This window comes from Delphinapterus leucas, chromosome 12 (genome assembly GCF_059928025.1).
Source record: "Delphinapterus leucas isolate spDelLeu-1000000601 "Yukka" chromosome 12, BTC_Dleu_Yukka2, whole genome shotgun sequence".
Lineage (NCBI taxonomy): Eukaryota > Metazoa > Chordata > Mammalia > Artiodactyla > Monodontidae > Delphinapterus > Delphinapterus leucas.
This window is the reverse complement of record NC_143140.1, coordinates 44,853,267-45,310,654: the sequence shown is the minus strand read 5'-3', so window position 1 is coordinate 45,310,654 and position 457,388 is coordinate 44,853,267. Positions and strand designations below refer to the sequence as shown.

General features: G+C 40.0%; 5 protein-coding genes and 2 pseudogenes across 11 annotated transcripts; 4 read left to right on the top strand and 3 right to left on the bottom strand.

The window, feature by feature from the left end:
* Positions 1 to 28,211: 28,211 nt before the first annotated feature.
* PDSS2 (decaprenyl diphosphate synthase subunit 2) lies at positions 28,212 to 308,086 on the top strand. Of its 4 annotated transcripts, XM_022553618.3 has the most exons (9): positions 28,212 to 28,819; positions 129,581 to 129,715; positions 178,082 to 178,280; positions 199,387 to 199,461; positions 236,603 to 236,776; positions 237,717 to 237,848; positions 254,879 to 254,911; positions 291,185 to 291,242; positions 291,573 to 308,086. In XM_022553618.3, the coding sequence occupies exons 1-9, from the start codon at positions 28,539 to 28,541 to the stop codon at positions 291,671 to 291,673; spliced, it is 1,188 nt and encodes a 395-aa protein (XP_022409326.1). In that variant the 5' UTR covers positions 28,212 to 28,538; the 3' UTR covers positions 291,674 to 308,086. The 4 variants fall into 4 exon arrangements, with proteins under 4 accessions (XP_022409326.1, XP_089777745.1, XP_089777746.1 ...); XM_022553615.2 differs by lacking the exons at positions 291,185 to 291,242; positions 291,573 to 308,086 and adding an exon at positions 281,472 to 282,425 and having other exon boundaries at positions 28,220 to 28,819; XM_089921619.1 differs by lacking the exons at positions 254,879 to 254,911; positions 291,185 to 291,242; positions 291,573 to 308,086 and adding an exon at positions 242,684 to 246,609.
* Positions 222,764 to 223,070, bottom strand: LOC149747873 (small ribosomal subunit protein eS24 pseudogene; annotated as a pseudogene).
* A 2,018-nt stretch (positions 308,087 to 310,104) lies between the features above and the next one.
* BEND3 (BEN domain containing 3) lies at positions 310,105 to 345,979 on the top strand. 3 transcript variants are annotated; one of them, XM_022553589.3, is made up of 4 exons: positions 310,105 to 310,288; positions 324,320 to 324,367; positions 324,861 to 325,063; positions 339,748 to 345,979. In XM_022553589.3, the coding sequence occupies exons 2-4, from the start codon at positions 324,331 to 324,333 to the stop codon at positions 341,992 to 341,994; spliced, it is 2,487 nt and encodes an 828-aa protein (XP_022409297.1). In that variant the 5' UTR covers positions 310,105 to 310,288; positions 324,320 to 324,330; the 3' UTR covers positions 341,995 to 345,979. The 3 variants fall into 3 exon arrangements, with proteins under 3 accessions (XP_022409297.1, XP_089777738.1, XP_089777739.1); XM_089921612.1 differs by lacking the exon at positions 310,105 to 310,288 and adding an exon at positions 316,355 to 322,473; XM_089921613.1 differs by lacking the exons at positions 310,105 to 310,288; positions 324,320 to 324,367 and adding an exon at positions 326,729 to 326,913 and having other exon boundaries at positions 324,975 to 325,063.
* Positions 342,535 to 368,353, top strand: LOC111168132 (uncharacterized; annotated as a pseudogene). Its single transcript, XR_016395109.1, has 4 exons — positions 342,535 to 342,644; positions 346,021 to 346,125; positions 346,243 to 347,169; positions 362,949 to 368,353. The product of XR_016395109.1 is annotated as an uncharacterized LOC111168132 (transcript).
* Positions 359,198 to 368,339, bottom strand: MTRES1 (mitochondrial transcription rescue factor 1). Its single transcript, XM_022553547.2, has 4 exons — positions 367,982 to 368,339; positions 365,173 to 365,654; positions 363,480 to 363,552; positions 359,198 to 359,476 (listed from the first exon to the last, which is right to left on the bottom strand). Exons 2-4 carry the CDS (start codon positions 365,640 to 365,642, stop codon positions 359,297 to 359,299), a joined length of 723 nt encoding a protein of 240 aa, XP_022409255.2. The 5' UTR covers positions 365,643 to 365,654; positions 367,982 to 368,339; the 3' UTR covers positions 359,198 to 359,296.
* Positions 368,354 to 377,576: 9,223 nt separating the features above from the next.
* Positions 377,577 to 407,320, bottom strand: LOC111164157 (uncharacterized). Its single transcript, XM_089921666.1, has 3 exons — positions 407,310 to 407,320; positions 397,799 to 407,267; positions 377,577 to 397,305 (listed from the first exon to the last, which is right to left on the bottom strand). The coding sequence occupies exons 1-2, from the start codon at positions 407,318 to 407,320 to the stop codon at positions 406,391 to 406,393; spliced, it is 888 nt and encodes a 295-aa protein (XP_089777792.1). The 3' UTR covers positions 377,577 to 397,305; positions 397,799 to 406,390.
* CD24 (CD24 molecule) lies at positions 407,184 to 411,835 on the top strand. The gene is made up of 2 exons (XM_089921628.1): positions 407,184 to 407,387; positions 410,159 to 411,835. The coding sequence occupies exons 1-2, from the start codon at positions 407,319 to 407,321 to the stop codon at positions 410,324 to 410,326; spliced, it is 237 nt and encodes a 78-aa protein (XP_089777754.1). The 5' UTR covers positions 407,184 to 407,318; the 3' UTR covers positions 410,327 to 411,835.
* The last annotated feature ends 45,553 nt before the right edge of the window (positions 411,836 to 457,388 follow it).

The following is a 457,388-nucleotide window of genomic DNA, read 5'->3' as shown; positions in this document are numbered from 1 at the left end:
TCCGCAGCGCCTGCAAAGGGTCCGCGCGAAACGCCCCAAGGAAAGTTAAAAATCCTGGGGCGGTTATCCCGGACGCGAAAAAGTCAAGAGGCGAGGGTCGATGAGGTTTTAGGGAGTGCTCTGCCGTACAGGGGCCCCCTATTCGAGATATTACCGGTAGCTTCTGGGAGTGAACCCAGGTATACACAGGTTGTGAGCCCAAGTGCTCTGGCCAGGTCACGCAGCCCGCAGTAGCCCACAGCTTATCTAAGACGACCCAGGCAGCAAGGATGCGGGGAGGAGCCCAAACCTGTTTGCACTAACCGCCCCCCTCCCCCTTCCTGGAACGTTAACACATTTCCGAGTGTGTGAGAGTGGGTGTATTTCACAGTGAGGAATAAACATCCTAATGCCGTTGCTGGAAGGGAGAGAAGAAGAGGGAATATTTTTGATTTTTCAATCTGAATTTCATCCAAAATATCTGATAAATGGTATGTGGGTGGGAGTTAGTTTGTCTTCTCTGTTTTGTCCTCTTGGTCTTTAATGAAAAATAGTGAGAAAACTTTTTTTGGACTTTCGAATATTCTAAAAGTGTGGAAACATATGTTATAAAGTGTACACAAAGAGAAGCTTTTTGTCTTCTGGAAACATATTTAAGTCCCCTCTGTTTCCTTTGGTGCCAGAACCATTACAATTGATTCACTGTGTTTCAGCTGATATCAAATACCAAGTTATATACCCCAAGTCCTAAGATACAGTTTCACAAGTTAAGAATAAACAGAAAAGGTGAACTGTAGCCCAGAGTTATATTTAAAGGCAGCTATACTTCCTTTAAAGAAAATTACTTGCTCTGCCATTGTTCAGGCATTTAATAAAAATAGTCGTATTAATCGGCCACCTGTTCCTTCAAAGGCATATGTCCTCCAGAAAACCGAGGTGAGATTGTTGAATTACAACCCACAATGCACATCTTCAGTGACAGAATGAAAGCTCATAAAGTATGTGTGAGGAGACTTTTAGTCTAGAATAAACTTCAGAGCTGATGATTGTTGCACGTTGGCAATGACAAGGTGTGGGTTTCTTCAAATGTGCTACAGATGAGGACAATTATAACAAGTTGCTGCTTTATGAATACCATGAGTCCAATAATATTCCCTGGATAACTTCGTACAGCCTGTAAGAGTATAACCTTATGTGGACAGGAACAATCAATCTCATACTTATCTCAGAAGAGCCACTCTTTTGCTTCTTTGACTTAGCCTTATGCTCTCCGATCATCAGCTTGTTCTCTCTCTCTCTCTCTCACATACACACATACACAAACGCACCAAAGACAGACCCTGGACGTAGAAAAAGTCTTCAATTTTCCCTTTGGTGACTAGTCCTGCCAGTCACCAAAATAAGCACGGGACTGACCTTTCATGCATTCATTCCTCAGTTATATTTTTGTGACTTCTTTTACTCGTCAAGGTTGCTCTTGATGTTTGTTCTAGCCTGATTCCTCCAGAAAATACATTGGAGAGTGGATAGGAAGACCCCAGGGTGATCTGCCTTCAGCCCTCAACCCCTAGATCTGCTTCTTTGTTATCTCCAAGAACACCTAACTGGAGGCCCAGTCTTCATGCCTGGTAAGGAATTAATAGATATTTGCTGATTGAGCAGTATGACATAATGACAAACTTACTTTTGTATATTGTTTGAAATTAATGCTCATTTTGAACAAGCTCTGTGATCTAACCAAATGTGGTGACTAAAATATGTGGGAAAATTACTATGCTGGAGACATTATTAGAACTGTCTCATCTAACATCCACAAAACCCTATGAGGCAGCATCTACTGTGATCCCCATTTCACAGATGAAGAAACTAAGGGTTACACAGCTAAGTTATTAAGTCACAAGCTAGTAAGTATTGGGATTTGAATCCATAACTTTCTGTTCACCTCTGGATTTCGAGTTCTTGACACTATACTAATCTTCTTTGACAAATTCCTTTTAACAATCTGTATTTTATATAATCTAAGACCCACATTTTTCTAATTTTAACATCTCTGAAATTGTGATATATCTTACAAGACTTCTTTCGATTATAAGTGACAGCTTTTTTTTCCCTCCTTGGTATATGAAATAATAGTGTATTTTCCAATCAGTGGCATATTTGGTTATGGTAGTTTATGCTGCAATATCAAATCGTTAGAAAATCTAAGAGACTTAGAAGAAAAGAGGGGGCTTCCCTGGTGGGGCAGTGGTTGAGAGTCCACCTGACGATGCGGGGGACGCGGGTTCGTGCCCCGGTCTGGGAGGGTCCCGCATGCCGTGGAGCGGCTGGGCCCATGGGTCATGGCCGCTGGGCCTGTGCGTCCGGAGCCTGTGCTCCACACGGGAGAGGCCACAGCGGTGAGAGGCCCGCATACTGCAAAAAGGAAAAAAAAAAAAAAAGAGGTTTATACTCCTTGCTCACACAAAGTCTGCTGAAGATCTGTGTGACTCTCCAGAGCAACTGTCTTCCATGTGACGGCTTGGCATTGCACCTCTGTACCAGCATGTACTTCCATAGCCACTAAGTAGGAGAAGATGGAGCCCTGGAGGATCTCACACAGCAATTAAATGCTCCAGCCTGGCAGTGACATAGGTCACTTCTGCCTCCAATCCATTGGCTAGAATTAGTCATATGGCTCTGCCCAACTGCTAGGGAAGCTGGGAATTGAATCCACCATGTTCCCCAAAGGACAGGAGAACTGGATATGGATGAGCATTTAACATTTGTACCACAATGTTTTCTTCATTCACTGAAATATGGTCATTAGGATCAGGTAATGTAATATCATAGATCTATTTTATTCAAATCCAGTGAGCAGCAATTGGCCTGTGATTTGTTATAGTCCATCTTAAGCATACATTCAAAATTCGTGCTCATGTTTAACTTCAAAGAACAAAATTCAGAATTAATTTCAAAAAGAACATTATGAAACAGCATAACTATAATGCAGGGGCTTTAATCAAGAGCCTACAGGTAAGCTTCCAGGGCTTTGGAACCTCCTGAAATGATATACAAAATATTCAGTGCATTTTTTCCTGAGGAATGGGTACATATCTGTCATTCTCAATTGGGATTCATGATTTATTCATTCTTTTATTCAACAAATATGTATTGAGAGCCCACTATATTCCAGGAATGGTGTTCTGAGTGCTTTGGATCCAGCGCAAAGATGACAGACAAGTTTCCAAAATCTCACTAAGCTTATAGTGTACAAAAGGGACAATGAGTAAGCAAACAAATAATAAAAGAAGGGCTTCCCTGGTGGCACAGTGGTTAAGAATCCACCTGCCAATGCAGGGGACACGGGTTCGAGCCCTGGTCCAGGAAGATCCCACATGCCGCGGAGCAACTAAGCCCATGCACCATAACTACTGAGCCCACGTGCTACAGCTATTGAAGCCCACGCACCTAGAGCCCATGCTCCGAGAGCCTGTGCTCCGCAATAAGAGAGAAGCCGCCGCAATGAGAAGCCCGCACACCGCAACGAAGAGTAGCCCCTGCTCGCTGCAACTAGAGAAAGCCTGTGTCCAACGCAGCCAAAAATATATTAAATTAAAAATAATAACAATAAAAGAAGGCAATTTTAGATCCAGATAGGTGACATAAAAGGACAATGTGATAGAGAGGAACTGGAGTAGGGTGGGTATAGAGGTTGGGGTCTGCTTTAGCTAAAATAGTCAAGATAGACCTTTAGGAGGAGAAATTAGACCTGAAATAGGAAATATGAGAAGGACTGCCTATGCAGAGGTCTTGTAATCCTGGAGAAAAGTGTTCTGGTCAGAATTCTATAGGAGCTGAAGAATGTACTCAGCACGTTGAAGAAACTGAAAGTATCTAGAGCGTGAAGAGTGGTAGGAAAAGTAGTGAAAGAGGAATGCAGAGGCCAGATTATATGGGGCCTGCACATAAGGGATGGATAAGAGATCAGAATTTTATTTTAAGATCAAGGTAGACAAATGCACAGTGTAAAGAAACCCCCTTTGCATGTGAAGGCCTAAATTTCTTTCTGGTTCCATTATTTGTACGTGTGGATCATCAGGCCATGATTAGCTCTGCCACTAATCAGCAGGTTAACTCAGCTGGGCGCCTCCCTGAGTGGGGATCCCCTTCCCTCCTTGCTGTTCCAAGAACATCCTCACCCCCTTTGCCATGGTGTCATGGTGAAGACCATGACCTTCTCAGAAAAAATGGAGGCCTTCTGACAGATTTAGGGCTATAAGAAGCTCCCCAGCTGGTAGCTTCAAACAGACTCAACATTCTTTGCAGGAGAATAAGGGGCTTCATACTTCAGTGAGGCCTTGAGCAAGTCATTTTACATTAACATTCATTTCTTCGTTTGTGAAGTGAGAATAGTGAGTTGTATTTTGGAGTGTTGTTATGTCCATATAATGTCCATTAAAGTGAACTAAAAATAAACCTGCACAAATTTCTGTATGCAAACGTGTATCATCCGCTCTTCTGAGGATCATTATTATTTTACAATAGCCTTAGATTTATATGTACAGACTAATACAGATGTGTGCCAATTTAAGGAAACCTGACACATGAGGAATAATCGTCTAGATAATAAAAATGTTCTTCATTTTCAAACTAATGTACACCAGGGTCCTTTTTAATAATAATTTGCTAAAATGTAATAATTTTAATGTATAAAAATGAGATTTTCATATACATTTTCAAGAATATTTCTACCGTATCCATTGAGGCAAGCATAGCAGTACCTGTAAATTCAAGGAAATGGTCAATTCGAGTTATAATTCTTTTTTTTTTTATTTATTTATTTTTTGCTGGGTTGGGTCTTCGTTGCTGCGCTCAGGCTTTCTCTAGTTGCAGCGAGTGGGGCTACTCTTCGTTGCGGTGTGCAGGCTTCTCATTGCGGTGGCTTCTCTTGTTGCGGAGCACGGGCTCTAGGCACGTGGGCTTCAGTAGTTGTGGCGCATGGACTTAGTTGCTCCGTGGCATATGGGATCTTCCCAGACCAGGGCTCGAACCCGTGCCCCCTGCATTGGCAGGCGGATTCTTAACCACTGCGCCACCAGGGAAGCCCTCGAGTTATAATTCTTAATTTTATCCATTGAAGCAAAGATCAAAGCCTAGTGCTTATTTACCCCAAGCATCTCTATGCTTAAAAAAAAAAAATATGTTAAGCTCAACTACCAATGTGTATGTCTGAATATAACAGCATTATGTGTAGTAAACCTGGGGAAATAAATGAAGACCATCCAAATGAGAACAAGCAAAGTCTGTTTATTTAGAGCAAGGAAGTCGGCCACCATCACTTGCATTTGGCAGAGACTCAAAGGCAGGCATAAGAGTAGAAAAACTTTATAGGGAGAAAAAAAAAAAGGCTTCAGGTGTGCTCTGATTGGAGGTTGCTGACTTGGAGAAGCTGGAGAGGGCTAACTAGACGCAGGGCATCCTACTTTGGGGGAAAATCAGTTTGGGGAGCATATTGGCTTTCTCTAGTTCGTCCTGAGTTGGAAGCGGGTGGTGGTAAGGAATTGGGAAGCTGGCAGTCTTTTACCAAGTTCCAGTCATTCTGGGCTGATTGTGGAGAAATTGGTTTGGCTTCTCTGACTTGTTGCTTTGGAGATTATGGGTCAGTGTTTTGGGTTTTTTTTGGCTTTTCTTTTTTTTAATTTTTTAAAATTGAAGTTTAGTTGATTTAAAATGTTATGTTAATTTCTGCTGTACAGCAAAGTGGCTCAGTTATATATACACAAACTATTACATATAGAATGGATAAACAACAAGGTCCTTCTGTATAGCACAGGGAACTATATTCAGTGTCCTGGGATAAACCATAATGGAAAAGAATATAAAAAAGAATGGGTCAGAGTCCTATTGTCGTACATGATTTGGCCATTGTCTAACTGTATAGTCAATCTCTCAAGCCATTAACTAGAAAATAATATAGGCCAGGCAATGAAGAATAAACTAAATCCAGGTATAGGGCAACTTCCATTTGTGGTGAGACAATATTTTGATGTATTAAGAAGTGTTGTTTTGTTTGTACCTGTTAATTCCTTTCTACCCCATGCACTCATTCATTTAAACTAGCCTTTAGCATCCATTGCTTCAGGGTAAGGCTGTTATAAAAGAAATTCACAAAACTATGAGTTGTCTGTGACTTTTGAGATTTAAAATGGGCTTGTGAAATTCACGGCAGAAAAAAAAGTTTGAGAGGAAACTTTCTTCTTTGAATTTCAAAAGTCTAGATTTTGAGTATCAAGACCCAATGACCTGAAGGATTTAGATTATAAAATTTACGCCTTGGGAGTTCCCTGGTTGTCCAGTGGTTAGGACTCTGTGCTTTCACTGCAGAAGGCGAGGGTTCCATCCCTGATAGGGGAACTAAGATCCTGCAAGCTGTGCGGCACGGCCTAAATAAATAAATAAAGTCTATGCCTTTAAAAATAGGTTCCAAAAAAGAAATGATAAGCCAAAGGAAGATTTCCCAGTCCAGAAATGGATTACGATTCTGTGTGGTTGGGGGGAAGAGGGAGCAAAGGAGTTTATACAAGGGATGGAGGCTCACTGAAGCTTCCCACCCGGGTCCCAGTTCCCTGGGGTGTCAGAGGAGCAACTGGCACACTTGCTAGGTTTGAGGGAATCTGAAGGCAGAGGGCAGAGAGTCGAGGCGAATAGTGCCTCCTTTCTGAGATGCAGCCTGGAAGAGTGCCAGCCCAGCATGGTGCAGCCAGGCACAGTGTGGGTAGGCACAGCGGTGTGCGAGGGCTTGGACGGAAGGTCCTGGGGTTGCCGTAAATACTCTCCACTCACCATAGTGTGTGTTTCATGTGTGGCTGAGAGTGGAGCAGGTGTGGCTCTGAGAGACTGCAGAATTTTTTTTAATTTATACTTAATTTTTAATTGATGTATAGTTGATTTACAATGTTGTGCTACTTTCTAGTGTACAGTAAAGTGATTCAGTTATACATGTATATGTATTCTTTTTCATATTCTTTTCCACTATGGTTTATTAAAGGATATTGAATATAGTTCCCTGTGCTATACAGTAGGACCCGTTGTTTATCTATTTTATATACAGTAGCTTGTATCTGCTAATCCCAAACTCCTAATTTAGCCCTCCCCCCTTTTCCCCTTTGGTAACCATAAGTTTGTTTTCTGTGTCTGTAAGTCTGTGTTTTGTAAATAAGTTCATTTGTATCATATTTTAGATTCCAAGTATAAGTGATATCATATGGTATTTATCTTATTCTTTCTGACTTCACTTAGTATGATAATCTCTAGGTCCATCCATGTTGCTGCAAATGGCATTATTTCATTCTTTTTTATGGCTGAGTAATATTCCAGTGTGTGTGTGTGTGTGTGTGTGTGTGTGTGTGTGTATGTACACCACAACTTCTTTATATTGTATATTCATCTGTTAGTGGGCGTTTATATTGCTTCCATGAGACTACAAAATTGAAGTAGGCCTGCCCCCAAAATGTTTGATCAGAGATTCCATGAGGACTTCCACATCAGAGGATGCCAGCTGGAGAGGTGACAGTGGCTGAGGAGTAAATGCCACCCACCCACCCACCTGTCATGTAGATGCCAGCCCAGTGAGAAAAGTGCAGGGGATGGACACGAGAGAAGACTAAATCAACTGAGATTATCTGAAGGTTTCATTTCTACCTTCTAGCATAGTAGTCTTGTGAAACAGAGATTGGGTTCAGTTATAACGAAAGAAAAAGTTTACATGTAGCAAATACCTAAAGTTTTTACATTGATACTTATAGCTCACACATAATATTTACCCTATAACTCAAATTTGCTTTTAAATGATTTTTAAAAATGGAGTTTTCTGGCTCCTGAAGTAAATTTTGGGCATTATCTGCCTAATTATTTACTATCTAAATAGTATCACCCAAACAAGAATAGTTTCCTTGAGGTTGTGGCCTTAATATCATAATAAGACCAATTTAAACACAGAACATTTTTAATAATTAGGCCAAATTCTAGTAAATATAAATTTCAACTTAGTATCTGAGTTATCATGAATTGTCATTGCCTTCCTCGATGACATCCATTGATGAAATCAGAACCCTTCTCTGTATTAGATTTATATAGATACTAATGTAGACTTACAATAATATCACATTTCCTTTAGATAATCAAATGCCATTAAAACAATTAGCCCTCTGACAATCCTATGTTGGGTTATATCGTCAACTATCGTGTCTTGAATTCCTGCTACAGCCAAGTATTTTGTGCAAATTATGTCATTTATTTCTCACAACCATGCTTGAGAGTATACTTGTTCCCATTTCACACCTTAGGAGAGTGAAGCTGAGCACAGGGTCACACTAGGAAGTGGCCGATCCCTGATAGAAGTCCCCAGTCAGCCGACTCCCAGACAGGTGAGATATGCTTTGACCTACACCACGTTCTGCTCTTCTCTGCTCAGCCCTTCTATCACCTTTTTTTTGGAAAAGAGAGCATGCAAATACTGTAAATAATTCTAATTTCTACATGGATATTATAGAAATTAAAACATCCGTAACAAAATACTCAACCTTTCAAAAATAACATACTACATTTTAATATTCTCAAACCAAATATGGTATTCAGTAAATGGTTACAGAGGATTGATATCTATGTTTTGACCCACCTCCTTTGAGAAACATTACATGTTGTAAAAAACATTTTTCTTTCACAGAAAATTTGTCTCCAACGTGCTGTTCGGCCCTGAGTTGTCTCTTTATTACATCCCAGAGGGAGGACGTTGAGTGGAAAAGTTTCCACAGTTTCACTATGAGAAGACATTATACATTTCAGTGGAAGAAAAAAAATGTCATCAAAAGCTAAGTAGATAAGTTAAGGATGCTATAATAAGTCTTGGGATATAGGCTGTGCATTTGTTTTGTTTTGTTTTTTAATTCCATTAAAGTCAGTAAATCTGTGTACCAGATGCTGAATTAGGACTCTCGCTTCAAGCCAGTTTTGCCCTTCCCATCTGAAGTCAGCCAGTCTTTAGTGCAGCTGATCTCCTTTTGAGTCTGGAGGTGAGGGAGAGCTGGCAGGGACAGATGGAAGAGAAGAGAGAAGATCCGGGGACAGTGACTAGAAGCTGCGCTCCTTGAGGAAGTCTCAGGATGTACAGTATGGGAAGGTGCCGAAGCCCTAAACTGGGAAACAAAACAAAATACCAGCATGGGGGAAAAAAAAAAGGAAGTTCAACATTGAACACAGAGTATGCACAGAGGCATCTTTTTATGTGGTGAGCAGTAGAGTTTTGTCACTGAACACATGGACAATTATATAGAATTTAGTAATACAAAAGCTACTATTTCTTGAATGCTTTTTATGCACCGGGGACCATGCTTAATATTTTACAGAGATTATTTTATTCAATCTTCACACAGTTGACACAATTACAGATTGTGTTCCATTTTGCAGATGAGGAAATGGAGAGTTAAGACATTCAGCATTTGCCTAGTAAGTAGGCCAGCAGTCTGAGTAGAGTCTAGAATTCTCCCTGCCACCTTGTATTACCAATGGTTTTGGTGAGGAGTCTTGCTTACAAGTAACAAAACGAGCTCTAACTGTCTAAAGAAAAAAAAATGTTGGAGGAAAGGGGGTTCACAGAGTCCAAGAGGCTGGGAGAACAGGCTTGGGAAACAGGCAAGAACCCAGGGCCTCAGGAGGCCAGGCCACAGGAACACCCTATCCAAGATGCCACCATCTCTGCTTCTGCTATACCACACCTTCTAGAAATGACAACTGGACATCATGCTGACCTCATGAGCTGCCCCAGATGCTTCTCCTTCATCTTCACCTCAGGGTGCACAGGCCTGGATGGGAAGGTCCACGGCCAGGTGTTGGAGCCCCTGTTCCATATTCCAGGGGGTAGGGAGAGTGAGATTCAAACTGTTTGGCATCCACAGTGGAAAGTGAGGTCTTATATCCCAAGATCACACGCGATGAAGAATTCCCCTAAATGCAAGGACAGATGGATTTTGACAGCCAAAGGAATGTTATAATGTCCTTCCAGACTACCAGCTGTAGCCACTTTGTAGCAAATCATTCCATTAGGAAAGTAAATGCAGGGCTGTTAAAATAATTTTGAAAGGTCAGGCAAAGGTGGAATTGTGCAAACATTAAATATTGCAAATCAAAACCTGACTGACCTAGAATTTCATCCTAATAGATTTATTTTCAATCTCTAAATGCAGACTTCAAAAAGGCAAATTTGGTAACCCATATGCTAAACAGCAATTAATTGGAATGTTTAGGGAATGGAATGTTTTTGTTAACTTAAATTTCTAACTAAATGTGATTAAGCCTTTAAAAAGACCCACAAGCCTTTATATTTCAGATCTTGTCACTGGAATTCTTAATAAAATATTTGGATTGTGAGGATTTTGCAATTCCTCAGGATTACTGATGCCACCATATGTGGTTGTAAAGTGCAGTCGGTGTAGACTGTGCTGAATGTGTTCAGATCTCGGGGTATATGTTCCATGTACATTTCATTAGCCAAATTTCTTTTTTCATTTTAGGCTGATCCTTTTGCAAATTTTTATTAAAATTCTTATTTTTTAAAAAAGATTTATCACCTCTTAACATAAAGGGGAAATGGCTATATATTCAATTACAAATGCAGAAACATATAATACGATTTGATCTTGAAAATGTAACAGCTATGAAAGCATCCAATATTCCTTCATTAGCCAAACTTCTGATATGAGTTTGCCTTTTGTTTTCTCCATTGCATAAAAATTAGATAAAGAGGAGGAAATAAATTCTGTCCACGTAAACTTTTTTTTTTTTTTGGAGCCTACTAAGGGCAAGCATACTACTAGGTACTGTGAACATAAACATAAATAATAAAGGTGTTTTTAAAATGAGATGGGAATTCAGAAAATGGACTGACTAATTCTGAGTGAAGGATAGAGATGGCAACCATCTGAGCTGGGCCTTGAGGAATGAGAAGTAGGATATTGCCAGATGAGGGAGGGAGAAGGAGGACATCCTAGGCCGGAAGAACAGTGTGAAGAAAAGTGTCAAGACGTGAAAGTGCAAATGGAGGAAAGGGAAGGGGGAATAATTCAGTGGGCCTAGGATGAGTATGTTAAAGGGGGCTATGAGATCACCCCAAATGTAGGATAGGACCAGACTGTCAATGGCTGCAAATACCATCCTAAAGGACAGTGGACTTCTTTCTGAGAGTCCTAGGAAGCCACTGAGTCTTTTTTAGAAGGTGATAAGATCATAAATGTGGGACAGGAAGATCACTTTGACAACAGGTAAAAGGCAGAAGAAGAGACCAGAAGTAGGAAATTACATAAGAGGTGTTTGTAAAAGTCCAAGAGGTAATAAATTATTGCTTAGACTAGTGCAGTAGTAGTTGGAAGGGATTCTTTCTACGAGTTACCTTAGAGACAGGATCCATAGGAATTGGTATCTGACTGAACAGAGGGGAAAGGAGATTGTGTGAAAAAAGTGAGTATTTGGATAATAGAGCCCATTGCATAGTAACTAACTCCTTTTTGCAAAAACAACAATAAAAATCGCACTTCTAATTGGCTCATTGAATAAGTGGAGCAGTGGATTCCAGTTTTGATTGATCATCTCTCCAGCCCAGACCTACTGAAGTAGGTTGTCTGGAAGTAAAGACCAGTAATTCATATTTTAAAAGCTCTCCAAGGATTCTGATGATCAGTCAATTTAAGAAAGCACTGCAATTAAACATCTGAACAGCAAATGATACCCAATAACATTAGATTCTGCAATATCTTACGACGTCCTGTCTGCTCTACTTCTGAAACATAGCCTGAATCTCAGTATCCTCTCTAATTCCACCACACCCATCCTAATATTAGGCCCATTTATTTATTGCCAAAACTAAGTAACTGCCACCTACCTGGGCTCCTTGCTTCCACTCTTGTCCCTGTGCAGTCCATTCTCCACAAAGCAACCAGACCATTTCTTCAAAAGTGTGAAACAGAACTTGCACCCTCTTGCTGAAAATGTTCCAGTGACTTCCTGTCACACTGTGATGCTTTTAAAATATGTCCATAAATTCTTTGTTGCTTCTCCCTTGAAAAAATAAAGCCTGATTCCCCTCCCCTTGATTATGGGCTATTCTTAGTGACTTGCTTGTAAGAAACAGAATGTGACAAAAGTGATGGTGTGTGATGTCCAAGATTAGGACATAAAAGATATTGTGGTTTCCTTCTTGCTCTCTTTTCTTGAATCAATCACTTACTTGGGGGAAGAGAGATACTATGTCACATTCAAGCAGCCCTACGAAGAGGTCCATATGGTGAAAACCTGAAGCCCTCTGCCAACAGTCAGCAAGGAACTGAAAGCTTCTGCCAATAGCCAATTGAATGCTCCATCTTGGAAGCAGATCCTCCAGCCTCAGTCAAGCCTTCAGATGACTGTAGCCCTAGTCAATATCTTGACTCCAATTATCTGAGAGGCCCTGAGTCAAAACCACCCAGCTATTTGGCTCCCAAATTCCTGACTCACAGAAACTATGAGATAATAATGGTTTTAAGCTATTATGTTTTGGGGAAAATCTGTTAGCAACAATAGATAACTAATACACATACTTAAAATACAATCCAAACTCCTTGCCATGACTGGCAAGGCTCTACATACTTAGAATTCTGCCTATATTACTAATTTAATCTACCACTCACTTTGTGGAAAAGACTACTAGTTGTCCCTTAACAGCTAATTGTCTCTACTCTGTTTAGAAATAGAGTCACCAAAGCTTATCCAGGTGTATGAATTCAAACTACTGACCATATTTCCTAGCCTCCCTCACAACTAGATTTGGTCATATGGCAAATTCTAGCCAATAGGATGTGAGCAAAGGGATGTGTGTAACTCCCAAGTTGTGCCTTTAAATAGAAGGGATGTGGCTTCTGTTCCCCTTCCCCTCATTTCTGATGACTAGAATACCAGTATGATGGTTAAAGAGGAGAAGCTGGACTAGCCATCTCAAGTCGCAAGATGGAAGTCTCATGGTAAGCGTGGCAAAGCAACAGGATAAAAAGAGCATTGGTCCCCAATACCATTAAGCCAGGTCTGTCTTGTCTTTAACATGAGCAAGACACAGGGCTATATATTGCATTAAATCATTGCATTTTTGGGTCTCTTTACTACAACAGCCCAACCTATACGTTAACTTACTCAGCTCCTTGTTTACCACGTTCTAGCCACATTGATCTTCTTTCTTCTCTTCTACTACCCTGAGGTCTTTGCACTTGCTGTTCCCTCTGCTTGCAATACTTTCCCCCCCACCCAGGAGTCCCCCATGGCTGACTCCCTGCTACCAGGTTTCATTGTTTCATCTAAAACACCTACCCCTGTGTTGTTCTCTATTACGTAATCATGAATGAGTTCTATTCTTCATGGTACTCTCAGCACCTTAAATTTTCTCACTTATCTGTTTGTTGTCTGTCACTCTCCGCTAGAATACATTCTCCATAAGATCGAGACTCTTGTCTGCCTTATTTCCTGCTGAATCTCCTGTGCCAGGAAAGTGCCTGCACGTAGTAGGTGCTCTATAAGTATCCGTTGTGCAAATAAGTTAACAAATGAATTAATGATAAATGATGTCAAGAGCCTAGTCCTTGGATCACTTTTCATAATTCAGCCTCCTTTATCTGCTGAAATTAGGGTAAGTTAGGTAACAATAATGACTTAACTCAGGATTAACAAAAGAATGTCAATAAGTCTCTTATACCTTCATTATTAAGTGTTCTGATTTAATGAGGAAATAGAAACACAGAAACAGTAAATGAATCTCTGCCTTTAGCCTTTAAAACTCAACTAGAGAAAAGTAAAAACGAACTCATAAAAATATTATGCCTAAAGAACAGATTCTCTTAAATCCTAACATAGATTATCATGTTACATTGCCTCTAAGATGCCAGCTATTGTGAGACACACCATTGTTTTATGTACCATGAAAAAAGAAAAAATGCTGCTGTGGTACATTGCGTTATTATTCCTCTGTGCCCACAGCCCCTTCCCAGCCTCAGGGTGGATGGAGTATACTTCCCCTGCTCCATTGTCAGGATTGACCATGTGACTTGATTTGACCAACTGAATGTGAATAGACGTGACAAAGGCCATATCCAGGCAGCTTTAAATGTGCCTGTGAGGTTAGATTCAGCTTTTGCTCCTTCCCTCAACCGTGAGATAATGGTAGAATAGTCCCAGAAAGTGGCTAGTCCTTCCACCTGGATTCTAGAACGACATATGTAGCTGTGCAGAGGTAAGCCAAGCCCAGTCAAACCAACCAGAGCAAAGGCCAGTGGAGCCACAGCCAACCCACAGCCCTACATAATGTGAATAAGAAATAGGTTTCATAGTAAGCCAATGAGATATCGATAATCACAACGAAAGTTATGACAATCAACCTACCACATACCATCAATTGTAAGCTGCATGTTGGTTTCAGAGATGTTAAAATGTGGACCAATGTGTGTCTTAGGATCAATAAAATATGGTATGTATTATATGTTATCACATATCAGCAAAGATATATTGCAAGTGCCCAATAAATATTTGTTGACTTGATTTTATGTACATGATGATGTGGAGTTCATATTTTTAGTGAGAGTTCTTGATACACACCTTTTCTTTTTAACACATTATATGTAACAGTATAACCTTAGGTATTAACTGTAATGGAAACTAAAATTTATATAGCAAGCAAAGTTCAAACTAAATAAAAGGCAAGCTGGGACCTTTCATTACTTCTCATCTGTCCCCCCTCCTTACACCTCATATAATTTCCTGACTTATATCCCAGAGGACTTCCTTCTCTATCTGTCCCCCTCCATAGCCCATATACTAGATATTAGTATTCTATTATTTGGAGACCAACAGAGAACAAAGGTAGCAAAAATGGAGTTTAGTAGCCACTGGCATAAACATAAGACGAAATATTTAAATGTATGCTTGTGAAACAGGTTTTTCATATTCTCCAAACTAGATAAGAGACTGAATAGGCTGAAGGAGGGAAGAGGTGGAACCACATGAGCCACAGTTTCAGAGACGTCAGCATCTGCCAGAACAAGCACCATCTATTGCCAATGCCAGGAGCTGTGCAGGTCCTAACTCAGAGCATTGTTCACTGTATATGGTGTAACACTGAATATGTATAAATTAATCACAATATATAATTTGGATATTTTTATCCAGAAAAAAAATGAAAGTGATGATTATGATAATAATAGTAAACATTAATTGAGCAGGGCACTGACTATATGCCTAGCGCTAGGCTAAATGATTTATCTAAACTATCTTAGTTGTTCCTCACAATAGTCTTATGTATTAGTCAGCTACTGCTGCAATAATGCTTTGTAACAGCCACCCCAAAATCCAGTACCTTGCAGCAACAGGCATTTATTCTCTTTTTCATCCTTCTGCAGGCCAGCTGTTTGGGTGATCTAGGCTGAGCTCTGCTGCACAGCTTTACTTCAGGCTGTGGGCAGGGGAGACTGGCTCCAGGGTGCGTGTTAGGTTAGATCTGCTCCATAAGTGTCTCATTATTTTGGGAAGAACAGCTACCTGGGGCATATGCTCCTCATGGTGACGTTAGGAGAACAAGAGGGCAAGTGAAAACACATGCTGCCAGGCATGGAACTGGCACACCGTCACTTCTACCAGTATTCCATGACCAAGACCAACATCAGTGGGGCGGGGTGGGGGTCATACCCCAAGGGAGATGGGAGTGAATACTTGCTGAACTATAATCAAAAATATTTTATAATAAGGTAGGTATATAGGTATTTTACACCCATTTTACAGATGAATGAACCAAAGCATAGAAAGGTTAAGTGACTTGCCCAAAGACATTCAGCTAGGAAGTGATAGAACCAAGATTTAGATCTAACCTGATTCCAGAGCCTAGTATCTTAACTATCACTCTATACAGTTTTAACAAACCATACTCCAAAAGGCATTATAAAGAGAAATATAGAAGCAGTAGTAATTTTACAATCATAAATGGGACCCGAGGAAAAGAAGTATGCAAGATAAAAGACTATTTTGAGTTCCTAATCAATAAAGATGATTTTCTCACTAGCTTTCATAGCTGCAAGAGGTTATATTGTAGCAATCCACAGAAGGATGTGGGTTCATTTATTTTTGGATTCCCCCCACACCGTACCAATATGTTAACATTTTATCTATATAAATACTACCTTTGTTACTTATTTCCTATCCACCTCCTTTGAAAGGGATATCTCATTTATTCTGATAATTACAAGTAACCTATAAAGGAATTATAAAGTGTCTCCTTGTAAAAACGCTTGGGGCCTTCAATGGCAGTCATATTAAATCAATATTAAAAACAATGAGGTCCAATAAAAACATTAGATTCGAGCCTTAAGAGGCATGCAAATAGTCCTGCAGAGAAAAAAAAAAAAACCTGAGACATGATTATAAAATATGAGAACCAAGGTGCAAATATCACCAACAAATCCTTTGGAAATATTTTTAAAGCAGAGACAGTCTCTCTTACAGCCTGGGATAAATGAAAAACAGGAGAAAGTTCTATGCCCAGGGGACTTCAAAGATTGAGATGTTGACCAGTTCATTCAGCTTCAGTGTCTTGGAATGCCCACAGACAGGCTGTTTTTTAAACTCCATATGCTTCCTATATCACAAGTACTTTAGAAGAATTGTTTTTCTTCTTTCTACTATAGCAAAAGAATCAACTGTCATGAAATAGACCCCTGGGTCAGTGTTACAAGTAAAGCCTAAACCTACTGTAAGACTCCCACTTCTTACTCTAGCTTTCTCTCCTCTATTATTATGATGATTTCAACTTCAAATTGCAGCTGTGGTCATTCATTTCCCTTTAGAAAAAGTATGAAGCTGAAACATCTTCCAACATATAAAACCAAATAGCTACAACTTAAACTACCCGTTTCACATTGTTCGGATCTTAACTTAAACAAATCACCCATATAAAGGCATTTTTGAGACAATTTGAATGTTAAGAATTTTGGTCATTTTGTTAGGTGCAATTGTATTGTGATTACTTTTTAAAAAGGAAGTCTTCATTTCTTGTAAATAAATTCTGAAATATTTAGAGGCAAAATATGATATCTGGGAGTTGCTTCAAAATACTCCAGCACTGTTGGGAAGGGGAGTGAAAAATGTGGATAACTGCCAAAACCGGATAATAAGTACATATGGTCTCATTATCCTATTTTTTCTACTTTTGTGTAAAGTTTGAAAACTATAATAGAAAGTAATAAAAAGTAAAAAAAAAATACCCATTTAAAAATATCACAGAAAGACCTCTGTAAGAGAAATCTAATAATTCAAAAGAGGGCTTCAAAAGTGAATGGATTTCTACCTAAAATAAAGTAAGTTCTAAGCCCTATAACTTTCAACATCCTTAAAACAACACATCACCATAATATTCACAAGCAACACAGCATTTCAATTGTCTTTTGTACGTACATGTGTATGCTGTGTGGGTAAATTGTATGATTTGTTCTGGAGTTAAAAATAGCCATTCTCCTAGAAGTATAAGAAACAAAAGCACTTTATAGCTATATTTTTTTACTGATTTGAAGTCAGGAGGACCTATGGTTGAACAGTGGAGAACGATGGGGGTTTGTGATGTAAGTTTCCTATTTGCCAGGCACTGATCTAGGTACTTTATGTTTATGAACTCATGCTAATATTCAAAATTACCCATTAATATAGGTAATATTGTTCTTCCCATTTTACAACTAAGAAAACCACAGCACTGAGAGTAAATTACATAATTTGCCCAGTTTTGCACTATTGGTTAATAGTAAGGCTGGGATTCAAATGCAGGGAATCTGGCTCTTGTGTTTGATCCCTTAATCACCAAGCTCTGTCACTCTCCATGGAAAGAGTGTCTTGCAGAGTTGTTCTTTGTTTAGACTTTGGGGACCCAGTCTCTTTTATTCTTAGAAAAATAAAGCAACTCTTACTCCCTTTGACATCAGCATGTTCCTTTTATTTTGTTATGCACTTCAAACCTATTACTCCCAACGTAGTCATACCAGCCCTATAATACTCAAACATATTTATTACAGATGTTTGCTTATGGCATGATTTCAAAGAACAGAAAACATCACAGCGAGCTCTTCTGATTGATTTAAACCAGGGTACTTTTGAGAAAGAGCTCTGACACTGTAGTAGTTGACAATGACATCTCTTTTATGTGGATGTCAGCTGTTGGGAAATGACCTTACATGATTTTTCCCTAATCATCTGATCTCAGATGGTCTTTCGCAAATTTTCTTCAGCCCAGCAAGTTGATACCACTGCTTCTGTATTTCCAGGTTTAATAATGGAATCTCTTTCTCTTTCTCCCTCTCATTTCAGACATGTTATCTTTATTTGGGAAGAAATAGTTTTTAAAGATATATTTATCTATGGGCCACACCATAATAGCCTTTGCATATGATGACTTTAATTTGGGGGGACTTTGAATAGCTATTTCTAGATAAGAATTAGTGTGAGTCTACATGGGGCTTCAGATTGACTTATTTAGTTGACTTGGTCATTGGACTTATGAAAAGAATGGCTTGACTGAGTTGTTTCAGTAAATTTGTAAAAAGTGATTTTTTAGAATTAACTGACCGTACTGATTTGATTGTTCATCCATAGACACATCCATCCTTGAATTTTCCATTTTCCAATTTTAGAAGAAAGCTGCATCTTAAGACAGAGAAAATATTTTCAGGTAATTTAGGAGTTATATTTATTACTACAGGACAGCAGTTACTGATAAGATGCCTTGACAACACTATAATTTGATGTTGGCAACCTTTCTATGTATAACAAATGCAGTATGTCTTGACCCCCTTCTGCCTGATGTTACCTATGTATGCATTCTATGCAACAAAAGGAGGATTCTTCTACATGTAGAATTCTATCACAATTTCTGTAGAACTTTAGGGGATGAAGTCTGACCTATATATTTATTTTTCTTAAAAAAGAAAGAAAATAAAGAAGGAAAGTAGATAGGAAGGGAGAGAGAGAATGAGAGAGAGAGAGAGAGAACCAACAAGAAATAATAGTAAAAATGGTTAGATTATCATTTTTCTAGAATAGTTATTCTCAACCCTGGCTGCATATTAGAATCTCCTGAGGAGTATTTGAAAAATACTGATACCTTGTCCTCAAGTCCAGAGATTTTGATTCAGTTAGTTATGGTGACTTTTGGTCTTCATGAGAAATGTTTAAGTGGCAATGGAGAACCAGCTGAATTTGTAGTCATGGAGACATTCTTTGCTCTGGGTTTACTGATCTTATCATAAATAAAATACAACTAAAATAACTTTTGAACTTGAGCGTGATGATGGAGTAAAGAAAGGAATGGAGAATAAAGGCCCAGCTCATTCATTCAGTATTCATTCAACTGACCAACAAATATTTATGTGGTGTCTATTCTTCAGCAGACACTGTATTAAGAGTGGGGATGCAATGACAAACAGAACCATTAAAGAAGAATGATAGGGTCCTCTCTGAAATCTTCCTTATGGGCCTGGTGTTACAACCTATGTTAATGCCAAATCAACTGGGTTGTTTGGACCAGAGAGACAGAGAAAGACTGAAATGACCATAAGGACCAGAATAGTCTACTAGTTAATTTCAATCATGGAATAAAAACGTTTTGATACTTAACTGGACCTCAGAGATCATTTACTTTTGTTATACAGATTTGTAATTTTAAACTCAGAAGGGTTAATGACTAGCCTATGATCATACAGTGATTCAGAACAGAACTGTAGAACTCAGATTGCTAGCCATGTTTTTTCAACTTTTCTGTAAATCTAAATTTATTCCAAAATAAAAAGTTTGATTTTTTTTTTTAAGTGAAGGAAAAGAGAAAGAGAGGACAATGAGGGTGGAAACTTCCAGATCAGACCTTTATGGTAAATTAGAGAACAGAAAACGTCTCTACTATAGACATCCAGAAATACAGATAAACTTTACAAACATCCTTTGAAAATTAAGCTGGGCTTCCAAGAAAGTGAGGAGGGCGCCCAGGGGCAGGAAACAAAGTTAGAGATGGAAACCAAAGCAGTGGGAGCATGCACGGCAGAGCTCTCGGTATGGTGTTGCTAACCGTTTTTAATGCTATGTTCAAGCAAAAACCGTCTCAGCAGATTTTTTTTTTTTTTTCCATTCCAAGTTCCTAAAAGAAAATAGTCTCCTGGAAGGAGTCTTTGTAAAAGAAAAGGACCAGTTTTTCCCCCACCCACTGAGCTAATCCTAGTGTGACATTAACTAGCAGAATTGCTAGTCTATTCCACATTGCTGTTCTGTAGGGAGAGAAACTAGGAAAAAAGGAGAGCCGTTTTGGTCCATTTCCTCCCTAATTAGAGTTGTTCTAAGGTAAAACACTCAGATCATTAGATGTCAAGAAAGAACATGTGAACATGGGGAGGATTTGAGAAGGAAAATTAAAATGAAGAATTATAGTCATATATACTCTCCCATATCATCTTTGAAGGTTAATCTGTAAGACGGAGAGGACATTCAGTGATGTGGGAAATGCAGATTCCTACTGTAATGAGATTCCATTTTATACCCATTTGTTGTAAATTTTAAGAAGTCTGACAATATCAAATGTTGAGAGGGAGTGATCAACAGGATCTCTCGTAAATAGCTGGTGGAAGTGTAAATTGGAAAAGCCACTTTGGAAAGCTGTTTGGCATTATCTATTAAAGTTGAATATTCACATATCCTACAACCCAGTAATTCCAATGCTAGATGTAAACTTTTTTAACATGTGAACCTGGAGGCATTTGTAAACCTCCTCATGGCAACATTGTTGTAACAGAAAAAAGAAAAACATCTGGAAGCAATCCAAATGTCCATTGACAGGAGAAGGGATAAAGTGTGGTATGTATATTAAACAGCAGTCAAAACAAATGCACTGCCACTATAAACATCAATATGGGTGAATCTCAGGAAAACAATGTTGAGTAAATAAAAAAGGTCACAGAAAATTACATCTAGCATGGGATCTCCTTTTTAAGCTAAAAATAACAAACTAAATAATATACCTTTTAGGAATACATATAGTATTAAACTATGTGTCTTAAAAATCATGGGAATGATAAATACAAATTAAGGATAAAGATAACCTTGGATTAGGAATTAAGGAGAATGGGATGGAGGAAGGCCACACTGTCAGAAGTAAGCTATTGTCAGTATTCTAGTGCTTGTGCTGGTGGTGGGTTCACTATATATATTTTACAAGGATTTAAAATTATGAATTATATATTTGTAATTATAATTTATAAAAGATTTATAGTTTTTTAATTGTAGCAAAGCAAATTATCCTATAATTTAGCAACTTAAAACAATATTTGTTATTTCACATAATTCCTTGGGTCAGGCATCTGGGTGCATCTTCGCTGGGTGGTTTGGCTCAGAGTTTCTCACGAGGTTACAGTAAAGCTGTGAGTCAGGGCTGCAGTCTCTAAAAGAGCTGGAGGATCTGCTTCCAAGATGGCTCATTCACATGGCTCTTCGCAAAAGGCTCAGTTCCTCAATACATGGGCCTCTTCATAGGACTGCTCATGACATGGCTTCCCCCACTAGAGCAAGTAATGAGAGAGAGAAAGAGACAGACAGAGACAGAGAGAATATGAGAGAGAGAGAGACCAAGAGGGAAGCTGCAATGTCTTTCATAAAACTAATATTGAATTAACACACCATTACTTTTGCTGCATGCTATTGATCACACATACCATCCTTGAGACAAGGTGGAAAGGGACCACACAAGGTACGACTATTCAGAGGCAGGGATCACTGGGCACCATCTTAGAGGCTGCCTACCACCATAATAAAATAAAAAAGAACAATGCGTGGACCAATGATGAAAGCGTGTTAAGAAGCAATTATGTGTACCTGAAGCTGGAAAATAAACAAATAAATAGATAAATGCATTCAGTTCTGAAGACAACAGGATATGGGGGAAGGAGTGAGATGAGCTTTAAATCTAGCTCTACCACTTTCCAGCTTTATGACTTTGAGCGATTCATTTGACTTCCTTCCATTTATAAAAAAGGGATAAGGATATTTACTTGCCTCTTAAAAATTTTTTAATTATGCAAATATTCAATCATACATGAAATTGAATAACAAATACCATATACTCATTATCCTAAATCAACAACTTTCTAGATTTTAGCATACTTGCTTTATCTATTTTTTCCCCTCCTGAAGTGTCATAAAGCAAGTTCCTGACACTGCATTATTCTATCCCTATATACTTTAGTATGTATCACTTAAAAATACGGACATTTTTCTTGTAGACTCACACATAAAATTAATAATAATTCCTTTGCAATACCTAATATATCAAAACTATGGCTCAGATTTCTTTAAATGTCTCAAAACTTACTTTTTTACAGTTGGTTTGATAGAATCAGGATTTAAACAAAGTCTACACATTACATTTGGTTTAGTATGCCCCTTAAAGATCTTTCAACTTAGAGGAGTCCTTGTACTCGTTCCCATTTTACCCTCTTGTCTTCAGTTGTAGAATTCAGTCAGTTGTAGAATATCTTATATGCTGGATTGGTCTGTTTGCTTCCTTGTGAAGCTATTTCACTTGTTCGTCTCCCTCCTATGTTTCTAGAAAATTGGAAGTTAGACCTACAGGCTTGAGGAGATTTAGATTCAACTATATGGGCAAGAATATTTCATAGGTAGTTTTGTATACTTCATAATTCACCACACCAGGAGGCACATCTATGTGGACTCCCGACTCCTAGTGATGCTGTCAGTGGTTAGTGGTTGCAGGTGGTGTCAGCCTGATTCCCCACCAACCTCTCATCTACTGATGATTGTTGCCTGAATTGATTATTTCGTAAGGAATTACAATATGGTGATTTCCTAATCCTATCCTTTATTCCCCTTCTATTAGGTGGAATTGTGTTATAAACTTTCTTTCACCAGCCTGAGCTATTTGGTTACCACATTAGAAGAGGCAGTTGTTCCCAGTTTCACATCCTCTCAGCCTGCCTCCTACTACAGCCACAGCCATTGCTGAAGCAACCTGCTTCCTGCAGGTGTAACCTGACAGCATCTCTCCTCATACATCTCACGTCCTACCCCTGAGTTCCTCTGACTCCATGAAGGTGGGACATCTGCTAGCACTCACAGGACAGCTTAGAAATGTGAGGGGGCTCAGGTCCCAAGGGGAAAATATGGATCAATGGGCGGTGGAAGCTGGTTGATAACTGCTCCTCTCTTGCATCAAGCTGACAATTATGAAGTATATTCTACATAGCAATTCAAGGAGTCCCTGCAGGCTCAAGGCCTTATTGCCCACTGTGATGACTAACTCAAGAACACCCTTGTATTGACTTGCCCTGTTTCACTCTCCTAGTCATCCGCTGCTGTTTCCTGAGAATGCTGTCCAAAATATACTACCTAAAAGTAAGCCCTTGTTCCAGGTTCAGCTTTCAAGGGGGTAAGCCAGACTAAGACACCACTAAATGTAATTCTTGCAGGAAGGGCAGGATAAATGCTCAATTCTTTCACTATATTGCAAATACTCAATTAGTTATGTCTAATAATGAAAAAGATTTATATGTCATCAATGAATTTCAGTCAATTGTACTTGTCTTACTCTTTTCCGATGCTCAGATTGTCCCTTTTTCAGCCAGTAGAAGCTCCTTTATGCTGATAGCATTCTCCCTTTGACTTGTCCTATTAGACTTTAGACTTTAACAGCTTCTGGCACAACAGGGTGTCCCAGGCTCATCATGCACATTTCTAGCCCCAGACCTGATATCTGTCATTCCTCCAAAGAATGTCCTTCCTTTTAATAGGAAATGATGTATTAAAAGTACAATATGAACGCTAAAGGTGCTCATTGGTACACGATTATCATTACTTCTAGGACTTTTCAAGGGATAAAGCAAGTAAATTTTTTTTCCTTCTTCAATAAATGTAAAATTTTCCTTGTTGGGATATAAGAAACATTTTTTTTTCCTGAAATGTACTTACTTATTTTTTAAAAATTTATTTTATTGAAGTATAGTTGATTTACTATGTTAATTTCTGCTGCACAGCAAAGTGAGTCAGTTATACATATATATTTTTTTCATATTCTTTTCCATTATGGTTTATTACAAGATATTGAATATAGTTCCCTGTGCTATACAGTAAGACCTTGTTGTTTATCCATTCTATATATGTTTGCATCTGCTAATCCCAAACTCCCAATCCTTCCCTTCCCCACCCCCCTCCCCCTTGGCAACCACAAGTCTGTTCTCTATATCTGTGAGTCTGTTTCTGTTATAAGAAACACTTTTCAAAAGGAAAAATCATAAGTTCATACTATTTCCAATTCACCTTTAATCTTACATGGATCCTACTTACTCTGAAAATCATTCATAACAACTCTAATATTGGTTTTTACCTGTAATATACAAGAATAGTTTGAAAGTAATAATATCTGTATTTCTACTAGCAATAAGACACTGAATGAAGTTTAAGACTTCTTTGTAAATCTATTTATCCTGAGAGCATATTCTTCGGTGAATGTACAGTGAAAACAGTATTTTCTAAAGTCATTAAATTAATTACTTGGTGCGATTATACCACCAACTTAATATACAGTTAGGTAATTTGCTTCAGTTGTTTTCAAATTTTAGGAATCACATTTTTCTTTTGAGTTTAAAATTATTTTGAATATGTAAAATACATATATATGATTCTAAAGTCAAAACTATATAGTCAAGGTATATTCATCAGAGTACTTTGCTTGCATGCCTGTCCTTTCCACCTGTTTTCCCCCCTCCCAAATGTATACAAATATATATTTGTAGTTCACCTATCTAAGAAAATAGCATACTATACTGCTCTGCACCTTGGTTGTGCTTTTGTTGCTGTTTAAAGCTGACATATTTTCTGGAGATATACGAGACATATTTTCTGGAGATGGCCCTCATTCTTTTTCAGAGTTGCATAGTGTTTCATTGTATGGATCTACCCCAGTTTATTCAGCTAGTCCCCTACTTATGGTTATTTGGTTTGTTTCCAGTCTTTTGCTATTACAAATAATAGTGCAGTGAAAAACCTTGTGCATAAGTCATTTTATATTTTGGGAAGGATTTCTGGAATTGGAATTTCTGGGTCAAATGTATATTGTAATTACACACAGTATATAAACATATATGTAATTTTGCTAGGGATTATCAAATTCCCTTCCATAGGTGCTGTTTACACAGCATTTTACATTCTTACTGGTAATATGTACCATCCCTGTTCTCTAGCCTGCCAACCCAGTAGGTGGTCAAACTTTTGGATTTTTGCTAATCAGATTATTGCCTCCTTTTATCATTCTGCCCCAAGATACATGCCACGCTTTCATCTACTTTTGGAAGAACTCTCTTAGCATAAACAATAGGTGATTGTTTTGAGGGTGATAGCAGGGTGGCTGCAGTATCCCTATCTATTTCCACTCACCTAATCATGGAAATGCCTAAGCCCAAAGCATACACCATCCGTGTTAAGACCTTGTATTTCCAAAGGCTGGTTCGAGTTTCTGGCCAAAGAAAAGGACATCAAATATGACCTCACTTCTTTCTAAGGTCAGCAGAACGCAGAGAGACAGCAAGTGAAGTCCACTAGTACTTTACCAGCTTCAGGATCTTTAGAAAGGTGAAGGAGGAACTGTGACCATCTTTTGTCAGCTTTCTGTCTCCAGAAAAATCCCAATGCCAAGGAGATGTCCCTGTGTATGGCTGGAGGTTTCCACAGATTGTAGAGTGACTACTCTCTAATTTGCAGGGCTGCTCACACCCAGGACCTCTTCTGCTGCTTTGTAGGAGTAAATGTCATGGATGGGAATTTTTTTCTTTCAGCATCTCCCATTTCCCTGTATTCTTATGGGCGATTTTGCCCCCCAGGGGACATTTGGCCAGGTCCTTAGACAAATCTGGTTGGAGAGGGGTACTACTGGCACCTAGTGAGTAGAAGCCAGGGATGCTGCAAAACATCTACTATGCACAGGACAGCCTTCACCCCCGGCCCCCTGCCTACCATAACAAAGGATTATTTGCTCCAAAATGTCATTAGTGCCAAGGTAAGGAACCCTGCTGTATTCTTCCTTTATGCACACATTCACAGATATCCTCAAAATGACTATCATCAGTGACAGAGGAAGGGCAGAGTCACAGATTCTCCCTCTCTGCACCTCCAGAAGTCACTAGCAATTCAGATATCTCTTTAGTCAGACTCTAAGGAGTTATGTATTCATCTGGAAGATTAAATAATAAATACAATTTTAACCTTCTAAAAACTGATTATCATTAGGTATAATGCAAACTTTTCATTCTAAGAATAAAGGAAAGTGCTACTTATTTAAAGTAAATGGGACTAAAAGTCCCATGAATAATCAAAAACTTGGTTAATAGAGTATGACCAGAGAATAATGCTCTTGGCTTCTGTGGAGAAATTAAAGTACATGCTGTGAATTGGTATTAAGGAAATTGCATGAAAAGTTAGTCTTAAAGTACCATGCTGCTAAAGAAACAGCCTCAGGTGCACAATATATCACATTCAGTCCTTATCTCCCTTCCTTTTTTTCATGACTTCTTTCACCTTGGATAACCCAGAAGCTCAGGCCTTGGAACTTTTTAGAATGGTAAGGTATCTCACTCTCCACATTTATTTTCATCTAGAACAGACCTGAATTTTATTGCCGGGAGTGTGTTATCTCTTTCACAGGAATTGTTTTTGAACTTCGGCCTGCCTTATTTATTGGGCCAGACTGTTTTTAATACTTATGAGCATAATTCACTTTATCTAAAATGTACCCTTGAAAAGTTATGCCTAAACTGAATTTTTGGAAATAAAATTGGATTGTTAAATCACAAGGGAAATTTGCCATTCAAAGGGAGTCTGAGGCTAAACCTTTTTAGAGAAAGCATCTTTTGTGCAAAGTGAATAATTACTCCTTAATTTGCCCATTTTTAAGTCTGAATTTTTTTATGTAGTCCGAATCTAGTCCAGTATTAGGCATGATGCTAATTTTAAAAATATCAATCATGAATTTGAAAGGATTTTGAAAGTTAAAGAGAGTTTTACAAGCTATTTTTTTAGGGTGTAAAACTCGGTAATATATCTTTATTATTAACAAGGGTTTGTTAACACTTGTTTTGGGTGATGAGAAAGGGGGCAGGATGCTAGACATACATGATAAAGAATAGGTAGCATTACAGGACCACACTGACAACAATGAGAAGTGGTTGGTAACCTGTTACTTAGACAGTAATGTTGTAGCTAAGAACATGGACTCAGAAACCAGATTACCTGGGTTTACTTTCCTGCCTAGTGTGGCCTTAGGCAATTTACACGACTTGGCTGTGCCTCAGTTTCCTCATGTGAAACACGGAGAATACTAATATTATCTACTTAACGGGGTTGTTTTGAGTATTAAATGAACTAATACATGGGCTGTATGTAAGTGGAAGCACTAGAGTCAGTGGTAGTTTTGGATTCTCGACGATGAGCGGAGCTTCCTTCTAGAAGTGTCTCTCTGCACCCTTTCAGGGGGCACTGCTGGTTCTGCCTGAGCTGTACACATGGGAACTGAGGTTCAGTGAGGCGGCCAGAGACAAGGAATGAGGACACACCCTGGGGAAATAAAAAACAAAAAACACCCTTTCTGCGGGGCTACGCCACCTTTCCTAGGTTGGGAGCAGAGGTCACGAGCGCTCAGCCCCACGTCCGGATTCTGCCTCCCACCTCACTCCACATGAGCCGTGGCCCACAGCTCCTGAAGCCCCACAGTCCGAGAAGCGACCCTCACGCCAGTCCACCACCACTGCCAGGGCTTGGCGGCCGATGGCTTCCCAGAGAAGCTGGCGCCTCCGCCTGAGCCCCTCCTTCCGGAGGGCTGGGAGCCGCGAAAAGACCATTAGTAGACACCGACCCTCGTTCACGACACATATTTATGCGTGCCCACTCTGCGCTGGGCGCTGGGAATCCTACAACGATTCAGACTCGTCCCAGATTCAAGGGGCTGGGGCACCACTCGGGGCCCACAACCCGGTCTCTGTCACCCTCTGTCCTCGCAGGGACGAGAAAGTGGGAGGAGCTGATGTTTTCATCCTACCTCGCCTTCCGGGGTTCACCTCCAAAGCCCCGCCCCTCCGGGCCGTTCACGGCTGCGCCGTAAAGTAGGAAAAAATTCTTTGCCGCAGAGCAGCCCTCCTCCGTCTTTACGGCAAGCCGCGTTTGACGCTCACAATATGGCGCTCCCCACCAAGGCAGTGCTGTGGCTACTACCCTAGATGGCCGTGGGCAGCGCTGACTTGGGGCTGTTGTCTGTCTAACCCAGGCTGCAGAAAGCTGCAGTTAAAGTTCGTTTCTGGTCACGGCTCCAGAAACCCACCCTCCTCTGAGGGTCAAGAAGCGCTGCTTCCTTCTAGTTCCCGCAAGTTCCTCATCTGCTCCTAGCTTGTTTCCCGCGCCACCTCCGGACACCCTCAAGTCCCTGACACCCCCAGACTCAAACTATGAGCCTTCGGCAGCTGCTTTTGCGCTTGCCCTGTTATCTCGGGGCCTCGGGGCCCCGACGTGGCCCCCTCGACACCATCTCCTCGGTGGTCTCCTGGCGTGGTCAGTCCTCCAGGTCCCCGGCCCACTGGAACCAAGTGGTGTCAGAGGCGGAGAAGATCGTGGGCTACCCCACGTCCTTCATGAGCCTCCGCTGCCTGCTGAGCGACGAGCTCAGCAACATCGCTATGCAGGTGCGGAAGCTGGTGGGGACTCAGCACCCTCTGCTTACCACAGCCAGGTGAGCTACTCCCTCTCGCCCTGACACACTCGCACCCACTCGGGTCCTTTTTCCTGGCCTATACACCCTTTCCTCCCTCTTTGAGACTGCCTGCCTGCCCTTTTTACCTCTTCCTTTCCTCAGCCATCCTAGGCATTCGATGTTGTGTCTTCTCTGCTCTACTCACCTTAACTTACTAACTCTTTGCGGAGAAAGAATGAGAACACGTGCGCTTTTCGCGTTTTTGCTTCTTAACTACTGAAGGTGAAGTCACAGTGATTTGTGGAGAAATCGAGTAGGGATGTGGGTTTGAGTCGCTTCCTAGAAATAGTCTTTTAAAAGTGGGATAGGTTTATTTTTGGTTCCGCATTATTCGAGAGGTCACCTCTAAAAAGAATGGGGAGGGGGAGATAGGCCGAAAGTTAGTTACTTGCAACGTTTGTCTCAGGCTTGGAGTAGGAATTTATCTAGTCAGTAGTCATTTTCCTCTCGGGATTTTTGTCACTTATGCTGAACTACTACTGTGAAACCTGCCATTAGGACTTTAAGGACCACAACTTTTGGTTCCATTTTTAAAAACTCCAACTTTTTATTAAATAATTTCAAACATACTGAAAATTTGCAAGAATAAAAATAATACAAAGAACATAACTTTATAATCATATTCACCTATGGTATACAAACGTACGTATACTCTTCACATGTATATGTAAACAGAATACATACACACACACACACAGATATATTTTTCCTGAATCATTTCGGGGTACATTGCATATGTCGTGGTCCTTTACTCCCAAGTACTTCATTTCATAAGCATAGGGATATTCTTTACATAACTACATTAATCAACTTACTTTTAATATTGGTATCGTACTTTTATTTAATATACCATTGATAGTCCACTTTTGTTAATTGACCCAATAATGTTTTTTTTATAGCATTCTTTCCTCTTTAGTACAGGATCCAGCCTAAGATGAGGTATTACTTTAGTTGTCATGTCTCTTTAGTCTCCTTCAATTGAGAATATTTCCACAGTTCTTCACTTTTATGACTGGAGCATTGGTTCTCAAATGGTGCAGTCTGCCCACTAGGGAACATTTGGCAGTGTATGGAGATGTCGCAGCTGGGGCATGCTACTGGTGTTTAGTAGGTAGAGGCCAGGGATGTTGTTAAACACCCTACAATGCCCAGGACAGCCCCCTACAATGAAGTATTAGGTGCACCAAGATGTCAGTAGTACCAAGGCGGAGAAATCCTGGACAAAAATTATCTTTTTAAAAAATGTTTTCTTTAAAAAAAAAAAACAAAAAAACACTTTTGAAATAATTGGAGATTCACATGCAGTTGGAAGAAATAATGCAGAGAGAGCCAATGTACCCTTTATGCAGTTTCTCCCCCCAAGCAGGATATTGACACTGATACAGTCAAGATGCAGAACGTTTCCATCACTACAAGGATCCCTCACGTTGCCCTTTTATAGCCACCCTCACTTCCCTTGCTCATCCTCTTGCTTTAATTTTTTATGAGACACTTGCTATTTCTTTGTTACTAGTTACCAAATAGCAATAGTAGAGTGATTTTATTTCTTGGCATCATTCCCAGTTATCAGGAATGTCATTTTATGAGTAGGCTAAACTTGTCCTGAAGCTGGAATGTTAGTTCTCCAGAGATTCTAGATGATACACACTCAAAACACACATAGGTATGTATTTTAAAGCTTAATAATGAAACGAATGAGCTTACCACCCAATTGAAGAAGTGTAACTTTATCAATCCTATTGAACCTTCTCTCTTCACTGGTCCATCTCCCTGATCCCCACTATACTGAGTTTTGTGTTTATTTTTCCTTCAAAAATTACACGAGTGTTTCCTTAAATAGTAATGTGTATAATTTTGCTCATTTTTGAAATTTATAAATATACTAGTTTATTGCATGCAGTCCTTTATGACTTGCTTTTAAATTCGACATTGTTTCTGAGATTTATCCCTGTTATGTTTAACTATACTTCATTAGTTTTTCACTGGTGTGTAAAATCCTGCTGTGTGAATATACCACAGTCTTCTTTCGATCAGCATTTGGGTTGTTTGCATTTTTTGGTGCTATGAAAAGTGCTGCTGTGAATATGCAGCACGCGTCTCCTGGTGTACTTGTCTTGAGAGAATAAAGGCATGTGTGCACATGTGTTCAGCTTTAGGAGATAGTAAATTGTTTTCCGAAGTGGTTGTACCAGTGTACGTTCTCACTAGCGGTGTCTGAGTTCAGGTTACTCTCTGTTCTCACAACACACGAACCATGAAGTGTCTTAATTTTTGCTAATCAAATAGTGGGATTTTCTGTATGTGATGGGAATGGTAGTGTTAGTGGTGGAGGTTGTAGTAGTACAGCCAGCCCTCCGGGTCTGTAGGTTCCACAACCACAGATTGAACCAAGTGTGGATCGAAAATATGCAGGGGAAGAAAAATTTCAGAAAGTTCCAAAAAACAAAACTTGAATTTGCTGTGCACCAGCAACTATTTTTATAGCATTAACATTGTATTTACAACTATTTACATAGAATTTACATTGTATTAGGTATTGTAGGTAATCTAGAGATGATTTAAAGTATAGGGGAGGATGTGCCTTGGGTTATATGCAAATACTATGCCATTTTATATGAGGGACTTGAGCATCCTTGGATTTTCATATCCGTGGGGGTTCCTGGCTCCAATCCTCCTGGACTGTATATTACATTGTGCAGATGCATATTGTAGTCTCTGTAATAAAGTGTTGAAGTGAAAAGGGCAGAACTAGAAAGAGCCTTATTAATGTATGTATTCTGAGAATTGCAGTTCATGTACTTAAATGTCAGAGCATCATTTAGGGTCTTAGAGAAGATTCCTTCAAGGGCACCAGAGACACACTAGATGAAAGCTTGTAAGACTGATGGCTCTGAAACTTCCCTGACTGTATGTAGCCTACCCTGCCTGCGTAGTCCCATATTACAGTGAAAGAATTGAAGAGGAACAAAATAGTAAGTTTCAGCAATGTTGTAGTAACATATATATTTTGTAAGAAAAGGAGGAGCTAATCTGCATATAGTTTTATTACATTTATTTAAATTATTTAAACAGTCTAAACTCACAGGCAGCTAATGAACAAAAAACTTTTGGGGAGGGGGTCGTGCATATATCTGTTTTAGCAAAGAAGCAGGCATCTGATCCATAGGGTAGGCAGATTGTGGTTATTTTAAATTATAGCTAAAAAACATGGATTAAGCAGCTATATTGTTTCACGTACTGCACCTTACTTTGTTGAAATCTTGTGAGCAAAGCATTGATGATTAAGAGAGAGAGCCTTTCAGTATGCTATCCAAAGGACACAAATACCCCATAGAGTTAATATAGTTAGGACCATAGGAAATTGGATTTGGTAAATTCTTTTACTAGTTCCATTTTACATTTACTTAAATCAATATTCTAATCCCTTGGGTCATTTTACTTTTTGGGTAGATGTACATGGTATTGATATATTAGGGGTGAATCATATCTTATGGCCCTAAAATTTAGATGTATAGTGACATTTTTGGCAAACAGAAGGAGAAAAAAAGGAAATCACCATAATTCAGTATTCACTACCTTCTCTTTCTTTACCTAAGTTATCTCACCAAGAAAAAGGAAAAAAGCCTAGAAGTATACTTTTATAACAGTTTAATTGAGAAATGAGATTAAATTTAAAATCTTGAGATTTAGTGAGATAATGATCTTATTACTAGGAACAATGTAGCAATTAGCTAATTTTTTACTCTTGTTCTAGATGTTCTAGTTTCTCTGTGTTGTAAGTTCCAATTAGATAAATAATCCTTAATTCAATGTTTATTGAAGCTTATGGAGGAATATAAAGAATTCTAAAACATGGACCATGTCCTTTGAGAATAGACATTGTGTTGGACACAAATATATTTACAAATATCAAAAGGAGGTAAATGACTTTTTACTAATGAGTAGAGATATATTAGCTATTGCATTTAGAGATACTGAAGTGGCCTGGCGAAAGGTAAACCCTGTATGATATTACTTATATGTGGAATAAAATATAAAACAATCTAGTGAATATAACAAAAAAAGAAACAAATTCACAGGTACAGAGAACAATCTGGTGGTTACTAGTAAGGAGAGGGAAGGGGGAGGGGTAAGATAGGGGTAGGGGATTAAGAGGTACAAACTACTAAGTATAAAACAAATAAGCTACAAGAATATGTTGTATAACACAGGGAATATAGCCAATATTTTATAATAACTGTGAATGGGGTATAACCTTTAAAAATTGTGATTCACTATGTTATACACCTGAAACATACACTATTGTACATTAACTATACCTCAGTAACAAAAATAAAAAAACGAAAGTGGCTGGAATAGTAGAGAATCTTTCATGAAGAAACTGGGATGTGATTGGGTTAGATGGATAGAAATTACATGGGTAGTGTTTTAGAGTGGTGGTACTATATTACAATTTTTTTTCTTCTTGATTCTTTTTTCTTCTTTCTTAGGCTGTCATACCTCTACTAGGCATAGGGAAGACCTTAAAAGCAAGAATAAGCAGTACAGTAAAGTAAAATGAACAGCATGAATGGAGCTAGAATAGCTAAAACAATATTGAAAAAAAAAACAAGAAAGTGGGAGGAGTCATTCTACCTTATGTTAAGCCTAATATATATAGCTTAATTGATCAAGACAGTGTGGTATTGGCAGAGGAATAGACAGATTGAGGGAACAGAATAGAGAACTCAGAAATAGATCAACACAAATAATACCCAATTGATTTTTGACAAAGGTGCAAAAGCAATTCAATGGAGGGAGAATAGTCTTTTCAACAAATGATGCTTTTCAACAAATGATGCTTTTCAACAAATGCCAACAATTGGACAGTATAGGCAAGAAAATGAACCTTGACCTAAACCTCACACCATATTAAAAAAAAGGTCTATGTAAAATGGAATTAAATGTGAAATGTAAAGCTATAAAACTTAAGAAAACATAGGAGAACATTTTTGGGACCTAGGGCTAGGTAAACAGTTCTTAGACATGAAACCAAAAATACAGTTCATTAAAGAAAAAATATAATAATTGGACTTCATCAAAATTGAAAACTTTGCTCTGCAAAAAGACCTTGTAATAGGATGAAAAGATTAGCCACAGGAAGAAAACATTTGCAAATCACTATCTGAAGAAGGACTTGGATCCAGAATATGTAAAGAACTCTCTAAACTCAGTGGTAAGAGAACGAACAATACAATTAGGAAATGGGCAAAAAGAGCCTATAAAGATGGCAAGTAAGCATATGAAAAGTTGTTCAACATTATTAGCCATTAGAAAAATGTAAGTTAAAACCATGATGAGATACCACTACAAACCTATTAGAATGGCTAAAATAAAAAATACAATATGAAATCCTGGTGAGAAACTAGATTTCTCATACATTGCTGATGGGAATGTAAAAATGGTACAGCCACTCTGGAATACAGCGTGGCAATTTTTAATAAAATTAAACATACACTTAACATACAACCCAGCTATCACACTTGTGAGCATTTATCCCAGAGAAATAATAACTCATATCAAAACCTATCATGAATGCTTGTAGCAACCTTATTTGTAACAGCCAAAAACTGGAAACAACCCATATGTCATTCAAAAGTGAGTGGTTGAACAAACTGTGGTACAACCGTACAATGGAATACTACTCAACAATGAAAAGAAATGAACTATTAATGTGAATATACTTAACACTACCAAACTGTATACTTAAAAATAGCTAAGATGGTAAATTTTATGTGTATTTTACCACAACTAAGGAAAAAGTCAGTTTCAAAAGTATGATTCCATTTATACAACATTTTCAAAATGACAAAACTATAGCAATAGAGAACAGATTAGTGGCTACTAAGTCATAAACTGTGGGGAACAGGGAGGAGTGTAAATACAAAGGAGTATATTGTGGTGATGGAACAGTTTAGTATCGTGATTGTGATGGTAGGTACGTGAATCAATACATGGTATAAAGTTGTGTAGAACAGTATATACCTACACACAAACGAATACAGGTTTTTGAAAAGTGCTGAAAATGGAATAAGGTCTGTAGTTTTGTTAACAATAATATACCAATGTTAATTATTAGGTTTTGATATTGTACTACAGTTATATATTGGGGGAAGCTGGATGAAAGATACATAAGGACTTTTTATACAGTCAGTCCTTAACCACGAGTTCTGTGTCTGTGGATTCAGCCAACCATGGATTGAGAATATTTGGGGGAAAAAAATTCCCCAAAAGCAAAACTTGAATTTGCTGAGCCAGGCAACTATTTATATGTAACATTTACATTGTATTTACTACTATTTACTTGATATTTACATTGTATTAGGTATTGTAAGTAATCTAGAGATGATTTAAAGTATACTGGAGGGGGCTTCCCTCGGGGGCTTCCCTCGTGGGCTTCCCTCGTGGCACAGTGGTTAAGAATCCGCCCGCCAATGCAGGGGACATGGGTTCAAGCCCTGGTCCGGGAAGATCCCATGTGCTGAGGAGCAACTAAGCCTGTGTGCCACAACACTGAGCCTGCGCTCTAGAGCCCGTGAGCCACAACTACTGAAGGCCATGTGCCTAGAGCTCGTGCTCTGCAACAAGAGAGGCCACCGCAATGAGAAGCCCGCGCACCGCAGAAGAGTAGCCCCCACTCGCCGCAACTACAGAAAGCCCGTGTGCAGCAACGAAGACTCAATGCAGCCAAAAAAAAAAAAAAAAAAAAGTATACTGGGGCTTCCCTGGTGGCGCAGTGGTTGAGAGTCCGCCTGCCGATGCAGGGGGCGCAGGTTCGTGCCCCGGTCACGGAGGATCCCACGTGCCGCGGAGCGGCTGGGCCCGTGAGCCATGGCTGCTGAGCCTGCGCGTCCAGAGCCTGTGCTCCGCAACGGGAGAGGCCACGGCAGTGAGAGGCCCGCGTACCGCAAAAAAAAAAAAAAAAAATAGTATACTGGAGGATGCACATAGGTTATATGCAGATACTACGCCCTTTTATAAAAGGGACTTGAGCAACACAAATTTTGGTGTCCTCAGGGGGCCCTGTAACCAAATACCCCTGTGGATACCTAGGGAAGACTGTACTATTTTTGCATCTTTCTGTGAGTCTATAATTATTTCGTTATTTTGAAAAGCTAAAAGAAATCACTTTGAAAAGAGAGAGAATGAATGGATGGATGGATGGGTGAATGAACAAACAGTAAGTAAGCCTAGGAGACAGGAGGCTTGTATGTTCTAGTTTCATCTCTGTCGGTAGGTAACAGTGTGACCTTAGGCAAGTTATTCCATCTCTGGGCTGTAGTTTCCTAAGCAGTGAAGTAGAAAGTTTGACTAAATGATTTCCAAAAGTGTTGCCAATTCTGGACTAGTAGAAATTAGTGTTGTAACTGAACATAGCAGCTAAGGGAGCTATTGTCACTTCTCAGGCAGGGAATGAGCAGATTGAATGCAGTATGTATTAATAGTACAAATCTATCATCCTTTTCCTACTGTTTAAAAATCCTGAAAGCTCAGAAAAAATGTTTTCTTAGACTCATAAATCTGACCTGAACTGATGTGAGATCATTTATAGTCTTCTTTATCCCACTTAATGTGAATATTCTTGCATTTTGCTACAGAAATATTAATGTGTTTGATTACAGGGTGCTGCCCCAGATTTTTCTGGAGTGCTGGGTGAACTGCACCTTTCTTAAATCGAAAAATTTCAAATTCTGAAAGACGTTTGGTTTCAAGAACTTTGGATGAGGGATTGTGGACCTGTCCAAGCTAGACAGTGGTATTATATGTAGGATGATGTCAAAGTCCAGGTATGTGATGTGGATGGGTAGTGTGGGAGAGGTTGTGACAGTGCATCAATCCCCACTTTCTCCCAGTACAGCTTGAACCCTATGGGCCATTACTATCTTGCTAATTAAATGTAATTATCCATTTGTGCAAAATATATATTTTTATTTTTAGTCACTTAAATTTCTATAAATCAGTTTTATTTTTAAGTACTTTTAGCTTTTATAAATTCACTGCATGTACTATCTACTGTCAAGAACTTATGAGCTTTTAATAAACATATGGAGGACACTTAATTGTTTCAAAGATAATAACAATACTTTTTTTCATATAGAATTGGTTAAATTCTTGTTATTTAACATAGCTAAGTCCATTGAGCAATGTGGCTTTGTGTTCATTGATTACTCTTGACAGATTTGGCTCTTAGGATTAAATTTTTGTTTAAATATTCTGTCTTTTTACTTTTGCCTTGGAAAAACTGTGATCTCTATTTTAGATTTAGATAGATGGGATCAATTTGGTATGCATTTATTGGAGACAAATTATGACATTTAGTCTCTCTCTTAGAGGGTATTGATTCCTGGGTAGAGACTTTTTGTTCCTGACTGAGTTCACTAGTTACTTAGCTACCTAAAAAACCTTATTAGTCTTTTTCTGCATGGTATACTTCTTTAGAGCTCTTTGAATTTATTATTAGAAATTTAATTTTAGTCTCTCCCATGTTTATGAAAGACCCTTTCTAGATTCAGTTCTGTAATTACTGTACTGAAAGCCTACATTACTTATGAAGGACTTTTTCTTGGAAGACTTTGAGAAAATTATAAATTTTAATTCATTCCACAAATATTTGAGGTGCTCTGGGCATGGATATACAAATAAGAATAAGACATAGTTGCTGCCCTTCAGGAATTCGTGAGAGGCAGTATAGTGAGCATGAGCTCTGGAATCAGACTGTTTAGATGCATATCCTGACTCTACCACTGCCAAGGTATGGGATCTCAGGCAATTTACTTTACCTCTCTGTGCCTTAGTTTCCTCATTTGTAAAATGAGGATAATAGTACCCATATCTTAGGGTTTTATGAAGCGTAAATGGGCAAGTATAGGCGAAGTACTTAGAGGAGTACGTGGAACATAGAAAGTAGTCACATGTTAGCAGTTACCATTATTATTAGAAAGTCATTTTAGTGGGGAGACATGCAAATAGAGGATATTGAGATATATGCTGTAGTATGTGTGAACAATATGCTGTAGAGGCAGAGAAAGAGGAAAAAATCTCTCTCTAGAGAAAATTGAAGACTTCCAAAGTTAAGGTGATGTAAGAGTTGGGTCATGGTGGATGGGAAGAAAATGACCAAGGCAGGGAAAAATAAGCCACAAGGAGTTGCCTAGCAAAGTGTAAGGAAGTAGTAGTTTGGGGTATGCTGAACAAGGGATAGACGAGGCAAAAAGGATAGATTGGAAATGTCTGCTTCTGCTAAGCTAGAATAATATGCTGTAAACAAATAGAAAACTGGATAAAATATATATGAAACAACTATATTCTGCTTAGAGTACAGGGAGCACAGGATTGTGATCCCTGTGAGTGAGAAAACAAATGAGGTGAGAGCTGTGATCACTGACTTTCTGCTGAGAGGTACTTTCCAAATAGCAGCACAGAGAGGGGGAACTCGAGCAGAGGGTGCTGGCACTGCTGAGTTGAAGAGACGGATCAGATCTGGGGGAGGCTGAGGCAGCTGGAAATTGTGGGACAGAATGCAGAAGAGGAGAGAGCATGCACAGAAAGGCTTCAGAAATCTAAGGTGCCCACTTGAGTCTGTTATTGAAAACTAAGCAGCACACACATAGGATGCTTGGGCGCTATAAGCTGTACAACTGTCAGAGTTCTCCCAGAGCTGGGACACGTGCAGGTTCTGACTGGACAATGTGGAAAGAACTTGTTGAACAGCTGGGCACTCTAGAGTAGTGCCCAGAACTTTACCCAGAAAAGTTATGCCTTAGTAATGGGACCAGTGGTATTCTTAATTCCTACTTAACGTTAGCTCAGAGCTAGTAGGTAATAATCCTCAAGAGGATTGGGTATTTTCCTTTTGCCAACTCATCATTACCTGGGTAATGGCCAGAGATGCCTTCGGGAAAAAAATCTTCCAGAGGGATTTGGCCTCCTCTTCATTCAAGAACTGTGGGTCTTAGATTTGAGTGAGAGGCCAAGACTCTCCACTGTAGCGTCTCAGAGAGGTCTCTGTTCACTAGACCTGGAGTTGTTTGTTTTTGGTTATTTAAATCAAAACATCTTAGTGGGATGGATATTGATTTGAATTCTTGAATCTGACCAATTAAATATAGACAGGGATTTCTGCCTATCACAACGAAGCCTGAGATTACCTAATATTCCCAATATCCACCTTGCTGCCTGTGAGAGTCACCATGCCCACTTTGTTTCTGGCAGTTAACTGCTACCACCAGACCTAGCCTCCCCTGGGCTCCTCTCATTGCTTTTTGGGTTCAGGGAGTCCATTTCATTTGTATTCCCTCCCACCCAAATCTTTAGCCCTTTCTAGAAGCCACTAAAGTGATTAGTAATGATTGTGGTATGCTCCTCACCAATCTTTTTCTTGTGTCAAGAGTTAAGAGAGAATCTTGTCGGCCCAGTCAGGAGACCTGGTAAAAGCAGTGTGTTAAATAAATAAAAGTTTCATATAGTTTGAATAGAGAATAGTGGTGAGAGAATAGCATCTTTACCATAGGATTCCCTTGTTCCAAAGAACCGCCCCAGACGGTCAGAACCATTTTCATTACTGGGAATTGCAATTTAGTTTAAGTCAAGTACCATCACCTGTCATAGTAAATTAATGCCACTTTGAATAAGTTTTGTATTCAATTTGTAATTTTATTTATTTTAGTTGTTTAAGAACGATAACCATACAGTGTTTATAATTTTTATATTAATACATATTTAAATAACATTTTAATAAAAATCATTTAAGGCAATACTGGATGACTGAATTTTTACCCTTTAAAAATATTCCAAATGTTACTCAAGGTTGAGGAATACTGACTAGTCTGTGTTCTTAATTCTGGGCCCAGTTAATAAAGATAAGTTGGTTGTAGGTTCTTAAGTGCTATAATACTTAATTCTTTGTGGTTAGATTCTAATGAATTAGGATTCAGACATCCACATCTTTTCTCATATTGCTCATTACTGCTGTATTGCCAAATGCTTTTCATCAATATTGTATTCTATAATTGTTCCTTCTTTATTCTTCTATAGGATTCAGAATCTTCTTGTGTGTGTGTACGTGTTTTACACACCTTGGACGTTCTTTAGTTACCAAAATTTATCTGTGTTTGTGGTTTTAAGAGTTTAATGAATGTTTTCCCAAGAATAGCTACCCTAGAGTAGGTTTTAAAAATGGGTACTAGATGTTAACTATTCAGATAGTTGTTTCTGATTTAATACTTATCCGAAGTTCTAGATACAAATCTTTAGTTTATGGAGTGCAGCTGGATTTGCTTTTCTTCCTGTGACTCACCAAAGTCTTCTCAAAGCCTTTCATTTTTTTCTATTTTTGTGCACTGAAACTTCATTTTAACAGATATTTTAAAATAGCTTTAAAAATTGCCATTCTCTTGGAATCTCCTTGGAAGTTTATTTCATTTGCTCCAGAGATTTTTTTTTTAGCAAACTGAATTGGTTTTGTTTCCACAATTGTGAGGCTAGAGATACTTCTAGTGAATATTATATCATATTCTAAAAACCTAGCAGTAGTGTTTTGAATTTTTCAAGCATTGGTAATTTGCATGAGCATATTCTTTATAGTGTTTAATAATTACAGGGCTTTTTTTTTTTTTAGCTTCAGACTTTTCCTTTATTATTTTTCTTCTGTAAATACAAAGCACTGAGTTCCAAAGTAAAAAAATAAACAAAAGGCTACATTGAGAGTGATAATCCATACTCCAGAATATGGTTACATGTAAAACAAACATATAAAATACATATATATTATTCACATATAAAATAAGCATGATCACATATGTAATAAACTGATATTTTGTAGCTCTAATATCTACCTTCCAACTTTGTAATGCAATGAACTAAGAAAGTCCCACCAGGTGGGAATTGTCTCACTTCTAGTCTTGTCCAGACCATCACTTTCATTATCTTGGTTCTGTATGTGGACTGATCAGCACTTGATTCTTAATGACCTTCCATAGTATTCAGTCTCTGCATTGGCAGGGTTGCCTCCTTATACATTAAAATTCTTATACTAAATGTAGATAATTCTCAATGTATCTGTCTATAGTTTAAGGAAATAACGTGTTTACATCAGCTGTATTCTTTTTCTCTCTTGCTATCCTTGAATGGCATTTTACTCAGACATATTTCTTGAATGCCTATGCAGGGTAGTGTGCGAGCTAGTGGATGAATAAAATAGATATGGTTTTTGCACTTGTCACATTCACAACTCCTCCATAAATAAAGGCTCTGCTGGAACAGAAGGTACGTTGGTCTTCACGTTGGTGTTCTTCAATATGCCACCTTATAAATGCCTGTGAATCACTTGAGAAATGATCTCTCTCTGCATTGGTGTGTCTTTGCTTGTAGGGGGCTTGGGATGGGGAAATACTCCTCCCTTCCTAAGACAGTTTGCGTGGGACATTAATGAGATTCCTTTGGTTTGTTTGGGATAGGTGGTGGTTTATAGTTTAAATATTTCTTATGTGCCTATGTAGAATAGAGTTCCTCTTTCTTCTCTGAACTTAAAACACTGTTAATAAGTGGACTCCATAGAAAGGAAGATGACTTTTTGAAAAGCAGTTGATCCTTGAACGATGTAGGGGTTAGGAGTGCCCACCCTCCCCACAGTTGAAAAACCACGGATAATTTATAGTCCCTTTCTGTATATAGTATGTGGTTCTTTCGTATCTGTGTTTCTGCATCTGCTGATTCAACCAGCCAACTATTGTGTAGTACTGAAGTATTTACTATTGAAAAAAAGATCTGCGTATAAGTGGAACTGCATATAAGTGCAGTTCAAACCTGTGTTGCTCAAGAGTCAATGTACTATGTCCTAGGTTGTCAATTATATCTTGGCTCTCTCCTCTGTGCTGGAGTACAAATTACCAGGTGGAAGAAGGGTAGAGTAGGTCATTGAAATTCTTTTAAAGGAAAATAAAGCCCATTGTGCAACCACTAGACTATTAAAGTGTGTTCTTATTAAGAAAGGAGTATTTGAATAAAAATTCAACTTGTTTTTTTAAAAAGCCAAATTTTAAAAATTGAAGGTAAAATGGAAGAGTATCTTCAAAAATGTTCTGGAAGTTTCTAGTTGTATTATTCCAAATTGGTGATGTTAATATTTTAAAATAATAATACCTGCATGGTTTATTATTCTCCAGGGATACTCCGATCATTGGAGTTGTGCTATTTATTTATTAGTGTTGGAAATGAAGGAGAGGTACTGAGAGAGAAAATTCAAGAGTTGCTGAATTTTCCCTGAGGTTTCCAAGTTTGTGCATACATAATGGTTTTAGTCACTTATTCATTTTTCTTCCCACCCTTACTGCCAGTGTCTACTTTGTGTTTGTACAAATTTTTGTTTCTCAAGAAAAAATCTATTTCCCGACAGTATCATATTGTATCTCCAAACTTCTCTTAAAGCTTTTTCTTTTAATTTTCAGTATGCATAATTTCACTTTTCTTTTTTCACTGCCAATGTCTTAATAGAAATTTTAATACTCTCTTAGTTTTTCACTGTTCCAGTTCATTGTCCTAAAAAACATGGATTCGATCCCTGGTGAATTACAGGGCTTTGTGACAGGTGCTTTCTATATCTTAAATGGTTAAATATCACCAAATAGATGAAATTTATTTTATCCTCAATAAAAATGGTTTCACAAATCTTCATCAACATTTCTTTCTAACTTTAGGTTATTTCTTTTATGTTACTGGGTATTTAAAGGAGTGTCAGTTTCATAGGACTAATATTAACAAAGCTTTTATTTAAAAGCATTTTTATGTAGTTCTATTATTTTTAAATATTATTTATTTTTTCATGTACTTTTTATTCCATAGTACCCATGATTAAAAACAAGTATGACTATATGACAATAAAGTGTGCCTGGTATAATTTTATGAGTACATAGAAAGGAGCCCCAGAAATGAACATCTAGAGGTTAGTGGTCCTGGCCCCAGTATTTTAACCTAATTTTAAAAATACTTATGGATGTACCTGGGCAACTTAGAAAAAAAACTGGAATGGATCTTTTCCATCCTTGATAACTTTATTGCATAGGATATGTTAAAAAAATAATTTCTTGATATTGAATGTATGTTAGAATAATTTGTTCATTTGTGAAATGGTCAGGGTGATGTTTCTTGCCCCATAAGAGGGCAGTCTTGGGAGCTTGATGGTTTGATTTCCCTCCAAATTATATTGAGTTTCTGATTATCTACATGTCGGTTTTCCAGTGAAGAATTTCTTTTAAATTCCGGGTCGATATTATCCTGCCACCTGTTTGCTGCTTCTACCACTTTTATTTAATAGTGGGTTGGGGAACGCATACAGATTTTAACTTGGAATTCCAACTAATTTTAGTTTAACTTAATTACAGTGAAAGCATAATATTCTATGAGGAGCACCGCGAGGGAGGGAGGCAGTACTGGCTGAGGTTGTAGAGAAGAACATGGGCTTGTGAGCTAACCAGTACCCGAACTTGAATTCCAACACTGCTGTTTCCTAGCTGTGTGAACTACAGAATTTTTTGAGCCTTGTTACCTCATCTGTAAAAGAGATGAGATTGTTATTATTCTTGTTTTCACAGGATTGTAATGAGAATTACATGAGACAACACTGTAAAATGTTTAGCTCAAGTGCTCAATAAACATAGCTGCTGTTAGCTATTGTTTGTGCCCAATAATCCTTTCTCTGTGATATTAGGTTATTGTTGTTGTTGTTGTTTTCCTTTGCCTAAGTTGCTTGAAGGATAGTTTTAGGAACCCAGAGAAATAATACAGATGAAAATGATTTGAAAGGTATACTGCACTGTACAAATATAAGGTGGAAGTGGAGTATTATGACTGTTGTTATTAGAAACAGCAGTTGAAGCTATGTAGTATAGTGGAAAGAACATAGTATTGGAAGCAGATTGACCTGTTGAGACCTGGCTTATGTCATTTACCAGCTGCTGTTGGACAAGTTGACTACTCAGAGCTTCAGTTTTCTCATCATTGAAAATGAGAATAATAATAGCTATCTTGTGGAATAATAATACCTATCCTGTTGTGAGGCTTGAATGAAAGGCTTAGAGGACAACATAGTTTTCTTTCCCTGTTTCTAAGTGGAGAATAGGAAACGTCCCTGGCAAAAACAAACATCCTTTCTGAAGCAAAATGCAGATTAATTTTGGGTTAGAGTTGATTATATTTTCATTACTGAATTGCAGGTAAAATAAGATTGACCAATGGGTTAAGACGATGACTAAAATGGGTTAGGAGGATGAAGAAAGGGGTGCTCTTGAATTCAAAGTGGTTTAGTATAAAGAAAGGAGTTCAAAATATGAATACAGTTGGTTGCTGTGGGTGTGTTATAAACCCAAAGGAGAAAATAGGGAGCCGAGGATCTCTTAGATGGGAGAGGATAATATATGTCAAGATGTTTTGCTAACTTTAGGTCATTTTAGCAACGACTAAGGTATTATCTTTTTTTTTTTTTTTTTTTTTTAAACCCTCGCCAAGAGTAAAGGGGAAACATCTGGGGATGGTAGATCTCCCAAAACTTTCTTTTTGGGTTTGGTATACTCTTTTCCATGGGTAAATTGGCTGCTGTTTAAGCAGTCATTGCTGCTACTGGAACCATATGGGCACTTAGACATCACAGTAGTTGGAGGCCTAAGACAAGTATTTAGGTACAGTGATGCCCACTCTAGCTTTATGGATTATGAGCAAGGTGCCTGCTTCTTTTTATGCCTATCAAATATTGACCTCTCACTGGGTAGCATTTTGGTAAAGCTTACTACAGATTGATAAATTGTACCCTTCTACGATGTGGAGTCACAGACTCTTTAGTAGCTTCCCATGTTCTATAGGATACAGTTTGGCCTGTGCATGGCAAAACATCCCTTCCTTCTTCTCTAGTCACTTCTGCCACTCCCCCCTTTCCACCCTAAGCTGTGGCCATAGGAGATAAATCATCTATATTCATACCTGGTAAGTATTGCTTCACCTTTAGGACTCAAGTGTTAGCTCTTTTGCTAAGCATTCCCTGACTTTCTCCAGGTTAAATATTTTGCTCATTCCTCTAACTTTCATTCTCTTCAAAAAATTGGAAGCTGTGACGCTATTGAGCTTGCATTCTCCATGGTCTTAATCTGCTCATGTCAAGTGGTGGCTGCGTTAGACTGGGCATGTGTTGTACGCTTTAAATGTATACAGTTATATTTGTCAATTATTCCACAATAAAGCTGGAAAAAAAAAAAGATTGGCCTTGTGTTCTCCACGTCACCATTTGAGATGCTTCAGTTACAGCTGGCCATTTCATGGATTCATTGGCTTCTGTGGATCCTTTATTTTGGACCTCTGATTTAGGTATAAGTATTTCTAAGACTGTGAACTTTTTGAAGGAGATGATTTTGTCTGTATATTCATATTGCCTGGCATATACTTGACACAGAAAGCCTTCAATAAGTACTCACAGAATTGAATTGAATAAAGCAAAACCTTTCCTAACCAGAGGCCTTTTCCTGACCTTTGCCGTACTCATTACTTTAATTAGATCATGGTGTTTATCTTACATATTATTCTTCATAGCCTAGAATATCATAGTTGAAGATAGTGATCAAGTCTTCCTGAAGACAGAGAAGGGAGAAAAATGCACTTAAATTATAGCAGAATTGATTACAGTTAGGTAGGGAAACTTTTTCCTAGATATAACATTTTTTAGGAATGGATTACCACGAGATGCTGTTACGTCCTTTTATTTTGAAATCTTCCATGGGATTGGCATATACCTTCTTGAAGACAGAAAGAGCAAAATTAAATTCCTTATGAGTCTAGTGATGTTCAGAATGTTTCAGACAGTTTTGACTATACTTAATATATAGTATGAAAATATATTAGCTTTAAGACATTGTAGGTTTAGATAGAATTTGAGAACAAATTCTAATCAGCAGGTGCACAAATTCTCAAAAAATATGGAGTTTGTCATTCCATAATTTGCTCCTCTATCAAAAACAGCTGACTGTAAAGAGTGCTTCATACTGTTGGCAAATTAATTACAAATGCAGGAAGCAATCTCTGCTTCATATGATTGTGATTTGTAAAAATAATTTAGATGTAAGCTATCCACAAACCATTTTTTTTAAAGTAACAATCCTATCTAAATCCTCATATTTTGGCATTACACATGAGTGTCATAAGTTTAAATTCTGGGACTTCCAAGCAGAAATATAAGAAAGAGCTCATTTAGGATGGAATGGCAAACATTTCTAATTGGGAGGGTCTTCATTTTGATTCCTGCCCTCCTGCCTCCACCCCTTAACCAAAAACCAAAGCAAAACATCTGGAGTTATTTAGGCAGTATAAATATTCTTAAAAGAATGGACCCCCAATCATAAACTTTTCTGGCACTGAAAAATTATCTTGGATAGATAGAAGTCACATGATTGGTAAAAATATATTTGAATTCATGAAGGCTCGCACAAGTCATGAGTGCAGAGTTTCAGAGCACTGGGGACCAAGACTGATGGAGTTCATATGCTTTTAGAGGAAAGCAATCCTCTAAAATCCATTAGTGCACAAGGGGTATTCCCTCAGCTTTTCCCTTAGACTGTTCTCCAATAAAGGTAGCTTATTTGTTAAATGATGGTTGTTTTACTTTCAAAGACATGTGCCAAAGGTATAAATTTAGTTTTATTCTCTTTTAAAATGTTTAAACAAGTTTCTGAAGGGAGACAAAGAGAAAACAATGCCCTTCCAAGTCCCTGTCTTCAGCTTCTGCTTTGTGGTTCTGTCCTTACAAGTAAGGCAGAGGGAATGGAGGAGGAATGATAGCTAAGGCTTGGGGGGGGAAAATAGTATCAATTAAGGAGGGGAATTGAAAGACATGGCTGTGTTGCCAACCAATATTTATTGACCATCTACTATGTATTAAAACAGTGAGGGAGGGGCTTCCCTAGTGGCGCAGTGGTTGAGAGTCCGCCTGCCAATGCAGGGGACACTGGTTCGTGCCTCGGTCTGGGAAGATCCCACATGCCGCGGAGCGGCTGGGCCCGTGAGCCATGGCCGCTGAGCCTGCGCGTCCGGAACCTGTGCTCCGCAATGGGAGAGGCCACAACAGTGAGAGGCCCGCGTACCGCAAAAAACAAAAAAAACCAGTGAGGGGTGTGTTGAGGTAAAAGGACTTCCTTTTCTCAGAGAACTGAGGGCGTTCTTGAGGAAACTCGATATAAACATACAGAGTTTAAAGTGTGGAAGTCAGGAAGAGCAGAGTTAGTATCATGGTAATTTTGAGTGAAAATCAGCAGTTAACTATGTGGGAGAATTTTAACTTAATGAGCCAGGGAAAACCTCTTGATGATTTCGGCATTGTAAGTCCCATTACTTCAGGCCTATAAAACAAAACAAAAAAGTTTTTTAAATGCTGGAAGGGAATAGAGAAAGTGATGCCATCTGAGATATTCACTATCAAAGCAGCAATATTACATTTTTAAGCTTAGACACTTGAAGCAGTTTAACTGAGGGAAAGAACATGCTCGAAGGAGCCATGTGTCTCTAATAGAGAAACCTTAGCTTTCAACACATAATAAGCCTTGTTAACTACAGAGCATCAAATAAGCTTTCAGAGATTCTGAGCTTGATACAAATTACCAAACTAAAGAGGCAAAACTTTCCTTCTTCCTTATCCTTAGAGCTAAGGTGCTTCTGTTTCTCAAGATCATGTTAAAGAAGATGTTGTTATCATTCTTGTCATTGTATTCACTTTTCTCTTTTTCCTGTCTATCTTTCTTTTACTATATTTATTATAGGGTACACTTATCAGTATGTTTTAATAAACTATCTATTTAAAAATATCTAAATCTGTACTCGTTGCCATTTACAATTAGATATAAGTAGAGATTTAGAGATTATCAACTTCATGGGGAATGGGCATAAACATTCATTGGGTTGCATGGACTGTTTTTTAAAGCAAATCTTATCAAGTTTTGTTTGTTTTTAGACTAGAAATGAAGGGCATGTTTTCAGGAACCTGGAGGAATCATAAAGAAAAAGCAAATGTTCCTGTACTAGGCAGGGTGGTTTTTTGTTTCTGTGAAACTAAAATATCAAGTAGGGTTTTAGCATTATAATATATAAAAATCTGTAGTCGAAAGAGCCTTCTTTAGTATGTGTTATTTGATTTAAAAATCTTCTCATTTTTATATAAAATGAGACAATACAGAGATTTATTCAAAAAGTACCCATAATCTTACCACTCAGAGATAGCTACTGTTAATATTTTGGTATATAGCTGCAAGACTGTAAAAATGAGTTTGTCCCATGTGTGTATTTTTGTTTCTTGCCTTTCTCTCATAGCAGTATATAGAGAATTGCTTTTAATATTAAATAAACATAATTTAAAACTACATGATATTCCATTGTATAGATATACCGTAACTACATGATATTCCATTGTATGGATATACCGTAGTATAATTCATTATCCTCTTTTGTTGGACACTTTTTCCGATAAATTTTTCACTGTTGTAGATAGTACTATGAAGAAATTTACGTGTATGTCATTGCACGCTTGTTTATTTCCTTGGGATAATTCCTAGATTTGAATTATAGGGAATCAGGGTATGTGTATCTTTTTTTGAAAATATTTTCATATTTTAGTTTCTATCCATAGTATTATATAGGAGCACCTGTTTTCCTTGTTCTTGCCAACCTTGGATATTGGAAAATTTTGCCAATTTGATAGGTGCTAAAAATATCTTGTTTTATGTTGAAAAAATTTTAATACTAGTGAGATTGAGTCTTTTTTATTATGTTTATTTGCCACTTTTATTCTTTTATGAGTTGTCTATATCTTTTGCTCATTATTAATTGCATTTAATCTACTTAGTGACAAATAAGAGCTCTTTGTATATTAAGGGTTTTACTTTTTCTCAAATGTATTTTTTTTTCCCCAGTTTTAAATTTTATCATGGCTTTTTGGTGAATATAAGTTTTGGTTTTTTTTCACTTTTTTGTTTTGAAATAATAGAGTCACAGGAAGTTCAAAAATAGTATAGAGATGTCCCTTGTCCCTGTTATCCAGCTTTCCACAAGGGTAACATCTTGCATATTTATAGAACATTATTAAAACCAGGAAATTGACATTGGTACAATACTGTTAACTACAGATGTTATTTGGATTTTACCAGTTTTTACATGCATTCAGTTGTGTGTGTACCTGTGTGTGTGTTCTGTAAACTGATCACATGTACAAATTTGTGTAACCATCACAGCCAAGTTATACATCTGTTCCATCACCATGAAGAAACTTCCTAGTGGTACCCGTTTATATTCTCAGCCTCACCTCTTTCCTCACCCTGGGCATTCATTGATCTGATCTCCATTTCTATATGTTTGTAATTTTGAAATGGAATCATATAGTATGTAACTTTTTGAGATTGGCTATTTTCACTCAGCGTAGTGTTCTCGTGATCCACCGAAGTTGTCGTGTGTGTCAATAGTTTATTCCCTTTTATTGCTGATTAGTATTCCATTTTATCAATGTGCCATAGTTTATCCATTTACCATAAGACCATTGGGTTTTTTCCCTCCCCAGTTTTGTCTATCACAAATAAAGCTGCAGTGAACACACATAGGTTTTTATGTGAACATAAGTTTTCATTTCTCGAAGATAAATGCTCAGGAGTGTGATTGTTAGAGTGTGTGGTAAATGTATATATAAATATGAGAAATCCAGTTCCTCCACATCCTTGCCAGCATTTCGTATTGTCAGTGTTTTTTATTTTAACTATTCTAATAGGTGTGTAGTAATGTCTCATCTTCATTTTAATTTGCATTTCCTTAATGACTGATGATTTTGAGCATTTTTTCATGTGCTAACTTGCCATCTTAGTATCTTAACTTTTTGGTGAAGTGTCTGTTCAGGTCTTTTTGCCCATATTCAAATAAATTGTTTTCTTACTGTTTAGTTCAGAGAGTTCTTAATACACTATGGATACAAGTCCTTTGGGTATGTGATTTGCAAATATTTTCTTCCAGTCTGTGGCTCATCTTTTTATCTTGTTAATGGGGTCTTTCACAAAGCAAAAGTTTTCAATTTTGATGAACTTGAATTATTGATTTTCTTTTCTTTTATGGATCAAGTTTTTGATGTGATATCTAAGTGCTCTTTTCCTAGCCCTGGGTCCCAAAATGTTCTCCTGTGTTTTCTTCTAAAAGCTTTGTTGTTTCGTGTTTTACATTTAAATTCATGATTTATTTTGCACCCGCTTTTGTATATAGCATGAGTTTTAAGTCAAGGTTCAGTATTATTATTTGGCCTATGGATGTCCAGTTGTTCCAGAATAATTTGTTTGAAAGACTCTCCTTTCTCCATTGAACTGATTTTACACCTTTATCAAAAATCAGTTGGTGTGGGCTTCCCTGGTGGCACAGTGGTTGAGAATCTGCCTGCTAATGCAGGGGACACGGGTTTGAGCCCTGGTCTGGGAGGATCCCATATGCTGCGGAGCAACTAGGCCTGTGAGCCACAGCTACTGAACCTGCGCGTCTGGAGCCTGTCCTCCGCAACAAGAGAGGCCACGATAGTGAGAGGCCCGCGCACCGCAATGAAGAGTGGCCCCTGCTTGCCACAACTAGAGAAAGCCCTCGCACAGAAACGAAGACCCAACACAGCAAAAATAAATATATAAATTAATAAACTCCGACCCCCAACATCTTCTTAAAAAAAAAAAACATCATTTGGTGCATTTGTATTGATCCATTTCTGGGTTATCTGTTCCATTGATCTATGTTTCTGTTCTTTTGCCAGTACCGCACTGTCTTGATTATGATGGCTGTATAGTAAGACTTAACATCAGATAGAGTGATTTTTCCTACTTTATTCTTTTTTGCAAAATTGTTTTCGAATAAGCTTGTTTCTACCTGTTGTAGTTATCATGGTGGCGGCAGCAAAACTTGGTATCACTAGCTTGCCAGGGTGCGGAACTGGCTCTGGCTGAGGCCAGGAGGAGGTGACAGTACTCTGTTGGGGTGAGCTTTTGAACATTCATCTGAGCCCAGGGTGGGAGGGACAATCTTTTAGGGAATACAAAGTAGTTCCTAATGTTAAACAGATACATGACATCATTAAATAATATTTTTATAGAAGGTTTTCCTTTAGTGATATCAAGACTACTATGTGGTGTTTAGAATGGCATTGTCCTGCTTGAAAGCAAAGTAGTATATGGCTGAGTACTCAAGGACCCTTCTGTTGTTGTTTTCATTTTATCCATGGTTGTCAGAGACTTGGTTTTAGGTTTCTACAGCAACAATCCAGACTACATATACCAACACTTTGTGTGCATGTGGTGTTAACTCTGATGCCTTATACGCTGCATTTGGCAGAGTTACAGTTGCTATGGAGATCAACCTTTGGACACACTTGGTTGATAACGATGTCTCTCACATGTGGATATTGCTGCTATGAGTTGACCAAGAGATGCATAAGACTTTGTCAGTGATTTTTCTAGCTGAGAATCTCACATTTGAAAACTCTATATATTTGCTCACAAACATACTAAAGTGTGTGTGTTTTGTCTTGTTTTTTAATAAGTAAGCTTGCTACCTGGAAAATAGAGGGAAAATATGACTTTGAAGAATACATTATCAGTGGAATTTGACAGACTTGGCGAGTCTATACTATTTCTAAATCATACCATAAAAACTCAAAGACTAAATATCTTACATAGTTTTAGGAATCTAAGTCAATTGTCAATAGAAAAGCAAAGGAAGAACAATTCTTGTTATGAATTACTCTTATTTAAATATGGGGCCTCAGCGTAACAGCTAATAAGAACCTTTTTCTTGGAGCACAGTATCTCTAAAGAGTCCTTTGAACTACAAAAATGAAAAACATTGAGGAAGAAGAGTGACCTTATTTTTTCTTTTCTTTTCCTTTGACAGTGTCAGTTAAACTAGGTCACAGCTTCCAGTCTTAAGCCAAACTGTCGTTCAGTGTTTTCATTTGCAGAATTCTTGAAAGAAATGCAGTTTTAGAGTGGTATACATTCCTGTTTGGGGTTAGGGAAACTTGTCAGTCGTGAGCTGATATACTAGAGCAGTGATTCTCAACCCTGGCTGCACAGTAGTGTGTAGGGCTTTTAAAAAGCGCTGATGTGGTTTTTTTTTGTTTGTTTTTTTGTTTTTTTTTTTTCTTTTTGCGGTACGCGGGCCTCTCACTGTTGTGGCCTCTCCCGTCGTGGAGCACAGGCTCCGGACGCGCAGGCTCAGCGGCCATGGCTCACGGGCCCAGCTGCTCCAGGGCATGTGGGATCTTCCCAGACCGGGGCACGAACCCGTGTCCCCTGCATCGGCAGGCGGACTCACAGCCACTGCGCCACCAGGGAAGCCCAGCGCTGATGTTTGAGCCTAACAAAAGTTAAATCAGAATCTCGGGACTGGGGAGAAAGCATGGCATTGGTTTTTTTTTTTTTTTTTTTCTTAAAGCCGATTATTTGATACAGGCATACTCGTTTTATTGTTCTTTGCTTTATTGTGCTTTACAGGTACCACATTTTTTTAACGAACTGAAGGTTTGTGGCAACCCTGCAAGTCTGTTGGCACCATTTTTCCAGTAACATTTGCTCACTTTGCATCTCTGTGTCACATTTTGGTAATTCTCACAATATTTCAAACTTTTTCATTATATTTGTTATGGTGATCTGTGATCAATGAGCTTTGATATTACTATTGCAAAAAGATTATGACTCACTGAAGGTTCAGGTGATGGTTAGCATTTTTTAGCAATACAGTATTATTTAATTAAGGTATGTACATTGTTGTTTTAGACATAATGCTACTGCACACTTAATAGACTAAGTATAGTGTAAACATAACTTTTATTTGCACTGGGAAACCAAAAAATTCCTGTGACTTGCTTTATTGCTATATTCAGTTTATTCTGATGGTCTGGAACTGAACCTGTAATGTCTCTGAGGTATGTCTGTACTGATATGCAGCCAGGGTTGGGAACGACTACAGCAGAGTAAGTTTTCATCTAGAATCTTAAATTTTAGCTAAATTTGTATATTAGAATGCATCAGTAGAATTCTGTAATTTGAACATTACAGAAAGTTTAGAAAGGGTGATCTTACCATCTATGAGTTTCCTGTTGTTGTAACAAATTACCACAAATTAAGTGGCTTAAAACAACACAAGTTTATTATCTAACTCTTTTGGAGGTCAGAAGTCAGAAATGACTCTCATGGGGATAAAATCAAGGTGTCAGCAGAGCTGAGTTCCTTCTGGAGGCTCTAGGGAAAATCCATTTCTTATCTTTTCCAACTTCTGGAGACTGCCCATTTTCCTTGACCTGTGGTCACATCATTCCAACCTGTGCTTCTGTTGTCACATCTCCTTTTCTGACTCGACCCTTCTGACTCCCTCTTATAAGGACCCTTGTGATTGTGTTGGGCCCATCCAGGTAATCCAGGACAGTCTCCTCATCTCAAAATCTTTAATCACATCTGCAAAGTCCCTATTGCCAAGTAAAGTAGCAGTCACATGTTCCAGGCATTTAGGACCTGGACATCTTTGGAGTGTGGTGTGGTGGTGGGGGCAATTGTTCAGAGTACCATACCAGCTTAACATGATTACCACTTTGGTATTTTCCTTCCTAGTCTTCTTTAATGTGCATATTTTTAATTTAAACGTGATCACCTTACACATACAGTTTTCTAGCCTTTTCTACTTAGTTTTCATAACCATCATTTAAAATAGCCACATAATATTCCATCCATGATTATATCATATTTTACATGTGTCTTTACTCTGTTGTTGGATTTTTGTTGTTTCAGATTTTTATTACTGGTAAGTGAAGCTGTGATAAATATTTTTGTTTATTAGATAGATTCCATGATGTGGGAGTACTGAACTAAAACATTAGAAACATTTTTATACTGTTTAATTCAAAACACCAAGTTGTAATTTTGAAGAGTTCTGATCAATTTATTATAAGACATAATGTATGAGAGTATAAGTGGCACTATATTTTTGCCAATATTGGTCATTATCATTTAAAAAAAGACTTTTTACTAATTAGATAGATAGAAAAATATTACCCTGATTTAAATTTAATTTACTCAGAATTGTTTTTTATGTTTCTGTTTGTTTCTCTTTGTATGTTTTGCTCCTTTATTTCTCATGGTCTGAGTTTCTTGTTATTAATACTTATGAGATTTTTATATAGTGAATTTATTGTCTTATATGCTACAAATGCTTTTTTAAACACGTTTTTAAATTTTAAATGTTCATATATGTTTTTTCCTTTGTGATTTTTCTGTTTTCTCTGTGCTTAAGTTTTTCCACCTAGCAGAGGTTTGCAGTAAATATTCAATTTTGTTTTCTTTGATTTCTTTCATGATTTAGTCACTGCCCTTAGCAAATTACCAGCAAACTAAGAAGTTTGGAGACTTATGAGTCTAAACTTACTGTATGACTTACTGTATGAAAGCAAGTACCGAATTAATTTGGTTCCATTCACATAATTTATCAAAATTGGAAACAAATTTTTAAAAGGACTAGAGAAGAATCTAGCAATTTTAGTGCATTCCTAAGATGTTTTTTGCCCTTTGCTGAAAGGTTTACTCACCATGCCTGTCATGTTGTGTGTTCATGCAGATAATTGAGAATTATAGTGAGCTATCTTAGTCCATGATAAACAGACAGAATGCACTTTAATTACATTCTAATTTATTATCTGGTGAAAGTACCTTGCTAACAAATCAACCCGGATATGACTTATTGGATAGCCTTTGCACTTAGAGGAATAATCAGTCTGTAATCACAAACAACATGAACCGTTCATCTTCCAGATTGCTGTTATATTTATTAGCCTGAAATGCCTGTGCCCAGTTTCTTTCCTGTTTGTTTCCCATTTCATGGCTCCTGTGCCCCCACTCAGCCTGCTGTAAGTTGGTAGAATCCTGTGCTTACAAATTCTTTTTCTTGAAATAAGGTTTAGGCACATGCCTGGGAGAGTTCTGTCACTTTACCGTAGGAATAAAATGTATTCCCCCCAGTAACAGTAAATAGAATAAACTGTCACCGTAATGTACTAATATGTGATTTATTCCTTGCTGCCCTGGTAAGAACTAACAATTCTAATTCTGTAAAGAAATAAAAACTTTGCCCCCTAGAATAGCCACCACATCCTTTAGTATCCTCTGTTACTTCCCGCTGGCTTCAAAAAAAAAGAGGAATGCAGATTAAACTGAAACAGCTCTTGTTTTTTTCTTTTGCAACAACCTTGTACAGAAAATTAATATTAGGGAGTAGATTTTACCAAGTGAACGCCTTTCTCTGACGCAGTACCTTCTTAAAATTCTACCACTTAAGGCTGATGGCAGAATGAACAACCAGTGGCACTAGTTCCACAGCATAATTTAGAAGCATTACATTTCCTTAGTTGACCCCAGTATATTTGAATACCACCACGTTAAGCTGAACATTGGAGTGGGGCTGCAGTGTGCGGGCATGAAACGGTGTAGAACAACCTAAGGAAAATTATACTCCGCCTCTTCGATGTAGTTGCAGTGAAGAGCTGTTAATTGCCTTTTCTATTCCAGAGACCCTTTTTTCCTTCTCTTCTACCTTTACCTTAATGATTTTAGTTGAATCTACTGATCCTGCCTGATATCTTTAGCAAGCAAAGAAGATAATAATTCTTATTTGAGAGTATCCTCTTTTTATGGACAAGGATCTTATACCTAAAGGAGATCTCACCAGGGCTTTAGGTATAACACTGTCACGGTGGATGTTCCCCTGTTCATGCAGCTGGTAAGTGGTAGAACGGACCTGGAACTTACGCATTTTAGTGCCATGATTTTTTGGTTTTCATTCTTGGTCCAAATTTGTGTTAAAATGAAAGGTCAAAAGATATTGGTTTATTTCACTTACCATATTTTTCCATATTGCAGATTGGTTTTGGCATGCAAATCAACTCACGTGGGCTTGAAAGTTCTCTCTGTTCTGAAGAATTCTGCAGAACTATAATAATTTTTTTTTAAAACCTAGAAAGTTCTCAGTAATCAGTTCCATTTGAGAGTGTTAGTTTTGTTTGGCTCAAATATGAGTGATAAAATTGTAATGTAAAATCACCCTTCTTTTTTTTAAAGCATCCTTTCTGAGCTAGATGACATCTAAGGTCTCCCCTTAAGATTCTGTGATATGTCCCTTGAATGCTTTGCCTCGTTCTGTGTGTATTCTCCAGCTTCACACAGTCCCAGGTTTCTGGAGTTTCCCATGGAATATTCTCCTTCGGGCCTGTTCAGCCCTGGTTTGGATCTGACCAAGGCAGTTTGGATCTGTCCAAGGCATTGTTACTGTTTTATTGACTCCTCTTGTTGTGTTTTGTTTTGTTTTGTTTTGACTCCTCTGTTTTCTGACCCCTCTTGGTATCTCCTTGAGGCTAGATCCTGTGTACTATCCTGTCTGAATATTAGGAAAGAATTAGGAATAATTCTAACCCTAACTTTACTACCAGTATCCTTACTTTCCTACCAGGCAAGTCTGTATGCTTCTTTTTTTTTTTTTTTTTTGCGGTACGCGGGCCTCTCACTGCTGTGGCCTGCGGAGCACAGGCTCCGGACGCGCAGGCTCAGCGGCCATGGCTCACGGGCCCAGCCGCTCCGCGGCACGTGGGATCCTCCCGGACCGGGGCACGAACCCGCGTGCCCTGCATCAGCAGGGGGACTCTCAACCCCTGCGCCACCAGGGAAGTCTGTATGCTTCTACTGGGACTATCCAAAAGAGAAGCCACAATTAGGATTTGGAGATCAAGTTGAGGGAGGGAGAGAGTGATATCTTGAAAAGATGCAGAAGGAAGTATTTCTGAGCAGCCAGGGCTTGTTCTGTGCATCCTATTTAAGGAGTTACCTATTTTATCTGGATCTCCAGCTGTGCTTTTTAGAATGTTAGCAGGACCTAACTCCAAGCGAAATCGTTCTGTGAAGTTATAGCTTAGTTTGCTTTGGAGAAAATTTGCTTCATGTTTGCCCCCCTTTGCTCTGTAGCTGTTATTTCCTACTCTGGTTTCTGATATTTCCTTCTATTGGCAGTATTTTCTGGATCCATGCATTCTTTGCATGAATTATTCAAGAACCCTCTTCCAAGACTGTTTGAACTTCATTTTAGGAATAATAACTTACAGTTGTATTCCAAATTTAGTGGCATTTTGACTTCAGGAAGACCCTTTTAAGATCAAATTAGAGCAAAATAATTATATTTGTCCATACTGGAATGGAAGTCCCACTGTGGCTTCCAGCCTTATAAGTCTCCCCACAATAGATCTTACTAAGATCACTAATGACTTCCATGTCACTAAATCTAATGGATTTATTTGAAAATGTTTTTATCCTAATTGTATTGTTGATAGTTTCTTTTTTCTTGAAAAACACTTTTTACTTGATTTTGTTCTTTATACCATTCCTTCCCCCTGTGGCAGCCTTGTCCAGGTGATTAAATGTTGCTATGCCCTCTTATCACTCTATTCTTTCTCCAGTTTATCCCTTCCGTATTCTTCAATTACCAGAAATAATCTACATTAATCTAACCTATCCACCTGGCCTCCTTCCAATCTACTCCCCATGTTCCTGAAGAACACAAAAGTAGATGTGAACATAAACATACCATGTTCTTGAATAGGAAATCTCAGCATCATAAAGTGCTGATTCTCCCATACTAATTTACAGATTAAAGTGATCTCAATGAAAATACTAGAGACACTAATTGTAAAGTGCATATTGAACGCTGAATAACATTGAAGAAGAAGAGCAATGAGAGGGGGACTAGCCCTTCCAGGTATTAAAACATCCTATGAAGTTTCAATTAGAGCAATGTAATACTGGTGCATGAATTGACAGACTAATAGCACGGAATTGAAAATTCAGAAATAGAAAATATAGCAACTTAGGATATGCTAAAAAGCAGTATCATAGCAGTTGGGAGTAAGGATGGACTCTGATAACTGGTACTAGTATAACTGTGTAGCCATCTGGAAAGAGAATGTGTTAGGTCCATACTTGACATTGTATATTTGGATAAACTCCAGATTGGTCAGAGATTTAAACGTAAAATGTGAAATCATGGGAGAATTTAATTATAACTTTAGAGTTATAAAGCCTTTCTAAAATTATGACTCAAAATCCTAAACTCAGAAGGTTAGTTTATTTGCCTTTGAAAAATGTACATGACCAAAACTCACCGTAAGCAAAGTCCAAAGAGAAATATGAGATGCATTGTAATTCCTGTCAAAATTCCAGTGACATTTTTCATAGAAATAGAACAAACAATCCTAAAATTCGTATGAAACTATAAAAGACCCCAAATAGCCAAGCAATCTAGAGAAAGAATAACCAATCTGGGGGTATCACTTCCTGATTTCAAACAATATTGCAAAGCTGTAGTAATCAAAACATTATGGCATTGACTTAAAAACAGACACATCAATCAATGGAACAAAGTAGAGAGCCCAGAAATAAACCCATGCATACATGGTCAATTAATTTGTAACAGAGGAGCCAAGAATATACAATGGGGGAAGATGCCAAGAATATACAATGGAGTTAAAGTTTCTTTAATAAATGAGTTTGGGAAAGGTGGACAGCTACATGTAAAACAATGAAACTGGATCATTATCTTACCATACACAAAAAAATCAATTCAGAATGGGTTAAAGACTTGAATATAAAATCCGAAACCATAGAATTCCTAGAAGAAATCATAGGGGATAAGCTCCTTGACATTGGTCTTGGCAATGATTTTTTTTTTTTGATTTGACACCAAAAACAGGCAAAAAAAAAAACAAAAAGAAACAAGTGGGACTATATTAAACTAAAAAGCTTCTGTACAGCAAAGGATATCATCAACAAAATGAAAAGGCAACCTACTGAATGGGAGAAGATATTTACAAGTTATATATTTGATAAGGGGTTAATATCTAAAGTAGATAAAGAACTCGTACAACTCAATGGAAAAAACTGAAACAATCCAATTAAAAAATAGGCAGAGGATCTGAATAGACATTTCCAAAGAAGATATACAAATAGCCAACAGGTACATGAAAAAGCGTTTAACATCACTAATCAGAGAGAAGCTAATCAAAATCACAATGAGATATCATCTCACACCTATTAGAATGGCTGTTATCAAAAAGATAAGAAATAAGTGTTGGCAAGGATGTGGAGAAAAAGGAACACTTCTGCACTGTTGGTGGGAATGTAAATTGGTGTAGCCACTGTGGAAAAGAGTATGGAGAGTACTGAAAAAAATTGAAAATAGAACTACTGTATTATCCAGCAATTTCACGTCTGAGTACTTATCCAAAGGAAACAGAATCACTATGTCAAAAAGATATCTGCACCCCCATGTTCATTGCAGCATTATTTACAATAGCCAAGACATGGGAACAACCTGTGTTCATCAACGGTTGAAAGGATAAAGAAACAGTGATACACACACACACACACACACACACACACTAAATATTATTCAGCCATAAAGAAGAAGGAAATCTTGCTTTTGTGATAACGTGGACGGACCTTGAGGACATTATGCTAAGTGAAATAAGTCAGACAGAAAGGCACATACCGTGTGTTCTCAGACAGTGAGAGACACATGTTGCGTAATATCACTTACATGTGGAATCTAAAAGGAGAAGGAGAGGAAGAAGAATAAGAAGGAGAGGAAGAAGGAGAAGGAGAAGAGGAGGAAGAGGAAGAAGGAGGAGGAGGAAGAGGGGGAAGAAGCAGCACTTACAGATTACAGAGAACAAATTGGGGGTTGCCAGAGGTGGGGGGTGGGCAAAATAATTGAAAGTGGTCAGAAGGTACAAACTTCCAATTATGAGATAAGTAAGTCCTGGGGATTAACATGTAACATTATGAGTTAACAATACTGTACTGTATATTTGAAAGTTGCTAAGAGAGATCTTTTTATTTTCTTTTGATTTAAAAAATGCATAAAAATACCAACAAATCTGATCATCCCCTCTCCCCCTTCTCCTAATAATTTTAGTGGTTTTTGTTGCTCTGAGGATGGAGACTTCTAATGTAAATAGCAGGGCCCTGAATGGCCTGTTTCTTCTGCCCTGATGGCACAGCATGCTTCCCCTTGTTCTCTCTGCTTTTGCCACATTGGCCTTTTTTCTGTACCTCAAACTCCTTGTGTTTCCTTCCATCACAGGGCCCTTTCTCATGCTCTTACCCCTGACAGGAGACTTTGCCTAGTTAAAACATGTTTAGCCTTTGATTTCAATAGTTACTTCTACAAAGATGCCTTCTTGGGTAAGATCAAATTTGCTTTTTCCGTGAGTTAGTAGTGCCTTGCCCATCTCCTTTCTAACTCTGGTTATAAATGCAGTTGTGCATTCTTTGTTGGGATTGTTTAATGTCTGCCTCTCCCACTAGAAAATAAGCCTCATGAGGGTAGGGGCCGTGTTTACTTTGATCAGAGATAAAAGTACCTATTTCATAGGGTTGTGAGGATTAAATGAGATGATACATGTTATGTGCTTAGCCTGGTACCTAGCACATAAGCATGTAATGCTAATTAGATCCTGCTATATATTTTGTTTTTAGTAGAAGGAAATGATATTGTTTGTGGATAAATTAACTGGATAAAGTTTAAGGAAGAATTCTGACTCTTCTTGGCCAGAGGAAGGATTACCTTTGGAGGGGAATAGCTAGTCTTTTTGTGAAAAGAGAAAAATTAGCTTTTACTCCTCCACTATTCTTGGCTCCTGTATCTGTCAAACTGCAAGAAAGCAGCTTTTTTTCCAAAATATTTTCCCCTTTTCCAGTTGCATTTCTTTCTCCCTTCCTTCCTTTCTTTCCTTCTTCCTTCCTTCCTTTCTTTTTCTTTCTCTCTCTTCCTTTTTTCTCTTTTTTCCTTCTTTTCTTTTCTTTCTTTCTCTTTTTCTTTCTTTCTTTCTCTCTCTCTCTCTCCTTTTCTTTCTTTCTCAAATAAGGCAGCTTCAAAAAAATTCACGAAATAGAATTTTTCACTTGGAATCTGGGAATTTGTAGGTGCACTTGCATTTCTGTATTTGTCATATCAACCAAAGTTGTAAAAATCAAGTAGAATTCAAGACAGTGGGATCCAAAATGATACAACAGACATTTCATGTTGTGCCATAGGGGACAGGTTTATTGTGAATCACTGGGATCATATTCCCTATCGTGTAATTTATAGTAAGGTGGCTTTAAAGAGTTTGAAAAGTTGTATTCTAACGGCGTAATATTTTGTTCCAGCATTCTCCAGTTACCATAGCCTCATCTCAGTTCCTGACATTTTGAAAGTTGGTAGATTATTTGAAGTCCCAGGTTTTTACTTTTCATGTATTAAGTAGGTAAATTGCCTTTTTGGTTCACTCCTTTGGTTTCTTTATTTTATGTTCCTTGAATGTTGTCTGCTGCCCTGCTCTTAGGGAATTGGAGTCCTTATTGCAAAATGAGATATGCATAACTGTAAAGTACTGTTTCCTGCCATTTTCCTTCATGGCTTGGAGAAGGATATGCATGGAGCAGAAAGCACAAACTGGAGGTCTGTAGGCTACTTGGGCTTCTCAGATCTGTTTTGCTTAGCTTGTAGAGTAAGTTGAAAAATCTGAATTTCCGGCCTCATTAAAAAATTCGGAAGGTATGGCAACAGCGGGCTAGTGTTACCACTTAGCAGCAATTGACTGTGCCCTGTAGGTGTGACAGAAACACTCCAGGCTGCCGTAGCTTTCTCTGTCTCCCTGCTTCTCCCCAGATTCATCCTGCTTGCTTCATTAATTTCCGTTCCTTGCCTGGCTTCTGGCTTCTTTAGACATTTGAGATTGTGACCTCTGGCATAGAGAGGTAGGATGCTATCAGGTTAAGAGCAAAAGAGGCTAAAATCAGTGATCTGCTGAGCCGATTCTGTTATACAGTCTCAGAGGTCTTCCATCCCTGTGGCATCCTGATCAAGGGAGTTCTTGGTCCCTCCCTGGTAAATGAGATTTTTTTTTAATGGCTGTCTTGTAGGAATAGATGTCTTGTAGAAATAAATTTAGGATGATTAAATAACCATTGAATAAGAACTATAATACTACCCAGTCAGGACTGGTTTTACTGCCAGGACTGTTTTCTGGAGCTTCCTGTAATTCCTCTAAGTTTGTCAAAATATGTTACCTGTTGATGTGAAAATGTTTATTACTTTTTTCAAGAAATGTTTTTAGGGGAAATAACTCATTACTAACAAGTTGACAAGTTGGTAAGTGGCCTAGAAAACCAAAAATTCCTCACACCTTCAAAACTCTTTTTCTTCCATTTTTTTTTCATTGTGGTAAAATATACATAACATAAAATTTACCATTTTAACCATTTTAATGTGTACAATTCACTAATGTTAAGTATATTTTCATTGCTGTGCAATCATCACCACTATCCATTTCTAGAACTTTTTCATCATCCCAAACAAAAACTCTGTACTCATTAAACAGTAACTCCTCATTTCCCCTCTCGCCAGACCTGGTAACCTCTATTCTCCTTTCTGTCTATATGAATTTGCCCATTCTAGGTACCTCATATAGTGGAATTATACAATATTTGTCTTTTTCTGTCTGCCTTACTTAGCAAGTTTTCAAGGTTCATCCATGTTGTAGCACGTATCAGAATTTCATTCTTTTTATGGCTGGATAATACTCTATAGTATGGATATAACACATTTTGTTTATTCATTTATCTGTTGATGGATCAGAACGCTAATCTTTTGACTGTACTGCACCTTCCTTTAGTGGCTAAATTGGAGCGTAGATCCTTTTTGTTCTTCATCCTCACTGGCTTGTTGGTGTTCTTTCTCTCAAATCACCCCAGGAGCCTTGCACATCAGCATGATTTTTGGTCATTGTGAACCCAAAGCAATTCTGCTTCCTTTGGACATTAGTGAAGCTGTTGTATTATGTATATTCCGAACTTATCCTAACCCAGTCTCTTGCTTAATTCTAGGAGTATAGTGATTTCTGACTTGGTTCTATATGACTATATGTTCTTTTCCTGTGAATTACACCTTCTTCATGCAACTCCTTAGATGTCTAGAAGGCTTAGCTTTCTCGTGTCAGCTGTGTCATTAATTAGCTGTGTGAGTTTAAGCTACACTATTCTCAATCATGAAATGAAGAGTTTTGGAGTAGATGATATTTCTGATTTCTTCTAATTCTCAATGATATTTTATCATTTAAAACATGCTACTTGCTTTCAGCATGGTGGTAAAAGCAAAAATTGATGGAAATCCATTTAGGCACCTGTGAATCAAATAAGGTTATATATCAGAAGGTGCTTGGTAGAGGTGGTTTTGCCATGATTAAGACTATAAAAAGATTTCTGTACAGGGCTGTTGGAAATAACTTAAGAATTAAGTAAGGAACTTAATTCCTTATTGCACAGATGAGCGGAGCTGTATATTATGTGAGAAGAGAATGAATTTAAGAATAGTTAACTGAGTCTAAAAGCAGTAAGAAGGCAGTATCTTTTGAGCATTTTGAAAAGCCAACTGATACTACTTGGAAACAATTTCAATACATTTCTAACTCTTTGATACTGCCACAAGAGTTACTAACTTTTATTACTTTTGTTTGGGCCTTTTTGAGCAGGATACCTGACTTGATAAATGGATACATGACTTTATTAGAGAAGCAATGGAACAGTCAAAAGCAGATCCTGGTAAATTGATAACGTTGGTATAGACCAGTAGTTTGCAGATATTCAAATTTCCTGGATCAGTAATTTTCAAAACAAATCAACCAAATAACTTTGGGAATTATTATAGTGTTGTTAACTTTTCAGTTCATACACACACACAAAATTATTTTAAAAAATTATCTATTATCACAATTTCACAAAAGAAAAAACACTCTAACAATAAAATGTAGGAATTATCTTAGAATTAAGGACATATTTTAAAATAGAACAGCACATTATATTACTATTTTTCTATGTACCACAGTAGACTTAGTTGTGAATTAATGTTTGGGGATTACTGGTACAGTTATAAATGTTTTTGAAATTAGAGGAAAGGAAAATCATAATTGCCTGGATTGACCAAAGGTGGAAAGGATGGTGCCAGTGAAAGGGCAATGTTTGGAAAAGACAGTTTTCAGGGAGTGAAGAAGATGCATTGGTTTTATTTATTTATTTATTTGGTTGCACCGGGTCTTAGTTGCGGCATGCAGGATCTTTGTCGCCACGTGTGGGATCTTTTAGTTGCAGCTTGCGAACTCTTAGTTGCGGCATGTGGGATCTAGTTCCCTGACCAGGGATCCAAACTGCACCCCCTGCATTGGGAGCGCGAAGTCTTAGCCACTGGACCACCAGGGAAATCCCAATGCATTGGTTTTAGATATGCGGAATATCCAAGTTGAAGTTCAGCAAGCAGTTAAACAGGTTAGAACTGGTGATAAAGATTTAGGTATCTTCAATCTTGATATGATAGTAGCAACTATGAAAATGGGCTGAGTTTCTTGAGGGAAAAATGTGTGGTAGGTAAGGCAAAGGATAGCTTGTTAGAGGTTAGAGGCCAGGACTCTGAAACCAAACTGCTTGGATTTGAATTCTGGCTTTACCAGTTATGAGCTGTATAACTTCAGTGGCGATACCTTATGATGTTCTCTTCAGAATTAAGTGAGTTCTAAGCATTATATAAAATGCTTAGAATATTGCTTGTCAGATAGTTAATGATATATGTGTTGGCTACTGTTATTTGGTAGTGGATTAAAAGACCTGAGTAGTAAGTAGTGGCAGGCTATAGCTCCTATGTAGAAAATGGATAAATTCCAAAAATCTTATTTTGAAAGTTATGGAGCTGTGGAAGCAAAGAGGAGGAAGTAAACTCAAATTCTAGTCTCCCTTCTTATGTGAACTGAGATAGCCAGCTGTTTTTTCCCTGAGAGCAATTGCCAAATATGGGCATGTTCTTAGGATTAGGTTTGATCCAGGCAGAGGGAGTCCACAGGGAAAAAGAGAAATCAGAAGAGCTTTTAACAGTTGCGTGGGCTGGTTTGACAGATGGAAATCTAGGTGAGCCCAAAATGCAGAGCTCTTTTTTTCTCCACTAGACACTTGCTAAGTGCTGGGGCAGTGTCAGAGGCTGGAGCTAGCCTGGTAAAAGTGAGTAAAATCTCTTGCAGTCTCATGGTACTTATGAGACTTGCTAGGTTCTCAGACTTCTTGATTTCAGGACCCCTTTTCAATCTTAAAAGTTATTGAAGACACCAAGGAGATTTTGCTTCAGTGGATTATATCTGTTGATATTTACTATATCAGAAATTCAGAAATTAAAAATAAGAGAAATTTAAAATATTTATTAATTTAAAAATAACAGTAATAATAAACTCATTGCATGTTAACATTAATAGGCTTTTTTTGAAAAACAATTACATTTTTGAAAACAAAAAATATGTTATTGAAAAGAGCTAATTTTTTTATATTTTTGTAAATCTTTGGCTTAATAGCAGACAACTGACTATTCGTATGTGCTTCTGCCTTCAGTTTGTTGAAAAGCGTTGTTTTGGTTGAAGTAAATGAAGAAAATCCAGCCTTACACAGTATGTAGTTGGAAAAAGGAGTAATTTAATAGTCTTTTCAGGTAATTGTGAACATTCATCTTTGATCCTATGGCAAAACTTGACAAGTGGTAGTTTCTTAAAGGTTAGTTGCAGTGTGGAGTCTGAAATCATTTCAGTGAACTTTTTGTGTGTTATTACATTAAAATCTATTGTTCTGTCTTTTATTTTGAATGGATCTTTTACCCACACATAATTTTGTATCATGCGTTGGTTATTTGGAAATGGTGGTTCACTGAGGTGTGCAAATCTCCTGTAGACAATACAAAAACCCCACACATTTGTTAATATCACCACTGAGCTCATCAGAAAAGTATTAAGTATTGGAAAGTTGTCAAGATTATGGTGACTGATATGTTTTGTGCAATTCTAATTTTTGCCTGAAAGTTCAAATTTATTGTTGGCAACAAATGCTGCTGTTTTTATCCCTTGAAGTAATAGGCTCACTGCGTTCATTTTTGAGAAAACTCCTGCTGAATATCCAAGTTGAAAGACCATAATTTATCTATTGGTTGTTCTTTCAAGTAAAAATGGTATTTTATGAAAAAAAAAAACTAATTCAGCTGGTGACTCAGTCACGTAAGTGCTTTTCCTCAAGACAACTACCATACTTTGGTATACAACAGAATACTTTGTACATGCTTTGATTTTGTGACTTGGATTATAAAAAATATATATATTCAGGGGTTGGGATTTAATAAAATTAACTATACTGTTTCATCAGCGATATTCTTAAGTAAAAGTGATATTTCTTTTACTGTGAATGCATGACCCTGAGGAATATAGCTGTATAGTTGGTGTTACTACCTTGATTTATGCTAAGGCTGCAGCAGTTTTACCTGCTATTGCTTTGGTACCATCAGTGTCAATGTCGACCCAGTGAGAAAGGCAAATAATATCTTAGTATTATTATATTATAGTTTTTATTTCATGGACTCCCTCCTAAAAAAATCTCAGGGACCCCTGGAGGTTCACAGACTAGACTTTGAGAACCACTAATCTGGGGAAAGGGACCTGCAACAAACACTTGACAGTTTTACCCTTGAGACATTTGAAAATAGAAATGAATGGAGTCTAACTAAAGCTACATTCCAGTCCCAATCCAGTTCAGTCCTTTCTACCTAACAGAGGAAATGGCAATCCTCTGTGGAAAATAATATCAACTATAGTCTCTACAGTTATTTTATATGTAGTGTTTGACGTACAATCAAATATTGTGAGAAAGGACTTTTGCTTCTCACCATGAGAGAATAACAGGATCTGGAATTGCTGGCTGTCTATAAACAACTGGAAAACTGGACAGATACTTGAAGCAACTATCTTCACATACTGGACCACAGGCAACATAACACTCTGATTCCTAAAAGAAGGGAAACAGAAGAGGTAAACTCTACAATTGCTTTGGCTTTTTGCCTGGAGGCAATTTTCAGATTGTGGTGCAGGGAGGGGAAACCCAAATAGAACCCTGTGGTATTGCTGAGTGGTGTGAGACACAGATCAGAGTTTGGGGAAGCCCATGGTGGCTAGAATTTACAGGGTAATATACCATAGAGGAAGGTAATATACCATAGAGGTAATATACAGAGGAAGAGCTCTAGAAATCCTTATAGGTGTCCCAGAGTTCTGTACATTGGCTATGGTGAAACACCATGACGTTGGCAAAGAACAACTTCTAGGAAAAAAGTTATTGAAATCTGTAAACTGAACAATTCCCAGAGCTCATACAGGATCAGAAATTGTTTGGGTTCCCATCACCAGAGTAAAAAGACCTCTCTGAATACATGGGGTATTCAGGGAAGACTTCAGAAGGGTCACCCCCTTTGTAGTGGGACTAAATTAGCTCTAGAATAAAAACTATTCTATACCCACCCTAAACATAAACCCAGTATGGATCAAATTGGTTTACAAGTAATTTAATTGCCCACTAGAACAAAGTCCAATCCTCTTTAACAAAATCTAACACTCAAGAACATAAATCAGCAACATTTAGCATACAATAAAATTATGGACATGTCAAGAAGTGAGAAAACATAACTCACAACCAAATGAGAAACAGACCCAGAAAAGGCAGAAATGATGGAATTAACAGACAAGAATGTTGAAACAGCTAAAATAAATATGCTCAATATAGTCAAGTTATTAAAGGAAAATATAATGAACATTATAATTAGAGTAATGGAAGATATAAAGAACCAAATGGAGCTTTTAGAGTTGAAATATAAAGTATATTAAATGAATTTCACTTGATGGGATTACAGACAAGTTAGATCTTAACAGAAGAAAAGATCAGTGATCTTGAAAAAAAAAAAAGATCCAGAATGAACATAGGAAAATGACTGAAAAAATTTACAGAGCCTTATTTTTATTTAGACCAATATCAAGTGGTTTAAAATAGAAGTTATTGTAGCACCAAAAGGTGGGGACTGGAAAATTATTTGAAGAAATAATGTCCCAAATTTTCAGACTTTGATGGAAAGTATAAACTTCCAGATCCAAGAAGCTCTTCACAACCCCAAGCAGTATAATGATAAAGGAAATCACACTAGAATTAATCATAATCAAATTGCTAAAAAAAAAGTGATAAAGAGAAATTCTTAAATTCAGGTAGAAAAAAATGAGTACATTAAGTACAAAGGACAAAAGATAGTAGTTATTGTAGACTTCTATCAGAAACTATAAAAAGAGAAGATAATAGAATAACATCTTTAAAGTATTGATAGGAAAAAAAAACTGTTAACCTAGATTACTATATCCACTGAGAATATGTTTCATTAAAGGAGGTGAAATACTATTTCAGACAACAAAGCTGAGAGAATTCATCACCAGCAGACTACTGCCACAGAAATGTTAGACAGGATTCTTTAGACAGAAGGAAAATGATACCTGATGGAACCTTTGAGCTACATGAAAGAATGAAGAGCTCTGAAAATGCTAAACATGTGGTTAAACAGAATTCTTTTCCCTCATTTAAAAATTTAAAAATAATTAACTGTTTAAAGCAAAAATATTGGCAGTATACTGTCGGATTTATAACATACGAGGAAGTAAATTGTATAAAACCAATAGAACAAACAATAGGAGAGGGATAATGGAAGTATATTGTTAAAAAGTTATTATACATGAAAGAGTAGACCATGATAAGTAAAAGATGCATAGTGCAAGTTCTAAAACAACCACATTAAAAAAAGAGAGTGAACTAATAAGACAAATAATGGAGATAAAATGGAATACTAAAAAACAAAAAAAAAACAAAAACTCAATCCAGAGGACGACAGGAAATGAGGGGAAAAAAGGAACAAAGAACAAATGGAACAAATAGAAAACAAAGATCAAGATGGTAGATTTAAACCCAGTCTCACCAATAGTTGCATTAACTATAAAGGATCTAAATACTCCAGTTAAAAGCCAAAGATTTTCAGGCTGCATATAAAGTCTCTGCTGTCTGTGTGAAATTCATTTTAAATATACAGACAAGAGTGTGGGGAAATATGTACCAAACAAACACTAATCATAAGAAAGCTAGAATGGCTATATTAATTTCGAAGAATTAAACAAATATTCAGAACAAAGAATATTATAGGGATAAAGAGGAACATTTGAAAATGATAATGGGGTTAATTCATCAAGAAGGTATAACTATTCTTAATACATATACCTGTAATGAGAGAGTTCAGAGTACATGGAGCAAAAACTGACAACTGAAATTGACAAATCCACAATTATGGTTGGAGATTTCAACATTCATGTCTCAGTAATTGATAGAACAAGTGTACATAAAACTTATAGGGATGTAGAAGACTCAACTCAAACAACACTGTCAACTAATGTGACCTAATTAACATTTATAAAACATGCCTCCTGACACTACGAAGTAAACATTCTTTTCAAGTGTACATGGAACATTCATCTAGATTGACCATATGCTGGATGATTAAAAAATAAAACTTTTGATAAATTTGAAAGTTTCTAAATCACACAGAGAATGTGCCCTGACCAAAACCAGAATTAATCTCTAGCAGGATATCTGGAAAATTCTAAAATATTTAGAAATTAAACAACAGTTTTCTAAATAACTCATCAATAAACTAAATCACAGGGAACATTAGAAAATATTTTGAATGAAAATGAAAAAACATGTCAGTTTGTGGAATGCAGCTAAAGCAATGTTTAGAGGGGAATTTATCACTTTAAAACAATGGTCTAATCTTCTACCTGAATAAGCTGGGAAAGAAGAACAAAGCAAACCCAAAGTAAGTAGAAGGAATGCAAAAATAAAGATGAGAAGAAGTCAGAGAAATAGAAAATAGAGAAAAATTAATAAAATCAAGTGCTGTTTTTTGAAAAGATCAATAGCCTCACCAGTATCAGAAATGATATTGAGAAGAAGAGTAGGTGGAGACATGAGCAGTCCCCAGTTGGGCATAAAGACAATGTATTGAGTTATGGGGCAGCAAGAGAAGAGCCAAAACAGAGGCTAGGCTTCAAGAAGGGGAACGCCAAGTTTGAGTTCTTAGTGGAACTGTTCTGGGATCAATCCAGAGTATGCCTATACTTCTGACACTAAAGAGAGATGAGGCGAAAGTGAAGGGAGGCCAGGGTGGAAGTCAGGGGATCCAACAAGTCGTCTTTTAATATCGATGTAACCGGGCATGAAAGGAAAGGCAGGTGGGGGGCAGGGATAACCTACCACTTAGAAGAGAGTAATGTTTGGTTTGCCCTTGTGAAAAATTCTTAGACTATTACTGCATGAAAAATTCAGATGCTGTGAAAGCCTTAGATGTGGTCATTTTTCACTCTCAGATTGAACCTAATGAATCAGGCTCAAGTTAAGTTAAACTGTATTTAGTAAGAAAATGCCTAAACATTTTTCTTTGGAGAATTTTCAAGATGAACATGGAAGTGAAAATCAACAGAAATATGCAACTGCTTGTGCTCTCCCCCTACCCCCCCCTTTTATTTTTATTTATTTATTTATTTTTTTTGCGGTACACGGGCCTCTCTCACTCTTGTGGCCTCTCGTTGCGGAGCACAGCCTCCGGACGCGCAGGCTCAGAGGCCATGGCTCACGGGCCTAGCCGCTCTGCGGCATGTGGGATCTTCCCAGACCGGGGCACGAACCCGTGTCCCCTGCATCGGCAGGCGGACTCTCAACCACTGCGCCACCAGGGAAGCCCCGCTCCCCCTTTTAAAGGTGATTTTCAACAGTAAGTATTTTACTGGTTTTTTTTGGTTTTGTTTTGTTTACTGTTACTTTTTACTGCTGCAGGTAGTAGCTGACCAGTCATTGTATGTACTATAGGCTAAGTAGAAATAGAAAAAAGTTCTGCTAGGTACATTTCAGGTGAAGGAAAAATCATTGGGTTGAATTCTCAGATTATGTTTAATAAGAGAAGAGTCTAGGATTAATATTGATAGAAAATTCAAACTATAGCTGGGTTATCCTTTTTTTAAAAGAAAACTTTTCTTATTTGAAAAGTGGCTAAAGTGCTTTTTATAAACTATTTATTAATGTGCCTGACAAAAGAGAAATGTCTAGATTCTTTTTCACCAGATGTTAAATTCTGGGTGGTAGATTGTAGAATGATTTTTACTGCCTGTCATTTTTGTACTTGTTTGAATTGCTTGAATTTTAAAATAATGAACATGTATCTTTTCTTCCCCAAGCCATAGAACTGTTAAAAAAGTGCCTAGCACAAAAGAAACATGAAGTAAATATCTACTGAATAAATGAATGAATAAAATGGATTCTGTGGGAAAATTAAGGGTAATATTTATTATATTACTGTTAGGTTTAGTTATAATGCTCATTGGTATATTGGACATACTGGAAAGTCATTTTGTCAGTAATTCTAGTTGGTTACGCACACCAACCCCACCCCCCCATGAAATGTGTGGGTTTATGCCATTTTAATATACACCTACCTTCCTCATACAGCTATTGAAGGGTGAAAAGCATCAAGAAAAATATTTGCTTCCAAATGATTTCTGTACCCTCTCTAATTTTTTTTTCCCCCTGCTGGGAATAGAAACTATTTCTGGCAGCAGGAACTAAGGAGAATGTTAGTCCTTACCTCAGCAGGCAGAGTTGTACAAAGAGTTAATTAAAAAACATAGCATGTTTGCTCCCAGCCAGGATAGAAGGCGGCTTGTCAGTTTTCAGTATCTTCTTTTCCTCCCTGTTATCCTTGTCTTTTACTCCCTCTTATCCTTGTAAGTGGTCTTTTTAAACTCTACCAATTTGTTTCTTTCTTATTTCTCTTGAGATGTAGTATAGTGTTGTGGGCTCCCCAGTTCACCACTGCTCTTGTGAGTAGTGGGATTTCTTTTCCAATTGCTGTGTTGTCGTTATCTCTTCCACAAGAATAAAATACTTAAGCCCTAAATATAAAACCTGAACAGAAAGGAAGTTCACAGTTTCATCACAAATCATCTTTCCTTCTGCATTTCCCCCCAGTTCAAGGAGCCTTGTTTAAAGCATTGTTTTGTATTTTGTACAGCTAGGAATTATAAAAGAGAATCTAAAAATTGTTTCCTTAGCAGTGATGGAATCCAGTTCGATTTTCCATTGATCACCAAATAGCACAAACTTGACTGTTATGCTCTAGATTTTCAACAGAGGATGTTAAGAATGAAGGTAGACTTGGGTCATACATCAGATGAGCATAATGTCCTGCTTTTTCCTGGCTTATATCTATTTTCCTGGCATACTTTTTTTTTTTTTTTTTTTTTTTTTTGCGGTATGCGGTATGCGGTATGCGGGCTTCTCACTGTTGTGGCCTCTCCCGTTGAGAGCACAGGCTCCAGACGCTCAGGCTCAGCAGCCATGGCTCATGGGCCCAGCCGCTCTGCGGCATGTGGGATCTTCCTGGACCGGGACACGAACCCGTGTCCCCTGCATTGGCAGGCGGACTCTCAACCACTGTGCCACCCGGGAAGCCCCAGTTATATTATTTTGACACAGTCTGCATTCCAGCCTGGGGTCCCCAACCTCTTGGTTGATTTTTTTTAATGTGCGTACATTAAAATTCACTTTTTGTGTTGTAGAGTTCTTTGTGCTTTGCCAAATACATAGTGTCATGTATTCACCAGTCCAGAATACTTCCACCACCCTAAAAATTCCTCTGTGTGTCCCCTTTAGTAAACCGCTCTTCACTCCCCCCAGTTCCTGGCAACCACTTAACTGTTTTTCTGTACTTTTAGTTTGCCTTCTCTAGAATGTCAAATGAAGGGAATCATATAATATGTAACCTTTCAGATCAGACTGTTTTCATGTAGCAAAATGCATTTAAGATATAGCCATCTTGTTGTCTGAATCAATAGCTTGTTCCTTTTTATCACTGAATAGTATTACGTTGTATGAATGTCTCACAGTTTGTTTATCCATTCTCCTGTTGAACAGTAGCTTGGTTGCTTCCAGTTTTTAGTGATTATGAATAAAGCTGCTGTAAAAACTTACATATAAATTTTTGCATGAACATGTTTTCATTTCACTTGGGTAAATAACTAGGGACATGACTGCTAAGTTGATTGTAGGGTGAATATATGTCTAACTTGGTAAGAAACTGCCAAACTGTCTGAAGTGGCCGTTAACATTTTGCATTTCTATCAGCAGTGAATGAGAGTTGCTGTTGCTCTGCATCCTTGCCTAGTATAATTTTTAATAGTGTCCCCTTTCACTTTCAGTTGTGTCCAGGTTTGTATGATAAACTATGCTGTATTAAGTAAGCATAATAACATATTCTGTCCTCTTATGCTTTGTGACTCTACTGGTGAGGAATTTTGGTGACTCTATTGAGTCCAGTATTTTTTTTGAGAGTTAGGATTTTCCTCATTAGGAACATGATTTTAGATCTTCTAATTTCAATAATGGTGGATTAAGGAAATAAATAGGTAAAGGAAATCAGAAAAAAAGTAATTCAGTTAATTAAATCGGGTGAACATCATGTAACGAGTGCCAATCTCTTTGTGAGGTTACTCATTTTGATACCACCCTTCTAGGTGTCTGTTCACTTTCTGAAATGGCACCCACAAGTAATTTTGTACATTTTTTTTACTTTTAATCTTGCAGTCCAACCATAATTTGGACCTTTCTTAATACCTCAAAAGATGGAGAAAATGAAATCATTACAGCTTTTAATGTAGTTCTGTATCAGACTTAAGGCTGAAGCCTCTAGGGAAAGTCAGCAGTACCAGAAAGCCATCTTTGTCTGTGGAACACCTGCAAACTAAATGTGGGTACCCTTTAGCCTTCAGATCTTTGTGTCTCAGTGTTATTTTAATTTTCATATTTATTCTTTGGATTCTGGGGTTAGATATTTCAGTTACACTTTTGGCATGCTGCATATTAGCCTTGGGCATGTGCCCTTTCTGCCTTATCTTGAAGCCAAACAGAGCAAATAATGCTTTTCTTTCTTTAAAAATTTTCTATGCTCATATCTCTGTACTTACTCTTCTTTATTCATACAAAAATAATGGTGTCAGCAAAAATGAGAGTTAAAGATTTGCTGAGATAATTTATGAGCAGCTCATTCGTGTTATCTACCCACAATCTCTAGGGACAGTTCATTTAAATGAAAACTGCTAATATTTCTAGAAAGCCAGGCTGCTGCTTCACTTAGTCATGCAAGTGAGAATTCTCACAGGTCAGAGGCCACAGGTGCATCTACAGGTCTGTCATCTCATGTTTAGGAATTGCCAACCAACCTTTCTGGTCTTTTTCGTAGGTAGTGGGAAGAAGATGGGGAACGATGCAGTTTCCAGATGTCAAGGTCTAAGTAGGTCAAGTCAGAACCTCTTTGGGAATGCCTAGTCCACAATGGTCAGGATACCAAAGCAGATTGCAGTGGTTAGCAGAAAATTGACAAACCCGTCAGATTTATTTGAGGAGATGGCAACTTGTGGATTAAATTGCTCCACTAGTGATTTTCCTTTCCTTAGATTGAATTCAGATGTAATATTCCTGTGCATCTACTACTATGGGAGAAAGATGGTAGAGAGAACCCTAACTTTGGACTTCCCTGGTTTATTTTTATTCATTTACTTATTTTATTGAAGTATAGTTGATTTACAATGTTGTGTTAATTTCTGCTGTACAGCAACGTGATTCAGTTATACACACACACACACACACACATATATATATATATATATATATATATACACACACACACACATTCTTTTTTATATTCTTTTCCATTATGGTTTATCATAAGATACTGAATTTAGTTCCCTGTGCTCTACAGTAGGACCTTGTTGTTTATCCTGGATTATTTTAAAATTTTCCATTGCTTTAAATCTTGAGGAAATATTTTGAATATTTGCTTTATTACTGAAAGTGATTGCTATTTGATCTTTATGTTCTTTCAAATTCAGAAAATCACTTTATGGTGAGAGAAAAAAATTAAGCCTTGGAAAGATATTTCTTCTTGGTTGAATGTGATTCAGTTAGCTTCAGTGTTAAAATATTATGCCTACCGCTATGCTGTGCCCTAATCTTGAGAGCACCAGGCATTTTGGACAAGGCAGTTACCCAGTTGGCCCTGTTTCGTTCTTTTGTAAAATGAGAATATTTGGACTAGTGAGCTCTTGGATACCTTCCAACTCTGTAGTATGTGGTTTTATGACATGAGTGGCTGTATTAGATTTTACCCTAAAATGAACATTTACCAAATAATGTCAATGATTTAAATGTAAGCCTAGTTGTACTGTGAGTCTTAGTAGAACACAGAACAATGTTTACTGTGTTCAAATGACATTTTAATATAGGGTCAACTTTTCAGCTCTTGTTTTTATGATTTTTTTTGAAATCTATATCTCCAGTATAATTCTGTTTACAATTATAACCTTTCTGCATGTATCTAATATGCATGAAGTTACTTTATAATATCAATAAGTCTAAATTTTTATTGTACAAATATATTTTGTAAATTGTTTTGATTCCTGTATATAGGAACCCAGAAGAAAAGTGAATCACTGTGTTCAGTGCCAGATTTTTTTCCCTGTGAATACATGTAGCTATTTATTAAATAATTAATATAATCTTAATTTTTTTAAATGTGTTCGAGTTGATTTTTGAAGAGAAAAATTTGTAGCTGCCTTTTGAAAGATACTTTTTTAGAGGACAGGCTAGAGAATGAAGAGCGTGGGCAAAGGTGGGTTATCCTTACCTTCATTTAACATGAAGTTCCAAGATAGATGTTCTATTTACTTAACAATTAATAAGATATTTAAATATTACATACGATTTTCTTTAGACTCTTTACTATACTTTTCAGGGAATGATATCTCTTGTTCCACTAGGCAACCCTGTTACATATTTTGAGTCATGTATTTTTGCTGATGTACAGTAGTGCTTTTTAAAGGTGGAATTGACAGCACCCGGAAACAGATTTGATGAAAGTTCAAGGCCACATAAAATTGCTGCTGTGTACTTAGCACGTAAAGGAGCATTATAACTCTGTGTCCATGTTTGCTTGGCCTGGTGTGGTTGTCTTATTCTTGGAATGGACACAGAGAATGCCATTAAAAGGCACAAAGAAATAAATGGACTTTTCTCTTTTCATGTCTTCATCAAACCAGTATTTGCAGAGTTCCTTCTGTTCCTCCTCTTTTTACAGTCCACCAGGAATCAAACATTTCATATTTGAAAGACTGTATGAAACTTCCTCCTTTGATCCCTCCTCTCTGTAAGGATTCACAAATGCCAGCATTCCTCCTCGTTAAGCTTTCATTCAGCTTTTTCTTTGTTTCCTTTCATAATTTAGTGGTGAATTACCAATTATTTTATTTATTTATTTTTTAAAAAAATGTTTCAGCTTGCAGACTTGAGCTTTCAATTTTCTTGGTTTCACTGCCCTGTAGTAAAAAATTATCTGTCTGGCATTAACTGAAACTTCCTCACTGAGTACACATGCAACAACAACCTAACATAGAGAATAATGATCGTTGGTTATAACCATGGCCCTAGGGCAGCGCAAGATACCTAAATGTTTTCTGATTTATTCAAGAAAGATAAGCTCATAATCAACTCAATTTGTTGTGTATTTTGTTCCAATTCATTGGACAAGTACTAGTCTACGTTTAGTAAGTGGATATTAACAAGAATACCCCATTCCCCGATCCAAGAGGGTACCAGCATGTTTGTTGTGTTTTACTTCAACTCTGTTGTAGAGATGTTCTGCATGAAAGATGTTTTTAATTAAAACACTGGAGAAGGTAATGCTAGCACCCCTTATATTAGGGTCATGTTCTGAGGATTTCTCAAATCTTTCCTCCCCCCAAAATGGTTGAAGACTTAATAAAGAAAGAGATGGAATTCAGAAATCAGTATTCCTCTGGAAAGCCTTGCTATAGCAGTACTTCCTTCTAACCATTCACATTCCCTAGATATTTTTTGAAGATTCATTTGAGCAAACGTTTACTGAGCACTTACTATGTATAAGATAATGTGATAGGAAGTAAACAACGGGGTCAGGAATGAAGGGAAATAGAACTATGCTGTTGATAGTTTTGTGACCGTCAAGGACTTCACACTCTAACAGTTAAATTAATTTCAGGCCTATAACTATAGGCCTGAAAGTTAACTAAATTAACTTTCAGGCCTATAGTTATAAATCTGGGGGAGTTTTGGTATATTTTTATTTTTGGAATTTGAGCATTTTGCAGCAGTCAACTGGAAGCCACCAGGAAGGCGAATGATCTATTCAGAAGCCCACAAGTGTGTGTGTATGTTAATATAGCTTTATTGAGATATAATTTACATACCATAAAATTCGCCCTTTTAAAGAGTCCAGTTCTTTGGGTTTTAGTATACTCACAGAGTTGTGCAGTCATCACCACTATCTAATTTTAGAACATTTTCATCATCCCCAAAACAACTGTACCCATTAGTGGTCACTTCTCCTAACTCTTCACCACTAATCTGATTTCTGTCTTTATGGATTTGCCTATTCTGGACATTTCATGTAAATGGAATTATAGAATATTTGTCTTTTTGTGTCTGGCTTCCTTCACTTTGCATAATGTGTTCAAGGTTCATCTATTTTGTATCATATATTAATACTTCATTTCTTTTTATGACCGAATAATATTCTGTTGTATGGATTTACCACATTTTGTTTATCCATCGATCAGCTGATGGATATTTGAGTTGGCTATTATGAATAATACTGCTGTATACATTTGTATGTTTTTATATAGATGTATGCTCTAATTTCTCTTCGATATACCTACGAGTGGAATTATTGGGTCATATGGTGACTTTGTTTAATCTTTTAAAACTGTTTTCTAAAGTGACTATGTGATTTTTCAATTCTACCATCAATGAACGAGGATTCCAGTTTCTCTATATCCTCATCAGCACTTGTTGTCTCTTTTTTAATTATAGCCATCCTAATGGGTGTGAAGTGGTATGTCATTGTGGCTTTGATTTGCATTTCCCTAATAGCTAATGACATTGAGCATCTTTTCATGAGCTTGATGGCCACTTGAGTATCTTTGGAGAAATTTCTACTTGAATCCTTTGCACATCTAAAAATTGTGTTATTTATCTTTTTGTTGTTGAGTTGTAAGAGTTCTTTATATAATCTACGTACAAACTCTTATCAGCTGTATGATTTGCAAATATTCTCTTCCATTCTATGGGTTGTCTTTTTACTTTCTTGATGGTATCCTTTGAAGCACAAAAGTTTTTAATTTTGATGACATCAGTTTATTTTTTTCTTTTGTTGCCCATGTCATATCTAAGAAACCATTGCCTAATACAAGGCTATGAAGATTTACTCCTATAATTTCTTATAAGAGTTTATAGTTTAGTTCTATGATCCATTTTGAGTTAAATTTTGAATATGGTGTGAGGTAAGGGTCCAGCTTCATTCTTTAGTATGTAGCTACCCAGTTGTCCCATACTATTTATACTGTTCTTTCCCCCCATTGAATGAACTTGGCACCCTTGTCAAAAATCAGTTGATCGTAAATGTAAGGGTTTATTTCTGTATTCTCAAGTCTGTTCCATTTATCTATATGTCTGTCTTTATGCCATTGCCACACTGTGTTTATTATTGTGGCTTTGTAGTAAGTTTTGAAATTCCACACATGATTTTTTTACTTTGTACTTTTCCTCATTGCCCACATCCTTTTGGTTACCAGTTTTCAACTCTCACTTTTTAATATTTTTCAGACTGGTGTGAGACTATTTGTGCCCCCACTAACAATTCATTGTTTTAGGATCTTAATTGTTTGTTGTTATTGTTGTTTTGTTGCCCAGACCTCCTTTCTGCACCCCCACCCAAAAGCATTAAATGCTTCTTAACTGCTTCTTTTTTTATTTTATTTTTTTAAATTCAATTCAGCAAGTACATGTGCTTTATCTGGTTCTTTACATTAATTCATTCAACCATTTTTGTTTGTTTACTTGCTGAACTTGACATTATATGGGTATTGGGGGTATAGTGATGAATATGTCAGATACAATCTATAGTCTTGTAGACCTCACCTTCTAGTTGGGAAAGCACAATAAATAAGTTTAAAACAATTAATGTGATGAAGGGAATTAAGCAAAATTATCTTTATAAAAATAAATCTAATCTGGCTACTTTCCTGATTAAAATTCTTCAGTAACTCCCCATTACTTTCAGGATGGTGTTCAAGTTCCTGACTTAATTATAAGATCACTTTATCTTATCTAATTATAAGAGAAATTTTTTCAACATTAACATCTTTCTAGTAAGTTCTCTGCTATCTTCCTTTGTGAATATTTCTTATAGACTCTGTAAACCCTGTATTAAACCTTTTAAAAATTCATCTGTAGCTATAAAGACTTTGCAGTAGGCTCTTACAATATTGTTTTGTATATTGGAATATATTTTAATTAAATGCTATAATTTTAATGAAATATTTATAAGATGAAGTATTTTAAAGGAGTATATTGACATCTTAATAAGGAAGTCAAAAAGTACAGTTGCAAAAGTTATCTCATAGTGAAAGCATTGTAGTTGCATTGCATGAAACTAGATCATAGCAAGTCTATCTAATTGTGGTCTTTGAATGTGCCAAATGTTCTAAAATATTAAATTATGCCTTTGACCATACTGCCTGGCTTATTTTAAAAAACACTTAACAGGGCTTCCCTGTTGGCACAGTGGTTGAGAGTCCGCCTGCCGATGCAGGGGACACGGGTTCGTGCCCCGGTCCGGGAAGATCCCACATGCCGCAGAGCGGCTGGGCCCGTGAGCTATGGCCTCTGAGCCTGCACGTCTGGAGCCTGTTGCTCCGCAACGGGAGAGGCCACAACAGTGAGAGGCCCACGTACCACAAAACAAAACAAAACAAACACTTAACAGAGCTTCCCTGGTGACACAGTGGTTAAGAATCTGCCTGCCAGTGCAAGGGACACGGGTTCGAGCCCTAGTCCGGGAATATCCCACATGCCATGGAACAACTAAGCCCGTGCGCCACAACTACTGAGCCTGTGCTCTAGAGCCCGTGTTCCACAACTACTGAGCCCATGTGCCACAACTACTGAAGCCCACGCGCCTAGAGCCCGTGCTCCGCAACAAGAGAAGCCACCGCAATGAGAAGCCTGCGCACCACAACGAAGAGTGGCCCCCGCTCGCTGCAACTAGAGAAAGCCCACGCTCAGCAATGAAGACCCAATGCAGCCAAAAATAAAAACAAACAAACAAACACGTAATGAATTTACTACTTCAATTTCTTGGATATGGTAAGTAAACATAAGCAGCATCATAAGAAAATGGAACATATCCATGAATGAGGTAAAAAAAAAAAATCACATTTCCAAGATAACCAACATGAATCAGTCAATTTTCTGTTGCCATAAATTCTGTTGTTACTGAGTATTTAATAGTATTTTACATATGCTCTTTGATTTAAAACTGTTTTCTATCTCAATTGGTGATGAAACACAAAACCCAGAAGACAAGGGCTGGATTTGGCCCCTTTCCAGCCTTATGATAATGGAGATCAGAGTCAAGAAAAGTCAAGACTAGCTCATTAGTCTAACAAACTTTTATTGAATGTTTACTATGTGCCGCATACTGTTTTATGCACCAGGAATACCAGTATGTTTGCCAGTATGGCCATGGCAAACAAGGCGCCTGCCATCAGGGAGTTTAGGAGTTGATAGGGTAGACTGATAAAGAGAAATGAGGGGATGGCATAAAATACAGTCCAATGGCCACTTTTTCCTAAAATAAACCTTTATGTTTTCCTTTTACCTCTTTTAGCACATTCCATTCTTTTTTTTTTTTTTTTTTGGTACGTGGGCCTCTCACTGCTGTGGCCTCTCCCGTTGCGGAGCACAGGCTCCGGACGTGCAGGCCCAGCGGCCATGGCCCACAGGCCCAGCCGCTCCGCAGCATGTCGGATCCTCCCAGACCGGGGCACGAACCCGCGTCCCCTGCATCGGCAGGCGGACCCTCAACCACTGCACCACCAGGGAAGCCCACATTCCATTCTTTAATTCAGATTATTAATAGCTTTTGGGGAAAGAAAGAAATAGTAGAAAAATAAATCTACAGAGACTTCCAGTTTCTGCTCTGACATGTAAAGAGCTTAGAAGTTGTTGCTCCCCTTCTCACAACAAGAAAAAAATTCAAAAACTGAAAATCAGTAATTTTTAATAGATTTCTCAGAGAGTTGAGGTCATAGGGCAAATCACCACTCTGAAAACTAGAGAGACAGGTGCATATGGAGAATCACAGCTTGCTAGGAGCATGAGCTGCTGCAACTGGTAGGATCACTTAAATGATAACTTACTAGTTGCTGAGGAATGAGTGTGGACTAGCTTGAGAGTTGTTAAAAGCTCCTGGGAAGCCAGTTTAAGGAGGTCCCCACACTTTCATGACTTTTATCTCCAGGTGTCTCACCACATTTTCAAGCTGAAGATTTGAGAAAAATCCCCTCATACTTCCGACAGGTGGAGGGGAAAGTAACCATTTTGAAATGCTCCCACTTCTATTCTCAGGAAGGAAGGCCAGCCCTCAAAGGACACTACTAGAGCTTTATCTGACCTAGGGAAAGGGCAGTTAGGCATCTTATCCCCCTGTATCCTTTCCTTCTCATATAAGAGGATGGAAAAACACTAAGAATCTTTTCTGAAGGTTACAGCCGAGGGGCTCAGGACCACGAAAAAAACCCTGAGATTTAATCATAAGAATATAGAAAACTTCTCCCACAGTACCTTCAGACCACATCAACAGAGCTCCAGTAAAGTAACAATGGATTACAACTGAGAGAGCTACAAGACACAGACCCTGTTTAAGAGGGAGCTTCTAGGGAAACCCAAAGATAACAGGAAAGACCAAAAAAAGGACACTAGAGGAAATTGAAACCTCTGATACCTACAGCTACAGCAAACATTAAGTGCAGCCTAGCTCCTAGGCAGATAAACATATAACCTCACGCTAAAGGCCTGTTTTCAGTAAAGCACAAAGGCAATCACTACAACAGGGGGAAAAACCTTTCCTAAATATAAAAGAAATCTTACAAACAAAAAAGCCAAAGAAAACAGGTAATAGAGAAATAAAATATAACATATAAACATAATAATTATAAAATAAAATGGCATAGTTAAGACCAAACATATGAATTATATCAGTAAGTGTGAATAGCCTCAACTCACCTCACCTATTAACAAAAAAATATTTTCAATTTGGTGTTTTCAAAAAAAGCTACTATATGCTGTGCACAAGGGTTACACCTAAAACAACATGATTTAGAAAAGCCAAAAATAAAGGGGTGAGTAAAGGAATATCACACAAATCAAAAATGATTAAAAAGCAGAGGGTATAGTTCTGACAACAAAGTAGAAGTCAAGCCAAAAATTATTAAAAATGAGGAAGAACACATTTCAATATAAAAGGCCACAATTCATAATGAAGATATAACAGTTACAAGTATCTATGTAGTAGATAAAATGGTACCCACATTTATAAAGCAAAAAGTACAAGACATACAAGGAGACATAAGCATGCTAATTTATATTGGGAGACTTCAACACACCACTTTCAATACAAGACAGACATATATAAAAGGCTTTAACAATATAATCAAATAGGTATGTGTATATATATCAAACTTTAAACTCTGATAATACAAAATACATCTTTTTCTCAAGTGCATGTGAAATGTTCACAAAAATTGATCATTACTAGGTCACAAAAGTAAACATCATTTAAGTGTCATAATATAGAAATATTAGAAGCTACATGCTTTGATCAAATGCAGTAAAACCATACAGCACAAACTAACACAACATTGTAAAGCCACTATACTCCGATAAAAATTAATTTAAAAAATGCAGTAAAGCCAGAATTACAAATTAAAAAAACCCAAAGTATAAAATAAACATCCATGCTGATATATATATATATATATATATATATACACACACACACATACACACATATATACCCATCTATTTCCTATTTCTTTTTGCAGAGAGAACTTAGAAATAATGATACTCCAGTAGTAATGAGTACATTTCATGCCATATAATGGTTACTACATACCTTCTCCACTAAGAAGAACCACAGTCCCCTTTGAAAGGACAAGATGTCCCTGGAACATCTTTTTGTGACCAAAAGTGGGAAGTGCTCAGAAATGATGAGGACATGTCCAAAGGACAGGAACCAGATCAGATGAACTCCCACACGCCAGATCTCAAACAATGTGAGCATTGAAGGAGTGAAAATAATGAATTATATAATTCATTGAACCAAATAAGAATGCATGAGTTCATACTGATAAAAATAGATAGATAGGTAAAAGAAAAGGGAAATTTCTTTGTTAAAGTACAATATAATGCCAACTATGAAAGTAGAAAAAAATAATAGAAATAGAAAATCACCATTTGGCATCCATCAAAATAATAACTGTTTTAGGCAAGAATCATCAGTAGACATTAAAATTGGTAGGTAAAGTTTGATCAGTAATAGAATATTTCAATAATTTCAGAGTATCTACCCATAATATTAATTACAAAGGGAAAAACAGTAACTGGAGAAAACTAGCAGACACCACCTTGACAAAGTTGTAAACCCAGCATCACCAATATTGAGACAAATTAACCTTGTACGCTTCTTGTACTAAAAAGAACACAACATTACTTCCATGGTATTCCTGCCAAAAATGCATAACCTGAAATCTAATCATGTGAAAAATTAAGAAAGGCTCAATATGGGGGGCTTTCTACAAAATAACTTCAGAAAGTTTACCATCAAAAGGAAAAACAAAGGCTAAAGAACTGTTCCATATTAAGGAGACTGACAACTGAAGGCCGTGTGATCTGGGATTTTCTTTTGCTGTAAGGGACATTCTGGGGACGATTGGCAAAGCCAAATGAGGTCTGTTGATTAATCATTGTATCACTATTAATTTCCTGATATTTGTATTTGTACTGAGTTATGTAAGAGAATGACCTTGTTTTTAAGAAATACACATTGAGGTATTTAGGGGTAAAAGAGCATCATGTCAGCAACTTGCTCTCAAACAGTTCAGGAAAAAATGAGTATTTTATATAGAGAAAATAATAGAGCAAATTGGTAAATTGTTAAAATTTGTATGTTGAGATTCTTTCTAGTCTTACGGCTTTTCTGTGAGCCTCAAATTATGTCAAAAGTTAAAAGAAAAAAATATTCAACAAAAGAGAAGGAGTTTTGCTCTAGGCACTTGAAAAATTATTAATTAATATCTGAGGGACTTTATAAATTTCTCTTTTCCATCTTAGTCTTGTTGGGGAAAGAAAAGACAGGGTTCAAAAATAGAAAGTGACACCCTGGGTCATTATCTGATAAGCACACAGGGCTATTCAAATGATCTGTTTTGTTTCTGACCTGGACCACTTTTTTTTCTTCTTAGGTACTTAGTGCTCAGGGAAAATGTGGCTTAAATGCCTTTCTCAATGCATGTGTTGTAATGATATAGCTTCAGTAAAGATGTTTTACTAACCAAAAATTGAGTGTCTCAGAAAACCTAAGATATACGGTTGCCATAGCTAGCTGTAGCTTGGATACCTGAATTCAGAGGCTTAACTTCAGTCCCCTGGGTTGCTAGGACGAGCTTATACTTGACACTATTAATGTCAACTGGATAGTGTTGGACATGCAAATTCCTAGAATAAAAATAGAATCCACAGTGGAATTGGGGTCGTTCCATTTCCCACAGTTCCCCTTCGGCAGTGATATCTAACTGCCCACTGGTCATCTCTATCAGGATATTGACTATGTGTCTAAAATTGAATTCCTTATACCAAACCCATTTCTGCTGCATTCCCATTATCCACTTGGTTGCTCAGACTACACATCTGGAAGATAGCCTAAATTCTTTCTTCTCCCTGATTCTCTAATCCATATTCATTGTAACTCCTTAAATTTCTGAGCTCTGCCTTCCTCTCAGTCACTACTATTACTGCCATAGTTCAGAGCTTCATCTTTGGCCTGTGTTTTGTTCTCCACCCCCCACCCCCCCCACCCCCGCCAAAGATAAATGATCTTTCTATTTCAGGTCCTCCACCCCCAACCCAAATCTATTTTCCATATAATCTGTTGAAATGATCTCTTGAAATATGTCTTTACAGTCTTTGGTGGCTCCCCATTTCCTACAGGAAAGATTCAAGCTCCTTAGCTTGTATTACAAAGTATTTATAATCTAGCAACTACGTGCCTCTGCATCTCATTTCTTGCCACTTATTACCTTGTATCATCTTTGCCCTGCAACAGCAGTGGATTTCCATAGTGGAGTTCCAGGATGAAACCAAGTTGTTGCTCAACTGAGTCTTCGCAGATGCTGTTTTCTCTATGTAAAATGTTTTTCCTTCTCTCTCTACTTGGCTAAAGAGCTCGCTGTTCTAGCAACATGGTAGAATACGATAATATGGAACCCCTCTTGCTACAAATACTCAAGGGTACGAGACAGTACCTAAAGGAACTAGGAGGACGTCTGTGGCATTTTAATGACCTAGACTTTGGAATCCAGTGTCACTTCTACAATATTCTATTTGTGAAGGTAGTCTCACAAAGGCCCATCCAGTTTCGAGAGAGAGCACATAGATTATACTGCTTCATGGGAGGAATGTCAGGGTCTCATGCAAAGAACATTTAAAATGGGAGATGTTGTTGCAGCCAAATTTGGAAATATAGTCTGCCACCATCCCCAAACCTGTGTCTTATTGTGAGTTTCAAGTCTGATTTTATCCTACCTATGTGATATGGGATCCTCAAGTCCAGAATCAGGAGTGGAGGTTCCATTGTAACCACATCATAATTTGGTCTGCTGGGACTGCAGTGTTAACAAATGCAAAACTGGTTTGGAGTAACATTGCTAGAATCCAGAACATCTAAGATTACCACAATGAAAATAATACCTGGTGGTGCACTCATGAACGGAAATGACAAACTGTGGACATTACCCACCATAAATAAAAGGAAGCAGGAGGGTTAGCACCTCGGGAACCTAAGATATAGGAAAATATGAAAGGGGCTATAAAGTAAGTGTTTAAAATGATTAAAGAGAGAAAACAAGGAAAAGAAATCAAAAGAAAGAAAAAGCTATGAAAATGCTCAAGTCCAGCAGCATGTCCTCTAGGAATTATTTTCTGTACTCTGTGGTAAGCTGTGCAAATCACTGTTATGGCATTTAACACACTTTGTTAACATTCTATGCTGGAGCTTCCTCCACCCACCCCCCACCCAAAACCAATCTAAGTCTTGAGCACGTGGATTTGGTAGCAACTCAACTTTATTCTTTTCATATCCAAGGCGTAGCACAGTTCTGGCACTTAGTAGGTTCTCAGCAATTGTCAAACTGAATAAGACTGCATAATTCCATGTTAAATTATAAAAATAAAGAATTAGATCAGTTCAGTTATCACTTTGGATTAAGGGATCAAGTTTTTGTATCTAACATTCAGCACTGACATTGGCAACAGTACTAAAAAGTATTAGCTGCCTTTAGTTGCTTTAATTAGTGATAATTTATAAGATGTTCATGGGATCCTCCTTTTTGAAGAGAAAATCTTACTCATTTGCTTAAGAAAAAAGAGGTTTCCCTCCTGTCTTAGGTAGTAACCCAGGTCTGGAAATGGGATAGAGGGCCATGCTAAAACTTCTACTTTATACATCATCCAGAGTGAGAAAAAGCAGTAGGTTTGACCCCCAGAACCATAGCTTCTGTGCTTTGACGAACTTATGGTCTCTAGCAGAAAGAAGGTGGGGGATAGATAATTCCTTCCCGGTCCTTATAGAGAGGCATTAGGCTAGTAGGTGGCTCAGGGGAGGAGAAGAAGGGCTGCTTACTGCTTTCTCCTTTCAGCTTTATATAAAAGTTATTGATGGCACTTTTGAAGGAAAGATAGGTAGGCCCAGCTCAAGAATTCCTGGTTGATCATATGAGAATACAAGGAATAATGGGGAGCAAAATAAGACTCTAAGCTATCTCTAGATTCAGAACAAGCCCTAAAATGTAAATTTAACACATTGCTTCCTGTTTGTAGGTAGTATTAATCATAAAAGTATAAAAATATTGCAACAAAGAAGGTAAAATTATTTCTTTGAGTTAAACTCATTTTCTTAAGTTCTAGTTTTTTTGAAAGCCTGCTATTTTCACTCAGCCACAGTAGACTAAGAAATTACTCACCATTACTCAACTTGCTTATAAAATGGATTATTGGATTTATCAAGCAAAAAAAGTCTAGTGCATAGGTTTAGTTTTGGAATTCTTTTACAATTGCCTATATATATTGGGAAACATGAAAAATTGAGGCCTAGAATTGGAAAGTGGTTATTCAAATTTATTACTTATTTGATTAGAACTGAGTAATTCAAAACTTTTCAGTTGCTAATATAGAAGGGTTAAAGCATGAATTATGTGATATTGAGGTAACACACTTTTGACCAAGGAGAGTTATTTTTGTTCCCTCTACCCCCTGCCCACATGACTAAATCCAGTTGCCGTGAATTTTCCCTAAAAGCAGTCTACCTAGAAATTCTTAGAATAGATATACTACTGAGCCTTGAGGTTCATTCATACTTACTGACCATGGTCTTTAAGCCACCAGTGTGCAACAGTGAAAGAGAAACCAAGAGACAGAATGAAAAAAGAAAGCTGGTACCTGCTGGAACCTTTGCCTGCGTACCTTGCCTCCAGCACACAGTTTGTTGGCCACTTTCCTGACTGCCCAATAGAATATGGAAAGTCCATAACATCAGGATATAATAAATGATTATTACTGGATCTTTCAAAAGAATAGAATCTCTAATATTTTGATTGAATGTAGTAAGATATGAAAGAAAAAATTAGAGTCTGGGTACTTGGTTTGAATTTTGCCTTGGTCCCACTGTAAGCAAATTACTTAATTCTTCTGAATAGCATATTTCTTATCTGTGAGGAGACAAAATGCCTGTCAGGGTTGTTATGAAGATAATTGAGATAATGCATATTCTCTAGCATGTGCTTGCATCAGAATAGGAACTCAGAAGATATTAGGTCCCTTCCATTCTTGATAGACTCTTTGACAAATTGTTTAGTTTGTAAATAGTTCCTCAAGGAACTGGCATCTTAAAGTATCATAGACCCTAAGATTCTTTAAGACCGAGCTATTTTTTTTGGTCCTGGAGTTGTCTGTCTTCCTTTATTCTTACTAATTCTTACTAATGGATAGCTACCAATTTTACATTACATCTAAAATAACGTAAATCAACACGCCAGGGAACACTTAACATTTACTAGAATAATTATTTAGTAGATTACAGAGAAACTGTCAGTTGAAATAAATGAAAATATGGGAACATGTAACATGCAGATAATTTCTTTGCTACTTCAGGTTGTCCTTGAATCTTGCTATATTCAGTTTAATCTTAAACATTTTCTTCCTCTTAATATGGGAGCTAGAAGGAAAACCTAAAATACTCTATTTCCTTTTCCATTATACCTGAATTTTGGGTATCCCAATCCTTTGGTAAAAAGAAGTTGGTCCATTTAATCCAGGTTAAATAACTGTGGTAACCTGTAAATCAACCTTTCTTAATGATGTTTTACAGGGAAATCTCATATTCAGTAAGCTTTTCTTTGGCTTCTGGTAGTTGGCATTTTCTTAAAGCAGTCATTACATCTGTATTTAAAGAGGAAAAATGGAGGATTGCTCTGATTGTGAACTAGAAACTGGAGGTTCAGAGGTACCTATATTTTCTTAGCATCATGAAGCGCTATCTTGCCTTCTGACACTTGAGAGGAGGTGATAAAATACATTATTCTAGAGCTGTTATCTGTAGGTCTAGAACTGATGTTTGCTAAATGGGGAAAGAACAGAATTGATACTTGAATACCCTGCATTGTAACTGGAGAGGGAGAAATTAAAATTTCAATATTTTTTAATATGTACTTATCTTTGAAATACACGCCACCTATAGCTAGGTGGCAGACTTAAGATTCAGCATTGTAAACCACACCATACTATCTTTGGAGATTCTTTAATTCTGCAGATGTTATTGGATGCCAAGTTCCCGATGGAAACTGCAGATCAAGAATCTTTGTTTTACTGATGAAATTCTTTGTGGAAATCAGTCTGGTAGGGTATTCAGATCCTTGCCTAGTCTTATTTTATTCAAATTGGGATACTTAAATAGCCCTACAAATTGGGAAACTTTTGAAGGTGATCTTGTATAAGTGATCCAAAGAAGAGCTGCTGATGCGTTCATTCACTGGTACACATCCCACTTATCACTGGTGAATATTATCCGAATTACTCAAGACCTTGCTGGTAATTTGTACTAAAAATATCTGGACCTCAGGATGATGATTCTGTAAGTTTTACCAAACCTGCCACAACTCTTGAGCATAATCCAGAACTAACTGCAACTACAGGGTGGGATATGAGGTGATGTTCTCCAGGGTCTCTCTTGCTCCTTCATCACTCCACCTCTTTAGTGGTTCCAAAACTCAGAAGTTCAAAACTGTGGTTTACTTTTCAGAGTTGAGAAAACTATTTCTCATTGTTGAAGATCTTTTGGCATTCTTTCTGTACCTTAAAATTGCTTATTACTAATACTAAGTTCTTTAAATCACTTAATAGTAATAAGTTTTGTATTGATAGAAATATGTATGTTGTCTTTTCTCTAATGGTTCCTTTTTCTTAGTAGTTAAATATATCTACAAAAAAGAGTTGTCAGCTTTATCATGGGTCAAAACAAACAAATACAAATTATATGGTATATATTTATCATATCAGTACTAAAAGAAAATAAATTTCCCTATAATCCCATCATGATAATATAACGTGTTTTGGGGGGCAACCTTCCAATATTTTTCCTTTCCAAATTTATTCATGTTTATATGTTTTACGTAGGTTTAGTCATAGTGTATATGTAGTTACGTTCGACTTTTCATTTAGGCTAAATGTACACATATTCCATATTACTGTAATCTTGATATTTATTTTTTAATGACTGTCTAATATTCTGTCCAGTTAAATCTACTTCCTTTTTATTTGACCTTTTATTTCCAGATTTTCAATTGTAAATTATACCATAGATATTTGTCCAGTTGTCATGCTTATCCCTTAGTGCTTTATGTGTATATACTCTAAATTTATCTTATGTGAAAACAAGAAACACCCTCAAACACATTGTGATGTATTAAAAAAGAATCATTACCATAAAATTCAGTTGATCTACTTAAAGAGATAGTTGGGCCTGGATGACAAATTAAATGTCTAAAGAAGAACATGTAAAAGCTGGATCTGAAAGATAGTTAATTAATTGTTTTTTAATGTCATAGGAAATACATATTCTTTTTATCTCACAGATACACCAAACACTTGGTAAAATATGTTTATTTTTGTGTAAGCGATGTCTCTGAATGAATTGACAGCGATTTACTCTGTGGTACTCCATTCTCCATTTAATGAAGTAGAACGCTAATGGAGACTTGAGTTCTTGGTTTAAGTCAGTTTAACTCTCTGGTGCTCAGATGCAGTGAAGGCTGGTTAGGGGAGCTTATTTCCAGGCTATTTCTTATAATCTTCACAAAACCCTTTGAGTAGATTTTGTCCTGATTTTACTAATAAGAATATTGAAACTCACAGAAATTAAGTGACTTGTGCCAAACCGTCTAGGCAAGTAAATGGTCAAGCTGATGTCAAGCCCAGATTGCTTGCAATGCCCTATTTGTATTCTACAACTGCCTTTGGTATCTGAGAGATAAAATGGATTAGGTGTTTTCTAAGCTGACGTACTCTCCTGTTTTAACATTCTCTTAATGTTTCTGGAGAAGCTATCTCACACAGATAACAAAGATAAGCACTAGACATTGAAAAGGAAATTTTGTTCAAGCAACAGGTAAATTGTTAAGAACAAATGTATAAAGATCTGGTATAAGGAAATCATACAAAGGATACACTGAAAGTTTCCAAACATTTATTAAAGACACAATGTATTCATGTAATACACTGTAATACAGAAGAGATGTAAAGATGAATAAAACAGTCTTTCCCCTCAGTTTAGTTTGTAATCTGATGAAACTGACAGAATTAACCAGATGATACAATAGTTTGACAAAAGTTGAATGTAGAGAGGGAAGTTGCTAGTGTGAAAAGATTTTAGAACTACTTGGCTACTAGGTTCTGACTTGAAACCAGAGTGTTATGAGTTCAGGATGTTTCTGATTGATAATTGGGTCTGGGAATGAAAAAGGAGGAAAATCCAGGATTCTGTTTTAAGTCTCTTTGTGGCATGGTCTTGGACTGATCCTCAAATTTATTAAGTGGCAGAGTACATTGAAGTCATTTTCCTTCAAGTGAAATTTGGTAAGCCCAAAATAACCAAAATCAGGTGTCCATTGGATCGTAGTAGTAGGTATTAACAGCTTAAGAAAACTGTATAGGCAAGTATGGAAAGGGAATTTAGCCATTCATGTATCTTCTTTGATGAAGACATAGTTCTCAGCTCTTTTACTTAGGTCTGTGATTCATTTGAGTTAATTTTTGTGTAAGGTGTGGGGTGAGGGTCTGAGCTTATATATATAATGATTGGGAACAAGGGAAGAATGCCAATTCTTGCCACTTTTTTTCAACATTATATTGAAGTTTACAGCCAGTGTAGTAAAAAAGTAAGGCATCAGTTGGAAAGGAAGAAATAAAACTTTTTATTCAAGTCATATACATGGCTATTCAGTGGCTCCAGCACTATTGGTTGAAAAGATTCTTTGCCCATTGAATTGTCTTGATACTTCTGTAAAAAATGATTGACCATAAATGTTAAGGATTTATTTCTGTACTCTCAGCTCTATTCCATTGATCTTGTATGCCTGTCTTTAGGCTAATACTACACTGCCTTAATTACTGTAGCTTTGTAAGTTCAGGTATTACAAGTCCTCCAACTTTGTTTTCAAAGTCATTTTGGCTATTCTAGGCACTTTGCATCTCCATATAAATTTTAGAATCACCTTACCAATTTCTATAAAAATTTTGCTGGAATTTTGACAGCGATTATACTGAATCTATATGTCAATTTGGGAAGATTAATATCTTAACAATACTGAGGTGAACAGTCTATAAAAATGTAATGTCTCTATTTAGATCTTCTTTCATTTCTCTCAGTAGAGTCTTATAGTTTTCAGTGTCAAATACTGCATTTTTTTGGTTAGGTTTATTCCTGAGTATTCTTTTTGATGCTATCAGGAATACAATTGTTTTTTAAATTTTATTTTTGCATTTTTTTGCTAGTATGTAGAAGTACAATTTATTTTGTATGTTGATCGTATGTCCTGATAACTTACAAAAATCATGTATAAATTCTAGTATTTTTATTGTAGATTCCTTAGGATTTTGTACAAAGATGATCACCCTTGAATAAAAACTTTTTTTCTTCTTCCTTTCCAGTCTGAATGGCTTTAATTTTTTATTACACTGGCTAGAAATGTTAGTACAATGTTGAATAGAAAAAGCAAGAACTGCCATTCTTATCTTATTCCCAGTATTTGATGGGAAGCATTCAGTCTTTGATTGTTTTATGATGTTAGCTGTAGGATGCCTTTTATTAGGCTGAGGAGGTTCTCTTCTGTTCCTTATGTATTGAGAGTTTTTATCATGGGTGTTGGATTTCGTTAAATGATTTTTCCATGTCTATTGAAATGGTCATTTGGTTTTTGTTCTTTATTCTGTTAATATAGTATATTACATGACTGGTTTTTGGATGTTAAACAAACTGCTCTCCTGGGATGGATCCTACTTGGTCATCATGTATGAGCTTTTTTATATGTTGCTGGATTCAGTTTGCTAATATTTTGTTGAGGATTTTTGTGTCTGTATTCATGAGGGATATTGATCTGTAGTTTTCTTGTGATGTTTTTATCTGGCTTTGGTGTGAGGGTAGAACTGGCCTTATAGAGTGAGTTGGGAAGTTTCTCTCCTCTGTTTTTTTAAGAGTTTGTGAAGGATTGGTTATTTCTTTTTTGCAAATAGTTGATAGATTTTGCCAGCAAATCCTGAGATTTTGTGAGAGGGTTTTTAATTAAAATTCAATTTATTTACTTGTTACAAGTCTATCCATAGTTTCTATTTCTTCTTGTCTCAATTTTGGAAATTTGTTCCTCTCTAAGGATTTGTCCATTTTTTCTAAGTTGTCTAACTTGTTGGTGTAAGGTTGTTTATAATATTCCCTTATAGTCCTTTTAATTCCTGTAGGGTCAGTAGTGAGGGCTCTTCTTTCATTACTAAATTAGGTAAGTTGTGTCTTCTCTCTTATGTTTTTGATCAGTCTAAAGGTAAGGGTTTGTCAATTTTATCGATCTTTTCAAATAGCCACTTTGAGATTTTATTGATTTTTCTCTGTTGTTTTTGTTTTCTATTTTGTTGATATTCACACTAAACTTTATTATTAACTTTTTTTTCCTGCTTGTTTGGGGTTTAGTTTGCTCTTCCTTGTATAGTTTTTTAAGGTGGAGGCTTAGATTATTGATTTCAGACCTTTCCTGCTTATAAGCCATAAATTTCCCTCTAAACACTTATAGTTGCATCCTATAAAATTTGGTACATTGTGTTTTCATTTTCATCCAGTTCAAAATATTTTTTTTAATTTTCTCTATGATTTCCTTTTTGATCCCTGTGGCATTTAGAAGTGTGTTGTTTAATTTCTAAATATGTCAGTTTTCTCAGACTTCTTACCACTGGAGATCTTTGACTTAGTTCATTTGTGGTCATGGAACATACTTTTTTTTTTTTTTTTTGCGGTACGCGGGCCTCTCACTGTTGTGGCCTCTCCCGTTGCGGAGCACAGGCTCTGGACGCGCAGGCTCAGCGGCCATGGCTCACGGGCAGTAGCCGCTCCGCGGCATGTGGGATCTTCCCGGACTGGGTCACGAACCCGTGTCCCCTGCATCGGCAGGCGGACTCTCAACCACTGCGCCACCAGGGAAGCCCGGAACATACTTTTAATGATTTCAGCCTTCTTAGATTTATTGAGACTTGTTTTGTGGTCCAACATGTGGAGAATGTTCCATGTGTGCTTGAAAAGAATGTGTATTCTATACTCATTGTGTGGAATACTCTGTAAATGTCAATTATATCATATTGGTTGATAGAGCTGTTAAAATCTTCTATATCTTTGGTGATTCTCTGTATAGTTGTTCTATCAGTTATTGAAAGGGGACTATTGGAGTCTCTAGCCGTTACTGCTGAATTGCCTATTTCTTCTTTCAGTTTTTCCTTCATTTTGGGTCTCTATTATTAGGTGTATATGCATTTATAATTGTTATAGCTTCCTTATGTACTGATGCTTTTGTGATTATGAAATGTCCTTCATTGTCTCCAGTAACATTTCTTGCCTTAAAGTATGTTTTGTCTGATATTAATATAGCCATTCCTGCTCTTTTATGGTGACTATTTGTATGACATATCAATTTCTATCCTATTACTTTTAATCTCTTTATGTCTTTGTGTCTAATGTGTGTCTTTTGGATACAGCATATAGTTGGGTCTTGCTTTTTAATGTAGTCTGAATATCCCTGCCTTTTGAGTAGGTTATTTGGACAACGCATATCTGATCTAATTATTTATATGGTTGGCTCTAAGTCTGTCATTTAATTTATTTTTGTATTTGTCTCATGTCTTTTTTGTCCCTCTTTTCCTTCTTTACTCCCTTCTTTTATGTTAAATATGTATATTTTAGTATACCATTTTAATTTCTCTGCTGTGCTTTTTTTAAAATATAAATTTATGTATGTATGTATTTATGTATGTACTTATGTATGTATTTATGTATGTATGTATGTATGTCTGTGTTGGGTCTTCATTGCTGCGCCCAGGCTTTCTCTAGATGCAGCGAGCGGGGGCTACTCTTCGTTGCGGTGTGTGGGCTTCTCATTGCGGTGGCTTCTCTTGTTGTGGAGCACGGGCTCTAGGCGCACGGGCTTCAGTAGTTGTGGCGCATGGGCTTAGTTCCTACGCGGCATGTGGGATCTTCCCAGACCAGGGCTCGAACCCGTGTCCCCTGCATTGGCAGAAGGATTCTTAACCACTGCGCCACCAGGGAAGTACCTGTGCTTTTTTTTTAAACTATATGATTTTGAGTTGTTTTCTTAGTGGTGGTTCTGGCATTTACAATGTGCATCTTTATTTATCACAGTCTGCTTCAGAATAACACTAATTTCAATTCCAGCAAACTGTAGAAACTTGCTCCAATATATCTCCTTCCTCCCTTCATTTGTATTACTATTATTATATATATTGTATCTGTATATATGTTATAATCCATCAATACATTGTTATAATTTTTGCTTTATATAATCTTACGTCTTTTATAAAATTTAAGAGAAGAAATGAGAAAAAATGTATTTACACAAACTTTCACATTTACTCACATATTCACTATTTCTGGTGCTCATTGTTTATTCATGTGGATTCAGATTGCTGTCTGATATCACTCTATTCAATGTGAAGAACTTCCTTCAGTACTTTTTGTAAGGCAAGTCTGATAACAAATTTTCTCCACCTTTTGTTTATCTCAGAATGCCTTTTTTTTACTTTTATTTTTAAAGCATGTAGAATTTTTAGTTGCCAGCCTTTTTCCCCCAGCACTTTATTTATTTATTTAAAAAAATTTTTTTTGGCTGCACTACACAGCTTGTGGTATCTTAGTTCTCCGACCGGGAATGGAACCCATACCCCCTGCAGTGGAAGCATGGAGTCCTAACCACTGGACTGCCAGGGAATTCCCTTTCCCCCTAGCACTTTTTTTTTTTTTTTAAATCCCACGTTTTTAACATTGACCTTTTCTACCTACCTGACTTCTTTTCATTCAATTTGTATCTTAAATTTCTTTTTTTTAATTTTTAAATTTTATTTCTTTTATTTTTTTATACAGCAGGTTCTTATTAGTCATCCATTTTATACACATCAGTGTATACCTGTCAATCCCAATCGCCCAATTCATCACACCACCACCTCCACCACCACCACCCGCGGCTTTCCCCCCTTGGTGTCCATATGTTTGTTCTCTACATCTGTGTCTCAATTTCTGCCCTGCAAACCAGTTCATCTGTACCGTTTTTCTAGGTTCCACATATGCGTTAATATACGATATTTGTTTTTCTCTTTCTGACTTACTTCACTCTGTATGACAGTCTCTAGATTCATCCACGTCTCAACAAATGACCCAATTTTGTTCCTTTTTATGGCTGAGGAATATTCCATTGTATATATGTGCCACATTTTCTTTATCCATTCATCTGTCGATGGGCATTTAGGTTGCTTCCATGACTGGCTATTGTAAATAGTGCTGCAATGAACATTGGGGTGCATGTGTCTTTTTGAATTATGGTTTTCTCTGGGTATACGCCCAGTAGTGGGATTGCTGGATCATATGGTAATTCTATTTTTAGTCTTTTAAGGAACCTCCATACTGTTCTCCATAGTGGCTGTATCAATTTACATTCCCACCAACAGTGCAAGAGGGTTCCCTTTTCTCCACACCCTCTCCAGCATTTGTGGTTTGTAGATTTTCTGATGAAGCCCATTCTAACTGGTGTGAGGTGATACCTCATTGTAGTTTTGATTTGCGTTTCTCTAATAATTAGTGATGTTGAGCAGCTTTTCATGTGTTTCTTGGCCATCTGTATGTCTTCTTTGGAGAAATGTCTATTTAGGTCTTCTGCCCATGTTTGGGTTGTTTGTTTCTTTAATATTGAGCTGCATGAGCTGTTTATATATTTTGGAGATTAATTCTTTGTCCATTGATTCATTTGCAAATATTTCCTCCCATTCTGAGGGTTGTCTTTTCGTCTTGTTTATGGTTTCCTTTGCTGTGCAAAAGCTTTGAAGTTTCATTAGGTCTCATTTGTTTATTTTTGTTTTTATTTGCATTTCTCTAGGAGGTGGATCAAAAAAGATCTTGCTGTGATTTATGTCAAAGAATGTTCTTTCTGTTTTCCGCTAAGAGTTTTATAGTGTCCAGTCTTACATTTAGGTCTCGAATCCATTTTGAGTTTATTTTTGTGTATGGTGTTAGGGAGTGTTCTAATTTCATTCTTTTACATGTAGCTGTCCAGTTTTCCCAACACCACTTATTGAAGAGACTGTCTTTTCTCCATTGTATATCCTTGCCTCCTTTGTCATAGATTAGTTGACCACAGGTGCATGGGTGTACCTCTGGGCTTTCTATCTTGTTCCATTGATCTATGTTTCTGTTTTTGTGCCAGTACCATATTGTCTTGATTACTGTAGCTTTGTAGTATAGTCTGAAGTCAGGGAGTCTGATTCCTCCAGCTCCGTTTTTTTCCCTCAAGACTACTTTGGCTATTCAGGGTCTTTTGTGTCTCCATACAAACCCCCTAGCACTTTAAAACATCATTCCACTGCCTTCTGGCCTTCATCGTCTCTGGTGAGAAATCACCCATTATTGTATTATAGTTCCTTTGTACCTGGTGAGTCATTTTTTTCTTGCTATTTTCAATATTTTCTCTTTGTCTTTCAAAAGTTAATGATGGTTCTAGGTGTTTTGTGCTTGTCCTACATGGGATTTCATTGAGTAGGTTGACTCTATAAATTAATGTTTTATTCAGATTTAGGAAGTTTTCATCCAGTGTTTAAGTATTTTTTTCTGCCCTCTTCTTGCTTTTCCTTACTCTCTGGGCTCTTATCACACATATTTTAGTACACATGGTATTGTCTCATAGGTCTCTGAAGGTCTGTTCATTTTTCTTTAGTCAGTTTTTTTTTTTTTTCCTGTGCTCTTCAAACTGAATAATTTCTGTTGATCTGTCTTCAAATTCACTGATCTTTTTCTGCTATCTCAAATCTACTGTTGAGCCTCTCTGGTGATATTTTCACTTCAGTTATTGTGCTTTTCATCTCTGGAATTTCCATTTGGTTCTTTTAAAAATAATTTCTAAACTTTTACTGAGATTCCATAGTCATTCTTTAAATATGTTTTTTTTTAGTTCTTTGAGCATATATATAAAAGCTAGTTTGAAATCTGTCTGCTAAATACAAGATCTAAAGACACTTGGAGACATTTTCTGTTGACAGCTTTTTTATGGATCACATTTTCTTTTTTCTTGCATAACTCATAACTTTCTGTTGAATTCTGAACATTTTAGATAATATATTATAGCAACTGTAGTTAGTGACTTTTTCCCTGCACTGGTGATGTTGGTTGTTGTTTTCATTTGTTTCTTTAATAACTTGCCTGGACTGAACCTTTGAAGTCTGTAATCCCCCTCAGTGTGCAGCTGCTGCTATCTCTGCTCACTATTTTTCCCTTGTTTTTATTTGTAAGCCTGGCTTCCTAGGGGTTACCCCTGTATCTGCATAACTTAATGACCAAAGATTTGTCAAAAGTAATGAGGAAACACCTCAAGCCAGTAAGGCTTCTAATCTCTCCTGATGGATCTGTGTGCAAACTGGGGAAGCACATTCACACTTCAGGCTGCCCTGGCTTTACTTTTCATTGGGCCCTCTTCTGTGTCACCTCACATGCTTGAGTCTTCATCATCCAGGGATATATGGGCCCTTTCTGTCCTCTGCAGCAATGCATACAGCCTCTAGTCAACCCCAGACATGTGAGGTCAAGCCCCCTCTGGCTCTCTGACCTGCTGGAACTCCCTGTTAAATCCCTGGCTCATCTGCTTGTCTGCTACTTGCCCCACTCAGGTTTGCTTACTCAGGCTTACAGAGCCACTGACCATTTCTGTTTGCTTGCCACAGAGATTACCACTGTAACTGACAGTGCTCCATATCAAGTGATCCCTCTCTGGCAGAGGTGACAAAGCTCCTGGTTTGCACAGCCTGCCCTGCTCTGATTGAACGGCGGCACTGACAAAGCCAGGGATAGCTGTGGAGCAGCCCCAGGCAAGACTCACACTGTTCCTGCCTTTAAATTCCAGAGTGCTAATAAAACTGTTGCTTTTGACAGTTTTGTCCAGCTTTATAGTTGCTGAGGGAGGGTTTGTCCACCACCTCACTCATGATGTAGTCCAAAGTCTCTATACATTTTAAAGCAGTAGTGATTTGGGTTGTGTTACATGTGTGATCTTTTGGTATTATTTGTAAATAATGTCTCATTGGTTAGTCTTTTGGGGGGAAGTTTTCCATTGTGTAGAAATATAGATGATTTGTTACCTAAGTGAAGTAATACTTTAGAGAAAAGACATTTGTAGGGTCAAGTAGAAAATGTCAACCCTAAAAATTTTCCTTGAAACACAAATTTATAAATGAAATGTGTCAGAGAGCTCAATTTTTTTTAGAGCTCTTTCCTCTTTAATTTGTAGCAGCATGTTTTCTGTAATAACTAAAGAATTGTTTGTTAAAGTAATCCTGTACCTGTGTGAAATGTCCACAATGTGTAAGTAAAATGCAGGGTGCCTATTTATTTGTTTCATAAATTTATTAGCATATGCATGGTGTTTAATATTTAGAATTATTCAAGGAATATCAAAGGAATCTAAATTTATTAGTCATAGGTTCAATATCATTTGCCAAATTGGTATGTTTATTTCTTTTTCTAAGTGAGGACATTGTTTAAAATGTGAAACACCATTTTGTTAAAATTCTAATTTTTCACAATAGGTTTTCCAAATAGGATTTGGGTATTTATCAGGTATCATGAATATTGTAATATATGTAAATTATAGCATTAAATGCAAAATACTTTGGCATTGCAGTTTTTTGCAACTAAAAATAAGTTGTCTTCTATCTAAATCAGATTTCTTAGTATATCTAACATTTGAAATTAAATTTTCATGTACCATAAAATTACTGTTCCAGTTAGACTTTGTTAAAGGAAATACTGCCCAGTATGTAAATTCATATTTAGCAGATTATGTCCAAATTTCTAATGTTGGATATATCACTATACAGAGAGTCAAAACAAAATAGTATTAATAGAACTTTTCAGCCTGTAGGCATCCCTTTGTGAAAACAGACCGCTCTCTTCTTTCACAATGTTGAAGAAACAAAAGTTTGTTGAGTATGTACAGTGGAGACCACTTGGTAACTTTTCAAGTGAAGGCAAAACCAAAATGAGCAACACTCTCCTCTTGATGTTTGTAATTTCCAAATTCATCAGTTGTCCAGACTACTTTTTGTTTGTTTTGTTTGCTTGTTTGTTTTCAGTGCGGAGCCGGTAGGTTCCCAGAAGTGGAGGAGGCACTAATGGCAGTCCTATCTCATGGACTATGCCTCCAGTGGCCCTAATTTTTTTTTTTTTTTTTTAACATCTTTATTGGAGTATAATTGCCTGACAATGTTGTATTAGTTTCTGCTGTATAACAAAGTGAATCAGCTATATGTATACATATATCCCCATATCCCCTCCCTCCCTAATTCTTTTAAAAATTGATTCTGAGCCAACTCATGCTTGGTCACTGGTTCTCAGACATTCCTTTTCATCTTTCTCTCTTAGTGGTCTTCTTACAGAGTACTTTGATATGCCCTGTGCCCCAGATATTTAATGAGGTGCTATCATTACCAACCAGTTGTTTATAGAGTGTCATACTTCAGCAGGAGTGAAGGGTACAGTAGAGAGCAAGAGAAGATGATGCATGAGGCAGAGGAGGTCACTTCTTCCCCTTCATATATTATATAGGCCTGACATTTACTTGCCACTTCAATTATTTGGTTCTTAATCTAACATTTTAGAAATCTCCAGTATAATAAACCTTCAGTACTTTTGAAACCTTTGGAAAGTGTGAAATATGAGAATGGTTTTATAACAAATTTTCCCCATAAAATCCATACACAGAGAACAAAACCACATTGTTTTAATTCTCCTAGGCCACTGGATAGGTTACATATAAGCTAAATGCCTTGCTTCTGAATTCTAGCCTGGAATTGTACTTGAAAGAAACTTGTGCTTTAGCAAATTGACAAGTTATTATATTTTGGAAAAGTCGGAAAGGAAGTGCTATGGGTTTCTTGGAAGGTGGCAGAGCTATTTCTAATTTGAGAAACTTTAATATAATGAAAGATAACCTATCTCTCATTAGGAACATGGACCTATTCATATTTCTTTGGACTTTGGGAAATTAATGGCAGAAAACTGTAGAATCAGAACCCAGGACACAACTTGATATTGAGTTTGTGGTTTTATTCCTCTATTCAATACCCTAATGCTTGATGCCTTAGAGCTGAAGTTATCTTTAGATACAGCTTTAGAATACTAAAGCTTCAGATTTGCTTTGTCTCTAGGTGATATTTTAGTATGTATTACTAGCTTGAAAAGCAACATAAGGTATATTAGTCTGCCTTATCCAGTGTTCTCAACCAGGGATGATTTTGCCCCCTGGGGACATTTGGCAATGTCTAGAGCTGGTTTTGGTTGTTTCAACTGGGGTGTGCTACTGTCATCTAGTGGGTAGAAGTTAGGGATGCTGCTAAACAGACTGCAATGCACAAACCCTTACAGCAAAGAATTTTCCAGCTCAAAATGCCTGTAGTGCCAAGGTTGAGAAACACTGGTCTTATCAAATTATTTCCATTTAAAATACCACCATATTTTTAAGAATCATCATTCTGTCTTTGACTTACTCATCAATCCCTCAAATTTTTCACCATTTCATTTCTACAAGTGGCTTTTACTACATTCTTGTGGATATAGATCATGCTATACCACCTTTATTCTCTGTAGAGTATGGCACAAAATTCATAATCACTTCATACTTCTGGAATAAGTAGAAATAATATCACTATTAGAACATATATAAGTGAATAAACCAAATTTTTTTTAAAAAACTAGATGCCGGTAAATGTAATAGTTTGAAATAACATCAAGAACAATAACACATTGAATTTTCATAACATTGTTGGGAGATAGGTACTAGTATACTAGTTTTACAGTATAATAGTATTCTGACAGTTTATGTGGTCACATATTGCTATTGTGTTTATTTTTGGCAAATTAGCCTCACTGTACTTTATTTTCTTGCACTGTAAAAAATATATTGAACTGGATTATCCCTGCTGCAGTTCCAACTCTAACATTCTAAGTATTTTTATTAAGATGTACAGATGATTCCTCATAAATACTCAAATATTTAGTTTATTAATCAGTATTTATAGATGAGACAGTAAAAATTATCAGAAGATAACCATTGATACTCATGTTTTTCAAAATAAGTAGTATATAATGCAGTGAAATGCACTGAATAGAGTGGGAGTGTATGATTCCCTCTCCCAGTTTTAAAAAGATAGATGCATGTTTGTTTCATTACTTGTTTAAGTTTGAATAAAAATTTTGTTCTTAGTAAACAAAGCTTGTTTGGCTTTGTTGGCTCAAGACAAAAGGCCACTCATCATCAATTTTTTACATTCAGATGAGGTTTAATATGAAGGTTTTCATTTGGGGACTTAGGAAATACTGTATATGAACTTCGGTATCCTCTGTGATCAGGACCATAGAAAAATACCTTTATATTAAATTAAGCTCTGGAAAGCTAGGCATTGCTTTCACATGCTAATAGATGGAATTTAAATTTGTATTTATTTTTAATCAGTTGCCTAGTACTAAAATAAATTTGGATACCAGCAGCTCATAATAGTTAATAGCCTGTATAAATGGGTCCCAAGACACCTGTTCCTTTATTGTTAATGAAGCTCTATTCTATGTGCAGGAAGACTAGAGTTCCTGTTGATTCTCTGTCCTAGCATATCTCCCTGTCTCCTGTGTGCATATTTAAATAACATTAAGAAATGTTGTTTCCTCTTGTTTTCTGTCATCTCTAGCATTCTGCCAGACACACATTCCCTTTAATAGGTTGTTTCTTCCCAAATACATTAGGGTGATATTTTTTCCTGTTTTGTGTGTTTTGAATTTTTTTGGAATTAAACCTCAATCATGTTATGTTATGAGGATTTGATGTAAAATTATGATGAGTTAATAGCACCAGACACAAAAATAGCCAAATAAAGTTTCTCAAGGAAAGAATAAATGACTTGTGGAAATTTTAGTAGCCTGTGGAAATGTAAGAAAACAAACAGAAATGTAGAAGTAGACTCCAAGGCCCTTGTATTATCATGGTTTATTCTCTGAGTTAACTGTGCACTCCTCTCCCGATTCTCTATCACTGACGATTTGGAGAGTGTGTATTTATTTTATTTCTGTTTGCTATTTCATAGCAAGCAAAAGTCATTGGTCTTCTTACAAATAATTTGAAAGGAGAAAATCATATATATAAAGAGCTACTATCACAATCTATCAGACCTTTGCATTTTTCTACATGGTAGAATTTTGCCATGAGTGTGTGGCTTAAAATAACATTTGTGATCTACGGCGTTCATTTCTACTCTCTTTTGGGGACAGTAGATTAACAGGTTTCTTAAAATTTTTTTTTTTTTAATGTGTGCTGCGGAAGAATATAAATGGCATCCTTCTTATGCAGCTTTTCCTGCTCTAAACACCTGAATTTTCACTGCTGTTGGTGATAGTTTAAAGGTCATTCTTGAAAAAAGAGAATATCATATCTCTGAAGTAACAAGTGAGAATTACACTGCTGATCATTTAAATCAGTTATTCAGAATATTTGTTAAGTACACTGGAAATCCAGAAAGCACTTATTTTGTGACTGTTGAAGGTGGAGAATACATCGTAACCAGCTCAAACACACAGTATAACCCAAAAGGAGTGAAAGTAAATTCACCATTCACAAGTCTTCCTGATAATGATAGTCTTTTTAAGAGGTAAACATTACTATCTGGCATAGTTCTCAGGAAAAGTTTTTTCACACCTCAGTCTTGTTTTTTGTTGAACTCCTTCATAATAAAATTTACCACACCAAATCAGTCCAGCAATTCCTGTTCTTTAGCTGTGTGCCTATCTGTAGTGAGAAGGAAATCTAAGTCTGAACTGTGTATCCTGAAAAAATGAAAGTGGTGATTTGAGATCTGTTTCTCACCATGTGTAAAGAGAAATGTGAGTCACAATCTCTCAGGTGTTTGTTTTTTGTTGTTGTTGTTTTTGTTTTTTTGTTTTTGTTTTTTTGTGGTACGCGGGCCTCTCACGGTTGTGGCCTCTCCCGCTGTGGAGCACAGGCTCCGGACGCGCAGGCTCAGCGGCCATGGCTCACGGGCCCAGCCGCTCCGCGGCATGTAGGATCTTCCCAGACCAGGGCACGAACCCTCATCTCCTGCATCGGCAGGCGGACTCTCAACCACTGCGCCACCAGGGAAGCCCTGGTGTTTGTTTTTTGAAATGCTGGCTGCACATTAAAATAATACCTGAGGAGTATTTTTAAACTACCCATGCCTGGCCCCCACCTCTGGAGATTCTGCCTAGATTGGCATATGCTGTGGGTATTGTTATATTTAAAACTTTTCAGGTGTTATTGTTTTGTCACCAGGGTTGAGAACCACTCCTAGGAGAAGTTAACCTAAACTAGGGGCTATTAGTTGCTTGATACTCTCCCACAGTACAAGTACTATAGAAGGCAAACTGAAAATCCTTTGAAAAGGGCTTCTGGTTACATGGTCACTCAGATAGTGATCACTTGCTGTAGGTAGGCAAGTTTTTTGGGTGGATGAGCTGGGTACCTTATTGGAGACTCTCCAGCCTCATGTGAGAAAGGAGGCTCTTTCCTGGGTTCTCCAGGTTTAAATAATTCCCCAAAATTGTATAATGAGAGCAGTTTTTGGTAGACTGTGGAGTTCACTGTAGCTCATCCAAGATACATAATTTTTTAAACTTTTCCCAGTTTTGAGTCAAATATAAATCTGAGACAGTTTCTACCAGTCTTAAAATGTTCTAATTCAAAAATTTTAATTTTTCAAAAATTTTATATAAATTATATATTATATAAATTTATTTATTTGTTATCTATTTTTGGCTGCGTTGGGTCCGTTGTTGTGCGCGGGCTTTCTCTAGTTGTGGTGAGCAGGGGCTCGTTGTGGTGCACGGGCTTCTCATTGCAGTGGCTTCTCTTGTTGCAGAGCACGGGCTCTAAGCACACGGGCTTTAGTAGTTGTGGCATGAGGGCTCGGTAATTGTGGCTCTTGGGCTCTAGAGCTCAGGCTCAGTAGTTGTGGCACATGGGCTTAGTTGCTCCGCAGCATGTGGGATCTTCCCGGACCAGGGCTCGAATCCATGTCCCCTGCATTGGCAGGTGGATTCTTAACCACTGCACCACCAGGGAAGTCCCTAATTCAAATTTTTTTGCTTTTCAGTTAAACCATGATACACTTTACATCGTTCAAATTCACTCCTTTCATAAATATGCATACCCCTTTTCTGTATTTCCATCATGGATTGTTCTGCAGAATGAAATATCTCATTTCCAGTGAACTTGCTTTGATGTGAGAAGCATGGAAAGAATTTATAAATGATAAAAATCATCAAATTTAGGGATAGATACATGAGAGGGAGGATGTAGTACAGGTACCATTTACCAAATGTTGTTTTATAAGTGTAATCAAAATAGCCATTTATATAATTTACAATAGTAAATATTGTCCCCAGTTTTTTTAAGGTAAGCATTCCTTGTCTTGCTTGGAAAATGTGTCAGAACTTCTAAGATGGGCCTATTAAGAAGGGATGCCAGTGCCCCTGTGGAGCCACGGACTCACGTATGGCTGCTTCTGACTGACTGCCTGCCTTCCAGACATAGTCACTGCCTCAGATGTGTGGATAATTCATGTAGGAATTGGCTTTTCAAACTTTTACTGCCAGACTATTCACATTTATAGTTTCTTGGCTTATTAGTTTTTTAGCAAATAGTACCTAGCGAGTTACCACAGTTAAATCAGTGGAGTTCAGAGCACCTGCATTTCTGAAGGCATTACTTTGTACATGGAATGGATCTGATTTTTAAACAACAGTTTTGCCATTTGCTTTACAACCTATTGTTTATTGTAAAGAAACTCTTTGTGCTTCTTAATTTCTCATTTACTCTTTAAGAACAGATGGCCAAGGAATATATTTACAGATGTGGTTCCACTTTTATTATTTCAATGCATTATTTTCTCCTCATCAGATTCATATTTGTGGTGATATGCCCCGCATGGCAAGTGTTGAGAAAACATTTACACAAAGTCTTGCCAAGAAAGACTGTTGACTCTGTGGAGTATAGTGATTTCACTGTTCAAGATCCTCATGTGTTTATTAAAAAGGAAAAAAAAAACCCACCCAGATACTGGTTAATTATATTTGTCTGTCTAAATTACTAGATCTCGTGGTTGGTATATTAAATTTATTAAATAGTTCAAGTGTATTCAGTACTCTATTACAGCAGTGTTATTGATATACTGGCAAAGAAACAAACATGACCACTCTTTACCATCTGTTTATAATGCTATATAAAGAAGACCATGTTGGTTGCTATGGAAACTACATTTCCAAAACCACTGAGTGTTTGCTTAAATTCTCCAACCTTTTAAAGACATAAGCTTTTTTTCCTGAGAAAAAGAATAGAAAAATACATTTTAAAATTTCCAGTGATTTTCCTAAAGTCATTTCTCTGTAAAATTCATGTATTATTTCTAGGCTGATATTTTGCCTCAGGATTTCATGAATTAAATTGAGGGACTCTTAATTTGAGAATTCTTTGGCATTTTCAAGAACTGGGGAGAAAATGTTAGCACTATTCTATTGAGGGCTGCCACCTATCTTTATAAGTAAAGGCTTTACTTCTTCAGAAAAAACTTTTTACTAGTGTAACAATAGAAAGGAGGCTGAAGAGGTGACAGATATAATTACGTGGTCATCTGGGGAGGAAAAGTAGTTGTAATGTACTTAAAATGGCTATCCATGTTTAGTTATTGCTGTCATATTAGCTAATATGAGAAAAATTACAGGAGGCGAGTACTTGGCTTTAAACAGAATGGTTCTGACTTTAAAAGTTGTGGCTACTAAAAAATATTTTGTTATAATAATTGTAAATAAAACCAGTTGATATTCCTGGGAATCCTCCCTAGGGAAGAAAGAAGTGAAATATATGTTGGACTGTTGTTCTTACTGTAAATGAAAATCTAGAACTAATTTTTTCTAATGCCAACTGATGGTGTGCATCCACGCAAACCTGGGGTCTATATACACACTCAAGAAGCTTTTTTGCTATATTCTTTTTAAAAAAATCTTTCTTTCCAACATCTTAAAAGTTATTCTTGATGTTTTTACACTGGGGCAGGTAAAATAGGATTGCATCTGTTCCAGCTTTCACTAAAGCCCAAAATCATTGTCTATGTGGATAACAATAATAATACTGATAATAGTAATTACTGATGCATATTGTGTGCATAGTTGTGCCAGGGAGTATACTTAGCATTTTACATGCTAAATGTTTATATTTAAACGTCATAATAATCCTATGAAGTAAGTCCTGTAAGTACACAGTACAGTCTCTAAATTCTGTTTTCTCATCCTTGGCACTATTGACATGTTGGGCTGGCTAGTAGTTCTTTGTTGTGTGAGACTATCAGTTATGTTGTAGGATGTTCAACAGCAGACCTGGCATCTACTCTCTAGAAACCAATAGCATTCCCTCAAGTTGTGACAAGCAAAAATATCTCTAGACATTGGCAAAGTCTCCTGGGGGACTAAAATCGCCCCCCATCTGAGAACCACTGCTGTAGATGAACCAGCAGTTTGATTTTTTTCTGGTAGAAATAGTTTGTACACCACTTCCTGCTGTTCACATGCTGTATACCCTTACTACCATCCTTCCTAAAACGGGCTACTCTCCAGTTTTGTTCAGTTACTTGTCTGAGTAACTTAACCAGAATCCGTGTATTATGATAGCTTTTTTTATCCAGGATTTTGAAAACTTTTGCAGCATAATGAAACAAATGGAATAATTAATGTAAGTTGCACTAAAATTACGTATTCATAAAAGATAATTTTTAATAATAAAATTTTAGAATCTTCTGCTGAGTTTCATATACTAAAAATTGGAGGAAATCCTTATTTCCATGTATTCAACTATATGTGCCAAACTAAGATCATTGTTTGTTTTTCCTATTATTGACCTGTCTGGGAATATTTAGTATAGTTGAGTCTGTGTGAATATTTTCTCTGATACTGAAAAATTAGAAGATGGTCAATCATGGCCCATTCTTAAAAGTTAAAGAATCTTTTTAAAAAATAAACTCATAATAGCGATACTAACTTAATAGTTATGGTTAATTTTCTGCTCTTTTTGAAAAACCTGACTGTTTTTGTTGCATTTTCTTATGAACGTTTGCTTTAATACAAAAAACATTTCTTAGCGACATTTAAAAACTGTGATACTGTGAAATGGGACTCAGCAGGCCTTTGAATTGACAAAGTTAGGTTTCTGTGATGCTCAAGTTTCTTTACCAAAAAGTCTTAGCTTATTTTTCTTTTTTTTAATGTCTGATAAGTATATGCAGTTCTGTTAGCCTTATCACTGTTTTTCTTTTTTAATAGATGTTTACTGGAGTATAATTGCTTCACAATACTGTGTTAGTTTCTGTTGTACAACAAAGTGAATCAGCCATATGCATACATATGTCCCCATATCCTCACCCTCTTGAGCCTCCCTCCCATCCTCCCTATCACACCCATCTAGGTCATCGCAAAGCACCGAGCTGATCTCCCTGTGCGATGTTGCTACTTCCCACTAGCTAACTATTTTACATTCGGTAGTGTATATATGTCACTGCTACTCTCACTTCATCCCAGCTTACCCTTCCCACCCCGTGTCCTCAAGTCCATTCTCTATGTCTACATCTTCATTCCTGCCTTGCAGCTAGGTTCATCAGTACCTTTTTTTTTTTTTTTTTTTTAGATTCCATATATATGTGTTAGTGTACGGTATTTGTTTTTCTCTTTCTGACTTACTACACTGTATGACAAACTCTAGGTCCATCCACCTCACTACAAATATCTCAGTTTCATTACTTTTTATGGCTGAGTAATATTCCATTGTATATATGTGCCACATCTTCTTTATCCATTCATCTGTCGATGGACACTTAGGTTGCTTCCATGTCCTGGCTATTGTAAATAGCGCTGCAATGAACATTATGGTACATGTCTCTTTTTGAATTATGGTTTTCTCAGGGTGTATGCCCAGTAGTGGGGTTGCTGGGTCATATGGTAGTTCTATTTTTACATTTTTAAGGAAACTCCATACTGTTTTCCATAGTGGTTGTATCAATTTACATTCCCACCAACAGTGCAGGAGGGTTCCCTTTTCACCACACCCTTTCCAGCATTTTTTGATAATGGCCATTCTGACCTGTGTGAGGTGATACCTCTTTGTACTTTTGATTTGCATTTCTCTAGTAATTAGTGATGTTGAACATCTTTTCATGTGCCTCTTGGCCATCTTTATGTCTTCCTTGGTGGGATGTCTATTTAGGTGTTCCACCCATTTTTTAACTGGATTGTTTGTTAAAATATTATTTATTTATTTATTTGTATTTTTGGCTGCGTTGGGTCTTCGTTGCTGCGCGTGGGCTTCTCTAATTGCGGCAAGTGGGGGCTACTCTTCGTTGCTGTGGGTGCTCATTGTGGTGGCTTCTCTTGTTGCGGAGCAAAGGATCTAGGTACGCAGGCTTCAGTAGTTGCAGCATGCGGGCTCAGTAGTTGTGGCTCATGGGCGTAGTTACTCTGTGGCATGTGGGATCTTCCCGGACCAGGGCTCAAACCTGTGTCCCCTGCATTGGCAGGTGGATTCTTAACCACTGCGCCACCAGGGAAGCCCTGTTTGGTTTTTTTTGATGCTGAGCTCCATGAGCTGTTTATATATTTTGGAGATTAATCCTTTGTCTGTTATTTCATTTGTAAATATTTTCTTCCATTCTGAGGGTTGTCTTTTTGTCTTGTTTATGGTTTCCTTTGCTGTGCAAAAGCTTTTAAGTTTAATTAAGTCCCATTTGTTTATTTTTGTTTTTATTTCTGTTACTCTTGGAGGTGGGTCAAAAAAGACCTTGCTGTGGTTTATGTCAAAGAGTGTTTTTCCTGTGTTTTCCTCTAAGAGTTTTATAGTGTCTAGTCTTACATTTAAGTCTTTAACCCATTTGGAGTTTATTTTTGTGTATGGTGTTAGGTAGTGTTCTAATTTCATTCTTTTACATGTAACTGTCCAGTTTTCGTAGCTCAGCTTATTGAAGAGGCTGTCTTTTCTCCCTTGTATGTTCTTGTCTCTTTTCTCATAAACTAGATGCTCATATGTGCATAGGTTTATCTCTGGGCATTCTGTCCTGTACCATTGATCTATATTTCTGTTTTTGTGCCAGTACCATACTGTCTTGATTACTGTAGCTTTGTGGTATAGTTTGAAGTTGGGGAGCCTGATTCCTCCAACTCCATTTTTCTTTCTCAAGATTGCTTTGGCTATTCGGGGTCTTTTGTGTTTCCATACGAATTTGTAAAGTTTTTGTTCCAATTCTGTGAAGAATGCCATTGGTAGTTTGATAGGGATTGCATCAAATCTGTAGATTGCTTTGGGTAGTATAGTCATTTTCACAATGTTGATTCTTCCAATCCAAGAACATGGTGTATTTCTCCATCAGTTTATGGCATCTTTGATTTCTTTCATCAGTGTTTTATAGTTTTCTGAGTACAAGTCTTTCACCTCCTTAGGCAGGTTTATTCCTAGGTATTTTATTCTTTTTGTTGCAGTGGTAAATGGGAGTGTTTCCTTAATTTCTGTTTCCGATTTTTCATTGTTGGTGTATATGAATGCCAGAGATTTCTGTGCATTAATTTTGTATCTGGCAACCTTACCGAATTCATTGATTAGTTCTAGTAATTTCTAGTGGCATCTTTAGGATTTTCTATGTATAGTATCATGTCATCTGCAAACAGTAACAGTTTTACTTCTTCTTTTCCAGTTTGTATTCCTTTTATTTCTTTTTCTTCTGTGATTGCCGTGGCTAGGGCTTCCAAAACTATGTTGAATTAGAGTGGTGAGAGTGGACATCCTTGTCTTGTTTCTGATCTTAATGGAAATGCTTTCAGTTTCTCACCATTGAGTATGATGCTTGCTGTGGGTTTATCATATATGGCCTTTATTATGTTAAGGTAGGTTCCCTCTATGCCCACTTTCTGGAGAGTTTTTATCATAAATGGGTGTTGAATTTTATCAAAAGCTTTTTCTACATCTATTGAGATGATCATATGGTTTTTATTCCTTAATTTGTTAATGTGGTGTATCACATTGATTGATTTGCATATATTGAAGAATCCTTGCACCCCTGGGATAAATCCCACTTGATCATGGTGTATGATCCTTTTAATGTGTTGTTGGATTCTGTTTGCTAGTATTTTGATCAGGATTTTTGCATCTATGTTCATCAGTGATGTTGGTCTATAATTTCCTTTTTTTGTGATATCTTTTTCTGGTTTTGGTATCAGGGTGATGGAGGCTTCATAGAATGAATTTGGGAGTGTTTCTCCCACTGCAATTTTTTGGAAGAGTTTGAGAAGGATAGGTGTTAGCTCTCCTCTAAATGTTTGATAGAATTCGCCTGTGAAGCCATCTGGTTCTGGACTTTTGTTTGTTGGAAGATTTTTAATTATGGTTTCAATTTCATAACTTGTGATAGGTCTGTTTATATTTTCTAATTCTTCCTGGTTCAGTCTTGGGATATTGTAACTTTCCAAGAATTTGTCCATTTCTTTGTGGTTGTCCATTTTATTGGCATGTAGTTGTTTGTAGTAGTCTCTTATAATTCTTTGTGCTTCTGTGGTGTCAGTTGTGATTTCAACTTTTTCATTTCTAATTTTATTGATTTACATCCTCTCCCTTTTTTTCTTGATGAGTCTGGCTAAGCGTTTATCAATTTTATCTTCTCAAAGAACCAGCTATTAAGTTTATTTATTTATTTATTTTTGGCTGCGCTGGGTCTTCATTGCTGTGTGTGGGCTTTCATTTTATTTGTGGCTAGTGGGGGCTACTCTTCATTGTGGTGCACAGTCCTCTCATTAAGGTGGCTTCTCTTGTTGTGGAGCACGGGCTCTAGGTGCATGGGCTTCAGTAGTTGTGCCACACAGGCTCAGCAGATGTGGCTCGAGGGCTCTAGAGCCCAGGCTCAGTAGTTGTGGCGCACGGGCTTAGTTGCTCCGCGGCATGTGGGATCTTCCCAGATCAGAGCTTGAACCCGTGTCCCCTGCATTGGCAGGCTGATTCTTAACCATTTCGCCACCAGGGAAGCCCCCAGCTATTAGTTTTATTGATCTTTGCTATTGTTTTCCTTGTTTTTCATCTACTTCTGTTTTGATCCTTATGATTTCTTTCCTTCTCCTGTCTTTGGGTTTTCTTTGTTCTTCTTTCTCTAGTTGTTTTAAGTGTAGGTTTAGATTGTTTATTTGAGATTTTTCTTGTTTCTTGAGATGAGATTGAATTGCTATAAACTTCCCTCTTAGAACTGCTTTTGCTGCATCCCATAGGTTTTGGGTTGTCGTGTTTTCATTGTCATTTGTTCCTATGTATTTTTTTTATTTCTTCTTTGATTTCTTCAGTGATCTCTTGGTTATTTAGTAGTGTACTATTTAGCCTCCAAGTATTTGTTTTTTTTTTACAGGTTTTTTTTTTCTGTAATTGATTTCCAGTCTCATAGCATGGTGGTCAGAAAAGATGCTTGGTACAATTTCAGTGTTCTTAAATTTTCCGAGGCTTGATTTGTGACCCAATATGTGATCTGTCCTGGAGAATGTTCTGTGTGCACTTGAGAAGAAAGTGTATTCTGCCACTTTTGGGTGGAATGTTCTATAAATATCAATTAAATCTATCTGGTTTATTGTGTCATTTAAAGCTTGTGTTTCCTTATTTATTTTCCATTTGAATGATCTGTCCATTGGTGTAAGTGGAGTGTTAAAGTCTCCTACTATTATTTTGTTACTGTCGATTTCTCCTTTTACTTGTTATATCTTCTTCTTGGATTGATCCTTTGATCATTATGTAGTGCCCCTCCTTATCTCTTGTAACAGGCTTTATTTTGAAATCTATTTTATCTGATATGAGTATTGCTACTCCAGCTTTCTTTTGATGTCCATTTGCATGGAATGTCTTTTTCCATCCCTTCACCTTCTGTCTGTATGTGTCCCTAGGTCAGAAGTGGGTTTCTTGTAGACAGCATATATATGGGTCTTGTTTTTGTATCAGTTCAGCCAGTCTGTGTCTTTTGGTTGGGGCATTTAATCCATTTACATTCAAGGTTATTACCAATATGTATGTTCCTATTACCATTTTCTTAATTGTTTTGAGTTTGTTTTTGTGAGTCTTTTTTTTCTCTTGTGTTTCCTGCCTAGAGAAGTTTCTTTAGCATTTGTTGTAAAGTTGGTTTGGTGGTGCTGAATTCTCTTAGCTTTTGCTTGTCTGAAAAACTTTTGACTTCTCCATCGAATCTGAATGAGTTCCTTTCTGGGTAGAGTAATCTTGGTTGTAGGTTTTTTTCTTTCATCACTTTAAGTATATCCTGCCACTCCCTACCGGCCTGCAGAGTTTCCACTGAAAAATCAGCTGATAACCTTATGGGGATTCCTTTGTATGTTATTTTTTGTTTTTCCCTTGCTGCTTTTAATATTTTTTCTTTGGATTTAATTTTTGTTAGTTTGATTAATATGTGTCTTGGTGTGTTTTTTCTAGGGTTTTTCTTGTATGGGACTTTCTCTCCTTCCTGGCCTTGGGTGACTATTTCCTTTCCCATGGTAGGGAAGTTTTTGACTATAATCTCTTCAAATATTTTCTCAGACCCTTTCTTTTTCTCTTATTCTTCTGGGACCCCTGTAATTCAAATGTTGGTATGTTTTGTGTTGTCCCAGAGGTCTCTGAGATTGTCTTCAATTCTTTCCATACTTTTTTCTTTATTCTGCTCCTCAGCAGTTATTTCCACCATTTTGTCTTCCAGCTCACTTATTCGTTCTTCTGCCTCAGTTATTCTGTTATTGATTCCTTCTAGTGTATTTTTCATTTCAGTTATTGCATTGTTCAACTCTCTTTGATTGTTCTTTAGTTCTTCTAGATCTTTGTTAAACATTTCTTGTATTTTCTCAGTCGGTGCCTCCATTCTATATCTGAGATTCTGGATCATCTTTACTATCATTACTCTGAATTCTTTTTCAGGTAGGTTGCCTATTTCCTGTTCATTTCTTTGGTCTTGTAGGCTTTTACCTTGCTCCTTCATCTGTGACATATTTTTTTGCTGTCTCTTTTTTTTTTTTTTTTTTACAAGTGGGATTGTGTTCCTGTGTTACTGGTTGTTTGGCCTGAGGCGTCCAACACTGGAGTTTGTAGGCTGTTGGGTAAAGCTGGGTTTTGGTGCTGAGATGAGGACCTCCTTGAGACCTCACTCCAATGAATATTCCATGAGGTCTGAAATTCTCTGTTAGTCCAGTGGTTCGGACTCCAAGCTGCCACCACAGGAGCTTCGGCCCGACCCCCGGCTCGTGAGCCAGGATCCCACAAGTTGCGTGGGTTGGCCAAAAATAAAAAATAAAAAAGTAAAAAATAAAATTAAACTAGGAAACTAATAGATATGTTAGAAAGAATATAAAAATAAAAATATAGATGAATCAGCAACTGGAAGGTACCTCACTACCACAATAGTAAAAAAAGAGGAGGAGGAAAGAAAAGGCCTTGGCTGTGAGGGCAGGGCCTAAGCAAGGGCGAGTTTGGGGTTATGGTCAGGGCCTATGTTTAGGACCCACATGGCTGGAAAAGGCCCTGAGGGCTGTAGGGGGTGGAGCTTAGGCTCAAGGAATAGAATGGGCCCAGGCATGCCCCACACCCCTAGTCTCAGAGGGTGGAGGACCTCACCTGGGATCCCAGCAGGCTTCCTGGGCTCGAGTGGGCAGGGCAAACGCCCTCCTCTCCTCTCCTGCTCCTCCCAGAGGGCCCCTCCTGCCTGCCTCTCCTGATCTCCCGGACTCCCTCTTATGCCCCCAGGACCCACGCATCCTGGAGGGGGTTTTGGAGGGGGGTTACCAGCCTGGGAGCTCAGCAGGCTCCCCAGCCCGAGTGGGCCAGGAGATCACCCGCCACTTCTCTTCCGCTTTTCCTGGAGGCTCCCTCCCTCCTGCCTCTCCTGATCTCCCCAGCCTCAGGGGCACCGATCCTGTCTGGCCTCCACTTCTCCTCCTCTCTCAGTCCCCCCACGTCCTACCGGTTCACTTGGGGGTTGTTTCCTCCCATCTCCTTGAGCATTAGGGTCTGCCACCAGCAGCTGACAGACGCCCTAGTTGTGGGGAGGTCCTAACTTGGCATCTTCCCACACCGCCATCTTGACTCTGCACCCCCAAGTCTTAGCTTATTAACCCATTCCCCTAAAATCTAAAAATATGAAAACATTTTTCTATTATCTGAAAGATTATTTCAGAAATGTATATCAATAAATGACTATTGCAATTTGGTAAGAAATTACTGCATCTCACTATAGTTAACTAAAGAACATTTTGGAAGAATGCAAACATAGAGAATAATAGCGTTTTTGGAAAGAATAAGAATATTAGACCCTTTAGATACACTTAAATAATTGTGAATTTTAACTATTGTTTTTTATCTAGGCAAAAGCTTGCATAGCATTTATATCACATTTTGAGACCAGACTGAATGGGGACCAGGTATACAGTGATGATTGTTAGTGCTTATATATTGTGAAATACTTTTCAGCTCTTGAATAATATGCAGCAGTTAGAACCATTCACCAGGCATTGATTTAAATACACAATATTTGAAGGTGAGGAACACATCCAAACAGTCAAACATTTTGATAGGCCTAAATAACCTATTGATAAGTTTCTAGATTTTACCTGTTCATGAACAAAATAAATAGTCCTGAAATATATTGGCCACAGTCTTCACCTGATCTCTAAATTTAGTATTTATCTGGCTGCTTTTGGAGTAGTAGTCCTTCAGTCAACTATTTCCATAGAGAAATGTACATTCTGCCCAATTTCAAGGAAAGGATCGGAGGTATTCAGTAAAGAATGATGAAAAATGTGATCTCCTCCTTCCCTAAAAGTTATAATTTTGTGGAGTATTTTAGAGGATCGACCTTCACAGGCCACCAGAAGGGCACAGAGCCATATGCCACAAGCTGGGCCTATGCAGATCAGCGTAAGATTCCTTGGCTGTGGTGTAGACCCAGGTTACTCCTGCAGTCTGTGCGGGTTTTTGTTGTTTTTTAGTTGTGGTTTTTAATCTGGACTGCACTTTCACTGCAGTGCCAACTTTTCTCAGCCTCTGCGTGAATGGGGGCTTTTGAAGTCTTCCCATGGCTCTGTGTTTAATGGACCACAAATCCTCTGGCTGTGTTCTACTTGGGAGTCTTGTTGAACTTGCCTATAAGGAGAAGGCAGCACCCAACTTCTTGTCCAGCTGTCAGTGCACCAGGCAAGTAATCAAGAAAAGTTTCAAGGAGGTGCTTAGGAGAAATGAATTAAAAATTTTTTTTCACTCCCTTTACCTGTAAAGTACTTTCTGAGCTCTAATTCTAAGCTCCTTTTTATTCTTTGTATGTTATTGCTGCGATCATTATTTCTCTAGGTTGGCTTTGGAGGCAGACTTCTGAATCGAGCCCCAGGTCTCTCACTTATTGGCTATATAGTTTTGGGCAGGTTACCTTATTAATTCATTCAACAAGTATTTATTGACTGTCTATGTGTGCCAGGCACTGTTCTAAGCACTGGAGATACAACTGTGGACAAGTAAATGTGCTGTAACATGCTTATGTTCTAGTCAAGGAAGACAAGTAATAACCAAAATAAGTGAAGACAAATATGTAGTTTATCAGTGTTAATCGTTGATGTGGAGAAGATAAACTTGCCCTGTGAGCCTCAGTATCTTCATCCATAAAATGAGGAAAACTACCACCTCCCAGGATAGTTGTCAGGTTAGATGAGCTGGCACCGTAAAGGCTTGAGGATATACCAGGGTGGATGAGACAGTCTGCCTCTAGGTAGCTTGCTGGCAGTCTGGTAAATAAGGGATTTCTTCCCAGACCCTTTTGACCTGCTAGAGTAGAGCAAGTGTTACGTTCTCTGAGGATTAAATGGGCTAGAGTAACATATATGTAATTTATTCCAAGTGTCTCTCTCTTCATTCAGTAGGTGCCATCTATTAATTAATACCATGTAAATGAAACTTTAAAAAATCAAATCATGTTTTCCTGTTGACACACATAATTTGAGACATGCCACTATCATGGTAATCATTTTCCTTTACCTCTGTTGGTAGCTATTTTAAATATCTATATGGTCTTATTGTTATTTGGGTGGCAATTTTTGTGATTTTGAGAGCTAACAGATTTTAACTTAGGCAGCCAAACATGGGATCTTTTCTGTGGTGGACGTTATTTCTGTGGAAGATGAAAGCAAGCAGTCTGTGTCCTGCAGCCATCACTTCTAATTCTCCCATGTTTTGGTCTGCTGTACCTTGATTTCAGTGTTGATTTTGGAAAAATAAATGAGATTTTCCTAAAAATTTTGCACTTGATTTCTGAACCATCATGTTGCAATAATATTTTTAGGTTTTGATTTTTTTTCCATTCATTTTTAAAAAACTCATTTCTCCAACTAAAACCCATGATGTGTTGCTATTCCCCCACTCCCAGCTCAATTTGCCTTTGGGGTATTACCTGTTTCTCTATAAAGTGTTTTATAATTTTTTTTCTAACTTGCTTATTTTTACTGGCTTCTCCCATCTCCTGTTGTATCTTCTACATTTGGCTTTAGCGTCTTAATAATATCTTGTGTAAAGCCAATTGAATGACCTATCTTTTTATCTTTTCCAACTTGTCCTAATGCAGATATTCTAAATTTGGCACAGTTGAACCATCTTCATTAGCTAGTAGGACTGACCCACCAAGTACTAAATAAATATTTAGTACTTACATTGAGATATTCTTTTTGATAAAAATGTGCTTATACCCGAGTAAAACCAAAAAAAAAAATAATAATAGAAGATTAATCTGAGAGCAGTTCTCTTGCATTTGAATGGCAGAGTCTTTTGAAATCAGGGCTGCAAGTTGAGAAAAGCACTGAGCACTAAGGGAACACTTATTCACATTTGGTTGATTTATTCCCTACACAGACGGACTGTGGTAGTGGGAGGTGTGATTCACAGCACATCAGCTCTTAGCCAGTGTCACTGCTTGAGTGGTGGTATGAGTCTCGTGTGTCTGTATAGTGTAATGATGCCTGTATTCCAGCACTCGGTTTCTCTACCCCTTTGCTTCGAAACTAAATTGATCTTTTTCTAATGTGAACAAAGGGGTCTATATGTAAAACTTATTGTAAGGGATTGTTTTAACAGAGTTTTCAGTGTGACCAGAATATTTTTTAATGGCCTGTTTTACTACATTAGTATTTTAAAATAAATCTTCAGTTATCATTTGAGTGGGGAAATCTTCGTTGTTTTTTTTTTTCCCCCTGGTGATAGTTTAATTCTAAGGTGGCCAGCTTACATCTTGCTGCAAACTTGATTGATGATAACATCATTTTATACTTGTTTTTTATTTCAGTCATATTTCATTAAACTACTGATGTTCATACATTAACTATTTCTAAAAAGCTCCTGGCTTGATTTCCCCTCTGCTCAACAACCCCTGTGCCCTACACCTGTTCTACTTTCTCTTCTCTCTTCCTTTCTTTCCAGTGCCTGTCTTCTGCCACATGCCCATCAAACCTAATTGCATCTTTGGGAGAGCTTTGGTGAGGCAGTTCCTTAGCCCTACTGTCCCTTGGGGATTTAATGCGGGTGGAATGTGCAGGTGGCCCTCGAGCCATGTCAGTGGCTGCTACAGCTCCCAGATTCTAAAGGCTGGTCACCTCAGGCCCTAAAGTTGTTTCAAGTCTAGGGCATTTTAGTCTCAGGATAGATATGGCAGGAATAATACAATCTGGGTCATTTTGTCAATGGAAATTAACCTCCAGCTCTTCTGCTAATTTTATGTAAAAATCTGTGACATGCAGACTGTTTTTAGTCTCCCTCAAATTATAGTGCTTTAAGACAATTTTCATGAGTGTTAATGTTTTTCTTTTGCAACTGAGTAATATTACTGTCACAGAATTCCTCATCATATATATACTTGATACCATTTAAACTTTGGCCTTGTATCTAAACCTTAGAGAAATTAAAGGTGAAATATGAGAACCCAAAAGGCACCCAGCATAGGACTTTGGGGTTCATTAAAGGTGAGTTAAATTTTTTCTTCAAATGAGAAATACAGCTATAATGCAGTATGCCATATGCCTTCTTAAAATTCTGTTATTTTAAAAATACAGTTATTTTTTTCTCCAGACTTACAAAGCGATCTGTGCTCTTATGCAATTCGGAAGGTAAATCACCCTTAATCTAAAAATCCATTGATTAACACTTGTTACAATTTAGGGGTATTTCCTTCCTATCTGTTTCTTTTTACTTTTTAAACAAAATATTTTAAACACACACAAAAAATACGTGGACACTTTGTGTATTGGCTCCTGTATAATGACACTCATTTAAAATGTTACTGTTTTAGAAAACAAACTTATGGTTACCAAATGGGAAAGGGGTTGGGGGAAAGGACAAATTAGGAGTTTGGGATTAGCAGATATAAACTATTATATGTAAAATAGATAAACAACAGGTCCTACTGTATAGCACAGAGAACTATATTTAATATCCTATAATAAACCATAATGGAAAAGAATATGAAAAAGAACATATGTGTGTGTGTATATATTATATATATATCACTTTGCTGTATACCAGAAACTAACACAACATTGTAAATCAACTATACTTCACTCAAAAAAAATAAAATGTTAATGTATTGTCATATTTATTCCTAGTTTTTTCCTGGCCTTGTTCATGTGTATATATGTGTGCATATATTGAAACATAATTGGAATCGTGTTATATGTACATAGTTTTATACGTCTGTCTTTTCTTTAACATTTTAAGTATTTTCCCATATTAAAATTTGTTTAATGCTTTGTTGCAACACTAAATTTGTTCTAGTGTATGCACAGATTTTCTGTTTTTAAATAGTGATAATTCTATTCCTATTTAATTAATTTTACATTTACTTCTAGTTCTTTTAATATATCACATACTAGGCATGACTTAAAACACTGTTTTTCAAAAAACTGCAAGTTGCAACTCGTTAGTGGGTCACAAGATCAATTTAGCCAGTTACAGTCAACATTAAAAAAAAAGAATAGAGGCCTTCCCTGGTGGTTCAGTGGTTGAGAGTCCGCCTGCCAATGCAGGGGACGTGGGTTCGAGCCCTGGCCCGGGAGGATCCCACATGCTGCGGAGCAACTAAGTCCGTGCGCCACAATTTCTGAGCCTGCGCTCTAGAGCCCGCAAGCCACAACTGCTGAGCCCACATGCCGCGGCTACTGAAGCCCGCGCGCCTAGAGCCCGTGCTCTGCAACAAGAGAAGCCACAACAATGAGAGGTCCGCGCACCTCAACAAAGAGTGGCCCCCGCTCACTGCAACTAGAGAAAGACCGCTCGCAGCAACGAAGACCCAACGCAGCCAAAAATAAATAAATTAAAAAAAAAAAAAAAAAGAATAGAGAAGATCAGGGTATTCCTGTGATTCTTTGGCAAAAATTGTGCATCTTCTAGTCAGTTCTTTTGTTTCAGTTATCTGTATGTAAATTTAAAAAATGTTTTGACTAGGGGTTGCAGTCACAAGCATTATTAGGAAGGAGTCTTATCAACCAGCCCACCTCATGTATGTTAGATTTGACATCCATCTTTTATGCTTACATTTTCTGGATTGATTTATTAGAACTAGATATGTTAAAGTGGGGTAATCAAATTGTGAAACAAACTCTATACCTCTAGATTTTAGCACTGGAGGGAGTTCTCCTTGTGGGGGTCTGGGAAGTGCTGATTTTTCCCATTCAGTTTTAGTCTGGGGAGCTTTGAGCTAACTTGAGGGTGATGATCCCTTGTAGGTGATAAATTGTTTCCTTAATATTTGATTATCAATTTACCAAAATATTGTGATTTGAATCACTGGCATACATTAGAATTCTGAACACTTTTTTTTTTTTTGATAGTCCATTGTGGGGATGTACCACAGTTTATTTAAACAATTCTCTACTGATGAAGAATTCTGAACTCTTGAGCATAAATATCAAAAGTTTTCTCTCATGCTCCAATTCTGCCATCCTACCTCAGCTCTCCATCTGGAACTACCCCTACCTTCTGTTAAAGTGAGGGTAGCCTCCTCTCACGGGTACTGATGCAGTAGTAAATTCAGTCAGTTCTCCTAAATGAAGACACAAAACACAGAAACACTCCAGTATATTGAGTTCTCTCTATTTAAAACTTAAGATAGGTACTTTGATATGACATGATTCTTACATACAGTAACTTTTCAACATTGCATTAAAATAAATCTCAGCATGTTTTCTTGGAATGTATCGGGGCTTTTCTCCTGTGTGGCTGTCACTTTTTTTTTTTTTTGCGGTACGTGAGGGCCTCTCACTGCTGTGGCTTCTCCCGTTGCGGAGCACAGGCTCCGGACGCACAGGCTCAGCGGCCATGGCTCACGGGCCCAGTCGCTCCGCGGCATGTGGGATCTTCCCGGACCGGGGCACGAACCCGCGTTCCCTGCATCGGCAGGCGGACTCCCAACCACTGCGCCACCAGGGAAGCCCTGGCTGTCACTTTTAAAGAATCCACTATGATTTAGGAAGGAGGGGCTCAAGACTTCAGAGCTGGATGGTTGAATGTAGCAAATGGATGATAGGAGAGATGAGGAAAGTTTGGAATAGCAATAGGTCTATTTGGGAAAGATGTTTACGATAGTGTCTGCTTCTCTACTTCTTGGAAGTTATTTATTCTCTCATCTTGCATTTTTTGAGACCTATTCTGTGTCAGTTACTCTGCTTGGTTCAGGGCATCCAAAGATAACTAAGCCTGAGAGCCCTCAAGGTTCTCATAACTTCGTGAGGAGTACCTGAGAACAAATAATTAAATAGCAAGGCTGCAAAGGCTCCTGGACCTTGGAGTCCAAATTATGTCTAAATCTTGGCACTTATATTACTAGTTGACTAGTGTAACTGGTAATTATTTAAGTTCTCTAAGCCTGCTTGCTAATTCTCCTCATTTGTAAAGAGATATTACCAGTTCCTTTACGTGGTTTTTGTGAAAATAAGAGTGTATGCATGTAAAACAGCACATGCCTGGCATTATAGTATGTTGTAAGCATTGTTGTCTGTGTCATTGTTGTCATTTTTATTATTCAGTGTATTAAGTGCCAAACTAGAACTTTATAATAAATACTCTAAAAGCTCATGGAAGAGGCAAATACCTGGCCCCAGTTCCTATACACCGCACACAGTTCTCTGCCTCTGTTGTGCATATATGTTCACTCTTCTTTCTGGGTGTCTGTGGAGACCCCTTTTATTTGTTTGTGGACGTACTGTGTTCTTTCACATGGGTCACTCATCCTTCCTCAGTTCCCTACATATAGGAGTTGTCTAAGATTCCCTTTCTCTCTTCCCATACCTTCCTTTTCCCTCTTCCCATACCTTCCTTTTCCCTCTCCCTTTCCCCTTCTTTTCTCCTTTTTCTCCCCCCAAAATCTCATCCATCAATTCCTACTGCTTCAGCCATCATCCTCTAGGAAGATGCTTCCCAAATCTATACCTGCAGCATTTCCAGGTGCCTGCTGGGCATCTCCATCTGGAAGTCCTTCTTGCATTCAAAGTTAACATGTCCAAAACTGAACTCATTAATTCCCCATTAACACTTCCTTTTCTTTCCAGTCCTTGCTAATGCTAGCATCATCACCTCCGGCAGACAGGTTTGAATCTTAAATTCAGCCCTTATCTTTCCTTTGCTTCCTGATCCCCTCCTGATGTCTCCCTCATGTAGGCAGTTGGCCAGACTAGCCTGATCCACCTCCATGCTGCTGCCATCATTCAGCTTTTCTTTCCCATCCCTGCTGCCACTACCCTAATTTAGGCCCTCATTATCTCTCACCTGGAATATTGGAAGAAACTACTCCTAACTAATCTTCCCTCTCCTTTCCCCTGCACCCAGCACACTATTGCCAGAGTAACAATATTAGGCCCAGAGTAACACTTTTAGTCTTTAGCTTTAATCACATTGCTGACAAATCATCCATGCCTTCAGATTGCGTGCAGAATGAAGCCCTGACTCTAAACCTTTCAAGGCCCTTCACTCTTCAGGCTGTCTTCTGGGCTTGTTCACCTTCACATATTGCCCAAATGGGCAGCCCCACAGCTCCTGAGCCTGCTCGCCATACTTCTGCATGCTTATTACTCTAACCTGTTCCTTTCTCCTAAAATACCACTCTTTCCATTCCAGTAACTCCATCGCACTTCTTCCTCCATTCTCTGCTCAGGGAAATTTGACCATCTTTAAGGCGCAGTCTGAATTCTGTCTCTACTGTGAGGCACACCTCTAACAAGAAGTGGTTTTCTTTCTTCCTTTGTTGCTTTTTGTTACTCTACTATCTTTCTTATCTGTTCATTAATATTACACAGTTTAACCATTTTTGGAACACATTATTATAGCTCTTTTATTAGACCTCTTATTTCTTTGTATACCTCTTAGTATATAAGTGTTGAAGAAATAGAATTTGAGAGAATATGGAAAGATGCCATAACTGTCATTTGAGGATTTGAAATATTTATAGGATAGGGTTAAGGAAGAGAAACTAGTTAATAGTTGTGGAAAGATAGGATGATGCAGTAGGAACTGCAGTTAGCCATAGAAGCCATAATGTGAGAAGGCTATAGAGCTGGGTTGCACAAAGTTCACCTGTTCAATCCTTATTTCCATGAAATTGTAAAGCTATTAGAATATTCATGTTTACTGTTGATCTATTGTAGCTCTGGAGCAGAATTTTGAAGGCCAATTTTGTCCCCCCAAAATTCAACTTACAGACTTTTCAGAATATTATTTTAAATTAATGATATATCTATAGTAGCTAATTTCCCAGGACTACATAGTATCTGACATATATTTAACTTGAGTTGAAATGTTACTTTAGATTTGCTACACCCCTTGTTTGTCCACCAAGCTACCCCCATATTTCTCATTGACTACCACAAAAGCCTTCTAACTGGTCTCCCTATATCCACTTTGTCCCCCCCCCACCCCAAACACACACCTAAGTCATTTTTCCACACTGATGATAGAAGTTTTTCATTTTTCTTTCTTTTTTGTATTTTTAAAAAAATATCTGATTACATGACCAGATGCTTAAGTTACTGTGGTGGCTTCACATTGCTCTTTGGATAAAGAGCTAACATCCAGTCATGGCATGTTTGACCTGTGTGGTCTGGTCTCTGTCTGCCTCTAGCCTCACTCTGTACAGTGTACTCAACCTTGCATGTGCTCATTCTTGTGCTGTGGAGACACTCCACTTACCTATTCTCTTCCCACACCCCTCTTTTACCTCTTCCTTTGGGTGTCAACTTGGTCATCATTTCCTAAGGAAGCCTCTGACTTTCCCTGCTAGGCTAGTTCCCAGTTGTAAGCTCTCACAGCATCATCTTTCTTTTTCCTTTGTGGCATTTATTACTATTGTAATTTTATATTTATTTGTCATTCTTTCATTATTACCAGTCTCTTCCACTAGGTTGTAAGCTTCACAAGCTCCGTGCCTGGCTTTGCTCACCATGACACCTATGCCAAGCACTGTGCCTGATGTATGGAAGGTTTTCGGTCTGCATTAGTTGAATGAATGATAAAGGTTTTTTGGGTTTTTTTTTTAATCTATATTAGTGAAAGGAAAACAATTCTGTAGAATTTTAGTGATAAAGATTACAAGCTACTAAATATTGCTTTCGTTTATGACACTTAGATGATGTTAACGAATTCTCCCAATTTTTATACTTATTATACATATTGTAGAGTATTAGATAATTAAATGTAGTAGTGAGATAATAAAGAATCACAGAGTAAGAGAAAAACCCAGATGTTGAATAGTCCAGGCTTCCCTCTAATGTGTTGTATCAGAGGTTGTGCAGCTTCTTAAACATCTTTATTCTCAAGGGACTCAGCGTCAACAGAGACTCCTCTGTTTTTTAATTTCTTCATGTCGAGCCAAAATTCACCAGCTATATTTTCTGTCTATTAGTGTCAGTCTCTAAAGTAATACTTACCAGGTCTATCGCCTCTCCTTATGGTACCCTTTCAGATGAGCAGACAGTCATCATGTACTCTTCTAGCTTTAATTCTCCCAACCCTGCCCTTCACACACTGTATTCCTGCCCTATTGATTCTGGAGACAGCTGTGTCCTCCTCTTTCTCCTCCAAACTTTCACACATATTGTCTCCTGTCTAGAACACTCTTTTTTCACTTCCCCTCCTTGCTTCAGCTCCCCTGACTACTTCGTCTCATCCTTTAGGTCTCAGGGGGGTCCCTTTCACCACTCCTTCACCCCTGCTTATGTTAGTTGCCCTTTCTCTGTGCCTATGTTAGTTGCCCTTGTTCATCTCCTAAAGTAGCTCATGCCACATTTTATTATTATTTTAAATCCAGACTGTATTATCCACAAGAAGGGAGACCACAGTTCACCATTGCTCACCATCATGTCCTCCACTCTCTGTTTAGCTCTGTACCTGACATGTAGTAAGCATTTACTACATTTTTGACTGCGTAAATTTGAGAACACCAACTTTACTGTTCTCCAAGCTAGCATTCTTTTTTTTTTGGTCAGCCAAGCATGTGGCAGTATATGATTTCACCATCTTCTGGATATGCTCCAGCTTGTCAGTATTTCTCCTTAATAGAGGCACTCAGAATAAATCATAGTGTTCCAAGTGAAGTATGACCTGGACCATATGAAACATTAACTCTGCAAGTTTAGAATCCTAGGGACTTTTTATGCTCAGGAGCAAAATTTCTTATTTTTGTTGTGAGCTAGTTTTTGAGCTGTGAACATTATCGAATTATCTTAGTACTTTTTTTTTTTTGTTTGTTTTGTTTTTGTTTTTTTTGTTTTTTTTGTTTTTGTTTTTTTTTTTTTGCGGTACACGGGCCTCTCACTGTTGTGGCCTCTCCCGTTGCGGAGCACAGGCTCCGGACGCGCAGGCTCAGCGGCCATGGCTCACGGGCCCAGCCCCTCCGCGGCATGTGGGATCTTCCCAGACCGGGGCACGAACCCGTGTCCCCTGCATCGGCAGGTGGACTCTCAACCACTGAGCCACCAGGGAAGCCCAGTACTTTTTTTTTTAAGGGTGTTAATGAAGTGAATTTAAAGACGTGGTGTTTTGGAAACATTTAATTTACTCAACCAGTTAATCTGTTCTCTGGGTTGTTACCTACTGCCTTGTGTGAAAATTGATGGTTAGAAGCTGTGCTTTTCTGACTGCTCTCTTGATTTCTGGTAACTGGTCTACCATAGTTTCTTTTCCTGACCTTTTCAGTAATGCATTCTGAAAGTGGCCAGTGTTTCAGTGATACATGATGTTTGTGGGTCATGGTCAGAAGAATTCCTTAACTTTTGTTATGTTGGGGGGTAGAAAAGGAAACAGTATTTATAGGAAATTATATATGCTGGTAGTGGGTAAGACTTTGAGAGACAGAAGGAGAAACAGTAAAAGAAAAAGAAAATATAAGAGTTGAGAAAAAATAGATGGCAAAAAAGTAATGAGGGACTTCCCTGCTGGCGCAGTGGTTAAGAATCCGCCTGCCAATGCAGGGGACACGGGTTCGAGCCCTGGTCCAGGAAGATCCCACATGCCGCGGAGCAGCTAAGCCCATGCATCACAACTACTGAGCCTGCGTGCCTAGAACTCGTGCTCTGCAACAAGAGAAGCCACTGCAGTGAGAAGCCCGCGCACCACAACAAAGAGTAGCCCCTGCTCGCCACAACTAGAGAGAAATCCCACGCACAGCAATGATGGCCCAACACAGCCTAAATAAATTAATTAATTTTTTAAAAAAGTAATAAGGAGAGAAATGTAGTTTTCTGATCACCTTGTCACCTTCCATGTGCTTCCACAGTGGTTTATGCTTCACTTATGTTGTCTGTTCCATACAATGACTACAGAAAGTAGATGTTGTTAATCTCATTTTACGGAAGAGGTGATAGTCTGAGTTATACAGCTAATAAATGGCAGAAGGATTTTTCAAACCTGGTTCTAAAGCAGTCACTATTCTAGTGACTTAGCAAATAGTTGGTACATGAGGTGAAGCAGATGGAGAGTCACTATAGCATAATGGGTAAGCATGTATATAGACTCTAGGGCCAGGTGGCCTGGGTTCAAATCCTGGTTCTATCAAGGCTCTAACGCCTACTGTCTCTGGTACCTTGAACAAGTTGCTTGATCTCTCTGTGTGCCTCATTCTCCTCATCTGTAAAATCAAAGTAATTGTGGTACCTTCCTCATAGAGTTGTTGTGAATTAATTTAATTAATATATAGTAAAATACTTAGAATAGTTCCTGGCATATATTAAGTCCTATGTAAGGATTTGTTGTTGCTGCTGCTGCTCTTGTATTTTGATGATGGTGATGATGATGATGTATGTGTCCTCTGTGAAGGGTCCCCTCTCTGAGAAATTTGAGCAAGGTGTTGTCAGAACTGTTGCCAGGCCTATTTCTTCAACGTGACTTGGCCAGCTGTCAGAGTTCTTACCCTCATATCCTTCATTCCTAACCAGGCTCAACCCCCCAAACACACAGCCACACACACATCCTCACCTTCCTCTTTTCCCTTTCTAGAATTAGGAGCCAATTCAGAGCTTCTCTTTAATATTATTATTATTTACCTCAGGTAATACATAAATAAGGGTCTAGTAGCATAAGTTAAAATCTGTAATTCAAAGCAAAAAATTTGGAGAGGGCTCCCATTTTACATTTTCTTCTTCCAAAATAGGGTGCTTTGCAACCTCCCAACAGTTCAGGTCTGTAGGATTTAAGTAGATTGTTACATAATAATACAGAGCTTTGGACATTTCTGGTGATTATTTGTTTCTACTATAATATAGCTTAATTACCTTAAATTAACAGATATTAGAACTTCTTTGTAAAAATCATTAACCCCGCTAACTTGCTGAAGGTCACTTACTAGATTAAGGAGAAAATATAAGTAGAGAAAGAGCTATAACTGTTATCTTGCAGAGAGCCTGAAGATCTGTTTTATTTTGAAACTATTGAAAGAGCAAGAAGGGATCCCTTTTAAAAATTTATTTGGAGGCATGAAGGGTGAAAATTTTCTTAAGTAATTGACTGACTCGTTAATTTTGGCTATGTTAACTTACTTAATTTAAATTAATTCATTGTTCAGAATTCACCCAAGGAAGTCTTAATAATTCAGTGAAGTATTAAAATACAAAATTTTACTGTTTTTAGAAACAGAGTCACAGATTTGGAAAGCAAATTTATGGTTACCAAGGGGGAAAGATGGGGGAGGGTTAAATTGGGAGATTGGGGTCGACATATACACGCTACTGTATATAAAATACATAACTAATAAGAACCTACTGGGCTTCCCTGGTGGCGCATTGGTTGAGAGTCCGCCTGCCGATGCAGGGGACACAGGTTCGTGCCCCGGTCCGGGAAGATCCCACATGCCGCAGAGCGGCTGGGCCCGTGAGCCATGGCCGCTGAACCTGCACGTCCGGAGCCTGTGCTCCGCAACGGGAGAGGCCACAATAGTGAGAGGCCCGCATACTGCAAAAAAAAAAAAGAACCTACTGTATAGCACAGGGAAGTCTACTCAATACTCTGTAATGACCTATATGGGAATAGAACCTAAAAAATGTGGATATATGTATACGTATAACTGATTCACTTTGCTGTACAGCAGAAACAAACACAGCCTTGTAAATCAACTATACTCCAATACAAATTAATAAAAATTTTTTTTACTGTTTTCACCACATTCAAGAATTATATTTATGTTATTTATGTATACTTTAGTATAACCTATTTGATTAATGCTCATGAACATTGTTCTAAATATTAATTTATTATAATATGTTACCCATAGTTTTCTGTCTTTTTTCTTTTTTTAATGATGTCATTTAGTTCTTGTATGACAACCATTTGCGATACTTAAACAAACATATAATCTTAGAAAGTATTCCTGACCTTAGTTGTAGTAGAAATTATAAAAATTCAATCCTCATAGCAAAAAAAATTACATTCTATGTTAAAGACTAACATTGTCTAGAATGATTATTCTTTGCATAAAAAATAAGAAATGGCAAGATATTTGCCCATGGCATTCATTTCCATTTTACTTCTCAAATAAATTTTCTACCTGTGAAGACAGAAACCATTTTTTACCACTTGCCCTTACCAGCATCATCGCCACATAATACCACTTCATCCAAGCCATACAATTTGTATTTCACCTGCTGTCAACTACCACAGAACAGTTTAAAACTATGGGTTCCTCTCATTATCAGAGCAAATGGTTAAGATTGCGTGGTAGGGTATAGACAGTGGGAAAACCCAGAAAGAGGAGGAAGCCAAATCATTAGGCCTCACAATTTTGAGATTGTCACTTTCAAAACCAGCCACGGGTTTCTCTAGTTGTCTCCTGAACTTGTTGCTTCCTCCTGTTAACTCTTTCTTCCACCAATCCTATTTCTTTTCAACAAGTCACATTGTCTGGTTTTGGAAGCATGGGTATATTTGCAGCAGTTCTCTAATTTGATCTGACTGATTTTGTGAGGGTGTGTTAATCCTCTTCTTTCTTTACTTGTTGACAGGGGCCTTGTACACGACAGCCAGAATAACCTCCAGTTGAGGGGCTTGGTGGTGCTACTTATTTCTAAGGCAGCTGGGCCCAGCAGTGTGAACGCTTCATGTCAGAGCTATGACATGGCCAGTGGTATCTATTCATGGTAAGAAGAAATTTTGACATTGCTCTCTAAAGCGTGTTTTCTTACAGTGGTCAGTAGAAATCACTGTTTAGTTTTTTGTCATTCTCTGATTCAAAGATAGATTAAACTATTTTGTTAAGTTAAAACATGGATTTTTATTATTCTTAACAAATCTAATAGGCTTAGCTGCTTTGTATGTAACTCTGGTAAATTTTGTGTCTAATATTTCTCATTTCTGCCTTGAGCATTTAAACTTTCCTATTGAACACTACTCTCCTGCCCCATCATGGTATCATTGTATTTCTGTAGAGAACTCTATGTCATTTAGTCCAGGATTCATGATTTTTAAACCTACTTAATATGATAACTTAGTTGTGTATATAATAATACAACTACCATTTTAGGAGATGTCTACTTCAGTGCTATATCATTTATTTTATTTTGCTTATTTTTATGGTGAAGAGGTTTTTATTAAAGTGACTGGAATAAGAAACTTTTACATCTCACACATTTAGATTAAAAAATAAATTTATGAGTACATACCAGTCATTTTTGCTGCATATAAAACAAACTTTAAATTTTCAGTTTTGCTTTTTTAAATGACAGCATGTTTTTTGGTAATAATATATCAGATCTTAGCAGTATACTTGACACTGTTAAAAGCCTGTATGGAAGTAATAGTCTGCAAGTGGACGTGGGCACCTGAAATTAAAACCACCCAGAAACACGGGTGACAGGAAAATTTTCCTCACAAAAAGAAGTATTTCTAGAAACTTCGGCTTACGGTTAATATATCTTTTATTTATTTACTTTAAAAACAAATCCACATCTTAGATTTTTTAAAAATTCCTGGTAGTCTTACCCATGAATGTTTTTTTTCTTCTGTAATATTTAAAGATGACTAGCTTGCCTGCTATGAAGTCCAGTGACCTTCATTAACATGCAAGCAAAGATTATCACTGTTGGGGTTACAAATGGCCTCTCCTCTAGCCAGGGTAATTTTGCAGAGCTTTTACCATTGATCCACGTAAGTGTCTTCACTAGAAGAAATATCTTGGGATCATTTTCAGTTCCTGTTCACTCTGAGATAATTTATATTTATTTAGTGCTTTGTAGGTTACCAATCATTTTAATGACAGTTATCCCATTTGATCCTTACAACAATTCCATAGGTAAGAATTGTCGTTATACTTATTTTACTCTTGAGAAAACTGAGTTTCAGAAACCTTGAGATGTTTTTCAAGGTGACATGACTAGCAAATGAGGAAAAGTTCAGGCTCTAACTGTAGTTCTCTTTCTTCCAAATCTCATGTTTTGTTGTTTTTTTTTTCTTCTTAATTTTATTTGGCTTTTCTAGTCTGATTCAAAAAATGTATTTCACTTGTAGATTAGACTAGCCATTAAATTAGTATACCAAAAAAGGTCCTCCCTTAAGTATGTCTAGGAAAACTTATGAACGGACAGTAACTTGGCAAATCTTCAATACATCTATCTACATCGTTCCCCAACCTGTTTGAATTGGAGCTCAAAATTTTACCCTGTAAATTTTGTAGAAAAGCTGTTGGCTGAGTTCAGTTGAAATAATTAGAGAAAATACGTAAACATCTACAATGAATACCAATAACCTGTTAGTCCCTGGAAAGGAATTAGACCTCACATCACCTTGTAACCATGTATCTCTGTTTCCTGTTTGGAACTCCATTGATTTTTCAGTCTCCGACTTTAACCGTTTTATTGGTCAGTCATCTGCTCTTTTTTAAAATTTATTTATTTATTCTTGGCTGAGTTGGGTCTTCGTTGCTGTACGTGGGTTTTCTCTAGTTGCAGCGAGCAGGGGCTACTCTTTGTTGCGGTGCGCAGGCTTCTCATTGTGGTGGCTTGTCTTTGTTGTGGAGCACAGGCTCTAGGTGCCCGAGCTTCAGTCGTTGTGGGATGCGGGCTCAGTAGTTGTGGCGCACGGGCTTAGTTGCTCCGCGGCATGTGGGATCTTCCCGGACCAGGGCTCGAACCCATGTTCCCTGCATTGGCAGGTGGATTCTTAACCACTGTACCACCAGGGAAGTCCATGGTCAGTCATCTGCTCTGGCATTTGGGTAGCCATACACGCCTCTAATGAATACCAGCTATGGTTTACTATCACTAATCCTAAACTAACACTTGGAAGTATTTGACACATGATAGGTGTTCAGTAAATATTTATTGCATAAATGAATAGTCCCCATTTTATAGAAAAAGAAACTAATGCTGAGATTAAGACTTGTCTAAAATCCTCTAGGTAGAAAGTGATGGAGTTAGAATTTAAATATAAAATGTATTTCTTTCTACTATGCAGATGCTGTTATCTTTATTGTATGTACACAGTGCACTGTGTTGTGACCTTGTGTTTCCAATTTCTTATTTAGCCTCTAAGAAACAGCTGCATTGCCTTCTGATCCTTTACAGGAACATAATGCATTTGGTAGATAGTAGTTGTAATATGAGCAATTGTAAAAGAACTCTGCAAAAGAGTAGGTGGTACATTATGAATATAAAATTTTTCCAAATGGCGTGAATGGGTTTCGTACCCAAGTGTATAGAATCCACAGTTACATTTAGGGAATAATCCTGGTTTGTGGTTCCAGGCTGTTTTTCTGTAATCAAACTTTATCTAGTAAGTCATTGCTGATGCTTGGGTGTTCTACACACTGGTTAATGTGAAAATGTAATTTGGCATACTACTACGAGAAACCATTCATTTCTTTCTCTATCCCTGAAGTCATTTGTTTGGCTCCTGCTAGCTTAATTGTTCAAGTGTAACTTTTGCTGGAGGCTTATATCTATAATGCCACAGTGAATTATTTAACATTTGAGGGAAGTACTGATTTGGGAGCTTTTAAATTCACCTCTTAACTACTGGGATTTACATTGTTGGTGTTTTTCCTCATAAACTTGACTTTGATGTCAGTTAATGGAACCTGAGTAAATTACCTAAGGGAACAAAAGTGAGTTAGGTGACCTGTTTTGTTTGGCCTAAGGATATAACTGCTGGATATATCTTGTGGATGTGTCTCGTGAGCTTATCACATAATGGCCAAGAGAGGCAGAATTTAGGCTAAAATGTAATAACTGCATTTTGAAAAACAGGTGAGTCACATTTATAAAAATGCACTGTAAACATCTACCATAACCTTTTTCAAACAAGACCATGGACTTTAGGTTTATTCCACCAACCCTGACTTTAAAAATTGGTTACAAAAAAAAAAAAAAATTGGTTACAAAGGTGATCAGGCAAAAATAAGTATTACTGAATTTGCAAGCATCCCTAGCCACAACTGGGAAAATGTTTATAACTTATTCTTAATGATAGGATGTTTATATTTTGTGTACAAAAGATAGATCATGTAATATATAATACATAGCATAACAAAGTATAGACTTCTCTAGTGTTACATGATTATTACATTTAAAGAAATGCAGGTGAATTTTGTGACTAATGGTTCAGTTTTCTCAGTTGGTTTAGGAAGAACTGACTCAAATATTTCTCATCTAACTAGCAATTATAAACAGGCCACAAATTTTTACTCTACCTTCATTCCCTGAAATTTCCTACCACCTCTTGTTAACTGTATTAGAATCGATTAAAACAAGTTTGCCAAGCACATTTTCTTTTCTTCCTGAGTATTCAGCTAGACTACATTTCCCAGCCTTCCTTTGCAGTTGGCTGGGCCGTAGGAATGAGATCTAGCCAATAAAATAAAAGCATAAATGAAATTTACAATTTCCTGACCATAAAAATCTTACATTTGCAGTATACCTTAAGCAGGTGATTTTGGAAGTGACCAATTCAAGATGAAAGGTACCTGCACCCCTTGGGGGAGAGCCACCTGTCCATCAGGAATATCCATGTTGACTTGATGTGTGAGAGGAAAAATCTATTTGTTCAACCACTTAAACTTTAGGGTTTATCTGTTAATAACAGTGGCACCTTAATTAATATTTTGCTGTTTCTGTCCCAGTGAATTTGGTAATCCTTGGTTACTCCCACTCTTTTATCTTCTGTGTCTAATAAACCACCAACTCACAAGTTTCTCCAGGTCTCTTTTTCTTTCAGTTAACTTTCCACTCTCCCGTTACAGGCCTTTGTTACTTCATGTTTATTTATTTATTTTAATTAATTAATTTATTTTATTTTTGGCTGCGTTGGGTCTTCATTGCTGCGCACGGGCTTTCTTTAGTTGCGGCGAGCGGGGGCTACTCTTCGTTGCAGTGTGCAGGCTTCCCATTGCGGTGGCTTCTCCTGTTGTGGAGCACGGGCTCTAGGTGCGCAGGCTTCAGTAGTTGTGGCGCACAGGCTTAGTTGCTCCGCGGCATGTGGGATCTTCCCGGACCAGGGCTCGAACCCATGTCCCCTGCGCTGGCAGGCGGATTCTTAACCACTGCACCACCGGGGAAGCCCTACTTCATGTTTAGATTTTATCAATAGTTGTCTGTTGGGTCTCTGTGTCTCTAGATGTTCCTCCTTCAATTTTTTCCTATTGGGTCTTGTTAAATTGAACACCCTGCTTTGATCACTCATTAAACAAACTCTTATTAAGCAATTACTGTGTGGTGTTCCAGGCACTATGCTTAGTGCAGGAGATACAAGCTGAATACTGTATAGTATTTACCCTCCGTGACCTTATTAGCATCAAGCCAGGGAACATACAAGTTTACAAACAACTGTAATATGATGCTATAGATACTGTAAGTAAAGTATAAACAGAATTCTTTGGAGCAATTAAATATGTTGGGAGAGGAAAGGAGAAAATTTCAGAAAAAGAGACCATTTGAACTTTACAAAATAGGGAATTTATAAGTGGGTTTTGAAGGTAACTAGGAGGTTGTCAGTTGGAGGAAAGCAGGTAGTCAAGGGGTTTGGTAAAAGGTGGTTGCGTTCTAGGCGAAGGAAGTAAGGAACAGACTGACCAAAGACATGTGGTCTGGTACATAGTACATAGCAGGGCCCACAGAGTGCTGACACTGTAGTGGGCACTCAGTACATAATTGTTATATGAATGTATGAATTTACATAATAGAGACCAGGTTCATGTATATAGATGTTATGGATTGAATTGTGTCCCCTCCAAAATTCATATGTTGAAGTCCTAACCCCTCGTTCTCACAATGTGCCCTTATTTGGAGATAGGGTCTTTATTGATATAATCAAGTTAAAATGAGGTTACTAGAATGGACCCTAATTTAGTGTCCTTATTTTTAAAAAGGGGAAATTTGGACACAAACATGCATATACCAGCAGCACACCCTGTGAACATGAAAATGGTTTTTTTTCAAGCCAAGGAGAGGGACCTAGAACAAGTTCTTCACTCATAGTGCTGGCAAACTAATGTATTACAGAATACTGATGAGGAGATGGTGTAGAAAAGAAAGGTTGAAGTTGAATTGTGAAGGGCTGAAGGAATTAGAGCTCTATCCTGGAGAAACAGTGGGGAGCCATCCAAGAGGCAGCAGAATAGACTTGGAATCTGGAAACAGACTATATCACCTATTAGCTGTGCCTCAGATTTCAGCTCTCACATTTCAGAGAATGGTTTTAAGAATTAAATGAGTGAATAGAGTAATGCATAGCATAGTAAGCATTCTCTTAAGTGTTTATTCTTATTCATAGCTATTATAAAGGTCTTTAAGCAAAGGAGTCACATTAATATATCTGTGCTATAGAATGTAATTAGTTGAGAAGGTAACCCAGAGAGTTGAGGTCCAAGAGGTAGAGAGAACCAGCCAAGGAGTTATTGAAGCAGTCTAGGTGATGGCTGAGAGGGAAAACAGAGACCTGGAGAGGTTAAGGAGTCTTTACCTAAAACAAGAGGTTAGCAGTTGGCCAAGCCAGACTCAGACATAGACTCATTAGGTCCTTTGATCTCATGCCATTTTCTACCAACATTTCCCAATTTGTGCTTCATTTGGGATGAAGGTTTTACTAGGTTGTCAGTGGGACAAAAGGTCCTGTGGTCAGATAAATTTGGGCATGCCAAAAGATTGCTTCATTTCATAAATCTGAAAAATTGTTAGGTATATGTGGCATGCATCACGAATCTTTAAGAAGAGATATTGTTTCCCAGTTATTTTACTCTAAAACCCTGTAACCCTTTTAATCTTTGCCAATCTGACAGGGGGAAACTATGATTTTTTTTTTTTTGACTGTCAGCAGTACATCTTGTAGAATGCTGCAAAACAGTTTGGTAAACGTTATTTTATGTTAGGGTACCTAACTTTGAACCCTAATGGGGACTCTGTGAGGCAGAAATTACAGTCACCAACCAGAAAACTGAGACTCAAAAAGATGAAGTAACTTTCTGAGATCCTACATTAAGTGATCAAGTAGGGGAAGAAGTATATCATGTTGGTTATAAATTGCCTTAGTTTAAATCTATCACTTATTTGCTATGTGACCCCAGACGGGTTAGGTCACCTCTCTGTACCTCATAGGTTTGTTGAGTGGATTAAAGAAGGCAATATAAATAAAACACTTAGAACAGTGCCTTGTGTGTAGACTGTGCTTAACAAGTGTTGTCTATTATTGTTATTCCAGGCTGCTTTATGTCCTTTATCAGATTTCTCACATGCTGCCACCTTCTTCTTGCCCACTGTTCTCTGTCTCAGTTTGCTAGAGATAAATTGTGATAAGTAGAACATGCAAGAATGAAAAAGTATTAAATGAGTCAGGGGTAAAGTGATTGTTATTTTCGCCTTTTAGATGGTCTGTTGGCTTGGGTACATGTGTGTACTGGCGAATTTTAAAGCATGCCAAGTCTATGTGTAAAACAAGTACTTTTATCTTACTACTTATTTGGCTTCTGAGTGGCAGGTGAGCTGATGAATAGGAGTAAAATTATGGACTGATTTTTTTCTGTATTTATTTGTAGTGCTGATAAAAGAGGACTCTGTGCTCTATGTGCCATTAAACACAGTTCAGATGATCTGTTTTCTTCATATTAGCCCAGCATTCAGCATGTTCCTAGCACATGGATGACAGTCAATGACTATTTGGTTACAGCTGAATAATAATATCTATTATTATTGTTATTATTATTTAATCTTGAAGCAAGGAAGACCTTTCTAAAATGTTTCAACACTCTGGACCTGTAAACAAAAAGATTAACACATTTGACTTCATTAAAAAAGAATTCTTCAAAGGAAAAAAATTCCCATAAAGTCCAAAGATAAGTGCCAAAATTATAAAAATATTTGCAGCATACATGACAAGGGGCCGAGTTTTAATAAAAAAAATCAGTTGGAGATCTTATGAATCAGAAAGAAAATAGTACAACACAGACATGGACAAAAGACATGAACAGGCTGTTCAGTGAAGAAAACTCATAGATGGTTAGTAAACAAAAGGGGGAAAAGGCTGGACCTCATCATACAGGGCAAATTAAAAAAAAATCAGGGCCTCCCTGGTGGCGCAGTGGTTGAGAGTCCGCCTGCCGATGCAGGGGACACGAGTTCATGCCCCGGTCCGGGAAGATCCCACATGCCGTGGAGCGGCTAGGCCCGTGAGCCGTGGCCGCTGAGCCTGCGTGTCCAGAGCCTGTGCTCCGCAACGGGAGAGGCCACAACAGTGAGAGGCCCGCGTACCGCAAAAAAAAAAAAAAAAAAAAAAAATCATAGTTTCCCCCTGTCAGATTGGCAAAGATTAAAAAGTTTGATACTCAGCATTTCTCAGTGAGGAAGAGGCACTTGAATGTTTTGTTAGTGGGGATATTAATAGGTATAGTTGCTTAGAGAACAATTTGGTAATAGCAGTAAATTTTATTTTAATCCAGCTACCCTTTGATTTAGCAAAATTGTGTACTGATGTATTAGCATAAGTGCTCAAAGATGTATTTATAAGAATGCTCTTTGCAGTATACTTTGCAAGAACAACAGCAACAAAGGAAACAACCAAAGTGTCCGCCAAGAGGGCACACGTTATGTTATTGATGCAGGGGAGTATCAATGGATCGTTTAAAAGAATTAAGGAGATCGGTATGTGCTGATCTGGAAAGGGCTCAAGGAACATGTAAGAAAAGCAAGACTGAAAAACGTATTATAGTTTGATCCTCTTGGGGCTTGACTGGGTGGGCAGTGGATTTTTATTTGCATGAAAAATATCTCAAAGGAGACACAAAGAGCTGTTAACAGTGGTCACCTCTGGGGAGCGGCAGCTGTGGAGGGAAACGGGATGAAAGACTTTGTTCATTCTTTGTCCTCTTCAGAGAGCTGAATTATTTTTAATTTATACGTGTTTATTTATGTACTTCTTAAAAATTAGTAAAAATTTTTGTTGAGTATTGGTAGTTAGCTTAGAAATTCTATCCTACTATTAAAATGAGGGCCTTAGAGGCCCTGAGCTGACTTAAACTTTTGCCCTCTTTGACAGGGTCAGATATCCTATGCAAATGCATAAACTTTAGATGTTTTTTAAATAAAGAAAGCAGGAGTGAAGCAAAATGCTATCTTTTGATTAACTTTCTTAGGTTTACCATCCATGTTAAAATGGACACTATCAATTTCTTGGTAACTGTGCTAATTCTAGCTCAGTGTATCATTCAATTGATTAAGATTAAATTAATGACTAAGGTTAAACATGCTAAGGTGATTGTTGGGCTTAAAGGACTAATCAGAAAAAAGGCATTATAAACATAACTAAGTTAATGTAGAAAACATCTTATAATCAAATTACTGACCTTAACATTACTTTCTCCTCTAAGTGAAAATTGGTCATGCTTGGTGTGCTGTTAGAGGAAGTGGTCGTGGAATACTCAGAGACCTATATAATTTACAAAGACAAGTGGAGAATATAAAAGCTGTGAAAGAGGCAAGTCTTTTTTTTTTAAAAAAAATAAATCTTTAAATTTAGGGAATTGGACTAGGTCTTAGCTGCAAATTTATGGTTCATAATTTATCACTTTTAATGTGGTACTAATTAGCTTCTGATGACTTCTAATTATAGTAACAATAGGCTGTGACTATCAATCCTCACCTTCACACTGCATATTAGAATTTGTCTGGCACTTAAAAATGCCAAACAGAATTAACAAACCATATTTCCCTTGGTGATTGATCAAATCAGAAAGCACCATAAGAAATGACACTTAAGTAGGAACATGTTGATTATATTATTGATTTAGGGCTCAGTTTTATTAATGTGAAATAATTAATATTGAAATAGATAGCATTTTAAAAGTTACGGTTATTATTTTATTTTAAGATGGCATGTGTAGGGGACTTCCCCAGTGGTCCAGTGGTAAAGAATCCGCCTTCCAATGCAGGGGACGCGGGTTCGATCCCTGGTCCCACATGCCGCGGAGCAACTAAGCCTGCGCACCACAACTACTGAGCTTGCGCACCTCATTGAGAGAGCCCGCGTGCTGCAAACTACAGAGCCCACACTCTCTGGAGCCCACACACCACAGCTAGAGAGAGAAAACCCACACGCCACAACTAAAGAGAAGCCCAAGAGCTGCAATGAAGAGCCCATGCACTACAGTGAAAGAAAAGATCCCGCATGCTGCAACTAAGACCCAATGCAGCCAAAAAAAACCCAAACAAATAAACAAATGGCATGTGTAAATGCATAGCAAAAAGTCTGGAAGAAACTTCACCCACCTGATGATACCTATGGTTGGAAGAAGTGGGGAGGGGGAATGGTTTGGAAACAGGTATAGGGGATAGTCAAGGGGAACTTTATTTGTAATATTTCTTTTTTTAAATAAAGAAAATCCAATTAAAATAAACTTGAAAATTAAAAGAAAGTTATATTTCATACTTATAAAGCAGTAACAACCTATTTAAGAAATGTATCTTTTTGTACTACAAGAACCTCGAAAAGGAGGAATTGACAGTGATTTTAAATGATTATGCTGGGTTTCCCTGGTGGCACAGTGGTTAAGAATCTGCCTGCCAATGCAGGGGACACGGGTTCAAGCCCTGGTCTGGGAAGATCCCACATGACACAGAGCAACTAAGCCTGTGAGCCACAACTACTGAACCTGCATTCTAGAGCCCATGAGCCACAACTGCTGAAGCCCACATACCTAGAGCCCATGCTCTGCGACAAGAGAAGCCACTGCAATGAGAAGCCTGCGCACCGTGACGAAGAGTCGCCCCCACTCATTGCAACTAGAGAAAGCCTGCGCGCAGCAGCGAAGACCCAACGCAGCCAAAAATAAATAAATAAATATTTTTAAAAAGCAACATGAAGACTTTAAAAAATAAAATAAAATGATTATGCTGAATAATTGAATTCAGAGTAGGCTATTGAAGATAATTTCCTAAAGATATCTCAGCTCCTTTTCGGAGAGATCCCAAGAGATGAAAGCATGTGCAGTTTGATTACATATTCCTATTGATTGTGTTCCATTTACAACAAAAAAAATAAACTCCAGGTACAAATCTAGCAATATTACTAATTCATTACAACCAGCACTTATTTTCTTCATTAACTTTTTATTGTTGTTTTTCAACCTACACAGCATGCACAAATGCAGCAATTATATGTTGAGTAAGAAAGGGGAAGACTCTTTGTTCCATGTACTGTACATCAGAAGTCTTTACTTCACCATAGCTGTTGGAAAAACACAAAATAGGAGCAGCCTCTTACAAAACAAGTATAATTCACCACAAAAAGTAGGTGGGCTCAGTTACTAATCTACTCAGCTGAGAGTTAATCATATATAAATATCCTGGTACAGATTAGCCTGCCTGACTATATCACAACAAAAAACAAGCTGCATAAATTGTTTTGTCAATAGTGAAAAAGTTTAAGTCTTTTCCTTAAAGAAGGGCTATACGTTGACTAGTAAGAAGCCACAGTCAAAGGCATTGTCCAGTGTCTAATTCTAAATTTTAAACTGTGCTTAATTCTTGACATTTACTGTAGTAAAATGTTAGTTCTATTAGAAGAATTGCAGTCATTTAAAATGTTTAATGACAGAGTTTGCTTAATAACTTCATGACATAGTGTTATATCCTTTGAACCCAAACTCAAGGCACCCCCAATGGTAAACAGTGTGATATAAAAGAGACTTGGGTAAAGGGCCAGAGATCTGGGTTCTTGTCTCAAATCTGTAACTGATTAGTTATTTGATCTTAAGCAAGTCACTAATCATGCTGTGTGATTACTCATCTGTAAGGCAGATAGAGATAAAATGGACTTTAAGTCACAGAGCTTAATGGGCATATATCCAGCTAGATTCAAGTAGCCTGTGGTCCAATATAGCACATCCTGACCACCTCCTCTCTGCAAGGCACAGGGCTAAGCGTTGAAGGAAATGCAAATATTAATAAGAAATAGTCTTTGACCTCCAGTGACAGTAGTCTTTGACCTCCAATTTATGACACTATTGATGCAATTTCATTTCTAGAACTCTGTTTTTGGAGCTTAATTTCTAGAGCTGTAACCATATTCACTCTTGGGTCCACAATCCACCCATGTCTACTCACAGCCATTTGTTTGATTAAAGACAGTCCTTAATACCCTTCACCTAAGATGCTAGGAGAAACTGGCATCTACAGGTGGCTTAGTGCCCAAAGAGCTCCTTCTTCGCTATCCTCTTCTTCTTGCTCTTGGACTGGGTAGCTGGGTGGTAATGGTAATAGAGGCAAAGAGAGAAGATTCTCAGGTTGGTTATCTCTAACCCTGTAATCCTTCTTCTCTATAGTCAGTGGCATATTGAGTGTCCATTTTCTATTATTAAGATTGCCCTATTCCCTTCTATTCTGCTCAACTTTTTAAGTGGAATAAAATATCCTTAATTTTTCAATAGTATCCCATTCCCTACAGGATTAAATCCGAATTCCTTAACAGCAGCAGTTACTTCCTAGCAGCCCTAGAGTAGAAGTGATGGAGGTAAAAATAAAAGCATGATTGTGATTTTTCTTTGCCCACCAAGAAAAAGGTATGTGCAAAAGAATGGTTGTTGACGTAATAGAACTGTGTAGGCTCAATCAGGAAGGAAGGCTAAGGGAGTCCAAAATTAGGTAAAAAATAGTGATCAAGGATTGGAGGTCATGAAGACTCATATTTTAGGGGGAAAAGTAATAATTCAGTGAGAGAACTGAGAGGTTAGGAGGTCATAGATACAAAGTAGAATATGTGAATTGAAGATTTCAGAAGTAGAACAGCTCTAAATGATAAGTTCCAGTTGTTCCTGAGAGTGGGGCTGACAGCATTTGAATTGAGTAGATTGAGAAACTACAGGTGGGCAGTTCACGTGATTGAAGTCAACCAAGAGAACAGAACTAAGCGAAGTGCTGAGGACTCCAGTGAATGCAGGGTGACAGAGAAGAGAGTGGTGGAAAGTAGAGCTGCTGCAAAGGAGCAGTGGTCTCTCAAGACAGTGCAGAAACCAAGCACCAGTCCCACCTCCCAACTCTTCAGTTTGTGGCTTGTAGAAAGTTAAGTATATCCACTCACAAAGATACAGGGATATTGGTACCCCAGGAAAAGCTCTGGCTCAATTAGAGCCAGAACCTAGAGGGACTGTTCTGTGAATTTTTAGAATACTTAACACATTGTTTTGTAATGACTGATTTATGTATATGTTTCCCCACTAGATAGTACCTTCTAGAGGTCAGGGCCTATGTTTTAGCCATCTTCCAACTCAACACCTCTCCAACCACTGAGCCTTTTATTACATTTTGTACCTTTGAGGCACTTTTTATCTATTTTTTAGTAATTTGTATACCTATCTTATCACTCATTGACTCATTCATTCATTCATTCAACAAACATTTGTTGAGCACCTGCTATGTGCAAAGCTATGATAAATATAGAAAAATAATCACTATAGCTAACACATATCGAATTTTCTATATGTCTGGTACTGTTCCCTGTGCTTTATAAATGTTAACTCATTTAATCCTTATAATATTGGTTAACAAAAAAACCACTTTTCTTGGGAAACAGGCTTAGAGAAATTTAATAACCTGACAAAATTGGTAGTGTAAATAAATGGCAGAGTTGGAATTCAGACCCCATTTGACCATGGAATTCGTGCTCTTTCCATTACTGTAGACGCCTCTGAATTAGAGTGCCCTAAATATACAGTTGCTCCTCGGTATCCCCGTGGGGTTGGTTCCAGGAGCCCCCGTGGATACCAAAATCCACTTTGATGCTCAAGTCCCTTATATACAATGGTATAGTACAATGAATACAGTCGGCTCTCTGCATCCACAGGTTTTCCATTTGCAGATTTAGCCAGCTCCACGATTGGTTGAATCCATGGATGCGAAACCCAAGGATATGGGGGCCAACTGTACTTTCTTTTTCATCTTGACATCCTCAAGACTGAGCGCAGATCTTTATGTTTGGTGGTATTGAATTTCATAGTGCTTAGAAATCAGGTTATAGACTTTTTTCTTTGGCCTCTAAAGCCCAAGCACTGTGGTGGGCACTCAGGTGCTCCATGAATTATTGTTGATTTATTCAGACAAAATTTGCTTTTGTTTAGACGTTGAATGTGGATCATGGTGTTCTATACAGTTTAAAAATAAAAACATTTAGGTTTGTAGGCTATACCTCTTTTATTGCACATTTCCTTTACTCTTTTATCTATTGGGAATACAGATATCTGTATGTTTTCTTTGATACAGAAACCATGTTTTTAAATAGACCTGCCCCACATAGATGTTCTGTCTAATGGGCTTCCCCTGTAGACAAAAAACAAAGTGTACTTCATTTGTCATTAGTCCTGAAATGCTCAGTGCTATAAATTTTGGTATTAAAAACCATTACATTCATACTCATTGGAGACACGGTTTCAAGGAAATACTTGGATAATTATGCACCTACAAGATTTGCTGCCGTCCATGGGTAATTTACATTCTGCAGTAATATGGAGCTTCTATTACCCTACTATAATTACAATGAATAACTTACATATTCATTGCAAATAATGATGTAACGGATTTTTAGAGTCTATGCATAAGAGAACCAACAAACTGAGACGCAAAACAAGTTTCCACCCCTTCTTTCCAAAGCTGTAGTTAATCACTTGAACCCTATCCAATATAGTAGAAAGCTGGCAGACTTCTCTTTGCAGCAGGCTATGTAATGTAAAAATGTTTATAATTTACAGCTTATTATGCCATGCAAACGACTCACTTCTCACTCAGTGAAGGAGAGTGAGAAAATAGGGCTGCGAAATTACTTACCTCCCCTTTGTTAGTTGTTTTCTGGCAACAGCAGAAGGATACTTAGCACTTAAAATGCATCTCTGTATTTAATTTTATATCATTCACTTCAGAACTTTAGAAATAGGAATTTACTTATCTCTTTTTGTAGAGGCCAGAGCAATTTTAATTTAACAAAAACAATAAGCTGAAAAATCAGTTGTCAGAGAATTTAAATGGAATAGTACTAAATTAATAGGGTTTAAGTCAATTTATGGCTTCAGTTTTGCAAAAGCTGTTTTTTTTTGGACACACCTACAGTGTTTAATAGGCAACTTGTTATTTTTCAAAGGTACCTTATGCAAATTTTGTTTTATCTATACTGCTTTGGCTGGAAGTTAATCTTCCTCAGGTATACTTAGAAGGGTAGGCAAGGTAACATGGACCTCTCTGTAATCCACCCATTTTAGGTCCTTCCTTAGCATTTTCTAATTTTATTGGTTCCACTCTTAGATTCATAAAGCCCCTAAAGTCAGGTACTACATAGTCTTTTGTGGTTGCCATTCTCTCTGTGCCTAGCACACTACTGCAAGTTTATACTCGATAAATATGCCGCAGACCATGACCTCCATTTTGATGGGAAAGTAGCCCCTCTGTGAAGGACTAGGGCTCACTTTTAGGTTCTGTACCTTATAGATGAGCCTTCAGTGAGGGAACTTCCTTAGAGAGAAGTAAAAACACAAGAACTGGTAACTAAAAGCCTTTTTCCTTCTAATTCTCGGCTCTTGATGGAGGAAGAGCTTTCTGTTTCGTTTACACTTCCCTGGAGTTAGAGGAAAAATTTATATTTAAATATTTAAAACATTTAAAGCAACATATTTAATTGTTCCACTCTCCTATTTGTTTTAGAATTAATGTAGAAGCTGGGACGTTGTCACAGGAGAATTTCTTTGTTTTCTAATTCAAACCTTTTTTTCTTTTTTAAGTTAAACATTACAACAGCCTTAAAGTCATCTCTGATCGTGACAAAGCGAAAAATTGAGTGTAAGGATTTATTCTGTCTTTTTGGCTTCTTCCTCTTGAGTAAACAGAGACCTGAGATGTGCCAGAGCCCAGCTGTCTGGGTGCGAGGATGGGGTGCCCAGCACTGCTCTCCACTGACCTCTTCTGGCCTCCTGTTAGATGTGTTATTGAAGTGGACAGCCGCTGCCTCTTAGAATACCTTGGTGATAGGGGGTGGCCAAGGAAAAGTAGAGGGAAGTTAGCCAGCATAGACTTCGTGATGATAACCTCTCAGCCTTTTCACCACTCAGGACTCCTTTTGCTGTTCTCCTGCCCTTCTGTAAAGGAGTTTGTTTACCAAACACACTTTATATGTTAAATAATGATTACTTGATTTTCCATTTTATCAGATACACTTGTAACTGGGTGCCTCATGACCAAGATGTAACCACTACTATCACATCTTATTAATGAGTACAGAACTAAAGGAAATTGATGTTTTTTATTAATAGATGTTCCTTTATCCAGGGGTGAATGAATGGCTTTCCTTAGACATTTTGGAAAGGGGAAAATAACTCACTTCTCTGAAGAATTCTTTCTGTGAAGAATCCTTAAAGATCTAGGAAATCCAGACAGGGAACCACTGACTTAGAGTGTATTATCAAGCAATAAGTGCTCAAACATTTTTGCTATACAAATGGTGATCATTACTAATTTAGTGCCATTTTCAAATAGTAAAACATGAGCCCCTCTGTTACTGTTATAAATGGTGAATCAGAAGCTTTTATTTGCACCCGTAGAATAGGAGTTAGAGATGTAACCCAAAGCCCTGATGGTTTCCAAAACAGAATTCCTTTCTTTCCTAAAACTGGGAGGTCAGGAAAGGTTTTAATCTATGTACTGTGTTTGGTTTGGTGATGCATAGTCATCACACCTAAAACTCAAACATCTTAACATTTTGAGATAAAATAGCAGGTTTGCTACACACAGAAAAAGGCTCTGTTTCTGAGTGCTTCATTAAAGTCTGTAATTCAGACTGTTATTGCTCTGCGTTCCCCCCTCCCTTGTATTTTGTGCCTTTCTTTCTCAATTTATCATACTTCATCTCTTGTTACACTCTTGTCTCATGTTTTCCCCACATCTACTGGTTGTGCTTTTTATCTGTTATTGAACATCATCTAGTAATACCTAAACCATTTTAAACTCTAGAATAAGGCAGAGGTGAGAGCAAATAAATAAATTACAGTCCTTAGAATGGTGGGAAGAAAGGACATTGACAAAACAGCCGCTCCAGCAGGACCCCTGGATGCCCTCGTGAAGTGGGCCACCCATGCTCTTCTCTCTATGCACCTTCAGCAGTCAAAAATATTTTTGTTTTGTTCCTTGCAGCTCATAATTCCACATAGTAATGATGTGAACTTAGAGCAATAAATAATCAGTTTGGGGCCCCATTGCTTTTTCCTTTTCTATAGTTTAACAATAATGACTTCTTATTGTTGTATTACAATTACCATCTCATGATGCTCTATACCTCTTGTGACTTCTGATGTTCTTCAGCTGGGGCTTTTCCTGACAGAAGAAAATTGAGCCAAGCAAAATTCAAAGTCAGGAATGATGCTGCTGCAACCATTTACACAAAACTGTATGTACATAATATGTACACAGTTATAGATATCATCTTACGTATAGTTTTTAAAAATCTTTGGAATCTTTACTTATGTTTGTTCAATAGATGAATATCTTGGAAGGTCAAATACTACTGACTTGAAACACTATTTAGACAGGGGGAATGACTGTTACATAAGAATCTAAATCAGCATAGATTTATAGGACCTAGTTTAGAAATATCATGATACTCAAAAAAGAGGATATCTGTTATACTCTGGAAGAAATGAATTATTACTATCATGATGCCACAATCCATTCAGGAATTCATTATATACTAAACCATAGCTATGTATAGAGGCTGTATTAGGACATAATGGCATTTCTGTTAAAAAAACAACAACAACAAATTTTTGTGGGTGTCTAATTATACCTGAACTGTAGTGGGTACCATACCAAAAGAATTAAATAATTCTGTTCTCTTCCCTCTAAAAGTTTGCTATGTTTTACACATATTTCGAGAGTAGACACACATATATTAGACTATAGTATATTATAGCTCATACTTTTATCAGTTTAAGAGGAAAGACACAAGGATACTTCTCTCATTTGAGGGGGTAAAGGACAATTAGAACAGCCAGTGAAATTCAAAATTTGGTCATGGCAAGTTATTCAGTTGGACTTAGAGTTAACATTAAATGGATGATACCTTTATTCACTCTGAAATTTGATTAATCATACATGGACCTAACCAGGGAATGTTTTCCTTAAGATACCTTTTTTTTTTTTTAACATGATCATTTGAACTTCTTAGACCTTCCTTGCTGACTTTATTTCATAAAGTCCATCATTCCAGTGTTGGGATATTTTCCTCTAATTTGGATCGGGTTTTAAAAGAGATTCCTTAAAACTATTTTCTGATTCTCTGAGGTAAATGATCCCACTTCAGCACCCTCACTCCCCACTTCTCCACATTCTCAGTGTATTTCTCCCCCTCGTTCTCTACTAGGTAGAATTATCCTTTTGATCCCACTTTAGGTGTTACTTTCTTTGGGAACACTTCCCTTACTCCAGCAAGATTTGGGCTCCCCTGGCCCCCTGCGTGTGTTTACTTCTTTGATAGTAGTTGTTGCCTAGGATTGAAATCATTTCACTTCCTGTCTGAATCCTTCACTGATCTGTCCATGAGCTTCTTAAGGACACAGCTATAGCTTTCTGCCCCCATCTCCCCATTTTGGGACGAATTCTCAGAACCTGTCACACAGTTTGACATGTGGCAGGCACTAAATAAATGTTCATTAAATGAAAGCAAGATATCTTTGAATATCCACTACAATTACAGTCTGTTAATAATAAAATATGGGGAAAGCATATTTGAAATATTATCCTTCTAACTATAATTAACTGTAATATTTTATTAACAACCAAGCAGGACTTTAGAAATCTCTTCAAAAGATCTCTTTGCTACAACTGTTTACTCTGTTAGTAATTCAGATGCTACTAATCAGTTATCTGATGATTTAACAAAATCCATTAAGTAGCTATTTTTTAGTAGTATCCATTTTAGTTTTTGTTACCTACTCCAATATTTGCTTTTTTGACCAGATCTTTCCAGCTATAATAGTTTTATCCAAATTTCCAATTTATTAAATATTAATAAATGTGGGTTTGCCACAAAGATGAGAACCTAGGTTATCTTTTTAAGAAAATAAATACTTTATAGCAATAAGTGAATTTATTACCAAATTGAGCACAAAGGCAGTGTAAAAAAATGTTTAAAATAAGTTGATAGGTGAACAAAGCATTTCAAAGTATAGGTTGGTGCTTCTTCATTAACTTTAGTTTTGTGACTTTTGTCAGTTGATGTCACAACCTTAGTATTATTTTTTAAATAGTTTTTTTTTTTTTTTAAGGGATACTTAATTAAGTAATGTGGTGTTTGCTTATTTCAGTCTGTCTTTGTTCCTGTCAAAGCTGTGCTGCCAGGGCATTGCTTTTCTTTTCCCTTTTGTTAATATTCTGTGTTAGATAATGGTTTCGCAAATAATAGATTCCAAGGACCTTTGATCCACCATTACTGTAAAATAGAATGCAACTTAATTTTTTTCTGAGCATAATGGTTTTAACCTTGTATACTAATTTGACTGTGCTTGTGGGGGCAGATCCTTAAATGAGACACAAATGAAGGAAAAATTGCTAATGCTGCCACTGTATATCTAATGAGCACTGTGTAATAAACCATAACCTCTTCGACATTTCTCTGGAAAGCGGCGTGATTATTTTGGATGGCTAGCCCTTTGTGGATGGCTCATTACCATCTGGCATAATATGTATTGATAGAGACTGTAATTGTCAACTCCTATTTGACATGCTGCTTCTAATAAATATGGCTTACATCACTGGAACCCACTAATGGTTATATGGGAAACTGTAATTAAAGAAAAAAATTTTATATATTTTAGGTTAAAAACATTGTATGTATATATATAAAATATCTCTGTAGAGGATTGTCTGCTCTCCTCTGCTCCCCAACCCCCCTTTGCAGCTTCTTGTCTTAGAGTATTTGAAGCTTCCCCCGAGGATTGGTGCTCTTTTTTTCAATACAGGACCAACATGTGACAGGTCCTGTGTGTGTGCGTGTGTGTGTGTGTGTGTGAGAGAGAGAGAGAGAGAGAGAGAGAGAGAGATTGATTTTCCTCCACACTTGAAAAAGACATCTCCATTGACAAAGAAGTGACAATATGCAAAGCTCCTAGGTATGTATAAGATCTGAAAGACTGTAGTTTATACTTCTGGGTTCAGCTCGTGAAGTTAATGCTTTATAGCCAGGCAGTCTGATATTATTCACCTTTCCCATGGTTTTCTTTAACTTTATTTTTTCCTGACTTTATTCTCATTTTGTTATAAGAAATTTATATTCTTTGATAGAAAAAACGATACCTGAGGAGCCAAATTACTATGAAATTATGAATCTCAAGGATATTAAAAACCCACAGAACACCTTACAGAATATTTAAGCTTGGAATAAAAATGTAAATTAAAGATTAGAATTGGGCCTGCCTCATGTTATAAAACAAATGTAGGCCTAGTCAGTTTATGTCTGAAAATGTAAAATTGGAGTTCTAAAGAATAATATTTTTGTTACCCATTGTATAAATGTAATATGCTCTGAACTTCAGACAAGGAAGTGTACTCTTGATTTATATCCTATAGTTCATGATCTTTATGAAATGGAATCCTCAGCATATAACACATGAAATCAGAACATGAACAAGTGTTTATATTTCCTGGAGTAGGCCCAAAAAATCATGTGAAAACTTAGGCAGTTCTCAGGTTTCTTCTTAGCAATGTGAAGTTTGATATCATAATTTTCAAGCTAAGAAGATGGAGGCCCATTTTCACCATTCTGGTGAAGAGAAGTAGGTGTTTGAGAGAGCATGGCTCTGTGTTCGTCCACCCATGGTTTTGAATTGTGATTCTGTCCATTTATCTAGGCAAATTTCTTGATCTTTCTGAGCCCCAGTGTACTCATGTATAAAAATAGGAACAATACTACTTACCTAGCACAGCTGTTATAACGATCATTTGGAAAAACATATGAAGCACTTAATGTAGTACTCTTGGTACCTAGTAGGTACTCAGTAAATATTATACTTCTTCTTGCCCTTTTATTCTCCCTTCTTCCTTCCACCCCTCACAGATGACATTTCTAATCTAGTGCATTCTCTACTTTCTCAAGGATGTCCTGCCCATGAAACATGGAATTTTAATTTTGTTAGTTTATAATAGCTAATCCTTTTTAGTAGCCAGACCCTGTTCTAATTTTCTTACATGTATTAACTCACTGAATCCTCACAGCAACCTAAGAGATTATTATCATCCCCTTTTAACAGACAGAAAAGACTGAAGCACAGAGGTGAAGCAGCTTGCCCAGAGTGATAGTGATGGGGCCAGGATTTGAACCCAGGCAGTCTAACTCCAGAGCCCAGACTCTTCAACTCAGCTACATTCCTCTGCAGTTTACCCATTCTCATGTCACAAAGGGAAAGAGCAGGTTCTGGTAAGGTTCTAGAGAGGCCTGGTCTGCTTTTCTTTGTAAGGCTGAATTATCCTTAGAGGACAAAGCCAACGTAGCTGTCAGGGGTAGGCTGGGTATTTCTGGGGAGGATAGATGGTAAACTATGTGGAGAAAGAAGCAGCTATGCTATAGGATGCCAAGGAAAGGGGGAACTGAGTGACATCTATTCTTGTACTAGACCTGCCAGCAAATACCAAATATTTGCAGTGCCCTGTATACTGTGCTGTTTCCTCAGCATGGAATGCCATTCCTACTTCTTTTCATCTGACTCTTACCTATTCCTTAAGACACAGCTTAGCTCTCATCTTCTCCAGAAAACCTTCCCTGATCCCCAGGCTAAGCTAAGTATCCCTTTTCTGGGCTCCCATAGCACACTGTGCATAAGACTATACAAATATTAGTGGTGATAGCAGTAATAGCTACCATGCACTGGGTACAGACCATGTGCCAGGCATGGTGTTGAAAGCACTTTACACATGTGATCTCATTCATGTCTCACAACAGTCTTAAAGGGTCAGTAGTGATAGATGAGGACAGTAAAGGTTGGGGGCATTAAATAATTTAGCCAAGATCATACAGCCGTAAGTGGCAGATCTGGGATTTAAACCAGGTCTTTCTTACTCCAAACTCATATTCTTAATAACTGCAGTGTATTTACCATGCTTTGTTGACATTATCTGCTTTTGTCTTTCACATAATCAGATTACAAACCCTTCAAGGAATGTACTGTGTTTTACTCATTTTTTTTAACCCTAGATCCTATCGAAATTGTGCTTTAGAGAAGAAAGAAACAGAATATTAAAACATGCTTATTTTTTTCTAAATGAACTTGAATTTTAAATGTGTTTTGTAATGAGCAAAATTTAATGTAATTTTCTTTTGACTTTAATATATTATCAATCAGTAAAAACCATATACAGATATTGCTGGGTAGGTTACTCTAGATCTTGCTTTAGGATTTAAATCAAATATTATATGAATAAATGTTCATAATTGATAATTTAACATGATAAATATGCAACAAAAGGTAGTACCATAAAATTACTCAAGATATGCCATTAATAATATGATTCGAATAACTATAAAGTGTTTGTAGAAATACAGAGAAATTGAACTGTGGTTATTAGCAGGGATTCAGAATGACAGCCACTTACCTTTAGCCCCCTGAGGAACACCCCAACATCCTGCCCTTTTCTCTCTGTGGGCACCAAAACTTCACCAGCAATCCCCTCTCAGGCCCCTCTCTCGGGACTCCTGGCTTAGTCCTTTCCTATGGAGAAGGGCAAGACCTTTACAGCAGAAGGCAGTTCAATTAGGAACTATCTAAATTATTGCCTAAACCTAAGACCCAGTGAGGCTGAACTGTGGGTACATTTTTATCTTTCAAGAGGGCTTGCTAAAAGGGCAAGCCAGGGTGTTCTCTGTATCACCTCCCCTGATAAAGTCTTCACTGCATTCTTCTCTTTAGAATGAGATTGAAGACAAAGGGCTAAGTTAGCTTATTCATTTCTCTGCTTTCAATCTGAGTTAATTCTGTCACTTCACTTTGATTAATATGTAGGCCTCTGTTTTAGACCACAAGCTGGGCACTTGTGTCCAGATGAAAGTATGCTGGTGAAATTAGGTAGTATAATGACTTGACATTCTGATAATTAATTGACAGTGAATATTTTACTGCAGTTTCTAAGACCCAACTGTTAATTCACATTTCTTTGGTTTAGGTAACCTTACTTAAGCAAAATATAAATAAGAAGCATGTTAATTTTCTTTTGTCTCTGGGTGAAAATGACTTTTGGGCAAATAGTAGCAATTCCATTATTTCATTCTCCTTAATTTATCCAAGCCATTTGGTACTGTGGCCAGAGGATAAGTGTTCCTGGACTTTTCTCCTCCTTACTTGTATTGTTCTCGTTTCTTTTCCTCTCAGGCCCTGTCTGAGAGGAGACACCCAAGCCTTTGTCCTAAACCTATGCTCCGCCCATATTCCCGTTTCTGTCTGCTGGCTGCAGCCATTCTCGAACCATTCCATGGCAGCTGTCGACTTTGTTTATTGTCTGGCAGGGGCAGTGAGCCCTGTTGGGACCAGCAGCAGCAGTAGCATCAGCAAGCGGACTGGAGAACCGCCCCCGCCCTCCCACACACGCACCCCCAGCAGCGCTGTGGCAGCCACGCATGGCATTGGCATGGCGGGTGTGAGCCTCAGCATCCTTGCTCTCACTGATCAAGAAAAGTCCAGCTCTCCCGTTACCTCTTCCAGGGAGCCTTCCCATGACTCCCCCATATCCTCAGTGATCATCGCTGTGTATCCCTACTGCAGTTACGGACTGTGGCATTCATTTTACATTTACTAGATGCTATAGAGTTTCCTTGTTAAATTTTTTTGTGTCACTGTGATCTATACCCAACTAAACTGTGAGCCCTTAGGGCAGAGACCATGTCTTAAACAACTTTAAGAGAAAGAATACATATACACTCATACTTCGATACATACTCAGGGATAGACCAAAAACACTTACAATTTTCTATTTCTGGGGTCTGACACATAGTGGGTATTCTATTAATAATTTTATTGAGAATAATGATAATCACATAACCCAGGTTAACAGTTTTCTGAATTTTCACCTGTTCTGACTCATTTAAATTACAAATAATCAAGTATTTTGCTTTTAAAGTTTTTTTCCCCCATGAATTAACTCAGGAATGAGCTATTTCATGTGGTTGTGAAATACATATATTAAGGTTAACATATTTTAGTTTACTGTAATGGGACTATATATAATCTGAATTGAGTGGGTGTTTATTAAATGACTCTTTCTCCTTTCTTATTACATTCTACTGATCTTCGACTTCCAAATTAGCTTGTGAACCATTTGGTATCATCAACTATCAGCAAGGTTTTTTGTTTTTTTTTTTTTTTACATCTTTATTGGGGCACAGTTGCTTTACAATGGTGTGTTAGTTTCCGCACCATAACAAAGTGAATCAGTCATACATATACATATGCTCCCATATCTCTTCAGCAAGGTTTTTAATAAGGGAATTTGGTGACTTGTACTCAGATATTTTAGGTTTATCTTATTCCTTACAACCTTCTTATTTTTTAAACTTACAAACACATTTATAAGAAGAGTCACCAGTGTTTTTTAAATGATTACCGTAGGCTTCGATTACTCTTTAAGTGACTGGACTTGATTGGAGGAACGTCTAAAAATGCAGAGTAGTGAAAGGAAGCTGGTTTCCTTTAAAAAAATCATACTGTAGACATAAGAATTAACTAGACCAGAGCGTGGGGAAGATAATAATGGTGGCAGAGTGCCAAGATGATTAAATGTGGAAATGTATAAAGACATAAAAGGCAAGACAAAGCCCACAAGAAATGGAAAAAATCAGATTACTTGGATAGTTAGGCATTGCAGAGTTTGCTCAGAATAAGCACAATAATATAGGCAGCCACACTCTCAACTGCTTGCTTACTGAAAAGTCTTATAGAGTAGAAGTGCTTGTCTATGAGTTCAAAGTATATTAGATGAGCTTCAAGGTCTCCATATAATTCTTTTTTTTATTTTTGGCCGTGCCGGGTGGTTTGCGGGATCTTAGTTCCCTGACCGGGCCCATGGCAATGAAAGTGCGGAGTCCTAACTACTGGACTGCCAGGAAATTCCCTTCATTTAATTCTTTAAGTCCAGACCTTTTAAGATGCTACCTTTTATTTCAGTTGAAAGCATGAATAAAATGTTTCCTGATTGGGATATATAGTTTTATCCCTTTGCAAAGTTAATGTATTTTTTGGGGTGAACAGGGGGCATATTCAGATGTCTGTTTCTGGTTTTGTTGTTTTTGTTTATGTTTTTTGTCCCTGCCAGGCTTTAAGCTTCTTGGGAACAGTACTCCACCGTGTTTACAGGGTAAAGGCAGCACCAAGCACAATGCCTGGCACATCACAGCTCACAATATACAAGACTGGCAGAGCCATGTGCACATTTGGCCATTCTTTGAAAGTACATTTTATTAGTTGTTTGTTTAAAAAGTATGTTCTTAAAATGTGTGCATATTTAAATAAGCACATCACTTGCCTTTCCAGGAGTAGAGGTGAGCACTGTGGCTCCAGAAGGCCAGGATGAGAAGTCATGGTTACATACAGGGAAAGAGAGCGATCACTGGGGTGCAACCAAAAGTAACGTGGTCTTAGAAGTCTCTATAAAAACCAGATACTTATGCTCAGAACTATTTGGGGTTTGAAGCCAACATTTGCAAACTTGACATATTTTGTAAAGCTAATGTATTTTCTGAGGTGATCGGGAGCTATTTTCAAATATATCTATTTCTGTTTATTATGCAGAAAAAGAAAAATTTCACAAATTGGATTATGAAATTCATCTCTGTGATCCTCTTTGATTATTTAATACCATGTAATCAAATTAATTGATTCTTAAGATTGCTTCTCAAATGCTAGTTCAGTTTTTTAAAATTTCTGTATATTGAATATCTGCATAGCATATACATTTATGAAAGACCACTAAGAAGTTATAATTTCTGGAACATATACATTCCAGCATAATAAAAGAATGATTACTCTGTGCCACCTGATTTTGTCACTAAACAGAAATTTTTTGAGAAACTTCCATCTAGAAAACTTACACTTAAATTATTTTATCTGCTCCTTGGGGTAGCATTATATATAGAGAAGATTAGAAGATAAAGGTTGTACCCCTAGATACAATGGATGACTGCCTGTATGGCCTTGAATAAAGTACTTAGAATTTCTGGACCTAGATTTCTACCTCTGTAACTGAGACAGCAGAATTGGATGATGGGCATCCAAGGTCCTCATTATAATTCTTTTCTGAAAAAAGTCCTAAATTTGGTGTTTGGCTTTCAAAGGTCTAAGAACCATGTCAAGCCCCTTCCCACAATAGTATAGGTTTCTGGAACCGTGTTTTAGCCTACTCTGTATTCCTCGTGCCTGCGTAGTACCTGTCAGGTAAGGAGTACTTACTAAATGTCTCTTGAATGAATAAATAGAGCTAGAGAACTAGTCCCATTTTGTAAATGTAAAAATGGGAAAAAAAAATAAGACATTCATTATCTGTCTACCCGTTTAAGCAATCAGTGTAATTAGGAAAAAGCCTTGTCTGTTACCCAGCCAATAGTTAGTATTCCATAAATCTTTATTGCTTGCTCAATGAATGAAGTTTACTTCCTCCTTACAAAAGTCATATGGAATACCTGTTGTTTGGCCCATTTTCAAACAAGAGAAAACCGAGATTTGGGAGGGATGAAATAACTTGTTAAGGTTTTGCAGCTCATAGGAAATGAAGCCAGGATTTAAAACTAGAGCTTTCTGATATAACAAAAGTCACTATTTAGATAAACTTAATTCATCGTAAAGTATAAATAACTCATAATTATTCCCAAAGGTTCTGATGTGAGGAGGCAAGATTAGAATAGGAAGACACACACTTCAAGTGTTGTGGGAAGATAGGAACACAGAAATCAAGCTTACCACCTTTCTGGAGTTGTACCTGGCCCAACCATTGAGATTACTTGCAATTCTTAGCAGTTTTCTTTTCAAGTAGGTGAGGTATCAATATGAAAAAAGTATTTTCTTTGATCATAAAACAAACTTAATGAGCATAGAAGAAAAAACACAGGATGGGAGTTAGGGCACCTGGATTTTAGTTCTAATATCTACAACCCATGGGACCTTAAGTAATTCAGTAGACCTTTTCAATCTACTGATCCCTCATCTGTAATATAGATGTGTTAGTCTAGATCAGTGAATTTTTACAAAGATTCATAGAAGAACTTCAAGGGCTGGACAGGGGTAGGGAGTGGGATTGAACTAGAGAGATAGGAAAGGATTGCCCGTCACCAAGGGAGGCACCCAGAAGTCCAGGGGACTCTGTGGTCTATACCAAGCCCAGGATGCCCCTGTAAGAATGCCTGTGGTACTGTAGTGGATGACTCCCTGTCACCACAGGTTCAGGTCTTGCTGCTCTGTAGGTGCCTCACTCCTGACATGTACTAACGAGATAATTGGGATATAAAGTCTCCTCTCAAGCTTTATTTTAATTGAAAGGTGAATTGATTTAAAAGCAGTAATAGTTAATGTTTATTGAGCCCTTACTATGTGATGTTATTGTTCTAAAAAGTATACATACAGTCATCAGACGCCCACAACACTGACATGTGCTTTTGTTATCCCCATTTTACAGATGAAAAGACTAGGCACTGAGAGTGGTTGAGCAAATTGTTCAAGATCACACAGGTAATAAATAGCAGAGCTGAGATATGGATCTAGGCAGTCTGGCTACAGAATCTGCACTCTTAAGCTCTTTGCCATAAGGTGTCTCTAAACAAATCCTAAAAGAGAACTTGAAGATAAGATTTAAAGAAAACCTTAAATAGATAAGAGTATACGTGGTATATGCAGAAATGACTGCATACTTGAGTATGATGCTTGAATATCTGAAGATCATAAATGCTGCTTTGGAGCATTGCCTTTTGCAATTCCCAGACAAACCTGAATTTCAGATTCCCTGAAGAAAGAATCTGAGTGCCCTTAATTAGGCCAGGTGCTCAGCTCTAGGCCACTCAGCCAGGGTTGGAGAGACTGAGGCCACATAGCAGAGACATGACAGCTACTACCCACGTTATGATCTCAGTAGGGGATGCGGAGGCAGCATTTCCAGAGAAAAGGGAATCATTATCAGGGTGATCACCCAAAAGGTGTTCACCACAATAATCAATTGGCTAAGTCTGGGCTGACTTCAGGACATAGCTTAGAATTGTTTTTCTTCCCTGAGTCTCTGACATGAAGCTTATGTCCTTGTCATTTCAGAGACTCATGGAGAAATTATGGACTGCCACAAACCAGATCATTTTTCTTTTTATTTTGTAAGTAGAATAGCCCGTTTAGCAATATCTAACACAATTTCACTTCTTAGGGGGTTTATCCTACAGAAATACTTCCACATTATGCACATAGATATATGTATGAGGATGTTCACTGAAATATTGTTTATAATATGAGAAAATAGGAAATGACCTAAATATTTATTAATGGGGTCTGGAGAACATTATGGTATATCCATAAATATCTATCATTAAAAAGAATTAAGTAGTCCCATATGTAATGACAAGAAAATTCTACAAACTACCTTAAGTGAATAAAGCAAGTTACAGTACAATATATATACAGTATGAACTCATTTTTATAGGAAAATGCATGGCATTTGCTCTGTTTATAAATGCATTGCATTTGCTGTATGTTTATAAACATCTTAAAAACATATAGCAGAAGTCTGAAAGAAAATATGCTAAACTGTAAGGGAGAGAACTTCTGGGGAAGAAAGTAAGATGGAGGGATAATGAACCTGGTAGGACCCCACAGGAATATAATTTTAAATTTGCTAGTAAACATACTAAAAATGTAAAAGAAAATGTGTTTAATTAATGTTAGCAATATATTTTATTTAAACTAACATAGCTAAAATATTATCATTTTAACATCTTCAATATAAAGCACTTATTATTGAGATTGTTAAAAAATTTTGACTGTCTTTAGTGCTTAAGGACATCCCAGTTCAGACCAGCGACGTTTTCAGTGCTTAATAGCTGCATGTGGTTAGCGTCTATCACACTGAACAGCTTATCTCAGTATACTTTTGTATTGTTTTGATTTTTTTACAGTAAGAATATTTTCTCATCTGACTTGTATGATTTATTTTTGTAAGTAGACCATTTAATTGCTGTGATATTTTAAAGGTGAGTTTTAATCCTACCTTTTAATCTTCCTGTACCAACTTTCTATGAAAAAGAAATTTGAATGGCATGCTTGTTTCACTTGAAATCAGTAGTCATGGATTTTCATTCCAGTGAACACACATTAAGTCCATATTGGAATTAAATAAAGTAGTACGGTTTGAAAAAACAAATGGAGATAGCTTTTTATCGCATCTAAACTGTGATTCACAGAGTTTTTCATTACTTCTTATGTATGTATTACTCCTTTCCTTGCAGCTTTCCTGTGGCAGCCTTTTGAACATTTCTGTTGTTTCTTTGGATGTAAATAGAAACACACTAAAGGAGAAATTGAAACTTAAAGGTTGCCTGGGGTGTGGGGTGTGATTATAAAGTAATACGGTTTGTTTGTTTGTTTATTTATTGGTGAATAAACAAACTATACATTTGTCTTTCAAAGTAATTTGCTTGAAAGCTGTGTATGGATACCATTTTCTGCATATGTCCTTTGAGATACCTTATAGTCAGTTTTTTAAAAACAAGCATTACTTTCAGATACCTGATAGATCTGTCATTTATATTTGGCTTTGAAGAACATGTATATCATGTGGACATTTCACTCTTTGTCACAGATTGTAATATTTTTTCAGTAAAAGTATGTTGACATTTCCATTTTATAATTGTTGCTCTTTATAATTAATTTCATTTAAATTTTTAAATACTTGAAAAATTAAAACAAAAATCAAGACAAATAGCCTAAATTAAGAATGACTCTAAATGAGCATGAGGTTTATTTTTTAGGGTGATGGAAATGTTCTAAAATTAGGTTGTAGTGATGGTTGTACAACTCTGTAAATACTAAAATTCAGTGAATTGTACAGTTAAAAATAGGTGAATTTTATGATATATAAATTATATCTCAATAAAGCTGTTTTTAAAATGAAGATAAAGTAGGCTTCAGTGAACTATAGTCTGAAAATAATTTTATGCATGGTAACAAGAGTATTTTGTAGGATCTAATTGTTTAAAGTGGTATTTAGAAATGCCATTTGATTTTTAAATATTCCTTTCATTTAATGTTCAGATTGTATGTCTTTCCCTCTCTTGGATAGTATTTCCTGTAGAGGCTCTCTGGCATTTCTTTCCCCTGTAGAAATCTATTTCTTCATCTGTAAAATAGGGTTAATAACTAAACTTGGTGAAGATTAAATGAGATTCTATTTTTTAAAAATCATAATATCTGGGGTGTAGTAGGTTATGAATTGTGCACACTGAGTACCTGTCCATGGTTTTTATTGTCTGTAGTTTAAACGTGTAGGGGAACCACTCTACTTTTATTCACAAAATATTTGGGGGAACATTTAGGATCTATGACTCTAGATTCCTAGGTTGATTAGATAGCAAGTGTAAGCAATCGAATTTAAAGCATATCACTTTGTAGCCTATACCCTGACACCCTTTTTTCATAGGAAACAAATCTTTGCCCCTTTATGCTCACCTTACCTTCACATTTCCTAGCCTTAGACACATTTCATGGTCTAAACGAAGCCTGCCAAAGTTGCCTTTTCAGACATCATTGCCTCCTGTTATTCAGTTGGAGAGGTCTTTGCAGAATGACATTTCCATCCCACAGTGCTTCCTGTGCCCCATTTAACATGCAGCCTTTGCATTTCTCCTAACCCCTACTTGCTTTCCTATCATGAACAATTCAGAACTCACAGAGCCCTGCCAATAGGTATTGGGCCCAGCACTAAAGTTCAGTAATGATTCTGATTCCCCGTATTTTTAAACAATCTCCAAGATTCACAGGTAAAAATCTGCTTGTCTTCTTCGTTTGCCATCACACATTCTTCCTTTCATCCCTCCTAAAACCAAACTATGCATGGGAACTCCAATTCACCAAATATTTTTAGCTTTCTCCTATTCTAACCTAGCTCCCAAGCATTTTCTGGTGTATTATCTGGGTTTCACTGGACTGTCATTTCTCCCAGTCTGGTTGAGCCTGTAGCAGATTTCATAGCTAAATGATGAACCTTCGAAGAAAGAGGTTTGTAATGAAAATGGAAACACCAGCGTGCTCTTTGTAATCAGTTCTTTAATCCTCCACCTGCCATAATGTAGAGACGGCTCATAATTATCGGAGCAGAGAACCAAACTCCTGTACTGCAGCAGAAAGAATGAGCACTGTGGGAGGGCAAGTGACAGAATCTACACTCCAGTGGGGAGGGGGACAGGTATTTTGGAAACTTTGACACAGAATCAGATGTATTTGTATAACCTTTTCATGTAGAACTGTGCTGCAGTCAGAGAGGGGGTTTTGCTTTTCTTTATTAAAAGCTTATTAAATGAAGAAATAGGACAGTCGTTTTGCTTCGGTAGATGGGGGTCAGAGAGGCGGGTCTGATCTCCTCAGGATATTAATGTCTGCCTTCAACTGGGGGAAATGAGCCGTCACTTGAGTTAGAGGCAGCTTTATGTGCTCATCACTAGGGATTCCCATATGTCCAGGGAGCTGTAACAGTAAAAAATGTCAGAGCTCAGTGGTAGAGTGCAGAGGGCTCTCATTGGAATTCATGTCAGGAAGCTCAGCTCAGTCTGCCCAGAGCAAATCTGTTTAATGTTGATCAGCTGTCCATCTGATAAACTGAACTGATACGGGCATTCCCTCCGAGGCTGCCCTGACAGTGACAGCCACAGCACCCAGATGTCTTATTAGGCTTTTTTGGTAGTCTCAAGTATTTTTAACCCCTTTTGTGATACCCAAACAAAAAGTACTTTTAGAGACCTAGATAAGCAGGCCTAGCAAGGTTTGCCCTTTGCTTCTCTGGTAGAAAGCAGCCCAGCTTAAACTGTTTCCAGAAACCACATACTTAGTTAACTACCTCTCCTCATAAAAAGCATCTAGTTAACCAGCAGGATAATTATGTGTTGACAGTGTCAAGTAGTGTCTAGTTATTCAGAATAATGTTTCTTAAAATGTTTTTAGGGACTTCCCTGGTGGTGCGGTGATTAAGAATCCACCTGCCAATGCAGGGGACAGTAGTTGCAGCACGCGGGCTCTAGAGCGCAGCCTCAGTAGTTGTGGCACACGGCCTTAGGTGCTCTGCAGCATGTAGCATCTTCCTGGACCAGGGATCGAACCAGTGTCCCCTGCATTGATTGGCAGGCAGATTTGTTTTTTAAACATCTTTATTGGAGTATAATTGCTTTACAATGGTGTGTTAGTTTCTGCTTTATAACAAAGTGAATCAGCTATGCATATACATATATCCCCATATCTCCTCCCTCTTGCGTCTCCCTCCACCCTCCCTATCCCACCCCTCTAGGTGGTCACAAAGCACCGAGCTGATCTCCCAGGGCTATGCGACTGCTTCCCACTAGCTATCTATTTTATATTTGGTAGTGCATAATTGTCCATGACACTCTCTCACTTCGTCCCAGCTTACCCTTCCCCCTCCCCGTGTCCTCAAGTCCATTCTCTATGTCTGCATCTTTATTCCTGTCCTGCCCCTAGGTTCTTCAGAACCTTTTTTTTTTTTTTTAGATTCCATGTATATGTGTTAGCATATGGTATTTATTTTTCTGTTTCTGACTTACTTCACTCTGTGTGACAGTCTCTAGGTCCATCCATCTCACTACAAATAACTCAATTTCGTTTCTTTTTATGGCTGAGTAATATTTCACTGTATACATGTGCCATATTTTCTTTATCCATTCATCTGTCGATAGACACTTAGGTTGCTTCCATGTCCTGGCTATTGTAAATAGAGCTGCAGTGAACATTGTGGTACATGACTCTTTTTGAATTATGGTTTTCTCAGGGTATATGCCCAGGAGTGGGATTGCTGGCTCATATGGTAGCTCTATTTTTACATTTTTAAGGAAACTCCATACTGTTCTCCATGCTGGCTGTGTCAATTTACATTCCCACCAACAGTGCAAGAGGGTTCCCTTTTCTCCACACCCTCTCCAGCATTTATTGTTTGTAGATTTTTTGATGATGGCCATTCTGACTGGTGTGAAGTGAAACCTCATTGTAGTGTTGATTTGCATTTCTCTAATGATTAGTCATGTTGAAAATCCTTTCATGTATTTTTTGGCAATCTGTATATCTTCTTTGGAGAAATGTCTATTTAGGTCTTCTGCCCATTTTTGGATTGGGTTGGTTTTTTTTTGTTATTGAGCTGCATGAGCTGCTTGTAAATTTTGGAGATTAATCCTCTGTCAGCTGCTTCATTTGCAAATATTTTCTCCCATTCTGAGGATTGTCTTTTTGTCTTATTTATGGTTTCCTTTGCTTTGCAAAAGCTTTTAAGTTTCATTAGGTCCCATTTGTTTATTTTTGTTTTTATTTCCATTTCTCTAGGAGGCCGCTCAAAAAGGATCTTGCTGTGAAGTATGTCACAGAGTGTTCTGCCTTTGTTTTCCTCTAAGAGTTTTATAGTGTCTGGCCTTACATTTAGGTCTCTAATCCATTTTGAGTTTATTTTTGTGTGTGGTGTTAGGGGATGTTCTAATTTCATTCTTTTACATGTCACTGTCCAGTTTTTCCGGTTGAAGAGCCTATCTTTTCTCCATTGTGTATTCTTGCCTCCTTTATCAAAAATAAGGTGACCATATGTGCATGGGTTTATCTCTGGGCTTTCTATCCTGTTCCATTGATCTATATTTCTGTTTTTTTGCCAGTATCATACTGTCTTGATTACTGTAGCTTTGTAGTATAGTCTGAAGTCAGGGAGCCTGGTTCCTCCAGCTCCGTTTTTCTTTCTCAAGATTGCTTTGGCTATTTGGGGTCTTTTGTGTTTCCATACAAATTGTGAAATTTTTTGTTCTAATTCTGTGAAAAATGCCATTGGCAGTTTGATAGGGATTGCATTGAATCTGTAGATTGCTTTGGGTAGTAGAGTCATTTTCACAATGTTGATTCTTCCAATCCAAGAACATGGTATATCTCTCTACATGTTTGTATCATCTTTTATTTCCTTCATCAGTGTCTTATAGTTTTCTGCATACAGGTCTTTTGTCTCATTAGGTAGGTTTATTCCCAGGTATTTTATTCTTTTTGTTGCAGTGGTAAATGGGAGTGTTTCCTTAATTTCACTTTCAGATTCTTCATCATTAGTGTATAGGAATGCCAGAGATTTCTGTGCATTAATTTTGTATCCTGCTACTTTACCAAATTCATTGATTAGCTCTAGTCGTTTTCTGGTAGCATCTTTAGGATTCTCTATGTATAGTATCATGTCATCTGCAAACAGTGACAGCTTTACTTCTTCTTTTCTGATTTGGATTCCTTTTATTTCTTTTTCTTCTCTGATTCCTGTGGCTACAACTCCCAAAACTGTGTTGAATAATAGTGGTGAGAGTGGACAACCTTGTCTTGTTCCTGATCTTAGAGGAAAGAGTTTTTCAGTTTTTCACCATTGAGAACAATGTTGGCTGTGGGTTTGTCATATATGACCTTTATTATGTTCCCTCTATGTCTACTTTTTGGAGGGTTTTTATCATAAATGAGTGTTGAGTTTTGTTGAAAGCTTTTTCTGCATCTATTGAGATGATAACATGGTTTTTCTCCTTGAATTTGTTAATATGGTGTATCACATGGATTGATTTGCGAATACTGAAGAATCCTTGCATTGCTGGGATAAATCCCACTTGATCATGGTGTATGGTCCTTTTAATGTGCTACTGGAACCCCACTTGATCATGGTGTATGGTCCTTTTAATATGCTGCTGGATTCTGTATGCTAGTATTTTGTTGAGGACTTTTGCATCTATGTTCATCAGTGATATTGGCCTGTAGTTTTCTTTCTTTGTGGCATCCTTGTCTGGTTTTGGTATCATGGTGATGGTGGCCTCATAGAATGAGTTTGGGAGTGTTCCTCCCTCTGCTATATTTTGGAAGAGTTTGAGAAGGATAGGTGTCAGCTCTTCTCTAAATGTTTGATAGAATTCACCTGTGAAGCCATCTGGTCCTTGGCTTTTGTTTGTTGGAAGATTGTTAATCACAGTTTCAATTTCAGTGCTTGTGATTGGTCTGTTTATATTTTCTATTTCTTCCTGGTTCAGTCTCAGAAGGTTGTGCTTTTCTAAGAATGTGTCCATTTCTTCCAGGTTGTCCATTTTATTGGCATATAGTTGCTTGTAGTAATCTCTCATGATCCTTTGTATTTCTGCAGTGTCAGTTGTTACTTCTCCTTTTTCATTTCAAATTCTATTGATCTGAGTCTTCTCCCTTTTTTTCTTGATGAGTCTGGCTAATGGTTTATCAATTTTGTTTATCTTCTCAAAGAACCAGGTTTTAGTTTTATTGATCTTTGCTATCGTTTACTTCATTTCTTTTTCATTTATTTCTGCTCTGATCTTTATGATTTCTTTCCTTCTGCTAACTTCGGGTTTTTTTTGTTCTCCTTTCTCTAATTGCTTTAGGTGTATAAGGTTAGGTTGTTTACTTGAGTTGTTTCTTGTTTCTTGTTGTAGGATTGTATTGCTATAAACTTCCCTCTTAGAACTGCTTTTGCTGCATCCCATAGGTTTTGGGTCGTCATGTTTTCACTGTCATTTGTTTCTACCTATTTTTTGATTTCCTCTTTGATTTCTTCAGTGATCTCTTGGTTATTAAGTGGTGTATTGTTTAGCATCCATGTGTTTGTATTTTTTACAGATTTTTTCCTGTAATTCATATCTAGTCTCATACCATTGTGGTCAGAAAAGATACTTGATACAGTTTCAGTTTTCTTAAACTTATCAAGGATTGATTTGTGACCGACGATATGATCTTGGAGAATGTTCCATGAGCATTTGAGAAGAAAGTGTATTCTGTTGTTTTTGGATGGAATGTCCTATAAATATCAATTAAGCCCATCTTGTTTAATGTGTCATTTAAAGCTTGTGTTTCCTTGTTTATTTTCATTTTGGATAATAAGTCCATTGGTGAAAGTGGGGTGTTAAAGTCCCCTACTATGATTGTGTTAATGTCAGTTTCTCCCTTTTATGGCTGTTAGCATTTGCCTTATGTATTGAGGTGCTCCTATGTTGGGTGCATAAATATTTACAATTGTTATATATTCTTCTTGGATTGATCCCTTGATCATTATGTAGTGTCCTTCTTTGTCTCTTATAGTAGTCTTTATTTTAAAGTCTATTTTGTCTGATATGAGAATTGGTACTCCAGCTTTCTTTTGATTTCCATTTGCGTGGAATATCTTTTTCCATCCCCTCACTTTCTGTCTGTATGTGTCCCTAAGTCTGAAGTGGGTCTCTTGTAGACAGCATATATACGGGTCTTGTTTTTGCATCCATTCAGCCAGTCTGTGTCTTTTGGTGGGAGCATTTAATCCATTTACATTTAAGGTAATTATCAATATATATGTTCCTGTTACCATTTTATTAATTGTTTCGGTTTGTTTTTGTAGGTCTTTTCCTTCTCTTGTGTTTCCTGCCTAGAGAAGTTCCTTTAGCCTTTGTTGTAAAGCTGGTTTGGTGGTGGTGAATTCTCTTAGCTTTTGCTTGTGTGTAAAGGTTTTAATTTCTCTGTTGAATCTGAATGAGATCCTTGCTGGGTAGAGTAATCTTGGTTGTAAGTTTTTCCCTTTCATCACTTTAAATATGTCCTGCCACTCCCTTCTGGCTTGCAGAGTTTCTGCTGAAAATCAGCTGTTAACCTTATGGGGATTCTTTTGTATGTTATTTGTTGTTTTTCCCTTGCTGCTTTTAATATTTTTTCTTTGTATTTAATTTTTGATAGTTTGATTAAATATGTGTCTTGGCGTTTTTCTCCTCTTCATTTGTTTGGTCTGCTGGGTTTTTACCTTGCTCCTTCATCTGCTGTGTGTTTCTCTGTCTTCTCATTTTGCTTAACTTACTGTGTTTGGGGTCTCCTTTTCGCAGGCTGCAGGTTTGTAGTTCCCATTGTTTTTGGTGTCTGCCCCCAGTGGCTAAGGTTGGTTCAGTGGGCTGTGTAGGCTTCCTGGTGGAGGGGACTAGTGCCTGTGCTCTGGTGGATGAGGGCGGATCTTGTCTTGCTGGTGGGCAGGATCGCATCTGGTGGTATTTGGGGGTGTCTGTGACCTTATATGATTTTAGGCAGCCTCTCTGCTAATGGTTGGGGTTCTGTTCCTGTCTTGCTAGTTGCTTGGCATAGGGCGTCCAGCACTGTAGCTTGCTGGTCATTGAGTGGAGCTGGGTCTCAGTGTTGAGATGGAGATCTGTCCGAGAGCTTTCGCCATTTGATATTACGTGGAGCTGGGAGGTGTCTGGTGGACCAATGTCCTGAATTTGGCTCTCCCACCTCAGAGGCACAGGCCTGACACCCGACCTGAGCGCCAAGACCCTGTCAGCCACATGGCTCAGAAGAAAAGGGAGAAAAAAATAAAATAAGAAGAAATAAAGTTATTAAAGTAATAAATAAATAAAGTTTAAAATTATTAAAAATTTTTAAAAGTAAAAAAAAAAAAAGAAAGAAAGAAGAGAGCAACCAAACCAAAAAACAAATCCACCAATGATAACAAGTGCTAAGAACTATACGGAAAAAAAAAAAAAAAACGGGGTTTCCCTGGTGGCGCAGTGGTTGAGAGTCTGCCTGCCGATGCAGGGGACACGGGTTTGTGCCCTGGTCCAGGAAGATGCCACATGCCGCAGAGCAGCTGGGTCCGTGAGCCATAGCCGCTGAGCCTGCGCATCCGGAAACTGTGCTCCGCAACGGGAGAGGCCACAGCAGTGAGAGGCCCGCGTACCGCAAAAAAAAAACGGAGAGACAGAACCCTAGGACAGATGGTTAAAGCAAAGCTATACAGACAAAATCACACAAAGAAGCATACACATACACACTCACAAAAAGAGAAAATGGAAAAATGTATGTATATATCTATATATATAAAAAAAGGAAGAGAGCAACCAAATCAATAAACAAATCTACCAATGATAATAAACTCTAAATACTAAACTAAGAATAAACATAAAACCAGAAACCAGTCAGTCGCATACAGCAGACCCCAAGTCTACAGTAGCCCCCAAAGTCTGCCGCCTCAATTTTGGGATGATTTGTTGTCTATTCAGGTTTTCCACAGACGCAGCGTACATCAGGTTGATTGTGGAGGTTTAATCCGCTGCTCCTGAGGCTGCTGGGAGAGATTTCCCTTTCTCTTCTTTGTTCGCTCAGCTCCTGGGGTTCAGCTTCGGATTGCCCCCGCCTCTGTGTGTAGGTCTCCTGAGGGCATTTATTCATGGCCCAGACAGGACGGGGTTGAAGTAGCAGCTGACTGGGGGGCCCTGGCTCACTCAGGCCGGCGGGAGGGAGGGGTACGGAATGTGTGGTGAGCCTGTGGCGGCAGAGGCCAGGATGATGTTGCAGCAGCCTGAGGCACGCCGTGTGTTCTCCAGGGGAAGTTGTCCCTGGATCACGGGACCCTGGTAGTGGCGGGCTGCACAGGCTCCCGGGAGGGGAGGTGTGGAGAGTGACCTGTGCTCACACACAGGCTTCTTGGTGGCGACAACAGCAGCCTTAGCGTCCCATGCCCGTCTCTGGGGTCCGCGCTGATAGTCGCAGCTCACGCCTGTCTCTGGAGCTCGTTTAGGCGGTGCTCTGAATCCCCTCTCCTCGCACACCCAGAAACAATGGTCTCTTGCCTCTTAGGCAGGTCCAGACTTTTCCCCGGACTCCCTCCCGGCTAGCCGTGGTGCACTACTCCCCTTCAAGCTGTGTTCACGCTGCCAGCCCCAGTCTGCTCCCTGGGATCCGACCTCCAAAGCCTGAGCCTCAGCTCCCAGACTCCGCCCGCCCTGGCGGGTGAGCAGTCAAGCCTCTCGGGCTGGTGAGTGCTGGTCGACACCGATCCTCTGTGTAGGGATCTCTCCGCTTTGCCCTCCGCACCCCTGTTGCTGCGCTCTCCTCTGTGGCTCTGAAGCTTCCCCCCTGCCACCCCCCATATCCAGCAGTGAAGGGGCCTCCTAGTGTGCGGAAAATTTTCCTCCTTCACAGCTTCCTCCCTGAGGTGCAGGCCCCGTCCCTATTCTTCTGTCTGTTTTTTCTTTCTTCTTTTGCCCTACCCAGGTACGTGGGGAGTTTCTTGCCTTTTGGGATGTGTGAGGTCTTCTGCCATGGATTAGTAGGTGTTCTGCACAAGTTGCTCCACATGTAAATGTATTTCTGATGTATTTGTGGGGAGGAAAGTGATCTCCATGTCTTACTCCTCCGCCATCTTGAAGTTCTTCCCAGCAGGCACATTCTTAATCACTGTGCCACTAGGGAAGTCCCACAAATTTTGTTTTGTTTGGCTAATTTCTAGTAATGACTATTGTGATTCCTTGCTGAGTCCCAACATCCTCTGCTTTCTCAAGTATGAATACCACCACTGAAGGCAGCTCATCTCTCTGTAGATTGGTTGGCAGGTATGGAGGGAACTAATTATAGAATCCATCAATACTGAACTGTCGGGACTTCCCTGTTGTTTTTTTTTTTTGTCTTTTCTTCCCCCTCACTTCCAGACCGTGTGTTTTCATGGCATGGCAAGATTCTAACATTGCTTGGATATCTAATCTCTTTGAATGAGACCAGATGCAAAGACTTCTTGCTTTCTGCCTCTTTTCTATATATTCTAACTTAGAATGTCAGGTGAGCTTTTCTAAAAGAGATGCAGAGCCCTCAGTCCTTTTGAGTGATTGCTTAGTGTGTGTGGTCAGAGCTGGAAGTAAGACCTGGGCAATGTTTCAGCCCTTGAATCTGTGACTTGATCTCTACTTGGAAGTTACCATTACTGCAACCTACAGCTTTGAGATTTTGCGTTTAGTCACTGTTTTTAAAATCACAATTCTCATTGCCAAATGAAGGAATGAAGCAAGATTAGTTTTGAATGCTGTAGTCGTGGCAAACCTAAAATTCAAAGATATCAGTGCAAGTAAGTGACAAAATTGGAGAATCACTATGTTTCTGTAATTTTTACAATGAATTGAATAAATGTCTTAGGACTTTGGGCCTAGCTTACTTATTAAAAAGTAATATTTGACAAAGTTATCACCATGAAAGTTTCTTTCACCTGGCATTAAAAGCATATACTTTTCCTTTTCATTATTGCTATCTTAGTATTTTTGATATTTTGGTATTTTTGAAGTATATTTTAGGAACTCTATTGCTCATATCAGCTTTCCCCTCTACTTTCTCCATTCTTTGCTCTTATGGAGCTTTCTTTCTATGGGACCCTGGAGAGAGAAGCAAAACACAGATGAAATAACTAGTGTGTCAGATGACAATAAGTGCTATGGAGGGGAAAAAAAAGCAGGAAGTAGAGATATAGAGTGCCGGCAGGAAGGGGAAGGTTGCTCTTGTAAGTGGAGTAGTCAGAGAAGGCCCTCCTGATCAGGTGCACTTTGAAGGGACCTGAAGGAAGCAAGTAACGAAACCTTGCAAATATATAGGGGCAGATTAGTCCAGACAGAGGAAGGGACAAAGGCCCTGTGGTAGGAACAGGCTTGGGTTGTCCAGGGAACACCAAGGAAGCTAATGTAGCTGGAGGAGAGTGAGCAAGGGGGAAGAGAGTAGCAAATGAAGTCAGAGAGTTAAGGGGTTAGAGGAGCAGGGGCAGATTGTGTTGGGCCTTGGAATCCATTGTTGGAACTTTGGCTTTTACCCTGAGTGAGATGGGGAGCCATTGGAGGGTTTTGAACAAAGGAGCAAAGTGGTGGACTTCATTGTTTCTTCATCTTCCTGCTTGCCTCATTTCTAATCTTTTCATTTTTGTAAAGCTAATGGACTAAAAATTTTATCTCATTATTATTATAATACTCCTTTTCCAAATTATTAGTTAAGCGTCATTTTATATGGTTTTGACCATTTGTGTTTCTTTTGGAATTACCTCTTCATTTCCTTTCCCATTTTGCTCTTGCGCTGTTTATCTTTTTCTTATTAATTTCTTGTCCAGCTTGGACAAGCTCCACACGTATTTTGAATATAATCTTCTGTCTGTTGTATGTGTTGCAAATATGTTATTTCAAATCTGTTATTTCAAATCAGCCTATATTTTATTATATAAACATTTTTGTATATTTCACTCAATTTTATCCATTATTTTCTTTATGACTTCATGACTTCCCATTTTATTTTTCAAGGCTTTCTCAGCCCAGGGTCCTAAGAATGTTTTCCTAAAGTTATAGTTTCGTTTTTCACATTTATATATTTGATCCAGCTAAATATATTTTTATCCTCGGAGTACAGTAAGTATCTAACTTCATTATTTTTTTTCCTTTAATCGATAGCCAGTTGCCCCAACAGTTTTTGTAAGAATATTCCATTTTTTCCCTAACAATTTGAAGTGTTATCTTTACCATAAACAATTTTCCAAATATATTTGGATCTCTTTCTGGAGTTCATTCCACTAATCTATTAGTTTGTTCTTGTGATATCACTATTCTTTTAAAAATTGCAATAGCTTCATAATAAGTTTTAAAATCTAGAATGACAGGCCTCTTCCAAAATTTTCTTTGTAATTTTCAAATTTATTCTTCCCACATGAAAGTCAATTTTCCAACTTAAAAAAAAAAACCTTTTAGGGCTCAAGTAAAATGATTTTAAATAAATGACTCTTGCCTACCATTTTAATACTTTCAGAAACACCCGGAATTTTGTATATTTTGTGTTTGGGGTTTTAGAATCAGAGAACCCTGGGCTTCAACTCCATCTCTGCAGTTTACCAGCTAGACTTGAGCAAGTTACTTAGCCTGCCCACCCAGCTTCCTTCTATACAATAGAGATAATGCTTACCTCAGAGAGCTGCTGTGAGTTTTACATTATTTTATTTATTAACCTGTTAATTGAATTATTATTATGCTTGCAAAATTATATAAACTTGCTTGGCGTACAGTAACTAATTGGCTTAAAGTAATTTAGTAAGTGGGAGCCATTTCTGCTGTTAGGTATTTTAAAAAATAGGATATTTGAAGTATTTTCAGATGAAATGACATGATGTCTGACATTTGCTTCAAAATAATCTGGAAGGAAGAAAATCTGGAAGGAGAGTGAATGGTGTATCTAAAACAAGATTAGGGTCCACAGAGGTTCTTTGTGCTATATTTTCTACTTTTGTTATGTTTGAAAATTCCCAAAATAAAAAGTGCTTTCAAGAAATATGTCTTTAAAAAGGAAAGCAAAGAAGGAAGGAGGGTAAAAAAAGAAAAAATAGAATAAGAGAGAAAGAAGACTATTATCTTTTATCTCCTTTGCCTGTGTGGTGAAACACTATTGACTCTTGTATTATTTTAACACCAACTTAAACATGTAAAACATTTTAAGAAATTTCAAGTTAATATTAGGAACAATTTCTGATAATTAAAACTGTTCATCAGCAGACCTGACTCCTGTGTAATTTGTGATTACTCATCCCTGGAAGGGGCTAATTGAGCTTAATTGACCTGTGGGTCATTTCCAACTCTGATTCTATAAATCTGACTTTTTAGTTTATGTCATTCCTCACCTTTTGAAACTCAGAGTGATAGCTGTTCCCTCTACCTTTATAAAATTGATTGCTAAGTAAAGAGCTATTCATTTAACAAATGTTTATAGGCAGGCTAGGGAAATAGGATAGTATCATTTACAGTGTTGTGAGGGAGAGAGAGAGCAGGAAGAAATATGGCTAACGAAATAATTACAGGGGCTTCCCTAGTGGCACAGTGGTTGAGAATCTGCCTGCCAGTGCAGGGGACACGGGTTCGAGCCCTGGTCTGGGAAGATCCCACATGCCACGGAGCAACTAGGCCTGTGAGCCACAACTACAGAGCCTTGCATCTGGAGCCTGTGCTCTGCAACGAGAGGCCGTGACAGTGAGAGGCACGCACACCACGATGAAGAGTGGCCCCCGCTCGCCGCAACTAGAGAAAGCCCTCACACAGAAATGAAGACCCAACACAGCCAAAAAATAAATAAATAAATAGACAAAATAATTAATTTTTTAAAAAGTAATAATTACAACATAGTACAACAAATGACTGAGCTATGTTCGAAGGCTTTCAAGCGCAGAAGGAGTTAACTTTGGGGAAATGAGGGAAGACTTCAGAGGAGTGACGCATGGACTGATTCTTAAAAATTGTTTAAACAAAAATTTATCATTCACCGTATAGCAGCAAAAGTATGGCACATCTATACAATGGACCTCTGAAGAGATGTTAAAGAGAACTAAGCGATCCTTTATTTGTAAATAATGTGGAACTATCTCCAAGAGATAATATTAGGTGAATAAAACCAGAGTGCAGAAATATGAACATAAAATGTCTTCTTTACCATTTTTGTGGTATAGCTGTTTGTTTGTTTGTTTTGTTTTGTTTTGTCTTCGTTGCTTGTTTGTATTGTTTTGTTTTGTCTTCGTTGCTCCACGCAGGCTTTCTCCATTTGTGGCGAGCGGGGGCTACTCTTCGTTGCAGTGCACGGGCTTCTCATTGTGGTGGCTTCTCTTGTTGCAGAGCATGGGCTCTAGGCGTGTGGGCTTCAGTAGTTGTGGCACGCAGGCTTCAGTAGTCGTGGCTTGCGGGCTCTAGAGCGCAGGCTCAGTAGTTGTGGCGCACAGGCTTAGTTGCTCCATGGCATGTGGGATCTTCCCAGACCAGGGCTCGAACCCGTGTCCCCTCCATTGGCAGGTGGGTTCCTAACCACTGCGCCACCAGGGAAGCCCCTGTGGTATAGTTTTTATTGACCATATCTTTTAGGTGTTTGACTCCAGCAAACAGTAGCTTAAAGGAATGCAGTGTTTATTTGTCTCAGATAACAAGAAGTGTAGAGATGGGCATGTCAGAGCTGGTGCAGCCCTAAGAAGTCATCAGGGGTCCAGGCTTCTCATTTCTTCCTGCTGTACCATCCTTAGGTTGGGGGCCCTCTTAGGATCCTTAAAGTTTCTATTGTGCCCCCAGGCAGCTGGGCCATAACCAAACAGGAGGAAGGGGTAAGCTCAAAATGCCAAAGGCATGCCATCTGAATCTGTTCCCTTATATCACAAACTCAGTAGATTTCTCAGAAACTCCACCTAGTGGACCTCTGCTTACATTCATTGGCCAGACTGTGCTACACAATCCCCTCTAGCCTCAAGGGATCTTGAGGTGAGTATTTTTAAATGAGTACATTGTCTCTCCAGCTATAACTACAGGCATGTTAGTAGTGAGGAAGGAGAGAGTGAAGAGGTAACTAGCAATGTCTGCCATCTTATTTCTAAAGCTTAGGATGCTAAAAAAATTGGAGAATGGTTGGAAGAATATGGATCAAAGCAGGTTAAGTTGTTTAACATATAACTGAAAGAAAGTAATTTGGTGAAAATTCGTGTAAAAACATTGATTAATCCTCGGGGTTACATTCAATGTAGTAATTACTTCCTTACTCTGATTACTTAACATAAGCAGTATTCATTTGTGACTCTTTTCCAATCAAGATTTAGCATGAAAAATACCCAAGTACTAAAACATATATACATAAGATCGCATGAATACTTTTATATAAGATAATTTTAAAAATCCAGTACATTGAAAGTTTACTAGATTGCTTTGGGTGGCTAAAATAGGAATAAGATAATGAAAAGGAAAAATTCCCAGATTCTTTCATATCGTCACTGCTTCTCTGCTGTATGCTAAATTAACTCTTGTGTAATGTGGCCTGAAGTTGTTTATCTAATGGTAAAATCTTAGAAGTTGAGAGCATCATACTAGATAGTGGAATTGCAGGACAGATTTCAAGATGACCAATCAGTTCATTTCTATTTCTTGTAGAAAAGTAGGTACCAATAATAGCAATAATTTTGTCTCTTTTTAACTATTAACTACCAGTCTAAGTCGAATCTTAGAATTTTAGAGCTGAATCTTAAATTTTAGGACTGAAATCCCTGAACCTTAGAACTGGAAGAGACTGTTTCTCCAGTTCCCCTCCTTTCAGTGTTCAGAAGACCAAGGGCCTGAGAGTTTAAGGGATTTGCCCATGACCTGTCTGTTATAGGTAGAGGTAGAACTGTTATCCAGATTCCTGATTGAGTTAAATCACTTGATTTGATTCTAACCAAATGATTTAGAAGCAACTTGATTACTTTCCCTAGCTACTATGAACAAAAAGAGTCAAGTCTAGTCATAATATACTTTCTCCTAGAAATACTGTCTTCTGTAGTGCTTAGAACTAAGGATGAAAACTGGACAAGTTTGTGGTGGGCATATACCAATCTTGGTAACATTGGTGACTTTGGTCCCCTACCACCATTTGCTATTCATTAGGCAAATAAACATTTTAAATTATCATTGGTCACTATGACAAGGTGACTCTGAGTTCCAGCTTTGTCCTTTATAAACTGAATGTTCCGACCAGGTCTTTAACCTCCCAGACCTGCTGTAATTAGAATCACAAGTAGATAATATAAGTGAAAGTTCTTTGCGAATGGTGGGTACTGTACATATTATGGTTTTTCACTTTTATTATTACCACTGTTTTTGTTGTTTCTGGCCATGTGGCATTTAAAGATTGCCATTTGTTTAATGAATGCAGTTTTATGATTATAGATGTCTTTATTAAAAGCTCCCAATTTTCATCCTTAGGGTAATTCAAAACATCTACAACTTCTGCTTCCCTGGTTATTACTTTCTTTCATAAGCTGAACTGCATGAGAGATTTATCCAGTGCTTAACCCTTCTTGAGTTTTATACTTGCTCATAATCTCATTGTGCAATTTTTGTGAAATGTAGCAGCGAACTTTTTCGTAAGCTAGAATACATTTGCAGGGTACTAATAAAATATATTTTTATTCCTTTTAGTCACTCTTTTAAAGGATAGTTTTAAATTTTAGCTCCCTTTTCAAAAATGTTTTCCGTTAACTTCTCAATAGTCTTATAAGGCTCCATCCTTGGTGATTTTCTTTGGGATGTAGTGAGGTTTTAATCTAAACCATGAATTTACTCTTTTCAGAAGCTGTTTAACTCACTGGTTCATCTTCTCCTACACCCGCAATTTGTAGTCAGATACAGTATGTACACGGGGTCATTTTTACATATTCTTTTACTTTTTTTTTTTTTTTTGAAGCAAGGGGAGTAAATCAGAAATGTAATTTTTCTTTTGTATATGCCAAGTATTTCGGCTCCTTTATTTTATTGCATCTTTATGTAATTACTGTACTGTAGTTGTTAAACAAGTACTACATTTTTTTGAGAGAAGAGTCTCTTATATTTATTATTAGATTGTTTTATATTTATTTGTCTCCTTGTCTAAGGCTGTTATTCTAGGTCAAATGCTTAAATTTGACCTTTAGGTCAAACCCTTTTGTTACTTGGGCCTTTGTTACAGCTTCCTCCACTGATCTCTCCACTTTCACTACCTACTTTTTAATATTTAGGTATATTTTCTATTTTTCAATTTACCACAGATAAAAGTTTTGCAAGTTGTTTCCCTACCTTATAACACCATATGTTTTTGCTCAATCCCCCAATAACAGTTTCCTCACTGCCTTTCCAGATTCTACTAAGACTTTGCCATTTCTTCAGCCTTTACCTCTAGCCCCAAACATTCAGACTCAAAGCCATTGACACATATTTTAGGCTTTTGTTGCAACAGCACCCACTCCTAGATATACCAGTTTCTGTATCAGATAGCTATTGCTTCATAGCAAACTATCCTAAGATTTAGTGACTTGAAACAGCCATTTTATTTCTTACATTCTGGGGTCACTCGTGTGACTGCACTGGACAAGCCTTAATGCATAAACACTTAGAAGGCTTTACTTATGTCACGTGTGCTAATGTCTTTTTGGCCAAAGTAAGTCACATGGTGAAGCCCAAAGTTAGGGTGGAGGGGACTACACAGGAGCATGGAAACGAAGTGTCATGATTCACATGGGGCCATTTGTAACAGATTTCAATGGATTTCTAGCTCTGTATTACTGTGTGCCTTTGGGCAAGTCATTAAACTGTGTACATCAATTTTCTCACCTATAAAAAGAGGTTAGTAATACCTATCATAGGGTGGTTATGAGGTTTAAATTTTATAGTAATTGTTGATATTTTATGATTATAAAAGTAATACTTTTGTTATAGAAAAGGTACAAACTATAGAAAAGTATAAAAAAGAAAACAAACATCTTTTGAAATCCTGTCTGATACAGCACTACACTATAAGCTCCTCAAGGGCCTTCTCTATTTTAATTACTGCTGTAGATATATATCTTGGTTCTTGTCCTGAAAGATAAGGTCCTTGAAGGAAGAGACCACATTCTATTCATGTCTGTAAATCCCACAGCTTTGCATTTAGGATTAAAAGTAATAATGCATAAAAGTGCTTAACCTAATGTCTGGCACGAGTTATATTCCCACTCAAATTGGAGTTTTATTAGATACCAGTAAGAATTCTCATAAATCTTAAAGTTATACTGAGAACAAAGTATCTAAATGGAACTGTAGAGGGTGGCCCTTACTGGTCAGCTTCTCTCTGGGGAATCCTGGTGACTCATGGGTTAGAGAATGGGGAATGGTAGAGAGAAGAAAGGTGTCAGGATCTGCTTATGGATCACAAACTACTTGGTGGAAAGGCCTCTAATAAAAACTTCATTCAAGTGTCTTTGCAAGGGTGCTTGATATGAAGTTACACCAAACCCTCAGCTGCATTTGCCGCAGTTTCTGTCTTCAGCTTCATGATGTTTCCCTGAGTTTGAAGCATTCAGCTAACAATGGCAAGGCAGAGACACCAGAAACGTACACCTGATTTCCATGACAAACTGGTAATACTAGTGGGGCCACTTTGTGTTGCTATATGGGTATATGCAGCAACACAAATTGGAATACTGTGGAACCTGTCCCCTGCTAGCAGAGTCACCCCAAAAGAATGGAGAGATCAGTGATCATCAGTCATCCAGCTGGTATAATACTGAATTGCTTCAAAACCAACTCATAATTGATGCCAAGTAAAAGTACCATGTACCCATTAAAATATGGCATGATTGAAAAAAAGTGCATTTGAAACCTTCAAAAAGAAACCCCACGAAGCTTCAAAATGCTAAGTGAAATAAGTCAGAGAAAGACAAATACTGTATGGTTTCACTTATATGTGGGATATAAAAAAAAACAAAAGAAAACCAAAAACTGAACCCATAGATACAGAGAACAGATTGGTGGCTGTCAGAGGTTGGGGTCGGGGGGGCGGCTGGAGGGTGGGAAGGGAGACAAAATGGGTGAAGGTGGTCAAAAGGCACGAACTTCTAGTTATTTTAAAAAGAAAAGCCATGAAGATATAATGTACTGGGGATATAATGCATAAATGGTGACTGTGGTTAATAATACTGTATTGTGTATTTGTAAGTTGCTAAGACAGTAGATCTTCTCATCACAAGAAAAAAAAATTTGTGACTGTATGTGGTGACAGATGTTAACTAGGCTTACGATGGTGTTCATTTTGCAATACAACCCTCCCTTGATATCCACGGGGGATTGGTTCCAGGACCCACTTCAGATACCAAAATCCACGGATGCTCAAGGCCCATAGCCGGTCCTCCATATCTGTGGTTCCACATCTGCAAATTCAACCAACCTCAGATTGTATAATACCTAAGTATTTATTGAAAAGATCCTCATGTAAATGGACTCACACAGTTCAATCCCGTGTTGTTCAAAGGTCAACTGTATGTACAAATACCAAATCATTATGTTGTACACCTGAAACTAATATAATGTTATATGTCAATTATATCTCAATAGAAAAAAACTTCATGAAAAAGGAATAATCTAAAAAAAGAGACACTAATCTATAAAATATTTTGTTGTTGAAAACTGAAGTCTGACATTAGTGATAAGTTGGTATTCTTTATACTCAGACAAGTCTTACCTTTATGTTTTAGTCAAAGAAGTTTGGCAGAGATCACAGAACTTATCCATACTGCCCTCCTTGTACATCGTGGGATAGTAAATTTAGATGAATTGCAATCTTCTGATGGGCCACTGAAAGACATGCAGTTTGGAAATAAAATAGCTATCCTGAGTGGAGACTTTCTTCTAGCAAATGCCTGCAATGGACTAGCTCTGCTACAGAACACCAAGGTAAAACTGGGCAGGGTTTGCTTGTATCTGGATGGCCTTTGGTTGACTGCAGGAGCCACAGAGGTCTGGACACCCTGCTGCCTCAACTCCCCACACATAGATGCTCAGTAAAATTGTGATGATGATAATGACGATGATGGCAGTGTCAGCACCAGTTAAAACTGGTAAATGCTAGGAAAGAGTTTTGAAATTAATTTCTATTTTTTTCTGATTACAGATGGAATTATTTGTTAATTATAGGGTAGTGTTAAATATTCAATATAAAGATATAAATAAATATTACTTATCATCTCACTATCCAGAAATAATCACTGTTGGTTAATATTTTCATGTATTTCCTTTCAGTCTTTGTTTGTTTGTTTATTCATACATTTATATATGTGGATTTGGGGGTAACATAAGTGAGAACTTACATGTGCAAGATTTTTTTTAATCTTTCCTATTTTCTCTCATGGCATATATGATGTGGGCATTTTCCCATGTCATTAACTTTTTTCATAAACTTTCTAATGGTTGCACAATATTCAATTATTTAGGTGCAATATTGTTTATTTAAGAAGTTCCTTGGGCTTCCCTGGTGGCGCAGTGGTTGAGAGTACACCTGCTGATGCAGGGGACACGGGTTCGTGCCCCGGTTTGGGAAGATCCCACGTGCCGCGGAGCGGCTGGGCCCGTGAGCCATGGCCGCTGAGCCTGCGCGTCCGGAGCCTGTGCTCTGCAACGGGAGAGGCCACGACAGTGAGAGGCCCACATACCGCAAAAAAAAAAAGAAGTTCCTTATTTTTGGACATTTAGGTTGCTTCTGATTTTTTACTATCGTAAATAGATTTGCAGTAAACATCTTTACACATCAGTTTTTCCTCATTCCAGATTATTTCTTTAAGATAAATTCCTAGAAGGATTCAAAGTGTTTAAACATCTTTAGTATTCTTGATATATATTGCCAAGCTGCTTTCTAGAAAGATTGTAGAGGTAGTCCTTATTTATCAGTTAGGATTAGGTATGACTATAAAATAATAGTGACCAAAACAAGATAAGAATTTATTTTTCTCATTTTCCACATATTTTTACTATCTGGGAGCAGGCAGTCCAAGGTTGATATGGTGATTCTAAAGTCAGGAACCTAGGCTCCTTCTATCTTACTGCTCTGCTATTCTTATCTTACCACTTTGTGGCCCAAGATAGTTGCCATCATGTCTTCACTCCAGTCAATAGGAAGGAAGAAGGAGGAAGGGCAAAGAAGGGCAGATCTCCTCCATTGAAGATCAAGTAAATGTACATCCTGGACACCAAGGACAGTCTCAGTGTAAGTCTGCTGTCCCAGAATCCCATCTGACTTAGCATTTGTCCTGGATTTTTTGTTTTTTACAGAGATGGTTACTAATAATTACATTAGAATAAGCCAGCATGGGTTTGATAGAGCTCCGCTTTCTACTCCCAGCCTCTGCCTCAATTTTTGTCTAACGTAGGCCAATAATATGTGAGATCCATGTACAGTAGGGGGAGTTCTCATGTTAAGTTATTATTAAATCTGAAAGACAACCAGCAATAACGCCTCTCTCTTCCCAGTGCTTTCAGACACCTCCCAATCAAGGACAGAATGCAGGGCAATTGTTAATATAACAAAGTACACTGAATGTCTAGAGACAGTTAACTCCTTTCTGTCTCAGGTGGTAGAAGTATTTGACACTTCTGCCCCAGCTGGCCATTTGGTGTATCACCCAATTGTATGGCCCAAGTCTGGCCTTCAGGAGTCATAAAACCACCAGGTACCAGTCCAAAAGCTCAGTGGGAAATATAGTAAGTTAGAGGTCCATTGTCTATGAAATAGACATGTGGGAAATCGAGGCTGATCAGTTCTGTGTAGACTGAGTGTGGTGACCTAGATGGGTGGGATGGGGGTGGGGGAGGGAGAGAGGTCCAAGAGGGAGGGGATACAGGTATACATATAGCTGGTTCACTTCATTGTACAGCAGAAACTAATACAACATTGTAAAGCAATTATACTCCAATTAAAAAAAAAAAAGGAATAAACTGAGCACACTTGCTTGTATGCTGTAAACCGGTACTATTATATTATCTGGCAGTACTTTGTTTTGTTTTTATTATTTATTTGTTTTTTTGTTTATTTATTTTGGCTGTACCGGATCTTAGTTGCGGCATGTGGGCTTTTTAGTTGCAGCCTGCAGACTCTTAGTTGCAGCATGCGTGTGGGATCTAGTTCCCCTACCAGGGATCAAACCTGGGCCACCTGCACTGGAAGCGTGGAGTCTTAACCCACTGGACTACCAGGGAAGTCCCTGGCAGTACTTTGTTTTTGCAATAAACCTTTTGGCAACAGCTCAAAAAAATAAAAGTATATATTTTATGTTTAAAAAGTGCTGGATTTTTGTTTCTCAAAAAAGTTAATAAGGAATGTGTAACTTGCATAAAATGTTTATTGACGTTTACTGTCCACTACAGAGACCGTAGTGGTATCACTGACCTCATGAAAACAAGAAGAGTCGAATCTGCTGAAAAAGTGTCAGGATCTAGTTCCAAAATTAGTAGTTACTTTGGGGAGGCTTAAATGGTTTAAGCCATGTAGCTGAAGAAAATATACATACAACTCTGTAAAGCCTAACTTTTGTTTAGATAAATAACTATTCTTCTAAATTGATTTCACTCATTTTTGAATACAAGCGATAGCTTTATGTTTGTTGTCTCCAATGTTGGAAGAACTTTGCAAACAGTTAAATAATTCCAGTTTCAGTTGAATGTTATCAGGTACTTGAAGTAATTAAATCATTTTAGTTAATTCTAAAAATGTTTTCTTTTTCCACCCATTCGTGGAATCAAGGTAAAGCTTTTGGAAGTATATCTACCAAAGGTAAAGACATTTTGAGTGAGATTGGAAATTCAGTTTAAAAGTTGAATATGAGGGACTTCCCTGGTGGTCCAGTGGTTAAGACTTCGCCTTCCAGTGAAGGGGGTGTGGGTTCAATCCCTGGTCAGGGAGCTAAGATGTCACATGCCTCACGGCCAAAAAACCAAAACGTAAAACAGAAGCAATATTGTAATAAATTCAATAAAGACTTTAAAAAAAAAGTTGAACATGAAAGATAAAATTGTTAGTTTACAATATTAATACAAGTACAAATTTAGGTGAAACACATACAGTGTTGTGATAAAAATGACCGTCTTACTATCTTGAGAAATCTATGGAGGACTTGGAACTGGTTGAGGCACACCCATAATTCATAATTGCATCGAAACAAACATCAACATTCTACTAATTGAAATAGAAGCTATTGTTACAAAAATTTACAAATATCTTTATAGTCAGAGTCTCTGGACTACAAGGTTTGGGGGATATAGCTGATGTTGAGTATAAAACTATATAGTTCAGTACCACAATATGTGCCTTCTCTCTTTGTTGCCTGTCATCAATCAGATTTTAGAAATCTCTATACCCAACAGTGGTATTGAATTTGGTGTAAATGGCTCTTCAAAGTTTTGGTGACATTTTGTTCAAAATCAAGTGGAAATCTGAAATCAAGTGTTCAACAACTGAAACACCCAATGAAGCTTTTATAGAACTGCAGTTAATGAAAACAAAATTTCCATTGGAATTTTTCCCTACAGGAGGAAAGAAGGAATTGAACAACATAAATGGTAAGAACTCAAATGCTCTACAAGATTAAAATTTGCAATTCTGTACTTCTGATTGGGAATATTTCATCTTGCAGGAAGAATCTTTTGGTGGTGCTCCTATTTTGAATAAATTATACACATACATGAATGAAATGAAATTGAGAAGGCCTAGACTTTGCAGCATCTAATTTTGGCAAAACATTCAAAAGAATCATAGAGTCAATTTATTTGACAAGTTTTATCTTTTAAAAATATTTGTCAAAGGAAAGTACTCTGAAGGAAGCAAGAAGACAGTACCTTGAAAATATTTGGGTGGAATAGTTACACTTTTCAATGTGAAAAAAAAAATTACAATTGAGTGCCTCTTCCATTTAGAAAATTTGCTCTGAGCTTACCAAATAACTCAGAACCTGTAGAAAGAGCATCTTTCTCAATTAAAAATATTATGGTCTACCAATAAGAATCAATTAAAATATCAGTAATTTCAAATTAATTAATTATAAAATGCAACTGTGAAGAATATTGCTAGCAGTTTTATTTTTAAATGCCATATTTTTACAGACACATCCTTCAGAAAAATGCCAGTGACACAATATTAGAGACAGATATTGCTAAGAAACAAATATGTGAATATGTACCAAGAATAATTATTCTACTATTTTTTAATATTCAGATTATCAATATAAAGAAGTTCTTTTTTATTTTAATGTACATAGATGTATGTTATTTTTATTTCTTTTGAAATTTTATTTTTGAAAATGGTTTTTGAATAGAACTAGTTAACAAGTCCCCCAGTATAATAAAATCAATTGTTAGTTAATAAATACCAGTTTCAAAAAGTACAAAATTTTAATTATTTTAGCACTCCCTTTTACTCTCACATGGCCCAGTTCGGATGATAAATTGTATAGTGTCACCACTTTAAAGACGTTTCTCAGAAGTTATTTGAAATCCTTCTGCTTACATCCTATTGGCTAGAATTTAATGATATGGTCACACCTAGATGTCAGGGAGACTAAGAAATGTAAACTTGATTGTGAGGTTGCCATGTGCCCAACCAAAAATCCGGAAGATGCAGAGAATAGATACTGGGAGACAAGTAGCATTCTGCCCTACCTTCCCATCCCACTTTTGGCTAGCACATATTTTCATAAGATAGACCTGCTGGTTTTAGGGAGAAAATAGTATGGTACCTTTAATATATAGTTTATATTCATCTGAAAAGGAAGCTAAAGAAAGAAAGAATTGGCCGTATAAAATGGAATAATAGGGGCTTCCCTGGTGGCACAGTGGTTGAGAGTCCGCCTGCTGATGCAGGGGATATGGGTTCGTGCCCCGGTCCAGGAAGATACCACATGCCGCAGAGCGGCTGGGCCCGTGAGCAATGGCCGCTGAGCCTGCACGTCCGGAGCCTGTGCTCCGCAACGGGAGAGGCCACAACAGTAAGAGGCCCACGTACCGCAAAAAAAAATAAAAAATAAAATGGAATCATAAATAATCTCAGTTGACTTGGGAGCCACTCTCTGACTGCATTGTCCAACTTCCCTCTTCACCATACCTGCTATGGTCTATGTTGAACTTTGGGTCTTGGAGAAGGAGGAAGCCTCAGAAAGTACAGGTCTGGTATGGTTTCTGGGTGCCTTGAGCTGCGGATGACTAGCCACACACACTGGCCACTCATGGTTTAGACCCACATACCTGAGAAGAAGAGATGTTACGGACATACTAACTAGGTCCACATTTCAGTAATTAGCCCTCAGCCTGGCCCCTACCATTAAAAAAGAAAAAAAAAAAGCTTATTGCCTTCAGACAAATATATATCTGTTTGCTCTGATCATCAGATCTAACTCACTTAAGCTATTCCGATGAAATGTTATATAAGGTTAAGATGATGGTACAAATATTAAGTACAAATGTTATTAACATGCTATAATGACACAAACAAGTATTCACTTGTGTTAACCACTTTATGGGAATAATATTTAATATGTTCCTTTTTCTTAGCTAGCTTGTATCATTCACACATTCTTTCTTTCAGTGTGGTTCAAGTTCAGAGAAAATGGAGGCTTTGTTCCCATCAAAATCAAATCAGATTCACAGCCGGTGAAATCCACTCCTGGTGTTTTGCATTCAGAAGCATCACTATAAATGTTCCAGAGTCTAAGACCTCCACCATCTGCTCCATTAGGCACTGGATTTCAGTAGCACTACTTGATTTACTCCCCCCACCCCCCCAAAAAAGCTTAGAATATCTAAGCAACGGTTCAGCCTGAAGCTTCTCCTTGGAATAAGAATGATCAGGCATTCCCTTCCCCTCCAGTGAGCCCTGTACCTTCACGGTCTGTGCACAGGTTTGCACCTTTAGATTTGCATTTTATCAACCTTTGTCTGGTGAGGAATTTTTTTCCTTTTTAAACCATGGTATGTTTTTTTCTGACTTTGATAGTTGTGTGTTAAATTGAAGCCTTTATTCTACACAACCCCGTTCATCCAAAACATGGATCTTTTGCACATTGTTCTTCAAAGGGTCATTGAAGGCTCTACAAGGTCAATTTCAAAAGATGCTTCACTGGCTCACTTTTTGTGAAAGACCTTGACTACCGTGTCCAGGGGTCCATAATTGATCTTCTACAAATCTAGGCTTTTTGTAGCCCTCTTTTAATCATAATAGATGATTTCCAAATCATGTGAACAGTATTTTAAACTGAGTAGATTGTAAGGGGTAACTAAAATGCTTTATCAAAGAATTTTCTTTGATAAAGCAAATCTCCCATATTCAGAGCCAGTTCCTTTCATTTAAATACATGGCAATATTCCCCTTAGAATATTTTTTTTAAGGAAAGTAAAGTTTTATCTCAGAAGAGGAATAATTTTATTAAATGAGTTCCCAGAAGCTTAAGTTAAGTATAATACTAACTACTAAAAGGGGGGTTTTGAAGGGGAAGAAGAGGTGGCGATAAATAAGCTCTCTACATATGGTTAATATCTTGGTAAAGTTAGATTCTATTTAATGATGTTTTAATTTTCTTTTATAAGAAAGAAAAATTGTCGGCAATAGCAACATAAATAGAGGCCACAGAAATAAGGGAGCAGGTAGAACATAACACAGAATTGTTGTGTATAGTTTTCTGTTTCTCCACAGTAACTGTCTGCTTTTTCTTTGAGGGTGTATATTTAACTTGGTAATTAAAATTAGCATATTTGTAGCAACTTTAATTTTTTATGACTTATTCTACCAATTTCCCATTTTCTTTTGCTACTGAATTCTTGTCTGAATTTCTATATTATGTGTTTATCACTGTACTTCTGCTGGGACAGGCCATTAGATGAAGTATTCTGCAGTCATATGAAATTCAGAGCTGTTTTATAATTGCCAAGGGTAAAATTAGCAAAGTCAATTATTCTCCCTTTGGCTTTTCCCTGAAGATATTAGGGGTCTTCAAGGTAATTGCCTTAGGTAACACTTAGATTTTTAAATATCTCTGAGTATAGAAATTGGTATATTAATCCTCTGATAATTGTCTTCTTACTGTTATAGCTGTAGTCACGTACGTGTGAATTAACAAGATTTTGAATTCAGTAGTGAGTTTAAAAATTAATGCTTGAGTTATCATTCATTTTCAATTATGGGACCTAAGGGCAACTTTTTATTTTAGTACTTCACTACATAAAGACCCTGAACTAAGAGACCTCAGATGCCTCTTTTTAAGCTGTAAATTCCCTGACTCCATTGAAATAAATTGCTCTATGTTATGTTCATGTAGAACATCACTGAATGCTGAAATGATGGGGTCATGCCAGAATCTAAAATTAGTGTTTGAGCATCAAGCTATCAATGAGACACACTGAATAACTGGGGAAAAATCATAACATGGAAAAGCACTATAATTTAGAAATCTGGCTGACCGTTATAGCTTTTCCCTCGTCTCTGTGTTTACTTGTAGACTGGATTTGTATTTTAAGATTAAGCCACAATGTAAATAAGACTGTGCATATTATTATGTCATCTTTTTTTAAAAAAACCATAGTGTTTTATATGTACAGTGATGACCCTAGTATCTAAAGAATTTAATTCACCATGTTATTTTTTTTAATCTTTGTAGTGATTTTCATTTAATGGACCTATGATTATACATCTGTGAGTTAGTTAGTTCTGGGGTCTTGTCTAAACATCCCAGAACATTGTCATGATGTCACTCCTGGGAGCCATTCTATTAAGCATTAGTGATTTATATTTCTAAATAACCAGTGGCACAGATGTAGTCCTTGCATAACTGATGTATTCTCTTATGTTAACTTTGTTTTCCAAAAGGCATAAATATGTTGTTTACAAGGAATAATTTTGTTTGTATAAATATGCTCAATTTATGCATATAAATCTCCTTTTATACCATCTATATATTTTAATAAAGCAGCTGCTATTGGTTATTTGGTGTTTTTCTTATCTGTTATATTGTTTACTTTCAAGTTCATGTTGAAAAGTGAAACCTAAAAACATACTATGTCATATGAAATTTAAGTTTTTCTCTGTCATATTCATTTAAAATAGACATTATTGTGACCTTGCGTGTTTACAGTCTTGTCATAAGTATTTTACCTGTGGAAATTATTGAATTAATTGCTTTCATCCTCTTTAGTTTGACACCCATGATTAATGTTCTTTTCTTCATATGACCCAGTCAAGGGTAGATTTTCATGACTAGAGAAAATATGTGCAGAACGTTAGTGGGGTGTCATGTGTTATAACGATAAAGGAAACTATCTCCATATCAGAGAAGTCAAAATGCTATTATAAAATTACAATTTCAAAATCCCCAAAATAATTTTTCCAGCTTTTTTCTTATCACATGCTAACATAGCCACATATTAAACAGACACTGTATTTATATTCTGAGTCTGCTTCCTTGTATTTAAAGTGAAAGTGATAAATGTTTGAGATGTGTGCTAGAAATAAGAAGACAGGGACTTCCCTGGTGGTGCAGTGGTTAAGAGTATGCCTGCCAGTGCAGGGGACTTGGATTCAAGCCCTGGTCCGGGAAGATCCCACATGCCGTAGAGCAGCTAAGCCTGTGTGCCACAACTACTGAGCCTGCACTCTAGAGCCCGCGAGCCACAACTACTGAGCCTGCGTGCCGCAACTATTGAAGCCCATGCGCCTAGAGCCCATGCCCTGCAACAAGGGAAGCCACTGCAGTGAGAAGCCCGCACACCACAATGAAGAGCAGCCCCCGCTCTCCGCAGCTAGAGAAAGCCCACACGCAGCAACGGAGACCCAACGCAGCCTTAAATCAATAAATTTTTTAAAAAGGCAAAATATTATGTTCTTTTAATACGTATTATCTCATTAAAACCTTGAACTTTACCCTTGTGGTGCTATAAAACAATGGAATGAAGTATCTTTTTGTCATAGGAAGGTCAAATGCCATCATGCAAAATGGACACTTCTCTGAGTGTCTGTGTCAAACCAGAAACCTGAAGACAAGAAAAAAAGAGCAAGGGAAGCATTTCTTCCATATGCCTGGCATTTAAAGAAACCCATTTTTTAAAAAGTCTGTGTTCTGGGCTTCCCTGGTGGCACAGTGGTTGAGAGTCTGCCTGCCGATGCGGGGGACACGGGTTCGTGCCCCGGTCCGGGAAGATCCCACATGTCGCGGAGCGGCTGGGCCCGTGAGCCATGGCCGCTGAGCCTGCGCATCCGGAGCCTGTGCTCCGCAACGGGAGAGGCCACAGCAGTGAGAGGCCCGCGTACCGCAAAAAAAAAAGTCTGTGTTCTACAAAAATACACCCTCTGACATGGGTACAGTTGAACCCCACACCGTGGTTGGCCATGAGAGGTAGAAACATACTGATTATGGCAATCTCATTGTATACTTTGGCAACCTCAATTTTTGTAAATCCCTTTTCCCACTTTCTAGAAGTAAAATTAATTAAACCAGCTTTTTTTTTCCCTCCAATTTCACTGACATAAATTGCTATTTCTCCAAAGCCAGAGAGAGAAAAAAATGTATTTTCCAGCTTGAGTCAGTACTCTTCTTTTGCCTTTCTAATGATTTTACTCAAGGAATTTCCTGAGTTCAGAGTTTACAAAGTACTAGGCAGATGAACAGCTGATTACTTCCTCTTCATCCTCAGCCACCTGACCCCAGTCTCTTCTCCAACCATCATTTCTTCACCCAGTAGACTTGTACACAGTGCCCCTTTCTTTGTCTCTTACTGTTCACAACTCAGTTCATTTCACCTTAGACAGTCTCCAAAATGTATACACATCCTCTTCAGCTGTTTTCCTCCAGATTTTTATTCTTTTACCTGTTGTTTCAGAAAAATTGCCCAAAAAAAAAAAAAATTTTTTTTAAAGAAAAATTGCCATCCACCATTTTGCCTTCTCTTTGCTTTTTTCAAGAGGAAAAATAAACGAAGAAACTTGGAGTTGAAGAACACAGAGTAAAGCTTGGTATACTCTTGTGTTAAGAAAAAGGAAAATTATAATTAGAAATGAAATAGGCATAGGAAAGAACCAGTGTCTCTACCCTTATTCTCTTATTAAACCAAATTTCCCTGCAACCATCAACATTTAAAGATCATTTTTTAAATGTTTCCTATTTAGTTTTTTCCAATTTTGTTTAGTTGCAAGTATTATAAGATTGTGGTTTTCAATCCTATTTTTAATTACAAGTATATGGTATTTCTAATATTATGGGCTAACTAAGCTTTTGTGGGCTTCTCTGGGAACCTAGCCATCATTTATAGCCTTTTATTTTAGGAAAATGTAGTATAAGCTCCAAAAAAATTTACTTATAGATGAAATTCCAAAATGCAGTGCATTTGTAATCTGGTGCCTGCTATATTAAATTAAAACTGAACTTGAACACCATAAGCAAAAGAAAATTTAAGAGCATCCAAAAGGATCCACGTGACTACTTTTCATTACTTTTATTGATATAGCTTTGGTTTTAGCATTTCCATCATTTTCCTCTGAGTTGTAAATACTCAACGAAAAAATTCACTCTAAGCCAAAGTTGGCTTACAGGGCCTTAACCCAGGAGCAAATTTTATTTATTTAGCAATAGTGATTGGGGAAGAGCCCTTTTCTGGCAGCTAATGACCTACTGGAGGACTTGTGTGCCCAAGGCAAAGCTGAAGGCCATTAGCCCAGCAGGTCATTAACTGACAAATGCCTGACCCTGAGGTCATTTCTGATATTGTAAACTGTGAAAACATTAAAGTGGGTTTGTTAGAAAGTATGGCTATGCCAAGGAACTTTGTTTTTAAGAATTTTGGAAAATGCATTAAGTTGTTTGTTGTTATTCATGTGGCTTAATCGGCTTTGTTCTTTGTTCAGGTCAGTCAGATATCAGTAAACATCAAAACTATACTGTGTGTCTGTGTTCAGTCTTTAGTTTTTAAAGGACAGTTTCTCTGTTTAGAATATCAGATTAACTACTTCATTACTAAGCAGCTACACTCTTGTGGATCACTTATGTTTTCATCATATGTTGAGCTTTATAGCACTTACCTATTTTATATTCCTCAGTGATGACATATAAAGCTACAAAGAGTCATGGAAATAGCCCTGAAGTAGAAGTCTGTAGACCTAGTTCCTATCCCTACCTTTTTTTTTTTAATTTGCCATTTAACATTGGACAGCTCATTTTATCTCTTAGAATTCCAGTTGAGATCTTTTCCTCCAGATTGTTTATCTAATGTGTTAATACTCCATTTTCGAAATGAAATTAGAAACTTCATAATGTAGAATATTTAATAGTTATTAAAATTACTACCAAACATTAAAAAAAAACACCTTATATTTTTGAGTATTTACTATGTAGCAGGCACTGTTGTGTTTTTTGCGTATTAACCCATTTAATCTCTCCTGAGACAGAGGAAAGGGTTAAATAATTTCCTCGTGGTAATAAATGGTAGAGCTGCTGCCTGAATCCAGGCAGTCCGGCTCTGAAATCGTCGTGCTTAACTAAAGTAGAAGACAAACCAACAAAGAACCATGATGCCTTTTTTGCCAGCAGTTTTGCAGTTACAGATACAGGAATTTATAATATCTTAAACAACTAGTCGTTTTTAAATATTGGAATAAACAATACAAACATCAATAGGGCTTTATAAAACATTTTAGAGAAATAACTACTAAGCAAAGGCAACTTGTTTTCTTAGTTTCCTCATCTATAAAATAAAGGCAGCATTATTTCCATCCCCTACCTCCTTGCCAGTGCCAATAGTCTACAGTTCTGAGTGTTGCAGGAAAGACTGTAAAGGTACAATATATAACCAGATTCTGACAAGGGCATTAAATATGAAGAGAAACAAAGAAATCAAGAAAAATTGTTCATAAAAATCAAAGATGAGGGCTTCCCTTGGGGGGAATTGGTTGAGAGTCCGCCTGCTGATGCAGGGGACACGGGTTCGTGCCCCGGTCTGGGAGGATCCCACATGCCGCGGAGCAGCTGGGCCCGTGAGCCATGGCCGCTGAGCCTGCGTGTCCGGAGGCTGTGCTCCGCAGCGGGAGAGGCCACAGCAGTGAGAGGCCCGCGTATCGCAAAAAAAAAAAAATCAAAGGTGTAATAGAGAAGCCAAAATATTTTATAAATGTCAGAGATCTTAAGATTGACATGCATATTTCAGCAATCTAAAGTAATATCCGCCCCATAGATGATTCACTTTGTTATAAAGCAGAAACTAACACACCATTGTAAAGCAATTACACTCCAGTAAAGATGTTTAAAAATAAATAAAGTAATACCCCAAATTAGTGAACTCATCTTTATGGCAGATTTGTGATGAGAAACTTAGGCTTTATTTTATTAATACTTTAAGCCATAAGGTGATATGCAGATGTAAATTTCTGAAAATAGTGTTTGGACAAAGTGGTAACTGTACAAATTTATTTTTAAATAGTTAAGATTTATACAGTGAATTCAAATATTAGAAGAGTACTGGTAATTCAACGAAAATTTTTGTGTGCATGTGCTAAGCATTAGAGATAACAGTTTGAAAGTCAATTGTATATCTTTATAGATTTGAGAATTTCGAACCCAAGGGTATCCATTATTTGATTCAAGGGGCAATGCAGCTAGTCTCAAGTTTCTACTACCCAATTTTTTTAAAGGAGGGGAAAATGGATTATCTAATTTTCTAGAATGCAGTATTAGTAGGGCCAGTTATTTTTAGAATTTCATTGAATCACAGATTTTGAAGAGCTGCGAAGGTATTTGGAAGAAATACAATTTAGACAAGATGCATGGATTTTAATGCATATGAGTCATGCTTTTATTTCTGTGACTGCCTTTGAAGTGCCGACCTTGGGATGTCTGTAAATTACAAACATCTGCTTTTCAGTGTGGCAATTTGAAGAGGAAGTGATTGTGCTGAAAGGTGAACTGTGTTACCCAAAGGACATGGTATCCCTGGAATTTGCAAGATGTATGTGTGAATTCCAGAAAAATCCTGAAATATTTAACTCTTCGGCCAATGTGGTCTAAACCAATTTGTTTTCATGAATCTAATAAGTTTGAAGCTAATAGTCAACATCAGTTAATGTAAACCAACAAGATTGATATGCACTCTAACAGCATATATCCCATAGTACCCAAGAATGATTCTGTTTTATCCTGCCTGTTTACACTCAGTTAATTTACATGTTTTTGTTATAAAGTGATAAAGAAGTTAACACCTTTACAAATATATTTCAGAATAACAGTGTTTAAACTGCATGGCGAAAATTTGAGGACTTTGTTTGCAATTCAGATGGCTGACCAAAGTATGAGCTATACGTGACGTATATCAGCATGATGTAAGATAATGGTTCAAACCACAGATCACATCCTGTTTATTGGTGGGTGGTGAAATCGTTTTAGTAAATCACTGTCAACGCTTTTTTTTTTAATGAAATGCAAAAGAAAATAAGAATAATGAAACTTTTGTTTTATAGAACTTTTCACTCATTTTTGTGCATATGCATGTATGCATATACTGTGTCATGATGTAAAATATAGTTCTTACTCTGGGTTACAGTTTAAAAATTTTGAAAGCTGGTACTGCTAGGCAGTATTCTAGCCAGCAGCATCCTTTCAGTTGCATGAAATACTGTACTATGATTCTGGTGTTCTGAAGATTCACATTGTAAACGTCTCAAAAGTGGGATTAACTTTTCAGTAAAATCATACTTGGAAAGCCTTAGTTAACATCACTGAGAGGACCCTCAAATGAAGAAGCAGTGAAAGCAAAATGTAGGTTATCGGCTACGTGGGGAAAAGTGTACAGATCATTGAAATGGCAGACATGATTCTCTTCAGAGAAAGTCCAGTCAAAACATGGTGTAACAGTACCCTTAAGTAAAGAGCATATTAACGTGGACCATCCTGAGTCCAACAGACTTCATGTGCAGGAATTCTCATGTTGGAGAAGGTGGAAAATAAAGCAGCTGACTGCTGTATGATAATGACAGACAGAATTGCTTTGTCTCATGACTAAGCATGCAATCCTCAGCAACTATTTATACAGTTTTTGTAGCAATGCAAGGTACTTGGCAGAACCATTTTTTAACCTACTGGAAAGCATCTCCTTTTTCTTTATTTCTTCTGAAAAGTTTCATCTTGATGTCAGCATTTTAAATTATCTGCCACTTTTCAGGAACCTAATCATTGTTTAAATAAATAAATTATATTTTTCATTGTTAAGTGACAAATAAGGCCAAGAATCATGCACCGCCATTCAAAAAGTGAACAACTTTTTTGGATTACTTTTGTATTGCTAGTAAAAGAAATCCACATTTTTGGCAAATTGACCATTCCTTACAATTGTTATGAATAAAAAATGTGTGCAGCTTCACATTTAGGTGTTTCTGATCATGGGGCTTACTGTTGATAAAGCACAGATACCTCTTACCTAGATATGCAGACTGAGGCCCAAAGAAGTGATGTGCTGGCCCAAGGTCATGCAGCTCATCTGTGTATTAATCCTCTAGGTGATCAAAGACAAATAAATGGCCTTTATATGGCCATCACTAGTCTCGTTAGTACAGTGCCACGTACATAGTAGGCTATCAGCAAATGTTTCTGAAATGAGTGCACCAGCCGATATAATGTTAAATTTCAACACTTCATACTCGAGCCATTTTCCTGAACTTGTGGACTATTTAAGTTTTATCAGCTGTGATTTTACTTTTCTGGAGTTCACTGAATTTTCGTGAACCATTTTGACAAATGTTACCAGTAGTTAGTTTATAAACCAACGTATCAGCTGTTCTAAATTAAAAAGTAAGATTACCAATTTGCTTAGTTTTTGCTGCACCTGTCCTACTGGTAGTGCCATTTCTCTCTCTGCTCTTCGCCCTTAGCCAGAAAGAAGTTCCCAGCTCACTAGAACAGATTGCCATCCCTCCCACAAATAAGCACGGCCTTACGTATTTGGCAGCATTGAAGAGGCTCCCTTCAAAAAGCTGAGTTAGAAGCTTCTTCCAGAACTCCTGTGAGTTAGTGGTACGTTTACTGCAACAGACCTCTCATCATTGTCTTCATTAAACCTGGTCCTTGTCTGGTAGGAAGGAGTGGAGAGAACCATTCTTTCACCGACTTCATCAATGGCTTATTAAAGCCACTCATTTATATTAATCAGCATGCAGATTAGGGCTCATCTGGGTTGTGTGTGCCCAGGTGGTGGGTGAGTAGATTCACCCCTTATTTGGCCACTGCTTCTGCTCCCCGTGTTCTTCAGAGGTTGCTTCTCCAACGAGGCTGCCAACCTGGAAGATCTGGCTGGGCGCTGAGGACTGTACCTGGAACCAGATAGTTTGCTTAAACCCAGTTTGTAAATGATAAAGTGCTTTACAAATGTTAGATATTATTGGCCTCTATGGGAGAGCGCTACTCCTTTACCAGTCCTTCTCTATCTCACCTTGGTAATGTAGGTAAATATTTCTTCTTTAAAAGCAACTCTCAGATACTTTGTGCTCCATTTGTATGAAGAGGAACGGAAGAGTGAAGCTAACCACTCTGGTTACCATTAGCAGGCTATTCAGCATCCTTTATCTATAAAAGTATTTTTCTGTAAAATATTTTCACTGACAATATAGTTTTTGTGACTTAAAAAAAAATCTTGACAGTATCCCTTCAAATGCCAAAGCACTTTGAAAAGAACATATTTACACTAAATCTGTCTTTTGTTCCTCCCAAGATGTATATTAGAATTAATTTTCCCTCAAGGGTGTTTTACCTTTGCTACTGCTTCATGCGTTGCTATTTGTTCCTGGGGATTGGGGGAGGAGTGCAATAGATTCGTGTGTAATTAATGCCATCAGAACTGCAGATGCGTGCACACACATGACTGTTTCCTTTGCTAGCAGCTGTTAAGAGTACTAAAGACTGAGGGGCTGTGGGTTCATTTGCCTCCCAAATAGAGTGATGGATCACACGTTGTCCTTTCATTCCACACTGTAGTAAAAAATGTCATTAAAGTAACCTTCCCAGTGCAAGTTTTTGAAAGACGATTATAAATCTGTAGTAGCCTCCACAGTTTTAATATACCAAGCAAATTAAGTACATAGGAACCTTTTAAAAGTGAATTAAGATACAACTATACTACCTTATGACATCAACTCAGCTTATGCTGACTTGGGTTTCAGTTGGGCCACATTAGTTTATAATTAACATTTTTCTAAAGATTTAGTTGCATTTTACTTTAAATTTAGTATAGGCGCTCCTTTGCTCAAACCGAAGTGGTCTGGTTTACTAGTGAAACATGTACAACTCTGTTGAGTCTATTCCATCTGTCAAATGCTGACTGACAGTACTCCTGAATCACATTTATTGAGAAAGGCACAAGTTTTCTGCACAGAATGCTTATCACCACTTACAGATCTTATTTTTGCTAATCAAGAGACTATTGATTGTTATATTCCATAAATCAATTTGTAGACACAGCTTAGCTTGAAGCCTTTCTGAGACTGAAACAGGGTATGCTTCTTCCCATCCCACCCCCTAGAAGTAGGTTTATTTTATCTGATTATGAAAGCAAGCTAATAAAAGGAGAGAAAATATAGTACATTATATACTAAGCAATTATACATTTAAGCAATTCAGAAAAGTTGAAGAAAAAATTTTAATTAAAAACATCTAGAATCTTACCACTTACAGATTATCATTATTATCAATATTTTGCTGTTTCAGACTTTTTTCTCAGCATATATGAACACATAGATTGACCTCATTTTTGTTTTAAAAATACCTATCATGTTGTTCTGTTTTGTACCCAGCTTTTCTTTTTCGTTTCCTTAAGAATATGTTATAGACATCTTTGTATAGCAGTAAGTGAGGATGTCTTTTGGCCATTTGGTCATTACCACCTCCTACTTCTCTCAATTTCTAATTTTTAAGTTGAGAATTTTATTATAATTATAATATATAATTATATAAAATTAATATATATTATATATTTATATATAATTAATTATATTATGTACAATTATATTAATATATAATTATAATTTTATTATATAATAATTACAACACCTTTTGTAAGGGTATGCATCACTTTAGTTTTTCAGTTTAAAAAAAATCACTGAATTTTAGTTACCCTTGCCAAAAGATAAAGAAGGAAGCAATTACATATTCCCTTGCAGTTGGTAAAATTTGTCCTGTAAATTAACCATTTAAGAAATTCATTCCAAAGGTCAGTTATATTGGATCTGTAATTGTGCTAAGGTTCAGACAGATCTGAATACTACCTATTCCTTATCTTTGATGAGAGGGTAGTGATTAAAATGGGAGAGGTAACAGAGATTGTTTGCTTGAGAACAGCAATTTGATGTCCACTTCCTTTCCTATGCAACCTCCTCTCTGGTAGCCAAAAACGAGGTGGCACGAGAAACCAGCTCATAACACTGACATTGTGAATGGTTACGACTTCTGGCTCACTGAAATCTAAGGTGTTACTTAGAAGATTGGGAGATAGTGTATGACATTGCTGTATCGTTAAACACGACACAAATCAAAGAAAAAAGCATATTTGCATTTGCATGTACAGGTAAGCAATTCTGCTATTCTCACAACCTCCAGAAATGCAGAAATGAAGAAACATATCTCCTATTTGATTACTCTCTAGGCAGGTAAACTAAACTTTATAATAGTGTTGGTGACAGTCATATAATCTGAAATAATGTTTCAGGATGCAACAAGTCAGTGTTACAGAGACCTCTGATTTTGGTTAAAATAATCTTTTCATGTGTTCTGTTGTTGAATTAAAACCCACTTTTTCTAGTAGAAAGTGTTTGCTTGTCCCCCTGGGCTTGGAACAGAAGTCCTTGGTCTTTCTCTGGAGCACCAAAAAGTCTGGGACGGGGACTCTTAGTCTCAGACAGTCTGGCAGTTGAGCTCTAGATTCTCTTCTGGCTGACGTTATCCTTGCTACCGTTTTAGGTTGCTTGAACAAATCATTCCTCAGTAATCTGAGGGAAGGGAGGAGCTCATTAAGCAAGTGCTTTCTTTTTTTTTTTTTAATTTATCTTTTGGCTACATTGGGTTTTTGTTGCTGTACGTGGACTTTTCTCTAGTTGCGGCAAGCAGGGGCTACTCTTCATTGCAGTGCGCGGGCCTCTCTCATTGCAGTGGCTTCTCTTATTGAGGAGCGTGGGCTCTAGGTGCGCAGGCTTCATTAGTTGCAGCACACAGGCCCAGTAGTTGTGGCACGTGGGCCCTAGAGCATGCGGGCTTCAGTAGTTGTGGCGTGCAGGCTCAGTAGTTGTGGCTCACAGGTTCTAGAGCGCAGGCTCAATAGTTGTGGCGCACGGGCTTAGTTGCTCCGCGGCATGTGGGATTTTCCTGGACCAGCGCTCAAACCCGTGTCCCCTGCATTGGCAGGTGGATTCTTAACCACTGAGCCACCAGGGAAGTCCCAGTAGGTGCCTTCTTGTATTTAAGTACAGTAGTTATCTAAACAGGTGAATGCCTGTGGTAGTAAACCATGTGATGAAAAAAAAAGATGAGATCATTAAATGGTCTTGTTAACATATGTATGGGCTGTTAGCCCTGTGGTCTTCCTAGAAATATTTGCAATTTTAAAGGAGGATAATACTTAAACACATCTCTTTTTGGTATAATTTTAAAAGTAAACACTTCAGGCAGTGGAAAGATATTTAAGTGTGTGCTGGATAAGTCACTTTTGCCTGGGACATATTCAACTCCCCTAGGCTAGACTGCTTTTTATACTCTCTTGCCTTCCTGGACTTGTTAACCTAAGGAAGTCCAAAGCTTTTTCCTTGATGGTTGCTGTTGGCAGTGGAGGTGTATTCTGCTTAAGCAAGGATGGCCGTTTGGAAGTACAGGTCATTTATAAATTATAAACTTGTAAGTACAGATCTACATATATTTGCTAATTGCATTAACAGAAAAAGAATTGGAGAATAAAAAGGTTTTGTTGCTTCGTCCTGGTCTGGAATTTCAGGGAAATAAAGGAACACTCTGTTTATCCAAAACCAGATCCATTGTTAAAATTAGTGTCGGACTTTCTTTTTGTAAATCCCTCTTCACTTTACCAGTGCTGGTCTCAGACCTCAAACTGTTTCAAAACCATAACATTTCTTAGTGACTGATTGATCTGTATTATGTGTCCAACCATCAGAGGGATCTTGGGATGTTGCTTGTGTAAACTGTAATCCAATCTGATGCTGTGCATTTAGTTACAGTCTTTCATAGACCTATTGGCAATACTCTATCCTCCTGGATTTGGGAATAGAGCTTATCTGATACCTTCAGGGGGGAAAAAATCCATTCATTTTTCTCTCTTTCCCCACTTAAATAACTCAACACATCTGGTAACACTGTAGGATCATTGTCCTCGCAGTTCCTCTGCAGCTCATATTGCTACAATATTTCTTAAGTATTTGGTTACCTAAAGGGCAATGCGATTAAAAAAAAAAAAGACTTTGTATAGGTCTTACAAATTAACCCATCTGCAGAGCTAGAAAAAAATAATCCCTTTAATCAGCAAAATTTCCATATCGGCAGCCTTGTGTGTGTTGTGCAGGATGCATGTAAATATACATTTGGAGATAAATGCTTATGTGTTAAAATTTTAAAGCATATCTTTCTAAAAATTCATGTCATTTGCCTCTAAGAAAATGTTTATTAAATCCAAGGTACCTGAGATTGAAGTATCTTGTTGTTTGGGTCTGTATCCTTTGGCTTAATAATGTCTTCAATTACAAGAATGATAAAAGCTGAAACAAAATCCTTTAATTCAGTCAAAACTGAGCTAAATTTTAGGAAGCAAAGAGTGGAAATCTGATACAGGACTGCATAACATAGGAAGCTAAGTATATAAGATACTAAGACTTCTTAAGAAGCAGGTAGAGTTGCCTTGAGGAATTCTTGTTTGAAATGGCTGCACTGAACATTATAATAAATACCACTGTTTTATCCTCTTGAATTAAGATGGTTTATGCAAACAACTCTAAATTGTACAGTAGTTCCAAAGAGACCATTTACTATTTTCTGCTTGTTTTACATTCTGGAACAAGTTCAAAGCTTTTGATTTTGTTTGATTTTTTTTAATAGCCTGGGCCTTGAAAATAATACAGGTTTGATGATACAATTTCAGTATTACAGTTCTGTAAAAATTTTCAGTGTTTATGGTACATTTGACCCAGGGGCCCTACACCAAATATATCCACAGTGCATTTTTAGTACAACAGAATGAACACGTTAGAAAGGTTGCTTTTCTCTCTGTATTACGTATGAAAATTAGCATTGTGATGCCTCCCAGAATGGGGATATTGAAAAAGTATCCACCTGACAGAAATAAACATTCAGCAAATAAATAGGGTTAAGATTTCATTAGTTATCTGAGGGACTTCCCTGGTAGCGCAGTGGTTAAGAATCCGCCTGCCATTGCAGGGCACACGAGTTCGATCCCTGGTCCGGGAAGATCCCGTGGAGTAGCTAAGCCCATGTGCCACAACTACTGAGCCTGCACCCTAGAGCCCGCGTGCCACAACTACTGAAGCCCGCGCACCTAGAGCCCGTGCAACACAACAAGAGAAGCCACCACAATGAGAAGACCACGCACCACAACGAAGAGTAGCCCCCTTTAGCTGCAACTAGAGAAAGCCCACGCGCGGCAACGGAGACCCAACGCGGCCAAAAATAAATTAATTTTTTAAAAAATTTCATTAGTTATCTGAAATTTAAGCTTATGTTCAATATGGCTATTACTGGATTTTCACATATATTAAATGCTATGCTTACAAGATTTTTTTTTTTTTTGCTTGAATTATGACCGGAAATATTGGATCACAGCTCTAATATCCAGGTGGGCAATGCCATTTGCCAGGATCTTTGCACATAACCCCATTTTTTTTTTTCTATCAAGCAGAATACTGCCTTGCTACTAAGCCTTGTGAAGCATTCTGAGGTAAAAATAGGGATACATTTTTTTAATTGTTTCTTTTGATTTTTTTCTTGTTTTTTAGGTTGTGGAACTTTTAGCAAGTGCTCTTATGGATTTGGTACAAGGAGTATACCATGAAAATTCTACTTCAGCAAAGGTAAAGATTTGGTAGTCATTATAAAATGTTAGGTTAAAAACCCTCGTGGCAAAAGTAGAATTGACAAGCAAAAACATCATTCTTGTTTTGTGTTTAAATTGTTCGTGACATTTTTTTAGATTAGTGTTTTGGCTACAAATTCATGGTCATATGCTTTGCGCATAGCAGATTTAGCCAATTAAAACAACCTCTTATCCTCTGGCTGGATTCAAAGTCTGTTCAATCTGCAGCAGCCCAAAAGACACCAGGATGCTTCTGGCTGGCAGGTAGCACTGTCAAAAAGGCAGGCAGGCTGGAGAAGCAGCTCATGCTGAGGTGGCTGGACCCAGCCTTTCCTCAGAAGAAGGGGCTTTCCATGTCCCAAAAGAGTGGACATGGTCCCAAGAAGGTGACTGTTGGGGGCATGAGGGAGGAATGTCTTCTATATCCAAGAACCAGAATTTACTGCATTATTAAATTCTCTGTGATAAGACGTAAGATGATTGCACAGTTGGATTATTTTGATTAATTTTATAGATCTAGAATTAAGGATTTTTGACTCATTTAGCAGGACATCTCAAAAAGGGTTACGTTTTACTTCCTTAAAATGCAGTTATTTCATTTCAGCAGGATATTGAATGTGAAGCAATTGCTTCATTGACCACCACCATCAGTTAACATGTTATAAAATATTATAAGGGACTCCTATATAAGTGTTTCATTATTCTAACTTCTTCAGCTTCTGCATTAGCAAGATTTCACTCACTGCAAATTAGAAAAAAATATGCATGTATGCACATCTTAAGCTTTTTGACATTTCCATGTGAAAAAAGAAAGAAATTTTACTGGAAGTGAAACCTAGGGCATGAGCAACTTGGATATGAAATTTAAAATTTAAAAGTATAACCCAGGGATTCTGGATGGTTCAGAGAGTGGTTAGTGAAATATGAAGAATTACACCTTGAACATCTGCTATCATTTGGTTCAGGGAACCATAGTTCCTGGCAGGCATATCGAACTTCACCTAAGCAGCATAGTACTGTGTGGGGACCTGGCAGGGTATATGACCACAGTAGACCCCCTTTCCTGTGTTTTTCAAAAACATACCATAGGGCTTCCCTGGTGGCACAGTGGTTGAGAGTCCGCCTGCCGATGCAGGGGACACGGGTTCGTGCCCCGGTCCGGGAAGATCCCACATGCCGCAGAGCGGCTGGCCCCGTGAGCCATGGCCGCTGAGCCTGCGCGTCCGGAGCCTGTGTTCCGCAGCGGGAGAGGCCACAACAGTGAGAGGCCCGCGTACCGCAAAAAACAAACAAAACAAAACAAAACAAAAACATACCATAGTTCTCTACCATGGCTGAAGGTTAATAGGAGATTGTAAAATGGAGGACTCCTGGTCTAGTTCCACTTATAAAAAGACCCCTTGTATATAGTATGATGAAGACGATGGTGGGTAAGCAAATAACACTGTGGTAAGTAATTCACCTGTTTCTTCCTTAAAGTCTTCACAGTAATCCTGCTAGCAGAGACTGCTGCTCTCCCCATTTTACATCTGTGAAAACTGAGGCTTAGAAAAGATTAATGTGCCCATAGTCATACAACTTGTTAGTTGAGATTGAACCTCAGACCTCAGGCTCTTAACCTCCCATTCACTGCCTCTGTAACCTAAATGAAGCCTGATTTGCTAGCATGCCTCTGCCATACCTGAGATCCTACCATATCTGATGATTACAGTGACCTCTTCTGGCAGCTGAAGCATTGTTTCCCCCCGGGATATTTCTAAGGCGTTCAGTTTAGTTCCACATAAGATATTAATGTTTTATAGTTAAATATCTGTTAAGTTTTAAGTGAAAGTGTTATTGTTGATTTTAAGGTTCTTGACTTACTCTTATCATTTGTCCACTATAATTACTCCAGTTTATTAATAATTTTGTGAACATTTGTTAAGTACTTTTTATATTTCAAGCAGACCTACTAGCAACAACAATAAAAATGCTTAGCACTTCACAGTTTGCTTATACTTTCTACATAATCACCTATGAAAAGGGTGACATTTGTTGGTACCCATTTTATAGAGGAAAAGCCTAAAATTCAGAGATGACAAATGCCAAGAAAGCAGTGTCTGGAAATTGTTAATGCATGTTTGACAGTGACATGATCTGAACCCAGGTTTTTTGACTCCAAGTCCTATATAATCTCTTTCTTCCTGGGAAAGAGAAGAGAGGCAGCAGCAAAGTCTTTGAAGGACTGTTGATCATACATGAACCATCACTTAGCAAGCACCAGTTGCTGACTTTGATTATCTAATTTAAGTTTTACTCAAAAGACTCTAGCAATGCTTTGTCATCTGCCCTCTTTCCCCACCACCTTCCCAAACACAGTCCTTTCAAACACTTGAGAACTTTTTTAAGCAGTTACATTTCTGAATATAGCCAAACCATTTAAAGAGCTGTTCTTTTTTTATAACGGAAACAAAAATGCATAGTTGAACTGAAGCAGTGGGAGTGCTTCCTTGATGCCTTCATTTGCTCTTTAGGTCCAATTTAGGTTAACCACATTTCCCTTCCTAACCAGAAAAATTCTGAGCTTTTTTTTTCCCCTTCTGCGTGTGCTTGCCATTACAGTGGCTGTTCAGAATCTGGTTTTTCTAACTTGGCCCAGGAATCACTTCAGAGACAGAGAGAGCACTGCCCCCCACATGGAGTGCCTTCAAGGTTTTCATGTTCTGACAAGATTGGGAAGCAGCCACAAATGGAGGTCATGTGGGAAGTGAGTTGCACAACCTCCGTAGCCTGGGGCCAATTCAGTACACAAAAGAATTGCTTTGTGATTTAAAATAAGCTGCAAACCATTTCCTCTCTCCAGGGATAAGAGGATACAATAGTGGTCTGTTTTCTATATGGCTACGTACTACAGTGATGGAGAAGCTGGGTAGTATAAAAATAGCTTTCTGTGGAGTAGTATCTCTGTGACTAGGGTAGATGCATTAAAGCAAATGGAGGGGAATCGTAACTGAATATGTTAGGAATCACCTTCTCTAGAAGTTTGTAGAGTAATTACCTAATCCTCCTTAAAACTATGAAAATGTATGTGACTTATGTTAGTAATACTTAACAGATTGTACGTAAATTGAGATTCAGTGTTATTTAGGAAATTCATCCTTGTTCTGTCCATTGAAAAATAACATTTTTATTTTTGCATTTGCTAGTTTGCGAACCATTTCTTCCTTGAAATAAAAATTAGCCATTGTGCTTTCTTTAGTGTTTATATCTCCCTTCACTTTACCTGCTTTTTCTTTTTTTGTTAGCTAATTGAAGAAAGAAGCACATCAGATAGAAAAAATGCACTTTAAATGGTCGTTTGCCATCCTAAGAGTTCCCTAGTCATCGTATTCATATTACTGTGCACGCTAAATATTTTACATTTTAGCAAAATTTGCTTTGAATCCATAGGCCATTATATCTAAAATCTTTTTTTTTTTTTTTTTTTTTTTTGCTGTACGCGGGCCTCTCACTGTTGTGGCCTCTCCTGTTGCGGAGCACAGGCTCCAGACGCGCAGGCCCAGCGACCATGGCTCACGGGCCCAGCGCTCCACGGCATGTGGGATCTTCCCGGACCGGGGCACGAACCCGCGTCCCCTGCATCGGCAGGCGGACTCTCAACCACTGCGCCACCAGGGAAGCCCTATCTAAAATCTTTTTAACACAATTATCTTATTATTATAACTTGTTTTCTAATTAGAAAAGTAAATACATGTTCATTAAATAAAAATTGAAAGTACAGAAAAGGTCAAGAGGAAAATAAAAATTATTTTATATAAGCCATCCCCCAGAAATGAATCATGATTACATTCTAGTGTATTTCCTTCTAGAGTTCATTCTATATTTCTCCCATTTTTGAGTTATTATTGTACATATAATTTTTCATCCTGATTTACTCTCCAGGATAGTCATTTTTGTTATTAAAAGCCTTCAAAAATATTTAATGGCTGTTTAATATTTCTTCATACTACTGTACTATAATTTACTGAACCAGTCCACAGTTTTTGGACACTTGTGGGTTTTTTTTTTTAACTAATTTAAACAATATTGTGATGAACATTTTAGTGTACATAACTTTGCTCTATTTCATACTATTTGCTAAAAAAAAAATCTGAAAGTGAGATCCTTGAATTAAAAAAGTAAGAATATTTTCAATATATCCCTATGCAGAAAAGGACTACTGTCCTTAGAAAAACTGCTTGTAAGTTTGGCCTTGGATTTTAGGGATGTTTCCACCATTCTCTAACTGATAAGGGCAGTTCACTGTACCTAAATTGTCTCTGCAAACAATGTTATTTATACTGATCACCTGCTTTCCTTCCGGGAGCCTGGAATTTTGGTACATCCTAGGCAGTGGTTGCCTACATCACCAATTCCAACAAAAACTCTGAAAACTGAGTCTCCAGTGAATATCCCTGCTAGACAGCATTTCACATATGTTCTCATACATGTTAATTCTTGGAGGAATTAATCACATCCTGTGTGACTCCACTGGTAGAGGAAGGATTCTTAGAAGCTTACACCTGGTTTCCTCCAGACTTCATCTCTGCACCTTTTTCCTTTGCTGGTTTTACTTTGTATCCTTTTGCTGTAATAAACTACACCTGTGAGTTCAACTATATGCTAAGTCCTGTGTATCCTCCTCACAAACCATCAAACCTGGGGGTGATCTTGGGGATCCCAACACACTCTTTTTCTGATTTTTTATTGTTTATTTCCCATCCACTCCTGCTCCCTCCTTAGGAATCTAATCAAGGTCCTCTGTAAGGCATGTGTCTTCAACCCATGTTGGTGTTGAGATGGATAACAGCAGACTTCTTCCCTATTTTCAGAGGTTCTGCTCATGTTAGCTTGGTCCCAGTCTCAGGAAAGTGAGAGGGTTTTAAAGAGAATCCAGTTGTCTTGGAAAAGAACTGATTTTAACAGAGTCACTGAAATTGTAAAGATCCGTTCTGTTTTTTTCTAAACACATTATATTTCCAGTAGATTATTCTCTTATGAGGAATATCATCGCTTTTGTGGGGCAAGATAACTTCTATCCACTTATTTGTTTTATCTTTTTCTTTTTTTAAAGATTTTTTTGATGTGGACCATTTTTTTTTTATTATAAATTTATTTATTTATTTATTTATTGGTTATTTATGGCTGCATTGGGTCTTCATTGCTGTGCGCGGGATTTCTCTAGTTGCAGCGAGCAGAGGCTACTCTTCATTGCGGTGTGCGGGCTTCTCATTGTGGTGGCTTTTCATTGCGGAGCACAGGCTCTAGGCGCATGGGCTCAGTAGTTGTGGCACACGGGCTTTGTTGCTCCACGGCATGTGGGATCTTCCTGGACCAGGGATTGAACCCATGTCCCCTGCATTGGCAGGGGGATTCTTAACCACTGCACCACCAAGGACGTCCCTAAGTGGACCATTTTTAAAGTCTTTATTGAATTTGTTACAATATTGCTTCTGTCTTATGTTTTGGTTTTTTGGCCGTGAGGCATATATGATCATAGCTTCCTGACCAGGGATTGAACCTGCACCCCCTGCACTGGAAGGCGAAGTCTTAACCACTGGACATCCACGGGAAGTCCCTGTTTTATCTTTATGTTTATCTTTTTTTTTTTTGGCTCTCATGCAGCTTTCAAGTAAAACAAAAATAAGATAATTCAGTCCACTAGGAAGTTATGGATTATGTCCTATCTGCAAAGCCCTATGCCACCACCTAAAATATAATAAAAAATGAGCAAGCTGAGTTTTTCCCATTGAGAAATATAACAGGAGGGACTTGTGAACAAAAATTACATCTGGCTGGGAAAAATCAGAAAAGATATTATGGAGAATGTGATATTTGAGACAGACATTTAAGGATAGGAAGGATGTCTACTGATGGCATCCTTGAGGAGAAGGATGGCATTTCAAGCAGAAGAAACAGCATGATCAAAAGTAGGGAAGCATACGTAAGATCAGGGCTTTCTCCATGTTAGAATAAAGGAATAGTGAGAAGACTGGAAAAGTAGGTTTTGTCATATGCAAGAAGACTCATAATGCTGGAATGTAGAGCTAATATCCTTTTTAGTAATTGAGATAAGAGAGAGAATGAAGGTTTTTAAACACAGTAATTACACGATCATATTAACCTTCGGGGAAGTTATTCAGCGTGGCTTACAGGAGATTGGAGGGAAATGAGAACAGTTAGAAAGCCAAAATAATGATGAAGGTCAGAGGTGCTCTTCTCCCACTTCGATGTTGTTGGCCCCTTCTTGATATTCATATCTCTACATCGGTATCATCTTCTCACAGAGATGACCCACCCCCAATCTAAAGTAGCCACCCTACTTAATTCTCTTTATCTTAATCACAATAGCCACCATCTGATGTTTTTCTTATTGTTTACTTTCAGTCTCCTCCTACAAGAATATAAACTCCATGGGAGGAAGGATTTTGTTTACCATAGTAATCCCAATATCAGCACGGTGCCTAGCACATTAGTAGTAGCCCAAAAATATTTGTTAAATTAATGATATAGAAAGGCCTAGAGTGCTTGGAATGGAAGATTTTTCTCATTTTTCTGACAGCTTTATTGATGTAAGTCAGCTGCAGATATTTAAAATACACTATCTGATATGTTTTGATATATGTGTGCACCAGTAAAGCTATCATCACAATCAAGATAATAAATATATACATCACTTCTTGCTGCAAAAGCAGTGGATCCCCCAAACTCAGTGTTCGTTAGCTGTAATATAAGTCCACTGAAGGCATAGCATCCGTCTGAGCCCATTGCATTGCCCCTGCAGGATTTGGGGTAAAGGGTAACCAACACAAATATGCTAATGCACACGATTCTTCCCATGCCATAAATAATAAAGTCCTTTATCTCTGAACCAGGAGTCTTATGTCTTCTGTTAGCATCCACAAAACAGCAAAACAGTAACAGACTAACTCACTAGGTTGTATGTATGTAGGATAAAAGCAAATCCCAGATCCAACAACTAGACCCTCCAGTATAATGTTGAAGTGGTGAGAATGGACATCCTTGCTTTCCTCCTGATGCTAGGAAGAAAACATTCAATATTTGACCACTATTAAGTATGATGTTAGCTGCAGGTTTTGGTTTTGGTTTTGGTTTTGGTGTTGATAGAGGCTCCTGATTAGTGAATATGTTCCCTTATATTCTTAATTTCCTGAGGGTTTTTTACCAGAAATTAATGTTAGGTTTTGACCATTTTTATTTCTGGAGCTACTGAGGTGATCATATATATATATATATATATATATATATATATATATATATATATATATATATATATAAATAATTTTTTTTTAGTTCTCTTTTGAGATTTTCTTTTTTAGTCTGTTAATATGGTGACTTAATTGATTGATTTTCAAATGTTAAATCAGCCTTGCATTCCTGGAATAAACCTCACTTGATCATGATGCAGTCACCCTTTTCTATATTGTTGGATTTGATACTCTAAAATTTTGTTAATGTTTACATTTTTATTCGTGAGGAATAAGGTGTGTTATTTTCAGTTCTTTGTAATGTCTTTGTCTTTTGTCAATATCAAGATAATACTGGCCTCAAAATGAATTGGGAAGTATTTCCTCTTTGATTTTTTGAAAGATTTTGTGTAGAATTAGTACTGTTTCTTCCTTACATATTTGATAGAATTCACTAATGAAACCATCTGGATCTTTCTTTATGGGAAAGTTTTTTTGTTTTTTTTTTTCCTACTACAAATTCAGTTGCTTAAAATATCATACTATTTAGGTTATGTATTTCTGCGTGAGTAGATTTTGGTAGTTTGTTCGCTGCAATGAAACACTATTTAAGTTGTCAAATTTATTGGCCTAAAGTTGTTCATAATATTCCCATATTATCCTTTTAATATCTGTAGAATTTGCAGTAATGTCACTTCTCTCATTTCTGATACTGGTAATTTTTATCTTCTCTCTAATTTTCCTAGAGGCTTAACAATATTATTGATTTCAGAGCACCAGCTTTTGGTTTCATTGACTTTATTTTTTCTCCTTTCTTTTACATTGATTTTTCACTCTGATTTTTACAATCTCTTTTCTTTTGATTGCTTTGGTTTTATTTCCTCTTCTATTTTTATTCTTTTAAGCTGAAATCATGTATTTGAACTCTGATTTCTTTTCTAATATGGTATTTAGTGCAATGAATTTCCATCTAAGTGCTACTTTAGTGGCATCCCACAAATTTCCATTATGTTGTTTTTCATTTCCATTCAGTTCAAGCCACTTACTAATTTCTCTTTTCCTTAGACTCATGGATTATTTTACAGTTTGTTATTTAGTTTCCAAATATTTGGAGATTTTACAGATGTCTTTCTTTTATTGATTTATAATACCACTGTGACTAGGGAACATTTTTTTTTTTTTTTTTTTTTTTTGCGGTACGCAGGCCTCTCACTGTTGTGGCCTCTCCCGTTGCGGAGCCCAGGCTCCAGACGCGCAGGCTCAGCGGCCATGGCTCATGGGTCTAGCCGCTCCTCAGCATGTGGGATCTTCCCGGACCGGGGCACGAACTCGTGTCCCCTGCATCAGCAGGCGGACTCTCAACCACTGCGCCACCAGGGAAGCCCCGGGAACATTTTATATGGTTTGAATTATTTTAAATTTATTGAGAGTTGTTTTATGGCCCAGATATGAACTATCCTGGTAAATGTTTTATATTCACTTAAAAAGAATATGTAGATGACATGAAACTATACATAGAGAATCCTAAAGATGCCAACAGAAAACTACTAGAGCTAATCAATGAATTTGGTAAAGTAGCAGGATACAAAATTAATGCACGGAAATCTCTGGCATTCCTATACACTAATGAAGAAAAATCTAAAAGTGAAATTAAGAAAACACTCCCACTTGCCATTGCAACAAAAAGGATAAAATATCTAGGAATAAACCTACCTAAGGAGACAAAAGACCTGTATGCAGAAAATTATAAGACACTGATGAAAGAAATTAAAGATGATACAAATAGATGGAGAGATATACCATGTTCTTGGATTGGAAGAATCAACATTGTGAAAATGACTATACCACCCAAAGCAATCTACAGATTCAATGCAATCCCTTTCAAACTACCACTGGCATTTTTCACAGAACTAGAAAAAAATATTTCACAATTTGTATGGAAACACAAAAGACCCCAAATAGCCAAAGCAATCTTGAGGAAGAAAAACGGAGCTGGAGGAATCAGACTCCCTGACTTCAAACTATACTACAAAGCTACAGTAATCAAGACGGTATGGTACTGGCACAAAAACAGAAATATAGATCAATGGAACAGGACAGAAAGCCCAGAGATAAACCCACACACATATGGTCACCTTATCTTTGATAAAGGAGGCAAGAATATACAGTAGAGAAAAGACAGCCTCTTCAATAAGTGGTGCTGGGAAAACTGGACAGCTACATGTAAAATAATGAAATCAGAACACTCCCTAACACCATACACAAAAATAAACTCAAAATGGATTAAAGACCTAAATGTAAGGGAAGATACTATACAACTCTTAGAGGAAAACATGGGGAGAACACTGTATGACATAAATCACAGCAAGATCCTTTTTGACCCACCTCCTAGAGAAATGGAAATAAAAGCAAAAATAAAGAAATGGGACCTAATGAAACTTCAAAGCTTTTGCACAGCAAAGGAAACCATAAACAAGACGAAAAGACAGCCCTCAGAATGGGAGAAAATATTTGCAAATGAAGCAACTGACGAAGGATTAATCTCCAAAATTTACAAGCAGTTCATGCAGCTCAATATCAAAAAAACAGACAAGCAATCCAAAAATGGGTAGAAGACCTAAATATACGTTTCTCCAAAGAAGATATACAGATTGTCAACAAACACATGAAAGAATGCTCAACATCATTAATGATTAGAGAAATGCAATTCAAAAGTACAATGAGATATCATCTCACACCAGTCAGAAGGGCCATCATCCAAAAATCTACAAACAATAAATGCTGGAGAGGGTGTGGAGAAAAGGGAACCCTCTTGCACTGTTGGTGGGAATGTAAATTGATACAACCACTATGGAGAACAGTATGGAGGTTCCTTAAAAAACTAAAAATAGAACTGCCATACTACCAAGCAATCCCACTACTGGGCATTATACTCTGAGAAAACCATAATTCAAAAAGAGTCATGTACCACAACGTTCATTGCAGCTCTGTTTACAATAGCCAGGACATGGAAGCAACCTAAGTGTCCATCAACAGATTAATGGGTAAAGAAGAAGTGCCACATACATACAATGGAATATTACTCAGCCATAAAAAGAAACGAAATTGAGCTATTTGTAGTGAGGTGGATGGACCTAGAGTCTGTCATACAGAGTGAAGTAAGTCAGAAAGAGAAAAACAAATACCTTATGCTAACACATATATATGGAATCTTAAAAAAAAAAAAAAAGGTCATGAAGAACCTAGGGGCAAGACAGGAATAAAGACACAGACCTACTAGAGAATGGACTTGAGGATATGGGGAGAGGGAAGGGTAAGCTGGGACGAAGTGAGAGAGTGGCATGGACATATATACACTACCAAATGTAAAATAGATAGCGAGTGGGAAGCAGCCGCATAGCACAGGGAGATCAGCTCGGTGCTTTGTGACCACCTAGAGGGGTGGGATAAGGGAGGGTGGGAGGGAGGGAGACGCAAGAGGGTAGGGCTATGGGGATATATGTATCTGTATAACTGATTCACTTTTATATAAAGCAGAAACTAACACACCATTGTAAAGCAATTATACTCCAATAAAGATGTTAAAAAAAAAGAATATGTATTCTGCTATTATTTCTTAGAGTGTTCTATAAATACCAATTAAGTCAATTTGATAGTATCATTAAAGTCTTTTATATTTGTTATTATTTTCATTCTGCTTATTCTGTCAGTTACTGAGAGAAAGGTGTTAAAGTCTCTGACTGTGACTGTGGATTTTTCTATTTCTTCCTGCAGTTCTATCAGTTTTTCCTTCATGTATCTTGAAGCTTTGCTTTAGGTACATTAACCTTTAGGATTAATATATTATTTTTAGGATCATTATGTTATCTTGACGATTCATCCCTTTATTGTTAACTGACCTTTGTAATCTCTGGTAATATTCTTTATATTTTTTTCAATATGTACTTAATCTGATATTAATATAACAACTCTATCCTTCTTTTGATTAAAATTATCATGGTATATATATATATTTCCATCCTTTTACTCTTTTATATATTTATAATGGGCTTTTGTATGAAGAATTTTGCTCTTTTATCCAGTATGACAATCTCTACCTTTTAATTTGTGTATTTAGATCATTTACACCAGATGCATTTATTAGTATGGTTCAGTTTAAATCTATAATACCATCTTGTTATTTATTTATTTGTCTCATTTTTTCTTTCTTCCTTTTTCTTCTTTTTCTGCCTTCTCTTAGATTATTTTACATGATGCTATTTTTTCTCCTTTTTTAACTTATTAACTATAAATCTTTGATACATTTTTTTAGTGGTTGCTATTGAGTTTATAATATATATATCTTTAACTTATCACAGTCTACCTTCAAGTGATAGTATACCTTTACTTATAGTATAAGAACCTTACGAAAGTTTATTTCTGTTTCTTCCCTCTCAGGTTTTGTGTTATCATTGTCATACATTTTACTTCCGTATATATTAAAAATCCCACAATAAATTATTATTTTTGCTTTAAACATTCAATTATATTTTCAAGTGATTTCATTTTTTAAGTCTTTTATATTTACCCACATGGTTAATATCTTCAGTGCTTTTCATTTCTTTATGTTGATCCAAATTTCCTTGTGGTATTTTTTTATTTCTTCCTAAAATATTTCTTTTAACATTGCTTATAGTGCAGGCCTGCTGGTGATTAATTCTTTCAACTTTGGTGTGTCTGAAAAAGTCTTTATTTCAACCTTGCTTTTGAAAGGTATATTCACTGGATATAGAATTCAAGATTGATTATTGTTTTCTTTCAATGTTTTAAAGATATTGCTTCACGGTCTTTTCACTTACATTGTATCCAACAAGAAAGCTGCTGTTATTCTTATCTTTGTTCCTCTGTACATAGTATGTCTAAATTTCTCTGGCTGTTTTTCTGATTTTCTTTTTACCACTGGTTTTGAGCAATTGAGCAATATGATGCCTTAGTGTCATTTTTTTTCTTTCATGTTTCTTGTGCTTGTGATTCATTGAGCTTCTTGGATCTGTGACTTTATTGTTTTTATCAAATTTTGGAAAAATTTGGTCATTATTTCTTTAAATATTTTTTTGATCTTTCCTCCTTTCTCCTCTATCACAGGGACACCAGGCTGCTTGAAGTTATCGCAGAGCCCACTGTGCTGTAGTCTTTTTTTTTCCCATATTTTTCTCTCTGCATTTCATTTTGGATAATTTCTGTTGGTGTGCATTCAAGTTCACCAATTTATATCTTCCATGTTTCTACTTAACATACTCAATGTTTCTTCTAGCTCTCCTAGACCATATGGAATACAGTTATGAAAACTGTTTTAATATCCCTATCTACTAACTCTATCATCTGTGTCATTTCTAAGTAGATTTCAATTGACTGATTTTATTCCTCATTATGCATTGTATTTTCCTGCCCTTTTTCTTTTTTTTTGCATGCTTGGTTATTTTTGATTGGGTGCCAGACACTGTGAATTTTATTTTGTTGGATGCTATATATTTTTGTGTCTCTATAAATATTCTTGAGCTTTCTTCTGGAATGCAGTTAAATTACTGGAAACAGTTTGATCCTTTCAGGTCTTACCTTTAAGCTTTGTTACTCAGGACCAGAGTGGCATTTAGTCTAGGGCTAATTTTCCCCACTGCTAAGGCAAACCCTTCCAAGTACTTTACTGATACCCTGTGCATTATGAGTTTTCCCCCTCCATCTGGTGGGAACAGGAACTATTCCCAGCCCTGTGTGAGCTCTAGGGATTGTTCCCTCCATACGTTCTGAATGATTCTTTCCCCAGACTTTGGTAGTTTCTTTGCACCCATGCACTGGGAATACTCAGCTAAAGACTTTCAAGAGACCCTCTATACCCCTCCAGAGCTTTGTGCAGCTCTCTTTTCTTGAGTACTCTCCTGTGAACTCTGGCGCCTAACTCAAACCCCTTTGTGCTCTCTAGACATCCAGGTCCATCTCCTCAACTCAAGGAAACTATTAAGGCTCTAGTGCAACCTGGCATTTTCTCCAGACAGTAAGCTGGAACAATTGTAAGACTCATTTATTTCCTGTCTCTCAGAGATCACTGTCCTCTGTTGACTGATTTTAAATGACTTAAAAGCTCTTGTTTCATATATTTTGTGCAATATTTTAATTGTTTCAGGTGTGAGAAATCCTATTGCTCCATTTTGCTGGAAGCACCAGTCTTCATAATTTTATTTTTTAGTGTACATTACAATAACTTTTAAAAAAATAACAAGTATAAAATTTTCCGCCTATAAATTTCAGGGTGTTGGTACCCTAAAATACTTTAGTGTGTCTGTTGGGTACTTCGTCCATGAAAATAAGAAATCAACAATGGCTCCAATGTTTTTCACCTGGTTGACCAGAAAAATGATGGTAGATTTCACATAGAAGAGAGTAGGTTATAAAGAGAAGTGAATGAGTTTAGTTGATACCAGATTAATGTTGAGCTGCTGGCAGACTCTCTAGATGAAAGAGAGAGTCAAGAGCTCCAGAGAGGCAATGTGGGAAATTCGCTTTGTAAACTTATAGGTAAATGAGTTTTGGTAGAGAAAGAAACAAAAAAGTTTAGAAAAATAAATATAGAATGGAGAATACAAAGGAGGTAGGTATGGCAATCAGTACTACCAGGATGCACTGTAAGTGGATTTTGAATTTGACACTACTTCTTCCCAACTAAGACTGAAAGAGAAATATGTTGTGTTCTGAATTTATTATCTGATGACTAATGCTACAAATAATTTTTATATAGAAATTTTCTCCTAAACTTAAACAAATAGGGATATATGTGATGGACCCCTATGTAAGGGATATTGGCAAACATAATGAATAGTACCTTCAACATAAAATTGCAAACAGTGCATTCTACCAGCATCTACTCAGAAATCGGAGGATATGTAGTAATTCATATCTCAGTGAAGATATTTCTTGTGATGGAAAACTGGGAGAGTAAGATTCTGTCTCCTGATACTTTCACATAATAAAGAGATTGAATTTTGGAAATCTAGATAAAGTGTTTCTCATTGGATTCTGGTTGACTTGTTTGTTATCATGAATTCTGCATTTAGCCATAGTGTTGAATTAGGCCATTTTGATAAAGTGCTTATTAGTGAACTTGTATTGAATTGCTTCTCTATCTACAACAGCACACTGAGTACTACCAGAGCACTGAAAACAAAGCTACAACAAAAAACACAAACCTTCTCTCAGGGATCTGATGATACATATAGGTCAGAAGAAAAGCGTGCATGAAACCACTGGATAGCAGTTTACGCATGAGACCACATGTCAAATTATATGATACAGGCTAAATATTTAGGCGAACGTGCAACATTAAGAATAAATAGAAGTATTTCAGGGGAAGCTTCTTGGAGGAGCTAATTTTCTTTTAAGTTGAGTCTTAGAAGGTATAGTAGAATTAGGAGAAGTTGTTGAGGTTTGTTGGAATCAGAGCATTGTCTGGGAGGTCAGATTTGTTTATTCATTCATTTAACATATTCTTTGAGCATCTGCCATGTGGCAGACATTAGTGGTATAAGAGCTCGATGAATAAGACATCTTTGTTCTCATGGAGCTTACATCCTAGTGGAGAGGCCAACTATAAACAATCACATAAATAAATGAACAAGAGAAATAACTGATACTGTACAACATAGAATTGAATAGGGAGAAGTGATAGTGAAGGATTAAGTGAGTTACTTTGGAGTGAATGTTCTTGAAAGTCCTGAGGAAATAACTTCTAAGCTGAGATCTGAGTAACAAAAAGCAGCAAGCAACTCAGGCAAGGTCCTGAGAGAGGAACCAGCTTAATGTATACAAAAAATAGAAGGCCCACTCAGCTGAAACATGGTAGATGAACAAGAGTGATTGGAGGTAAGGTTAGAAAGGCAGACAGGTATTATGACAATATATGTGACTCAATCATGAAGGTGCCTTGAACACAGGTTCAAATAAAACTGAGAAGAGAAACTTATAATTTTGTTTTAGGGTTACCTAGTTATTTTCTAGGTCTGCTCATTCAACAGATGTTAATGAGTACCTATTATGCACTAGCAGCTGTGCTAGACAAATCTGGAGCGTGTGTATTGAGAGCTGAGATAGAGACAAAGCTATAGTCAGATCTGGAGCAAAGGGCATTTGCTAGGGATGGGTGATCATTTTAAAAGGAATCAATGAATCAATGGATAGATCTTGAACATTTGTATTGGGGAGTTTGGATTTAAAATAGTAAGTAGAAGGAAAGTACCATAGAATCTTACACAAAGAGAAGATCTTTGATAAAGATTATTGTAGAAGCTGTGAATAGGGAAGCCAGAGGAATTAGAAGCAGAGGTATCAGCTGGAAGAGTGTTGAAATAACACAGGTGTGAAGCAACAGACAAGACAGTTAGCAGTGGAAACAAGCATAGGGCAAGGGCCCAGGAATTCCACAGGTATCCTATCTCTCAACTTTTAAAGTGATTTGCAATTTATGTCTCCTGTTTTATTACTCTCTTGCTATGTATTTCGTGGAATTGAGTCAACGTTCACCATCTTTTAACCTGTTCCTTACACATCACAGACTTTATTTTGGTGCTAAGAACTCTCTAAACAGCATTTTCCCATAAAATGCATTGCACAAAACTATGTTTTAAAAAGTAATAGACGAGCATGAACCAAGGTGGCGGAGTAGAGGGACGTGCTCTCACTCCCTCTTGTGAGAACACCAGAATCACAACTAGCTGCTGGACAATCATCGACAGGAAGACACTGGAACTCACCAAAAAAGATACCCCACATCCAAATACAAAAGAGAAGCCACAATGAAACAGTAGGAGGGGCACAATCACAGTAAAATCAAATCCCATAACTGCTGGGTGGGTGACTCACAGACTGGAGAACAATTATACCATAGAAGTCCACCCACTGGAGTGAAGGTTCTGAGCCCCACGTCAGGCTTCCCAACCTGGGGTCTGGCAACGGGAGGAGGAATTCCTAGAGAATCAGACTTTGAAGGCTATTGGGATTTGATTGCAGGACTTTGACAGGACTGGGGGAGACAGAGACTCCACTCTTGGAGGGCACACACAAAGTAGTGTGCGCATCAGGACCCGGGGAAGTAGCACTGAACCCAGGGGAGACTGAACCAGACCTACCTGCTAGTGTTGGAGGGTCTCCTGCAGAGGCGGGGGTTGGCTGTGGCTCCCCATGGGGATAAGAACACTGGCAGCAGAAGTTCTGGGAAGTATTCCTTGGCATGCACCCTCCTAGAGTCTTCCATTAGCCCTACCAAAGAGCCCAGGTAGGCTCCAGTATTGGGTTGCTTCAGGCCAAACAACCAACAGGGAGGGAACCCAGCCCCACCCATCAGCAGTCAAGCGGATTAAAGTTTTACTGAGCTCTGCCCACCAGAGCAACACCCAGCTCTACCCACCACCAGTCCCTCCCATCAGGAAACCTGCACAAGCCTCTTAGATAGCCTCATCCATCAGAGGGCAGACAGCAGAAACAAGAAGAACTACAATCCTGTAGCCTGTGGAACAAAAACCACATTCACAGAAAGATAGACAAGATGAAAAGGCAGAGGGCTATGTACCAGGTGAAGGAACAAGATAAAACCCCAGAAAAACAATTAAATGAAGTGGAGATAGGCAACCTTCCAGAAAAAGAATTCAGAATAATGATAGTGAAGATGATCCAGGACCTTGGAAAAACAATGGAGGCAAAGATGGAGAAGATGCAAGAAGTGTTTAACAAAGACCTAGAAGAATTAAAGAACAAACAAACAGAGATGCACAATACAATAACTAAAATGAAAACTAAACTAGAAGGAATCAATAGCAGAATAACTGAGGCAGAAGAACGGATAACTGACCTGGAAGACAGAATGGTGGAATTCAGTGCTGCAGAACAGAAGAAAGAAAAAAGAATGAAAAGAAATGAAGACAGCCTAAGAGACCTCTGGGACAACATTAAACGCAACAACATTCGCATTATAGGGGTCCCAGAAGGAGAAGAGACAGAGGACCTCAGAAAATATTTGCAGAGATTATAGTCAAAAACTTCCTTAACATGGGAAAGGAAATAGCCACCCAAGTCCAGGAAGCACAGCAAGTCCCATACAGGATAAACCCAAGGAGAAACACACCGAGACACATAGTAATCAAACTGGGAGAAATTAAAGACAAAGAAAAATTATTGAAAGCAGCAAGGGAAAAATGACAAATATCATACAAGGGAACTCTCATAAGGTCAACAGCTGATTTCTCAGCAGACACTCTACAAGCCAGAAGGGAGTGGCATGATAAAGTGATGAAAGGCAAGAATCTACAACCAAGATTACTCTACCCGGCAAGGATCTCATTCTGATTCAATGGAGAAATCAAAAGCTAAGAGAATTCAGCACCACCAAACCAGCTCTACAACCAATGCTAAAGGAACTTCTCTAAGTGGGAAACACAAGAGAAGAAAAGGACCTACAAAAACAAAACCAAAACAATTAAGAAAATGGTCATAGGAACATACATATCGATAATTACCTTAAACATGAATGGATTAAATGCTCCAACCAAAAGACACAGGCTTGCTGAATGGATACAAAAACAAGACCCATATATATGCTGTCTACAAGAGACCCACTTCAGACCTAGGGACACATACAGACTGAAAATGAGGGGATGGAAAACGATATTCCATGCATATCGAAATCAAAGAAAGCTTGAGCAGCAATACTCATATCAGATAAAATAGATTTTAAAATAAAGAATGTTACAAGAGACAAGGAAGGACACTACATAATGATCAAGGGATCAATCCAAGAAGAAGATATAACAATTATAAATATATATGCACCCAACATAGGAGCACCTCAATACATAAGGCAACTGCTAACAGCTGTAAAAGAGGAAATCGACAGTAACGCAATAATAGTGAGGAACTTTAACACCTCACTTACACCAATGGACAGATCATCCAAAATGAAAATAAATAAGGAAACAGAAGCTTTAAATGACACAATAGACCATATAGATTTAATTGATATTTATAGGACATTCCATCCAAAAACAGCAGATTATACTTTCTTCTCAAATGTGCATGGAACATTCTCCAGGATAGATCACATCTTGGGTCACAAATCAAGCCTCAGTAAATTTAAGAAAATTGAAATCATACCAAGCATCTTTTCTGACCACAATGCTATGAGATTAGAAATGAATTACAGGGAAAAAAACGTAAAAAACACAAACACATGGAGGCTAAACACTATGTTACTAAATAACCAAGAGATCACTGAAGAAATCAGAGGAAATCAAAAATTACCTAGAGACAAATGACAAGGAAAACGATGATCCAAAACCTATGGGATGCAGCAAAAGCAGTTCTAAGAAGGAAGTTTATAGCTATACAAGCCTACCTCAAGAAACAAGAAAAATCTGAAGTAAACAATCTAACGTTACATCTAAAGGAACTAGAGAAAGAAGAACAAACAAAACCCAAAGTTCGCAGAAGGAAAGAAATCATAAAGATCAGAGCAGAAATAAATGAAATAGAAACAAAGAAAACAATAGCAAAGATCAATAAAACTAAAAGCTTGTTCTTTGAGAAGATAAACAAAGTTGATAAACCTTTAGCCAGACTCATCAAGAAAAAGAGGGAGAGGACTCAAGTCAATAAGATTAGAAATGAAAAAGGAGAAGTTACAACAGACACCGCAGAAATACAAAGCATCCTAAGAGACTACTACAAGCTACTCTATGCCAATAAAATAGACAACCTGGAAGAAATGGACAAATTCTTAGAAAGGTATAACCTTCCAAGACTGAATCAGGAAGAAACAGAAAATATGAACAGACCAATCACAAGTAATGAAATTGAAACTGTGATTAAAAATCTTCCAACAAACAAAAGTCCAGGACCAGATGGCTTCACAGGTGAATTCTATCAAACATTTAGAGAAGAGCTAATACCCATCCTTCTCAAACTCTTACAAAAAATTGCAGAGGAAGGAACACTCCCAAACTCATTCTAGGAGGCCACCATCACCCTGATACCAAAACCAGACAAAAATACTACAAAAAAAGAAAATTACAGACCAATATCGCTGATGAATATAGATGCAAAAATCCTCAAATACTGGCAAACAGAATCCAACAACACATTAAAAGGATCATACACCATGATCAAGTGGGATTTATCCCAGGGATGCAAGGATTCTTCAATATGCGTAAATCAATCAATGTGATACACCATATTAACAAATTGAAGAATAAAAACCATATGATCATCTCAATAGATGCAGAAAAACCTTTTGACAAAATTCAACACCATTTATGATAAAAACTCTCCAGAAAGTGGGCATAGAGGGAATCTACCTCAACATAATAAAGGCCATATATGACAAACCCACAGCAAACATCATTCTCAATGGTAAAAAACTGAAAGCATTTCCTCTAAGATCAAGAACAAGACAAGGATGTCCACTCTCACCACTATTATTCAAAATAGTTTTGGAAGTCCTAGCCATGGCAATCAGAGAAGAAAAAGAAATAAAAGGAATACAAATTAGAAAAGAAGAAGTAAAACTGTCACTGTTTGCAGATGACATGATACTATACATAGAGAATCCTAAAAATGCCACCAGAAAACTACTAGAGCTAATCAATGAATTTGGTAAAGTTGCAGGATACAAAATTAATGCACAGAAATCTCTTGCATTCCTATACACTAATGAAGAAAAATCTGAAAGAGAAATTATGGAAACACTCCCGTTTACCACTGCAACAAAAAGAATAAAATACCTGGGAGTAAACCTACCTAGGGAGACAAAAGACCTGTATGCAGGAAACTATAAGACACTGATGAAAGAAATTAAAGATGATACCAACAGATGGGGAGATATACCATGTTCTTGGATTGAAAGAATCAATATTGTGAAAATGACTATACTACCCAAAGCAATCTACAGATTCAATGCAATCCCTATCAAATTACCAATGGCATTTTTTATGGAACTAGAACAAGAAATCTTACAATTTGTATGGAGACACAAAAGCCCCCGAATAGCCAAAGCAGTCTTGAGGGAAAAAAACAGAGCTGGAAGAATCAGACTCCCTGACTTCAGACTATACTACAGAGCTATAGTAATCAAGACAATATGGTACTGGCACAAAAACGGAAACATAGATCAATGGAACAAGATAGAAAGCCCAGAGGTAAACCCACGCACCTTTGGTCAACTAATGTATGACAAAGGAGGCAAGGATATACAATGGAGAAAAGACAGTCTCTTCAATAAGTGGTGCTGGGAAAACTGGACAGCTACATGTAAAATAATGAAATTAGAACACTCCCTAACACCATACACAAAAACTCAAAATGGATTAGAGACCTAAATATAAGACTGGACACTATAAAACTCTTAGAGGAAAACATAGGAAGAACACTCTTTGACATAAATCACAGCAAGATCTTTTTTGATCCACCTCCTAGAGAAATGCAAATAAAAACAAAAATAAACAAATGAGACCTAATGAAACTTCAAAGCTTTTGCACAGCAAAGGAAACCATAAACAAGACGAAAAGACAGCTTTCAGAATGGGAGAAAATATTTGCAAACGAATCAACAGACAAAGGATTAATCTCCAAAATATATAAACAGCTCACACAGCTCAATATTAAAAAAACAAACAACCCAATCCAAAAATGGGCAGAAGACCTAAATAGACATTTCTCCAAAGAAGACATACAGATGGCCAAGAAGCACGTGAAAAGCTGCTCAGCATCACTAATTATTAGAGAAAGGCAGATCAAAAGTACAATGAAGTATCACCTCACACCAGTTAGAATGGGCTTCATCAGAAAATCTACAAACAACAAATGCTGGAGAGGGTGTGAAGAAAAGGGAACTGTCTTGCACTGTTGGTGGGAATGTAAACTGTTACAGCCACTATGGAGAACAGTATGGAGATTCCTTAAAGAACTAAAAATAGAATTACCATATGACCCAGCAATCCCACTACTGGGCATATACCCAGAGAAAACCACAATTCAAAAAGGCACATGCACCCCAACGTTCATTGCAGCACTATTTACAATAGCCAGGTCGTGGAAGCAACCTAAATGCCCATTGACAGACGAATGGAGAAAGAAGATGTGGTATATACATACAATGGAATATTACTCAGCCATAATAAGGAACGAAATTGGGTCGTTTGTTGAGACGTGGATGGATCTAGAGACTGTCATACAGAGTGAAGTAAGTCAGAAAGAGAAAAACAAATATCATATATTAACACATATATGTGGAAGCTAGAAAAATGGTACAGATGAACCGGTTTGCAGGGCAGAAATTGAGACACAGATGTAGAGAACAAACGTATGGACACCAAGGGGGTAAAGCCGCGGGGTGGTGGGGATCGTGGTGGGATGAATTGGGAGATTGGGATTGACATGTATACACTGATGTGTATAAAATGGATGACTAATAAGAACCTGCTGTATAAAAATAAATAAATAGAAAAAAACTATTTATTAGGTTTATAGACACATGTGTAATTTTAAAAAAAAAACACTACTGTTACCTTGATATCAATGTCCCAATCTGCTTTTTACCTATATTTACATGCTTGGTACTAGTGCCTGTGGTGATTTAAGAAATACTGTTCATAGTGTGTTCTGTGTGTGCATGTGTGTGTGTTTCATAAGAGATAAAATGGACAAATGAGTCACTGGCAAAAGAACAGCATGACTGTGCAGGGGAAAAAAAAACTTCATCCCTAAAAGGAATAAGGAGGCTATTTGAGGCTACTTTACAATCATCAGAGTCCACAACTATATACCTCATTTAAAGAGTGTTTGCCTTCATTGATATGGCTGCAAAGAAAAAAAAAAAAGTGATAGACAATAATTAGAAATATAGGATATTTGTACAGGTTCATTTCAGTCTCTTTGTCTGCAAAATATAGCATTTCTAGTCTTTCATGAGAAGCCCCAAGCTAGAACCACCCAGCTGAGCCACTTCTGAATTCCTGACCCAAAGCAATTGTGAAACACAATGAAAGTTTATTATTGTTTTTTGGGTTTCTTTTTGCAGTACACAGGCCTCTCACTGTTGTGGCCTCTCCCGTTGCGGAGCACAGGGTCCGGACGCGCAGGCTCAGCGTCCATGGCTCACGGGCCCAGCCGCTCCGCGGCATGTGCCATCTACCCGGACCAGGGCTCAAACCCGTGTCCCCTGCATCGGCAGGCGGACTCTCAACCACTGTGCCACCAGGGAAGCCCCTATTATTGTTTTAAGCCACTACGTTTGGGGTAATTTATTATGCAGCAGTAGATAATATACTCACCCATGTCCTTTGCCATATAATTGTGATGCATGTGAACAGGGTGTTCTTATATTCCCTTTAACCCTGAGCTTAGCCATTTGATTTGCTTTGGCTAATAGGAGGCTCTCTTGGGCCTCTGCCATCACCATGAGAAAAACATGTCCTGGCTAGACTGCTGGTCCAAGAAGAATGGGAGACACTTGGAGCAGAACCTCTCCACCCAACCCAGAGACATGCAGTGAGAAGCAGAGCCACCAATCTAGATTAGCTGAATCCCAGCTGGTCCACAGACACATGAGCAATAATAAATGATTATTGTTTGAATCAACTGAGTCTGGGGGTAGCTTTACCACGAGTGAACTGGAGTCAGATGGAGTCAGAGAATCCATGGGAACCTGAAGGTCTAGGCCAAGCCCTTAATTAGGGTTCTGATTTGAGGAGCTAATTGGAGGCTTCTAGCCTGAGTACCGAAGCCTTGCCTTCTAGGGCTAGGACCCACTTAGTAACTGGAATGCCAACTGCCCCCTGGCTGGAGAGAGCAGAGGTTTGGTATTTGGAATTTCAGGAAATCCATGTCAAGACTGTTCACAAAGCACCTACAGTGGGGTTTTTTTGTGCTTTTCCTTACGTTTCCATAGTTTATTAATTCTCTTATGAAAAATCTGCATAATCACCACAAATAAAGTCATTGCAAAATCTGCACCTTCTTTTTGCCAGCACCAACTTCCTTCAGTCTGTTTTTGTGTTCTTTTCACTGTTTTCTTGAGATCTTTTTCTTCTCATAAAGACCATGTCTTGCAAGTCTGTGTTTGGCTTCATGAATTGTAAATCATGCTGAAGCCAGGTGTCTTGCCACTACCAAAATGGGTTTTTTTAAGCCAAATTCAAAGATGACATCAAGTGTGGTTTTGTACATTTTAGCAAGTTTTTCCCAAATTTCTGTCTAAGGCACTGTTGCCTTCCTTCCCAGGATGAAGGTCATCAGTGATCATTTGTTTCCACTGAAGTAGTTGGTTGGTCATGCACTCCCTGGTTAGGATTTATACCATGTTGTTCATGATGGCAGTCAGTCCTCAGCAGCCGGAGAGGACTACAGTGTTTTATATGGAGACATTATTGTGCAGTGTGAAAACAGAAGCACGGGATAGTGATGGAAAATTCAGAGCTTTGCAGACTATTCCCATAAAAATGGGTGAAGGTGGCCAGGGGAGGTTGACTAGAGAAAGGAAATAAGTGCATTTGAGTTCAAAGAAGCTAATTAACCTTATTAAAGTGGAATGGAACTCATACTGAAAATTTTCTTTTATAGGTTAGAAATAGGAAAATTTCATTTTCCATTCTTTGAAGTAAAAAATATCCCAAGTATATATACATGTAAAAAGTACCTTTAAAAGAAAGCCTATTTTAAGAGGTTTGAAAGTGAAACAGTGAGTACAGTATAAACGCATTAAGATGCTCTGGGGTGTATTTCATTGGTACATTTACTCACAACCTGTCTCTCTCATTGTACCCAAGGCATGTATTAATGAGCTAATAAAACATGCCATGTCATGTTTTATTGTTTGCTGGGCATCTGTTCAATCTTGTATCACTCACATATCCAAGACTTCAAAGATGCTGGTGGTGGTGATAATAAATACCTATAATTTTACTAACATCCCTTTTTCATAAAGTAGACACAGTCTTAAGTCATTCGTTGCAAATAAAACTGTTGAGTTTATTCAGATTTAAAAGCTATTGAGTATGGTTTAAATGTTTTTTTATTAAGAAATATATCAAGCATACAAAAGAGTGTATATGACAGATCTATACAGTTTAAAGACTGAAAATAAAATAAAACACCTAGGTGCCCACTACCACATTTAAGAAATAATGCTGTCTATATTTTTTTAATCCACAAAATGTTTTTATTTAAAAGAAAAAACAGAAAATGTATTGTGAAGTAAGCTTATTAGAAATCAAATATAGGAATATTATATTAGATATGCAAAGGTGAGAAAGCAAAGGTTGATACAGATATGAAGAAGGCAGAAAAGCCCTTGGTGACTGAGAAAGCTAAGTGTGTATAATAGCCCTTTCGATTAAGCAGGCCCTCAAGTTTAGAGTGGGTATGGTTGGTGAATGTTTTTATTTGATAAATGTTTAAATTGAATTTGTACGCCATTTAGAGGTACTCCAGGTCACTCACTGTCAGCTATCGCAGCAAAGCATCTTAAAAGGCAGTTTATTTGCCTGAGAGATGAAGCATCACTATTAAGCTTGTAAATTGTTTAATAGAATACCATTTTGATCACAGGACAAGAATAGACCATTCAGAAAATGAAGCCCAAGACCTCAATTACCATCTGTCTATATGCCAGTAAGTCCCGATTTAATCTCCATCCCAGATCACTACTGAATATTTTGCTGCTTATTCAGTATTTCCACCTGGTGGTATCACAGGCATCTCAGACTCAGTACTTATAAGACCAGATGTATGACCTTTCTCTCCAAACCCATTCCCTTGTCCTCTGTCTTCATGAAGAGCACCACCATTCATCCAGGCTCTCAAGTCAAAAACTTCCGAGTCATCCTTAATACTTCTGCCCTTCACCAGGCTTAGCCCCATGGCTGCCTTACTCCATCTCCTGTATCACCACCTTAGCCAGAAGCGTAACTGAGAGGGAGCAGAGAAAGCAAGTTGCTTTCCTCAGCACTCTCTTCAGTAGTAGACTGTGGTGGTTAAAAACAAACCAAAAAAAGGCCACAAATTCTTTAACTCTCCTCCCATTGTCTCCTATCGAGTGGTGAGGATATATGACCCTTGAACCTCAGTGGGCTTGTGGTCCCCTCAACTGATAGAATAGCGTAGAAGTGACACTACCTGAATTCTCAGGCTGGGCCATAAAAGGGTCTCTTAGAATTGCTCACTCTCTTGAAACGCTCCCTGTCTCTGCCGCCTCTCAGAATTTAACCACCATGCAGTGACAGACCATGGGTAGGTGCTCCAGCCCCCCATCCCAGATGGGCCTGATGTGTGGGGGACTCAGCCAGTTCATTGGAAGTGGACCTCTAGCAGTTCAATTCTTGCAGCCCCAGCCCTCTGAATCATCCCTAGCTTTTTAGGCCTTCCCACCTGAGGCGCCAGACATCATGGAACAGAGACAAGCTGTCTTCTCTGTTCCCTTCCTGAGTTCCTGACCCCCAGAATCTGTGATCATGATAAAATGGTGGTGGTTTTTTTGCCCATGAGTTTTGGGGTAGTTTGTTACACAGAAATAGATAACTAGAATATAGATCTTTCCAACATGCTGGTTAAGACCATGCTGAAAAGATGTTGGGAGAAACAGTATAAATATACTTCCAAAACATCACTGATTGAATCCTAAGATTTATAGAGAAGGTAGTTACTTTATTCAGCCCGGGCTGCCATAACAAAATACCATAGACTGAGTGATTTAAACAACAGAAATTTATTTTCTCGCAGTTCTGGAGATGAGAAGTCCAAGATGAAGGTTCTAGCAATTCAGTTTCTGGTGAGAGCTGTCTTCCTGGTTTGCAGATGACCGCCTTCTTACTGTGCACTCACACAGTGGAGAGAAAGCCGAGTAAGCCCTCTGGTGTCTCTCGTTATAAGGACACTAATCCCTACCCTTATGACTAATTTAACCTTCTTTACATACTTACTGTAAATATAAATACACTGGCAGTTAGGGCTTCAACATATGAATTTTGCAAGGACACATACATTTGGTCCACAACAGTAGTCAAGAGCAGTACCTTGTTGATGCCCTCACTCCCCCACCATTGATGGCACAGGCTGCGGCCTGGCTTTACCCCATGCCTCCCCCTTTTGCATGGTCCAAGATGCCATCCTCTCTTGCCTGAGCAATTCCAGTAACCTCTTCCTTCTCCGTGTGTTCAATCCTCCCATCTTCTAGTCTTTCTCCACACCACCAGAGATCTCAAAATGCGGATCTGATGCTGCTGTTCCTTCATCTCAACCCCCAGTAACATCTCATCACTCCATGGATAAATACCGAAATCCTGACGGTGACCCAAAAGACCCTGCATAATCCGACCCAGTCTATCCCTCCAACCTCACCTTGTACCATTTTTACCCTCACTGTCTGCATATCAGCCCCAGTAGCCTTCTCTCATTCCTCAGACAAAGCATTCTCCTTTGTATTTACAATCCTTGCATACTTCTTCACCTTTACTAACTTATCCCTTATTCATCCTTCCTGTGTCAGCTCAAGTGTCACTTCCTCAAGAAAACTACTCCCCAAAGCCCCAGTCTCAGTCAGGTTCTTTTATTACTGCTGTCATAAAAGTATGTTCATTTTCCCCATTGGAAGTGTCTCAGTTTGCAGTTACATATTTATCTGTGTGGTTATCTGATTGTCTGGCTTCCCTTCTAGACTGTAAGAACTGTGAATGCAAGGACTCTGGTTTTCTCACTGGTGTGAACACCTAAAACAATGCCTTGTCTGTAGAAGATACTCAGTAAATAAACAAATGAATGAATGGAGGAAATACAAATGGTTAATCAATGAAATTACTTCCCATATTTAAATGAAATGCCACTTTTCACCTGTTAAATTCACAAGTAAAACAATAATTCTACTCAGTGACAAGACAGTCTCAAACTTGGCTGGTCAGTGTGCATATCAGAACCTTTCTATAAAACAACTTGCAGAATATTTTAAGAAACTTTAAAATGTTCAAATCTATTGTCCCAGTAATTCTAATCATAGACTCTATCTCTAGTAGCCAGCTTCCAAGGTGACCCCCAATGAGCCCCACCTCCTAGTATTCTGAGTCTAATTCCTTCCCATACTATACTAGGTTGGTCTGTGTGACCAATAGCATACGGCAGAAATGATGGTGTGTCACTTCCAAGATTAGGTTATGAAAGATTGTGACGCTTCCCCCCGGAGTGTGCTCTCACTCTCCCTCATTCTACTGGATCACTTGCTCTGGGGAAGCCAGCTACCATGTCATGGGAGCAGCCCTGCAGAGTGACCCACGTGACAAGGAACTAACACCTGCTGCCAGCAACCACCCGAGTGAGCTTAGGAGCGTATTCTCCAGACCCTTTTTGTGGCTGTTCCCTGAGCGTACAGCTTGACCACAGTCTCCTGAGACATCCTGAGCCGTAACCAGCCAGCTAAGCCATGCCTAGACTCCTGACCCTCAGAAACTCTGAGATAATAAGTGTGTGTTGTTTTAAGATGCTACATTTGTGGATAATTTGCTATGTGGCATAGATAACTAATACTCCATCCTAAGGAAATTCTTCCTAAAATGTTTTAGTAGTTTGCTAATGTTGGCAATGCAGACTTTATATAGTATAAACATTTCTCATCTTAAGGAATGAATTCATTGAAATGCTTTCAGCTACAAAAAATGGGAAATCCAATTAAATAGACATAAAAGTAAGGAAACATGTTTTACTCTAACTGAGCATGCAGAGGTAGTCAGGCATCAAGGGACAGTTAACATGACAACTCCAGATATCAAGGTTTTCTCTATATCTCTGTTCTGCTTCCTAGTGTCCTCTTTATTACCAAGCTTGTGACAGTTTGGCTACAGTAGTCCTGGGTGTGGCTCATCAAGACAGAGCAACATCCACAGGTGCCACTTTTGCCTGGATCTCTTTCTGGGAGCTCTGCAGTATACTTTCCTCATGTCTTATTGCCTAGAATTGGACCACATGCCCATTCCTAAGTTAATCATTGACAAGAGCAGTGACTACCTGAACAAAATTAGGGTTTGTTAGTAAAGAGAGAGAGGGAAGTAGATCCTCGGTGAGCGACTATCGTGTACACAGTAGGGAGCTATCTTGTTTCACTTTTTGAGCAGCTCAGATTGCTCTTGCCTCTCAGTTCCCGCTGGCCACCACTATATGTTATCCCTGCTTACCTGGAATATAACTTAACCCCTAATGGATCTTCCAGTTGTTGCCCCTCCAGTCCAAACTGCCTCCGAAGCAACCCATCTAATTGCATGTGTAGTCATATGACTTCCTGCTAAAGACAGTTTTCTAGCACCTAAGTAATAAGATCCAACCCTCTGGACCTCTCACCTACCTGACTAGCCTTGTCCTTCTTCATCTACCTTTCCCACTGTCTGCTTCAACAATATGGAACTAATATTGATGCCCCAAAGTCATCTCATACCTTATCTTCTGGCTAATTCCAGTTTATTATTCAGAACCTGATTCAGCTAACAGTTCTCCAACTGAAGCCTTCCTTGGTAAAACTAGTCACTCCCTTCTCTGTGCTGTAAGCATAGCTTTCTTTTCACATACCATACTAGTTCCTGTGTACTGTCTTTCTCCCTTACTGAACTTCTGCTAAAGGTCAAGGAGTAATACCTAATTCTCAAATCTGTCGGGCCTGGCGTAGTAAGCACACACAAAAATTAATTGAACTGCATCTACTGCACATTTACATGGTATATCAAGCACCAACATACACTGCACGTTTCACAGCAAGCCAAGTTTCCCTTTGGTGCTGTTTGTTCATCTCAAAGAATTAAGCAGCGTTCCCTACTGCCCCTACCGTGCAACCCCTCTGAAGACTATCTGCTGCCCTCTAGCTGTTCAAAGCTTTCCCCATCCCAAGGATACCCCTTGCTGAAGGATTTGAGCTGTAAAACAGCCTTCCCTTCTCCATCCTGACCCCTCCTCAACATATCATTCCCATACATCTCAGCAAGAACTGACTCGTGGGGAGTACAGGAAGGGGCTGGCTAGCCCTAGACCAAAGAATTCCTGACTTTTAAATTCCCTGACAACCATTCTCTCTAATGTGTGAGTAAAATTTTAATAGCTTTATTTATTATATAGAAGCACTTTTTAAAACAGACTTTAGTTATACATTTATCACATCTTATCAGTTTCTCTCCCATGATTTACATAGATACCTACTTTACTGTCTCCAGTGTGATTGGATTATAAATCAAAGCAAATTATTTCATCCTATTAGATGATGCTGTTAAAATGTTATACTCTTTCCCCCTTCCTCAGGATTCCTGAAAAAATACTATGACATCTACTATTCCTAATCTTGTTACTTATATGCTCTAGATTCTTGGATCTTTTCAGTGGATATTATTAAAAGACTTAATTTACAGGTTTAAAATGCTTTGTTGATACATAAATGAAATGTGTCATTTACTCTTAAATACAACCTACTTTTTAGACTGTAAAAGATATTTTTAAGTATTTCTACTATGTATTAAGCAAAATAGAATCTGACTGCTATACAGCTAAGACCCATCTCTGCCATTTACTAATGTCTGATCGTGATCGAAATACAGCCTTCAAGTCTCCTTACCTACTGAATGGGAATAATGATAATTAAGATTTTTGAGAGGTAATAGAATAATGAACATGAAAGTGTCATCACATATTGTTGACTCCCAGGAAATATTAGATTCTATTCTCCCCCTTGCTTTCTTCTTATCCCTAAATTTAGGGAGTCTTTTTGAAATTTTCCTTGACTTTAAAAAAATAAATAAAGCTGGTAAACATTTTGGCTGTTGTTTAGCTTCTCAAAATAGCTGAAAAGGCTGATTCAGAGCAAACATTTAAAATGGTGAAATGTGGCATTAGATCTGATCTCTTATCAGACCCAAATTTATGCTGCATAAATATACAAAGATATATATTTTAAAGATAAATTATAAAGGTAGCAGCTCAGTATATGAATCTGAAAGAAGCATGACAACAGGAAATATTTGCATGCTTTCTTTAAAGTACTTTTAACACTCTTCTTCTCTGATAATGTGAAAAATAGAAGTTTGGCTTGGCAGGTTCCGGTTGGGGCTTGAACATCTTCCTGAATCAATTAGTTTGCCTTTGTTCTGTGACCATGGACTAGACCTTTAATCCCAAGCAGCCACTTTACAAACACACTTTGGTTTCATGTAAATAGGTATGTACAAATGTATTACCACCATTAGGAAAGCAACTCAAAGTACACATTCCCCAGACAGCTCAGTAGCAGAACAGAATATTATATCTGAGTACAACCACCAGTGCCACTGTCTTGGGAAACATCATCTTGCAAGCTTCCGGGTTTTTTTCCTGTGTGTTTTTTGAACTAACCTTGCTTGAGCAAAAAGGTCATGTTACAGTGAATGAGAGACCTACATTTTAAAAATTAATATCCTTCAGTCTGACAGTCCTTCAATAGGTATGTTGACGTATATTACCTTTCTGAAAAAGAGAAAATCCCATCAAAAGTCAATGTTCACTGAATGTATCCTCCTTCTATAAACTGTACAGATGTAAGTTGATGCTGTAAGTATATCTGAATCTCATTTACTCTGACTGCTGTCATTCATTTCACACCAATTCTGTATATCTGATGTCTGAAGATACTAATTTGGATGTGGTTATCAAACTAGTTTCTTGGTATTTTACAATTGTACATTAACTTTTCCTTTGTAATAAAGCATGCTCTATTAATGTATACATGGCAAGCTGACAGAAATGAATAGAGGGACTTTGTTTCATTTGTAACCAAGGTCACGATAGGTAATAATTTAATGTTCAGGTAATAAATTTTCAGATTAATTTAGGAACAGAATTATTGTCTTATGACCTGATTAACTTATGATAGCAGATTTCAAGGGACTATATATTAAGTGTTTCTCAGCTATCTGAATTTTCTAATTTTGTTTTCGGAGATCGTGTATTAATTGAATTAAAATGTAGAAATGGTGAATAATAAAATGTCTTAATCAGAATAAGGAAAATATAATAAAACTGAATCTTTGACCATTGGAGATCTTCCAAGAATTATTCTGAGATAGAACTGTATTGATTTATCTATTATATTAATATCCACATATAGATAGATATAGATGTCATTCCTGTATCGTGAGCTTCTTGAGGACAGGCTATTCATTAATAAATATTATTAATAAATATATTCCTATCTATATTGCTTTACAAAGAACCTAACCCATAATAGAAACCAAATGTTTGTTATATGAATACATGAGGATGGTATACAAACCACGAAAAGTTAATTGAGAATCATATAACTTTTTTAAATGTTAAGCATTTGAGACCAAGAAATGTAAAATTTTATATTCATTACCCTTTTTTAGGAACTTTATTTTATTTTATTTTTTTGCATCTTTATTGGAGTATAATTGCTTTACAATGGTGTGTTAGTTTCTGCTTTATAACAAAGTGAATCAGTTATACATATACATATGTTCCCTTATCTCCTCCCTCTTGCATCTCCCTCCCACCCTCCCTATCCCACCCCTCTAGGTGCTCACAAAGCCCCGAGCTGATCTCCCTGTGCTATGTGGCTGCTTCCCACTAGCTATCTATTTTATATTTGGTAGTGTATATTTGTCCATGCCACTCTCTCACTTCGCCCCAGCTTTCCCTCCCTGCCCCGTGTCCTCAAGTCCATTCTCTACATCTGCGTCTTTATTCCTGCCCTGCCACTAGGTTCATCAGTACCGTTTTTTTAGATTCCATATCTGTACGTTAGCATACGGTATTTCATTTTTCTCTTTCTGACTTACTTCACTCTGTATGACAGACTCTACCGGTCATATTTGAGACGCCTGTTTCTTCACAGCCTCACCAACACTGAGTGATGCTTTAAGGCGGTGGAAAGTGGTTTGTTTGTTTGGTCAGAAGCCTCCAAATCAAGATGTTGTCAGGGTTGTATTCCTTCTGGAGGCTCTAGGGGAGAATCCCTTTCCTTGCCCTTTCTAGTTTCCACCTTCATTTCTTGGTTTGTGGCTTCATTCTCCATCTTCAGACCCTGCTGCCTCCCTTTTATGAGGATCCTTTTGACTGCATTAGGCTCATCCAGTTAATCTGGGATAATTCCTCCATCTCAAGATCCTGAATTAACATAACTGCAAAGTCCCCTTTACCATGTAAGGTAACATTCACAGACTCTAGGGATTAAGATGTGGCTATCTTTGTGGGGGACCATTATTAGCCTACCACAGGGAGATTTGTCATTCATCTGTGATAGAAAGTGCACATACCTTTCCTTATTGTCTTTTGTCTTCTATTGTTTGTGGTTCTTTTGCTTTTATTTTTTGCTATGTAGAGTTTATCCTGATAAATTGTGTGAAATGCAGAGCAGTCTTAATTTTCTTCCAGAAATCTATTCAGTTGTACCAGCACCATTTACTGAAAAGTCCAACTTTTCCCTAAAATATAGTAAATTCCTGTGTATAGTTTGATTGATTGCTGGACTTTCTGTTTCATTCCATCATTTGTCTATCTAAAAAGTGCACTTTTTTTTTTTTAATTACCGAGGCTTTATAATATAGTATCTGGTAGGGCTAGACATCATTAGCTCTCCTCATCTACCCTTCTTCCCCCCACCTCACCCTACACTGCTCTTCTTTTTCATGGCTTCCTGATTATTCTGGTTATTCTTCATGCTGTTTCCAATATGAACTTTAGAATCAGCTTATCTGAGTTGGGGGGGAGGGGGGAGGGGGGGTGTTAATTTTATTGGAGCAACTTTATGAGGTTGGATCTTACTATCTTTAAACATGATATGCCTTTATATTTATTTAACTTGCTTTCCTTCAGTAGTATTTTAACATTTTTTTATATCAATTTTGTACATTTCTAAGTTTATTCCCAGCTTTTAAATCTTTTTTTCATAGATATAATGTAAGAAAAGGCCCTATTTACAATACTTTCTGATTAGTTTTTATGTATGAAAGCTATGGTTACATCTATTATGTTAATTATAAATTATATTGATTTTATATGCTGCTACCTTACTGAATTATCTTCTTGTTTTAGTAGTTTTTTGGTTGAGTTTTGTATATTGGTCTTCCCCAATATACAGTTATACTGTCTTCAAATAGTGATAGTTAAACTCTTCCTTTCTAATTTTTATACAGCTATCCTTTTCTTGCCTCTTCTATTACATTGTTAAATAGCAATGGTATTGTGTTCATCTCTGTCCTGTTCCTGATTTTAGGAAGAAGGGCTCATGTGTTTCCCCATAAAGTATTTGCTGACTTTTGGGTGATCATGCATGCTTGTGCACACACACACACAAACACAGGCACCTGTCATATTAAAGAAATATACATCTGGAATGAGGGCATTTTTTTTTTCCTTGTTAAAATAGTTCCTGTTTCTGCAGAAACTTATTAGATTAATCTGTGATGGATGAGTTATCATAATTCAAGTATACAGTTCTTTTTTTCTATCAACTATTCATTGTCATGCAATAGTAAAAGCATTAAAGATGCAGCAAGCTTACAAAGTACTATCTTCTAAAAGAAATAGGAGGCATTTTCTTCTTTATTATTGTACTTTTGGTTATGCAGACACTTAGATGTTATAAATTTTTATATCCCCCATAAATCTGGTCAGAAATTACTTTTGATTTTGTTGATTAAGTTAAACAGTCTATAGTAGGATAGAGTACGGGGTACAAGTGGTCCAAAGTAAGATAAAAGACTACGATAAAAATGATAGATCTTAAAAAAGAAACTGAGGGGCTTCCCTGGTGGCACAGTGGTTGAGAATCTGCCTGCTAATGCTGGGGACATGGGTTTGAGCCCTGGTCTGGGAAGATCCCACATGCCACGGAGCAACTAGGCCCGTGATCCACAACTACTGAGCCTGCGCGTCTGGAGCCTGTGCTCCTCAACAAGAGAGGCCGCGATAGAGGCCCGCGCACCGCGATGAAGACTGGCCCCCGCTTGCCACAACTAGAGAAAGCCCTCGCACAGAAACGAAGACCCAACACAGCCAAAAATAAATAAATTTATAAAAAAAAAAAAAGAAAGAAACTGGTTTATGCACTAAACATTTTGTGTTTTGGTCTAATATTAACATGACGTCTGTGTAAAATGACAAAAAGAACCAGTGTTGAATCACATTCGTTATATTTCCAGTCATTCTGCATTATCCCAGATTGCTAAATATGTTCTTTGCATGAAGTTTGAATTACTGTATACATTTAGTGTCCTATATGACATTTTTGTCATTGGTAGAGATTTCAGTAATTAAAATGGGAAACAGGAGCTTAGGTTATTTTCCTTACCAAAACTATGTTCCTTGGAACCACATTACTGTGATGGTTTTCGTGCTCTTGTACATTGGATGTCTTAAGCTGAGTGCAGTTTAGGGGATCCTTTCTGTATAATTACAGGAAGGTCTTTCTTTCCTTCAACACTGTGATCTGACCTGTGACAAACCTGTACTATAGTATGTAAATGGCTAACAAGTCAACTGCAAACCAACTGAATGTACAAATCTTAGTGCTGGTGCTGAAATCTCTTCAGAGTAGTGATCATGATCTCAAAGTTTATTTCAAAATTTGCAAGCATCAAGTGTCAGTCATAACTGAAGATGAAACACTAATGAATCCTCATGCTTTAGGTGTACTTGCTTTTTAGATTTTTTGGTTCTCTGCTATTTTTACCATACTGTTTCATTTAAATTTCCTACACACAGGACTTCCCTGGTGGCGCAGGGGGCCTGGGTTGATCCCTTGTCAGGGAATTAGATCCCACATGCATGCTGCAACTAAGAGTTCACATGCCACAACTAAGGAGCCTGCATGCCACAACTAAGGAGCCCTGGAGCTGCAACCAAGGAGCCTGCCTGCCGCAACTAAGGAGCCCTTGAGCCTCAGCTAAGGAGCCCACCCACCGCAACTAAGGCCTGGCACAACCAAATAAATAAATATTTTTTTTAAATATAAATAAATTTCCTACACACTAACTTCGTTTGTGCCATTGAAATAAAATTGCAATATATTACATTTATAAAAAAAGAAGAAATACGCATCTGTTCCTGTTTTATTCAGTGCTTTTTTCCCATCAAGAATAGGATTTGAGGGCTTCCCTGGTGGCGCAGTGGTTGAGAGTCCGCCTGTCGATGCAGAGGACACAGGTTCGTGCCCCGGTCTGGGAATATCCCACATGCCACGGAGCGGCTGGGTCCGTGAGCCATGGCCGCTGAGCCTGTGCGTCCGGAGCCTGTGCTTCGCAACGAGAGAGGCCACAACAGTGAGAGGCCCGCGTACCGCAAAATAAAGAAAGAAAGAAAGAAAGAATAGGAGTTGAATTTTGTCAAGTGCATCTTTAGTATATCTGGAGAGATAATATGGTTTTTATCTAGGTTTATTAATATGATATTTCACATATTTTAAAATCCATTCTCAGATTTCCAAAATTAAATGCTATCATTTATTTGCAATGTTTTATGAAGCAGTTTATGCACTGTTTCTCCCCAAGTGGCTTTTTGATTATTACACAATACTATGTTGCATATGTGTAACTGTTGCTATAAGTGAAACTCTCTTTTTGTTTAAAAGCATGTAAAATTAAGTTGAGAATTTGATCTGACCAGTGGGTTGAAGATTCCCTTCAACATGGTGAAAGAGGTGGGACTAAATCTAAGATCATTTTTTAATGGTGTCTAAGTTTTCTTATTATTTTTTATTTTGTCCCCAAATAATGGTGGAAGGAGAAGGATTGTGGTATGGGCGGCAGGAAGTAAAGTGTTTGAGTTAATTAATCCTTCTGGATGGGTTCTAGTTAGTTTGAGGTTTCAAAGAAACACCGTAAAATGAGCATCATTATGTATATCGCTTCATCATTCTTGTCCTCAGAGAGCTAACTGCTTAAAGCAGAGCTGTCCACTAGGGTAGCCACCAGCTCCTTGTACCTATTGAGTACTTGAAATGTCACTAGTGATGTGCTGTAAGTGTAAAATATACACTGATTTTGAAAAGTTAGTGTAAAAAAAGAATGTAAAATATTATTAATAATTTTATATTGATTATATGTTTTATTTTATTATAGTAATACTTTAGATATATTGGGATAGATAAAATGTCATTAAGATTAATGTCACCTGTTTCTTTTCGCTTTTTTAATGTAGCTACTAGCAAATTTTTAATTGCATATGGGGCTTACATTATAATTTCATTGGACATCACTGGTCTAGAGTCAGTAGGTATGTGTATGCTTATGCTTACTTAAAGATACTACCGTGATTTTCGTAATGTAAAAAGATGAAATTAAATAAACTACAGTTATGTCTTCCCTTATCATCTTGTTTCTTCTTATGGGAATAAACTTTGATGAATAGTATGATCTAATCATACTCCATTTTAATGGGTTACCTTCTCTCTGATTTTTTCTATCTACCTGCTTATAAGAGATTGCAGTTCCTTCGCTATGCCCTTGACATTTTAACATAAGTTAAAGACAATAGGATTCTTATGTTTTGGAATACTAGCACTTAATTAAGAACTGATATGAATCTAGAAGAGAGTTAGTTTGAAGGTCTAAATTTCTAATTTTGCCTTATAAGTATATTTTAATAGAAGTTCCCTAGCTCAAAATAAAATTTCTTCAGCATTTCTTTCATTTTTTCCCAATTACCCTAAAAAAGCAGTTCCCACCTCCTTAGTTCTCTTTAGGTAGAGGTGAGGGTCAGCATCTTTTAGTTCTGTCTTGTTGCAACAGCCTGAGTGTTTTGAATAGTTCATTTTTTAATGCTTATTCTTCAAAAACTGAAACAAATTACTCCTAAAACCTTTTTAATCTTGGCTTTTGTTGCAATTTTTAGGAAAATCATATCACAGATGATATTGGAATATTAACTTGGAAGAAGCAGACTTTTCTCTCCCATGGTGCCTTATTAGCAAAGAGCTGCCAAGCTGCAATGGAATTAGCAAAGCATGATGCTGAGGTTCAGGATATGGCATTTCAGTATGGGAAGCACATGGCCATGAGTCATAAGGTATTTGCATACCCTTTCTATTTTTTCTGTACTTAAATAGCTAAAATGATACACAAGAAACATTTTACCATTTAATGAACTGCTTTTATATCTCAAAAACTGTCTATTGAGTACATAAAATCTATCATTTGTGGTGGTTATTACATAATATAAACAGTACGATTGGTGAGTACTGTATAATTTTGATAGAAAGCTACAGCTTACTTAAACCATATTTGTGATGTTTGTCTCTTCTTACCACCTGAAAGGGTTCTTGAAAGAACTCTTGCAAATTATTAAATAACATGTAATGTTGCCAGTCACAAAATGGAAGAATATTTGCATTTTTGTTACAGTTCCCTTATAGTTCCTATGTAAAACAAACTGTGGAAAGTTAATGAAATTTAGAAATATATGGAGCAAAGTTGAAAGCTTTAATTCCAATAACTGATTCTTTTGAATGGGTATAATGAAATATAAAATGTCTCAAGATTAGCTGTTATTTTGTTACCTCCATGTATATGTAATTTTAAATTCCATTTAGTACATATTTCTTAGATGCCATTTAAATAGCTCATAAGAAGGGGGAAATATATACAAAAATATGTAATATCTCCAGGTGAGTTTTTATGTACTTTATTAAATCTTTGATTAATTTATTTATTATTTGATTATATTTATTAAATAAATATAATTTATGATCCTTACCTTGAACTTAAAAAGCAAAATAAAGGCTGCTGCCAAATAAAAAAGGAATATGTTAGGGGAAAACTATTTTAAAAGTTTTTTTAAGATTATTGTTAATCATATGAGCTGTTCTTTTGCTTATTAAAGTACATCTAAAAACTGAGTTCCTTAAGCTTAATTTTTCACTGTAGTAACTGGTGCTTTCTGAATATGACTAAAACATGCCAATGTATATGCATTTCACTGATTTAACTCTTTTCACTACTCCTTCTAGATAAATTCTGATCTCCAGCCTTTTATTAAAGAAAAGACCAGTGACTCCTTGACTTTTAATCTAAACTCAGCTCCTGTAGTCTTACATCAGGAGTTTCTTGGAAGAGATTTGTGGATTAAGCAGATCAGAGAGGTAAAATGAAATTACTCTTATTTTAGGTGCCAATAGTATTTGGTTGATTTTAAAACATAACTCATATTTTATGATGATCTAAGACTGATCAGCCATATGGAGCATATAGATCAGTCATATAAGAGCTTATTCATATAACAGGTAAAATTCTTAATTTATAATATACATTTTTGAGAGGTAAGTGTTAGTTAAAAGTTAGAGACTGCAGTACTGTGTTTTCTTATTATCTGAATTCATAGAATAGTGCAATACAAAATCTGTGCCTGTGGTAAATACTAATTAACTCAGATGATTTTTTTTTTCTAAAGGCTTTCAAAAATTGGGCTATGGTAATAGCATCACCCTTTAACTGACGGCAATTTCCCATATGTAGACTCTAGCACAAGCTGCAGAATTCCAGGAGTTCTGCCTGTCACTTCATTGGGTTATTTTAAAACAAACTTGGATCCTGAGTACTCAAGTTCTGAGGCATTATCAAAGGAAAAAAAAAAAAAGTATGGTTAAGTAAGAGGGGTAAAGGGACTTGGGTGAATTTTCTACTTTTTTGTGGGGGAGGGAAGGTATGGAAGATGAGAGGGAGCTTTTTTAGGTTTTTCTTAAATCCAGAAATTTTTTTGGTTTTTTTTAAATCCAGGTACAAAAAGTTCTTGCCTTTCTATCCAAAACTTCATGGAATTTATTTAACTTGGTGGTTTTAATTGATTGGGTTAATCTGAGACTGGACAGGGGAAAGCAGGCACAGCTGAGGTGGAGGTAGATGGCACACTTCAAGTAGAGAGAGCCTGAGCTTTCTGCTTTTGGAAAGATAAGATTTTCCCTCTCCAACCACTCCTCCCTAATTGATCTCAAAATACTTACAGCCAGCTTAAAATCCGTTATATTCACCAGGTAGAAAATGAGAGGATTCCTTTCTGGGGAAACTGTCAAACCCAGAGGAAAAGCCCTGCAGATGTGGACTTTTGGGGCTCCCTCAGTAAACATGCCGTAATCCTGGCCAGCTGCCTTACAGTGAGGTCCACCAGTTGACAAGCCTCAGAGTATCCAAGGGCACAGAACATCCAACTGAAGTAGAATAGCTAATAAAGGACCACTGGGCATTTGACAGCAGCCTCTGCCGTGAAAGAACAAGTCAAAATCAAACTGATTAAAAAAAAAAAAAAAAAAAGGAGGGAACTTAGAGGAAACAGAGGCAGTGCAAGGGGGAAAAAAGACATTTCCAAATGTACTACAATCAATATATTCAGTGAGATAAGATATTAAATCCATGAAATAAGAACAGGTGATATGTAAAAAAGGACAATTCAAGAATAAGAAATCAGAATTATAAAGTATAAAAATATGAAAGCAGAATTTAAAAAAAAATTAGAAGAAGGGGCCTCCCTGGTGGTGCAGTGGTTAAGAATCTGCTTGCCAATGCAGGGGACACAGGTTCGAACCCTGGACCGGGAAGATCCCACATGCTGCGGAGCAACAAAGCCAGTGCGCCACAACTGCTGAGCCTGTGCTCTAGAGCCTGTGTGCCACAACTACTGCAGCCCATGCACCTAGAGCCCGTGCTCTGCAACAAGAGAAGCCACTGCAGTGAGAAGCCCATGCACCGCAACAAAGCATAGCCCCCCCGCTCACTGCAACTAGAGGAAGCTGTCACGCAACAATGAAGACCCGAGACAGTGAAAAATAAATAAATAAATAAATTTATTTTTTAAAAAAATCAGAAGAAGAATGGAAGATATTAAAAGAATCTCCCAGAAAATTGACTAAAAAGATAATAGAAAATAGAAAAGATAAGAAAATTAGAGGACCAATCTGAGAGATCTTATATCTATTATGAGTCCCAGAAAGAGACTTAATGAAAATGGAGGTGAAAAATTAATAAAGAATTAAAAGAAAAGAAAAATTCTAAGAAATGAAGGACGTGAAGGTGTCTCCAAATTGAAATGGCACTCTAAATTGTGAATTTTAAAAGACCTACACCAAGTGACATCATTATCAAATTTTGAAACAATGGGGATAAAGAAGAGATCTTAATACTTCCAGAAAGAAAAACCTACATACAAAGGATCAAGAATCAGAATTGTCTTAATAGTGACACTGAAAGCTTCAAGACAATGAAGTAATAACTTCAACATTCAAAGAGAAATTGTTTCCAAATTAGAATTTTATGCCAGTCATATTATCAAGTGTGATGTTAAAGACAATTAAAGCATAAATAAAGTCTCAAAAAACTTACCTCCTAAGCATCTTTTTTTAGGGAGCTGGTGATGTATTCTATCAAGGGAATAACCAAGAAAGAAAAAGATGTGGAATTTAGGAACTAGGGCATCAGACATAGGTGTGAGATGATGGGAATTCCCAGGACAATATGAAGGGAAGAATAATAAACAACAACAAGAATGCCAACCATAAGAGAACTACTTTGTGCCAACCACTGTTCTAATGAGAAACCTGAAGCAGAGAGAGATTAACTTGAGCACAGTCACACAGCACTGGTAAGTAGTAGAGCCAGGATGCAAACCCAGGCAGCCTGGCTACAGGGCCCACATCTGTAAGTACAATAGCATGCTACATTGTCTCTCACCCATGCAAGTCCTAGGCTGTTGGCTCTGCATCCAGGCTCAACTGGGGCAAGAGGACAGAGATCTCCAGAAGTAATATCTCCAAGGAAACAATGGAACTGATGATCCCCTAATGTACTTGGCCATATTGAGAATTTAGGGACAAATTAATAACAGGAACATAGAAAGTACCAGTTAAGAGTAAGAGTACCAGTTACCACTGCTGCATAACAAATTACCCCAAAACTTAGCTGCTTAAAATAATCATTTTATTATGTTCATGGATTCTGTGGGTCAGGAATTTGGACAATGCACAGAAGGGATGACTGCTCCATGATGTCTGGGGCCTCAGCTGGAAAGACCCAGAGGCTAGAGGTGATTCAGTGATGCTGGGGACTGGAATCATTTGGAATCTCCACTCACACCTGGCACCTAGGCTGGGCTGTCAAGAAGACCAGGCTTCTTAACAACCAGAGTATTCACACGTGGCTCCTCCACTTGGCTTGGCTTCCTCACAGCATGGCAGCCTCAGAGTAGTCAGACTTCTTTCTTGCCAACTCAGAACTCCAAACACAAGTGTTCCTTCCAGCAAACAAGGCAAAGGCTGCACCTTCTTTTATGACCAGCCTCTGAAATCACCCGCCATTTTCATGATCTCCTATCAAAATAGTCACAAGCCCACCCAGAATCAAGGGGAGGGGCTGTATACCTCACCTATCACTGGGAACAATTTCAGAGAATTTGGGGCCCACGTTTTTAAACAGCCACATTAAACATATGATACGAAATGAGGCAGTTCTTAGCTGTAGTGAATAAATTTTTAATGTATAAGAAAGAAAATGTAATCATAATACTTAACATGGCTTAGAGGATAATAATTTATATAGCATAAAAATGTAAATACCAAATACTGATTTAAACCAAAAAGTATAATCACTGGGGAGAGGGTAGGGGAAAGGAATGTTTTTGGTCACGTAAGAAATGTAATTATTCCTTTTATCATAGGATCAATAGATAATGTCTTAAAATTTAAAAATCAAGAAAACAGTATTTGAAGATAAACAGAAGAAACAGCTAAAGTGAGGGAAATGAGACAGACAAAGTCTGGAGAGTGCTAGGATATTTTGTTAGAAGTCTTGTGTTATTAGACTCTTTAAATACTATACATAATTTAAACCTTTGGTTTAAAAGTTTATATACTTTGCTATAGTAATTGCACTTCTAGTAACGTATCCCAAGAAAAATAACAGAGATGTGGGCAAAGATTTACATATTAAAATATGTAGTAAAATACTAATTATAAAAGGAAGAAAATGAAAATTGATCCATTTGAAAATAGAAAAAAGTTAAATGAAGTATAGTACAATAAAATATTACACAACTGTTGAATATTGTATTATGAGCATTGTATTTGTGTGTTTTTTGACAGCTGAACCAAAAATGTATATACAGATGGTGTTAGTGGCTCTAATTGGATTACATTAGAATACATTGCAGATACACATTTTGGTTGAAAAGATCCAGCTAAATATGTTAAATGAAAGCTATCGGGGCTTCCCTGGTGGCGCAGTGGTTGAGAATCTGCCTGCCAATGAAGGGGACACGGGTTCGAGCCCTGGTCTGGGAAGATCCCACATGCCGCGGAGCAACTGGGCCCGTGAGCCACAACTACTGAGCCTGCGCATCTGGAGCCTGTGCTCCGCAACAAGAGAGCCCATGACAGTGAGAGGCCCGTGCACCACAATGAAGAGTGGCCTCCGCTCACCACAACTAGAGAAAGCCCTCACAGAGAAACGAAGACCCAACACAGCCAGAAATTAATTAATTAATTAATTAATTTTTTTAAAAAAGAAAGCTATCAAGTCTCTGTTGGCTATTCACATATATACATATATATATGTGTGTGTGTTTGTGTGTGTATATATATATATATATATATATGAGCAGCATAGATATGAATTTTAAAGAAGCTTCACAGAAAAGAAACATATTTAACTCTTAGTGTCTTTGCAAGCATGCAGAGTTGTAAATATAGACTACATGAGAGTCCAGGATTTCCTAAACAACTGGTGAAATAGTCCCAAATCATTATCTTCAATTTGATTTTCAGTTCAAAGGGATATCCTTTCCAAACAGCCTATGCCTTAGGCATTATCTCCAGTAAATTAAATAGATCTTGTCCAGAGGTCAGTAAACTGCCAAGATGACACCCATGAGCAGACGAGGTTACATCCTCCAACCTAGGTCCCCTGTGATCATCTCTAAATCCTCATCCTTCAGGAAGAACTGGCAGTTTATTGCCCACCTCTCAAGGCCCCACCAGACTGCTGTGATTTGCTCCATGGACTTCGGGCCCTTCTCCTTATATCTACATGTCTGAGTCATGAACAGGGTCACAGAAGAAGAGAAGGTGAATTTGTCTGAAGCAAATAAGAAATTTAAGAAATCAGTTTCTGTCATGCAGGGGGCAACATTTTTCAGATTAAAGACTCCTTACTTGAGTTTATTTTAATTTTCTAAATTTTATTCATGTTTATATAAAGCTCTCTATAATAATGATCTTGTTCTGTGAACACTGCCTAGTCAGGGTTAGGGAACACAATTTGCATAACACTTGAGAGGGACATTCTATCCTGAATCTCAAGGAGGCTGCTTATTAATCCTGAAATTAGTTCTAGTGCTCTCTTTCCAACTTTCTGTGATATTTTTCTCCTCTGCATTTTTGTAAACCTTTCTTCTCCCAGGTTTTGAATTTTATTGTAAGATCCTTAAGGATCGTAGTGAACTTACCTTTGAATTACCAATAGTCCTGTATAGTAACTTACTTGGAATAGTCATCTAATTAGTATTTGTCAGAAAGTGTGTGTGGTGTGGTCTTCGGGGAACAAAACTGGTGGCAACCTGTTTTGTTAAATAGAAAGAATCAAGTTGGCATAGCAGAAATGGTCCATAGAGGACCAGTATTTGGAAGACCTGGATTCCAGTTTGGGCTCTGCTAGCATCTGTTTACCTTGGTCACATTCTTTAACATCCTTTCTATTATTTTTTTTGCAAAATGATGGCATTGAACTAGATCCTTTCTAAGGTCCCCTTCAGCTCTCAAATAAATCTAAGAAATTTCTTTAAATAATCTCTTAGGCAAGAGATGCATTATAAGAAAATATTTATCTCTATTAGAAGCTAAATACTGTCTTTGACACTTAGAAATAGAAAAGTCTTTCTCCCAATGATGGAAGACAACTATGATTTGTTATTATCACATGTAAAATTATAGACAGGTTTGTGTCCCATCTCCCTTTTGATTTCCTGCTTAGGGAGAGTGAGAATTAATGACCAGAAAGGAAGGGAAGAGGGGATCACATACCCTTAGCGCCCATTCAACATCACTGTGAAGTCAAGAAGCACAGCACCTCTGGAATTTTTCATATCAGGCCCTGCTACCCCCTCCAACTTCCTCGTCCTCCCCAAATCTTAAGATCAGATAGCTGTCTTCCATCGCACCCTCAGGTGTACCTGTGCACTTCCGTAAGAGGCAGTTTAGAGCACCAGGCCAGACCAGAAACAGATGAAAAATATTTGTTAAGCAATGTCTCCATACTAAATTCTACAGATCCCTTCCTACCTTAATTTTAAATTTAAATTTATAGCTGCTGAAAAATAATGATCAGTTTAAAAATACTGATAGTGAATGGGTGATTCACCCTAGGGAGGTGAAGTCATTACTCAGCTATCATTTTGATTCCGAATAAAAGAAGGTAGAATCCTTCAGAGAACCACAGAGCTCTGACTCTCTCAGGGAGTCCAGGGGCTATTGCAGGTCAGCAAACTTTATTTTTAATGATCCTTCTAGTTTTCTGCTGCCATTATAAGTCACCTGAAGAAATAAGAATTATGATTATTTTTTTCTTGGCTATTTCTGAAAGTATTGAAATGTCACTTAGGCTTGTGACATTCTGACACTGTCATAACCATCCATAAAATACCTTAAGTGAACTACATATTACCAGTGCTAAACTATAACTCAGTTGTCCCTAGATATCCTACTTTTCCTTCTTATTCAAAAAGTGAAACAAAAATTGCTAGGCAAGGCTGATGTGCATGAATATAACACATATATATTCTTAAACAAAAGAGAAAGTGCACATTCAGAGAGTCCTCATGAATGCCACATGATATTTTTCTAATTATTTAAGTTATTTTGAGTTGTTTCAAAAGGAGTAATACTGACAACATCCTCTACCATAGAGGGTGTAGAGTGTGGGCATTTGAAAGGACTATATGAGACCACAAAGACTATGAAATGGCTCTAACTATCTCCTAAGTTAAAATATTTCTTAAGGTTTTCTGAGCACTTAAGGAAACAAAGTGCTTGACTGTAGGAGATACAGCAGTAAATCGCCTGATGGTTGTCTTGGCCTTGTTAAGAGAAGCACACAAATATAAGGAATACCGTAATTGATGCCAGTGGGGCAGCTCAGAGGAAAAAGAGTTTGAATCCAGTTGGAAAAGTCAACAAAGGGTTTGTGAAGTAAGTGATATCTGAGATAGTCCTTGAAGAAGATCTTGACAACAAAGATGGGAATAAGGGCTTCCTACACAACAGAAACCATGAAAAAGGGCTGCAGATGGGCAAGCATGCAGTGTATTCAAAGAAAAAAGAAGTATTATGATTTGGATGGAAGATGAAAAACATGGGGCATATAGGGATAGATGAAGAATTGCCAAAATAGTACATAATGACTATACTTAAAGACTTTGGTTCAAACAAAAACATGTATAGCAATATTTACAAAAGCCAAAAAGTGGAAACGACCCAGTGTCCGTCAAATGATGAATGGATAAACAAAATATGGTGTATCCATGCAATGGATTATTATCCAGCCATAAAAAGGAATGAAGTATTGATACATGTTACAATGTGACAAGAATGTTCTGGAACTAGATAGTGGTGATGGTTGCACAACATTGTGAATGTATTAGATGTCACTGAGTAACATAAATTCACATTTATGTTATGTGAATTTTACCTCAATTTAAAAAAAAGGATTTGGGGATGTTTGTCTTTAGAAAATGAACTTGATTCAGAAGTCATGGAGCAGAAATTGAAGTTTCTGAGCCAGGTATTGTCAAGGTTTGAAATGTGTTTTAGAGAGGTATACCTAACTACGTTATATAGAATCAGAAGAACAAGGAGATACTATAGAAAAGGAGATCAGTCAGGAGGTTGTGAGGAATCTGTTCATAAGTGCAGGGAAAAAGTCCTAATCAGAGTATTGGCCATGAGAAGGTAAGGAGGTTAGGTATAAAATTCACTTCAGAGAGAAAATATATAGGACCTGAAAACTGATATGATAGGGAGAACCTGGCAGATGTCTACTGGGGAGGGGTGGTCAGAGGCCAAAACGAGGATTTTGAACTTGGATAACAGAAAGAATTGTGCCATAAATAAAAACAGGAAAGTGAAGTGGGAACATTGGTACAAGTTTGGTTTTTGACATGGTGGCTTGAGATACACCGTCAGGGTTGGTGGACATCACCTTGGGACCTGGCCACAGGAGGAAACAGCTCAGTCCTCCTGTCAGCCTCATTTCCTTGCTCATGGCTTTCTGAGATCTGGGTAGATTTTTTTTTCTTAGTCAAACTGTAATTTTATATTTCACGTCTCTTCCGGATTCCAAGAGTGCATAGTAAGGAAAATGGATTATAAGTGATAACAAGACTTCTGCTTGAGGGAAAAAAACGGGGCTGGAGGAATCAGACTCCCTGACTTCAGACTATACTACAAAGCCACAGTAATCAAGACAATATGGTACTGGCACAAAAACAGAAATATACATCAATGGAACAGGATAGAAAGCCCAGAGATAAACCCACGCACCTTTGGTCACCTTATTTTTGATAAAGGAGGCAAGAATATACAATGGAGAAAAAAAGCCTGTTCAATAAGTGGTGCTGGGAAAACTGGACAGCTACATATAAAAGAATGAAATTAGAACACTCCCTAACGCCATACACAAAAATAAACTCAAGGGCTTCCCTGGTGGCGCAGTGGTTGAGAGTCCGCCTGCCGATGCAGGGGACGCGGGTTCGTGCCCCGGTCCGGGAGGATCCCACATGCCGCGGGGCGGCTGGGCCCGTGAGCCATGGCCGCTGAGCCTGCGCGTCCGGAGCCTGTGCTCCGCAATGGGAGAGGCCACAACAGTGAGAGGCCCGTGTACCGCAAAAAAAAAAAAAAAAAAAAAAAACTCAAAATGGATTAGAGACCGAAATGTAAGACCGGACACTATAAAACTCTTAGAGGAAAACATAGGCAGAACACTCTTTGACATAAATCACAGCAAGATCTTTTTTGATCCACCTCCTAGAGTAATGGAAATAAAAATAAACAAATGGGACCTAATGAAACTTAAAAGCTTTTGCAAAGCAAAGGAATCTACAAACAAGACGAAAAGACAGCCCTCAGAATGGGATAAAATATTTGCAAACGAATCGGTGGACAAGGGATTAATCTCCAAAATATATAAACAGCTCATGCAGCTCAATACCAAAAAAACAACCCAATCCAAAAATGGGCAGAATACCTAAATAGACATTTCTCCAAAGAAGACATACAGATGGCCAAGAAACACATGAAAAGCTGCTCAACATCACTAATTATTAGAGAAATGCAAATCAAAACCACAATGAGGTATCACCTCACACCAGTTAGAATGGGCATCATCAGAAAATCTACAAACAACAAATGCTGGAGAGGGTGTGGAGAAAAGGGAACCCTCTTGCACTGTTGGTGGGAATGTAAATTGATACAGCCACTATGGAGAACAGTATGGAGGTTCCTTAAAAAACTAAGAATAGAATTACCATATGACCCAGCAATCCCCACTACTGGGTGTATACCCAGAGAAAACCATAATTCAAAAAGACACATGCACCCCAATGTTCATCGCAGCACTATTTACAATAGCCAAGTCATGGAAGCAACCTAAATGCCCATCAACAGACGAATGGATAAAGAAGATGTGATACATATATACAATGGAATATTATTCAGCCATAAAAAGGAACAAAATTGGGTCATTTGTAGAGACATGGATGGATCTAGAGACTGTCATACAGAGTGAAGTAAGTTCAGAAAGAGAAATACAAATATCGTATATTAATGCATATATGTGGAACCTAGAAAAATGGTACAGATGAACTGGTTTGCAGGGCAGAAATAGAGACACAGATGTAGAAAACAAATGTATGGACACCAAGAGGGGAAAGTGGTGGAGGAGGGTGGTACTGGTGGGATGAATTGGGAGATTGAGACTGACATATATACACTAATATGTATAAAATAGATAACTAATAAGAACCTGCTGTACAAAAAAATAAATAAAATTAAAAAGAAAAGTGATAACAGGACTCCTGAACAGAGAGAGATTTATCATGTAAATGATAAAAGCCCCCTCCCCTTTTTTTAATGGGTTACCATAGCCTTCTGCATCTGTCTATTTCTTCCTCTTCTCGCATCAAACCAAAGGAAGAGAATATGAGAAAGTTAATTCCATGGAGATTGAAATTTGCCTCCAAAAATTAGCTTTCCCCGGTGAAGGAGATGGTAAAATCAGGTACCCAAGTTCTGAAGGGTGTTCACTTCCTTGCAGATGCCTTCTGTGCTCTCTTATTAGTGGGTAAGAATGGTCAAGATAGCAAAGAAAAGGCTTGCCCTGTTCCTTTATATTCTGACACCTTTCCAGCTCCGTAACTGGAGAGCCCAGCAAGGATTGCTTCTCCTCCCAAACCAAACTTAGCTAGCTGGCTGCTTCAACTTGGGGGCTAGCAGATCTAGTAGATATCTGATTTGTGACCTTTTAAAATCCTCATACACTATACCCAAACAATTTTGGGATGTGTCCTTTCTCCGTTCCTCTGTCCACCAACAAATCTTACATATATATACTAAACTCCACCTCTTAATACCAGTGCAAATGCAAGGAGAGTTTGTTTTCAGTAAGACATGTTTTCTCTAAAGAAATTGATGATATTTCTTCCAGTACCAAGGCAGACCTTTAAAATATCATTTTTTTAATATCATTATTTTTGTAGCCACCAATATAATATTTTACTCAAACAAGAATCATTAGTGAATAATTGGTTAAAACAATTAGATGAATTGTTAGTAGGGAACTGAATATTCACAGGGACTCAAAGCACCCTACAGATTACTTATTGAAGACAAAGGGAGGAAGTGAACAAACTTAGTCTCACCAGTAACGAGACAACTGATATTGTATGACTCCTGATGTAATGGAGAAGTGTTCAGCATCATCTATGTAGGAGTCTTTTCAAAAGTATTTTAACCTGAATCTAATCATGTGAAAACAATTAGACAAGTCCAGGAGAAGGGACATTCTGCGGGGCAACTGACATGGATTCTTTTAAAAAATGCCATATTATAAAAGAAAAGGTGGTGGTGTGGAGAATGTTGTAGATTAGAAGAGATTAAAAAGCCGTGACATCCAAAGGGAATGTGTGATTTTTAATTTGATCTTGGATTGGGATAAACATAGCTCTAAAGGATGCTACTGGTTGGACCAGAAATTTTGAATACAGACATTATCTTAAATACTATAGTAAACGTTAAACTTGTTGGATGTGGTCATGGGTTTATAGTTATGTAGGAGAACACCATTGTTCTTAGGAGATAAATGCTGACATATTTAGGGATGAGAGATCATTATGTTTATAATTTACTCTCATATAGTCAGCAAATGATCATCTAGAGAGAAAGCAAAGATGACAAAATATTAGCAACTAATTAATCTAGTTGGAGGGCAAATGGGTGTTCATTATGTTCTTTCAACTAAAAAATTGGAAAGAAAGATAGTTTTTCTTGAAGGCTGAAGAAGAGAATCTTATTTTTTAAATTGTTATTCTAAAATATAGCTGGTAGCATTGGGGAAGAATAACATGATAAGAAGAGATGATCAGTCTCTAGCAATTTCTGCACTCCCTGCTGTGGAATATTAGTTTTCTGCTTTTAGAAAAAGGTTTTTCCATATCCAGTTTTCAAGTCCAGATAGCAGTAGTTAGAAATTGGAAGCAGTTCATTTATGTCATCCAATCCTTCTTTGTTACCTGACTTATAAAAAAGCATTTGTTTCTTAAAGTAAAAGACCACATTGTACATCCATTACTTACCAACAGAGAATCTATCTGCCTTTGGTCTGCAGAGACTGGTATATAAACCTTTGGAATTAATCCCTCTGTGCATCCTCTCAATCAGAGCACTGGCTTTGTTTGCTTTGGTGTAGAATATTGTTTTACAGCGCTCACTGTAGCTGTCAGAGGAGGCCTTCAATGTCATGAGCACTGGCACACTAGCTTGTCTATTTTCACATTTTTTTAAGATAAAACAAGGTTCAAACCACACATTCTCTGTGAACTGCTAAAGACTGGGAAAAATTACTTTCTTTTCTCATGACCTGGATTGACAAGAAGCACACCTACAGGAGGCAAAAGATGAGTGAATCCCTTTTAAAGACCCAAGTAATGAAGCCCTCAGGGAATCGCCGTGTGTGGCAGAATTTACAGTGGTTTCTGGAGGCGAACAGTGTGGCAGGAAGAGGTTCAGGACTGCCGGCTATTGAAATACAGTCTGCATTTATTTTATATCAGCCTATTTTGGGCCCCAGTGAGGAAGTTATTTTAATATCTTGCTCTGCTAGAAATATACATGGTAAGTGGTAGATGTCAGAAAAAGAGGGTAAAGTTACAGCACTCCATTCTCCTTGAGACTTACGGAGCTTATATAGTTGTTCTCTTTGAAATAAACACTGATGCATACAGAGCATAAATTGAAAAGGATGTTAGACATAGTCCACACCAGTGATCCTCAGATGACTCAGAATTCAGGGCTAGAGTATTAAGGATCTGCATTTTTAATAGGCTACCCAGGTGATTCTGATACAGCCAGCCCAGCATTTGGGGATGCCTTTTCTGACCGAGTACTCTTACTTTACAGATAAGAAAATGAAGACCCACGTAAAAATGTAAAATTACTTGAGGTATTAACCTATTATGGGCTAGAAACCATATTTTCTGGCTCGCAGCATATCCATTTCCTAGGAGGTCACAGTGCCTCTTAAAGTGGTCATAGTTAAGAGCTTAGGCTACCTGTTTCCCTCCGTAGCAGGGCCTACTTACCACCTGAGGCTTGGGGGAGTACATTTGAAATCTGAGGTCTCCTGACCTCCAGTCAGGCTCTTTTCTCTTCAATACACTGATACCAAGGTTGAGGCACTCAATTACTCTAAACCGCTGCATCTGTGAGAAGGCTGGTAGATGATTCTTTTGTTCTATCCTTTTGTTGTTTGAGTTTCATGAATTCTTAGAGTTTATTTTCTATAGATTCCCTTCTTCAGTCTACTTCTAAATAGAAGTTGAGTAATAAAGTCAAAATATGGTACTGTTCAATACGAGTAAAAATTATTTGTAAGGCACCAGGTAGTGGCTCCACATCAACTGCATACTGACTGAATCTAAACACCCAGCTTTCTTAGAACTAGGAGAGAGTAACAGGAACTTTGCTTTGTAAGTTTCCTGAATAAATGGTACATAACCAACACTTATTAAGAAAAAGCATTTATCCATTCATTCACCAGATATTGACCATCTGCTATCTACAAGCACTGATCTAGACATGGAATACTGTTATGATCAGGAGAGAAAATGTCCATGCTCTCATGGAGCTTAAGTTCTAGAGGGAGATTGTATGTATTGTATGTATGGAAACAAGACTATGCAACCCCCAGAGGAAGATTTTTATTTGTTCTGTTCCTGGCTGTGTCTCCAGTGCCTGAGCAATACCTAACACATAGTAGGTGCACAATGGACAGTTACTGAGTGAATGAGCGCCATCAGATAAAATAGAAACTATAGCCCCTCCCAAATTAACTTTTTTACAAAAAGAAATAGAATTTGGTAATGTTCAATGAGAAATATTACTTACGTAGGGGATTAATCATTTACATTTGTTTCTAATTTGCTGTATTTTGTAAACTCTAAAAGCTTCTTGTGAAAAAATTTTTATATCAGTGTGTACTTTCAGGCTTGCGTCTGGCATACATAGATACTAACTCACATAACAGCTGGAAATATATATTATATACCTATAAAGATCTAAATATTTATAGTATTTTGTTTTATAAAATAAATTATACTTTTGTGTACAAGCTAAAGCAGTCAAGGGTGAAATGGTTTCACAGGACTGGAATGTTTGTTGTGATAAAATAAAAAGGACATTCAGGTGAGCGGCATATCAACAGTTACAGCCTATTCGGGTGGTAATGGCCGTGGTAATCGTGCTGTCATTTTATGTAGGCTTCTAGTCTCAGCTTTCAAAACGTTTAAGAGCTGGACATCCCTGGTGGCGCAGTGGTTGAGAGTCCGCCTGCCGATGCAGAGGACGCGGCTTCTTGCCCCGGTCCGGGAAGAACCCCCATGCCGCAGAGCGGCTGGGCCCGTGAGAGCCGATGTTGAACAAATAGGGATTTACATACATGGCGTTTCTTTGCCGTCATCCCCAGCAAAGTATATCTCCACTGGGTGAAAGGGGGTGGCCAAGCTAGTAATACAAAATAAAGTGAGAAAAATAAATAAATACATAAATAAAAAATAAAGTGAGAAGGTTTGAAAATAGCTTGTGATTCTGTAAAAATATTGAATCACTGTATTGTACACCTGAAACTAAAATAATATTTTAAATCAACTATACTTCGATTTCTTAGAAAAGGAAAATAGCTTGTAACTGATTAAGCACAAGTACTTCAAAATAATAGAATTCTCTAAGATGATTAGTTTATAAACAAGGTATGTGATGAGACTACTCTAGATGTCCTTATCTGTAAACAGCATTATAGTTACTGTTACTACCTGAAAAAACTGATTTTTTTTTTCTGAGACAATTGGGGAAATGGCTCAATACGTCCAAAAGGAAAAGTCCACCTACATCATTGTAAATTATAGTTTCTCTGCACTTTACACTGCAACCTCAAGATATGAAAGGTACTCAACTTTCTAACTTTCAACAGATACCACTTTCAACACTTCTACCATGTCCTTTGTGTTAAACACTGTAAGGTGAGGATGTTGAAAGTGCAAGAATGAAGAGGAGGTGGTTAGAACAGAAACAAGACTGAAAGTAGTGAGGAAATGGCAGATGTGTTTCAGGAATGAGTTGTTTGACAGTAGGAATAATTCCACAGGGGTCCTAGTTTGTGTGTCATTGGAAAAGTGCTGCGCCTGAGCAACCCATGCTGATCAGCAAGAGACAGGGAAAGGATGAACAATTGAAAAGGTGGAAAACTGGTGACCACAGGATCAGCCTCCATGTCAGATATCCCTTAACCTAAAATGAATTTGAGAGACAGCTGAGAGTTTGAGAACTTAAAGACTAAGCATATTGTGAAATGCTGCTGCTGAAATTTTGGTCACAAGCCATGGATTATTCATGAGATCAAGGCCAATTCATATTTGCACAATATGAAAGTGAGTAGCTAGGTCATGAGTGCACTATGCAGACGTGCTCAGGGGCTCCACACTGCACCTGCAGAAGTTATAGTGCGGGGAGAGAGATTTCAGTTTAGACAAAACTGTTTTATCTTGGGAAAAGTTGTCCATAGACAAACAAACAAGTAAATATGAAATCTCTGAACAGAGAGAAGGATGAGCCTGGTTTTAAAATACCTGCAAGAACCGATTCTCATTCCTGTTGGTGTATTGCATCTCAGGACTAATTCAAACCCTTCTTAGTTCGCTGAAACTCCTAGATCCCCAAAACATCTTTGAAGAGCAGATTGAAAACCACGAATTCTTTTTTATAGTATATTGGTTGCAGAGGCCTTTTGGTTCATTGAAAGTGTACAAGTCACAGTTTTAACTGAGTCGTTTGTGATAGTGCCAACAGCTATACATGAGCAGTGTCTTATTAGAAGTTGCTTTTTATGAAAACAAGAAAAACAAAATGCAGGCATCTTTTGGATAAATTTTTAAAAGATTATAAAGAAGTGAGAAGAGTCAGGATTAATGTTATAAAGATCTCATTTTCTCTCATGAAAGTAATCTACCCACATTTATTATCTGTATAGTGTCGTTTTAGACTCAGGAACAAAATGGTCTCAAGACCTAACCTGTTCATAAGTTGAAGGGCTCTTGCTCTGTGCAGAGGTGGCAGGAAAAGTTTGTTCTGAAGTCCACAAAAAATGAGCTTACCTACCAGCAAATACTAACACATTGGTTGTCTCTATTATGTTCAGACTTGATACATACACTTTTGAGTACATGTTTTCATTTTAAGTTGTTCTTTAATAACTAAAAATAATTTAAAATAAAATTTGACCTCATACAGGATGTCTCCTACCTCCAGCTTTCTTCCCTTTCCTCATCCCTGGTGACAGTGGGATGGAGGTGGGTGTCTTTTGGCATGATACAACATATTAAAAATTATGCCAAAGCAAGTGGAAAACTTGACCCCATAGATTACTAATTGTAGAGAAGGAAATATGTCATTACAGTGGAACCATCTGATAGTCACCACTTTAACCAAGTGATCAAATTTATAGCATTATTAAGAGTAGGACAGCCTGACATTTGGTGCCTTCCACATTGATGCAATATGAAGTATATAATATTCCATGTAAAATATTCTTGCCAAAAATGTTTAACCTAAACCTAAGCAAGCTTCTTCAGACCCAACTTTCAGTTTGTAAGCACACAGGGACAAGTTAAATGACACGATGAAGAAATAATATGACAAATCCAGAAAGAGACATTTTATACGACAGCTGCCCTGGTCTCCTCAAAAAGTCAATTATTTTAAAAGTTAATGATTTTTATTTTCATTTCTTAAAAAACGGGGAGGGGCTAGTCTAGATTTAAAAGGCGAAACAGAGACATAAAAACCAAGTGCAATGTGTGAATCTTGATTAATTCTAGTTTGAGAAAAAAAGCTAAAATAAAATATATTCTTGGGACAGTGGGAGAAATTTGAACATGGGTTGTATGTCAGATGATATGGCATTATTGTTAGTTTTTTTAATTTGAAAGTGATCGTGTATGAGATGTCCTATGCTTACGAGTTTTTTTAATTTGAAAGTGATCGTGTATGAGATGTCCTATGCTTACGAGTTGTGTGCTGAAGCACGAAGGGGTCCTATGCTTACGAGAGGTCATGGTGTTTGCCACTGTCAAACCTAGAGTGTATATGTGTGCTTGTGGTACTGTTCTTACAACTCTTCAATATGTTTGAGAGTTTTATTTGTATGTATACACATACATATATATATATATATTTCACTATATACATATATAGAGACAGAGAAGGGGAGAGGTGAGGGGGGAGAGAGTTGACACTCTTTGAGAAGCAAAAGTTATAGAAATACTAAATGATTTTTAAAGAACTAATTAATTTCCCCCTCTTTTCTGTTTTAGGCTCAACAGAAAGGAAGATTAGACTATGCTAAGGTAGGTAGATTTTGTACCTTCTACACAGGTTTATACATTTCAGTTTGACGCTTGGTTTTTGTTTATATTTGAAAGGTCAAAAGAGAGTCATCATATTCAAAGCTTTAGCAGGTAAAATAGGATTCATTTAATGATAAGCTTATTTACTGAATGCCTGCGTCATTCCAGACACTTTTAGGTATTGGAAATACAAGAGTGAACCAGATCAACTCTTTCTTTCATGACATTTACAAGCTAGTGGGGGAGATGGGTAAACTAATAAGCAACTAAATGGATGCATAATATAACGTCAAATGGTGGTAAGTGTTGTGAAGAAAAACTGGGTAAGCACCAACCATTGCTGGAAAGATGCCTTTGGACTATGGAAAACAGCTTTTAGCATCATCAGCTAATACCTGGGAAGCACCATTCAGGGCAGATTTGGATTTCTAAAGGCAGTATTTTTCATATCACCTGTGAGGCTTTTGAAAACATACATGCCTGGGTTACCACAGCATAATACCCTCTTCCACCAACGTCAAAATCCACTGGTGGGCAGAGCAGGGCGGGGGCAGAATGAAAGGGTTTGAAAAAAGGCTCCACAGATAATTCTGACACACAGCCTTGTTCAAAAACTGCTGTGGGGCTTCCCTGGCGGCGCAGTGGTTGAGAGTCCGCCTGCCGATGCAGGGGACGCGGGTTCGTGCCCCGGTCCGGGAAGATCCCACATGCTGCGGAGCGGCTGGGCCGCTGAGCCTGCGCGTCTGGAGCCTGTGCTCCGCAACGGGAGAGGCCACAACAGTGAGAGGCCCGCGTAGTGCAAAAAAAAAAACTGCTGTGGGATTTCAGATTTCAGTGCACCGGTGCAAGCCTATAACACACTTGGGTCACATTCTGTTTTCTCCTGAGGAACAAATGGAATATTTTAGCAAGTGTATGGGATGCATACAGCTGCTTGGCTAAAGGAACATGCTAACCATCTGGTTTTCGCAACAGTCAAGAATAGCCAGTGTGAGCACACCTGCACACCAAAGACGAGGAGGAAGAAGTGGGACCTGTAAGGGCTCTGCTCGCAGTGGGACAACCAAAACCCTCAGTGATCTCTCCAGGGCTGATCCAGAACCTTGTGCTCTCCTGACAGCCCCGGAGCGCACACCCCTGGCTCCATGCCTTTTCCTTGCCTGAAATGCAGGTCCTCCTTTTCTCTATTTCACAAACTTTTGCATTCTTCAAGAAAAATTAGATTAATAGGAGCACCTCTAAACTGAGGACTTCTGTGTCTGTCACTGTATCTTAGATGTCTACTTGAGCCTAATACCCAAATGGTCTCCCACAGGCAAAGAAGCTCAAAGTGTCTTAAACTGAACTCAGCATCTTCCCAACATCTCTGGACCCTTTTTTTTTTAATAGACTTTTATTTTTCAGAGCAGTTTTAAGTTCACAGCAAAATTGAGCAAAAAAGTATAGAGAGTTTACATTACCCCCTGACCCCACACAGGCACAGCCTTCCCCACTACCAGCATCCTGCTGCAGAGTGGTACCTTTGCTACAATCAGTGAACCTGCATTGATGCATCTTTATAACCCAAAGTCCATCGTTGACATTAGGGTCCAGTCTTAGTGTTTTATCTCTGGTCCTTGTTACTCATTCTGTCTCCTGATGTTGGCACTGTCATCCCACCAGTCAACCGTGTGAGAAACTTAGAAGTCACTCTCAAATGCTCTTACCCCCTCACCCCTATGTTCCATGACCAAGTCACATCAGTTTTATATCCTACATTTTCTTGAATCCAGCCCCTCCTCTTGATCTCTCTTTCATTGTTCATGTTCAGTCTCCTCATCTGAACCACTAGGAAACCTACTGACTGGTCTCTATGCCTCTCTTTTGTCCCCACAGATCCATTGCCAGCCAGAATGTCTATCTAAACCACAAAACTGGTAGTTTCACATTCCAGCTTAAAACCTTCCTTGGCTCCATGTTGTCTATAAGGCAAATTCAGAGCTTGCTGGAGTGGCATATAAAGCACTGTGGTCTCATCCCCTGGAGGGACTCTCCAGCTTTGTCCCCTCCTACCCTGTGCTCCAGCGGCACTAAATTACATAAAACATACTGTTTCTATTCTCCGTGCCTTGACCCATGCTGTCCCCTCTGCTTGGAATGCAGCAGTGTCTCCCTTAATCTGGCTACCCCTGCCTCTTCTGTAAGGCTTAATGTAGGATCATCTCCAAGAGGAAGTCCTTCCTTGTTCCCTAGGCTGGATGAGGTGCTCCATTCTCTAACACACTGTGCATCTCTCAGTCATTGCATTTAACTCTGTTATTTTATAATGACCATTTATGAGACAGATCATAGACCGTGAGCTCTTTGAGGGCAGAGACAGTATCTTTTTTTTTTTTTTTTTGCGGTACACGGGCCTCTCACTGCTGTGGCCTCTCCCGTTGCTGAGCACAGGCTCCGGACGTGCAGGCTCAGCGGCCATGGCTCACGGACCCAGCCACTCCGCGGCACGTGGGATCCTCCCGGACCAGGGCACGAACCTGCGTCCCCTGCATCGGCAAGCGGACTCCCAACCACTGCGCCACCAGGGAAGACCCCCAGAGACAGTATCTTATTTGTATGCTTGGTGCCCAACACAGTGCTTGGCACTTGGTAAATGGTGAGTGAGTGAGGCCATAAGAAAATAGAAGACCCATGAAGTTAGTTACAGGAGATATTCTGGTATAGGGTTTTTTATTTCAGTCAAAGAGGAAAGGAAAGCTTTTGACACAAGTTGCAGGTATCAGCAGGGATAAGAAGATTGCTTGGAAAGGTTGTAATAAACTAGCTTGGAGATAAATGCTGGGATTTCACTGGGATAGTAAAGGAAATAACTTATAAATGAAAAAGTAAGGGAAATGACATCATGATTTGGCAATAGAGTGATCATTTATCATTGATGCTTATTTACGATTCAGAGAACTCCTTCAGGATTTCTTATTGCAGGAGCACCTGATAGTGGAAGAGACTGGAAGAAAAGAAAAGAATATGGGGCACAGATAGAACACCCTGAACCGAGCAATGGCTCTGTTACCAACTCACTGCAAAATCTGTTCTCAGCCACTTAACCTTTTAGGCCTTCCCTCAGTTTCCTTAGTATAAAAGGAGCAGTTTAGAATAGTGCTGTTCTACTCTTTAGGCCCAAATCTGAGAGGAGACGTTCTTTCTGGGGGGAGAGGGGACATTCTTATCTTGTGCACTACTGCGGTCCAGATTCATCCGCTTCATACGCCCAAGCACTGTGGATCTGATATTTAATGTGGGCGAGGTGCTGCGCTGGGGCTGACTACCGCCACAACCAGGGCTGACTCAGACCTTCCTATTGAAAGTCCACCTTTTCTCTGTTTTTTCTCTCCTTAACATTTATCATAATCTAAAATTACCATTTTTATTTAGTTGCTTGTTTTTTCTGTCTTCTTCCACTAAAATGTAAGAGCCCTGAAGGCAGGGCCTTCAATGGCCTTGTCCATGGTTGCATCGTCTGTACCCAGCACAAGCTTACGTATAGGGGTGACAAATGCGTATGGATGAGTGCTGCATTGGTGCGATGCTAGGAGAAGTGCAGGAAGCCAAGAGGTCTGGAATTGGGGTTTGTAGACTCAAATTAGCCATTTAAAGAGTATATTGACTATATAACACAGTCCATCCCTATGTTCAGTAGCCCTAAGTTTGCCTTCCCAAGTGCCCAGTGAGAATATTTCTCATGCCAATAAACAGAAACCCACCCTGCTAGGGTATGTGGTGCTGTGCTGATATTTAAGGGATCTAGGCAATTAACCCAGACCTATCATCCATACATAGACCCAAATCCAAGTACCATGGGTAAAAACAATTATATCCATCCGTACCAAGTGTCGGGGAGACATCTGCAGGGTCCAGCTCACAGTATTGTCTCTTACGTAGCATATCATGAGTCCATGATATGGTCCTGGTGCTCATGCTGACTGATGCAGGCATCATGCTAGGCAGCTTAGGACTCCCCTGGTGGGTTTATCTGTAAAACTACTTTTTTTTTTTTTTTTTTTTTTTGGCTGCGCCAGGTCTTAGTTGCGGGCACGCAGGATCTTTGTTGCGGCTTGTGGGATCTTTAGTTGCAGCATGTGGGATCTTTAGTTGCGACATGTGAACTCTTAGTTGCAGCTTGCATGTGGGATCTAGTTCCCCGACCAGGGATTGAACCCGGGCCCCCTGCATTGGGAGCGTGCAATCTTACCCACTGGACCACCAGGGATGTCCCTCTGTAAAACTACATTTGAAAAACTCAATGGCCATTTCTGGAGAGTGTCATGAAATTTATTTATTGCTGGAGATTTCTTTATTTCCAAGTGGTGAGTGTTTTCTCAAAAGCCAAATTTTATCTGAAAAATCAGATTTTAAGAACCATAGAAAATTATTTTGACCATGTGCTCTATGGCTTTGTATACCAGCTCTCCAATTTTGTCAGTCTCAGAATGGCAAGGAAGCAGGGGAGAGGGCAGAAGTGACGATCAAAATCAGTCTCAGCTAGATCTCGAGAGTGCCTGTCACATTCAGCAAAACAGTGGTCTGTCCTCAAACACTCAGAAAAGAAATTGAATTACTTCTTAATTGAGTTCCTGTGGCGATGAAGCCTGGATGTGAAGGCTTTACACTGCTGCACTGCCTTTATCATCTAAAGATATCAAAGCACTCAGCAACTATTCATTCATTAAGTCTCTCCCGCCTCTGGAAGGTGGTTAACACCAGCACAGGAGCACTCTACCTACTCCTGAAGCTCATCCACCCAGGGCTGGGCAGGAATGGAAGCTGTTTAACTGTAAGGCAATTCTACCCAGCTTCTAAAATGAAAAAAACAAGAAGTATCTTACGTACCTAGTTAAAGCTGCAGAAGTTTTATTGGACAGAATGTAATCACCAGAAGTGAATTGTGACCAAAAAACCAGTGCCGACAGTTTTGCTCATATGCGCGATGCAATGGGGATCTTCATTACAGTGATTGGTCTGCAGCCCTGAGTGTGTATCTCTCACGGAATAGGGAACTAGTCCATGTTCCCTAGGTTTCTGGCCCCAAGCAGATTGAGTTCAGTGTTACAGGGAAGAGTGCCACCTATTGAATTGTAGAAATTCATGGGCGTGTGTCAGGACCAGTGGAGAAGTTTCTCAGGCCACATTCACTCTTGGTTTGCTATGGTAACTAATATATATGTCTGAAGGAAAACGAGCATGTTGACTACTCTTACTTAGAAAAACATCTACGAACGTCTGTGTAATTTCCCCAGCTGGAGCTGAGCGTATGCCGGTAGTTTAGCCTACTGCTACTTGAAAGAAGCATGCTGCTCAGAGACTGAGGCAGATGGTATTCTTACCACTTCAGGCAAAACATGGCACCTATGGTTTGGCTTTCTACAATTTTAATTTTTTAACACTTTCAAAAAGGCTGGCTTAAATATCTCCATCACAGAGATACAGACTTTTTCCCAATTTCCTGTTAATAATTGCTTCAGGTATGCAAATATGAATAAATATCACTTGGTCAAAACCAGACTCTCAGCCATGTGGGCCGGCCTCCTGCTCATTCTCCCCCAAGTGCCTAGGACTGGGCCTTACGTGGGCTTTGACAGTCATGCTGATTTTGACACAAAGACTCTAAATGGTTTGCAGGAGCTTTCTTTGTATCCATCTCCAGTCTTGACTGTGTAGTTCATATAATTTTCCCCACGACTCAGTACAGAAAAGAAAGTTATTTTTCATGTCTTCTTACTGAGGTTCACTCGAAGCACAGAGAATTGCTCAAGGTTAAGGCCTTGGTAAAGAAAGATTTTGCAGGTGTTGATTTATCAGGCATCCAGTTCTCAGTCAAATGTGAGAGAGGTTTTTTGAAAGGAGTGGGTTTTTGCCATGCCCCCTCTCCTGGAATTTGTTCAGGGTCCCAGAGTAGCGCATTCCCCTGCCTCTCAGGCACAGCGTCTAGAGCCCCTGCCCTCCTCTTTCCTCCCTGCCCTCGGAAGGCCCTGCACATTTTGTTTTATTATAAAACGCATTTGCATAGGGTACGCATTAAAATTCCCTTCCCAGCAGCAAACTGTGCTGTCCACAGACATTTGCATTTGCATGATCACATATCATCATTTCCCTTTAAGAAGAAAAAGAGTCTTTCCTTTCCAAGGCTTGCCCTTTAGCCATTTCTTCTCGTTTATTATCCATAGATTGCTTCAGCTGTTTTGCTGCCTATTGAATCCAAAATTCTTTTTTGAACCTTGAGTATAGTATAGGAAATTTTCTGTAAGTATTACTGTCCTTTGTTTACTGACAAAGCCAGACACTTTTTTTTTTTTGGCAGACAATTTTTTCCTGCTTGTTCTTTCCCATAACCCTAGCTAACTGGCTCTGAGCATTTTTCACGTTGGCACATTTAGAGACCAGATGTTGCTGTGTTTTCTCTTCCCTTACCCCTTTCTTGGGCAGATGCTCCTTCTCCTACCCTGGGACTTCGCATTAGCTCCTTTGGTAAAATATTCCAAACAGCATCACTGTATGCACTAAATCTCTCATTTCTTCTAACCTCTTGAAGCTGTCCTAACACTTAGGATTTCTGTTTTAGTGATAATTATGGAGACTATGTAGAAGCATTGACATTCCCCTCTCCCATCGTTTTTCATTAAAGACTTGTGGTCCAATTAGATGAGATGTTTATAAAACAATTTAAAGGAAAAAAATCCAAATCCAAATACCATTATGATATGGATGCAGCTATATAAAATTTTATATGCTTGATAAAGACTGAATGACAACGTGTAAAAATGTAAATAAGGGCATTAAGGTAATACATCTGAGCAGGGTTTTTTTCTGAAAGGTATCTGTTTTAAAAGTGTAGACTCTGATTTGAATTGGAATTTTTCCAGATTACAACCTGAGCTACTGAGAATTGAAAAATAACTTGCCTGAACTTGTGTTTTTAGTGACATAACCAGCATTTAATTCTAGGCTCCTAAAGAATTGCTTGCTTCTATGGCGATAGAAGGAATACACCATTGGAAAATGTGGGGTTTTTAAAAAATTTTTTTGATTGAAGTATAGTTTATTTACAATGTTGTGTTAGTTTCAGGTGTACAGCACAGTGGTTCAGTTATATATATTTAATTGAATATATGTATATATATTCTTTTTCAGATTCTTTTCCCTTATACGTTATTACAAAATATTGAGTATAGTTCCCTGTGCTGTACAACAGGTCCTTGTTGGTTATCTATTTTATATGTAGTTGTGTATACATGTTCATCTCAAACTCCTAATTTATCTCCACCCCTTCCCCATTGGTAACCATAAGTCTGTTTTCGGAAATGTGATTTTTTTTACACTGTGAATTTTTGTGTGAGGGCTGAAGTTGTGGTTGAGGTGCTGGGGAACAGTTGAGGAAGACAGAAACGTCGTACACCGAGCCCGCAGTGCAGGCGCTGATCTGATGACCTACCCACAGCAGAGGGGTGGGTGCTGGAAGACACTGCCAGAACAGCCATCTGAAAGTTTTAAATCCTCCATTCCTTGTTTCCTTAAAAATCAGATAAAACCAGTTGTTTTTCTTTTGGCAATCACATTTCAGGAAAGTGGGGTATTTTTTGTTTTGGGTTTCCTTTTTCTTTCAGCAATAATGAATAGGTTTTGTTTAATTTTTTTTCAAAACAATTAATTTACTAAAGCCAGTTTTTGCAACCACTGCTTTGATTACAAATCTCCTTCAAAATACAGTTATCAATGATGGAAAAATAATCATTGATCAATTTCTGTCTGTAAGAAAGCAAAGAAGCTTTTGTACCATGTGAAACTTTTAATCAAAAATAAATTCTAGGACTTCCCTGGTGGCACAGTGGTTAAGAATCCGCCTGCCAATGCAGGGGACACGGGTTCGAGCCCTGGCCTGGGAAGATCCCACATGCCGTGGAGCAACTGAGCCCGTGCGCCACAACTACTGAGCCTGTGCTCTAGAGCACACAAGCCACAACTACTGAAGCCCGCACGCCTAGAGCCCGTGCTCCACAACAAGAGAAGCCACCGCAGGGAGAAGCCCACACACCACAACGAAGAGTAGCCCCCGCTCACCGCAACTAGAGAAAGCCCGTGCACAGCAACAAAGACCTAACGCAGCCAAATAAAATTAATTAATTAAAAATAAATAAAATAAAAAATAAATTCTAATTCTACATGCAATAGTCAGTATCTTGAGCCAAGAGTTGTGCCTTATTATGAGCCCTCAAGTCTTTTTGCAAAACAGTCACCCTCTGGACATTCATTCATTCATTCCCCATTATCAAACTAGTTCTTTTCCTCCTTAAGTCTCTGAGTGTATTATTTTGCATTTGTCCCCAGTGACTATCATCTTGCCCTGATGATCTATTCCACTAATATCTTAATGTTATTTTAAAATTAGATTCTTGTTCTCTGAGGTGTTAACAATCCCACACACCTCAATGGCATCAACAGATTTAATGATCATAATCTCTAGTCCCTTGTGGACCATGAATAAAATTATTAAATGATAAAAATGATAAGCCTCTTTGTGACATCATAAAATATTGCCACCCTCTAAGTTGTTCACCCAAGTACTATTGATACTCTTTATTTTTTATTTTATTTTATCTTTTAAAATTTTATTTATTTTTTTGTCTGCTTTGGTTCTTTGTTTGCTGTGCGCGGCTTTCTCTAGTTGCGGTGAGCAGGGGCTACTCTTCGGTGCAGTGTGCGGGCTTCTCATTGTGGTGGCTTCTGTTGTTGCGGAGCACGGGCTCTAGGCACGTGGGCTTCAGTAGTTGTGGCACACGGACTCAGTAGTTGTGGCACACGGGCTTAGTTGCTCCGCGGCACGTGGGATATTCCCCAACCAGCGCTCGAACCCGTGTCTCCTGCATTGGCAGGCGTATTCTTAACCACTGTGCCACCAGGGAAGCCCTATTGATACTCTTTAAATTCAATCCTCTAGGCAGTTATAAATCTTCTTTATTTTTCTTCAAATCATATATTCCTAGCTTATTGGTCTTTAATCTCTAATTTTATATATAAAACATCATTTAGTTTATGACAATAGTATTTATTGGGGCAATCTCTCCCATCCTTAGATTCATCATTCTGAATTACTGGGCCCTGAAAAATTACATGTCTGCATAATACCTAACATTTATCAGGAAGCTACGGCAAACTTAGATTGTTGATGAAGACCAGTTCTTAATTGTAAGCCTGGAATCGAGTCTGGTTTTGCACACCGTTATACCCTGAGGGCCTAACACAGTTCCTGCCACATACTGGGTACCCAATAAATATATGCTGAACTACCGTTGAATGAATGAATGAATAACCCAAGATGGGCCAGATGTCTGTGCCCATATTCCTTTTAATTCATAAGACATATTTGACCCCATCTTTGCTCCTCTTATTTCTCCCCAAGTATATTTTGAATCAAATGGTTACCTCCTCAATGCCTCTGGGTTGAAACAAAGATTCAGTTGGGGTAACCTTTTGACTCTTAGTCTAGAAAGCTAACTACAGATGCCCACCAGGCTGGTTCTGTGGGTAAATGCTTTGCACGGTGGGGTGGCTGGATTCAATTGTTGTTCTCAGTTCGTGATATCAGGAGCCACTTATGCACAGGGAGAGCCTGTATGACTTTATGTGGAGGATTGAGCCTTCTGTCCCCAGAGAGGAGCCTGCTTAGTCCACGGAACAGTTTTAAGCAGAGCTGAAGGGAATGCTGTCTCTTTCCCTGTCATAAAAAACAGTGGAGAGGCATGAGTTTTCTAAAAAGAGAAGGAAAAGGGAGGCACCTCTGTGTTGATGTTGAATGTGGTTTTTAGTAAGTCACAAGTCTTTGTCATTACCTTAGATTGATATTTTCAAACTCATTCACTAATCCTACAGGCTGATTTTTTACAGAATTAAGGATTTTTGTCAAGATGTCTCATCTTTCAGAAAGCTGTAATTTGTTCATTTGGTACATCTGAAGACATTCCCTCATGTTTCCTAAGCAGTGTCTGCAGGCACTACTCAGCCTCCCCAATGACACGTGAGACAGAATATTGATCCTGGATGTGCTTAACCACCTTTCTGAAATAGCAAGGAGGCTGTGCCGCCTCAATTTTCAAACAGAATTACTGAGATAACAGTAGAGATCACAGGGCCTGTAACATAGGTCGGTGATGTCTACAGTGCTCCTAACTAAAGATTACGGGTGAGTAGATCCTTTCTTTCCCCCAAGTCCTTGACTTTTTGGATTGATGAAAGGTCTTACCTATCCACCAGATAGTAATAAAGCCAAAGATGTACCTCTGAAGATTGATTCCTGCATGGTGCAATGGTGCCCCCTATGGAAGGTCTCCCTGTTCTAGATCTAATGAAATTATGCTACCTTTTATCTTCATTCCTGACGAGATTTGTGTGCACCTGTTAGGAAAAGTTGTAGGCCTTTTGACGTCCTGTGATCTCTGTCAGATGCATGCCATCGTACGCGTGTTTTTCACTGTGCACTCTGTTCAAGACACACACTAAGCACTTTAATGAAGTGGTTCTATCAGATTCTGTCTCTGAATCCCTTCATTTTATGGAGAAGAGATTGAATAAGCTAACAGCGTTCACAGTTGACTATCTCACAGTCATGATTCCACCTGAGTCTGCTGACTCCATACTGCTTCCCAAAGTGCTTTAGACATACTACAAAAAGAAGAGATAATTTGTAGGCAGGCTCTGGTCTTACAAAAATCCAGAAAATGGTATGCATTACTCTGTAATCTAACATAATTCTGGTCTCAAAAATAGTGATTGTCTAGTAAGTGACTGTCTTATCATTTATTTGCTGAACCAGTACAGTGATTATTGTGATTTTTTTTTAAGCTGGTAAGCATTCTTCACTCTTTCAAGAAAGTTTTATAGGTATAACCATTTAAACCAAGTTCTTGATAAAGCAGCTATACTCCAATAAAAATTAATTTAAAAAAAATTTTTTTTTTTAAAGAAGATGTTGGGGGGTATGAGTTTATTAATTAATTTATTTATTTTTGCTGTGTTGGGTCTTCGTTTCTGTGTGAGGGCTTTCTCTAGTTGTGGCAAGCGGGGGCCACTCTTCATCGCGGTGCACGGGCCTCTCACTATCGTGACCTCTCTTGTTGCAGAGCACAGGCTCCAGACGCGCAGGCTCAGTAGTTGTGGCTCATGGGCCTATTTGCTCCGCAGCATGTGGGATCCTCCCAGACCAGGGCTCGAACCCGTGTCCCCTGCATTAGCAGGTGGATTCTTAACCACTGCGCCACCAGGGAAGCCCTAAGAAAAAAATTTTTTAATAAATAAAATTATAGAGCTTCCCTGGTGGCGCAGTGGTTAAGAATCCACCTGCCAGCACAGAGGACACGGGTTCAAGCCCTGGTCCAGGAAGATCCCACATGCCGTGGAGCAACTAAGCTCGTGCGCCACAACTACTGAGCCTGCAGTCTAGAGCCCACGAGGCACAACTACTGAGCCCGCACACCACAACTACTGAAGCTCACGTGCCTAGAGCCTGTGCTCTACAACAAGAGAAGTGACTGCAATGAGAAGCCTGCGCGCCGCAACGAAGCGTAGCCCCTGCTTGCTGCAACTAGAGAAAGCCTGCGCACAGCAACGAAGACCCAATGCAGTCAAAAATAAATAAATAAAATAAATAAATTTATATAAATAAATAAATAAAAATAACACAAGTTCTCAGGACTTCCCCAGCAGTCCAGTGGTTAGGACTTCACACTTCCACTGCAGGGGGCACAGGTTCGATCCCTGGTCAGGGAACTAAGATCCTGCAAGCCACGCAGCGTGACCAAAAAAAGTAAATAAAACAAGTTCTCATTACTGTTCTCTTGAGGAAAGCAAGAATCTATGTTAACAAATACCATAGCACCATAACGTCGAGCCCTCCTACATCTGGAAGAGGTGTTAATCCTGCAGATATGATTACAGTTACATGGCCGAGTAACAGCGTCACCCCATACATTGATTCCTGCATTTGCCCCCAGTCTGATGCAATCTGCCTGGAAGGCATGGCTGAGGTATACATTGGTTTCATTGTCATTGCTCTCAGTTGACGTAGTTTTCTAGTTTTATGATTTACGTTCTAGTGATAGAAATCATAAATGACTTTTGATCTCATCTTGTGTCAGGATGCATGTTAGGATGTCAAGAATCTAGGGTCACGTGGATGGTGTTGGCGGTGGTAATGGTAGTTTTAAGGTAATTGATCCCCAGGTATCAGCAGATGAAAAACCTGGACATGAGGAGGATTTAAGAAATGTATAATATATGGACTCAAGTAAAATAATAGAAACCCAAATTCACTCTGGCATAGTTTATGTATTCCTCAAATAACCCCCAGGACTGTTTACCTACATGACATGCATGCTCTTGTCCCACAGTGTTCTTTTTAATTAAATAACCAGCATTGCATTTGTCATGAGATTGCAGAGCTTACTATTTACTGATTCACTCCTAAAAAAGCTACAGGCAAGAGTAGCTCATTGCTGCAATCTACAACCTATGATATGTTTTGCTTGTTGAATTTCTGGTACAGAGTTTGCTAAAAAGCTTCAAGGTCCCAGTTTTGCTTTTTGAATTTCAATGTATAGAATTAAGTTTTTCTTTGGAATATAGTACTAAAATTAAAAATTAGCTTTTTGAGTCAGGTTATAGATAAATCAGTGATTATTTGTAAATCATTAAATTTTCCTTCAGAAGACATGATAACCAGGAAGCAAAGCTTGCTTTTCCTATGGAATTAAGCCTCAATTTAATATAATTCCATATTACTAACTTCAGATACCCTACCTATCAAATGTTAATGAAAGTTTATAAGTTAACTTTTAAAAATTAAACTAAATTGTACATTTATTCCATTTAATTACATTTTGAAATCAGGCACATCTACTCATATAGTGAGCTACAAGGTTGACCTCTGTTTCTTAAGTAGCAAGCATAACTTTGCCTGAATGCTCAGCCACAGAGTCAACAATTTAGGTCAGTTTTGATTATGGTAGTAAAATGTTTTTAATGAAAATATCTCTAAACTACATATATATATAATATATAGTTATATATATTAAACTGTATATGTGTGTGTTTGTTTAGAGGTATTTATACATATAATATACATATATATTCAGACATGATAATTTGTATGAAATGAGTTGTTTGGTTATGTTCAGGTCTTTGTGGATAGTAGTTCACAGCACAGACTCATAAATGTACTTAGCTGAGAGGTTGAGCCTTGAAATCAGTTCTGAAATCTCACTCTCAGTAGGAGGCCACACACCGTCCAGACCGAGCCTAACAGACGCGTGTGTGGAAGAGAGGGCGAGAAAAATGATACCTTACCTGTCTTTATTATGTTTTTTTCTTTTTTCCTTTTAAGGGGAATAGACTGAATTTTAAATGGTCAAGATGATTTGGAAATTCATTTTTCAAAACAAGCATGTTTCCTATTCACTAATAATCACAGTGTTTAAATATTTAAAACATCTTCATGAATCTATGTAAAATAATCTATGAATGTTTATAGTTAAAGGCAGGTACATCATTAAAAATGTTACACGTAAGGTTTGCAATGAACCCAGTGCTCACTTACTCTTCAAACCTTGCCTTTGTGTAGCATTTCATTGATGTCAGAGGAATTTCACATACATTATCTTATTTGTTCCTCATAATAATTGCCTGTGGCATAAATACTACCTCTGTGATTTTATAGGTGAGGTGGGCTTAGAGAAGTTGCTTTGCCCAAGGTCACACATGTCCAGGTCCAGAGTTTCCCTACCAAAGTTTGCTCACTGCCTCTCTATGATCATTTTTCATATTATTATGAAATAGCATAAATGGATTAACCAGTCTTAGGAGGAGAACATCTCATCATATTATAAGAAAAAAAAGGTTCCTGTGTGGCTTCATCTGGAGGATTCTGCTCCAAGGTGCTTGAAAGACCATCGTGTCTGGAAATACATGGCATTTTGTTTTTCCCAGAGTCCACCTCTCTTACCTCCCATCTCCATGGGCTTCCAGAACTTGGCCAGGGAAAAGAAGAACAGTGTAACAAACGTCATGTGTGTCCTGTGCTCTCACACAGTTATACAGAATGATTTTAATTCTGCAAAACAATAAATAGAGGACTTCCCTGGTGGCGCAGTGGTTGAGAGTCCGCCTGCCGATGCAGGGGACACGGGTTCGTGCCCCGGTACGGGGGGGGGGGGGGGTCCCGCGTGCCGCGGAGCGGCTAGGCCCATGGGCCATGGCTGCTGAGCCTGCGCATCCGGAGCCTGTGCTCTGCAACGGGAGAGGCCCCAAAGGTGAGAGGCCCGCATACCGCAAAAACAACAACAAAAAAAAAAAAAACAATAAATAGAACTTGTTAAAATTGAATATCTTTTTTTTTTTTTTTTTTTTTGGTACGCGGGCCTCTCACTGTTGTGGCCTCTCTTGTTAAGGAGCACAGGCTCCGGACGCGCAGGCTCAGCGGCCATGGCTCACGGGCCCAGCCGTTCTGCGGCATGTGGGATCCTCCCGGACCGGGGCACGTATGCGTGTCCCCTGCAATGGCAAGCGGACTCTCAACCACTGTGCCACCAGGGAAGCCCTAAAATAGAATATCTTAAAGCTCAATACAAATCTATATTATAGTAATTTTGCAGGCTATTTTACAAAAGAAAAATATTCTGATATTTTAGGGAACAGTAAAAATGTTAAAGCATGGGATAAATTATGTTTATCATTTTGAACTCACTGAATAATGCTTTATTGTTAGCACTGAATAATGCTTTATTCAGTGACTTAAATGTAGTATGATGAACCCTGAAATTGGTTTTTAAAAAATTGTGAAAATGACATGAGGCAGTGTCCTGTTGTTGTGTGAAACCCCAAATACCACTGCTGCAGTCAGAGTCTTTGGTTGAGATTTTTTAGTTAAAAAGAATATGGTTTTATTATTAAGAATTTTTAAACTACAAATATATTAGTTTTGTTTTGTAACACAGTAGTCTTGTTCAGTGCCTTTTTGTTTAAAAAAAAAAAGAAAAAATGTCCAGAAGAGTATACTTAATCAATTGAGATATTTATGGCTTTTTCTTCCCAGAATATGTGGAAATTTTCCACCTCCAATTCCTATTGACATTTGTTCTACAACTGTATGGCATTTTTGTGGTAGAAAAAAAATGTATATATTGTAATAGAGGTACATAATTAATCTAATGATGGCTTCAGTTTTTTGTCATCTCTGTAAATATGGTTTTATCCAAAGGTATTTGACTTGATTTATTCTTTTAATCTGTGATGTGTATTTTAAAAGTTTGCCCTTGTGCAAAGGACATTATTAACATAGGTATGTGTTCTCTTCTCAAAGGAAATTCTAATGTTTTCCTAGATAGATAGATAGATAGATAGATAGATTGACAGATACACACACACCTCATAGGGTATATAGAACAGAAGATAGATAGATAGATAGATAGATAGATGTACAATCCTCACAACAGCCCTATGAGGTAGGTACTATTATATATATCTTACAGATATATATATATATTATATAGATATAAATATATTACCACAGTGCTAGGCACATATAAGTACTATATATGGGATTGTGTTTGTTGTTATTGCGATTATTAATATTATTACTATTTTAATATTGTGACGCACTACCATTCTAATTGTGTGTTGGCATGTGAATTCATGTGATTCAGGAAATATAATAACTAAAAATTCTCTTATTTCCACCTCCTTCCACTTTTGCCAAAATAAGATATTTAATAAGGTCAGTAGATCAGTAGATTTTTTTTCCTATAGATTCTTTTAAATAATTTGTTATTCTAAGCAAAAAGGAAATTTTTATGTTGTTTGTAGTACATTTCACAGTTTCTTGTATTAGAGAAAGGTTTTTGTTTTGTTTTGTTTTGTTTTGCGGTACGCGGACCTCTCACTGTTGTGGCCTCTCCCATTGCGGAGGCTCCAGACGCGCAGGCTCAGCGGCCATGGCTCACAGGCCCAGCCGGTCCGCGGCATGTGGGATCTTCCCGGACCGGGGCACGAACTCGTGTCCCCTGCATCGGCAGGTGGACTCTCAACCACTGCACCACCAGGGAAGCCCTAGAGAAACGTTTTAATTGTAGCTTTTCCTTTTGTACCAAGTCTTGCCACTCAGAAGCTGGCAAAACCATTCAGCTGAAGCACTGTCAGCTAGGCTGTTGAAGTTGCATGGTACCTTGGAGGCAGCCTTGTGCCACCTCCCCCTTCAGCTTAGAGTTTCATTCATACCTTTTTCAGATGTGGGCATCTAGTCGCTGAGGACTTTAAATAATAGGGAGTTAACAGCTCGTCAAAAAAAAAAACTATTCGTGTTAGACAAACTAGTCATTTGAAAACTCTTTCTTGTTTGTTACTGAAATTAAAGCTTCCTAGAAACTTCATCTTGTTGCTCTTTGTTCTGTTCCCTGAAGCGTATAGAACAAGACTGCTCCTTCTCCCATTTAATTGCTTTAGAAGTTTGAAGATGGGTTTAATATCTTCCTTTAATCCTTTCCTCCAGGTTAAACATTCCTTAAATGACATGTTTCCAAATATTTCTTCATCCCAACACTGGACCCTTTCTATCTTGTCAGTGTCCTTCTTGAGACATGGCACCCAGGACTGAACATAGTTTTCTAAACATGATTGACCATCAAAGATTGCGGTGAGACTGTTCCTGCCTGTCTTTTGGACATGTACATCTGTTTATACTGCCACAGTTTGCGTTCGCTTTTTTTTTTTTTTTTAGTATCTACATCATAGTGTTGGCTTACATACAGAATGTGGTTATCAAAGATTTTCAGCATTTTTTTATGAGTCACTGCCAAACTGAGGTTTAAACTTTTGCAATTAGTTTTTGAAACCTAAATGCTCAACTGTACAGTTGCCCTGTTACATTTCTTCTGGCTAGTATCAGTTTATTGCTCAACATGTCAAAACCATTAAGATTTTGATGCTATCCATGTGTTGCCTTTCTCTCTTGGCTATATGACATCTGAAAATTAAAATTTAATATCTTCATCTTCATTCAAGCACTGTGATAAGGGAAAGGAACCAAGTATTGAGTCTTGTAGCACAACACTAGAGATCGCTTTTCTGCTCAATATAAATCCACTACTAAACATTTTCTAGGAATAGTTATTTTACGTATTTGAATCCATATTGCCAAACTCTTATACAGATCCCATTTCTCTGTCTTATCCACGACTAAGTTTCCATAATCTGAATATACTCTATCTTTACTATTTCTGAAGCTAACAGCCAAGTTAATATCAAAAGAAAAATGAGAGTGTTTTGTCATAATGTGCTCATTGTGACCCACCTACCTTGGGGCTGCTATCACTGCTGCCTTTTCTCGAGAGCTCACAAACTGTCTATTTAATAACCTTTTCTGGAATTTTGCCGTAATTTTCATAAGCTCCCAGATCTGTGTTCCAGAATGCACATTCGTCCTCATCTTTTTCTTTTTTGTCCTGTGTTGGAAGGCATTAGTCATTTGACTCTCCCATCTGTGACATTTCTCACAGTCTTTCAGTAGCTGGGAAGGACAGTTATGTGCGTTCTGAGCATGAGAGAGCAGAACAGAGGTGGGTGGGTGCGTCTGTGAAGGTGCCCTAGAGCAGAAGTTAGGTCTCCAGAGTGAGGAGGAAGACAGAGAAGGGACGTGTTAGAGGATGAAAGCTGGACAAGAACATCAGAAAAAAAGAGTGAGAAAGCTGACGCAGGGAGGGGCTCAGTGGGGTGCTGCACAGTTATTTGTCCTAGAGGATAATATGATGTTTGGAATGGGGGGATGGGTGGTCTTGGAAAGCAAAGGACAACAGAAGCCAGGATGGTAGCTGCATCCAAGGCCCCCCTGACAACTTGTAATGGGCTATGTGAATGCACATTTCATCTTTAAAGGCCCCTCTTCATGGAATTTATTTTAGTCTTTACGACTTTGAACTCATTCTTCAGTTGTTCTATTTCCTTTTTCTTCTTTCAATAGTATATTATCTTTTTCTTTTTAACATCTTTATTGAAGTATAATTGCTTTACAATGGTGCGTTAGTTTCTGCTTTATAACAAAATGAATCAGCTATACATATACATATATCCCCATATCCACTCCCTCTTGCATCTCCCTCCCACCCTCCCTGTCCCACCCCTCTAGGTGGTCACAAAGCACCGAGCTGATCTCCCTGTGCTATGCGGCTGCTTCCCACTAGCTCTCTGTTTTACATTTGGTAGTGTATATATGTCCATGCCACTCTCTCACTTCATGCAAGCTTACCCTTCCCCCTCCCCGTGTCCTCAAGTCCATTCTGTACGTCTGCATCTTTATTCCTGTCCTGCCCCTAGGTTCATTAGAACCATTTTTTTTTAGATTCCATATATATGTGTTAGCATATAGTATTTGTTTTTCTCTTTCTGACTTACTTCACTCTGTATGACAGACTCTAGGTCCATCCACCTCACTACAAATAACTCAATTTCATTTCTTTTTATGGCTGAGTAATATTCCATTGTATACATGTGCTGCATCTTCTTTATCCATTCATCTGCTGATAGACACTTAGGTTGCTTCCATGTCCTGGCTATTGTAAATAGTGCTGCAGTGAACATTGAGGTGCATGTACCTTTTTGAATTATAGTTTACTCAGGGTATATGCCCAGGAGTGGGATTGCTGTGTCATATGGTAGTTCTATTTTTAGTTTTCTAAGGAACCTCCATACTGTTCTCCATAGTGGCTGTATCAATTTACATTCCCACCAACAGTGCAGGAGGGTTCCCCTTTCTCCAAACCCTCTCCAGCATTTATTGTTTGTATACTTTTTTGATGATGGCCATTCTGACTGGTGTGAGGTGATACCTCATTGTGGTTTTGATTTGCATTTCTCTAATGATTAGTGATGTTGAGCATCCTTTCATGTGTTTGTTGGCAATCTGTATATCTTCTTTGGAGAAATGTCTATTTAGGTCTTCTGCCCATTTTGTTTGTTTCTTTGATATTGAGCTGCATGAGCTGCTTGTATATTTTGGAGATTAATCCTTTTCAGTTGCTTCATTTGCAAATATTTTCTCCCATTCTGAGGGTTGTCCTTTCGTCTTGTTTATGGTTTCCTTTGCTGTGCAAAAGCTTTTAAGTTTCATTAGGTCTCATTTGTTTATTTTTAGTGTTATTTCCCTTTCTCTAGGAGGTGGGTCAAAAAGGATCTTGCTGTGATTTATGTCATAGAGTATGCTGCCTATGTTTTCCTCTAAGAGTTTTATAGTGTCTGGCCTTAGATTTAGGTCTTTCATCCATTTTGAGTTTATTTTTGTGTATGGTGTTAGGGAGTGTTAATAGTATATTATCTTTTGGAAATATTTGCACATACTTGTTCTTACTCAACATACAACCTTTACATCTGGGAGCCCCTTATTTTTGTCATCATCTCCTTCCCTCAAGCATGCCCATCAGTCTTTTAGCAGATTCTGACAAGGTTATTTGTTTCTGAACATTTTCTGTGAGGAACAGCACTTTAAAAACACTTGTGGCAAGTGTCCTGGTGACAATACAAGCCTCTGGGTGGAGTCCCACACAATTTTTACAGTTCTGTACATCTCTCTTGTCAGCTCCTTCAAAACAGGGATAGTGCCCTGTCTCCACAGTGGTGCTCTGTGCAGAAGAAATGCTCAGCAGTGGAGGGAATCGTAGGCTCCTCCTTTTACACCTGGACCTTCTCAAATGAGAGCCCTGAGAGAGCTTATTCAGTAGCCATTATTTTGATCACTTTCATATTTAAGTATGACATTGTTGGAATTTAGTTTTTTCAGAGGCTTCCATCACCCTTGAACTTTATTTCCAGTTATAGTTAATGGCAATCTTTTCACTAAACTTATTTTTGCAATGCACTTTCCTAACATATAGTCTGGGTGTCCAAACCCATTCCTGCTAGGCCTTTCTAAGGACTGATTCTAATACCAAGATGGCATTAAGTTTTTGTTAATTCCTATCACCTTTATATCCAATTATGCTGACATAATTAAGCAAAAAGTGCTTCTTCTATCTTCTAATACATAAGATTATCAGTTAGGCACACCAGGAATTTGCCAACTATAGAATGCAAGTTTTAGCAGATGTTCAAAGGTTGAAGCCCCATATCATTACTGCATCATACCTTTCTGCCAGCTGTATAATCTGTTAAGGAAGCATGGTCCACTTCTACCACTTGGTTGAGAGGTATGTGGTCTCTTCCCATAACAGCATGGCTCCCATTTGTTTCCTTTTACCCTTATCCAGCTGTTTTCAACCATTTAAATACAAAACAAAACTTTAACATATTGTTTCATACTCCCTTACTCTCTATTATATAGTTTCTTCAGAACAAGGTCTGCCCCGTGTTCCAGATGAGTTTTAGTATCCCTGTTCTCTCTAAGCACTCTATCTGGTTGGGTGAAAGAAAATTTGGGGCTATCTCCAAATCTTTTCCAGTGCTATAGAGTAGAAGAGCTCTGGATGTGCAGAAATGAAACCTAGGCCATTTCTCAAATTTGCTCTTGACTCTGGTCCACATCACTTAGCCTTTCTCATCCAGTGTCTTCTGCAAAATGAGGTGAGAAGTGAAGATGGTGCTTGGGGTTTCTTCTAGGTCTAAGGTTTTGTTTTGATTTCATTGGAGAGAAGCGACTGCTGCCTCCACATCTTCTAAAGCTGCTTAGATCCCATGGCAAGGGCTTGCCTTTAATATTTTAAGAGGACTTTCAAACCAAATAGTTTTCAGAGGCATACAATGATTTCTCAAAAGGGTCTCATAAAAGCAACATTTATCACGGAAAAGGTGTTTAATAACACCTTTTAATAAATGTTAAATAATAATGCATTTTAAGTACTGTGGATCCTCTTTGTGTTAATATCTTTAATTGGATCCTCTAGCAGGGGATTTGGACTTAATTTATTTCGGGTGATTCTGCACTTATACAGTTATTCAGTTGACTTAATTAGAGATTTAATTACATTATTGCCCTAAAGTGCTATATCAGGAAAATAAAATGGAGACTGATAATTCACCATTTTGTATTTTTTTAATTTATCTTACAGCTAAAGTGTTTTTCAGGCCATAAAGGCCAGAGTGGGCATACTAGCATTTCTAGCCACATCCTAATATGGAAAGTTCTACCTATGCATCAATTGGGAATTTGCCCAGTCAAAATGTAGGGGAAGGCAAAAGCGGAAATAATTTTTTTTAAATTGTGGTCTTTTCTCTTGCAGTTATTAGAACCAAGGTCATGAGCCCAATCCCTCAGTGTTCCATTCAACCCTCTCTGGTTCTGTAGCCCTATGACAAGCCCTCTAACAGTGGTCCTGGGGGCAGCAACTGTGTTTCTCTCTGTACCTACAGCCCCTACTATATACCTATACCATATAGGTGCCCAATAAATGCTTGCTAAATTTAATTTGAGCATCACAAGACCCTTTGGAAGTGTAGTTAAAACGATATAGGGCTTCCCTGGTGGCACAGTGGTTGAGAGTCCGCCTGCCGATGCAGGGAACACAGGTTCGTGCCCCGGTCCGGGAAGATCCAACATGCCGTGGAGCGGCTGGGCCCGTGAGCCGTGGCCGCTGAGCCTGCGCATCCGGAGCCTGTGCTCCACAACGGGAGAGGCCACAACAGTAAGAGGCCCACGTACTGCAAAAGGAAAGAAAAACAAAAAACAAAAAACGATATAAACCCAACATGACGGTTTTAAAATACAGTCTCTCAAAATACATGCCCCAGCGAGTGAGCTACTCCCAAATCTGGCTCATCATTGCAATGACCAGTGATTAGCATTTTAAAAAAACATTAAAAAAAGAAGCATTTTTTTTTAGGCCTTACTGAATCCATCTCCAAGAATGAGGCCTATGCATCTGCATTTGAAAGCTCCCCAGATGAATCTTATGATCAGCCAAGTTTAGGAACTCCAGCTTAATGTGTCTTTTGTCGCATTTATTTACAAAGGACAAGATTGTATTTTTCTGGGTAAACTCATGGCCTCTTCTAATTTATAGTAAAAACGAGTCTCGTTTATGCGCTATTAATTATATCTAAAGGATTTCCTTTGAGCCAGTAGTTTATGTTTAGCTGGTGGAAGTGTATACAGATGCCTGTGAGGAATAATACCTTCCATGAAGGATTAGATTACTGATGAGTTCTGAAATGAGCATTTTACACGTGGAAGCTATCAGGTCCTTGGTATGCAAAGTCCTGGGAGCCAACCGTGTGGAGAGCAGATTGGAGTATTAACTGGAAGTACAGTAGTCATTGGGGAAGAGAAATTAACTCTTTTAGGGCTTGAGTAACTTTTAGTGATGTCCTCCTGGGTGCTATTTTGCCCTAGTCTGAATTACCCTTCATTGTAGGGTTAAATACCATATAAGTCACCATCAGATATTCAGTTGAGCCTGACTGAATAAAGTTTACAGACTAACAAACTAAGCGTAGCAATCAGAGAAACACAGAATGTAGAACATTGTACAACATAGCTTGGCCCTTTCAAAATGGCAATATCATAGTGGGAAGAAGTTTAAAGTGTCATAACAGATGAATGCAGTGTGTAAACCAGGACTCATTGTGGTTTGGGGGGAAAAAAGGCTAAAAAAGACATTTTGGAGCCAATTGGGGAAATTTGCAGATGGACTAGATATTGATAATAGGAGAGGATTACTGTTAACTTTCCGAGCTGTGATAATGGTATTCTGGCCATGTAGGAGAATGTTCTTATCTTTGGAGATGCTTCTCAAAACAAGGGTAAAGCATCCTGCAGCCCGTGGTATGTCCAAGCCTCCTCCTACCAGTTGAGAGCCAGTTGTTAAATATTCAAGAATTTTGTGATTCTACAACCCTTGGTAGCTTGAAATCAGCCATGATGGGAGTATTTATACCACAAAAATCTGCAAGTGCTACAAATAGGGCTTTTTCCTCCTCTGGAGAGCTAATACACCAGCTTAAACAGCTTACTTTCAAATGATTCAGAAAACACACACATACAAGTAGATAGAACAAAAATAGCAAAATATTAATGGTTGTTGAATCTAGGTAGAAGATACGCGTTCATTGGTTATGCTACGTCCAGAAGTCACAGACTTCCTGTAAAGGCCAAAGTGTAAATATTTTAGGCTTTGCAATCCATACAGTCTCTCTGGCAGCTACTCAACTCTGTAGGTCTGCCGTTATAGCACAGAAACAACCATAGACAATACTTAAATAAATGGGCATGGTTATATTCCAGCAGAATTTAATTTATAAAAACAGGGGGGCCAAATTTGGCCTGAGGCCATAGGTTGCCAACTCCTGGGCTAGTCTTTCAACTTTTCTGTACTTTTAAAATATTTGAGGGATTTCCCTGCTGGTCCAGTGGTTAAGACACTGCGCTTCCACTGCAGGGGCCATGCGTTCGATCCCTGGTCAGGGAACTAAGATCCCGTGTGCCACGCAGCACAGCCAAAAAATAAAATAAAAAATAAATTAAATGTTTGATAATAAAAAAAATTTTTAATAAAGTTCTTAGGTTGGGCTTCCCTGGTGGCGCAGTGGTTGAAAGTCCACCTGCCGATGCAGGGGACACGGGTTCGTGCCCCGGTCCATGAAGATCCCACATGCCGCGGAGCGGCTGGGCCCGTGAGCCATGGCCGCTGAGCCTGCGCGTCCGGAGCCTGTGCTCCGCAACGGGAGAGGCCACGACAGTGAGAGGCCCGCGTACCGCAAAGAATAATAATAATAATAAATAAGATAAATAAGTTCTTAGGTTGGTTTTCAGAGCCCACCTGGGTCCCCTCTCACCTACTCCTGTAAAGTATCACACCAATCTGTTTTCATTCGCTCTGGTCTCCTCTGTGCCTTTGTTCAAGCTATTCTCTTTCCCTATAATTTTCTTGCTACCCTGACGCCATAACTACTTATCAGCATTCTCAGGACATGCCTTAAATCCCTTTTCTGTAAGGCCCTCTTAAATCTCTTCTAATCAAAGTTGCTCTCATTTCTCTGGTCATCTGTAGTCCTTCACTTGCTGCTTTTCACAGTATACCCTTTGTTAGTTCCTGACCCGTAAAGCAAAAAAGGATCATTGTACTCTTTACATATAATAGGTGCTCAATTAATATTTACAAATTGAAATCCAGTTATGCAGATATCCACTTGCCTGCAGTTACCAACCTAGAAGTCCAGAATAGAGAATGTTGGGCAGTCTAATTTAGATTTGAGGGAATTAAAGATAATGAAAATAAGAAGCATGTTCTTTCTTTTTCTTTTTTTTTAATCTTTAAGGCTGGTCTGATCCAAGTTCAACTACCTTTGAGGTTGCTGTGCGTCAAGCTAAAATAGACTTGATCTATTTTGGATGGGGTAGCTTTCTTGGCAATGGCTAAGGGCTTGAGGAGGCAGAAGAATTAAGTAGTTCTGAATATCTGTAGTGTTTTAGACACTGTCAAGCACTCTATACTGTCTCATGCAGTACCCCCCCCCAGCAGTCCTACAAGGGGCTGATATTATCCCCATTTAAACTCAGAGCAGTTAACTGGCCTCTCTAAGATGGGAGCTAGAAGAGGAGCTTGAATCTGGCTACCTCTGATACCCAGGACCATTTTAGTGCCTTCATGCATTCAGTGATGGCAGGAAACCAGGGAACCCTAGGCTGAAACAATACCAAAGTTCATATGCAGTGTGGAAATACCTGTAGAATGCTGAGAGTCTGGCGGAGTATAATATTAAGTGCCACTGGACTGGGTGTTAGGAAAACTGGCTTCTGATTGCAGCTTTGTCACTATCCATCTATGATCTTGTGTGAGCCGCTGAGCTTCTCTGGCCCTCTCCTCTCATCTGTATAATTAGGGGAGTAAAGCAGGTTATTTCTTTTATTCCTTTATGTTTCATGCATTGTACGATAGCTCCAAGTCTAATGAAGAGATAGATAAGTGAATGGAGAATTAAAATACAACACTATATAATAATGCTGTACTCCACATATGCACAGGGCACTCCAGGAGGCCCAAGGAAGAAGGGCACCTAGGCCCTTAGGGCTGTCATCCTAGCTGTGTACATTCCACCCAAGTGGAATTTGGGGAGCTTGATGGGGCGAGGGGGGTGTGCGGAGACTTCTCAAGCCATCAGCTGCAAGTAGTTTCCCTAAGTAATGATGAAACGGCGGAAAGGGAAAGGACTTCCATGCCTCATGAAAGAGCTTGGACTTCTTTTTCCTTAAAGCTATTGGAAGGCAGTGGAGGGTTTTAAGCAAGATCACATTTGCTTTTTATAAAGATCTTCTTGGCAGCATGAAGGATGGAGTGCAGGGGCAAAGAACTGGTGGTGGGAAGACGCTTTAGGAGGTGACTGCAAAAATAACGCAGGCAAGCGATGATGGTAGCCTGAGCTGTGTGGCAATGAGAGTGAAGAGGAGATGATAATTCGAGGGCTTTGTATGCGATAGAATGGCCGAGACTTAGTGAGTATGTCCGTCAAGGTGGCCACAGACAACCTGACGGTCTCTTCAGACAACAGACGTGTTTCTTGCCCATCCTACGTGTCCTGTGCAGGTTGGAGAGGCACCGTGGTTGCTCACTGTGGCCACTCGGGGATCCAACCTGAGGGGCTTCTTCAATGTGACTGGTTGATGTACCAGAGGGAAACCTCTGGCGGGACTCATATGGACCGTTAAATGCTACAGCCCAGAAGTGACACACACCATTCACGTCTCATGGACTAGAACTTGTCACTGGGCACCAACCAACCTAGTGGGGAGCCAGAAAGTTCAGTCATGGGTGAGCCATGGTGCCTGAATGGATGAAGGAGAACTCCCGGGTTTCTGATTTAGGGAGTAAAGCAGACATTAGAGGTATTCACTGAGAAGAAGATGGAATCGGGGCAAGGGGAAGTGGACGGGCCAAATCATTATAAGTCTTTTTCAGCTCTAAAGTGTAACCATTGTATTGGTCCTTTCCAGTCATCAGGGAGAGGGATTGGAAATCAACTCCATTTGTGGGCAAGAGTTGACTTTATTCTTCACAAAGGGTATTTTAATTCATTCCTCCCAAAGTCTTACAGTTTTAATAATGTAGTGCTCAGATCTAATACTATGTGTCTTTTTTGAATTTTCACATGGACTATTGTGCCAACATACAGTGTAAAAATATTAGTTATTAACTAGGATGTTAATGAAGCCTTCCTCACCTAAGAATATCAAGCTGCTGAATTCAAAATGTCAGAGATGTAAATACCCTCTGCCTCATCACCACCACCCTCCAGCAGGGCCCACTTCAAGATATCACAGGGCGGGAGTTGGAGAAGAGGTGTAATTAGGCTAATTGGAGCCTATTGTTCTGCTCTGGAGAGCCAAACCTAGCAGCCTTAGGGAATGTTAGTGCCTCAAAATCACTGGAGGATGGTGTCCTCTTTAACCTCAAAAGCAGAAACCGTGAATCTATACTGTTTCTCCCCTTCTTTGTTTTCCACCTCTCCTCCCCAATTTAATTGTGGTACCTTAAAAACTGACTTTTACTGTGCATTTGTTTCTTAACAGTTGCGAGAAACAATCAGCGCTGGCAAAGGTGTGACTTCAGCTATTGACCTGTGTCGTTACCATGGAAACAAGGCCCTGGAGGCCCTGGAGAGCTTTCCTCCCTCGGAGGCCAGAACTGCTTTAGAAAACATTGTGTTTGCTGTGACCAGATTTTCCTGACACCAAATTAAAAAGACTATTTTTCGTTAGCTGAAAAAAACTGGGGAATGAGGTGATCGGGAGAGCTTTCATGATGAAAGATCTAAATGTGTTAATGACTTTAACAACATATACATTTTTTTTCTTTTTACCACACTGCTAAATGAATACTGCCTTCTTTTTGGAACTGCTACAAACAAAATTAGAAGAAAAAAGGTCAAGCAGTTTTCAGTTGTCACGCCACAAGCACACTTGAGGCTTCAGTAGCAGAAATAATTAATGAGATTCGCTCCTGTGACCTCAGCAAATGGACAGGAAATAAGTCCTTATTGATTGGACTGAGCCAGGGATGGCGCCAGGGCGGTGGCCTGTGGTTTTCCTTCTAGAGAGGACAGGGCAAGCTGGAAGCTGCAGGTGTCAAGAGAAACACTATCAATGCCAGCCAGGGAGGACTGTCAAATCAAAGACCAGTGACCAATTTTCGTAACGGAGGGTAGTTTAATGATTAAGAAAAAAAAAACATGCTTTGTCTTCTTGCAATTATGTCTTTGTATTTTATAGATGCAGTATGGATATACTTTGTGCTTCTTGGGTTCTGTAAGATTTTGGGGGGGAAACTGCTGAAAAAATAAGGCCAAATATTTGAAGTAGGAGATTAAAATGTTATCAAATGTTAACTTGGTTATAGTAGGAATTGCCTGTTTTTCTTTCTGGAAGATCAGATTTTTTCAAACGCATTTCAAAGAACCAAACTTTTTTTTTTTTAAGCTGAACAGGATGCTTCTTTTTTTCAAGTAAATGTATTTATTTGTAATACGTTGGTGTAGAGAATACCTTTAATTTTTACAAGTGTCAGATATATAATTGTTGTACTGGGGAATTCATTGGTGATTTTTTTTTTTAGCCTCAGAGTGTCAAATTTTGGTCTTGAACCACAGACATCCAATTACAGAAAGAATATAAGCAATCTCACAGTCCTGCAATTGGACACTGTCTCTCTGTGGTTCATAGGAGATGATTTTTGAGGTTTGCATGCATGCAATATGAGAACACCGTTGACAAGAAGGCTGAGTTTACATAAATGATCTAGATTGAGACTCAGCTACCTTTCTTCCTTATGTGGTGTAATTACAGCCCTATCTGGAGACAGCGAACACAGCAAACAGATTTTATTACCTAGTTCACTCAAACACTAAGTGAAGTCACTTGAGTTAAATTCCTTCTTCAAAAGTTACAAAACCGTTTTATCAGGACCCATCATGTGGCATGCAATGAAAAGAAAATGTAAGCTACAGAGGTTAAGGTATGGTATTTTGAAATATTTTTAAGCGTACTTGAAATGTTGTAATTGTACAGTTTATGCTACTACAATTTGAAGGCCTATAGATTTAGCTGAAGAGAGCACTCCACTCTTCTGTTTGAAATGCCTTTTCTCACAGAAATTGGCTTAATTAGTAACTATGGTTAGATGCTTCAGATCAGACTAGGTTTTAATCATTAACTTCCACAAAGGAGGAGTCATGCTTTGTGTTCTCTGGATGAGCAGGAACTTCAGCAAGCTGTAGGTTTTATTAAGCAGATGGTCGGGTACTGTGGAACACAAGGCAGGATTCTAGGGCTCTTCTAGTTCTGGTTTAGCACCTGGTTCGCTGTGTGACCTTGAACAAGTCACTTCCCTCTGAGCCTCAGTTTCCACATTTGTAAAATAAGGTTAAACAAGAGAATATATGAGGTCCTCTCCAGCTTTGTTTTATTTTCTAAAAGTTTGCCATTTCTGACTCTCTAGATAACAAAGATGCTATGTGAAATTCAGGGAACAGGGAAGGTGAAACACAAAGAGAGGCTATGAAGGAAAGCATAAAACTTAATGGCAGACTTCTTGCCAAGCTGCCTCACAGGTGACCTAAAGAATTCCCAGCTCTCCTTTGTATGGCTTATAATCCTGGACTCTTTGTTTCAACACCCGCCTTTCTGCTTTCTTTGGAACATTTCCTACCTCCCTTTCATCTTCCCAGCTGCCTTCCAGGCCTATGTTCCCTCTCCTGTGCCCTGCTGTCTGTCCGGCTCCCTGGGAGCAACAGCCCTGCCCTCACTGTTGAGTGACAGCTCTGCTTTTGTTAAACCTAATACGCTGGCTAAGTCAGTCTAAAGTATTAAATACTGATAGTCTTCTCCGTACCCCTTCTTCAGGGATATTTATTTATTAATTCATTTTAAGCCCTTATAATTTCAGACAATCTCTAGGGAGAAATTTGGGGGCAGCAAGACGTGCTTAATTACACCTTTTGGCCTACTGCCTGAGTGCTGCCAGGGAAGGTACTGACAAGGCAGAGTTAGTGACCTTAGAATGTCTCCTCCTTTACCCCCTCTGCATCACCCTCCACCCCCAGTTTCTTGCTAGAGTGAAGAATTCATTCATTAACCATTGTCCCTCTTCCCCCCCACCTGGACCTGCAAACCTCACTCACTTCAGGCCCCTGAGCCCACCTGCACTCTCCTTCCTCCCTATCAGTCTTTTCTTCAAGTGTAGTAAGGGCTCTGCGTGTATACCAGGCACTCTGCTAAGGGCCTTAACAGTACTGTCTTGTTCGAATCCCATGACCACTCTCTGGGGGTAAGATTAATCCCCCATTTATAGATGCAGGAGCCAGCAGAAAGGACTGCCTCTGACAGACTGGCTTGCCTTCACACGCCATCTCCCCGCTTTAGAGTCATTCCAGACAGCACCTCTTTCTCTCTTCCTTTGCTTCTCTTTCCAGATAAGACTCTACTCCTTTCCAAAGATCTCGAGCCTTCAGCCTCCTGTCTCCCTCATGTCCCTATTCTTGAGTCTTGTGTTTCCCCTGCTGGCTATGAATGGGCTCAGTTCTCCCCTAAATGACATCCCTCACTTCCCCTATTTATCCTTCCACCTCTACTTTTTTCTTCCTAGCATTAGCAGCACACCTTCTTACAGGCTACTAACTCCTTAACCCTGGCAATTGGTCATTCACTACATTCACTGCCGGGTCCCCACCATCTAGACCAGCGCCAGCACTGTAGACACTCAAAGACTACTTGTTCAACAAATCTATCGGGTCTCACGGCACTACTCCACTGAGATGCCTTCTTCTCGTTCACAGATGGTGACCTCACTGTGAAGTTTACCAGACGTCCCCCTGCATGCAGACTTCCCCACAGCATTTCACCTTGCTAATGCAGCTTCCGCCCTCACCCCCACAGCACCTGTGACCCACTTCCCCTCTTCTCTGACTACCCTTCCTTTTGTGTCTCACACATCTCTCTCTTAGTCCCACCTCTAGAGACATTCTTTTCTAAATTTTTAAATTATATTTCCCGAGGAACTACAAAGCCGTTTCCTGTGCCACTAAGTCATCTTCTTTTGAATTCCCCAACTTAGAAAAACTGTTTCTAAAAAACAGTATCAATTAGATATTGATTAGTGAGTTATTTGCCATTCACTATTAGTTACTTTGAAAGAAGATAAGGATTATGACTATCATTAAACTTTGTTGTGAGTTTTACTTGATGACAACACTAAATCCTCTTCATGTTTTCTTATATAATGTGGTAACCCAGTCACACCTAAAAATAAGTGATCAGTGACATTGTGTGCCTGGTCCAGGTCTCATTCTCTAATGTTTGAGACTTTCTCTTACCTATGCCAGTGTTATTGCTATGGCCCAGCATGCAGGTGAAACCTACAAACTTGGGGTAAAAGACATATACATTAGTGCAAAATGCTCCAAAAAGATGTACACGTTTTTTAAGGCCCAGTACCTACAACATTCTGGTCACTCAGGTGACCAGAAAGTAATCTGAATAATCCGTGATTATCTTTCAAAACCTGACAAGTTGCTGTAACATAGATCTCTTTGGGCAAGTGGCTTTGGGGGAATTGTGTTTAATCAACAAAATTGCAGCTAAAGGCTACTTCTTTTCCTTTCTCTCTTTTTTAAGACTTAACTAGGAATTCCCTGGCGGTCCAGTGGTTAGGACTCGGTGCTTTCACTGCCATGTCCTGGGTTCAATCCCTGGTCAGGGAACTAGGATCCTGTAAGCCACATGGCGCAGCCAAAAAAAAATAAAAGACTAACTAAACAGCAGGTCCATCACAGATACGGAGAACGTTGCTTTCAGAAAACTCTTTTCACGTTCCTTCCTAGAGTTCTTAGATTCAGGAAGATTCTTTCCTGCCCCTTCATTTGTCTTCCCACTGTGAAATCCTGTTGTTAAGATCTCACCTTTCTGACCAATAGAAGTTCCAGGATTTATCTTTAGAATCTAATGACTGCCTCTCAATCTGGAGAAGGCATGCCACACCTTTGCTAAGACTCAAAAGGGCAGAGATGGATTGGGTTGACTTTTTAATCTATTTGTGAGGACACAATTGTCACTCCATTATTATTAATAGTTTCCATTATTGTTAATCACCTTTTAGTAATAATAAAGCTATTTGCACTTTCTTTTTAAAACACAAAGCAATCTAACAAGACTGTCATTTACCTCTTTCTCCATTTCCTACCATCACTCCTAATCCCTTCTCAAATTAACTGTTTTATTTTTTCAGAAGGGATCCTGCCTTTACATTAAGGAGATAACATACTTTTGAAAAAGAAGGTCACCTGGGGAGAACCCAGTGTGGCCAGAACTGACAGTGGTGTCCACCCCTCCCTTTAGCTTCCCCACCTGCCCTTGGGGCGCTGAAGTGCTAGGTTTTAGGCCTCTACTGGTGGAGGAATATTCTTCCTAGATATGTATTTCTTACTCTTCCGTAGAAAGAGAAAGTTTCTCAGGCTTTCATTCCTTTTCTTTCTTTTTATAGATGCTGATTCCATCTTCATGGAGAAGCTCTATCAGCTTTCTTCAATGTGATCTACTCACTTCTAAGACTGATAGTATACCGGTCACTGTGCATCCTGAGCAAATGAGTAGGCTCCCCACTACCCTGACTGTTGTTGGGAAGATTTCACTTTTTGATGCATTTAAGTAAATAAACACTTTTAAAGAAATTTTGGGGCTTCCCTGGTGGCGCAGTGGTTGGGAGTCCGCCTGCCGATGCAGGGGACGCGGGTTCGTGCCCCGGTCTGGGAGGATCCCGCATGACGCGGAGCGGCTGCGCCCGTGGGCCATGGCCGCTGGGCCTGCGCGTCCGGAGCCTGTGCTCCGCGACGGGGGAGGCCACGGCAGTGAGAGACCCGCGTACCGCAAAAAAAAAAAAAAAAAAGGTAATTTTGGAAAGTAGAAAAAAATTACTCTCAGTCTCACCATGCTCACATAATCAGTATCACCATTTCATTTGTATTTAATCCAGCCTTTTCTGCTATGCCTATCTTTTTTGCATGGTTGTAATTATAGTATAAATTCAACTTTGGGTCCTGCTGTTTTTACATAATACATCATAAACATTTTTTCATGGTGCTGCAGTCTTCATAACCACTATTGATAAGTAGCTTAAATTCTAAACAAGGTATATTGAATTTTTATTCCTGATTGGTTTCTCTGGGATAAATGGGTATACGGTAAATACTCCTAAGTCAACATCCCAACCTGCTACTAAGAAAGTCTTTGTCTTGGAAAAATAGTGCCCCTGCAGGTTCTCCACAGCAGCAGGTTAAAACTGTGGAATAAATTCCCTTAAAATTCTTTAGCCTGAATGATTAATCTTTTCAGTTGGTGGTTCCCATTCCTTCGAGACGATGCTCAAAATGGATTCACATCTCTATGTATTTTCCTCTTGCTTCACTGCAAGTTCTCAGCCAGCCACACTTCAGTAGGATGACTTCTTTCTTCCCACTGAGGTTCACAATCTCCTAGGACGGGAAAGGCCCTCAGGCAGTTGTGTTAGGTTCTGGTCTTGGCCAAAACCAAGGAGAAACCATCATCTAAGAATTGAGCCGTCTTTCCTTCTTCAAGGACTTGGGAGAAGGAAACTCCTAGGGTTTGTTTGAAGGGAAACAAAATAACCTTTATCTGACTCAAATCTTTCATGCTATAACACTATGAGTTTATTGTGTTTTGTTATTGTCTTCTTTTGTTTGGATCTTTCTTTTTTTGTAAGCCTTCAAATGAACGAGAAGACAGCATCATCCTCAAAGAATTAAGCTACACTTGCAACCTTTCCTTCCTTAAATTAATCATCATAACTTTACTATTTGCATTACTTCTCACTTGCCACATTTCAATGAAGTCTCCCTGCCTGTCCTCCTCCCTTATATCATGAATTGCACAGTTACTTAAACTTACTTGTGTATGTGGAATACCAGTTAATTGTGAGCTTCCTAATTGCTGCCTGTTTATGCAGTTCTGTACTTTTCTTTCCTTTTATTCTTCTTTTTTTGAAGATTTAGAATTGCTTTAATTGCATTTTCAGAAGCAGCTTTATTGAAGTATAGTTTACATATAATAAAATTCATCTAGTTTAAGTATACAATTCAATGCTTTTTAGTAAATTTACAAAGTTGTGCAAGCATCACTACAATTCAGTTTTAAAGATCCCTTGTGCACATTTGCAGTCAACCCTTGCTCCCACCCTCAATCCTAGGCAGCCACTAATCTACTCTCTGTTGCTATAGATTTGCCTTCTCTGGACATTTTATATAAATGGAGTTTTACAGTACTTAGTCTTTTGCATCTGGTTTCTGTCACTTAGCATAATGTTTTTGAGGTTTATGTATGTTATGGAATTAATCATTATTTCATTCCTTTATATTGCTAAATAATATTCCATCGAAGATATATTCATTTATCCCTTTACCAGTTGATTGGCATTTGGGTTGTTTCTACTGTTGACCTATTACTAATAATGCTGTTGTGAATACTCATGTACAAGTCGTTATGTGGACATAAGTTTTCATTTCTCATGAGTAGATCCTCAGGAGTAAAATTTATAATAAATTTATGTTTAACCTGTTAGAAATTGCCAGACCGTTTTCCAACGTGACTGTATCATTTTACCTTTCCAACACATGTGGGTTCCAAGTTTTTCACATCCTTGCCAACTCTTGGTATTCCCTTTAAAAATATATATTTATTTTTCTTTTATCATTGCTATTTTTTTTGGTTGTGTCGGGTCTTAGTTGTGGCACACAAGATCTTTCCTTGCGGTGTGTGGGCTCAGTAGTTGTGGCGCGCAGGCTTAGTGGCCCCGCGGCATGTGGGATCTTAGTTCCCTGACCAGGGATCAGACCTGTGCATCCTATGCATTGCAAGGCGGATTCTTTACCACTGGACCACCAGGGAAGTCCCCGGTATTCCATTTTTTATTATAGCTATTCTAGTAGGAATGAGACTGTATCTCATTGTGATTTGTATTTGCATTTTCCTAATGACTAATGATGTTAAGCATCGTCTCATGAGCATGTTAGTCATTTATATATCTTCTTTGGCGAAATGTCTGTTCAAATCTTTTGCCTATTTCTTAATTGGGTTGTCTTATTGAGATATATAAGCATTCTTTATATATTCTGAATATAAGTCCTTTATCTGATATATGGTGTGCAAATATTTGCTCCCAATCTATAGCTTAAATTCATTTTCATAATGGTTCCTTTTGAAGTGCAAAAGTCTTTAACTTTGATGAAGTCCAATTTATCAATTTCTTCTTCTATAGATCATGCTTTCAGTGTCATATCTAAGTAAGCTTTGCCTAACCCAAAGTCACAAAGATTTTCTCCAATGTTCTTTTCTCAAAGTTGTATAGTTTTAGCTCTTACATTTAGGTCTATGATCCATTTTTAGTTAATTTTTGTATAAAGTGTGAGGTAAAGGTTTAAATCGGGTATCTCATCCTCAACACTATTGACATATTGGGCTGGGTCATTCTTTGTTGTGGCGTTGCCCTGTGCATTGCTGGATGTTTAGCAGCATCTCTGGTGTATACCCATTAAATGCCAGTAGCACGCCAACCCCAGCTGCGACAACCAGAATTGTCTCTAGACATTGCCAAAAGTTCCCTGCCTTTGGGAAGCCAAAATCGCCCCCATTGAAAGCCACTGGACTAAATTAATTTTTTTTTTGTATGTGGATATCCAGCTGTTCTAGAACCGTTTGTTGAAAAGAGTATTCTTTCCTCCTTTGAGTTGCCTTAGCAACTTTGTAGAAAATCAGTTGACCCTAAATACAAGAGTCTGTTTCTGTCATTTCTGTTCCATTGATCTCTATGTCTGTCCTTATGCCAGAACCACACTTCCTTGATTACTATAGCTTTATTTTTATTTACTTGTTTGTTTATTTATTGGCTGCGTTGGGTCTTCGTTGCTGTGCGCAGGCTTTTTCTAGTTGCGGCGATTGGGGGCTACTCTTCGTTGCGGTGCATGGGCTTCTCATTGCGATGGCTTCTCTTGTTACGGAGCACGGGCTCTAGGTGCGCAGGCTTCAGTAGTTGTGGCTCGCGGGCTCTAGAGCGCAGGCTCAGTAGCTGTGGCACACAGGCTTAGTTGCCCTGCCGCATGTGGGATCTTCCTGGACCAGGGCTCGAACCCATGTCCCCTGCGTTGGCAGGTGGATTCTTAACCACTGCGCCACCAGCGAAGCCCGATTACTACAGCTTTATATTAAATTTTATAATTGGGAAGTAGAAGTCCTCCAGCTTATTTCTTTATTAAACCTTTAATTTTGAGGTAATTATAGATTCACAAGTAGTTGTAAGAAATAATACAGAGAGATTCTAGGTACCCTTTACAATTTTCCCCAATGGTATCATCTTGTAAAACTATAGGACAAGATCACAACCAGAATGTTGACGTTGATACAGTCCATCAATCTTATTCAGATTTCCCCATTTACGCTTGTAGTTCTTCTTTTACAGAATTGTTTTGGCCACTCTGGGTCCTTTGCATTTCTATAAAGATTTTAGGATCAGCTTGTCAATTTCTACAAAAGAGCCTGCTGGGATTTTGATAGGGACTGCATTGAATATATTGATCTAATTTTGGATAATTGCCATCTTAACGATATTAATCTTCTAATCCATGAATCACGATTTTCTTTTTTTTTATTGTGGTAATATATATATATGTATAGCATAATATGTGCTATTTTAGTAATTTTAAGTGTACAATTTAGTGACATTAATTATATTCACTCTGTTGTGCAGCCATCACCACTATTTCTATAACTTTTCCATAACCCCAAATGGAAACCATGCTTTTCTTTAACAGCAGTACTGAAATTGCCAACTTACTAGTTACCGTATGGTCTTCTGTAGCCCTAAAAGTTCTTTTTCAAATCAGTAATTTAATACCAAACCCTGAATCCCAGGTAATCCTGGTACTTGTCTTTGGAATAATATAGACAGACTCTTTGTTAAGAAATTGGGCTTTAGGGACTTCCATGGTGGTCCAGGGATTAAGACTCCGAGCTTCCATTGCAGGGGACACAGGTTCAATCCCTGGTCCGGGAACTAAGATCCTACATGCTGCATGGTGTGGCCAAAAAAAACCAAACAAACAAGAAATTGGGCTTTAGAGTCTTCAAATCCCAGCTCTGCTGTTGACAAGCAGGTTAATTTACTTCTCTGAGTCTTACATTATCATACACAAATTTAAACTGTTTTATTTCTATCAATCTTCCAGGTGTGGGTGTCACTAAATGGGGTGCAGAGACTCCCAGGGATACTCAGAAGCCTGCCAGGTACTGTGGAAGCCACAGAATGAACATGCACATTGTCTAAGAACTTATTTTTTTCCCACAAAGTTAACGTTAGGTAATTTAACTACAAATGAGCCTTTAAACTTGTATAGCATACCAGATATATATATTATGGAATTAAATGTAAGATTTGCATTCATTATAGTATAAAATGTAAGACTTAAAATAAATTTACAGTCTGTATTTGGGTGCTTTGGGCTAACCCTCCTTCCCTTCCACCCCCCACATTGCACTTAACAAGTCTTTTACCCTCTAGTCTCCCTCTCAGCTGTGACAGGTGTTCACTCATCATTCACAGCCCTTTTCCTACAGGACCTCAGAATCCACCTCAACACAGCTCTCCAGGCAGCCACTATTATTGTGTCAGAGCCAGCACGCAAGTTGAAGTCCATTTGCCATGTCTGTTCAACTAGCTAACGACTATTTGCTTTAACCTGTATTTTACCATTACCAGGGTATTTGAAATAAAATTAATAGCCCTGAAAATCAAGGTGATTTTATTTCCTCCTAGCTTTCCAAAGGTTATGTTCTTCCTTTCAGATTATTTTACTTTCTCTGTTTTACATATAAATTATAATAAAGATAATAAAGACATCATATGTTGTCTTTAAAAATGACAGTATCCATCATGTCATCCAAGTCTGCTGGTCCAAAGGTATGTAACTTTGTCCCTTTAATAGCCATCAACAGAAATCAAATGTCCATTAGTATGAAAAAACCCTTTGGAAATGTCTTTGCAAAACACTTTCCAGGGACTTCTCTGGCAGTGCAGTGCTTAGGACTACGCACTTCCACTGCAGGGGGCATGGGTTTGATCCCTGGTCCAAGAACTAACATCCCGTGTGCCACGCAGCGCAGCCAGAAACAAAAAGCAAAAAAACAAAAAACACTTTCCATGCACATGTTGTGATCATTAGATCCTATTTAAGAAAGAATAAAGTGTGTTGTTTAATTTTTGTTTTATCTCATCAGTTTAAATACGGGGGTTTATATGGGTTGTTTTTTTTTTAGATCCTCATCTCTTTATACAGAGATAGACAGAGAGAGAGAGAAGGTGAAGAGACGGACAAGGGCAGGTAATAGAGAGAACAAGTCTCTTTGATTAAACCATTAAATGTGTAAACATCTGTATTTTTCTTCCCAGTGTCCTACCTACCAACTTTTTATGATCAGAGCCTGGCATGGCAGATTACCTTAATTTGCATCTAGCTGTTGCTAAGCTGTCACCATGGTACCAAAGCACTCAGGCAAATATAAATGCCTAAAAACAAATGCGTAGGAAGAAAATTTTGTCCCTAGCCCCCTCACCTCTCCTGTCATCTGGATGAGTAGTTCAGCATTAAAATTCTGTGTCATAGTTGCTTTATACCCATAACAAAAAAAAAACCAAAATGACCCCAAACTTTTGAAAACTGAGGTATTACAGCCCATAAAAATATACCAATTTCTGCAAATGTTTTATCATTTACAAAAGTCATCACTAGTCTGTACCTATGCCTTGTAATGATTGAAACAGCCTGCATAGTAACAGTGATTGAATTTTTGCCCTCAAGCAGTATAAAACACTGCAAAAATACTGCCCTATGAATTATAATTTTTATGGTCATACAGTCACAATGAATGGCATATTTTTGTTCTTTCTCAATGGTTAAAGTTTTTCAAATAGTTTTTAAATTTTCAAATTCTAGTAGAGGATTTCAGCAAAATGACCCCAGTGTAAGCTTTATCTTCAAGAGTGGTATAAATATAAACTGCACTCTCCAATGTTATATCTCAGTCCTATTATTTCCTTTGCCTCACCACATATACACAGCAAGAGATTAATCCGAAGGGAACCGCTTCATTTTCTTAAAAGTGCCCATCAACACTCTTCAAATATGTTTATAGACTGGATGTATTACTTGTTTACCTAAATAGTAGCATAAATACCTGTTTTTAGAAAGCTTTACCGTAAGTCTTTCTATATGATTGGATTCTTAAGGAAGGCCATGATTAGTAAATTAATCACTTTCCCCCTTGACTAGTGCTAATGAAAGCTTTCCAGCTTAAACATCGTGTGCTAACACTTCCTCCTCCATAGCAATCTTCCATTTTTGCCCATCAAAAAGCACTTTCTGTTTGCAGTATGTCAGCTGTACTATTTATAACTGAGTTAACAATGCCAACTAGAGGCAGTAAAAGGTGTGTATTTCATATGCAAATTCCCAACAATAATTTCTACAATTACCTATAGTTGCTTGCTCTATTATGTTCAACATCAGCATTATAAAACTGAGTCCAGGAAGGAGAAAATAGTAGTAATATTACATGTTGTATCACCTAAAGACTTTTACTGAATTAATTAGAAAAATAAATTGAAGAGTTCAAAATGAAAGTAGCCCTAGCTTATTATAATGGACATTTTCACATAATGGGACTTTGATGATCTGTTACAGTAGCTGTTCAGAGGAAGAAACTCACTGTGTGACATAGAGTGTTCTTTCTGTTTTGTCTCTGAATTTTTGTTTTTCCAAACGGTCCTCTTTACTTCTCTGTTTTACCCGATTTTGATTCCCCTGACTTGGAAACCATAAACTGAGAAAGAAGTAAGAAACCAGGATAAATTCATGTTTTCTTTTCACTGACATTTATTAAGTGTGACTATGTGCAAAGCACTATCTTGGATACAAAGATGACCAGAGAGGGAGATTGTTTGTGTCTTTCACCACTATACTGTGGGCTTCTGAGAATCAGAGTCTCTTTGAAGGCAGAGTGGGATATAACAAATAGAACAGACAGATCTGGGTTCAAATACTAGCTTCTCCATTGAATGGGACATTAGGCAAATTCCCCAAGCTTTGTCTTGCCTTTCAGAAGTGGAGACAGTCATGCTTACTAGCAAAGTGTCTGCTGAGTGCTCGAAAGCCCCTATCTCCGCACCCATTACAGAGGTTGACATTCAGTAAATGCTGTCAAAGGAAATATGTTTTTATTTTTTAATTTTTTTAAATTTTATTTCATTTTTTTGGCCCCGCCATGCGGTTTGCAGGATCTTAGTTCTCTGACCAGGGATCGAACCCGGGCCCACAGCAGTGAAAGCACTGAGTCCTAACCACTAGACCGCTAGGGTACTCCCAGGAAATATGTGTTTATAATGATGAAGGAAGCAAGTAAGATAGAGTAATAGTAAAGGAACATTGGATTGGAAACTAATTAGAAGAATATAAATTATATATGAAGTAGGTCTAGAGAATTCTTTTAACATATAGGACAATATAAAGTGAGAAAAGGTCTAGAAAGGAGATTGTAGAGCCCACCCAGGGGTGTATCTTTAAAAAGCAATATTTAAAGAGCAAAGAGAAGTGTAAAGCTTGCTATTTGGAAAGCTGTGGGGTTGGATGAGAACAGTATTCCCACAATGTGGTCTGTGAACCACCTGCATCAAAGTCAGGGGCTTGCTGTAGATTCAGGACTTTACCCAGACCTACTGAGGCAGAATCTCTAAAGAGGAGGTCCAGGAATCAACATTTCTTATAAACTTCCAAATAATTTTCACACCAATACCAGTTTTAGATTCAGTGGGTAGATGACAAATTTCTAAGGTTCCAATGACATCTAACTCTTGGTGTGGTACAAAAGACAAAACATGAGTATTGAAGTAAGACAGATTCCAGGCAAACTGGAATGCTGAACACTTAAGGCAGCAAAAACAAACAAACAAACAAAACCCTACCCAATAGAAAGTAGAAAGGGGAGAAAGATAAATACTGTATGATCCCACTTACATGTGGAATATGAAAAAAACTGAACTCATAGATTCAGAGAACAGATTGGTGGTTGCCAGCAGCAGGGGTTGGGATGGGAGAGGAGAGGAATGGGTAAAGGTGGTCAAAAGACACAAACCTCCAGTTATAAAATGTAAGTCATGGGGAGGTAACGTACAGCACAGTGACCTACAGCTAGTGATACTGTGTTGCATATTTGAAAGTTGCTAAGAGAGTAAATCCTAAAAAAACTTGGTTAACTATGTATGGTGATGGATGTTAACTAGATTTACTGTGGTAGTTATCTCTCAGTATATACAAATATCTAATCATTATGTTGCACACCTGAAACTATGTTATATGTATTTCTACCTCAATTTAAAAAAAAAAACAAAAAAAAGGGAACAGAAGTATAAACTGTGTAATAAGTGAAAAATATAGAATAAAATGGCAGAAATTAGTACCTATATGAGAATGAATTATAATAAATTAATTAAATTCACCAGTTAAAAAAATAGAATCTCAGATTCAGTTAAAAAGCAATATCCGGGGGCTCCCCTGGTGGCGCAGTGGTTGGGAGTCTGCCTGCCAATGCGGGGGGCGCGGGTTCGTGCCCCGGTCCGGGAGGATCCCACATGCCGTGGAGCGGCTGGGCCCATGAGCCATGGCCGCTGAGCCTGTGCGTCCGGAGTGTGTGCTCTGCAGCGGGAGAGGCCGCAGCGGTGAAAGGTCCGCGTACCACAAAAAAAAAAAAGCAATATCCAATAATAAGTTGTCTAAAAGAGAAACTTAAAACAAAAAGACACAGAAAGATTGAAAATAAAAGATGGAAAAAAATATGAGCCAAAAGAAAAAAGGAAAGGAATATTAATATCTGACAATATAGAATATAAGGCAAAAAAATATAATGGACAAAGAAGGGCATTATATGCTGATAAAAGGAACAATAGAGCAAAAAGATATAATCATAAAAAACATGTATGCACCTAACAATACAGCCTCAAAATATACAAAGGAACAACTGAAAAAAAAAATGCAGGGAGAAATGGATAAATCAAGTTACAGTTAAAAGATTTTAGCCACATCTTTCAGAAATTGATAAATCAAGCAGACATAAAATACACATATCAAAATTTTGAATCAGATAATTAATAAGCTCAAGCTGTGAAGTATATATAGAGAGCTCAGCACCCAAGGAGTAGTTTAGTAATAACTGTTAGGCTGTACTAGATGAAAATGTCAATAGTTGAGAATTTTTTGCCTATAAAAATAGGTATTTTCATATTATGCCTCATAGGTTTTTGAGGGATTAAACTAGCTAATGTCTATAAAGCAATTAGCACAATGTCTAATTTAGTCTGTTTTGGTCTTTAGTCTACTAAGAGAATACTTGCCTCAATTATTAGTAATTGGATATGTGAGATCCAAAGAATTCAGTGATGTGAAATGTGAGGTCACAATTTTTTGTAAGGTTAACAAAAAAAAATGACCAGTATAGAGCTAGCTGGTGAGGAATTCTGGGAGTCTAGCTGCCCTATCTAAATTCATGCCCAACTCAACTGTGATTTGGTGCCACCTGGTGGTGGTGGTTGGCTCCAACTTAAATATTTTTGGGGATAATTTTGAGTCCAGAGGCAATAGGATAGCATCCATGATCCCAGAAATGTACCAGTTAGTTGGCCAGATTCAGAAATTCATCTGGGAGAATACTGAGGACCAGGGACTCACCCTTCACCTCCTCTCTTTCTGAAACAAGTTCCCATGACTTTCCTTCACCTTCATGACCTTTGCCTCCACTCCAAGACCCCCTTCCCCACCCTAGTGTAGAACTTTAAGCCCTACCCCTGACCCTTATCCCTGCCTTGTTCTCAAATAGGGGCTAGGCAAGAAATGGGAACCAGTTGCCAATTCTGAAGTATATCTAAAATTATATTTTTGATGAGTGCATTATCAGGGGGTTTGACTGTGCTTTATCCAGGATCCCCTGAATGCTTACAACATATTAGCACTATAGTTTTTAGTTTAGAGCCTTTGATTACTGCAGGAGTTTCTGGTTGGCTATAAAAAGCCTTTATTAGGTTGAAACTAATTGAAATTCAAGGGAATTCCCTGGCGGTCCAGTGGTTAGGACTCAGTGCTTTCACTGCTGGGGCCTGGGTTCGATCCCTAGTCGGAGAACTGACATACCTCAAGCCGCACAGCGTGACCAAAAAAATAAAAAATAAAGCAGTAAAAAAAGGGAAGACAGGCAAAGGTGGAAAATTCCATGCAGAGAATATTAACCCTATTACATGAATGCCATGAAATCTTAAATTTATGATTGCCTTTTGTGGATGATCTCTTGTCACCCAGCAGGTTCAGAAATTCTTAGTTCGGTTACTTCTTTGTTAAATTTCTTGATTTGGAGGAGCAGCTTTTCCTTCCTTGTATAAACATGTTGCCCTGCTCCAGTATTTATAGGTACACCCACTGAACACACACACACTGGGCTTCTTGGAAACTGCATGGAGGTGCAAGGCTATAGAGGGGGCAGTGATCAGTTATCATTACCTTTAGTTTCTGTCCCCATCACCCTTCCTGGCATCTTCCCACTTCTGAGTTACTACTGGGTCACTAAAACAGAGTCAGGGAAAGGCAGTCTGAGAGACCAGCAGAAGTAGCGTTTTGGGATCAGGGTCTTCTTGCCTTACGGCTGCCAGAGGTCACATGTGTCTTCAATGAAACTGTCAAACACCAAGCTGAGTGTTGGATTTTGGAAGATTTGTGGCACACACCAGCGAAAGACTTAATCTGTCCACCACCTCTTGCTCTCATCTTACCTTCTTCTGCCCACCCTCTAACTTGAAGGCTCTCTGTGTTTCACTCAAAAGGGCTATTTAAAGTTTTCCAAATAGGACCTGCAGTTTCTTGCCTTAGCTACTGCCTATAGTTTTCCCCACTCAGAATGCCCTTCACCTGGCCTTTGTGGGTCAGAATCCTGCTCAGCATTCCTACGGGCCCCTAGGACAGCCCCTTCTCCACAGAGCCTTCCTGATTTGTTCTGGCTCCTCGCTCATCCCCACTCTGGGTCTCTTCTCTGGTGCTGCCTTCTGCTTTATATCACAGTTTTCAGGGTTCATGATTGATTCCTGGGGTAGAATGACATCTCTCTGAGGACAGGGACCTTGCTTATCTGTTTCTTAATTCCCCAAAGGACTCAAAGCTTTGCAGTCGTGGGTGTTCAGTAAATATTTGTTTAGTTTTGAAAGCTGTTGTCACATTAAAGCCGGCCACGCCATCTTCCAAAGGGGTCTCACCTCCTCCTGCCAACTGCATGGGTGCTCAGCCCTATATTTAGGTACTAATGGTCTCCCCCACCTCTCTCTACAATTGACGTGAGCCTAATTCTGTCACTGCAAAAATTCTCTGGGAGTGTAGCATTGGGAAAGCACATTCACTTACTCCAGCCTAGGTGAGCGATCCCTTTGGCACTGAAATAATTTGCTTACTTTCCTAATGTCAAGGCTGAATAAATGCAGTTTCCACAAGTACAAAGTTTACTTACTGAAAACTAGGATTGCATCAAGCATCTCACGAAGAATTTGCATGGCTACAGAAGCTGTACCTTTTATGTGTCTTAATTTTTTAATATTTAAATGTTATTAAATCATTAGATGTCAATTTGGGTGTAATATATTTTATTATAGACAGCATTTGAAAACTTCAGTATCTCTAGAAGAAAAATTCAGGAAATACCAGATGTTTTGAGTCTTAGGGCATCATAACATAAGCACCATATTTGTCCCAAAACATTCATTTCTCCCTGCCACTATAGATATGCCATTTATTTCTGCTGATACTAATGCTCTCCTTTTAAAAAATGTTTGTAACTTTACTAATTTCTCTAATTTCTAGTGTAAAATATTCAGAGGGAAGAAGCAGGTAATGTGGATTATTGGATTCCTCTGGTACCTTTTCCCTCAAATTCACATACGCGTGTGCCGCAGGGCAATTATTCCTCTTTGCTCCATGCTGATTATATAGGTCAGGAGGGTAATAAGTTCATTTATTTGAAGGATTTTCATCTGGTATATTTCTAATATTCTTGCCCCATTCCTGACCACTCAAATCAGTATCACAATGAGACCAGCATCTCTCTCCCACCACCAAAGAAAATGATGAAACAAAGGTAATTTGAGTGTGAACTTTCTGCTCCCAAATCTTTCATCTTCCCAGAGCACAAGGGTTATATTGCTTTAGTCCTTTAAACCAGTTATGGCTCAGTAACCACATTAGTCCTTTAAATCCATGATGGCTCAGTAATAGCTAGTATTGTGTTTACTATTAACTCAAACCTTCAAGGTATTACATATTTTTTCAAAAACCTTATTATTGAATTCAGAAATTGCCCATGGCAGAATCAAGAATACAAGGGACCTATACTAATAAAAGTAAGTGTTACATCATACTATATTATTAAGAAGATGCTATGTTAGATACATCTATTTTACTGTGAAAAATGGAATCCTGATTAATTGGCTGAATTGGGATTTCCTTTCTAACAGATTTTCCTAGTGCTTCCTTCCTTAGAGTCCATAGCGTAGAGAAATTCTGAAACTGTTTTATAGATAGCCTCAGATCAAATATGTTCAGTAAGTATGTGTGGCAAGATAATATCTTTGAGATACTAATCTATATTTTTATTCTCCTGGTATTTCTTCCTTTCCCTTCCCTGTCTCCTAGCAGATATTCCCATCTGGGTTTATCATCTTGGCGAAGGGATGAGATGGGGCAGAAAGTTGAAATCGCCCTCAAGCTTTTGTTTTTAAAAGCTTAAGCCCCAGCAGGGAGAAGATTTGAGCCAGAGGCAAACTGTCTTGGGCAGAAGCAGGAAGACCCTGGACAGAGTAGTGGGGACAGGCAGGGCTGGCTGGGTGGGCTCTCTAGCAGGCCTGCCCCCAAGAAGCTGTAGCGGTGAGTTGCGACTACAAAGTAAAGGCCAGTGGGTTACATCTGACTTTGTTTGGCCATGTGAATTTCAGTCGCTCAGCATTACAAATCTAGGCAATTTTACATAAAAGTCCGGGTTGGGGCTTCTCTTGAATAATTAGCAGTTTGGGCCACACTGTGTTCAGTCGTTTTTGGCACCAAGGCTGCCTACCTTAGATAAGGAATGAACGCTCTAGTTTGCCAGAGTCCCTAAAAGTCCCTGTTTCATCCCTACGCTAAAGCCAAGGGTTAATTGCCACTCATCATGGCACTTGCACTGCTGCTCTCCAGACGATAGAGGGTGGTCCTCTTTAACCCAGATTTTTTCCGTAAATGAAGAAGTACAAGATAGACTAAAGATGGCTCATGCTGAAAGAAACAGAGGAGCTGGTGCATTTCTTTGTAGACCTGAAGATGTTCTTATGTGTCTAACAGGCAGACTGCTTGCTTCACTCATGATCTCTCCTTACACGCTTCCTGTAGGCATTTGCATCACGTATCCCTGTTCTAGGCAGCCTTGCAAAGAGATGACCGTGTCCCTGGTTGGGCATGGCAGAGCTGCTGCCTGCAGGGCACAGGCGAGCAGAATGATAGACAGGCAAGAACCCATGTGGGCAGGTGCCTGGAGGGCAGAGGCCCCTGGAAGCTTCTGGTGGGGGTGGGGAGGACTCCAAAAGGCTGGGGCTCAAGATAGAAAGTAAATTATAAAAATGGTTATTTCATACACACAAATGTATCGACTGAGATTTGCTTGCAGTACCTTTACTTTCTGGCTGGCTTGGTCATTTAGCTCAGGGCTCTGGTGGCACCAAAGTGAACATGCAACAGAGGCCACCAGGGCCTGTCCTGGAGAAAGATGGCAGGATTCACTGTCCTTTCCTTATGAGAGGGGTAAGGAGAATGGACATTAGACTTGTAGTTTGGGGACCATCACATGTTTTAGAATTATATGACACTACCCTTTTTCCTTCCTGGGTGGAGTTTGAATTTAAAGCGCTGTCTTCCAGATGGCATTCTGAGTGGTCATATGAACCTTTGTGCTTTTTCTCCTAAACTAGAAATGTGTTTTTCAAAACCCTAACTGTTACGTGCCTGGGCTAGTTATTTCAACAGTTTGCTCACCTCATTTATAACCAATAAAAATAACAGCTATTCTTTATTGAACTAACCTTATACCAGCTGCTCTGCAGTGCTACCCATAATTGCGTGCCTCATTTATAACCACCCTGTAAGGTGGGGTTGCCCCATGCTTTGAAAAAGGAAATGGAAGCTGAAAGCTTAAGCAGCGTCCAAACTCTCACACTTAGTACAAGTGGGAGCCTGAGTTCAAATCCAGGACTTCATAAGCTCTGCAGTCTACAGCCAGCAAGTGTGACAGCATTTATCACCACCTGCTACCTGCAGGACAGCAGTAGGGCTGGAGGGATGGATATGTGAATGCAAAGGGCCAAGTCCCCAAGGAACAGCAAAACTAAATTAGGCACATTCTTTAGAAAGAAAAGAGAAAGCAGATTCCTGCAGTGACAGAGATGTTGGCAGTGATCCTTGGAGTTGTGCTGTAGCAGAGGAAGCCACCTTGTCCGCAGACGTTCACTCTGGGACCCAGTGCTTCTGGGATGTTAGGACTGAGTCCAAGTGAGCTCACTCCTCTTTTCCCCACCTGTCATGAGGTGGACTGTGTCCCCAGGATGACGTTGAACTCCTAACCCCCATTGTCTGTGAAATAGGGTCCGTTTGGACATAGGACCGTCTTTGCCGATGATCAAGTTAAGATGAGGCTATTAGGGTGGGTCCTGACCCAAGATGACTGGGTCCTTATAGAAAGGAGAAACTTAGACACAGAGACACACATGTACAGAAGGGAGAGGATGTGAAGACCCAGGGAGAACGCCATCTAAGTGCCAAGGAGTGCCTGAGGTCCACAGAAGCTAGGAGAGAGTCCCAGACAGTCCTTGGTTCTGTCCCAGCCCTCAGACAGAACCAAGCCAGCCCACATCTCGATTTGGGACTTCTAACCTCCAGATCCACTGACACAATAAATTTCTGATGATCTAAACCGTCCAGTTTGTGGTACTTTATAATGGCAGTCCTAGGAAAGAAAAACATCACCCAATACATATACATGGTGTGGGTTTGTCATTGTCCGTTTCAGAGGCCTGCTGAGCAGGGCTGGCACCGAGCCCCTGGGAAGGTCTGGCATCATCCACACGCAGCCTCGAGTGACTACCCACATTTCAAGCTTCAGCCCCAAGTCCAGTCAGCTGGAGCGTCGAGTGCATGTGCCACAGTCACAGCACGGAAGAGCCACTTGAGATACCGCAGAAGGCAACAGGAGGGATGACATGCATCTGAGGCTTCATGGAGTCTAGTACAAGAGCATCATAGCAAACACAAATAAACAGTACAGTCAGGTAACGCCAGTTAGGCTGAGATAGGGGCTGTCTGCAATAAAGGAGTAAGTAGGACGCTGGGAGCATAGTCCTGGGTGCTACTGCCTCTGGCGTGGGACGGGGATGGTGAAAACCTCACGACAGAGAAGACATTTGGCTGGGCTTCAAAGGATGAATAGGAGTTGGCAAGGGCACCATAGAAGCATCACAAGCAAAGGCAGAAGAGAGAGAAATGCCCAGCCTGAGCAGGAAGGAGTGCTTAAGGACTCCCTTGTGTCTTACAGTAGAATGGAATTTTCTGAAAGGAAAAGATTAAATTCTATTCTGGTTAGCACTGTTACTGCGTTTCAAACAGCTAAACTGGGAAATAACCAGAATTAATTGGGAAACAGCAGAAGAATTAGTACTCAGGATATAATGCCGGTCATGCCAATTACCAGTTATGCATCTAGAGTCTGGCACATATTAGGCCTGCAATAATTATTTGTTAAATGAAAGAATGAATTACAAACCATGTCATCTCTCCTGGCTTTATTTTTTTTCCCATCTGTTTAAAAATGGGGTGGGGGACTTGCCTGGTGGTCAGTGGTTAAGAATCTGCCTGCCAACGCAGGGGACACGGGTTCAATCCCTGGTCCGGGAAGATCTCACGTGCCACAGAGCAACTAAGCCTATGCACCACAACTACTGAAGCCCGTGCGCTCTAAGGCCCGAGTGCCACAACTACTGAGCCCACATGCTGCAACTACTGAAGCCTGCATGCCTAGAGCCTATGCTCCACAACATGAGAAGCCTGCACACTGCAACGAACAGAAGCCCCTGCTCGCCGCAACTAGAGAAACACCACGCACAGCAACGAAGACCTAACGCAGCCAAAAATAAATAAATTTATTATTTTTTTAAATGGGATGGATTGGGACTTCCTTGGTGGTCCAGCAGTTAAGACTCCAAGCTTCCAGTGCAGAGGGTGTCGGTTCAATTCCTGGCTGGGGAACTAAGATCCCACATGCTGTGGGCAGTGTGGCCAAAAAAAATAAATAAAAATGGGGTGGATTGGTATGGCGAGATGATACAGCTATTCCACCTCTCTCAGGTCTATGATCAAGGTCAAACAGGATGACAAAATTTGAAAACGCTATTGTTATAGATTAAATGTTTGTGTCCCTCCCAAATTCACATGCTGAAGCCCTAACTGCCAACATAATGCTATTTGGAGATGGAGGCTTTGGGAAGTAATTAGGGTTAGATGACTAGGTTGTAAGTGTGGGGCCCTTGTGATGGGATTAGTGCCCTAATAAGAAGAGATACCAGGGAAGGAACTTGCTCTCTATCCACCATGTGAGGATGCAGCAAGAAGGTGGCTATCTGCAAACCAGGAAGACAGCTCTCACCAGAACCCAACCATGCCAGCACCCTGATCTCGGACTTCCAGCTTCCGGAGATGTGAGAAAAGAAATTTCTGCTATTTAAGCAACCCAGTGTATGGTACTTTATTATAGCAGCCTGAGCAGACTAAGACAACTATGGAAAGAACTTTGTACCTGTATGATATTATTCCAGAGTTGGTACAGAAGGGTGGATGGAGCCCTAGATTGGGTGGTGGTGGGGTTCTGCCATGTGGCCCAGATCCTGCCATGACTTAGCTGCCTGCCTTTGGGCTATTCCCTTATAACACATAGGTGGTTCAGGGACAATTCCAGGAGGCGCTGTTCACATAGACTAGGAGCTGTCCTGCTCCAAGCCTTTGACCCTTTGTTTCTTCATCTATAGAGAGGGAAAGAGAAATAGAACATATGATATCTAACAACAATTCACTTATTCTTTCAGCAACTAATTGTTGAGAATTGACTATGTCTCAGGCACAGAGCCAGGCACTTGGAGAGAGTACTGGAACATGGTCTTGCCCTCCAAAATTTACATTCTAGCTGGGGAGACAGATAAAAAGGCAATCACAGCTTCACATGAGCTGGGTCTCTGTGTCAGTCTGCTCAGGCTTCTATAACAAAATACCACAGACTGAGGAACTTAAACACCAGAAATGTATTTTCTCACAATTCTGGAGGCTGGAAGTCTAAGATCAAGGTGCCAGCAGGGGTCTCCTGAGGCTCTCTTCCAGGCCTGCAGACAGCCACCTATGTGTCCTGACATGGCCTTTTCTCTGTGTATGCACATCCCTCTTATAAGGACACCAGTCACTGGATTGAGGGCCACTCACATAAACTCATTTAACCTTAACCACCTCTTTAAAGGCCCTATATCCAAATACAGTCACATTCTCAGCTACGCTGGGGGTTAGGATCCAACACCTAAATTTGAGGGGCCACAATTCAGTCCATAACAGCCTCTAGGACAGGGAGAGAACAAGGTGCCATGCAGGTGCAGAGCAGAGGCCTCCACCCCAGACTGGGACCCACGAGGCCTCTTGAGGAAGAGAGCTAAGCTGCCGAGGACTGAAGAATGAGGCTGGAGGCTGAGCTGCTACTATTTTTAATTAATTAACTAATTAAATTTGGGGGCTGCACCACAGCATGCAGGATCTAAGTTCCCCAACCAAGGGTCGAACCCGTGCCCCCTGCAGTGGGAGCGTGGAGTCCTAACCACTGGACTGCCAGGAAATTCCCCGAGCTGCTACTTTAATGAATACAACTGTGTGAAGCACTAACCTTGAGTTAGTGGGTGGTCCTCTTTAACCCAGATTACACGCTTCCTGTAGGCATTTGCATTTGTATATTTTACTCTTTGGTGGGCTCATTTATTTTTAAACCTATTTGGCCTTTAGTAGGTGTGACATACAAAAAGGAACCCCAAAGCATCGTTTCAGAGGCCAGTGTGCCTTGGGCAAGCTACCTTTCCTTTTTGCCTCAATTTCCTTATTGGTACAATCAGGCCATTGGCATCTATTACTTCTCAGGCCCTAATGTGCCGTGATTATAGGGAAATCCTTAGACATATTTGGTTACATCTCTAAAATACTGTGCTGACACTTTAGAAGCTTGGGGAAAGGGAGCCGTGGATTCTGTAGCCAAATACTGTATTTACTTTTGGAGCATTATTACTAAGATTTCTTCTTTTTTTTTCCTGTCATGACAACAGATTGATAAAGGGGAGTCAGGTGACAGGTGTCAATCCAGGCACTCACACCAGTGTTGCATGACTTGTAGCTACTCCAGGGTGACTTTTGTTCCTTAGGCCAAGGTGACAACTCGACTCTTTCTGGGTCTGTGGGAGGGGGAAAGGGCTACAAAAGCAATAGATGCTCATTGTGGGGGGAAAAAAATGAAATCAAACATTTCATAAAGGTTTAACATGAAAAAGTAAGTCCTTCTTTCCACCATTCTATACCTCAGGGGTATCCACTGTTACCCCTGTGTTTTCCAGACCTTTTCTATTCACACCCAGATAGGTACATACATGTTTCTCTTTTTTTACAAAAATGGGATTACACTATATAGAGATCTATAATTTTCTTTTTACTCAATAATATGTCATAGACACTTTTCTGTACCCATAATAAAGAGTACCTCCCCTCTTTCTAAAGCTGACATAGTATAACATAGCATGTGTCATCCATTTGACTATTTTCCAGGTCCTCTCCAATTTTTTTCTATTATGAATGATCCTGCAATGAACATCCTTGTAGATAGATGTAGCCTTGGTTGAGTTAGGATAGATTCCTAAAGGTAGAATCACTGTATCTCAAGTTCATTTCTACGATGTATTTCATTTTACAGAGAAGATTTCAGGCAAGTCAAGTAAGACTTTAAAAATGTATGGAGAGCATCTCATTTAGAGTCTTTTGAACCACACCATGAAATAATTTCTTAAAAACCAGCCAATTACTAGAGCAGTATTATATCTCCTTTTTTTTTCTCTTTGTTAGTGGGCTCTGATTGGCTGGGAAACCAGCCTCCCCCTGCTCCCTGCTTCCTGCCTGTCGCTGCGGCTGTGTGATCAGTGTGGGGAAGTCCTGACTGCAGGCCCTTGAGTGCCCTCTGGGCTCGGGAGCCCTGGTGGCTGCAGCGCCTCCAGCTAGCACTCTGGGCTCAGAATGAGCTATAGTTCAGACTGCCATTTGTTTTCTCAAGGGCTTGAGATTGAGAGTGGGATTGCAGCAGTTTTCACTCTCCCTAATATTTCTTTTTGCAGACTCCTATTGTGCGAGCCAGATATTCAACTAAAATCAGATCCTAATGGTTATGCTGGGTGCTTAAAATCTCAAGGTGCTATAAATTATTCATTAGTTCTTCTACTCATGAGGAAAACTGCCCAGCATAAAGTCTCTGCAGCTTTTCATTCAAAATCTCACTTTTTTCCACATTGGGTCACGGTGTGTCACTACCTGCTCCAGATTCCACTAAAGGTAGGGCTTCCCTGCCACCTCCCAGCACACAAGGGGTTAAACTCAACTCCCTGAGCCCACCTTCCCAAACAAAAGTCAGGTTTGCAAGTTATTCAGCAAGGTGGCTTTCAGTAGGTTCTATTTAATAAAGTTAATACAGGCTCCTCTGCCCCTCCTCTTTTTCCCTCTTACTTCTCCGTTGTGAGTATTCACGGAATCTGGATCTGCCAGCTACTTCTGTTTGAAGTTGAAGGCTTGGCAAAATTTTACATGAAGCAGACAAGAAATAAAGTGGAAATGTCTACAAGTAACAGTGAAATCTGTTACATTGTTCTGACTTAACTACTGGGGGGAAAAGAGTCCTACTAAATACTGTCTTGGCAACTGTAAATACATTTTAGCGATGGTCAAAACTTTTAGAACAACAGCTAAAAGATACCTGAAACCTGATGTCTGTCTTGCCACTCTTAATTATATATATTGACATTAAAGATATCCCACTCTTCATTAAATGCTGTGTAATTTTCCTTTTGAGTTTTTACAGTGTTTTATGTGAGTCCTTTATATGGCCAAGTAGCCAGTTTACCCCCTGCTGCCTTTTACTCAGGTAAAATTGGAAATGAATTCATTAGATCAATTGCAGCAACTCTAATTTGAAATCTTGAAAAATGCCTTGCTAATTAAGAAATTTCCAATCAAGTAGACTTCTAAATCTCAGGTTGTTATACATATCCTTATGAACCATTAGCAGTCACTCCTACTGACTTTGTAAGATTGTGTCAGGCAAGCACTGTGTTTTTTAAACCTCATCCCTCTCCCCATCTTACTCCATGTTTATTCATATTTTTTCATAAGGCATTACGTTTATCCAATAGCACTTTCAAAACTATTGTTTTTTAAAGGCTCCAAGATACAACTGGAATACAATTCCAATGCATTTGTTTTCCCTTTCTCCTTATTAAAAAAAAATAGAAATTCATATAAACATACAAAACCATGTGAAGGTAGGTAGTTTCCTTTCCCACATAGCAATAACTTCCCTTTCTATCTGTTAATAACTTATTTGGAACAGCTTACTTTGTTAAGCAGCAATGCTGATCCAGTTATGCAAATTAAGATACATTAATTTGAATAATACTCAAGGTCACTTTGTAGTTTCCTGAGAGATTATGTTTCGAAAAGTCAGTTTAAGTCAGTTAAGCACGCTGCTTACCTTAGATGCTATTTATTAATAAAATTATTGTATTTGACAAAAACTTTGGTTTTGAACAATGTGAACAAAGAAATGTTAATTTCTAATTATTTTATATATATCTATTGTTTTATTATTTAATTTCTCCTCCAATACCCGAGTTGTTTTGTGAATGATTGGCTATAGATATATCCCTTAACACATATTTCATCTAGTCCCTTTTGTAAAAATGTAACAAGGTCATTTTACATTTTTAAACCATAAAGTGGTTTAAAAATGCAAAGTGAGCTTAAATGCTACTCTTAACTCTTCCTAACTTTTCCACTGGGAAACCCTAGAAAACTGAATTAATGAAATGCAACTTATGCTTTTTAAATTCTAATTATAACTGTCACATTAAATTGAAGGTGAGACTAAAACTGCTATATCTGTTAACTAAGTCAAGTGATGTACTATATCATACGTGTTATTTAATGTGCGAATGTTAAAAGTCAAGTTCCCGGCAGAAATCGAAGTGCCTCCATTCTGTCTTCAGGGAATGTATAAATTAACCATTCTGCCCCAAGCGGTCCTCCTCCCTTCCTCCCTCCGCCCTATTTTAAATGTAGATAGGGCAACCCAAGTCTTTTGAATTTGAAGGGCTGCTATCTCGGCCCCATTCTTTTCATCATCCTGTTTTGAATGACACTGAGCACGTATGGATTCTTTTATAAAAGCACCCCCTGGATGCAGGGCTTGGTTCTCCCGGCTGCTTGCTAATTTTGCATAGCAATTAGTACTGACTTCTCAAAATCGGCTATCCAAATACAGTTCGAGAACGTTCCACGTAGTTCCTCAAAGGTCTTAGATAACCTCTTGCCCCTTGATTTCAAACCCGAAGGGGAAGAACTTGCATAATTGCTAAATTCCCAGTTGGAGCGGTCTGGCAGAGGATACGTAATCCAAAACTATACGTTAATTCAAACCCTCCCCGCGCCTGGGCAGCAAGGAGCCAGCATATGCCTTCTTTTAAAATCTATTCTACCAATTCACTGACCGCGCAGGGCTGGGCCACATGGCCCTTCCTTGCAGCCAGTCAGCTGTGAGCAGCAGATGGGATAATTTGCATTTTTCTTTTTATACTTTCTTCGACCGGCAAATTAAAGGATTTTTTAAAAATTTACATTCTCATTGTTTGCCTCAAATATAAACATGGCTTAACTGCTGGGTTGGGCTTCCCTGACCTTCACACCCCACACTCCTTCAAGTCAGTGAGACTTGAGAAAATACCCGAGCGGTAGGTTTCGTGTTTATCAACTTGGAATCTCCAGTCCGGGAGTCATGAGTAGAAAGAATCAGCTTTTACTGTGTTGGTGACTCGTGTTTTTCTATTTTAAGAGCTTGGCGCAGATACCCCGTGGGTTTGTCTGTGGCATGTGGGTCTGCGAGCGCGCGCACTTCTGAATCTCTGGGTCTGCGGCCTCAAACCTCAAAACTTCGGGTTACAAGTAGAAGGCAGATTTTTAGCTCTCAGGCTTACAAGAGAGGGCGGCCACCCTGCTGGGGGAGTGGCCTGAGCCAGTGTTTCCCAGCGCCGGGGTCGCTCTCCCGCGGCCCGCCAGACTCCATGCCGGCTCCGCGGGGCCGGTGGGTCCCCGCGCCCCGATGTCTTTGTGCCGATCGCGGCGCGGGAACACTCGCCTGGGGGGCCAGGGCCACGGCGGAGATACCAAAAATGCTGTTGAGGCGCGGGCGCGAGGGGAGGCGCCCAGTACAGTCGCCGATCCGCAGAGGAAAAAAAAAAAGTAGAAAAAGAGGCTTTTCAGGTCAAACTCCTCGTATCTAAGAAACCACGTTTTAGAGAAATGACTCGCGATGGGGAGAACACACGGTGTGTAGGGTACATTGTTAGCCAGCGCTGGCCCGGCTCACCGTGGGTGCGCGGCCGCCGCTCCCCGCCCCGGGCAGCGGGCGCGGGCCCACGTGGAGCCGCGCGGTACCGGATGAGCGCGCCGAGCAGCCCGGGTCCCCGGAGTGCGCGCCCCAGCTCCCTGCCGCGGCCGTTCACGCCCGAGCGCCGCCGCCGGTCCCGCGTGTGCCCCGCTGAGGGGGAGGGGCGGGCCGGGGGTGGGGGCGGAGGGGTTGTGGTTCCACTGCAGCGGGGGCTCCTGTGTCCTTGTGCGGAAATGACACACGGAGTCCCGTCACGTCACGCGAGAGCGCAGCGCACGGACACACACAAAGAGAGGGGAAAATACACGGCGCCCGCCCGCTGCCCCCAGCAACTCCCCGGGCCGCCCCGGCCTGGCCCTCCGCGCGCGGCCCCCACTCCCCACCCCCCGCGCTCCCCCCAACCCCCACGTGGCGCCCCAACTCGGCGCGGGCCCGCTCTGCAAAGTACAGAACTCGTGTCCCAGGTAAGTGCGGGGCGGTTCAAGCCGGCCGCGCGGTGGCGGCGGCGGCGGCGGCGGCTCCGGAGCAGACGTACGGGAGAGTGGCTGCAACATCCATGCTGGGGTGGGGGCGGGAGCAAGGGAGGAGACGCGCAGGGGGGCTGCCCGGAGCGCGCTCGCCGGGAGGAGCGCCCACCCCCGCGCAGGGCCGAGCCGCCGGAGCGGGCGCCCGGTGCCCACGGGCTCGCCGCACCCATTGTGCCGCGCGCTCCTTTGTGCCCGCTCGGAACGCGGCGGCTCCATGGCGTTCCGGGGAGCACGCGCGCCGCGCGGGGGCGGGGGGGGACGCGTAGTGGAACAGTCCGCGCCGCCGCCCCACTCGCGCCGCGCGCTGGCCCCGCACCCCCGCTGGGCGCCGCGATGGAGCGGCCGGAGCCGCCGGAAGGCTCTGCGAAGCCCGCGGTGGATTCGGCGCTCGCGTTCGGCTGGGCTGCGGCTGGGGACGGCTCGGCGTGCAGAAGGGGGTGTCAGAGCAGGAGCAGGGGGCGGGGACTGGAGGGAGATGCCGAGCGGGGAGCGGGAGGCCCGAGAAGCTGCCGCTCGGAGGGACGCTGCCGCCGGAGTCAGCAAATGGAGCGAGGCAGGCCCGCGGCGGCGGCGGCGGCGGCCGGGAGCGGACAGGGACGGGCCCCGCCGGCAGGGGGCGCAGCGCTCCCTCCCCGGCCATCCACGGCGCGGTTCGCGGTTCCCGCTGCCCGGGAGCTAGAGGCGGGCGCCCGGCAGGCGCGAGGCCTTGGCGGCCGGCCGCCAAGCCGGAGCCGAGGCGCCCGCCGCCCTTCGTGACCGCCCCCTCTTTCTCGTAAACGTGAGTTCCCACGCAGACTTGGTCCTCGCTGCGCCGGTGAGTTGTGCTGCAGCGCGCGTGAGGGCCTTGCGTGTCGACACAGTTTTTTTTCCAAGGTGTTTTTTGCAGAGGTAAAGGACTTTTGAGTGCTCAGGGCGCCCGTCCGGAAGAATTTTACACGCAAATGCCAACCAGGCAAGGATGTGCGGAACAGGGTTAAGCACTTCGGTGTCAACTTCACCTTCTTAAAGTAATTTTTGTAACTTTTTAACTGTTCCTTGTGCCTCGGGCAACGCGTCGAGTGCCCCAAAGCTGCGGCTTCGGGAAACTGAGGCTAGGAAGTGAGTTCTGGGGCTGGGGCTGGCTCGGGATGGGGCCAGAGGGACAGAGACGAAGGAGATTCTTTTGTTATCCACACTCCCAAACCCGCCTCCCCCTCAGTTCTTCTGGGGTTTTTGTTGTTGCTGTTGTTTGTTTTTTTAACCATCCATTCCTAATTTCCAGTTTCATGTCGCCGTACAGGACTGTCAGCTTCCTTCACCCTCAGTACTGAGATTTGCTGAGATTTTGTATCTTCACAGTTTTACATCCCTAGCCATTAACCCAGTGTCTGATAACTTAGTAGGTGCTCAATAAATTTTTGATGAATGAACGGAGAGCTTCTTGGATTCCAGAAGAAAGTGGGGCCAGTGCATCCTGTTCCTGCTAGTGGTCTAGCTGGCGTGTGCATGGCCCTTGAAATGAAATTCATGGAAAAACCAGAGGCTTTAAAATCTGTCACATAAACATTCCACCACTGAACGTAGGTTTTACCGTAGAGGCCATGTCCTTGTTGAAGTGATTTAACAGAAAAGTGTTGTGTTCTTGCCTTCCCGCACCACGTACAAAGCACTAGTAATAGAAGAGAGACCACTTACTACCTAGTAGACAAGATGGCCAGCATCACAGTAATCTGTTAAAGGTACCACATGGACACATTTTCTTTACCCTCTTCCAAACTTCTGGGCTCCTAAGCATCTCATAGATGAGCAAAAGAGGAGTAGAATGTCTAATAATTAGGAAGAAAAAAACTGGAATCAACCCTGACAGAAGTTTGAGTAGGTGAAAATTTAATCTCCTGCTGGACTGTCCCACCTGCCAGAGGTGGGACAGTCCAGCAGGAGAGCTGTTTAGAAAGCCCCTGAAGCAACAGGGAAAGAAAACCACATGCTTTTATGAATTGTATTGACACCATGGTGAAAAATTGGGGGATCTGTCTTTTAAAAGACCTCAAATTTTATAACGTAGAGACACATGAAGGTTGCTAGCCAACGAGCAAAAATAATTTGGTGTTAGTGTATGGGAGGTTGGGGTGTAACGTTTTTGTTTTTCCTGGCACTTAATTTTGATGGCAAATTATGGTACCTCTCCTGTTATTCATTGTACCTATTATTGGCTAAAGCAAGTCTGGGGGAATTATTTGTAGAATCAGTCTTTGGGGTGATGGAACTTTTCTCTGTCCTCTTGATGGTGGCTACAGGGATGTATACCTGTGTTACCTTTCATAGAACTGTACACCCCCTCCCTCCAGAAAGTAAATTTTACTGTATGGTAATTTTAAAAAAATAGAAATTGAAGTCACACAAAACATGATCCCAAAAGGGATCTTTTATGTGCTTTGTGAGTATCACCTTGCTCTTGCTGTTTCTTTCCCACTTCACATTGGACAGTGGCTCTTCTGCCCCGTCTGATGTTCTAGTATCTCTTGCAACATTATTATTTCAGCCCAGGCTCTTGCAGTTTCTGGAACGAGCTGCCACACGTGACCCGCACATGCCAAGCTAAGGGCTCTCCACGCTGGCATGAAGCCTTCAGTGTGTCAAACAGGAGAGGTGCGATTTCATTTGGAGTGGCATTAATGCCTGGCATGTTAGTCCCTGAATGATTAGACTTTTTACAAACTGTTGTTTTAGAGCTGAGTTTTTCTCAGCAGCTCACCTGGTAACGTGCCCTTCCTCTATTTTTAATTCAACTTGAAACACATGTACGGCCATCCCTCAATATTTGTGGGGGATTGGATCCAGGACCCCCTTCAGATACCACAATCCACACATGCTCAAGTCCCTTACAGAGAGTCCTTCATATCCTCGGATTTCGAACCCACAGATTTGGAAGGCTGACTGTATTTAAAGTCAGCACTTTTAGGTTTTTGTTCTCTACTAACGGCCACCTCTCCTCTCCTCTTGTCTGATTTTCAGTTATCAGTTATCACTGCCCAGTGAAACACAGTATCTGTAAAGGCATTGAATGCTCAGTTGAATAAATCACGTGTTGGTCTTTTCTTGTTTGCCAGGGGCTGTTGGTTTGAGCATGGAGCTAGTAAATTGAAGAGGGGAGGCTGGGGATGTGGAGGGGGGTAGCTTACACCCGACTGTGCCCCAACTCCAGTTAGCTCATGTGGTCACAAGACAACACATTTGTAAAAGTGGGAAGTACAGAGGAAACTCTGCTTATACCTCCTAGGAAAATTAGTCACCATTGTCCAGTCAGTCACATGGGTGGCTGCTGGGATATGCTAGCCCTTTTCTCCTTGACCCCAGCTTCTGGGTTCCACGGTTAAAGTTAAAAGCAGAGTCTGACTCCTCCTACCATTGATGTCGAAGGAGGTAGCCAGTCCTTCGTGAGGCCAGGGAGGGCTTAATAAGTAGAAGCCCTTAGCTGAGGAAGACATCACATTTAGTCACATTCAGAAAACGCAGTCTCCGAAGGGTGAGACGCCACATCGCAGGCAGGCAGGGCTGTGCGGTTGTCCTTCGCTGCGCACGCTGAAAGATAAGGCTGTTCTCTGACTGAATAAGGAAGGCAGCGACAATTACAGCTTAAGGAAACTCAGGGGAACATTGCCCTGGTTTTGTGAGGACTGGTATTTTTCAAACTTTATTTGAAGATGTGTCTAAAAATAAAAACAAATTGCAAACATGTCCTGCAAGTCCCATGGGCTGGATGCCACAGCCAAGAGGGCTGGGTTCTGAGATCCCCAAGGCTCCCAGCCGTTCCTGCAGACCCAGAGACGGAGCCCAGCAAGGGTGGATGGCATGGGAACATTCTTCCCGTCCTTAGGGAGGGCATTTTGATTTCACCCCTTCCAGTTTAACGTTTCTTTTTTCTTTCATTTGAAAGAAACATTACAAAACTTTTTAAAAGTTTTAAACCATTTTATTTTAGTTTTAAAAAATCTTCACTGTTAAGATGCACTTTAAGCATCTTTCAGAAAAAAAAAAAGGCTTTATAATAAGTAGCGTTTACCGAGTGCTGTGTGCCAGGCACGTTCTCCTCTGTAGTTTTCACAGAGTCTCTAGAAGGAAAGGTAGTGTGTGCAGCTCCTTTTACAGAAGAAAGCACCAAGGCTTGGCTGGGTAAGCCACTTGCCTGGGATTAGAAGCTAAACGTAGGTGAAGCCAGGATTAGATAGAACACAGGTCTTTCTGCCCCTAAAGTTTGGTAGGGAATTCCGTTTTCATCCAAATCAGCTGTACCTTCGTGATCCGAAGGCCTACCTGGCCTGTTGACTCGCTCCTGCATCTGAGCCCAGCCTACAAATGTGTGCTCCGCAGGGAAGGGAGAAGGCAGAGCGGGGATGGCCCGCCCCCTTTCGGTCCCAGCTCTTCTCGGAAGGCTGGAATGAAGCCCCCACCCCGAGTCCACCCGCCTCTTTCCCTCTTCTTGCTCTCCGCAGCACCCACCCCAAGCGAGGCGCAACCCGCCGCCCCCCTGCTTCTCTGCAAACTAGGAGGACTATTGTGAGGACTGCACCGGTGAACGTGTAAAACAGACCTCAGAGGCAGCACTGCATGAATGTCAGCTGCTGTCCTCCTCTTCTATGTTTAATTTTTAAAAATCAGTATAACCTGCAGTGGGGAGGCTTCATGAAGTCAGATCACATGGCTTGGCAAGATGAAGTACGGTTTGGTTAGGTCTTAGTTAAACTGTTTAAATCCTTGCATGTATTTTATTAATAACACCTTTAAAATGGTGTGGGCCTGTTCTCCGTGCTTTACCTTTTGTATGTGGCAGGGCTGCACAGCCACCATCCCGGGGGTCTCAGGCTCCGATCATTCCTATGCTGGGGCTCTGGGGCTCACGTTCTCAAGGAGACCCTCAGGTGGTACGAGTTCGCCTCGCTTTACATCTGGGAACAGGAGTGGAGGTCGGGAGGATTTGCCCCAAGGTGGCCTGAGGTCGGGCTGCTGGGCCAGGTCTTTGGACCTGACCTCATCGTGCGGGGGAGTCCTAAGTCCCGTGGACGTTTCCGATGTGGTAGGGCAGAATCCTGAGTCAGCCGACTGGGATTTGAATGTTGAGGTTTCAGGAAGCCCAAGTACTTCCCATTTCTGGGTCTGCTGCTTGTCCTGTGAGACTTGGGCAGCCGCACGCTTCCAGCGCCTCTGACTAGCCTGGGCTAGATTCTCCTAAACGAACTCAATGCAGAGGCACCCCAGGTCACTCCCAGCCCCCTGTGGGCGCCGCTAGAGGACGTTTTGCTTTGGAAACCTGTGGGGCGCTTAGGGAAGAGCCCAATGATCCTGTGCGGGCAGAGGGGTTTGCCAACGGTTTGCCATGCCAGGTGCCCCCTGCTTGCCTTACCGTGGTCTAGCCTCCAGCTCCTAAGAAAGACATCCTCTCCCAACCCCCCAATCAGATTCTCGCGTGACTCCTTATTACGCACTTTGAGCTGGTGACCTCAGGACACTCCTTCCTTTTTCTGTGGCCCAGCCACTCCTCAGCTCCCCAGACCTCCCCTCCCCTCTCCCCACTGCATCCTGCTGCTTCACCCTGGAGCCAGGGCCCCTAGAGCAGGCCCCTGATTTGCCCAGTTTTGTCCGGTTTTGAGGCATCAGGGAAGGAGGGCTCCAGGTACGGGTCAGAAGTCTTCCAGGGTGCTCAGACACAGACATTGAGAGAACCCCAAAGAAAGCACCGTCCATCATCTAGAATGCAGGAACCCAGCAAGTCCAGCCTAGAGAATTGCTAAGCTGCTCTCCAGCCCATTTGTTTTCTCCAGCCAGCCACAGACTCTCTAAATGACCTGGCTTTAGCGCTCAGCTTGGATCCCTAATCCAGGACACTTGGTCCTGGTTTGGTTTTTTTTTTTTCCTCCCATGAAATTTGACTTATTTTGAAAAACACTCCAAGTATCAGGGCAATGCACTGATGGGGCCTATAATACACCTGCCAGGAAATGGCATTTCCTTAGGGTTCAAAGCTGATCTTTTCACCTTTTTGTTCACACCTTGGCTTGTGAGCTGAGAATTTTTTCTGATCTCCCCATCACCCCATACTGAGGAGCTTTTAACACCTTCAGAGGCAATAATTCAGAGACAGTTATGAAATGAAAGGTCTGCACTAGTTTGTCAGTTATATATTGTTTCTTAGAGCATCAGTATTTTAAAATATCTTCCTAGTCTGATTCCCTGGAGATCCCAAGAAGCTCCTGGAAAGTCAGTCTATTTTTCTTTTCTTTTTTTTTTTTTTTTTTTGGTGGTACGCGGGCCTCTCACTGTTGTGGCCTCTTCCGTTGCAGAGCACAGCCTCCAGACGCGCAGGCTCAGTGGCCATGGCTCACGGGCCCAGCCGCTCCGCGGCATGTGGGATCTTCCCGGACCGGGGCACGAACCCATGTCCCCTGCATCGGCAAGCGGACTGTCAACCACTGCGCCACCCGGGAGGCCCTCTTTTTTTTTTTTTTTTTTAATTTATTTTATTTATTCGGCTGCGTCGTGTCTTAGTTGCAGCATGTGGGATCTTCGCTGCAACATGCGAGATCTTTCGTTGCAGCACACGGGCTCTTTGTCGCCCCGCGCGGGCTCTCTGGTTGTGGTGCACGGGCTTAGTTGCCACGCGGCATGTGGGATCTTAGTTCGCAGACCAGGGCTCGAACCTGAGTCCCCTGCATTGGAAGGTGGATTCTTAACCACTGGACCACCAGGGAGGTCCCAGCATCAGTATTTTAAATACTTAAATGATTTGATTTTACATTCTTAGCTTGTTGCTATTTATGGGTATAACTTAGAATATGACCTGGCTAGCAGTAAAGATTGCTAAACTTCTTATTTTTTCATTTAAAAAAAAGTCTCATTTTCAAAGAATTGCATGCTCACTGTAGAATATTTGGAAAGTAGAGGAAACTAAAGAAGAAAAGTCATCCATAATCATCCTAATTGGAGGTAATTAACATCTTGGCATGTTTTCTTCCCTCTGCTTATGGCATTTTTCAATTACATTGTCAAGATATCCCCTGTGAACGTTGAAGTACATTGTTATTGACTGGGTGGCCCTGTAATGAACAATTGATTTTGAATCTTTACACATAATTTAATGTTCGGCTCTTTCTGTCAATAGAGGTTTTGAAGTCGTGTGTTGAGAAAAATGTGTAGAAATTGACTTTCTAACTTTGTATATTGGAAATAACAACAGTGATCAAAGGTGATCTCAATCCAGGTCACATTGAGTTTGTTGTCCCTTCCATTTTCTCTGCAGGTTTTTGTGGAATTTATCAGTAATTAATAGTGACTGAGGGTTACAGAGGGCTTACTCTGCACCAGGATTTCCACCCTCAGCCTGACCCTAGAGTTCCTGCCTGTGTTTAACCTAAGATCAATTCGAAGTAAAAGACCCCCTGGCCCAGGTTCTTTGCCCTTCTGGCCTTTGCTCATTTCGTATCATAATTTTCAAGTGTGTGAGGCTCTAAGTGACAGAAAGATTTGGCTATAGGTCTTTATAAGCTGAAAGTGATGAAGAAGATCAAGATATGCCCATTTACACATTGACAGCGTTATTTCCAGAGCAAATATTTTCCCCTGGAATTTGCTTTAATGTTATTTCTTACCCCAAAGGAAAAAAATCTTGTAGATATATGTCAGACTGTAATATTATTTGTACCCAGATCGCAGAACTGTAAGCACTGGTGGTCTTCTGCACAGCTGTGGCAGGCGGCCTGTGTTTATTAGATATGAGTTACAGTTGTTATAGAGACCTTAATGTAATATCTTCTAACCTTGAGGTTCTGACTGCTCTTTCCTTCCTGTTACTGTTATCTTCTAGTGTTTACCCATCCTCCCCTCCAACAGAAGTTCCCAGAGTTCTGTCTTCATCCTCCAGGTCCTCCCATCTCTACCCTGTGTTGGTTTCAATCCCTGTAAATAAGCTATACAGTCGATCGATCCCCTCTGCACAGAGGACAGTCACCCCACTGGCACCAACAGCTCCCCGTCACACAGTGGGGAGTGTAGCCACCAAAGCACAGGGCAGGGAGACCGGGGGCCACTCCCAGTGTATGGTCTCGAGCATGTTACTGACCTCTCTGAGCCTCGGGTCTCACACCTATACAACGAGATGATTTTTGAGGTCCCGTTTGGCTCTAAAACTCTGCCTCGGTTTCCTCACTTGTAAAATGGGACTAAGAAGAGTTTCCACCTCCTAGGATTGTTAGGTTAATTACACTTAGTAGAGCTCTTAACATAGCATCTTCCACAGTGTAGGCTGTTGTTTGCATTGAGTCTCCGTCAAGTGTGCAGAGCACTGGGCAGTGTGGCGAGGAGTTGGAAGGGAATGGCACGGCAGGGTTTCTGCCTTCCAGGGTTTGCCCAGGTGAGCTGGGGTGTCCCTCTGCTCCAGCCACACCCCTGCTGGACACCTCCATTAGCACCCTCAGGGCTGACCTCAGCCAGGGACTCTCCCATCGGAAGCCCATTAACAGGCCCCCTTACTGGTTTTCAGACCTTCTCTGTCTCCTCCCAAAGGGACTACTCACTCCAAATCCTTGTCTCAAAATCTACTTCTGGGGGAACTTACACTAAAAAAAGAAGTGATACCGAAATTTCCATGATACATTAAGCAAAAGAAGCAAGGAGCAAGGATCTTAAACCTTTTAGTCTCAAGATCCCTTTCTACCCTTAAAAAGTATTGAGGACCCCAAATAGCTTTTGTTTATATGGGTTCCTGTCAGTATTTACCGTGGTAGAAACTAAAACAGAAAAAGAAAAAATGTTTAAATATTGATTTACCAATTCATTGAAAAATAACCAAAATAAATATATTACAAGTTAATGTCAATAATATTTTTATGAAAAAAAATTTTTCCAAAGAAAATAAGTGAAAAAAGTGGTATCGTTTACATTCTTGCAAATATCTCTTATATCTGACTTAATAGAAGACAGCTGAATTTTCATATCTGCCTCTGTATTCAATCTTTTGCAAAATAAAGTATCATGTAGCCTCTGGGAAAGTCTCCTGCACACCTGTGAAAAGGAGGCAACAGCATCTCAGTTTTATTATGAAAATAGTTTTGATCTCATGGACCCCCCGAAAGGGCCTTGGCTGTACTGGTAAACTGGGCCTCCAAAAAGAAAGAAAAAAACAAAGCCCGGAACAGGACTGGTTTGTAAAAGTGTCACTTTCCATGGTGTGCCAATTTCAAGCTACCAACTTGACTCCACTAATGCTGGAGTTGGGGAGAGACGTGCAGCCTGTGCAGGCAGCGCACTGCATTCATGTCACACTTTGAGGACCTCTGGCAGAGTGTCTGCGGAAGGACTCAGGAAAACCGACGAGGTTGCCTCCAAGAGTGTAACCCAGTGACTGGAGGACCCTGGGCTTTTTAACCAAATATCCTTTTATACCTTTGGAATTGTCAGATGCATGCCCATCTAGTCAAAAGAAAAGGAGACTTTAAGAATCTTCCCTTCTTAAAATGAACTCTCTAAGTTGATCCATAATTTGTCAGTCTTCAGCTTTTCCACTTCTTTGTGGCATCTCTTAGAACTGGTTCTTTCAAAGCGCCGTTGACTGGTTCTCACTGCTCTGCCGGCCCCTTGTCTTGCTTCGCCCTTGCTTCCCGCTGTGGGCCAGGCGCACTGAAACGCAGGAGGCAGATCCAGCCGCTGCTGCAGCAGGAGGCCCCGAGGTGGCCCTGCCAGGGCCTGCATTTATGTAGCCAATTTAAGCAACTTATCCTTGTAATTTGATGTTTGAGTGTCTAAGGCATCTTAAACATTTGGGATTACCGTTCCTTTTGCACTTTTGGTAAAAACTGAAGGTTTTCTGATAGCTGCTTCCCACCCCACCCCACCCCTGTGCCCTGCATGGAAAATTGAGCACTGTCATCTCGCCCTGTGAAGAAAGATAGAGACTATTAGGTATTATAATAAAATGATATATGCTCCTACGAGCTCTGCGATATTTAAAACCTTTCTTTACTGCTGACAGTCACTTTGCCTGAGGCTTCCTAGGCTATTTGGGTTCAAAACAAACAAAAAGCATTTTCACTTATATTGGATTAACCACTGGAGATTGGTCCTGTTTGAGAGTTACCCTCCCATAGGTCACCCGTGTCTTAGAAGCTGTGTGTTTTAACTAGAGGCAGTGGCAAGCTACACGTGTCTCCTTGACACGCGTCCCTTTCACTCATTTAAATCTTCCCTTGGGATTGGTCAGGGATATGGAGCAGGCACCCCTTGGGGAAAAGCTGATTTTCAGGGACATGTGGATGCATAGTTAGACTGTGTCACAATTCGAGATTCGTGGTGAGAGGAATCAGAGGGTTTTGAGAAGGAGAGAATGTTAAAATGAGAAATTCTACGAAGTCCTGCAGGCAAAGGAGATTATAATCCTAGCAGCCCAGCGGGTGGGTGCTGCAGAGTTGGTAGCTCCTACATAACCTATAGTTGTGTAAACGAAAGGAATTTCTGCGGCATGCTTGGCATCCGGGTGTTTAGTATCCGCCCAGGATGAACAACCTTGTGACCTTCATCTGGGCAGATGACCAGGAAACGGAGGTAGCAACGTGTGATACCCATCCCCTTTCTACCCAGCTGGGGCGGTGTTGATGTGCTGGGTCTACATCAGCTCGGGATGCCGGCAAGTGACCCACACATCCCCTCCCTCTTGTAGAAACTTCTGTATTGTGAAGTGGACTCTATATAAGCACAGAGCAGCCTCATTTTCCTGCTAGTGACACGGAGATGAAAGGAGATTTCCAGCTGCTAGTGGTCAGAGAGATCCAAGACTGGAAACTGGCCTCTGTGTTCATGAGAAGAACCTTAACAGAAGAATGAGGATTCTGTCATTCCCTCTCCTGGGGGCTGACGGGAGATACACACGGATTTGGTTTGAATCCTAGTTCTGCCACCAAACAGCTGTGTTATACTGGTCAGGTACCTGCCCTCTGTTCTCTTCCTCCCCTTTCCAATAGTCAAACATCTTATTTCTGTAATCAAAATGACATAAAAATTTTCCAGCTTCACTGAGGTATAATTGACAAATCAAAATTGTAAATATTTAAGGTGTACGCCCGCAGTTTTTTTATTCAGTTGCGATTGAAGTAGCTCAGGGTAAGATCAAGGCGCACACGAAGTGGGCGGGCAGCGCCGGGCCCCAAGTGCGCAGGCCGTGGGTGTTAACGGGGACCCTCACCTCGCTCCGCCCCACACGAGTCACAGGCACTTGGCTTTCCAGGCTTTGCAAACGGGAAACTCCCCGGCTTCCCAATGAGAGTGGCTTGTTCGCCAGCTAGGAGGGAAGGGGCGCACCACACTGCGTTCCGGGTTCCTTCTGTGCCAATCTAGCATCTGTCGCTGGTCTATAAATGGACACGGAAATGTTTTCCAAGGCAGATGCACTCTGGCCGCCCCTTCCGTGAGGCTGCCCAGTCCCCTCCGGCTCTCCTCCCACCCGCAGGTGGCTCGGGCGTGCGCCCTTCGCTCATCGTTTTATGACGCGAGAATCGGGGCGAGCTCAGAATTCAGGTGCTAAATTGCCTGCACTAGGGTCACTTGGTGGTGGTTCGGTGAAAACGCTTCGGCGCCCGAGTCGCCTTCCCGCGCCGCACTCTCGGAAATGGAGTGTTAGACAAGCGGACCCTCCTTGCTCAGTGCCCGTGGTTCTGTGCTGGGTTTTCTCATTGACTCCTGTTTCTTTTCCTCTAGGATTCGCTCGTCGTTTTCATGCTTTCCACTTAGCCAGAGGCTTTGTGGCTTTTCGCCGTGACCCTTTTTTGCCCCCAAATTAACCACGTGCCGTCTCCTCCCTTTCCCACCTTTTCTCTTCGGAATGTAATTTGTCCAGTACACCATACCCTCTCCAGCAACCCTGTACTCATTCCTCCTCAGCTGTTCTGCAGCCTCTCACTTGAGGAGACGGCTTATGTGACGGGGCGGCAGGGCCTCCCGGGGAAGATGGCAGCTCACCTGCGTCTCCTTGAGAAGCCCCCTGTCTGGGCTGCGAATCAGCCCTGAGTTTCTGCCCAGCGTTCGCCAACCTTGCTGTCTGAAAACAGTACTGGTGCACACCTAACCTGCCTGGGACTCCCTCCCCTCAGAGACACCCAAACGTGAGATTTCTTTCCTTGAAATACAATGGAAATTGTCTTTGCTGAAATTTACCTCTGGTAAAATAGTTCTTGGCCCCTTGAAGCTGACTTACTGTTTATTTTCACTCAGTCTCACCTACATGTTATGTTTTTCAGACAGGAGATAGTTTAGTAAGTAGGAATTAATTTCATTTTCAAATCTTAAAATTTCTCATTCAATCCCTTGAAAATTAGTAATACAGGGATGAAAACAATTGTGCCTGTCATGAAGTAACTGTGACGACTGACAATAGTGCCATACGTTGTAACACTACTATATGAGTGTTGCTGTATTAGTGAGTTTTTTTTTCTATACGTCGTAGCACTATATGAGTGTTGCTGTATTAGTTTTTTTAACATCTTTATTAGAGCATAATTGCTTTACAGTGGTGTGTCAGTTTCTGCTTTATAAGAAAGTGAATCAGTTATACATATGTCCCCATATCTCTTCCCTCTTGCATCTCCCTCCCTCCTATTAGTGAGTTTTGAAGTTATGACCCTGTGCACAGATCACCTAGACATAGTCTTACTCTCTCCCCATCCATCCGTCTAAAACGGGACCACACACCATTCCACAGCCGCTCCGTGAATGGTTTACTGAACTTTGTGGATGGCATCCCTCCTCCTTATAGAAATTCCATAAAGATACCCCAGAGCCTGCCCCCTCTGACCCGTAACTGGAATGGGCACTCAGGGTTTGCGGGCTGCTTCGCCAGCGGTGGGAACCACAGCTCCTCAATGCCAACACTAGAGGCTGTCATGTGTGTTCTTCTGCCATGTTACTGCCTCATTTATACTTTATCCTAGTTACGGACATGCTGTTATGTAATCTGGGGAATCTCCAAGATGTAATGGTGCTTTTAACCATGGTGTCCACTGCATTTCGGCTGGGGCAGCGAGAGTCGGGGGCTGGCTCTGCCCCAGGCCCTGCAGCCCATACAGGGCGCCGCCACTGCCTCTTGCCACATTCCCTCATCAATAAAAAGAGTGGTTTGGACCAGATCGTATGGCTCAGGAGCTTTAAGAGCCCACAGTGCCTCTTTCTCATCATTGCTTCTGAAGGAAGGGCAAGACAGCACCATCCAATAAAAATATAATGCAAAAGCCACATATGTAATTTTAACTTCTCTAGCAGCCACATTAAAAAAAGGTGAAATTAATTTTAGTATTTTATTTTGCCCAACAGATCTGAAATATTATCATTTTAACATGTAATCAATAGATTATTAATGAGATATTTCACATTCTTTTTACTGTGCTGAGTCTTTGAATCCAGCATGTATCTTAAACTTACAGCATGTCTCCACCTGCACTGGCCACATTCCAAGTGCTCGGGAGCCGTGTGTGACTAGTGGCTACCGTCATGGACAGCACAGGTCTTTTTGGACCACCTAAGACCTTAGCTCAGGTTCACCGGGTCCTCGGGGTCCACAGCCTCCTGTGGACCTTTGTCAGCCTTTTCATTTTGTGGCTAGAATGTTTAAGGCAGGGACTAACAGATCATCCAAACTGAGGTCTTTTGTAAGACTTGATTTTCTCAAATAATGTTCCTTTCTTTCTGTAAGTGGGTCTCAGTTGATGCTTTAAGATGCATTCTGCCCACATAAAGTCTTGGAGAAGCACTCCCAGCAGGCATACAGGAGGCCTGGCTGTTTCTGAGCAACTGCAAACAAGAGGACGAAGTTTTCCTTGATGTTGCAGAGTCGCATTGGCTTAACCTTCTATTACCGGGAGCCAGGGTTGGGAGGGTAAGGGAATTTCTTATGGGTGGGTAAAATTTTTAAAAATGAACAATAAATCAAGACTTTGTCTTTGTCTTTTCATTTAGTGGAATAGAAGATGAATGCAACTGAATTCAGTGAAGATGTAGAAGAAGGTAAAAAAAGAAAAGCCTCTTTTTAAAAAATATTTTAACTGAATACTTTTTTTAGATACGTTTACGTGGTTCAAAAATGTTAAAAGATACATGATGAAAAATCAAGAAAAGTCTCCTCTCACCCCTGATTCCCATCCTTCTCCACTCACATGTGTGGTATTTTATGTATCTTTCCAGAGTTACTTTTTTAAAAGCATCATTTAAAAGAGTAGTTTCTCTCCTTCCATCTCCTCTCCCTCCCCTGAGAAAAGACTTTAAAACCTGTTCTGAACAAAATGTGCTTGGAACATGGTATCATGGTATAGCACTAGTGTGGTGAGATACAGATTGCTTGATTGGAAAGCCAGTTTTATTGTGATCTGTTACTCAGATACTGTTATCTGAGTGATAGTATCAAAGGGCGGCCGCATACAGCCTGCTGCTCAGGGGACCCTGCTAATCCCAGCGCCGCCAGGTGGTCTCCCCGCTGAGCCCTATTTCTTCTCTGCCACAGTTCTGAAAAATAACACCGTGAAAGTGGAGACAGAGGCCGAAGATGCTGCCCTGGACTGCTCAGTGAATTCCAGGTCCTCCGAGAAGCACGCTCTGGACAGCGTCTTCACTGGCCTCCAGGACTCCAGCAAGAGAAAGCAGCCGGGCGGCGAGGGCCCGCCGGACTCCGTCCCGAGCGTGAAGAGGCGGCGGCTGATTCCCGAGGTGAGGGCTCACAGGGAAAGCAGGAGCTTGTGGATAGCAAGGACTGTTAGTGAAAGCCTACCACATTTCACATAGCGTACACCTTACCTAGATTCCTGGAGAAGGTGAGGCTTAGCAGGTCTTTTCCTAAATCAGATCCATCTTTTGTATCTATTAGGGGAGCTTATTCAATGAATCTTTTTGTAAAAAGACCAATTATTTTATAACATGCCTGTGACCCCTAACCTACCTATTTTATGAATTTGCTTTCTTTTTTTTTTTTTTTTTTTTTTTTGCGGCACGTGGGCCTCTCACTGTTGTGGCCTCTCCCGTTGCGGAACACAGGCTCCGGACGTGCAGGCCCAGCGGCCATGGCTCACGGGCCCAGCCGCTCCGCGGCATGTGGGATCTTCCCGGACCAGGGCACGAACCCGTGTCCCCTGTATCGGCAGGCGGACTCTCAACCACTGCGCCACCAGGGAAGCCCTGCTTTATTTCTTACTCACCTGCTGATTATATTGAACTTTGCTAAGTTCTGAGAGAGAGAAAATGGAACTGGACATAGTGGTCCCCTCTAGTAGCCTGGAGTCCAGATGGGAGACAAGACAGGTACACAAAACAGTTAAGACGGAGGAGAGAGGGGAGTTTGGGAGATGAGGTGTCTGGCCCGGAATGCCTGTTCCACAGAGCCTCTCCACAGACGGGCAGATCACACCTTAAACTCTTAGAAGAACGTTTTCCCAAGCTCTCTAACGCAGCTACTCACCACTCAGACACACACACATGCGCGCGTGTGCTATGAGGGGCCCAGACAGGCATTTCAGCTTCTGCATGTCTGTTCAATAGAGCCCACGTTTCAGAGTTCATCGTCATTAGCCAGTACACCGTGGGGTATCAGCCTGGGACTCTGGGTTGTTACTGGTTGGTTTTAATTCTCCTCTATTAGATGCTACCCCAGATCTAAATAAATTGGGAATTGATAGGTTTTAGAGATTTAGTAAAGTGATGAGATTAAGATTTTCACCAGGATTTCAATATGCAAGTTAATATTACACTATAAGGAGGACTGATCTGCGTGCCACATCATGGAACACTGAGGGATACATTCATTTATTTATTTATTTGGAATTTTTTTCCAAACAGCTCTATTGAGATATAAGTCACACACTATACAATTCACCAGTTTACATTGTTCAAGTCAGTGGTTTTTAGTAGATTCGGAGAGTTGTACAACCATTACTATGATAAATTTTAGCACATTTTCATCACCCCGCAAAGAAATCTTGTACCCAGTTAAGCAGTCACTCCCCATCCAACGCTCCTGTAGCTCTTGGCAACCACTCATCTACTTTCTGTCTCTATGGATTTGCCTATTCTGGACATTTCATATAAATGGAATCATAGACTATGTGGCTTTTTGTATCTGGCTTCTTTTACTTAGCCTAATGTTTTTAAAGTTCATCCTTGCTGAAGCATGTTATCAGTTCTTCATTCCTTTTTATGGCCAAATAATATTTCCTGGTGTGAATATATCACATTTTGTTTATCATTCATCAGTTGATGGACATTTGGGTTGTTTCCACTTTTTGGCTGTCATGAGTACTCCAGCAATACATTTTAGAAAATCCATAATACCCAGAAAAAAGTTGAATTTTCTTATACCGGTATGATCATTTTTTTATGAAGGATTAATGAAAAATACCCCACCCTCGACCCTGGCTGCCTAAACCAGCCACTTGCTGCATACCTCAGGACTCTAGGGAGAGTTTCATGTGTGGACAGCAGTTTCCAGTGCAATAAGCTGATTGTAGATGAAAACTCAGATTCCTGACTGGAGAGATGCCTGCTGTGGCCAATGAAGCTACGAGATGGTTAGTCCAATAGCTTGTTTGAAAAACCTTTACCCATCTGCTTTTTAAAAAATGCTTTATTTGTAAACCATAATTTATTATCCTTTCCCCTAACGATTGGTATATAGGAACTTTTATGTCATTACATATAGTGCCACAGGGACCATCCGTATCCATATCCATAAACCTCGTGCCCTCCTGTGAGTGATTCTAAGGGTTAGGCTCCTCGAGGTTATTCTGAAAGGGTTGAGGAGTTTGAGAAGCACTATGGTATGCCCCTGAAGGAACTCCAGGAAACGTCTTCTGTGTGTCACGTTAAATTCTGCTTATGATCAATTCTGCACACTCTTTCACGTTTACAAGTAAAGCTTGAGCTCAAGAAATGGAGCACAAAGTTGAGTGTATTGGTTCACCTTTGCTGTGACAAACCATCCCAAAACTTAGCCGCCTTAAAGTAACCACTGTTTCATTCAGCTCTGTGAGTCAGCTGGTGCTTCCTCTGGTTTGGCCTGATGTGGCTGGGGCCAGATGGTAAGGGAGGACCTCACTCCCGTATCTGGGCCTCACCTGGGCTGGTGGGGTGACTCCAGCTTCCCTTTATGCACTTCCTCACCCCCTACGAGGAGGAGGCTAGTCCAGGCTTACTCTCATGCGTGGAAGATTTCCAAGGAGGAGCGAGGAGGGCAGACTCTGGGGAGCAAACACTTTTGATGCCTCTGCTTGCGACACATTTGCTCATGGGCCACCAGTCAGAGCCAGTCATGTGGCCAAATCTAGATCAAGGGGTGGAAAACTAGACACCACCTCCCGATGGTGGGAGCAACAAAGTCACGTTGCAAAGAGATTTCACACAAGGACACGGGAACTATGATGGCCATTTTTATAAACAATTCACCACAGCAAGGAACAGCCAGCTCTTGCATCAAGAAGGAATTCTGATCACATGTAGGCTGGTTTGTGGCCTTTGTGGACAGCCCAGGTTGGCCCCATTGCCTCATTGCACAAATGGTGTCACTCTTCATCCTTTCGTCCAACACATTTTATTGGCATCATAGAGAAGGGAGCATCTTCGTCTTCTGGGGATAGAAGGGGAAGGAGAAGGTTCTTATGATTTGTATTTTAGTTGAATCCTTCAGTGTATGAAGCAAGTCAGGAAAGTCCTGCATTGGGGAAAGGTCCGTTGAGGTTCACAGTGGAAGGATTTCCCTGAGCATCACAGAAATGATTTGAAGGTTGCAGATGCTCTTCTAGATCTGGTGAGGCAATATTAGCTTTGTCTGGCCGGAGCTTCAGCAGCATGCAGGAATCCTGACATGTTTGGAGAAAAGGGAACCAATATATATTTGAATATTTCTAATATGACTTGTCCAATTTACATATTCTAATTGGTCATCTATGTTTACTTTTTTTTTTTTTTTTTTTTTTGCGGTACGCGGGCCTCTCACTGTTGTGGCCTCTCCCGTTGTGGAGCACAGGCTCCAGACGCACAGGCTCAGCGGCCATGGCTCACGGGCCTAGCCGCTCTGCGGCATGTGGGATCCTCCCGGACCGGGGCACGAACCCGCGCCTCCTGCATCGGCAGGCGGACTCTCAACCACTGTGCCACCAGGGAAGCCCTACTTTTTTTTTTTTTTTTTTTTAATTTATTTTTGGCTGCACATAGGCCCCCTCCAGTTGTGGTGAGCGGGGTCCACCCCTCATCACGGTGTGCAGGCCTCTCATTGCGGTGGCCTCCCCTGCTGCAGAGCGTGGGCTTCAGTAGTTGTGGCGCACGGGCTCAGCTGCTTTGCGGCATGTGGGATCCTCCCGGACCAGGATCCCACCTGTGTTCCCTCCATTGGCAGGCGGACTCCCAGCCACTGCGCCACCAGGGAAGTCCCCTATGTTTACTTTTCAATGGATTAGATACAGCAGGCAGCTGTAACCCATTAGATTTTGGAGTAGAAAAGACACTTTAAGTCCTGGGTTTTATTTTGGAAGTGCTGTTAGCTTTGTTCATTTCCCTTAGTGTAGATAACGTGAGGTTGATAGCCCTGTTCCCCTTCCTGTTCTGTAAAAAGTATATGTATATGTAAGTATAAACCTTTTGAAATTCTTGAGCTCCTTGTAGAATGGTGACGTGTGAAGTCAAGGCAGTGCTTCCTTTTAAAAGTTTGTACAAGCTGATATGTCAGTAAGTCAGTAGCCTCAGAGCCCTGGGGGCTTTCGAACAAACAATTGGTTTTGTGAAATTATAGCATGTGTTGATTTTTTCAGGATGGTACTAGTCCTAATTTAGAGTAGATAGCCCTTTATCCTTCTCTCCCTGGGTTTTCTCTGATCCGTCTTACATGTGTGGTGGGGAAGGAGGAAGTGGGAGAGCGGAAGCAGGGAGTATATACGACTGCCTTAAGCACTTTCATCACAGGGTAAGACGGAGGAACGGAGGCTGAATCAAGCAATAATCCAAAAAAGTGGAAAGGGTGTACGTTAACAGCTGTTGACTCCCTACCTGACAAATAACCCCACTCCTTGTCTTGTTTCATTTAATCCGTATAACAGTGATGAGAGAATATCTCCCCCAGAGAGAAGAGCCAGCTCAGACATATAAGTTAAAGTCAAGTGCCAGGATACCAGTGGGGCAGCCTTGATCCTGGTGTGAGGTGGCAGGAGTGACTGGGAACACTCAGCTCTCAGCTCCCCGCTCCGTATCCAGGAGGTGAGCCCCACCTTCTCTGATCCAGCCCATAGGAATGGTCAGTTCCAGAATGAATGGAGACTGGAGCCGGATAAGGGGGAGTTCACCATGGAGCCTTTGGCCAATTCTGTGACCTCCCAAACTCAGGTCCCTCCACGGTGATGAGTGGTGACACTGCTTCCTCATTGGTTCCTTGTGTGGATTGAGACAACCCCTGGAAGGAGCCCAGCACGGGGCCTGCCCTACATCAGCCTTCAAAAATGTTTATTTACTGCCCCCCAACCCCCATCTCCAACTACCACCCCTTATGGTCAGTATTCAGCCACCTCCCTCCATGTTTATCAGAAGGAAAATGGCATGGAATTGCCAAGAGAGGCCACCTGATGCCCTCCTGGACGCCCCCGGCCTGAGTGCCCTTGATTCTGAGCACCTTCCATCTCCTCCTTTGACCCCGAGGAAGGGGGATGAGGGCGAGGGGGGAGGATTTGAGTGGTAGCCCTGATGCCTAAGGTCTGTCACATTCAAACTCCCATCGGTGCTGATGGGCTGTTTATGAGTGACATTTAGTACAATGCTTAGAAGAAAAATAAAACCTCCCTCAAAAAATCTAACAAAAGGCTGCCTAAAGACATATTTGGCGTCTCTGCTGGGAGAGGCATGATAGCCAAATACAGCAGATGTGGGAGGTGAGTAGCCAGCGTTTTTATTGCTAATCATCTTTTTGTTCATGGAACTGGGGGTGATATTCAAGAGCCCTGGGCCAGGCAGAAGTTAGCCTTGTTCTCCTGGGGTTCTTTGTTTCTACGTTTGTTTTTAATCCTAAAGTGTCATTGCAGTTTGGTTTTCAATTGGAGAATGGAACTGCCATCTCATTCGCTCAGTGCAAATGTACTGAACACCTCCTAGGTGTCATTCAGTATGCTCCCAGCTGGAGATTCGTAGTCATTTCCACAGCAGCCCTAGCAGATAGGTACTGTGGCCATTCCCATTTTCATGAGGCTCAGAGAAGCTAGCACTACCAAGCCTGCTTGATTTGGAACTGCGCACTTAAAGCACTGGTGGCCCTGAGCACTGTGGGGTATTTGTAGGATATGCTGTGAGGAGCCTCTGAGGATGCCCTGCCCTGATAGTTTGCCATCCCTGTGGTCTTTCTCTTCTCCCTTCCTATAAGTTGCTTTATCTCCCCAGATTCTTATTTTTTCAGGCATGATAACACATTCTCCATCCTCACCACACAGTGTCAGCAGTATAAAGGATAACCCAAAGGATAAAAGCCATGAGGGCAGAGACAGGCTTGTTCCCTGTGTCCCCAGGGCCTTGCACCGTGCCTGACAGATGCTGGGCGCTCAGTAATGTTTGCTTACTGACTCTGTGAGGTAGAAAGCTCTTCCATTCCTTATTGCTAACTACATCTGGTCATTTAATGATGATGATGGAGATAAACATTCTGTTAAAAATGAAAAGCATCACCCCGTCTCGATTATTTGGAGGTGGGTGGTGATGCCAGCCCCCTAGGAGCCCTTTTCCATGGTCTGCCCTTGATGCCACATTAATTCTCAGCTCCCTGCTCCTCTGAAGGCATGCTGCTTTCTTGGTGTTCCACTTAGCTGACTGGGCACCACTTAGCCACTCATCATTCGTTGAACTGAATTCAGTGACTGCTCTTGGATTTGGAGTCTTGAGGAAGACTCAGGCCTTGGAGCATCTCCATGGTGACCCAGTCCCCAAGATGTCACACATCCGTAACCTTACATCAACCTGTTTTTGATCAGTCAGACTCTCCAGCCAAGAGATTGGGCATTCCCGCTTGAGTCTAAGGGTGCTAGTGATAGAATGAAATGCACGGATCGGATCCAGGAGAGGTGCTGGCACTGCAGAGCCTGAGCTGTGCGGCAGAGTTCACATATGGTTGGAAGATGAGCCTCGGAGAATTGGGAACGGTGTCAGCCAGACACCAGTGCCAAGTAGCACAGATTTAAAGATTTCTCGATACTCCTAGACAGCTGAGCAGAGATTTTATCAGCAGCAGCAAATGCAGCCAGCCCATCGTGCCTTGGCAGCGTTTGTGGAATTAATTGGAGCACTGAGTTGACAGGACACCAGTGTGGGGATATCTAAGAACCTTCTCTTTGGTGCGTGTGTCATGCTTTGTGTTGAATTGTGTATCCAAGGTCTCTGGGAGTGAGGAATGTTGCCCTCTGCTGGGACTCTAACTTAATTTTTTATTCAAGCAACTTAGCCAAAAATGTTTGTATTGATGGCAGTGTTTCTAACATGCTTGGTAGAAACTGAAATGTTTTTATTAATGAGGCTGACTATTGAGAGTTATGGAGGGTCTCCAGTTCTGACACACTGCTCTTCGCTCACTGTAGGAATGTGCTGGAGTCAAACGACTTCTGTTTGTTTTGTTCAGATAGTTCACCCAGAAACTTGTCCCTGTGCTTATTTTCTACTCTGAGTGTTAATAAGGGCAGATCCCCCCCTAGAACGTGTACTCTTATTACATGGCATGTGAGTTTCTGGTGATCTTTCTCTGCATGGAATCTTATTTAAATGTATTAGTGGAACTGCTTGTTACAAAGCCTTTGCCCCTTTCCAAAATCAGTTGTAATGTAATTATATATATATTTTTAATGATTGACATTACACACTCAAATTACTCTATATTGGTAAAACCTCACGGAAATCTTATGATCCATGGGACCTCCAAAATTATTTTGGTGTAATAAAATTTAATGGTGAGTGCTTTTTCCTTTTCCGGTAAGCAGCTTGAGGTGACCTCTAAAAATGGTTCACTATTCACTTGACCCAGAAAACCCCACAAAATCATGCAAATCAAGAGGTTGAAATCTTCGTGTTCACTTTAAGAACACACGTGAAACTGCCCAGGCCACTAAGAGTACGCATGTCCGAAAGCCACCCAGTATCTGAAGGATGTCACTTTAAAGGAGCAATGTGTGCCATTCCGTTGTTACAATGGTGGAGTTGGTAGGTGTGCCCAGGCCAAACAGTGGGGCTGGATGCAGGGTCGGTGGCCCAAAAAGAGTGCTGAATTTTCACTGCACACGCTCAAAAATGCAGAGAGTAATGCTGAACTTAAGGGCTTAGATGTAGATTCTCTGGTCATTGAGCACATCCAGGTGAACAAAGCCCCCAAGATGTGGTGCAGGACTTACAGAGTTCATGGTGGGATCAACCCATACATGAGCTCTCCCTTCCACATTGAGATGATCCTTACTGAAAAAGAACAGACTGCTCCTAAACCAGAAGAGGAGGTTGACCAGAAGAAAAAGATATCCCAGAAGAAACTGAAGAAACAAAAACTTATGGCCTGGGAATAAATGCTGCAAAAAATAAATGCAAATAAAAGTAAAAAAAAAGAAAAAATTTAATGGTGAGTAAATTGCTAAAAATCTAATTTACAGTCTATAGGAATTAGCAAGTAAGACAATTTGAATTTATTAGGGCAGTGCTTTTCAACAGTGATCCACAGTTATAAATTCACCTTATAGAGCCATCTGGTCCACATATATGGATTTGTATGTAAATACATAGACACAGAGCAGTAGAACAAAACTTCTTGAATTTACTTACTGTGTGCAATGCCCTCTGATATTTTCTATTCTGTTCTTTTTTTCTTTCCTTCCTGTCTCTCTTTCATACTTCCTCCTTCCCTCCCTCTTTCTTTCTTTGTTTTTGTTTTTTTGGCTGCACTACGCGGCATGCAGGATCTTGGTTCCCTGACCAGGGATTGAACCCGTGCCCCCTGCAGTAGAAGCATGGAGCCCTAACCACTGGACTGCCAAGGAATTTTCCCCTCCCTCTTTTATGCTGGTCTTGACCCATCAAATCAATGTCATCATTTAGTAATGGGTCATGTGACAACCCACAGTTCTAAACACACTGTGTCAGGAGTAAAGATTTTCAACCATCTCCATCCCTTTCTTTCTCCAAGTTTCTCATGTATGTGTATGTGGTTTCTTTCTTTCCTTTCTTTCTTCCTTTTTATTTATTTTAATTTTTTTTAAGTTTTCTTTTTTTAAATATTTATTTATTTTATTTACTTATTTTTGGCTGCGTCAGGTCTTAGTTGCAGCACTCAGGATCTTTGTTGTGGTGCGCAGGCTCTCTAGTTGTGGCACGAGGGCTCAGTTGCCCTGCGGCATGTGGGATCTTAATTCCCCAACCAGGGATCGAACCCGCATCCCCTGGATTGGAAGGCGGATTTGGTTTTTTGTTCTATGAATTTTTTTTGAATTTTATTTTATTTATTTTTTATACAGCAGGTTCTTATTAGTTATCCATTTTATACATATTAGTGTATATATGTCAATCCCAATATCCCAATTCATCCCACCACCACCAGCCACTTTCCCCCCTTGGTGTCCATAGGTTTGTTCTCTACATCTGTGTCTCTATTTCTGCCCTGCAAACCAGTTCATCTGTACCATTTTTCTAGGTTCCACATATATGCATTAATATACGATATTTGTTTTTCTCTTTCTGACTTAATTCACTCTGTGTGACAGTCTCTAGATCCATCCATGTTTCTACAAATGACCCAATTTCATTCCTTTTTACGGCTGAGTAATATTCCATTGCATATCTGTGCCACATCTTCTTTATCCATTCGTCTGTCGATGGGCATTTAGGTTGCTTCCATGACCTGGCTATTGTAAATAGTGCTGCAATGAACATTGGGATGCATGTGTCTTTTTGAATTATGGTTTTCTCAGGGTATATGCCCAGTCGTGGGATTACTGGGTCATATGGTAATTCTATTTTTAGTTTTTTAAGGAACCCCCATACTGTTCTCCATAGTGGCTGTATCAATTTACATTCCCACCAACAGTGCAAGAGGGTTCCCTTTCCTCCACAGCCTCTCCAGCATTTGTTGTTTGGAGATTTTCTGATGATGCCCATTCTCACTGGTGTGAGGTGATACCTCATTGTAGTTTTGATTTGCATTTCTCTAATGATTAGTGACGTTGAGCAGCTTTTCGTGTGCTTCTTGGGGAAGGCAGATTCTTAACCACCGGACCACCAGGGAAGTCCCTCTTCCTTCCTTTTTAAAATTATCCTCTGCTTTCTGCCAGGTAGCAGAACTACAGAACTGAAAAGAGCTTGAAACCCCACCTTGAGCTCAGCTGTCCTTCCTGTACTCCTCCCAGCCTCAGTCTTTAGAGCAAACAGACCTCTAAGAATGCCTTCTGTGAGTGACTTACCCTGCTGCACTGTAGGCAAGTTCTTCTCTTATTTACTGGTTGAGAGTAATCTTTACAACTAGTTCAATAAAAGGCCCATAGTATTGTCACTGCTGCAGCTTGGGAAGAGCGTTGTTTAATAATAATCATACTAAAACAGTACATATTTATTAAGCACTTACTGATTCAGACACAGGCTCAGTGCTTCATATACATTATCTCATTAGGTCATCATAGCTACCCTGGTACCCAGAGACAGGTACCATGATATATCCCCGAGTTACACACAGGAAGCTGAAGCATGAAAGGTCATGCAGAGGACCTATCCACTCCTTTATACCTCCCTACACTCATGTTGTTCATTAAGCTAGTGGCCTCTCTGAACAGGTTCTTTTTCTTAAGCATATATTTGAGGGCGGTAGACACTTTACCCTGCTTAACAAACATTCAGTGAGCTCTTCTCTGTCCCAGGCACTTTGCAGGACACTAGGGATGGACTCAGGAAGGACGTGGCCCCATCATGTAACCATTTTGCAGTGCGATGAGGTTGGGGATAGCTCAGGGAGGAGACCCCATGAGGGAGAGGGGCAGGTGGCGGGCTCGCCCCAGCCCAGGAGGCCCCTGGTCCTCTGCTCTTGGGAAGTTTTTTGGCGGGGTTGGGGGGTGGGGTAGGAGGGCCAGGGGCCTCTGACCCATCATCAGTTTATAAATTTATTTTATTTATTTATTTATTTTTGGCTTCATTGGGTCTTCGTTGCTGCTCGTGGGCTTTCTCTAGTTGCAGCTAGCATGGGCTACTCTTGATTGCGGTGCACGGGCTTCTCATTGCGGTGGCTTCTCTTGTAGCGGAGCACGGGCTCTAGGTGCACAGGCTTCCGTAGTTGTGGCACGTGGGCTTCAGTAGTTGTGGCTGGGGGGCTCTAGAGCGCAGGCTCAGTAGTTGTGGCTCACGGGCTTAGTTGCTCTGCACCATGTGGGATCTTCCCAGACCAGGGCTGGAACCCGTTTTCCCCTGCGTTGGCAGGCAGGTTCTTTAACCACTGCACCACCAGGGAAGCCCCCATCATCAGTTTAGACAAACCCTGAAGAAAGTATTGCCTACTTCGATGGGATAATTGAAACAGTTGAAAGAATTCCTTTATTTTCAGGGTCCTGAGAGAGTAAAGTAGCTGTTCTTCTGCATGGTTGTTGTCAACAGAGGTGCAACAGAAAAATTAATCTTTGTCTAATATGAGTCTGATGATTCCATTTTTTAAAAGAGAGAGTCCAGGAAGTAATAATTCATCCATTTAAATAAACGATAACATGTGGGAGGTTCAGAAGGGTCAGAGTTTCACATGCTTATGTGGCCTCACTGTCTCTTTCCACCTCAGGCCTTTGTATCGCTCACCTGCTGTTGTAACGGCAGTCCCCCTGAGAGTGTCTCTTCCCTACATTTTTTTAGGCTGCAAGAGAAAAGCACCTCATGTACTGTGTTGTGCTGGCATTAGTTATCTGAATGCTTACAAATGACACGGAATCTGCCTGGAGGAGATAAACTGAGGGCAGACCACCTGGCCCTGGCCACCCAGAGAGGTCCAACGGCTTGTTAGAAATGCAAAGCCTTGAATCAGAATCTGTATTCTAACTAGAACCCAGGCTGTTCATATGGATATTAGACTTTCAGAAGCGCTGGGCTGGGCCAGGTTGTGCCAACCATATTCTTCCCCAGGTGGGGGAGCATCCTCAGGATGCACTTTGTCCTTGTCCATTTTTTAGTTGCCTGAGGCATGCGCATGTCTGTGGAAGCACATGCTTTGTGCTTCAACCCTGCCTGCTCCCCTGACACCCACAGGTGCTCACCAATTAGTTCTTCTGCTTAATTAGACCCTCAGAAATATATTCCAGTATGTTTTGGGGTCAAATTCAACATTTGTCAGAAACAAATTTATGACTGAAATATATAAACGACACATATTTAAAGCATACCATTTGGTAAGTTTTGACATGTATACCAATGAAACTATGCTACAATCAAGATGAGAAACATATCCATCACCTGCTACCATGAACGTCTCCTTGTGCCCTTTTGCATCCTCCCCCCATCCCCAGGTAACGACTAATCTGCTTTCTGTCACTAAAGATGAGTTGGCATTTTCTAGAATTTTATATGAATGGAATGCTACAGTCCTCTTTCGTTTGACTGGCTTCTTTCACTCAGCTTAATTATTTTGAGATTCATCATGAGTATCATGTTTATCAGCTCTATTGCTGAGTAGCATCCTGCTGTATAACACAGCATATCTATATACTTGTTTAAAACTTGGGTTGTTTCCAGTTTGGGGCTGTTTACAAACAGGGCTGCCATGAACATCTGCATGTAAGTCTTCGTATGATCGTGTGCGTTCATTTTGCTTGGTAAATGGATACCTAGGAATGGAATACCTGGATCGTATTGTCCCATATATATTTAACTTCTTAAAAGAATACCAATTGTTTTCTACAGTGGTTATACCATTTTATATCCACCCCAGCAGCATGCGAGAGTTCCAGTTCCTTCACATCATCTCCGTCATTCAGTACTGTCTGCCTTTTTGATTACACCTATCCTAGTGGGGGTGATGTGGTATCTCAGTGTGGTTTTAATATGCAGATTACTAAGCATCTTTTTTTTTAAATTATTTTTTGGCCGCACTGTGGAACATGTGGGATCTTAGTTCCCCAAACAGGGATCGAACCCGTGCCCCCTGCAGTAGAAGTGTGGAGTCTTAATCACTGGACCACCATGGAAGTCCCACTAAGCATCTTTTTATGTGCTTTTTTGCCATTTATATGGCTTCTCCAAAGTGACTATCGAAGCCATTAATTGGGTTGTATGTCATATTGAGTTGAGTGTTCTTTATGTAATCTGGATTCAAGTCCTTTATCAGATAAATGATTTGCCTGTGTTTTCTTCCAGTCTGGGCTTGTTTTTCATCTTTTAAAGAAGTTTTAAATTTTGATGAAGTTCAGTTTATCAGTTTGTTCTCTTATGGATCATGCTTGTGGTATTGTATCTGAGAAATATTCGCCTAAAACAAGGTCATAAGGGATTGCTCTTACGCTTTCTTCTAGAAGTGTTAGAATTTTAAGTTCGTTTTTAGTTTTACACCCATGATCCATTTTTAGTTAATTTTTTATATGATATATGTAGGATGAAACATTTTTGCTTTTTTTTTTTGCATATGTATATCCAATTTTTCTAGCATCATTTGTTGAAAAGATTCTCCTTTTTCTACTGAATTGCCTTTGAACCTGTGTTGAAAATCACTTGTCCATATATATGTAAATAAGCCTCTTAAACCGTCCAGGGCCTGGCAGTAGGGAAAACCAGTAAAGAAAGCTGAGGACTCTGGGATCCCAAATGGTCTGGGCAGTTGCCTTCTGGTATGAAGCTTGGGCTCAAGCTTTGGAGCCTTTAAGGGTATCTTCAGGACTTCCCTCGTGGTACAGTGGTTAAGAATCCATCTGCCAATGCAGGGGACATGGGTTCGATCCCTGGTCTGGGGAGATCCCACATGCCGTGGAGCAACTAAGCCCATGTGCCACAACTACTGAGCCCACGTGCCACAACTACTGAAGCCCACGCACCTAGAGCCTGTGCTCCGCAACAAGAGAAGCCACCGCAATGAGAAGCCCGAGCACTGCAACAAAGAGTAGCCCCCGTTCACCGCAACTAGAGAAAAGCCCGCGCAGAGCAACGAAGACCCAATGCAGCCAAAAATAAATAAATAAACTTATTTATTTATTTAAAAAAAACAAAAGGCTATTTTGAACTTGCCCTGGGAGTCCATCAGGAGTGGACCTGCAGAGTGTGCCAACCTTGGGAGAGTTGAGGAGATAATCCCTGAAATCATTTTTGGTAGGGCTTAATTCTCTCACTGTCCTCTATTGAGCAAGGCTGGAGAGTACATAGAAAGTACTTTTCTAGATGCATAGGAAAGGTGTTAATTCAGTACATGCAGTGGGTGCTTTAGGACATGGGGCTTAATACTCTTCTGCAATTCTGGTTGAGAAGGGCTGCTGGACCAAGAAGGGCTAGGAGGCCGAGACTTAGAAAGCTGGGAGGCCTCATCACTTCACAGCATCCACAGTCGCCCGAGCTTGGGCGAGTTCTGAGCCTTTTCCAGTCTGAGATTAGATGTGACTCCAGGCAGTGGCAGAGTTGACAATAGACTGCCCCTCTCTAGACCAGGGGTCCCCAACCCCTGGGCCGTGGACTGCCTGTTAGTAACCAGGCCGCACAGCAGGAGGTGAGCAGCGGGTAAGCAAGCGGAGCTTCATCTGCCGCTCCCCGTGGCTCCCCATCACTCACATCACCGCCTGAACCATCCCCCAGCCCGCCGCTGTCCGTGGGAAAATTGCCTTCCATGAAACCGGTCCCTGGTGCCAAAAAGGTTGGGGACCGCTGGACCCCAGTTCTCCCGTGCTCAACACCATGCATCTTGGGAGCTCTCCAGAGTGGAGACACCTGCTCTCCTAGAGGCTGCAGACTGGACAACACACTGCTGCCTTCCGGAGCTGCCGTTGGCAGGAATCCTCCCTGTCTGAGAGCAGTCAGGGCAATGAGGTGGCCTGCCCAAGGCTGAACTGCCACAGGAGCGCTTCCCGTGCCCGGGGTCTCTCTCTCATCCCTCGAGGACTCTTGCCCGGCCTTGCCAGGATATGTGTTTGCTCTCCTGCCAGGCCTTGTAGACAGGAAGTTCAGGGCTTGTGTCCTACAGGAATTAGAAGCTTTTGAGGTCCAGCCTGTGCCTCTCAGGAAGTAGGGAGAGCGAGCAAGTTTGGCGCTGGGATGCAGGTTTGTGTTAGCGGTGTGTTGTGTACCGTACCGGTAGAGCGATTCCCGGGCAAGGGAAACACTTTCTCACAGGCTCCTGCGATCGACCTCGGCCCCTCTTTTGTGTCTAGGATAGTAAACCAGAACCCTCAGCTAACGCACTTCTTGTCTTCCAGGCGCTCCTAGCAGGCATGCGGAACCGGGAGAACGGCTCGCCCTGCCAGGGCAACGGGGAGCAGGCAGGCAGGGGCAAGAGCTCGGGCTCCGCGTGGCCGGGCGAGGAGGAGCCCAGCAACGACGTGACCACGCCCTCCTACAAGAAGCCTCTGTACGGCATCTCGCACAAGATCATGGAGAAGAAGAACCCTCCCCCCGGAGACGCGCTTAACATGTTCGAGCTCTTCGAGAAGGCGAACCCCAGGAACAGCCCCTCACCACTGCGGCTCCTGAACGAGCCGCAGAAGCGGGACGGCGGCGGCGCCGCAGCAGCCACCGACAGTGACCCCAACATCTACTTTCTCATCCAGAAGATGTTCTACATGCTCAACACGCTCTCCTCCAACATGTCGCAGCTGCACAGCAAGGTGGACCTGCTCTCCCTGGAGGTGAGCCGCATCAAGAAGCAGGTGAGCCCCACCGAGATGGTAGCCAAGTTCCAGCCGCCCCCCGAGTACCAGCTCACGGCAGCCGAGCTCAAGCAGATCGTGGACCAGAGCCTGTCGGGTGGCGACCTGGCCTGCCGCCTGCTGGTGCAGCTCTTCCCTGAACTCTTCAGCGACGTGGACTTCTCCCGGGGCTGCAGCGCCTGCGGCTTTGCGGCCAAGCGGAAGCTGGAATCGCTGCACCTGCAGCTCATCCGCAACTACGTGGAGGTCTACTACCCATCAGTGAAGGACACGGCCGTGTGGCAGGCTGAGTGCCTGCCCCAGCTGAACGACTTCTTCAGCCGCTTCTGGGCCCAACGGGAAATGGAGGACAGCCAGCCCGGCGGCCAGGTCGCTGGCTTCTTCGAGGCTGAGCAAGTGGACACCAGCCACTTCCTGGACAACAAAGACCAGGAGGAGGCCCTGTCCCTGGACCGGAGCAGTACCATCGCCTCGGATCACGTGGTGGACACGCAGGACCTAACTGAGTTCCTGGACGAAGCCTCGTCGCCAGGGGAGTTCGCGGTCTTCCTTCTGCACCGGCTCTTCCCCGAGCTCTTCGACCACCGAAAGCTGGGCGAGCAGTACAGCTGCTACGGGGACGGAGGCAAGCAGGAGCTGGACGCACAGAGGCTGCAGATCATCCGCAACTACACGGAGATCTACTTCCCCGACATGCAGGAGGAGGAGGCCTGGCTGCAGCAGTGCGCCCAGCGCATCAACGACGAGCTGGAGGGCCTGGGGCTGGACGCGGGCAGCGAGGGCGAGCCCCCGCGGGACGACTGCTACGACTCTTCCAGCCTTCCCGATGACATCTCCGTGGTCAAGGTGGAAGACAGCTTCGAGGGCGAGCGGCCCGGCCGGCGGTCCAAGAAGATCTGGCTGGTGCCCATCGACTTCGACAAGCTGGAGATCCCACAGCCCGACTTCGAGGTGCCTGGCGCCGACTGCCTGCTCAGCAAGGAGCAGCTGCGCAGCATCTACGAAAGCAGCCTGTCGATTGGCAACTTTGCCTCACGCCTGCTCGTGCACCTGTTCCCCGAGCTCTTCACCCACGAGAACCTGCGCAAGCAGTACAACTGCAGCGGCTCGCTGGGCAAGAAGCAGCTGGACCCGTCCCGCATCAAGCTCATCCGCCACTACGTGCAGCTGCTCTACCCGCGGGCCAAGAATGACCGCGTCTGGACACTGGAGTTCGTGGGCAAACTGGACGAGCGCTGCCGGCGCCGGGACACGGAGCAGAGGCGCTCCTACCAGCAGCAGCGCAAGGTCCATGTGCCGGGCCCGGAGTGCAGGGACCTGGCCAGCTATGCAATCAACCCCGAGCGGTTCCGGGAGGAATTTGAGGGGCCCCCACTGCCCCCCGAAAGGAGCAGCAAGGACTTCTGCAAGATCCCCCTGGACGAGCTGGTGGTGCCCTCGCCCGACTTCCCGGTGCCTTCGCCATACCTGCTGTCAGACAAGGAGGTTCGCGAGATCGTGCAGCAGAGCCTCTCTGTGGGCAACTTCGCCGCCCGCCTGCTCGTCAGGCTCTTCCCCGAACTCTTCACCGCCGAGAACCTACGGCTGCAGTACAACCACTCCGGGGCGTGCAACAAGAAGCAGCTGGACCCCACGCGGCTGAGGCTCATCCGCCACTACGTGGAGGCCGTGTACCCGGTGGAGAAGATGGAGGAGGTGTGGCACTATGAATGTATCCCCAGCATCGACGAACGGTGCCGCCGCCCCAACAGGAAGAAATGCGACATCCTGAAGAAAGCCAAGAAGGTGGAGAAGTGATGGGCACCGCGGGCACTGAGCGTTCTGCCGGAGCCCGCGACGTGTCCACAGCCGCGCACCTTATGTCGGCGGGGAGTGGCCTGCTGCATTTGCACACGTGACCGCCCCGCCGGCCACGGCCGCGAGAAAGAAGCCTCGCATTTGGCCTCTTGTACTTACGACTTTTGTCCTGTGTTCCTGGTGGTACAGCCAGAGTCTGGGGAGGGCCAAGCTGTGATAGCAGAGAGGCCTCAGGAGTCAGGGTTCCCTCTCCTTGGCAGTGTCCTCCCAGTCCCCTCACAATTTGAAATGCAAATCGAGCAACCCTCTTGGTCCTCTTCCCACGTTTTACATCTTCCAGTTTTATCAGTTTTTTTTAAGTTAAAAAGAAACCCTTTTTTAAGAAAATCATTGGGCTCTGTCGAGGCCATTTTACCTAGAAAAAAATCTTTTAAATATTTGAGATGAAGTACTGTAAGATGACTTCAGTTGCTGGGAATTTTTTTTTTTTAAGACGGTTTCAGATAAATGAAATTTTTAGAAGTGCCATGATCATGCGTGATGGCTAATAGCTTCAGGTGGCATAGAGATGGATTTACTGACCTTGTCTTTTACATTGGATTTTGGAAGAGTCAGGATGCCTCTTGGATGGCGGTGGAGGGGCTGGAATAGTGCGATGTCTTTCTGACCATGGCCAGTCACCTACTCCCTCCCACTGTGGTGCCGAGGAAGGGGCTTAGGGGACGGCCTGGCCCACGTTGCCGTGCCGGCAGAACGTTGTGCTCGCTCTGTAGACGAGAACACTGGATGATGATGATATGAATGTAGAGAGACGTGGAAACACGTTCACGGTGTCTTCATTTGAGCTGCGTCCTCCCACTGCCCCCCCTCCTCTCTAGGCAAGGGTGCTGTTGGAGGGGCAAACACATTACCTTGGAGAAGTGTGTGTGTGGATATCTTGTTTGATTTAAGGATGGGCCCCTTTGGGCTCACCAAGAACTGTTTACTTTCCATGTGTGTATTTGTACAAAACAAAACCTGGGTTCTGGGAGCTGTATGGTGACTTCACCACACCTCAGTGTCAGCTCCTCCAGTCAGTACACATCCTTGTTCCTCAGGGTGGGCCCAAGCCTTGGGCTCTCTTGGGGATACCCGGTATTGGAAGGACACAGACCATCTCAAATGGGGCTCCCATATCCCTTCCTAGGGTCCACTCAGAGCTCTCCCTCTGGGCCCTCAGAAGGTCCTGCTGTCCTACATCTAGCTGGTCCCTTGGCCTCGGGATGAGACACCTCTTTTCTCTCCCCTGGTTGGGAAGGTCACATTGCTCCAGGCCAGCGGCATGCTCTCCAGGATTCCAACCTGGAGGAAACTCCCCAACAGGTAAAGTCCTTAATATAAAAACAATACTTTTACCTACCTGACTGTGGGGGCCAGTGCCTAAGGGGGAAAGGAAACAGTCTAACCCAAACACAGTACATCATACCAGAAAGCTAGAAAATGAATTGAATCACACAGGGTAGTCCTAAAACCCTTGTGGAATGTTACAGATTTAATAATCTAATGGCTTAACATTTTGCTACCTTAAAATGCAGAAATAATAGAAACAGTCTATGACTTTTCTTCATACAGATAAGGACTTCAGTTTCAGTGGCTGTATGACAGAATTTTGCCTGCACCCAGCGGGCAGTTTTCTTTTTTAATATGACAAGATTCTGAGCAGTGTCAAGTTGCTGATCTAATTTTAGTAAATTTGCTTTTAAATGTCATTTACAGATTATTTCTATTGAAACTGCAGACCTGAATTATTGCAATTTAGAAATGCACAGGGACTTAATAAATGACTGTCTCCCCACACACCCACATGTGCACACCCACATTTCTTAGTAGAAAACTGAAGTGAGAGGAAGGGGAGCGACATGAACAACAAGCTCAACCTCTTTGTGCCTGGAAAGGAGGAGGACTGGAGCAGCCAGAGACTCACTTCCCCCTCTCCTGGGCCTTTCTCTATGCCTTAGTCTCTCCAGCACATAAATGCATGCCTGCGCGCGCGCACACACCCAAAGACGGCAGTGGCACTCTCTCACTCACCAGCCCTGTGGGCGGGAGGGTGCCATGGAATTTGTTCTGGTCTCTAGGATGTATCCAAGAGGATTCCAAGCCATGTGAAAATTGCCCTGCTTTCTAGAGGGTGGAATGTGACCCTGCAACTTCAGAAGCACAATCATTTAATAATTAAAAAAAAAAAAATCATCCTATCTACCCACGATAGAGACATCAACAAGGTTCTAGGAACGAACTATGTCTCTTTAGAACCTAACGCATGTTCAATTTTTGGAAACCGTGTTTTGGTGGTTTCCTTAATACCTTTCCTTGTAGGGCTTCTTCCCCCCAAATCTTAGAGTCCCTTCCAGTGAAGAGAGGTGGACACACTCTGTCAGCTGCTTCTTGTCTCTCTGGACTGACTCATCAGGAACCGCCTGTGGGTCCCATGTCTGTCTCTGTGGTGTCCTCAGAGCTCCAGCCACACAGGTGGGCTCCAGGGGCAGTTTTTTTTACACGAAGCAATAGAAGTACAAAATACTAATTTTTTTTCAAAATTTAATGTTTTCCATAAAATCTGTTGGCAAAACCCCTTCTCCCTCCACATCTAAATTCTTTGATTTTTACTTGTTTGCTTTTTTTGGAATTTCTCCCCCCTCGTGTCCAGAGGACTAAAGAAGTAGCACAGATACATTCTGATGTTGAGTGAAATAGCAGGTCACAATAGGTGGTAGTGTCCCTTGTTCTCCTCTGTTAGTAAGTTTTAAAAGAATGTGTGAAGATAGTCATGAATGTACTAAGTGCTCTAATCCTGCTTCAGTTCACTTGGGCTGTGTCTACATGACAACACACGTTTGACAGGGAATAAAGTCGTGTCCAGTGTCATGGGTGTTAGTGTGCCCCTTCCCCCTTCAGTGTTGGCTCCAAACCTTCCTTTCTTTTTAAGTTTGGGGGGAGGGGCTCCACCTCAGCAGCAATCATCAACCAACCAATGGGATCTACTTAGTGGTGAATGGATTAGCTGTTTAAATGCTAAGAGTCACTGGCCTACCCTACCACAGCATGGCCACTCGGGTTCCTGCAGAGATGGCCTCAGTTTTCACCTTTGCCCCCAAATGTTTACTTCTTGCCTGACTGAGGAGGAGGGTCTCGAGACCCCGGATTGGAGGCCATTGGGCTCTTACCCTGCCTCGCTGTGTAGATGGATGATATGGAGTGGGCAGGGGGTGGGGGCCGAGGGGCTCCAACTGTCACGTGGAGATACTTGCCTCTTGTAGATCCAGCCTTAATGTTCTTCTGACATCCTAGTGACAGCAGACCCTGCACAAAGTGGATATCAGAATTAATACTGTGAGGAGACAAAATAATGAGTATAGTTTTACCAAAGATAATGAAATATCGCATAATGTCTGCATTTTACCATTGATTTGAGTGCATCCTTAGAAAACTGAATGTAACAAAAACCCAGGACATTTTTGGAAATTGTATGCTCTCTAGCAACTTTGTGTGAATTTTTATACAAGCACTGTTTTATGAGTTATATAAAATGTTATAAAAATAGAAAATATATGGTCTCGTAACATCTTATTTTCTTAAGGCAGAGGTCTCTCGGAACGTCTGGGTCTGTCTGTCTTTGCGTGCGACCTCCGCCCTCCCGCCTCGTCCCCGGGGAGGGCGCGGGCACTCGGGGCACCTCGGCCTCTCGGACTTAACGCGCTCTGGCTATCGGGGTGCGGTTTGTCACAGCCGAGTGACTGAGACGTCTCCACACAAACCGCTTCCTGGCCATGCAGTAGGGGCGCGGCTGACTGCCCCCCTTTCCTGGTCGGGTGCCAGACCCGCCCTGCTGCTAAACTAGCAGAGCTTCAGTTCACTCTTTTTTTTCCACTTTGGATTAAATGAGATTTCGTTCCTCAAAGCTAACGTATTAACTGGTAACAAAAGGATGCATGTTTTTTTCTCGCCTCTTTGGCGAATTATAAATCATTAAATACTATTTCACAGTGAAAATAAGGACTCAAGCTATCAGAGCAACACTGTTTTGGACCCGGGGTTCGCGCGGCCTAAAGTGAGTCGTGGCCTGCGATTGGAGCCCGCCGCCTCCAGGGCGTGAGCGCTCAGTCCTGAGTCCTGACACCTGTGCTGTAAGCCTCGCGCAGGTCAGGGCTGGTCGGGGCTGGAGCCTCAGACATTTACTCCGTGAGCAGGTTTAAGCAAGACTTGAAGGAAGACTAAATTCTTTAGGTCCGTTCTGGCTGTGGGTATCTTTGTTTTCGACCAAAAGAAAAAAAAAGTGCCTTTCCTCAGCTGCCGAGAGGGTGCTCGGTGCTTCCGAGGAAGCGGAGGCCGCACGGGGGTGAGGCCCGCCCTTCAGCCGCGACTGGCGCCGCGGCCGGCACCCCGCCGCCCAGCGCTCGCCCGCGCCACGGCCTCGGTCTCCGAGCTCGCCTGCATCTACTCGGCCCCCGGTCTGCACGGCGAGTGACGTGACGGCCACGGAGGGTAAGATCAATGCCCTCATTAAAGCAGCCCGCGTAAATGTCGAGCCTTTCTGGCCAGGCTTGTTTGCCGAGGCTCTGGCCAGTGTCAACCTCAGGAGCCTCATCTGCAAGGTGGGGGGCAGGCGGACCGGTCCAGCAGGAGAAGCAGGCGGTCCTGCCCACTCCAGCGCCGCTGCCCCAGCTGAGGAGAAGAAAGCAGAAGCAAAGAATCTGAGGAGTCTGATGGTGACACAGGCTTTTTTTTTTTTACTAAACGTAACACATTTAACAAAAAGCTGAACTGTTAAAAAAAAAAAAGCTGAACTCTTTGCTTCTGTTTTTGCTTTGCTTCTGTTGGTCTTGCAAAAAAAAAAAAAATCAGAGAATTTCAGTATATGTGGTTTCACTTGTAAAAGCAGTTCTCAGAAATAAGAGCGCCACACCAAATTATCCTGAAGTTTGGAACGGTGGGATGCAATGGGCTCTTTAAGAGAGCTTCCAGAGAAATCTAAAATCCTTCGGCCAGTGGTGGGAACGAACATTCATTGTCTGCTTGCTGTGACGGCAGTGTTGGGCATACCTAACATTCATTGAGCATATACAACAGCGCCGAGGCACGCTGCTGAGAGCTGCACCTGGATCACGGCTTGCAATCATCTCGGAACCCTGTGACGTAAGTTCCCTAATTAAGCCGGTTGAGACAAGAAAGCTAAGGCCCTGAAGGGTATGTGTGTTATCTCATTTAATTCTCATAAAAACTCAGTGTCTTGGGCAATGCCATTATCTCCGTTTTGTGGTGAGGTAGCAGAAAGGTTTACCGGCCAAGTTCACACAACTGGCAAACTTCAGTGCCAGGATTTGAACCCAAGTTCGTCTCGTTCCGCCATACCATCTCAGAAACTAAACACCCCCGGGCCACACACAATACACAGAGATTCAGACCCGAAACCAGTTACAAGTCAGTGGTGTCCTGTCACCCACATCCTCTAAGCCCCAGTTTGTCTGATCGTAGATACGGGGGTGCCGGTTCTCAAACTGCCCTGGGTGAAATAATTGTGGCAATTGTGGACAGACGTGTTCTGGTAAGAGTAAATTTTTTGAGATAGTGAAAGTAACTGCCATGGATCAGATTCCTTAGGAGCAGAGCCTGAGACTAGGATTCTTGTGCAATTGATTGAGGACCTGCTCCCAGGAGATGGGAAGCAGGACGGGCCCAGGGAAGGCTGTGAGCGAGAGTGTGGCCTCCTCTGCGGTCCGGCCTCATTGCCAGCCACTGGGAGGCCCTAGAACATGAATTGTTTGGCAAATTAGTACCAGGTGCAGCAAAGGGGCCAGTTGGTCGGTGAGGTCTTCTCCAGGGAAAGGGGTAGCTCGCCTGGCAGGGTGGCTCCCTTTGCCAAGGGCAGTGTTCCAGAAGGGCCATTGTGAGTGGTTAGCTGGCTCTCAGCAGCAAGGGCATGGGTGCGCTGGAAAGGGAATCTGGGTGGGACTCCCATCAGCATCCACTAAGGAGCAGAACAACCAGAGGGCACATTACCCCAGGGGTTCTGATTCTGTCTGACTGGGGTGGTGCCTAAGCATTTGCATTTCTAAAGAGTTCCCAGGTCATACTGGTGCTGTGTCCAGGGGCTGCAGAACCACTGCATGACAGTGACTTCGAAAAATACACTGTGTACATCTCAGAAACTGAAGGCTTAGCACTTTACTGATGAGTAGAAATAGATCTGAGCTGAAATAAGTGGTTTCCTGTTGTGTTCAAATAAAACTGACCTTTTTTAAAATTACAAATTATAAGTTTATTAATGAGGAGTACTTAATACTATGAAACAGGTAGACTGGTCCTTGTTGGAGTTGTCAGGAAAAACTTCCCCGGGCTCCCCTGGTGACGCAGTGGTTGAGAGTCCGCCTGCCGATGCAGGGGACACGGGTTCGTGCCCCGGTCCGGGAAGATCCCACATGCCGCGGAGCGGCTGGGCCCGTGAGCCATGGCCGCTGAGCCTGCGCGTCCGGAGCCTGTGCTCTGCAACGGGAGAGGCCACAACAATGAGAGGCCCGCGTACCGAAAAAAAAAAAAAAACTTCCCCAAGGAAATGGATGACTAGCCTAGATTTGAAAATGAGGAATTAATTAGGTGAAAAGTTCAGCATGCAAACAAGCTTTGGGGTACAAGAAGAACCCCTTAGGAAACAATAAAAGGAAGCCAATGGGGCTGGAACTAGAGGAGGAGGAGGAGTTTCGTGAACCTGCAGAATTAGTCCAGGGCTGGATGACTTTGTTTTCACCAAATTGTCCTTGGATCCCTACGAAAAGAAGAAACTCTTCACCTGTTCTAAGTAGGGAGGGGAATATTCTGTTCTGATACAATCGTGTTGAACTCTGCCTTCTCAGCCCAGTAAGGCTGCCTTCCTCTGCTGGTGTTCTAGCCACCTTGCCATCCTGACTTCTTAACTAGTGATAAATGAAATCTTAGCTTTCAGGTCAGTGGGAAGAGGCAGGTTTACAAATGCTTCAGCATCAGGGCTTAGGGTCACTGGCCCAATGTGGTAGCTTTTGCCAGAACATTTCTGCAGGGGGAGGCCTGTCCATTGCTTTTTTTTTTTTTTTTTTTTTTTTGCGGTATGTGGGCTTCTCATTGTTGTGGCCTCTCCCGTTGTGGAGCACTGGCTCCGGACGCGCAGGCTCAGCGGCCATGGCTCACGGGCCCAGCCGCTCCGCGGCATGTGGGATCTTCCCGGACCGGGGCACAAACCCGTGTCCCCTGCATCGGCAGGTGGACTCTCAACCACTGTGCCACCAGGGAAGCCCCATTGCTTTTATTTTAAAGAGCAGGAATTTGTTTGTTCTTCTAGAGTGTGTAGTCCAGATGGTGAACTGTGTCCTTGATAGAGGTTGAGAACATGGAATGCCACAGCTTTTCCTTTCAGAAGCTTCTGCGGTGTGGCAGCTGTGTATTCAGAAGTGACGGTGGGGCCTTAAATTATAGGGAGTTGTGTTTTTCAGAAGAGCTCCCAGTCTCTAAGCTCCTGCAATGGGTCAGGAATGTGCTAGGGATGTGACATACGTTATTTCATTTATTCCTCACGGAAACCCTGTGGGATAGATATTTGTATTCCCTATCCTACAGATGGGGGTGCTTTCAGAGGTTAAGTAACTTGGTCAAGGTCACAATGCTGGCAGAGCTGGGAGCCTCTAGTGATGGCCAGGCTGACTCCCCAGTTTGTGCTCTTGATTTCCACGCTGCCGCTTATGTAGCTGTGTGGACTAAATCTGTTCGTCTGTCTGCCTGGTGGTTCCCGGCTGTTTAACTTGGGGTTTTGCTGACTGTCCACAGTCGCTGAGCTTCTGGATCCACCCCAGTCAGAGTACCTGACTCAGGAAACCTCTCAATGCCACAGGAAATAGAACAAGGAATGCAGTAAGAATCATCTCTGCCTCTAAAGGAAGTTCATTCGTTTAGCAAAAATATTTGTAACCTCTACTATCTCCTGGGCACCGTTTCATGATTCTAGCAAACCTTGTTCGTTGGTAGGTACGAAGCCTGTTTGAGCTTGGCGAGAAGGTTCTGATGGTAAACAGTACAAAACATGATGCCTCTTGCCTTCGGTTGATTTTCAAGATGCATGTGGGTATAAGCAGGCTGAGGACATCGGCTCTGCCCGGGTGCAGACGGCTGAGGCCGTGGCAGGAGGACAGGGTCAGGCTTTGGTCTGAGGCACACCTGCCGGAGTGCAGGTTCCTGACTCTTCTGTCTCTCACAGGCTGAAACACAGTTGCTAAGTATCCTGCTATTTCTGACGTGAGGTATTAAACCCAAGTCTCCCCATTGTATCTGACCAGCTGATATCGCAGTGCAGGCACAGTGCCAGGCATGACAAGGCATATCCTTCAGAATATGGTGATGGCTGCCTTGTCTTCAGGTAATTAATACTGATTGCTTGAGTCCAAAGAATTGGCTGCTATTATTGTAGCCTCACCATAGATTTATCTGTCTCAGAATCAAGAGTTAAGGGATTTCCCCTACAATCCTAAAGAAAATTCCCTACACATTCTGTGGGGAAGTATCTAATATAAGCAACCCCTCTGAGTGGGACTCCAGAAATGGGCTTTACCAGTCCAGACTTCTAAACAGAAATTGCCCATTTTAGATACTTCCTGTTCTACTCTGACTGCAGTCAGTCTTTGGGCCTTCACTTGTCTGGCCTGGGGAAGGTTCCTCCAACTTTAAGCATAAATTCCCAGGATCGAAGGTCCATTGGATACAGTTGACATCTCCACAAGGGAATCAAGAAGTGCATTGTGAGTGACCCATGTCCTCAGGATCTTGCAAAATTGTTGACTTTCACCATCCATCTTTTGATATACCTGGTCTGTTAACTAATAACGAACAAAAAAATCTTAAAACAAGAAAGGGCCATCAAGCGTGTCTTTGAGAGGACAGGAGAGTGGCCGTCTCAGAAAGCTGTGTCCAATTTCAGAGCCCTCAGAGAAATGCCAAGCACAGACTGGTTGTAGCAGCTACCAAAAGGCAGAAGCACAGGCTGTGGAGAGAACTTACGAAGAGTGTATGTCAAACTAACTGTATCTCTTTATACTCATAATTAGACTGGCAAAAATTAGAAAGCTGGGTCATGCCAGGGGCTGGGTGAGGCTATGAGTCTATAGGTACTTTGCGTATTGCTGGTGGGAGGGCAGCCTGGTGCAGCCATCCTGGAGAGAAAGCAGCACTGTGTTTTTTGTGGTGAGGGGAGTTGGGTGGGAGAATGTCACTGGGAGAGTGGGTGGGCAAACTGTGGTGGATGTACTTCAGTATTTATTATGCAGCAGTGAGAAGCAATGGATTCGATGTGCCTAGAGTGCCGTGGATGGGCTTAGCGAAGAAAGTAAGATACAGAATGAAATATATAGTAATGTCATTTATGAAATTTAAAATATATTTTATTTTATTTATAATATAATTATAATATATAAATATATTTATAATATGTGCACAGAACAACAAGACATCTTATAAGACTGCGTACCCACAAAAAGATACACACTAAGCACATTAGAATGATTAGCTAAAGTAAGGGAGGAGGACATGTGGAACGATGTGAGAACAAGAAAAGAGAAAAGACAACTTGAAAGAAGAACTTGGAGGGTGGGTGCTGGTGCCCCGGCATCTCCCAGTGGAAACTCTTGTGGGTGCACCTCCCCATTCCACCCAGGGGTGTGCTGGTAAATGTGTGACAACTGGCTCTCCAAGGGAAAAATCCATTCTGTTTCACGGAGCTTGCTGATTTCCAAGGTGAAAATCCTGCTACCATGGCTCATCTTAAGCCACCCATATGACTCGGAAGCCATTTGGGAGATGCTCACATTCTGCTCTATGGAGTCTGCTCGATGGAGTTTCTAATTTCTCAAGATGGTCAGTAAGCCGACTGATAACCCTGGCAGTAACTTTTTATTTTTTTAATTTTTATTTTATTGGAGTATAGTTGATTTACAATGTTGTGTTAGTTTCAGGTGTACAGCAAAGTGCTTGTTATACATATACATATATTCACTCCTTTTTAGATTCTTTTCTAAGTTATCCCAGAATATTCAGTAGAGTTCCCTGTGCTATACAGTAGGTCCTTGTTGGTTATCTATCTAATTCTGACAGTAACTTTTTGAAAGCCAAAATACATACGACCAAGATAAGGCAGGACTTCCGTAGAGTGTCTCTTTACTTGCCTCGTATACATTGCACACCCTTTAAGAAAGTTCATAGAACATACACCACCTCTCCAAAGGAAATCTGTTTTGTTTTTAGTTTCTTGAAAAATGGTAGTTTCTATTCCCTCAATCATTATTGACCAAATAAACCATGACCTAAGAATTTTCCCCCAAATGTCTACTTTTCTCCCCAAAATGCTAAAAAAATAATGAAACTATTGCCTAGCCGTCTATATAATTTTCCATGGAACATGGTAAATGCTATTTGGCAGAGAAATGCAATTAGCGTCACACTGCCCAGGGGAGAGCTATTTCTTTGAAGGGATTAACCATTACTGGTAAAAGGGTTGGATAGCCCTCTACGGCAGCAGTCCCCCACTTTTTGGCACCAGGGACTGGTTTCATGGAAGACAAATTTTCCACGGCCAGGGGGGTGGGTGTTGGGTTCATGTGGCAGTGCGAGCTATGGGGAGCAACGGGGAGCGGCAGATGAAGTTTCGCTTGTTCGCCCGCCACTCACCTCCTACTGTGCGGCCCGGTTCCTAACAGGCTGCAGACTGGTACCAGTCTGCGGCCCAGGGGTTGGGGACCCCTGCTTTACAAAAATAGTCATAACTTTAAATTGTTCATCCTTAAAAAACTGCAAACATACACTAGAAGCATTTTCAGACTTTCCTGGGAAAGCCAGACATTTTTTTAGTATTTTTTTAATTGAAGTATAGTTGATTTACAATATTGTGTTAGTTTCAGTTGTACAGCAAAGTGATCCAAATATATATATATATATATTTATATATATTCAAGATATTGAATGTATTTCCCTGTGCTATGCAGTAAATCCTTGTTGTTTATCTATTTTATGTATGGTAAATTGTATCTGTTAATCCCATACTCTGAATTTGCCCCTCCTCTCCTTTGGTAACCATAAATTTGTTTTCTATGTCTGTGAGTCTGTTTCTGTTTTGTAAATAATTTCATTTGTATTATTTTTTAGATTCCACATACAAGTGATATCATATGTCTTCTCTTACTTCACTTAGTATGATGATAATCTCTGTGTCCATCCATGTTGCTGCAAATGGCAATATTTCATTCTTTTTTTATGGCTGAATCTTATTCCATTGTGTGTGTGTATATATATATATATATATATATATACCACTTCTTTATCCATTCATCTGTCGATGGGCACTTGGGTTGTTTCCATGTCTTGGCTATTGTAAATAGTGCTGCAATAAACATTGGGGTGCATGCATCTTTTCAAATAGAGTTTTCTCTGGATATATGCCCAGGAGTGGGATTTCTGGATCATATGGCAATTCTATTATTAGTTTTTTGAGGAAGCTCCATACCGTTTTCCATAGTGGCTGCACCAACTTACATTCCCACACCAACAGTGTAGGTGGGTTCCCTTTTCTCTGCACCCTCTCCAGCATTTATTGTTTATGGACTTTTTTTTAAAAGAATATATTTTATTCTTTATTTATTGGCTGCATTGGGTCTTCGTTGCTGTGTGCAGGCTTCCTCTAGTTGCAGCGAGTGGGGGCTACTCTTCATCGCAGTGCACGGGCTTCTCATTGTGGTGACTTCTGTTGTTGCGGAGCACGGGCTCTAGGCACGCGGGCTTCAGTAGTTGTGGCACACGGGCTTAGTTGCTCTGTGGCATGTGGGATCTTCCCAGACCAGGGCTTGAACCCGTGTGCTCTGCATTGGCAGGAGGATTCTTGACCACTGTACCACCAGGGAAGCCCTGTTTATGGACTTTTTAATGATGGCCATTCTGACCTGTATGAGGTGGTACCTCACTGTAGTTTTGATTCACATTTCTATAATTAGCGATGTTGAGCACCTTTTCATGTGCCTGTTGGCCATCTGTAAGTCTTCTTTGCAAAAATGTCTATTTAGGTCTGCTCATTTTTTGATTGCATTGTTTGGTTTTTGTTATTGAGTTGTATGAGCTGTTTGTATATTTTGGAAATTAAGCCCTTGTTGGTCACATCATTTACAAATATTTTCTCCCAGTCTGTAGGTTGTCTTTTCCTTTTTTGTTTATGGTTTCCTTTGTTGTGCAAAAGCTTGTAAGTTTGGGGACTTCCCGGACTTCCCTGGTGGCGCAGTGGTTAAGAATCTGCCTGCCAATGCAGGGGACACGGGTTTGAACCCTGGTCCGGGAAGATTCCACATGCCGCAGAGCAACTGAGCCCATGCGCCACGACTACTGAGCCTGCGCTCTAGAGCCCGCATGCCACAACTACTGAAACCCACGTGCCTCGAGCCCATGTTCCACAACAAGAGAAGCCACCGCAATAAGAAGCCCACACACCACATCAAAGAGTAGCCCCTACTCGCTGCAACTAGAGAAAGCCTGTGTGCAGCAACAAAGACCCAATGCAGCCAAAAATAAATTAATTAATTTAAAATAAAGTTTGGGGGCTTCCCTGGTGGTCCAGTGGCTAAGACTCCACGCTCCCAATGCAGGGGGCCTGGGATTGATCCCTGGTCAGGGAACTAGATCCCACATGCTGCAACTAAGCGTTCACATGCTGCAACTAAAGATCCTGCACGCCTCAACGAAGATCCCGCATGCAGCAGCAAAGAGCCAGCGCAGCCAAATAAATAAATAAATATATATATATTTAAAAAAACCCTTATAGTTTGATTAGGCCCCATTTATTTATTTTTGCTTTTATTTTTCTTTAAATAGATTTTATTTATTTATTTATTTATTGGCTGCATCAGGTCTTCCGTGGCTGTGCATGGGCTTTCTCTAGTTGCCAAGGGCTTCTCATTGCAGTGGTTTCTCTTGTTGTGGAGCACAGGCTCCAGGCGCACAGGCTTCAGTAGCTGTGGCACACGGGCTTAGTTGCTCCACAGCATGTGGGATCTTCCCGGACCAGGGCTCGAACCCATGTCCCCTGTATTGGCAGGCGGATTCTTAACCACTGTGCCACCAGGGAAGCCCCTGCTTTTATTTCTATAGCCTTGGTAAACTGACCTAAGAAAACGTTGGTATGACTTATGTCAAAGAATGTTTTGCCTATGTTACCTTCTAGGAGTTTTATGGTGTCATGTCTTATATTTTTAAGCCATTCCGAGTTTATTTTTGTGTATGGTGTGAGGGTGTGTCCTAACTTCATTGATTTACATGCAGCTATCCAACTTTCCCAACACCACTTGCCGAAGAGACTGTCTTTTCTCCATCGTATATTCTTGCCTCTTTTGTTTAAGGTTGACCATGTGTGTGTTTATTTCTAGGCTCTCTATTCTGTACATTGATCTATATGTGTTTTTGTGCCAATACCACACTGTTTTGATTACTGTAGGTTTCTTGTACTGTCTGAAGTAAGGATTATGCCTTCAGCTTCATTCTTTTTCCTCAGGATTGCTTTTGTAGTTCTAAATAAATTTTAGGATTATTTGTCCTAGTTCTGTGAAAAATGTCATGGGTAATTTGATATGGATTGCATTAAATCTGTAGATTGCTTTGGGTAGTATGGCCATTTTAACAATATTAATTTAACAATATTAATCCTTCCAATCCAAGAACATGGGATATCTTTTCATTTCCTTGAATCATCTTCAATTTCCTTGACCAATGTTTTATAGTTCTCAGCGTATAAGTCTTTAATCTCTTTGGTTAGGTTTATTCCTAGGTATTTGTTTTTTAATTTTATTTATTTTTGGCTGCGTTGGGTCTTCATTGCTGTGCGCAGACTTTCTCTAGTTGCGGCAAGTGGGGGCTACTCTTTGTTGTGGTGCACGGGCTTCTCACTGTGGTGGCCTCTCTTGCTGTGGAGCACGAGCTCTAGGCACGCAGGCTTCAGTAGTTGTGGCTCGCGGGCTCTAGAGCACAGGCTCGGGGGTTGTGGCTCACAGGCTTAGTTGCTCCGCAGCATGTGGGATCTTCCCGGACCAGGCCTCAAACCCATGTCCCCTGCACTGGCAGGCGGATTCTTAACCACTGTGCCACCAGGGAAGCCCCTAGGTATTTTTCTTTTTTTTTTTGCGGTATGCGGGCCTCTCACTGTTGTGGCCTCTCCCGTTGCGGAGCACAAGCTCCGGACACGCAGGCTCAGCGGCCATGGCTCACAGGCCCAGCCGCTCTGCGGCATATGGGATCTTCCCAGACCGGGGCACGAACCCGTGTTCCCTGCATCAGCAGGCGGACTCTCAACCACTGCGTGTTTTTGTTTTTCTTTTGAAGTGATTTTAAACGAGATTTTTTTTTTTTTAACTTTCTGATATTTCATTGTTAGTGTAAAGAAATGCAACAGGTTTCTGTATATTAATCTTGTATCCTGCTATCTTGTTGAATTCATTTATCAGTTCTAATAGTTTTTGTGTGAAGTCTCAGGGTATTCTGTATAGAGAGTATCATGTCATCTGCATATAATAACAGTTTTACCTCTTCCCTTCCGATTTGGATATGTTTTATTTCTTTTTTGTCTGATTGCTGTGAAAGCCAGACCTATTGAAAAAAAGAATTCTTGTCACCCCATTAGAGCAGGGCATCTCAGCCTCAGTACCACTGATATTTAAGGTCTGATCATTCTTTGTTGTGGGGACTATCTGTACACTGTAGGATGTTTAGCAGCATCACCTGTCTCTACCCATCTGATGCCCATCCCACCCCCTCCCCCTCAGTTGTGACAGACAAAAATATCTCCAGACATTGCCAAATGTCCCCAAGGGGGTAAAATCATGCCAGGTTGAGAAGCACTGAATTAGAAACATCCAAATCTTTTAAGTTTTTCATCATGTTGGTCACATGTTCACTGAGGAGGCCTTGCCAGGATGGCATTTATAAAGCAGCTATCATAGAGTGAACTGCAAGAATTCCATAAATCTTTATGAATTGCTTTTGTTTCTGCTGTTTCATAAATATGTTCTAAATCCCTTGTGCTGTAGACAACTATGAGAGATCAGTTTTTGCCATGTGGTATGACCAAACCAACGTTCTCCACCATCAGACGTCTTTTTGCTTATTTTGATTTTTAAAAACAGAGAAGCCTGTAATGGGTCAAATCCCACCAGCTAAGTTGAGGTACTTAATTACCGATAGAGCTTCCAACAGCCTTTCAAATGGGCCTTCCTGCTTTCTAGCTACTATCAACTCATCTTGCCTCACACAACACATTTTAACTCTTCTGAAGACTGAACTCAACAAGGTAAGGAAATTAGTATCCTGATCCCTTCCTGACCAGTGAAGAAGCTGAAGCTCAGAGAGGTTAAGGCCAGAATATAACCAAGGTAACCAAACTTGCTAAGGGCAAGACAGAGCCTAAAAACTAGGACCCCTGACATATATCACTAGGTCATGCTGCCCCTCACCATGCAAGACTTATTTGGCTTTCTATTACTTTCCAAAGAGCAATCAAGAGAAGGGAGGGAGAGAGGGTGGCAGGGAAGGAGAGACAGAAAGGCACAGAGAGGTGAAGAAAATGAGAAAAAGCATCATCATTACTATAATCTCCTAAATTAAAACTCATAATTAACTCATGTTGAAATTAATTATACTATTTTCACTGATGTAAAAGCCTAATTAACAAGTGGTAAAATAGAAAAATTCCTTCTGTTACACTGCACAGTATATATTATTGCTTCCTCAGAGCTGATTTAAGCTTTCAAATAAAAATCAATTTTCCTGAGTTCCTCTGAAATCTGAGCTGGTAAGACTTCCAGGCTCATGTGACCAAACATCTCACTGCTTTGGGCTACAGAAGTTTCCCTTCTGTTATCAGTTAACCTGAATTCTCAAGAATTCCTGGAGGGCAAATAAAAGGACCCAGACATAGTCGGTCTTTATGACACAAGAGTCTAATAAGTCTATTTGAGCCAACCCTTCCAGTGCTAGCACACTGCTCCTGGGAATCTACAAACCAATTTATTTATGCAGATGCCCTTTTCTTAGATGATGTGTATTATGTGTGTGTCCTTTCTATTACTACTCTATTTTTTTAGTCCCTTTTATAACACTTTCTTGAGAATTAGAATAATTAGTCTCTGATGCTTTATTCTCTTTACTGATAAAATCTGTGTATTTTCTACTTTCACCTGAAAAGTAAACCATCGCTTAAATCAGGGAGGGTCATCACATTCTTTCTGTAGGTCAATGTAAATATTTTATGCTTTGTGGGCTACATAAGGTCTCTGCCATATGTTCCTTTCTCTTTTTTTAAAACAACCCTTTAAAAATGTAAAAGCCGGGCTTCCCTGGTGGCGCAGTGGTTGAGAGTCCACCTGCCGATGCAGGGGACACAGGTTCGTGCCCCAGTCTGGGAAGATACCGCATGCCGCGGACCGGCTGGGCCCGTGAGCCATGGCCACTGAGCCTGCGCGTCCGGAGCCTGTGCGTCCGGAGCCTGTGCTCTGCAGCGGGAGAGGCCACAGCGGTGAGAGGCCCACGTACCACACAAAATAAATAAATAAATAAATAAAAATGTAAAAGGCATTCCTAACTTGCATGCCATACAAAAGGCCTCCAGCTGCCTTAGTCTATCAACCCCATGCCCTAAACAATTAATTTTAAATGGGCCCTAACTAGCCCATTTGGAATCAGTTGGAACAACTTTACTATCCAGACTTCTGGAGACAAACTGAAGGGAACTAAGGCCAACATGTTGGTAATTCAGAAAGGCCAGTGGATAAAGGGGTCTCCCAGTGCTGCTCCCCTAAGGAGATAAAGGGGACCTTGACTTGGCTTGGTTTTGCCTTAAGAAGCCTGAACTCAGGGAAGCTGGTTGATAGGGATAAAACTGAAATGACACTAAGAACAAGGCCAATTTATTTTACACTGCCTCCTGAGGTAGATAACGTGGGAAACAGCAGGCTGGTCATGAAAACCCTCTCTGGGCTTAGCTCATTCAGCACATGTCTCACTCATGCTCACGAGGTCAAACTGTGGACAAATCAAGGCTGGGAGGGAAATCCAGGCCAAGGGAAGCGTCTATAGGAGCCACGATACGAATGCTGACTTCCACAAAATTGGCTTAGGAGATTCCACAAATGGTAGGAGAACCTTATTTTAATAAAAATGTCCTCTTTTTAACCTGGCCCCTTCCCCCACCACTAGAAAGCAGCTTTATCGCTAAAAAGCAATCCATTTATTTGAGCGTACTTTTTTTAGGCAATTTTAACTTTTTCCACCGCCGTAGCACCACTCTGTATTTCTCACTGCTGGTCTTCTCTTCAAACACTTTTTTCAGGAGAATCCTCATCACTGTCTCTGTTTCTGCTTCTCTATCCTCTCCAATTAGAAGATCCAATGTATCTCCCACTTTCACCTGAAAATTAAAAAGAAAACAGAACCTTCATTACATTTTGGGAAACTCGGCCAATGCAAACATCTCTCCTTTGAGTTTTCACTGGGCGACCACCACCCGGGGCACAGGTGACTCCTCTGTAATGGTCACTTCTCCCTAGTGCTTCCAGGTGAAAGGGCCCCCCTCTCCAGGCAGATGCCTCAGAACCATGTGGCTCAATAGGGGCCAGTGTCCCTCCTTCAGGCTGAGACAACTGGCTGCTCGTGGACAGGGCCTGTGTGGCTTCAGTTTTGTCTATTGCATGACTTCAGGAAACACTTGAATGGAAGCATTTATTTTGTAACAGTGGCAAAAGATGAAGCAGGGCACAACCTTAGAGGTTATGAGCACAGTAATTACTACATGCACTGAGAAGACAATTTTCAGTGTAACACTTTCACTGATTTCAACACAGTTAAGCTACATCATTGGGGACAGGGCACAATTTGTTGGAAATCTGTCACAGTGGAACAACGGTCAGCTGCATCTCCTAAAGAAATCGAAGTAAATAAACTGCTTTCCAGCATTGGCTAGCGCCAGTGATGCCACATCACCAAGGAGACAGGACTCAACGCACAAGGATGGAATGCCACAGAAAAGAGGGTCGAGTTGGATGCTGACTTGGGTTAAAAGGGCTGAGGTCAAACCCGTTTTTGTCCAGATGGGAGCTTTGGGTTGAGCGAGCGCAGGACATGCCCTGGGGGCAGTCACATCAGTGCTGCCACGGTGCAAACAGCCCATGAGACACCTGGTCCTGGCAGCTCAGGATCCCAGGGGATCTGCCCAGCAACTCAGGAAGGGGTAAACCGACCCAGGTGCCACATGCTTCTACTAGAACACAAGCCAGGATGACCAGAGGCTGTCTCAGACCATTCACCACCGCTTCCAAGCCAAGGATGGGGGCAGTGGTGAAGAGATGGACAGGAAGACAGGGACAGACCTCCATGTGTGGGCCATGGACTCTAAGTGGGCACAGGTACCCATTTAAAAGCCTACTTGGGGGCTTGTGTTTAAGGAGCATGGTGCCAAATGCTTATGTTTGCCTCATTTGTCGATGAATGCCCTGAGGCAGTCTAACTTCACGCTGTTGGGATATCTGTACCTCACTAGGGCAAGCCACCCACTCAAGGCTTCCGTAGGCCCAATACTAAGTCTACAACGTGGGAATGCACGCCTCCTCACCATGATGCCACACTGGTCAATCCAGGCAGCTGGATGTAAAACTCACAGGGGCTGACTTTAAACCATTAACTCTCCCCTCTGGGCTGAGAAGCAGAGAGACTCAAACCACAGCGAGGCATGAAGACTGCTTCTCCTTGTGGGTTTGAAGGCATCATCTGGGCTGGGCAGAGGTGGGAGTGGGGAGTCGCGGGGAAGGGCGGTCAGTCCTCCTGAAGTTCTGCTGGATTCAATTTTTTTTTTTTAAATGACCATTTGCCCAAACTGTGTAGACATTTAAAATCAATGTTCAGAAATACACGGCGTGGGAACTCTGCTTTACCTTTTTTGGCATAACTTTGTGTCATTAAAATTCATTTTTTAATAAGTAATATAAGCACATGATACAATATGTAAAAAAAAGGTATAAAAGGGTATACAGAGAAAAAGGCAACCCTTCTCATGTACCCTTTCGTGGATATACTATGTGTGATGTCTGCCCCTTAAGAGGAGAGTGGACCGTTCTGGTGGCTTTCTTCTAGGGCAGAGAATAGGGAAGCAATGTTTCTCCTTTACCCGGTGAATCCCAGGGAGAGGTGAGGTTAGGAAGGCTTCAGTCCCATATTTGGGCTCCATACACCCTCTATTTAGGTCAACAGTTACCCAGCACCCACAGCACTCTGGGCCCCATCTGGTGTGCAACTCACAGAAAAGCTCTGCTCAGCTGCAGGCAGCCAGGGTTAGAGCTGCAGCATCAGACAGGCGCCTGACCCTTCAGCCAGCAGCCAGGCTCAGGCCCCACGGAGCAGGCCACGGAAGGGGAGGTGTTCCTCATTCCCTGCAAAGCCCGGTCCCTTCTACCGTGGGAGACGGCACAGTAGGCACAAAGCAAAACTGGCTGGAATTAGGGGCTGTTCCAAGCATCTACATTTCCAATCTCCCCTTAGCTGCAGTTACTATGGCTACCAGGCCTCCTAGTAACAAGGCAGCCGAGTGTTAATGCTGGCCCCTTCCTTTGCTGACCCTCAGGAGAAATCTGGAAGGCAGCCAAGACAACAGAACACCCAAGGCAGAATGAAGAAGCAGCAATTAGACTGTAGTTAACAATATCTCAAAGCACAGGGAGAAAAATAGATTTATGGTGTCTGTAAATGAGGCCCTGGCAGAGACACTGTGCACCAAGAACAGATCTTGTCTTTGGAACACTGTGGCTGGTGAGAAGGGGGTTGGGCTACAAGCAGGAAAAAGCAATTAAGGGACAAGAAGGACCTGATCTCCAGGTGCATGTCTGGAGTGCTTGATTTCCTACAGCTCACTGAGCAAGGACTGACACCTGCAGTCTGAACCTGTCAGGTCAGGTGCCATCAGAGGGATCTGGGCCTTGTGACTTGGCGGCCAAGACAAGCACTGGGGATCCCCCTTCCTGTCCACTCAGCTGCAAGAACCACTCTGAGTCTGGGGAGCAGAGACTGAAGACAGCCTCAGTGCTCGCCCAGGTCCGTGGCCAATGGCTCACGCCCTCCCATGTCCCAGGGGTACAGGATGCAGCTCAGGTCCTCCAATCCCAGGAGTGTTTGAAATATGAAAGAAGCTAAAATAAAAACAACCTTCAAAAGTGTGTCTCACTTCCCTGGAACATTTATTCCCTGGACACTGACTAAGAGTTAGATTATGTCTGCCAATGCCTCATAGGTCTGTGTCTTCCAAACTTTTTAAGGGTCTCTGTCATATACTTTTAAAAATTGTTTTGTTAACTTTTACTATCATTATATTTTCCAATTACAAAAGTGAAACATACTCGTAAAAAATTCAGAAAACAAAATGCATGAAGAACATATAACCCACAGTGCCCCACTCAAAGATAAATACTAGTAGTATTAATATTTTAATTCTATGTATGTATATATGTAACTTTTTACAAAAATTCATTTTTAAAAGAATATATATATCATTTATTATAACACTGGATACTAAAAATACATTTTCTTATAACACTTGTGAGTGATTCTTTCACTTAACAATAGTACTGATATGGAGCTGTCAGGAAATATGAAGCCTTCTTTTTGATGGCTGCCCTGCACACAGAGCAGTGTATCCAGCAGGTACTGGGGGTTGGGGGCTACTGCTGAGCTGAACAGAACTGCACATCTGCTCAGGTAACAGCAGGCCAAAGAAACCTCTACATGGATTTAGCCTGATTATTATGATTTCACGGGGGCTAACATTAATGACTTAGAAGTTTAATAGATTTTTGCCAGTTCTGATAGTGACTTGTCTTAAAATTTTTTTAAAAAAGGGAAAGCTTCATCTCAAAGTCATTATGGCTGCAAAGAGCAAGTGGTCTGCGTAACTGAAGCTATGTGACCAGGCCTGAGGAAGACCTTAGAGGGGGCAAGACAGACATACACGAGGAGCCACTGATGCCCTAAAGAAGGAGCCCCGGGGGAAACTGGGGGAGGCATTAACTGAGTACTGGAAGAACAACAGACAAAAATATCTGGCTGTCATAATATCTCACTGTGGGCTTTTCTGGGGGCGCAGTGGTTAAGAATCCGCCTGCCAATGCAGGGGACACGGGTTCGAGCCCTGGTCTGGGAAGATCCCACACGCCACAGAGCAACTAAGCCCGTGCGCCACAACTACTGAGCCCACGTGCCACAGCTACTGAAGCCTGCGCACCTAGAGCCCGTGCTCCGCAACAAGAGAAGCCAACACAATGAGACGCCCACGCACCGCTACTAAGAGTAGCCCCCGCTCACTGCAACTAGAGAAAGCCCGCGCACAGCAATGAAGACCCAACACAGCCAAAAAAAACAACAAAACTCACCGTTCTGCTTTTCTTCCATAATTTTTCCCCGTTCAGCCTGAGTTCACCTTTGTAGAATGCATCTTCCACTTTGCTAAAAAAAGAAGAAAAAAATCAAAGTGCTTGAAAATAGAAATATATTCAAAACAATTATATAATTTTGAGAAAAGTACCAGCTGTTTGTAATGCTTATCCTGACAGTGACTGGCCTCCCCACAAAATCTCCATTCTGGGTGCTGGGAAAGTGAAAGTCAACTGCTTCCGTATATATCTAAACAGGGAGACCAAAGGGCACTGCCGAGTACATGCTGGCTGCTGCAAAGACCTGCTAGCGCTAGCAGGCAGGTAACCAGCGCCCTGCTGGGGTTTCCAAGGGGGCTGGAACCCGCATCTAGCGCATTCAGGATGGGCCCGGTGCTCTCCACGTGACTCCCCCTACAGCAGTCACCTTAGAGGTGGTGGCGCCTGTGATTCACGACAGCCATAATGAGTGGGCACTCCCTTCCCTTCACGTGCTGTGAGAAAAACCAGGCACCCCATGTATGGTGGGGCTATTGAGAAGCCCTCTGCTAATCTGCACTGAGGATGGGGAAGTTCCAATCCAGCAGCTCTGATCTCTCTGAATTTGATCACTGGGGCAACCAGACCAGGGCAGGATACAGACAAAAACGAGTGCCCTTTCGTTTTAGTGCTCTGACTCCAGGCGACTGACATCTGGGGTTCTCCTAATAAGAACAGCAGCAGTTACTACTGTGAGAGAGGGAGAGGCCCCTCATGAGCCTGCCAGATTTTAGAGAACATTCAAGTCCCGACCAGGGTGCCTGTGGGTTCAGAGTTAAAAACTGAACTATGCCTTTAAATCAGGACATAAAGATACAAATTACACAAGGGAATCTTTCTTAATTTATTATTCATACCACAATTCTTATCTTGCATGCAGTATGCACACAATGATTGCTAAAGGAATGAATGAACAATGAGGATCACTATTCTTATACAATTAGTCTAGCAGAGAAGGAATGAGATTAAAGAAATCTTGAAAGTTACACTTAGTATCTCTATGCACTATATATGAACACACGTAGTATTTTCATCATCATAGCTAACATACCGAGTACCCACTATGTGCCACACACTGTTATAAATGCTTTAGGTAGATAGACTCATTTAATCCTAGCCACCACCTTCTAAAGCTGGTTCTATTACCCCCATTTTACAGATGAGGAAACTGCACAGAGATTTTAAGTAACTTGTCCAAGGTCACACACAACCCAGGATTGAAACCCCAGTAGTCTGGCTACAAAGCCTGCAGTCTTAACCACCATGTTATACTGCTTCTGTTGATTCTAAGAGGTACCTTCTCACTGTAGCGTTTGTGAAACGCAGGTGCATTCTATGCTTGCTATATACATCTAACATGGTGATTCCTTTTTTCCCCCAAGAAGCTGTTTTTACATCAATGGTTCATCTTACAAAGTTGATTGTGTCTTAGAATCAAGGAAATATGCCATGTGGGACTTGCAGGCAGTCACTTGACTTCTTTGGGAATTAGTTTTCTCATCTATAGAATGAAATAATTGGAACAGGTTACCTATAAGATCCTTTCACATCTATGGTTACTCTTCACCATAATATAAGCCATGTAATTGGTAATGCTGCTTTAAAATAACCAACAAGCGGACAAGCGATTTTGTATTAAAACGCATATACTTACTTTCTCCCGATATCTAGGCCTGTCTTCAGGATAACATCATATCGGAAAGACTGCACTACTTTGTCCAGGTCCTTATGGTCTCTGACCGCACTGGGGTCGTCCTCTGGCTCCTCTTCCTGCTCACTCATCTCATGATGCTCACTCTCTTCATCAGAGTCCCCTTCCTCTTCCATTTTTTGCAGAGTCTTTTTAGTGGATTTTTTAGAGCTTACATTACTTTTGAGTCTTATGGAAAATGGGAAAATATATTCTTGAGATATTAAAAGCCCTGAGAGTCTCAGTGAGAAAATGTTATGGAAAAATGTTTTATAATTTGAAGCATTTAACTTGGTACTAGACAAATATAAGTATCGATTCCAGGAAGCACAGTGTTTATGTGAAGGTGTCCCTCGTAGCACTCCGCAGAGCCCAATCCAGGCATCTGGCTTTCTTAAAACGCTGCTGGGCAATCTGATGCTAGTCATAGCCATGGCTCATACGACCTGAAACAGACAATAATTCAGTTTTACTTCCCAAGTGTGGTATCCTGGCACTCTTACAACATAAACCATACACACCATGAACACTTTACATCTAGTACTGTACTTATGCTTCCTCCTACAAAAGGCCATGTTGGTCCACATGTACCAAGGGCCATGCACACTGTACTAGGTGAGTCTTCCGGCTGTAATTAATGTGCTGACCTCACAGGGTGGTCAAGGTTGAATTAGATACTAATACGTATGAAAACACTGGTTCTACTCTTCTCACTCCCCCAAATTAGCTTGGGTACTGACTGCTACTGAAAAATATTAACAATAGTTCTCAATGATTTTTTTTTCTTTTTTTTTTTTTGGCTGTGCCATGCAGCTTGCGGGGATCTCAGTTCCCCCACCAGGGATTAAACCCAGGCCACAGCAGAAATCCTAACCACTAGGCCACCAGGGAACTCCCTCAATGATTTATTTTAAAAAGGAAAATCTCAGGACAAGAAAGACTATTTACTGACATACATTACATCCTTACAATATTGACTTTGCAGAAGATACCAGATCATGACTTCATGAAAGCCAGTGAGTCTCTAAACTTTATTTCAATCTCCAACTCCAGCAAATCAGAGCTAGGAATGAGCAAATTGTACAGATCTGCATTTCACCTCCTTTCACATCTTCTTCCCACTGTTTAACAGAGGCAGTAGCTAGCAGAGAAAGAAGGGGCCTGGAGACCCACAAACTAGGTAATTGTTTCCTGAGGCAGAGGTGCTGACATGCCACATGTCCTGTGTGCTCCACTGGGAGGACTCTTGGAAGATTGCACCTGGCTCCCTCCAGACTTTGCCCCACGCATCTTCTACCTTGCATGTTGTATCCTTTTGCTGTAGTAAATCATAGCCGTGACCCACAGCTGAGTCTTGTTGAGTCTTCCTAGTGAAATCAATGAACCTAGGGGTGGTCTTGGGAACCCTGACAAGATATCCAACTGCCTATTCGACATCTCCATTTGGGTGCATAACAGGCACCTTAAACTTAATTGGCCCGGAAACAAACTCCTGATATATCTCTAAGCCCAAATCTGCTCTACCTGTGGCCTTCCCCATCTCAGTTAATGGTTAACTCCACCCTTCTAGTTCCTGAGAACAAAGGCTTCCAGTCACTCTTGACTCTTCTCTTTCCCCCGTACTCAGATCCATAATGTCAGGAAATCATGTGGCTTATCTCCAAAACATGTCCAGTATCCCATGACTTCTCACCATTCCCACTGTTACCACAGATTCAGGCCACCATCTATCACCAGGATTACTACAAAGGCTCCATTACAGTGTGTTCTCCATAGAGCAGTCAGAGTGAGTCTTTTAAAAAGTAATTTATATCATGTCACTCCTTCCCTCACAACCTTATAAAAGCACAGAGAAAAGCAAAATCCCTCCCTTGGCCTATAGTCCCTGTGTGATCTATCCCCTTCATTTCCGCTCTGACCTCATCTCCTGCCTCTCTCACCCACGCTCACTCAGCTGCTTCCTGAAGATCCTCATACACAACAGGCACACTTCTGGGTAGACTCCTTTGTTCCAGCTGCCCAGAACACTCTTAGCCCAGATATGTGCATGGACAAATCACCTTCACCTCAATGAGGTCTACTCATTCCAACTCCATTTAACAGGTGTCTTGTCCTCCAAATCTCCCCTTGCCCCGTTCTACTTTCTTTCGCAATAGCACTTATCTGCTATGTTATATAATTTACTGCTCAATCCCAAGTGCCCAGAATAGTGCCTGACACATGGTAAGTGCTTAATTAAATACTGTGAAAGTAGGTCAAAAAAACCGGTGCATGAGAATGAAGAACAATGATGGCGCTGGGCTGATGGGTAAGAGGTTAGATCTCCAAGGGCCTTCCCTATCAAAGCTTGGACTTACCCTGAACGCATGAGAACTATAGCAAGACCTTAAGTAGGGAAGTGATCTGATAGGAGTGCTTTTTAAAAGATTTCTTTGGCGACAGCGTGGACGTAAGGGGAGTATCACGGCTCCTTCACTGAAGGTTTAGAGTGAAATCTTCAGGAGAAACATAAAATCGGTGAACTAACCGAAGGCTGTAAGAAAAGCAACGACTGGAATGTAGAGGCAACGCTGTCCTTGACCTGCGGGACATTTGAAATCCCTCCATGTTCCTAGGCCTGTTAACTACTCCGTATGGAAAACCTGATTTAACTGCTTTTAGTTCAACTGCAAGCAAAAATCTTCTCTTCTCTTGGAGACCTCAGAGGCTGACCAAGTGCTGAGACAAGGTCATGTTCCCCTCGCTCCCTCCCTACCCCCGTCGGGCTGCGCACCTTCCCGCGTCCTCAAGGTCAAGGGAAACTGGACACCAGCGTCCTCGAGCTCGCGGTCTGCGTCTGCAGCCAACAGGAACGGCCGGGCCCAGGGGAAGACGGCCTCGGCCCGCTGGGTTCGCAAGGCCCCTAAGAGTCCCCGGATCCACGGGGCGTCCCGAGCTGGCCCGGCTGGGGCAGGACGCCAGAGACTCACGCGGAGACCTGGCAGGAGCGCGGGAGGGGGACTGGAGCTCGCCCTGCCCGCATTTCCCATGTGCTTGCAACGGGAGCGAACAGTGGACACCGCTCGCCGGGCAGGGGCGCAGTTACCTGTACGTCACCGCCTCTCCCCTCCCCGCCCCGCGCCCCCCCCCCCCAATGGCTTCGCCGAGCGCCGGACTCCACACCCCGCCCTGCCCTTGCCCCTCCCCTTCCGCCGGCGCCGGCGGCGGCGCCGGCGCGGTGAGAGCAGGCTGGGCGGTGCGCACTGGCACGGCGGCGATGGCAGCGGCACAGCGACCCCTGCTGGAAGCCGCGCCTCGGAGGACTGCGCCGGGAGGGCTGCTGAGAGAGGACAGGGCCAGCTCTGAGCTGAGCGGGAAGTGCACGCTGAGTGATTGATTCCACATTGTTGAAGAAAGCTTTTCTTTTTAATTAATTAAGTAAGACTTCCCTAGTGGCACAGTGGTTAAGAATCTGCCTCCTAGTGAGGGGACAAGGGTTTGATCCCTGCTTGGGGAAGATTCCACAAGCCACAGAGCAACTAAGCCCGTGTGCCACAACTACTGAGTCCGTGTGCCGCAACTACTGAGCCCACGCGCCTAGAGCCTGTGCTCCACAAGAGGAGCCACCACAATGAGAAGCCCACGCACCGCAACGGAGTAGCCCCTGCTCGCCACAGCTGGGGAAAGCCTGCAGGCAGCAACGAAGACCCAATGCAGCCAAAAATAAAATAAATAAATTATTAAGTAATTTATTTTTCATTGAAGTATAGTTGATGTATAATATTATATAAATTACAGGTGTACAATATAGTGAGTCACAATTTTTAAAGGTTATACTCCATATTTGCTATATTCCCATTTTGTATAATATATCCTTGTAGCTTATTTTATACCTAATAGTTTGTACCTCTTAATCCCCTATCTCTATATTGACCCTTCTTCTTTCCTCTCCCCACTGGTAGCAGCTAGTTTGTTCTCTACATCTGTGAGTCAGCTTCTTTTTTTTTATATTCACTAGCTGGTGTGTTTTTTAGATTCCACATGTAAATGATATCATACAATATTTGTCTTTCTCTGTCTGACTTATTTCACTTAGAATAATGCCCTCCAAGTCCATCCTCCAAGTTGGACACTTAGGTTGCTTCCCTATCTTGACAACTGTGAATACTGTTGCTATGAACATTGGGGTACATGTTATCTTTTCAAATTAGTGTTTTTGCATTTTTTCGGAAATATACCCAGGAGTAGAATTGCAGGGTCATATGGTAGTTCTATTTTTAGTTTTTTGAGAAACCTCCATACAGTTTTCCACAGTGGCTGCATCAATTTACATTCCCACCAACAGTGTACAAGTGTTCCCTCTTCTCCAGTCCTTGCTAACATTTGTTATTTGTGTTCTTTTTGATGATAGTCATTCTGACAGGTCTGAGGTAATATCTCATTATGGTTTTTTTTTTTTAACATCTTTATTGGAGTATAATTGCTTTACAATGGTGTGTTAGTTTCTGCTTTATAACAAAGTGAATCAGTTATACATATACATATATCCCCATATCTCCTCCCTCTTGTGGCTCTCATTGTGATTTTAATTTGCATATCTCTGATGATTCATGATGTCGAGTATATTTGCATGTGTCTGTTGGCCATATGCGTTTCCTCTTTGGAAAAATGTCTGTTCAGTTCTTCTGCCCATTTTTAACAGCTATCTTTTTTTTTTACTAAATTTTAAATTTTATTTATTTTTACTTTTGGCTGCTTTGGGTCTTCGTTGCCGTGTGCAGGCTTTCTCTAGTTGCAGCAAACGGGGGCTACACTTCGTTGCGGTGCGTGGGCTTCTCATTGCAGTGGCTTCTCTTTGTTGTGGAGCATGGGCTCTAGGCGCGCGGGCTTCAGTATTTGTGGCACTTGGGCTCCGTAGTTGTGCCTTGTGGGCTCTAGAGCGCAGGCTCAGTAGCTGTGGCACATGGGCTTAGTTGCTCCACGGCATGTGGGATCCTCCTGGACCAGGGCTTGAATCCATGTCCCCTGCATTGACAGGCAGATTCTTAACCACTGCGCCACCAGGGAAGTCCCTGCCCTTTTTTTTTTTTTTTTTTTTTTTTTGCGGTACGCGGGCCTCTCACTGTTGTGGCCTCTCCCGTTGCGGAGCACAGGCTCCGGACGCGCAGGCTCAGTGGCCCTGGCTCACGGGCCTAGCTGCTCCGCGGCATGTGGGATCTTCACGGACCGGGGCACGAACCTGTGTCCCCTGCATCGTCAGGCGGACTCTCAACCACTGCACCACCAGGGAAGCCCCACTGTATTCTTTTATCTCCTTCCATAATCACCTATAACCATACAGCAATCTTGTCAGTTTATAATAATAATGATTAACTCCTATTCTTGGCAGATTTAACAATATATTTGTAGTCATTTACAAATGACTTAAAATAGTAAATGCAACTGTATATCACCTGTGTAAAATGTCAACAGTATATGCTAAACTGATACAATATATGAAGTTCTGTCACTTCAGCACTTGATACAATTTGTAACTGCCTTTGCTTATTGCACAAATGCAACCAAGCAGGTTATAAATTCTGGGGGTGTGGGGGTGTGTGCATTTTTCTGGAGACAACAGTCTATAACTCTCAAACATATTCAAAGGGGTTGGTGATCGCAGAAAAATCCAAGACCCACAGCATTAAAATGAGCCCACATACCACAAAAAAAAAAAAAAAAAGAATACAGTGCTATTGGATTACATAAAATCAACTTAGTCACTGGCCTTTAAAACAAAATAAACATTTCATTAGATGAATCAAGTTGATTTTTAACTTTAAAATGCTAATTAATATAAAAAACTGCTGTGAAATTAAAAAGTGGTATGTGTGTATACACATATTTGTGATTTTTAATTTTTTTCACAGAAACCTGCCCTTGCTGTAGTACATTGTAGTGATTGTAGTTCTGACTGGTTTAGACCACCTAGTGGACTAAATTTTTACTCCATCAACAGGGCTGCTGCACTGGGTCAGACCAAAAGACACTGAGAATTGAAATCAGAGTTGAGCCTACAAGTCTGGGCTCCAGCTTTTATTTTTATTTATTTATTTAAATGAAGTTCAATTTTTTTTTTAATTAATTAATTTTATTTTTGGCTGCGTTGGGTCTTCGTTGTTGCACGCGGGCTTTTTCAAGTTGCAGCGAGAGGGGGCTACTCTTCCTTGCGGTGTGCAGGCTTCTCATTGCAGTGGCGTCTCTTGTTGCAGAGCATGGGCTCTAGGTGCGCGGGCTTCAGTAGTTGTGGCTCATGGGCTAAGTAGTTGTGGCTTGCGGGCTCTAGAGCGCAGACTCAGTAGCTGTGGTGCACGGGCTTAGTTGCTCCACAGCATGTGGGATCTTCCCAGACCAGGGCTCGAACCTGTGTCCCCTGCATTGGCAGGCACATTCTCAACCACTGCGCCACCAGGGAAGTCCCTGGGCTCCAGCTTTTAATTTAGCTCAAATATTTAATTTTACATAAAGTGATGAGTAAATCAGAGCACTTTTCATTGGGGCCTGTAGGTGACTTTAACGTTATATTTTAATGCAGGAGGAGCAGCCTTACTTTCCATACTCTCAACATTGTTATAGGCTTATTTTCTTTTATTTTCTCTTACAATTTACTACTTATTTATTTGTTTCCTTGTTTAAATGAAGAAAAATTACCTGGAGAAGAAAGTTCTTTTCACTGCCTCACTGATCACAAACCTCAAGGTTAGCTAATCACCAAAGAAAGATATTTTAAGCGTGATCAGTTCCAAAGCCCCCTCCCTCCACTCTGAACCCCACCCTCTCTCACCTTCTCAAGGAGTTTACTCTTTAGAGTCTCCTCCTTCCTGAATCTTTCTCACTCTTCCATATCATTCCTGCCAGCACACAAACACAACATGTTAACGAGTTCTGATTATGTCATATATAGCTAAGATATATTTAAAATTTTAAAAATTTAATAGAAATAATGTAGTGATACTTTTTTCAGTCCACTTTATTTTTGAGATTCCTTCCATGTTTATACATATATTTTGGCTCCTTTATACAATTCATATATAAATTATTTCCAGTTGTTTCCTTCCTAAAGTTTCTTTCAAACATTGCAGCAATTTACTTATGGAGGTATCATCCTTTGAAACTTTCTCTAGGGTGTTTACTTAGAATAGGAATCTCTGGGGACTTCCCTGGTGGTCCAGTGGGTAAGACTTCGAGCTCCCAATGCAGGGAACCTGGGTTCGATTCCTGGTCGGGAAACTAGGTCCCGCACGCATGCTGCAACTAAGATCCCATGTGCCGCAACTAAGACCTGGTGCAGCCTAAATAAATAAATATTTTTAAAAAGAAAAAAAAGAATAGGAATCTCTGGGTCCAAAAGTAATTATATTTTCTTCAATCTTACTAAAAAATGGCCTAATTTTACTAATTTACATTTGCACAAGCTCATGAACATAATATTTTTCCCCATTCTTCATTTATTCATTCATTCATTCATTTTTGGCTGTTTTGGGTCTTTGTTGCTGCACGTGGGCTTTCTCTAGTTGCGGTGAGTGGGGGCTACTCTTCGTTACGGTGCGCGGGCTTCTCATTGCGATGGCTTCTCTTGCTGTGGAGCACGGTCTCTAGGCTTGTGGGCTCCAGTAGTTGTGGCACACGGGCTCAGTAGTTGTGGCGCATGGCCTTAGTTGCTCTGCAGCATGTGGGATCTTCCCGGACCAGGGCTCAAACCCATGTCCCCTGCGTTGGCAGGCGGATTCTTAACCACTGTGCCACCAGGGAAGCCACCCCCATTCTTCTTAATAGTTCATGTTATCAGATTTTTAAGTATTATCAGTCTCATGGATGAAAAATGGTACCTTGTTTTAATTTGTAAACTTTCCCTGATTGGTAGTGAGATTGTATATCTTTTTATATATTCGATGGCTCTTCAGGTTTCTCTTCTTTTATTTGCTAGTTTATATCCTTTGCCCACTTTTCTTTGTAATAGTTGTCTTTTTTTTTTTTTTAAACATCTTTATTGGGGTATAATTGCTTTACAATGGTGTGTTAGTTTCTGCTTTATAACAAAGTGAATCAGTTATACATATACATATGTTCCCATATGTCTTCCCTCTTGCGTCTCCCTCCCTCCCACTCTCCCTATCCCACCCCTCCAGGCTGTCACAAAGCACCGAGCTAATATCCCTGTGCCTTGCGGCTGCTTCCCCCTAGCTATCTACCTTACTACGTTTGTTAGTGTGTATATGTCCATGACTCTCTCTCGCCCTGTCAAAGCTCACCCCTCCCCCTCCCCATATTGTAATAGTTGTCTTTTCCTTTTGCCTGTCCCGAAGGTAAATGCCAGTACCACCACGTATGGGCATGCATAACTCTAGGAACTCACTCATACTCATCTGTAGCGCCATTCAAATTAACTGCAGTGGAGATGGCACCCCTGGGGTTGTGCAGTGTAGTGGCCATAGTACCCATGCTTCTGATCTGGGTCTATGATGCCTTTGCTTTCTTTAAAAATAGTTTTTTAGGGAATTCCCTGGTGGTCTAGTGGTTAAGACTCTGTGCTTCCACTGCAGGGGGCCCGGGTTCAATCCCTAGTCAGGGTAGTAAGATCCCACAAGCCTGTGGTGTGGCCAAAAAAATTTTAAAAAAAATTTTTTAATTAAAAAGTCACATGCATGTGTTTCTCTAAACAATGTATTGGCAAGTTTTGTTCTTAAAATTTACATAAATTGTGTCATACTAAATGTCACACATATGATGGCTATATGTCATCAACATACTATATGTTTATGACTTGTGCTTTCACTCAACATTGGGTTTCTATGTTACCAAACGAAACTTGAGTCCGCTTGCCTGAAGTGCAGCAAAGCCAATCTACTGACACCAGGTTGTGATGAAGGAAAATACAGTGTTTATTGCAGGGCACCAAGCAAGGGAGTGGGAGACAAGCCTCAGATATACTCCAATTTGGTTTTTGAGTTTGGGATGTTTTAAAGGGAAAGAACAAAGAAGCTGGGGTTAATCATCTTGTGAGATCTCTGTGACTATTTTTTCTTTTGGCCATGCCGCAAGCCTTCTGAGATCTCAGTTCCCCAACCAGGGATTGAACCCAAGCCATGGCAGTGAAAGCGCCAAGTCCTAACCACTGAACTGCCAGGGAATTCCCTCTGTGACATTTCTTAAATTATAGTTCTGAGAGTCAGGATGTCTCTGGTTTATGATTCTCTGGTCAGGTGGTCCATGGCTCAGGGATCTGTGAGCTCATCTTACCCTTGAGAAACAATGTGCGTCGATGTGTTTATGACAATATCTATGCTAGCAATTTTAGTACATTAAGGAGGCTCTTGGGACTTCCCTGGTGGCACAGTGGTTAAGAATCTGCCTGCCAATGCAGGGGACACGGGTTCGAGCCTTGATCCAGGAAGATCCCACATGCTGCAGAGCAACTAAGCCCGTGCACCATAACTACTGAGCCTGTGCTCTAGAGCTCAAGAGCCACAACTACTGAGCCTGGGTGCCACAGCTACTGAGCCTGCGTGCCATAGCTACTGAGCCTGCGCTCTAGAGTTTGAGAGTTGCAACTACTGAGCCTGCGTGTCACAGGTACTGAGCCCGTGTGCCGCAGGTACTGAGCATGCGCTCTAGAGCCCGTGCTCCACAACAAGAGAAACCACTGCAATGAGAAGCCCGCACACCACAACAAAGAGTAGCCCCTGCTTGCCGCAACTAGAAAAAGCTCGCGTGCAGCAACAAAGACCCAAAGCAACCAAAATTAAATAAATAAATAATGTTAAAAAATAAAGCAGTTGTTCCAATCAGTTTACAAAAAGAAAAAAAAAGGATGCTATTCACAGCAGCAGTTTTAGTCCTCTGACTATGGTTGATTAGTGTTCAGTTAGCATGGGATTGTAATCAGAGGGAACAAGAACAGGAATAAAGTTTTGGATAGAGAGGTTAATCATAAACTTGGTAAGGGAATTCAGTTTCAGGGGGACTCAGTTTCAAGATATACCCTTTTGTTGCTGGCAACTGTAGTTCACCCATTTATTTTACCACTTATAATACTCCATAGTGTTAGTGTACCATTTTTTTTTGTGGTACGCGGGCCTCTCACTGTTGTGGCCTCTCCCGCTGCGGAGCACAGGCTCTGGACGCGCAGGCTCAGCGGCCATGGCTCACGGGCCCAGCCACTCCGCGGCATGTGGGATCTTCCCGGACCGGGGCACGAACTCATGTCCCCTGCATCGGCAGGCGGCCTCTCAACCACTGCGCCCCCAGGGAAGCCCCATAATTTATTTTTTATTCTTTTGTTGATGGACTATGACTTCTTTCTAGGTTTTTTTTTTGGTTTTTGTTTTGATATAATGGAGAATGTGCTTATGAATCGCCTTTTAATTTTTTTAATTTATTATTATTTGTTAACAGGAGAAAATCAAAGTTTAACATGTATACATGAGAGAGACCCAGAAAAACTGAGTAAATCACCAAAATGGTTGAAATACCATCCTCAGCTAATGATAAAAGATGATGTTGAGGATGAGGAGAGGCAGTTAAGGGAGGTTCCCAGGAAAAGCACAGTAAACAAGGGTGATGTGATGCAGATTTAAGTTAGGGCCTTCTGCACTGATAAGAGTTTCTAGAGATTTGGTCATCCTCTTCTTCCAGGCACAGAGAGGGAGACACACTTACAAATGGAGATTTCTCTTACAAATGTAAATGTTTCTTACGAAAGGACAACTCCTAGTCAGTTTTCAGAGCCCTTCCCATGTCTGCTGTTTTCAGAGAATAACCAGCTTAAAACAATTAATATGCCAAAGAGACGTATTTTAGGGTGGCAAGTTTTGCTCCCCTACGGTACCACCTTTGAAACTTTTAAGAAATTTCATGTCCAGAAGGTGAGTTGGTAGATGGTTTCATCTCACTGAACCGGTCTCTTAGTCCTGACGCTAGGTCAGTTCAGTTACTCATTTCAAAAGAGAGGTGGGGCTCTCAAAGTTAGGCCTAAGGGTACAAGCAGTTAGGTATTTAATAGAAGCATTTCTACAGAGACAGAACGAAAATAAAAGTTAATGGTTGGAGGAAGTTATAAAGCCAGTCTTGATGCCGAAAACTCAGCTTCTATTCACTGGTGCCGAACCAAATCTCGGAGACAGAGTTTTGGGTCAAGTAGAAAAGAATAGCTTTATTGCTTTGCCAGGCAAAGGGGGACACAGTGGGCTCATGCCCTCAAAAATGTGTGTCCTAACCCAGGGAGATTTGGTGAGGAGTTTTATAGCAATGGTTCAAGGGCAGGGTTGATGATAGGGATCAGGGTGTGTGCAGGGCCTGCATTCCTTTAATCTGGCCTCAGGTGGTCTCCTGATGAGCTTCTGTGGTTCTCGAGGTTATCAAACTCTGACCTTCTCTCTGGAATGAAGAATGCTTCATCAAGTAGCTAACATCGGGGCTTCCCTGGTGGCGCAGTGGTTGAGAGTCAGTCTGCCGATGCAGGGGACACGGGTTCGTGCCCCAGTCCGGAAGACCCTACATGCCGCGGAGCGGCTGGGCCCGTGAGCCATGGCCGCTGAGCCTGCGCGTCTGGGGCCTGTGCTCCGCAGCGGGAGGGGCCACAACAGTGAGAGGCCCGCGTACTGTCAAAAAAAAAAAAAAGTTAACATCTTCCATTTGTTCGGGGTTTTAGTTCTGCAGAAGAGCTCAAAGATTTTGTCAGGTGCATCCCTTGAGGTGGAACCAGGACCCTGTTTCAAGCCTGCACTGTTGTTTCTTGGCCACTCCTCCCTTGTCTCTGCATCCCCTCCCTTCCCTGATTAGCAACTGTTTGAACGTGCCCTTTGGAATTCAGGGAAGGTTATGGAGGCTGAAGCCTATTTCCTACAAACAAGGAACAGGGGACTGAGAGAGGCTTCTGTGACCAGGAGCCCCACAGGGTCCTGCTGTGTTTCAGTCTGAGTCTGGAGGGCAGTTTAGATGTAGGGGTCAAAGCACCTTTTGCAATTAGAATGTTTCTGATGATGTCATTGGGTGATCGGGTAAACTTTCTGAGTGACCTGCACAGCAATAGGCATGAAGATTTTCTAAACATGGACTGTTTTGGTGATCTCTCTCAAGTTTATATCTAAGTTGTTCAGTTTCAATTTGCAGGGCTTCAGGAAAGGCACAGTACTGGCTCTCAATGATTCCAAGTCAAAAGTGGGAGAAAAATTAGAAATATTAGTTTGGAGAGTTGTATTTGAATACTCACAAAGTTTCCAAATTCTGGAGGGATCAGGCAGGGGGAAAAAAGATAAATGTTTCAATTCTGCTTACAAAGATATAATTTACAAATTGCTGTAAATCAGAGTTAGCTTAAGAGAAATGAGAAAATTTCCTCCAATCTGGAAAAACAAAACATTAAAAAGAATCAGTAATTTTTCAAACAAAAGTCATGATCTTAAAATTATCAGAAATGTGTACTCAGAGTTTTTTCCATGAAGATAAAGCAATTTATAAAATCATCAGAATAAAACTATAACAGTCTGTAAATGATAAAAGACTTAAAATGGCATGGTTAAAGATCTAATTACAATGCAATTGGCAAAGAAGTTTGGTTATGTTACTGGACACAGGTTCAGGTGCCCAATTCACAGTGAGGCCAAACAAACCAAAATATCAAGTTTGAGAAAGGTTTATTGCAGGGCCAAGCAAGGTGAATGGGTAGCTTGTGCTCAAAAACCCCAAACTCCCTGATGGCTTTTGGGGAGAGGTTTTTATAGGCAAAATTTGGGGTGAGGGCTGAAGGGTGTATGACTTTCCTCTGCTTGGTTGGTGGTGAGGTAGCAGGGTGGTATTCCAGGAGTGTGCTCAGCCTGAAGTTACCATCCCCCAGCTGGGTGGGGCCTTGGTTCCTGGTTTGGTTTTTTTTTTTTTGGCCGAGTGTAGGGATCGAATTGTGTCCCCTGCATTGGGAGCCCAGAGTCTTAACCACAGGACTGCCAGGAAAGTCCCCTTAGTTCCTGTAGAAGAACTCAAAGATATTGTTCTGTATATCCCTTGAGGAGGAACTAGGACCAGCTTTAATCGCAGCACTATTGTTTCTTGATTGCTTATCCTTCGTTTCCGCATTCCCTTACTTCCCTGATTAAAACTGTTTGAATCTTCTCTTTGGAACTCAGGGAAGGTCTTAGGGGCTGAATAAAGCCTATTTCCTACAAAGAAGAAATGAGGGATATGGAAAGGATTTGTGTCCCTGAGGGCCCCACAGGGTCCTGTTGGGTTTCAGTTATCTCTGACAAACAACATTTTAAGATGTTACTAGAATTATGACTGATACCATTACACCAAGACACATCAGAATTCTAGGAATTTCATATAATTTCTAGAACATTTATATTAATAACATTTACCCATACAATATAACCTAAGAGGCTTTATCATCACTCATTTGACAATGTTCCTTGTGTAATTTAACACCAAATAAGCCTAATTAGTTAATATCTCTTTAACAAGGAGAGAAAACAAATCTCTCAAGGTGTTCCAGGGGCTTCTAGAAAAAACCTCAGTTATTTCTCGGTCAATAACCCTTCATTTAGAATTCGATTTTGGGGGAGTTTGTCAAAAATATCAAAAAGGTTTTAAAACACTTAGTCAAATAGGATCATAGGTCACTGTTAAACAATATTTAATTACACCATCCAACAAAGTGACAAAAGATTTCAAAGGCAAATACAGACTGTTACAATGGATTACTTAAAAAGTAAAGAACCTTCTACAATCTATTATCAAAGGCAGATCAATGGTTCAAGAAAACCTTGCCCTCTCAACAGATAGAACCAAATTCTAGCTTTGCACCAGCTTACTTTTGATATTAAAATTTATTCACTCAATTAAATTTATTCCAATCCCAGCCATCTTGACTATGCATAACTCTCTTCTCAAGGTTCCTTTTCCACAAACCTTCTATAACTCCCTTTTTTACACGCAGATTGTCCTGTGCTTCCCCCCCCTTTTTTTCTTTAATCTCATTTTAGGACAAAAATACTTTAACAAAATGTATTTCCATTTTTATACTTTTTTCTTCCTTGCATATACAAATGTTTCTTTATTAATTTTAGTAATTTTAATTACATACATTAATTAGAATTTTTAAACCTTAGAAGCATTAATTTCTAGTGAAAACTAATATGTGAGCAATTTTAAACTGTTTGTTATACTAGTATTTTTTTTTTCTTTTTTGGATTGGCAAACTTATGAATACCTATGGTAGGGGAGCAAAATTTACTACCCTAAAATACGTCTCTTTGGCATAATAATTTTAAATGCTGGTTATTTTCTGAGAAACCACAGACATGGGAAGGGCTCTGAAGTTGCCCTTTGGTAAGAAACATTAACATTTATAAGAGAAATCTCCATTTGTAAGGGTGTCTCCCTCTCTGTGCCTGGAAGAAGAATATGACCAAATCTCTAGAAACTCTCATCAATGGAGAAGGCCCTACCTTAAATCTGCATCACAATCATGCTTGTTTACTGTGCTTTTCCTGGTAACCTTGACTCCCCTCACTCTCACCATCCTCTTTTGTCTTTAGCTGAGGATGGTATTTAAGGTGAGGGCTTCAGCCATTTTAGTGACTTACTCAGTTTTCCTTGGCCTCTCCCATGTATACGTGTTATTAAATTTTGAGTTTCTCCTGTTAATCTGCCTCATGTCCATTTAATTCTTAGGCCAGCCAGAAGAACCCAGAAGGGTAGAGGAAACTTTCTTCTTCCTCAACAATATCATAATTTCTCATAGCATTTTTTTTTCAATGTGGTATAAGACATTTCTAATTAACTTAAACATCTTTAGTTTTTCTGTAATAAGATGACAAAAGTAGTTAGACTTGTTTAGCAATTAATGTTTCAGTATTTTATCTTATTTGGAAATGATCTAGACATTCAATGAATTGTCGTAATTTAACTTAACTTAGCAAACTAAAGTTTCATTTACCAAAAAGCTTTGGAGAAACTATTTTAAGTAGATATACCATAAAATATAATTATTGAAGAGTTTGACTAAAAACTCTTATCTCATTCACATTTATTTAATTTACTTGTTTCCAACAATTTTTACCAACCTAGTGGATATGGAATGGTATCTCATTGTGCTTTTAATTTGTGCTTCTCTGATAACCCATGAGGTTGAGCATCTTTATTTGTTTATTAGCAACTTTTGTTTCCTCTACATCTGTTTTGCCCATTTGGGGGTTCTATTTTTATGTTTTCTGTTGGGCTATATTGTGGGCTGAGTTTTGTCCCCCTGAAAGATATGTTCAAGTCCTAACCCCCAGTCCCAGTGAATATGACCTTCTTTGGAAATAGGGTCTTCACAGATGTAATCAAGATAAGGTCATACTGGATTAGGGTGTGCCTTGAATCCAATATTTGGTGTCTTTATAAGAAAAAAGAGAGGGAGATTTGGATACAGAGACACAGAGGATGCACAAAGGGAAGAAGGCCATGTGATTGAAACCAAGCATGACCATGTGGAGCTCCTGGGCATGGACGCCTTTCTATGTCCCATGTTCCTTGTTCGTAGGGAACAGGCTCCAGCCTCCATAACCTTCCCTGAGTCCCAAAGGGCTGATTCTAACAGTTGCCAATCAGGGAAGGGAGGGGATGCAGAAACAAGGGAGGAGCAGTGAGAAATAGTGAAGCCTTGGGACAGGATCCTGGTTCCCCCTCAAGGGACACAGTAACAATATCTTTGAGCTCTTCTGCAGAACTAAAACCCCCAACAAATGGAAGATGTTAACTCCTTGATGAAGCATTCTTCATTCCAGAGAGAAGGTCAGAGTTTGATAACCTCGAGAACCACAGAATCTCATCAGGAGACCACCTGAGGCCAGATTAAAGGAATGCAGGCCCTGCACACACCCTGATCCCTATCATCAACCCCCGCCCTTGAACCATTGCTAGAAAACTCCTCACCAAATCCCCCTGGGTTGGGACACACAGTTTTGAGGGCATGAGCCCACTGTATCCCCCTTTGCCTGGTGAAGCAACAAAGCTATTCTTTTCTATTTCACCCAAAACTCTGTCTCCAAGATTTGATTCGTCACTAGCGCACAGAGGCCGAGTTTTCGGCAACATGATGATTGAGGAAGAGATTGGAAAGACACAGTTACAATCTAAGGAATACCAGGGATTGATGGTAACCACCAAGAGCTAGGAGAGAGGCATGTAACATATTCTCCCTCAGAGCCTCCAGAAGGAGCCAACTCTGCTGATATCTTGATTTCAGACATCTGCCCTCGTGAACTGTAAGAGAATAAATTTCTGTTTGTTTTAAGCTACCCAGTTTGTGATAACTTGTTACAGCAGCCCTAGGAACTAAAACAGGTAGTTTCTTTCTTCTATTATAAATTAATATAATAGAAAGATTATAAATTTAAGTTATAAATTTGTAGGAATTTATTATATATTCTGTGCTACAAATCTATATCGATTATGATGTTGCAAATATCTTCTCCTAGTTTGTGGCTGTCTTTTTAATTTCCATACGGTGTCTTTTAATGAAAAGAACTTCTTTTTTTTTTTTTTTTGCGGTACGCAGGCCTCTCACTGTTGTGGCCTCTCCCGTTATGGAGCACAGGCTCCGAATGTGCAGGCTCAGCGGCCATGGCTCACGGACCCAGCCGCTCTGCGGCATGTGGGATCTTCCCGGACCGGGACACGAACCCGTGTCCCCTGCATTGGCAGGCAGACTCTCAACCACTGCGCCACCAGGGAAGCCCTAGGTGGCAGTTTTTAAAAAATAAATGCGCTTCTTATTTGTTCTCTACCCTAGCCTGAAAGAGAAACCAAAAATTATAGTTTTCTAGTAAAAGGAAAAGGAAAAGTTCTTTGGCCAGTGGAATTCTCAGTTCTTTGAACAATGTGGTTTAGAAGATTCTGAAGGGCAGTCTTTCATGCTCTGAATCTATAATTTGTTCTAAGCTTCCATAAACACATGCCTTGCCACCATTCATTTTCTGCTGTCCCACAATTTCAACATCTGTATTTGGGTGGATATTGTACAGGTAACTAGGAATCTTTTTATTATTGTCTTAATGGCCAGGAAGAATGAAGGAGGATTGCACTGATTTATATAGCATGTGTATTTTAAAATTTTTATTTTTATATTTTAATAAATATTGTATGTATTTAAAGTATGCAACATGATTTTTTTTAACATCTTCATTGGAGTATAATTGCTTTACTGTGGTGTGTTAATTTCTGCTTTATCACAAAGTGAATCAGCTATACATATACATATGTCCCCATATCTCTTCCCTCTTGCATCTCACTCCCTCCCATCCTCCCTATCCCACCCCTCTAGGTGGTCAGAAAGCACTGAGCTGATCTCCCTGTGCTATGTGGCTGCTTCCTACTAGCTATTGGTTTTACACTTGCTAGTGTATATATGTCCATGCCACTCTCTCACTTTGTGCCAGCTTATCCTTCCCCCTCCCTGTGTCCTCAAGTCCATTCCCTAGTAGGTCTGCATCTTTATTCCTATCCTGCCCCTAGATTCATCTGACTTTTTTTTTTTTAGATTCCATATATATGTGTTAGCATACGGTATTTGTTTTTCTCTTTCTGGCTTACTTCACTCTGTATGACAGATTCTAGGTCCATCCAACTCACTACAAATAACTCAATTTCGTTTTTTTTATGGCTGAGTAATATTCCATTGTATATATGCGCCACATCTTCTTTATCCATTCATCTGTCGATGGACACTTAGGTTGCTTCCATATCCTGGCTATTGTAAATAGAGCTGCAGCGAACATTGTGGTACATGACTCTTTGAATTATGGTTTTCTCAGGGTATATGCCCAGTAGTGGGATTGCTGGGTTGTATGGCAGTTCTAGTTTTAGTTTTTTAAGGAACCTCCATACTGTTCTCCATAGTGGCTGTATCAATTTACATTCCCACCAACAGTGCAAGAGGGTCCCCTTTTCTCCACACCCTCTCCAGAATTTATTGTTTGTATATATATTTTTTGCAGTACTCGGTCCTCTCACTGTTGTGGTCTCTCCCACTGCGGAGTACAGGCTCCAGATGCGCAGACTCAGCGGCCATGGCTCACGGGCCCAGCCGCTCCGCGGCATGTGGGATCCTCCCAGACTGGGGCACGAACCCTCGTCCCCTGAATCGGCAGGTGGACTCTCAACCACTGGGCCACCAGGGAAGCCCTATTGTTTGTAGATTTTTTGATGATGGCTATTCTGACTGGTGTGAGATGATATCTCATTGTAGTTTTGATTTACATTTTCTCTAATGATTAATGATGTTGAGCATTCTTTCATGTGTCTGTTGGCAATCTGTATATCTTCTTTGGAGAAATGTGTATTTAGGTCTTCTGCCCAGTTTTTGATTGGGTTTTTTGGTTTTTTGATATTGAGCTGCATGAGCTGCTTGTAAATTTTGGAGATTAATCCTTTGTCAGTTGCTTCATTTGCAAATATTTTCTCCCATTCTGAGGGTTGTATTTTCACCTTGTTTATGGTTGCCTTTGCTGTGCAAAAGCTTCTAAGTTTCATCAACATGATGACTTGATATACATATACATAGTGAAATGATTACTATAGTTGAGCTAATTAGCATATCACCTCCTCACATAGTCTTTTTGTATGTGTGATGAGAGCACCTGGAATCTATTCTCTCAGTAAATTTCTGTATTCAGTACACTATTATAAATTACCGTCATCATAGGGTATATTACATGCCCATGACTTATTCACGTTACAGAACTGCAACTTTGTATCCTTTGACCAACATCTCCTCATTTCCTCCACCTCCCAACTCTGGGAACCACCAGTCTATTCTCTGCTCCTATGTATTTGACTTTTGTATTTTTAATTAATTAATTAATTAATTTAGGCTGTGCCAGGCCTTAGTTGTGGCATGCAGGATCTTTAGTTGCAGCATGCAGACGTCTTAGTTGTGGCATGTGAACTCTTAGTTGCTGCATGTGTATAGGATCTAGTTCTCTGACTAGGGGTCAAACTTGGGCCCCCTGCATTGGGAGCGCAGAGTCTTACCCACTGGACCACCAGGGAAGTCCCTGCATTTGACTTTTTTAGATTCCACATATCAGTGAGATCATGCAGTTTTTCCTTTCTGTGTCTGGCTTATTTCTCTTAGTATAATGTCCTCCAGGTCCATCCATGTTGTTGCAAATGGCAGGTATATTGGGTGTACTTATATTAGGTTGAACAACATGAGATTGCTGATATGTAACCATTTTTAACCTATAAAGATAGCAATTTCATATGGCTGAATTGTGTATATTTAGAGCTTGAATGGAAGCAAATTTTATGGCATGGTTATGGAAACTCTCTTTTTTTTTTTTTTTTTTTTTTGCTGTACACGGGCGTCTCACTGCTGTGGCCTCTCCCGTTGCGGAGCACAGGCTCCGGATGCGCAGGCTCAGCAGCCATGGCTCACGGGCCCAGCCACTCCACGGCATGTGGGATCTTCCCGGACCGGGGCACGAACCCGTGTCCCCTGCATCGGCAGGTGGACTCTCAACCACTGCGCCACCAGGGAAGCCCTGGAAACTCTCTTTTTTGCTAAGGGAGAAAAAATTGGTGAAGATTAAAGAACCACCATAGGTAATTGTGTCGTATGTTGGTAAACCTTGAAATTCAAGGCTACTAATTCAATGTTGAACTTTTGATAAACCATTAGGATCTGATCAGGAAATAAGGCTTGCTTTGCGTCTAAAGGGGGAAGATTGGTGGCGTTTCAAATGCTGGCACACTATTAAATGGGCTTTGTTTTCTTTTAAGCAGCTGGTGGGGAAATGACCAATACAGGGAGTTGGGAGAGAGGACAGAAAGAATCGATATCACAAAGACCAAGTTAAATTCACTCATTCACTATCAGGCAGTTTTAACTGTTATATGAAGAACTAAACTTGAATAATCTCAATCTCACATGTTCCAGAGTACAAGCTTATAATGTTACTGCCGTCTGTCCCCCCAGATTAGTTTAGTTGTTGTGTTGTAGTATTCTCATCTTCCGGTGTCATGGGGTTCCAGTGTCTGATCTTTTTTTGCACTCCCCTTGTGTGTGTACTGCACTAAAACACACATTCTTAGAAATTACAAATCTGATTTTTGCTATAATGAGTAAATGCTATCCCTAGCCTCCTTTTATATAGTACTTGAATCTGTTTCTTAACTCTGAAAATCAGGACTCAGGACTTTACATGTTGGTCAGTGAGTAGGGTTTACTCAGATAATTTGAGAACAGGGTCAGGAAATGGGATTCCTTGAGACAGATAATGATAGTTATCAACATAAAATGCACAAAATTGGCCATTGGTGGAAACAAAGCAGCCTAAGAACTTGGTTTCTAATGTGTGTTAGCAGATAGATGTATGCCTTTGGACAAGTTATTTAATGTGACTATGTCTCAGTTTCTGGATCTCTAAAATGAAGACAAAAAATTACTGTGAGGATTAAAGATAATCTGTGCACAGGGCTGCAAGATTTAGCAAGTGAAAATACAGAATGCCCAATGAAATTTCAATTTCAGATGAACCACAAATACTTTTTTAGTATATGTATGTCTCAAATATTGTATGGGACATATGCATTCAAATTTAACTGGGTGGCTTGTATTTTATCTGCCAACCCTACCTATGTAAACATGCTCATTATCGTTCCTGGCACAAAGAAAGAAAAGCAATTTCCCACGTCTCCATCAAGGATACTGTCCAAGTAGGAAGGCATCTCACAAATCTCATCAGCAGACTGAACTCTCACTAATAATAAGATGAACTCTGGTATTACAACTGCCTGTTTACCTCTATCCCCTCCCAGTCTGTCAGCTCCCAGAGGGTGATAACCATGTTTTGTTTCCTTTCCCCACCCCACCATCTAGTATCTAGTCTAGCGTTCTGCATGTAGCAGGGGCAGGATACATGCGTATTTGTAGAAAGAAATTCAGGCAAGAGCCAGGTTAAAAGGTTGGCCATATCTTCAGCACTGGATGGCTGGTCAATACAAATCTTCCTGTCCAGTTAGTGAGAGAAGCTGGGGGCATGAGGCTGCCTGTCAGGGTCCGTTGAGATCTTCCAGTTCACTTTACCTTGATTCTCTTTTCTCCCAGCAACTGATATCCTGAGGCTGTTTCTGAACTAGACTTTCCTGTTGGGAAATATATATGGTGGGCCATCCACACAAATATTCCATTCTCGGCTGTAAATTTTCTCAAGGCAAGTGAGTAAAGGGATGAACAGAAAACACCAAAAGTCTATAGAATGGTTATGAACGTGGATTCTAAAGCCAGATATCTTGGTTCTGATACTTATTAGCAGTGTGACCTTGGCCGTGTCAGTTAACCTCCATGCCTCACTTTCCTTTACTGTAAAATGGGGATAATAGTATATCTCTCTTAAAGGATGGTGGTGAAGGTTAAATAAGTTAATATATGTAAAGTATTTAGAACAGTGCATGCCATGTGATAAGTAATATATATGTGTTAGCTAAAAAGAAAAAAAAAGGAAAGATGAGCTCTGGATCTTTGCTGACAGGTGGGGTATCTCTCTAACATCCTTCAATGAACTGGCCAATTTAATCATCCTTATCTATGGTCTTTCTATGAAAACATAAACTGTTCTCTTGTAAATGACCAATGCAGACCATTGTTAAAAGCCCTTACTCATTTATAGATTTTCTTCTTTCTTGACAGGAGATGATAATGCTATTTATCATTTGGCCTTTGACAAGTTATGGTGATAAGACGAGCATCCTGCAAGGGGGCTGGTGAGGGGAGGTGGGCTGTGATACTCTGAGGAGAAAGCTGTCCCTCTGTGCACAGGCGTGCCCTTAGCCTGTATGCTCTCCAGCCAAGGATGCGGGCCAGGTGACCGAAACCACCTTCAACGTGTTCCAGATCTTCCCAACGGCTCCTGTCACTTGCAGCGGCCACTGTGCCTCAGTCTGCATTGCCGCACATCTGTCTGAGCAGCAGGAGGGACAATGCGGAAACATATTAACCAAGTCCCCTCTAAGCACACACACTTACACGTCTTTTCCTTTTGAGGAACTGACTCAAACCCTGTACGGAACTGCAAGAAGAATAGCCGAGGGCTGATGCGATGACCGTGAGCTGTGGCTCTCCAAGTGTGATGCCAGGCTCACCATCAGTATTAGCATCACTTGAGGACTTGGAAATGCACAGCCTATAGGGTCCTGCTCCTGAGCTACTGAGTCAGAAACTCTAGAATAGGGCCCAGTGATGTGTTTTAACAAGTCCTCCAGGTGATGCTGATGCTTGCTCAACCGAGAGCCACCAGCCTGGAGCTTCAGCAGCTCTCCCCACCTTTCTTTCCCTACCTTCTCGTCTTCCCCCACCTTCTTCCCCTCCTCTCCCTCCTGTTCTTTCCCCCTCCTCCTTCTCCTCTTCTTCCTTCTCCTTTCTCTCTCTCTCTCTCTCCACATCTCTCTGTCTTCCCCCTTCCCTTTCTAAGAAAAAGGGACTGGCTAGGTCTTTCCAAGTTATGTGCACATGAGCCCAGTTGTCTCAGAGACCCTGGAAAGGGGATTTAGCATTTTCTCTCCTTGGAGCTGAGGAATTGCAAAGTGCTTTTTTTACAGGTGGAAATTAGATAATCAGGCTTAGTACACATGATTAGAAGCCCAGCTGGCTTTACAAGCCTCACTCTTCTTAAGCGCAAAATCCTAAGGGAAAGAAGTTGAGTGATTTTACCCCTCGACACAGGGAGCTACCCTAGTCAGCTCCAACCTGAAGAACTGAAAGGGCCTGAGGATGCATTGCTTTGCACTAGTCAGGCGTTTTCCCATTCTTCTTTAAGGTTTAGAACGTGGGATTTCCCCCAGGGACCTTAGGTGTTTTCAGCGTGGTCCTCTGATTCATGGGTTGGAATGAACCTATCATCTGTAATTCTCTGGAGAAAACCCCTGGAATCCACAAGGGCACATAAGCCTACGTCTGCCCTCACACTTTGGAAAGGGGTAGAGGGGTGCTCCCATTAGCTGTCCCTCCAGAGGGCTTGATGTGGCAAAGAGAACTGAGCCCCAGAGATGTACATCCGCGGAGCTTAATGTGACTATGTCTCAGTTTCTGGGGCAGAGGACAGAAAAGCTGTCAGTCTTACATCATCTAGTCCCTACTGCTGGGTTTATAGGTGAGTAGAATGAGAAACAGAAAAGTTAAGGAAGTTCTTAAGATTACCCAACCTGTCAGTGGCTGAGTTTTTGGTTTTGTTTACAGAACAATTATAATGAGGTAGAACTTCCCTACAATGTTGTTGTTACCAAGTCCAAGCTCGCTCTGCTCTCTGTATGACAGGCCAGTAGATCAGGAGACGAGGTGTCGAGGCAAGGAATAGCGACTTTATTCGGAAGGCTGGCAGACCGAGAAGATGGCGGACTAGTGTACCCCAAATAAACCATCTTATTGGGGTCTGGATGACAGGTTCTTTTATAGAACAGAGAGGGGGAGGAGGTGAGGAAGTAAAGTAAAAAGGCCATTTATCTTGCAAAATAGGTGGGGCTGTGTTAATTTCTTCTTTTCCGCAACCACTCACAGGTGGGCAGGGTCAGAACATCTCTCTGTGAGCTGAACAAAGGCACTTTGTCAGGCAGAGGGCAGGGTTCCCTGTGGCAGGCCATTCTGTACGCTTATAGCTATAGACAGTGATTATAATAACAAGAGCGATGAAAAGCAAAGGTTAAAGTAAAAGAAACAGATCCAACATGGAGTCAGAATTGGCTCTTCCCTGTTACATTGTGTGTTAATGATTATCTAAAGCTGTGCTGTCCAATATAGTAGCTACTGGCCATGTGTGGTTATCTTCAATTAATTAAAATTAAAAATTCAGTTCCTCATTTGCACTTCCCACATTTCAAGCGCTTAGTAGCTGCATTTGGCTAGTGGCTAGCATACCAGCAAGTGCAAATATAGAATATTTCCATCACTGCTGAATGTTCTGCCCCGGTCTAAAGTGATCTATTGTTGGCAGATTATATGTTGACGCAAGTCGTGTCATTTGAATCATTCACTTGCTTCCTGTGTCTCAAAGATATTGCCAAGAAAGAAGGGTAATGCCCAGATCTCATCCAGCAGATTGAACTAAGACAAAAGTGAGCTACTCTGAGATATTCTAGTTAGCTGCTTTCATGCCTGTTGTTTACATGTCATTGTTCAGTAAATAGTACCTGTGTACATTCATTCAATTATTCTTTCAGTCAGTGTGCACTTATTACATCCCTATTGTGTTCCAGGCATAGTGCAGGTGCTGGGATACTGCACCGTCCATGAGGAACTACTGTCTGGAGAAGACAGACCCAAGAGAGGTCATCGTAATGCAACACAACATGTTTTAATATGTATGATGATGTGGAGGGTTTTATGGAAACAGAGGAAATAAACTTGCTGGGCCTGGAAGAATCTGATAAAACATCACAGAGAAGGTGACATTTGAGCTTGATGCTGAAACTCGGCCTCTGTGCACTGGTGCTGAATCGAATCTCGGAGATAGAATTTTGGGTGAAACAAAAAAGAATAGCTTTATTGCTTTGCCAGGCAAAGGGGGACACAGTGGGCTCATGCCCTCAAAACTGTGTGTCCCAACCCAGGGGGGATTTGGTGAGGAGTTTTCTAGCAATGGTTCAAGGGTGGGGTTGCTGATTGGGATCAGGGTGTGTGCAGGGCCTGCATTCCTTTAATCTGTCCTCAGCTGGTCTCCTGAGGACCTGTGGTTCTCAAACTCTGACCTTCTCTCTGGAATGAAGAATGCTTCATCAAGGAGTTAACATCTTCCATTTGTTGGGGGTTTTAGCTCTGCAGAAGAGCTCAAAGATATTGTCATGTGTGTCCCTTGAGGGGGAACCAGGATCCTGTCCCAAGGCTTCACTATTTCTCACTGCTCCTCCCTTGTCTCTGCATCCCCTCCCTTCCCTGATTAGCAACTGTTTGAACCTGCCCTTTGGAACTCAGGGAAGGTCATGGAGGCTGAAGCCTATTTCCTACAAGCAAGAAACAGGGGACATAGAAAGGCTTCCATGGCCAGGAGCCCCACAGGGTCCTGCTCGGTTTCAAGCTGAGGCTTGCAGGATGGGCGGCAGTTTGCCAATGGATTAAGGCACCCCCAGCCACGTGAACAGCATGTGCAAAGGCCACAGAGGCATGAAATGGCTGGTGTGCTGGGGAGAGTGAGAAGGGCAATATGCTGGGGGAGGGGGAGACTGGGTGGCTAATTAGGGCCAGGTGGGCACAGGTGGGGAGCAGCTTACTAACAAGTTTGAACTTTGCCCTACGGGCATTAATGCAACCCTCTAAAGCCGAATTCCCCTGCTGAATTTATGATTAACTTCTCTATCCAAAACTTCATTCCCTGTCTTGTCCCCTCTGACCCCAATCCTATGCTAGCTGAACACTAAACCAGAGTCAGAGGACTAAAATTGCTGTTGTTGATAACGTTGTTAATGCACAGACTCAGGTTGTTTCTCCAGGGCAAGATGAACTCACAGACCCTTGGGTCATGCATCACCAGAGCAGAGACTCATCAACAGTAGGTATCCTGACCTCTGAAACTACGGTTAAGAACCATCACGAGGTGATGATTAACCCGAGCTTCTCTGTTCCTCCCCTTTAAAACACCCCCACCTCAAAGACCAAGCTGGAGTGGATCTGAGGCTTGTCTCCCACTCCCTTGCTTGATGCCCTGCAGTAAGCCCTTACTTTGTTGCAAACAGCTGCTGTTTGGCTTTCTGTGCCGTGGGCACACGAGCACATAGCTTGGTTACGTTAAGGGTTAAGTAGTCTCCCTTCTATAGCTTTAATGTATTAAATCCTGTTAAAAACTCTGGTGTGTCATGTAGCTGAAGGCATCAGCGTATCTTAGGTGCTTAGCACTGGCCCTGGCTCCTGGGGGGTGCTCAAGAAATCTTGATTCCTTTTTCTCTTAAGTTGCTTCTTACCAACTTGTCCACAGTATATTTCAGTCTCTAAGAGTGACTGATTTCTCATTTCCCTGGTGATTAAGTCTGACAAAATCTCACCTTCCTATCTATTATGGGCTCATTGGTACGGTCCTTTCAACAACAGTTAAAATGTCTCCTTCAGTTTATCTGCCTTCTTTCTCCTGCTGAGGTTTTCTTGTCGCTTTGTGATATATGACCCTTCTGCATATGACTTTACAAAAGATGTCACTGGTCTTTTTCTGTCCGTGGCATCCTATCATAAGACAGCAATATAAATGGACAATTTTCAGGAATAGCTTCATTTTTAAAAGGGCTCTCTTATTTCTGAATGGCTGCAGGGATTTCAGTTATGAGTAAAGGTGCCAGACAGATACTGCTCTTAATTCTGATGGATTGATAACAGGTACCTGATTCATCCTAGGTCACTAACACGCAGGGCAAGCATTCAAATGGAGGCACGTTCCAAGTGTCTAAGTATTTAAAAGCTATAAATCAAGCTAACAGCTGAGAAATAAAGTATGCTTTGACCTCCTACATTGATAAATATACCTTCATAATGACAAAAATAAAGCGTGTTTAAAGAGATGGTTTTTATACAACAGGAAGTGGGTGAAATTTGACTAAATCTAATTATTAGTGCACATGTCAGTGTTCTGTTGATGGCTACTGATGTCTGGGTGAGACAAAAAAGACATACATAATTTATAAGTGTTTCTGTAAATCTATTTTTCGTACTTTCACTTCAGCAAAATTACTAATAATGTTATCAAGTTTTTTAGCAATGGACTAGAGGATTAAAAATGAAAATATAGTTGTATTCAAATAGGTTTTCATTAAACTCTGTGTGTGTGTGTGTGTGTGTGTGTGTGTGTGTGTATTTACAGTTACATAGCCTACGCAGGCTGTATATTTATCTATTTTTTAAATTGAAGTATAGTTGATTTACGTTCTGTTAGTTTCAGGTGTATAGCAAAGTGATTTGGTTTTATATTTATTTATTTATTTACTCTATTTCAGATACTTTTCCCTTACAGGTTATTACAAAATATTGAATATAGTCCCCTGTGCTCTACAGTAGGTTCTTGTTGGTTATCTGTTTTATACATAATAGTGTGTCTCATTAAACTGTATATTAAAATTAATACAAACAATACAAAATTTTAAGTTATTTAATATATGTATTTAAAACTTTCTAAAATAGTCAAGATTATCTGCTAAAATTAAAAAGAGCAAATTATTAATGAATATCAATATTTTAAATCAAAATTCTTTAAAGCTAACATCTTGAACTTATTTTTTAAGTATTTAAATACTATTTAATAGTTTAGTAAAAGCAAAGCAATTTAAATTCTTGTGTTCAGTATCCATCTTGTTTCCATTGTAAAGAATTGACATCATGTTTCATGCATGTTACAGCAAGTTTATGTGTATGAAAATTTATATTTCATATTGCAAGATGTTCCTCAGCAGCTGTGGGCAACTGTGTTGAATACCACCCTCCATGACCCTCCGGACGGTCATAAGACCCTCCAGAATTGCAAACTACAAATATGAAGAGAAGCAGCTTCTGACACCAGAGAAATTGTAATCCATCATGTGAGAACCTACTGCATTCGCATATCTCAGGGAAGGATTGACAAGTTAATTAATTCAGTTTTTCTCTTACCTAAGTGGTTGTGCCATTCACATTCTTCCCACAGCCCAAGGCAATGTCCATCTTCCACTTCGGCGGTGGCCCAAACCACCAACCATCTGCCTTTGTTTTTTTCTTTTTAATAAATTTATGTATGTATGTATGTATGTATGTATGTTTGGCTGCGTTGGGTCTTCCTTGCTCCACGCGGACTTTTCTCTAGTTGCGGTGAGCGGGGGCTACTCTTCGTTGCGGTGCGTGGGCTTCTCATTGCGGTGGCTTCTCTTGTTGTGGAGCACAGGCTTCAGTAGTTGTGGCTCGTGGGCTCAAGAGCGCAGTCTCAGTAGCTATGGCACACGGGCTTAGTTGCTCTGCGGCATGTGGGATCTTCCCGGATGAGCGATCGTCCCCTGCATTGGCAGGTGGATTCTTAACCACTGCACCACCAGGGAAGTCCCCTGCCTTTGTTTTGAAGACAGAGGGTAAGAGATGTGGAGAAGCATTTGGCATTAGTTACAGAGTGGATGCATCCTAGAGGCTCAGGTGCGAAGGCTGGGTCTAACGTCCCCCTAATTTGGGTCTAAGGGCACGTCTAGATGTGCCTACACCTTGTCTTACTCAGTTCTGGCTGCTGTAACAGAATTCCATAGCCTGAGTGGCTTATAAACAACACATTTATTTCTAACAGTTCTGGAGGCTGGGAAGTCCAAGATCAAAGCACCAGCAGATTCAGTTTCTCCTACTTTCTGGTTCATAAACAGTCCTCTTCTCACTGAGTCTTCACTGAGTCCTCCCATGGCAGAAGGGGTGAGGGAGCTCTCTGGGGTTTCTTTATAAGGGCACTAATCCCTAATCACATAATCAACTGCCTAGGCCCCATCTCCAAATACCATCATGTTGGAGATTAGGTTTCAACATATTGAAGGATGGCAGAATATGCCACCACAAAATATGCCTCTTTGGCATAAGGATTATTTTGAGAAACAGACACAGGAGAACCTCTGAAAACAGAGTAGAAGTTACCCTTTTTCCCTTTGTGTAAGGGAAATTTGTATTTACAAAGGAAATCTCCATTTGTAAGGGTGACTCCCTTTCTGTACCAGGAAGGAAAGGTTGGCTCTAAATCACTAAAGACTCAGCAATGGAGAAGGCACCAAACTTTCCTGGTCGCCAACCCATAACTGGCCTCCCCTACACCTTTTCTTTTTGTGCTTTACCTGAAAAATGATATTTAAGCCTGAATTCTAAGCTTAAAATCTAACTCTCCCTGAGAGTTACCGATTTTTTCCCTGGGTATCTCCCATGTGTACATGAGGTATACATGTTAAAAAACTCATTTTTTTCATGTTAATCTGTCTTGTTACAGGGGCCCCAGCCAAGAACTTAGAATGATGGGGAAAAATTTTTTTCCTCTCCTACAGTATGAATTTTAGGGGGATACATTCAGTCTATAGCACCCCGGGTCTGGAATTTTGTTTATTACAAATATATTAGCTCAGTAAATGAACTATACTTCAATTTAAAAATATATATATTAGCTCAGATCTTGATGATGATGAAATCTTAGCCTCAGAATTGTTTGGTAAAAGGTGAGTAGGAGAGAATGTCATACCATCATGATACTCTTTGTTTTATATGATTCGTAAAATGATGTTACTCTTTCTACTACAAGAATTTAATGAGTAAGGGGACATTTGTGTAAGTATGCTATCCTTCCCATTCATTACCTACAAGTCACATAAAGTCAAATTAGGCGCTATCATTTCTCCGCCCTGGGCTCCAGTATACATTTTATGAATCTTATATTTCATCTGACTGTGAGTCACTGATGAAGATTTAGGATGATTTTGTACTACCAGTTATGGTCACCGGGGGAACCATGACTTGGGAGGTTTTTACTCCATTTCCCCAGGACTGGGGATACCCCTGTAGCCTTGGTGTTTGATGCGGGCAGGGATTACCTAGGGTCGCACTGAGGCACACTAATGGAAATACTTCCCCTTCCAGAGTCAAGGGCTTTCTGGGACATAGAAAGGGAAAATAACTCTGATTCATTCCTGTCTACCTATATGATTATGTATATTGAGAAGATTAAACTCTTTAAAATTCATAGGATCTATTTATTGTGTGGAAACAGCCCTGACCCGGGCAGTGCTGCTATATGGCTTTCGATGCCCACCTCCCCACCTTGCCTTTGGCTCTGCAGAATGCCTCCAGCCCCTGCTGAGGCTGTGTAGCCCATGGAGGGGCATTTAACGTTTGACATTTGCTGATAGATATGTTGGGCTGAAAATGAAAGGGGAATATTCAGAGTGAAATATCCAGGAGGCAGTTGGGGAGGTAGGACTGGAAATTCCCACAAGAAGTCAGGGTAGGTTTGGGGCTGTCTTTAGAGAGGTGACAGAGGGAGACATGAGAACAGATGCATGAACATATCATGTGAACAGCTGAAACAAGTGCACATTTGCATATAGAGTGAACACTTGAACTGAGTGCTGTGTGGCACGAAGAGCTCGGAGGAGCTAGAGTGAGCCCATTGGCTTGCATGTGGGATGCCTAGGCTTTAGTAAAAAAAACAGTCCATCTGCAAACTCCTCTACCAGCTCATGCTCGGGGTTGCTACAGATAAACTGAGGCACATTAAAATTGTGAAGAGTTTACTTCAGCAAACATCCATTCCAATTGGGCAACACCAAACTGGAAGTGGTTAAGAGAGATCCACTGATAGGGGCTGGGGCAAGACTTTTAGAGAACAGATGCGGAAGCAAAGCAAAGAAGTTTTTTAAGCTTTTTTTTTTTTTTTTTTGCGGTACGCGGGCCTTTCACTGTTGTGGCCTCTCCCATTGCGGAGCACAGGCTCCGGACTCGCAGGCTCAGCGGCCATGGCTCACGGGCGCAGCCGCTCCGTGTCATGTGGGATCTTCCCAGACCGGGGCACGAACCCGTGTCCCCTGCATCGGCAGGCGGACTCTCAACCACTGTGCCACCAGGGAAGCCCGCAAAGAAGTTTTTTGATTGGCTATAGAGCTTAAGTGTTTGCCTTATTTGGGAAAGCCTATTTGGCTGTTTGTGATGGGCTGTCCTTCCGTTTCAATTTCATAATCTTGAGGCAGTGACAGGCTTAGGTTTGGGTGTGCTTTTATGTAGGCTGCCAAGGCAGAGAGCCACCTCAGTCTAATGGCCTCCCTGTTTAATTAATTTATCAGGGATCAGCTCCTCTTCACACAGGGCTGCCTCGCACAGGGGTCAAGTGGGAAACTGGAGAATTGCTTGGAAACTATCCCCATCTTCATCCCTCCTCTGAGCCTCCTATTTCTGGTAAAATATTATGCAAGGATCGATTCTTTGTTTTGACTGGCTAAAGTGGTCCTGCTAGGAATCAAGCAGGGGAAAAGTATAAGATTACTCACCAAGATATCTTTCTGGGAGCCCTCTGATATTATGGTTACCTAACCCTTCTGTAAATTGCCTTTGTTTAGCTCTTTCTCTCAGCCTATAGGACTTGCCAGTAAGCCAGGGGAAGTGCGAAGGATAATATAAAATTGTAAAAACAAATGCAAGACTGTTTTCCTGGCCTTAGTTGCTTTGAGGATCCAGATTTAAAATGATAGTAATAAGAGTTTTTTTTTCAATATTTATTTATTTGTCTGCGCCGGGTCTTAGTTGCAGCACATGGGATCTTTTTTTGTTTTTAGTTGTGGCATGCTAACTCTTAGTTGTGGCACGCAGGATCTAGTTCCCTGACCAGGGATGCAACCCGAGCCCCCTATATTGGGAGCGTGGAGTCTTAACCACCGGACCACCAGGGAAGTCCCAAGTTCTTTACCTATTAAAAGTAACAAAATGTTTTTAACCTTCTATATTTTATACTTTCAATTCTTTTGAGTTTAAGTTGTCCATATAAACACATGATTGCTTACACCGGTTTTCAGGTATCCTGTAATTCCCAGATGTATGGGCTTAAGCTGTTACAGAATACTGCTGTCCAATATGGTAGCCACTAGTCAGTGGCTACTGAGTACTCGAAATGTGGTTGATCTGACTTGAGAGGTATTGTAAGTGGAAAATACACAGTGGATCTCAAAGATAGTACTGTGGTGGACAGTTTCTAGGATGGCTCCCAATAATCCTTGCCTCACACCTTCTTGGAATCTTTGAATGTGGGTGGGACCTGTGACTTCCTTCTACCCAACAGAATATGGCAAAGGTGATGGGATGCCACTTCCACAATTATATGACATAGATTGTAATTTCCATCTTGCTGGTAGACTCTATTGACTCTTGTTTGCTGGCTCTGATGAAGTAACCCACCATATGGAGAGACCCACGTGGCAAAGAACTGAGAATGGGTTCCAGCTGACAGCCAGCAGCAAGGTGAACCCCTTAGTTTGACTGTCACTAAGAACTGAATCCTGCCGACAACTATGTGAGTTTGGAAGTGTTCTTCCCCAGTTGAGCCTTAGATGAGACCCTGTCCCTGGTTGATACCTTGATTGCAGCCTTGTTGATTGAGAGACCTGGAAGCAGAGAATCCACTAAGTCATGCCTAGATTCCTGACACACAGAAACAATGAGATAATAAATGTGTTCTTGTCAGTTACTAAGTTGGTAGTAATTTATTATGCTGCAATAGATAACTAATATGGAAGCTAAAAAGAATATAAATGATCTCATCAATAATTGTTTAATATTGAGTACATGATGAAATGATAATATTTTGGATATATTGGGTCAAATAGAATACCTTACCAAAATTAATTTTACCTGTTTCTTTTTACTTTTTTAATGTGGCTACTAGAAAATTGAACATTTAAAATATGTGGCTTGCATTATAATTATATTGGACAGCACTGGTATAGAACCCCAAAGAGATAAGGGTTTCATGTAGCTTATGTAGCCCAGCATGCAGAAGGGAGTTGGTTGTCATATCCTTGGCATCACCGTGTCACTTCTTGGGGCATGCTATTGAAACAGAAAATAGTTTATCACATCTGGAAAAGAATGACTCACCGTTTTGAAGATGGGGAAGCTGTTGTATAATTTTTGCCGGAAAGTGAAATCTGCTTAGTCTTCTTACTTTTGGATGCTGCCTTCAGGGTTTAATTTGCTTCAAATTAACAAAAGGTGGCAGATGCAATTAAAGGGAAAAAATTGCAGATTAAGCACTATATTCTGAACTTCCTTATTTGCGATGGCAGGTACACAGTCAGGGAATAAATACTAATTATTTTAAATTATTTGTTTACTCATTGTGTCATATGTGTGCTTTTTACTGATTAACGCTTTACAACTTATGCTACACCCTTTATTGCTAATTAATAAAGCTATAATGCCATCACTAGTGATTCTAAACTCTAGGAAACTCTTTCAAACCACACCCCCTCTGAAGGGTCTGATTTCCCGGCAGACCTGTGCTCCCAATGACTCCCCTGGGAATTGCTGCTGTCCAGAGATATTGATGCTAATGTAGGTTGCTATCATCCTCTAGCATGTTGGGGCAGAAAAAAAGGGCTAAGAATAAGTAAAAAGTAACCAAGACATTTGGGTACCCTGGGTACGGTAACTAATTGTTGTACCTTCAATATTTTAAAATATTTCTACCTTTTTTTTTTTGGCCACGTCATGTGGCATGTAGAAAGTTAGTGCCCTGACTAGGGATTGAATCCGTGCCCCCTGCGGTGGAAGCGTGGAGTCCTAACCACTGGACCACTGGCGAATTCCCTTCTACCTTTCTTTAGAGGAGAGTTTGAGAAATTTAAAGAAGAGAGAGGAATGGCAGCACCATTCAACGTGTCCTCCGTTATCTTAAGCAAATTAACCGGCAAAACAAAACAAGCAAGAAAACAGGTTAACAGTTTGGATATTACTTCATTCAAGTACTTCCCCAAGTGTATATCAAATATTGCTTCTAACCACATATGGAATTCTCTGGAGAGGATGGTTTTAAAGACTTTTAAAGATTTTCGTGACTTCCCTGGTGGTCCAGTGGTAAAGAATCCGCCTTACAATGCAGGGGACGCGGGTTCAATCCCTGGTCAGGGAACTAAGATCCCACATGCCGTGGGGCAACTAAGCCTGCACGTCTGAACAAAAGAAGAGAAAACCCGCACGCCACATCTAGAGAGAGGCCCGCACACGGCAACGAGGAGCCTGCGTGCTGCAACTAAAAACTCAACACAGCCAAAGATAAATAAATAAAATAAACAAAAATCTTAAAAAAAAAAGAAAATATTTTCTTCCTCATTTCACTTCTGATGATGCTGTAGGGTCCCTTGTAGATTGGTACACGTGGCACTGTCTGGCTGTCCTTATACTTAATTTGACTCTGGTCAGATATAAGCATATGAGCAAAAGCCTCACTCAAATCTCTAATGAGCCAATGTTTCTTAATATGTAAAGAGTTCTTACAATACATAAGAACACAACAGGAAGAGGCTTTTCGTTGGTTCAAGAACTTATTAGGGACTTCCCTGGTGGCGCAGTGGTTAAGAATCCGCCTGCCAATGCAGGGGACATGGGTTTGAGCCCTGGTCTGCGAAGCTCCCACATGCTGCAGAGCAACTAAGCCCGTGCACCACAACTACTGAGCCTGCGCTCTAGAGCCCACAGACCACAACTATGGAGCCCACGCGCCTAGAGCCCATGCTCCAAAACAAGAGAAGCCACCGTAGTGAGAAGCGCACGCACCGTGATGCAGAGTAGCCCCCGTTCACCGCAACTAGAGAAAGCCCTTGCGCAGCAACGAAGACCCAATGCAGCCAAAAATAAATAAATAAATATATTTTTTTAAAAAAAGTATTAGTTTGACACCCACAGGTATGTGGACAACTAAGACCTATAGTAAATATTCTAACTTTGAAAATGTTCTTGAACCAGGATGTGTTCTCCTTTGAGGCTGAAAGAGATTAAGAGGACCCAGTTCATGCCTCAGGGCACCATACCCTGTAATCAGGAAGCATGATAACTCCAAGATTGAAGAGGTGCTCCAGGTCCAGTGGTGGTGGCCTGTAGTACTTGTTTAGAGTTTATGTACAGAACTGTTTTAGCCTCAAGTATGTAAGACTGGGTGTTGAGAGAGACCAGTAAGCTTCCTGAAGTACTGATCTCACCCTCATTCACCTAGATTTTATCGTCTGCAATTGTGCACCCCAAGGAGGATTTCAGGGTCTGAAAACATGTTCCGACTAGCCTGGAAAATACTGTAGATCTCTCTGCTTTGAAGCCCGGCTGACTGCACTGACTTACTTCTGCATCCTTTCCATATGTAGGTTCTATGTGACCTAACCAAATGACATCTGAGTCTACTGTCTCCTCACCCTGAGCACACTCATGACACATGTCACTTCTGTGGATATGCAAAATGTATGCAGAACAATTCATAAAAAGAAAAATCCAAATGGCTAATAAATAACTGAAAACTGCTTCATCTCACTGATAGTGAAAATGCAAGTCCAAATGAGATCTTTTTCCTATGAAATTTAAAAATATTTTTCTATTATAATTCTCACGTTCAGCAAAGGTTTGTGGATTTGGCAATCTCACACATTGCTGTTGTGAGTGTACATTTCTAGATGACAATTTGGCTGTTTATTTCAAGATCCAAGCTAGGAATGTACCATTAAGGAAATAACCAGGAATGAAAACAAAACATGTGTGTTAGGATGTTTATGAGGTTATCTACAATAGGAACAAACATTCAATAAGAAAGAATTTTGTACAGTCATTATGAATAATATTTTTGAAGAACATGTAATGACAAAGAAAAATAGAGTAAAGGCTGCCAAAAATACGTCCTGAGATAACACAAATTCAGATACAATGCTATTGGCTCTCATCCTTATCAGCTCCCCTTTTCTAATTCTAATAAGGCTGCACTAAAGGCCTTCTGGGGTGTGGGGAATGTAGAGGGAGGACAAGGGACAGAGCATCCCTTCTTGGAAAGCAGGGATGCAGAGACCCAGTGTTCTCCTAGCTCCAAAAGAGTCCAGAAATTGACCCTGCGGTCCTGGAAGCCCTGCCAACCCCTGAACCCTGAATCACCCCCATCAATATTTGGAGCAAATAAATGCCACCAGTGCACCAGACTGAAGCCAGGAGGACCTGGGTGAATTTGGATCTTGCAGAAACCCTAGCTGGTCGCTTGCACAGGTCACCCCATTATTTCATTAATCTTGTCATGTGGCCTCAAATTTTATGATTAAATTTTTTTTACTGTTTTCTATTGAGTGGAAAAAACAAGATAGAAAACTTTATGCACATTTGCTCCTAATTCAGCAAAACAAATAAGCCAGCAAACTCTAAATACATAAGTATATACATAATCAAAAAGAAAATACTAAAAAATTTATTATTAGTGGTTATTTCTGGTTAGGGGTCTATGAGTAATTTTAATATTCTTTACTATACTTTTCTGTATTTTCCAAATTTTTCTATATTGGGCCTTAAAATATTACACTTAAAATCTGAAAAAGAAAAAAATATGTAAAAGAATGTTGAGAGGACTTTTTTTTAAAACTCAAAGATCTATATATATAGATATGGCTCTCAATAGAGAAATCCCTTTTCAACCTAGCTTATTAAATTCACCTAGCCTTAGGACTTCCCTGGCGGTCCAGTGGTTAAAACACTGTGCTTCCACTGCAGGGGGTGCAGGTTCGATCCCAGGTTGGGGGACTAAGTTTTCCCACACGCCGTGCAGTGCAGCCAAAAAAAAAAATTCACTTAATCTTATTTTAATGGCTGACTGTTATTTCACAAAGTCTGAAAATGTGGTTCCTCTTTCCGGCACAATGTCACATTTTATGAAATGGACCATTGTGTTACATGTTATAACATTATTTAGGTTTGTAAAAATATTTAATCCAATTTTCCTGGCCACTTAAAATTTTACTAATCTCTTGTAGCATAAGGGACCCTCTTGCCTGAAACCTAACGTAAAAGGAAGGACCTGGACAAACAAAGGATATGGAAATAAGACTGAAAATCATAGGAGCATGAAAAATGTATATATACTTTACCACTCTTCCAGTTTCATTATTCCCAAGCAAAGGATCGTTTAGGGTCCACATGTAAACGGCAAATGATGTAGCACTCTTGTGGCCTGAAGATTCATTTCTGTGAGGATGAAGTAGGGTTTCACCCACGCTAGGATTTACCGAATTAGCCCTCGCCTCCATCTCCTGCCCAGGAGTGGAAGGGGAATCTTTAAAAGCTCCCTTAAAGGGACTAACCCCTCCCAGCTCAGGCCTTCTGTGAAGCAACCCCCAACCCCAAGCTCTTCTTCCTCTAACAGCCTCGGCCGCTCAAGACACCACAGGGAGAATAAAATGATGAAATAGATGATTTGCCAAGTGATTTCTCATTATTATTTCTTCAGCTCCGTTCTTCATTTTTCCTGAAAGCTTTTGTGTGTGTACCATCTGGACTCGAGAGAATTGGTCTCACAGTTGTCATTGGATGGATGAGCTGAGGCAAAACTATAATTTCTGTTCAAGAACCTGTGAATGATGGAAGGAGGGCTCCTGAGAGAAGGCGGGGTGGGGGTGGGGTACAATGAATTTTTTTCCCGGGGGCCGGAAAAAATCCGTTTTCCACACATTTGCTTTATGGGAGTCAGCCACAGAATGTATTGACATTATTTAAATGATTTTATCTATTGTGATAAATGAATAGATAATGTACATATTGTGAATAAGTAATGTACAAAATTCAAAGAGTACAAACCAGTATGTAATGAAAAATGGCTCTTACTTCTTCTGTGCCCTAGCCCAGCCAGCTCCCTGCTCAGAGGCAAGTACCGCTATCAATTTCTTGTGTATCCCTTTGGAAATAATCTCTTTTTCTGTCTAGCTTTTTCTTTCTTTCTTCCTTTCCCCCTTCCTTCCTTCCTTCCTTTCAACACAGATAGTACCTTAGTGTACACAGTGTTCTGTATCTTACTTTTTTTCACTGAAGAATTTATTTGGTTATTTTTCTTTGTAGTATATATTATGCTCTTTTAAATGATCTATAATATTTTGTGATACGGACATGCTATCATTTCTTTAGTTGGGGCTTTATCGGTGGATAATTAGGTGATTTCCAATCCTTTGCTGTTACAAGCAGTGCTGCAAAAACCCTTTTGCATTTCTGCAAGTATATCTGTAGGCTAAGTTCCTAAAATTAGAACTGCTAGGTCTAAGGGGGATATGTATTTTTAATACTGATAGATGTCAAATTCCATTCTATAATCCCATCAGTGTCGATGAGAAGACTGGCTTTCTCACATCCTTGACAACACACAATGGAGACACTGAATTTAAATTCTGGCCAAGGAGATTAAGAGTTACTTCTTTTTGTTTCATTTCCTTAAGAAAAAAATCCCCAGGATGCTTAGAGGCAGGCATCCTACTACCAATTTGCATTTGAAAATAATACAATTCCTACACTTTACATTTGTTTTCTTGTTTGATTGAAGCCTAAGACCTGAGAGAATTTCTTTGAGTCTCTAGAGGGAAAAAAGGAACTAATAGTCAAGGAAGCTCATTGCGGTTTATTAGCTTTACAAGGCTTCAAAAATTCAGGGCTTTTATAGTCGGCACAAAGGAGGGGTTTTATTTTATTTTTTGACAGTGAGAGCTGAGGGGTCCCTATGGTCAGCAGAGGGCAGCACGTCCCCACAGAGAGTCAGGCTGCGACTCCATCTGCTGATTCAACAAGCTCCAGCCCCAGGACTTAGAACCTACTCAGTCAAAAACGCTCTTTCACTTGGTCACCTTCACTGCCATCTCATGGTTGGAGCAGGCTGGAGTTCCTGGGTTTGGAACAAAGCTTAGCTAAAAAACCAGGATAGATCAAAATATTAAATGCATGGAATTTAATGCATTTAATGGTGGTACGGAATAAGGGGGAAGAGTATTGTGAACATAAACACCACCATATTGCAGAATAGAATTTAAACGAATTATTTAATTATTCCAGCCACCATTTCTGCTATAAAGCACAGAAGAAACATCCGTTATTGGATTAATATATTTCATACCCATTTTGTTGACGTTCTAAAAATGTCAAGTAATATCTTCTCTTCCCCTAAAAATAGGATTTACTATTTTACCTTAAAAAGCAAATTAAAAAAAAAAAAAAAAAGCAAATTAACCTGCTCCCTTAACATTAGCCTATTCAGCCAGCAAACATTGATTGAGTGCTTGATGAAGAGGATATGGTGTAGGAAGACGTGTCTCTGCTCTTGTTGGCAAAACAGAAAACACTTGGGATCTGGTCAGGAAACTTTGGTTATGGTTTTAGGTGAGGTACCGTAACTGGCTATGTGGCTTTGGGTAAGTTACTTAACTTCTCTGTGCCTCAGAAATGAGGTCTGCCTTACTGACCTCATAGGTGCACATACAAAATACCACCTGCAAAGATGCTTGAGAAAAAGAGCAATTGCTATACAAATGAAAGATTTCAAAAGCCACACTATAATGAATAGATCCTACAGCAACAGAAGTGGCAGCTTAGTGAGTCCCTACTATGTGTCAGGCACTCTGCTAACCATACACATTATCTCAGTGAAGATCATACCCCTGTGAGGCAGGTATTATTAGCCCATTTTCCAGATGAGAAAACTGAGGTGTCAGAGGTTGGGAAGCTCTCCCAAAGTCAGACCCCTAGAAAGTGATGGAGCAGGCTTCAAGTCCAGGTCTGACTTCAGAGTCTACCTAGACTCTGGATCTTTAGTTTGGTTCTTCATCACTCCTCACAGTTCTGCACTAAGAAATTGTACATATTGCTTCCTTAATTTTACTCATAAGAGAACTAGCATCAAAAAATTGGGTCACATGCTATCTCATGGAAAAAATATTAAAACTTAAAGCTATGACTTTCCACACATATGCCAATGTATGGAATCCATCAGTTACAAGATCCTTCCATGAAATACTTTCTTCATAAAAATGTAAATTGGCAATGTGTCTTAAGAAAAATTCTAGGATGACTATTGAGATTCACAATGTATAGTCTTAGGAGCATGAGCTATTATTGACTAAGGGAAAAGCAAACAAATGACTATGGAAAACCAGAAGAGAAGAATGAACAGGAAGAAGGAATTCACAGAAAGAAACCTAGAAGAAAGATTCAGGCAGTTTTCTTGAGTTTCTTGCCATATAGGAAATAGAGTGGCATGAAGGATTTGTAATGAGGACTTCCCTAGGAGGGCTAAGCCTCCAGGGTACAGAATTGTCAAAGCCCCAGGTAACACCCCTTATAGGATGCCCAGGGGAACTGCTAGGCAGATATGAAGGGCCTTGCTTCGTGAATTATGCAGTCTCATTAGCTGGTGATGAGGGGCCTTACCAGATTTGGGTACTATTTGGTGCTTGATATGTCTTTCATGAATCACACAGCTGCAAAGAAGGTTCCTGAGACCTTCAGTGCAGGAGCAAATATCACCTGAGAGCTCCCAGGGTAACGCAGGCACTGCTCTAACACTTTATATACAACAACCCTTTAATAACTAATTCATAATGGCTCTATTATCTCCATTTTACAGATGAAGAAACGGAGGCTTTTTGCCTCAAGTAAAAGTAGCACAACCGGGATTTGGACGAAGGCAGTCTGGCTCTAGAATCTATTCTTAACCACTCCATTAGTTAATCTCTTCAAATTAATAACAAGGAGGAGGGAGGAGGAGGGGACCAGGAATAGAAAAAGGAGATACAGGACAAAATTAATGCATCCTATGAATACCACCATTTAGTTCAACAAGCAGCTTCTCCTATGGGCCCTGCCTTGGGACGAGGCACTTCTGGGCCACAGACCATTCACGTCCTGGAACGGGCTAGGTTATTTCTATACAAGGTGATAATACTGTAAAACAGGAAAATCCGCTGGTGCAGGACAGAAATTCAAGTGTTGCACAGTACATACTAAACGTGGAAAGTTACTGAGTTAAAGTGGTTGACCAGTAAGGCACAGGCCCATTCAGTCACAGACCAACTATTGTGGATTCCATTGCCACTCTGCTTCCGTAAAACAAACCTTGTTTAACCAGGTTGCTCTGCAAAAGTAAAATTTAAACAAATTTACAGCCCTACTATGTTTGGTCTCTGTTTGCTTCAAAGACGGCAAACCACTTGGGCAAACTTTAAAAAGATTATGTCCCGCAACTCAAATTAAATAAAAAACCTTCCACCAGTAAAAGAGTTTCTACTTTCACTGTGTGCTTGAAAGTTTTCACAATAGGATGGTTAGAAAATATATTCCACTCAAATCTGCAGAATAATGACTAATCTCCTACATGCACCAGTTCGTTAAATCGCCTAATGGCAGCTATGGAAAAGTAAAAGCCTTATCCCGAAAGCTTTTGCTCTTTAAAAGGATAATGAGCAAGTACGTTGCAACAGAGACCAAAGAAGCATGTCCCCAGGAATTCCACTGGGGCAGCGAATTCTAATGGGACCGCCAAGGAGGTTCCCGCTCCCTGGGTAGGACCTGGGAGCAAAGCCGCGTGGTGAGGGCCGGCGGGGCCTTTAGGGCTGGGGAGGGGAAATCACCCCTCCGAGTGGGTTATCGTCTCCTCGCCCCCGTCCGCCAGTGGCGGCAGGGAGGAGCGCCGGGGACCGAAACTCAGTCGTCACCAGTGTCCGGGCAGCGTGTCCGCGCCCGGCGGGCGGCTCCCCACCTCTCGGGGGGCCGGGGACCTGGGATGCCCCATAGAACTCTCACAGGCGAACACGAGGAGCTCCAAAAACAAAGCGAGTGGCTGGGGGAAGGGGCGGGCGTGACGGGCGCGGGGCCGAGCGCACACACATTGCTTTGAGCGCGGGCGCCTCCTGCCAGCCCGGCCGACCAGCCTGGGAAGGGCACGCGCGTGCCGGCGCCCTGTTCCCGTCGCCAGGTCCGGGACACCCACAAACCCCGCACGGTTCCCCTTCCTCTGGGGCGGAAATCGGAGAAAACCCTAGCCGAGGGAGCCCCGGGGTCCGCGCCGTAGTCACAGCCGGGACTGGAGGCTGCCCGCCGCGCGGGAGGCTCATACTTTTCTTTTGGGGGGTAAGATGGCAGGTCCGGGGAAACAAAGGAAACTTGGGCTCGGCCCCGGGAACGGCGTGTGTGGCTCGCTAGTTCGCCCCGGGTCGTGTGTGGGAGGTGCCGGGCGCCTGTGCCAGCCTGCACGCTGCCTGCCCGGGGAAAGACAAAGCATCCCTCCGGGAGCCAGCAGCGCCGGCCGCCCACCTGCCGCCCGGAGGTCTCCGGGGCCGGCGGAGGGAGAGGGCGCTGGGAGCCAGGCGAGGGCCGGGATGCGGAGAGGCGGCCAGCGGGCGCGCGCGGTGGGCGGCGGCGGCGGCGGCGGCGGCGGCGGCGGCGGCGGCGGCGGAGGAGGAGGGGAGCGCGGGTGGGCGGGCGGCGCCACGTCACGGCTATTGTGGCTGTCCCGGTATATAAGGTCCCGCCCGCCAGCCGCCCTCCCCACCTTGCCTGCGTCCGCCCGGAGCCAGCGGTCCTTCACGTACCCCGCATCCAGTGAGACGCGCTGCGCACCGACGGAGCGGACATGGGCAAAGCGATGGTGGCCAGGCTCGGACTGGGGCTGCTGCTTCTGGCACTGCTCTTACCTACGCAGGTGAGGTCCTGGCGCACGCTGGGGCTTGGGGTCCGCGCCCTAGGGGGGTGGGGCCGCCCCCTGGGGACTGGCTTGCGCCCCCCACCTCGGGCCACGGGCCCGAACTCGGAGAGAGAATCTAGTAGAATCTGACCTGGTGGGACGGCAATGTGGAGCCCACTTTCCACTCCGTGGCGGCTGCCTCCACCCTTTCCGCGGCCCCGGAAACAAAGCACCTCCGCGCGTGGGCTGGGAGGACTCCGCCCCACCCCGGGTTCCGCGCAGCCCTTCCCAGGCAGCCTGACGCCCACCGCCTGCTTTCACCCAGAAGTCCGAGGTGCTAGCGGGGAAGAGAAGGTGCGCTCCCCACCTCTGGAGCGCTTGGAGACCTCAGGCCTTTTGGGGAGGTCGTCCCTGGATCCCATGAACACCCCGCTTCCCTCTACGAGTGTCTTCGCGTCCCCAGCGCACCACACAAAGAGAGGGGATGATACCCTTCGGGGGCGCCGCTCTCGTCCGTTCTCCATTCAGAGCTGGTTCGTGGATCCCGAGGAAGCCGCGGCTACCCGGCCCTATCAACCCACCTCAGTCCCGCGTGTTTCGGGGCTGAGGCCTGGGCGGGGACCCTCTCCTGACCCTGTGCTCTCCCGGGGACGACTTTACAGGTCCATCTCGTCACCACGGAACCCCGTGTTAGCCAGATTGACTAGCTCTGGGCAGGCGGTGGGTGGGACATTTCTGTCCCGAGTCCCCGCAAGGCTTTGTCCCTGTCCCCAATGCCTCCTCTCCAGATCCTGTGTCCCGAGAACCGACCTCGCTTGCGGTGTCCGGCCGGGTGGGTGCGCGGCGGCCGCGAGGGAGGCCAGGGGCTGAGCCTGGGAGATCCAAGTGGTGGGGGGGCGCTGGGAGAGAGAGAAGGGGCACTTGTCTCCAGCAGCTTGGGCTTGGAGGGTAGGTAGAGGTGCCCGAGCGGGTGGCTCGCCATCGCCTTCCATTGGGGCTTTCTGAGTGCTGAGCATTTCGTACGAAAAGTTGGGTGCGCCAGGTCCCCAGACACCCAGCCGCCGGGCTCACCTGGGAGCGCAGCCTGAGAGCGGAGCGCTCCTCGTCTTGCGCTCCGCGGGCTGCGTAACTGTACCCTATTGTTGTCTTGCGGGTCGGCTGCGCTCGCGAGCCTTTCACCATTCCTCGGTGGGGGAGGGGCACGGCCACCAGAAACGCTGCTCTCCCCCGCCCACTCCATCACCTTTCCAACCAGATCCTCCACCCCACCTCCAAATTTGAGGGTTTTTATTAATAGTTATGCAAATAAATCTTTGGTAGTTTGGTAGGGAAAATTTTGTTTAATGTCAGTTTAATATATTAACAGTTTTTTTCGTTGTTGTGGAGGACCCTTTGATTCTCCTATTGCTGCACTGGGCTCTAGTAAAAAAGTCACCTGATGCACCAAAGCTTTGTTGAATAAGAACAGATTACCTTCAGGGATCCCAAAACAAGTCTTGCCCCCAAACAGCGAGCCCTGTTTTAAATTATGTACCATGTTAATGCTTTCCTTTTAGTGGAAGTGCTTTTTCCTGGAAGCACACGCTATTGGGTAGGTTTCCAATAAATGTATTTGACTTGATCGAGATTTTAAAAATTAGTCTATTTTAGATAGGATTTACCAATTTTTAAATCAATGCTTGCTTAATGTCCTTATGGGTTTTATAACAAAAGGAGCTGGGTTTACCTTATGGGTTTACAACAAAAGGTAGAATGGTTTTATCTTTGGATTGATAAGGCAGCCAAACGTACATGTGGCCAGACCTGCTTGGTGCCACGTCCTGGTCCCGCCTGTAATCAGAAGCCCTTGTAAACCCTCTCTTGCAGTGAGAGCTGAAATCTCCCGACTGCCTTTGTTCCGTGACAAAGGAGAGATTACCACGTGCCCCGCTGGACTGTGCATTTAGTGACTCGAAAAATAGTGTGGTGAATAATGCCACTCAGGCGCTGGGACACTGGGGGGGACCTTGGTCCTTGGCCACAGTGGTGAGCTTAGTGACCAGGCAGGAAGGCTGCAGCTGGTGAAAACAACACCAAACCCTCTCATCTGTTGTGAAGTCATTCCGACTAAACGATGCTTTGGGTGAAATCATTTTGCCTTAAGGCAGGGGTTCATTATATTATACTTTTCAACTTAAAATGAATATCGTGGCCATTTTTGAGATGTGTTATATATAATTTTCAAGATTTCAAGGGAGCAGATAAGATACGCAGGGCCCCTTAAGTTAAACGCAAGGCTGTATTAAATGGGTATGTGAAAGTTACCCAGCAAATCCAGGATAGACGACTCAATTCTCATAACATGTCTCAAATTACCATATTTTAAAATCCAAATTATTTGTGCAACTTTAAAATCTCCCCTTCTTGGGAAAATAGAGGAAACCTTTTTTGCAATGCCAGTTAATATAATCAGAAACTGGATTAGTTAACTTGGTTACTTATTACTTTATAAAGAATTAAGGATAAAGTCATACTCTTGGGAGTTATGTAGTTATTGAAGAACATTTTTGTTTGCTTGTTTTTGGTTGTTGTTGCTACTTGCAGTCATTAGGTATCTCTAGGTAGTGGGTTTTGAAACTAAAAGATCTTGGTGGGACTAAGCAAAAATTCAGAATTAAATGATGTGCGTAAGGGAATAATGGGAACAGAGCAATCTGAGAATATATCATCTATCTTAATTGCATATTAAGTGTATGTGGAGACAACTGTGATGTTGGAAATTGATCAGTGTAACTTCTTATATATTTTAGATTTATTCAAATCAAACAACTGTTGTAATGCCTTCAAGTAATTCCTCCCAGCATACCTCAGCTGCCCCCAATCCAGCGAATGCCACCACCAAGGCAAGTGCCGGTACTCTGCAGTCAACAGCCGGTCTCTTGGTGATCTCGCTCTCCCTTCTACATCTCTACTGTTAAGAGACTCAGGCCAAGAAACATCTATACTTCCCATCCTCTAAACCCAATTCAGATGGCATCCAGACATCCAGTGTGACAAGGGAAAAAAAAAACAGGTCTTCATTGAATGAATCTGCCAGTTCCACACCTTATTTTATTGACAGAAACTGTTGAGGATCCCAAATTTGATTGGTTTGAAGAGCATGTGAAGGGTTTGACTAGATGACGAATGCCAATATTAAATCTGCTGGAGTTTCCTGTACAAGATGAAGAGAGACAACATCCAAAATTAGTTAAGAGATGATTTCCTTAAATGTGGCTTAAGAAGTATGGACACATAAAACTCTACCTTGAAAGTGAGAATAGATTTTATCTTACCTAGAGATAAAGAATGGGATGTGGAACAGAGATTCAGTTTTCATTTGTTCATTAAATTTATAAGGCCATAAAACAATGAGGTAAAACAAAGCTTCTGTGATTCTATTTATATGTACATTAGAAGGAACTTCCAGGTGTTACTGTAAATCCTCAATGTGTTGTTTCAGCAGTACTAATTTAATGCTGATGTACTCTAGAGAAAATTTTATGTTGAGGTATCGCTGTTCTCTTGGGAACTGAACTCTTTCTTTCCCTTGGGGTTTGGGTTTGACATTGCATTTGAATTTTTATATAGTCATTGATATGTACCAGGGCAATGATGGATTGGAATCTACCCCAAATCCAAGCATAATGAGTACATTTTGCTTATATATTTATCAACTATTCTTATTCAAAAAGAGCAGTAGATTCATTTAGCTAAACAGATAACAAAGAGTAGAATTACATTGATCTCAACTAATTCAAAATGCTTTTTATTTCTGCATATGTTGGATACTTTTTACAGTTTAAAAAATGATCTGTTTTGAAGATTGACAAATCTTGAAATTAAAAAGGCAAATATGTGAAGGAGCTAAACTATAAATCAAATGTATTTGGCAAGGGAAGACTGGAAGCTTGCTTACATTAAACTCAGAAAAACTTTTGTACTCTTTTCTGTAAATACTTCTTTTTAAACTGAATCAGAATAGCCACATTTGGAACACTTTATGTTATCATTCAATATTTTTAGATAGTTAGAACCTGGTCCTAAGCCTAAAATGGGCTTGATTTTGGAAAGTAAATCTTTTCACAACTGCCTTGATGCACAGAAACCTTTTTAAAAATAGACACTCCCTAAAGTCTTTTGTTCGCATGGTCACACACTGATGCTTAGATGTTCCGAAATCTAATATGGCCACAGTAGTCTTGATAACCAGTCATTTTTTTTTTCCATCTTTAGAAATCTACACTGGAACAACCATATCCAACAGATCTCAAGCTACTGTGTGTGTGAATGAACATTCTCTTTTGTTTCATGCCTGAATGCTGTACATCTATTTTGGATTGTATATTGTGTTTGTGTATTTATGCTTTGATTCATAGTAACTTCTCTTGTTATGGAATTGATTTGCATTAAACACAAACTGTAAATAAAAAGATGGCTGAAAGCAATCCATTGAATGTTTTTCCAATGCAAGGAATTCTTTGTGGGTTACCATGGTTGTGTGAGTCTACTTAAACCATTAGGGATGTATATACCTCAGTATTTTCCTATTAAACAGAACATTACAATTAAGCTATTTTGCGTTGGCAGCGAGCAGCATGTCTTGGCTGAAGAATCCATCTGAAATTTGACATCTTTAGGCCTTCAAGTGGGCATCCCTACTTACTCAGCAACTATTGAATGCCAGCTACGTGTCAGGTTACTAAAGGTTCGATTGAATGCTGAACTTGCTGGACAAGGCCTTTTCCTATAGCTGAGGAAAAGAGTATGTATATGACAAATAGGCAGTATACTGGCAAGTGCTGTGAGGGAAACAGGCCAGGGTAGCGAGAATCGTGGGCTATGGTTGAGTGATGATGGATGGTCTTTGACATTTGAGCTATGTTATGGAGGATCTGGAGAACTCCTGGTGGAGGGAACAGCATATGCTAGGTCCCTCAGTCTGTGTAGTCACTGGCAGTGTATTCATATCTGCACAGAGGGCCACAAGTCACTTTGGTTTTCTGAGATTGTCATTTCCATCTGCTCCTTTAGTAGTCCTGAGTTCTTTTCTTTGACTCTTCCAGTGTAGTCCTGGACTCCTAGCTCTAGCCAAAAAAAGGCTGGAATTTGGGAATAAGAAGTTCTTTGATCAGAAGCAATGTTGTGTGAATCACCGTGGTGGTTGATAAGGTACTCCGTAAATCCACGGATGGTAGTTTTGGTAGAAGCATTGCACGCAGGGAAGGCAAATCCATATTCAGAATAAGTGTTTACTCCTTTAAAATGCTGCCCCTTCTATGATGATGTGGTCCCATGTAATCAACATTCCACCTGGCCGATCACCTCAAGCAATGGAGCCATATAGGGAACTCGGTATTGGTCTCTGATGCAGCAGACTGAGCCCTCAGCAGTGGCTGTAGCCAGATCAGCCTTAACACAAGCCGACGTTACTTGGGACCATGCATAATCTCCATCCCTGCCACTGTGGCCACTTTGTTCATGAGCCGATTGGATGATGACAGGGATGGGCAGGGAAGGAAGCTGACTGGTAGCCACAGAACAGGCCATCTTATCCACTTTATTAGAATCCCCCTCTGCTGAGGTTACCTTTTAGTGAACATTCACATGGGACAAAAATATCTTCACATTCTTTTCCCGTTCAAAGACGTCTCTCCACATACCTCTTCCTCCTCATCCTGCCTTGTCACCGATTTTCCAATTATATTCTATCCATGTCCATTCAGCCAGACTGTTGCCCACAGACCAGGAGCTGGTATAGACTTAATCTCTGGCCATTTCTCCTTCCGAGCGCTGCTTGTAATTTTGCCCACTAGGAGCGTTTCCCTTTATCACTGTCCTTCAGGGATGTCCCAGAATGCCGTTGTGTGGCTGTAGCTGTCCACTTCGGGGTGTGGCCTGCATATATTGTGCGGCAGCTTCTGTAAACCAGGTCCAAGTTTTCTCTTCCTCAGTCAACTGGTCATAGGGAACTCCCCGTGAAGACATAGGTACAGGCTGGGAGAGAGATGGTAATGTAGCGGGAATATGGCCCATGGGCATTTGGGCCACTTCCTCCTGTAACTTACGCGTATGTATTTTTAGGGCCAGCTCAAGCCCAGTATCATTCATGCCACCTTCATTTGACAATGGAGTGCTGATGTGCACATCCAACTTTATGGGTTGGTGGTTAGACCATACCCAGGTCATGATGGGCAGCTCAGGTTGCATGGCAGTCCGTGGTCAAGCATTCAGTCTTAAGCCCAATAACAAGCCAAAGCCTGTTTCTCAAGGAAGGGTTGCTGCCTGCAGAGGATGGCAGGGCTTAGCTCTGAAATCTGAAAACAGACAATCGACGCCAACCCTTGGTCTAATATAAATTTATAGAAAAGCAACCAAAAACTTGCATATATCTTTTATTTTTTTATTTTTAAAAAACACCGTACTTATTTATTTGGCCGCGCCGGGTCTTAGTTTTGACACTCGGGATCTTCGTTGCCGCGTGCAGGATCTTTAGTTGAGACGTGCGAACTCTTAGTTGCGGCATGCGGGATCTAGTTCCCTGACTGTGGATTGAACCCGGGCCCCCTGCATTGGCAGCCTGGAGTCTTAGCCACAGGACCACCAGGGAAGTCCCCCAAACTTGGGTATATCTTTTCAAAAGTAATCATCCATGCTCATGGAGGAGGAACTATTATATAATTACTTTTTCAACTATTCTTTGGAAATGGCTTTAAACAAATATGAGCTGTTTTAAATTTATGAGAGAAATACTCAAAATTCGATTTGGGGGTTATATTTTAAATATCCACGCTGAAATACTAGTCATATAATTAATGGCTAGATTGAGTAACGGGTGGCCATTGTATGGGTGTCCCTTCAGCTAAGTTGAGCCTTAATAGACAAAAGCAGACAATTTAGAGGAAAGCAGATAGCTGCTTTGCCATAACGTTAAGACGAGAAAAATCTGTTTAGAACTAAACATATTCTAAACACCCATACCCAATGCCACTGTCCTTAAAATAGAACTCAAATACTTAGGTAGCTGAAAAGTATGTGTTTTCCGTTTCTCATAGACCTTATCTGGGGTTAGTGTGAATATTTTTGGATTCCTTCCTTAGTATAAAGAGAGTATTTTTTCTAACTTTGGTAGGATGGCATTTTTTGAAACAATACAATCACCATCATGATTTGCTCCTCAGTTTCTCTTCAGATTACATGTCAATTTAAAACCAAATGCATTTCTAAGAAACGTTAGGAAGTTTTCGTATCTGTGATATTGCAGAGAAATCTCTCTGTGAGCTCAGAGGGTTTGAGGTGGTGTAACTGGCCTCTTAGCAACTGGAGGATGCTCCGGTTTGCGGAAACCCAACAACGTCCAAAACTGAACTCGTTACCTTCCCTCCACAGACCCACTGCTTCTCTCTTCAGAGCACCTACCTGCCAAGTCTCATCACAAACCTAGGAGCCTCCTTCCTCTCTCTTCCCATCTCCAATCAGCCACAGCATCCTGTCACTTCTGAGTCAGAAATGTCTAGGCATCCTGCCTCTCTTTCCCATCTGCCTGCCTTCCTCTGACTTGCATCCTCTGTCAAAGCTGTGCCTCTCTGCCCTTAGTCTTTCCACCCAGTGGCTATTCTTTGAAATGTAGATCTGATCATTTTGCTCCTAACTTTAAAAGTTTGGTTGGCTACCCTTTGCCCACAGAAGATAGAAGAGAAACCCCCATTCACAGACCGTAAGGCTTTTCATAGTCTGGTTCCAGCCCAACTTTTCAGCCCCATTTTTAGCCACACTGGATTGCCCACCATTCTCTGAATCAACAATGTCTTTTTATGCCTCCATGGCTTTGAACGCACCCATGCATGCAACTCAGTGTAGCGGTTAAAGGCATGGATGCTAGAGCCAGGCTGCCTCAGTTTGACTCCCCGCCCAGCTCTGACTAGTGAAAGGAGCACAGGCATGTACATAAATTCTCTGTGGCTCAGGAGTCTTGTCTGTAAAGGCACTGGATAATGGTACCTATCTCGTAAGCCTGTTGGGAGAATTAAATGAGTTAATACACAAAGTTTTAGAAGAGTGGTACATTGCTAGGACTTGATAAACATTGGCCAGCATTCTTTTTGTTTTTCATTACATTAATTTTATTTAAAAAATTTTTTTTTATTGAAGTATAGTTGATTTACAGTGCTGTGCCAATCTCTGCTGTACAGCAAAGTGACTCAGTTACACACATACATTCTTTTTAAATATTCTTTGCCTTTATGGTTTATCACAGGATATTGAATATAGTTCCCTGTGCTAGACAGTAGGACCTTGTTGTCAGCATTCTTTTTTATGGATGTGTGGACATTGCATTGACCTGTCTGTGCTCTTTGAAGGCAGGAAGCACATTTCATTTTGTGCTTCATATTTCATTTCTGGATTCCTGAGAGTAGGTGCTAAGTTAATACTGAGTTAGTAAAACAGCCAGTAGCCGTACCTTAGTAGCAGAGTAAGTCAGTGGGGGAGGGGAGGGCAGACTTTTGATACTATATTAGGTCTTGGGGGGAAGCACAAGAAGGTAGCTAGGGCTATTTCTAAACAGGCTAGTCTCTTGTGGCTGCTCAGTTTTCATCATACAGGCAAACCTGCTTATCTCCAACAATGGTTCTCAAATCTGACTGCATATTAGAATCACTTGGGAAGTTTTTAAAACGGTGATGTCTGTCAGCTTTGCCTACCTAGAAGATTCTGATTTAATTGGCCTGGGTGGAGTTTAGTCATCAGTAGATTTAAAAAGCTCCCCAGATGATTCTAAAGTGCAGCCAAATTGCGAAGCACGGGCCTGAGAGTGGGTTTAGGCAGCTCTGCTTTCTTAGATCATTTGGCGGGCAGGGGCTGGGGAGTCAGACGGGGTTCTGGCCCCTGGCTTCGAACCACTGTGACTATCAGAGGTGCTTACAGTAGAGCTGTGCTTGGAGACAGGTAAGGTCACTTTCCTCTAGTTCATCGTTTGGATTTCTACGCAACTGGAAAAGGACACACAGACTCACGCTAGAGTCCTCTGGGTCCAGCGTCTGAGCCAGCATCATAAGCAGATATAGATGCCAGTCCTTGTTCTGAAAACTTGCTCCATGGCCCCTGGAAACCTCTCTGGGCTTTAAGAGGATTGGGCTTTGGGGAGATATTTTCCAGTTTAAGAATATTAATATTAAGATTCCATGCAACTTGAAACATTCCGTGATTCACAATTTTTTTTTCCTGTGAGCTTTTGTGAGCTTGCCCTCCCATCTGTGAAAAATTCGTTTCAGTACTCTATGCTGAGCCTTCAAAAATTAATGCAAATTCGTTGTTGTTACTCGAGGAGATACCGGGCATTCATCATATTCATCTGTTCCGTTATTCAGTTGTCATTTTGCGCCCTACTGCATTTTCTGAAGACTTGGAGAAGGGTTCTCTTAATGATAGATTAGCAGTCTGATTGGTAGTTGCTGTTCATTTTAAATGAGGCTGCAACAACTTTGAACTGTTTGACGGGGCTTGTGAAATATGACCAGTGACGCAACGCTTGTTGAGAGTTGAATGTGAATGCATTGAGGAAACAAGAGTTTCCCTTTGTAGTTTCATTATTGACACTGTTTGTCAGTAGGCATTTGGTTTTGTATTTACTTATTTTTAAAAATGTATACATTTTATTTTTGGCTGTATTGGGTCTTCATTGCTGCGCACGGGCTTTCTCTAGTTGCGGCGACAGGGGGCTACTCTTCCTTGCGGTGCGCAGGCTTCTCATTGCGGTGGCTTCTCGTTGCGCAGCACGGGTTCTAGGCGTGTGGGCTTCAGTAGTTGTGGCACACGGGATCGGTAGTTGTGGTTCGCGGGTTCTAGAGCACAGGCTCAGTAGTTGTGGTGCACAGGCTTAGTTGCTCCTTGGCATGTGGAATCTTCCCGGACCAGGGCTTGAACCCTTGTCCCCTGCATTGGCAGGCGGATTCTTAACGACTGCATTACCAGGGAAGTCCAGTATTTACTTATTACTTATTTACTTATTTATTCTGTCTTATTCCAATTAAAAAAAATTTTGAGTCAGCTTATAGAAACATGCATTATATACCAGGTTACAGATAGATGAAGAATTTGAGGTAGAGGATAAATAACAGTAAAAGAAAGCCATGAATTCATGGATAGGATTGGAGAATGCTTGTCATAGGGTCCTGAGTAGCTTCTGTAGCCAATGGAAGGAAGGGGCCATGATTAGAAACAGAAGCTAAATTGCCTTGCATTTAAAACACATGAGTAAACCAGAAGTACCGCACTCTGAGGAAAGCTTTTAGTGTGGGTCCTTAGGGGAGGCTTCCAGGTGAATATGGTCAGTGTCATTGGCACCATCCCTGCAATGGCAGCAAAGGCAACTTTCTTATGGATGTCTATTTCTTATCATTTTCATCAAAACAAATGATATAGCAAAGCATAATTCAGCAGAAGTAATTTTATCAGTCACCAAAGTAGTGTTAACCAAATATGCACCTCTGTAATTGAATATTCATAGGAAAAAACTGAATATTTAGAGGAATATACAGTCAACATCCTCCACGAATATTATTTTTTGTAATTGAGCTTTTTGATATAGGTTGAGCAGAAAACAATGGCAAACAGCATGTACCAGTTGCTACCCTAAATGCTTTTACATGTATTTGCTCATTTAATACTTGATGTTTCTACATGGTCAGTGCTACAAGCACCACCATCTTTTTACAGATGAGGAAACCTAAACAGAAAGACGGTCAGTAGCTTGCCCAAAGTCACCCCATAATAGACGGTATTTGAACCCATGTTCTGTGGCTCCTTGCTCTCAGCCACTGCACCATCAGCACCTCTCTGACTGTTCGGCGTCATCTTCTCTGACAGGATCATGGAGTATGGCTTTTCCATTTGCTGTTTAAGAACAAAGGCATAAGTTTTTACACTTGTATATACAGTAAAGCTGACATCATGTTGTGAAAATAAAGGAGTGTGTTCAGGGCTGGAGAGCAGCCATGGCGTGTCCACACTGGTGTGTCAAAAAATCTGTGCTGCTGGCCACAGAAGTCTATGGTTTTCAAGCGGGATGTGAAGGGACCCAACAAGGGCATGTGAGGGTTGGGGGCAGGTGGTGAAGGAGAGAACTGAGCAGACTGTGCCTCACAGCCCTTTCCCCTTGGCCCGTCACCCCTACCCAAGTAGAGCACTGCTGTGGTGATCTGTTTCCCTTTTGGGGTTTACATGCAAATGTTAAGCAAAAAATTCCAAGGAAAACGAGTCAGAAATTAGTGCTCCCTGCCATCACAAGCACAATGATTTTTTCAATCCCCAAATTTATTGTTTCTTTCTGATTATGTAAGCCATATACGTTCACTGCTAAAAGTAGGGGGAAAAAGGTACAAAGAAGAAAGTACAAGTCACCTGTAACCCTACCACCTAGAAATAACTACAATTTGTATTTTGATACAAATTCTTCCGGTCTTTTTCCGCCAGTGCGTTTATACAGATACTTGTACACACAAACATATATATTTCAACAAAGTTGTTCTATAACCTGCCTTTTAATTTAATTATTATCACGTGATTAATCATTTCTGCCACATGCTTTTAAAATAGCTCCATAATATTATATCCTTTGGGTGTACTATACTTAATCCTGTTACTGGCTATTTGGATTGTATCCGGTGTTCTCCCAATTATAAGTAATATTTTAATGAACACCTTTGTACCTAGTTCTTTGCTTAGATCTCTAGTTCCTTTTTTTGTGGGTGGGGTCAAACCATTTCACTGAGAGGCTTTGGGGGAGGGTCGAAGGGCTGGGAGGACAGTGAGATCCCAAGTTCGCACTTGGCTGGGATCTTCCCAGCTAGCTTCACAGTTGCTGGAAAGCTCTATTTCCCTTTAGTGAATTGTTAGGAGTAGGATTTCTTGGCGGCTGTTGTGGCTGCCACCTAGATCCTCCCTTCAGGACACAGCAACTCGTTTCCCCACTTCTGAGGGTGTTGACTGCTGACAGCTCACAACTGATTCCCTTCCCAGGACCTCCCTTGGCTGAAGGAAGTTCCCGCTCCTAAGGTTATTCCCCTCCTCCTGGGCAGCTCACTTGCAGTGATTGTGGATGTGGAGGCCAGAGGCCCAGTCTCCTTGCTTAAATCCCAATCAGCTATGGAGGGTCAGCCCAGCTCTGGCTCCCGTGGGACCAGGTAAGGCCTTTGTTTGGGATGCATCACAGCCCAGCTGTTGCTTCTGCCCACTGTTGCTTCCCTCCCCGCTCACAGGTGTTGAATCCCAGGGCATCCCCCCAAAACCTCATGCACATGGATCTCCTGTCAGCGTCTGCTTCCCTGGGAACCTGACCTAAGACAGAAATGTTACATACATTTTTATATAACCCTAAATAGTTTTAAGACAACAGGGATGTATGCTTGCTAAGACTTCAAATTGGTGGGCCTGTCTGCAGAATTGAAGGAGGCTAGCGTGGCTGCAGCAGAGAGGAGAAGGAGGAGAGTGTAAGATGAGGGTGCAGAGTTTTGAAAGGGCCAGACCGTAAAGGACTTTACAAAGTTATAGTAGGTGCATGGCAGGAAGCAGATGACACATCCAGTTGGGTAATTCGAGGACAGTATGTCCAAGTTCAAAGGTGTGGACAGGGTTTAGTAAAGGCCCGAAGGGGTGACCATTATCCCTGGTGTTAGCAGGGCGCCCTTAAGAACCAAAACTTGAAGGAGCAGTTCCTGGACCCCAGCTGGTCACTGTGTGGAGAGGGCTGCCTCACAGGAGCTGGGGCTTTTCAGTAGAGGGACGCAGTCACCCTGAGGTGACCTGACAGAGAGGAAGGTGGGGGAAAGGCGCCTCAACTTTACCCTCCTGCCACCCTCCAGATCTCCTACTGGTGCCTCCCATTTGCCGTACCCTCCTGGCAGCCAGAGAGCAGGGCCCATATAGGTCAGCCTCCAGGGACACTGCCGACAGGGTGAAGCCAAGTAAGGAGTGAACCAGGTGGGGTAAACCAAAGATCTCCCGCACGGCCGTGGACACAGCTTTGGCTTTATCCTAAGAGCCATGGTGTTAGAGGCTGAATGGTGTCCCCCCAAATTCATATGTGGAAATCCTAACCCTACTGCCTCAGAATGTGGCTATATTTGGAGACAGGGCCTTTAAAGAGGTAATTTGGGTAAAATGAAGTCACGTTGGTAGGCCCTAATTTAATATGACTCGTGTCCTTATAAGGAGATTAGGACACAGACATCCACAGGGAAAAGGCCATGTGAGGACAGAGAGAAGGTAGCCACCTGCAGCCAAGGGGAGAGGCCTCGGAAGAAATCAACCAAGACCTTGCTTTTGGACTTCTAGGCTCAAGAACTGTGAGAAAATTAATTTCTATTATTGAAGCCATGCAGCCCGTGGTATTTTATGGCAGCCCTAGCAAACTAACCTATTTAGGTCATTGAAGGTTGGGGGCGGGGTGAGGTGATTAGATCTTTATTTTGGAAAGATGCCTGGTTGCAGCTGAGAATTGATTAGAAAGTGGCCAGAGTAGGTGCAGAGACACCAAAATAGGAGGCTATTGTATAATCCAGGTGAGAGATAAATAGATAGACTCCACTCCTAGCAGTGGAGAAGAAGTGGATGGACTCGAGAGATATTTAGGAAATAAAATCAACACATCTTGATAATGGATTGGATATCCTGGGTAAAGGAGGAGACATAAAAATATTTATTGTGCTAGCCACATCCTCTTCTAGACACTGAGGGGTACAGGTTGTCTCCTAAGTTTCCAGGGTATACAAGTGAATGGCTGGTGAAATGGGAGACCCTTGAAGAAGATTACATTTTCAACTGTTCTCTTACTGATGTATACTTCAATAGTTGTCAGATGTGTTTATATGTGTGTATATACACGTACACACACACATATTTAGTGCTATTGCAAACGATGAAACAGTAAGCATTCTTCTCTAAATTGAGGTATACCTGATGTACAACATCATGTTGGTTTCAGGTGTACAACATAATGATTCGATACTTGTAATGTGAAATGATCACCCAAATAAGTCTAGTTAGCATCTGTCACCGGATCTAGTTAACAGAATTTTGCTTTCTTGTGATGAGAACTTTTAACATCTACTTTCTTAGCAACTTTGAGACTGCAGTACGGTGTTATTAACTAGAGTCATTGTGCTGTGCCTCACATCCCCAGGACTTACTTATTTTAGAACTGGAAGTTGGTACTTTTTGATTTCATTCACCCATTTTGCCTAACCACCCCCCCGCTCCCACCCCCAGCCTCTGGCAACCACCAATCTCGTCTCTGTATCTATGAGCTTGCTTTTTTTTTTTTAATTCCACATAAAAGGGAGATCATATGGTATTTGCCTTTCGCTGTCTGACTTATTTCACCTGGCATAATACCATCCAGGTCCAACCACGTTGTCGCAAATGGCAAGATTTCATTCTTTTCTATGGCTGAAGAATATTCCATTGTGTATATATACCGCATTTTCTTTATTCATTCATCTGTTGATAGACATTTATGTTGTTTCCATATCTTGGCTATTGTAAATAATGCTGAACATTGGGGTGCATATATCCTTTGGAGTTAGTGTTTTTTGTTTTATTCTGATAAATACCCAGAAGTGGAATTGCTGGATCATATGGTAGCTCTATTTTTAATTTTTTGAGGAACCTCCATACTATTCTCCATAGTGGTGACCACACCAATTTACATTCTCACCAACAGTGTACAAGTGTTGTGTTCCCTTTTCTCCACATCCTCACCAGCACTTTTTATTTCTTGTCTTTTTAGTAATAGCCATTCTAACAGATGTAAGGTGATATCTCACTGTGGTTATGATTTGCATTTCTCTGATTAATGATGTTGAGCATCTTTCCATGTACCTGTTGGCCATCTGTATGTCTTCTTTAGAAAAGTGCCTATTCAGATCCTCTGCCCATATTTTAATTGGATTGTTTATTTTTTTTTGTTATTAAGTTGTATGGGTTCTTTATATATTTTGGATACTACCTCCTCATTGGATGTATGATTTGCAAATGTTTTCTCTCATTCAGTAGGTTACCTTTTCATTTTGTTGATAATTTCATTTGCTGTGCAAAAGGTTTTTAGTTTGATGTAGTCCCACTTGTTTATTTTTGCTTAAGTTTCCTTTGCATTTGGTGCCAAATCCTAAAAAACATCAAGACCAGTGTCAAGGAGCTTACTGCCTATGTTCTTTTCTAGGAGTTTTATAGTTTCAGGTTAAGCATTCTTCTCATTCATGTATTTTGTACACACATTCAGTTCCCTAAGAGTGAAGTTACTAGGTCAAAGTGTATGTGCATGGAAAATTTTAGTAGGTACTGCCAAACTGACATCCAAAGAAACTGTACCAATTTATACTTTTCTTAACAGCCTATAAGAGCATTTACATTGGCCATTATGAATTTTAAAAAATGTTAGCGTGCACATTTTTAGGGCTTTTGATAGTATATTGCCCCAGTATCTGCCAGAAAGATCATATCAATTTTCATTCCCACCAGCATGCAGTCATTTTAGCTTGGAAATTTTGTGAAGCAGAAGTTACCAATCACTCGTGTCTAGCCATTAATATTTTGATCTATAGAAATATCTATATATAACTATATATATCTATATACAGATATATATAATGGTCTATATATACACGTAGAAAACATAATCCTATGTATTCTCTCTATATAGAATACATTCTATATATTTATATATATGTTCTATGTGTATATCTCTAGCGATCATCTATGTATATATCTAACATATAAAATAATCAATAGAATCATGATCGACAGAAGGCTAACATTATATAATTTAACTTGTAGTATATTTCCAAAGATTATTTCAGATGTTTTCTTAAGTAACCAGGTATTCCTGGACATGAACTGTTCTATAGGTTAGCATCTGCAAAACCTGGAGTTTGAGGTTTTAGAGTATTTGGTCTCCACCTATATTCTCTGCCACTTGTACTTTCTGGCAATCAAACTATGCCATAGGGTTATTCCATCTTTCTGTTTTCTCTGAGGGAAAAATGTGATGGTTAATTTTCTGTTTGGCCCCAAGATGCATTCTCTGCCGCACTCTGTGTCCTGCCTTGTTACCATGTATGGACAGCATCCCCGGATGCCCTTGACCTCTGGCTGTTGGTTGGTCCGTTAATGGGAGGTACTGGCAGAAGATGGGAGGGCGGGAGTAGGGGGTTGAGGTATTTACTTCCTCAGCAACTGGGCTTCTGTCTGGTCAGCAGCCGCCTCCCTCTGTGTGCACTGTCCCGAGGGTGGGCCCCTCTTCTGCAGGGCAGTTCTCTCCTACTCCAGTAACACTGTGGAGCCTGAGGGAGGTCAGGGTTCTCACTGGTGCTGGACTGTGTGCCTCACCTTCCTTCGTTGGTCCCTTAACCCTGGGACCCAAGTCATTTTTGCAAGGAACTCCTTCATTCAGTTTGCTTCAGTTAAACCCTTTTGGTGTACCATCTGTTTTCAGGGCCCCGTCTGTTACATGTGCATTTGGCTCACCCCAAAGATCAAAGTTAAAGATAAAAGGTAGGGTACCCTCCAAGGCATCCTAGTTTACCCTCTGACAATATCATATCTGGTCCCTCTCTTGGTCTGTAACATGTCTCCAATGGTCCTGAATGGAGGCCATGACTGGGGACAGGCTTGCAATGAGTCACTGAGCCTGTACTGAGCCAACGTGACTTAGTGTGGTCCGTGGCTGGTTCCTGCCCAGAGCTAGACTGGGAGTGTGACAAAGTACCTCATGGAACTCCTGGCAGATTTCTCCCCAATATGATATATACAAAACCACAGTCTACAGTGGAATAGCTTGTCCTAAAACTCACTGGCTCCTCATATAGAACATGGATCTGAGAAGCAGGGTTTCAATTTATCATGGAGGAGTTTTAGCATATTTATTATTATTAATTTCTTCTTATATTATTATTATTGATTTATTATTATCCAGAAAGATCTTCACAAATAATTATAGCATCAATTTATACCTTGACTTCTTAAAGTAACTCTCCTAAAAAACAAACAAAACCCATTTCAAATTATCAAGAGAAATTGTCAAGGATTTTAAGTTGGATCCTTAGGTGATTAGTTTTGTGTGAAGGTATTTTTAATAAGGGAATTTGTTTTTTCCCATAGAGAAGGAACCAACAACCAAAAGTAAAAACAAAAAAGGACGCTTAAATACTAGATTTACCTTTGGTGTGGTAGGGGAAAGTGAATACAGAAAAGTACATGGGGAGTTATAATCACCTGGGTTTTCATAATTAGAATAAATGTTAGCATTTTGTCGTATTTGCTTCAGGTCGATGTTTTAATTTTTTTTTTTTTTTTTTTTTTTTTTTGCGGTACATGGACCTCTCACTGTTGCGGCCTCTCGCGTCGCGGAGCACAGGCTCCAGATGCGCAGGCTCAGAGGCCATGGCTCACGGGCCCAGCCGCTCCGCGGCATGTGGGATCTTCCCGGACCGGGGCATGAACCCACGTCCCCTGCATCGGCAGGCGGACTCCCAACCACTGCGCCACCAGGGAAGCCCTACATAGTAATTATTAATTTTAACTTCTATAAGTTAAAATTCTGTTATTCTGTTACACAATTATATCACAATTTATGCATCTAATTTCCTGCTGATGAGCTTTTAGGTTTTTCCGAATTATGCTACTACAGACAGTGTTGCACGAACATTCTGTCACGTCTTGTTGTACATGTATTTTTCAAGGTTTATACCTAGTCCTGGTATTGGTGGATCATGGGAGTCTTCTCATTTTCAACAAGAACTGATTATTTTCATCAACTGATTTATGGGCATCGCCTTGGCTGAGCCCCCAGATTGCTGTTGGATGGATTTCTGAGGTTTCTCAGCAAAGACTGGCATTTATTAGAGTCACTGTGCCACTTCGGTTCTAAATGCATGCTCATAGACGCTGGGATGACTAGAATGTACAATTTGTAATCACCTGCAAGAATGAGAGTAGGCAGATTTTAATAGTATTTTTGTGATGTAGTATTTCTGTGTCGTATTTGAAAATAATTTTAAAATGTCAGAAATATGAAGGTGTCACACCTCTTTCATTTATTCAAGAAATATCTCACCAAATATCAGAGTTAAACAACAACACTTTTATGCACCTTTGACATAAAATCACTAAGCCTGGTCTAAATAAACCTCAGAAACAGATGGTGTGAAGTCCCTAAGAAGAGTGACTTTATATTGGAACAGAAGCACAACTGGTCAGAGGGCAGACAGTCATAAATGGTTTGACTCCCAAGACTTTTCCTGTTATTTTGGTTCCTTTTGAACAATTTTGCTGAGTTTGGCTGCAAACGGGGAACTTCATCAAAGTCAGCTAGTTCCTTGGATCGGATTATGTAAGGTGTGCACAGTGGCACTTTAATTTTTAAATTTTATTTTACTTAATTTTTATACAGCAGGTTCTTATTAGTTATCCATTTTATACATATTAGTGTATACATGTCAATCCCAATCCCCCAATTCATCACACCACCACCACCTGCCGCTTTCCCCGCTTGGTGTCCATACGTTTGTTCTCTACATCCATGTCTCTATTTCTGCCCTGCAAACCAGTTCATGTGTACCATTTTTCTAGGTTCCACATATATGCATTAACATATGATATTTTTCTCTTTCTGACTTACTTCACTCTGTATGACAGTCTCTAGATCCATCCACGTCTCTACAAATGACCGAATTTCGTTCCTTTTTATGGCTGAGTAATATTCCATTGTATATATGTACCACATCTTCTTTATCCATTTGTCTGTCGATGGGCATTTAGGTTGCTTCCATGGCCTGGCTATTGTAAATAGTGCTGCAATGAACATTGGGGTGCATGTGTCTTTTTGAATTATGGTTTTCTCTGGGTATATGTCCAGTAGTGAGATTGCTGGGTCATATGGTAATTCTATTTTTAGTTTTTTAATGAACCTCCATACTGTTCTCCATAGTGGCTGTATCAATTTACATTCCATAGTGACACTGTTTGTTCAGAAACCTCAGTACATATTTAAATGAATATTAAGGGAAGGTATTTATCTGCCTTCAGATGGCTTAGTGCTTTTTTTTTCTTTTCCATTATGGTTTATTACAAGATATTGAATATAGTTCTCAGTGCTATACAGTAGGACCTTGTTTATCCTTTCTATGTATAATAGTTTGCATCTGCTAGTCCCAAACTCCTAAGCCACCCCTCCCCCACCCACTCTCCCCCTTGGCAACTGCAAGCCTGTTCTCTATGTCTGTGAGTCTGTTTCATAGATAGGTTCATTTGTGTCAAATTTTATATTCCACATATAAGTGATATCATATGGCATTGGTCTTTCCCCTTCTGTCTGACTTTGCTCAGTATGACAATCTCTAGGTCCATCCATGTCACTGCAAATGGCATTATTTTGTTCTCTTTTTATGGCTGAGTAATATTCCATTGTATATATGTACCACATCTTTATCCATTCTTCTGATGGACATTTATGTTGCTTCCATGTCTTGGCTATTATAAATAGTGCTGCTATGAACATAAGGGTGCATTATCTTTTCAAATTACAGTTTTGTCCAGATACACGCAGATGGCTTAGTGTTCTGATTTTCTGACAAGAGGTTGGCATTATTTCTCTTCACTCCTTATCATGTTCTATACTAAGCAACTGCACTAGATACAGTTTTTAAATGTAGTTAAGATTTTGTTTTATATATGCTGCAGTTCCTTTCTTGAACCACAGTGTAAGGCAAATGAAAGTCCCACTCCTTATTTCTGCTTGTGTTCTTTTTTTTTTTTTTTTGCGGTACGCGGGCCTCTCACTGTTGTGGCCTCTCCCGTTGTGGAGCACAGGCTCCAGACGCGCAGGCTCAGCGGCCATGGCTCAAGGGCCCAGCTGCTCCACGGCATGTGGGATCTTCCCGGACTGGGGCACGAACCCGTGTCCCCTGCATCGGCAGGCGGACTCTCAACCACTGCCCTACCAGGGAAGCCCTTGTGTTCTTATTTTAAAAGAAAAGCAACAGGGCTACTTTTAGATTGCAGTTTCTATTTTGAGTGGAAATATTTTCACTGTTTTGTTCCAGCCCTGAGAAAGAAACCAGATCGCCTCTAGTTCAGGGTTCTTGGCTAGCCAAGTGAATCCTTCCAGATTTTGGGTCCCTGGCATGCATGACTGGGCCACTAGAATCTTTATGAGCAGCTAGCTTCTGGGAGTGAAATAGAGCTGCTGAGAAATGTGAAGCAAAAGTCCAACATGGAAAATTATGCCACAAAGAAGTGACTTGTAACCTAAGATATGATGTCACCACCTAATTTTCCATAATTGCATTTGTGAGTGACCCTGTATAAGGATTCTCTTTGATGTTTTTAAGGGTTCTGCTCTCTGTCTCGCTCTTTAAAAAGACTTTTCCTACTTTGTGAACAATGATTACAAATAAAAATTATTGATGATCACAAACTATAAAAGCGATCATGAAGAATGACATCTAGGAAGCTGCTGCATAACTCAATATTTGTGTTTCAGAGTCATTCTTTTTTTTTAAATTTATTTTTATTTTATTTTATTTTTGGCTGCGTTGGGTCTTCGTTGCTGCGCGCGGGCTTTCTCTACGTGCGGTGAGTGGGGCTACTCTTTGTTGTGGCGCGTGGCCTTCTCATTGCAGTGGCTTATCTTTGTCGCAGAGTATGGGCTCTAGGTGTGCGGCCTTCAGTAGTTGTGGTGCGTGGGCTTAGTTGCTCTGCGGCATGTGGGATCTTTCTGGACCAGGGCTCGAACTCCTGTCCCCTGTGTTGGCAGGCAGATTCTTAACCACTGTGCCGGCAGGGAAGCCCGTCAGCATCATTCGTGAATGACTCATCATAAAAGCAAATTTCCCAGACACCAATAATAAAGATGAATCTTGAGGAAATCAAAATAAATAAACAAAAACTTATTTTTTATAGAAAAGTTTTATTGTGTTGAAATATGCATAAATATGCATAACATAAAATTTGCCATCTTAAGCATTTTTAAGTGCACAGTTCTGTGGTATTAAGTACATTTTACATTGTTCTGCAGCCATCACCATCATCCATCTCTAGAACTTTAAAACTATATTTATTAATTTGGCTGTGCCAGGTCTTAGTTGCGGCATGCAGGATCTTTATTGCTGCGTGCAGGATCTTTAGTTGCGGCATGCAGGATCTAGTTCCCTGGCCAGGGATTGACCCCCGGCCCCTGGCATTGGGAGTGTGGAGTCTTAACCATTGGACCACCAGGGAAGTTCCCATCTCTAGAACTTTTTCATCTTGCAAATCTGAAACTCTATCCATTGAACAATAACTCCCTACTCCTCCCCCTTCCAGCCCCTGGCAACCACCATTCTATTTTCTGTCTCTATGAATTTGACTATTCTAGTCAAATTCATATAAGTAGAATCATACAATATTTGTCCTTTGGTGACTCATTTCATTTAGCATGATGTCCTCAAAGTTCATCCATGTTGTACATGTATCAAAATATCCTTCCTTTTAAAGACTGATGTTACATTGGACGTATGGACCACATTTTGCTTATCTATTTATTTATCGATGGACACTTGAGTTGCTCCTACTTTTGACCACAGTAAATAATGCTGTTGTGAACATGGTGTACAGATCTCTGTTGGAGTTCCTGCTTTCAAATATTTTGGGTATACACACAAAGTGGAAGTGGAAATGCTGGATCATATGGTAATTCTATGTTTAAGTTTTTGAGGAATCACCATACTGTTTTCCATAGTGGCTGCAACATTTTACATTCCAGCAGTACACAAAGGTTCCAATTTCTCCACATCCTTGCCAACCCTTATTTTCTGTGTGTGTTTTGTGTGTGTGTGTGTTTTAATAATAGTAATTCTAATGAGTGTGAAGAGTCATGGAAATATTTAATGTCAACACATGTATAGATATATTATCCTCTTGAAAGACATTTAGTTTTTCACTGTGGAAACAAAGCTACATCAATAAAATCTTTGTAGGTACATCTCTGTGGTTGTGATTGACTGTAAGCTTGTATTATACTACCAAAAGTTGAAGTACTGAATTAAAGGTATATATATTTACAGTGTTTACTGCCATTTATACTCTGAGAGTTTCTAATCCCCACTCACTGAACAAGACCAGATATTACCAATAAAAATTTTTATTTTGCCAATATTATGGTCAATAAGTGATATCTCATTGTTCTTATTATATTCTTTAGTTTGAGAGAGAGTTAATATCTTTTCATCTTTTTACTTCAACCTTCAATCAAATGGATTGAATATTGCTGATGAGTGGTTTCCCAAGGAAAACTGGGGTTCTTTCACCAAGATAAGGATGAATATATACTGCATAGGCAAAAGCAACATATAGTTTTAATTTTCACATTCAATTAATCTAGAATTTATTTTAATGGCTTCATTTTTTTCAAATGGTTAGCTAGTTGTCCCAACATTATTCAGAGTAGTCCCTCTTTTCCCCACTGATTTTAAATGCCATCTCTATTATATTTTAAATTGTACAGACTTGACTCTTTTTTGGAGTATGTATTTTGTTCTATTGATTTGTCTGTCAGTTCTTGTGCTCATAATATACTGTTTTAATTACTATAGCTTTATATTATATTTCAATTGCTGATAGGACAAGCCTGCTCGTTTTTCTTTTCTTCCCCAGAAACTTCTTGCTAGTCTTTTTTTTTTTTTTTTTTTTGCGGTACGCAGGCCTCTCACTGTTGTGGCCTCTCCCGTTGCGGAGCACAGGCTCTGGACGCGCAGGCTCAGCGGCCATGGCTCACGGGCCCAGCAGCTCCGTCTCGCTAGTCTTACATGTTTATTCTTCTAGAGAAGTAATTCTCAATCTTGGCAGCACATCATAATCACTCAAGGGGCTCAATAAAGACTTTGTTCTACTCCCAGAGGTCCTGGTTTAATTGCTTTGGGGTTCATCCTGGGAACAGAGTTGTAAAATCCCCCCAGATGATTCTAATGTGTAGCCAAAGTTGAGTACCACTTTACAAGATGAAATTTAAGACTGCTTGGTTCCATTTCTGTTATGGTATTGGTGTGTATTGTATTATAGATTAATTTAGAGGTAATTGACATCTTCATAATAGTATGTCTTTCTGTTTGATTCAGTTACAGTTATTTGGTTGAAAAAAAAATCAGGTTTTGACTGACTTAAAGAAAAAGGGTAGGGCTTCCCTGGTGGCGCAGTGGTTGAGAGTCTGCCTGCTGATGCAGGGGACGCGGGTTCGTGCCCCGGTCTGGGAGGGTCCCACATGCCGCGGAGCGGCTGGGCCCGTGAGCCACGGCCGCTGGCCCTGCGCGTCTGGAGCCTGTGCTCCGCAACAGGAAAGGCCGCGGCAGTGAGAGGTTCGCGTACCGCAAAAAAACCCACCAAAAAACCGTGATGAATTTCATTAATAGAATTCCTATGTTGAACCATTTTTAAAATGAACTCTACTTGGACTGGTACACTATTCTGTTAATCTAATGCTGGATTCTGCTTGGTAATGTTTTACATAAGATGTTTGCACCAATATTTATACTTAGGGTGTTTTTGTGATTGATTTGTAATTTTTTTGTGTGTGATTTTTCCCTATCTTTGTTTTCAGTATTAATGCTGGCTGTTAAAAATATTTGGAAAGCATGCATTCTTTTACTATGCTCTGGAATGTTCAAATAGCATAGATAGAAATGATTTTCTTGTTGATTTCAAGGAATTCACACGTGAAATCATATGGACCTGGAGCTTTCTAAAGTGCTTTGTCAAGATTCTCCATTCATTCCACCATTATTCACTGGAATAAAATTTATTAATTCATATATTCCTAGAAAATTCTTAGTTGCCTTCAGGTTTTATATATATTAATAATGTTAAATGAAGTATCCACCTACAAATATTTTTAATTTCCTTTGTGCTTGTGCCTTTTTTTTCCTTTTTGTCTTCCTAATTTCGTGTATTTGGGGTGAATCTAACTTAAATGTTCCCAGGATGTCCTTCTGAAGGAGAGTTTTGGTGGATCCTTTGTGAATGAGGTTTCTTGCAGGGTTGTTTAAAATCTTACTATACACCATTCTCCTTCTTAATTTAGAAAAGTAACATGTAGTGTCTCATAAAATGTTGCTTTTTAATTTGTGAATCATTTTTAGTATTTATGAAAATGAGGTCTAAATATTCCTGACCAGTACTAAACCATGTAAGATACAGACTGTGACAATTAGTTTCCTTGCCTCTTTGTGGTTTCAAGGTCAGCACAAATGGGGAACAAAGCTGAACTGGATAACTGAGGCCTCATGTTAAGAATTCATTCTTTGGATTATCAGGATAAGGCTTCACCTGTTTTGTTCCAGGGGTATAAAAACAAACTTTTCTTTTTTTTTCGGTACACGGGGCTCTCACCGCTGTGGCCTCCCCCGTGGCGGAGCACAGGCTCTGGACGCACAGGCTCAGTAGCCATGGCTCACCGGCCCAGCTGCTCAGCGGCATGTGGGATCTTCCCGGACCGGGGCACGAACCTGTGTCCCCTGCATCGGCAGGCGGACTCCCAACCACTGAGCCACCAGGGAAGCCCCAAACTTTTCTTTAAAAAAAACTGTTATTGAAGTATAATTGATTTACAACATTATAGTAGTTTCAGGTATATAACATAGTGATTCAATATTTTTATAGATTATATTCCATTTAAAGTTATTATAAAATGTTGGCTATATTCCCTGTGCTGTACAATATATTCTTGTAATTTATCTTATACATAGTAGGTTTTGTACCTCTTAATCCTCTATGCCTATCAAACCTTTTTTCTTAATTGAAGTGTTTAGTGAGATCATGTAGATTTGTATGCAGTTGTAAGAAATAATACAGAGTGATCCTGTGACTTTGTCCAGTTTCCCCAATGGTAATATTTTGCAAAACTATAGTATTTTTCATTGTATATAAGTACCATATCTTCTTTATCCATTCATCTGTCAATGGACATTTAGGTTGTTTCCAAGTCTTGGCTATGGTAAATACTGCTGCAATGAACATTGTGGTGCACATACTTTTTCGAATTATAGTTTTCTCTGGATATATGCCCAGGAGTGGGATTGCTGGATCATATGGTAACACTATTTTTAGTTTTTTAAAGAACCTCCATACCGTTCTCCATAGTGGCTGCACCAATTTACATTCCCACCAACAGTGTAGGAGGGTTCCTTTTTTCCCACACTCTCACTAGCATTTATTATTTGTAGACTTTTTGATGACAGCCATTCTGACTGGAGTGAGGTGATACCTCATTGTATGTTTGATATGCATTTCTCTAATAGCGATGTTGAGCAAATTTTCATGTGCCTGTTGGCCATCTGTATGTCTTCTTTGGAGAAATATCTATTTAGATCTTCTGCATTTTTTGATGGGTTTGGGATTAATATATACACACTACTATATATAAAATAGATAAGCAACAAGGACCTACTATGTAGCACAGGGAACTATAGTTAGTATTTTGTAGTAACTCAGCTCAGCAAGTTTTGTGCTTCTTTTTGTATTGGGATTCCAGGTGCAATTATCTGGGTTCCTGGAAAACCCGGTTGTAGGACTGAGAAGGAATCATTAGAGTAAATCCATTAGCCTAGCTTGATAAGGTTGTCTTGGTTCAACTGTCTACATAACAGGAAATTCTCATCTCCGAATGTCAGAACCTTCCAGATGGTCTTAATCAGAGCTCTCACTTCATAGGAGAAAGAACTTTGTTCCAACAGAGTTTAAGTGACTTGCCCAAGGTCAGTCAGCTGTTCTTCCCTGGGCCAGTGCTACAAACAGTCTTCTGGCTACTTGAATGAATGGCTCAGTCTTATATTTTGTTTTGCAAGTGGAGTCTAGCTGGATACAATCCTGGGCAGGACTCTGATGGGTCTATCTTGAGTCAGGTTCCCATCACTGGCAGGATCACTGACCACAGAAGGGTAGAGCACTCTGTGTTTCACCCAGCCCAGCTCACATGCCCACCTCTGGTTTGGGAGTACAATCAGTTCCCAGAGAAGGGGGGAAGATAAGTAGGACCAACAATGACCGTAAACAGTGTATGCATTAATCAACGTGAGTAAAGGTTTGGCTGTGGTCCAGAGTAAATATTTTGGATCATATGCACACTTGGTTTTCAAATGGGAATATTGTGGTTGGCACTATAGATAAGAAAGCCGTGAACTCTAGAGAGGCTGTCTGGCTGCTCCTATGGAGACTTACAGGGGGAATGGTATGTTCTTGGGCCCCTATGTCCCAGGCTCACTCCCTTCACTACACATTTTGCTCATCAGCTCAGGGGGACATCAAACACACTCACCCAAGTTTACTGCGCAAACCAGTTAGTTCATGATAAAGGAAATTAACCTTTAGTCACTGCACCAGTTGTACTTATGCTAACCAGAGGATGAATGATTCATCAGAATTGTCATAGGGTGAGCAGAGGATCAAGGAATCAAAAGGCAGGGAGGTGGCCCCAGTGGTGCTCAGTGAACTTTCTGTGCTTCTCAAACGGCACAAGTTGCTAGCAAGTAGCATCCCAGCCTCTTTCTCTCTTCAGGATCTCTGGCCTTGGCACAGTACGGTTTTAATGTTGGCCATCCAGGCCTCTCGCCTTCTGAGATGGCCCACACTCTGTCTGTGGAGTTTCTCCCAAGGCTGTTCTCGCCTTTTGAGATGGACCGCAATCTGTCTAGGGAATGTGTATCTCTCTAAATAAATCGACTTCTTACCTAAAAAAAACCAAAAAAAAAAAACCAAAAAAAAAAAAAAAACCAAAAAAACTACTGGCCACCTAATTCCTGCTCTGTGAGCTCTGCTTTTGTAGCTCCCATGCTGACGTTATCCTTTTGTCAACAACTTGGTTAGGTGAAGGCTTGATTTCACAAAAGCTTCAGAAGCAATATAATCCTGATTTTCTTTCTGAAGATTATTCTCACCACATAATAACATTAGCAAACATTTACCGACTGCTTACAGGATAGCAGCACTTTTTTGCTTCTAAGGCTACGTTAAATTTTTAATTGAAAAAATTAAACATAATTTTTTATTCTTGACAAAAATAAATGTATATATATATATTATTTTTTTTTTGCGGTACGCGGGCCTCTAACTGTTGTGGCCTCTCCCGTTGCGGAGCACAGGCTCCGGACGCGCAGGCTCAGTGGCCATGGTTCACGGGCCCAGCCGCTCCACCGCATGTGGGATCTTCCCGGACCGGGGCACGAACCCGTGTCCCCTGCATCGGCAGGCGGACTCTCAACCACTGCACCACCAGGGAAGCCCCCAAAATGTACATATTTTTAAAAGTTCAGTAGTTCTGTGGGCTTTGTTATCAAAATAGTCTGTTCTCTTCCTTCCCCATCCCTGTCCCCTATTCCTACACCCGAGATGAAAATAAAATGAACTAACATCACAGTGCTTAGGAAAAAGTAGAATTGATAGTCTTTCCTATTCATAAATATACCTGTATTTCTTTTTTACAAAAACAGATTTTGTTATATATCCTATTTTGTAAACCACTTAAACCCATGCTATGGGTTAGCTAAATTTAAGCTACTTCAAAATTGTCTATAAACGATTGAAAGTCAGGCTAAAACTGTCTCCTTCATCCAGATTTCATGATCATATATATATTTTTTATTACTTTTTATAACCTTTTGCTCTTAGAGGAGAAAATAATGTGTTATTCACTTGTGTTATGTTCCTTCAGAATTCCCATTCTGGCAATTGGTTTCTGGGAAAGGTTTCAGAGTCTTCTGTGGCCATGGTGATCTGCACTTTATGGGGGAGCCAGGAAGCCCTGCCAGATGGAGAGAATAGCAGAGTGAGTGATAGCTGTTCTCCTACAATATTCTCCTACTCTGCTTTTCCTTTTCCATTTACTTCTAATATCATTATGTTCATGACCCAGACCATAGACTGTGCAATGGACATTTGTCCAAAACAAGGGGAAAAAGAAGAGGTGAGTGGAGAATTGTGACCAAGCAGCCCATCTAGGGTATGCAGCCTGCCAACATAGTAGGCGTGAAAGAAAAGCAATTCTTTTAAATGAAGTTTGAGTCTGCAAAGGTAATTATGACCTTGTTCCATTTTGTTTATTGGTTCTGTTTTTCACATAGACAAACCATGTCCCAATTATTATCCTTTTGAGAGGGCAAAGGCTCTGTCTCATTCATCCCTTAGATCCCCATATCACCCTGTTTCATGTCTTTTACCTGGTAAACACTCAGTATATATTTTTTGTTGTTTGTGATGATAATCATGATAACAGGGTGCATGCACTACATAACATGGAACCTCAAAAAAAATCAGATTTGAATAATTCTCAGTTGATGTGATTGTATACAAAGAAAACTCAAAAGAGTTAACAGGTACTTATTAGATTTGGTCATAAAATACAGCCAGGTTTTTGAATTTATTTATAAGAGTAAATTGATTTCCTATAGATTTTGTCACCCTCCCCACCCTCCATTTTGATAAGCATTTTTGGGTGGAGCAGAAAAGGACGTGCCCTCTGCCTTTCCCATCCACACTTTGGTAGAGAATCACCAACAGTGTGGTAAAAGATGATCATTGTGTTAGCTGTGTGTGAGGAAAAGAAAATGTTGAAACAGATGATCCAGAAGAAAGGATGATACTCTTTCCCTTAAATGTTTTCTTTTCTCAAATGGATTTTAGATTGGAGCTGAGTCACAGCCCTGGAATAGAGAAATTTGATGTAGAACTTGAGGGCGGTCTCTAAGCTTGGAATATGAGAAGGTTTATAAGAGTCACTGCCCACAGGCAGAATCAGATAACCCTTGGGGAGAATAGCTTATTTTTCTGGTGGCCTATGGGGAAATCTCACCCTGTGTGGGGACAGATATACCAGTAAGGGCCTCTGGAGACTCTGTCTAGATGTTGCTTTGACTGCTCACGCACAAGAGCTCCCCGAGCCCAGATAGTTCGAAACCTGTGTGTCTCTGTAGCGGCAGTGATTATAACCACAGCCAAGCACAAAGCCAACTGCATTGCCAGTGAGGCCATTAAAATACTGGAAAATAGATTTTAACATTTATGGAATCTCTGGCCTAATCCCCCAAATTACATATTTCCTCCAACTGGAAAATTTAGCATTTAAAAATTGAAAACAAAACCAAGGCTAGAAATGTAAAAAACTATATTTTTACACTTAATATAAATCCAAGAGTTTTTTCTTTTTGCACCAAAACATACATGTTTTTTATACTTAATCATGTGAATTGAAGATTGTTCAATTTCAGCGCACCAATGAGGAATGAATGGGATTTATTGAATTCATGTTCTGTCCTATACTTTTATGCTGCTAGGGAAAGAACTGACAGGTTGAGAGAGTTATTAACTTCTCGTGTGTATTAAAACAACACTTGGGGCTTCCCTGGTGGCTCAGTGGTTAAGAATCCGCCTGCTAATGCAGGGGACAAGGGTTTGAGCCCTAGTCTGAGAAGATCCCACATGCTGCAAAGCAACTAAGCCCATGCGTCACAACTACTGAGCCTGTGCTCTAGAGCCTGCAAGCCACAACTACTGAGCCTGCATGCTACAACTACTGAAACCTGCCTGCCTAGAGCCGGTGCTCCGCGACAAGAGAAGCCACCGCAATGAGAAGCCCGCGCACTGCAACACAGACTTGCCCCCGCTCGCCGCAACTAGAGAAAGCCCAAGCGCAGCAACAAAGACCCAGCGCAGCCAAAAATAAATTAAGAAAAACAAAAACACTTGAAAGCAAATGTCTTTAGATAAGACAGAAATAATCAGTATAGATTGTGATGTTACTTTAGTTTAAATCCAAGTTGCCCTGAAGTTCAAACAGGTAAAGAGCAAGAATAGGATGAATGTTTTCACTGAAGTTGTGACTTCAAATATTGCGAAGTTCTCAGGAGGTTATCCAGTCTATTCCCAGTCTTAGCAGGATTATAGTTAAGTCAGCTCAGGAAGATGGCAGTCCATTTTATTTCTAAAATTGTCCGCTCAAATTCCACATGAGAACTTTCTCTAAGCTCTTTCTATAACCTTACTTTTTCTTCAAGCCCTCAGGGGATATATGCATACAATAATGGAATGCATAAGGCAATGTGCATCTTTCCCCCGACCCACCACTGTGTCAAAGGGGGCAGAATTATCTTTTAGTATCTATGATGATTTGTACACAATACCCAGTCATATACCAATCCGTCTTCCTTCTCCATCTAACCTCACAAACATTCTGCCTCAGTAGCCCTTGTCCTTTTAACTTCTCTTGTTTCCCTTGACTGCCTCCTTTCTCTCCTGTCCAGAATTCCCCAGGAGGGTTTGTATAAGACACTTTAGTGCCCCAGGAGGAGGAAAAGCCACCCTGCCTCAGCCCACAGGGATGCTGTCAGCACCACGGACAGTGACACACAAAGCAAGTCTTTTCGTGAGGGTCCATCTTGCAGTATCTTTGTTTTGTTTTGTTTTGTTTTGCGGTACGCGGGCCTCTCACTGTCGTGGCCTCTCCCGTTGCGGAGCACAGGCTCCGGACGCGCAGGCCCAGCGGCCACGGCTCACGGGCCCAGCCGCTCCACGGCATGTGGGATCTTCCCGGACCGGGGCACGAACCCGTGTTCCCTGCATCGGCAGGTGGACTCTCAACCACTGCGCCACCAGGGAAGCCCCAGAAAGTTAAATCTTTTAAGCTTTGAAGGCTATACAGTCTCTGTTGCAACCACTCACCTGCCTTCTGTGCAAAAGTAGTCTCAGACAGTACAGAGATGAGTGGCTGCAGACACTTTATTTACAAGAACAGGCTGCGGGCCATGGGACCACAGGTTATAGTTTCTCTGCCACTGCTCTATGTTGTACTAGTTTAATAAACCTCACAGAAGAGGTGGAGCCGTCATAAGTATTTATGACGACAGGGTAGCAATCTGGAAGACAATAAGTAGGTATCCATAACTCGCATTTCTTTAAAAAGATAGAAGATCTGAATGTTAAAAAATGAACAGTAGTGATATAGACAAGAATATGGGAAAATTATTTTAACACCTCAAAATAGGGCAAACCCTTTAACTATTGTATAAAACTATTTTAAAATGATAGGTTCAACTACATTAAAATTTTTGCAGAGAATCTACTATCAGCTAAGTCATAAGACAAACAGCAAGCTGAAAAAATGTTTGCAACTCATGTCACAGGTAATGGGGATAGCCTCCTTAACATGTTGATTTCTACAAGTTAATAAGAAAAATAAACAACCAGCCAACAGAAAGGTGGGGAAATGCTGTGACCAGAATCCACAGAGAAGGAAATACGAAGAGTTTTAAAATATTTTTAAAGAAATGTTCCACAATTTCATAATAGGAGATCACAAATTTTTTTTTTTTTTTTTTTGCGGTACGCGGGCTCTCACTGTTGTGGCCTCTCCCTTTGTGGAGCACAGGCTCCGGACGCGCAGGCTCAGCGGCCATGGCTCATGGGCCTAGCCGCTCCGCGGCATGTGGGATCTTCCTGGACCGGGGCACGAACCGTGTCCCCTGCATCTGCAGGCGGACTCTCAACCACTGCGCCACCAGGGAAGCCCACGAGATATACAAATTTAAATTATACTTACATACCGTTTTTCACATATCAGATAGGCAAATGTCCAGATATTTGATAAAACTTTGGGTTGGCAAAGCACTCTTTATATTGTTGGTGGGATATGAATTGGTACAACATCTATGGAGGCCAATTTGGCAGTAACTGTCAAAAGTTGAAATGCACATTTTTTTTTTTTTAACAGAGCAATTCATTTTAAAGAAGTTAGCTTATAGACATACCTGGGTGCATGCAAAATTATGTCCATACAATGTTAGTTATTGTACTTCTTATAACAGCAAAAAAGGAAATGACCTACATGTTCATCAATAGGGGCCTGGTTAAATCTGTTATGACCTATCCATACCATGGAATACTGTGCAGCTATAAGAAGCAAAAATCTCTTTTTTAAAAAATTTATTTATTTTTTTAGCTTTGGCTGCGTTGGTCTTTGTTGCTGCACGCCAGCTTCCTCTAGTTGCGATGAGCAGGGCCTACTCTTCATTGCGGTACGTGAGCTTCTCATTGCGGTGGCTTCTCTTGTCGTGAAGCACAGGCTCTAGGTGCACCGGCTTCAGTAGTTGTGGTGTATGGGCTTAGTTGCTCCGCAGCACGTGGGATCTTCCCCGACCAGGGATTGAACCCGGGTCCCCTGCATTGGCAGGCGGATTCTTAACCACTGCACCACCAGGGAAGTCCCACAAAAAAACTCTTTATATTCTGATATAGACAGATCTTTAACATATATTATTAGAAAAAAGAAAACTACAGGGATTTTACGTGTCAATTTGGCTGGGCCATGATGCCCAGATATTTGGTCAAACATTCTGGATGTTGCTGGCAGGGTGTTTTGGGGATAAGACTAACATTTAAATCAGTGGACTCCGAGTCAAGTAGATTGCGTTTCATAACATGAGTGAGCCTCATCCACTCAGCTGAGGGCCTTAAGGGCACAGAGACTGACCACCCCTGAGCAAGAAGTAATTCTGCCAGCTGACAGCCTGGGAGTTGAACTGCAACATCAGCTCTTCTCTGGGTCTCCAGCCTGCCAGCCTAGCCTGCACATGTGGACCTCCGAATCATGTGAGCCAATTCCTTAAAATAAATCTCTCTTTCAGGACTTTGAATATATCTTGCCACTCCCTTCTGGCCTGCCAAGTTTCTGTAGCAAAGTCAGCTGATAGCCTTATGGGGGTTCCCTTGTAACTGACTCGTTTTCTCTTGCTCCCTTTAGAATCTTCTCCTTAACTTTTGCCATTTTATTTTTTTAAATTAATTTTTATTGGAGTATAGTTGCTTTACAGTGTTGTGTTAATTTTTGTTGTACAGCAAAGTGAATCAGTCATACGTATACATATATCCCCTCTTTTTTAGATTTCCTTTCCATTTAGGTCATTACAGAACATTGAGTAGAGTTCCCTGTGCTATACTGTAGGTTCTTATTAGTTATTTTATACGTAGTAGTGCATATATATCAATCCCAATCTCCCAGTTCATCCCACCCCCTCGGTATCCTTGCCATTTTAATTTTGATATGTCTTAGTGTGGGTCTGTTTGGGTTCATCTTGTTTGAGACCCTCTGGGCTTCTTGAACCTGTATATCTGTTTCCTTTTTTAGGTTTGGGAAGTTTTCAGCCATAATTTTACCAACGATTTATATTTTCGGTCCCCTTTTCTCTTTTGTCTCCTTCTGGAATCCCTATTATGCATAGGTTAGCACGCTTTATATTATCCCATAGATCTTATATGTTGCTTTCATTTTTTTCATTTGTCTTTCTGTCTGCTGTTCTAATTGGGTGATTTCCATTATTCTATCTTCCAGATCACTTACTCATTCTTCTGCATTATTTAGTCTGCTATTCATTGCCTTTAGCTTGGTTTTTTTTTTTTTTTTTAGCTTGGTTTTATCTCGGCAATTGAGTTGTCTAATTTTGATTGGTTCCTCTTTATAGTTTCTAGTTCCTTGTTACAGTGATCTGAATTGCTATAACTCTTTCTCTTTATATACACACCCTATTGGTTCTGTTTCTTTGGAGAACCCTGACTAATACATTAACCACGCTCATTTTGGGGGGTATAACTAGCATTTGAAATTATATACTATTTTTCAAGTGAAACTACTTCATGACTTAATTCTGTATTAGGAGCAGAAGTTTTTTTTGTTTTTTGCGGTTCGCGGGCCTCTCACTCTTGCGGCCTCTCCTGTTGTGGAGCACAGGCTCCGGACCTGCAGGCTCAGTGGCCATGGCTCATGGGCCCAGCTGCTCCGCGGCATGTGGGATCTTCCCGGACCGGGGCACGAGCCCGTGTCTCCTGCATCGGAAGGCGGGCTCTCAACCACTGTGCCACCAGGGAAGCCCAGGAGCAGAAGTTTTGTCTGAATTAGTCTCTGAACTTCAATTTCTTTATCTGTAAAATGAGAATGGGTTGGTGGAAATTGTTAGTCGCCCACTAAAATCCATTCTCCCCTTCTTCGTGGGCACATTATCCTACATTTCCCAGCCTCCTGGCAGTCAAAGTAGCCACATGACCGTGTTTTTTCCAATGGAACGTGAGCGAAAGGGGTGTATGTATGCCACTCTGAGCTTAGGTCTCAAAATAGTGGATGTGCTTCATTTGTGCCATCGTCCCCTTTCTGCGAGGGGTGGATCTTTGACCACTCAGCTCTGACCATAAAAATGCCTGAGGGAATGGCAGAGCTACACGATAGAAGGAACCAGAATCTCTCAGTGACTCTGTGGAACGGAACTGTAACACCATCCTGCATTATTTACCTTGACACTGTTATGTGAACCAGAAATACATTTCTTTGCTCTTTGAGGCACTGTCTCATTAGTCTGTTTGTTACAGTAGGTTGGCCTTTGCTGTAACTAACACAGATGTTCATAGCAACTGTCTTACCTACTTCATGGGATTTTTATGAGGATTAGGTAGAAGAAAATGGTAAGGCTCTGCACAAATTTTTATCATACTTGATTATCCAACATTATGCTTCCTCCAGGCCTCCATAGCACCTCTGTAAAATGAGAACAGTAGATCTGATAATCTCTAGGAACTGCCCTGTGCTTTCCCTGACTGGAAAGAGATTACCTTGGGATAAATAACAGCATGAAAAATACAAAATGGCTAACAAATTTTGTTAATTACCACCAACCACATCTGGCTCGTATTTAGGAACTAACAGCTAAAATAAGCAGTGGGAAATCAGTAGCCATTGAAAGCATCTGACACATTAGATAAACCTTAATTTTATAGCTGTTTCAGAAGCTAGTGGTGATCCCTAGCTATGCCCAGATAAGCTATAATATATTAAATGTCCTTAGTTCTCTAGACTCTACCAGAAAACCTGTTTAGAGTGACAGGGTTTATACTCCTATGAGGGCACAAAATCCACTGACCACATTAGTTCGGTGAGAGCAAAGTATTACTCTTAGTTGTTTCTTTACACATGATAGAATAAGTCCACATTTGAAGCAGATATGAGCAGACATTAAAAAAACAAAAAAGAAAAAGAAGAGGAATGGAAAGAAAATGGTTGACTGCTTTAAAAGACCACATGTGGCCTCAGAGCTTTTGTTTAATTCTTGCATGAGGAGAAAATAGAATCTTTCCTGCCCCTTCATATGGGCAGAGCTAGGTCTGAGGTGCTTGATGAAGTGGTTTATGAGGCCTTGGGAAGGAAACATTTTCACAGTCTCATTGACACTGCTTTCGTCTGGCTATCAAAACTTAGCTGGAAAGAAAAACCGTTAACAGCTCCCACTCGGAAAAGTGATCTATTAGGAAAAACCCCAGGAGGCACTTTCAGATTTGAAGAGCATTGCCATGGACTGAAATCCAGCTACGAGCCTAGAATGATGAGAAAGGACATTCTGGAGAAAAGAGGTACAAATGTACAACTTGTAACAGCAGAGTATAACACAAGGGAGTTTCTTTGGAATCACACCACCTACTTCCTCTAAATAAGAAAGTTTCCAAATCCAACTGTTTCCTTTTGACACTGGCAGCTGCTGCTCCCAGCAAGAGAGATTTTTAGGTTTTCTGGCCTAAACAGAAAACCAACAGGAATCATTTTGGGAGGAAAGAGGGATCGTCTTAGGTGTTTAATGAGAGAAAAGATCTGAGCTTGTTTGTAAAAAGAAGTAAATGTTAGTGGTTCAGGGCACATTTGGGAATTTTCATCATGCTAGTAAACGTCAAAGGGAAACACATTCTTCCTTTATTATTAGAACTTAGACTAATTTACCCAAATACAAAGTTGTCTTTGCCCAATGTGAAAGAGAAAAATAAAACTAAATGAAGTGACTAATTAAACAGAGGAAAGAAAATGAGACTGTATTTTACATATGCTTCATGAGGTTCTCTTTGGGCTGAGGAGGTTTAAGTGTTATAAGGATTTTATGCTGTGGGGAGTTGATGGGATGGATTTGTGACTGATGCGAGAAATGGGGATGAACGTGCAGCTCATTCACACGTCTCCAGTTTCTTGTTTACTGTCTTGGAGAAGATGAGGGTATAAGGTAAGATGTCATAGCAGAACTGAATCCCATAGCTCTGTATGAAGAATCACAAAGTCTGGAGTGAAATATACTTTCACTTGATCTTGTTCCTGTTGGTCTGATTTTTGTGCATTTGAGTCATTGTATTAGTCAGGGTTCTCCAGCAAAACAGAACCAAACAAATAGGATGCTTTTGTGTGTGTGCGTACATTACATATTACGAGGAATTGGTTCACGTAATTATGGAGGCTGAGAAGTGTCAAGGTCTGCAGGCTGGAGACCCAAGAGACCCAAAAGTACAGCTCTAGTCTGAGTCTGAAGACAGGAGACTGATGTCCCAGCACAAAGACAGTCAGGCAGAGAGAATGAATTCTCTCTTACTCTGCCTTTTGTTCTTTTAAGGCCCCAGTGGATTGGATGAGGCTCACCCATATTGGAGAGGGCCATCTGCTTTACTTAGCCCATCAGTTCAAATGCTAATCTTATCTGGAAGTGCTTTTACAGATATACTGAGAATAATGTTTAACCAAATATCTAGGCACCCCATAACCCAGTCAAGATGACACATAAAATTAACCATCACAGTCATATTATGCAAATACTGAATTTAGGAACTCAGTACATACTTTGTTGATGACACAGCACCTTCCATCCTCCTCTAAATTACTCCTTTATGAAATTGGCATCATTACCAGACTAGTAGAAACAATGGCAGTTCTGGACAGATCAGTCTTTCATTTATGTGTACTCCTGGAATTGAAATGTTTTATGGATTCTGCCTGGATAGTAAGCCCCTTTATATCATTGTGATCCTTTTCTCCCTACCCTCACCACAGCTGATTGGACCTGGGTAGGAAGCAAATCCATAGGCTGACCAGAAATCCATGACCTGACATGATGAGTTGAGTCAATCAATATGTTTCCCTAGAGAATGTGAAACAAATTCTGAAAACACTTCCCGCAATTAGCAGCAGACCTGAGGGTGAAGTAATGCCATAATGTAGGGCTGGGTCAAGCAAACAAAGGTATGTGAAAGAGCATAAAAGAATGAGGGAGCCAGCCTATAAAAAAGAAGAGGTCAGGGGCTTTCCTGGTTGCACAGTGGTTAAGAATCCGCCTGCCAACACAGGGGACACGGGTTTGAGCCCTGGTCCATCCCACATGCCATGGAGCACCTGATCCCTTACGCCACAACTACTGAGCCTACGCTCTAGAGCCCATGAGCCACAACTACTGAAACCGGCGCGCCTAGAGCCCGTGCTCCGCAACAAGAGAAGCCACCGCAATGAGAAGCTCGCTCAATGCAACGAAGAGTAGTCCCTGCTAGCCGCAACTAAAGAAAGCCTGTGTGCAGTAACGCAGCCAAAAAAAAAAAAAAAAAAGAATAAATAAATTTATTTTTAAAAAAAGAGGTCAGATAATTGCAGAGAGAAGCAGAGCTGTTGAGAGGGTCCTGCCCTCAGAAGTTTTTTGCTTTCTAGGATTTCCAATTCCAGTTCCCAGCCATGTGGTTCCTTATGTTAACCTGTTTCTCTTGAGGCAGATCATGTAGGTCTCCTCCATACTTTGCACAGATGAGCTCCCCTTTATTTCTCATTGCTTGTATGAGGGCCTGTATGAAGATTTTACTCAGATGTGTTCCCTCAACTTTCCTTTTACAAATTCAGAAATTGAAACACAGAAAAGTCATTTGGTCTCTAAGGCCACCTTGACCTCTGGGAGCAAGTCTGAGTCTGTTAGTCACAGCTTATGCATATGCAGCACTGTATTCTTTTCAAGTTGGCCATAGAGGTTAATATTGATAAAGTCCAATTTTTTTCTTTTATGATTAGTGCTTTTGTGTCATATCAAAATAATCTTTGCCTAAAGATTGTGTTTTGTGCCCAAAGATGCAAAGATTTTTATCCTATTTTTTCTTCTAGATGTTTTATAGATGTAGCTTTTACATTTTGGTCTATGATTCATTCTGAGTATTTTGTGTGTGTGTGTTTGTGTGTATGCTATGAAGTATATGATTGTCCAATTGTTCTAATACCATTCATTGACAAGATTATCCTTTCTCCATTTAAATACATTGGCGCCTTTCTTGAAAGTCAATAGACTATATAACTATGGGTCTATTTCTGTTCCATTGCTCTATATCAGGGGTCAAAAAACCATGGCCCGAGGGCCAAATCTGTCCCACTACCTGTTTTGTAAATAAAGTTTTACCAGGAACTCAGTCAAGCCTATTTATTTCTTTAAATATTGTCTGTGACTGTTTTCGTGCTACAAAGGCGGAGTTGAAACAGATTACAAAGCCAAAAATATTTACTATCTGGCCCTTTACAGAAAAAGTTTGCTGACTCCTGATCTAGATCTTTATCCGTGTGCAATATCACACCATCTGATTACCTTTACAGTAATTCTTGAAATCAGGTAGTATAAGTTTTCAAACTTTGTTCTTTTTCAAAATTGTTTGGCTATTCTATGTCCTTTGTATTTCCATATGAGTTTTAAAATTAGCTTGTCAGTTTCTACAAAAATGTCTTCTGCAATTTTACTTGAGATTGCTTTGTATCCATATATTGATTTGGGGAGAATTGACATCTTAACAGTATTGAATCTTCTAATCCGTGAACATGGAATGTCTCTCCATTTATTTGTCATCCTTAATTTCTCACAAAGATGTTTTGAGGTTTCAGTTTACATGTCTTGCATATTTTTGTTAAATGTGTCCATAAATATTTCACATTACTGGTGTTGTTTTACTTTATTGTTTTTAAATTTTATTTTTCAATTGTTCATTACTATTATATAGAAATATAGTTGATTTTTATATATTAACCATATATATTCCATCTTTGCTATATTTATTAATAGGTATTGGAAAAATCAATCTCTTAGGATTTCCTGCATAGATGGCTCATGTCATCTGTGAATAAAATTTTCCTTTCCAATCTGATACCTTTCATTTCTTTTTTCTTGCATTATTCTACTGGCTAGGACCTCCAGTACAATGTTGAATATAAGTGATGAGAATGGACATTCTTGCCTTGTTACTACTCTCTGAAGGAAGGCATTTAGTCTTTCACCAGTAAGTGATGTTAGCTGTAGGTTTTTCTTAGTTGTCCTTTGTCAGGTTGAGGAAGTTCACTTCTAGTCCTAGTTTGATAAGATATTTTATCATGAATGGGTGTTGAATTTTGTCAAAGGCTTTTCCAGTATCTATTGAGATGATCAGGTAGTTCCTGCTCCCATGAGCTTTCAGTCCATTGGTAAAGATAGACACCAAATAAGTGAAAACAAAGAATGTGATGTATGAAAGATAGGGAAAATCCAGGAGCCTAGTCCAGCCCAGGGTCAGAGAAGGTCTTTTTCAAACAGTGAAGTTTATATTATATACAGAATGGATAAACAACAAGGTCCTATTGTATAGCACAGGGAACTATATTTAATATCCTGTAAATAAACCATAATGGAAAAGAATATGAAAAAGAATATATATCACTTTTTTGTACACCAGAAGCTAACACAACATTGTAAATCAACTATACTTTAATAAAAAAATTTTAAAAGAGGTGAAGTTTAAATTGAGGCTAAAAGAGGAGTAGGAAATAGGTAGCTGAAAGGAGGTGAAAAGCAAACAGGAGTTGACATCATATGACCTGATTCCAAATCTAGTTCTGCTGCTTTCTGGTTAAGTGAGAGGGGGGGGTTTCCACAGAAAGGCTTCCTGTGAATTTTGCTTTGGAGTCATCCTTTTGGCATCTACAAGAGACAGGTTCATGGATTTTTCTCTTGATGATAATGTAGAGGTGTTGCTACCACATCTCTCCTCCACCACTCTATGAAGGACCATAAGGGATTTATCTTTTAGCGATAAGAACCACAAGAACCTTACCTTAGCAATTGTTGTCTTCTCATGGACGATGAGAATCTGGTAACCCATCTGATTTCCCTTTCCTCTTTGGGTGCCTGGAAACTCAGAGACAGACCCAAGCTTGCCGTTAAGTAACTGAGTAGGACCTTATGTGGACATGTATTCTAACTTTCTCCTAATCATGACCTCTTTTAAAAATTGACATTTTCCTGCCCCTGACTTTATATCTTATTGCATACTTTTTTTTTTTTTGCGGTACGCGGGCCTCTCACTGCTGTGGCCTCTCCCGTTGCGGAGCACAGGCTCCAGATGCGCAGGCTCAGCGGCCATGGCTCACAGGCCCAGGCACTCCGCGGCATGTGGGATCCTCCCAGACCAGGGCACGAACCCGTGTCCCCTGCATCGGCAGGCGGACTCTCAACAACTGCGCCACCAGGGAAGCCCCATACATTTCTTATATTTCTTATTAAGTAGCTTATATTCCTATAAGCTACTTAAATATTTTATGGAATAAGGTAGGTTATAAACCAAAAATGCATAATGACATAAAAATAGAAGCTTTAAAGAAACTTAATTGCTAAGTTTCTGGGACACCTAACAGCCAAAGCTGCTGCTCCTTCCTCCTTCTCAATATAGCCATCTGCCCTTCCCAAAACTGCCCTAATTACCCTAATCCTCCAGGTTGCCTTCTTGGGCTGCAATACCCCATGACTAACTGTTGCTCTCAAAGCAAACACAGAGACGCCTTTTGTTTTAAGTGTTTTAAAAGTCGTGCTACCAGGAAGGATAATAGAAAGATAACAGAAGAAGCAAACATGAGGAAATTATTAAGGTTCCAGAACGTTTCCAAGGTCTTACTTGCTCTGGCCCTGACCTATGCTTTCTGATTTCTTTTGGCATCTGAAAATTTCTTTTGATGTCTGTTCAGCATTTTCATCCCCTGTGTGACACTTAATAACTCTCTTCCCCATTAGGCAAACTCAGCCCCTTTAAAGGCTGGTCTTCTACCCCAGAGGTCCGTGAGGATAGTCAAGACCATACAGTGTGTTCCTCCCAGCTTCACAGTAATCTGCTTTTAGGAAGGCCTCAGGACTTGGGCTACCTCTACAGGAATGAGCTCCACCGAGTATATTCTTGTATCCTATACCTCTCATTGTAATCTCTTTGCCTCCCCCAGAGTCAAGGCCCTATATATCTTAGGTGCAAAATGATGGTAGCGTTGTTGCAGTGGTTTCTGGAGGCACTGTTGTCAGAAGTGTAGCAGTGCCAGAACCTAGAAAATGTGCTGAGGTGGGACCGCGGGGTGAATGGGGAGGATGATGCCTGCATTGCTGGGGCAGGTGAGCTGGGGACCTTGGTGCATGGTTATATAGAAGACCTCTTCTACCAAGAACTCAGGGCCATGGGTGGAGTGGCGTAGTTTCTGGCTCCTGCCCCCTTCTCCTGGGACATGTTCAACTCTTTTTCTTTGGCCTGGCACCCCTCCCCAAGCCAGTCTGTACCTGGATATGGCTCCTTCTAATCAAATCATGCTTCAAAAGTGACTTTCAAGCAGCAGTTTTTATCCCAGACTTTCAAAGATATATGACAAATGTGACCAGTGACTCCACCCAAAGAAAGCAAGTAGTCTTTCTCCAATAATTATTCTGTGTAGAAACTTATGTTTGCCCTTGAGTACTCCATCTCTAGAACACTAAATCTTTCCTGTCAGCTCCTGAAAAATCTTTGTGCTGTGTGACACTTTAAGTAAACCCTTTGTAGTATTGCCAGTGGAAGTGAATGTCCCAGGGGAATTCTGACTTCACTATTGTTTCTTCATGCTATGTTTTATTTTTTTAAAGACCCCTAATTTCTTTTCCTTGCCAACAAATTCCCTTCCCTTGCCTTTCAGTAATGACCAAAACTGAACACAAAATGGAGGATTTGCCTTTAGAGAAACCCTGTGGTAAGATTCCTATTATATTAAGATACCTTCCCTGCAGTCCCTTACTAAATATTGAGTATTGAATTACTAAGGAGGAGCACATGTACCTTGGAACAGCAGCATCTGGCCTCTATTTACTTCCCTGAGATGGAACCAGAGGGACTAAGGCTTCCTGGGGAGAATGTGGTGTCCTGTGTGAGTCATCCATGAGTGCCCCATCTCATGTTTGTTTCCAAGTGAGATTTGGTTAGAGTAGACACTTGGGGGGAAGTTTTCTTTTAATTGAGGTATAGTTGATTCACAATACTATATAAGTTTCAGGTGTACAACACAGTGATTCACAATATTTAAGGTTATACTCCATTTATAGTTATTATAAATTATTGGCTATATTCCTTGTGCTGTACAATATATCCTTGTAACTTATTTATTTTATACATAGCAGTTTGTATCTCTTAAATACCCTACCGCTATCTTGCCCTTCCCCGCTTCCCTCTTCCCACTGGTAACCACCACCTTGTTCTCTATATCTGTGAGTCTTTCTTTTTTGTTATATCCACTAGTTTTTGTTTTTTTTAATTCCACATATAAGTGATCTCATACAGTATTTGTCTTTCTGTCTGACTTATTTCACTAAGCATAATACCTTCCAAGTCCATCCATGTTGTTGCAAATGGCAAAACTTCATTCTTTTTTATGGCTGAGTAATATTCCACTGTATATTTATACACCACGTCTTCTTTATTCATTCATCTGTTGATGGACACTAAACAGAATGGCAATAAGAACATATATGTCAATAATTACTTGAAATGTAAATGGACTAAATGCTCCAATCAAAAAACATAGAGTGGCTGAATGGATACAAAAAACAAGACCCATATATATGCTGCCTACAAGAGACTCACTTCAGATCTAAAGACACACATAGACTGAAAGTGAGGGGATGGAAAAAGGTATTCTATACAAATGGAAATCAAAAGAAAGCCAGGGTAACAATACTAATATCAAACAAAATAGACTTCAAAACAAAGACTGTTAAAAGAGACAAAGAAGGCCATTACTTAATGATCAAGGGATCAATCCAAGAAGAAGATATAACAAATTGTAAATATAAATGCACCCAATATGGGAGTACCTAAACACATAGAGCAAATATTAACAGACATAAAGGGAGAAATCAACAATATCACAATAATAGCAGGGGAATTTAATGCCCCCACTTACATCAGTGGACAGATCATTCAGATAGAAAATCAATAAGGAAACATTAACCTTAAGTGACACATTAGACCAGATGAACTTAACAGCTATATATTACAACATTCCATCCCAAAGGAGCAGAATACATGTTCTTTTCAAGTGCACATGGAACATTCTCCAGAATAGATCACATTCTAGGCCACAAAACAAGCCTGGGTAAGTTTTTAAGAAAACTGAAATATCAAGTATCTTTTCTGACCACATGCTATGAGACTAGAAATCAACTACAAGAAAAAGAACTGCAAAAAAACCCCCAAACACGTGGAGACTAAACAATATGCTACTAAACATTAAAAAAAATGGATCACTGAAGGAAAAAAAAAAAAGTATCATTGAAGAAGTCAAAAAGGAAATCAGAAACTACCTGGAGACAAATGAAAACAAAAAACACAATGATTCAAAATCTATGGGACACAGCAAAAGCAGTTCTAAGAGGGAAGTTTATAGCGATACAAGCTTACCTCAGGAAACAAGAAAAATCTCAAATAAACAACCTAACCTTATACCTAAAGGAACTAGAAAAAGAAGAACAAACAAAACCCAAAGTTAGTAGAATGAAAGAAATCAAAGATTACAGCAGAAATAAATGGAATAGAGATGAAAAAAAAGAAAAAATAGAAAAGATCAATGAAACTAAGAGCTGGTTCTTTGAAAAGATAAACGAAATCTATAAACCTTTAGCCAGACTCATCAACAGAAAAAGAGAGAAGGCCCAAATCAATAAAAATCAGAAATGAAAAGGGAGAAGTTACAACCAACACCACAGATATACAAAGGATCATATATGCCAATAATACGAACAACTTAGAAGAAATGGACAAATTCCTAGAAAAGTACAATCTCACAAGACTGAAACAGGAGAAAATAGAAAATATGAACAGAACAATTACCAGTAATGAAACTGAATCAGTAATAAAGTAATGCCTAATACCAAAATCCAGGATTAGATGGCTTCACAGGAGGTGAATTCTACCAAACATTTAGAGAAGAGTTAACACATATCCTTCTGAAACTCTTCCAAAAAATTGGAGGGGAAAGAACACTTCTGAACTTATTCTACGAGGCCAGCATCACCCTGATTCCCAAACCAGACAAAGATATGACACAAAAAAGAAAATTACAGGCCAATGTCACTGATGAACATAGATGCAAAAATCCTCAACAAAATACTAGCAAATCAAATCCAACAGTATACTAAAAGGATCATACACCATGATCAAATGGGATTTATCCCAGGGGCGCAAAAATGGTTCAATATGTGAAAATCAATCAATGTGATAAATCACATTAACAAACTGAAGAATAAATGGTTATATGATCATCTCTGTAGGTGCAGAAAAAGCTTTTGACAAAATACAACATTGACTTATGATAAAAACTCTCCAGAAAGTGGGCATAGAGGGGACTTACCTCAATATAATAAAGGCCGTATATGGTAAGCTCACAGCTAACATCATACTCATTGGTGAAAAGGTGAAAGCATTTCCCCTAAGATCAGGAACAAGACAAGGATGTCCACTCTTGCCACTTTTACTCAACATAGTATTGGAAGTCCTAGCTACAGCAATCAGACAAGAAAAAGAAATAAAAGGAATCCAAACTGGAAAGGAAGAAGTGAAATTGTCACTGTTTGCAGATGACATGATACTGTATATAGAAAATCCTAAAGATGCCACTAAAAAACTACTGGAGCTCATCAACGAATTCGGTAAAGTTGCCGAATACAAAATTTATATACAGAAGTCTGTTGCATTTCTGTACACTAACAACAAACTCTCAGAAAGAGAAATTAAGGAAATAACCCTGTTTATAATCACATCAAAAAGAATAAGATACCTAGGAATAAACCTACTTAAGGAGGTAAAAGACCTATACTTGGAAAACTTTAAGACACTGATGAAAGAAATTGAAGATGACACAAGCAGATGGAACGATATACAGTGTTCATGAAGTTGAAGAATTAAAATTGTTAAAATGACCACACTACCCAAGACAATCTAAAGATTCAGTGTAATCTCTATCAAATTACCAATGGCATTCTTCACAGAACTAGAACAAATAATTTTAAAATTTATATGGAAACACATAGACCCTGAATATCCAAAACAACCTTGAGAAAGAAACCCAGAACTGGAGATATCACGCCACCTGACTTCAGACTATATTACAAAGTTACGGTAACCAAAACACTATAGTACTAGCACAAAAACAGACACATAGATCAATGGAACAGAATAGAGAACCCAGAAATAAACCTATGTACTTATGGTCAATTAATCTACAACAATGGAGGCAAGAATACACAATAGGGAAAAGACAGTCTTTTCGATAAGTGGTGCTGGGAAAACTGGACAGTTACATGGTAAAGAATGAAATTAGAACACTTCTAACACCATATACAAAAAACACACTCAAAATTGATTGAAGACTTAAATGTAAGACCAGAAACCATAAAATTCCTAGAAGAAAACATAGGGAGGATACTCTTTGATGTAAATTGCAGCAATATTTTTTTGGATCTGCCTCCTAAGGCAAAGGAAACAAAAGCAAAAATAAACAAATGGGACCTGATTAAGCTTAAAAGCTTTTGCACAACAAAGCAAACCATCAACAAAATGAAAAGACAACCTACTGAATGAGAAAAAATATTTGCAAATTATATGACTGATAAGGGATTCATATCCAAAATATATAAACAGCTCATACAACTCAACATCAGGAAAACAAACAACCCAAGTAAAAAATGAACAAAGACCTGAATAGATAGTTTTCCAAAGAAGACATACAGGCACATGAAAAGATGCTCAACATCATTAATCATCAGAGAAATGCAAGTCAAAACCACAATGAGATATCATCTCACACATGTCAGAATGGTTATCATCAAAAAGGCCACAAATAACAAATATTGGAGAGGATATGGAGAAAAGGGAGCCCTTGTACATTTTTTTTGTGGGAATATAAATTGGTACAGCCACTGTGGAAAACAATATGGAGGTTCCTTAAAAAACTAAAAGTAGAACTACCATATGATCCAGGAGTTGTACTCCTCAATATATATCCAAAGAAAACAAAACCACTAATTAGAAAAGATACATGGACCCCATTGTTCATAGCAGCATTATTTACAATATGTTTTTGTTTGTTCTTTCTTTTGTTCTCTTCTTTTGTGATATGATGACTGTCTTTTGTGTTATGTTTGGATTCCCTTCTCTTTTTGTGTGTGTGTATCTATTATAGAATTTTGGTTTGTGGTTACCATGAGGTTTATACATAGCAATCTGTATGTATATGTGATTGTTTTAAGTTGCTGATCTCTTAATTTCAAATGTATTTTAACAACCCTGAATTTGTACTCCCCTTCCCTCAAGATTACTGTTTTTGACGTCATATTTTACATCTGTTTTGTGTATCCATTAACTGCTTATTGTGGATATAGATGATGTTACTACTTTTGTCTCCTAACCTTCCTACTAGCTTTGTGCATGGATAATTTACTACCTTTACTGAATATTTGCCTTTACTGAGGAGCTTTTTCCTTTTGTAATTTTCATGTTTCTAGTTGTGGCCCTTTCTTTTTTTGCTTAGAGAAGTCCCTTTAACATTTCTTGTAAAGCTGGTTTGATGGTGTTGAACTCATTTAGCTTTTGCTTCTTTGTGAAACCTTTGATCTCTCCATCAAATCTGAATGAGATCCTTGTTGGGTAGAATATTTTTCATTGTATTTTTTTCCCTTTTATCACTTTAAATATATTGTGCCACTCCCTTCTGGCCTGCAGAGTTTCTGCTGAAAAGTCAGCTGACAGCATTATGGGAGTTGCCATGTATGTTATTTGTTGATTTTCCCTTGCTGCTTTTAATATTCTATCTATCTTTAATTTTTCTCATTATAATTACAATGTGTATTGGTGTGTTCCTCTTTGGCTTAAGCACTCCCTGTGCTTCCTGGCTTGAATGTCTGTTTCTTTTCCCAGGTTAGGGAAGTTTTCAGCTATTATGTCTTTAAATATGCTCCCAGCCCCTTTCCTTCTCTCTTCTCCTTCTGGGACCCTTATAATGTGAATATTAGTGTGCTTTATATTGTCCCAGAAGTCTCTCAAACTGTCCTCATTTCTCTTCATTCTTTTTCCTTTTTTCTGTTCACTATCAGTGATTTCCACTACTCTGTCTTCCAGCTTGCTGGTCTACCCCTCTGTATCATTTAATCTACTGTTGATTCCCTCTAGTGGATTTTTCATTTCAGTTATTGTATTCTTCATCTCTATTTGGTTGTTCTTTATATTTTCTAACTCTTTGTTAAAAACTTCTAACTTCTCACTCTGTGCATCCATTCTTCTGAGTATTTGATCATCTTTACCATCAGTACCCTAAACTCTTTCTAGGGTAGATTACCTATATCACTTATTTGTTCTTCTGGTTTTTGTTTTGTTCCTTCATTTGGAACATGTTCCTCTATTGCCTCATTTTGCCTAGCTTGCCGTTTTTATTTCTCTGTATCTGGTAGGTTGGTTATGTTTCCCGACCTTGGAGAAATGGCCTTTGTAGGAGATGTCCTATGTGTGCTAGCAGTGCACTCTCCTCTCATCACCACAGATATATGCTGTAGGGGTGCTCCCTACATGGGCTCTTTGGGTCCTTCTGTTGTGGCGGGCTGACTACTGTGGGTGGTCTGGTAGGCTTGGTTGGCCCCTGGTCTGGTTGATTGCCATACAATAGCCACGATCGGGGTGGGGGGGGAGTTTTAAGATGAAAAGAAAGGAGATGTGACAAAATCTCAATGGGTAGGCTTTCTCAGGGGTGAAAGGACTCTACATGACTTCTTTTCATTTAGGCTCCTGGCGTCTTTTTAACGGTGAAGAAATGATGAAACAGGATTGCAAACTGTTTACACTTAGCAGAGGAACATTTTCACACACAGAAACACAATGGTGTATGTCTAGTTTCATTTGACAGCAATGTCAAAAGCAGAACTGCATGGATGTGAGGTCTTGCAGTTCTGTCTTCATCCCCTTCCCTCGCCTTCCCCATCTCCCAGTGCTGCCATCACTGTGATGGGTTCTGGAAGGAGTGTGTGGAGGATTTGTGCAGTCTGGAAACCACACTATATGGATGATCTGGGTCCTCTCTCCTCCCCTTATCCCCTCCCTCCCCGCTGTCCCCAGGCAGATTTTGTTTTTAATTTAGTTTTTTGAATAGGTAACACATTCACATGTTTCAAACATTAAAATTACAAAAAGCTATAAAACAAAAGACTCCCTCCCACCTTATCCTTCTTTATTTAGTTCCCATCCTTCTCAACATATAAGCACTGTTATTTCTTTTTTATATTTTTTATTTTATTTAATTATTTTTTTTTGCGATACGCGGGCCTCTCACTGCTGTGGCTTCTCTCGTCGTGGAGCACAGGCTCCGGACACGCAGGCCCAGCGGCCATGGCCCACGGGCCCAGCCGCTCTGCGGCACACGGGATGCCCCCGCATTGGCAGGCGGACTCCCAACCACTGCGCCACCAGGGAAGCCCTATTTCTTTATTTTTATCCTCTCAGATATTTTTATGCATAGGTCAGTCATAGAGACATATTTTATTCCCCCTCATCTTTTTTTTTACACAGTGACAGCCTGCTTTACATATAGATATGGTATGTATATTTGTATTCTTCTGCATGATTTTTCTTTATTGATTTATTAAGAGCTATTTTGTTCTTACAGAATATTTGAATATATGGATTTACCACAGTTGATGAAATCAGCTCTTTTTTGATAAACACTTAGCCAATCTTTGGCTATTACAGACAATGTCTCATAAATAGCTTTTGTACAGTGTGTTACTTCCCACGTGTGAGCGTATCTGGAAGATAAATTCTTAGGGTCAAAGGGTGTATATATTTGTAATTTATGGTGTTGCTGCTAAATTGCTCTTCATAGACATTGAACTATTTTATAATCCCACCAACAATGTATGAGATTTAGTGTTTGCTAGTCTAATAAGTGAAAAATGGTATTTCATTATAATTTTCATTTCTTTTGTAATGGGCATTTTAAAAAGTGCCCATTACAAAAGAAGTACTCATTATTTTCCTTCAATAAACTCTCTGCTTAGACATTTGCAACTTTTCTATTGGGTTGTTGATATTTCTTATGGATTTTTAGGAGACATCTTTATATAGGTTAAAAAAAGAAACAACAGGCCCCCAAATGAAGTCATATTTGCCAAGCCCCACGTCACCAAACTGAGAATTAATACCTAACTAAGTACAGTTTCAAACTCTCCCAGGAGTGGAATCTTAAACCAGTCAGTCTGGAATTACCTGGTCAGCACTAGTGAGGTAGTCTGCCTGCTAGACCCGTGCTGTCCCCTAAAGGAAGGTGACCTTGCCACAAACAATCCACTCTTTGCTAGTAACCTCCTTGTTCCCGCTCCCTTCTGCCTATAAAAACCTTGCATTTTGTACAGCTTCTTGGAGCTCCTTTACATTTGCTAGATGGGATGCTGCCTGATTCATGAATGAAGCCTGTAAGGTCTTTAAAATATATTCAGTTGAATTTTGTTTTTTAACGTATATTAGGGTGACGTAAGTTGTAAATATTTCCCCCAATCTGTCATTTATCTTCTGACTTATGATATTTTTGGAGAGGAATGCATGTTTTAACAAGTTTTAATTTTTATATAGTCAAAGGTATCAATCTTCTCTTTTAAGGTTTTGGATTTTGTGTAATAGTTAGAAAGACCTAATCTATTTTGAAGTTATAAAAAATCCTTCTGTGTTCTATTCTAACATTTTTATAAATTCATATTCATATTGATCTTGTAAGGGGGGAAAAACAATTTTCCCTCGACATTTCTGAATTCTTGGCTGAGACTCCTGTAATAAAAGATA

Bases quoted from the DNA above. Each gene is read 5' to 3' on its own strand.
- CD24 (XM_089921628.1), top strand. From the start codon at position 407,319: ATGGGCAAAGCGATGGTGGCCAGGCTCGGACTGGGGCTGCTGCTTCTG. The intron at 407,388-410,158 runs GTGAGGTCCTGG...TATATATTTTAG, and splicing joins CACTGCTCTTACCTACGCAG to ATTTATTCAAATCAAACAAC.
- BEND3 (XM_022553589.3), top strand. From the start codon at position 324,331: ATGAATGCAACTGAATTCAGTGAAGATGTAGAAGAAG. The intron at 324,368-324,860 runs GTAAAAAAAGAA...TCTCTGCCACAG, and splicing joins CAGTGAAGATGTAGAAGAAG to TTCTGAAAAATAACACCGTG. The intron at 325,064-339,747 runs GTGAGGGCTCAC...CTTGTCTTCCAG, and splicing joins GGCGGCGGCTGATTCCCGAG to GCGCTCCTAGCAGGCATGCG.
- MTRES1 (XM_022553547.2), bottom strand. From the start codon at position 365,642: ATGGCTATGACTAGCATCAGATTGCCCAGCAGCGTTTTAAGAAAGCCA. The intron at 363,553-365,172 runs GTAAGTATATGC...TTCTTTTTTTAG, and splicing joins GGCCTAGATATCGGGAGAAA to CAAAGTGGAAGATGCATTCT. The intron at 359,477-363,479 runs GTGAGTTTTGTT...TTTAATTTTCAG, and splicing joins TATGGAAGAAAAGCAGAACG to GTGAAAGTGGGAGATACATT.
- PDSS2 (XM_022553618.3), top strand. From the start codon at position 28,539: ATGAGCCTTCGGCAGCTGCTTTTGCGCTTGCCCTGTTATCTCGGGGCC. The intron at 129,716-178,081 runs GTAAGAAGAAAT...TTTATGTTTTAG, and splicing joins GCCAGTGGTATCTATTCATG to TCAAAGAAGTTTGGCAGAGA. The intron at 291,243-291,572 runs GTACTGTGGAAG...CTTTTCCTACAG, and splicing joins GATACTCAGAAGCCTGCCAG to GACCTCAGAATCCACCTCAA.